Source organism: Miniopterus schreibersii (assembly GCF_964146895.1).
Source record: "Miniopterus schreibersii genome assembly, chromosome: 2".
NCBI classification, from domain to species: domain Eukaryota; kingdom Metazoa; phylum Chordata; class Mammalia; order Chiroptera; family Miniopteridae; genus Miniopterus; species Miniopterus schreibersii.
Window position 1 is genome coordinate 85,844 of NC_138102.1, and position 566,820 is coordinate 652,663.

Genomic DNA, 566,820 nt, shown 5'->3' on the forward strand with positions numbered 1-566,820 from the left:
GCAGTCAGTTGTACGGGGTGAGAGAAGGTTTACACCAAAAACTGCTACTACAAGTTTGAAGTCTCTGAGTGATAGTTAAGGCAAAAATTTTCAGTGACTTTAAAAATATTTAGAAACCAAGAGAAGGAAAAAGGAAACATGAATTTTTTGGCTTTTGAAATTTTCACAAGTTAGCAGACATTAATAAAAGTTAAAAGAATAAAAAGATTAAATAAATTAACAGAATAAAACGAAAAACTTATTTGACAAAAATCAGTATATATTTGACAAAGAAACCAAGGAATTAGAAAGTACTCATGAAAAGATAACACTGGCAATTAAAACAGCACTTATTTATTTAAAAGCAATCATTTAAAGTATAAGAAAAATGGGAAGAATTCTATTCTTATTAATTTCTATGTGTTGAATAAACTGATTCATTTCCAAGGAAATGCCATGAATAGTAACTCACAAATAAGAACAATCAGATTAGGCAGTTTTAATATGTACGTTATATATAAAAATCTCCAAAATGTATTTGTGAGAGTTCTCTAAATAAGTAAGGGAAACTGCTCTGAAGGAGAAAAAGGAGTCTGTTCTCCTTGGTCCATTAGGCTGAGCAAAATATACATACACACAGAAAAAGTCGCAGACTGTATCAACAATCTTCCCTGAGAACATTTTACAAAAAAATATTAATAAAAGTTTAGCCATTCAGCTATTGATTTTAGCCATTGGCTAGTACTGCCATGGTTAAATACTACTGCAACACTGTCAACTGGAGTTACTGCAGTAAGGAAAGGATGATTCAATACTAGGAAACCTATTACTTTCATACAATAATTTTTTAAAAAAGATCACATCAACAGACCTTTGGAAAAGTTTCTGATCTTTAAAAATAATTGAAAATCTTCACACAGTGGGGAATAATTCTTGTTAATCGAAACAACCGCAGCACACATATTTAGCAGTAAACAAAGAAGCAGTTCCACTAAAGATTAAGGCTGAAAAGGGGGCTCCGCCTGGGATGCTGCCACTCACCAAAGCAGAAAACGCTGAGTCAGGACCAGAGGAAGAGCAGGAAAGAAAGGAGATACAATATGGTGTTGAAGAGCTGGAATTGCATTTATTCTCAGATGATATGCAAACTGCACACTCAAGAAAAACAGAGTAATCTATTGTAACTATCACACTTAAAAATATTCTTATAAGTGAACAAACTATTCTGAATATACTGAAATCAATATTTCCTGTTAGTAACAATAATTTTAAAACTAAGCAAACAAACAATCAGTTTCTACTTACAACACCAAACAGTGTAACTCCCATCTGAAAAAAATTGGCAGACCTACGTAAAGAAATTTTAGGACTTTTTGAGGACATAAAAATGACATGTAAAAAGCCTGCCAAAGCAAAGTCTTACACTAGAGGAATGGTGACCAAAACCTTAGTAACTGCATAAGTTTGGTGCAACCCATATTTAAAAGTCACATGCAGAATTTCACATAAAATGTGACCATTATCCTAAAAGTCAATTTTTACTCAATTTTTATTTTAGGTGGAAAATATAGACAAAATAACCTTAAAAAGGTCAAATTACATCTGAACCTGTATTATGTGAAACTTTAATACAAGACAAAACCTTCTGCACAGCAAAACAGCCTCAGAACACAAAGGAACCCCACGGTTTGAAAGAACATATTTGCCAAGGATGTATCTGATAAGGGGCTAAATTCCAAAGTGTACAAAGAACTCATACAACTCAACAAGAGGAAGACAAACAATCCAATTAAAAAATGGGCAAAGGGCCTGCATAGACACTTCTCCAAAGAGGACATACAGATGGCCAAGACATATGAAAAAATGCTCAACGTCACTAATCATCAGAAAGATGCAAATTAAAACCACAATGAAGTACCACTTCATTCCTGTAAGAATGGCTGCCATAAACAAATCAACAAATGACATGTGCTGGTGAGGGAGTGGAGAAAGGGGAGCCCTGGTGCACTGCTGGTGGGAATGCAGACTGGTGCAGCCACTATGGAAAGCCCGGAGGTTCCTCAAAAAATTAAAAATGGAGCTGCCTTTTGACCGAGTGATCCCACTTCTAGGCATATATCCTAAGAATCCTGAAACACTAATCAGAAAGAACATATGCACCCCTGTATTCACATCAGCACAATTTACAATAGCTAGGATCTGGAAACAGCCCAAGTGCCCATCAGGAGATGAGCGGATAGAATAGCTGTGGAACATCTACACCATGGAATACTACGCAGCTGTAAAAAAGAAGGATCTTGTACCCTTTGGGACAATATGGAAGGACCTGGAGAATATTATGCTAAGCGAAATAAGTCAGGCAGAGAAAGACAAATATTGCATGATCTCACTTATCTATGGAATGTAAAGAACTTAATAAACTGGACAGAAATGATTCAATGACATGGAAGCATAGATCAGACTGACAAATCTCAGAGGGACGGAGGGGGGCGGGTGGGTGGAGGGGGACAGAGTAACCAAAGAATTTATATTCATATATGCACAACCCAAGGAACACAGAGAATGCTGTGGTGAGGGACTGGGGACGGGGGTGGGGCGGGGTGAGGTGGAGGGGTCAATGGGGAGAAAAAGGGAGACATCTGTAATACTTTGAAAAACAAATAAAAATTTAAAAAGAGCTTTGTTCCACGAAAAAAAAAAAGACAAGTTAAACATTCTTAAACGATATAGTATTAGTATTGAATGCAACATAATATAGTATGAAATAGGTGACACCTTCCGAAGGCAAACAAAAAGGCAAAGGGCATGAAGGAAGGATTTTGGTTTTATCACATGAACATTGCAAGACCAAAGCAAGCCGAGGCGTGGGAGTGTCCGCGTGCGCGCCGGTGCAGGAATAACCCGCAAACGACCGAACGCGGCTTCGATGCGCACCGAGGAGCGCCGCCCGCCACCGCTCTCCAGTTTGCCCTTCCCAAGCCCTCACGCTCCGGGTCCTAGCTCGCCTCTCTTTTCTCCCCGTGCCCCCGCCACACGTCGACACGCACGGGGTGGGCTCCAGCTGCCCTCGGCCCTCGCCAGGGGACACCGGACAGGCGAGCGCGTCCCGGCGGCGCGGCCACAGCGGGGCTGGGACCGGACGGGGCGTCGGAGCAGCGCGCCCCTCGCCTGCCGGGCAGAGGCCCACGCAGGCCGCGACCGCGAAAGGGGTTTGGGGGGCGGGCGAGGGCGGCACGGGGTCCCGAGGCTGCCCTGAGGGGCGAAGGAGGAATAAAGCGAGAAACTCCGTTCGAAGCGGGAACTGGACACTGCGCGGGGAAGGGGCGGCCTCCGAGCAACAGGAACCGGAACCGGAACTGACCCGAGGCGGAGTCGGAGCGCTCGGCGTCGGCGCCCCTCGGGGCAGCGGGGACTCCCGGCCAGCGGGACGGGTGCGTGAGGGAGCCTGTGACCCCCACTAGGACCCCGAGCCCCGGGCGTGGAAGACGGACTTAAACCTCAGAGCACAGAGCCCACTCACCGGACAGGGACTTCCGCTCGGGGAAACCCCCTCCTGCGCCCACAGGAAATTATGCAGGAGGGGCGGGGCCTCTGCCAGGAAGAGGAGGGCCGGGGACGTCGCGACGGCGAGATGGGGCGGGGCCTGCGGGGGCGGGGCCAGGCAGAGCCTCCCAGAGCGGGGCGGGGCCGGGCCGGGCCGGGCCGGGGGCGCGCCCCGAGGGGCGGGGCCTGCACCTGCCGCCCGCCCGCGCCGCCGGCTGCCCCGCTGCAGCCCGCACACAGTCTCCTGGATCCGGCAGGGGCGTCGCCGCGGAGCCGGGGCGCCAGGGCCGCTGCCTCCCGACGCAGAGGCGGGTGTTCAGCGGGTCCCAGGTAGGAGCTGAGGCTCTGGGGCCGCGTGTCTTGAGCGCTGACAGGTTGAACGGTTTCAGGCGGCCTCTGTTTTCCGCGCGGTGCCGCGCGAGCCGAGCGCCGTCCTCACCGCCTCGGGGCTGGGCCCTGACAGGTGCACGTGGGGAGACGCGGGCCCACGGCCGCCGGCAGGCGGAAACCGACCGGAGGCCCGCGTGGCCCTGAAGCTCCCGCCGCAGGACCGCGTGGGTCGTGAGCAGCCTGCTCGCCGAGCCTCTCCGGGCGCACGCCCGGGGCTCGTGCCCGAGGGCGAGGGGGCGGCCCCGCTGGAGCCCCGCGGGGCGGGAGGAGGCGGTGCAGCTGGGAGCCGGGCGGCGCGCCTGCCCCGCGAGGGGACGGGCCCTTGGGCGCCGCCACGTGCCCGGGGCGCTCCCAAGAGGCGACGCAGCGTGGAAGCAGTCCCGAGGGTGCGGGGCACCCAGGAAGACAGTCTGGGTGACAGGAGGTCCCGTGAAAGGGCTGTGCGCGGGCAGGAGGGTCGAGCGGAGCAGCGGGCCTCAGGCTGTAGGGGCGCTCGTGCGCGCTCAGGGAGCTGACCTAGCGCCACGGACGCTGACCACGAGGGAGGGGCCTGCGCCGCGTTAGGAACCGGCCTTTGTCTCGTCAGCTGTGCTCTTTCCGTTTTCCTCTTCACCATGATCCCCTATGCACTGAACAGCGCGGGGCCTGTGTCCACCCGAGATGAGCGCGAAGGACACGGGGTGGCCCCTTCCTCCTGCACCTTCTCCGGGGGATCCCTAACCTGCGAGGCGCGTCGCTGCTGTTGGTCAGGAGCCCTGGACCTGGGGCTGTTGGGCTCCTGCTGCCTGAAATGCTCCAGGGAGCATCGGCGTGGCAGTTTCTTTTATGCATCTGGAACTGAGGAGGAAGCGTAAGGACGACGGGAGCGCGGCCGGAGTGGGTGACGGGGCGTCAGACTGCTCACCCCGGGGACGCCGGGGCGGCCGGAGCACTTCCGACCTGTTCGTGGAGATGCGTGAGGCAAAGAGAAGTCTGTTACTAAAGAAGTTATGTGCCTGGGTTTCACTCTCCACCAAGACCCACTCAATTAGGACTTTATGATCAGATCACAAACAGGCTATTCTCCATAAAACCCCTTTTTTGTCCACACTGTATATCTTCCTTAGCCAGGTGTTTGAGATCTTTACCCATTTTTATTGGGGTTGTTTGTTTTATAGTCCTTTATGCATTTGGAGCAGAAATCTTGTATCAGATATGTGTTTTGCAAAGATTTCCTCGCAGGATGTGGCTTGTCTTTTTATTTTTTGAACAAGTTATTTTTCAGAGTATTTTTTTAAGTTTATAAAGTCTACGTGATTATTTTATTTCTTCTGCATGTCCACAACTATATCTGCTTCCTGGCTGTTTTCATTTAAATGAGCCACTAAAACCTAAAGTAATGCACAAGAGATGGGTCTAGTCTTGAGGCCAGAGCGGGATCCAGGTGGAGGTGAGAGGCAGAGCCCGGACAAAGGTGTGAGCTGGTCTGGACATGAGACAAACAGCAGCCTGGGACTAGAGGTGAGAAGCTGGGCAGGGACTAGGCTCTGCCCACAATCAGGTGAGGTGGCCCTAAACTGTAGAGCCTCCATGCCGGTGGTGGGGCTTGGTTGTGAGACCTGGGGCGAGACCAAATGTGAGGTGAGCAAGGGGGCCTAGAGCAAATTAGATGGGAAAGTGAGGGGGCCTTGAGGTGAGCAGTGGTAGGGAGCAGGTACAGCCAGCCTGTGAAGACCAGCAAAGAGCACCTGGACTGTTTCTGGGGTCAAGTCTCAGGTGCCAATTTAAGTGAGCAATTCCTATGGGACCCCCTTTCTGTGGGTACATCCTCTAGACCAGACACCGAATTTACCAGTGCACAACTTCTGGTCCCGGTTTACTTTTGAGCATTTGGGGTCCAACCTTACTGACTCTCAGGAGCAGAGCCAAGTCTTAAGCCAAGGTCTTTCAGCAATGAATGCTGTAAGCTATAAAAATGAGAAATTTATCAGTAACAAAACAAAGACCCTAAGAAGTTTATTCCCTGTCAAAAAGAACATTGCTTGTAAATGGCAGACCCAGGCTCAGATCAATTTTAGAGACCAAAAGCTTAGGAGTTTCCTCTATCAGAACTGCTGTAACTGCACACTAAGTACAAATTGGAAAGGGAGCGATTTTAGACTAAACAATTAGAAAGAATCCTGCTCCCCCCTCCCCTGACTGTCAAGAGACCAAACTGGGTGAGCAAAAAAAGGCTTCTGGTGTCGTCACCACAACAATCTAGGTTATTATAATTATTTAAACTATCCCATGTTTTCCTGTAGTACTTTTTTTTTTTTTTTTTTTTAATGAAAGTGGCTTTGTTTGTTGCAGCTAACTTAAACATACAGGAAAATAAAATTAATTCAAAATCCTACCCCAAGAGGTAAGAATTGCTTTCGTGTTAAGTACAGACCCTTCCAGATGACTGTCGTGCACATTTCCTTTCTATTTTCTGTGGATTTATTTACTATTCTAGGTTCCTAGGATGGGTGTAAAACTTGTAAATTTTCAGCTTTTCCGTTTTCCTAATATGTGCACTTAAGACTGCACATTTTTCTTTAAGTTTCAATATGTAATATTTTTATTATCATTCAGTTATAATTATTTTCTAACTCTAATTTATTTAGGGGGTTAATTAGAAGTGTATTTTATAACTTCTAAATATAAGGACTTTCTAGTCAATTTTATTGCTGATTTTTAGACTAAATGCAAGAGCAAGAAACATGCTTTATATAATTTTAATCCTTTCCAGTTTGTTGAAACTTGCTTCATAGCACAACAGGGTCGCCTTTACAAATGTTCCAAATGTGACTCTCTTCTGCCATCTCCTGTGCGTCTTGGGAATAACACCTTAGTGCCGGTCAGCATGAAAAGATGAATAAGTTTCTATTATGAATTTGCTGCTCATGTTAATTTTTTTATATCATGTTTAGGGTTGAGGCGGGGGCGGGGTTAGGGCTGGGTGGGGTTGGTCTCCTGAGTCTCCGCACAGGAGCCGCGCGTTACCATTTTCTCAGAGCGTGTTCGTTCCCGTGCAAAGGGGCAGGAACGGTGGGCGTGTTACCTGGAGGCCAGATTACTCCTGAATTTTCATAATCGACCTGGCACATCTCAATTTGGCTTATTTGTGGAGGGACAAGTATTTCGATTAAAAATACCATTTAATTATTTTAAAATTTATGCCAAAGTGGAAGGAACTGTGCAGGGGACAGGACACCCTGCCACTAACATGCCAGAGCCGCCACCACCTCTGCGGCACGTGTCCGGGCGAACGGCTGTTTCAAAACCACGTTGCAGACGTAACTAAGCGCTTAGCGGGCACCACAGACAGACAACCGGACAACTGGCCCCTAGCGGCTTCCAGAACGCGTTTCCAGAGGCGGGCCCTCCCCTGCCTACCTACAAAACCCGCAACCCCTACTCCAGGTTCCTCCAGCGGCACGAGCCCCGTGCCTCCCGCCTTCCGGGTGTCCGTCTGTCCTTTGAGCGGTTTCTCACTGCTCCCACGAAGCCCGCACACGGCACGCGCACTGCGCCCCGCGGCTGTGTGGGCGCCTCGCCATGCGGACTGTGCGGGAGACAGGCCCTCGCTCCGGGTGGGTGTGCGCGTGCGTGTGCGTGAGTGCGCGTCCCTGGGTGTGCGCGTGTGTGGGTCGCGTCCCTGGGTGTGCGCGTGCGCGTGCGTGGGTCGCGTCCCTGGGTGTGCGCGTGCGTGTGCGTGAGTGCGCGTCCCTGGGTGCGCGTCCCTGCGTGTGCGCGTTCCTGGGTGTGCGCGTGCGTGTGCCTGGGTCAGTCCGCCCCTCCCACGCGCCCGCCACTCTTTCTGGCCGCCGGTGAGGCCGCCGCCGCCCGCTGCTCTGCGCAGGCTCAGACGCGCACCGTCCACTCGGATCGCAGTGCCCGCGGCGCAGTTTCTCGGTCAACGTCCCCGCGCGTCGGGGGTGCTCGAGGCCCTTACAGCCTCGGCGCTGGGTCGCGGTTCTCCTGCCGGGCGGTGAAGGGTTGGATCTCATGCGCACAGGTCCCCGCAGCCGCTCTGTCCTGTCGGACTGTCCGTGTGGACGGACGGATTTCTGTCGTTAGAAATCAGTGTCAGCGTGGTTTCCTTCCAGAATTGCAGATGATATTTTTACTTAATGAGGAAGGTTGGGTAAAATTTCAGCTTTCAAAACAAGGGGTTATTATTGATTCCTCTGGAATTACTGAGTTTAATATAATTTTCTTACGAATTCAAAATTCGTGTTGTAGTTTTAGGGAAATGCATATGATTTTTAAAGTGCATTTTAGATAAATTAACTAGTTTTAAGAAAGCTGAACAAATCCGGAAGGGGGAGGCACAGGAAAAACCGTTCGCTTTTAATTTGTTTGAGAAGTCATGTTTTCCTGCAGGGACAGGGCTTCAAACGCTGTCCCCTGGAGGCTTCGGCCTGGCCCTGCGGGCGGGTCGCAGGGGAAGCCAGGAGCTGCTGCGGCGAGAAGCCTTCAAAGCTCAGCGCAGGAGGCCCTGAGGAAGCCCCTTCCCGCCCGCCGGGCGCAGAAACCAGCGCGGGGGTCCTGTCCCAGCGCCCGCTCCGAGGAGACAGGAGACTCAAGGGGGGGGCTATGCCCTGATATTTGCTGTGACTCTCAGTGTATATTTGAGAAGTGTCTTCAGAAAGGCACACAATGCCACCTGCAGATGATGTGTCATAGGCTGTACACTGGAGCCTGTACGGTTTTGTTAACCAATGTCAGCCCAGTAAACTCAATTAAAAAAGTAATGAGATAAAGATTGGAAATATTGGACTGAAATATTGAAATAGGAATAATTGCCTAAAAGTAGAATTATGGGTAGTGTTTGAAGTTTTTTGTGTATTGGCTTAAGAGAACTTTTCCCAAGGTAAACAAGTACAAAAAGGCAACAGTACCTAACTTTTTAAATGGAAACTGTCAGGTGCGCAGAAGAGAAGAGAAAGACCCGTAAATGGCCTGTTGGGGAGGGACAGCCGACCAGCCCTGTGTTCATGGCCCTCTGGTTAAGAATGGTTTTACCTTGTTACATGGTGAAAAAATTAAGAAGAATAAACTATGACACACAAAAAGTGCATGGAACGCGTGTGACCAAAGAGTTGTAACTATGAACATACACGAACCAAACAGCTGAATAAATGACGTAACACTGAGGAGGAAGCCCAGCTCCCCCTAACTGGGAGGCGGCCCACGGTCTTGACTAGGGGCCACGTTCGCCGTCCGATCAGTCGGCTTCGTACCCAGTAACAGGAGGATGGGAAACATCACTGCAACTGGTGAAGGGACAGCCCCTTTCTGATGAGGCTGAGTGGCAGGAACAGGAGGAAACGCTTGGTGTCCTGCAGGCCAGCGCCACATGCAGTGTGACAGACAAGCCTTTCCTCCCAGACAGGATGCGGCAGGGCACACACTCACCACCTCCACTCAACACAGCACCAAGGCCCAGCCAGACAGTGAGGAAAGAAAACAAAAAGCATCCAGACTGGAAAGGAAGAGGTAAAATTATCTGTTTGCAGGTGACAGTGTCTTATTTGTAGAAAACCTCAAAGAGTCTACAAAAAACACACAAAAACAGCACATCACTTGTGTCTCTATACACTAACAATAAGAAATATGAAAAGGAAATTTAGAAAATTCCATTTGTAATAGCAACAAAAAGCATAAAATACTTAAGAATAAACCTAACCAAGGAGGCTCAAGAGTTGTACACAGAAAACTACAAACGTTGTGGAAGGAAAGACACAGGTAAATGGAAAGATGTCTGTGCTCAGGGAACGGGAGACTTTATATGATCATGGTGCCACCACCCAAAGCATCAATGGCGCCAGTGGGATCCCCATCAAAACCACAGCAGCATCTTTTTTTTTTTTTTTTTAGAATAGAAAAATCCATCCTAAACTTCATGTGGCATCTCGAGGAACCCCAGATGGAGGCGGCATACCTCCTGACCTCGGAATCCACTACGAAGCCACAGGAATCAAACAGGTTATCCCTGCCTAAGGACAGACACATGGACCAATGAAACAGAGTGGAGAGCCCAGAAGTAAAACCTCACGGATGTGGTCTAATGTCAGTAAGGGTGTGAGACTGCTCAGTGGGGAAGGGACAGTCTTATCAACAGTGGTGCTGGGAAAATAACACCCACATGCAGAAAAATGAAGCTGGACCCTCGCCTTATGCCATATGCAAAACTAGCTCAGAGTGGACCAAAGACCTAAAACCATAAACTCTTAGAAGAAAACGGGCAGGAAGCTTCAGCATTGGATTTGGCAATTATTTCTCGGATATCATGTAAAAAAAACAGCCAACAAAAGAAAAAATAGAGAAACTGGGCCACATCAAAATAAAAAACCCCTGTGTGTCAGGGGACGCAGTCAGCAGAGTGAAAAGGCAACTTGTACACGGGAGAAAATATTTGCAAATCAAATATCTGACAAGGAGCTAATGTCCAGAATACATAACACCCGAAACACCATACAAGTCGATTAAAAATGGGCAGAACACTTGAATAGACATTTCCCCAAATAAGAAAGACAAAAGACCAATAAGCACTGAATGAAAAGATGCTCAACATCAGTAATCATCAGGGAAATGCAAGTCAAAACCAGTGAGATACCCCCTCACACCTGTCAGAAGGGCAATTATCAAAAAGACAGATCAGTGCTGGTGATCGTCAGGGCCTGGAAGCCTCTTCTGTCTGTGCCTTCTGTGAATCTCTGTCTGCCCCCCGCTCACCACCGGCCTGCATCACCATGCCCCATAGCAAGTAAAGTAAGTGAGGACACACACACTTCACTGGCAGGCCACACCCTCTGTGTGACCTTGGTGTTCACACCAAGCCCTGTGGTTCCTCACCAGGGGCCTACACCACACCACACACAGCTTCGGACAACAGTGAGGGGCTGTTTCAGGGCTGAGTTTAGAGCTGGGAGCACGCTTGCCTCTCCGCAGAGGTTCTGAAACCTGGTGTCACCCATAGCGTGGACCCTGAGCCCTGGGCCTGCAGGAGGGTCCTGTGGGGTGGGGGCTGCTCAGTGGGCTGGACCTGTCCCCTCCTGCCCCCCACTTTCACCACCTCCCTTGTCCTCCAGCTTTCCCCGTAGGAACTGGAAGCCTGGTGCAGCCCAGAGCTTATGTCGTTGGCAGAAACCAGGGAAGGAAGGTTTGTGGGGAGACAGGCAGATGACACCAGGATATGAACCCCCTTTTCTGTTTATCTGGGGAACATTCCTGTCAGCCCTGGTCCCTGCCTGAGAAGCTGGCATCTATTTGGTCCTGTGGGCAGCTACACCAGGGATGTAGGGCAGTCAGGCACGGAGGAAGGAAGCCAAGGATTTGGCCCCGATCTTTTTGAGGGAGCAGGCCTCCCCCGACATGGTCCCCACAGGTCACTGACACCTGTCACTCTGCGTCCCCTGGGGCCTGGGACCACATCCTGGGGGACGGGACAAAGTGTCCGTCAGGTCTGCCCTCTGTCACCAGGACCAGGTACTGATGAAGTGGAGGCTTCTGGAAGGAGCCTTAGTCTGATGGGGACACAGACCCCCTACCTGCATGGATGCCTGGTCAGTGGATGGGACCGGGCAGGAAGGGGAGCTCACTGGTCACCGGCCTCCTGTGGTGGGGGTGGGAGCACACACATTGATGACAGCATGGCCTTGGTGAGGCTCAGGATGGGCCCATAAACATTCTACGGAAGAGCCCTGCCCCCATCTGTCCAGAACCAGTGAGAGGGAGCCCAAGAAAGGACCCGCCGAGGACAAGCTGGCCCTAAGACCTCACACTCCCAAGGGCCTAGAGCATAGAGATGAAGTCACCACAGTCCTTCATCCTAACAGAATTAAAACACAGGTATGCTGTCCCTTCATTTCCCTTGTGGGTTTGAGGAGAGGGGTGGGGTACACCTTCCCCCTGTGCTGGGCTTGTCGGGTCGGCAGGTCACTGATGACACGGCAGTCACCAAATCCAGTGTTTTAATGAGCTGCATGAGCCTGCTTGTATTTTTTAAAAGCAGATTGCAAGAACACAGCTAGCCGCCCTTGTCACACCCTAAGGAACCTCCTGCTCTGAGGTGTCCCCCTGGTGTCCTGGGTCCCTCCGCTGGGATTGTGATGCAGGAGGGTGCACATTTAACCTGTGCACGCTCAGGGCATGTGGCTGGGCGCTGTCTCTGTCACTGAGCCTGCACACGCTGGCCCAGGTCCTGACCGACAGCCATGGAGCTGTGAGCACTCTCCTGTCCTTGATGCCCAGAGGCCATGTTAAAGTCAGAGCATGCAGTTCCAGGGATACCACATAAGGTCAGGCCTGTGGCTCCAGAGGGATTCCTAGCAGCCCAGGCTGCCAGGACAGCAATTTCCACAGAGCTCGACCTGCACGTGCCATGTGTGCAGGTTCTTATACATGTCCAGCCCAGACGAAGTAGTGTCAGAATCGGGCGGACTTGCACAAAATCCCTCTCATGGACACAGTTTTCCTTCCCTGGGGCTCTGGGAAAGGGGCATTAAATGTTCATAAGCCTTAGAGGCTGACACAAGTAAATAAATCATCATTAAAACCTAAACTGCTCCCAGTGACACCCAAGGAAACTGCTCCATTCAGTAAACAGTTTAGAGGAAGTTGGGGGGAACTTTCACACCAACTAACAATGGTGACCTTAGCTCAGCCTGTGGCCGTCAGCTCCCATCCATGTCTGCGGCTTCCTCTCCCTCCATGGAGCCACATGGGTGGGTGGGAGCAGGCAGAGGCCCAGGGTGACCTGAGCTCCGAACAGGAGCCCCCAGTGCTGCCCCTCCTGAGAGGAGAAAATTAGGAAAAGCAACACAAAGCAGCTGCCACTGGAACCACGTTTCCTACAGAAGACACTGGATCTGCTGTGCTCTTTCATGGGGGGGGGGCAGAACTGAACCCACAGATCAGGTCACACTCGCAGCCACCACAGGGCCCTAGCATCCCAGGAGGTGAGTGCTGTCACCTCGCTGCTGTGCACGAGGACACCAGCCCACAGATGACACTTGGTGCACACGACACCTGGAGCTGGGCGTGGACCCATCCCCACCCCCAGGGAATCGAACGCATGCTGTTGTCAGCAGGTGGGGCCCGTGGAGGTGGTCAGGGTAGGTGAGGCCACGGGGGCCTGTGACGGGGTCACTGTCCCTACAAGGGGAGGAGGCGGCCATGTCTGCCATGTGAGGGAGGGCACAGCGAGAAGACGCCATCTGTGAACCAGGAGCGAGTCTCCCACCTCCAGGACGGTGAGAAACAACTGGTTTAAGCCACAGCAGTGCAGCCGAGTGAAGGCACAGGTAGGGACACAGGTGTGCTCAGGTGCAAGGCGGGGCTCGCAGTCACCCTCTCCTGTGGTGGTTCCTGCACATGTCCCTCAGCTCCCAGCCTCACCCTGCTGGTGGCTCCTCCCAGCACAGCTCCTGCCCAGAGGGAGGGCCCTTCCTGGGCCCCAGACGTACTCAAATCTTACAGGATGACGACAGGAAAACGGTGACTATGAGCCTATGGTGAAGGCAGATTGCAGGGAAGATAATTAGGAGGGGCTAAGTTGACCCATAACAGGAAAGAGCCACAGTGTAGAGAGGTGACTGAGATCACCGATGCTCACCTGGAAAATCCAGTGCTGGGGGAGGGAGAGCACCCAGGCCGCAATCTTCAGCACTAACTTCTCTAGTGCAGGGGACTCACGTGGCTGATGCAGGGAGGGCCACGCTGTGAGCATGGCCTCTCAGAAGACCTAGCACAGCACAGCGCACAGGGTGTCGAGTCCCAGAGAGCCCGGGGAGAGCCCAGTGAACCCTAACGTGAGGCAGAGGCTGTCCAGCCCCACCCAGCTCTGCTGCTGTACATCTCTACTGAGTGTCCTCGATGTGCAGGTGTCACTCGTGTCTCCACCTGCCTTTGGGTTAGAGTTGAAATTCAAGACTAACTTAAGATGAGGAAAACACGCCTGTTCAGTGGGTTGGAAAGGCTGTGGCCAGAACGAGCAGCCTGGCAGGTGAGGGTATGGGCAGGGCCCAGGGTCCTCGGTGATGGGTCAACGGATGAGGCCTCCAGAGCCCAGCGAGGGAAAAGCAGAGGCAGAAACAGCTGCCCAGGACTTCTGCCCACTGGTCCCCGCCCGTCCAGAAGTTCCTACCTGCGGCCACGAGACATTACCCAGTTCTTACAGAAAGTTAATATTCTTCTCGGGCCACTGCTTCTGAAAAACTTTTCTCTAACAGAGACAATCTTCCTGAAAGGTGAGGGTGAGTAAATTGAACTATCACTGGTATGTCCATTGTTTTCCAGCCAGTGCTGGGAGACTCACTCAAGGCCCCAATGCATGAAATAACTGAGTCAAATAAAAACCTGGAGCCGCAGCACCGCAGCAGAGGCAGCTCAGAGCATACACCTGACAGCTCAGCTGAAACTGGTCATTCATTTATGAAACACCTACAGGTGTTGTTTGCATTTAAAAACAGGGTTTACAGTGTTGAGAAGTGTCGTGAGCCCTGAGATTGACGTCACCATAAGCAACGACCTCCTCATAAGTACCGATAATCATGCCAACAACAAAGGACAATATTCTGATACTTTTATTTTTAAAAAACCTCAGCATTAAGGATGAATTTTACCTTCCCTGAAGCCATCACTTTCGTATTAAAAAAATAATAAAACATCAGAAGGAGCAGACAGCCTGCTCTTCACACAGTTAAGTGGTTTGTACACAGAATTCAAACAAAAAACTCTAAATCAAAACAATTTCTCTCAACCTATGAACAAAAAATTGCTTGGGTGAATTATTTTTCCCCTGAAGCACACCAATATTTATATTAAAACCCACAAACACAGCTATTTTCACTTAGTCAGGTACAACAGAAGTTCATTTGCATAAATGTTTGTAGATCTGAAGTGTTATTTACAGTCCACATTCCAACCCCAATCCGGCTTTTCTTCTCACTTCAAGAACTGATGCTACGAACAGCTGTTCTGCCAGCCATGGGTCCCAGGTGTACTGCCGAGGTCAGGGACAGGCACTCAGTGTCACAGCAGCTGGTCACAGGGTCACAGGACTCCTGAAGCTCGGGCAGTGTCCCCACCTCCACGCACTGAACTCCCTCCCTGTGCTTGGGACAGGCCTTGCCGAGGACACTGGCATGAAGCAGGGCAGGTGTATGTCTACACCCGTGGTGAGTTTCTTAGGGGCCTGGGGGCTACCGTCTGTGTACTGCACTGTTCACCTGAGGAAGCGAGAGTTCTCAACCCTGCTCTTTCACTAAAAGTACGAACCTTCCCCTGCACCACAGAACAGAACCCCCAACGTGTCACAGTCGCAACACCACTTAAAACGTGTCCTTGTTCAAGGCTTAGTCAAGTAAACTTCTTGTTCTATTAAAAAAAAACGGGTGGATCAATAGACAGATGGTTGACAGGTGAGAGAGATGTAGACAGGTGATGGATAGATGGTCTATAGACAAGTGATTGGCAGACACAGATGTAGACCAATGGGTGATGGTCAGATGGATGACAGACAGACAGACACCCACAGGAGTGAAACAAACACCTGCTTATGTGGACCAGCACAGAGTGCGCCCTGAGCAATGGGAGGATAGTGTTCTTTACGAGAGGGATACAGTGTAACCGGAGGCTCTTGTTTGTAACCAAAAAAACCCATGATACCTTTTCTTTCAAACCCACCTAAGATGGATTCGTGGGCCACACACGGGTGAGAGCTGTCCTGGGACCCTGACGCGGGGTCACGCTGCCAGGGACAAAATGCTCACACACCAGCCAGAACACAACTCCTCAGGGATCCAAAGGCAATCGCAATAAGTATCTCATTTTGAAAACAAAATCCTGGGTATTACAGAAAAGAGGCACTTCCAGTATTTTATATTTAGTTTCAACCCTATAATGAGCAAGTTAATATTTTCCAAACAAAATCTGATATCAAGTTACTAAAATTGACCCACACTTTATAGCATTCTTTAATCTCTAATCAAAAAAGGACAGCACATTTTTAGAAGAAAATAAAGATCAATATTAAAAAGTCCAGCAGTAAAAATAAAACCTCTAAATAAGCAGCACCGTCTCCACCCGCCGCAGGTGAAGATGCCTTTCTGCAGATGGCAGCGTCTCCTGCTTCATCAAATGTAACCTCTGCTCTAGAACCTGATTTGCTAACATATTTTTAATTTAATGAGAGAAAACTTGATTTTCCAGATTAAACACGATGTGACACAACCTTTGCAAGACTCACTGCACACCTGGCTGGCGGATGTCTGTCGCAGCAGCTACATCCGGTATCACTGACAGCACCCACCACTCCACGCGGGAGCCACTGCGACAGGAGGCAAACCGCTGCAGCTGGGGTGGCTGGGAGTCCTGTCTGGTACCTTAGGGGACAGCATCTGAAACCCGCATCTCCAGCGTTGGGAACGCAGACACACAGGCGCGAGCGATTCTGCAGGAAGGCAGCCATGAGCGAGCACTGAGCATCGCCGGGCGACCACAGTGTTTGGGAATTCCTATCCCAGCGTGTGAGATGAAATACAGGCAGAGTAGATGCCACTCTTAAATCTGGAAAGACTAAGAACTTGACAGACTCGTAAAATCACCCTGATACACAAACTAAGAATCTGAAAGAAATGAAACAAAGCCGCAACATTAGGCAAATTTTGGTGTGAAACACTCGGGATGGTGAGCCCGACAGTCACTCAAGCTCCTCCCAGTTATCCGTGAGGTGGCCTCGGCTCTGGCGACGAATGCTGACCAGCTTCCCGGCCGACCTGAGGCTCCAGCGCGAGCTGCTCCCGGGGCCGGCCAGGCTGGTGTACTTGCTGGAGCCCTTGGTGCCCTCCTCCCAGCCCGGGCCAGACGGTCGGTCACTCAGGGGGTCGCCCGACTCGGCTGCCATGTCTTCAAGAGCAAGCTTTGGGGGCTCCCAGCCTTCAATCTCGTCTGGCTTCTTAGACTGTATGTTCTGCTTTAAAACCAAATTGTCCCAAAACCCAGGCTTCTTCTCTGTCTTCAGCTCCTCTCTCAGTCGCACGCTGGTTCTACAGGGGACAAGAGTTGAGTTTGGGTGATGCAAGGGCCTCAAATTCTGTCCGTTTTATAAAGTTTTTTCCTGAAACAACTTAAATTGTGTAGAAAGCTAACATAAATCTGTGTACAACTTTAACAGCACAGTTAACAAGGAGAAATTAGTCCCTACATGTTACTGAGGAAACCTGTAAGCCACGTTTACGACCCGACACGTGGAATTACACACAGAGCCGGTTCTCAGATGGGAGACACAACTGGGTGCTCACATGTCTGAGCAAAGGAAGGAGGGAACCAGGGTCCAGATTCAAGGATGGGGGTTATTCTATGTATCCAACCGGTTTCCACAGGGTCCCATCCAGCATGCTCATTTCCAGCAGTTAGTTAGGTAGTTTGCTGAAAATAGAAATTCAGAAGCCCATCTACCACAGGAAGGAAAGGAAGGCGACCATGGTGGGGACAGATCACTCACGACCACAGAGCCAGTGGCCACAGGCCCCACAATCTGATGGGCTCCCAATACCTCAACCAGGCCGCACCTCAGAGAGGCTCATTTAACTGGATGGAAGGGCCAGGACACAGTTATTTCTTCAAGGCCCTGGGAGACCTGACACCAAGGGGACAGATGTACAGGTCCTCACTGATGGCGAGGCCACACCCTGCCCGGTGATGCCCAGACAGCTCGTCCTCACAAGCAGTTCTTCACACCGAGGCCCCAGATTCTCCCTCTTATCACACCCAGGCCATTGTTGGTCCCACTAGGTCATCACTGAAGGTATATTTTCATCTTTAAATACACTTTTTAAAATTTCGAAATATTTAAAATAAACTAGCAGCAATATGTCAGTTTACATATATTCAATTTTCTAACATCTTTATATCCTTTGCATTTTTAACGGGTTTTTCCCCCTAGAATTTCTGAAACTACTGACCCTCTAATGCCAACTGGAGCCTGGTCTAGGGCTGCAGGTTCAGGTGCCACCAGGAGGCCGCGAGCTGGTCTGAGAAACTCTCTCCTTTCCACAGTCCCGAGTGCTCAGCTGCCTCCTGACTTTCACACTGAACCACGTTTTCTCTCCTTGCCTCCCATCCCCGCTGACTCTCAGGGGGAGGGAACTCTCGCTGTCACCTGTCTGGCCCTGCTGTCCCCACGTGACAGAGCAACTCGAGACAAGGACAGTGATGAGGGTGGGGACCGACTGTGGCCCTTCGGGGGGACCGCGCCCCTCCCCCTGCATCCTTCGGAACTTACCCTCTGGACTTGGGAGACTTGCATCTTCCCAGCAGGTGCTGTTCATCGTCGTTATTAAACAGTGAAGCCACTTCGTTCCAACCTCGGAAACCTGCTCCCTGCGCGTAATAAAAGGTTAAGAAAATCAAGTATGACGTAGTAAATAAAAAGATCACAGTTTTGTAATAAAATCCATGGAGCTGAAACCTAGAAAAGAAACCGGGCAGCTGTCTTCTCCCCTTAGGATACCTGCACATTTTGTCCCCTCAGCTGCAGGTGACCTCAGCTGTCCATGCTGTGAGGACAGCATTGCGGCAACAGGTGGCCCATGGCCACACTCCCCCCACCCAGGCTGGGAAAGTGAAGCTGTGACACAGGGTGGGGCTGTGACGCAGGGCAGGGGTCCCTGCAGGCATCAGACGGCCCCCCCAACCCCCACGGCAAGACTATGCCGAGGAAATAGAGCATCTTGTTCACCGAGACACCGGTTTTGTGCAACTCCCTCGTTTCTGTGGTCAGAGTGCATCCTGTGACGAGTGCGCAGCATCTCAGACCCAGAGAAATGCACTGGTTAGAGCAGGGACTGGATGAAAAGGAGAGAAACTCTGGAAAGTCCTGTTAGGTGCCTCCTGCAGGAGCCAATTCCACATCCTGGGGTCCAAGTCACTCTGCGAGATGGTTTTCTCTTATGGGAGAAGAGAAACCTCCCATGGGCAGACCTAGTTTTAAAGCACTTTGCAAAGTTCGTAATGCAACATGAAGTAAAGGGTACCGAGGACTGAGCGGAGGCTGCACGTTGAGGTCGCAGGAGACCATCTGCTGGAACAGAAAGCAGCTCAGCACAGTGACCTCCTGAGGTCACCCGGTGGCCCAGGACCTAGGGTGCTGCCACCCAGGGCCAGGCTTGCCGACGGGCAGTCCCAGTTGAGGACCTGGCAGATGGAAGCTGTGAACAGCTAACAGCCCTGGTTCTATTGCAAGGCCCAGATGCGTGAGGAGCAAGTTCCGCAGAGCTAGGGCAGGGGTGTGTGGAGTTCAGGGCCAGGAGCCTGCCAGGCCCACCCTGCACTCTGTCTGGGCAGCCCCACGGGTGGCCCTGCCCTCACAGACAGGCCAACCACAGCAGCAGCTGGGAGCCGTGGTTACACCCTCGAGCGCCTGTGACAAAGCTCCCACCTGTGCCCCAGGCTGCCGGGCACTCCTGCTCCAGACACTGATCAAAATACAGACTTTACCAGAGCAAGAAAGATGACATGAAACTTAGTGGTGATAAACGGAAATATTATACTTTCTCTGAGAAGCAGAAACTAATGTAAAGGACAACTGATAGTAACACCAGGCTCCAGGCAGCCCCTGTGCCCACATCCCTGTGGGCACCACCCCCTCCAGATCCCACCTAAGCCCACCTAAGTTAGCACTTTAACATAAGCTATTTAATGTGTATACTTGTTAAGGCATTTAAGTTCATAGGTCAGGAATTAAATAAAAAATATTTGTTAGGCCAGGCATCCTAATATTATTAGGAAAATTATCATTCCACGGAATGACGTTTGTGGAGCTCAGCTTCAGGGCCTGTCTCCATTGGGTGTGAGAGGTGTGGCCCCATGTGTGACAGGCTCACGTGAACTATGTGGCAGTGTCCCAAAAGTCACTGCATGTTCACACACTCCCTTGTATGGCTGAAAGACAAGTGAGCATGAGTGGAATCAGCTCCGTAAAATCCGAGGCCCACACTCTGTAACAGAAGACCCTGTGGACAAAAAAGGGGGTTCTATGGAAAGTTACCTCATGGTGAACTGATCATAAATTCCCAAGTGTGCAGGTCATGGTGGTCCCCACGCCCTAGGCATGTAGCTTCTTTAATAAAAGTCTTATATTTGCCGTAAGCCAGCTTTGTCCATTGTTTCTGTGCATCTAGGTTAACACACCTTTGAAATAAGCTGTAACCAACCAGAGAGCACAGAATCTTAACTTCCTGTAACCCATCCCTGCCAGGCTCCCTCCGCCTCCATGGAATCTTCCTCATGTCCCCTCCTAAATCCAGATGCATGAAGGAAGCTGTAAAACTGTCATCCTCTTGAACATTTCAGACCTTGCTCCTGAAATGTCTCATCACTTTGGCTCAAATAAACCCATAAAAACCCTTCATAGGTTTGGGCATTTTCTACACCAACAACTAACTGCAGGATGTCTCTACTGGAGGGGCTTTGAAGGGCTAAGTATCGTGTGTCGAAGCTGCTTCAGTGAAGAGCACCCAGCTTCACCGTCTGGGGTGACGCAGTGACGGGGGGCCTTGGGCACCTGTCCTCCTCTGCCTGGAGACTTTGGCGATGGCACAGAGGAGCAAACAGCCTCCCGTGGACGGTCCAGTGTGGCTCAAAGGAACACTGTGAGCCAGGCCAGGCTGAGGCTTCTACAAGGTCATAAAACAGCCTGCCTTTCTTTCTAACCACTGTGTCAGATCTCACAATAATCTTACACTTAAACTCTGAGTATATAAAACTGGTTCCATAGCCCAGCTCAGGCAGCTGGGTCACCCTTCGAAACCTGAGTCTAGGCTCTCTTATCAGACTGGAACGCTCAGGCTGCTGGGGCCTTTGCCAGCACCCAGGTGCAGAGTGGGAAGGACCATGACCTCCCAGCACTGAGGACACCTGGGATGCAAGGGGCGCCCTCCTCCAGAGCTCGTCTGTGCAGGCGACCCAGCCACACACCAGGCATACACAGCCACAGAGGTGACGTGAAGAGGGGAAGCCCCCGTCCCACTGCATGCGGGCCTGGCTTGACTGCATCCAACACAGGGACCAGCATCAGTTACTATCGAGAGCATAAAGCCAGGAGCACCGAGGCCTCACCACCCCCCAGACCAGGACAGAGGGAGCGCTCCCGTGGGCCCTTCTGAGCTTGGGCGGGGTTGGTGTCTGTCCAGCAGACAGGCTGCTCCATGGAACAGACAGACAGACAAAGCGAGAACGTGGCCGAGGCCGCTCATTCCAAGTACGCATCAGGGAACTGCTCTCACTGACGGTACGGCGCTTAGTAACCACTGAAAACGTGACAATGGTTCTGACTGACCACCAGCTACACTTTTGGTTATTTGGTTACTTGGTCACTTGTCCAACACCCTAACCACGTGACGTAAGCTCTAAGTCATTCCTGCTAACAGAGGGCAGAGAGGTCCCTGAGTCAGAGCCTGTGAGGAAAACCCACTTTGCAGTCCCAAAGGATGCAGCACCTAAGCCTGTCAGAGGGTGGGTCAGACACCTGTGTCCCACCCAGGTGAGGACCTGGGTGAAGGGGCTCACGGGCCACAGGGACTGGCAGGAAATGACCAGCAAGTGGTGCACGCAAATCCCAAACGCAAGGTGCCCACTTCTCTGTGTCCTGACCAGGGGAGGGGCAAGCGGGCTCCATGAGGGTGCTAATCCCATCACTGGAGGCGGAACCCTCTCGACCTCACCACCACCCACAGGCCCTGCCTCCTCACCCACCACACGGGGGTGGGATTCAATGTGTGAATCTGTGGACACAGACGTTCCGTTCGAAGCACTAGCTGTGTTTATTATCTACCAAGAATGTGTGCCCCTTGAGTTGTCACCTAGAACGTGGGCACAGTCACACCTCTCTTGACTTGCCTTCCTACCTGAGCCACAAAGACGGGAGTGATCTGAATGACTATTTTCTCCATTCTCAGGGAGACACAAGCTGGGCAATTCTAGAAGCACAGAAGGGAAGTTAATTCACTTCAAATCATGTGTAAACTTCAAAAAGCAACCGTGTATGGAAGGAACTTGCAGGTGAGGCGGCCAGGCCAGGCCAGTGGTTTTGGGGGAAGGGCAGGGGGATGCAACCAGGCAGGGACACCTGAAGGCCTAAGGACAGAAAGCCAGTGGCTGCCCCGCAACATGGTCTGTCCCCCTTGTCCCACACGGAGGAAGCAGGCAGAGGGTTCAGAGGGGCTGACCGGGGCAGAGGAGGTCAGAGTTCACTAAATGGTAGTAAGTGCATGGAGGCAACAGAGAGATGTCACTGGATGGAAAATGAAGGTGTGGTTACGAGACAGTCAACATATTAACAGTCTCATACAATTCTCACGGGAAAAGCAAGAGCATGGCTGAGAATTTTCAGGAGTCAAAGGCAGAGAGAGTGGTCGCACAGAGCCCACGGCCAGTCTGGAACGACCTTTAGCCCTCAGGACACAGGGTGACAGAGCAATGCCAATGCAGAAAAACGCGAGAAAACCAACGACAGCATCACAAAACCCAGCTTGTCGGCAAACACCTGCTCAGAAACCGACCAGAATGAAACGCAGCTTCAAAGTGCTGAGGGGAAATCACTGTGCGTCCAGAATTCTGTGCCACAGAGAAAACCAGGAGGCACACTTGTGGGTCCCTCTGATGCTACGAAAAGCCTTGTCCCAGAGGCGCTGGCTGTGAAACTCAGAGCAAAGGAAGCAGCTCCCACGGTGTCATCTGGAGAGCAACAAGGGAAAACAGGCACCAAGCCTGGGAATGCGGAGCCCACCTCCTGAGAGCCAGCTCGAACGCGAGGGGCAACTTCAGAGCAGAATCACGGTGGGGAAGGGGACTGCTTCTCTTAATCACAAACTTTATGGTTCTTTGTAAAATTTTTTAATTGATTTTTGGAGATAGAGAGGAAGGGAGAGAGATAAAAACATCAATTTGTTGTTCCACCTATTGGTGCACTCATTGGTTGATTTTTGTATGTGCCCTGATGGCAATCGAACCCACAACCTTGGTGTATCGGGAAGATGCTCCAACCAACTGAGAATCCCTGCCAGGGCCCTTGTGAATTTGAAAAACAAAAACAACACACACAAAAAACCCCAAAAAACCAAAGCAAAATACTAGGAAAAACTGCAACATATAATGATAAAAACCCAATGTCCTCAACATGAAGTTTTATGAAACAAAAAAAAAGGCCACGTAGAAAAAGGGGCAAAACGTAAGAAAACACAGGAATCTTCTGATGTGGAAAGTATCTTTGTGTTTCTAGGAGAAACCTGGCTCGTTCCTCCACATGAGACCGGCTCAGCTTCCTGCCCAGTTCAGGTTGTCTCTGCAATTTTAATGTGTCAGCAGACACAGGGAAAGGACTCGTGCCTGAGCCTGACCTGGTGCCACAGAGCAAGGGAAACTGGTGGCTTCAAAGGCAAAAAGGGGTCTTTGTTATCATTTAAACAGCTTCCAGGCAGCAAAACCACTCTGCCCGGGGCCCAATGAAGGCTCATCACTGCCTAGTTGCATAATCCCTCACCTGCCAGGTGCCCTCGGGAGCTGTGATTTCTGTAAAAGATCTCAGGGGCACAGGACTGGCCTTGAAAGCCCTCTGGGCTCCTCGGATTCCCCTCACGTGCAGCAGACACTGTGTTCGGGGATGTGCCCTTTTTCCTCTGGTTTTCCTTTTCCTGTCCAACGCTGGACGCAGCAATGAAGTGTTTATTAAGTCCTGAAGCCAGAAAAAAGTCGGAGAGAGGGAGTCCCCAGTGGGTTTATTTACCAAGTGAGCAGAGAACGGTCTCCTCCAGTTCACACGACGTCACACACTCAGACCCAGTTCACACGATGTCACCCACACTCGGTCCTGTGGTTCACACTTGTGCACTTTCAGGAGTCAGAGGTCATCATTCCAGCCACACAGGACTTGTCAGTTCCCCACCGACCATCTGAGTTAACCGATTTCTCTGTCCCGGGCCATTTATTTCAGAACAGTCACTGTAAAGCTCTAGGTGTTGTTTAGCTTCTAACGCAGCAAAAACGGGCTCCCAGAGTCAGTGACAAGACAAAAAAGGAGATGCTCCTGCTGGTGCTTGTTTCAGAACCCAAACTAATAAATCCACTCAGAACCTTTAAGCTGCATTTTTAATCATTTCCCACCTGAAAAACTTCTACCTTATGTCCTTTTAAAATATCCATTTGAAAACTAAATGGCAAACTGTATATTAATAGTGGTAATTACTTATTTAGAGCAGGACTTGGGCAGTGTGGAAAAGGAAATTTTTACCTCCCACAACAAATTTTTAACGCACTCTTTCAATGAAATAAAAATTAAACTCTTAATGCTGTAATATCTCACTTATGTAAGACTATAAATTATAACCTTCACATAACTTTGTATGCCTGATAAAAACAAACACATTAACACATGTGGGAAACTGCACTGATCTGAAATAGAAAACCGCAAACACACCACTTAGCCAACGGGGCTCCAGTGTGCAACCCAGCTGCACCTTCCTGGCTACAAATGCTCCTGTTGAACTTGATCACAAGTATGGAAAGGACTAATGTGGTAAATGCACTAGCCATCTGTACCAACCCATGCATATGCATACCTATCAGTATTAATTGGCTTTAATAACATATGCCAGCCCTCCTGGAAACCTTGGGGGTGGGAGAGTCTTCACCAGGAAGGCTGCTGAGGTGTGGCTGTGTCCCCCAAAATTCACTTGTCTAAACACTACCCCCCAAGGTGATGGCATGATGAGGCAAGGCCTTTGGGAGGTGATCAGGTCATGAGGGTGGAGCCCTCCCCAATGCAACTCGTGCCTTTGTAAAGGACCCCGATCTCCCAGCCCACGTCTGATGAGGACAGAGTCCCTGTGAGACGTCTGCAGCAGGGAACAGGGTCCTCCCACAACTGTGGGGGATGAATGTCTGTTGTTTAAACCTCCTAGTCTGCGTATTTTGTTCTAGCAACCAGAATGGACTAAGACAAAGATACTTAAAATTTCTCTTCTGTTTCTAAGAACCTGGAAGATTCAATCCCAATTAAGAAGCAAAATCCATTATTTTGCCAACCAAACTCCAAAATACAGGAATTTTTTGGCTTTAAATATTTCAGAGATAAATGTCACCTGTTGCCAGAAGCCAATGGAAAATTCCATCTACTACCCACATTCTATGGCGTTCCATTCTATGCATGCAGCACACTGTATCCATTCATCCTCTGGTGGGCAATATAGCTTCTCTTCTACCTGCTGCTCCTAAATAATTCAGGTAAAAAGGAGGCACATAAACGGTTTCACACACACACTTTCGCCTCCTAATTCACCAGGGAGCAGCTCTCCTCCCCTAGGAAGGCTTCCATCAACACACTCATTATTACAACACTTAAGCTCAGTAAAAACAAAAGCAAACTGTGCTATTTGTTATATTGGAATTTGAGCCAAAACACAATTTTGTAAATGCTTTTCTAAGGCACTGATTGTTGAAGCTGTAGTATTTTTTAATACAAACAGGAATATTAGAAAAATGGTGTTGCAAATTTATAATCTGTAATGTAAGAGAAACAGTGTAGCAAAAAGTTTAAACTCAGAGAAATGTGGATTCAAATTCTTGTTATATGACTTCACAAAGCTTTTTAACTCCTCTAAGTTTCTCAAGTGTAAAATACAGTGGAGTGTCCTTATCAGAGGCAGGCATGCTGTGAAAGTCTCCTCAATCACCGAATTAACACATCTTGACTTACTGCTCTCGTGGGAAATAAAGGTCCAGTTCCCTCGAGCCTCTGGTCACAAAATGTTCGTCGGCCTATCAACAGCTAACCTGTCTCACATGTTTACGTGCAGACACCTTGTTAACATTCACGGCTGACTCATCAGCACTGAACTCAGGGCCAACACATGTAACTCGGCCAGAACAAAGCCTCCCCAACAAGTGTTTCCTCCATCAGACACACACACCATGGCCTCCGGCCCTCAGGGCAGCTGGACGGCACGTCAGCACTAAGCTTGGGGGTCATTTGAAACAGCAAAGTCACCAAATGTGAAAATCATGGCACTAAGGCTGCAGAGAGGATGTGGCTCAGTGTGACAGCAGACAACAGGGATGAGGGCCGTGGGCAACCTTGACTGGACATGGGCCCTCATGGCCACTGTGTGTGTCCACGATGACTGTGAAGCCACCACAGCTCTGGACTGGGGTGAATCTGAAAACACAGAATCTACAAAGAACCACGACTGCAGCTACCCATCCCGGGGTTATCGTGAGGCTAACCCACAGTACACCTGCCGTAACTGCTGCCAGAACTGGTGAAAGGACTCCAGGCACCTTTCAAAGGTCAGGACCAGTTACTTACCATGAGCCACTTCATTCCAAAGATAAACTTTTGCACAGAGCACTGCACTCCAGTCTACAACATGATCACACTGAACTGCGGATTTCTTTAAGAAACACAGACCAGGAGCTCCTGGGCACCCGCCCTCATCAAATCCATGCACCTAGCTCCCTGTCTCCCACCCAGACCACTGGGTCCCCTCCTCACCTCAGTTTCTATAATAAGCCAGTCTTCCCTTAAAGCAGCCCAGCAGACGTTTAGGGCAGAAACTTCAGTTTGTCTGATGGTGCACAGAACCCAAGAGGAGCTCACTCACTGGGGGTGCAGAGCAGACAGGAAACCACAGGGCAGACGCTGCTCCTGCAGCCCCTTGTCTGGGTCTGTCTCATCCTCAAACGGCTGATAAAAGCCTTCCTGAGCTTCTGTCTTGGGTCTGAGTCCTAAAGCCAGGGCTTACTAGCCCTACATGTACACCTACCCCCCCCAACCCAGACAGGGCAGAGTAGGCCACGGTTCCCAGTAGAGGCAGAATAAATACCTCATGGCCTTGCCTCACGGGGACAAAGTGCTCCTGTGAGGAAGGTGTGAGCCGGGGAGGCCAGCTGGCCCGTCCAGCCTTAGAACAGGCAGGGGAGTGAGACACCGTGATCAGTGGGATTCACATGTCAAAACCCAGTCATCTAACTCAAATGTCCTGCGTTTTTAGTCATTTTTAGAAAGGAAGGGAAAGGAGGAGGGGGAAACACATGAGAGAGCAACATCGATCACCTGCCTCCCGCACCCCCCACTGGGATCGAGGCCACAGCCCGGGCATGCACCTCGACCGGGAATCAAGTCTGCGACCCTTTTGTGTGTGGGATGACGGTCTAACCACTGAGCCGCACTGGCCAGGGCACTAATGCAAAACGTTTAGGAGGCATTTCATTGGGGGCATCCCTGTCCCACAAGCAGGAGAAGCCTCAAGACCCCTTTCCCGATGAGTGACCAACCCGGGAGGAAGCGAGTGTGCAGACTTCCTTTTCCTGCCCTCCCCTGAAATAACTCAGTTACACTTGACAGAATGGTTTTGCTGATGAAATACCTGATTTAGCTCCTGAGTGTCCAGTAAGACAAACCATTTAAAGAAGCATTTTCTTACCCAAAACAAAACCTGTATCTAGAAACGAACCGGATGTCTGGCTGGAGGACTCCACACATCTTTCCCTGAGTTCGCTCAGCACTCTGCACTCGGCTGTGACAGCGTCTACCACCCGCTGGTGGCGGGGCCAAAGACCCTGTGTCAGGCCCTTCCTCTCCCAAGTCACGACCGGTAGGCAACAGTCACTCTCTGGGAGTCAGGGACGGAATAGTGAACAAAAATCCTTTTTCTGTGGAGCTTTCAATCTAGAATCTCTATGACCCTTAAGACGACAAAAACTGCTAAATGCTACCAAACGTGTGAAAGGCAACAGGTTCACTGGACTCCAGTTGTCCCGACATTTAGGACACGTCACCACCTCTCACGTCACCCGCTGGCTGAGTCAACATGGAGACAAGGACACTCTGGGGCCTGAGCAGAGATCTCAGGGTCAACACCAGTCAGACTGTCCAGGAAGCGGGCACACGGGAGCCTGACTGGTTCGGTCAAGGAGAGTCTTTGTCACCACCTGGCAGCTGTGTGGCCTTCCCATGTCACCCTCCTGCTCCGTGACGGCTTTCTGCATCCAGAAAACGGTGACACCACGTCAAGGGCTCCTACTGATGCCCAAGCTCAGCAGATGATAAACGTCAGCATTAGCTCATCCTTTCCCCAACCTCACAGCAAAAAAGCAAAGCTGAAGCCTGGCCAGGTACGTGCTCGCACAAGGTCACAGACTAACAAGTCAGAGGTATGACTCAATCCAGGTACACCCTCTGACCTCCACATCTACTCTCCTAGGCTGTGTGCTCATGGGGATGAGGCAGTAATTTTAACTGCAGTGTAATACGTCTAAGGGTGATCCCTGGACTGGTGGGAAGTTTTTAGAAGTCTTCATTGGGACTTGCAAACCCATGAAAAGTTATCCACTTATCATCCCTCAGACCTAAGATTCTGCAAACATTCTGCACCATCTGTGTGGGGGAGCCGGTGTGCCCGACATTCCCACGTTGCTGTGAGAGGTGCTGGTGCAGCCCCTGGGAGCCACTGAGAGACAGCTACCACGTTACACAGGGTGACACTCCTGAGCTCAGGAGACACTCCTATAAGTTTATCCTCAGGTGTGTGGTTGTAACAGACCAGAAATAACCTAATGGTCACCATAGGGGAGCAGTTTTTTCAGTCTATGCATCCACGGTACTTAAACACACATATACGAGCGTGGAGAAGCTCTTCCTGTATCAAAGTCCAAACTAACTCTTCCCCATACACCTTCCCCCGACCCGAGAATTTGAAGCCTTGGACTGTTTGTTTTCTGAACTTGGGAGCTCAGATGAGGCCCCAGCTTTCCAGTTAACCCACACCTTCCCTCCAACACACCGATGTGACCCCAACCTCCCGCTCAGAGCTCCCACAAAGATGAGTCTGTGTCACCACACAAGGGTTCACTGCCCCGATGCTTCCAATTTCCAGGGCAGGCTGAAAAACTCATGAAATGTTCACTGAGCTGTTTTGGGGGGAATGTCTACAGAATACATCTAAGCCTTTTAAAATTTTAACATGAAAATATGCCAAAAATTCCCTGAGGTTTATTTTTAAGGCATTAATGTAAGCTGGCTAGATCCTGGTGCATTCCAGCTGGAAACCCAGGAGCCCCCGTCTCAAGGGCACAAGTGGCAAACCTACCTGCACGTATCACCTTCTCCAGCTGCACAGAATGCTGAGGGCAGAGGGGGAGCAGCGGCAACCTCAGGGCCATCGGGAGAGGCCCGAGGAGATGGGCATTTAATGTTACGCAGCCTGAACGATGGCTCTCCAGCTGCAGGGCTGAACCTGGGTGTGTGACACACGGTACTGAGGGAACGAGGGTCAGAAGCGTCCACCACGGGAAAGCAAATGTGTGACATGACACTGCACTTACGTGTATACACAAATGTTTCATGGGTGCAAACAATGTAACAAGACTTCTCCTGGAGAAGAAGTTCAGACCTAACATTTAATATCCAGAGATCTTCTACCATATGCACAGAAGTTTTGTTTTTCAAAATAAACATTAAATTCATTAAAACTTACCAGTCTCTGTTATTAAATAATTGCAGTGAATGTTTCCCCTTATAAACCTCACTTTGTTACTTTAATACAAAGTAGATGTGGATTCATGACAATAAAAAAAAAAAGTTCAACAGCCTAAAGAAGCTCAGAGAAATTTATTTTCTACAGTGTTAAATCTCTTTTAGTAACAATGAAGGGTTCCTTGATGCAAATGATGATTCTGAATGCCTCACATTTCAAACTTATTAGACCCTAACATTGAGCTACTTTCTTTTTCAAAAACAACACAGGTTATAGCCGTGTGATCCGATTTTCAAGGAAGGTGAACACACCAGATCTGAACGCAAACTAAATGCCTTTCAAGAATGAGGGGAAGTGTGCTCTGGCCTGTGAGTCTGACAGAGTCGGCTGAGCTACCTGGGCCGGTGGGACTGAGAGACTGAAGGTGAGAACTGAGAACCACCTTCCAGTAAGACACAGAGCCTAACACATTCGGCTCATCCTTCTCACGCACTAATTCCTGCTTCCTTCAACTTCAAAATAAAATTTTGTAGGCAGAAGTTTCATAGTAGACATCATGAATTGTCAAATTTAATTATAACAGAAACTGGCTTTGGGATAAAGACCAATCCTCCAGAAGGAATTAACTAAATTTAGAGTATGACTAACCTGTCATGGTTTTTTTAAAAATCTGTTTTTCTATAGCAAAGTTTTTTCAAAACATTAAAATATAGATACCCTTCATAAAGTAAAAACCACCCAGTCAAATGTCACTCCCAGAAGATAACAGGAGAAAATCTAGATGACTTTCGTGGTGGCGATGACTTTTTAGATACAACACCAAAGAAATGATCCATGAAAGAAATAATTGATAGTCTGAACTTCATTAAAAGTAAAAACCTCTACTCTGAAAATGACACTGTCAAGAGGCAAAGACGACAAGCCACAGGAGAAAATATCTGGAAAAGACATGTCTGATAAAGCACTGTTATCCAAAACGTACAAAGAATCCTTAAAATTCAACAATAAAAAAACAAGTAACTAGTTTAATTAAAAATGGGCCAAAGACTGTAACAAACACTTCACCAAAGAAGAGGTAAGCGCAGGGAAAGATGTTCGTCATCATATGTTATCAGGGAAATGCAAATTTAAACCACAATGAGCCACCACTACACGCTTACTGGGAAGACCAAAATCGAGGCCCTGACCACACCCAATGCCAGGCGGACATGGAGCTGCAGGAGCCTCACTCACTGCTGGTGGGAACGCAGATGGTACAGCCACTTAAGAAGACAGCTCGGCTGTTTCTCACAAGTTAAACCTACTCTTATCGTGCAACCCAGCAAGTGCACTCCTTGGTATGTGTCCATCAGAGTTAAAAACTAACCTCCGCACAAAACCTGCACAGATGTCTCTAGCAGCTTCATTCATAGTTGCCAAAACGCATAAGCAACCAAGACGTCCTTCTGTAAGTAATGGATAAACTGTGGTCCATCCAAATAATGGTTTATTATTCAGCTAAAAACAAATGAACTCTCAAACCATGAAAAGAAATGGAGGAAACTTAAAATGCATGTGACTAAGTGACAGGAGCCAATCTAAAAAGGCTACACACTGTGTGATTCCAAACCTAGGACATTCTGGAAAAGGCAAAACCATGGAGACAATAAACTGATCAGTGGCTGCCAGGGACTAGAGAGGAAGAGATGAGTAAATGGAAGGAGGTTCTTAGGGCAGTGGAACCATGTGATACTATAATCCTGGATGCAGTTCATGTTACATTTGTCAAAATCTGTTCAATGCAGCCTGCCAAGATGGCTCTGTGACGAGGACCATCCAAATGGGACGTTGGTAGTGGGGGAGGCTGTGCAGGTGGGGACAGGGGGTATCTATGGGAACTCTGCATCTTCCACTCAATTTTGCTGGGTATCTAAAAAATAATCTATTAAAACACACACACAAAATATAGTTAGCAAAAGGACATAGACAACAATTCTGAAAACTAGAAGATCAGGGAAAAAAACACTTTAATATTTGTTACTAATGGTTGAATCCAGGTGGAGTACATGTTGCTGTTCCATCTCCTGTTCTTCCAACTTTTCCTTATGTTAGGAAATTTTCAAAGTAAAACAAGAGGAAATAGCACAGGTTTTAGGATTCATCAGAAAAAATAAAAGCAGAGCATATAGAGGGTCAATTAAAAAATTTAGAGAGTTCATCCAAACAAGATCAAGAACAGTTAGAGTATTAAATAACTCCGTAGCCACACGTAAGTTCTCATCATTCTATTTAAGACAGTTGCTGTTTAGAGTAACCAAAAAATTTTTATATCTAAGAAATGAAAACTCGGGTAAGCACTAATACCAGCAAAAAGTAATTTCTGAAAGAAGTTCAGATAGGAACCAAATTTAAAGGCTTAATCTAATTAACTGACTACCAGAAGCAATCAATGAACTATTTACAAGTCCTGAGAAAGCTGCAAATCGTCTATATCAGCTTTAATGGCAGCAGTAATTTCCAAACATTTAACAAAAAATAAACTTTCTGACCACCTTCAAGAGAGGGACAGACAGCACTGAAGGTCTGCCCTGAATTCCACAGCACAAGACGTGAACACGCGAATGCGCATCGGAAAAAAGAGGGGGGAGGGGCGGAGAGGGCAACGCACAGGATCCACTGGGGTCTTTTTAATTAACAAATTCTGAGCATTCCAAGCATGTCTCTGAACCTGTAGGGCCAGTGTCTGAATTTTCTGTAGAAAGGTCATCTGCCTTCTTCCTACAGGCAATCAAAGGTTTAAGAAAAGGAAATAGCTGTTTTCCAAACAAGTGTTTCGCCCACTTGGCACGCGGCTGTGGTCGCGGACAGCCCTCTGGTCCCCGCGGGCGGGTACCGCTCCCAGGGAGCCAGGACTTGCCCGCAATTCCGCCCCGCGTGGGGGACATGCCCAGGTCCCGGGCAGCTTCCACTCTGCAGGAGGCCACAGCCACGGGCAAGCGTCGCGGGTGCCCTGTCCCCTGCCCCGCGTTCCGGGCCCCGCGTGGGGTGGTCGACACCGACGACGGCGGCGGGCCCCGCACCAGCCCCGGACGCTGACCGACGGCGGGGCCGGGCGGCACCTGCGCACCGCCACCTGCGCGCCCCTCGCCGCGCGCCGCCCTCCCGCGCAACCTCACTCGCGCGCCGCCGTCCGCGCGGCCCCGCCTCACCTGCGCGCCCCCCTCCGCGCCCCCTCCCACCTGCGCTGCGGCGGCGTCGGCGGCGCGCGGCGGCTCCCCCCGCAGGCCGTCCTCCTCCTCGGGGGGCTCGTCCAGCAGCACCCGGCTGCGGCTCAGCTTCCACATGCTCGGTCAGGGGCCGGCGCCCGCGCGTCCGTGCGCCCTGTCCGGCCGGCCCGCAGCGCGCGGAAGCCCGGGCGGCGGCTCTTGCGGGGCCGGGACCCTGCGAGGGGGCGGGGCCGGGCGGAGACGGGCGGGCGGGGCCACACCACCCTCCCGGGCCCGGACCCGCCCTGCGCCCCCCCACCGGCTCCCGACCCGCCTCGGGTCCCCACCTGCACTCGGAACGGGGTCCCCGCCCCAACGAGGCCCCCAGCCCCCGTCCCGGACCCCGCGCCCCAGGACCCGGTCCCGGACCCGAACCCACCCCCGCCAATCCCCGGCCAGGCCGCCCCGGCCCCCACCCGGGACCCCGCCCCACGGCCAGGCCCCGCCCCGACCGGGCCACCCAGGAGGAGGCCTCGCCCCACCGCCTCCCCGCCCCCACCCCGGCCGACCCCTCACCCTGGCGTGGGGTGCGGCCCAGTCCCGGGGCTTGGCGCGGGGGGCGGGGCACTCGGGCTCCGGTCTCCAAGGCAACGGCCGCGAGCCGCGAGGCGGGCTAGTGCGCATGCCCACAGCCGGCTCGGGGCTGGGGCGCCGGGAGCTGGAGACGCGGCCGCTGGAAGGTACCCGGACGCCGCAGGCCGGTGACCCCTGTGTCCTTGGAACGAGGTCCACCCGTGCGCAGGGCCTCGGTGCATCCGTGGACGACGCTGGGGCCTCAGGTGTCCGGCGGTGCCTGCGCCCCGGACGCGCAGCCTCCCTGCAGCCCAGCCGGGCTCGGGCTCGGCGGTCACCGTGCGCCGAGGGCCCCAGACCCAAGCCAAGGGGCTTCTGGGGTTTGGGAGGCGGGACGCTGGGGTATGGGCGCCTGCAAGTGTGCCGTGCGCCCCAGAATGTCCAGCCGGCAGGTGCGTCCGATGCACGAGCATCTGCGACCTCGGCTCGGCCCAAATAGGGGGGGGTGGCCTGTGTCCACACCTACGAGAGGAGAAGGACTGGCCTTGTAAGTCTCCACGTTCAACTCTGGGGTCCGAGGAAAAGGGAGCAGGGCAGCGACACTCGGCCAGGCCGAAGCCCCGCACGCAGACACCCTGGAACAGGCAGCGCGTGGAGGACGCCGTGGTCGCCCCAGTCCTGAGGCCCACGCCGCGGGGCAGCCGTCCCGGCGGAAAAGGAAGCTTAAAGCACTTTGCGGGAGCCCTGACCGAACAGAGGCGAGACGCGCCCACGCGGCGCGGTGCAGGGGCCCGAAGTCTCCAGTTGCTGCTCCTTCCGCTGAGGCTGCGCTTGTCGCGGGGAACGGGAGGCCCGCAGCCGGCCTGCAGCAGGCGCTCTTGCCACCGAGCGTCCACCCGAGACGCACCTCGCGAACCCTAAAGCACAAGGTGACTTTTATTTCGCGTCTCAGAAAAGAGCCAAACAATAAAATACAAAAGGACATTCAACTCCATTATAATAAGAAAAGTGAAAAGTAACATGAAGTGCCCTTTTCCCACCTACCAATGTGGCAAAGATTTGTAAAGCGCATCCAGTGTTGGGACCAGAGCCGGAGGCGGCCCTGGCTGGTGTGACAGTTGGTTGGGTGTGTCCAGTGCACAGAAGGGTTGAGGGTTCCATGCCCAGGAGGCAGCTGATTGATGTTTTGCTTTCACATCCATGTTTCTCTCTTTCCCTCTCTCCTCTGTCTCCAAAGAAATCAATAAAAAAAAATCTTTTAAAAACCCAAAAAACTATTGGAGGCAAATTGGATCCATTTGCATGTATCAAATTTTAATGTGTACACCCTCCTGCCAAGCAAACTAACTTCTACAGAGAAACTTTTTACCTGATATACGTCAATATTGCTTATGTTTTCACTGTATACTCATGTTACCTGAGTAATTTAAAAATACATTTATAAAGAGATCGCAGAACTGTATGCTTCTGTAAACATTTTTCTTATGTATTGTAACTACTACTACTAAAAAAAACAATCAGATGTACCTTTGGGTTTTTCCAGAAGTGATCAGCAGCAAAACTTTTAAAATGAAGAGAGGCTCTGAGTTTGTGGGAGAGACAGACCTGCAGGAGCCCCAAGCACAGACCAGTGGTGACAGGCATGGAGCCCTCACAGGGTGAGTGGTTAGGGTCTGGAAGGGGCCAAGGGGCTGAGTGGGATAAGCCAGACTTTAAATATCAGCCAGACACATGGAAAGCAAGACGTCTCACCTTCCCAGTGAGTTACAGGGATCCTGAGATAAGCCATCCCACCCACAGGACCCCAAATAGCTCTGGACCCACCAAGCACAAGTATCACAAACTGATGAAAACCACAGAACACCTACTAAAAAATACTCCACCCAGTAATAAAATATAAGAACTCCTTTTTTATGGGGATACATAAGAATGTTAAAATCTATATAGATAGCTTCTCAAACCAGGTCCAGTAAATTTAGCCTCTGGGCTTAAAAGGCTTACAGGACTGAATACGTGGACAGGCAGTGGTTACAGGACCACTCCCAACACATGATGCATCTAATGAACTCGTACATGGGGTCCATTGTCAAATATTCTGCAGGCACAACATGGATACAGTAAAAAACTGTGAAATAAGTTACAAAACAAGCCAGGATCCAAACACACAGCCTTCGAGGACACTCACTACAAACAAAACAGGGAAAACCAATTCACACACATCAACAAATAACATGGATCTTGTTACTCAGGCAGAGAGCCTGTGCCCAGACCCCTGGCTTCCCTGCCATCTGGCACAGCAGTATTTCTGTACATTTAAAATTTTCATTGTAAATTAAATTGTAACCTCCCGCAAATATGCAGTAATGCCAGACTCGCTATCCTATGTCCAAAAGCTAAATTCTGGAATATTTTAAACAAAATTTTGCATTGTTTCTAGGGGAGGGGGGTTTCTGGCATTCTGCAATCCTGAGAAGCACCTCTCATGATTTCTAGAAATTTGAGCACTTACGAATTTTGTAAAATTATGTGACACTTGTTAAAGTTAGTAAGAAACACACTTTACACAATCCGGTGTCAAAAATACAACCCTATACATAGAATTCATTTCTGGACATGGTTAAAGAACTTCCATTTACTGAACCCTTTCTTAGAAGAAGCTACACATTTTAACCTGACTTACCCTTATTGGCTAATAGAACCCCTGAAAATTCACTGGTATAGAAAGTCTAACTTTTTAAAAACTATGTTTTTATTGATTTTAGAAAGAGAGGAAGGGAGAGGGAGAGAGAAACACCGATGTCGATAGGCTACCTCCTGCACACCCCCTACTGGGGACTGAACCCGAAACGGGGCATGTGCCCTGAAGGGAAATCAACGGGCCACCTCTCCGTGCACTGGAGGACTCTTAACCAACTGACCCACCCGGCCAGGGCTACTTCTCTTATTCTTAATGTTAAAAAACCCTGCAGTAACCCCAGTGACCGTACCCAGACCTACATAATGATGGTAAGTGTATAAAGCTCACATTCCTGAAATTAAACATGATGCACACAGTAAATATCACCAACAGTCACATGTATGACTGTGTGAAATTTATGTTCTGGCTCTTTACCTTCCTATGTTTTTCAAATTAAAAAGTTTCTTGAGCGGGGCCAGCATGGCTCAGTGGTTGAGCATCCACCTATGATATAGGAGATCGAGGTTCAGTTCCAGGTCAGGGCACATGCCTGGGTTGCGGACTCGATCCCCAGTAGGGGATGTGCAGGAGGCAGCCAATCAATGACTCTCATCATTGATGTTTCTCTCTCTCCCTCTCTCCCTCTCCCTGAAATCAATAAAGACATATTAAAAAAAAAAAAAAGTTACTTGGCAAATATAGTTGTGCCCTTCGAAGTACCAGCTGTGACTTTGGGTGGGTCCTCACCCTCTCAGATGGGAATGAGGACCCTGGATCGGTCCAGGGGGAGAGGGGAGAGGAGAGGGGAGGGGACGGCTGCCTCCCAGAGCATGCTGGGAGGCTTTGGGGCAGTGACTGAGCCTCTCTGAGCCTCTCTACCACAGAGAAGGCTCCCCCGCGCAGCCTCTTGCTGTCAGACATGCCACGTGCAAGCTGGGCTTTAGTCAGAACTCGTTTATTGGTCACAAGCAGGCCCTGTGTGAGGAACATTCTCAACCCAACTCCAGTCCAGCTACTCAGGGCCCTGACCTCTAGGCCTGACTTTATCTATGTCCTGTCCAGCCAGTGTCAGCAAGAACCCTGCTGAGTCAGACCCCTGCCTGCTATCTCATCTGAGACCTCACACCCTCCCCTGGTGAGTCTGGTCACCAGGCTGCCTCCAGCGGGAAACCTGTTGGGTCAGTTTGGCCAGAACTCCTTTGACCCATGATGTTTCCTCCCACCTGCTCCTGGCCCCCCCCCCCCCCCCCCCCCCCCCCCCCCCCCCCCCCCCCCCGTGCTCAGGGTGAGCCCACCCCGGGCAGCCCTGGCACAAGTCACTCTGAGTGAGGGCTTGGTCTTAAGCACAGGTGCTCACACAGTGTTGCTTCCCCATCAGGGCAGCATTCACCCCTCAGGCCTAAAACTGAGCAGAAAGCACAGAAAGAGTGAGCCCCCACCTGCCCCTGCCATCTCCACCCAGGACACTCACTCTTCTCGGGCTGGTGGTCCCCTCCACTGCCAGTCACTATCCCTCTCTGACACCAGACGAAACTCAGTGCCTTGTCACTAATTCCTGCTTCCTCCTGAGGACGCGATAGGAGCAAAATACAGCATAAAATACCGAGAACAGTGAACCCACTGGCCCTTCCTCAGCTGCTCAGTATCTTAACTAACAAGGGTCATATTTGTTTCCTTTTAAATTAAAATTACTTTGAAGGTTATTCCATATTTAAATAATTATATTTATATACTTTTAAAATGTGGAACCTGAAGCTTATAAACAGACGCATTTTTAAAGCCTATAACCTGTAATCACAGAGAGAACAGCGGAGTTGACCCCAGCAGGGGCGGCCAGCCTGGAATTCAGGCTCCCCAATCTCTGTGGCTCTGGGAAAATCAGACCATCCCTTGTCCCTCAGTTTCCTCACCTGTAAGGTGAAGTAATGATAGTTCTTACCTCAAGGGGTAGCTGGGAGACCTTAAAATCACACCTGCTATGAAGTAGGTGATCAGTAAACCTGAGCTCCTAGAATCAGTGTCAGAAAACCTGCAGAGTCCAACAGTCAGCAGCCAAACCAGCACAGGAGCCAGTCCTCCGAGTGCTGCGAGAGCAGAAAGAGGTGGGGAACGCTGCAGAGCAGGGAATTCTGCTGGGGGCCTGCCCTGTGGCCATGTCCCCCCCACCACCAGTCTCTGGGGACCTTCCCTTGACCTGTATGCCCTGCCTGCAAACCACCTCCTGGGACACCATCCACCAGGGGCTTCCAGAGCCAGACTCGGTTTGTCCTGCAGACATCCTGCCATCTGCACATTCCAGGAGCGTTAATCTATCAGCTCTCTAATCTGTAGCTGACTGTGTCACCCCCTTACCACCCTGAGTCTGAGCTTCTGGAAACCTACTTGTGTCTCGGAGTGAGATAATTATGCCCATAGAACTGCAGTGCGAAGGCAGCCGGAACCTAAGCACATCCACTTTGCCTTCCCCACCTTTGAGGAGATTCCTAGGTTTCCGCTGGGTGACAGGACGCAGAGCTGTTTGCCCTGTGACTGGGTGTGGTCGCTTTATAAACCTCTGGGTGGGTTTCATAGTCACGAAGGGGGGGGTGTGAACAATGGTCTGGACAGCAAGCAGACTTATTTCACACTTGTCCTCGGCGCTGTGGTTACCTTGGTGCACAGCCACTGTGTCTAGCGGCAGAGGCCTCTTGCCCTGATGCCTGACCCCCCAGTGTCCTGTCTGAGAAGACAAGGAAGTTGAGCCGCGTCAGTCAGAGCGATCAGACTTTGTCTCAGAGAACGGGGACTCTGCAAGGCTCAGCTTCACCATCTCCCGGCACCCTCTGCTCCTGCCTGGGGCTGGGGCTGTTCTGGGGTGGCTGCCCCATGGTGGCTTCAGCCAGGAGCCCCGTCCTTTCCAGCCCCTGGGAGATGGACGGGGGGAGTCCTGTGGCTTTCGCCAGTTCTGAGGGTCAGCAGGACAGCTAAATCAGCTCTGGAGTCTGACACTCAGAACTTCCTGAGTGTGGCCTGGGGCACCAGGCTGTGGAGGAGCACAGGCTTTGGGAGCTCCCTGTCATCAACGACCCTCCTGCCCCCCTTCCTCGTCCGAGGTGAGAGGGACGAAAGAAAGAATTCTCAGGGCAGAAAGTGTTCAGTTCACCGAATGCCACCACGAGCTGCTGGAGCTGTGGGGACTCATCGTGACCTGTCACCCGGGGCTGTGGAAGCATCCTTCACTGAAACCCAAGTCGGTAACTAGAAATGGGGCTTCCAAACCCCCAAAATGAGGAGCTGATCAGAAAAACAACCACGAGGAATCGGTCACGGGCATTTAGCCACCAACGCACAGGGACGTGGTGGGACGAAGAGGATCCTGAGAAACCCTGGGAGCAGCAAAGCCAGGGCCTGTCTCCCACCCGGGCCTCAGCCCTGCTGACCAGCAGTGACCAGCGCTGCAGGGTATCTGACCTCAGTGGACATCCAGCCGCGCTAAGCTCATTGTGCCTGGCCATTCCGGAGCCTTTTCCTTCCTTCCTCAGGGAGTGGGGATGTTTTGGTCTAGGGAGGGGAGAGGTGCTGTTTCCAGTTGAAGGAAGTGCAGTTATTACTAAAATCCCTGATGCTGAGTTTCCCCAGACAGTAGCTGTGAGAGGGAAGCATTCATTTTGTGTTAGACAGAAACTGGCTGGCACAGCAACATTCAGAGAGTTGTACCACACAGAGCCAGGGGAGGGGTCCTCTCGGGCCCCCACTTCCTCATCTAGACAGACGCGACTGGAGTCTGTGCCACAGCCCCACCCCTCTCCATTTCCTGAAGGATCTCCTGTCTCGGGCTCCGAAGCCCGTTCCCAGAGTCTGTGAAATGTAGCTGAACTCTAGCAATTTGAAGACAAGAACAGAGATTTCGGGAAAGAGGAGTTTAGATAAGACTCAGCATCTAAATAAAAAGGCACGCAGGCAGCACTCCAGCCTGGGGTGAGGGACTAGGTGGGAAAACAGGGTTCCTCTGTGAGGCCCAGGCCTGGAAGTCACACCCTTCGCTTCCCCGAGGGCCTCATTATTCAGGACGCTGAACCACAGCCCAAGTTAAAGTTCAAGCCCCTTAGGAAGAGGAGGGAGATGCCTGTGGGGACATTCGTCCTGTCCCAGGAGCAATGGGCAGGATGTGGTCAGTGCAGACCAGGCTGTGAGAACCCACAGTCAGATGGGCAAAAAGCAAAACGTGTAACTTAAAAACCGGCTCTGACAGAAAGGAGACAGGAAAGGACACCCGAGCGCAACACTGTTCATGGAAATTTAAAACAGCCGCACAGATCACGCTGCCCCTTCTAAGGAGAGACACCCAGCCTGGCACCGGGGTGAACAGTGGGGTCCCTGGGAGGGGGGCCTGACTGCCACTGAAGTCAGAGAGAAAAGGAAGTGGGCAGAAAGGGGTGGGCGGGCACCTGGAGCAGAGTGTTTTAATTCACCCCAAACAAGCAGCTGGGACTCCAGCGATTGCTGTGACCCCGTGACTGCCTGTCTGCACCCTGCAAAGTGAGCTGCCCCCGTCCCACGAACAGGGCAAACTGCTTTTATGTTTTACATTTTGAACACTCTGGAGAGAAGGCCCCTCGAGCGATTGAAAGTGGTCATCTTATGTTTGGATGCTGTGGAGAAAACCTGACTGACTTCTGAGATGAAAACGGACCGCGAGCGGGGAGAGGAAACAGTGGCGTTCCTGCCACGCCCTAGACTCTCCAGCAGGGAGGCTTCTGCCGACAAGCTCTGAGGGCCTTGAGGTCAGCTCCACGGGATGGGCTCTGAGGGCCGGTGGGGGGAGGGGGGCAGCTCCACGGGCATTTGGGCTGATGTCCAGGCAGATCTGCACCCGGGGCAAATGGGAAAAGCTCAGCAGGAAGATTTGCTGAGTTCATTCTGAAGCTCCCACTGAGAACAGATGTCCCATCTGTGCAGCACTCAGAATCCTGGCCAGGTGACGGCGTTCCTGAATCCACACAGACCCACGACTTCAGACATGTCAAGGGCACTTAAAAGTCTAGGCGCCAAGATTTGGGGAGAGGAGAAAGCGTGTCTGTGTCTGTTTTCCGGGAGTTTCTTCAGGGAAACTGGGCATTTAGCTGGAGTAACAGGCAGGCCCTTGACCGCTGATAAGGGCTGTGCTCACAGTGGCTTCTGAAAAATGTGAGGACTCAGGTGGCTCTATGCTGAGTGTTCCCAGCTTCCTCGGCCAGAAGTGAGGTCTCCTTTTATGCTTCAACCCTCTCAAGGCCAAGAACAGACACTCAGACAGGCACCTGCCCGTTTGTGGAATGTTCTCCAACCCACAGGGTGGTGACCCTGTGGCAGGACCACCTGGGACGGTCAGGACAGCCACTCGCTGTCCCTGGGAGCCTCTTCCTGGCACCACTGACCACCACGCGGGTCCCCTGCCTGCAGCGGGTGCCCAGCAGCTCTGGGCTGCCCAGACACGAGGGGCGTCTATCAGAGTGGAAGGCAGACGCTGGAGGCGTGCGTGGTAACAAGGGCAGCCGTCCACATGCTGAGGCTCATCCATGTCTAACTCTCCAACTCCCCACAAAGCAGGTGATAGTTTCCCTGCAAGAGACAGAAGGCAGAGGGTCAGTCATTTGACCCAGATCAAGGTCAGGAAGTAGCTGACGGCGCCCAGGTCCAATCTGAGAGGGTGGTGCCCATGGGTACGCAGAGCAGCCTCTCAGGATTTCACACACAGAAAGTCCCCAAAAGCTGCTTATTCAAATGAGTAATCTGCTCTTAGTCCTGTGAAGACAAAGCAGCGTTTACAACAGACAAAAGATAAGCAGTTAGATGACCTGTCATGTTGTCTCCGAGAACACATTGAACAGTCAACTCCTCAGTTCCTGAGCCAAGTGGAGCGACTCTGAGTGACCGAGCTGGACTGTGACCCTCTCCTCGAGGACTGTCCTCATTGGCTGATCACATTGGACACACAGCGCTGGCTCCAGGAGGCATCTCCTGGTCATTCCGCTGCTTGTTAGAAGTTTACATGGTGCTGTGTGCTGAGTGGTGACCATGTCCACACACAAACCCACCTGGTGACCCCTGGCCACCCGGGGAGCTGTCGAGTGGCCGGGGGAAGGTGAACCCGTAAGGCCACTCACAACAGAGGGACATGTCCTCACCGACCACATGGACGGCTCCTCGAGAGGCGAGCAAGGGGCAGCGGGAGGTTGAGGAAAGGGAGAGAGTTTCCAGAAGGTCTGGGCTGAGGGCCGAACACCCGGAGGTGGGTCCCTTAGAGGCGTGGCCACCCGCCCACCCTGTGGGAAGGCTCCAGTAATTCAAGGACAGCACCAACTGGGTGTCATGGGATGGGGATCACAGAGCTGAGGTGACAAGGACAGAAGACCCAGTGCCACCCACACAGTAACCTGTTGCCACTGCCCTCAGGTTTGCAAGGAGAGTGGCTCAAGCTCAGCTTGTGGTAAACAAGGAATCAAACGGGGTCCCTTCCGTGTGTGATCCTCATACGAACCCCCTCCTCCCAGCGTTTGCTGTGAACATGGCCGGCCTACAGAGAACTTGCAGTGACAGCACAGCCTTTCACCCTTGGCTCGCTTCCCGTTTCATCTCCCCATGTGTCCAGACGCCTCGTTTCTCCCCCTCCTTCGCGAGGCCTTCCAAGTGCGTTCCCCGAGCAGGACCCCACACTCGGGACCTGCCTCCCACTCAACTCTGGGAAACACCTTTGTGGTACTGGTTTGGCTCTTACTTCCTGGATCTGACACCAGAAGCCCAGGAAACAGGGAAAAACAGATAAATTACAAACGTCTGTGTGTCAAAGTACAGCACCAAGGGAATGAAAAAGCCAAGCCACAGATGGGAGAAAATGTTTCCAAATCACACATCTGACAAGGGATCAATATCCAAAATGTATAAAACTCTCATAATTCACCAGCAAAAAACAAATCGCCCAGGGTGAGGTCACAAGCATTTCTGCAAGAGGTGGCGGCCCAGCAGCAGAGAGGGTGTCCATTTCTCCCATTGGGACAGGAACCAGGCTAGCATGAGAACCACTCCCACTCCCCAGAGGACAGAAGCAGTGTCGAGAGGAGGCAGGGAATTCAACGCGCACGGGGCTGGTGGACTGTACACGGTGCCGCCGCGGTGGACATCTGGCTGCTCCTCGGAAAGTTAACAAGAGTCACCAGGTGACCCCGCAGTTTTCCCAGATAAATGAGAACAAACGACCACACAGGATTCCCCGCGTGATGTTCATGGCGGCACCGCTCACAACAGGGAAATGGGAAACCAGTGTCCACCGACCAACAGCAATGGGAAACAAGGGGCCTCTCACATATCGCAGCTAGTCAGCCGTAAAGAGAGACGTTATGCCTGGCCAGTGTGGCTCAGCGGTTGAGCATCGACCTAGGATCCAGGAGATCGTGGTTCGGTTCCCGGTCAGGGCACATGCCCGGGTTGCAGAATCGATCCCTAGTCGGAGGCGTGCAGGAGGCAGCCGATCAATGACTCTCTCATCATTGATGTTTCAACTCGCTTTCCCCCTCTCCCCTCCTCTCTCTGAAATCAATAAAGACATTTTAAAAAAAAAAGAGAGGGCGACAGAGACGTTGGCACACAGTGCGAACGTGCTTAATGCCCTAGATCGTAGATGGTTAGGGTGGTAAATTTCATGTGTGTGCCCTTTACCACAATAGAAAACACCTTCCCAGGTGAGCCAACGCCCTCCAAAGTGTTGAACGAATCTCGAGACATTGCTGCCTGGTGGCCACTCCCTGACGAGGGCCAAGGGCTGGGCCCTTGGAAACATAAATGAGAATCAAACCACTTAAACCACAGCATTTTCACACCCGCAAGGCATTCTCAAAACAGAGATGTTCAGATACAGGGCGGTTTAAAACTTTATAAAAATACACAACGTCTTCAAACTATACAGTTCACTCAACTTAACAGAGTGAGTGCTTTTAAATTTTTACAGGAATTAAAAAACAGAACCACTGGGCAGTAAATTCAAGACACATGCAATTTTTAAATGGAGACTTGCAGTCTTATCCCCATTTCTCATGCGGAGCCTCAGCCGACATCTTCCTGACACGTGGATACAGAGAAGGTGACACAGCAGGACTGTCCGCAGGGGTCCAGGGGGGTCACTGAGAAAACCGAGGGAACGTCACTGTCTTTGTGAAGAGGGGTAACTCGGCCCCCTTCCTCTCTGTCGCTTATGTTTTCCAGTCGCGTCAGCTCTTCTCAGGTACATGTTCTGACTTTACTGACTGTTTTTCTCAGGAAGGACGTGGGTGATCCAGTAATTAAAGAAAGCAGAGACCACTCTGGCATGGTCTGCAAGGCAGGAACAAAACCAGAACAAACAAAACAAACAGAAACATTATACATTAGTATCTGTGTATATGAGGCTTTGGGCCCAAAGGGATCACTGAAATAACGGAACGAAACGCAGCTTTGGTACAAAGACGGCACCAACAGTGACATCCACACTGCAGATCACAGGGCGTCACAAATACAGCAAAAGGGTGGACAAACTCTATATTTGTATTTTACTTGGGCACAAGCTCCTCAGGCTCGTGAGTCCTGGGACCAGCTGCAGAAGGTCACGACACGACACGACACACTCAATGTCTGAGCCAAAGAGAGCCACATACAAACTGAAATGCGATGTCAGCGATGAACAAACTGGCCAGAAGCCAAGTAGAAGTCTAACTCCAGGTTTGGTGCAGGGACAGCACAGCATTCAGATTTCACAGGAAGGTCCTGTGATGTCACCTGTCCCCTCACTGTCCTGGGGAGGCTCACAGCCCCAGGGAAGACTTGTCACATCCTGCAGACAGTCAGCCCAGCTGGTAAGAGGAATGGGGGTTCCTGGGAGGCTCTGTCACAGGGCCCGACTGAATCTGGCAAGACCGGACCCCAGAGGGCACTCTTGGCTCCCTGCATCTGGCTCAGACCCTGGGCTGCCCGAAGAGCTGCTCATCAGAGGCAGGGACCCGGGCCTCCGCCAACCCCAAACGACGCGCACAGTAAGAGGCAGACTGTTGCCTCCCTCTGCGCCCCGCAGCCACACTGCTGTGATCTCTCCTGTTTAAGATACAGCCTCGGGGCCACTCCCCTCCTGTCCCCTCCTTGTCATCCCTCCCCACTGCCCCTTCTCCCCTCTCTGGACCACCCTGATCAACCTGGTGATCTTTCCAATTCAAGCGCTGCCCTCTGACACCTGCTCAGTTGGCAAACCTGCAGATCCTATTGGGAACCTTCCCAGGTCTGACCGCCCTGCGACAGTGACCACACTGGGACAAGAGCCCTCCCTCAGTCTCAGCACGATGGGAAATCTTGCCAAGTGCAGTCAGACCCTGTGCCAGAGCCTCCCCAGAACCCCCCTTCCTCTCAGAATAAGAAACTCACGCGACCTTGGGGCCCACGTGACAGTCCCTGTCACTGTCTGACAGCCTCTGCACTGGCTGCAGGACACCACCGCCTGCCTTCTCCTCTCCAAGGCCACATCTCTCTGGGACGTGTGACAGGTTCTGTATTTTCTGTCCCTGCGCCAGACGTAAGCACCAAAGGCCAGGGTTCCTTGCTGGCTTCCCTGCTAATCCCGGAGGAGAATGTGCCGGCCTGGGGCCACTGCCTGGTCACTGAGTCACCCGTCCACCCTGCCATCCACTTGCCAGTCACCAGGGCCCAGAGGACTGCTTTCCTGACTCAGCTGATTTGCTGTCGGCGAACCTCAGTCCTGACTTCAGCTGTACTGAGGTTTCTGAGGAACGAGACCCTGCGTTAACGGAAAGTGGGCCACGTGTCTGCTCGGGGTCAGGCACAGCCCTGTGTGGCTGCCGTGGCTACACAAGCCCTGGTTTCTGATGTGCAGTGTCTGCGGATTTCTGTGGCCTAAATATTCCCACCGCGGCCCATTGCAAGTACCAGTGTGAGTCACCACCTCGGTGTTGGGAAGACATGCCCGGTCGACTCTGGCACACTGGGTTTGCACAGAATGGTACTTGATAAAGGTCAGGTAACTGCACAGAAAAACCTTCTCCTCCACTCTGCTTCCAACTGTCGGGCTCAGCCAGGCATCCTGGCACACCAGGGGACAGAATGCTGACCCACTCCCCATCCAGCAGGGGGGAAGGAAAAGGGAAGCAGAAATGAATCCTTTCACTTCTATAAACTATTGAAAACTTGGCCCTAAGTGCTGGTAGCTCCCAGCACTGGAAATTGGACACACAAGTGTTTCTGCACATTTCACGTAAACTGTTTTTAGAGCAAAATGCTCCTCCATGGACCCCTTCTCCAGGCCACACATGTCCCCTTGTGCTCTGACTTGTGACCCCCGTGCTGGAGCAACCCCTGGGCAGTGTCCTGGTGACAAGTACCTGGCGGCACGTACCTGGCGGCATGGTGCAGTGCTCTGTGAACACCTGCAGGGCACGCTGCAGTTTGCCAGGATCCTGTAGGAGCAGCAGTGTCTTCAGGTGGTGCAGGGCCAGCAGGTCTGAGGGGGGCAGGCTGCATGCTGCCAGGCTCTTTAGCAGCTCCTCAGTGGCTTCTAGGAAGGCTGGGTCCGAATCCTTGGAGACACCTAGACAAAGGCAGGGCCGCACAGAGATGTACTTTATTTTTCTTGTAAACTGAAGACCAGCTTTCATTCCTTAAGGAGAGAACAGTTTCTACTTGAAGGAAACATTGGGACATAAAAGCCTCTACGAGAGGTGATCAGAGTAGAGCTCTGAGCAGTAAACAAATGAACACGCTGCTCAGGGCACTGAAGCCTGGTGTCTGCCCCCAGATCCAATCAGGAAAACAGCCTCCATGCATCACATGACCAGGTGTCACGGGCAGGTACACAAGGCAAGGACACCGAGCTCTGAGATGGGCCAGGTCTCTAAGCAGCAAGGAGAGCAGGGACACGCAGCCTGGCCGCTGTTGCTGTGAGGACAGCGGGTCCTCTCCTGTGTCACCATCCCCACCACTGACACAGGTGTGGTTCTGCATCATCCTGCCTGCAGTTCACAGAGCTCTTTGAATCTCTGGCTTTATGGCCTTTATCGACTTTGAAAAACTCCCAAGTCTCATCTCCTTAAACATCCTTGCCTCGGGGCCCCAGGCACAGGTGCGAGCCTTCCTGTCACCCACCCGTCTGCACTCCCACCCTTTCTCTCCTCCTGTGTTTCCCACCCTGTCCTTCTCCCTCCTTTATTCTGGCTCTGCCTGTGGCCAGTCTTCCCAGTTACTAATTCTCTTTTGTGCTGGATCCAATCTGCTATTTAAACTCAATCTTGAGTCTTTATTTGTTGGTGTTTTTTTTTTTTCAGATCTAGGGTTTCCATTCTGTTACCTTAATAAGTTCAAGTTAACTGGTGAAATTCTCCAATTTCTCCCTCTCTTCCCCCCTATGTTTCTGAACATCTTGCTCACAGCTACTTTAATTAAAATTCCTTATCTGATAACACCCGGCACTAGTCTTTTCTTTAGAAACATAGCTGATTCCAACATATTCCAAAATCAACGTCAGGGTAATGGGGACAAGGTCACATGAGCAGCCAGGACACTGTGGCCTTCACGTGGGTTTCCTGCTCTGTCCTGAGCTCACTGCTGGTCAGGTCATGGTGAGAACATCAATATTCTTATTTTTGCCTCAAAAGTAATGGTTATTTTGAATACGGAGTATCTTAAACATTTAATATTATAGCTCTATTGGCTTATTTTCCCAAATCAGCAGAAGCTATTATTCAAAAGAAAAACAGGAAAGAACATACCGTCATAGAAATACATCTCCTGGGTTGACTTCAGAAAATCGAGGATGCCCTCTGCCTTCCCCTCGGAGCCTTCCTCACCGTGCCCCTCGGCCCCGGAGCTGCCCCCGCCGGCCCCCTCGCAGCTGGCCCCCGGCTCGAGGCTGCCCTCCCCGGGCTCGTACAGGAAGCTGACACCGGAGGCTCTCTGCAGTGAGCCAGCTGCTCGCTTCCGTTCCACTTGCTGTTTCTTTCTCAGTTTCCTTCTCTTACTTTTGCTAATTGTGGGGCCATCTCTGTGCCGTGGCTGCAGTTCTTGCGAGAGACTCTGCTGTTGCTCTAATTCTGCATGTTCTACGTGGACACTGTTGGGATGCTGACGTTTCTTCTTCGATTTATGCTTTCTGATTCTTCTTCTCTTTCGCTGAGCAGGAGGATCCTGATCTATGAAAACAAAAATTCAAATACAACAATTTTCTTTATAATGGAACCACAACAAACACATTAGCGCAAATACGTTTCCCATTAGGATCTTGTCATTTTATTACAAAATGAACTAAAAATATTTACTTAAGTGGTTCAAAACTGAATCTCAACTAATTACACTGCCAAGGATTCTGAGACTTACAATAAAATTTTCTTAGAAAAGCCTTGTCAGAGTGTGAACCTGAGGAAAAAGGACACCTACTAAGAGGGCTGGTGGCTCACCAGGCTCAAATTTATAAAGCAGAGCCCAGCCCTGGCTGGTGTGGCTCAGTCGGCTGAGCTCCAGCCTGTGCACCAAAGGTCGCGGTTGGGTTCCCGGTCAGGGCCCCTTCCCCGGGCTGCGGGCGCCACCCCTCGCCGGGCGTGCAGGGGGCAGCCCATCCATGTTCCTCTCGCACATGGATGTTTCTCTCTCTCCCTCCCTCTCTCTAAAAATCAATACAATTATCTCTTAACACCCTCCACCCCCGAAAAAAACAAAACAGCAGGCCCAGCAGCCGCGCTGCACAGGAGCCCCTGCGCCCGCACTGCAAGCGCGCCCCGCCCGTCCCGCCCGGGAGCCCGCACGCGCCCGTTTCAACCCACAGGACCCAGCTTTCCCCGCAGGGGCTGTGCGGCCCTAGCCCGCCAGTGGCCCATTCTGACCAATCAGAGGCCTCACTTGCACGAGGACCAATCAGGGAGCAGGGGCGGGGCTCCGCCTGCGTGAGCACGGCCGCGGGTCCGGAAGCGCGTCCCGCGCAGGAGGCTGTTCGGAGCTGAGCTGAGACGGCGCGTGTCTGGCGGGAGCGGAGCGGAGCCGCCCGGCGCGGGCCACAGCAGACGGGCACCGACGGGCACCGAGGGACCCAGCCAGCGGAGCAGCAGGCAGCAGAGCGAGCGGAGGGGCCGCCGGAGGGCTCGCACCGGCCGGGCTGCATCCCCGCTGGCCGCGTGGGGGCGTCTCCTCCCCACGCCCCGAGGCTCCTGCGGGGTCGCACCAAGGACGCGGTGCAGAGACGCGCGGCTACAGTCGGACGTGCGCTGCGCTTTCAAGGGTGTAGGAGTCGTGGCAGGTTTTTGGGGAGTCACGTTTGATTCCTAGTCACCCCAACCGACCAGCCAGGGCTGTAACGCAGCGCGAGACACAGCTGCGCGAGCTGCGGCCACTCCGCTGTGGCTCAAGGCCGGCTCGCCCCTCGGTGCAGCCCGGCCTGACCACGGTGCCGCTGCGGCCACCGCCCTTGAAAGCAAAGCAGAGGCCTGAACTTTCCCGAGGCCCTGCCCCACCTGATGCCAGACATTGCGGCCCCACCCAGCGCCTCCCAGGTTTCGCCAGTTGGTCGGAGGAGTCACCGAGAGAGGAAGCCCGCGGACATGACGGCGCGCAGGTGGCGCTGTCCCGACCTGGCACCGCGGTGCCCTGGGGTCCTCGGATGGAAGGAAGCGCGTGAACCAAGCACGGCTGGACGGCCCCACTGCCCAGACGTCCCAGAGGGCACGGGACGACTGAATCTTCAGTCCTCTCCCTCCTGTCCAAGGGCCCTGCCCGCACACGGGCTCTTCCCCAGTGAGGTGCCCACGCGCCACCGGGCCCTGGCCTCACGTGCGGTCTGATCCAGACCCTCGCCCGGAGCACAGGAGGTGCCGCCTCCACCCCACTGTGCAGCCCAGCGCCCCGCATCCACAACCTCCCCTCCCCGCGCCACCTGCTTCAGACTCAAGTACGAGCCAAGCTACAGAAACTCTATATTAGGGGACCAGGGGTTTGACTATTTATAATCTGAGCTCACTAATCTTGAAAAGCTGCCATCCCCAAAACATACCTTTCCTTTCACATATGCTAACTTTAAAAATAACCAGTTTGTCAAAATTCTCTGCCACTGTTTGGCACCTATGTACCGATGAAGTTCTGTAGTGGAAACAGACACCAAAATAGCCACAAACCAGAGCATCCCAACGCTCACAGCTGTGCCATGTCACATTCAAATGAACTAAGTATTTTAAAGGAAAAAGAGTTTTATTCTGGATTCAACACTAAGGCTACAAATGCACGTGATAATCACCCTCAGTATTGATGTGCTCCAGGTGCTAAGTAAAAAGTAGTAACTTACATTTAACCCTGATCTAAACCATGCACAGGAAGGTCAGCTGCTAAAATATGACTCCTGATGCTTCAGATTACTTTAATATGCTGTTTGCCTAAAATTCAGGACACTTTGTACTAACACATACTGATCACACACATTTAGCAAGGTCAGACCTGTGGCCTCACAGACGCATGTCCACAAACCCGGCTTGTAGAGAGAAGCCCGTCCAGGTCTGGGAAGGCCAGCACGGAGCAGAGCCTGGTGCAGAGCTGTGGGGCCAGGGCGTGGCCAGGAGGAGCCAAGCCAGGGAGGAGGGATGCTGTGTATGGCTTGGCCTCGAAGATGAACTTGACCAGGAGGCACAAGTATGGAGGATGGGCTGGGCAGCACTGAGGACAGAACCTTCTTACCAAGTGGCTCTGGTGACGGCAGGCTCTGAGGATGGGATGCTGGGCCAAGCCTAGAGCGCAGGAGACTTTACTTTTAAAAATGGATTCTCTCTTTTCTAGTTGGCTCCAAATACCTAGAGCAGTAATATCCAGAGAGCACAAGGAGAACTGTGACAACTGGACACAGTGACTTGTCCTGTGGCTTTGCTTCAGCTCCAGGATGTAATTTAGCTTTAAGTCCAAATAACACTGAGAGAGGGTGGGGCAAAAGTAGGTTTACAGTTGTGAGTATTGAAACAGTTTATTCTTATTATTTCTTATTGCATTTTTTTCCATGTGTACAACCGTAACCTACTTTTGCCCATCCTGTATGGCACCTCGTGTTATAAAGGAGGGCTGGTTAAAAAGCAGCATCGTTTGCCATGACTGAGCCGGATGCTTGGGAAGCAGAGAGGTCACTGGCTGCTACACTGAGCCCCCACCTGTGAGCAGGTTGTGAGTGGTGACCCACACGCTGTTCAGTAACCTCGACATCAGCCCCGGCACACTTGTCTGTCAGGTTCGACACTGATGTATCTCCAAGACATCACAGTCCAAGCAAGCGTGCCAGGCAGGGACTGTCCCTAGTCAGCAGAGGACAGCGAGCACACACCAGGGCTCTGCCTGGGCTCTGGCTGCATTTGATGAAAACCGCACCTCTTTGGTCCAATGAGCTGAACTGCCCAGTGAGGCACCACGATGGTCAGTCTCAGAGGCCTCCAACGCCACAGAGCAGGGTTTCTCCAGCCCAGACAGCCAACAAGACCTGAAATGGCTGCCTTGGAACCAAGGCCCAGATCTGTCCTGCACACACTTACTACTTCTACTTCAGTGGGTGCCTGCTATTAGAATAACCCTGACGGCTCCCCATAGATGACTTGATTTAATGACTGCTTGGCGTGACCACAAAAGCCGTGTCAGCACAGTGCAGGCACTGTGATCTTGAACCAGGAGGGTGACAGACACTTGCCTCTCAGCTTGTCTTCATAAATCATCCCTGTACTTGGCTCACCCACTACTGACTGGAGACAGAGCTCCAGCAGGCACGGGCCCTAGGAGTGAACACCCACACCGCCCAGGTGCCCAGGCCTTGCCGGAACCCAGCTTGGTGGCAGCATATATGAGTTTGCCAGTCCAGCATCATCACCTTCTCCAAGGGGCCAGGAAGCCCCATGGTCACCAGTGGGGCTGAAACCCACTCTGCTGCAGCCTGGGGAGTCAGGGCCGAGCTGGGGTGAGGAGGGAAGGACAGGGACAACAAAGACACCAGACAGAGGCAGGCCCATGTTTTCGGTGAGGCTGAGGAAGGAGCCCTGAGGATGGCAGGGGAGGACAGGTCTCAGAAACACTGAGGGTGGACATAGGTCAACACGTGACAATGGGTGGGAGGGCCTGATCAGGAGCAGGGCTCTGGGTCATCACTCAGCACAATAAAAAATGTGGACTGAGATGGGCCGGGAGCCCCAAGGCTCGGGACCCTCAGGAGGCTGATTCAGGAGGATGGTGAGTTCACAGCAGTGGCCATAGAAGGGATGTGAGTGACAGGAGAAGCTGCTGAAAGCCAAAGGCTCTTGGGACCCTCGTTACCAACGGTTGGGGACGTGCGTGCACTGGACCCCACTTTTGACCATGAAGGAGAAAGTAGCCGGACAATGGCAAGAGCCTCCGGTGAGGTCGTCGCAGTGCGACGGGAAACATGCTGTCATCACACTGGTGTTAACAGAGAGCACATAAAATGTGCTGTAGTAAGTGACAAAAGTGGGTGCTGTCATGCAACACACAGAGATGCATCCTAGGAAAGGTCACGGGGAAGGGGGGCAGTTCCATCAGGTGTCATAACTGACAGGTTTACAGCAAGGCCAGCAGAGGTGGGGGTTGGGGGCTGAGGCAGGCAGTCCCCCAGCAGGGGGCACTGTGAAGCAGACCTCTAGGAACAGTCCCCACTTTTGCAAGCTTGGCTTCTGAGGCACCCAGTAGCCTCCAGGGAAGGTGTGCAAGTAAGTGAGGGTGCTCTATGGTGGTGCCATTAGCCGGGGTGTGGTCCACCCGGCCTGCAAAGAAAGCACAAGGAAGTCCTGCAGGGAAGAATCATCCACCCCAAACGTGGTAGTGTTGCTGGTAAGAAACTGGGGTCTGGAAAGATGAGTCAGGTACTGAGTCAAGACCACCGTAGGCAGGAATTGGGTCTATTATAAAGTGTTTTAAAAAATAATCAAGGGTAAGTAACAGATAATTCAAGAAATGGCATAGGACTTAAAAGGGTAAAGCTATTTTAAAAGATGGATCTATACCTTCTAAGGAAATACATTTAGATGGGTCAGATGCTGCATATAAAATCTGAAGTAAGGAGGCCTAGGGGCACCCCTGCTCACCATTCCAGCTGCTCCCACACTTCTCTGGAGTCCAGGCTGCTCACCCCACTGGGGGAGTCTTTCCTCCCTGGTTTGTTCTATTTTAAGAAAATTAGCTCCTCTACCTCGGATGTGCAAATATCACTTCCCATTGTGTTCTTTTGTTTTTCAGCCTTGTTTATAGTGCCTTTTGCCATAAAAAAGTTTAAAGTTCTACATAGTGAAGTCTGTACGTTAAGCTCTTAGGTTTAGGAAAAATTTCCCTCATGTACAAATTTTTCTCACCTGGAATGTAAGAGGTATACTGCCCACACGATCAGCTAAAACGTAAGAGACTGTAAATGTCCAGGCTGTGGGGAAAGTGCACTTCCTTGGACTGCCCTCAGGAGGGTGAGCCGGCTGGGCGTTCCAGAGGACAGTCTGTAAACAAGCCTAAATCCAGAAGCATGCTGCTGAGGTGTGTGGTGCTCAACACTCCCACTTCCAAAATCTGCCTAACCTCCGCAGGCAAAGCACAGATCCTCACTGAAGCACCAAGGAAACTTCTGGATGCTTTGGGGGGGGGTAGTTATAAACAAGTTGCTTTCATAAAATAGATTTCTGCTTTTTTAAAAAGTGATATAAATAAATCTATATGCACTGAAAAGGAAAATCCTGCATAACACACTGAAAGAAAATGCAGTTATAATACCATATGTGAACCAGGCACAATCTCTGTAAAGTCTATGTACTATATGCACAAGGAGGCACAGACACTGCGTGTAGCATGCACTGGGCTGCGGGCCTTGGGGGAGTGTTCCTTCCTGTCATCTTCTATAAAATTGGCCTTTTCTGTACATTTCTGTTGGAAGAAGAGTTCTTTTCATTTGAAAAATAATCCCCAGGTCGGAGTGCACAGGAAAGGCCCTCTCTTCTGAAGATGACCCGCTTTTCAGTTGATGAAACAGAGGTTCTATGAGGAAGTCTCAGAACCTGTGCTGTTCAAAGAGGAAAGAACACCCCCCTGCAACCACCCTCAGGCACCATCACCTCTCCCTGATGACAGTCCCTGGAAAAGACAACACCACCCTGAAGGTTCTTAGCACTGACTGCTCCCGTGAACCCGGCAACATAGGAAGAAATAAATTAACAGGAAGTTTTTGCCTAACGAACAGTTTATAAAAATGCAACTTCTAATGATGTTGTAGTCAAAGTTATAAAAGTTACCACTAACTCTGCCAGGTTACCATGGCAATTTAAATGGAATCAATCCTAATCACTCAATTCCCATTTTCTTTACATTTTGGAGAAATTGCTCTCCTCTAACTAACACACTGTCAGAGCAGAAGCCAGCACCAGGCCCATCCTAGCCACCTTCCTGGAAGAGGCGGCACCAAGTTCACGGAACAGGAAAAGTGACAGTTGGTATGGGCTGGGAGCACAGTTTATAAGAGATACATGTGCCAGTTGGCACTGTCACTGTCCCATTTCCCATGAGGAGGTCACTAGCTCGGTCCCTGGGAAGTGGCACCTGGTCTTGGGATAGACTGACGTGCTCTCAGCAGGGGCCCTGCACAGACCTGCCTGAGGGTCCTAAGCAGAGCAGAGTGCAGATGGTGCCTGGGGGAGTGCGGCACACTTTTATTGAATATACAAAGAACATGGTGAGCATGCTCCCCAAAGCAATTTATCTTCATGAAAGCAGTTCACTATTGAATGATATAATCTATTTATCTAATAATTACATTCTAAAGATTTTCAACTGGGCTTGAAAAAATGAATACATTACTCCTAGCAACCCCATTTTCAGTTTTGTGGTTTCTGATCCTTTAATTAGGAAGTCAGAAAGATCAATGAGCTAGAAAATCGTATTTTCTTAATATTCAAATTAATTAAGGTTTGAGTATAGAGTTTCTCAGTTTACACAGGCTAAGATTTTATTTGAAAATCCACATCCCTCTGAAGGAAGTTTTGGAATAATGACTTAGAGAAAAAGCTGCCATTTCACTTCGTAAGGTACACCTTCCTGTGCAGAATTGGCCCTGCGCCCAGAGACAGGACAGTCAACAACAGAGCAGATACAGACAGTAGTTCCATTTCCACAAGAGATGCAAAATAAGCTGTTCCCATGATTACGAAATTCATATAACATCCCAGACATTTAGAAAAAATGGGAGAATCAAGAAAAAAGTTCTACTAAACCAAGACAAGCACAGCTGAGAGTATCATGCATTTAACACCAGGGGTCTCGTTAACAAATGCAGCTAAAATCACACTCTGACTTCAAGTCTCCCATTTAAAGGGCTGCAAACCACGCCCAAAGCACTGTGTGGCTGTGCAGGGACAGGCTCACCCTCTCTAATTATGAATTTAGATAAAATCGATGCACAAATCTAGAAACTGGAAAACCATGCTTTTTCACCTTCCGCATCATCACTGCTGCACGAGCTCTGGGAATCCGAGCTCTGGGAATCCGTGCGGCTGAGCAGCTCTGGCGGAGCAGGAACATAGCCCTCAGGAGGCAAAGCCACGGTGTAGAGCCGCCGGCCAGGAGGGGTCCCAGTGCCACCACCTGCAGGAGAAAACGGGAACAGGGACCGGTCAACACTGCAGGTGTCATCAGACACTGACCTCCATCCAACCACATTCTCAAGGGCCTGACATCAGTGAGCTCAATAAAACTCAGCCACTGTTGCAACACTGACTTCAATACGCCAAGCATGTCGCCAGGAGAGCAAGTCAACTATACATTCAGCTGGGAACAAGGAAGGCTCCACGATTATTTAAGTTCACATTAGGTTACTTACTATGCTAACTTCTAGGTTATTATGACATAAAAACATAACTAATTAATGAGTAGAAAGCAGAAAATACTCCACATAACACACTCCGTCATTATCATAATATGAATCTCAACAATTTGGTTGCATAATCTTCTGGACCTTTCTCTCCATGTCTGCTAACAATCCATGTACAGTGAGTGTGTGTGTGTGTACACATAGACACATAGATGCACATGACTCAGTGGGATCACGCTCCATATATACTGTAAAACATTTATACATCATAACTTGCATGTTATATGTATACTATCATTCAAGAGTGAATATTATGATAAAATAATATGTTGATATATTTAAATCTACATAGTCGTTTAATGGCTACATAATAACCCACGTAATTGGCAAATGATAACTTAATCAGTCTTAAATTTTATGCATGGAGGTCCATTCTGAATTTCCAGGGTCAGAAACAGCTGCTGCAACCACCCTTGCTGTAGGTAACTGCACACTCATCCACTCAGCTCCTTCAGATGAATCCCTGGGACGACTGCCGGGCAGAGTGAGCCTGGCCTTTCTGACACACTGTCAGGAGGGGCCGTGAGATGCTGCCTTCTCCACACACTCTTCAACACAGAGCAGCATCAATCCTTTCAATCTTCATATTTCATTAAAAATATGGCAAAGTAAACCTTGTAGGTAACAAACACAAGCAGGTGTCACTGCTGGACTTTATTTATTGCTCCTGCTGTCTTCCCACAGCTGGCGTCTTTTTCAGAATCATTGACACAAGGGCCTTCCCTCCACGCTACACCCTGACCAAGGGCACCCATGTCCTCCCACCTCCCAAAGCCATTGCGAGTCTTTTCTTTCCCTCTCCCCCACTCCCTCTCATCAATTTTTCTTCTCCAGTCAAAATTTCAGCACGTGAAAACATGCAGTACTTTCTCCAATCTTAAAACAAGCCCATGGTTCCCTCTCCCCATGCACTCCATCAGCACCTCCCGACCCTGACTCCTATTCCACTGGAACCCACCCATGAGCTTCTAGTCACAGGCTTCCAAGTTTTGCCCAACACACAAAATCAGTACTTCTCTGTCACAGTTAACAGTTAATTACATCACCAAGACTTAAAAACACACACACAATTTCTGACTTCACTGTTTCATCCAGTTTCCCGCACCTGCCCTCTAGGTACCTTTTTTGTTTCTGTTAAAACACATTCCTGACTGTTCTTTTAGCAAGGTGTGTGGGTGGTAAACTGCCTCGTGCTTTGTAGAAATGAGCGTATCCTGAGAGGATTCTACTTACTGTTTACTGAATAGGTGCTACAATGACAGCTCGAGGTGCACAGGCGTGTGGGGAAAGCTGCCCCTTTCCGAGGCAGATCGTGTTATCACGTCCTCAGGCGTTCAGCCCTGCAGGCCACTTGTGTGTGCCACCAACACGCACCCTTCTCCAGCTGTACACACTGCCTCTGCCCCTCCCCTATGATGCCCTGGCTCGACCCTTCCTGTGGACACTGCCGCCTTGTCCAGGATGAGTGTGCCATTCGTTCTCCATCCAGCCAGTCTCCTGTGGACAGACATGCAGACATTCCCCAAGCTCCTGCTATTCTGAGCAATGATGTAAAGAATAACCTTGAACACGCCTGTTCCCGCACCTGGAATGTCATGTACACATAAAATCACTGCAGATGTGACTGCCCAACACTGGTGTGCACCTGTAACCTGGGTGGGTGAATTCAGACTGCCTTTCATGGACCTAGGAAGTTATACTTCCAATGGCCAGGCCTGAGTGCTCGCCCACCATTCCCGACATTAGCAAATTTCTGATCTGTGACAATCTGACTTGTGAAAGATGTGGTCCTGACAGTCTTCATTCGTGCTTCGTGGCACCAACATATCAGACACCGTTTTAACGCTGAAAGGGTTGTGTGCATCTTCTCTGTGAATTCCTGTCACTCTCCTGAGCTCTGCTCATTTTCTCACTGGCACATGAGCTCTTTTATATGAAGGAAATGCGCCCTTTGTCAGTACCGAGAGCTGCTGGTACTGACAGTAACTTTCCTAATTTATTATTTGCCTTCTGACTTTGCTACTAGTAATTTCTTGCCATGCAGAATTTTAAGTTTTATAAGGCACACTTATAATCTTCCACCTTGTGCTCCTGGGGTGTATGGACCCCACAGGGACAAACTCCCAGCTTCTTCTAGTCTCTTATAGTTTCAATCCTTTAGATGTAAACCCAGCCTCCCTTCGAGGTGAAGTGTGGCTCCAGAGCATTCTCCCCAGAGAGCAGTGCAGATGCCCCTCCACGTGTGATACTGTCCAGCAGAGCCTGCCACCACGGAAATGTTCCAAATCTGTGCGTCCAACCCACCGGCCACTGGCCTCAAGTGGTTCTCAGGCTTCATACAGCCAGTGTGACTGAGAAGTGAGTTTTCAGTTTCAGTTAATTGTTTTAAACTTAAACAGCCTTATTATTGGTGAACAGTCACCATTAAAGCTGTTGAGTTAGAAGAGGGGAAAAAATGCAAGCAGACACTAAACACAACATTTCCAGATGATCAAGAACATGGGTTCAGTGAGATTCCCAGAACTGGCAATCGCAGGGGCGGGCTGCTCCTGGTGTGGGACAGCATGCCCCTCCACAGCACCCGCCACCTGAACAGCCACACTCGCTCCTGGGCAGAAAGGGACTGTCCCACTGCTCCAGTGCTGAGACTCCAACAATAGACATTTATTTCTCAGTCCTGGGGCTGGAAGTTCGAGATCCAGGTGTGGGCAGGGCTAATCCCCCGAGGCTTCCTCCCCGTGTCCCAAGCCCCTCATCTTAAAGGGATACCAGTCATACTAGATTAGGACCTGCCCTGATGGCCTCACTTAACCTTCATCTCCTCTTTAAACCCCATCTCTAAACACAGTCACATTCTGAGGTTCTGGGGCTGGGACTCCAACATGTGGATTTTGGAGGACAGACTTCAGCCTCTGACAGGCACATTCTTTGAAAAGTGAAACCACAGTTAACAGCAGCCATTTATCCTTCAGGATGAGCCAGGCAATCGTGTTTTTATCTGACTAGTTTGTAGACGTGGATGGCTACGATGGAACCGTCTGTGTGTCTGTGACTCCTTGTTACCTATAAGCCCCTTACCTGCCAACGGGGGGATGGGCCTGCATTTCACTCTCTCGGGAGGGGTTTCGCAGGTCGTGGGCAGAGATGCTGTCTTTTCTTGGTCATGTGGATCATGAGGAAAAAGTCTCTTCAGCACCTTTTCAACAAACACTAAAATGCAACCAATTGACAAAAACAGAAGAGAGAAAGAAAAAGGAATTACTTAAGGCAGTTTTATTATTTAAATCGCATATAAAGTTTATTTAAAACAAAGACATATTCTAATATTAACACCAGAAAACAAAGTGACTGTCTCCACAGGACCCTTGGCCACCTACAGCTGACCACCACCCCAAGGCCCCCTGGGCTGGGGTGCCCAAGTTGTGTTCAGAGGAGAAGCCAGCCTGGGACTCCTTTGGGTGTCTGTACATTATAAAGGCCAGACCTAACGCTCTTGAAGTTCCATCCCGGAAATGCCCATTTCCACTAGACCTGCACTCTCCCATGTGGATGAGCCCAGTCAAAGCCCACTGGTTCTGGGAGGAGAGAGCTCTCACGGGGCCATGGCCCATGGGTGGGGCTCGCCCTGGCGTGCGCTGTCCCTGTCTGGCAGAACCTCAGGCTCTGGGGCTCCTCATCAGGGAAAGCAGACGAGCTGGGGTTCAGAACACCATCCAGCAAACGCCACCTGCCAAGCAGGCATAGGGTGCTCTCCTCGCCTCTGGCCACTCCCCCCACTTCAGGACCACCCTTCATGAAACCAAATCCAGCTCTTCAGACACAAGGCTGGTCACTTACTGCTCCAGCTGCTCTCCTAGGAAGCAAAGGTTACCAACACAAACCAAGGCCAGCTCTCAGCTGCTCCCTCCCCCAGGGGGACAGTCCTGACAACATCCCCAGGTACCGAGTCAGATTATGCCAGTTACAGCAGAGTCTGCCATTTCCGGGCACCTTCTGGGCTTGTCTTTCCCTCCATAAAGTGGCCAGCACACCTCCTGGGCAGGGGCACTGCAGGACGGACAGAGGACATGTCACTGGTCTAGCTGCACAGACCACAGGATGGCCTCTGAGGACAGAGCGCAGGCTCACACCTGGACTCTCCGGCAGGTACACATTTTGCTCAGCATCACACTCCCTTATGCACTTGACCTCCCGCTCAAAGGCTGCCACCTCTGCCAGTGGCCTGAGTTCCAACAGCAGGCACCCCGAGGTCCCACAGTACCTGGTGTGTCAACTGAACGTGCCTCTCCTACCCCACACCTGTGCCCCTGCCCGTCTCCCTGGTCAGGGCACCACTGCTCTGGGCCAGCCCCTGCTCTTCCCCCATGTTCCAGCAATGTTCCCACACTGCTGGCCTGCCTTCAGGGTGGGCCCCAGGGTGGGGCTCTCCCCTGCCCCCCGTGAGCACAGGGCCGCATCCTGGCACCAGGAGCAGCTCCAGGCTCCCCGTGTACTTATTCTGCTGGTCAATACGCAGGTCTCCTTCAGCTGCCACAATGTGAAGCACAAAGTCTTTTAAAAGAACATGGTTTCAATTGTTGAAAGTAAGTTTTAAAGGGCAACATGTAATGAGCAGTTAAATGACCAATAATTACCTTCCACCATCTAGCATGGCTGGGAGGTTCGCCGGTGAGTCTCCCTTCAGCCAGCATTTGAGGCCACACAGTGGATGCTGCCATGGGGAACGAGACTCTGTGGGACGCTGAACCCTTGAACTTAATGTCTGAACAGCCGTCCCCTGAAACAAACCGGCACTGGTGCTGAACACCACCTCTGCATCTCTGAGGACCGCGTGGCCTTGGGCACTGGCGCAGTCTCCTATCACTGACAGTTCTCACTTTACTTAAACAGAAATAACCGGCAATTTTAGAACAAAACGTTTATCGTATAGCCCCCTAAACCTTCACTGCTCCTTCAAGCATCCAGTTATGAACGAAACAGGTGCCCTGCGACCTGCCCGGCAGTTTCCCATAAACATGGACTTCATTCTGGAGCCAAGAGGCCTCCCGCTGGGCCACTGCTCCCTGGTTCACGGTAAAAGCGGAGCAGAAATGAGACGAGTTGTCCAGGACACTGGACACGGCGAGGCATCGCTTCCAAAAGGCATGTGTCCCTTCTGGTTCTTTGCAACGCGCCCCTCCTGTGTGTCCGTGTGTGTTTCCCGTGTGTCCCCCATGTGTGTGTCTGTGTCTGTGTGTTTCCCATGTGTCCGTGTGTCTTCCCCTGTGTGTCCGTGTGTGTTTCCCCTGTGTGTCCCCCGTGTGTGTCTTCCCCTGTGTTTCCCGCGTGTCCTGTGTGTCCCGCGTGTCCGTGTGTCCCGCGGGTGCCCCACAGCAGATGTGAGCCTAGAAATAAGGTGGAGGTAAAAAGTCTCTTCTGTCCTAATCTCCACGGGCTCACACACAGAACAAAGCAGAGAAGGGCTGGGTGCGGGTCCTGCAGGCAGCTGGTGTCCCGCAGCTCAGCCCAGGCACCGCGCGGCCCCCGCAGCCCCGCCCGCGCCCCGCGCCCCCCGCCTCCGCGCCCCGCGCCCCCCGCCTCCGCGCCCCGCGCCCCCCGCCTCCGCGCCCCCCGCCTACCGCGCCTCCGCGCCGCCGCCATGCGGGTCCCACGACCCCGAGCCCCGCGGGGCCCCGTTCCCAGCGCCGCTTCCGTATCCGCCCCTTTAGGCCCGCCCACAACAGCAGGCGTGTCCAATCCAGACCCAGGGTCTCTGCGGTTGGTGCCCATCAGCCGCGCTGCGGCTCCGGATTGGCTCTTGAGGGACCTATGGGCGCGGCCTCCGGCGCCCTGGCTCCGCGCACGCTCAGAGGGAAGTGACTGAATTCCGGGTGCGCGGGCCGGGCTGCGGGGGTCTGGGGGCGAGAGGGGCCTTCGGGCGGGGTCAGCGGGACGCCCGCTGGGTCGGGGCGGGAGCCTTGGGAGGGGCCTGCTCGGCGCCCACCTGCCGGGCGTCCGCGGCTCCGCGGGCCGTGGGCCGGGGGTCCCTGCCGGAGCCGGCGTCCGCGCCCGCCCGAGGCCCCCCCGCGGCCCCCCTGGACCTGGGCTGACTGGGCGCCTCCCCGTCCGCGCCGTGGGCACCGCGTCTGTGAGCGTGTCGAGCAGCGCCCTGGATGCCGGGTGCCCCCGGGGTGGTGACAGTGTGGAGCGAGGGGCCGGCACGTCGCAGGGAGCTGGAGCCGGGAGAAATGCCGGCGGGAGGGGCCCGGGTGCAGGGACGGGGCGGTCAGAGCCGCGGAGAGGGATCGAGGCGGGACAGCAGCGTCCCCGGCCCCTCGGGGCGGTGTCCCGGGCGCAGCCGAGGCGGGTGCGGGGAGAGCGGGCTCGGGGTTGCGCCCGGCCGGCCGGGGAGGGGCCTCCGCTCTGCGTTTTCCGGAGGGAGAGGGAATCGGGGCCGGGTCTGGACGAGTGAAACCGCCGGACCCCTGACAGGAGCCCGCGCCCTGGACCCGCGCGGGTGCCGAGGCGCACGGAGCCCTCGTCCTCGGCGAGACGGACCTGGGGCGGGCGAGGGCGGCCGTGCGAGGAGGCCGTGGGTCTTGGACGGATCCGAAGACGAAGCAAAGATTCGGGACGGACCGGGCGTGGGGTCTGGAGACGGGAGCGCGAGCGGCCCCCAGGACGGGGCGCCCCGAGGCTCCTCCCGCGGGCGGGGCGCGGCGAGTCCTGAAGCCGAGTCAGCGTTTGCCTCGAGTGAGACTGCGGGTAAGGTGAGGACTGATCTCAAGTGGACTTGTCAAGTGCAGGCTGTTAGTAGCCTTGATTGCAGTAATTTTGCTGGAGTGGCGGAGGCAAAAGCTCCGTGGGAATTCAATAGGGAATCTCAGGAGACAGGCTTAAGATGCTGAATGTGGATCACTCTCTGCTGGGATTGGGAAGTGGGCCAGTAGCTGGAGGGCTTTTAAAGACAGAACACACACACCACATACACAGCCAATTTACATATGAAGTACCTGACCAAGCTGAGACTGAAAAATGAGCAGTGGAACACAAATGTTGTGATTAAAAATGGGCCAAAGACCTTAACAGACAAAGAAGACACAGATGGTAAACGAGCCCATGAAAGGATGCGCCACAGCATGTCTTCAGGCAAATGCAAGTGAAAACCGCAATGAGCCACCACTACCAACCTATTAGGCCAAAATCCAGGCACTGACCACACCCAATGCTGGGAGGACAGGAGCTGCAGGAGCCTCACTCACTGCTGGTGGGAACGCAGATGGTGCCGCCACTTAGGAAGACAGCTCGGCTGTTTCTTACAAAACTAAACGTACTCTTCCCATGCAACCAGCAAACCACGTGAGGTGAAAACTTATGTCCACAGAAAAACCTGCACATGATAATAGCGGCTTCGTTCATAGTTTCCAGAACTTGGAAGCAACTAATATGTCCTTTCAGTAGGTGATGGATAGATAAACTGTGGGACAACCAGACAATGGAATATTATTCAGCTAAAAAGAAATGAGCTGTGAAGCCAGGAAAAGTCATGGAGGAACCCAAAATGCATGTGACTGACAGAAGCCAACCTGAAAGCCTACACACTGTGTGACTCCAACTCTGTGACATCCTGGAAAAGACAAAACTGTGGAGATAGGTGACAGATCAGTGGTTGCCATGGGGTTGGGGGGAGGGACGAACAGGAGGAGCCCAGAGGGTTTAGAGCAGTGGATCTACTCTGCGTAGTACGGGCATGATGGACACAGGTCATCACACATTTGTCGAAATCCACAGGATGTACAACACAGAGCGACCCTGATGTACTCTGGGTGAGGATGACATGTCAGTGCAGGTCCATCAGTGGTGACAAATGTCCCACCTGGTGGCAATGTTGACAGTGGGGAGGCTGTGTGTTCTGGGGGTCAGGGATGTGTGGGAAATCTCTGTGCCTTTACCTCAATTTTGCTGTGACTCTAAAACTGCTCTAAAATATAGAGTATTTTAAAAAGCGAGTGGTGCATAAGAGAGGAAGTCCATGCTGGAAAATGTCCTTGGTGAGGCTGCATGTAAACTTTCTCTCCTTCAAACCCCTGCCAGCCCTCAAGCCAACTCTGGACTTTCTGACCACACAACAACATCTTCCCAGGATGTTTTCCTCCAGCCCCATTTCTTTAATCTCTTTTACACCCAAACTTCCTGAAAAGTCAGTCTGCACTATGTCATCTTCCATGGACTCTGTTGCCCAGTGTGTTTGGCATCCACCAGTGCTGTACCTGCTCCTGCTGAGGTCACGAGGGTTCCATGCCACCAGTCCCAGGGCTTGTACCAGGGTTCACGCACTGCTCAGTGGTCTCCCAGGGGCACCACCTGCCCATCTGCAGAGCCAGGCCTGGGACTCACTGTGCTCTCCTCCCTGCCTTGTCCCTCACAACCCCTCCAGAAAAGTAACACCCAGTGTATTCTACCTACAACACCTCCCACTCCCGCTGTCTAGTTCACATCTTCATGGTCACTAAACTAGTTCTCCAGGCATTTCAAATTCAATCTCCTCAATTCCACACTCCTAACCGCCTCCATCTCTTAGAGCAGCTACGATGATCTTTTAGAACTCTCATTACCATTCAAAAGTCTATGAATATAATCACACTTACAAGCTAAAGAAAAACCACATAATAGATGCAGAAAAAGCACTGGACATAATTCAACAAAATCCAAAGTTCATGATAAAAGCACCCACCCAAGTGGGAAGAGGGAGCAGCTTCAACTTGATAAAGGACATCTGCAAAACCCCACAGCTGACATCACACTGACTGATGAGAAACCAGATGCTCCCTTCAGCCATCACAGCCCCTCCCACCACTCCTTCCCCACATCAGACTGGAAGTCTTGGCTAATGCAATATGACTAAAAAGAGAAATAAAAGATATATAGATTGGGAAGGGAGAAATAAAACTCTCTTTGTCCATGAGTGACATGATTATCTGTGTAGAACATCTTATTTCCCTGCTCAAAATCCTACATCAAATTTCATTGTGTCCAGGGTAAAATCCAGAGCCCTTAAACGTCCTTTAACCCCCCTGACAGGCACTGCAGACATTCACACTACTTCCCTTGCTCACGCTGTCCTGGTTCCTCCAACTCTTGGTTGCACCAAGTTCTTCCACCCCCCACATCTTCAGCCTGCTCTTCTGCCTAGCAGCCCTCCCCTCACTCTTCCTGCCTGAGTCCCACTCCTGCTCTGGCAGAAGTGTATGTCTGACATCATTCTGGTTCCGAATAGTCCCCTTGCCCTCTGCTGGCACCCCAAACCCTGCTGGTCCGCCTCCTGACTTCCTTTAAAGCTCTGGGAGCTGCTCAGCCAGAGGAACCGGGGGTAGGGGGTGGGAGTGGGAGCACAAGCAACCATTGGGGAATGGGAGCCAGACAAAAAAGGTCCACCTTCCAACCTTCAGGGTGCATTCACCCTGGGTCCTTCCGGGAGCCCCGGCCAGTCTGAGCCCCCGTTGTCCACAAGGGTGGCCAGCTTGAAAATGCATCCATGACCGTTTCCTCTCTCCAGCTTCCTGGGTCAACCTTCCAAACAACTGCCTGCACCCAAATCCACACCTCAGAACCTGCTTTTAGAGAACCCAGAGGGAGATAATGAAGATTTAATTATGACCTCCAAGAGCTGTTTCCTGATACCACAAGCCGCCCCGGCTGCCCTTGGAACATTCTCCAATAACACCCTGTATCTTTCCTTTAGGGAAGCAGTTGTAATTTGTAATTATGTTACTGTGTTATTTTGAAAAATGACTCCCGAGATGGAGGACTCCACTGCCAGTGGCTGTTTCTCTGTTTCTTCTGCTCACACTTGGAGAGCATACACGGCACCCACCGTAGTTTGGTGACTTGTGTTGTGCTGTGGGATGGACAAGTAAACAAACGGATCTCAAGAAGCATGGGAGGAACATGGAGAGGAAAGTAAAGGGAAAGTAAATTTAAAAAACTGATCTAGAGTCTGGATTTTGGGGTGCAGTCGGCACACACAATCCCCTGGGTTTTGGCCGTGGAGAAAAAACTGTAGGACACTTGAAACAAAGTTCAGTTGTGGCAGGTTCTTTGCTTCATCCCGTATCCACGCACCTCAGCTCTCAGCACTTTTCTGGGAAAATAAACTGCAGCTGATTGATATGAGCAACGATTAGGTGTAGAAATCTCCGGGAGACAGGCTTTGGTGGAAGATCCTGGAATTTCTAGACAGGATCGCTGTGCCCCGTTCTGAGTGGTGTGATCTCCTGGCCTCTCTCCCTGCTCGAATCCCTGGCCATTTTCCCTGAGAAATTTCATCTTGGTGCTTTTCCTTCTGTCAGCTTTCGCGTCTTTCGTCTCATTTGAACTTCCCCACAGCCCAGTCAGAGACGAGAGAAGCCTCCCATTGCGGAGCTATGAGCTATTAAAACCGTGGCTGTGCCGGGCGGGGCTGGCTCCCCGGTTGGGCATCGACCTGGGATCCAGGAGATCCGATTCCCGGGCGGGGCACCCGCCTGGGCTGCGGGCTCGATCCCCAGTCGGGGGCGTGCGGGAGGCAGCCGACCCGTGACTCTCACCATTGACGTTTCTACCTCTCCCTCTTCCTGCCTTTCTCTGAAATAAAGATATATTTTTTTAAAAATAGGAGTGAAGCTATAGCAGAAAGGAGATCCTCACGGTGGTGACTTGTTAAAAAAAGTCGGGGGTGTCTCGTGGTCCACGGCCAGTGACTGCCCGCCGCTCGCGCATGAAAGGGCCCCGGCTCGCAGGCACAGCGACTTTCCTTCCCGCCCCGCACCCGATCTGGGAAGGGCATCCCCACGGATTTAATTACAGTCTATCAAATGCGGACAACGCCGCGACATTGTCCAGATCGCTGCAGGTTGTCCACACAACTTGACTGAATTAATTCTCCTTCCTAGTCCTCCGGCTGCGTGGCCTGTATGCTGCTGGCTGGCAGCGCGGGCACGCAGGCGCCGGCGCGGGTGGCGCTCGCCGCCTCTGGGGACGTGGCGGGTCCCCCTCACCCGTGAACACAGGAAGGTGCGCGCGGCGACGAGGGGGAGGCTCGGCTAGGGGCACCCGCAGCAGCAGGATGCATGGTCCTCCTGCCGCGGGAGCATTTGGACGTGGAGGAGACTTCACCTCGTCCACAAATCCGTCGCACGAATGCGCCCGCGCACCACTCTCCGCGTCCAGAGCGGGCTGCACCTGCCCAGGTGCTCAGGTGCTTGTGGCATCCGCGGTAACTTCCCAGCGCTTCCGGCATCTGCTCCGGCTCAGCCCGGGGGCCGCGGGCGGACCGCCGGGCTTGCCCCGGACACCTCGAGCCCCCGCCGTCCCCGCGTGACCGGCCGCTCCCCGCGCAACAGTTGGCGGACCAGGAGGTCCGCGCGCTCCCGGTGTCAGCCGTGCGCGCCGGCCGGGGCGGGACGAGAAGGGCGGCGGGGGTCCCGCCCGGGGCCCGCGCTACCCCCGCGCGGCCCGGCTGCTCCCCAGGTGCCGCCGCGCGCCGGCCGCCCCCCAGTGCGCGGGGCCTCCCCGGGCGCCCAGTGCGCAGGCGCCGCCGGGAGGACCGACCGTGCGCCGGGCTCGAGCGCGGTCGGAGCGCGCGGCGGCGGCGGCGGCGGCGGACCCGCTTGCGCGCAGGCTGACTGACCGACCAGCGGACAGACACGCCGACCTGCGAGCCGCCGTCCGGCCGGAGGGGCCGGGTCGCCATGAGTCTCTGCACCTGCTGACCCGGAGCGCCGAGGATGTCCGCGCTGAGGAAGGTGCGAGCCGCCGGGGCCGCGTAGCCCGCGCGGGGACCGGGTGCGGGGACGGGGCGCGGGAGCCGTCGGGAGCGCGGGGTCCCGGGCTGGGCAGGCGGCCTCCCCGCACCCGGGCCCCGCGGGCGCGGACGCGGGGCTGTGACATGCGCTCGGCCCGGCCGAGACCGGGCGAGGGGCTGCGCGCGGGTGGGCGCGGGTGGAGCGGACCCGCTGGAAGGGGCGCGGAGCGGGCGGCCCGAGCTGCGCGCGGGGGTCGGGCGGGCGCGGCCCGGGTCGCCGTGCGGGCGGGTGGCCGCGGCGCGGGGGGCGGCGGAGCGCGTCGCGAGGGGGTGGCCGCCGCCCGCTCTCCGCGTGCGAGCGCGAGCTCGGGGGCTTTTTCGGGCGGTTGCTAAGCGAGGCGCTCGCGGCGCAGGGTTTTGTCACCAAGCCTCCCCCGGCAGCGGCTGTTCTGCTCTCGCTCGCTCGCTAACGATCGCGCAGAAATAACGGGATGTGACTGTCGCAGCCGCGCGGCGCGGGCGGGGGCCGGCGGGCAGGTGGCGGTGCGGGTGGTGGCCGGGGCGCGAGGCGCGGAGCGAGAGGACGGGGCGGGGCGGCACCGCGCGGAGCGTAGGCGGAGGGGCGACCCGGCGGAGACCCCCGGGGGCAGGAGGGGGGGCAGGTGCGGGGGCGCCCGGCCCGTGGCGATTCTCGCGGAAACTCAGAAGCTCCCGCCCTTCCCGGGGCTCCTCTCACTTCTCAGCTAACGTGGCTCCAGCCTCCTGCCGTCGCGCCCCCAATGAATGGCCGGGGCCGGGCCTGGGGACGCGGGACCTAAGCCGCTGCCCCGCGCGGGTTGGAGCAGAGCGCCCGCCTCCCGCCTCCCGCCTCCCGCCTCCCGCCTCCCGCCTCCCGCCTCCCGCCTCCCGCCTCCCGCCGTCAGCTCCGCGGGCGCGGCTGGGGCGCTGTGGCAGCTGGCGTGGCGCGCGGGTCCCCTCCGCTCGCGGGGACGGGCGGCTGCGGGACGCGGGGGGACCTCAGACAGGCTGCCCCGCGGGCCTCCCTCTGGGCCGGGGTTTGCTCCCAGTATCCAGCTCCGGGAGCCCCGGGGGCACCTGACGGCAACCTGGGACTTCACGACTTGTTTGCAGTGGTGACTCAGTTGTACCAGGTGGAAAGTCACCTGCCTGTGGGCGAGGCCTGGCGGAGTCCCCGCGGGTCTCAGAGCGACGTGGCAGGACCGGCCCCTCCCCACGCCGTGGAGGGAGCACTTTAGATTGAGGTTAATGAGCATTATACCTTTTCCATTTTACTCTGTATTCTTGGCGAAAGGTAATAGGTAATTAAAGAGAGAAATGATGAAGTGAAAAAAATGATAATTTTGGCAGGTCAAGTTGTTACTCTGGTGTTTAAAAAAAAAATGCCATTTATCAGGATTTTCCAGTAGCAAATTGTCTTGTGCATGCAGCTGGGTGACTCACAGGTTTGGCTCTGGTAGTAATTGGAGTGTGAGTGCTGTTTCCTTTTAGATGGTGTGACTTTTTCATTGCCGGGAAGAGAACAGATTAGAATGTTTTGTGTTCCACATCTGGCAACCTGGCTGGTGGGCTGTGGAAAGACTGTTTGTCAGGCACATCTGGGCTGTGAGAGTTATGGACCCACCGATCCACAGACGTAAGGAAGAGCCTGGCCCAAGCACCCCTGCCTTTTCTGTCCCCACGTCAGGCACGGTCCCATCAGGAGCCCCATGAACGTGGGACTGATTCTCAGGGAAGCTGCTTCTCCTTTGCTGTCCTACAGAATGTCCTGTTTTCTGGTGGAGAGGTCAGTGAGCTCTGTTATGTCCAATCTTCACATTGCAGTTCAGGGTAAAGGGTACAGGCTTAGTGAGAAAAGTGGATCCTTGATCAATCACAGTGATGAAGTCACTGGAATTAAAGTCTCTCGGCACAAAGATTTTTCTCAGATGAGCTTTCTAAGTCAGCTTTTCATACTGTTAGTCACTGTTACCTCCCCTTCCAAAGAGCTTTGCACTTACAGCCTAATTATCTAAAGTGCTCAAGACAGAAATAAACGTGTATTTACCAATATTTTTATGGTTTTAAATATTTACAGTTGTTTTAAGTGTTTACAGTTGTATGTGAAACAATTTCTTCTTATGTTATTACTTATTAATTATTCTATTATTTTCTATACAAACAACTGTAAACCTACTTTTGCTCCACCCTGTATTTTCAATAATTTTTTTAGGCCTCAGGTTACTTGTAAGTAGATGATTTAATAACTTGGTTTTTGTTTTGTTTTTACAGAATTTAAATTATTTCTCCCCCGTGACATAAATATGTCACCCTATGGTAATTATTGGTTCTCTGATTTCTATATCATCTTCAAAATTGTAGAAATTGCAAATTAAATATAAAAAGCAAAAAAGTGCTTTGCAGAATTTGAGTCATATTGGTGGCCATACAACCGGGATCCATGCAGTCCTGACACTAAGGGTTCTAGTATTCTTAACGTTGTCAGGGGACCTGCTCTCTAACAGAGTGCCTTCTGGATGTGCCCACGTGATGAAACTGGGAGATGCTGCAATTCTTTATAACTATATTCCAGGAAGACGTCATGATTTCTCAGCCATCCAACAGGGTGAATGATGTACACTCTGATTATAAATTTTAAAGGGAAATTAATTAGATGCATTACTTACTGACCGTTAGAGTGGATGTGCCTGGTCGTTCGCTGGATACAATAAAAATAGCCGTGATTCATCGTTTTGGGCAGATGGGAGTCATATTTAGAGCGTTGCCAGCATGTCAGCTTAGAGAATCACAGGCTTCCACACAGGAAGTTAGTAGGCAAAGCAGGCTATGCACTTAAAAATCTTTCTTAATCAACCAGTTTTTCGTACGAGTTATTTTTATCACGCAACCACATTCCTAGCTGATCACCACCGTTTAAAATGTGTTCTGTGTGTGCAGAGAGGGAGCGTGGTCACTTGTGTTTATGACAAAAGCATGTGTGTTTAAGGAGCTGAGCGTCCCGGGCTTCGGCTGCGACGGGGTGGGGTCGCAGGACGTGCAGATTCCAGGGTACATCCTGCATCTGCTGTGAGAAGATCACCCACCTTTACAGTCACCTTTCCAAACACCGGGCATGGAGTCAGTGTTAACCTTCTCTGCAGAGGCGGTGGGAGTTCACCTGTAAAAGCATGGTTTCCCTTTCCGTGTCCTTGTTCCATGCACTGGCCTCAGCTGCGGTCGTCGAGCTTCTCCCAGGCAGCGACCGCGGCCCACCATTCTCCCGAACTTCAGCCCATTCCTTTGCTGTGCTGACATTTCCCACGAAGGCACCGCTGAGTTTCTCTAAAGTGAACAGCCTCTCGGGTTGCTGCCAGCAGCTTTCCAGGCTGGGAGTCAGTTAGGTTTGTTCCTGAGCCATCTGTCTTTCCCGGTGCATCTTCAAGGACCCGTTTCGGTGGCTTCTGTTGTGTTTGCCATCACCCACACCTACCCTCCCGGGACAGCTGTGCACCAAGGTCTTTGGAGAGCCACCCCTGCCCACTCATAGGGCTTGGCTGTGGTGGGTGCCCTATTTAGAGGGAGTCGCCGAACCCCATCCTTCTCTCCAGAGAACCGGTGTCAGTGACATGACATTTCAGTTAGTCAGGAGTGGCATGTGCCTCTCGAGGATGGAACGCTTTAGGAAGTGAAGCTAAGACGTGGCCTGGAGGGGTTGGTCGCCTGTGTGGGGGACAGCAGGCCTGGCTGCGGGGAGCCTGCCAAGTCCATGATGCTGATGCAGAAGCCCTGAGTCAGGTCGTGCCTGAAACCATCACTACTGCTTCACTTTTCGTTGTGTGAACTGAGAAACTCCTCCCTTGGAACTGAGTTTTCTGTCCCCGATGACCCGATAGATGTACTGTGTTTAGTTTCTCCACAGATTTCCACTTTAAGGTCTCACTGTGGGGAAAGACTTATGGATCTTCAGGTGATACTTTTGTCTGGTATACCTTTGTGTGTATCCACAGGAAAAAAAATATTGTTAAAATGGGATAAACAGTTGCAACCGGCCCATCCATAAAATTGTAGCACAGATTAAAAAGCTAACTTTGTAAATCTAATTGTGTTTAACAGATGTGCCATATCTACACAGGAGAAAACAATACTGAAACAATGATCCCCTAGGGCCCGTAAGGTATACACTTTAAGCCAGGCAATATAAAATTATCCTCTGTGCTTAATTAAAATTTCTCCTACTGTTTTCTGTGTGACACCAGCCAGCAGCTTCTTGCATCAGCAGTGCAGGCTCCAGGTGCTGCCCTGGAGTCAGGTGGCCTGGGCAGCCGTGCGTTACCTGGCAATTTGTTTGACCTCAGTGTATGCCAGTTCCATCAACACTGGAAGGAGACAGGTACAATGTTAATCCATAGGGTTGTCAACGAGGCTTAAATGAATCGATGCAGGAAAGCGTTTGCAACAGTGTCCATAGCAAATGCTCAATGAGTGTCAATTATTTTTATTATGGGGCCCAGTTTGAGCCATGCTGCATTGGAAGTAATCAAGCCATTCTCCAAATTCTCATAAAACTTAGATATTGATTATTTCTAGTCTTTTTTTATGTGTCTGTTTTGTCACCTCTTTCCAAAAAGTTTTGACCCAACATAATCACAAAAAGACAAGGCCATAAATGTTAATAAAATAGAAATAGGCAATTAGAGCAAACACATATGATAACCATGAGGGTTAGCACAGTTCTTTGGGCATTAAATTTGACTCTAAGTTTGCTGGAAGCCAAGTCAACAAAAACCAAAACCACAAGTCCTCACTTGGCCATTTCATTGGGGTGGATGCTCGTACTTTGTTTTTTGGTTTAGAAGATGCTCTCGTGGTGGACGCATATGATATGCGACAGGTGCAGACACAGACGTGTTTTTGGAGTGCAGTGTTGTAATCGACTTTGGAAGAAACCAAAAGCAAAGTGAAGCATCTGGAGGCTGCAGGGTGCAGTGGCCTTTCCCTTGTGTTTGCCCATCACTTCCTTGATCAGAGGGTGAACTGTGGGCCCAGGAGGAGGGTCTGCATGTCTTCACGCCACCCCACCCGTGGTGGTGGCGCGTTCACACGTGGCTGCGCATTGTCCTGGGGACAGCTCGATCTCTTAGGTCTCATGGCGCTTCCTGTTTCCCACAGCGCTCTCGTGTAAAGACCTCCAAACCTGTCTCGGCGGCGGCGGGTGACCTGCTGGCCCACGTGTGGCAGCACCTGGAGGCATGAGAGCTGCTGCCACCAGCCATTCCCACTTCCCCTCTGCCTGTCTCCCTCCCGCTCCGAGGGCCTCAGCCGCAGCAGCTCAGGAGCTGCCTCAGGGACGTCCCCGCCCCCTGCGCTCGGGGAGGTGACTTTCTCTGTGCACTTGCTTCAGGGTGACACCTGAGGCCAACTGTGATGCGCCCTTTGCTGTCTCCCCATTTTAGTGACAGCTTCTGGGGGAGGGGACCTGGTCTTGTGCGTGGGTGGGTTCTGGCGCAGGAGTCTCATCTGTCTGTCTGTCTGTCCTCGTGAACTTGCAAGCTCCCCAGCAGGGTGCTGGGGGTTCCCCGACTGGACCTCCCATGATAGTCATCGCCGTGGCCCGCCCGGAGTCCACGCTGTCCTCTCGCAGCCTGTCACTGCGCTTCTCCGCTGCCTGATGGCCGTGCGGACGCAGACACACTGCCACTCACTGTAGTTTTTCTTCTCTGAATTTCCCACACTTATTTTTCCACGCCTCGCTAAGCTGCGACTCCGCTGTGGCCCATTTCCCAGCTGTTCTATCCTGTGGTCCCTGTGCCTCTGGTTGGGGACGTCCTGTGGGAGATGACTGTGTGTGCTGACCACCCTCCTGGGTGCCAGGCGCTGTCCTTGGTGCCGAGGACAGACAAGGACGGGGCAGATGCGATGGTCTCAGGTTCTGTCACAGTGTTTGGGGTCATGTTACACAGTAACTACCTGAGCGGACAGGTGAATCCACACCAGCTAATGCCTGGTAAGCACAGGACGAGGTCCCTCGTTCCGTGTCCCCCCACAGCTTCTCTGGCTGTGTGCGAGGTGGCTAGACGGGAACCTCACGAGCGCATCGCTGGGGCCGTGTGCCTTTGTTAATGCTCTGTAATGTGAAACCTCTGGCTCTTTAAAAATAATTTCCCAACGTTCTTTGTAATATTTTTACAGGTTCTGGACATATTTCTGAAAATCTATTTTCTGACTCGTGTAAACTTAGTGTGGAATCTACACTATGATAAGTGAGAAATTTGCACAAGCTGTTGAATGCTGTATTTTCAAACTTTTGCTGTGGCCCCGTCACCATTCACTCCTGGGTCTACCACATAATGTTCCTGATTGTCACTGTAATTAGACTCCAAGTTTTATTTTCATTGTGAAAGTTGGGTTATGCAGCTCTTTAAACGAACCAGACAGTATTCTTTAGTGTTCAGTGTGCTTATTCCTTGATGATATTTTAATAAGAGTCCCGTCACTCAATTAACCAGTCCCAGCAATTTCACTTCTGGGAAACTGTCCTACGGAAATAATCATGAATTTACAGGAACTTGGCCAGACGGATGTCCACTCCAGCTTTGTTTCATAGTATTGGAAAGTACCAACAACAGGAGATGGGAAAAATTTATTATGATACAGTCATGTTATAAAAAGACGTGCGTCCATTAAGCAGAGGCAAGTTAAACATTTAGTGCTGCAACTGCAGAAAGGCGCTCAGACTACGCTTAGTTAAGACAGCAGGACACGAAACACCATGCCCGCGTGGTCCCGTTTCCCTGAAACACTGAGTGGGGAGCAGAGAGGTGACTGGGACGGGGACGGGACTGATGTCCCCGCCCCAGGGAGGGGCCTGTCTAACCTGGCGGCTTCTCCACCCGCCTCTCAGGCAAGGCGGCTTCCCACAGCCTCCGACCGCCTGACCCGGTAGCCCTCGGCCTTCCTCCCAGCCTCTCTCCTGCCGAGCTGCGGGGAAGAGCAGCCTGGAGTCCGGTGTAATGTGCTCCCCATACGCATGGTGCCTCCCTCCCTCTCTCCCAGCCCCCCACATGGCACTTCGTTGGGGAGCCCATCCCACCCCTCCAGTGCCCATGTCTCCCCAGTTACCACCTGATGGACCATGTGATGTACTTAGTTTTTATTGCGTCGTCCCTGCCAGTAATGACGACAGCACTCACTATGTGCCAGGAAGTGAGGCTGGTACGGGGTTTAAGGTGACGGGTAGGGTCTGATGGAGCCTGGGTTTGCAGCTGCTGCCCCAGTGCCTCTTCCTGGGACACCTGCTCTGTGGTCACTGCCCTGTGCCCAGCTCCGAAACCACTGGTGGGTCCAGGTGTTCGGTCAGTAGGTGCTGAGTGGGTGACTGTGGACCAGGTGCCATCAGTTGTTCATCTCTGAATGCTGAGATTGACAGTCATTTTTGTTTTTGTTTTTTTTCTCTTTGCATCAGAACCGTTTGCCTCAGGTTATAGCAAGTCCCCTGGTTAAGGAAACGACTTAACCAGGACTGTCTGAGGGCTCCCATAGTAAAGGATCGCGGGCAGGATGCCATCAGGGAGCCTGGCTTTCATCACCTTTGTGCTCTGTGGTCTTCACTGTGTTGAACGAACCCTTCGTGTTGCCTGTGGTCATCACCATTCAGGATTGTCACTCAGATGTGACAACAGCCAGGGAGGAAGAGGAGCTGTCCCTCTGGCTGGGCCTGCTGGCTGCCGTAACAAGGGCCCTCATTCGTGTCTGGATGTGATGGGTAGAGGCTTGTATCTAGCTTATGTGCAGTCAGAATAGGTCTCCTTGGTCAGCAGCAGCTGTCCCCAGACTGGTCTGGGCTCCACCGTCTTTGGAGGAGAATTCCAGGGTCCCCGAGCTCCTCGTCATCTGGCTGGGGGAAGTTGTGGGCTTGACCTAGAAGCACACAGCCCCTCACCCTGTGCCCCTGGCCTCTTCCACCTGCACGGGGGCACGATACAGAGCCCTGCGGGCCCTGGGAGAGGAGGAGAGGGTTTGTGATTAACTGATGTTTCTGCGGAACCGTCCACGTCATTTTCAGAGTGGAGAGACCTGCCTGAGTTCCTGCCCCATCACGTCTAAACCAGCTACTAGTAAGAACAGTGGGGCCATTGTTTGGGTTTAGACCAACCTTCACCCTCCCGTGGGCTGAGCTGTGCCTGGTTCCCCGAGGCGTAGAAATTGGGAGGGGATGGCTGCTTGGCCACCTGCCAGCAGTGCCCATCACACTGCTATAATGAATTTATACATCACCCAGGGCATATAGCAGTTTTGTAATTTAATAGTATCTTAACAGACTTGTTTATGCTTTCATCCACTGAAAGATTGTAAAGATATTGTAAAGCAAGTAGGGAAAGAAAACACACTAAACCACTAGTCTAACCTTGGTCTGTCACAGTACCTTCCTCACACCATGGCGTTCACTGGCTGGTCACAAGTCCCAGAAACACACCCCGGCTGACTCGAGCAAGACAGAGCCCATCAGAGGGACCTGGACCGGCTCACTGACCAGATAGGAAAGCCGCAGAACCATCAGGAAGACAGCAGTGCGGCCAGTAGTGGGAAGTGCTGGGGCCTCGCTTGTCATCACGCAGAGGATCAGCCTCCATGGAATCAGTGCAGCTCCCGTCATGTGCTGTTTTAGCCCCAGAAGTGCAGGGCCCCTGGGTGGAGGGTGACAGGACCATGAGGACCGTCACCTGCAAACACCAGTCTTCTCCTGTGACCCCTCACCTGGCCGTCCCCCAGCAGAGCACTGGGTCTAGGCCATGGAGAGGTGAGAGGTAATGCCCTCACCTTACAGTATCATCTTACAGTGTGTCCGAGCATTTTTAGAGAACACACTTACGCACATACAGAATACAGGCCCACAGTTTATGAACTTAGCCGCTTCGCTAGGACGCTCGGGTTACTGAGTGGCCACAGCACACAGGCCGTTCTGACATTCCTGTAACACTTTTGCACAACCTTTGGTTACTGTTTTATAGTTGAGCTCCAACTGGACTGACCTACCAAGGTTCCCTTGGCTCCCAGGTCTGCTACCTGCTGTTACAGTTATTACACTTCTTGAAACTCTTGTCCCCGGGATACATTGTATCCTTTCCCAGCACGATTGGCGATTGGAGGCTGGCAGGGCTCCTTTCATGAGCCTCTTCCTTTTTTCTTTCTGGTCATCCAATCTGCTAAATATTTAGAAACAACGGAGAAGCACAAATTAATGACCAGAAAGTCACCACTAATCCCATGACCTAGAAATAATTATACTTGTTTGTTTTCCATTTTATTCTTCTTATTTTTTAAACCAGAATTGGGTAGGATCCTGCTTTTTTCACTTTATTTTTTTTCCAAGAATTTTCCCATATTTCGACAACTTGATTTTAATTAAGGTATAATATTTCAGGGTACAGCGTTATCTAATCATTTCCTGTGTATCAGCATCTAAGCTTCTTATAAACATTTTTGGCCATTATTCTGTAATTAATATATTTTTCTATATATTTTTTTAAAATCTAGCCCAGCCGGGCGTGGCTCAGCAGTTGAGTGTCGACCTAGGATCCAGGCGATCGGGGTTCGATTCCCGGTCAGGGCACATGCCCGGGTAGTGGGCTCCATCTGCAGTTGGGGGCCTGCAGGAGGCAGCCAATCGGTGACTCTCTCATCATTGATGTTTCTGTCTTTCTCTCTGCCTCTCCTTTCCTCTCTCTGAAATCAATAAAGACATATTTAAAAAATAAATAAATAAAGCAAAATCTAGATAATTTTTCTATAGTAAATTCCTAGAAACAGAATTATTGGACTAATGGATATAGCTAGTTTGTTAGGGCTGCTGAAATAAATTATCACAAAGTGGGCTTAAAACAACAGAAATGCATCCTCTCTAAAGTCTAGGCCAGAAGTCGAAATTGGGGTGTCCCAGACCAGCACCTTCCAGAGGGTCCCAGGAGGGGCCTTCCTGCCTCGTCCTCCTTCTGGTGTCTCACCCAGCGTCCTTGGCTTGTGACACGTCACTGTCACTTCTGTCCCTGCCTCCCGTTTTCTGGTGGCTTATCCACCTCTGTCTCCTCTCCCCTTGCCTCTCAAATCTGCCATCCGAGGGTTCTTGTCCTTGGATCTAAGACCCACCCAGATAGTCCAGGATCCCCACCCTCAGGATTCTTAATTTAATCACATTTGCAAAGAGCTCTTTTCCAAACAAGGTCACATCCGTAGACTCAGGGATTTGGGGTGGCTGTGCCTGGGGGTCACCACAGTGGGTACGAAGATTCCCTTGAAACTGCTGCCCAGCAGCCTTTCGAGGTGCCCCCATCAGCACCACCCGTGGGCATGTTCTCAGCGAGTTCCAGGGACGAGGGCAGTGCCCCTGTCAGAGCAACGAAAATCCAGAACAAAACACGGCAAAGGGAAGGATCAGCCGATCTGAGGAGAATGCGTCAGAAGTTTTCTGTGCATATGAGTGAACTAAAGGCATGAAGGGTGAGCCTGGGAGTGTTTGTTCTTACCCGTCAACATGGTTATTCCCTGTTCACACGGATTTCTCATGGGCACATAGAAGGGGATACAGAAACAAACGAGTAACACCGGAGGCTGTATTGTGGTCAGGATCACTAATGCACTCTGATAAAAAGCCATTAAAATCACTTTTTTAACCTATTGAACCTATTTAATCTATTGAGTAAGTTATCTTAAAAATGATTAACAGACACAGATTTTCAGTATTTGATTTTCCGTGGCTGGAGTGCGAGTGTGTCTGTCTGCGAGTGTGTCTGTCTGCATCCCCCAGGCGTCCCCACACCCCACGGTGGCCCTAGTACAGGCCGCCCGGCGCCTCCCCCTCGTTCACAGCTGCTCAGAGGACACTGTGTTCTCACTTTATAATGAAATGCAGATGTCCTGTTTCAACAGGTTTAATGGATAGCGTTTTAAAGAAGGAATTCTGCTGGCTAAATTTAGTGTCTGAAAAATGTCCAGTCTGGAAATAGACTCCTCTGTCCCCAGCCAAGCTGTTTCCATCCGAGAAGGTGAGCCGGTCAAATGTGAAGCCTAAAGCCCTTCCTCTTGGTTCTTTCATCAGCAAACAGGTGTCGCTGGCCATGGTGACCTCACAACCACTTGTCCCCAAGGGTCTGCTGTCCCTGTGCCCCTGCCGTGGGGGCAGGTGGTGAGGTCAGCGTCTCAGGTGCCACTGCGACAGGTCTCAGCTCCGTGGTCGTCCCCCCCCCCCCCATTCTCTAGCTGGGCCACCTCACGGGTCCCCTGTCAGTTGTCACTGTTTTCCCGTTGAAGATGTCAAAAGAGATGACTCATAGGACTAAAAATGTAAGCTTTTTTCTGGTTTTCCTGTGCCTTTCCTAATTTTCACATTTCTGTTTTATCTGACATGTTTTCAAGTTTATTGTTTTCCCCTAAAGAAGGAGCATGACTGTTAGCTTAGGAGAGGCCCCCCTTTTCCTTTCTATGACACACGCTCCACTCAGCCCCGGCGCCCGCCCACCCACTTCCATCTCTCCTGCACATGGAGGGGAGGGTGTCAGGGACCTGCTCTGGGCCCCCAGCTCTGGGCCTGTCACCCTTCACTTTATTGCCTTGTCACACTCATCTGAGGTCAATGTGGACTCTGCCTTCTGGCTTGTTGCCCTGTGATGGGGCAGTGGTGACACCAGGGACTTCCCGACGCACCTGCTCCTTCCGAGGGCTGATGGGCCAGGGGCCAGTCTCCACACTCCATGGCTGGCTGCTCCTCGGGGACAGGTTTGTCCATGCCAGATCACAGCTGCTGGTCAGAACGCTGAGTGAGATGCCAGATCGCAGCTGCTGGTCAGAACGCTGAGTGAGAGGCAGCCCTTGCCCTCCTGAGGAGGTTGGAGGTCCCTGAGCTGCGGGCCCCTGAGCTTGGATCCCTGCGGCATCCTCTCCTGCTTCCTGCATGTGATGCCCTCTGGGGAAGCCAAGTGGACTTGGTCAGAAACAAGGGTTGCAACGCCGGCTTCCTCTGCCCCTGTGAAGCTCTTGGTAATTATATGTCTGGAGCCAGGTGGGATTAAATGGGCCCATGGCACTGTCACTAAGATGGACACTTTCAGCCTGCCGGGTAAATCGTCTCAGCGACCTGTTGTAACCTGGGTGACTTTGGCTGAGTTTCAGGAGACTCTCCGATCCCATGGTCCTTTGGAATATAAATTTTTTGTTTGTTTTTTGTTAATCCCCACCTGAGTATATTTTTTCCATTGCTTTCTTTTTTTTTGGAGAGAGTGGAAGGGAGTGAGGGAGTGAGGGAGGGGGAGAGAGAGAGAGACATGGATGTGAGAGAGACGCATCCATTGGTTGCCTCCCGCACGTGCCCCGACCGTGGCCGGGGATCAAACCTGCAGCCCAGGTACATGCCCTTGGCTGGGAGTCAGACCCACAGCCCCTCGGTGTGTGCAGGCCAGCACTCTAACCACTTAGCACACAGCGGAGGCCTGGAATATAAATTTTTGGTAAATGTGATGGATACAAAAGAGGGCGTAACTCTCGTGTTGATTACTGATGAAGAATTTGTTTGTTTGTTGTGCTCATTGTAGACTCCCGATGGGCTGCGCACTGTGCCGGCATCTTCACATGCTGGTAAATAAGAAAGGAGGTGCTGGAACGAGTCTGTGAGGGAGATAATGTCAAATAAGTACACAGACAATTAAGTTGGTAAAATTTTAAAAAGATCATTGTAATTCAGGGTGACGACTGCCATGGAGAAGCATTGGTTCCACGAGCGATGCGTGATGAGGGGCTGCCTACATGGGGGCAGGTGGCCTGCCGCGAGCTCTGACTGTGGGAACGAGAGCAGAGCTGGGGTGCAGGGCAGGCTTCCAGGAATGGGGTCTGAGGCGTCCAGGGTGACTGGGCCAGCAGGGGGACTTGCTCTTCTGTCCAGGGCATGGCTAGGTTGGAACTCGGTCACCTACTATTGGGCGTGTATGCTAGTCTGGTTTTAGCTAGCATGGGTGCAATTTTATATATTTAACAGGATTTAAAGACATGATAAAAAAAAAATGCATGAACTGTAATTTGCCAAACCAGGCCTGTTGTTCAGGCACGAGGTTGGGATTTGCCTTTCCCTTCTCCCTGGACCCGTGTTCACGTCCAGCCCAGAGAGCTTGCCCGTGGTCACATGTCACCTGGGACAGAAGTCAGCGAATCAAGAAGTGCTCAGGTTGGAATGCCCTCGGTTGAGCCTCATGGTTTATAGTGTGGACGGAGGGCCGGGCCCAGAATCCTCCCCCAACCCACCCGAGAGCACCCTTCACTGGCCACACCCTCCCCACTGTGCCCGAATTAGAAGAACATGCTCTTAGCTGGGTCTCCCGCCTCCAGTCTCTCTCGGCTTGAAACCTTCCTACACACAGCTGCTGGGAGAATCTTCCCGACGAGCCCTTCTCATCATGTCACTTCTCTGCAGGCTGCTTTCTGTTGCCTTTTGTCAGATCCAGACTCCTCCCTGCCGGCTCTCCCAGCTTCCCTGCAAAATGTCCGCACTCCGGGGGCCCGAGCCTTTTTGCAGCGTTGGCCCTGGGCATGTAAATCTCAGCTGCTGCTCATGACCACACGCCACTGGGCCTTTGCACGTGCCAGGTCGTCCACCTGCAACATTCTTCATCCACTTGTGTCTTGATCTATGTCCATTTCTGTTTCTTGCCTAGCTCAGGAGCCCCTGTGCTGCTGGACCTGCCTCCTGGAAATGTCCCCCCCAGCTCTGAAGACCCCTTTAGCAACTAGTTACCCAGCTGATGACACTCAGAAGGCGTCTTATGTAAGATCCAAACCCAGCCAGCAAGTCATTATGTAATGATTAGCTAGATTTGTGAAAATATACTAGGACATATCCCACAATGAGCATCCTTTAAAAAACCGTTTCCAACCCAGCCAGTGTGGCTCAGAGGTTGAGTGTCATCCCATGAACCAGGAGATCAGGGCTTGGTTCCCAGCCAGGGCACGTGCCGGGGTCTCGGGCTCAATCCCCAGGGGGGCATGCAGAAGGCAGCAGATCAATGACTCTCTCATCATTGATGGTTCTCTCTCTCCCTCCCTCTCCCTTCCTTGCTCTAAAAAAAAAAAAAATCAGTAAAAAACCAAAAACCAACCAACCAAACATACCAAAAGAACCATCCCGGTTTGCGCCAGCACTAACATGAGACTGACTGATTTCACACAGGGCTAAGGTGTGTTGTCCTGAAAGTTGAGTTCCACCCATTTCACTGGCTGATGGGACGTCCAGCAGATGCCTAAGAACAACACCATCATGATTTTGGGCCCATCTGTTGGGGATGGTGCCTACGCAAGGCAGGTGGCCCACGGCTGGGTGGAGTTTGGAGTAGAGGTCACTGTATCAAAGGCCAGATGTCTTTTAGTGACTTGAGGTCACTGAGGCCTAAAGGGACTGAAGGATGGGCAGAAGTTCCAGCCTGGTGGGGTGAGCCAGAACTCACACCAGGTCCCCCCCCGCAGGGGTCCTGTCCCCCGAAAGCTCCTTTCTTCCTCAGCTCACAGCTCTGTGAGTTTATTTGCACACATGTTGTAAACATGCTTTTTAGTATAGGGAGAACTGTATTTATAAGGTACTAGTATGTATCCCATTTTTAAGGCAAAGCAATTTTTAAATTTATTGATTTGAGAGAGAGAGGGGAAGGGGGAGAGGGAGGTGGGGGAAGAGAGAGACATTAATTTGTTGCTCCACTTATTGGTACATCATTGGTTGCTGCTCGTATGTGCCCAGGTCGGGAATCGAACCCACAACCTTGGCGTATCGGGACGACTCTCTAACCAACTGAGCACCTGGCCAGGGCAGCAAAGCCATTTTCAGTCTCTTTCTTATTGTTATTTCTTTAAATTTAGCAATCAGTATGAGACACAGGGCCTTTTACTTTTATTGATTAAAAAATTATCTGTGAGTAACTGTGTTAAATTATAAATATCCAAACAATTTGTCATCGTAGACGTCGGAAAAGCTGCTGTACAGGTTTTCCCAGGAACTTTAGAAAAATACATGCTTCCACAAGTCTCTCACGTTTTCAGTCTCGACGTGGCTCCTGAAAGCTGCCATGCACAGCCTGGCATCCTCTCCTGCAGGAAGGGTCCTGGGACAGCGGGCTCAGCTTCCGAGTCAGCGTCCATGGGTCTGGGTGCCCAGGTCGGCTGCTGTGGGACCTTGTTCGCAGGTGCGCCCTCAGCCCCGTCTCATCACAGGTCCCCCGCTCATGGGGTCCACGTGCTTCCATCCACAGAGTCACAGTGAAGTCCCTTGGGTGTCCCCTTGAGTACCAAAAGCCGCTCAGCTTTTGTGCCTGATGGTTGCACTAACTTGTATTTTCTGAGTGGAGGTTATTTTACCAGCATCCAGCCAGCAGTTACTTTGCTGATGGCTGATTTTAATGAACATACTACCCCCATTCTTTTGAAAATCTCCTCTTTCCCCTAAACAGTCAGCCCCTCTGTGGTCAGTTATTTTCAGACAGCACTGTGAAGACAATGAAGTTCTAGCTGCTGTTTTCTGAGCGGGTCCAGAGGGCACAGAGCTGTAAGTGCCACGGACAAACCCGGAGCTAGACCCACAGGAAACGGAGGGAAGACTCACCTAAAATAAATGAAAGAGGAGACATCACAGCGGGTGCCTGAGAAATACGAGGATCCTCAGGAACTGTGGTGAAGGGCTACACACCAAGAGATGGAACCGCTGGGCCAGTGCCCGGAACACACAGCCGGGCTGACTGGGGAGGCGTGGGAGGCCGCTCAGACCCGTAGGAACTGAGGAGGCTGAGTCCGCAACCGAACCTCCTGGCAGAGAGGAGCTCAGGACCTGGGTCTCCTTACTTACCGTGATGACTCCGCCCGGGAGAAGAAATGAGGCAGAAACTTAGATAAATGCTCACTATGTACTTTTGTCACTTTGGTGTTTAAAAAACAGCAATCAGTTTCTTCCAAACCCACTAACGTGTCTTCCAACAGAGTAACGACTAGGAAGTAGCTGTTGGGGTCCTCGGATGGGCCTGGCCTTGCCCCGAGTGAGTCGTTGGGTCCTTGTGTCTCATCCCTGGTGACGAGACTCACCCACCCTTACTGGCCGGTCTCTGTCCCGCACGTCAGTGACCTCGGCAGCTGAGTCCCATCGACTTGGCCACTCAGCTCGTCGGGGACTCTGAGCCCCTGCTGGGTGCTGTCCCCCCTCCTTGTACTTAACCTCTTACTGTTTCACCTGTGGAAACCGGGTGTGTAGGACTGCGCCTGACTCGCTCTTATTTCCTTGCTCTGTGCTGACCCCTGTGCGGCCAATGCCTGAAGCTGTGTGAGAGGGGACAGCCGCAGAGCACTGAGTGTCCCGAATGCCACAGACCGGAGCACCGAGTGGGGCTTAGTGGAAAACTCCGTGTTGCGAGTATTCCCCACAGTGACAGGTATGCAGGGAGACGTGAGTGGGACTCCCCGAGTAACACTATTTTTACTGACGCTGGAGGAGCTCACACAGTAAGGATCTCTCTCAGAGGTGCAGCCACACACCTGACGTGCACGGGAGCTGCAGGACCTTGATGGTCGGTTTAGGACTTTAAGAGGTGACGTGATGTACAAGTTTACATGTTGGGCACTTGGGTCTCCTTCTGGGTTTTCTTTCTTTGTCGATTTATTCCAGTGCCGGCTTCACGGTCTCTCTCAGGTCCTATCCCGTGAAGCTGGAGGGCTGGGGGGTTGCCCACGGACACAGATTTTCAGGTACAGGAAGCGGGGGCACTGTGGACGGCTGACTCGTAAACCTGGGCCCACCAGGTGGGAACAGGGCAGAGGGACAGGGTCCCTGGCATCCTGGGATCCTGGGCGGTGGAGACAGTACTGACCTGGGGATGCAAGTTGGTTATGTAACGAAAAGCTGGTTCTTGGACGTCCTCAGGGACCCAGTGGGGGAACATGGGTTTTTGAGGCTCATTAAAGCCGGCAGCTGACTCCTGAGAAGGGAATTGTCTCCTCAGAGCTGGATCTGGGGGAAAACACTCGGAATGATTTCTTATAGGAAAAGTTTCATCCAGCATCCAGGCGAAGCTCGGTGCAGCCTCGCCTCAGAGCTGAGGCATCAGAGCGGCTGGTGGCAGTCGGAGGCGTGGACGCCTGCTTTGGAGGGCCCTGGGGACATGCTCCCTGGGGAAATCAGGCACCAGACTGGTGCATATATTTGGATGTGAGCAAGTTTCAGGGAAACCCAGGAAAGTGATTCTTTCTGTAGCCGAGTCAGAGAGAGAGAGGTATTCAAACAAGGGAGCCTCTCTAGGGCACTCGGAGGTGGCCGTGTTCCCTAGAGAGGCAGCCAGCAGAGGAGCTGAGCCAGGGAGCAACAGGCACCCTGGGCCCCATAGGACAACGACAATGTGAGATCCTTCAGTCGAGAGAGAGCCCCGTGGGGTCCCCAGAGCCCTCTGGATCTCGGAGCTCTGGGGAGCTGAGCCTCAGGTCCCACTTCCCCAGGAGCAGCCTGGGATGTGCTGGCTCACCGGAGACGTGAGCTGTGAGAGGCCTGTGCTGTGATGGGGACACCTGTGGCCTCAGCTCCGGCCCTGGGCATGTAGAGCTGGAACCTACTGCTGTGTCCCATGTAGGACTTGGAGCCAGGCTGAAGGCAGACTGTTAGATCCTGGCGTCCAGAGTAGATTTCTCATTTTGAAATGGAAAGTCACATAATTTCACTGGTTTTCCATGTAGCCTTTGGCCCTGGTCGGGGAGAGCGGGGCAATCTGGATGGGCTCTGTTTACCCCTGAACCCCTCCCTTGAGTTAGGGGTTGGCTACTGTTTGGAGGTCCTTGCTTTGGTCCCTGGCCACCCGCTCAGGAGCAGCATGCGGTTTGTAAAGCAAATACTGACGAAGCCGGGGCCCTGACCAGCGTCTGGCCGCCACGTTCCTCCCTCCTGCTCGGTCACCCCTGGGGCTCCAGTGCCCAGAGAACGGCAGCCTGTCCTGTTTCCTGGGCCTCAGGCTGAGGTTGCTGTGGCGACAGCCGGCTTCCTTTGTGCGCATCTGGTGGCCAAGCCTCCGAGCACCCACGGCCGCCGCCCCGTGCTCCGCTCCCGTCCACTTCCTTCCATCTGCCACCGCCCTTCCATGTTCTATATTTGTTGTCCCCTCGCTGAGCTCTGAGTCACAGGGAGCTGCTGCCTCGTGTGATTCTCCTGCGCGAGCTCCCAGGCACAGCCCCTCGTCCTGTCCCCCAGGCTCTGACTCTGGCCAGAGGGCGCTGGGCACGTGGGGGCCTGAGTGTGGGGGTCCAGGGTGCAGGTCCAGGGTGCTGGGCCTCCCGATGGGGGCTCCTCATGGCCTTGGGCCCTAGAGTGTTGGGACAGAGGCTGTCATGGAATTCTCAGTCCATGGTGAGTAGTCAGCAGCAGGCTCTCCTGGCTACTGAGCCCAGCCACGTGGTCCCTCCTGCCTTTCGGGTCCCGCTGGCAGCCAGGGCTCGGGGTGTGTCAGTTCTGGGGTGGTCAGTCCTCACCGTGCCCCTCGCTGTAGGAAAGGCCCAGGCAGCCCTGCAGTAAATGACCCTCCAGCGTGGTTTAACCTGGTGTCCCCAAACTCATCCTCGAGCAGTCCACCACCATCTGACATTTGGGTCATAATTAGTCCCTGGAAGTAACCTCAGTGTCACGTCTGGTTTTCCACTCTGGATTTTCTTAAATTCGGTCAGGAGATGCCGAGTGAGCACATGGACCTACCCCTGCTCAGGGTGGGGCGCAGGCCTCAGAGGTGTGTCCTGCAACTTAGTGGGTATTTGGGCAGCACGGCCTGTGTGTTGGCCCCGCTGTCACTCAGAACCCATGATCAGCTGAGCTGCCTGGTCTCCCTTGCTTTCCTCTGCTCCCCTCCTTCCTTTCTCCCGATGCCCAATTAGCAGTCAGAACTCACTGCTCTGGGGCTTGTTTGAGCACCTGCCTCCCCTTCCTCCTCCCTGACTCTGAGCTCAGACAGCAGCGGGATTGTTGTGAACGGTTCACAGAAACCCCAGGTTCCGTTTCTTTACAGCAGGCTCCCCTGGCTCCTGCCCTGCTCTCCCGAGAGGTGAGTGCTGGGGGTGACTCTTCCTTGGTGAGATGTGCATCTGTTATAGACAACACTACACACATTTATTAGTGTCTCTAAATAAAACACTTCCCCCTGACTTTCGTTTAACAGTGCGACTGAATTTCGTGGGACGCACAGGCTTCAGGTGCTGGGGAGCGAGTGAGGGTCCTTTGCCTCCCCTGTCCCAAGACCCTCCTGCAGGGTTCATTTCTCTCTGCCTGCATTTCTCCTCTGTCTGGAATTACCTTCAGTTTAGGAGATGCTCGTGTCATGAAATCATAGCTTATAGACTAAGAATTAGAAATGGTGCAGGAAGTTACTCGGTTCTCTTTTAAAATAATACGCCCGAGGCTCTGAGAAGCTGCAGCCCTAGCACAGAAATGGCTGGAGATGCCTTCCTGCCTCTCAGGGCTCACACCTGTGTGGTGTGAAGTTCTGTTCAGGGGACGGGGTCCCAGGACTCACAGGTGAAGCTGGTGGATCCTGGCTCTCAGGAAGCTTCTTGCTCAGAATCACGGGAACTGCCTGCTCCGGGGTCCCTCCGTGTTTTTCAGTAGCGCAGACAGACAAATGAATATGGAACTTTGGGGAGTAGACAATGAACCAGGACCCGGGAAAAGGGGGAGGAGAGAGTGGGCCAGTAGGGGCCTGGTCAGGACATCCGGCAGCGTCTCTCAAATCACTTCAGCTCGCATGTCAGGCACAGGTGTGTCTGTGGGGCCCGGGCAACGCCCTGTGATCCGCATGTCAATGTTTCTGCAGCATGAGACTCGGGTGCAGGAGGACGGGTCACTGCAGGTCGGTTCCGGTCAGCGGTCGTCCCTCGGGGAGGTGGGGGTCAGGCTTTGCTGAGTTGCCAGCACACTGGTGATGCCCAGAACCTTTTGAATTTTCGACTTTTGGATTTAGAGATGGTGGCTTGGACTATATTTGTGAGGGCTGAGGAGGTGAGAAAGTCAGAGGGACACGTACTACGGGAGGAAACACATGCCAGGCGTCTGTCCACCCGTTCTTCCTCACTTCAGGCACACGTACACATATGCACACACCTGTACACACACATGCACATGTGCACATGCACACGGACACACGGACACAGAGACACAGGCCATGTGCATACACGCAGTGCACATGTGTGGGCTCACAGGTATGCACACATATATGCACACACAGGAACATGGACACGGGACACAGAGACAGCACACATGTGCATACACACATACACATGCACCTTTGTACATGCAGGCACATACATGGGCTCACAGGTATGCACACATGCGCACACACACGTACACACAGGCACACATCTTGGCTGTGGGATATACAACAGGTCTCCAGATTCCTTCCTAGTTAGCTAATCAGGTGGGCTGGACTCATGTGTGGGAACCCGCGTGGGTGGGAAAGTTAGGGTTGTGCTGGAGACTGTTCTCTGGGTGAGTCGTAGCATTTGTGGAAATTGGTCAAATAAATCTAATGATTCCAGAGCTGAACTCTGGGGTGACCTGACCCACGCAGCAAATACATGTTGAAAGTGGATGTGTCCCTATGGGTGAGGAGACCCACGCATGATATTTCGGAGCGTCGTTTCAGGTGACTGGTGGACACCTGCAGCTCTACGTGGATGATGCTCATTCTTAGATTAACCACACTCTGCCCTCTCAGAATCAAACTCCAAAGAACTTTGTCCCCTAAAACCTGCCAGCTGGATCTTCACGAGCTGTTTTCTCAGTGCCGCAGGAAGTTAAATGGCCTAAAATTATGAGGTGTGAGCCATGGGCAGCCGTGGCTACTGGACCTCCAGAGCCAGTGGCTCATCAAAAGATGGCTCCCTGTCTCTGAGCTCTGCCCGGGGCTGTATCAGGCACCAACAGGAGGCAAAATCTGGGTGGTGAGAGTTTGGATAATCAAGTTACTTGAGCATTAACTTCTGTAAAGGAGAAATTGCATTCAGGTAGTGTGGTCAGGTCTCCACGGGTTTTGCAGTTTTTCCTTTCCAAGCGGGCTTCCCTCCCTGTGAATGGGGAATTTACCTGCCTGGGCTCAGCACCGCCCCCTCCTGGCTGCCTCTACAAGGTCCTCGCTTCCAGCCAGGAGACACAAGGACAATCTGGCTGGAGAAGCTTTGTTCAGGGGAGGCAGGTGATGCCCGCGGATGCTGAGAGGCAGAGACAGTGCCGGCCAGTTACTCTCTTAACATGTAAGGAGTTTGCACACCAGCCCTGACGGTGACAGGAGGCACCAAGAAGCATTTTCAGGGAGATACTGAGAATACTTGACACGCAAGACTCTGATTCAGCAGAACTTTGGGGCAAATGCTGCTAAGGAGAGGTTTACACATTAGCAGCTATAATAAGGTTTTTAACTCAAATTCAGTGAACTTGGTCATTTGGAAGAAATTTATTATAGTGAAACACTTCGTTTGTGCCTCAATAGTCAAATTAAAAATCTCCTCCTAAGGATATTTCACCTGTTTTCTACGATTTAAGAACTAATCACAGGCATTAATTGGAAATCAACGCTTGTCTGATTTGTAATTAAAATGGCGCCCAGTGGCCTTGGCAGAGGTGAAGAGGGAGAACTGGAGCGAGGAGCTGATGAAACTGAGGCCCTTTCCTGGGACTTGATTGGGGCGGGTTTGGCCATGGTCCGTGGATGGGATGAGCCATGTCTGGCTGTGCACCGGGGCAGGAGCTGGATCTCTGCTGTGGGTTGCAGGCTATGTCACCGGCTCACTCACCTCTGAACCTTAATTGTGGGGGCATCACAGACATTTTCTGGAGTGATCCCCCAGGAGAGGAATGGTTATTTGGATCATTCATTACTTTTTATGTTTCTGCTTCTCTTTGTAGGTTTGTGGTGCTTGGTCACAGCTGGGTGAGCTGCGGTGATTTTGGTGTAACCTTAGGTTATTAAGCCAACAGTTCCTGTGAAACTGTAAAAAACGCTTGAAATACCCAAATGAGATTTTTAATTTTGCTACTGGGGCACAAACGAAGCTTTATACTAGACACTGAAAATCAGTCTGTTCAAACACTTTAGACTTAAATTGAGGGTGACTTACAATGTACAAGTCTTGTACTGATATTTATGGAGTTACGTCTGGGGTGGGAGGATTGGTCTGTGTGGGGACAGAGGATGGTGGCCTCAGGGCGACTCCCATCGAACCACAGATGTCCACCTGGCACATGTGATGTGCATGTTGCTGGATCCCTCTCAAGGTGACGCTCCCTCATTTGTAAACTGCGGGTGATGCTGAGGGATTGTTCTGATCAGCAGAGTGACACAGAGCCCGGATGGTGAGGGGAGGCTCCCAGTGCCTCGTACGGGATCAGTAAATATTAGTGATCAGAGACTACCTATCAGTTAGACGCCCTGGGGGAGAAAATCAGTGCCAAGGTCTTTCAGGGCAAATAAATAACGATAAAAAGGAAACCCCTGGGAGTAACTGGGAAGTAACTTTGAAAGTTGAGACTCTGGGGAAGGCAGACCTGTGGAGTCCCGGTGGGGCTGGGTCTCAGCAGGCGGGGACATTGCCTTCTGGGATTTCCCCGCAGACATCCAGCTAAATGCTGACCATTCAGGGCTGATTGGTGGTCCCATAGCAGGACTCCCACCCGGGAAAGCCTGGCTGACCCAGGAAGTGTGCAGTTAACCTCGGATGCAGGAGAAAGGTGACAGTTTTTTCAGTGACTGACACAGGTAATCTCTGAAAACCATCTGTGGAGCTCAGCTTTCTGTGTTTTTAATTCATGAGAAACCTCCATGAAGTCTGGGAAGGAACAGGGGAGTAAATCTAGGTTAATGCTCATTAAAATCGAGTTGGGGACATTCAGAGGGATGCATGTTGGAGTTTGAGTGATTTGATGAAGCTCAAACTCCAGCTCTGTGGGCGGAGTTGCCTGATCCCCAAGAACTAGCAGGTGGTTCAGATCCAGGACTTAGGAATCTTGTTCCCGTACCCTTCCAGGCTCGGGATCCTCCTGTCAGGAATGACGACTGCGAGGCCACAGAAGCCACACTCATGTGTCTGCAAGGCCCACCGTGGGCAGCGTCCTCAGTGTGTTCCAGAAAACGGGACACAGCAAAAACCCCACAGAGGGAATGTGGCCGATCTGGTGGTGTTTCTGTGCCTGCCTGTCTCTGAGTCATGAACACGGCTCTGCCCCGGGACATTTTCTGCCTATGGTCACATAGTAAACCATGGAGGGAAAGACTCTTGTAGGTATGAGCAATGATAATAATAATAATAATAGGATCTTATATTCATGGGTCATTTTTCTACCAGTACCTTGAAGACCTTCTCTGGATTATTTTAATCTGTATTATTTTAATCTTCTTGCAAAGAAGCAGCAGACATTACTCCTACTTATTCAAATTAGTTTCCACAGCACAAGGTAGTTACAAGTCTGCTTGGAGCCTGGACTTGATGCCCGCTGCCTGGCCCTGACCTTGACCACATGTTGCTCACTGAGCGTAGACAAGGCTGGCTCCGGTAGAAAGGTTCCTGGGTCCGAGTACCTTGCCTTCTCACCCAGAGCCGTTCGCACTTCTGTTTATTTCATTACAGTCTCATATTATGCCAACTTAGGACTTCTTGAATGACCAAGGACTTCCTTCCTCATAGGAAGAGCACTTTGAGACTGAGGTGCTGGCTGTCCACAGGCCACTGCTCTCTGCTTTGGCGGAGCTCATGTCCTCTCCCTCCCCGGGCATATCCGTAGTTCACCTGCCTTTTGCCCCTGAGATTTCTGAGGGCTTGGAAAATGCCCCGAGGGTGCCCCCTTTCTGTTCTGACCATGAAGACTTGAGGACATCCCCCTCTGTCCACGTTGGTGTCCTTCACTGGCTGTGACAAGTTCATTGACTTGCACTTTGAGAACACGCAGGCAGCTGGTGACATCACACAATCAGCTAAGGGCTGAATTTCTCTCTCCCCACAGAACCTAACATTTGACTCGCAAGCCTGCTTTTGCTTTAGAAATTATATTTTGTAAGAAGCGCAGTGGTTTTTATGAATGTTGCCATGAGGGCTGTCACACCCAGTGGGAATTTGCGCCAGTTTTCTGTGAGGCAAGTTGCCCTACTCTCCTCAGTCCCAGTGGGGACCGTTAACGAATATACCCTTGAGATCCTTTTATTCTGGCTTTGAATAAAGTACATAAAACTGTTCTCAGGGGAAGCATTACGGTCTGTCCCCAGCGTGAGGCTGGTACAAGTTCACTGTCTTTCTCCACATGTCTGGCCTCCGCCCTGGCCTGGTCTTCTCTCTGGTGCTCGGTCACTTCCTCTGCCCACGTCCGGGTCAGATGGAGCAGGGTGGCAAATTCCTTAGTTATGTCAGCGATGGCTTAAATTCCATAAACTCTCTGTAAACCTGAAAACTTCATCGTGTGTATGTCTCAATTACAAGGTGTTTGGTCCTAGTCTGATCTGGGTGGGTTTGATGACGATGCTGCTGCTGATGACATAACATTGGCCCCCACCCAGAGCTGACACGTATTCCACACCATTTGGCTGCCTCTTCGAATCTGCCCTCAGAAATCCCGAGGGTTTTAGGGCTCTGTGCCAGGAACTAGGGCGAGACCAAACCCAGATTTCTTATTCTATCACCATCTCACTTCCCTCTCCTAAGGGTGGCAAGGAATCTGCCCTGGGCCAGCGTGGGAATTATGGAAAATATTTTTTAAAAGTGTGCAAGATAAATGCACCTGTGTTAGCATTTTGTGTAAGGGAATGAGCACTTGGGAGAAATTTCAGTTACCTCACATGGTGCTTTGTGATTTTTAAAGCATTTCTTAGCTTTGTTTCAACCCAGGTGCAAAAATATGTGTATATGTCTTTATTAACATAACAATAAGTCATACATCTGTTAAAGATTTGCACTGGTCTGTCTTTGTATTAATACTTCATGGTTATGATTAATAAGTACTGTATTGTTTGGCACAATACACCAAATAGGTCAGACTTATAAATTCATTAAATTAATTAGATACTAAAATTTTGTGTCCAACATTTTTACTTATATTTTTCCCATTGTTTAAGTGCTGGTAACGTTTTTGTTGTTGTTATTTCTTGACTCTGATTAATAAATTTTATTTCTAAAGATACTTGTAGAAGGGTAAAGAACATCAAAGAAAATAATGGATATTACTTCACTTTTTGTATTAAAGCTTAAAAAATACAATGTATGAAGCTGTGAAAGCCTTGAGACTCCCTTCAACTGTGATTAAATGATGTAATTAAGTTTTCAGTGTTTGCAGCCCTCTTAAAATCCAAGTATTGCCAAAGTAGTACATTGATTCTGTGAACAATGGAAGGATGGTGGTGACAGGGCTCAGAAAATGATACAGAAGGGGAAGTGGTTCATCAGGATGCACTGTTTCAGTCGCGCACTTAAATGGCAGGTTAAGAAATTAAGTTATTTGGTGGAGCCGCACAAAACATACGGACGGAGCCGGTCAAAAGACCCACACAACTGTTGCTATGGAAACTACAATCTCATTTCTGGACATATGTTTGTTACAATTTTCTGCAGCAAAATGATTTAACCCAATTTTGTGCTATAATTTTGTTTAAAAGGAAAAGTTGAATGCATTTAGGGGATAATACTCTTGTCACTCAGGAGATAGCAACTCACCTGATTCTGCCGTTGCACCACAATTAACTTCTAAAAGCTGGTGGTATCTTGATAGACTTCCAGCTTGAGTTATTTTTTAAGCCACTGCAAGGCTCCAGACTGTGTCTGGAATTGATGACAAATAATAAATACTGTGTCTCTCCAGGCTGTCACTTATAAATACCTAAAGTATTGTAACATTGAGATATTTCATGGGAATATTTAAAGTTAACCATCCTCAGTTATTAGTCAGTCTCTCTGCACCACTTTATTTGAATGTTTAATATTTAAATTCCTAATAAAATAGTTGAGAAACAAATTTGGATTAAATCATTGTTATGGAAAATTCAAACCCACACATGTCAAAAAGTTGAAGTTATGGTTCATAGGCCAAGGTCCCAGAGGGCTGCCCACCTTGTCCTGAGCACTTGTTTATCAGCCATTTTTCCATCAATGGTTCTGTCTTATTTGTGAGACTTATAGGAGTTTAGTGTCTGCCAATCACATGCCTACCTTAAAACATTTTAAGGCGTATAAATATTTCTTTAAAAAAATTTTTTTTTAATTTATTTCAGAGAGAGGAAGGAAAAGGGAAAGAGAAACATCAATGAGAGAGAATCATTGATCGGCTGCCTCCTGCACACCCCCTACTGGGGATTGAGTCTGCAATCCGGGCATGTGCCCAACGGGGATTTGAACCATAACTTCCTGGTTCATGGGTTGACGCCCAACCACTGAGCCACGCCAGCCGGGCGAGGCATGCAAATATTTCTCAGACTGAGTCATCCTCAAGGACACTTCTGAGGCCTTTCCAGATGTCCTTCAGCTTCCTGTGTTGTCAGCTATCAGGTGACGCACCCCAAACACCTCAGTGTGCACTGTGTGCCCCCTGCTGTGCTTGGCTGTGCTGCCTCACCTGACCAGCAAAGCGGGGGCAGAGCGAGGTAACGGCGAGGGAGGTCATCCGTCACTGTGGGAGCAACTGGGTGAAGCTGCACTTGATCCACTGGAGTCACACTAGAGGCTGCTTTTCCCAGGAGATGATTCAACAGCGAAAGAATCCTCTGACCAGGGCAAGTTGTCACTCTGCTTGCAAACCTTCCTGCAACTTCCTACCTCAAGAAATACCCCGAATATGGATAATGCCCTTCGCCCTGCTGCTGAGGAGTCTTAAAATCAGAGCAGCTCCTAATTGCTAGAAATATTATGGACTGTGGTTTGCTTCCACCCTGTTCCCTTGGAAACTTGTGCTCCAGTGAGAACACTGTTCAGGGAATTAAAATGCATGTGAACATGTCTTTCATTTGTCCTTGTTTAGTCTTTTGTTTTCATATTTTTAAAGTAATCCTGTGATATCATATACTCGAGGAAAATATCACTTATGACTGTTCTCTGAGTTTAAAAAGCTGGGTACACAGGACAGATGCAGTTTCTTGACATGTTGACTATAAAAGGGATTTTTAAAAAAATTTATCTTGCCCGGCTGGTGTGGCTCAGCGGTTGAGCTTGGGCCTAGGGTCCAGGACCTGGAGGTTCCATTCCGGGTCGGGGCACAGGTCTGGGGTGCGGGCTCGATGCCCAGCAGGGGGCGTGCAGGAGGCAGCCGGTCAATGACTCTCATCATTGATGTTTCTCTCTCCCTCTCTCTCCCTTCCTCTCTTTGAAATCAATAAAAAATTTTTTTTAAATTTATTGCTTAAAGTATTACAGATGCCCCCACCCCCCACTGGCCCTCTCCACCCCTCCCACCCCTCGGGAATTTGTTTTATTACTTTATCTTCCCACAGCATTCTTCGAACTGTCAATAAACAGGATTTAATAGCAGATTTGAAGACGGTCTAATTGGCTTTAACAAACGGTTCAAGGCAGCGTCTGGCCCACCTGCCAGGTGCGGGGCTTCCTGCAGAAGGGAGGCGGGGCGGGAGCGAGCCCGCCCGAGGACGCCCAGGTGAGGTGGCTTCTCATTGGCTGAGCTGCAGCATTTCCATTGGCTGCGCTTGTTGCCGGGCGAGGGGAAACCCTGCCCCGCGGCGGTCGGCGGCTGCGCTCGCACAGGTGCTGGGCCCTGAGGCGCCCGCTGCGGGCTCCCGACTCCCACGTTAGGGTTTTCTCGTGGTTCCTTCATCGTGATTCTCACGGAACCGAGATGCTTCCGCTTGCGAAGCATCAAGGTTTTTATGGAGAACGAGATACGCGATAGTTTACGGAAATTAATTTCTTATCTGAAGTTTCATAGGTGTTTTTTCAAAGCACATTCACCTGGGCAGGTGTTGGCGTCGGGAGCAGCGCCCCCTCGCGCCGCTGGAGGCTGCAGGTGGCCCAGGCGGGGGCTCGGGACCGTCCCCCGCGGGCAGAGGTGGCGAGGCGAGCGAATGGGTGAAAACCACTTCTGGTTTCCAGGTTCTTGCTTTCAGCATAATTGAGCGATGATATCATGGACCCACCGTCTAATTAACCAAATAGTTACTTTCTGAAGGACTTCCAGGAACTGAGGGTCATGGCAGGAACAAAACGCGTGCGTCACCATCTCTCGCTAATGGACTCTGCTTCCTGCGTGCCCGTGGCTGTTAAAAAAGCCCTTGGTGCTGGACTGTTTTCCCCACTAAAAAGTAATAGTCACCCACAAGTGCATTAACGAACTGGGAAAAATCTCCATCGCATTAAGAGATACATTTCCAATTAAATTTTAATGCTTATATTTAGTACTCATTCATCAAAATTTGTAATACATTTATACTTTAGGGTCGGTTATGCACCTCTAAGAGTTTTGATAATTGAGCTAAGTAAAATTTTTTATCATTTAGAATCTTTCAGTCACAGAAAATTACAGACTACATACCTGGATGTGTGCATATGTGTGTGTGTTGCGGAGAAACGGGAAGCCTTTTAAACTCAGCATATTGACAGCGGGGTATAATTCTGTGGAGGAAGGTGGACCAGAAATAAGAGTTTAAGGAAAAAACGAGCAATGTAATGTTTTAGGCTATTAGAGACAAACTTGTTCATGTGTTTTAAACGGGTGATGGTGGATATCAGGCTGGTGTGGCATTTAGATTCCAGGTGAGGCGCAGAGGAGAGCGTAACGTGGAGGTTTTACGTCAAAAAGCCAGTGTAAATTACGGGAGTCTTTATGGCCTTTGCCATGATTAAACCAATGGGAAATAATGTTAGATGTGAGCTTAGACACACGCAAGGGGCGCACGTGACAGTGCTCCTGAGACAGGGCCACCTGCATCTCACACCTTCATGCCGGTCGTGGGGAAGGAGGGAAGGTACCACCGACCACGGGGTCACCCTGCTTCCACTAGCTGGGAAACCACATGAGCGAGAGGGAAGGAAGTTGAAGTATGTTCTGGGAAACGTCTTGGCATTTAAATGTGGGTCTTACCCTGTTGCTCTCTCATCGAATCACTGCGTGATTCAGTCTCAGGTGAAAACCCTCAGCCCTCTTCCCTCTGGCCGCCTGCCCATCTGCATGCTCCTCGCTGCCTCCTGGGTTCAGCAAGGACGGTGTGAGCCTGGAAGGAGTGAGCCAGAGGTGGGCCCCCTGCTGGCAGCCAGATGCCCCTCTGGAGAAAGTTCCATCAAAACTGTGCTAACCAAGCCCACCTGCCTCCTCCCCAGTTCAGACCAGGCCTGTCTGAGAGTCACCATGCGTCTCTTGCCTCAGGGAGGTGCAGTGTTGGGACCAGAAGCCACCCACTGTGGCACTGACCTCTCTCCAATTTCCACAGCCTCTCCCAGTCAGCTCATTGGCATCAGGCCCTGTGGTGTCTGGGGCGTCCTCACAGGAGCTCAGGGAGGTGGGCGGGCATCTCCCCACTTCTGCATTTGTGATTTCACATACATAGCATGAAATTGGCCCAGTATTGCAAATGGACTCAGCAAATGCCACAAATCAGGCCCATGCCCTCCGAGCTACGTCACGGGTGCAACATGGCCCTACCTACATGTGTTCTTCTGGGTAGAGTCAGTTTTCATCGATTCTTGAAAGAATGGCCAAGAAAGCAGAGTTAGCAAAGGATTTAGAAGCTGTGGCTGTTTTGTTTTTTTAAATATGTTTTTATTTTGTTTTTTAGAGAGAGAGGAAGGGAGGGGGAGAGAAAGATACAAACATTGATGAGACAGAAACATTGATGGGCTGCCTCCTGTACGCCCCCTCCTGGGGATCAAGCCTGCAACCCGGGCATTTTCCCTGACCAGGAATCGAGCCTGAGACCTACTGGTACATGGGATGACCTCAACCACTGAACCACACTGGCCGGATGCTGTGGCCATTTTGGAGCTTTTCTTGCACCCACGTCAATGTGAAGATGGTGAATGAGGCCAATCCTCCACATGTAGGCCAATCCTCCTACATTCTGTGACATGTATGAGGCCACAGAAGTGGCTGTCGCCCCCCACGTGTGTACCATTCAGGGACAGACAGAGACACAGGCCTGCTGTGCGCTCTGAGCAGGGGCCGTGTGGCCTTGAGGGTCAGAACCAGTGAGAGGCAAGGGGGAGCTGTCCTGGTTATCGCTAATTTCAAGTGAATGATTACACGACTTGAACTTTTAAAAGAATTGAATGGTTTTACAAAATCATAAAACTCCAGTTAATTTTTTAATGCCGTCTCCACGAGGCCAACAAAGAGCACTGGTGATGGGATTGGATCTCACCCACCTGCTCCCAGGCTCGTTGGGGTGAGATGCAGTCACACTGGGCGGACGGGGGAGCTGTGACATCCCCCACATCCTGAATCAAACCCTGCGTTTTCCCCACAACAGCTCTATGCTGTTAGTCTGTAGAGAAACAAGTATGTCTGAGGCCTTGAAGGTCAGTCTTTGAGTGGTCTGGCCACTGATAGCCGGACCTCTGAGGCTTCCTTGGGGGTTTCTTGCTGCTGTTGATGCTGTGAGGCAGCTCACACACTTATATTTTTATCTTATAGAGCAGACAGGAGTTGTTTACAGACCACCCACCCCTTTGATAAGATGAATGTCCTCCATTGGCTGATTTCTCTGGAGAAGAAGCCTCGTGGAGCAGAGCAGTCGGCAGAGTCTGACGGCAGAGCAAAGGGAAGGAGGGAGGAGCCTGTCACTCTCACCTTGAGCATCTGCCTTCCTTTACCTGACAAACTTCTTTTAAATACAGTAAATACTGGTAATGAATAAACACATCAGGAGTCACTTGTTTGCCCCCCGTAATGACAGGCTCTGTCCCAGCTGATCGAGAGGTTCATTTGTCCTCGAGACCTTTTCCCCAGGTGTATTGCGTTCAGTGAGGTTCAGAGGCAGCGTTTCCCTGTGAAGCGTGTCTGGGCCTCAAATGATGTGCCAATGACTCCTGCCCCCTGGAAGGGCCACGGCCAGGCTCTGAGCTGTCACATCAGCTGGGTGGACGGACCCCTCCTGCCTGCATCTACCCTCTGAGGTGAGGGGACGTCTCATGTCTGCACCCGTGTTTAAATCTCAGGTTGTCTGTTTTCTTCCTCTGAGTTTTGTGAGTTCTTTATACATTCTGGACGAATAAAACCTTGTTGGACAGTGATTGCAATGTTTCCCCACTTCTGCGGTTTGTCCTTGGTTCCCCCCTCGCTTGCGTTTACAGAATCTGACTTTCGGTGGCAGCATCGGCATCTCCAATCATGCTCACTCTCTTCTCGGCGACAGTCTGTTAGGTGTTTTAGATGTTCCCAGAGTGGGAAGTGTCACCTCGTTCACAGATGCTCAGTGAGGGTCTAGTGTGCTCAGCGTTAGGGAGGTGCTGTGCTGTGTACAGCAGTGGGTGGGACCCGGGCCGGCCTGCAGAGGTGGTCGTGGGAGGTCCTGAACGATTGGCATCCCCGTGAGTGTATAACGTGGTCGCAGACCTTGGGCTGGAGACGGCGGTCACCCTGGAGGCCAGACTCCATGCTCCTCTGTGGAGTTGCTGATTTCTCATGTGGACAGTGGGGAGGTGACAGCGGCCTCCTCGGGACTGCGGTGATGATCAGATAACTTCGCGAGTGGGGTCAGGTCTGGGCTGGCTCTGTCCTCAGCCACGAGGTGGGAGACCGGGAGGGAGGAGAGGCACCCAGGTCGTTGACAGGAAGGGGAGGGGAGGCTGGGAAGCGGCAGGTGTGTGGCCAGGGGAGGAGGTGGGAGGGTTAGGTCAGAGTGAAGGGGGGACGTGAGCAGCTTGGAGAGGCTGCCTCCATTCTTCAGCCCCTACTCCCTGTGGTGTCACTCACCAGTGCACAGGCCCCTGTGTGGACGGTCACACCTGGGGCAGGTGGGGCCACTCGGAGAGACCGATCCTGACGCTCGGTGCCGAGGTGCACAGCCAGTGCTGGCAGGAAATCTATTTCATTTCCCATTTGCTCCCCCCGCTTTGCCTTCATCTGACACCTTTTTGAACCACTTTGTTGTTGTTGACACTGGACTTATAATTGCACTTTTTACTTTAGTAATTTCTCCATTTTTAAAGTAATGTGATCACACCGTAAAAGATGTGGAGAGTATTGGAAAGTGAAAGGCAGAAGGTCGTGACCCACTGTGGTGCTGACACCTGGAGGGAGCCCCTGTGGGCTCCATCCTGGGTTATGGGTGGTCGACGCTCCTGCTCTCCAACCCTGGAATCTGGTGACACTGAGAAGCCAGGGGCCTCGAGATGGTCGTTCATCTTTCCCTCACGGTCCTCCCCTTGCCCTCCCCCCGCCATCAGCATCATCGAGTAAAAACAGGCTAAACAAAGAATAGGTCTTGGAGAGATTTGCAGGATTGCAGGTACTTCAAAGCTGGATGTAAAGTGTCTAAACCTGAACGCTCAGCCCCTAGATGCACTGTCTCCGAGACTCCCCTGTTCCTGTACGTTCATGGGAGTCAATACCCGCCGTGAGTGGACATGCGCCGGAGTCTCCCTGTTCGGATTCTAGCATCAATTAGATCACGCCCGGCACGGTGTTCTCCAGCCACCGTCTCCACTTAGCTACCAGAAAGAGCTTCCTATTTCAATGTATGTCATAAAAATCTACTTTATTATTATTTTTTGTTCATCCTCACCTGAGGGTATTTTTTCCACTGATTTTTAGAGAAAGTGGAAAGGAGGGAGGGAGAGAGAAGCATCCATGGGAGAGGGACGCGTAGTTTCCTCCCACGTGCGCCCTGTCTGGGGCGGAGACTGAACCTGAGACCCAGGTACATCCCCTTGACCGGAGCTGAACCTGTCACCCGTCGGGGCCTGGGCTGAGGCTCTCACCGCTGCGCCACACTGGCCAGGGCAACTTTTTTCTTTTTAACAAAACATTTTTATTTGGAAATAATTGCAAACTTAAGGAAATTTCAAGAAAAGAATAGTAGCAAGAGTGCCGTCCCTCTCAGCCACCCCGTGGGCCGGCCTCGTCCTGACCACGCCCTCTCCCCCACGTGGCTGTTCTTCGTGAACCGAGAGCATAAGTTGCACGTGTCATTGCCTTCACTTCCGGTTCTCCAGTGTTTTCCCTGAGAACGTGGGTACGCGCTTCATGATCACGGTCCAGGCATCGCCTGCAGATTTAACTTGATAGAATGTGTTCGCTGGCTACCCATGCTCCAGTTTCATCTTTGACCCGATAATGTCTTTATGGCATTTTCCCCCCTAGTTCAGGGTCAGACGCTGCATCGAGTCACTGCATCTCGCTAGTCCCCTCACTTCACCGCTTTCATTTCCATAATATATTTTATTTATTTTTAATTTTATTATTATTATTAATGTTTTTTTACAAAAGCTTATCATGCCCATGACACTGTCTTTCTCTTTTTTATTTTTATTTTTTTTATTGTATCTTAATTGAATGTATGGGGGTGACATTGGTTAATAAGGTTACGTAGGCTTCAGGTGCACATTTCTGCGATACATCCCCGCGTATCAGTGCAGGTGCATCGAGCTCTGTTTAACCACGCCCCTTGATGGACGCAGGTCGATTTGGCCTTTTCCAGAATACAGTGCTCTGAATGTCACCCTGGTGTACTCACTGTTTTGAATACGTGCAGCTGTTCGCTACGAGGCCTCGCTGGGTCCATGAACCTGCATGTGAGACTCTGATGGATGCCGTGCCCACTCGTTCAAAGGTTTTTCGTGGCTCTCCTCTGGTGCAGGTGTGTGAGTTGTTCCAGTTAGAACCCCAAGAGCACGGTGACGTTGAACATTTTACATCATTTTACTAGATACCAGTACTCACAGGGTGATTAGTACTATTTCATAAATCCCCTTTTCATATTCTTTCCCCAGTTTTAAAGTTCTGCTGTTCCTCCTCTTACCGAAGGATCGCTGTCAACTGACACCCTTGGGTTTTCTAGGTAGACACCTGGTCAGTAAATTCTGGCTTCCTTTTTCCCTTTCTGATATTTTTATTCTGATTGTTTGACTTTCTGCATGGTGCGGGATCACCAGCATGGTGTTAGATACTGAAATATCGCAAATGTCCTTGTTTAATTTTTGACTCTAATAAAAATGATTCTAATTACAGCATGAATGTTTGCCATAGATCTAAGGAAATAACCTTTTACAAATGAAACAAATTTCCCTTTAATCTAAAAAACGAGGAATGGTCTTGAAATTGATGGAAGTCTTATTCTGTACCAGTGTGAATAAGCTTCTCCCCCTCTTTAATGCCTTTTGAATAAAATAATAAATATTCTAATATTGAGTCATTTCTCAGTTCAGAGTTAAGTATTGTTTTAATACCCTGCTGGGTTCCATTTGCTAGTGTTCGGTTGAGAATCTTGGCTGTTTCATGACTTGGTGGAAGGCGTTTCATTCGATTCCTATCTTTCCACCAGTGTCTTCCCTTCACAACAAGAACTGGCCGTGCTGTTCTCCTGGGTTGAGAGGCTGCGGTCTTACCCCCGGGTTATTATTCGTGGTCATTCCGGGTCCCCAGTGGCCCGACTCTGCTTTGCTCATCTCCCTCCCCTGGTGTTGTCCACGCTCCTCCTTGGCTCCCCAGCTCCCCTTCTCTTCCTCTCTCTGATGTCTGCCTTCTGAAGAACGTCTTCGTTAGCATCTGTGAGTGGGAAAGCTTTCACAGTCCTCGGGTGACTAAAAATATGTTTATTCCCATGTGGAATCTAATTTTACTGAGCACTGGAGTCTGGGTTCACGGTCCTGCTCCTAGAGCCGCGCAGTGTGGACGATGGTGGGTCTCCCTCCTGTCTGACGGCCTCTCCTGTGGGGTCTGTGGCCTCATTCCCATGACCTTATCCACGTTGCTTTGGAATTTCACAGAGATGCACCTCAGACCCTTCTGCACTTACATGTTCATGGTCTAAGACGTGGCCGGGTGCCGGATCTCTCTGGGATCCGTGGACTCCTGCCATGGAGCCGTGTGCACTGTCTCCATGTCTAACCTGGCCGTTAATTCATCCTGTTTCAGTGATTCTTACAACACTCGATAATTTAATATTGTTCAAAATGCATCTTGTACTGAAATGCTGTTTATTATCTTTTTAGTCATTAATTAAAATGTTAAGCATAATAAACAGTATCTTATTTGGTTCACGCCATTGCACACTGTAGGCTAATGGTGATTACAAACTAATTCAGGTAGGATGCTGTAAATGCCTAATGCGCTGATAATTGGATTTCACACTTAGCTCGGTGCCACCTACTGGTTTTGAAGTACATTCTATAAAGGAAACTCCATCACACTGTCAGTTGTTTCTCTATAATCTTATTTATGTCATGCGCCACATTGCAATTTTCCAGAACCTTTGTTTACTAAGCATATTCATTACTATTTTCAACATGATAATCCACTCTAAAAAGGTGTAATTGAGTTTTCTTGTTCAATTTGTTTATTAATGATTTTTAGAACCGAGGACGGAAGAAGACAGGTGTCTCCCGGTGGCTGTGAGTCAGCTTCTGAGGACTGTCCTGCGGGCGGTTTGTCTTGCTGTGTGCACAGGCTGGCACTCAGTTCCCCCCGAGCCATCTCCAGTGTTCAGTGACCGGTTCTCTTCCGTAGGGACACATGTTTAGTGTAAGAGCAACACCTGCTAGATGCTCTTTGGTTAATAGTGACGTCTGGATGCAGTGCTGACCTAGCCTCCTGCTCTTACACCTGAGCAAACACAGGAGCTTCCCTTCTTTAGTGTTATGCTGAGTGAAATAAGCCAGTCAGAGAAACACAAATATCACAGGATCTCACTTATTGTGAAATCTAAGGAACAAAATAAATTGTTGAACAAGATAGGACCACAGACATGGAAGCGTGGAACAGACTGACGGGTCTCAGAGGCAAGGGGGAGGACAGGAAGAGCTTGACCAAAGAACTTATAAGCACACGTGGACAGCCCTTGGACACAGACAATAGGGGAAGGCCTGGGGAGGGGGCAAAAGGGGGGAAATAGGGGACATCTATAATACTCTCAACAATAAAATAAATTTTTAAAAAACAACAACAAAAAAACCCACAACAAAAAACAAAACCAAGAACTTCCCAGAGAGGGGACCTGACACTATGAGCTCGGACAGTGACGATGTGAGGAACTGGGTCATCGCCCAAACTCTCAGCTCTGATTTCTTGATTCCTTGACAAGGACGCTGTCTTCTGTTTGAATGTCCACCCCCCCCCCCACCTCGTCCCACGTCCCCGTGCAGCCTAGGGACTTTAGAGGGATTCAGCTCCGTCACATGCCACAGCCCTGTGTTCCTGGGGAGCCCTAACTGGACTCAAGCCTTTGACGTTGAAGGGGGTCTGTGAGAATGAGGTTCCCTCTCCGCCATGGCAGCTTCTGAAAGGTTTCTGGGCGGAGCTGCAGCCCTCCTGCCCCGTGAGGTGCAGTGAGCTCTCGGAGGGAGCTGGGGTCATGGGACACAGGTGAACAGATGGCAGTCAGCCAGGTGCCTGGCCCACAGACCCGCGGGGGTCAAGCCAGCCCGAGGTGCTGCATTCTGCACCCACATGAGCCGGTAAGTCACCTTCACCACTGAGTGAGTTTAGGGTTTTATCACCCGCCACCAAGCACACTATGAATGTTGGGGGTGCAGTTCCGAGCGAACACGGGTTGTGGTGCCTCCAGACTTCCACCAGAATTGCATCAGTCAAGGTTCTCCAAAGAAACCGCTGTCAGGATGTGAATCCACACCTGTGTCTCTATCGCATGTGAGCCAGAGAGCTTGATGGTGCGTGACTGGCCCACGTTGTGGGGCCACACATCTGAAAGCGGCAGAAAGGCTGCCCTGCTGGACGTGGCTGGGTAGGGGGAGTGGAGTTGCTGTTGTAACTTGAGTCTGAGGGTCATCAGGTGGTGAGATGACAGCCTGGACCTGACTGTGCCAGATGGCATTGTGTGTGCTTGTCCGTGTGTCATTAAATGTTGACAACTGCCCGTGAAGGGTGGTGGTGACCCCATGTTCTCTCCTCCTCCTGTCTCACTTTCGGCCTGGCCCGCTGGCCTCACCACCGCCACTCGGCTTTGGAGGAAGGTGACTGAGGGATCGTAGAACAACAGGTGCAGGAGGGAGAAGTCAGGCTGTGGTGGGGACAGTGCAGTGTGTTAGAGAAGGCAGCTCAGAGGTTGGCTTCTTTTGCTGATAATGACAGTTCGATTAAGTCTGTGATTACAGAGAAATATGCTGCAAAGGAATCAGGAATGATGGAGTACGATGCTGTAAAGAATCAGTCATTAGAGAGTAAATGTTATGAAGGAATCTGACGGAAGAGGACGGAATGAAGTCAGCTGCATGCCCCTGCGTGTGACTCGGAGATTCGGTTAAGGCCTCAATGGCGACAGGGTAGCAGGTCATCCGTCAGAAGACGTCCGTGAACACATGAACTCGATTCCCAACCCGGACTGAGACATCAGATAGAAATTGTGAAGTTCGGCCTTGGAGAATAGGAAAACTGTGTTTAAGGCACACAGTGATTATGCTGACCTGCGTGTCGTAAAATTCTACTTAAAACGTGATGATTAGACCTCACCTGCTTCTGCATCTACGTTCATGCCTCTAAAACTTTACTAGGAGGTCTCATTCTCTAACCACAGGAGCTCGCTGTCAACCGAGCACCACAATGGAGTGAATGCCGGAAGGGGGGGAAATAAGGACTTACCTGAATTGATAGTGTGTTGAACGAATTCTTTTCTAATTGTTGATTTTTCTGGGCTTACTCTCTGACTTTAACCTAAGTGTATGATATTTAGAAAAGTTAAATCTGGGTAAAGGTCAGCACACATGTGTCTGAACAGGTTCTGCTTCCTCTCCATGGCCGCAGACATGGGAACGTGGCCGTGGACAGGGGAATGTGGCCAGTTTTGTCTTGGGAGAGAGATGGAGACTGGGCTGCAGGGCTCAAGTGAGGAACAATGTTTTGCCATAACCTCTTCTGAGCTATAATAGAAGACCTTCGAATTTTATATTATTTTGAGTCAAAATTAACTTTCAAACATCTAAATAGAACTGGCATTTCTGTACTTTCTCATCCTCCTGAAAGAGCAGGGAGTGAACACATTGTGCTCTACAGTCCTGGTGCGACGTAGGTGCCACTGGGGTTTGTGTTCCTTCCCAAAGGCTAGAGGGCAGCTGAGATATTTGGGGATGTCAGTTAAAATATTCATGGATATCAGAAATGAGGTAGGAAATATTCGTTGTAATGTTTATAATGATGTATAGATGATGCAATTGGGAAGGTATATTTGTGCTCTGGAAAGAAGATTCCTATAATTTCATCTTTTTAAGTTAGGGAAATACCCTATGTGAAGTATAAATACGGACTAGGCTCTGCTTTGCATTGTTGAAGTGTGTGTGTGAGATTTCTTAAAACCTATTCATTTTTCCACAATGAGGAATAAAAATGGAAAGTTAAATTTATATTAAAATTATACAGCATAGTTTTAAAAGGTGCCAAAGAGCTTGAGGGTGCTGCTGATTGGAGCCCCTCGGCCTGCCCTATGGATGTGAACACTTTCCCCCTGGGGCGAATCGGGAGCTGGGGAAAGCAGGTCCCTCTCACATTCCAGCTCTGAACACTTGGAGCCGAGAACCCAATTCCCCCTTCCTTCTCCGCCGAGAGGCCCCTGCCTTCTCCAGCTAGTGGGGTGTGAGATGCCCTCATCCTACTCAACACTACCTGCTGGTCGGCGCTCTGGGGCCCAGAAGCAGGACTCATGGCTGCCCAGTCTGTGCAGCAAGGAGGGTGAACAGATGACATCTAAAGGCTGTCACAACCCAAAAGAGAAAGCACGCTGGATCACGGAAGGTGACCTCCTGTTAAAGTAAATTTAAAGAAGAAACAAGAGAGAGCTTAGGAAAAGACCTGTCATTGAAGGGACATTTCAAATTCCATCTACAAAGTAAGAGTGGGATGCCATGAAAAAGGAAGGATTTTAGAGAGAAATGAAACTAATGGGGTGAGAAGCAGAGTGGACGCTGCTGACCCTGGATTAGTACAATCGCATTAAGTGACCAGTTCAAGGGTGGACAGCACCTCAGACCTGGGTGCAGGCCTTTGGCTTCAGAGGCAATGTTTTAACGTTTGCTGAGCTTTTCAGATGTTTCCATCAGTGTTCTGAGGATTTTACACGGGTCGTTCACTTAATCTTTACACCTACGGTACAGGGCAAGTCCTGTAATTACCTCTATTTCTCACCTTAGGACTCAGGCAGGGAGAGGATGACTCACCTGGACTCACACCCTTGCTTCAGAGCCGTGCTTCTAACCAGTGTGATAAGTGAACACCGATAAAGCAGGAATAGGAAATTATGTCAAAGGACTGGTTAGAAACATTATAAAAAATATATCCCCTGAAATTAAAACTCATAAATATTCACTGATCAGACATAGCTGAAAAAAATGCGTAAACTAGAAGATCAAGCTGAAGAATTTTCTAGTATTAACAGCAAAAGAGCTAGAAAGAGACCCTGAAACAGCACAGCTACTGAGCTGGTGGGTAGACCCGAAAGGGAAAAATTCATCCGGTAAAAGCTAAAGAAGGTGATAATAGACAGGAAGGTGGCAATTCCCCCAAAGTGAAGAAAATTGTTCTCGGGTTGAAAAATCGTACCACGCGCTGGGCCGGAATAAAGACAAATGACTCACACCCCCGACCCTTCCTTGTAAGCACCGCGGTGAGCAGGGTGAAGGCAGAGTCTGAAGGATTTACCCAGGAGAGTAGAAATTGCTTACACACTGGCAAGAAACGTGCGACTGTGACTGTAGCTTTGAGGAAATCTACCGAGTGTCTCAAATTCTATACCTCATCTGTCACTCAGTGTTGAGGGCAAAATACAGACATTTCTAGACCTATGGGGACTTGGAAAGTTTACCCCACACAGACCATGTTGAAAGAAAAACATGATGTTTTTGAGCCTGAGGAAAAATAAACCCAGAGGATGTTAGCAAAGAGATCAAAGGCACAGGGTAAGTTCTAAGTACAGGGTCTCCACCTAAGGTTATATGGGAAGATGACAGAGATGAAATATTAAGAATCACGAGACTTATTTTAGTCTATCAGAGAAGTAGGACTATCAATTATTAGAACAAATACTAGATCAATAAATAAAAAGTATTGACTGTACTGTCTATGGTAATCGGTCCATTCTCTGAAACAGCAAACTCCACAGGATACCTCGGGCGGAAACAGGGATGCTTACGGTCTTTAGGGAAAAACTATAAAATACTAAGAAAGGACACAAAACGTTAGCAAGTTCTTGGTATGGAGACACTTGAATAGAAAAGTCAGCATTGAACTTGTCACTTCCCTTCCGGGGTGTGTGTCATGTAATTTTAGTTGGAATCCCGGTTGGAGGGGCCATGAGGTGAGAGAGGGGGGTTGATTAAGGGATACTAAAGTTAAGTAGACCAGTAAATTCACAAGATTGCTCAATGAAAATTTATATTTTATTTATTTACTTTTTAATATGTTTTTATTGATTTCAGAGAGAGGAAGGGAGAGAGAGAGAGAAACATCAATGACGAGAGAGTCATGGATCGGCTGCCTCCTGCACGTCCCCGACTGGGATCGAGCCCACAACCCGGGCATGTGCCCTGACCGGGAACTGAGCCGAGATCTCCTGGATCCTAGGACGGTGCTCAACCGCTGAGCCACACCGGCCAGGCCCAGTGAAAACTTTTAAAGGGAACCTGCCTGGTGGAGTTTGTCCTCCGGACGGAAGCGCTGATGCTGACGCCACAGGAAGTGAACAGATCCACAGGACAGTGCTGTTCAGAGGCATTTTCAAGTTGGCAGAGAAATATGGATTATTTGGCAAATTTTGGGGGATAATTGGTTAGTCATTGGAGAGGAGATAATTTCTATTTCGGAACTCAAAAGTTTCGAACACATTAAAGATATGATGATTAAGTTTTGAAGTGTTAAAAGAAAATTTGGTAGAATATACTGGATGGGGCAAAAGTAGGTTTACCAGTGTTGGTACGTGAAATAATACAGTAATTAACGAGTAACAGTACAAGAATAGACTTCTGCACACTCACAGCTGTACCCCTACTTTTGCCCCCCATATAATATTATTAAACAATATCACCCCAATATGTTTAATAAATATATATATATATTTTAAATTGTGGAATCAGGCAGATCTAATGTAATCATAGAAGCCATGAGGAAAGTATTGATTTGGACACATAAACGATATTAAACCATCTAAATGGTTAAAGGACACCATGGTGAAGTTAGCGTACAAAAGATAAAGGAAGAAACCATTCAGAACCCACAGAGCAGACAGGTGGTCCCAGGTATAGAAGGAGATATTAGTTAGTAACTAAAGATTTATCAGCCCGCCCAGGCCGTGTGGCTCAGAGGTTGAGCATCGACCCATGAACCAGGAGGTCAGGGTTTGATTCCCAATCAGGGCACCTGCCCCCGGTTGTGGGCTCGATCCCCAGCGGAGGGTGTGCAGGGGGGCAGCTGATCCATGACTCTCATCACTGATGTTTCTCTCTCTCTCCCCCTCCCTTCCTCTTCTCTGAAATCAATAAAAACATTAAAAAAAAATTGATCTCCCAAAAGAATTTAGTCAAACTGTGGAACAGGCAATTTACACATTAATACATTCAATCAATAATCATATTAAAAGACCCTTAAACTCCATGAAAACAGTGAGAAACCTTTTTTCACCAGAGGCAAAAACAAAAACTGAAAATCTGTGATGTGTAAATTGGCAAAGTGTTTTGGCAGCGTGTTGGACCAAGAATTGCATATCCTGTGACCCGGTGATTCCAGTCTTAGAAACCTGCTCAGGAGGAATTCGCTGGGAAGCCTGCAAAATGTGTGTGGAATCATTAGCACTGGGAAAAACTGGGAAAACCCGAAATGCCCAGCAGTAAGGGATTTGCAGGGCAGTGATTTCCAGGTGGGAAGAAATGAGCGGTTCTGTCTGTGCCCAGGTGGAGAGATCCTGATACGGTTCATGCTGACCCAGGCAGAGCCGTCCTTGTGGACATTCGACAGTAAAAGCCGGACATAAACATACCGGCGGTCACAGCACCGTGTGTTCACTGTATACTGAAGACCACGGCTGCTTCCAGTTTGTGGATTATTTTATAATCAATTTTATAAACTGGTTGCCTGCCTTACCTTTCTGGGGTCGTGTATTTGAAAGCAAGTAGAGGGCATTGAGTAACATGGGGTCAGACTTTTGCTCCGTCAGAGAAGATATTGAGAAAACAGAGTGTCCAGAACACGGTGTCGACTCCCGACTGTCATGAAAGTGAGCACAGCCCGGCCGTAGTTTTGGGCCACGTGACGGGTGCCCTTGATGTCTGGCCAGCTCAGTAAGAAGAAAAGAGCAGCGAGTCTTTTCACCCTGATGTTGTGAACAAGTCTCTCCCCAAACCTCGTGTTCCGGATTCATCTCGACCGTTTTTTGGGGGGACAATGATTTCATGCATTAATATGCAATGAACAAAAGGAGCAGAGAATTTTATAATTTATCACAGTATCGGGGCTACCCCCTCCCCTTTTTAAATGCCACACCGTTTTCTGTAGGTGCATCACTCTTTTCCCTGGAGATAAAAGGACCCATTGCTCATACTCCCAGCTCTGCCCGGGCCCTTTGCAGAGCTGGTCTCTGTTTGAAGATACTGTTCCTACCAAGTTATGTGAGGAAGGATAAGCCTTGATTTGAAGTACGGTTTTATTATTTCTATGGGGCTGATATTTTGAAGTTTTGAAACCTGTTTATCACCATTTCAAACTCTGCTTGAGAGTCAGAATAGTTTTCATGGCGTGTGCGGTGTTGCTGGCTGTGCGCAGGCCCCTGGCCGCAAGGCGGCTCCGGTGGAGGGGTGGCCGCCTGGCCTCGTGCTTGCTGCGCCCCCCTGCTCGTCCCGCGGGGAGTTGCTGACCCTCTGGTGCCATCTTTTCCCCATTTCTGTCTGTTCCTCCTCCTAGGCCTTCCCGCTGCCTGAGGCTCGGCCGTAGCTGCCCGGTTCCCAGCGGCTGCCGGTGACCATCCTCGGCCCACACCGTCGCTTGGCCAGCATGGGGACCGCTCAGGTAGGCTGTCATCTCCCTCTTCCTACGTTGGTCACTGGTGTCACTGTGCTGGGGCAGCTGGTAACTGTACTCAGGGGACACGGGACAGCGGGCTTCGGTGGGCGTAGGGGTCACGTGTTTGTAGTTGTAACTCAGGACGTGGTGCCGGGACCCCGAGATGCTCGGGGGGGGGGGGGGGAGTGGAAACAAGGTCTCATCACACGTGTCCGGTGTCATCCACTGCACAGGCCCCAGTGACCGAGTCAACCCAACGCCCCGAACAGAGCCCCCTAGTGGTGCTCTGACGACCTTACCTCACTTCTTACCGGGCTTCCCTTGGCTCCCTGCTGATTCTGCTCCTGTGCGCGGCTGGGGACACGGGACAGGTTCACGGGCTGAGGACCAGTGATGGACACACATCCCTAACACCCCAAAGGCTGGCGTGTGTTCTCAGGAGGTGCCCCGTCCCCCACTCTTCATTTGTGCTTTTGGGGGAAGACGGCAATAGGGAATACATCTCACTTCTCAGCGTGGGTCCTGGTCAAGCCACCATAATTCTTAATGTAGAAATCGAATTTATTTTACGGAACAAAATTCTCTTTCCTCAAGGCAACTACGAGTAGACAGATCTATGCTGCTCAGAGACAGATTCTGTAGCGAGAGAAACAAGTAGTGCCCACTCACGCTCATGTAGGGGAGGCCCCTGCTCAGGAAACAGCCATTAGCGAAGGGTTTTCATTGGGTAAAGAGCCATCGCTTTTTGACTTGGACAACGCTAAGTTTTTTCTTTATTAAACACTTGGGTCCAGTTTGGTTCTTTTGTTTACTAGGCTAAACCTCGTAGCGTTTTCTCCCATTGGCGGGAACACCAGGAGGCTGCGAGCATCGCCTGCAGAGTTGGTAGAGTCCAGTTTCTAATGTTCCCAGAGGAGATGGAGGCAGAGCGTGGAAAGGTCGCCAGTGTTTGGCGTGGTGGTTAGAAACTCTCACGTGACGGCGTCAGCTCACCTGCCTGTCTCCTTTCCCATCAGAAGGTGAGGGGCTCCCGTTCTGAGCCCAAAGTCTTCTAAGTTCTGTGGCAGGACTTCACTTACCCACAGGGACTTCTGGGCACGAGACAGCGAGTAGCTACCACTCCTAAAGTCAGTTTTAACGTTTTTAGTTCAGTAAGTAAATTATATTAAAAATAAGTTATATGAATTATTTGTGGAAGTGCCTTCTACTTAGCCAATTCGGAGATCTGCTTGTAGAAATTTTGAACACTGTAATTGTAAACTACGTCGTTTGTCTCCTTTTAAAAACCATACAAACAATATATCTTATCATGGAAAAATTGGCATAAACAAGACAAGAGACTCAGAGATGGCCATGCTAACATTTTGCTTTACTTTTCATATTTTCCTATGTCTATATATATATATATATATATATACACACACAATACATATATACATACATATAATTTACATTAATAAAATGATTGTACCAATAACAATGTTTTAACAAATTAACACAGTATTTTATGGCAATTCCTTCTCAATAAAAGTATTTAAAACTATTTTAATAGCTACAAAGTGTTTCATTTTATGGGCACAGCTCAGTCTCTGCAGGCAGTGGCTTGTTGACAGCGAGGTCCAAGTTTCTGGTGATGTAAATAGCACTTGGACAAATTTCCTCTATTCAGTTACTTATTTCCTTCGGATACATTTTTGAACTTAAGTGTTCGAAAAGACCTGAAGATTTTACAGATTTTTTCATGTATTGAATTTCAGTATGATTTCCAGAAAAATGCACCTGCTTTCCTCCCACCAAGACTGCACACTTAATACCTGCTTTGAACTGCTCTTTAAATTGCTGTTTTGACACCTGACAGGTCCTTGGCAGCCCTGCTCCCTTGGTGGGTGGTGCTGTCGAGTGGCCTCCTCTCTCCCTCCCTCTGTGAGCCAAGTGCCTGGCACAGCCTTTCACTCTCTTCTATATTGTTAGGACGCCTATTCTACCCTTTCGGAGTCATGACCACAGGTATTGACTCCTCGTGTGTTTACTCCCAGGTATGTTTTCCTGGGCCGGCTGCCATTCGAGATCCAGCCTGTAGTTTCCGCGTGTGAGAGGCACATTCGCCCCAGGCTTCTAGGGACGGTTCCTCCTGACTTCGGACTTGGTGTCATCCTTCCAAAGCTTCCCTTCGTCAAAATTTGCATAAACACTCAGCCAAATTTGACGTTAAGGTTTTCATTTCCTCCTTCACGCCCGTATTTGTTCTTCTGAATTTACTTTGGTTTCTGCGTGGAGCGCAGGCTGCTCTCATTGGCTAACCAGCCACTGTAATGCCGTTGACCGAGGAGGGTGCTTTCCCACGTCCTCGTATGGATTCTCTGTCTCTGGGGAGGGTGCCGAGGGAGCCAGACGTGTGCCTCCTAACACTTTTCCTTTCCACTGACAAACATTTGTGAAAAAGTTATTTGTCTTTTCTGTTCAGAGTGCCAGTCGAGGTAACAATTGGTGTGTGTGTGTGTGTGGTGTGTGTGTGTGTGTGTGGTGTGCGTGTGTGTGCGTGTACGTGTGTGTGCGTGTGTGTGCGTGTGTGCGTGTGTGGTGTGTGTGTGCGTGTGTGTGGTGTGCGTGTGCGTGTGTGTGTGTGTGCGTGTGTGTGTGGTGTGCGGTGCCCCCTGGGAGCTGGGGCTGGGCTCCAGGAAGGGTCCCGGGGAGAGCGCGGTGTGCTGTGCCCCGTGTGGTCGGCAGGTGTGCGGGGACGGCTTCCCTGCTGGGTCAGGTCTCGGTGATGACGGGACACGTGCAGGGCACCTGTCCACTCCCATCTGCGCGCAGCAGGTCAGTGGTCCTGGGGACAGTTCCAAACCCCACAGGCAGCTCTCCGAGGCACAGGGGCTCCTGGGGCGGGACGGGGGTGGCAGGTCTGCTCGCGGTTCCTGCGCTGTCTGTAGTGCACCCCGTGTTTCTGACGGTGTGTGTACTTCAGGCAGGTATTTGATGTCAGGTAGCAGTGACATTGTGAAGTCATGCATAGAATCTTGGGGTGGCATGTGGTAAACACTCCAGTGCCCTTATCCTGAGGGAGCGCAGGGTTTTCCTGTAACAAGTTACCATGAACGTGTTGGCTTAAACAACACGGGTGTGTCGTCTCTGGGTTCCGTAGGTCAGAAGTCTGACATGTCTCCCTGGGCTAAACTCAAGGTGTCTGCAGGCCGGTTCCTTCGTTTCCCAGCGGCCGGGCTGCACCGCCCCCGTCTTCACCCTGCTCTGTCCTTAAGCCAGCAGCACAGAGGCCGATGGTTTGTGCCTCTCAGTCCTCTGCAGCTGGGACCCGCCTCCGCTCTTGGGGGCTCTCTCCTCGGCCCGGGACGCTGCTCCGATCCCACCTGCAAAGTCCCTTTTCCATTTCATAGCATATTCCCAGGTTCCGGGATTGGGGTGTGGACGTCTTTGGGGACAGCATCCTGCTGCCACAATATTTATTTTCTATTTGAATTCATGTTTAGCTTTTATCTTTAGAGATTTTATTTTTATCACGAACAAACAGAATTTCTGCATTTCTTGGAAAATTAGTTGCAGAGTAAATATTTCATCTTTTATCAGTGTTTCAGAACATAACAGGTAAGTAAAGTTAGCTCCTTCGCCATTTTTAAAGTAGCAAAACAGTTATTTACGCCGACGGCTGCCCAGTAGGACTTGCATTTGTAATTTATTGTCAGTGCAATGGGCTTGCCCTCTCGTATGACATACATCAACCGGTTAAGGTGTTGCCTGATTAAAAGTGGAATGAGCCGAGGACAGGACTCCGACGTGAAAGGGGGACCCAGGCCGCAGGACTCGCCTCCGGTAAGTCACAGGTGTGAGTGTGGTCGGACCGGCAGGATGTGGTTAGGGTCCCTCGTTTTGGCACTCCCCCTGGGAGGGAGACGTCCTGAATCCGATGCCCCCCGGAACGGGGGCAGGACGTGTCAGGGACAGCGCCGCCCCGCGTGGGGCACAACGCTGTGAGCCCTGGGCTCTAACAGGTGAAAATACGAGGGAAAAAGACAAGCCTGGTGCTCGAGCCACCACCGGGGCGGGAAGCTGTAACGGGTTCTGAGCAAACGGGCGAAGCAGTGCTTTCGGGCCTTTTCCTGGGGCCAGAACATTATTCAGTCCATTTTTGTTGAGTGGAACAAACGGTTTTTAGTATAAAAACCTGTAGATTTCATTGCTGGCAGCACACCTGCGCTTGAGCCGTGTGGTTGGCTCTTTCTAGCTTCAGCGGACCCTGCGGGCTCCCCGCTGTCCCACCAGCCCGTCAGGACGCCGTTGTCCTCGTGGCCTATCCTGTCTCTCCCCAAACCTCTGCTTTGCTTCCCAGGAAGTCGTTTTACCTGAATTCAGGGCTTTCAAGACCGAGACGTCATCAACTCAGGCCTGGTCATCCATTCAGTGTTAGGTGTGGACGTGTGCGTGTGTGTGAGGCCGTGTGTCTGTGTGTGTGTCTATCTGGGTGTCTGGGTGTGTGTTGTGTGTGTGTGTGTGTGTGTGAGTCTGTGTGTGTGTTGTATGTATGTGAGTGTGTGGTGTGTGTGTGTGTCTGGGTGTGTGGTGTGTGTCTGGGTGTGTGTTGTGTGTGTGTGTGTGTGTGTGTGAGTCTGTGTGTGTGTGTGAGTCTGTGTGTGTTGTATGTATGTGAGTGTGTGGTGTGTGTCTGGGTGTCTGGGTGTGTGGTGTGTGTGCGTGCGCATGTGTGTGAGTCTGTGTGTGTCTGTATATGTGTTTGGGCGTATGGTGTGTGTGTCTGTATGTGTGTGTGTTTGTGTGTGTCTGGGTTGTATGTATGTGTGTGTGTGTGTCTGGGTGTCTGGGTGTGTGTGTATGTCTGGGTGTCTGGGTGTGTGGTGTGTGTGCATGTGCATGTGTGTGAGTCTGTGTGTGTCTGTATATGTGTTTGGGCGTATGGTGTGTGTCTGTATGTGTGTTTGTGTGTGTCTGGGTTGTATGTGTGTGTCTGTGTCTGTGTGTCTGTGTTGTATGTATGTGAGTGTGTGTGTGTCTGGGCGTGTGGCGTGTGGTGTGTGTAGACGGCGGGTCAGGATGAGTAGCTTCACTGATGCTCGTGTTGAAGACTCACTGAGGTTATTCACTGAGTACGCTGATTGAATAATTCATTTTTATTTGAGCATTCAGCAGTTAACCTTTCCCCACACATCTGCACACCAAATTCATGGTTAATTAATGCATTATGGGTTTAACAACAAAAAGTTTAATAAGCATTTAAATACCAATTTAAGAGTGTTCAGCCATTTATAAACATTTAATTTAATTCACAGTTATCAGAGTAGATCTGTGTAGATCTCAGACACTGTGATCCAAACTTATTGACAAACACAGACAAAACACCCCAATGATTACAATACTGGCGAAAACCCTTCTATTATAAGATATTGTAAAATGTTATACTTTTAAAAAAATCCTCACCTGAGGATATGTTGTTTATTGATTTTTACAGAGAGAGGAAGGGGGGCAGAGAGAGAGAGAGACTGATTGGCTGCCTCCTGTATGCGCCCCGACTGGGGATGGAACCCATAACCTAGACATGTGCCTGACCAGAAATCAAACCCAAAACTTCTTGGTATACAGGACGACACTCCCGCCGACTGGGCCACCCAGCCAGGGCTAAAATGTTATCCTTCTAATTAAACATTTAAATAATACAGGTGGGCAAACGTAGGTTTACAGCCGTGAGTACGCGAAGCAGAGTTTATTCTCTAGTCATCACTTAATCACTGTATCGTTTCCAGAGGAGCAACTGTAAACCCACCTGTGCCCACACACACCCGTTTTCCTGTGAGTCCTCCAGCTCTGCAACTAACTTGGGAGTTGGGGCCCTGCAGCGTTTACCGTGTCAGGTTTAGGCCCTGCAGCCCCTCGGCAGACGTCCCGGTCAGCCCAGCTGCTCCTGTGGACCCAGGCAGGTTAGACACAACCATCGCCGCTCAGCCCAGCCCCTGTCACACAGTCAGGCTGTTATTTTTATATCATTCGACCCTCGTGCCCCCATTTTCATGGTTTAGGGGTTTTGGAGGTTTGGCTTTATTTCCAGGAATATGGTACTTTTTCAAAAAGGTTTGCACGTCTGTATTTCTTATGGCTCCTCGACCTCGCCTGCTGTTGTTATAAAAATGCTCCTGTTCCCTTAAAACTCCCGGTAAACGGCTGTTTAGACGTCTGTCTCCTAGGAGACAGGGCAGCTCTTCCAGGAGATCCGGCTAATTTGTCATTTTGGAATAAACCTTCTTTTGTGACAACTGGTGCTCGTTAAATTGTTGGGCCTTGCTCTCGGCTAATTGTCTGTGGCCGTTCCTCTCCCCGCGTGTCCCCTGTGTCCCCAGAATCTGTTTGTCTCAGACTTTTATTTACTTTTCTGTTTTCAAAGATAAAATAAAGAACATGATTAGACTTTACGAACAGATTAGTGCTCGCCCGAGGCACCAAAGAGGATCCCATGCCTGTTGTTTCTTTGCATTAAAATCAATAACAAGTAGTTATCTGGTTATATTTTTCTTGGCATTTCAATTGTGTGCTTCTTAGGACACTTTCTATTAACGCTTCTCTCCTGAATATCATTGTGAACCCAGGCTTTTGTGCACTCGCCTTGTTTCCCTTACCTCTCTGTTGCTGCTGCTGTTAATAATTTTCGTGCCCTGATGGTCCCAACTGCCCCCTGAAGCCCCCGGCCCTGGGCTCTGGGACAGTTTAGCACCTGGCCCCTTAGATGCTGCTCCTGCTGTTTTGGTAACGACAGGATGCTTTGTGTGTATACAGGTTTTTTTCTTGTCTCAAGACTCGAATCTCTGTCCAAGGGACTCAGGTGGAGAAAGGAGTCTGAGTGTGTGTATGGGAGGGGTGGTCAGGATGCTAAGATGATAGTTAAAAATGACTTTTCTTCACGTTAGAGAATTCAGACAGGCTGCTGCCCAGACCTCCCCGCTGACCAGGGCTGCACTCAGTCTTGGACTAGGGCTCCCCCCAGGTGGCTGCATCTTGACCCAGTGTCCCCTGCGAAGGTAAAATCTCCAAATAAGGCCGCTTTCTGAAGTGTTAGGGTTAGAATTTCAGCGTACGGAGTGGTTCAGCCCTAACACTGTGTTCCAAGTGTTTTCTTACGACGCCTCTGTTCTCCGAGAACGTGGATTTCCAGCCCCCGGGAGCGTGTTCTGGGCAGCCCTGGATGCCCAGCACCGAATGCTGGCTGATGCTGAGCTGAACTCCAGAAATGCGGAGGGACTGAGCAGGAGGCAGAGGGAGCCAGGCGCCGGCTCGGGGAGGGCGCCCAGGGCTGGGCCCGGGAAGCACACCCAGGAGGATCATGAAAGTGTCCGTCAAGTTAGCGCGGTAGAGGCCACGGTGAGTTTCAGGGGCCTGGGAACAAAGCCAGGTTTCCTTTGCTTGGGGACGGAGAGGGGACAGTGGAAGGACACAGGTCACTCACTGCTTTATCCCAGGAACAGGAGGCTGGTCTTAGAAAATTAATTTTCAACATTTGAAAATCAGTTAATGTAATTCATGCCATCGGCAGGGCAAAGAAGAAAAAAGTCATAGGATCATTCAAATAGTTGTGGAAAAAGCATTCGGCCAAACCCAGCATCTGGTCAGGCGGGAGCTGGGAGCTGGGAGCTGCTCACGCAGCAGGAGGGAGGGGCGGGCACCCCCGGGCCTGGGAGGGTGAGGGACTCCGTGGCAGACACACACAGTATTTCTAATATTGAGGTTTTGCTTTTTATTTTTTAACTTTTTAACTGTTAATAGTGATAAAAAACAGATTCAAATTACCGTTAGCCAAGGTGATTTCCTTACCTGCTAAGTTTGGTTTTTGTTTCAGAACCTAGTTTCCCAATCAAAGAAACAAGCTGAGAAGGATATTTCCTGGGTTTTGGTCTTTTAATGGCCGGTGGAGTTTTTCATTGTTCTCGGGGAAGCACCAGCCACAGCGTCTGAAGCGTGACCTTTGTTATGTGAATGCTCGGTCAGCCGGTTGGGAGTGAGAGGGGAGTTCTGGGAGGACTTCCCGGAAAAGTCACTTTAATTTCTGGTAGCTCACGGCTGCTGCCGGCGCCGCCGACTTGTACCGTCCAGTGGTCTGTGACTCGCCTGTGTGCCGAGGCTCAGACGCAGAGGCAGCCGGACTTCGGCGCCATCTCCAGACTCTCCATCGACTACGGCCCAGGCTTTTCCGTCCCAGGGACAGGTATTGCTTGTCATGGACTAAAGAGCTTCGCGGGCTAAAGGGCCCTGGACGGGACTGAGTGTCTTGGGAAACTCTGGGGGCCCTTTGCCGAGGGCTCAGACCTCGATTTCATGGAGTCAGTGAGTATTTTGTCTCTTTTCAACCCTTAACCTATCCCCTCATTTATAACATTTTTCTCTTTTATTTCTTTTGTTGTTAATCCTTACCTGACGGTATTTTTTCCATTGATTTTTAAAGAGAGAGAGAGAAAAACATCGACGTGAGAGAGACGCATCTATTGGTTGCCTCCCGCACGCGCCCCAGCTGGGCCGGGGACGGAACCCGCAACCCAGGCACGTGCCCTTGACGGGAATCACACCTGTGACCCTTTGGTGCCCAGGCCGATGCTCTAACCACTGAGTGAAACCGGCCAGGGCTTTATATACAGTTTCCTTCACTTTATTATAACTCTCCTGGGTGCCGACTTACGAGTCAGCACGGCAGTGCTCACACGGTCCACCCGCCTGGTGGGGCGGCCCTGGCCCCGGGCAGATCCACTTCGTGTTTTCCTTCTAAGAGACAAGAGTCAGGATGCGGCCGCTCGAGGGTTCTTGCACCCTCCTCAGTGCGTCACTGTCCCCCCCCCCCCCCCCCCCGACTCGGTGGCCCCTGGCTGCCTGATTCTCGCGCACGTGTCGTCACAGGTGACCTCGGTGTGCACCGTGAATCTGATGTCGAGTGGTGTGCAGGTGAAGTTCATTGGTACGCACGTGTTTAGCCTCGAGTGCCGAGCCCCTGCACAGTGTCGCGTGGTGGACAGTGACTCCACTTACCCTCCTCAGGGCGGTGGAGGCTGAGGGTGTGTCCAGCTTTCAGTAGTAGAGCTGGGCTGGGGGGACCATGCGCGCGTCTCCTTGGTTACGGGCAGTGTTTCCTCGGCTCTAAGCAGCGGTTCCTCCGGCCGAGGGAATGCTGCGCATCTCCTTTTTAGTGAGAGAAAAGTCCGTGTGTATGGGTGCTCGGAGAGCTGGAGCGCACGGTAATTAAAGGGGATGTTTCTTAATTTCGCTCTGTGGAAAGTGAGAGCCAGTCGCTGCTAATCGCTAAAAGGAGCCCCGTCTCAGGCCCACGCTCTCTAATTAGCCAGGCCTCGCGCCTGTCCCCACCCGGTGGCTGCCTGAAGCTGGGCTCCATAAACGTAATGAGAAAATGAAAGGCCCTGTCCCCACCGTGAACATGCCACGTTGTTCTGACTGGTCAGAGGGCCTGTGATGGTTGCAAAGATCGTTCCCCAGTATGGCCCACACGCTATAACGACCGCTGCACTGTGGCCTGTGCTGTTCCCCCAAGTCCCAAAATGTGCACCTGCAGCTCGTCTGTTCTTTCCTCTAATTCTTCAGAATAAATAGAAACCACCAAATGGCCCCGTGTGTCTCCGTAAAATGTGTGGCAGCAAGAACAGCCTTCCCCCTGCTGGCACAGAGCGCAGACCTCGGGGTGAGGAGTGAGTGATTCTGCCCCATGCCGTGGGTGCCACCTTCACCACGAAATAGTCTCGCGTGTCTTCAAATCCCGGCAGAGGCCCAGCTAGCGGGACCCACTGCGTCTTCCCTCACAGGCCCCCGGGTGTCCACGCCTGAATTAACTGATTGCCTTTTGCTCAGTTTTAACCCTGTTCTTGATGGAACCTCTATCATCCGCCGAGTTTCATGCTTCCTCTGGGTCATCGCTGGATTTTCCTTTCTTCTGTTTCTTGTAGCAACAGCCGACCGCTTCAGGATCAGTCTTGTAGCAGTGGGCAGGGGAACCCCCTTCATCCCTGGACGTATTTATTTATCCGGATAAACGTTGAAATCGTGTTTCCAGTTTTCAAAGCCTGGAGTTTGGGATTTGGTCGGGGGCCGGGTTGGAGTGACGGTCGAGTTGGGAGGAGCCGTCCCTTCGAGACCCTCACAGCAGTCAGTGCGCATGTCTCCATGTAGTTGAAGACGCACTGAATCGTCTTTATTGGTGTTTTTTTCACGGGTTTTTGCCTACGTGACATTACATGAGGTGGGAGGTGGACACTTCCTACTGCTGTGTCCTTGCTGACTTTTCTTGTAGTTTCTAGTTTTTGGTCACCCACTTTAGGCCACGTGGGTTCGTGGCAGGTGTGACTTCACCGTGTGTCCACTCGGAGACCTCCTCCTGTGGCGGATGGGTTGCCCCGCACTCCCCCAGCTGTGACACATCTCGGCTCTCGTCTGTGCCTGTCTGCTTTAGGGACCTGAGAGCTGGATTTTATTGTATTTATTTTATTTTTTGTTGTTAATCTTCACCCAAGAATATTTTTCCTGTTGATTTTTAGAGAGTGGAAGGGAGGGAGGGGAGGAAGAGAGAAACATGGGTGTAAAGGAGGCGCGTTGACAGGTCGCCTCCCGCACACGCCCGACCAGGGGCTGGGATCAAACCTGCAGCCCAGGGGCGGGCCCCTGACCAGGACTGAACCCGGGACGCTCCGGTGCGCAGGCCGGTGCTCCGACCACTGAGCAACCAGCCAGGGCTCTTTTTCTTTCTTATGCTGTTGTGAATGGAATTGTCCCCTTAGTCTTATTTTCAGGTTATTCATTTCAAATATATAAAATTACAGTTGATTTTTTTTATATCGATCGTGTATCTTCAGCCTTGCTGAACTCACTCTCACGTTTCCATTGGTTTCTTGGAGTCATTTACTTACAGGATCATGTCCTTAGCAGGCGGGGGTTTCGCTTCTTCCTTTCGATCAGGGTGACTTTTCTCTCTGCCGCCCAGCCGCCCTGCCACCCAGCTGCCCCGCTGCCCAGCCGCCCCGCCACCCAGCCACCCTGCCGCCCTGCCACCCAGCCGCCCCGCTGCCCAGCTGCCCCGCCACCCAGCCACCCCGCCGCCCCGCCACCCAGCCACCCTGCCACCCAGCCACCCCACCGCCCAGCTGCCCCGCCACCCAGCCACCCTGCCACCCAGCCACCCCACCGCCCAGCCGCCCCGCCACCCAGCCACCCTGCCACCCAGCCACCCCACCGCCCAGCTGCCCTGCCACCCAGCCACCCCACCGCCCAGCTGCCCCGCCACCCCGCCGCCCTGCCGCCCTGCAGCCCCGCTGCCCAGCTGCCCTGCCGCCCAGCCACCCCACCGCCCAGCCACCCTGCCGCCCTGCCACCCAGCCACCCCACCGCCCAGCCACCCCGCCGCCCTGCCGCCCTGCAGCCCCGCTGCCCCGCTGCCCCGCCACCCAGCCACCCCACCGCCCAGCCACCCAGCCACCCCACCGCCCAGCCACCCAGCCACCCTGCCACCCTGCCGCCCTGCCGCCCTGCCACCCTGCCGCCCAGCTGCCCCGCCACCCAGCCACCCTGCCACCCAGCCACCCCACCGCCCAGCCGCCCTGCCACCCAGCCACCCCACCGCCCAGCCGCCCTGCCACCCAGCCACCCTGCCGCCCAGCCACCCAGCCACCCTGCCGCCCTGCCACCCAGCCACCCCACCGCCCTGCCGCCCTGCCACCCAGCCACCCTGCCGCCCAGCCACCCAGCCACCCTGCCACCCAGCCACCCCACCGCCCAGCCACCCCGCCGCCCAGCCACCCTGCCACCCAGCCACCCCACCGCCCAGCCGCCCTGCCACCCAGCCACCCTGCCACTCAGCCACCCCGCCGCCCTGCCGCCCTGCCACCCAGCCACCCTGCCGCCCTGCCACCCAGCCACCCCGCCGCCCTGCCACCCAGCCACCCAGCCACCCAGCCACCCAGCCACCCAGCCACCCAGCCACCCTGCCACCCTGCCGCCCTGCCGCCCCGCTGCCCAGCCACCCAGCCACCCTGCCACCCAGCCACCCAGCCACCCCGCCGCCCCGCCAGGGCCTCCAGAACGAGAGCCCACGTCCCTGCCGGCTCCTGCCTCAGTTGCTCAGCCCGGGCGTGACCTTGGCTGTGAGCCTGCGGATGTCCGTCATCAGTCTGAGGAAGTTCCCTTTTGCTCCTGGTTTGTGGAGCGTTATCAAGAATTTCTGATGATTTTATGTTTTGCCAGTATTTCACCAAGAGCGTTTTGCCTCCGTGTTCATCAGAAATATCGATCCTGAGCCTTCTTTTCTTGGGACGCCTTCGTCGGTTTGGGATCAGGGTAAACTGGCCTCATCAAATGAGTTGGGAAATGTTCCCTCCTCTGACATTTTTGGGGAACATTTGTGAGGAACTAGGACTAGTTCTTCCTTAAAGTTCTGGCGGCATTCAGGGGCGACGCCACCTGGATCTGCGCTTTCCTTGTGGATGACTTTTTATTATTAATTCGTCGTCTTCACGTGTACAGGTCATTCTCGTGCTCTGCTGCTTCGTGAGTCAGTTTTGGGGCTTGTGTCTTTCTAGGAATGTGCCCTCCTCACGCGTGTTGTCTAATGTAGGGTCGTCACTGTTCCCTTTGTCCCTTCCGCGGGGTCTGCGCCCTGCCCTGTCTCATTTCTGATCTCGTGACCCCAGCCTTCCCTTCCTTTCTTGGTCAGTCGGACTAAAGATTTCTCAATTTTGTTGATCTTTTCATAGAACCAGCTTTTGGTTTCATTTTTTCTTTTGTTTTTACATTTTCCGTTTAAAACGTTTCTGTTGAGCCTGTGTTTTCCTGCCTGCTGGTACCAGTGTCACCAGTGCCTTGTGCTCGTGTTCTCATGGAGCTCCTGTGGGCCGTCCTGTTCAGGCTCCTTCGCTCGTCTTCCCCAGTGTCTCGGGCGGGAGGTGAGCGCCCGCTGCCCTGCGCGTCCCCCTGGCACCGCCGTTGCTGCCCTCGGGGTGTGTCACGTGCGCCCTCATTTTTGTTAATTTCACCTATTTCCCGACTTCCCGTTTGCTTTGTCCTTTGTCCGTGGTTACTCAGGAGTGCCTTGGTTTTTCCGGATCCTGATCTCATGTCGCTGCACTGTGGTCGGAGAACACGCCTGTGTTACTTCTCTCCTCAAACCTGTGGGGCTTTGTTTTGCGGCTCAGGGCACGGCCTGTCCTGTTGAGTGTTTCGTGTGCACTTGGGAAGGCTGCATATTCCGTTGCGGTCGTTGGGTAGAATGTCCCATGTGGTCTGGCTGACTCATGGTGTCACCCACGTCTCCTGTCTCCGTCTGGCGGTTCCATCGTGGTCAAGGGCGAGGCGTCGAGGTCTGCGCCAGTCCGTCGAGCACCTCCCTTTGTGTTTGTCAGTCTTCGCTCAGGGTTTCTAGTTGTTATTAAGGTGCATCTATACTTACAGTTGTTGTGTTTCTGACAGGCTGACCTTTTATTCTAAATGCCCCTTTTTGTCTCCAGTAACAGTTTGTTTTAAAGCCTGTTTTGTCTGATATCAGTATCACCACTCTGGCTGCCTTGTGGCTGCTGGTTTCATGGAATTCCTGTTGGCCATGTTCTTGGCGGTCGGTGTCCATGCCCTTGCCCTTGTCTGTCAGGTGTGTCCCTCTTCCTTCCTCTGACCAAAATGCTTCCCCCCTTCACTGCTCTTCATCACCTTTCTTCCTGCCGCGTCCCCAGTGCATCTGTGGGGACTCGTCCCCCCCCCCCCAGCAGAACTGCTCATGTCCCCATCAGACCAGGGCTCCCAGTATGGTGTCCAAGGTCGCACACAGCGCTTGGTCCACAGTGACTGTCAGTCTGCATCCACCCCATAGTCCTGGTGACATGGTCAGCTGTGCCAGTGACACTCTGGGGGCAGGGCCTCTGCGGAGGATTCGGGGGGAGAGCTCCTGCTCAGTCTGCCTGAGCACGTCCTGCACCCGCGGGTGGCCTTCCCAGCACAAGGGACACGCCCTGAGCTCCCTCTAGAGCAGTGTGTGTGGGTCACACCTGCCTCTCTGGCTGGACAGCCCACTTTTATCTCCAGGACCCACTCCGTGAGTGGTTAACCCATGAGTAAGAGCCACGTCCACTTTCCAGAGCTCAAGTGACATTTGCAAGAACCTGCAAAAATGACATGGAGGGACTTACAGTAACACATATGATCGTACCTGTCTCAAAGGACTTCATTTCTTTTGAAATCAGTTCAGCAGAGTTATACAGCCTAGGACAGAGTCTGTACCCTTCAGAAGCTTCATAGACACTCTTTACCGGAGCTCTCCAAGTGTCATACACCAGCAGGGGCCTCGCCTGACCGCGAATCTCACTTACCCTCCGTTTTATGCAGGACATTTGCCCTCTGCCCTTTGGCTGGTGGTTGTTTTTCCTCCCAGAGAATCTGGTTTCTCTTCTGTCCCATATTTCTCAGATTGTTGTATTTTGAAAGCAAAACAGCAGTTGGAACAGTTTAATACATTAGGAGGAATCAATTTAAAAGAACACACAGTTCCTCCTCCCCGCCCCCACCTCATCTCACTTTTTATTGGTAACATACATTTTGTCACTTTAATTTCCAGGAAATGTAACAGAAAAAATATTAGTCCCAGCCCCCTCACCTGGCCGGGCTGATTCATTCAGAAACGCCCCAGTCCGCCCATATGTGCTTCACAGTCGACAAACATGTCACGTGTTGGAGATGGTGCTGCTCCGTCTCTGCCCATTCTGGGCACCGACTTGTGATGTTGGCAGCCAGGCCCCCAGCCCACTCATTTCTCTGTCATTGTTGAGATGGCTCCTCATCAGAGAAGTTAATGCCGGCAGGCGGAGACATTCTGAATGACACACGTGCATCACACATGTCTGTGTACATGCACACACAGGCACACACTCAGGGGTACACGCACACACACGTGTACACCCAGTTAACCCAAGTGTTGCTGTCTGTGAGACCAGGTGGGGTTTACTTATTCAGGTAGCTCGTTACCAGAGAATCTTGCACACCTCTGAGTGTCTGTTCACACCCCTCTGAGTGTGAACACCTCTCTGAGTGTCTGTGCACACCTCTCTGAGTGTTCACACCTCTCTGAGTGTCTGTGCACACCTCTCTGAGTGTTCACACCTCTCTGAGTGTCTGTGCACACCTCTCTGAGTGTTCACACCTCTCTGAGCATCTGTGCACACCTCTCTGTTCACACCTCTCTGAGCGTCTGTTCACACCTCTCTGTTCACACCTCTCTGAGCGTCTGTGCACACCTTTTTGAGCGTCTGTTCACACCTCTCTGAGTGTTCACACTTCTCTGAGCATCTCACACCTCTCTGAGCATCTGTTCACACCTCTCTGAGTGTTCACACCTCTCTGAGCATCTGTTTCACACCTCTCTGAGTGTTCACACCTCTCTGAGCATCTGTTCACACCTCTCTCAGTGTTCACACCTCTCTGAGTGTTCACACCTCTCTGAGTGTTCACACCTCTCTGAGTGTCTGTGCACACCCCTGAGTGTGCACACCTCTCTGAGTGTTCACACCTCTCTGAGTGTCTGTGCACACCCCTGAGTGTGCACACCTCTCTGAGTGTGCACACCTCTCTGAGTGTCTGTGCACACCTCTCTGAGCATCTGCACACCCCTCTGAGCGAGTGTCTTTGTGCAACCCCTGAGTGCTGCCCTGGGTCTTGCTCTGTGTCCCTCCAGGTGTCAGTTCTGGCTGCTCCCACTGGGGAGGGTTTTGGTCCATCAGAGTCTCCCCATCAGCCCCCTGCTGAGTTGAGTGTGACAGGTGGTGCTGCTCAGGGTTGCTCCATCCTGGGGACCCTGCAGGTGACTTCAGTCTTGGTGCCACGCCCACGGTGGCTGTGCTATCAGCTGGTCTTGTGTGCAGTGCGTATGGTGCTCACATGAGGGTGCGGAGCTCTTCCTCTTGTGGGCAGAGTGACTTTCCAATGTGGTCTGAGCAATGACCTCCATCTCCCCACCACTCAGGCTGACTTGTTGCACCGTCTCGAACCCACTGTTGGCTGAGTCCCACCAGAGCCATGTGGCTGATACAGAGACTCATCTTCCTGTGAGCTAAAGCTGGGCAGGGCTCGGCCCCAGGATGCTGTGCCGATCAGCTTGTCTCCACCCCTTGGCAGCACAGAAATTCAGCATGGTCCTTGGACACTTAGTTTCTGACAAAAACATTTTAGAAAATCTGTCCAAGTTTAACCAATAACAAAAACTGTGTACACACCCTGTGTCAGAGTGGAATTTTTCCTGCAGGACTTCTCAAAGCCTTTAATATGCTGACCGTTATCGGCAGTCACCAGCCCGAGTGTGTGACAGTGTTTCCTTGGTTCTTTCACCGAGACAGTCTCTTCCTGCTGTGGGAATGTGATTTGGAAAACAGCTCCAGCCCGATGGGAAATTGGAAGCAGGAGTTGTCTTAGTCTCTCCCTGTCTCCTTTCTCTACTCAGCCCGTTTGTGAGGTTTCTTCCTGAGCCTCCGGAATGTCTCTGCTCTCCCTCCCACCATCGCCACCTTGCATGTCTTTTGTCACTGTCCCCACGTACTGCTGATCTTAGGACTGATCGCATTCAAGTCTTCACTTAGTCTGTCCTCTGCAGTCTTCTCAGGGGTGCTGGTCTCAGGTGTAAATTTGTGTCATCTCCTTGCAGATTTCTCTGAGTGTTCTCCGTCACCACGGGGTAGCACACCACCTTTCAGCAGAGCTCCCGTGTCCCTGGTCTCAGGGCTGTCACTCTCTGTGACCACCCCCACCGGGCCCCCACCGGGCCCCCACCAGGCCCCCACCAGGCCCCTACACAGCCCGTCTTCACCCTGGAGCGTTTCCTGGCTGTTTCCTTTCCTCCAAGACTCCAGAGCCTGGCGTTCTTTCTGCTGGCACATCCCTCTCAGCTGTTCTTCCTGAAGAACTGTCCCTCATGCCACTCCAAGGTGACTTCTGTTCCCACCTGCCAGGCATGGCACACCCACTGGGGGCGTTTCCTTCCGATCCTCTTACTGGGCCTGTTTTGGGGGGTCTGTGGGTCTGGGTCCCTGTCCACTGCACACGGTGGGGCACAGGCGTAGGGTGTCCGCATCACCCCCCCTCCAGTGGTGCCCGCTAGTGCTCAGGGAGCATGGCATTGGGATGCTCGCAGTGAGGCTGCGGGCACAGAAGGGCCACATCGCAGTCCCCAGGGGCTGCGTCCCGTTTAGGAGCACAGTTTAGGGCGCTGCGGTAGGTAATCGAGTTTGAAAGTAAAAGGTGACCAAGACCTATGTGGCATGAACAAAGCATGGAGGGGCCTTATGTGAGACGGATTTGGAAAAACGCTCGAGCTTTCCGTCGACAGAGGAAGGAAGATCTCCGGGCTCAGGGACAGGGAAGCTGAAGGTCAGCCTGTGTGGGGGTAAAACAGGCACCTGTCCCAGGGGCAGGTGGGACAGAGACCGGAGGCTGTCCTGTGGTCTCAGCTGTTGTCCTGGGGAGATGGGCAGCAGGCGACACGGGGACGGAAGCTCAAGCACAGGATTCTTCTCTGTCACCCTGAATGCCAGCGGACGCAGGGCCACGGGGACTGAAGCCCTATCCATCGGGTCCTGGGGGGCTGCTGAGGGCGCCCCTGTCTGAGCAGAAGGGGGGCTGCAGGAGGAGCAATCTGGGGCCGTGTCCTGGGGTGTGAGGGTTGGGAAAGTCTAACAGTGAGAAGTGGGGGTAGGAGAGCCATATGTAGAGGGAATTCTGCAACGTGTTCTGGCAGGAAAAGTATTGCCTACTGGAGCCAACCTGGGGGCTGGGGAAGGACCCCGAAATATTCTGGAGGTGTTACAATGCAGTGGGGTGCAGAGTGGGAGGCGCTGTCCTGAGCTTCTTGGCACCTGTGTGGCAACGAGGACTTTGGGGCGCTCACTGTGTGACAGGCCACCTCACGCCCACTGAGATGGCTACTGTCGAAACCTGAGGATAACCAGCGCTGACGAGGGCGTGGAGGAACTGGGACGTGTGCACTGCTGGTGGGAATGTGAGTTGGTGCAGACACTGTGAGCAGTGTGGAGGCTCCTCAGAAATTAATAGCAGAGCTACCATGTGGCCCAGAAACCCCAAAGGACTGAACGCAGGGCCGAGACACACTGTCCAGGTTCCCAGCAGCCAGGACGGGCGCTTGTGAGAAGCCAGCTCTCACGATTGTGGAGAAACTCTGTAAATATGTGTGTATGAGCTGCACACACTCACACAAACACACACATTTATACACACACACACGGACAGAAACACACAAGACTCACACACAAACATACACAAACATTTGTACACACACACTCGCACAGTCACACACAGACAGAATCACATTCACACACACACTGTCTCTGGAGAACCCTAACGGTTCCCCCACTCAGCAGAAAGAAGAAAGCACGTGGAACACCCTGGAAGAATCTCTCATGCCTTTCAGCTGTGCCAAGAAGACTGATTAAATGAACATGTCTTGTGATTTATCTCAGTGCATATGTTCTGGGCACTCGGTGCTCTTACACTGCAAATACGTTTGATTAGAGTTAATTAACTAGATGGAACCAGTGTACACCCCTGTCTGTAGTGGGAAGTGGAGAGGATGTTGGCAAGGCCCCGGGTCCTGGGTGGAGACTCCTGCCTCGGGGCCCCTCAGGACTGCACCTCGGCCCGGGAGCTGCAAGGCATCCTCCTAGGAGGCCATTCCTTGCAGGGGATGCTGTAGCTTCACAGGAGAGTCCCGCCGCCCTCCTGTCTGTGCGCCTGTCTGTGACTCGAGTAACTGCTCTTCTGGAAAGCGTCTCCTGTGTCCCAGCTCTGTGAGGCTCTGTCCAGCTCCGGGACGTGGGGCGGGACAGCTGCTCCTCAGCAGTGCCCACCCTCTGCTCTCTCACTGCTCCGGGGTCATCTGGGAATACAGGCAGTTCCCGTGGCAACGAATGAGCCAAGGGAAGACTCTCGCCTGTCCGCCCTGGTTCTAGCACTTGGCATGTGTGAGGGCCACGCGTTTGAGTGGTAGAGCAGCTGGGGTGGTCAGTGCGATTCTCATCCCCCTAACACACACACACACACACAAACACACTCACATACATGGACACGCATGCACACATATACTCACATGGACATATGCGTATGCACACAAGCACACGTGTGCACACACATGGATACTCACACATGCACACACGCATGCACACACATGGACACACACCAACACACACAAACATACACACTCTCACATGCACACACACACCTACCTGCGCACACATACCTGCAGTGGGTTGCACTTCATAGCAGCAGCCACGGGACTTATGCTTGTGTTGGTGAAATGTCACGGGAAGCAACAGGTCTCTATGGGTAGACGCCTGAAGAGCCAGTCGGGGTGGCCCTGCCCCCTCTCCAGGCACCAGCATGTCCAGACTGTGGGCTCCGTCAGCCCTTGTCTGAGATGGAGGCAGACTGAGCCAGAGAGATTTCTGTGGATTTATGTAAAATAGCCCATCTAAAGTCACCGTGTGCAAATTCCTGCTATTTTAAAGCTCAGATCAATGTTCTGTAACATTAAGTTAAATGGTCTCTTTTGTAAGAATGACAGTATTTGTAACTTTTCTTGGTCATGATCCGTTTGTGATGGGGATAATAATTTTGGACAAAGTGTGTGTGTGTGTGTGTGTGTGGAACGCCCTGTACGTGGCCTTCCCCATGTAGCCAGAGGACACAAGGGTTCAGTTTTTCATTCCCAGAAATGGAACGTTTGACTCCGTGAGACGTAGAGGTCTTGAAAGTCAGGCTGTTCTCACTGATAAACTCACACCCACATGTCATCGTCACCCAGGGTCCACAGTGGACATTAGGGTCACTCCAGGTGTCCTACATTCTGTTGGTTTTGACAAATGTACAATGACAATGCCCATCATTATAGTATCGATAGAGACTATATTCTGTGTACTGTATGCTGTATCCAATATACTGTATACCATATATTATACACTGTATCCTATTACCATATACTATATACTCTATACTGTATCCTATAATATCCTATATCCTATATATTGTATACTGTATACTGTATCCTATATACTATATCCTATATACTGTATACTATATACTATCCTGTTCATCCCTCCCCCAGCCCCATGGCAACTGCTGATCTGTTATTTCCCATAGTTTTGTCTTTTCCAGGATGTCACAGTTGGAATCACACTGTGTAGCCTTTCAGATCAGCCCTGTCACTTAGTCGCATGCATTTCAGGTTCCTCCACATCTTTTCATGGCTTCATAGCCCATTTCTTTTTAGCTGAATAATATTCCATTGTCTGGCTGTCCCATAGTTCATCCGTGTTCCTGCTGAAGGACATCTTGGTTGTTTCCAAGTCTTGGCCATTATGAATGAAGCTGCTATTCACATTGTGTGCAGGTTTTGTGTAGATGTAAGTTTTCACCTCATTTAACCAAGAAGTGTGATTGCTGGATCCTATAGTAAGAGTATGTTTAGTTTTGTGAGAAACCGGCACCAAGCCGTCCTCCTAAGTGGCTGCGCCATCTGCGTTCCCACCAGCGTGCGGGAGGCTCCTGCAGCTCCGCGTCGTCCCAGCACCGGGCGTGGTCATGGGTCGCGGTGGCTCTTTGTGGTTGTAGTTTGCATTTCCCTGATGACATATGCGTGGAGCATCCTTTCATGTGCTTGCCTCTTCTTTGGTGAAGTGTCTGTTATGGTCTTTGGCCATTTTTATTTTTATTTGTTTATTACTATTTTTTAATCATTACCCAAGGATATTTTTTCCATTGATTTTTAGAGAGTGGAAGGGAGGGAGGGAAGGGAGGCAGAGAGAGAGAGGGAAACATCCTTGTGAGAGGGACACATCGGTCCCCTGCATGTGCCCCTACCTGGGCCAGGGATCGAACCTGCAACCGAGGCACGTGCCCTTGACTGGGACTCAAACCTGTTGACCCTTCAGTCAGTGGGCGGACCCTCTACCCACTGAGCCAAACTGGCCAGGGTGTCTTTGGCCAGATTTAATAAACTGGTTACTTTTTTTTTATTGTTCAGGTTTAAGAGTTCTTTGTATAATTTGGATAACAGTCCTTTACAGACATGTCTTCTGTAAACATCTTCTCCTGGCCTGTAGCTTCTCTTCTCAGTCTCTTGACTGTGCCTTTTACAGAGCTGGGAATTTTGTTTGAACGAAGTCCAGGTTATCTGTTTCCTTCATGGATTGTGTCTTTGGTTTGAACCTAAGCAGTCTTCACTGTACCCAAGGTCACCCAGGTTTTCCCTTGTTATCTTATGGGGCTTTTATAGTGTTTTGCATTTCACACTTAGGTCTGTAATCCACTTTGAGTTAATCTGTGAAAGGTGTAAGATCTGAGTGTGGGCCACCGTGTTGCGCGTGGGTGTCCAGTGCTTCCGGGAGCATTTGTCAAGGGGGCGGTTCTCCCTCCATCCCTCCGCCTCCGCTCCATTGTCAAAGACCATTCACCATGCTCACGTGGGTCAGTTTCTGGGCTTTCTCATCTGTTCCGGTGATCTCTTGACTAGTCTCTCACCAGTACCACCTGTTTTGATCACTGCAGCTTACATAGGACTGTATGAATCATCCTTAATTCTTTGCTTTGTTGCCCTTTATAAACATTTTATCACAAGTGACTGGACTGGGTCTGGACTTGCTCGGATTGTGTTCTGGCTCTTACCCCTGAGCTTGCTCCTCTCGGTTTCCTGGACACGTGTTTTGAATAAAGAGGTAAAGACCGTGAGTGTGCAAACGTGTTTGAATTATAATGAGAAAGCTATAAAAATGTCTAGTAGAGACACTTTAATTCCAAATGGGCGTCTCGGTCACTTTAAATATTCTTGGGCACATTTTAGTGCTGCTTCCTCATGGTTGTAAAACTCACTGTGCAGACCTGCCATCCGTTATTTTACGAGTTAATTTTAATTTCACTTAATCTGTGTACGTTTTATGAAAAGTGAAGTGGTTGTAAGAGGCTTTGATGAAGAGCAGTCGGCACTGCACCCCACCCCCGTCCTGCTGCTCAGGGACCCCCCCCTTACCTTCTCCCGTCTTCTACGCCCCCAGGGGGAGGCCAGCTCTCCTGCACCCCGGCCCCCTCCCCATGTGCTCAACTTGCTCACTTCCTCGTTTGGGTAAGTTAATACTTAGTTACATCACATTAAACTTGTAGGATTAGACCTCTTTTAAAATTTAATTTTTAAAATTTTTTAATTTTTATTGATTTCAGAGAGAGGAAGGGAGAGGGAGGGAGAGAAACATCCATGATGAGAGTCATTGATCGGCTGCCTCCTGCTCGCCCCCGACTGGGGATTGAGCCCGAAACCTGGGCATGTGCCCTGACCGGGAATCGAACTGCCATCTCCTGGATCCTAGGTCGACGCTCAACCACTGAGGCATGCGGGCCGGGCCGGGCTCGACCTCTTCTATGTAACAGGTTTTATTCATTGTTAATTGCTTTTAAAAAAAATAAGCCTGGATTATTCCTTTATGTCTTCATCACACTCCTCTCTCTCTTCCATGTACTCAACCTCAGTCTGTCCATTCTGGGGACACGTCCCTCCCGGCTCCCCATCCTCCAGCTGGTCCCCAGCCCCGGCGCCGTGCTGGGACCTGCAGCCCCTGGAGCACCTTCACCTCCCCTGTGAGGTTGCTCCTCCGGCCTCCGGGTTTCTTCCCAGGGCAGCGCCCGCTGGTGTGTGCGGGGTGAGCTCAGGGAGGCGCGGGCTTTGCCCGGTGCTTGTTCAACAGTGTCATCTTTCATCCATCGCTTATGTCGGAGTCGTTTCTTCTCAGAGTTTCCAAAGCACCATTCCTGGTTTTCTTAGCTTCCAGTGCCTTGTCTTTGGAGCCCTCCTCTTATTCTGAATTTTCACATTAATGCATGTTAGGCAGGACATTCGGTATTGGTTGTGCTGGGTGCTCAGTGGGCCCATTTAATCAGAAATTCATGCTGTTTGGACATGAGGACTTAGTGTTTGTTGGGCACCGTGTCCCCTCCTCTCTGTGAAGTTTTTATTCCGAACCTCCGTTGGTCAGACAGCATATTCCAGGAAAGGCCAAATAATTTTAAGCCCCCTCCCCAACTGTATTTTTTTGTCTGCTTCCTGGGATAGTTCCTGGAATTCATTTTCAACTGTTTTTTAAATTTTGTCCTGCTTTTAATTTCCAAAGCTTTCTTATCTGGCGAGTTTCCCCTTTACTAGCAGGGCACCCTCTTGAGTCGTGGGTGAAACACCTGCCCTTTCTGAAATATCGTTATTTCAAAACCTTCTCGTTTCCTACGCCTGTTTTCTTCTACTTCTGTTTTTCTGTTTCAGTGGCTCTCAGGTGTGGCTTTCTCTTAATGTGATCGTCCTTAGCTGCGAGTCTTCATTAAAAGCGAGACGTTAAAAACTTATGGGGAGTTCCTGTGGGGAACGAGCGGGGTCATTGGCAGGTGGGGTCACCGCAGAGTCTAATCGGGAGGCCTGCTCAGTCAGAGGCTCTTCTCTTGGCCGTTTCTGTTTTTCGTAGCCAGCAGCCCAATCTCCTGCCTGGGGAGGTGGGATGGGGCCGGTGGAGCCTGCTGTCTGGTTCCGGACGTCGGTCGGAGGCAGCGCTGGTTCGTGTGCAGGTTTTATATTTTACTTTGCTGACCCCCCTCTCCCAGGGCTCGTCCCTGAAACCCGGGCTGTCTGGTCTCCTCTGCTTGTTTCTCTGGTTCTTGGAGATGGTCAGGCTACCTTGGGGCACGGGACCCTGAGGTGTCACTCCCATCTTCTGGGGAAACTGTGCTTCAAGCCTGGAGCCTCTCCAGCCGATGCCAAGGGTCCTCGTTGGATACACTCCCGAGACAGGCCCAGGTTTCGGCTCTGCTAGGAAAGCCCTCTGCCTGCAACTTTTCTTTAAAAAATATGCTGAATTACCTTCCATACGTGCTGGCACCTTCCATCCTGTGCGTGTGAGGTTTCGCTGTAACTGCTCTGCCAGCTTTAGTCACGTTGGTCAGTGTGGCTGAAGGTCGATGGATGGACGTGTTGCTGTGTTTACCGGAGGCGTGATCTGTGCCCAGTTCTCTGGGTGTCTCCTGGCCAAGCAGCGTTGGCGGCACCAGGAGCGTGGTGGAAATGCAGATTCTGGTGTGTGTGTGTCTTTGGTGTTTAAAAGTGCAGCAGGCATTTATTGTAACTTTGGAACAGACATTTTTAGCAGCTTTACTGAGGTGCAATTGGGCATATTTAATGTACACATTTGATGGTTCAGAACCAGGAAACCACCACCACCCTCAAGGTGATAAACGGGCACCACCTCCGAGTGTCCTGTGTCTGTTTCTGTGGCGAGAACACTGAACGTGAGACCCACCCTCCAAAGGTCTTCAGTGCGTGACTCCATGTGGTTGACCACGGGCCCCTGTTGGATGGCGGGTCTCTGGAGCTCACTGTCTGCCTGACTGACCACCAGACTGACCAGCTGGGTGGACCTGCAGGACTCCTGTGAGGGACATTCGAGTTCCTGGGACCCAGCCCTCCTGGGAAGCACTGGGCTTTACAAGCCGCCCTGACTGTGTGGACTGGGCTGCACACCGGCTGTGTGGGGTTGTGCTATTTCCATCCTACAGGTGAGGATGCTGGTGGCCCAGGGCACATGCCCTGACCCTGGGACCCCTGCCTGTGGCTTTTCTGCTCCACAAGGTCCTGTGTGAGCCCCTGTGCCAAGGAGTCTGTCACAAGAGCCTGAGACACCAGAGCAATGACATCTGTGGCCCTCGGGTGCTTCTGTGCAGTGCACCCTCTCACGTGTCTCACGTGTGGGACTCATTACCCTCCTAGCAAGGCTGAGCTGAGTGTACACGTGAGGTGAGAGCTGGGCACATGTGGATCCCCAGTGTGCAGCCCCACCTTCCCTGCCGGCTGTCAGGGGCCACGGTGAACACACCACCCTGCTCCTCAACTCTAGCAACGCCAGATTCTCACCCTGAGTATGGCTGAGCAAGCGAGAGGTGCTCGAATGCTTAAAATGTGTAGCTGGGCTGGGAGTCAGTGGATGTGAGTTCTGGCCCCAACCTTTATCCGGCTATGGGCTCCAGCAGGTTTCCAATCTCTTAATTACCTTAAATACCCCTTATGAGAGGGCAGGGACAGGAAGCACAGTCAAACAAGCATGGAAATTGATGTCCAGGAACGAACCTGGTGATCACTCGTGGTTATTGGGCATCCTCATGCTCACCTGGGGGTGCCCGTGGTCACGTGCGTCTGCTCGTGGTTGGGTGTGCTCGTGGTCACGTGCGTCTGCTCGTGGTTGGGTGTGCTCGTGGTCATTGGGCATCCTCATGCTCACCTGGGCGTGCTCGTGGTCACGTGCGTCTGCGTGTGGTTATAGGGCCTGCTCATGTTCACCTGGACGTGCTCATCTCATGGGCGTGCTCATGGTCACGTGGGTGTGCTCTTAGTTATTAGGCATGGTCGTGTTTACTCGGAGGCACTCGTGGTTAGAAGTGCTGCGGGTGGTCATGTGGACGAACATGATGGAAGGCTCTGCTATCGCCAGACGCTGCCCTATGCTGCTTCCAGCCAGCACGCCACTGGTGCCACCCAAGGTCCCAGCACCCCCACTTCAAGTCGTCTGTGGATGTGCCACGCTCTTTTCACTGAACCCAAGCAGTAAACATAGGGTCCTGGAGACCTTGTAGACAGCTACCAGGACGCACTTCTGACTTCCACAGGACCGACTCCGTCTGTGCTCCGAATGGCTCTCCTCCTGTCTGATCTGGACAAGCTCCTCCCAGCCATGGCCACGGGAAAGACGCGGTGCTGAGTCTAGCCGTGGCCTCTGAAGTGTTGGTGGAAGGGAGGGGAAGGCAGGGCTCCTCAGGCTTGTCTCCTCTGAGGGGTTTACAGAAGACAGTGAAGGGAGAGAGATTACCCCTCCTGCCTGAAGGCACCTCCGAACGTCCAGTTCCGCTCAACCCGCCTGCCCTTGGGGAGCATTTAAGAATAGGGGGGCTCTGTGCCTGGATGCCACAGCAGGTTTGATTATTGCTTCATCTTGTCTCTGAGGTCTGCTCACTGTCGAGAGGGGTGATAGTGTCTTTTTCACGAATGACTGTCGTTGGTGAGAATATTTTCTTCACAGAGAGGGGCATGGGGTGGCCCTTCCCTAGGGGAGCTCGGGACGCTGCTCTGCTGTCAGCAGCTGCTGCCCCTCAGCTGGACGGCATGTTGAGCGAGAGTTGTGACCGGTGTGTCCCCCGAGGAGCAAGTGGCTTCCTGGGTGGGGACGGCTGGGATGCTAACCCAGCAGCCCTCCGTTTCAGACCCTCAGTACACCTAATACAGGGTGGGGCAAAGCAGGTTTACAGTTCTATGCAAAACATACAATAACAACACTACAAGAATAAACTCCTGTGTACTCACAACTGTAAACCCACTTCTGCCCCACCCTGAATCTAGAAGCCGGTTTGCCTCACGAGAGTCCCTGGAAAGCAGGTTCCCGAGGCTCCGGGACCTTCCGGGCGGCCCGGGGCTGCTGCGCAGAGTCCAGGTTCGCGCAGGCCGCCAGCGACTCGCCAGGCTGACTAACCTTTGGTGGAAAATGGGTCATCGAGCGTTTCTGGTCTGTTGAGTTTGCGAGATCGTCCTGGGCTCGAGGACTTTGCAACACTGGGGGATCTTGTTGGGAAACATGCACTGTTGAGATGCCCGTCTCCACCTGGTGGTAACCACGCCTGTTCTGTTCCGACCCAGGTGCTGCCCGGCATCCTGCAGAAGCATTGCTGCATCTCGCCCGACAGGAACACAGGTGAGTGCGTCCGTGCTCCTGGCGCGACCACAGACGCCCCACGGGAAGTGGGGAGCCCGAGCACGCGACACGGATGCCTTGGGTCTTGGTCGTTGTTTTAGTGCAGGATCCTGCATTCACCGCACAAGTAAACTGGCTTGTTCAGCTCCACAGGGAGTTAGGACCTGGGCTCAGACCTCAGTTTATTGGACTCACAGGAAGTAGTTCCATGTGATTGTTGCCTTGGATTTTTAAGGGGATTTGGTTATATTATCAGGTTGAATACATTAATTTCAGAGTTTTGTTGTTGATTATGCTTATTAAGGGGAAACACCGTTACTGGCCGGCCTGGAATGCAGTTGGCGTCTGTTTGCGGCCCAGGCTTCCCTTGCAGTCGGGGGGAGCCGGCCAGAGGTCGTAGCTCAGACCCTCAAGGTCTCCGAGTAAAATGTGACGGTGACTGTGGTGGAGACCACGTGCTCGCTGGTGTGACATCTCGCCGCAGGCCACCCTGCGGGGCTAGAGGTTGTAAGGGAGGCGGTTTGCATACTTTTAAGGAAACTTGATGGAGGAAAAAAACACCCCCCCTCCCCCCCCCCCGCCCCTCCCGGGACTTTGTTTTTTTAAAGTTAAGAAACCAACAGAGAAGCAGAACCAGCTGGTGCGTGTTACCTTGTGGGTCATCTTCACTTCCCTCCCAGGTAGGACTTTTTAGTGGAGGTGTTTTCACCCAAGAAACGGCGGGTTTGAGAAGGTGGAGGGTAGGTGTTCCTTCGGCAGAGGTCACGATGGGCGCTTTCGTTTCTGGGATCAGTGGTCTGTGTGCACCCAGGACGCTCGTTGGGTGTGATGAGATGACTGACTCTCCTTCGGTGTTTCTCGCTGTCACGAGTGAATCCTCGTGGACTCCTCTGTGACAATTAGACTCTAATCTGGTGGGATTTCCTCTATTTTTATGGTTAGCACCTTTACCAAATGACTGGGTGCCATGGTTACCGTTCTTGACAGATTGATTAGCATTGGTTTATATTATAAATTCCAGTGCAAATCACTGAGTATTTTGGGGAAAATGTCTTTATTTTTATTTTTTTATGTATGCACATGGATAGATGACATTCTGACCCTATTTTCAAAAAAGTTCATAGAACTGTTTTTCCACTGATTCGGTCAGTTCTCAGCTGTGATTTTAGCACATTCACTGCTTATAGGAAAGTTTGTTCAGAACATAGTTAATATTATTGAGTGTCTTTCTGCTTTCTGAAAGTTCATTCGTAATAAAAATAAATGAACAACTCACATGTTAATACTTCTGCAGGCTGTGTCCATCAGCACCAATGAGTGAAACACAATTTAAAGAATGAATTTTCCACTTCAGCTCTTTCGGGTGAATCACGAATCTGAGGGGCACCAACAACAATAATAAAACTAAATGTTAAGCACTGTTCTCTGGGAATGAGTGGATTTTAAATGTTGAATTGACTTCTATATTTTTAAAGTTTGTTTTATAGGAAGTCTCAAGTTAATATGAGAATAAATATTGCCAAATTGAGATGTTTTGAGTTTCATAAGAATCCAAGCCATCAGCCTCTGGGGCCATGGACCATGTTTCCGTTAAGACTTGAATATTGAGGACATTTGCTGGGCAATTTCCCTGAAGGTGTTTGACCTTGTGGAGAGTTTCCCTGTGAAGTCAGTTCCAGGAGGACCCAAGACTGTGACTTTAGGTGCAGGAAAGGGGAGGAATCAAGTGTGAGGAAAAGATCGGGGGAGATTATAACTGTTGAAAGTGTAGGTTCACTCAGAATCGGAAGACTTGGGGATTTTGGTTTTTCCCCGTATAAGTTAACCTGAAATGCCTGAAGCTGCTGGATTGTTTGGTAAATGTCTGGAGGTTTCTTCAGACTCGGGGGTCATGGCTTGTGCATGTTCATGGCCCACAGGGCCCTTGTGAACTTGAATGTAATTTGGTTTTACCTTAGTGGTTTTTTTAGAAGACTCTTCAAAAGTTCCAATTAAAAAGATCAGCTTCGGAACAGGTTGGGTACCAGTTTGGGAAGATGGAAAAGTTCTCTGCGCGGGTGGTGGGGGTGCCTCGCAACCAGGTGAACATGCTTAACACTACTGAGCTGCGCACTTAGAGACGGTCAAGGTGGTGACTTTTATGTTGTGTGTATTTTACTGCAATTAAAAAAAATCAACTTTGGGGCGAATCGTGGCTTTTGCTTGAGTTTTACTTTTTTTGAAGTGCTGTGCACTAACTTACATCTTGTAGCTGAATATCTGGAGAAGACCCCATTCCAGCTGGTTTTCATTGTCGTAGAATGAAAACACCTGGCAGACCCAGCGACCAGGGGTGATGAGAACATCGGACGGTGCATTTGAGGTTAGACAGGGCTCCTTTCCAGGATAAACACATCCCCACTGCCTCTTGGCACTTTGTGATAATTTTGGTGAATGACTTAGAGCTGCGGTGAATTCCATTGGCGATGTTGTGAACTGCCTGACTTTTTATGTTCTTGCAGGAAAGCTGAGGGTTGAGCAGGTAAAGTGTCTGTTGTGAAGGAGGAACACAGGCCAGCAATGGTCCACGCAAACACAAACATACGTGCACACACGCTCTCAGCTGTTCTAATGCTCGGCTTTGCCCCAAGCTCCCTTCCTGTTCCTGTTTGACTGGAAGCGGGACCCTGCAGGTGCCTTTGGCTGTCCCCTCCCTGGAGCTGCTGAGGAGCTGCAGGTGGGTGAGTGGGGCAGTGGGGACCAGCTCCAGGGGGGATCCACATGCAGGAGGACTTGCGAGGACTTTGGGGCGGCTGCTGAGACGATGTCCTTGGTCCTCTGCTTCTCACCTGCCCTAGGTGACCTGCTTCTGGGAGGCCATTTCCGCGGCCAACCCCCTGGTCTCGGTGGAAACTGGCTCCTCAGCCTCTGAATCTGCTGCCGGCCAGTCTGGTTGGGGCTCAAGGACCCTGTGCATTTTAAAGTCATCCCAAATGGGGCTCATTCTATGTGGTTTAGAAACCTTTCTGGGCTGTGGCTTCTTCATACGTGTTTTATTACGATTGGCTCTTTTTTGCACTAAAGTGAGCTGGCCTTTAAGTATTTTAGGCATTTTTTTAGTCTAAGCTACAGAAATCTTTTTAATCTTTTTCTGTTACATCGGTGGGGTGGGGACTCCGATTCCTGTGTGTGTTTATATATCACCAATGTTAGCATGTCGGAGACGACCTTTGGTAGAAAATGCAGGTGCTAGACATTTCCTAATGAGCCGGCGGGAGGTCGGGAGCATTCAGTCTCCCATGGCCTAGCCTGGTCCTACCAGGGGTGTGGCTTCAGAATTGCCTTTCATTTGGGAAAATCAAGCTGAGGCAAGTGAGCTAATAAATTCCCTTATTTCAGTGGCACAAGGGGCTGGTGATCCAAGTCTGTGCTCAGCCCTCAAAGCACTTACCTCCCGTCTGTTGGGCGACAGCCATCGAAGGTGCAGAATAATTGGAAGTTTCAGGAATGAATTCTTTTCTGTGAAGGCAGCAGGTCTTACCTATGCGAACTCAGATAACTAGTGAAACCGCAAACAGGTGAGGCGTGTAGTGGTTTGATTTTTTTAGATATGTCCTATTTCTACTTGGTAGTGAGAGCAAAGTTGTTATGAAATAATCTGTACATAAAAATTGGTAGAAAGATTTAAAGTATTTTCCGTATATCCTGTGGGACTGATTTTTGCATGTTTGCAAATACGTAGTGTGACAGTAACTGATTCGTGTGTATTTCTGACCTGGATGGATCCTGCGTTCTGACCAGTGATATGCTGGTCAGCTTTGGACAGCCAGCTTTCCTGAGCCTGGTGCCGGGAGTGGGAGAGCCCTGTGGGCAGTTTGCCAATCGCTATGGGGTAGGTGCTTGTGCCCTGAAGTCACTGCATGTGGCCACCAGCCACGACTCGCAGCTGTGAGAGCTGGATCCAGGACCTGGTTCTTGTGTGCACGTCAGTGGCTTTTCAGTGGCAGTGGCCTGTGGGCATGGTCCATGTGTCATCTCCATGGTGGCAGATCGTTCTGTGTACAGGATTAAAATGGAATGTTTGTAACTGGGTGCTCAGGTTTAACCCTTGGGGTCGTATGTCTGCTCTGAGCCACCAAAGCTTTTTTACTGTTCCGGTCGTGTGTCTGCTCTCAGCCACCACAGCAAGGAACCGTACGAATCTTTATTCATTCATGTATCAGTTCATAATTTCTCTGAAAGCTCTTAATTCCGACCAGTACGACACCCATGTCCAAATATAATACGACCGCAAAGGGTTAAGCAGATAACTGTTATATTTGGCTGTTGGGTATAAGGTTTGGACACATTGAGCTACTTAGCGAGCAGAGCTATTGAACATGGACATGCTGGAGCAGTTTGCACATTAAGTTTAAAACGGCTGAGGGATGCGGTGTGGAGACAGTGGGGTGGCTGCTGGGTAGTTCCAACACCCAAGTCCCCTTTGAGCTTTTAATTTCATGACGAACAAATATGGGAAAACACATGAGAAAGCTCTGCCACAGGCCTGTCTATATAGCTCCATGATTGAGAATCACTTTTAAAGCGTGGCCAAGACAGCCCATGTGGAAGTAAGACTATTTCCCTAATTTCACACCTAACTGCGTGGGATTCAGGAGGCACAGTGTCGTTACCTGGAGTTAACTTTAAATTCCGACACTGAGTTGTCGACACATGGCGTCTTCATGCTAACCTTGGCCGGTCCAGCTGTGTTCCGTGAGGTGAAGATGTGCAGATGGGGGGGGGGGACCCTAAGCGCACAGGACGTTCCACTGTCAACAGCTGTTACACATTCTGCTGAGACTCAAATGTAGGTTTCACTCTGTCAGCACACGTTGGGGTGATGACCTTCTTGAGCCCTGAGTTGTCCAGTGAGGCCTTCCTGTCAAAATCGGTGCAGACAGGACACCCCAATGGGGCAGGAGGGAGGAGCCACCAGCAGGGTCCCCGGGCTTTGGGACAAGTGTGGGCAGGATTGCTGCTACAAACGTGTGTAATTAGGTAAAAACATGCACACGTGACACTTAACTGTCATGGTGCCAGGTGAGCGGCTCTCTAACGTCTGGGTCAAAGGTGAGAGGTCACATCTTTGAAAGACCAGGTGCTCCAAGTTCAGCTTCTTTACCCACATTTTGAAATTATTTGTAATACTTTTCTCCTTTCCAAAAAGAAGGGCAGTTGTGCAAACACGAGGCCATATGTTACGATTCATAAACTAAAAGTGAAAAGGCAGCTCCGGTGGGTCTGACGCAGATGGCGAACGTGCGGCCTGAAGGTGCGTTTTCCGTCTGTCCTTTCACCCGGCACCTCGGTGACCAGGGCACCTGGGGCGAGTACAGGAGTCAACAGCCTTGGTGTCTGAGAACATCCCGTTTGGCGCTAAACTGACAGGATTTGACGTTGCTGTTGAAGTCGGCTGTGCCGTCAGGAGATTGTCCACCCACCCTGCCTGAGAGGCCTCCTGAGCGCTGGTCCTGGCGGCCGCCGCCCACGGTACCTACTCAAGGCCCGAACAAGAGAGCACGTCGGGACGTGTGCTCTTCCGTGTCGTTCAAACTCCGTCTTTTCCTACCGGGGGGGGGGGGGGCAGGGGCAGGAGGAGACTCGGGCATCGTCAGATCGTCTTTACTGTGAGAGTTTGTAAGAATGTGTATTTACTTGGCTTCTCGGAACTGGGGGAAAGGGTTTCCTCCGGAGACACGGAACCTCTAAACCTGGTTGACCACGTGCTTTCGTGCTGTTTACTGTGACATTCGTCCCCGACCACTTGGCTGAGCAGATTCTGCTGCTCCTGCTACAGTGGGGGGGGGGGGGTGACACGTGGTCCCTTCTCCATCCTCGGGCTCCAGGGCCTGGATGTCAGATGTCTCACGGGGGCTGTGGCTGCAGATTCTGGTGACAGAATCATGTCTCTGAGGCGTCATCGGGATGCACTTTGCTTTAGAAAAAGTCTGGTTTCTCTGAGGCCCCAGCACACATGGCCCCTGAGCTCTGGATGCCCAGCGCATCCACATGAGAGGTGCTCTCAGCGTAAATACAACTGGATAGTGGCAACTCAGCACGAAAAATCAGAATCGCGACTTTTTATGTGGCCTGCATGTTACGATGACGACACTTCGGGTATAATTAGATTAAATGAAATACATTAACATCAGTCTCGCCTATTTCCTTTTTAATGTGGCTAATAAAATATTGAGGTCGTATGCATGGCTCACACTGTCCAGGACAGCACAGCTCTCATGTTTCGCAGACTTTCCACCAATACGCATCTCTGCGCTCGCTGTGGTCGGCGGTGCGCTCTGGGCGGGGGGAACCCCTGAGTGTGTCTCCGGAGAATTGTTCTGTGAGCCCAGGAGCCAGTTTAATTCCCTTCTTATACCTTCCCCCAGGCACAGTGTCTTCTTGCTGGACACTGTTCTAGGTGAGGTTTTGTTTTTTTTTTTAAAAATATTTCTTGATTTCAGAGAGGAAGGGAGAGGGAGAGAGCAACATCAGTGATGAGCCATTGACCGGCTGCCTCCTGCACGCCCCCTATTGGGGATAGAGCTCAAAACCTGGGCATGTGCCCTGACTGCGAATCGAACCTTCGGCCTCCTGTATGCCTTTTCCGTGGTTATTTCAAACATACCTTTAAACTGTTTCGTTTTTGCCTGATGAAAAGTGGGGGATGCAAGAGAGTGGAGAGCATTGGTTTTGTCCTAGTAACTTGGGAACATTCAAGAACCTGTAGGCAGTTTAAGGACCAAGGCCTCTGCTGGGCTGGGAGGACCCAAGCTGCACCCTGGGGGAATGTGGATCCTGCTAGGCCGAGGCCGGTGCAGGAGCAGCTCCGTGCGCAGAGCAGAGTGAAGGGAGGGGACCTTGGTGCCCAGCACAGGGTTACAGCAGGTGACAGGGCGGCCGTGGGAGTGTGAGCCGTGACCAGGGCTTTGAATGTGCAGCGAGCAGGAGGCTGCCGCTGAGCCAGGTGACTGGCTCTACCAGGAACATAGGGAAACCCCGGGAGACCTTATTTTGAGGGGATCACACACGTTTCTAAAGGGGAAACGGTAAGACAGAAGGTCCCAGGTGGCACAGGATCCCTGTGAGGACATTTGCTCGGTTACTTCTGGGCCTGAGAATGTCCCTCACCCAGGGGACGTGAGCTCATTGTCTAAGAACTTATCAGCTAGCCCTGGCCGGAGTGGCTCCGTGGTCTCGGTGGTTAGAGTGCTGGCCCAAGCACCGAAAGGCCCAGGGTTCGATTTCTGGTCAAGAACACGTACCTGGTTTGTAGGTTCGATACTAGCTCAGGTCGAGGTGCATGTGGGAGGCAACCAATCCATGTGCGTCTCACATTGATGCCCCCCCCCCAAAAATCAATGGAAAAAGTATTCTCTGGGAGGATTAACAGAAATACAAAGAGCTTATCAGCTATGCAGGAGGAAGTGCCCACCCACATACCTGTTCACCACCTAACCCGGACCAGCAGCTGAGAGCAACTCGCGTGTCAGCCGGAGCACTAGGAACACGGCTGGTCGGAGGGCGGCTACTGTTCCAATGAGCATTTTGCTGATTTGGGGGAATGAGGGTGAAAGAGATACTTAACGTTTCTACAGGTGGTTCCACCAAAGAAAGCCTGGCTGGAGGATGTCCTCTGCGGTCGGTGCATGCGAGGTTCCCATCTTCTCGCCATCTGACTGTTTTTACAAAGCCCTTCACCGCATCTCAAGCTGCCAGCCTGCGGTCACTACTGCCCTTTCTAAATGCCTGAGCTTATTTTTAAATGTCCCTCAGGCCGCAGAGCTGGTGTCGGCTCTGTCACTGTGCAGGGAAGTCGGAGGGTGGTGACGTCCCTAAATAGCTCACTCGCCGACGTGCACAGGACGCTCGGGTCTTCCTGAGACCACCTCCTGCGTCTGCTCATCAAGCCTTTGACAGCGAGCCTGAGGCTGGTGCCGCTGGGGGCTCTTTTTCTTTTAATCCTCACAGGATATTTTTTCCACTGGTTTTCAGAGACAGTGGAAGGGAGAGAGGTAGAGACATTGATGTGAGAGAGACGTGTCTATTGGTTGCCTCCTGCACTCACCCTGAGCAGGGCCAGGGAAGAACCTGCCCTTGACCGGGAATCGAACCCGTGACCCTTCAGCACATGGTCCGACACTCGAACCACTGGGCCACACAGGCCATGGTCTTTATTTTTTCATGTTTTAATTTCAGAGAGGGAGAGGGAGAGAAACATCAATGAGAGTCATGGATCGGCTGCCTCCTGCTCGCCCCCTGCTAGGGATCGGCCCGCAACCCGGGCGTGTGCCCTGGGGGGAATCGAGCTCCATCCCCTGGTGCCCAGGTCCATGCTCAACCACCGAGCCACACAGGCCAGGCGATTGTGGGTTTAACCTGGTACTACTTAGAAAGGGCCTCTGGTCTGTTGGGGCTGCTGCTCAGACGGGGCAGGAGGTGTTCCGCATACTCCGTGGAGGTGAAGGGCTGCGTCCCCACCAGGTGACAGCGGAGACCGTCCCCACCTGGTGACAGCAGAGACCGTCCCTCCCCAAGGGCTGGGCAGCAGCGCCACCTGCTGGGCTCGGGCAGCTGAGCAGCCGGAGGCTTTGTGCCTGGGGGGGTTCAGCTCCCCAGCCCCTGCTCCCCCTGGGCCCGCCCTCCTCCAGGCTGTCACCCTCGTCTGCGGGGAGCTCTGGCACCAGCCTGCAGGACTTCTGTCTGAAATGAGTCCTTTCGAGAACATGAGGCCGTCCAAGGGCCTGTGCCACCAGCAGTCCCCCTTCTATGGTGAGGGGACCCAGTGGCCTGAGGACAGCTTCCACGGGGGTAACTGGACAGAAATAGCCGAGGGCTCAACGCCCTGGGGATTCCGTGACGTGAGAAGGGAAGGGGTGGGGGACAACACAGAGCAAGTGCCAGGAAAGGCTGGCCTAGAGGGGCCTCAGAAGGTGGCAGATGCCCATGGAACGGGGGTGCACAATGCAGACCCCAGGGGTGTGCTCTGCAACAGGTGAACTGGAGGGGTCGAGATCCGGGTGAGGTGGAGCCTCCCGTCATGTGCGGACTTTGGCTTTATGCTGAGTAATGCAGGGGACGCCGAGGGTTCTGAGCAGAGAAGTGTCTGGACCTGAATCGCACTTGGAAACTACTTGGGAGCTGGTGGGGGGTGGGGGCGCCCACAGGTGGTTAGCTCAGCCCTCTGCCTGAGATGATGGTGGGTGTTTGGGGTGGAGCCCTGAGGGGTGGGAAGGGCCAGGCTGGCAACAGGTGGTAGGTGGAGCTGGGAGGACCCACTGATCTGAAGGGGGTGTGGTCCTGGGAGAGGGCATCGGGGATGAGCCTCTGAGCAAGTGGGAGCACAGAGCTGCCACCTGTCGAGGGAGGACCGCAGCCGGGGGCAGGAACAAGAACTCGGTTTTGGGAGCTGCTGCCGTGTTTGGGTTGCCCACTGCACGTTCACGCTTGTGCGTGGACAGGCACTGGATGTGCCTCTGGAGGTCGGGATGGAGCTGTGCTGGGGGATGTCGGCTTGTTGATGGTGCTGAGAGCCAGGGGCTGGGTGAGACCCCAGGGAGTGAGTGTGGACAGAGAAGAGAGGTCGGAAAATTGAGCCTAAGGTGAAAATTCGGGAGGATGGAGAAAATCCAGCAGAGGAACCCAAGGAGCCATCACCAGGCCCAGTGCCTGCCCAGACGCGCACATGCACACCATAGGCACAGACACGCGTGCATAGCACAGGCACACACGTGTGCACCTGTGCAGGGTGCGTCTCTGGATTCTGCATCTGTCATTGGAGCTCACTCCTCTAGCTTTGTTCTTTCTGGAAGGTTTTCTCTGTTTTCCAATAGTCTCCTCCCTGACTCCCCTCCCCTGTGAAAAATCCCTCATGTCCGGAATGGTCTTCAGGTCACCTCAGGGATAGGGACAGTCTGGAGTTCGTCACGGGCACAGAGTGGAGCTGGTGGTCAGGAGAAGCTGGGAGCTTTTCTTAAGCCCCAGGCTCTGCAAGGGCACAGGGCCTGCAGGTGAGCATGTGTCTCCTGGAGTCTGGAGCCTGCAGACCACCTGGCAGTCCACACAAGTGCAGAGGAGTGAAATAGTGTTGGTTTTCTGCCAACAGGAAAATCGATCAGTGGAAGACATCCGGGCACCACAGCTTTTAATAACATTTTTTAAACAAGGCACCAAACATAAGACAGATGGACAGGTCATGCGGTGCATCCCTCTGGCCGCCCCGAGGAGCGCGGTTTGGGTGATGGATGGTGTGTCCCCCTGCACCTGCTGAGAGCACCGTGATGCAGGGAAAGTCGCCAGCAGGAGATCTGGTCCAGAACAGTGGCTCACAGCTGCCTCCTTAGGCTCCTGCCCCTGAAGTGAGGCCTGTGACCCGGAGATGCGGCTCCTCGAGACCATGTTACCAAACGGGGAGAAATACAATGTGGCCAATTTTGTTCTGCTCAACTGATGTGATGGAATCTGACAGGGACACAGTTACAACCGAGCGCTTTTCAGAGGAAAGCATCCAATGTCACTTTCACAACCTTTCAATTACACAGTGATACATGAAAGTGATAGTGTTTATTAGCACCTCGGTTGGGTTGTCTCATGGGTTTTTTCCAGCAACGTATGAGACGAGAGCGTTCCCGGTGTTGTGCAGGTGAGGACACAGGTGGCAAGAGAAACGCAACACAGCTGGAGGTCGCAGACCAAGAAGGAAGCTGGTACATCTGAGCATTACTCCCATCGTCCCTGGTAGCACAATTTGTAGAATATTTCTTATAGAAAAATTGAGACTAAGGGAAGCCAAAGGAAAATCTCACCCACCTCTGCTTCCCAGGAAGAATCAGTTATTCTTTTTTTTTTTTTTAACTTTTATTTATTTTTAATATGCTTGTATTGATTTTGGAGAGAGACTCGGTTTATTGCCTCCCGCACATGCCGGGGCCAGGGACAGGGGTTGAACCTGGAACCCAGGTGCACAGGCTGGTGCTCTAACCACTGAACATACCGACCAGGGCTGGTATGTATCCTTTTTATAAATTCAAAAGAGCTTTTGCAAACAGCTTAACTTTTTTTTGTTTTACGGAACCAGGTTTCCCCAAGCATTCTAAGATAAAAATAATGCTCACTAGTAGCAAAAAGTGCATTACACATCTTATTACAGAAATAACTGCAACCTCCCCTCTCCCCAATGAGTTAATCTTTCATTTACGAATCTGGGGTCCATGTGGGACGAAAGCTCCGCAGGCTCGGAGGGGTGTCATGGGCGAGTGATCTCAGCATCAACCAGGCTCATTAAGAATTTTAAGGGAGGCCTCTTCAAATTATAGCCGATAAGTGAAGTTAAACTACAATGAAGTGATCTTCCCAATTGTACAAGTTGTAAATCAGGGCACAGTCTTCAGTTACTTTAAAAACTGAGCCCGGCCGGGCGTGGCTCAGCGGTTGAGCGTCGACCTAGGATCCAGGTTATCGGGGTTTGATGCCCGGTCAGGGCACATGCCGGGGTTTTGGGCTCGATCCCCAGTTGAGGGCGTGCAGGAGGCAGCCGATCAATGACTCTCTCATCATTGATGTTTCTCTCTCTCCCTCTCCTTTCCTCTCTGAAATAAGTAGATATTTTTTAAAGAAAAACACCTGAGACAACATCCCTGAGAGTCGCCTCACTGCTTTTTGAAGCAAACGTTTCTAACCGATGTTCCATCCACAGCTCTAAGGGCAGGATCGGTTTGTCGGCAGATGCTATGGACGTTAACCTCCTCTCCGAGGGGCGATGAGAGGACATTTTCTCCCATCCTGTGGGTTGTCTTTTCATGGGGAGTTTGTTTTAATAGTGAGTAGAAACAGTCCTCTCATTGCTTCCTGTATGTTTAGGTAGATGACACAGGTGTTCCCACTTCAGAAAGTCACCCCAGGCTCTGTGTCTTCCCCGTGTGCCGGGGCTCCTTCTGCCCGTCAAGTGGGCACCGCGTGTGAGGTGAAAGCTTGGGATGCACGCCGTCTCGGGAACCGTGGTGGGCACCCGGCTTTACCCTGCTGAGCCTCAGCCGTCTCCCCCACAGGGTGGGCACGCTAACTTGCGGGGGGTGGGGGGAGTTTGCAAATGGACGATTTAACACACCCTTCGGAGCCTCACCGAGCTGGCGGGGGCGCGGGAGGTTCAGTGTTTTTATTGTCTCTCTACCTTCACCCGATTCTTCTGCGTCTGGGAAGTCGAAATACGCAGCTGGCAACCACGATCTGAAGGACTGCGAAGCGCCTGGTACCCAGGGGGCTTTTTCAGGAAGAGTTCATAAAGAATTTTTATGAAGTGGTAGGATTGCTGCTTTGTGGGGAAAATACGGCCCCATAAAGAAACCACCTGTGCTCTTGCCTGAGTGGCGGGAGGTGAGGAGGTTGGAGAGGGAGGAGTCTTTGCTGAAAGCGACACGCTCTCGGGAGGCGAGTGCTGCGGGGTATTTGCCAACCTGAGGGCTTCAGCGTCTCCAGGCCTGTCCCACGCGAGTGCAGAGCCCTGGCTCTTCCTGACGGGCTCAGGCGCGGCCCGCGGCCCCTAGCGGCCTCTGTCTCACCTCGGCTCACGGGCCCCTGAGGTCCGCGTGGTCTGCCTGTGGCCTGTGCTGTGCCTGAGGACTTTGGAGGAGACACTACTTTCTCACATCTCTGAACCCTCGGGGACTTCTCAAGGAGGACATCCTACAGAAGACTTGTCCACTGAATGTTTGCTTTAAATCCATATTTCTGTCTGTGTCCTTCCTTTAAGGTAGCAATTTCTGCCCTGGCTGGTGTTGGCTCAGTGGTTGAGCCTCGAGCTATGAACCAAGAGGCCGCAGGTTTGATTCCCGGTCAGGGCACATTCCCCACGCTGCTGGCTTGACCCCAGTGGGGAGCGTGCAGGAGGCAGCCGGTCAGTGAGTCTCGTCACTGATGTTTCCATTTCACGCTCTCCCTTCCTCCCTCTCTAATATAAAAAAAAAAATCTTAAAGAGCAATTTCTCTGGAAAACAAGACCGTTGTTGACTTTGTGTGGGCCGGGGCACGGTGGACCTGGAGTCCCCTCCAACCTGACCCCGTGAGACCCTGAAAGATGCTCTCAGAAGGAGAGATCTGACTGGAAAATGGAGGGACTGGGGCTGGACGTTCAGGTGTCCAGTTCCACCTTCCCGCCCAGGACTGGACACGCGTCCCCACTTCTCTGAGACACTGTTTCCTCTGTTGACTGAGCGGTGATGGTGAGGTCACGTTTGAAGCGCCAGTCCAATGCCTGGCACACAGGCACTTTTTCTTCTCGGAGGGTCCCCCAGGAGGTTGTGGGGGCGGAAGGAAGGCCGTTGTGGCAGCCGACCTTGGAGCTTTGGCAGTTGCTTCGCAGTGTCCTAAATACAGCTGTTGAGTGCCTGGCCCACATCATAGTCGGAAGTCACGGAGTCTCGTGCGTGTACTTTAAACTCTGCAGGGAGAGAGCCTGGGATTGGGGCGTAAAAGCCTGAGTTCCAGGAGCGGTTCTACAAGGGACCTCAGGCGGGTGCAGCTTTGAGGACCTTTGTTCCTCACAGGTAAGGACAGGAGGACTGACGGGGTGCCACCACCTGTCTCCGAATCTTGGTGTGCACCTGCTGTCGTTGTCACCGTCATGACCATGGGCCACACCCAGCAAGCGCTTTTGGCCCCGCTGCCAGGCAGGCCTCGGCGTCCACCCCGACCGCAGCTCCTCTGTGGTGGTGGGTTTTGTGTCCTGAGCTCAGGCACAGCTTCATCCCTACGTGGCTCTAGTCCATGGCCACAGACCAAGCCACGGGCTTGGCACCTAGCCCGGCACCTGCCCACAGACAGGTGAGGAGGGCCGTGGACGGCTCTGCACACACCTGTCACCACCCTGGGAACAGGACATGCCACACAGTTAGCATGAGGGTGGACGGGATTAGGTAAAATGTGTTCAGATATAAAGCTCCCATTATCGCATCAGGTTCCATGTTTTTAATTATTTAGTGTCTGGGATCTGAGCAAGGTATAAACGGTCGATAAAGGAAAGTAAATGAAGCGGTGCATAGAGGTGCCGGCTGTTCCCTGTCCTCACCTGGGGATGACCTGCGCTGGGCTGTGTCTGCCGTTGTCACCACCGATCACCCTGATAGGTGAGGTGACCAGGCCACGGACCGTCCCTCACAATTGCTGCCTGTGTTTCTAAGCACTGAGCTTGAACAGGGCAGATGCTGAATGTCCCAGATGACTTCCAAACAAGTCTTCAGGGGAACGTCAGCAAATGTTTGTAAAGCACTTGATAGTCTGCTTGGCGTTTTCACGTGGTTCTGCCGTGACGGTGGCCTGCGGCAGGTGGCCTGACGTCCTGTGGATCTGGATGCCTCGGTGGGCAGGCCAAGTTCTGACAGCGGGAGGGGAGTCTCCGGAGTGGCTCGGGGCAGAGGGGCCTGTGACTGTCCCCTCCCGTCCTGGTAACTGCCCGTCAGCACTCGGAGCACCACGGTCACTGTTGGCTTGGTGGCTCTGTGAGCTCCTCATCTCAGACCCAGTTATTTAACTCCCAGGACCTTGGTTTTTGTGGTTAGAACCATGGGCACGGGAGCTGTCTCCCACGTTGCGGATTGTGTGATGTCACACGTGACGAGCACACAGGTCTTATCGGGAACCTCGACTTCCCTCCCACCCACAGCTGTGCAGCGAGGTGGTTCACACGACCACGGTTGCAGAGAGGCCCCTCTGCGTTGGAGAGGAGACCAATAACACACAGGATCTTTTGTTTTGTAAAATGAAATTATAATAAAGTCCCATGTCTATCTGAGAAAACATCCTGCAAAGGCAGAAATTGGTTAATTTCCCTGAAAGTTGGCGACTTGTCAAGGGAAAATATTCTAAGAATTCTCTCTGCCCTATTGTTGTTTATGTGTTTTGTTCTCTGTGTGGTGGGTTTGTTGTTTCCTTTGTTCTGTCTGGTTTGTGACCCACGGCTTCGGCCGGTGTTCACCCCCGACAGCTCCCAGGTGTCCTGGCACCTTGACCACACTAGCCGAGGTCTTTCATCTCACACCGTGCTCTTGGTGGAATAAGACTGTGTGGAGAAGATGCTGGTTTGGGGCCGTGCAGCAGGAGGGAGGATGGCTGGGACGCTGGGTGGTGGGGCCTCCTCCCGATCGGGCGCCTCAGGGCAGGATGGGGTGCCGGCCTCCAAGACCCCCGCCTTCTGGCCAAAGGTAACGTGAACTGAACCTCACTTCAGCCGTTCAGCCTCTTTGTTCAGGGGTTTCCGGTTGTCGTCTCGTCTTAAGTGCTGTAGCAGTTGCACTTCCCACGGGAGGAGTTACAACGGCGACTCCCCCAAATGCCAGAGACGGGGGAAGCTCTGGCCCAGCCTCGGAGTCCAGGGGGTTAGGAGGGACAGGCCCCAGCAGCCACCTGGCCAAACGCCGCTAGTTCACGGTGTGGGTTAGCGTGTGCCCCAAAGGAGGCGGCTCAACATCAGAGCAGATACCTGGTGAAATCGGGTCGAACTCCAGTTTTGTTTCCCTGTCTCCACCAGCACGTTGCTTTTGTAACATTCCTCAGATTTCTCCTGTTCTTCTGAATCCTCCCTGCCACCCTCCCTGCTGGGCTGGTGGGTGGCGTGGCTCCCGTGGCAAGTGGCTCCCGTGGCGTCACAAGTGCTGGGCACAGAGAGGCATCCCTGTGTTCCTGCCGCGTTCTTGAAGGACTTGGGAGGCGTGGGCACCAGGTCTGCAACCTGTAGGAATCCGGCTGGAGGTGCGTCCCCACCACCCTCCCTGCTCGTCCCTGGAAGGTTCAGGTCTCCGTGACCAGACGGGAAGCCGCACACCGACCGTCCCACCCTCCGGACGCCCAGGCAGCCTCGCACTGGCCACTCCGCAGCACCTCTGGGTGAACTATTGGCTTTGTGGTTGCCCTGGAAACTCGGCCAGCAAGCCGCCAGGACGGAGCGCCTCTTCGTGGAGATGTTTAGCTCTGGTCTGTCGCTCACGGCTCCTGCTCCATCCCCATAAACTTACCCTCAGCTTTTCTGCGAGGACTTGGAAACTAGCCTGAGTTCATAACAAGCCTGTTTCTGCTTGAAGACGCAGTAGCTGTTTTAGTGGAGCTCGGTTTTACTTCTAAGAGACTTCTGCAGGCTGGCTGCCTGTATCCGGTGGGGAAGTGGTAGCAGGTCCTCCTGCTGCTTTAGGTGCTAAAGTCCAGGTCGGCTGGGGCTCCGCGTCTTAGCAGCACGCTCGGTGTGTGAAGGAGGCGGTGTTTCGCTGCGGCGAGAGCCCTCGGGAGGCTCTCGGTCCCGGGTGCAGCTGCTAAACTGCGGAGTTTTCACGCGTGAGCGCGTGCACAGCGGGGGCGCGAGGAAACCGCCGGGGGCTCGGCCGTGGGCTGCACCTCACCGGTGGCCCTCATGCCACCCAGGTCCATGCTCAACTGCATGGACTTCACTCAAAATGCATTTTCTGTCCCTGAATATTATCTACTTGGTGCCCCTTGATATTCAGACTCGGGCGTAGGTACCAAATCGCCCTCAGGTGCCTAATAGAATTTTATAACCACGTGTGTTTGGAAATAATAGATTTTAGCTTCAGGGTCACCGTGAAACCCAGAAACATCAATATCTACAAGTCTCCAGGCAAAGCGTAATTCCTCGCCCTTCTCCCTGAAGCTCTGGCGTGTGCTCAGCCTAAAACTTTTATTACCTGCCGAACTCGGGCTCCTTCACTATTCATTTCACATGAAGGACAAAGTGTGGCTTCTCCCTGATTTCACGTTCCTTTGGCAACACAATAGATGGTCCAGAAATTCATTGCACTGGGGCAGTGAGCACACGATACAATACAGATGCTGGGTTGTGGGCTTGTACACTGGAAACCTATATGATTTTATTAACCAGTGTCACCCCAATAAATTCAATTTAAAAAATTTCTTACAAATCTCTTTTCCATCCCTGACCTGGCTCCACCCTCTGCCGGCACAAGAGCGTCTTGGCGCTGACGCCCAGGCCGCCCGTGTCCCCTGCTCTGCCGACCCTCGGACACTGCTGTGCCCAGGGCTCTGCCCTCTCCTTTTTTAAATTTTAAATATGTGGTTTCTTTATTGATTTCAGAGAGGAAGGGAGAGGGGGAGAGAAACATCAATGATGAGAGTCATTGGTCGGCTGCCTCCCCCACGCCCCCGACTGGGGATCGAGCCACAACCCGGGCCTGTGCCCTGACCCGGAATCAAACCTGATCTCCTGGATCCTAGGTCGATGCTCAGTCGCTGAGCCACACCCGCCAGGCAGCCCCCCTTGTTCCTGATGTCACACTATGTGCTCGCCCAGGGCTTTGTGGGTTAATCTTGCGTCAGTTGCACTATTTCACTTTGTAGACAGAGTTTATTCTACATTTGAGCACGTTTGGCCTTAATGACTTAGGAAATAGAAAGTCTAAAGCAATTCAGAGACTGTAGTTGGCTTCACACGGATCCTGCCATATATTTGGCACAGGAAACAGGTGTGTGTGAACTTACCTGTCGAGGTGCTGAAATCGACTTCAGTGCTCAACGTAATCTCCAAGTCCGTCAACGTGTCTGCAAGGGATGTGACCAGCAAAGAGAATACCTGGAATTAAGGTGTTTTATTGCCTTCGATGAACTTTGTTTGGTGCAAGGGAAGCCAGCTCCAGCTGTGTGAGGCGGCTGTCTGGTGGGTTGGGACGTGGGCTGCACTCGTGTGAGGTACTTACCTCTGTGATACAAGCTTTTTGATTTTATGAGGTTAAGATCCATCTGCAATTGATATTTTCGTGTTGAGTATCACATTTTATAGTAATTTTGTAATTAAATATTTTTACCTCTTAAAATATGTATAAAGCTAATGATTTATTTGGCCTACAACAGAAAACCAAGTCTAATTATAGTTTAATTAGGTTTTTCCTTTACAGTTTTCATCGGTGGATTCTCGTATTTCTACTATGTATGTGCTTGGTTCTTCCAAATGGAATTCAGAGCATCAGTGCTACTTACGCTATTAAGATAACCGCCATCCCCCAGAGGGAAGGCTGAGGCCTGTTTCTACTTAAGTTCCGAGATGGTTGGTACAACAGGAACCAACCCTGAAAAGGCCTCAGCTCGGCCATTTACAAACAGTAACTGTTTCCGTTGGAAAACTCATCGCTTTCACAAAAGGCCTTAGTCACCCGTGAGCCGGGCTGGCCTGGAGAGGGGATGCCTAATAGAACGGTCAGGTGCCCCTTCTCTGGGCGCTGGCAGACGGGTGGAAACTCCGCGGGACGTGTGAGCAGCCGTGTCCCTGGAGTCGGTCGTCGCTGCCCACGCGGCCCCGGGACACAGGTGACGACAGGAAGGTGGGGATTTAGTTCTGCCGTTGTCCGGGGAGGCGCCACATGGGCTCTGGGCACAGCAACCTGTTCCCTGTGGTTCCGAAGCCCAGAGGCGAAGCCCAGCCCGGCCCACGTCCAGAACTAGATGCAGAGAAAGCCAGACACAGGCACCTGGGAAGTTGCCGGAACCTGAGTGCGTCGGGGCCGTGGCGTCTCCGACCTGCTCCGGCACCGGGAGCCACCTTCCTTTCCTGTGGCTTTGACACGGAAACCTTAGTGACACGTCACATGCCACGTACCCCCAGAGTGCCCAGTCGCTTGGAGGGGACACTTCGTGCTGCTTCAGAGAGGACAGAGCTCTCCCCGGGAGGCCCGACGGTCACCTGGGAAACGCACGGAAATGGGCCCGGGTTGCGGTTTCGAATCCTGCCTCCTGGGTGAGGCCCTGAGCGAGGGCAGGCGGCTGCCGTGCTAGAGGGACAGACGGCGAGGACAGATCCCCGCAGCGCGAGCTTGACTTCATCCTAATCACAGGATACCTCTCGGTATCAGTTATTCTGCACGAGTTCCTTCAGACGACCGTATATTCTTCCCAGCGGTGGTTTTCAATGGCTTATTCACGCCAGAGGCTCTTCCTAGTTTTACATCTTCGAAGTTACTTTATTTCCTGGTCGTTCCTGTCTCCGTAGGGTGACATTTGCGGGACCCTCCCTGTCGTGTGTCGTCTTTCCCCCGCTTTGGTTTCCGTGTGACCATCTCAAACCCACGTCAAGAGTTTTCTTTTAATTTGCATCTGTTTCGATGCTTGCTGGTCCTGACTTAGTTCTTGGTTTTGAGGTGGTGCCACTTTCATTCCCAGACTAGGTGTTTGCCTGTGCGGCCGGGGGAGGAAGGAACTGCCTTCACTGTTCTCCCTTTAATTACGACCAAGAGGACACGCTGGACGTAGCTTCTCTCCACTGTCTCTGTCTGAAGCTGTTCAACCAGAAGCCCGCTGAGCAACTTGTAAATGAAAACATAATTTCATGTCATTTCCATGGTTTTGTTCTAATGTTTACCATTTTTAGGCCAGTCTTTCACAACAAAATACTTAAATATTAATTTTCAAAATTTCCATCTCTAAAAATTTTTACATGATACCATTGTCGACCAAAGTGCTTTTGTTTATAGAACACTCCGGTATTTAAAATATTGAGAAAGTGGATTGAAACCTCTAACTTATAAGAGACAAAAAGGAAAAACACGGGACTGTTCTTAAGGATAAAGCAGAAGTAGTGTTTTAGAAAGAATTCCAGCATCGCTTCTGTTCTAGCTGTAGTTTCCCAGGTAACATGGGAGCTCGAGGACTTACCAGGTTCGTGAGCTGGGCAGCGAGCAGTTTGCCGCCTTCTGTGTGTCTCTGGGGCTCGTACGGGTTTCAAGCTCCGCGACTATGTGGAGAACAGAAGCGCGGAGGGGGTCTTGTGACCCCGAACATCGCTGCGCAGGCACCGGGGCTGGGAACCAGTGCAGACGGCCATGGGCTCAGCCACGAGCCTGGTGTGGAAAGTGACCCAGTAAAAACTCATCTGAGCTTAAAAAGTGACTGTAAACCTGGTGAACTCCCTGAAGGGCGTTCCTCTCCCTGCGCGGCACATTCCGAGCGATCGGGGACTGTGCGGTGTCCTCGGGTGGGTTGCTCGGCCTCCTCGCGTCCGGCGCGGCCGTCTCCCCGTTTCCAGCAGAGCCTGGGCTGCGGTGGGGCCGAGGCTGCAGAGTTGATGCAGGGAAAGGCCGGGGCTCATTCCTGGGCAGTCGGATCCCAGTGGTCTCTGAGCAAAGACAGGGCTACACTAATATGGTTTTTAGCTGGTTTTCAAAGAGCATTTTTGACACATCCCTGCTGTCCCGTGAGCTCACACTGTAATTAAGGGGGTTGAGGTCTGTTTGAAATGGTCACAGTTAACGTTTAACTGAACAAATGCCGAGAAAATTATCCGCACAAAATGAAATGGTTTGCGATTAATAAGAGTCGAGCTTTAAACAGGCAGGATTTCAGTCGGGCAGGTACTTGGGGGAAGATTGTTCCAGCTGCTTATGGACTAAACTGCACACGGCGCCGAGCAGGTGCCTGAGGTGCCGGCGAGATTGTCCACGGGCGATGCCTGCGATTTGCCTTCAGGAGGTGAGCGAGGCTGTGGTTGGCAGTGTCACCTGGGCAGGGAGCCCAGGGGTGGCTGTGATGTGGCCAGGAAGACTGAGTCCAGTAACCAGCGGGCGTCCCCTGACTTCTGAGCCAGTGGCCACTTCTTCAGGGGACCGGAAGGAAGGGAACTGAGATAAAAGCGCGAGGCCGCGAGTGATGCGGGGCTGCCTTTGATTTCAAACCACTCAGCAGGACCAAAGGCCCACCTTTGGGACCCAGCGTTGCCCACTCTTAGCTGGTTGTCAGGCTGTAGGGGCCCCTGACGCCTGCACCCCAGGGCCCAGGGGAGGCCTGTGTGCGTTGGACGAGACGCCAGCAGCTCACCGCCCCGCAGACCTGGGCACATTCTCAGGCCGTCCCGCCATCTCACACAGCACTGGAAAGAGTTTAGACCCCCACGAGTACCCGGGGCTGCAGGCTTGCTAGCCCTTGAGGAGCGGCTCTTCCTGTGGAGAGCGATTAGAAGTTCAACCAAAGAGAAACGTCAAGACCCGGGGCCCTTTACCACCTGAGGACAGTAAAGTGCCTGAGCTGCCACTGCCTTCCTGCGGGGGCGGGGGCGGGGGCCATGCCAAAGGGCACAGGCCCCGGAGGGTAGTAAACTCAGCTCCCTGGGCCCCACCTGTGCTGCCAAGTCTCAGTTCTGGTGGGTTCCCAGGTGCTCTCCCTGCTGCTGGTTCGGTGCCCGCAGGGGAACCGGGGGCTCAGCTGAGGCTCCAACGGCATCGCCAGGTGAGTGGGCTCAGGTGGGCAGCCCCGGGCACCCCTGAGCTCTGTCGCTTGCACAGTGGGGAGTTCTAAGTGCCGTGTTGTTTGTCATGCGTGTGCCTTCATGCTTGGGGGGCCGGAGCAGCAGGTGTGGGGCGCCGTGTGCCTGGGGCCTTCCTCAGATGCTTGTTGGCGGGATTATAACTGGACAATCAAGTCGGATAACTTTTTCCCTAAATTCTACTGGGCTCAGTTCTGGGGAGTCCTTGTCAAGAATGTCCAGGGTCCCTGGCCAGTGTGGCCCGGCGGTTCGAGCATTGGCCCGAGCACCAAAAGGGTCGCAGGTTCAATTCCCGATTGGGCACCTACCTGGGTTGCGGGCTCAATCCCCGGCCTTGTCGGGGTGGGTGCCGGAGGCAGCCAGTCAAGGTCTCTCTTGCATCGGTGTCGCTCCCTCCCTCCCCCTCCCCCTCCCCCTCCCCCTCCCTCTAAAGAGCAATGGGAAAGGTGTCCTGGGGGAGGGTTAACCAAAAAAAAAAGACTAAGGACCCCGGGTGCCCCAACCCTGCAGGAACATCAGATACACCAGTGGCCAGTCCCTAACCTGAGAAATGGAAACCTAGGAAAGTGCCTGCACAGTCCTTTTGACTGGGTCGGGTTCGTATCTCTCCAACTTGTGTCCAGTTCACCCTCGAGGTGAACACACCGTCTCGTCCCCAGAGCCTCTGCGAGACGCCCTTTGGAAGTTGAGTGGCCGAGGGGATCCTGCCTGAGGAACGTCCTCTGGGCAGTGAATAAATATTGAGACTTAGCTGTAATTCTCAAGAAGTGACCCTGTTTGGGGTTTGCTAATTTGGATAAATTAATGCCCTCTAGTTAGGGTTTTAATTTCACCGCTTCCTTCCCGGGGTTTTTTGTTTCTGTGAGAAGTCGGGGTGTGTGTGTGTGAAATCGGGGCCTTGGAAGAAGTAATGGAGCTGCAACAGAAGACCAACCGGGTGAGGGCGGGTCAGCAGGATGCGACGTGACATGACCCGCACCTACTCAGGAGTTTCTCAGTCAGAAAACCAGTGTGTTAGCAGAATCCCAAGGGCTCCCACGTCACTTGGTGCCACATTTTTGCAGGTTTCTTAGGCACCGTCCTTCTGAGTCGGGTTCGTATCTCTCCAACTTGTGTCCAGTTCTTATACCCTTAAGGGCTCTAACCTGGTGGGCAGATCTCAAGGTGTAAAAATCTGATTGTTCAGAAATTCTGTTTTGGCCCGTTTTTTCTTTTATAAAATGGAAACTAGACCCGCCTCAGCAGACGCCCTGAAGCGCTTGGTTTGGGTGAGGCCCATCGGAGGTAATCCATGGGGAGAGGCCAGATTGGCTTGGTCTGGGAGCCCCCTGTCTCTGGGGCAGTTACCCGGGTCCCAGTGGGAGCCGAGTCACGGTCCCTTCCTGACGACAGGGCTGTTCATCACGGACGCCAGGAGAAGCCTTTTCTCCGGATGAATCCTTGCTCTGTAGCTGCCCCTCATGGCCTGGCTGTGATTCAGGGTTGCACAAGGTCACAAGATGTTTTCATAAGTAAAACGCGTCAGACCCGCCAAACCACCTCTCCAGTTGCTCTACGTTAGTGACATGGGGAGTGGGTTCCCTTTTCACGGGGTCTGGGTGCTGCGCAGATTCACTTCCTGTCTTGTCCTGGGGGAGATCATCTGCCCTTGGCCCTCGAGAGGGTTAATTTTCAACAAAATGTACACAGAACATATAATCGTGGGCTCGCTTAAATTTGGGGAGATAAAACAGGATCAGTGTTTGCACTTTGCTCACCTGACATCTCTGAGGAGTGAGGGGCATGTCCTGCCGCCGCCTGGAGCTTGTCCTTCCAGAAGCCACCTGGTATGTTTGGGTCTGGCGGCCGGGTTCTGTCTGGCTCGTCTCCGGGTCTGCAGCTCAGGCCGGTGCCTCTGGAGGAATCTTGGTTCGGGCCTTCCTCGCGCTTCCTGTCCCTTCACCTCCGGACCCCACCGCACCCGCTTGGGCCCTTCTGGGCTGAGGGTCCTCAGATCTTTGCTGCAGGGGCAGCCGGACATCGAAAATGTGGAAGAAGCCTGTTCTGGGGGACACTCTCCTGGTGCGGCTCCTGTCCCTGCAGAGCCTCTGAGCTCCTGCTGCGGTGTCCGTGTGTCCTCTAGGTGGAGCCGTCCTCCTCCGGGAGGAGCACGTGGGCCTGGGGAGCAGGTGGTCTGTGGCCAGTGTCCTCAGCTGCAAACAACACAGAGCTGCAGACGGCCATGGTGCGCTTGCGCTGACTTGCTGTGGGGGTTCCTGTGTCCCCCACTGTGTGTCCCCCACTCAGGCCAGCTTGTCCTGCCCCGTCCTGGAGGAACCAGCTCTCCACTTGGGTGTGATCACCTGGTCAGGCCACTGCTCAGGCCAGGGACACTGGTTTCGCTGTGGTCCCCAGCAGGGCATCCTAGACAGAGGTGTCCCTTTGGACTGTGATGTGGCCTGGGGTAGGGGACCAAAAGCTGTCTCTGGCTTAGAGCAGGTCTCTGCTGGGCTCCCTACAGGTTTGGGGAAGACTCCCTAAGACACAGGGACAGCACAGGATTAACCTCTGACCGTGAGTCCCTGCGAGTCGCTCATTACCTTGAGAAAGGGAACCCTCGGAGGAAAGCAGTCATCCAGGAATCGTGTTTTGTGTGGAAAGTGGCAGAGGGGATGGCGTGGAGGCCACTCAGTCACGGATGGAGGGTTTATGGGCACTTTCCAGTGAGGATCCCAGGCCAGGCCAGTGGGGGAGTCGGGACTCTGAGTTCCTAGGGCACCTGGGGTTGTGGGAGGACAGGCCTGTCCCCCACCTGTGTCTCCTGCCCCACGTCACTCTCAGGTGCCGCTCTTTCCACTTGACACATTGTCCCGTGTCAAAGCTGGACACTGACACCTTTCTCCCCCTTTTACCCACCAAACAGTAAACACGTTTATGGTGTTCGTTGCTTCCCCACTAGAATGCCAGTTCACAGGACGGGCTTTTCTGTTTTGTTCGCTTTTCTGTCCACACCTGGGGGTGCCTGGCACGTAGTAAATGTCTGCTGACGGGAGGGATGTGAGGGCCCTGTCCCTCCGACCTGTTGTGGTCCTGGCTTCGTGGTGCTGGGTCCCCGTTAGTGGGTCACAGTGAAGGGGTGCCGGGGACACCGGAGTAGATGAGAGAATGTGAGAAATATGCTGTTCAATTTTATTGAAAGTTTTTCTACTAAAATTAATGAAAATCAACCTGGAAACACGAAAGCCATCCAGTTCCTAGTAAATTCATGGTAAATAGAAGGGAGCTAGGCACCTATTAACAGGAGTGTTGAGGCATCGTGTGATAATTATCTTTATTTCTTGACAGTCCTCCTTCATTCTGCCTCTAGTGCAGCCTTTCGGTGGGAGACGGGTCTGAGCGTTGGGAAGGCACTGGCTTCTCTGTTTTCTGTCAAGTATTTCAGACATGCTCCACCAAGGAGCTTTACCTGTAGGCTGTAGATTCCCTTCTTCTGACTTGAATTTATGACCTGAATCCCCACCCAGCTCCCGGGCCTCTCCCAGGGAGCAGTTGTCATAGATGCTGATTCTGGGACTTGCCAACTCGCAGGGACAGGGCTTGTCGGTCAGTAACTCTGTCCCCTAGGCCCCCAGTCGTCTGCAACAGCGTCCAATCCTTCTGCTGAAATGATTTCTAACCAGTAGAGCACCATTGTGAGTATTCTGTTCATTTACTTGAGCTGTTTAATTTGAGTAAGTTGGGTACAGACAATATGCCTGGGCTTGGGGCCCAGGGCTGCTGGCGCAGTGGGAGGAGGAGAGGGTGAGGGACCGAGGCCACCTGGGCACTGGGCACTCGGATCCCTGCAGTTCTGCATGGAGGCCGACAGTCCTGGGTAAACTTCCCTGTGAGGGGTCTCCTTTCTGCTTCCTCTATAAAATGAGGAGCTCTCATTAGATGTTCTCCTAGGTACTCTTCCCCCTTAAACTTTGTGCCTAATAATTTGCACAAGTGATTTTCACAACAGTATTAAAATGACAGGAACAGATTAAAAGGTAGAAAAACAGCAGTGATGTTACTGTTTGAGTCACAATTGGAACTCAGTTGTTCAGGAAATATGATATATTATGGAATCCTCAGCATGAGCTTGGTAAGAGATTGACAAGTTCTGTGCCTGTCGCTGAGAAGTTATTTCCCATTTAAGTGCAAATTCCCATAAATACATACTTCAAGAGGCTGTCATCAATAATTGGTTAAAAGGCCCTGTCTGGTGTGGCTCAGAGGTTGAGCATTGACCCATGAACCAGGAGGTCAGGGTTCGATTCCCAGGCAGGGCACATGCCCGGGTTTCGGGCTCCATCCCCAGTAGGGGGCGTGCAGGAGGCAGGGGATCCATGTTCCGCTCTCATCGATGTTTTTCTCTCTCTCCACTTCCTCTCTAAAAACCAATAAAAATATTTTAAAAAGCAATTTAAGACTACTGAATGTATCTGAGTGTTTATATCATAAAGATTTTATATTTATCTCAAATATTTGGGACAGAAATTGTGTGACATTTGCAGTGACTACTGCATTATACTCAATTATTGAAAACTAAGTGTTTGTCTGAAGGCCCTCCCACCTCTGTAATTTTAGTGTCTTCAAAGACACGGCCACTCTTCCCCACGCCGGCCCCTAGAACGCAGCCCTGGCACGTGGATTCCGTCAGCAAGAGGTGTTCGTGTCTCTTTCTAAACACTTGATTTAATACCGTAAGCGGATAGAACCTACCCTCTTCTTAAAGTGAAATTTATTGTGGTTTTCTCTCTGGTGATATAAACAATGTTGACTTGGGGAAATGTAGGGCGTATAGAAAAAGATACGTTGTTACTCCTTATGACTCTGAGCACTGAAGTTACTATTGTGGAAATTCTGCTGTATTTACCTCCACTGTACACACACGGACACACGGACACAGACACCCACAGACACAGGGACACATGGACACATACACTCCTGGAGAATAAATGAGTTTGTGGTTTGCGAGTAGTTTTCTCCAACTTCTAAACCTTAATAGTAAGTTATAAATGGGTAGATGTGTGTGCAGTGTTCTCACACTCTGTGAACTTTACAGCTACACAGTATTCTGTGGATACATTTCGTGACTTTTTCAACCCAGTCCCCTATTCTTGACACTTTCAAGTATTATACATAACATCTGAGAACACGTTTGTCACTGAAATTGTCAGAGACACGAACCCACGTACGTGCTCACCTGCCTCGGGGGGGCTCGGGCGCAGCAGCCTGTGAGGAGCAGGTGACATCGACGGGAGCCGGCCTGGCCGGGGTGGGCAGAGGAGCTGCTGCCTCCCAGGCGACTCGGGTGGAAAACCCAGGGCAGTGCACCTGGCCGTCTGCCCAGGTACTGACACGTCCCTGCTGTGGCATCCCGGAGCCCAGCCTCTTCGCGTGAGAGAGCTCTCAGGGGCACTCGGCCACAAGGAGCACTTGCCGTGGTGTCGAAGTGGCTGCTCTTCTCTGAGCACGAGGTCCTCTTGTGCTCAGACGTGAAGTGGCCCAGTGCCACGGGCACACGCAGAGGTGTTGGCACCGTTCCGGAGCATTGGCGTAGATTCTATTAATGTACCGTGCACCTTCAGTGTGAGACGGCGTAGGGAGACTGTTTAAAACGAACAGTGGAGACGTTAGACTTTCCAGTTTTATCCTGGCAGAGTGTGCTGGGACATCAGTGGCCTGAGATTTTGCATCAACAGTTGTCCAGTCGACCTCCTAGCATGGCCTTAATCCTGGCCGGCGAGCCAGCCACACTGGGCCTCGGGTCCCATGGAGGCCCTGTTCCCACCTCTGCTCGGTCACAGCACCTTGGAGCCGGTCCCAAGCCCCCCGGGCCATGACGGACTCGCCTCTGAATGGGGAACAGCCACCCTGAGAGCAGATAACTTGTTTTGTTTGAAATCTGATGTGCTGTGACTTTGCAAGGCCAGCGAGCTTGCACGTGGCACACGGATATTTGACAGTTTCACTTGCACACCAGGGGCTGCCCGCTGCTCACCCTCCGCCCACGTGGGGCCCCCAGGGAGGCAGGGGAGAAGCAGGCTCCCCAAACTCATGTTCTGCAGCCGGGGCAGCACCTGCCCGCCTGCCCGGTGGCTCAGTTCTCGGTCATGCTGGGCACCGAGCCCCGTCTCACAGGCAGGAGGAGGGAGCGCCTGTCCTTGCACCCACCAGGACTGGTCTCGTCTCCACGTGCTTGTGGGGTCGGGTGTTAGTCCAGTGGGGTCCACAGGCTCCTCACTGTTGGAGGCCCTCTCTCCCTTTTCTTCTTTCTTCCCCAAATACCAAGGAGTTATTTTCATAAGGTGCCACGTCAAGTGCTGTGGGATATTCAGTTAAGTCGCCTGTGATCCCCGACCTCAAAGACCCCAGGAGAGAGACATTGTGTTTGCAGGTAATTTTAATGCAAGAAAGCGCAGCGTGTGCTCTGTGGGCAAAGTCTGCGCTGAGACACCCAGAGGGGCATGGGGAAGGGAGCAGAACAACAGTCAGCGATCACTACATCCAGGCCTGTGAGACGTGTGTGACACACATGACACGCATGAAACATGTGACACATGCATGACAGGGGTGTTTCAGAGGTTTGTAAGGACCAACTTTCCAAACTTTCTACCAGGGATCAAATCTATGCAGACACATTTTGGTAAAGAAGGCGATTGATAGAATTTGTCACGAGACCACTTCCTCACATTTCCAGTTACGTGGCGAAGCTATTACGTGACAATCTCAGCACGTGAGGCAGCTGGTTTGGGACTGGTAGGACCTGTTTTAGGGGGAAAAAGATGAACTCACTAAGGTCTGGAGCTTCAGCTTACACCGGCGACTGATTTCTGTGTTGTAAGGACAGTGACTTAGAATCATCCACACCTCTTTGGTCCCCTCCTCTGGCTCTAAGTACTGATGTGATAAATGATCCCTGTTTTCTGTCCATGGACCTGCCAGGTACTTATCTGGTTAGCGCTCTAGTCGGATGATCCATTTTCCATTTAGACTCTGCACTTATTACTCAGATTCCATCATGTGCTATTGAATAGTCCTGTTGGCAAGCGTTTCCCCTCAGAAATCTGAAGCCAGTGTCTTTCCTTTCCGATGCCAAGTTCTTTCTGTGGCACTAGGAACAGCTCTGGGCTGCATCCCTGCCGGGGCCACCGTCCAGCTGCGCACGAATGTGGACCTCAGCTTCTGCCTGGGCGTCACCAGGGAGAGAAGGCCCTGGTCTCAGTCTTCATGGACTTGGGCATAATTTTCATCTCCATGATCTTATAACTTAAATATTAAGGGCAGCAATGCCTGCTCGAGTACAGGAAAGAGTCATTGGAAAGCAGGACCATGGTGTGGTCTCGGTGGTGGGGACATGACCATGGCGTGTCATGGGGAAGAGCAGGGCACGTAGGTACATGTGTCACTGTCATCCACGTAGAATTGTTTCATGACCAGGAAAGCAGCTCAGGGTAGTCCCCGAATGTGTCGCTTCCTAAGGCAACTCATAGCAACATTAGAGGGTTTTAAAAGTTATATTCATGTTTCAGGTAAACCTACCCACGCTGTTTCTCATTTGAGCTTTAGATTAAATGGCCTCAGTCCAGTGTCCTACATGGAGACGTTGCACAGGAGGCCCGGCCACATGGCCCCTCCACTCGTAACCCCGTGTGTCGCACACACGTGGCCCCTCTAGTCTGCACGTGTGGGTTGGTTTTACTGGGTGTTCTGTGCACTTGGAGGGGACTGGGTCCTGGTAGATTAGACACACTCCTCAGCTTTCACTCTGTTCTGGGTCTTTTCCTGGTGTTTCCTTTTGGTTTTAACTTCAGGCTTTCCCTGTGTTTGGACATGTATCCCCGAGGAGGTATTTCTTGTTCTCGTGTTTGCCGTGGAACCAGTGGAGGGGGACTGCATAGTCCCTAAGCGGGGACCCCATCCCATGATCCCAGTGTGTGAAATGTATGTGAACCCAGGTGCCAGGTCAAGGGACAGTAGCTGACTCCTGCCAAGTGTGGGTTTAGAGTCCTCATAGCATTAAGCGGGGCCAACATCACCTTTGGAGTCAGAGCTGGGCTTGAATTTGACCAGCCCAGATGGTAGCTCCAGAGGCAACTTAATTTTGATGGACCTCAGCCTGGTTAGTTGTAGACTGGAAATACCACCACGAGCTCAGAACAAATGCAGTTGTGAGATTATTACTGCAAATTTCATCTTCAAAGCCTGGGAAAGTATTCAACCTAGAATTAATTCTGACTCCAGGACACACACAGTCCCTTTAGATGTGCATGCAGGTGTGATAGACTGAAGTTAGCAGTTTGTATTAATGCAGGTTATTAGTTAACACAAGTAAATTAAGATACATCCCAGTACTCACAGGTGAACCCGGACGACCCACAGTTCATGTTAATCCAACGTCCAGATGCCGCATGTATTTCCAGTTTTACTAAGTTACCATCCATCGTGACCGTTGTATAAATAGGGCCCAAGTCAGTAACTGACCGATTATCCCTCCCTTTTATAGATACAAATGGCGTTGCCCTGAGAATTCTAGGTCTGCTTATTGCCTTTCTCACTCCCTCACTGGACTGTGTCTTCATTTCTTAAGTCTACCTCTGAACGAAGATTAGGGATCTCTAATCTAAACACCAGAAAAATCCTTCTGGGGGTTACGCACAGGACCAGGCAAACAGGAGCGCCTCGGGTGTTATTTTCTCGGAGTGAGGTTTATTTGCCAATAGCTTGCAGCCTTTCATCTTGAGGAATTGTGACTGTGTTCACTGATACCAACACTAGGGGTTAAACCGTGCTGCTACCGAGAAAACAAAAAGCAAGATAATCTTTCATTCGATGGAGTAAAACAGAATCCTTGTGGAAACTGTTATGTGTAAGGCTGGAGACGTAAAAGACGTGTTGGGGTATCAGCTCCCTGACTTACCAAATCTCAAATCCTTCGTCTGTGCTAGGACTCAGAAAGCTGCAAGAAGACATGAGAACCCGTTTTGTTTGTGGTTCTGCCTGAATCTGTGGTTATGGAAAACACCTGGTGGGAGCTGCTCCAGGTGACCCCGGTGATTTGAGAGGGTGGATGTCACATAACTTTGCCGTGTGCCCACAGGAGGCTGTGTGGGGTGTACACTTAGGGAGGCTTACCCTGGCCATTCAGTCTCATTTGCTTACATCTCATTTTTGCTACTTTGCCGAAATCCCTCCTATTGAAACTGAGATGTTGCTTACCAAGTAGGTTGTTGCTACTTTGTTCCTTGAGAACAGGCCTAGTGGTTACTTTGTGTCAGTTTGGGAGGTCATTTCTGGGGTGCCTGTGAGGGGTGTCCAGGGGAGATTAGGATTTGCGCCTGCACACTGAGTAAAGAGGTGGCCTCACCGGTCCTTGGACCATCCTGGTGGAGGGAGGCAGACCCGGTCTCTGCCTGAGCTGGATGCCCACCTTCGGCTGCCCTCAGACATGGTCTCCTGCTCTCCTGGGCCTCCCACTTGCTGATGGCTGATCAGGGACCTCCTGGTCCCCACATCACAGGAGCCAATTCCTGCAACAAATCTGTTGTCTGTGTCCCTCCTGGTCCTGTTTCTCCGGAGACCCTGGACTAATAGTGGACCCAACACATGACCACGCGCTGGAGAGGGGCAGCGTGGCTGAGCTCTGACGTCTGCGCTGACCGGCCAGACCCTTTGGTGGACTTCCAGGGTGGCTTTAGTTCCTGTGCAGCCCTTCTCAAATCTTGGGCGGCCTTGTGACAAGCCAGACAGTCACATGCGGTTCGGCAGAGACGAGCCCGTGTTGAAGAGGAAGGGGGTGAAGCTGAGAGGCAGCTGGCTGACTGGGGTCAGTTAATCCAGCTTTGTTGTCATCCCCTGGGGGCGGGAATTTGACCTGCCAGGGTGTGGTTTCTAAGACGTCTTCTGGTCACTTCTGGCAGACATTGGTGCCGGTGTAGACAGGTGGACACTCAGCCTATTTTGTTCAGGGTTTTTAAAAAATTTTGTTAATGCTTACCCATGGATAATTTTTCCACTGATTTTGAGAGAGTGGAAGGGAGGGAAGTGGGGGGGAGAGACATCAATGTGAGAGAGAGACATTGATTGGTTGCCTCCTGCATGTGGGATTGAACCTGCAACCCAGGTATGTGCCCTTGACCAGGAATCTAACACATGACCCTTTGGTCTGCAGGCCGATGCTCTAACCACTGACCCACACAGGCCAGGGCTTGGCGTGCTATTTAAGGAGCATTTTCAGCCCAGGAGCGGAAGTGAGAAGCACAGCCTGACATGCCTATCAGATAACCTAACACCTTTGAACATCAGTTTCCCTTTGACAGTGCCCACCTGTGTCTGCCTTAAAGAGCTAGTAACAGATGCTCAGCAGCTTCCGTTGTGGCCACGTCCCTGCTGTTCTGTGGCTTCGGGGTGTGTCAGTCACTCCTGTGTTTGGCTGTGAGCACATGGCTTCTCTGTGGCCTCTGTGGCCTCCCCCATCCTACAAGGATGCCATTGCAGTTAGGGCCCAGCCCAGTCCTCCATGATCACCTCTCAAGATCCTTGATTAATTGTATCTGCAAAGACCTGTTTCCAAATAAGGTGACATTCTGGGGTTCCAGGTGGACGCTAAGTCCACCCTGGTGTTACGGGTGACGTCCCCACAGAAGGAAGCACCTACGTGTCAGCAAGACGTGGCAGGCGGGCTTCTCTCCTCCGAGAAGGGCCCATGGGCTACAGGTCTGTCCCCATGAACCCCCTGAGGTCAGGCCCAAGGTGGCTCCTCGGCGCCGACTCAGATGGTGTGCACATCCTGGGGTGTGGCTCAGGGAAGGAGACTCGGTCTCATCTGCCTGGATCGTGGGCTGTGCATGGATTTCAGCTCATGGAGGCTGCTCTGTGCTGGGCACCTCTCGTCCCTCCCAGGGGACAGGAGCAAGGCCGGCTTCAGCCCTCTGGGAATGCTGGCTAGGAGCCTGAGCCGGCAGAAACATGGCCCCGGAGCATCCAGGGTTGTCTGTCCACAGATGTGTTTTCCCTGTAATGGACTCGGACAGTTCAGTGGACCCATCTCGGTGATGGTGGGTGAGTCCACGGAGCCGCCACCTCAGACTGAACTGTGTAGGCCACGGGCTCAGTGGAGGCGACATCGAGAAGATTGTGTGATGAAAATTTGCCCGAAGACCCCTTCTCATGTCCAGGTGGAGACACCACGTTACGCATCATTCAGATGATGCTGAAATGAAGAGTCTACACGCACACCTGGGGTCGTCGGCTCCCGGGCGTCCACTTAGAGAAGTCCACACTTAGTGACAGTGCAGTGTCCTGCGTGGGGAGGGTCTTGGCCTCCCTCGCATGACACCTGTCCTGGTCTGAATTCCTCCCTCTTGACCACAGTTCTGGGTGGTGATGTGTGTACCACGTGGGGGGAGGAGCGGGGTGGGGTCACAGTGCCAACAAGGCTTGACCTTCAACCTCTGCGGTCTGCAGGTAGCGCTTCCCTGACACCCTCTGTCGGGGGCTGAGAGGGGCACAGGGAGGAAGGTCCTGTGGCAGGTGCCAGTCTGCTGGTTCCCAGGCCGCCCCCTCCCCTCCCCTCCCCAGAGAGGAGCAGTTCAGGGTGGACGGAGCCCTTCCCGGGAGGGCTTTCCTCTCCGTCTGTAACTTTTCAGACGTGGGGAGCACTGGACATGGCGAGTGAGCAGCCTGGGAGACGCTCTCCCCCCAGCACCCGCCCGCCCCTCACACAGACCCTGTCGTCAGTGCTGACGCTCCCCAGGAAGTTGCCCATTTATGGGGCTGGAGCAAATGATATCATCACAATAGGCGGCTCCTGCCTAAACAGGGATCGTTTGTGAAATGAGATTACAGACCGTTAACTGAAAAATCAGGAGACGGGCACCTGCTTTCTGTAACTGATGTCCTGAGGGGAGAGCGCCGCAGGGTAACTAAGGCTCCAGCTCCATGGCTGATTCCGGCAGGAGGACAGAGCCTCCCTCCCCTGCTCCGTAGGAACAGCCCCCACGTCCACATGGAGCGAGCTCCAGGTCCATGTTTTCTGTGGTGCTGGGATATGTGGGACATGCATCGCACGCCTGTGCCGCCCTGCTGCAGTCCCCGGGCTGGCTGAGCCCGTGCTGAGGTGTCCGCGCCGGCCGACCCGGCCCCTGGACACACGGCCGCCGCTGGCCACCGCCTCCTGCAATGAGCCCTCGCTGTCCTCCGAGCGTGAGGCTCCCCGGCTGCTGAGAAGCCTGGCTCCCTCCAGGCGTCTGGATGCTGCGGGCTGTGCCCCCGGCTTACTACCTGGGTAAGTGCGATGACTCAGTCCTCACTTTGCTCGGCTGGCACTCCACCCGGACAGCGGCATCAGGTAGGCAGTGGGCGGCCGGCACCCTGGTGGCTGACCTCTGGGCAGCGCCCCCTGGACTTTGCACCATGGTTTCCACCCTCCTCCCTCTGAGCCATAGGTTGCTCAGCTCCTGAGTGAGATGCTCATCCCCCCAGCAGGCAGACATCCCAGCAGCAGCAGGAGGGCGGAATTACTGGCCTCCAGGGAGCCTCTTGGTTGCCATGGAGGATTTCGGGGGGGGGGGTCTTGCACAGCAGTCTGGAGCTACTCCACTGTAATTCTGAGAAGGCAAGTTCATAACGAGCCTGCAGACCAGAGCAGTTTGTGATGTGAGAGCTGTTGGGGCTCTGATCGCAGCAGCAGCCGAGATGCAGGGCTGGGCGCTGGGCAGCACCCCAGGGAGCGCGTGAATGGGGACCGCAGTTGGGAAGTATGCGATCGTTTCAGATGCCAGTTGCAGGCCACGGGAGGAAGGCAGGGACAGCTCCCTGGGTAGTGCCTGGTGCAGGAGGTCAGGCCTCGCTGCTGTGGGAAACGGCATGAAAGGAGAGGGAGAGACGTTTGGCTGAGGCTGGGACGTGCGGCGTGTTTTATGCTGTGAAAACCGAAAGGCTCTTCCAGAGCAGGAGATGCGAACGTTTGTAGCTGCCCGAGTGACTGTCCTCTGCGGGTCGGAGGTGACCGTGCTGAGGGGCAGTGGGGATTGCTGAGGTCAGCTGAGCTGCTGCAGGGGGCACAGGCTTTGACGAGGGTCCCCAGAGCCCCCCCCCCCCCCCAGCTGACCCTGGGGCTTTCTCAGCAGGGAACTTTGGGGCCAGTGACTGGCGTGGATTGAAGGGAGACGAGGTCTTTGCTGAGGCCGGTTTGCATGTGTGCTGTGCTGACATTTTCTGCTCCTTGAAACAGCGGCAACGAGCGAGCCCCTGTGTAATGGAAGGGAAGGTCAGTAAAGGGGTTTGTTAGGGACTCGGGCATCCAGGTAATTGCTGGTTTTAAAAGTTCCTGCGATAAACCACCAAATGCCTTCTGTGTGGATGTTCTACTCCACACAGAACTGAGCATGTCCAGTAAGGAGACGCTGTTGGTTTGTCCATGCTTAAGTGAATATTGACAGTTTCATTCATAATTCTGTCCCCGAAGCTCAGGTGCATCTCTGCAGGGAGGCTGGTGTCAGAGTGGAAATTCTGTGGCCTTTAACCAGTTTTCACTCAGCAACAAGTGCTCACCCAGGACTTCTGACCACCAGTGTCACTCCCTAAAGAGACCCCTCCCTCGGGCAGGGTCTGTAAAAGCACAACCAGGAAATGGGGGCCTTCCGTGGGATTTGGGCCATAGCAGGGAGATCCACCCAGAGTTGCCACCTGCGTGACAGGTCTGGGGTCTGGGGTCTGGGGACAAGCAGGTGCCGACCCTGGAGCAGCAATTTCCTGAGTTTAACTCTCACCCTCAGTCTCTAGCACTCATTCAAGTAATGAACCACAAATTTAAGTTACATCAGTTAATTGATGGTTGAACAAGTGAAGAAACTGAAAATGAGATGTTGGAAAACATGGTCATAGGAGGGGCATCCCTCCTATGACGTGACTGTGACAGGTACCAGACTGGACGGCGGGCTCCACTCTGACTTCAGTAAACCACCTCGGAAAACCTCCAAGCTCTCTGTCGTCTGAAGCAATACCACCTCCACTTACATGCTGTGTAACTTGATGGCTGGCTTTTCCTTAAAAGAAGGAGTCTTTGTTTAGTAGATTAGACTGACCTCCTCTAAAACTCGGTATCCGAGCGGCACAGGGACACTGAACTCGGTTGTGATGAAATTTGAAGGTTTTCCATCTTCTCAGTCTATGCACTTAGTCCATGCACACTGCGATGGCGCACGTGCTTGTTAGGAAGGAAACGTCATCACACAGGCACACACACACACCACCTCATCACACACATGTGCACACATGCACACACATGCATGGTCCCATCACACATTTGCACACTGGCACGCACACACACAGCCCCACTGCATGCATGCACGCACTTACATGCACACGCAGGCACACACACACGGCCCCATCACACATGTGCGCACATGCATCACATGTGATGGTCATGTGTATGCATGCACACACACAGCCCCGTCACACACCTCACTTACAGAGCCCGTGTTCAAGGCTCCGTGGAGGATGACCCTGGGGCAGCCCTGCACGTGTCTAGGAGGCGTGGGGAGGACGTTAGGGGCCAGGGTGCTTTCCCCATTTCCTTGGGTGGGTCTTGAAATAAGACCAGAGCCTTCCACACAGTGTTTCTCACTCGGTGTGCACCTGTGCAGGGGGTTTGAGTAAACACCTCCATGCACTAACTGTGACTCCTTTATTCATGTTCTCCATTTAGAACAGTTTTTCACCCGCAGGCATCTGTGCACACAAACCACGTGCACAGAGGTTGGGCCTGAAACTCTGACTCAGTCAGTTATTTTCAAAGACACAGCAGTCGCCAGAAACTGGATCCCTGGGCCGTTATTTTATTCACAATTATTTCCAGATAATAACTGGGAGTAAAATTAGCATCTGGAGAAAAGTCTCAGGATTTCTATTTAGAGAACAGTTATCATGAAATCGCTTTCCTGTCACATATATTTGTTAAAAACACACAGTGTTGCGTAGGGATTAAGAGTAACATTTAGGCAGGAATCTCCCGTTTCTGGTTTTTATCACAGAACAAAGGGCTTTGCTTCTACGTGGTGGCTGGGAGTTGGACTTCCGACACCCGGGTCTCGTGTGGGGATGATCCTTGTCAGTCCCGGACTGTGTGGCAGAGGCTGTGCTCCCAGGTGCGCGGGGTCCTGTGGGCGCCGTGTGCTTGTCCCTGGCACGTGACCCCACCACTCAGCCACTTCGGGGAGTCGCTACGCTCCCGGCTCTCTGCTCCTCCCTTTTAATTACGTGACTGTTCGGAGACAGAACTGTAATTATCCAAGTCCCCAAATAGTTTCATGGGACCATCATTGAAAGCTGGGCTCCAAAGAATTTCTGGTGAACCTGCTCAGTTACTTTGATGCGCAGGGGCTGGTCACCTCCATGGTCAGTGGGAGGACAGTGTGACTCCTTCCCAAGTTCATTCCTGACACCCCTGGGAGGGACGGGCCCTAGTCCCGGACCTCCGTGCACCGGGGGAGCTCGCCCCGCGTCCTGGCTCTCTGCACAGTTGTGTATGCAGCTGGTGCTCACGACACCTCTGTCGCTCAGGGACCCTGGTCTGCCTGCCACTCACCCCTGCTGTCCTCAGGCCGTGCACGTGGCACGTGGGGCCCCCTGTAGGAAGGTGGGTCCAGGGCAGCTGCTCCCTGGGCAGGAGGAGAAGGGGGAATGTCACCTCTGTGTGCAGTTCTGCCCAGTCACCTGCAATGTCCACATCCTTCCCAGAGAACCCACGAGGCCGTGGCGGCTTTGTCGTGGTGACCCACTGAGCCACGGTCACCCCTGCACCTTGTCCGTTCCCCCTGCTCAGTCTCGCATGGGCCTTAGGTTTGGTTCCTGTGGACTGTTCCTGCTCCCCTCCAGGGACCTCAGGCCACCAACGGGCCTGGGCTGCCTCCGCTGGTCGGATGTCCTGGCGTTCACGTGTCCTCTACCTGCAGATCCAGACCCAGGCCCCCCACGCGTCCTTCCCAGCCCTTTGTGATAGAGATGAGGGCCTCGGCGCCCACACCCAGCTGAGCCCGACACTGAGGGGCCCTGAGTCCCTTTCACTGTCACTCGGGGTCATCTGGTAACTGGCTCCTGGGTTGTCCCAGGAGGGAGGGTGGGGAGGGTGCCCACGCAGGGCTCCTCCGTGAACCACGGCTCGTGTGTGGAGGGGAGGCCGGGCTGAGGCTGCCTTTGGCACAGGAGAAAACTGACTCCTGGCTGAGTGGCCTTAGATGTCGTCCCTGGACATGGTTGTGTCTCCGGCTTCTGTGCCAGGCTGTGGTTTCCCAGCTTTGGGGGAGGGATGGGTTAGCAGGGAGGGTGTCAGGCTCTCCCCAGAGAGGCTGTGTTTTCTTTCCTCCTACCTGCTGTCCATCACCGGGGAAAGAGACAACCTCATGGTCAAGGCCTTTCGACAGACACCATGTGCAGCTGCTGCCCTAGAGCTGAACACCAGCCCTGGCTCTGCCCGCAGGCCCAGGGGGCCCTGTGCTGATGGGGGTGGAGTTCACCGAGCAGCTCAGGGGTGACCCACCCTCTGCCACACAACCCATCCACACGCCACGTAGAAACCCGCGCTGAGAAGGCAGGACCTCCAGGTGTGGCCCAGGTGTGCTGTGTATATGTCATGAGTGACGGTCTGGAGTTTTTATCTGTCCAATGTTTGCTCATATTCTGAACACTCGGCTTAAAAGGTGCAGCTTTGTTATTTTAAAACTTCCCTCCATTCACAGGAAAGAAAACAAGGGAAAACCTGGCCTTCACAACTCTCCCCCTCAGCTGACGTGTGGGAGGAGCGAATGGACGCGCCTCTGAAGGGCTGGCTGGCGTTTCAGTGCAGGGGATGCCCTGCAGATCTGGGGGGACTGGGACAGGTCTGAGGAGACCCCTCTGTCCTAGTTTCCTGGGCCCTGGGACCCAGAGGCTCTGATCATGGTCCTGAGAAGATTCAGCTGACATTTGGAGGGATGAGATCGGTGTCAGGATGTCACTTGGTGGCTGGGGAGTGGCCGTGTTTCTGGGTGCTCTGGCTGGCTGCACCACGCACCGTCTGTCCCAGACCCCGGCAGAGTGGAGTGGGTGACCTGTGTGCTGTTCCCCAGGGTGGTTTGTGCTGATGGCAAAGCCATCCCCCTGTGTGACCCTTTTCCTGGTGGTGAGCACAGGGACCAACCTTCACTGAAGCCCAAATCACTGACGCCGACAGCCACTCCGCTACGGGCCTTCCCGCTCAGCGAGGAGACGTCCTCGCCACACGGGCAGGATGCAGCCCCCCCCCCCCCCGGCCCATGTGTCTGTGTGTCTTCACGTCCACATGTGGAGCTCAGCTTCCCAGGATCTGCGTCAGCAAAGCATTTGCTGCTGGACATCCAAGCGGCCCAAGCTGCCCAGACGGCCTTCTGTGTTCTGTCTCCCTTCAGATCCCCAAGGGCCCCTGCCCCCTCTTCACTGGACCCGAGATCCCCGTTCCCTTCCCCACCTGGCCTGTCACCTGTTCCCGTGTGTAAGGTTCATCTTTAAGGCATTTGTGAACATTGTCCAGCTCTTTAGGACAGTCTCTGGGGGGAGGGGTGTATTTTAGATTTATTTCCCTAGTTTATTTTCATTTAACGTATTTTCCATATATATGTGGGTGAATATAACACGTTCCTTCAATGAAATGAATGTCCTTAGTCACCCGCTTAGGAAAGCCGAGAGCTTTCTGACACGGTCCCAGGGGCTGGGCGAGGCGGCCAGCGTGTGCGGAAGGCGCTCTGTCCACCTGGGGAGAAGTGTTCTGTGTGGGTTGCCGGTTTGGGATTTCCACCTTCCAAACTGATTCCTGAACAGAAACTCTAGAAGGGTATCTGTGATCATTTTCTCTCCTGCCTTCGGAGTGCATCCATCTATTTACCAGAAACACTAAGACTTTAAAAAGCCCTGATGGACGTAACAGAGCAGCCAAACCACTTGTTTGTCGAATCACAGGACTGGGAAGTTGTGTAGGAGGCTGCTCAGAGACAGTCAGTAAGGCATCTTTGCCTACAGGGATTTCTGCGTTAAATTTTTATATCAGTGTTAAAAATACAGGGTGCCCTGGCTGGGTTGCTCAGTGGGCAGAGCATCTGCCTGCGGACTGAAGTGTCCCAGGTTCGATTCCAGTCAAGGGCACATGTCTCCGTTGCAGGCTCAACCCCTGGCCCCAGTTGGGGCACGTGTAGGAGGCAACCAATCGATGTCTGTCTCTCTGCCCCCCCCCCCCCCGAAAAGCAATGGAAAAATATCCTTGAGTGAGGATTTAAAAACACAGCTAAGGAAGGATCCGCAACTCGGAGAGCAATGAAGACCAACTCTTGTGCTCAGAGTTTTAAAAGATGATTAATGGGCCCAAAATGAATAGCTTGTCACCTTCCTCTCTTCCCAGCTGCTGCTTCTGTTTGTTTCCCCAGAGAAACTGCTTCAGTGTGTGAATTCCTTGCAGGAGATGCTGCACCATGGACCAGATGCAGGGCACATGGCTGGCACATGGGAGACACATGGCTGGCACACAGGCAGCAGGAACATTTACCGGCTGGGCGACTTCCTCCAGCACCGGGCTCCCGGGCTCCCGGGCTCCCGGGCTCCCGGGCTCCCAGGCTCCCAGGCTCCCGGGCAGGAACTCAGTGACCCTGAGGCGCGCTCCTGTCACCTGGACATTTTTATTGGCCGCCACATGTGGCAGAGTCCAGCGGATTAAGTTCTGCTTTTTTTTTTGCATGTTTACCCTTCAAAGTGAAACTGACCACCTGGGTGCATACCTGGATTCATACCTGGATTCACTGGGACAAAAGGTGCACAGCGGGTCAGCTCATGGTACGTCCCCTGTTTGCCTGTGACACATCTGATGGGCCTTAGAAGGAAAAACACCCTTTCAGGTGGTACAGGCATGAGGCGGAGGGCGCTCCACCTCCCAGGCAGGGCCACCCCGGGGCCTGCTAGTCTGACATCCGTCCCTCCTGTCCAGCAGGGAGCTGGATGGGCAGCAACTCCCGAGACTTCCCGAGCGGCAGTGTGTGTCCTCCGGTGCACTCGGGAGACGGATGTTCAGTGTTAAACTTTGGGGAAAGGGCCCTTCCTACCGCCTGTCATCGTAAGTAGACGTGGAAGCAAAGGTGAGATTTGAGAGGTCGCTGGTTGGTTCTTGGGGATTGAATATACCCGACGCAGTTCTACCCAGGGGAAGTATGTATGTTTGGCAAAGGGACACGAGCCTCAGCTCCCGTGGGCCGTCGGCCGCCAGCAGGGTCCTGTGTGGACTCAGTTGGGGGAGCTGTGCTGGGTCACAGGGCCCTCGACAGGGTGCTGCCCCCTGCAGACCTCACACTGAGCTGGTGAGCGGTGGCTGCAGAGCCCAGCGCTTCCTGCTGGCTGTCAAGTGTCCGCTCGGCAAGAAGAGACCAGGGTTCCACCAGGGCCGGTTTCTGCAAAGGCCACACATCCTGGCTGGGCAAGAGCCTCGAAATATTCCAGGGATCAATGTGATGACTCACCCTCTCCCTCCCTCCCTCCCTCCCCTTCCCCTCTCCCATTCTCTCTCTCTCCCCCTCTCTCTCTCTCTGGCCAGAGGTAGTTCAATTTGGGCAAACTGGAAAGTCCCTTGTCTAGTTTGAGGGGCCATGCACAGCTTTGGGGGGAACCTGTCTAGCTGAACAGTCAGGCTGCCTCCCCGCGAATATGGGCCGTCTTGTTACGTGTTCGTGGGCCAGGCTCCAGGTGCAAGGTCACAGGAGAGGGGGGTGCACCGAGCTTCGGGGGCGGGAGGCTGCAGGCCCCTCTCTAGAGCTCTTTTCTCCCCAGCGATGCGCAGGTGGTCCCTCAGTCCAGCCCCTCTTCGCCCTGTCCTGTCCTGTCATTTTCACCTCCCCGGGAGGCGGGCAGAACTCTGGACGCCAGGGGCTTTGCACACAAGTGGAATCCGAGGCAGGGCTGGCTGTAAGAGGGCAGGATTCTCTGGATAGTCACCGACGCTGGCGTGTATCTACTTTCATGTGCACATGTAGGGTGAGCCCCATGTCGGTGGGGATGAGGCTGGGTCCTGACCCACAGCACCTGCATCTCACTTTTATGTTGAGAACAGTGCCCTTCATAAAGGAGCCAGGGTTGAGGGTCGGCAGGGTCCTTCGTTGTGATTATGGGGGGACTGTTGAAGGGAGAGTGGTCTGAGGACAGATCCGAGTGCACCTTCCAAGGAGAAAACATGCCCTACAAACAGCGAGAGGTAGAGGGAATGCTGAACACCGGGGTTCTGTGGAAAACCCACGAGTGGATGGAGAAGCCTCGGCCGGCTGGCCCTTCCGCAGACGGCGGGGGCTGGGCTGTCTGGACAGTGACCTTGGTGTCTGCGCCCACCCTGGTGGGCAGGGATGAATAGTGGGGTGCATGGCCCTGGACCTGACTGGTCCCCGTCTTTGCTTGTGGAGTATGTCAGACACGTTGCTGCCTGCTGTCCCCTTCCTGGCAGTTTGCAGATTTGGGGAGACAAAGTAGCTCCCCCTCAGATGAAGGCATTAACCCTTGTGTGCCAGCTTCCCTGGGCCTCCCTAACCGGACCACAGATGGGCGCCTGGACCACAGACGTCTACTGTCTCGGGACCCAGAGGGGAGAAGTCTCAGAGCAGGGTGGGCCCAGGGAGGGTATCCAGGCCTCTCCCGGCTTCTGGCTTCTGGCAATCCTTGGCATGTGGCTGCGTCCACCGTCTCTGCCTCAGTCCTCGCACAGCCTTCTCTCTGCTTCTGTCTCCCAAATCCCTTCTTGTGACGTCACCAGTCATACGATTAGGGCCACCCTACTCCAGTCTGACCTCACCTTAACCAGTTACGTCTGCAATGACCTGTCTTCAGATAAGGTCCTATTCTGAGGTCCTGGTGGTCAGGACTCCACCCTATGGATTTGGGGGAACACTTACTAATAACTGACCTTGGGACACAGTGTCACCCCCATGGCTTGGGGACGGGGACAGTGGTGCTGTTGGGGCTTCTGAGTTTAAAGTAAACCGCAGTCTCGGTTCTGATCGTCACTGAGAAGATCTCGACGTCAGGTTCAGTCTCTACTGCACATTCTATGGGCCTGGACAGATGTGTAGTCAGGTTTCCAACATTGCGTATCACGTAGAATAAAACCTGGGGCTCCCGTGTTCACCTCTCCTCCAACCCCCTGGCAACCGCTGATCTGTCACTGTCCCCACAGTTCTGCCTTTTCCAGGATGTCACAGTTGGAATCAGTGTGTAGCCTTGTCAGACTGGCTTCTGTCACTGAGTCACATGCATTTCAGGCTCCTCTGTCTTTTCATGGCTTCATAGCTCATTTCTTTTTAGCTGAATAATATCCCATTGTCTGGATGGACCCCAGTTTATTATTCATTCACCTGCTGAGGGACGTCTTGGTTGCTTCTAAGTGTCGGTGGTTGTGAAGAAGCTGCTGTAAACATCGTTCAGGTTTTGTGTGGACGTAAGTTTTAGCTCATTTGGGTAAATACCAGGGAGCGTGATTGCCGGGTCCTATGATAAGAATGTGTTTCGCTTTGCGAGAAGTCTCCTGAAGTAGCTGTAGATACGACGTGGGGGTCGTTTTAAATGCTTGTCACCTGTACACACCCAGCTCTTTCGTACATTTTTAAATTGGGTTGTTTCTTTCTTGATGATGATAATCCTTTGAATCTCAGGCCTCTGTCAGATATGTGTTTGCAAATATTTTTTTCTCAGATGGTGACTTGCCTTTCACCCTCTTATTTTAATATAAATGTATAAATATATGTCAGTAATGCTTTCTGCCAGGTCTTGTTGAAATGTGTTCTGAAGAAATTTAAAGTGGGCTCAGCAGTGGTATTGATGCCTGCTGAGGAGCGGGGGGTGCTGGGCACTCGCTCGGCCTTCACTTGCTGCCGTATCCTGGTGCTCAGGGTTTTACTCGAGCCGCTTGGTTTCCCATCAAGGGTCTAGGCCCTGACACTCGAACCTTTATGAACATTTATCGGCTGTGAGCCCAGGAACTCTCCTAGGCTGGAGGGGCAGACAATTGAAGTTTGGTTGGTGTATCGAAGGAGGTTATGATCCGTCTGGAAGAGGGTTGTAGACGTAAGTAGCAGGGATCCCTGGCGAGTGGGAAACTTTTCTCAGCTGCGGACGCAGGGCGGCAGGGATGCAGGGCAAAGTCAGCTTAGGTTGGGCCTGAAGGAGGCACTTTCATGGAGGGAGGAGCTTTTTGTTGGATGTGGAAGTGCAGCTGGCATTTTCATACAGACCTGGATGAATGAAGTTATTTGCCCGTGAGGACAATGGGGGACGTGTTCGGGAAACACGTGGCATCCTGAGGGCCAGGAGGTGGCTCAGTGACAGTCCAACCAGTGCCCGAGTGTGCGCCGTCTCTAACCTCCTGGGCCACTGTTCTTAGTATTGTCAACACCACCATGCTGATGTTACTCCAATTCTGCACATGGATGAACGGAGCCGTGGGAGGCAGAGATAGGCTGGGGATGTGCGTTTAGACTCGAGGGCTGGTGAATGGCCTGGGCGGGGACCTGTGGGGATGCCCACCTTAGAGCTCTCTGCAGCTTCATCTCCCACAGGGAGCCGAGTGCCTGTCAGGCACAGGTGGACACACCCGTTCTGCGTGAATCTGAGTCTCCTCCTGAGGACTCTTCCTTGTGCTTCTGTGGCCGCCTTCCACATGGACATGGGGCCCTGGTGAAAGCTGAGTTTTATGAGTGAACTTGTCCCGCGTGGGAACTGCGGTCTGCCTTAGGAGCTCTGTGTTGTCTCAAGCAGAGGGCGGGCGGTCTTTGGTGTCACAAAGAAAGGACATGAGAACCTGGTTCGCTGAGCTCTGTCCCTGGTGCTCACCACCTATGAGGGGCGGGGTCCTTCAGCTCCCCATGCCTGCGGGACCCCCAGTGTCCTCAGTGTGAATCATAGATGCTGATGTCTTCAACTTTAAAAAATACCTCGTAAGTGGTAAATTTATGCAGGGTCCAGTCCACGTATCTAGCACCAGTTTCTCATTCTGGGAACTGACTCTGCTAAACGTTGCACTGAGGGAGTCACGTCTGGAGCTGGAAATACCTGATCCAGAAGGAGAAGTGTGGAGATCTGGAGATCTCAGTCGTTTAACGATGTGACATTATATACGTATGTTACTTCGTTAGCATACACAGGTGTTGCGCTTTGCATATTAAAGTTTAAAATACAGGTTTATGGGGAGATGACAAAATCCAGTTGGGTTTGCACTGATACGGAGTCTGCTTCTCTGTAGTTGGGATACTGAGGTTCGGAGCTTCTGCATCTGTTCATGTTCACTGGACCCAGAACTGCTAATAAGGACGCGTAACTGCACTGGCCTGGCCGGTGGGGCTCAGCGGCTAGCGTGCCAGCCTGCGCACAGAGGGGGGAGGGTTTGATTTCCAGTCAAGAGCATGGACCTGGGTTGCAAGTTCAATCCCTGGCCTCAGGGTGCCTGTGGGGCAAAACCAAACAATGTGTCCCTCCCTCCCTCCCACTCTAAAAAAAGTAATGGAAAAAAATATCCTCGGGTGGGGATTAACAGAGAAAAAAAGAGTAGTGACACCTCCGCCCCTGAGGTCCTAGTACCGTCACCGGTGTGAGTCCAGGTGTCCCCTGGGCACCCTCACAGAGGACCAGCTCAGCGGCCGTCTTGGCCGTGGCTGTTGTGTGACAAGTCTCTGGTTGGTAACAGTGAGTGCGAAACACTTGAAGGAAGTTTCCAGCAGTTTCTTCTTCCACGAGCTCCGTTTCATTTGTGGTTTGCTGAGTCCGACGTGCCGGCCGCCCACCGAACCTGGAAGGTTGTAAAAGTGGAAAATCACGTTCTGAACTCAGTGCCGCCCACGGCATCAGAGAGGGTACTGGGCAAACATGCTCTGCCTTGTGCAGAGGGAGTGGGCTCAAGGCTGTTGTGGCCTGGCCCTGGCCCTTTGAGCCCTGATTGGAGGGACAGGAAAATGCCCACTGGCCTCCAGGCTGATTCGGAAGGGACACCCCAAGGAAAGGGAGACACTGGGACCCCCTCCTCCTGTGACACGGGGACTGAAGACCAGCCCCGCAGAGCCCGTCCTCTGCATGGGGGGTGTGAGCCGTTTCCACAGACGTCTCCATAGGACAGAAATAAAATGGCTGGAAGACAATTCGAGGAGGAGGTGAGAACCACCGTGGACGTGTGTCATGTCCATAATTTGAAAACAAGAAAATCATGTTTTCAGGCTTTTTCTTTCTTCTTTGACTCTTTTTAATCTTCAAACTCCTACATTTATCTTTTTTAAAATGTCCTTTTTGGGCCCGGCTGTCGTGGCTCAGCGGTTGAGCATCGACCCATGAACCTGGAGGTCACGATTGGATCCCCGGTCAGGGCACAGGCCCGGGCTGTGGGCTCGATCCCCAGTGGGGGGCGTGCAGGGGGCAGCCGGTCAGTGACTCTCATCATTGATGTTTCTCTCTCTCTCCCTCTGAAATCAATAAAGACGTATATATTTTTAAAATGTCCTTTTTGAGGGTAATAGTATATTCTGTGTGGGGTAAGGGCAGGGCAGTGAATGTGGGACACATGGAGGAAATCTTATACCTGCATCAAGTGACACCGTGGCCCTCGTGGGCGGGCTAATGACATCCTCACGGACAATTAGACTCAAAAGGAGAAGCACCTGTCTCGGGAACACGCTTGCCAGAGAATCAAAATTTGGCGAAGTCGGGCTGGGCTCGGCGTGGCTCCACGCTGCGTCCATCTGTCTCCATCCGTGTTGACTCCTAGGGAAAGTTAAAGCGGCGGCTGGAAGACTGTGGGCACCTGGGGTGCTTACCCTGCAGGGGAAGCCTATACATCTCCGTTCCTCTTTGTAAGATTTTACCTGGATAAAAAAACCGGGTAGGAACAAAATGCCACTTTGTGGAGATAATTGGTGGTGACTAATTTGATTGGGAAAAGTAGAATTCAAGACAGGCTCTTCCTGACGCCATTTACGATGAGGGTCGGGTAGGGTTGAGGTGTTATTTCCTAGTCTTATCCCCTAAAAAAAATTTTATAAAACTTATTTTTAAAAGGGCCTGTCATGGGCTTATACTGAATTATATTGAAATGTTAAAATATGTATCAAAATTCATTAGAGAAAGGACATATGGCCCTGCTGGTGTGGCTCAGTGGGTGGTGACAGCCCAGGCATCGGAAGGTCGCTGGTTCGGTTTCCGGTCAGGGCTCAGGCCCAGCCTGTGGGCTCGGTCCCCAGTAGGGGGTGCGCAGGAGGCAGCCAATCCGTGTTTCTCTCACATCCATGTTTCTCTCTCTCTCTCCCTCCCCCTCCCTTCCTCTCTCTCAAAATCAAACATATTTTAATGTTTTTTTTAATCCTTACACAAGCATATTTTTTCCATTTTTCAGAGAGAGTGGAAGTGAAGGGAGTGGGGGGGAGACATCAACTGGTCTCCTACACGCACCCTGACTGGGGCCAGGGATTGAGCCTGCAACCGAGGTACGTGCCCTTGACCAGAATCGAACCCGGGACCCTTTAGTCTGCAGGCCAACACTTGAACCACTAAGCCAAACCGGCCAGGGCAATAAAAATATTTTTTTTTAAAGAGAAAATATGTGTTAACCACAATTAGTCACTTAGATATGAGATTTAACTGCAGGCTTACTGTTGGTCAAGACAACAAAGAATTGTGGCCCACTGTATAGTGATTTCTTCCTCCAAAGAAGTCACTTTTCGAGTGGAATATGTTAAATTTTAAAAGAAATTCCCCACATAGAGTCTCACCTAAGGGACACTGGGTGGCACGAACATCAGTTCTCCAGTGAGGAGCCGTCTGCTCACAGCCATGCCTCGGGCGGAGGCCAGCGGGAGACGCGGCTCGTCCTAGGGGACAGAGCTCAGCCCCGTTGCAGGCCTGGGGACAGCTCTCCCCTCTCTCTCTGATCCTACTTTGCTTGAATTTCTGAAATACCAGCCATTATGGGGAATTTGAAGTCATTTTAGCTTCTTTATGAAGTTTTAATTTGTATTGACTCAATTACCCAAATTTATACTCTGAATATTTTGAATTGAGATCATTCATTCCATAAAGTATACATATATTAATGTTCTATGAATATATTAAGTGTGAGCCTAGAAATGGCTCTTTTCCTCATAATTAAACTAGCTGACATCAGGAACCATTGAGAATCAAATTTAGTGGTTGGCTGAGTTGGGACAATGTATGTGATCTTGGTTCGTCTCTTGCTCGGGCGCACGTCTGTCAAGTAGATTATTAAAGAGAATTTAAGGGCATTAATTTCATGGGCAGCCACCACCACACGATTCAGCAGTTACATTAAGTTCCAGAAGTTAGAAATGAGAACTATGAATGCACCTTAACAGAAAAAAAAGGCTTATTTTGCACCACAATGAATTTTTTCCTAATATAGAAAGTGACTCATGTATCTGAGTAGCTAATAAAGGAGAGAGCTCCTGGCGAGATGCAGAGTCACAGCCTTCCGAGGTCTCGCTGCTGCGTCCTGGGCACGATCTCGGCATATGGGGGACACATCCTATTTTGTCAAGGCCGCTCCCATTCATAAAAGTCTCTGGATCCATAAGAACCTAAATACCTATTAAAACTCTATGGTTTCCAGCATGTGAGACGTACCTTATGGGTCATATCATTAGTATAAAACCACATGCACACCTGGGAGACACTGCAGGTTCAGGCCACAGCAAAAAACAAACAATAAAGGGAGTCACGGGTTTTTGGTTTCTCTGTACACTTAAAGGTAGTTACCCTGTAGTGCTGTGTATTAAGGGTGCTATAGCATTATACCTAAGAAAACAATGTACATACGTTATTTAAAAATACTTTATTATTAAAAAACGCCGACCATGCTCTGAGTCTTCAGCGAGTTGTCCTCTTTTTGCTGGTGGAGGGTTTTGCTGGGTGTTGGTGGCTGCTGACTGATTGGGGGGTGGCTGCTGCAGGTTGGGGTGACTGTGGCAATTTCTTAAAATAAGACAACGCTGAAGTTTGCCGCATCGATTGACTCTCCCTCTCACAAGAGATTTCTCTGTATCATGCGATGCTGTTTGATTTCATTTTACTTGTGAAAGAACTTTCAAAGCTGGAGCCCTCTCAAACCCTGTTGCTGCCGCGGCCAAGTTCACGGAATGGTCTAAGTCTTTTGTTGTTAGTTCAGGAGCCTTCACAGCATCTCCGGGGAGAGTCCATCTGAGAAACCGCGCTCTGCTCGCCCGTGAGAAGCTGCTGCTCGTCCGTTCGGGCTTGATCGTGAGGTTGCCCCAACCCGGCCCATCTTCAGGCCCCACGTGTAGGTCCAGTTCTCTTGCTGTTTCCACACCTGCAGCTACTTCCTCGCTGAAGTCGACCCCTCAAGGTCATCCACGAGGGATAGAATCCGCTTCTACCAAACTCGGTTCATGCTGATAGTTCGACCTGCTCCCATGCATCACGACTGTTCTTACGGCATCTAGAGTGGTGGATCCTTCCCGGGAGGCTTTCAATTTACTTTGCCCAGATCCATCAGAGGAATCGCCATCTACGGCAGCTACAGCCTCTGAAATAAATCTCTTCAGTAATAAGACCTGAAAGTTGACATTACTCCTTGATCCAGGGGCTGCAGGATGGATGCTGTGTTCACAGACATGGAAACAACATCCATCTCCTTGTCCATCTCCACCAGGGCTCCGGGGGACCAGGTGCGTTGTCGGTGAGCAGGGGCATTTGAAAGACTCTTCTGAGCAGGAGGTCCCGACAGTGGGCTTGGAGGTTCAGTAAACACGCTGTAAATGCCCCCAGGTCCCCACAGCTGCTTTCTCCGAGGCCAAGTACGGGGGTGTGGCATCTGGAGCGTTTCCTGGACGGTTGAGAATCAGACACTCCCTCTGGCTTTTGCTCGGTCATCTGCATGTACAACTCCTTGTTTTTGTTCAAAATGTAGGAAATTGTCAACCTTCTCTGTTGGTCCCCTTTATCTCCCGTCTGATGTCATTTCTCACTGTCACCTCGACGGGCTTGAATCCCCTAAGGTGAGCGCTCGCATCAACTTGTGTCCGGACCATCAGAGCCTCTTCCCACGTTACTGGACCTTTCACCTGGTGGCCTGTTGTCACACACACAGTGTCCTCACGGCCGATGTCTTTATCCCGTCTTCTGGGACCCCTCCCGCCTTCCACGCTTTCTCCTTGTGACCCACACCCTCAGACTGCTCCCGCTGGGTCACCGAGCCCCAGCCATCTTTGCACCTGTCTCTCATGTGCTCCTTGGCCACCATCCTCTCTCTACCCGTGGCCTGGCGTGGACAGGTCCACAGTGTGCTGACTGGCTCCCTCCTGCTGCCCCATAGTCCAGGGCCCCAACCCTTTAGGGCCTTCCTCGAGATCTCGCCTGGGTCCACATCACCCACGGGACACACGGAGACCATGCTAAACGGGCCATGCCATCCGGCGTCCATCCTGCAGTCATTTGCTTCTCTGAGCTCTAGTGCCATTTCATCAGTATCCGAGATCCCAACAGCGATTGCTCCCTACCCGTCTGTCTGGTGGGCAAGGTTTGGGGTGGCACACAGGGCTGTGGGGCCAGGCGAGCAAACCCTTCCAAACCAGATCCTAAGGCTTCCTTCCTCCTCGACATGGGCAGTGGGTTTATTTCCACTGCCCGCGGTCGCTGCCCAGCGAGGGAGGTCCCTGCGGTCAAGGGAGGTGGAGCCATTACAGGTCTGTTCTCTGCGCCTGAGAGGCAGCTGGAGGGTGGATGTCTCTGACCTGGGGCACCCTTGGGACTACAGGGTTCAGTCCCAACCTTTCTCTGGGTTTTGGGGGTAAGTGGGCAACTTTACCTGCTTGGTCCCTCCTTCCCACAGGCTGAGCAGAAAACCCCACGCCCCCGACAGCCTCCCCTGGCCTTCTGTGGACGCAGGTCTGAGGCTCGGCATGGTGTGTCAGCCTGTGTGGCATCTTGTTGTGAAAACAGACACTCCCTTCCCCTTGCTGATGCCAGCGCGTGGCCCCACGGGTGCTCCCGCTGGACAGCTGCACTCTCCTCCAGCGTACGGGCCTGGCTGGGGCCACGTGGCCTCCCTGCCTGCTGGGGTCCCCTGCGGCTCACCGGGCCTGCCTCCCAGGATGCTCTGCAGCGACTGTGCACCCTCCCCCAGCCTTGCAACCGGGAGCACTCGGGGCCTTTGCTCACTGTTTGGGGTGGGAACAGGTATTTTGCAAATGTGCTGGAAAAGGGTAGATTTGTACTGGTTTCCAGGCCAAGGAATTCAGCTTTATTGACCCTAAATAGCTAATAAGGAAAAGGAGGGGACCCAGAAGAGAGAGAACCGTGCAGTGTTTAGGATTTTATTCACGGCAAATAAAAGGCTGACTCCAGAATAAAGGAGGGGAGGGTGTCTCCCTCTGGACTTGGACAGTGTCCCCACAGGGCCCTCCAGCTGTTCCTATGGGACTTACCAGTCACCTTTAGACCCGGCTGCCAGCCAGACCTGGGGGCTGAGGAGGGTGCGAGGAGCCCCCACCCTCAGGAGGAGCCAGTGCGAGGTGCTGCGCAGGTGCAGGGGTCTCGGTGGTAAAGGACAGGACTGGGGCGGACAGGGATGTGCTAGCCCTGTGGTGGGCCCAGCGTCTGCCCGGTCACAACCCCGGGCACACTCAGACCTCCAGCCTCAATGACAGGGATTTTGTAGAGAGTGTGAGTGTGGGCGTCTCTGTAAGGCTCAGCTCAGGTCAGCAGTCACAACATGGGGCAGCAACAGAACCAGTGGGGGGGGGGGTGCGTGCACACATGTGTGTGTATGTGTGTATGTGCACAGAGACAGACATACAGGGGAGACGCTTGTTTTAAGGAATTGTGCATCTGGCAGAGCCTAATTCTGCAGGCCTGGCTGTTAGGCAGGGGCCCAGGGAGAACCTGATGGTGCAGCTGAGTTGGAGAGGGCCTGGGCGGAGCTTCCTCTTACTCAGGGGCCTCCGTCTTTTTCGATCAGGTCCTTCAACTGATCAGATGAGGCCCACCCATGCTTGACTGGTCATCTGGTTTACCCAAAGGCCATGGATTTAAATGTTAATCCCATTTAAAAGTACCTTCACCATGACATGCAGACTGGTGTGGGACCAAGCATCTGGGAACCAGGCCAGCCAAGTGGACATAGTCATCCATCCCCAGCAGCACTGACTCTCCTAAGACATGGCCTGGGGCCCAGGTGTCTGAAGAGATGTCTGCATTAGCTACTTGAAGTGGGTTCGCCAGAGGCCCTGTGAGAATCCACGCAGGGAGGAAGTGTCCATTCCTCTGCACAAGTGCCGTGGACAGGTCAGCTGACAGCTTGTGGAGGTGGGAGAGGGGAGGTCTAAGGACAGGACTCTCCCGACCCAGGGACTCACCTGGAGGGTGGGTCCTGATCAGGCAGGTCATCAGCCAGGTGCCGGGGCGGCAGGAACCCAGAGCAAGCTGGGAGGATGAGCACTTTCCACAGGATAAAGCTCTCGGGAGCTGAAGGTGGAATGATTCCAGGCATTGAACTTAAGGCTTTAAACGTGGTTCCTTCCTGGTCCACTCCCAGACTGGCTAGGTGGGTCCTCACGAGTCCCCTGCATGGAGAATGGTGGGTTTGTGGGGAAACTATACACTTCCGGTACAGAGAAGAAATAACTTTTTCTGGGTAAAAAAAATAATCCTGCAAGCGCATTTCTGTTTTCTGCTGAGGCTTAGGTTTCTCGGTCCTCTGACAACATCGCCGCCTCTACCCGTCTCGTTTCTATGGCGACTCCAGAGCACAGCAGCTGCAGACTTTGGCTCATCACAATAGAAGGTCCTTCAGGGTTTATCCAAAGCCTCCAAAATTCGCTGCATCTGTGTGTTTACTGGGTGTTTGGCGAGCACACGGCAACCCGACGTGGCTCGCGTCTGCGGGTCACTGTCCAGGGCTGTCTCCTCCCCTGGCGTGGGAGCAGCTCTGAGCAGGGTTGCACCCGTGGGTGGGTGAAGGTGACGAATGGCAGACAGAGGGCCATCCAGCTGGTGCTGGCCTGTCGAGCCACGTGTCTCTTGGGCTTGTTTTCGTTGTTGCTTTGTGTGGGTTTTGTTTTGTGTCTGAGGGGAGAACAGAGTCGATCTCCAGACTCGAGGATGCAGCGGGTCCTGAGGACCAGTCTCCCCGCCGCTGCTGCCAGGGAGCAATCACCAGGGAGTCTGCAGACTTGACCTGGGACGGGGCGAGCACCTGCCATCACGTTGTATCTGCGCCCGGACCCGACCACTCGGCCTCTGGGTCCTGCTTCTCTCATTTCACTGGTCTCATCTGAAGACCCTCAGGGAGCCACATTCACTGCAGGACATGGCACTGCCTCTCTTTTTAAGCAACAAAGTCTGCGGAATATTTTTGTTGCAACTCCTCCCCCAAGCGTGGCCATGTGCCCCAGCTCTGCGCATCGTGGGTGTGGCTGTGGTTCGACCTCAGGAGGCATCCCGAGCGACGTGGTTTCGCAGCCCGTGGGCACGTCTGAGAGCACGTGACTGGGTAGGTGTGTGTCCTCGGGTCTGAGAGCATCTCACCAGGTGTGAGGCCTCATGGAGCCTGGACGTCGCCTGCAGACGCCTGGCAGCCCGGGCACGGGGTGGGTCTCTCTCCTCTGTGGACGCTGCAGAGCCTGCTCCCGAGCCTGTGCGCCTCCAGGTGGGCAGGCGGGCACGTCGGCAGCCTGTTCACCGGGGATGGGGCATTTCGTGGCTGCTCCTCTGGGGCTGACGCACATTTTAGAAAATAACTATTATTATGTTGTGTAAAAGAGACTCTTTGAAGGCAAAAGGGGAAAAAATAACCCAGTTTCTCAGCGTAGTAACCTCCTGGCGTCCGGCTTTCTAAAGCCCTTATCACCCTGAAGTTCTGTTGGATTTGTTCGTCCTCAGAATTTGTAGTAATGCTGCGAACTCTCCCGGGTGCTCCTGGGAGTCGCTGTTTTCTGTTGGCATCTTGAAAAGCTTCGAGATGATAGAAAACAAGGAGCAACTGGATTACGTGGGATCCCAGGGGGCAGACTTGAGGATCTGATCATTTTTGAAGCCGTTTCTCTGCCTCGAGCCTGGCGTGTGCCCAGAGCTGTGTGGGAGGCAACCAGTCAGCAAACTCCCACGGACTGACCCTCAGGAAGCTGGCTGCCCACCAGCCACACACACAGCCTCGTCGGTGCAGAGGGACCGGCCGCTGAGACGTGTCCATGTGGAACTCGGAAGCAGGGTCCCCCAGCTGGACTTCCCATTGGCCTGTTTGGGGTCAGGTTGTTCACTCGTCAGAGGTCCCGACACCCAGACACTGAGCGTCAGCGTGAGCAGCATTTAGAAAGAGCACAGGCCCTTCACACCCACCCGCCTTTGGCTGCTGACGATCATTCAGTTTAACCTAGAAAGTTCCCTAATGTGTGTGGACACGCATTTAACATCCTCGCGTCCATGAAAAAGTATTGCTATATCATGTGTAATATCACAGGGTTATAACTCATCTCTGAATCCTGAGCTGGACACGCAAGGTTGCGATTTGGTTCCTGAAAATTCAGTCCCAGAGCCCACACTCACCCTCTCCTGTTCTCAGAGGGTGGCTGGGGGTAGAGACGGGGCACGGAGCTCATGAGTGAGGACAGGATCTCAGAATGAACCACAACAGCAGGAAAACAACTGGCCACAGGTCTGTCTCCCGTGGGCCCACTGGACAGCTGAGAGGGACGTTCAGACCACACTGTGGCCGAGTGGAAGGTGTTACCTGCTCTGCAGCGTGTCCTGTGGGAGGAGCCCGTCACAGACACGAAGTTTGGCTTCGGAAGACGAGTTCTCACAGTCCCTGCAACAGTTCTCCAGCTGGTGCCTCAGGGACAGTGCCAGGGTCTTCGAGGTGACTGGGTCAGCACTTGGTCATGTCCCCGTCACACTGAGCTCACTTTGGTGGCATTTGGAGGTACCAGGAGGAGGCCCTTGTGTGGGTGATTAGACCTGTGACTCAGACCTGCAGGATGTCTCACACGTGTTCCTAAGCCTGGAGCCTCGGCTGACGGCCATTCCCAGTGGACACGCTGTCCTGTGGGAGAAAACAGGTACTGGGTGGGGGTGGTCCCAGCACCTACGCCATGGAGGCCAGGAAAGGCTGTGTAGTGGGATCTTTGGTGAGGGTGAGACTGGAGACCCCTCTAGGAGAGCTGTCCACACCCTCTTTACAGGTAAAGAAATTCTTGCTCAGATGCCAGGTGGGGTCAGGTGTCCCTGTGCTGACACACCATGCTGAGGGGTCGGGGTCCAGGGGACAGTGGTCCCCCCACCCTTCTGGCTACTGTGTGGCCCCAGGTGTGTCTGTGAGGCGTCTTGGGGACAGGGACACCAGCGCCCGCTGCTGGGTTAACTACCCTGATTAGCTCGAGTCCCTAATGGAGAGAGACGAGGGCTCCTCCACCTGCCTCTCCTGGGCGGGGGCACTTCCACCCTCGTGTGGAGGCTCCTGCAGCCAGCTCCCCTCGGACAGCGTGGGAGAGGTGACAGTGAGGACGAGACAGGTACTTGGAAATAACCCAGACAATACCTGGGACCTGGTAGGAACTGAGTAAAAAGTAGTCGAATTTGAATCTGAACACAGTTTGATGTGCAGATACCGGAACTAGAGCAAAAATTCCTCCGAAGCTAACAGCTCTCAACTTAAACACATGAGGGGAAGCCCAGGTTTTGCCAGAAGGAAGCTGAGAAATAAACCTGGCCAGTGGTTCTCGGACAACGCAGGCTGCACTGCAGGGCCCACCACGACCACTAAGCCCCGACGCATTAGAGCGTCCAGGTGTTTCGCCCTGGAGGACACAGCTCCCTCCTGGGGGAGCCTGCCCAGGTCCTGGCCCGGCCACACCCCTGCACAGGGCTGCCCGGCCCTGCTGTCCGACCGGAACGGCCCCGTCCTTCAGCTGGACAGGCGGTGATGGGCCACGGGGCCACGGGGCCACGGTGAGGGATCCTCGGCCCCTCGGTGTCCATTCTCTGAGCAGGACCTCTGGTGGTGACAGGGTTGTAAGGAGACAAGGGTAACACTGTGCGAGCTCACTGAAACCCCGAGAAGGGCAGCTTTCAGGAAAACGTGGGCGCCCAGGGGACCTGCTCCGAGGCGCCGCCCCCGCCCCCATGACTGTGAGGGAGACGCCTCGTGTTCAGTCAGTCGTGCTGAGTCTCAGCCAACAGTGAAAGATGTTCCTTTTTAAATCTTTCAATACTGAACAAACCATGCAAAGTACTTTAAAACACTTCCCATTAAAAATACCAGCTTTATTTTTATATTTATTGCCTATTTTAAAAGGAGTAGCTAAAACTCTTAATATTTAGCTACTTTAGTGTTTTATACGCTTAGGAGCATGTGTCGGAAATCTCAGAACACTAGGATTTAGTGGCTTTCTCCAGGTCCACAAATACTCCCTGTGCCCAAGTCATCCTGTGATAAGACAACGTTAAGATCTGCTTGTTTTTAGAGTCGGAAACCTAGTCTTTATTAGTTTTCGGTCAATCCGTTTTGGGAATAAACCCCGAAAGCATAATGCAAGTTATATTTGTACGAAGTTGAGTTGGGCCGGCCCGTGTGCGTGTGTGGGCCCAGCGAGACCGATGCCCCGCACGGTCCTGAGACCCTCACGGCTGAGCTCCGTGGTCTGAGCCGCTTGAAACCACCTCTGCGACCGCCTGGTCTTCGTGCTCCGTCGTGGAAATTAGTCATGTGTTTAACATAGTTTTTCAAAAGTAAAGTTGATTAAAAATCAAAGGCAATTTTATGCTTTTTTAGAACTGAGGAAAGTCCCGTCGCTAACATTTATGGCTGTAATTCTAATGAACTTCCATGAAATACCCCAGGAAGTGCTGCATTAACCTCATTGGTGCAGACTCACCTCCTAGAGCCCCACCTCGCAGCGCAGGTGTGGTCTGTGCTCCTAGGCAGGCATCACCTGTTCTGTTGATCTCATTTTTACTTCACTTTCTCAAATCAGCTCAACGGTGATGCTTGTAACTGGGTATAGCTTTGGGTTTTCGTATGTTCTGTTTCCGGTGTGTGCGTGCTCACGTGTGTGCCCATGTGCGCACACTTTACACAATAACAGTAATCCCGTCACTCGACTCAACGAGGTGTTTGGAGAAGTGGTTTTCAGATGACGGGAATTTAATGCTCTGTTTCTGTATGTATGTGGCTGTGTTTTCTTATTTTTTAAATTCTCATCCAAGGATATTTTTTCCATTGATTTTCTTAGAGAATGTGGGGCAGGGAGAAACATCGATTGCTGGCCTCCCACACTCTCCCCAGCCGGGGTTGGGGGTCGAGCTTGCATCCAGGTACGTGCCCTTGCCTGGGAATCAGACCCATGACCCTTTGGTGCTCTAGCCACGGAGCAACTCTGGCCAGGGCCCCAAATCCATTGTTTTACTTTTAAACAGGATTTTGGACGACACCGAAATAGATACTCATTTTCTGGAAAAATTAAGTCCAACTGTATCAGACACAGGTCTCTGGGACTGTGCCCATCTTCCCTAGTGTACGAAGCTGATTTTGGGTTAAGAAGGGCCTGGGTCCAGTCATTCCATCCCCAGGTCATGGGGTTGGATGTGATTAACTGATCAGTTGGATTTTATTCCAGGATCAGACTCCAGCTCCACTGGCATCCCCAGTGCCAGAAATTCATATTCACATGAACCACATTACGGCGAGCAGGGTAATTTAGAGTAAGTATCTGAAATAGGGTCTTAATCAAACGTCAGAAAAGAGCTCCGTTTGATTAAACTCTGATTATGATTTTCAGGACCAAAGCGCCTTCTGGTAAAATGACTCTATTTCTCTTCGTTTTAATTTGATGGAGACTTTCCATTTCTCCAGTGTAGACATTAAAAAAAATCCCTCCCCAGGGATTTTAGTGCCTTCGCATGTCAAGCTTTCTTGGATGTTTTAGTCTCATTCCTGCTGTTGGCCACGTAAGATGGAAGTGTAGGCACATGGTATAGACATACAACAGGCTGGTTTTTGTAAAATCATCACCTGAGAATGTTTTTGTTGATTTTTAGAGAGAGAGGAAGGGGGAGAGAGGAGAGAAACATCAACCCGTTGGTTGCCTCCCTCGCGGCCTGACCTGGAACTGCATCCACAGCCTTTCTGGTGCACAGTACGACCTCCTGGTTCGCGGGGTGATGCTCCAGCCGACTGAGCCACCCGGCCAGGGCTCGACCCCATCTTTGAAGCATGTAGTATCTCGCCTGGTCTCTGACATTGAATTTCATCAGTAACCGGAAGTCTCGTCTTTTTCTTTGTAAATTCCATGTCTTTTCATGGAAAGAGAGACAGGAATTCCCTTGACTGCCTGGCCGGTCTTCAGTCTTCTTTGATGAGACTTTAGGTTTGTAATTAGTAAGCATTCTGTAAAATTTAATACAGAAGAATTCATAAATAAGTATCTTATTTTTATTTATTAAAAAATATTTGACAACATATATCCAAGTTTTTTCCATTTCCTAGGTGTGGACATATAGAAATTTCCACTCTGTCATGATGTCACAATCTGACAAGACTCCTTCACAGGGAATCATCTCGAACATTTGACATAATAGCTTTGCTCCTTTATCTGAGGATCAGAAGATCTGTGAAGTTCTGGGAGATTACTAAAGAGATTTTCTTGTACTTTAGCTGGATAATATAACTAAGAATCGTGAGCGGTTCACCTGTCAATCAAAGGGTTACACAAGTTTTCTTTCCTTTCTGAAGAAAACGTGTGATAAGGAAGCCAGGGTCCTGAGTACAAATGCCTCGTCTTTTAACATCTAATAAAAGTGCGCCTGCAGCTTCTCAGCAGCCCCAGACTGGGCGACGAGGGTCTGAATGGACAGGTCGGGAGGGCTGCGTCTTCGGGGACTTGATAGCTGGTATTTATGAGGGATCGGGGTCAGAGTAGAAGAACATCTTTTGTAAAAGTTCCGTAAGGAGACAAAGCGTGGCCTTTCTGCCTCTGAACGGCAAAGGGCACGTATTGTAAACTCCTTTTCTCCGAGCTGCGGTGTCAGGGTTTTTGGATAAGTGCAGCCTCCCCAGTGTACCGTGTGCGACGGCTGTCCCTCTGGCAATCAGGGTTACTTTAACAGAGTGGCGGAGTTTATTTTAAACACTGTCCCATCTGTACCGATCAGTCAGGACGTTTCCAGGCATGGAGGAAGGTGAACCTGTGGGACCCAGACCTGTCCTCAGGGACAGATGCCTACGGGGAAGGTGGGCATGCGTGACGCAGGTGACACTGATGGGCAGGCGGTGGCCACACTGCAGTGCGGTCGTATCTCTTCCTCTCCAAACTGTTCCTCCCTCCTGATAGAGACGTTCTCAGAGAAAGGGAAAATGCACAGGAATAAGAGTCTGTTTTCCTGAGGTTTGATTTCAGCAAACTTGGGGCCTCATCTGCAAGGACCACGCCCAACATGCCCAGGAACCTGGAAGGTGAACTTCATCCGCCTCCTGTCACCACTCACCTGTTCTCTTTTAGTTAAACCATCACTCTATAGGCCAGAATTTTCTCATTTGTAAACTGGGAAAAATAACCTCTTCTGTTCTCTGCCACTGTGCTCTGCACAAGGTTATTACAAGAATAAAATGAGCCCTGGTCGGGTGGTTCAGCTGTTCGAAGTGTTGTCCTGAGCACTGAAAGGTTGCAGGTTCAATGCCTGGTTGGGGCTTGTATGGGAGGCAGCTGATCAATGTTTCTCTCTCCCTCTCTCAAGTCAATTAAAAACATATCCTCAAGTAAGGCTAAAAAAGGAATAAAATGAAAACAGGTGAAGGTGCCTGAAGAATCGTGAATCATGTGTTAGAACATGGCCACCTAGACAGCTGTTCTCTGCAAGACGGGCTGTAACAAGAGTGTTCTCTGAAGTCTCGGCATGAACACATTTAATTTCTGTTTTGCCACTGTGACAGCCACCTTCTGGGTCTCATCGGTGCAAGAGAGGGAGCTCTGGTCTCTTCCATAAGGACATGGATCGCACGGAGGCTCCACACTCAGAACCTGCTCACCTCCTGACACCATCGCCTCAGGGGTTAGGACTTGAACATGAACTTGCAGGGACCCACACATTCAGTCTGTAGCAACTGTGATTAATAAATTAGAAAATGAACACAGGTACAAATTCAGCAACAACCCCCAAGTTAACTGTCATCAGTGTCCTGAGTCCCAGGTTCTGTATTAGCCTGGAGTAAAGCAATTCCTTCTGTGGTATCTAAGATGCTTCAGAACATGGCCTGTTTGACCTCTGGTTCCCTTTCCCACTGTTTGCCACATGCACCCTCCCCACCAGCCACACTGACTTTCTGTGCATCTTCCTCTTGTCCCTGTCCTTCCGGCCCACCAGCCAGCAGGGAGCAGCCCTCTGTGTTCACGTGGCTTGTCCACACCCTGACGGACAGTGCTCATCCCTCTGCACCATCACCAAGGGCACCTCACAGAGCCATAGTGGGTTCAGCTCTGTGTCTCCAGTCCTGAGCTTAGTGACCAGAGCAAGGGGGATGTGAGTGCAGCAGGAAGGAAAATGTTTCTTTTCCTTCTACCCTCCAGCTGGGAGCCCACAGATTCGACTGACAAAAGACAGCTTCGAAAGAGTAACAAACAGTTTATTAACATGTGCATCACGCACACCTGTGGGAGCACAGAGATCAGTAACTCAAAGGAGTGGTTAGAGCTCAGGCTCACTCAGCATCTTACAAACAGCAACTTTGTAGCAAAGACACAAGACAAAGGAGAAGGTCTGTGAGTGTCTAGGGCGGCAAATTGTGGGGACCAGAGGTGGGTGGGGCAGTTGTAGCTGGTTTGTCAGGTTCCTCTGGTGCCGTCCCCAGCTGACCAGGGTCCAGACTTGTCTCTGGTGGTCACCTCTGTCCTTCCTGGTAGAGAGGTTACACTTCTGTAAACTGTGTCCAGTTTTAGGCAAACAGGGCAGAGAGCTTTTCCTGAACCTGCCTCTCAGTTGCCTTTAGCTCACAGTGGTCCTTGTGCTAAGTGGGGTACTTTGGCCCACGCACCAGTTTCACGTGTGAGCAGCCGGACAGATGAGCAAAGGCAAGATAACCGTGGGGAGTTCTGGGAAACCTGCTACTAGGACAGCCTCCCACATACAGCATTTCCCGGAGCTTTTGTTGCCATCCCCAGGATTCACGCTTTTTCACGGACATCCAGAGCAGGAGCAATTATATGAAGTAAATTAATGAGGAAAGTCACGCAGAACAAAGACGAGGCAGAAAGGGAGGGGGACTTCCCGGGGGCACGTTCTCCGGCCGTGCGCCGGGAAGGCATTTAGGAAGTTAATGAGCACAGACCTACCCTCTCCAGAAACGGAAAATGCAGCAGAGCATTAGAGCAGGTGATGAAAGAGAAACAAGTCGGGAGGTAGGATTACTGCTCCCGGGCCAGGGCCCCGCTGTGCGGTGGAATTGGGCTCCTGTAAGGAGTCCCGGAGGCAGTGTCAATAGCAATGACAGGGAGCCTGCGCCCGTTATTTTTGAATGTTTCTCCCCAATCTGTGTATCACTTTGACTCGATGTTGCCTCTTTCATCCATTAACATACAGGCTTCAGGCCTCTGTCTCTACCCGCATGGCCAACCCCAGATGTTACAGAACAGAGACCTTTTAATGTCCTATTTAGTGTCCCGTTTTCCCCACAGATACAGAAATTGAGTCTAAATAGCTTGTTTCCTCCTGCTCCCACTCCTCCCTGCTGTGGTACAGACGCCGTCGGAAGGGCTGTCGTCAGGGTGATGGGAATTTGGCCGCGTCTCTCCTGCACCCCGTCATGTGACTCTGGCATCGCATGGCCGCCCGGAGCTGGGCACCGCGGTTCAGGTGCCCACCGGGGATGGGGCAGCCTCCTCGGACGCTGACAGAGCACGTTTGAGGAGATGCAGCTCTTTCCGTAGTAGGCTTTTACTTGTCTCTAGTCTCGGTTAGGCTGTCCAGTAAAACAAACGTGAGGAAGAAGACACACCGTTCGGTGATGACGATGGGGCTGTTGACAGCGTGGACCCCGCCGGGCCACTGCTGCCCAGATGGAGAATTAGACCTTGTGGGGGGAGAGGTGGATGGGGCAGCTGTAGCTGCTTTGTTGTCAGGTTCATCTGGTGCCATCACCAGCTGACCAGGGTCCGGATTTGTCTCCAGCGGTCACTCTGTCCTTCCTGGTAGAGAGGGCGGGCACCTCTGTAAAGGTGTGTCCAGCTTCAGGTAAACAGGGAGGGCAGAGAGCTTTTCCTGAACCTGCTTCTCCTCAGCTGTGCTCAGCTCACAGCGACCCTGTGCCCACGTGGCGTGTTTTGGGCGGCCCATTCTGTCGCCCGACACCCAGCAGCACTCCCTGAAAGACGACACGCTCCCCGCTGCACGCGGTGTGGCCTCTGCGAGGCCCCGGTGACCAGGCAGGTGAGGGCCCTTCGGCCTGCCCAGCACCCTGCTGCCGGGCTACTGCTGAGCTCTCCGAGCGTCGCGTCGGCGCGTGTCCTGCCGCTTGTCATTTCCACGTGAAATTTAGAATCAGCGTTTCAGTTTCCATAATGAGTAACCCCTGGGATTCGATTGACAACGTATTAAAGAGACAGATGAACCATAACTTTCTCGTGGTTTATTGCTGCTCTATAGACATAAAAGTTTTACTTTGTTTCCGGTCATGTTGCTGCATTCATGTTAGTTACTTAAGTTAATTTTTTCTGTAGACATTTTAGTTTCTACATCCCTAGTAAGTTGCTATAAATGCCAGTATGTTTTTTCTGGTGGTTTTATCCATTTTTCTAGCTTTATCATGCCGGCCAGGACCTGCAGGTTGGTCCATGTGAGTGGAATTGGTGTTATGGGCACCCAGGTGGTCCTGCTAATCAGGGAGGGGTGGGGACTTGCAGTGTTTCTGTGTTAAGTAGGATGCTTATCACAGGCTCAGAAAGTTTCTATTATCTGCTTAAAATTTGTATCATAAATTGGATTTTAATTAATGTTTTTTCTATAATGATGGTTATACGATTTTTCTTTATTTTATCTGGTGTAGATTAATTTTCATAGATGAGCCACACCTGCATTCCTGAAATAAACACTATGTTTTTGTGCTTTATCCTTTTGAAACATTGCATAATATTTGCTGTTACTTTGCTTAGTGCTTTTTGCAGGTTTGTAAAGGACGGCCTAATTTGTTTTTTAATCCCTTTGGCTTGGAATTAAGGTTAATCTGACCTCACAACAAACTGAGGGGTGTTCTCTTTCCTCTACTCTGAAGAGTTTGTATAATTAGTATTATTTATCCTTTGAAACACTGGAAACATTTCTGGGGAAGCCATCTGTCTCTGGCGATGCTTTTATGAAAAGATTTACAATTTCAGATTTGATTTCTTTCCTTGATGTAGGGTTGTTGATGTTTTCCTTTCCCTTATAAGTTGTGTTTCTCAAGGAATTTTTTCATTTCCATTCATTTAAAACTTTGTGACATAAAGTCGTTGCTCCCCGAAGCCTCTTAAAACGACTGACGACCTTTCGTGCCCCTTTGAGGCGTCCTCCTGTTTCACTTCTTAAAGTTCACAGGGGCTTATGAACCCACAGTCTTGAAAGAAGGACAGGTTTTTGGCTGTTGACTTTTCTCGGCGCTATGTTTCTTCTGTGATTAATTTGTGCTGTTATCTTTACTTTCTATTTTATTCCAACTTCCTGTGATGTGGAGTTAAAGCCTCGATCTTGATCTGAGGCTGAGGCTGCAGATCTTCCTCACGTTCCGTCTTGGTAGAACTTTCATGAACTTCAATTCAAACTATGCTCAAATCTTCACTTAATTTCTCCTTTGACAAGGAATTTCTGGGAACACGCTGCTCAGTTTTGAAATGGCCGTTTGCTAGTTACCTGTTTTGTTCAAACTCAGTTCCCTGTGCTCAGGGACATACTCTGAAGTGTTCAATCGTTTGGAATTTGCTGGACTCGCTCAAGGTCGCAGCACACGGCCAACGCTGGCAAATGTCCTGTTTGTGCTCAGGACGGACGGATCGTTTTATTCTCGGATCTGGGCCCTGCGCAAATCACCAGCTCCAGTTGTTGGTCCTCGTGTTCAGAACTTTCAACTCCTTACTTTTATTTCCCGATTAACCTATCAGCTTTATCTAGATTTATTTTTCTTAGCGGTTTGTCCGTTTTTGCTGCTTGTGTTTGAGGTAATGGAGTGACATGCAAATTTAGGTTCTCAGGTCTTCCTGGAAGATGCGCCCTTCTGTCGTCTGCAACACTCCGCCTTCCAGGGACTCTTGGCTTTAAAATCTGTATTATCCGGTGCGTGTTTATCGGCTTTCTTTGGGTTGATATTGCAGAGTGTGACTTTTCCCACCGTTTACCCTTCAGCTTTCTCTGCTCCGGCGCGTACAGTGAGCTCCCCGCACCCGAGGCTGCTTGTTTCTTGCCAGCCCGGCCGTCCCGTTGGAGGGGAGTCTGATCTTGGAACCTGCAGCTCCCGGGCGTGTTCGTAGCACCTCTTCAGTGTTTTCTCTCTCCTTTCTTGCCTTCTGTGTAGTCACGACTTATTTTATTAACCCATCTGTTGCTCTAGCCCCTTTTTACACCAATCTTTGACTTCATTTCCGGTTATTACCTTAGAATACACTACTGTAAGTAAAATTATAGATCAAATATTACAAAACTTGAGGGTCATGGTGAGTAAAGGCAAATTGCTTCTCTGGTTGTTTAAACAAACGCGCGTTTCCACAAGAAGTTTATGGGTGCTTTTCTCACCCAGTCTCACTAGCGTTAAGTTACAGTGCATTTTTAATCTTTCCCAGATTAAAAGGCCACAGTTGTATCTTGTTTTATTTGCTCACTTACTTATTTACTGGATTTATTGGCTGACAAAACCGTGCAGGTTTCAGGTGTACAATCCACAGAGCATCACCTGCACTCCACATCCTCCGCCCGTCGCCCCAGCAAAGCCCCTCCTGTCCCCATTCCCCCTGGGGCCCCCCCAGCCTGTTTATCTTGTTTTAATTTCAACCCTTAGTTTCCTAGGGAGGCACGACATGTGTCCACGTATCTACTGGCTGTTGGTATTTCTTTCCTAAGTGTTATTTGCAGACGTTTCTTTACTTTGCTGAGGGAGTGTTAGTGATTTTATTGTTTCCTAAGAATTCTTTGTAGAGTATCGACACCATTTTTTGTTATTTTTTGAAATATCCTTCCAGTTGGACCTACGTCTTTTTCTTATGTCAGTACTATTTTCAACATGTATAAATTGTGATGTATCCTTAACTTTCCCCTGGAACATGCCATCCAGTCGCTGAGCATGGGGTGCCGTGGGGCGGGCGCCTCCCCCGAGGAGACGGCACTAAATGTTCACCGGGTGAGACGGAGCCTCAGGCCGCCAGGGCCTGAGCGATGCTCATGGCTTTCCATCGTCTGTGGTCTGTTATCTGGTCCTAATGAAATGGGAGACACCTGTTCATTTTTTTCCCCCCTCGAAGGGGAGGAAAAATAATTCCCCCTCTACCCTCCTGAGTTCTTGGCTGAGACCCTATAAGTAAAAAACATTGACGAGAGGAAAACACGCAGCTTATTAACATGGATAGTCGTGTGCACGTGGAGAGGCCCGGGAAAATGAGGAACACCCTGGGCGGCCCAGGGTTCAGGGCTAAACGCCGTCGAATAGGGAAAGCGGAGGGGACGGAGGTCCCATAGGAAAGGGGGGGTGTCCCTAGAGCAGGTGGGGGCGCAGGAGTGTGTGGGGCTGACTTCCAGTGTCCTCTCCTATGATGCGTCCACCCCCCTGCTGAGGACACTCGGGAGGGGAGGGTGACAGCGGTTCCCTTTGGGGGACCTGTCTGCAGGCAGATGGGGGCTCAGAGAAACCCTCCCTGCATTCCCAGGGCCCCAGCTCAGTCATCACCCTGAGCGGCAAGTTCTGGGGTGACGTGTCCTGAACTGGCCGTGCTCGGGGGTCACATCTGCTTCCCTTCAGCCTAGACACTGTTGTTTCGGTGACTCATGAGACAGCTGTGAGGAGGGTGGCGGTTGGTCAAAGTCTCTGGGGGCTCAGAGGAGAGGGGTCGGACATCGTGCAGGACGGAGCGTGGCGAGGTGGCCTGGACGGACAGGGCGACAGTCAGATCTGGAGCCCCGGGCGCAGACCTGCCCTGCCGCTTCGGAGCTCTGCGAACGGCGTCCCAGGTGTGCGCCTGAGTGGACGCGCCCACCACACACGAGGACTCGCCGGCTCTCGCTGTGCCTCCCACGGGACGGCCGCCATCCTGCCGTCCACTCGCTTTTGAAATAGCCGCTCAGCGAATTAGCGTGTTTAAAAGCATGGAGCACTGCCCACGCAGACATCTCCCTCGGGGATATATTTGGCTCTCACTGAAACCCAAGCCGCTCTGAAGAAAACGAACATGAAATTTCCCTCCTTCGCTCATTCTTAAGCTCCTGTGGAGAGAAGGGCGCGTGTGGGAAGCCCTGTCCCCGCACTGCCCCTCGGGGGGGACCCTCCGCTTTCAGGCTCCGAGGGGTGGCCGGTCCCTCTCAGCGTGCGCAGAGGGTCATCGGCCCGCACTGAATTCAGAGCCTGTCCAGATCCCGGTCGCTCCCTCGGAAGGACGAGCTCGTCTGCTCGAGAGCCAGGAGAGCAGCTGGTGGCCTGTGGGCGACGAGCGGCTGTGTCCTCACTGTCCCGTCATCGGCGCCGGGTCCGGCTGTGGCCCCGCTCAGGCGTGTGGGTCACGCCCCAGGCCCCGCTCTGCCACCTGCGGAGTCCCCGGGTGGCTCTGACAGCTGATGTTCCGCCGCTGCGCCAGGCTGACCGACCTGCGTGGGTTTTCTTTTTTCTTGAGCGATGGTCAGGCACCACCAGCGAGAGCCGGAAACCAGCAGCTTTGATTTTAACTTTCTGTGCTGTGAGCTAATGAGGCCCAGTCCATCAAAGTTAGGGCTTTCCGGTGCTGCCAGACCACCCGCCCGTCTCAGGGTCGTGGGCCCCCAGGGGTGCACGTTCGCAACCTAGTAAGAGACAGTGCAAGGGGCTCCCGGCCCGTTCCAGTGACACAATTCCAGGCCCTTCCTTGGGGGAAACACTGGTGACCTGAGAATGTCCAGCTGGTGCTGGACTGGAAATAACCATGGACCCCGTCTCCCCCTGAGCCCAGCAGGTGCACGTTAGCAGCAGCCCCTTTTACTCCAGTTTTGTTGAGGTTTCGCTGACATAGGACGTTGTTGATTCAAGGGGGGCCGGTATTGGGCTGATCCTTACGTGCCACCTGCTGCAGGTGAGGTCACACCTGCATCAGGCAACGTCATCTCCTCCCTTAGAGCAGTGGTCACAGAGCACTTTTCATCTTGTTTTATTTTTTTTAAATGCCTTTTGAAAAAACAGAAAAGAAAGAAAGCAACGGGCAAGAGGGCAGAAAAGTGGTAGGGAGAGAAAATGTGCTGAATGGAGTGTTTCGGTCGTTTTCCTCCTGACTTGTTTTCTTTGCCTTCTCTCGGAATAAGGGCAGATTTATAGGCAAATAATTAACGACAGAAGTGATCACACTCGCAGCGTTGATCAGTCAGAACAGAGGGACATGCAGAAAAAAGGAAGTCCCGGGAGCTTTGTTGTGGGGCAAGCACCCCGTCTCTTTGGCAGGTCTCGGTCCCCATTGTCTCGGGGGGGGGGGGGGGTTGACAGACTGGGTTCCCGACCAAGGACAATCTTGGGTCCTAATGTCACTGCCGCTTCCTTTGCTGTGCGCTTTACGCTTTGGTGGCTGTAGTTCCCGGCGCCCTGGGCCCCGGCCTGGAGAGCGGCCCTCCCCCCGATTCTGCGGCCCCTCGGTGGTACCCTGGAAATTTGCCAACCTACCAAAATCACCCAGATGGCTTTTTAAAGTGTTCAGGAGGAAGGAGACCGTTGAGTTTTCTCACGAGCACCACACAGGGGTCCCGTTTTAAGCTCCTCATAGCCCCTCACAGTCTTCGAGGAAATTCCTCACCGGCGTCACCCGCAGGACCCTCGAACCTCCTTGACTCTTCTGGCCTCAGGACTCCTGCCCCTTGTGACCTGGGTGCACCCATCACCCTTCTCGCCCCCTGACACTCTGCCTCAGCTTAGATCCGACTCCCTCGGGTAGCCTTCCCGAGCCTGTGGCCCCCTTGGTGCCTCGCTCAGGGCTGCCCACTTCCCATCAGTGGGCTCAGTGGCCACGTGTGCAGTTTAATGTGGTTTCCTGTGAGCGCTGGGCCAAGTGAGTGTGTCCTTGCCTGGCCAGGACCTGCTGACCCATCAGCAGGAGTTTTCTGAAAACTGCCCACGTGCGCCAGTGCGTGGAGGAAAGACCGTCCACCCCCACCCCCAGTTTCTTCCCAGTCTGCTCGTCCCCCTTGAGCTGCCCCTTTCTTTCCCTCTGGGAGGTTCGGGGCTCCTTCCATCCTGGGGAGGCTGAGCTGGGCAAGGAGTGGCCACGTGGCGCTGGCTCTCCGAGCGGGAGACGGTGAGGGGGCCACAGTTCTCACCAGCACCTGTAGTCATTCAGCATCCTCGGGACATTCATTCTAAAAATGTGCTGCAGAACTTTCCAAGAAGCTCCGTGGCAGGAGGGTATTTCAGGCGGCAGATCCGCGGTGCCGTGTAGGCAGGTTGCTAGGCAACCCCTGCTCGGGTACCGGTCTCGGCATCAGCCAGAGACACAGCAGCAAGAACAGAGCTGACCCAAGGCTGACAGGGCAGCTGGCTCCCTCCTCAGACCCCACGGGGAGCCCAGGTGGCAGACAGCGGAAAGCCCGGCCAGGAGTGAATCTCCAGGTTGGTGAAATGGCACAGGACTCGTTATTTTTAAACCCAGGAGTCTCACAGCTTCCTCTGCCTTCCCTGTCTCACAGCTGCACCGAGACTGTGACTGTGTGACAGGCCCTGGTGGCCCCACAAGGGGGTGGCCCTGGCCCGGCCCCCGGTGGGCCTTCAGTCCCGGCAGGACGGCAGCCGCAGGCGTGGGGACCAGGCACAGCCGCCGTGTCGTGTTCGCCCAGATGACTCAGCGAGCAGCCTCCAGGGCGTGGGCGAGGGCAGGTAACACCGTAGGGAGAGGTGAATGCTGGTGCATGTTTCCTTTGTCTTTAATATAACTTATTTGACTGTAAGTTTATAAAATTTTGGTTTTGGGGACAATGCTCCCACCACCTGAGCCACGCCAACCAGGGCTAACTTTCACTTTTAAGGACACACACTGGACACGGTAGAATCACAGAGACCAAACTCCGGCTTTTTGTTCACGCCTCTGAGGTGTGAAGTTCCCGTTCCCACCTGCTCCCCACCCCGGGGACCAGTCCTGGTTTTAGAGGAGGTCACGTGGAAATCCCCAAGGGCTCCCAGGTTCGCCGCCGCTTCTCAGCCGGGGGATCGCCGAGTTCTCGCGCTGTTCTGAGGGTGGTTTCTCTTCGGCTGACGTGCTCAGGTCCTCACAAGGCAGCCCGGCCAAGTCACAAAGCTCACAGCTGCGGGCGCGGGCTCGGCACTCGCCACTCGTGCTTTGAAGTTTCGTGTCTGGGTCGGAGAAGAGAGGACAAGTGCCTTGCACAGCAGAGCCCAGGCCTGCGCCCGGGGCTTCCCGAGTTCTGTGTGTTTAGTTTTCTGGGCAAGTTAAACACTACTCTGCACATTTTGTGCCTCTAGTAATACATGACCAACAGCGGGGATGGATTCCAGTTTCACAGTCGGGGACAGTGGGTGCCGGAGAAACTAAATTGCCGCGCAGGCTGGTGCAGCCTCAGAGTGGTGGCGTCCGACCCAGACGGGCTCAGCCTGTGGTTTCCGGCCCAATGGGCCTCATCCCCGGGCGCACGGCCCCTGCGTAAGGCTCGACCACAGCCGTGTTTGCCTGAAGTGGCCAGCGAAACCAGGCGGTTAGTCTGTGGCTACCATAGACGCTTTTAAATTAAAAAAAATTAGGCAGTGTAAAAAAACATGGACACTATCAGTGTGTTAGTTACACTGAGAAATAAACAGATATAGCCTCGCTGTGTGTGGATATATGCACACAGGCACCTACGGGGGTGTGTGCATCTGATGCCATCTATTTCCCTGAGATACTCCTGCCAAAACGAGTCACTCACGTTTCAAACCAGCTCTGACTTGAGCATGGGTTTGGATCAATATCCTTGGACCCTGAGTAATTTCCGTCATTAATGTTTAATGTAGAGTTATACCTTTCGGGGCTACACTTAAGTGACTCGTTAAATACGACGTTTCCACAGGTAGAAATCGCTCTCTGAAGACTGTGGGCGATGGCGGGTGAGTGGCCGGCTCTCTCTGGAACGGACGCGTCTCTGCCCTGTTGACCCGGGGACGCAGTCACCGGCCACCCCCGTGTGAGTCCTGCTGTGCACGGACCTGCCTTCCCAGTGGCTCAAACCAGGCAGGCCCTTCGAGGTTCTGCCATGATTCGTCCACGGCAACCACTGCAGAGTTTATTTTCTGGTGACTCGGTCGCTGTGGGGATCACGTTGGTGGGATCTTGACTCTTCATTTTCCAAAGGAAGTGAGGACAAGGTCGGGCCTGACCCTCGGAACTGAACCAACAAACCCAAGCTCGCTGGTCAGAGGCGCCAGGCTTTCCGTAAACTGGCTCCTCCTCTCGTATTTCTGCGGAGACCAGGCCTGAGTGTCGACGGGTCAGAGGGGTGGCAGGTCCCCTTCAGGAGGGAGGAGGTGGTCATTTCATATCTGTAAGGGATTTGTGTGGTTTTTTTAAATATGGGAAATACAGAGGTCCCTCCACTTTTAAAACTATTGTAAATTTGAGAATTTGGGGGGGTTGAAGGGTCCTTGTTCCATCTGTGAAAGCAAGTGTGTCCTATTTAAGAAACTCTTGTAGTTAAACGTTGTGGGGGAAGCTGTCAGGAATGAGTGGGGTGTGTTAGGGCTTCTTTCATTTCTAGAACTGTTTTGTTCTGTGAGATCAGAACAGGTCTTGAGTCCCTGAGACGTGTCCCTTAATGCACAGGTCTGCACCTGGTCACCACGAATTTACGCGCCAGACATTGCGTCTGGCTGGTGTGACACAGAAGTTTTAGCTCTTTGCATTTTTAATGAGAGTCTAAGAATTAACTCAAACAGGTACTTCCTGTGGATTCGGCGTCCTGTCCAGATTTGTATGAGAGAAACAACCTGCCTGTGTCTGTCTGAAGCACCTCAAGGGGGCGGGAGGCCTAATCGATCACCTTCCTCCTGCATTTACATGGGACTCATGGGCATTAATTCCAATCATAGGTTGGAAAAGTCCCGTGAAGCGTTCGAGGAACAGGGGAGACTTTCTCTGTTTCCCAAGGACCTTGGGCAGGGTGTTAACAGACCTTGGTTTGGTGTTTATCTGCGGGTCCCCTGCGCCCCTGCGCCTGCGATGCCCACTGTCACTCCAGGGACCCTCCGCGGAGAGCCTAACATGAAATGGGCACGGGCCTCACTCAGCGACCGTCAGGCTGGGCCCCCATGTGCTTGATCACGAGAGCGCCCACCTCGGCCTGCGGTGCTGGGCCCGTCCTACCTGGTGACCACACAGCAGCAATGCAGCCCGAGGCTGTTACTTAGAAGTAGGCGGCTCATCACAGAAACACTCATGATGACGCAGTGGTTTCTGAACTCGGCGGAAACCCTCAGTCTGCACCCCAGGCAGTTCCAGGACTCACGGGTCCCCTGTACTCCCTCCACTGAGCGCTCACCTCTGCAGGAGTCAGCACAGCCGCCCTCAGGGGCCTGGGTGGGTGTGGGTTTCTCTGGCCTCAGAGACTTTCTTCAGTTAAGAGAATCTTCTGTGATTTCTGACCGTAAACAGCCGGACACGGTGCATGTTTGTTTCTTGGATCTGACGCTCTTCAGCTCACTGAGGAAACAACGCCCTCCTTGTGGAGGAAGGCCCTGGAGACGCCCTGCCACCCACCTGGGGTCGCTCGTCTTGACTTGGGTTTGTGCCAAGGGAGGCTGGCTCCAGGAGCGCAGACCAGCGTGGCACAAACTCGGGAGACGAAGCCACACTGAGCCTGGGTCTTTCCGGGCCAGTCCTACCCCGCAGCACCCAGGGTCCCTGCCCAGCTCTCCGGGGACCAGCACCAGGTGTCACTTTGGTTGTGTTTGTTTTTAAATCTAATTCTACCAACCAGGGGAGTAGTGAAGACCGGTGATGTTGCAGGCTTTTCACTTAAAAATTACTCATTTTACCAGAGTTATAGCAAAAATAGACCAGCGTGAGACCCTCGGTGAGCCCATTCTGCCCTCGTGTCTCATGGACTCACTTGTACCCAGGGTGCCCACCGGTGCTTGAAGAGGCCATCGGTGTTTCATTTGGCCTGTAGCAGGACAGGAGGTCAGTTTTATGGTGGTTCTTAAAAATTATGGGCAATGATAAATAAAATGAGGTCTTGCATTTACAAGCAGCTTACATTGGGTCTATTTGTAAAGACATTGGCACCTCCCACTGGGCAGAGATCTCCTCATGGGAGGGCTCTTCTCTGATTCACAAATATGCAAATTGACCATCAGGAGCCCAGGGCCTGACTGTCCTTCACTGTTGGAGACCAGAGGATGGGTGGAAAGAGGAGTTTAACTTCAGCTGGCAGGCGGACCGGTTTTGCTGAGCTCTCAGTCTGAGGATCAAAGGTTCTCTCTGTAGCAGGGATGAAAGGCTGAACTGCCCCAGAGCCTGTGGAGATGGTCAGACGGCCCCAGCGTGAGCAGGGCCTCCGCTGGGAGGGCAAGATCCTGGCACACGGCACATCACTCCTCTCGGGACCGCAGTCAGATTCCACGCAGAGAACCCGCCGCCAGCCCCAAGCTGGACACAGTGCACTGGCGTCTCCGGTGCCCTGAGCACGTGGGGTTGAGTAAAGGGAGGGACCATCGGCTTCCTCGCCCCGCGGCTGCATCTATTTGCGTCTTTAATCTTAGCTAGCGTCTATTTCCATAACATTTCAATCTCAGAGAGACGAAACTCTAAGAAGCATTCGTTTCCAGATGTGCAGGGCTGTGGTGTGTCCAGAGTGGAAGCCGCCTCCTCACCGGGGGACACGGTGGGCTGGCCCTGAGCTACGGGACCAGTGAAAGGGGTGCCTGGGCATGTCATTAAGGTGGGGACCAAGAGCCTCCCGGGAGAGGACCATCCACCTGGGGGTGCTGCCGGGAGCTGGTGAAAGGTGACTTGTAGGATGAGGCTAGTTTGCTGAGTGTGCAGTGCCGGCACTTCGAGGAGGTGACTTACGAACGAGGTAGCACTTTGTGGCTCCGGCTGGTGGTCAAGGTTTGCAGGCCAGTCGTTGGTCTCTTCTCCTTAGGACAAAGCCTGCACTTCCGAGCGTGGCTGGTGGTGGGGGGTTTCCTGGGGTTGTAAGGGACTAACTCAGAGATAGCACCCCGATCGCTGTGCTGTGACCACAGAAACCCTTAGAAACAGTGAAACCGAGACGTCCGCTAGCGCTGATGACCACCTCCCTGGGCCTCCCGTGGGGTTTCAAGAGATGCAGATATTGAGGTAACGTTAGGCGATTTTCCCGGTAAACTTCTAGTTACTGCTTCGTTTCACCCTGATTTACAGGGTGGAACAGCGCGACATTGAAACCCACCTTGAGTAGTTTTGGCACAAAATGGGGATGTTTCAGTGACTTCAGGGTTGCGGGTTTCTTACACTTGGCCAAGGATCTCAACTGGGACTCTGCTCTGTTGACTCTGGGGGAGGCCCAAGGTCACCTGGCACCCCTGAGCATCTGACCGCTCCGTCACCTGGCACCTTCTGTGTCTGGCTGCAGGAACGACAGGGGTGCCCTGCGTCGGGCGCATCCCCTCCGAGGCTGCTTCAGTGGGGAGCCACGGCCTGCCCCTGACGCCTCCCTGACCTCGGCCCTCATGGCACCGCCTGGGCCCGGGACTGTTTCACCTGTTGGAGGCCCACACATTTCACCTGGCTTTTAAAAGAAAAAGTGATTTTTCTACCCCTTTGCATCACCCTAAAGAGCCTAGAGTATTTTATGGGCTTTGTTAATCCCTTCAGTGCCCAAGGAAGGTAGGTGGCAACCTGTTCTGCGTCCACTGTGCAGTTTGGGAGAAACAACCACTTATTATTTCAGAGAAGTAGATGCCGAGTGAGTGGGACTTGCTCTCCAAAGCACTCGCCACAGGCTCTGCCCCAGGACGGCCACCTCTGCAGGGGCCAGAGGAGGAAGCTCGTCAGAGTTCCAGGAGCAGAGAGGAGACGGTTCTGAAATCAGGAGGACAGTGCGCCCCCAGCTTTCACACCTTCAGTGGGTCCAAATGGAGACGCCACAAATCTTGCTGCTGCTAAATGGGCAGCAGGCCTGGTGGAATCAGTCCTAAATGTTTGTTTTGTTTACATTTATTTAGTATTATCAATACTAAAAATTAGCATATTACTTTTCTTTTTAATTCAGGAAGGTAAAATGAATAGTCCTTAATCGAAGTTTTAAATAACTGTTTCTCTCTGCACTGCAATCCTAATTTTTAAAACGTGTGTTCAACGATATCAGAGTGTAAGTTTCTGCATTGATGTACATGTGCACAGATCTGAAATATTTTCGCAAAGTACGTGAGTAAAGTTTTTTTATGAAACAGTAAAAGTCTTTTTGCGCTTACAACATTCCTTAAATGTGAACCCAGTGACCCGCAAGAGTAGAATAAAAATGCCCAACATGTACCAGCAGCTGCAGAGCACAGCGAGTTCCGTGAGCGCCAAACGCCAGCCCCGGAAGATTAGAGCATCCCCTGGGCGTAAACATGGGATTCCTGTTGGAGGAAATACAGTTAAAACACTTAGCGTTTGATACAAGCCCGTTAAAGGGAAACATAATCTCGTCTGTTTTCATTTGAACGAAGGTACCCTGCGAAGGGGTCCTGAGTGTTCATGTCTCCTTTCCATCAAGTCCATAACGTCAAATAAATAAATCACGTCGGATATGCCTGTCCAGTGACATAAACCTTCTTTTTTCCCAAACTAATGAGGATACAAGTCATAATTCATTTTTCTCATAAAGCCAGAGTTGTTCTTTCTTACCAATGCGTAATTTACACCCAGCGACATGCCTGGGTCCCACGTGTGCCCACGTCCCACGTCCCACGCGTGCCCACGCAGCCCACGCACCGTCAAGGCCTAGAACTCGTCCGCATTCCGAAAAATTCCCTCCTGGACCTTCCGGGGGAGCCTCAGCCACCAGAGCAAACGGTCTCCCGGCTTCTGTCACTATGGACCCATTTAACAGGAACGTGGGCTCGTTGCGTGTACAGTGAGCTTAGGAGGCATTACGCTGTCTCCCGTGGTCTATGGGGAAATGGCCATAAAACCTGGTCGTGATTTTTAGCCCCTAAGTGTGGAAGACGCGTGAGCCCTCGGTGTTGAGGAGAGAAAGCCCGTGGCCGGCGGGACGGGTGAGGTTGTGAGAGGCGACCTCGGAGGCCAGCCCCGTGGAGGCCGTGGACCACCCACGGACCCTCCCAGCACCCGCCGCAGACGACATCAGTGTCTCCCCTGCACACCCAGGACATATTTTTGCTGTTACTTGCACAGGATGGGTGGACAGACGTCCACGTTTTAGGTGAACATAAATACTGCAGAATGATCGAGGCGGGCGGCGAGGAGGGGAGTTTTATGGATGTAATTTCATCCCGTCCTGGGAGTGCAGCCTCACGCTGCCGGCGGAGAGTCGTTCCCCTAACAGATGGCTTGGGCCTGGGGATTGATCTTCAGTTCAAAAGAATTTCTGTTTAATATTCTCTGTGTGAGGTGCTAAATTATGAATTATCGCCGCTTGTTCACACAAGTGATCTCTCTGGTGGGGTCCTGAGCGGCGTAGCCACCTCTGCGCGTTCCCCGCGGGGTGGAGTGGGGCGGCCACCACGTCCCTGTTCTGGGTACAGACGAGAGAGGACACCTGACATTCGTCCCCTGAGGTCCCCTGACTCTTCGTGGCTGAATGAAACTGAGCCTCCCTCCCGCACAGGTGACGTCTGTGTTAGCCCGTTACTGGACTCGGAGCTGGTTTTATGGCCGGAACAGAACCGTGTCTCTAGGATACCAGGGTTCTACTCGGTGGTCACCATTCCCCTGCTCTGTGACCACCGCCTGGCAAGGTGGCCTTTCCTCCCACAGGAGGTTGTATCTGCTCTTCCGCTGGGGCCTCCCTGCCCAGAGTCGGGGAGTGCTTGGCACAGCCCCTCGACAGGAGCCCCCGCACCAGCCTGGCTCGTCCAGGGGGACAGGGAGTCGGGTCCTCCACCTACAGGGGGAGGCCCAGGACAGGAGGCTGGTGTTCCGATCGTCCCCGCTGTCTCCGGAACGTCCTGCCCCCGCCCAGTCGATACTGAGGGACAGCAGATGGGAAGGGCAGGTACTTGACCAACAGCAGCAGGCACTTTTTAAACCCCAGCAAGAGGAGCGTGAAGGGGACCCGTTGTCTGTGGGACAGAGTGTCCTTCTGATGTCTTTGTGCCGAAGAGGGACGGACCCCCGGAGCCGAGGTTCGGGATCGCCCCACACGCCTTACCCGCAGGTGGGGCAGCAGCCAGGCCGGGCTCCCGTTTCCTGTTCAGTGTGGAAGGGCTGCCGGTCTGAAGCAGTGAGAGTTTTATCTGAAGTAGTTACAAAAATTTAGATGTGTCCACACAGACGACGTTCTGAGTCACTGAAAGGGTGCTGGGCCACGGAGGAACTTCACGGCGACGAGGCGCGGACGTCCTCGCGCTCCCTGGGAGAGATGAAGGGCGAGGCCGGGTTGGTATCGCTCGGGAACCTGCCTCAGCGAGTCAAGAAGCGCTTCCGATGTCCGAGCAGTTCCTACGCCCCCTCGTCGTCTGGTTGGGCTGTTACGTTACTTCCTGTTTTCATGCGTAGTCGGAAAATAGATTTCAGCGCACATAACAAATGAGCAGACGTTATTTCACAATTTTGGATAAAATATAAAGTTCAAGAGCTCAGTAAAGGCATACACGCACAGCACACACGCACACACGTGTACACACTCACACGTGGACACTCACACACGGCACAGTCGAGGGAAAGTCTTCAGACCCAGTTATTTCTCAGGCCTGTAGGTGAGAAAATTCAAAGTTGGCTTCAGGAAAGGAATGAGGTCTCAGGAAAATGATGTTAATGAACTGAACTCGCCTCGGTCAGACTCATGCCAGGACGTGGGTGTCTCCCTTTGTCTGAGAAACGCTGCTTTCTGGCCGGAGTCTTTGCCACGGGCTCAGCGGCAGTCGGCCTGCTAAGTGCTGTGTGTAGGGCCCTCGAGTGCAGACTCTCCGGGTGGAGAAGGCGTGAGGAAGGTAAACTTTCACTGGACTCAGATCCGTAAAGAGAAGACTGTGAGTCTCGGGAAATCCGCGTGATCCACCCCAGCTCCAGTAGCTGGGTGGTGGCTCACCCACGCCTGTCCTTGTGACACAGGACCTGTGTGGACCGTGTGGAATGAGGGCCCTGGGCTCTTCCCATCTTGTTTGTGCGAGTTCATCCGTCGTCGCTTTACAGAAACCCTGGGGGACGGGGAGACGGTCAGAGCCAGAGTCTCGGGAGTGAACATGGCCAGCGGAGCCCATGGGGGGGGCAGAGTAGGTTTGGGCCCAAGATCGACACCGCCCAGAGCTGTCACAGCCGCGTGGAGCCGCGTAGCCTCAGCTCTGCTCTCCGGGACCCTCCTGGGTTGACTTTCCTCTGCATTTCCTCGTGTTTTTCCTTCTTAGACCTCAATTTCCAACAAGGACTGTTTTGCGTGTTTCCGGTCTTTGCCGTAGAATTGTTTGTCCTGTCTCTGAGCACAGGCCAGCCCGTGGCTTCCCCTCCGTGTCTCCCCGAGGTGCTGGTTAGCGATGTTGCTCTTCACCCTGATTCGTGGAGTTTCCACTCATACTGGGAACTTATCATAACTGTCTGTGTCTGGCTCTGCTCCCTGGGGACGGTGCTGCGGGGACAACACAGTCGTCCTCTAGTCCAGCTCCGAGTTCCTCAGCCCTGCAGGAGCCACCACCCTGCACCCCTTCCCGCGGCTGTTAGCACCCAAAGCTTTTGCCTTTGGTGACACCCGCAAGGCTGTGTTGGATGGAGTCGTCTCGGGGGCACACAGTCCTCGAGCTTCAGGTCTGGGTCTATGTGAAGACGTGAAATCGGGCAGCCTGGACGAACTCGGACTGACGCAGCTTTTACTTTCATAACCCGTTTCCTGACTGTGGACTGAGGCTTAGGGGCGACTCGGAGAGACCTGTGGCTGTGGCCTCACTTCTCGGCTCAAGCGTATTTTTGCCCTTGAAGGACGAATCAGCCGTGGGCTCCGAGCAGCACATAGATGGTTCAGCGCAAATCCCACTGTGGGGTCGGTCCCTCCTCCTCAGCTAACATCACCTGTAGTGAGAGCCAGTGGAGCCAGACGCCAGGGCGAGCGGTCACGGGAGGGGGTGTCGCGGGGACTGGCGGCCTGTCGTCTCCTCAAAGCCCACACCTGCAGCGGGAAGCCCTCCCTCTTCCTCTCCTGCCGTGACCCCGCCTGGCTCCCCATGGCCTCTGGTTTCTTCCCCCCCCTGCTCTGGGCTCCACCCGCTCACCCGGGCGCCCACCTGACTGAGCTTCTACTCAAGCTCCCTCCTGGAACAGACGTCCTGGGGGAGCTGGGCCTTCAGGGTCCACTCAGTGTGGCGTCCTGTGCGAGGTCCTCAGACTCTCCCAGGACAGTGACCATCTGTCCTGCGCCTCCACCTGCACCGACCGTGGGTCATGGCTCAGAGCCTCTGACTCTCAGTGGAGCTCAGAGGCTGGGCTGTCCTGGGGCCCGAGGGGTGCTGCACCCGGGATGGAGAGTGAGGACCGGGCACTGAGCGGTGCCAACCCAGAAACGTGGGTGCTGCTGTGCGGACATAGCCATTTCCCTCCTTAATGTGTAGTTTAATCTCCAGGCCTAACTGATGCCTTAATTTTCAGGCACATTGCCTCCCGGGGCATTCTGTAACAGCTGATCACGGCGTCCTGATCATTAGCTCTCCCACCTCCCGCAGCTAACGAGCTGCACAAATTATATCCTTGCTGATCAGGCCAGGTCTGCAGCGGAGCCTGATGTCTCTGGAGGGGACACCAAGGCCGCTGCGCTGGGCGCCTTGGGGCCGCCCTGAGGTTTCAGGGGACACTGCAGGACAGGCTGAAGGGCCCCGGACACGTGAGAACAAGGGAGAGGGCTGAACTCAGGGTGTTTGGGCCTAAATTTATCCTGACAGTCGAAATGACAGAGTCCCATCTCTTTATTCTAGTCCAATGTGGGCGCTGCGGTAACCCCACAAGGTGTTTCAGGGCTCCTCCTGGGAAAACACAGGAAAAGAGAAACAGCTGGTAACCTGCCTGCTGGGTCCCTGACAAGGACTTTCAGGGGCTCCAAGCACACGGCTGTAGTTGGTCTCGTTTTACTTCCAACCCCAAGTTGTTGGAGCTGAATGAGCGCCCTGCTTTCTCCAGGCCCTGCTCCTCGGGGACCTTAGGGAGTGAGAATGTCCTCGGGGACCTCAGTGGATCGAGGCCGCTCCTGGTTCATGCCCTTCCAGTCCATCAAGACCAGCGTGGCCTGTTGGTATGAACACTCGGTGGGGCGACAGCTTCCTGGCCAGGTCCCCAGGCCTCCGTGTTCTCACTGCTGCAGACGGTTTCTGTCCCCACCAGGCTCTTCCCACAGAGGATGGCTGCTGTGCCAAGAGCCACAGCAAAGGCCACAGGCGCATCGGGACTGCTGGGGGACCCAGGGGACCCAGTCGCCTCGGTGTTAGGCTCTGTTACCACCTGGCTGCACAAGGAAGACACTGAGGCAGGCGTGGTGCTGAGATGGGGCCGACCCCGCGCCTCCAACTCTAGCGCTCCCCTGGTTCGTGCTATAGCCGAGTCTTAGCTTTCGGGCGGGTACCTTGGTGGGGCCCTGCGCTCCGGCTGGCGCGGGCGGCGAGCGTCCTCACTGCGCCTGCGCCTGCGTATCCCCCGCACAGGAGGCGTCCATAAACCTGTGTGGGGTGGTGAACACACGCGTTGCTCTTTCTGCCATCAGGACTCCTAATTAGCCTTGAATTACAAATGCGGTTCTCTAATGAATTAGGAGCCATCTGCTGCTGTGGCTGCTGCCCACTTGTCCTCGGTCTCACAGAAATCATCAAAAATCAAAAGGGGGTAGCACCTCTACGCCTGTGGGAAACGGGAAGTGCCACCGTCGGGGAGGACTCGGCGCATCCGTGAAAATGTGTCCGGGGGGGGGGGCGGTCATCAGTTATCTCAGTTTTAGGAAGAGAAAGAAAATCGCACCATCGGATTGGGAGTTAGGCGGGAGAGTCCGGGCAGTTCAAGTCGAGCGCTGACGTCACGTGTCTGTAACGGGCCCCTCGAGACTGACCCCCACGACGGGACCGCGGAAATGGACATGATGGGCACACGGACGGGTTGATGTGTGTCACCTCGGGCACCGTGCCTTTGGTGACAGTGCCAGGAGGAGGCGTGTGTGTGTCTGTCTGTCCGTGGCCTGGCTCCATAGGCCCATTTCCTTCTCGCTCTGAGGACACTCCTTCCACCCTCCGTTTCTAACGAGCAGGGGCAGACGGGCGTGCGTGCCATCTGTGGCCACCCCGGGGGACTGATGTGTGCACCCACGTTGGGGGCCGGGGGGGTTTGCAGGTGTGACATGGAAAAGCCTGTCTCCCCACGTGACAAGCAGGAGCCACAAGCGGCCACGTCTGCGTCACACCAACGCTCTGGGCTCCAGAGAGACACAGTGAATCGGGCTTTCGTCCTAATGCTTCTGGATCCACTGGTACAGTTTTAAGTTTTGTCCCTTCATGGGCACGACATCACCCCACGGCCCCAGCGATCACGTCCCCGCACGTAACTGTGTGTCCCGCCTGCCCCACCGCCAGGCTCGCGTTTCCCGGACCCGGATGTAAAGTGAAGGGTGCGGATGAACAGTAGGGACACAAGCGGGTGCACCTGCTTCGTCTCAGTTGAGGGAAGCGGTGGAACTCGAGGGGGAGGCGTTTGCAGCACTGGCCCCGTTCATCATTCTCCCTGGGACCTCGCAGGACGGCTGCTCCGTGTTTTAACTGCTCGGTGGGAAGGAAGAGAGGACTGTGAACCTGTTAGCGGGAGGCTGACATTCCTCTTTCCTCTGCGAGACAACTCGACGTGTAAAATATTGCAGGAAAAAGCCTGAGAGCGGCTGCTTGAAAAAGTGGCCAGAATGGCTGAGTTTTGCTTCTTCCTCTTGTTTGCCAGCAGGAGAGGAGAAATCCAACTTAAAATAATGTTATAGACTGTCCTCTTGACAGGCTGATGTCCTTTTTACGATGTGATTTATTAAGCACCCTGTGTGGCTCAAACGCCAGGACGTCTGCACGGACACGGCCCCGATTTGTCTGAGCCCCGCAAGGCCACAGGAAGGACACGCATGTTCTGCAGAGCGAGCCCCGTGGCTGCTGCCGAGGGTTCACGTGGCTGCTCAGACTTGCCGAGGGAGCAGCGGCGGTTTCCTGTCGGAGCCCTAGGAAAAGCACTAACTGAACAGTAGGCACATTTTATTGAGGACAAACCAAATGCTTTTCTCTACAGCAAGCAATTCGCGGGACAGAAAAGCAGCGGGAGACACAGTCCTTGTCATTAGACACTCAGGGTCCCACCTTAACCTCAGTGGTGTCACCTGTCAGCTTTGACGTCTCCTTTCTGTGTGTCCCCTAAACATTAATTAACATGAAGGCAGATTTGAGTGAATCCGTTAAAGTGGCACTTTGGGGGCACACAGTGTGTTTGAGGCGTCCTGGGAGGCAGAGCTCATGGCCTAAGAGGAACTGCAAGAAAAATGGTAGGTAATAAAAATACCTTCCCCTTCCTTCTGCACCTTCCTGATTCACTTTCCTGTGGTCCAGGAAGATGCAACGAGGGTGAGCGAGGCACCGTTCTTCCACGTGAGAAATGCGGTGAGTCTGCACATTAGAAAGTGCCACGGTCTAGATAAGTGCCTAGAACGGGGCGGGCTGCTCGGCGGGGGGACACATCCAGTCAGCAGTCACTGAATTAATAGCCACTTACCCACAAGGTCACTCTTAAAGGCCCTTTCACATTCAGGGTTTTATTTTACTCTCACAACAACGCTGTGTATGAATAGAGCAGAAATGAATGAAATACAGAATAGAAAAACAATAGATAATCAATGAAACCAAAACCTGGTTTTTTAAAAGAAATCAACACGGTGGTTAAGCCGTCAGCTAACTGATAAAGGGAAAAAGAGAGAGGACTCAGTTTACTAAAACAGAGAATGAAAGAAGAGACTGATCTCAGCGATGTAAAGAGAATTATTATTAGCACTGAGAATATATGAAGAACTTCTAAAGTTCAACAAAAATTACAACTGATTTAAAAGTGGGCAAAGGATGTTAATAGACATTTTTCCAAAGAAGGTACACGAATGTCCAACAAGCATGTGGGAGGATGTTCACTCTCGTTAGACATCCGAGAAAAGCAAGTGAAAACCACACTATCCAGATGACTGTCGTAAAAAAAGAAACTAAAAACCCAGAAAATAACGTGCTGGCAAGGATGTGGAAAAATAAAAATCCTTCTACATTGCCGTTTGGAATGTGAAATGGTTTAGTTGTGACGGAAAACACTTGGCTGTCCACACAAAACTCAAATGACCACATGACCCAGCAGTTCAACTCGTACGTATATCCCCCTAAGAATTAAAAATAGGTGTCCAGACAAGTCCATGTACATGTGTGTTCACAGCAGCACTATTTACAGTGGCCACAGGCATAAATAACCCAGCGCCGAAGCATTATGTTAAGTGGGAGATGTCAGACACCAAAGGCCACGTAGTGTGCGATGTCCCTTCCGTGAAATTTCCGGAGTTGGTAGTCGGTGGAGGCAGAGATGCTACAGTGACCGAGGGGAGAAGCGCAGCAGCCCCAGCGGCGGGGGGGGGGGGGGGGGGGGGGGGGGGGGACGGGATACAATGTTTCGGAGCCAGATGGAGGAGGCGGCTGCCCAGCACCGTGAATGGACGAAATACCACTGGGTGGTTTACTTTAAAATGGTTAACTTGATACTGTATGAATTCCACCTCGATTGTGAAGAAAGTGTAAAGAAGAGCTATAAGGGACTACTATGGACAATTGTAAACAATACATTAGGCAACAACGGAAACGGACAAATTCCTAGATAGACAAAACCTGCCAAAACTGACTTAAGAAATAGAAAATCAGCACGGCCGGGCGTGGCTCGGCGGTTGAGCATCGACCTAGGATCCAGGAGGTCGGGGTTCGATTCCCGGTCAGGGCACAGGCCCGGGTTGCGGGCTCGATCCCCAGTCGGGGGCGTGCAGGAGGCAGCCGATCAATGACTCTCTCATCATGGATGTTTCTCTCTCTCTCTCTCCCTCTCCCTTCCTTTCTCTGAAATCAAGATATATTTTTAAAATTTGAAGAAATATCTGAGAAGGAAAGATTACATTAATGGAAAAACAAAACAGAAAAACACCTACTCACAAAGGAAAAAACAACAAAAACTTACCCACAAAGGCGAAAATAAAAGTCCTGCCCACAAAGATGGCTTCACTAGTAAATTCTACCAAACATTTAAAGAGTGAACACCAGTCCCTCACATATTATTCCAGAAGCAGAAGAGGGGGAAACTCCACCTCATTCTTTGAGGCCGGGGCTACTCTGACACCAACAGCAAGCAAAGGCATCACAGGAAAACAAACCACAGACGCGCATCTCTCAGAATGTGGACTCAGATTCTCCACACAGGACAAGTGGACCGAGCCCAGCCGCATGTGAAGGTCACACGGCGTCCAGCTCGGCTCTCCGGGAATGCAAGGTTGGTTTGACGTCTGAAGATCAGCTAACGTCACGTCCTACGGTGACAGAGTAAAAGGACCAGGAGGACAGGATCAGCTCAGTAGATGCAGAAAAAGCATTTGGCAAAATGCTATACCCTTCACAATAGAAACGCTGCACACACCGGGACTGAGGGGGACCCCTCACCCTGAGAAGGGCGTCTGTGAAAAACCCCGCGAGGAGCAAAGCCGGGGCACCTCTGTTCCACCTGGACCTGGACGTTCCAGCCAGGCTGCCGGGCAAGAAGGAAAAAGCGTCCACATCGGAAGGACAGAAACGAAACTGTCTCTCTTCAGACAACATGAAATTATCTTAAGGAATCGACTGAAAATTATTAGAGAAAATGACAGAGTTCAGCAAGGTTACAGGATATTAAATCAATACAGAAATTAACTACATTTAACTCCCCTTCCAACAAACAGTTCAAAAGTTTAAAAATAAAGTAACAAAGGAAATAAGAATTTGTATTCTGAAAACTGTAAAACACTGTTGAAGGGACCTGGATGGTGTGACCCAGTCAGGCAGGCATCGTCCCGGGCACCTAAAGGCCGCTGGGTCAATCCCTGGTCAGGACTCATGCCCAGGCTGCATGTTGACCCCTGGTAGGGGGCATGCAGGAGACATCTGATCCGTGTTTTGCTCCCACATCTGTGTTTCTCTCCCTCTCTCTCTCCCCCTCTCCCTCTCCCACTCTCCCTTACTTTCTCTCTAAATATCAATTAAAAAATTAGAAAATTTATAAAAATATTGTTGAAGGAAATTAAAGAATATTAAATTATTGGGAACACACCCGTATTTATGGACCAGATCACAGGCCTTCATGTTGTTCAGCTGGCAGCACTCCCCAGATTGATCTCCAGGTTTAACAAGTTTCTGTCAAGGTCCCAACTGTGTTCGTTTTCAGGAATTGACACGTGGATCCTAAAATTCATATGGAAATTCCAGGAACTCAGTCAAAATAGTGTTGAAAATGAAGAATCTGTATAATTTTAATTTTTCAGAATAAGAGTGTGATTTCTATTTAAACTGGCAAAAAATATGTAAATGGTGGAAAAGTAATCAATCCTGGAAGCTTTCAGAGTGGCCTCGTTTGATTTTAAAGTTTGGAGGTGCTTCTACTAAAATTTGACGATTCAGTGTTCTCAGCGTAGGAGTGGAGAGGAAATATAGCTGTCACACCATTCAGATGGCTTTTCTAGTAAATGTTTTGTGGTTTTAATAGGACAGTGTACATCCATTATGAACATTATCTCTATTTTAAATATCTCGTTATGGTGTGAGATTATCTCTGAGGGCTCTACAGGGAGAGACCTGCCTTTAAGACTTGCTTTGATGATTGACACTCCTGTATAATTTGGTATAATGGGATTTAATTTGTTTGTAGATAAGCTCACCTAAAGGGACCATCGCAAGAACAGAAATCCCCTAGCTTATACAAACAACGGAAATTAATTAACACGGCAGCACTAATTAGTTTATCCAATTTGCCGGCAGAGCTCCGGTACTGAGGGGCTGAGACAGGGCTGGGCCGTTGGTGTGAGCTGGGTGGGGGGATGGGTGTTTCCAGGGACACTGGACAGTTGGGGGTGATGGGGGCAGGAGAAAGGGGGTCATAGGGGAACCATAAAGTCACCTCTGCCCCGTGGGACCTCGAGGGGATGTGTCACAGGAGAGGAGACGCCAAGACCTGGGTCACCAGGGGGGGTCGCGACCTGTCTTTACCAGGATGGGACCTTGGTTACCTGCGCAGTTTCTGAGTCTCCCACCCTTAAAATGGGCAAATGCCTACGTGCCCAGCTTCACTTGCTGCTTATGAAATGCTCCCTCTCTCGGCAACGCCTCCCCATCCTGCCTCCTCCGCCTGTGGCTCAGGCTCACTCCTCAGAGAAACTTCCCGGCTGTAGAGGCGGCTGGGCCTCTCCTCCATAGGCCCGAGAACCTCCCCTGGGCACGGCCCGCAGGGGCGTGTGGTATTTATTCCTGTGATTCCTTGGTTAGTAGACACCGCTCTCCCCTGGTTCCCAAGAGGGAGGGGCCCACAAGGAAGGAAGAAAGGGAGGGATGGAAACCTGCCCCCCCCCCCGGCTTCAGGAATCACCTGTTCTCTGAGGAGCCAGTGGTCAGTGCTCCTGACCGCTGGCCAGCTGGGGGTTGGTCTCTGTTCTTCACTCCCCATTACCCTCAGATTTTGTTTGCTTGCATGTTTGTGGAGCGGTGGTCTCAGCACCTGGCGTGGGGCCTGCAGCATGGGAGGCCGTGGCCGCTGTGTCAGTTGAGCCTGGGGGAGCCCGTGAACTCCTGCTCTTGGTTGGTGGGGTTTCCCAAGGCTGGAACCTAGTCCCTGGTAGAGGGGGCGTGGACAATGAGTGATACACCCGCTCGTGGCATCTGTGTGTTTTACTAAAACTGTAGCGGGCGTCCCCTGCTCGCACCCACACTCCAAAACCCAGCACCGGGGCGCCGTGGGCATTTCCTTCCAGGCAACGTGGCTTCATACCCCAATTCCCAGCACACGGGTGCACACGCCAGACAGCTGCTAAATTGGTGCATAGATGATGCATTTCAGATCAGTTTCACTGAGAATTGTGCCCTGTGGACTGAGCACATGTCCTAAAGGCCACGGGGATGTAGAGACAGTGCCCTGAAGGAGAGAGGTGAGATCAAGGTGTTGCAGAAGGTGAGGTGGAAACAGGAGGGCAGCGAATTCACCCGGAGCCGCCAGAGCTGATGTCCCAGAAGGACGGGTGTAAAAGTAATGAACACATAGGATTTCGGCAAGTGGAGCCGGGGCCCCGCCTCACGCCACCTACAAACATCGGAGACCTAACGTGGGAGCGAGACTAGAACCCAGCACCGGCGTGAACCTCGGTATCTCAGATTCAGGGATGTTTTCTCCGGGGTGACCAGGAGCACAGCGGCAGAGGGAAAAGAGCAGGTGAACTTCCCTGAAATGAACGCTGTGTTCCAAACGCCATGGTCGAGACAGTGAAAGGAAAACCCTCAGAATGGGGGAGTGTTTGCAAAGTACGTATATAGTGAAAGAAGGCCTGCGCCCCAGTAACGAAAGCAACGCCAATCTACAGAATGAGCAAAGGTCTCGAACAGACATTTCTCCACCGAAGACATGCAAGTAGCCGGTCGGCACCTGAGGAGACGCTCAGGTCATCAGTCCTCAGACGCAGGTCAGGCCCACAGGGAGACCCCACACTCCGGGGGGGCTGTCACCCAGGAGACAGTGACAAGTGTTGGCATCGTGGTGAAGTCGGAACCCACACACCGCTGGTGGGAATGGAACACGGTGCAGCCACTTCGCAAAACAGCTGGTATTTCCTCAAAATGCTAAACGTAGAGTTACCGTCCGGCGCATCGGGAGGCACCATTAACGTGGTCTTAGGAGCCTGTATTTTAAATCAGGTCCAGGTTCTCGGAATTGGAGACGAGGCTTCCCGCTGAGCTCGCCTCCAGTTCAGGGGAGTGTTTTATAGTCCAAACTGTCGCAAAGACTCGCTTTGAGCAATGCATTCAGCAGAAGTTCAACACGTGTTAGACCCTATACTTTGGTGATGGGTTTGATTGCCTTCAAATTCATGCACTTCCTACATGGGAAAGAAACAGGAAAAATGGGTTGCCATGGGTCAAAAATAGAAAGTACAAATTGTGGTAAATTAGAGTGTGGCAGCCGCCCCCCCCCCCCACCCCCCGGCCGAGGAGCGCTTCTGGGCGCAGGACGAGCGATGAGCGGAGCTGACGGGAGCAGCTTCAGTCTGCGCTGCTAAGTGACATGTTGCTCACCCGCCCGTGAGTCCCACCAGTAATGTTTCCAGGTTTTGGCTACTGTAAATCATTCTGCTCTGAACACGGGGGCATAAGTTCTTTCTGATTAGTGTTTCAGATTCTTAGGATATGTGCCTAGAAGTGGGATCACCCGGTCAAAAGGCAGCTCCGTTTCTAATTTTTTTGAGGAACCTCCATGTTTTCCACAGTGGCTGCCCCCGTCTGCCCCAGTCTGCATTCCCCCCAGCAGTGCACAGGGTTCCCCTTTCTCCACACCCTCGCCAGCACAAGTCGATTGTTGATTTGTTGATGGAGCCATTCTGACAGGTGTGAGGTGACACCTCATGTGGTTTTAATTTGCATCTCTGATGATTAGTGACGTTGAGCATTTTCTCATGTGTCTCTTGGCATCTGCATGTCCTCTTTGGAGAAGTGTCTATTTGGGTCCTTTGCCCATTTTTTAATTGGATTGTTTGTCTTCCTCTTGTTGAGTTGTCTGAGTTCTTTATATATTTTGGAAATTACAGCCCAAGTGCCCATCAGCAGATGAGTGGGCTAAAAAGCTGTGGGACATCTACACCGAGGAATACTACGCAGCTGTCAAACAGGAGTATGTTACCCTCTGAGACGGCTGGAGGGTCCGGAGAGTATTATGCCGAGCGAAATGAGCCAGGCAGAGGAAGACAAGTACCCCATGATCTCACTCACATGTGGAATCGAATGAACAAAATAAACTGATGAGCAAAACAGATCCAGAGATGTAGACGCATGGAACAGACGGAGGGATCTCAGAGGGAAGGGAGGTGGCAGGAAGAGATTAACCGAAGAACTTCTATGCATCTGTGTATAACCCATGGACACAGTAGTGTGGTGAAGGCCTGGGGGTGGGCCGGAGCAGGTGGAGGGGTCAGTGGGGGAAGAAGGGGAACATCTGTAATACTTTCAACAATAAAGATAAATTTAGCCCAGCCGGGCGTGGCTCAGCGGTGGAGCGTCGACCTGGGATCCAGGAGATCAGGGTTCGATTCCCAGTCAGGGCACATGCCCGGGTTGCGGGCTGCAGCCGATCAATGACTCATCATTGATGCTTCTATCTCTCTCTCTCTCCCTTCCTCTCTCTGAAATCAATAAAGATATATTAAAAATAAATAAATTCAACTTTAAAAAAAAAGATAAATTTAAAAAATAAGTGATGGTTTGCTGACACCTTTGGAACAAACTAAGGACACATTAATGGCTGGGAAAAGGTTTGATGGAAATATTTCTGGCTCGGGGAAGTGAGAACAACCCTGGCAGCCTTGGACCCGTTCTCACCCGTGGGGCTCGGGATAGCGCCCCTGCCCCAGGTGTGCCCACAGCCTCACCACATTGCAGACTGTTTGGTACCGTTGTATTTCATACAGATCTTCTTCAACAGTAGATTAGGCTAACAGTAGATTCCCCAGGGCTAACGTTTATTTTCTGTGCAGGATGATCAGAAATAGATGTGGAATGTGACGGAACACCTATTTGTAAAAATATTAATAAGCACTTGAGACCTACGAGTGTGCCATTCTACGTAAAAGGATGCTCAGGGCGGGCACATCCGTACGTCGGAGTCTGTCCCCACCTCTGATCTGTGTTGGGCCTCTAGACAGTAGAGCCCCTATGTAATGCATATGTGTTTATGTATATATAGGGTGTCCCCAAAAATGTATACACACTTTTAGTAATTATTAACTCCAATGGGTTAAATCTGAAAAGAAAGAAATATCAATTGAGCTGTCAGCTGTTAAATGTGTTTAGTTTTTTGGGACACACTGTATATTATATATAAACATATACACATGCACTTCCACAATCAGATCCCTGTGGGGCGAAGACCAACATCACTCACTATATTGGAAAGAACCTCAGGGCCCCAAAGGGGGAGCTCATGGTCTGCCCCCACTCTCCCCCTCGCAGCTCCTGCAGTCTTGCGATGGGTTCCTCAGTGTCTGCCCTGTGGGCGCCTCTTGTATTTATAGGTCAGGGGTGGGGAACCTTGTTTCTGTCAAGGGCCATTTGGATATTTATAACATCATTCACGGGCCGTACAAAACTATCAACAAAAATTAGCTGTGAAAAATCTCCCAGATGTATTGAATTTCGAGTCCTGCCTGCGGTTGCCTCGGCAGAGCCAGACCCAAGGATTCTGCAGCCGTGAACGGCCTGCAGGCTGGGTGTCCCCACCACCGCTGTAGATGAGTAACCAATGAAAATGCTCTTTAACTCGGTGACATTGGCTGATCAATAGCATGTGTTGAATTTGGGGGGAGGCATTTACCTGATTCTCATTTCCTTTTGGAGTGACCCCAGAGGTGGACTCGATTACTCTCACCTTCGTAGTAAAATTTTTTCCTGTTTATCCTAATATCAGATAATAGTGACATTAACAGCTAATATTCAGGACTGACTTCATGCCAGAAATATTTTTCCTTTATGTGTAATCTATTTGCATTTTTAAGAACTCTCTTCAAATTAAGAATGAACCTGTGTTGACTGAGCATTTCGCTTCTGTGCTTCCCTCTGGAAGCTGAGCCCAGCAGTCCTGTGCCTGCACCAGGCTTCCTCCCTCAGCACCTCCTCTGCGCCCTGCTGCTTGGCGCCCAGGCTCTCCCCGCGGGGCTGTGAACAAAGACCGCCCATCACCGCACAGTGTTATCCCTGGGTCTGTCCCCCAGCACGTGCCTGCGCACAGTGGGCTCTCTATAAACACTCACTGAATGAGTGTCGAAGACAACAGGCAAGAATGAAATGTGCTACCGTGTCCGCCCCTCCGATCTTCTTTGGTCCAAATGTCTGAGATCTTCCCCATTAGCACAAGATTTAACACGTAAGACAACTGTGGTTCAGTGAAGCATCCCAGGTTGGTGAATTGTCAGGTGATGCTCTCAGAGTCGTATAGTCAGTGATGCTGGAGCCACTGAATCATGTTGGAGCCACTGAGTTGCAGAGCCACAAAGTCACGCTGCCACAGAAAAGTACTGACACACGGTCACGTGGCCAAAGGGTCATGGGCCACAGAGTCGGGGTGCCACAGAGTCGTGATGCTACAGAGTGGTAGCATGAGCGTCATCTTTTTAGGGTCGTGTTGTCACAGGCTCCTGTAGCCACAGGGTCATGGAGGCACAGAGTTTGGGAGCACTGGGCCCTGAAGACAGAGTTGTGGTGGCACTGAGTGGTGTAGCAACAGTCTCGTGGAGCCACAGAGTCGTGAAGGCACTGAGTCGTGGAGCCACAGAGTCGTGAAGGCACCTGGCCATGAAGGCACAGAGTCGTGGCTGCACAGAGTCTTCTTGACAGTTGTGGTGGCGGCACTGAGTTGTGTAGCCACGGAGTTGTTACCATAGGGTCGTAAATGCAGAGTCGGGCAGCACTGAGTTGTGGAGCCACAGAGTCTTGAGGTGGCACAGAGTCTTGGGACAGAGTCTTGGCAGCACTGAGGCGTGGTGGCAGAGTTGAGGTGGCACTGAGTCCTGGTGGCACTGAGGTGTGGTCGCACAGTCGTGTAGCCATAGAGTCGTGACAGCACTGAATTGTTGAGGCCCAGAGTCATTGCTAGAAAATCATAAGGGCACATAGTTTTGGTGACACAGAGTCTTCTCGACACAGAGTCGTGATGACACTCGTTGTGGAGCCACAGAGTGTGGGTGGCCCCGGGCTGTGAATGCACAAATTTGCGTTGCCAGAGAGAAGTAAAACGCAGTCTTGGCAGCACGTAGTCACAGCGGCACAGAACCGTGGCAGTGCAGTGTCGTGGCCTCGGGGTCACCTTTTTAGTGTCCTTTTGTCGCAGGGTCGTATAGCCAGAGCCGTGGACAGTCAGTCTCAGTGGCACTGGGCCGGGAGGGCAGGGTCCTGCTGCCACGTCACATGTGGTCTCATGTCATAGGCATGTTGGCACGTATCACGTATCGTCCCGTGGCTGTGTCATGTGCAGTCATCTAGTCACAGCCGTGCAGCCCATCATCACGTGCGTGGGAGCATGCCTGTCCCCACGATTCCGCGAAGGGACGCGTTTCCACGCGCTCGCTTGTCCGAGAAGTGCGGCGACACTGGCATCGGGCTCCTCGTGCCTGACCCTGCCCTCCTCTCCCCTCCGCAGGACGGCCTCCGTGCGGCCTGCAGCGTCCTCGGTGCTGAGCGCGGGAAGCTTCTGGGGCTGGGGGCGACTCGGGAGAGGACGGACTAGCCCTGCTCTCCCCTTAGTCACGGCCCGGGGGGGCAGAGGAGGGTCAGGGGGGCCCCTGCCAGCGTCCCAGCTCCAGGCCCTCGCCTGTGCCCTTGCTCTGCCCAGCCCGCAGCAAGGCCCCCCGTGCCCATCCGCAGTGGCAGCTGCCGGGAGCACAGTGAGGGGCTGTGTCTCTGCTTCTGCCGGATGTGAAGCCTCAGGAAAGCCGTGTCCTGCTCTCGGTGATCCCGAAATCGGCCTCACCAGGCGCCCGGCAGCCGCATTAGCTTGGCGGTTGCTGCCCCTCTCGGGGCCCCTGGGAGCTGCCCTCGGCCCTGGGCCCTGCCTTCAGTTGTGCCCCAACCCCGTGGTGCTCCAGCGGGGGGGGGGGCGAGGCTGTGTGAGGGTGTGTGTGTGTGAGCGAGCGAGCGAGCGAGCGTGAGCTCTTGCCTTCACGGGGCTGAAAGCCGTGGCTCTAACATATGCACAGACATTTCGTGACCCCGGGGATGGAGGGCTCTTTGGGGTCACAGCAGAGACTCAGCGTCCCTTCCTTTCTGGAAGATTAAAATCGGGTGCACGCCTTGTGCCTGGGAGCGGCTGGCCTCCCGCCCCTGCCGGCAGCGAGGGGACAGGCTGGTTTCCGGGGCTGCGTCTGGGCAGGTACAGATCACACGCAGGCGGAGTGTCAGCGGTTTCCCGTCCTGTGTCGTCGGCACAGACGGCTGAGCCTTCTCCCGTGTAAACGAGGCTGCAGTAACGACGACGGACCCGGCGTGTGGAGCCGATTCCCTTCGACTTGAGGATGTTTTTTGGGGTGTTGCTCAGGGAGGCGGTGGCATCGATCATGTCCTGCCACGTTGTAGCAGCTGCCAGCGCATGAGCCAGGCCGTGGCCTCGGCGTAGAGGAGGGAGGTGGAAGTGGGGGGACAGTCTGACTGCACACAGGACGAGTACAGACAAGAGCCATCCCTGGCTGAGCCTTGCCCTGCGCCAGGCACCCCCCCGTTAAACACACTGAAGGTCACTCATCACCAGGACAGCTGGGCTCCGTCTTTCAGAGGAGGGAGAGGGGGGGAACCAAGGCTCGGAAGCTTCGACTGGAAGCCCGTGGGAACCCTTATCTGAGTGGCCAGGGCCCCCCCCATCCCCCCCAGGGAGCGAGCTCCACACGCCTGGGGGGAAACCGTTACTTATAGTAAATCGTGAGTGAGACGCTCCGCCAGCCGCCCCGTTTCTCCCTCCAGACTCTTCCTGTCACGTAGGGAGTTGGACCTGCAAAGGGCTGCAGTGGTCTGTCCGGAGGGGTGAGCTCCAGGCACCTCTGGGCCCTGTGTGGTGGCCCGTCTTCCTCACCGTCGGCCACGGCCACGGCCACGGCCACGCCAGCTCCCTGTCCCAGCTGCTCCCTCCCTCCCGCTCCTCAGCCTGTTGGTCCGGATGCCGTGTGTCTGCGACCAGCTGTCTGTCTGCGAGCAGCTCTCTCCACGGGAGGAAATGAGTCCGACCCCCGGATTGCAGACACGCTGACGGCCACTTACCTTCTAGGAGACGTGACCCCCAGAAGGCCGCCTGTGACCCCGCAGCCCATCCTCCCAGGCTGGCCTCCGAGCATCTGTGTCCCACCCTGGGGAGCACTGACTTCACCCTTCAGATAAGCTCCCAGGGGGTCGCGGGACCCCGATAAGTCACCCCTGTGCGGCGAGTCCCAGTCCAGCTGCCGTTCGCTTCCTCGTGGGCGCCTCTGCATTTCATCACCTTGGTTCTAGCTGTTAACACCGAGCGATAACCCCTCTCCCAAGGGCCACCTCCCGCTCACACTCGGTTTCTAACCCAAGGAGGGGCGGCTTTCACGGGACCTAGGGCTGTACCCCGACATTCTGCTGGCATCAGGATGGAAGAACACATTGACTCGGGGTATTTGTGAGGGTCAGTATTATTATTTGCCGAGTTTTGTGTGCATGACTCAGTACAGGTGTGGGGATCTGGGATCTGCCTCGCCCTTGGCCGTGCGCTTCCCGCTGCTCACGTCTTCACACCTAAGGGCCGCGTTTGTGAGAAATGTCTCCAGGACACCTGGGGCTTTGCCTGCCTCTGGCCGAGCGCACAGTGTGTCTGCTGCTGGTGGAGTCCCCACTGTTGGAAGGGCTGCTGTCCAAGTTGTAGGGCCCTCGCTCCCTGGGCACCAGGTAGAGGGAACCGGGCTCCCACGGGGAGACAGGACTCGGAGTGGACTCAGTCGGGGAGTCGGAGTGAGTGGTGTCATTCTGAGGTCAGCAGGCACCATGACCTGGGTCACTGGTCGGGATTTAAACTGTTATTTTGGACGATAATTCTGATTGCAAGGCTGATGATGTCTGGAGACTCCACCCCAGCCTTTCACCCGCCTGCGGGTGGCTCCTGACAGTCAGGACATGAGCATCCACACTCGAGACTCCACCACAGCAGATTTCACTGCTCCCTGGAGTCCTTACTCCAGCTCAGGGTCGACCTCCCCGAGGTGCGTCGCCTGCGAAGAGCCGCAGACCCAGCCTCACCTCTTAGTAACTCCTGGGCTCGTGCTGGGGGGGGGTTGAGATGGACCCTCAGAAACTCACTGTCCACAGTGTGACACAGCGACGGGCGGGGCGCGTCCTGTCCTGGGCTGGGACCCACGGGTGCAGTTTCTCGCTTCTGATCGTGCTGGGGACACCTTTATAGAGGAGAGGCCCAGGTGCACTAACCGTCGGATCTGAAGCGGCGAGTGCCGGAGACTCGCGGTCGGGGAGTGAACACGCCACAGGCTGGACCCCGCCTGCTTCTGAAGGGTCTTTGATTCCAAGATTTGAGTCACCGAAGGTGTCGGTGGCTGAGCTGAGTTATTGTCTTGTTACTGACTTTGAACCTTCCGGATAATGTTGAACACACAGCCTGTGACGGAGCTTAAATCTCCTGGGACGGTTCTGACTTTGTGGGTCACTTTGGATGCGAGTATAATGCCGTGGTCCCTGAACACCTCAGGCTTTCTGCAAAGTCCTGGGCCTGCCTCCTGCGGACTCGGGCGGCATCTGCAGGCTGTAGTGTTTGCCCTGAGACGTAATTTCACACTTCTGCTTATAATCGTGTGCGCCCAAGAGACGGTACGACAAACTGGTAAACAAAGCGAGGTTTGCCTCTTAAAGCCGAGCGTCAAACAGACGGTCCTGATTCCAGCAAAGTAATTCCTGTCGAGCCATAAACACATATGAAAACGTATTTAACGTGTGTGCGTGCATGTGATAGAGGGTGTTAGTTTAAGAAAGTGTAATACATAAAGTATTTGCCAGGGGTCGTTTTGTGTGAAATCGGTGTGAGTGCAGGTGGGAACTGGCTCCTTGCTGAGCTGCGGCCTGTGGCCCAGCCCAGAGCCCACCTGCAAGCTGCTCGCGGTGTTGCTGAGTGTGACTGACGGGGACCTGAGCCCGCAAGTAACGCTTCTCTCTTTCTCTCCCCCCCCCAGAGTCGCAGTGCACGCTGTGCGGGGAGCCGGAAGGTAAGTGTGTACCGGGCCCCTCAGGTGGGCGCGGGGCCCCGATGGCTGGAGCGGGTGTCTGATGGAAGGAGAACGGGGCCTGCAGGGAGCGCGGGACCGAGGGCGTCTGAAGGATGCTGATGTCACGGCCAAATCGCAGCTCTTTCTGTTCTGCATTTCCAAGTTCGGGTCAGTTTTCTCTAGATCACAGGTGTCGTTATTAGAAACAACGTATTTGTCATCTGTAAGTCCATCAGCAGAGCCGCTGGGAGCCTCCCATGAGGTGACCACAGGCAGTCCTCTGGTCAGTGGCGGCAGCTGTGCGGGGTCGGCCTGAGACTTGGGAGCGGCCCCCACGTGGGCCATGGCGAGATCGGCGGCCAGGGCCCACTGAGTGTGTGGTTGGTTTGGAATTTCCACCGGAGGCTTGGTTTGCCCGTGATGCGCTTGAGATGTGGAGTTTTCAGGTTCCTTTCGAGGCTGTTTACAGAACATAACGTGCAAATGCAGCCACGGGAAAGTCGTCAACTTGTATGTTAAAGCCGTAGCTTCACTGAGGTGTGAACAGCGAGACTGTGGGTCCTGGTGTCTTGCGGGTCGGAGGACTGTCCTCTGGTCACCTGGTGACTGTCCCAGGACCACCCTGCGGAGGTGGTTTAGTCTGGCGCCCGCTGCCTGGCGAGGCCCAGGGAGGGTGTCGTGGGGACGGATCGAGGTCTCCGACCGTGTGGGGACCTCCAGGCACCCAGGACTTTATTTCTCATCATGATCATAACTTTCCAATGTCACTGTCATCCCCACACTGGGAGCTGCACGTCCTGCTCAGTCGCCTTTAGTTCTCTGTGGCCCGCCCGACACACACTCATACCCTGTACACACTGACGTACAATCACACACACCCTAGTGCACACCCACACCCACACTCACACCCACACCCACACACGCTGCTCGGGCTGTTCCCGTGTTGTGTGCACTGAGACAGCCTCGCACTCCCCGCATTGTGGTTTCCATCTGCCTCTTCCTGTTAACAGACGTGCTCTCTGTGTGGTGTGTGGAGTGTGGGTCTCGGCTGTTTCTCGTTATAAACAGCAGGTTTGTTCCCACAAGTCAGCCCCCCTCAGGCTGTGAGGTGACGGGTGAGGTGGGTTCCCTCGGGCATCCTCACTCAGCGGGGGGTGCTGGCTGTTTCCATGGACAGCATGGTAGCCAGACGGACTAGAGTGGCCCTGGGCTGACTCGATGGCCACGCAGCCTGCGACCCTGGGCTCGGCTCCCTCTGAGCATCCCAGGCCCGGGTCCAGCGCCTGTGGGCCCAACCCCTGCCCCTGCAGACCACAGAGCCATCTGCCCGTCCTGGGCAATCTCAGGGCCGCTCCCCAGCAGCCTGCTCTGGGGTGACCTCCACGTCCACATTACAATTGTTGTCCACTTGCACGAGAGGTTACAAGTGACACGAGAGGAAGGAAGACACGTGGTCATGGTCATCCTGGGCAGATTCACTGCCTGTGTGGATCCGTGGAAAATATTGAGAATGAGACCACGTGACTCCATCCCACCTGAGCAGAGGGGACCCTGGGGCCGGAACCTCATTGGCGTTGGCGGGGGCAGTGACGAGGTGGGACGCGAAGGTGGAGGTGGGGCCTGGACTGCCGCCCTGCCCACCTCTGCTGTGATTCTCTGGAGCCTTTGGGGGGGGGGGGTCAGATATGCAGGTGGGCTGGCCCCACGTCGGAGGGGGCGAGGGAGGCAGGAGGCTGGTGGCAGGGTCTCAGCTGTGCTCTAGGTTTTGAAAAGCACGAGGCATGAATATTCATCCAGCTTAAATCATTTAAGTCATTAGTCTAAGTGGGAGCTGGCCGCGCACAGTGAGTGGAATCTGAAATCAGCCGCTTTGTTCGCGTTTCTTCAGCAGCTTCCATCGGTTAACTCGTCAGCACTGCCGCACAGGAGGGATCAGAGCCCGCGGTGGTGGTGGAAGGTGGAGTCAGACCTGGGCACTTGTTGCCCCTACGTCGCGGAGGTTAGGGCCTTGGCTCACTTAGCTTCTCCCTCCTGGAGAAGCTGTTAGCAGTCTCTCAGTGTAACCCCGGTTGGGAAACACCTATTTGCATTTTAATGATTAGTCCTGGGAGAGAGCAGGCTAAGGATGCAGATGGAATAATTAGCACCTTCTCAGATGATAATATCTGTCAAGGAGCGAGACCGGGAAGTAAGTTTATGGGATGCTGGAGACCTCAGGCTCAGCCGGCCCAGCTATGGGGTGGCCTGTTTTCCAGAGAACTTAAATTTTTAATTGTGTATAAAACATGGATCACAATTTCAATATGCAAACTGCCTGCATTTGTATGTGGCGGAGTTCCTGCGATTTGGATGGCAGTTTTATGAGGTGCATTGTTTGGGGGACATATTGTTATTTTATCAGTGTCTTTCTTCCTATGCAGCATGTGCAGCTAATTCGGCTCTAAGTTTTGAAAGAGGGGCAGGAAAGTGGAGGAGCTGTTAGCTTGCTCAGATTCATCCCCCAAAGGCAGGGGGTGGCTGTGGTGTCTCACTGGCTAGGGCCAAAAAAGAAAAAGTTTAAAATTAGCCAAGAGCAACCTCATTTGTTAGAGTAACTTGCTGGAGTGCTGTACTAGTAAGACTGTCTCAATCTGTGTCATTTTCCTGCTGGTCTGTTACCTCTTAGAGACTGGCAGTAGCTGGATACTATGTGGCAAAAAGATCCCTTTGTCGTTTTTTTAAAATATATTTTTATTAATTTCAGAGAGGGAGAGAGAAACATCAGTGATGAGAGAGTCATTGATCGGCTGCCTCCTGCACGCCCCCCAATGGGGGCCCACAACCCGGGCATGTGCCCTGACTGGGAATTGAACTGCAGTCTCTTGGATCTTAGGTTGATGCTCAACCTCTGAGCCACGCCGGCTGGGCCCCTTTGTCATTTATCTTGACATCACAAGTACCTCCGAAGGTTTCGTACTATGTAACCCAGTGATTTCGTATAGGAAAGTAATTTGATGATATATGATCCTTTTCAAGCTGTGCTGACAGATACACAAGGCACCTGCTCTTTACCAGGACTCTAGGGAAAACTATGGGTGTTGGGCGGGACCACAGGTGTCAGCTCATGGATTTATCTGTTTGTTGACGTGTCTGTGGCTTGATTGGCCTCCTAGCAGGTTTTCTGATGCGGGAAGATGGATGATGGTACCTGGAAGGGCTGAGGAGAACTTGCTTGAAATCTGCTACAATGTAACAACAATGTATCAGATCCACATTATTCAACCCAATTGAAAGTAAGAAATAAAATAAGCTTTTATGACATAAACTTGGCACAAAGGGATATGCTACAAAGTGTTGGGATTGATTTTAGCATGAAAGGTTTTTCCATGTATGTGGCCTGGAGATCGTAGCTTCCAAAGCAGCTGACCGTCTGTGGAGACATGACTGTGCCCCGATTGCTTGGAAAATGTGATTTGTAGAAATTCCAGTTCAAAAGTAAAAACAGGTTTTTAAAAAGTTTAAGAGATTTTCTTTCTAAATCTGCTTTTTGAAAGAAAAAAAATTGATGATTGAAAAACACAGGCATGGAGACTCTCCTATTTTACTGCAAACAGGGGACCAAGGCGCCTTCCATTGCACAGCTCATGGGGAAGGACAGTGGAGGCCTTTGCCTTGTGTTTAGTAGCATTATGTTCTTGATTTTTTAACACAAATGTTGAAGATTTTCTCCACAGATGACTCTAAACAAGGGCGGTTTCCATTCTGTCTGCACTGTGGTTGAGTCTGTGCCTTCCCGAGATTTGAAGGCCTTTCTGCAGCTGGGAAAAGAAACAAGGCTGCTTTTTGAAAACGGAGCCTCGGAGGCTTAGAAATCAGCGTTTCTCCCCCTCCCAGCTCCATCCCTGTGCCGTCCTGGAGACGAGGGGGTCCCTTTCCAAATACTACTGATTTCCCCTCATTCTGAGATCGTACTTTTAAAATTGTTTGCTTTGGATAAAAATGGTCTTTTCTGATGGTTGTTTGTGGGTGGTTAGTGGAATACAACCAGCATTTATTAAGTTCTCAATGTGTGCCCGGCTCTAGAAAAAACTAGTGTTGCTCAGGACTAAAGAATTCAACTAAGTTTTTAGAGAAAACAGAAATCCACCGCAGCCAGTCTGTCCCTGGACCTTAACCTGGTTGGTGTTTTAGTGGAAATGAGACAATATTATCCACAGTAGGAGCGGGATCACTGTTCCTCACAGAGGCTTGTGGCGGACGACTCCAGAAGCGGGGAAGCTGAGGTGGTGAGGACACTGCTCGTCCACTGCACACACAGAACATTCCGTGCAATGTGTCAGAATTTGTTTTCTGCACCGTCAAGCTTCAGTGAGAGACAGAAAGGGAATCCCCTAGGTCCTGGGAATTAAGAAGGAATTTTCACGAGAGGACAGGCACGAGTCAAGGCTGCCGTAGCCCCAGAGAAATAAAGCCTAGAGGGGCGTCGGGGTTGGGAGAGCTCTAGCATTCAGGCAGGGGACAGGTGCAGCCCCCTCCTGTGATACAGGAGGGTGGGGCACAGATGCTGGAACTGAGCCCCTGGAATAAACCTGGAGTCGCAGTGAGTCCCCTCATGAGGAAAGGACTGGAAAACGCTGGCCCAGGAGAGCATCGAGGAAGTATATCCCAGTTGCAGGGTCCCGGGTGGAATACGAAGCTGCCAACAGAAGCACACATTCCAGGCACAGAGCTGAGGTCTGAATGTCACACCTGTGTTGCAGACGGACCACATGTGCAGTTAGTGTGAGACTTGTCCCGGGTCAGTCGTGACTCGGTCAGAACCCGAGGGCCGTGCTTCCTCGCAGGGCACCTGCTGAGCATGGTCGTGTCCCAGCGGAGCTGGGCACTGACTGCTTAGGGGCATCATCTTCATGCTTCCTGGGACCCTGGGGGCCCTCTGCACTGCCCAGCTGTGCATTTTGCCTCATGTGCATGAAGCTGACCACCTAGCAGCTGGTCTTATCACCACAGAGGCATCGGAGGTGAGGCCACAGCTTCTAAATAGGATAAACTGGGTGAGTGGGGTGGGCCGCACTTGTGCAGAATGATGTAAGACGCACAGTGAGCCCTAATTTGCAGTTATCTGTTGTTTTAGACACTCGAATATCTGAGGTCCAGGCTTCCAGCTGGCATTGAAACAATCCCACCTCATTAATTTGCTCACAGAATAAATACATATTTTCCGTCTCTGGTCACCAAGGAGCTTAAATACCAGGTTTCAGGTTCAGTAGGTTTAGATAAAGCCCCGACTGTTTCCTTACGCTCGGCGTGGCCCGTTTGCTGCATCTGGAAGCATATTTGGGAGACGACCACAGACTGAGCATCTGCAGTCGGATGGTGAAGAGGGCCGGTCCCAGGTCCTCTTGGTGACTCACAGAAGCTCCGTCACAACGTGGAAAAGATGGGCAGTGACGGCCGTGTGACACGGGGACCGGGCCTGGCATTCGTCCCATGTCGAGCTGCCACCCCGTGGAAGCAGGAGCTTTGGTTTTAAATTGACCGTCTTCTGTGCCATCTCGTGACACGTGCATAAATCCCCCAATTCCGTGTCCTTCAGTTGACCGGCGAGAGTCCAGAGTCCTCGAGAGGATTCCGACGACCTTGTTCAGCTCTAGGAATACAAGCAAGTCCAGTGCTGCCTCCTGGGAATGAATCGTCTGAGCAGGAGGAAAATTATCGCACCTTGTTCCTGTTTTCTGTAATGTTCTAACCTGCGTTTGACGCTATAAGCTGTGAACATGAGATGCTCCCAGAGTCTCGTTCTGAGGAGGCAGCACTGAGGTGTTTCGGAGGCAGGCACAGGGTTGGGCTCCAGCGTTGGCCTCAAGCGGCTCTGTGCCCATGGCCAGCGGCCTGCACGTCAGTCCCATCCAGTCCGGTCCTGTGCACAGGGCCCTGCTCTCCCGTCTGACGAATCCAGAGGGACACCAGGGACCTGGAGAAAAGGCCTGACTAAACGCGGGCTCCTTGCTTGGGGTGCCCTCGAGGCTGGGCACTTGGGGCACCTTCCGTCTCCTTCCTGCCTTCCCCATTTCGTTTCGTGCGGCATTTTTCGGGTGCTCAGTGCTTCCCAGAGGCTGTCCTGGGTGCGGAGAAGAGTGGGAGGGTCCCAGCCTGGAAGGAGCTGGCAGCCCAGCCTGAGTGCCCGGTGCCCAGAAAACATACTAGAAGGACCAGCAGCGTGGGCCCGGGCGGCTGTCCCAGGGCCTCACAGAGAGATACGTGAACCGCGGTCACCCCACCGGCCTTCCTGTAACCCTTGCTCAGGTGTTTTTTATAAACCTGGGCTGCGTTTAAGGTGTTACCCGTCTCGTTTAGTGATGGACAGAAATGGGAGGCGCTCCTGTTGTTGACGATACGTGTTCATAACTTCGCTTCTCCCCGATGGTCCCGTCTCACGAGCGGTGCTGTGAGTGACTGATGACTGGTTTCTGCCGCGGTTTTCTTTACAGAACGTCTTTGGGCGGAAAGTCCTCCACACGATCACTGTGCCCTCCCCTAAGCTGTGGTCGCAGGGCCAGGCTCGGGCTGTGAGCGGACGTAGCGGGAACGCTCACCGGGATTTGTGGATTCGGATACCGTGTGTCTGGAGAGGGGAATCGCCGTGGTGTCAGGGGCAGACCTGTGGTCTGGGGACCAAAAAGCAAAGGGGTGTGGGGCCACTTCCCTCCCAGAGGGAACGAACGGTTTTCTCTTCGTGGGGTGGCGAGAGCCCAGTGGGAGAACCTCTGCATGAGGTTACGGGTGGAAAGTTCTCACCCTAACGCCCGACACGTGGTAACGGTTCAGTTAAAGTACACCTGTCTCGTGGGATTTTTAAATTAGTCTGTGTCCTATAAATGGCTGTTCAGTGCTGACTTTGCAACCTCAGAAAGCGCCTCCTGCCAGGCGTTAGGTCTGGGTTTTGAGCCAAGTGCCTCTGGCCCCTGGCTCCCTGTGAAGGCAGCTTGCAGACGGGCTCCTATCGTGGTGACCTTGGCCCGGCTCCTTGTCCTTCAGACTCTCCAAACGGCTTCCAGCTCATTGTGTGTCCCCACCCGCCTGTCCCTCCCCTCCCGCCTGTCCCCCGGGTGCCTGCCCCGGGCACGCAGCCCCGAGGCCGCCCGCCTGCAGGGCCCTGAGGTGGGTGCCGGGCTGAGCCTATCGCAGATCAGAAGCCCACGCGGGGTCAGCAGGTGGACACGGCGTCGTCCTCTGGCAGCCGTTCCAGTCAGGACGGCCCAGGCCCGTGGAACCAGGAGCTGGTCAAGAGCAGTGTCCTGGACCGAGATCTGACTGGCACCGATGGGCACCCTCCCGGGAGTCGGGCGGGTGAGTCACAGCAGAGGCCCAGGGGACAGTTGGTGTCGGCCACACTTGTCTTCGATGTTCTCTGGGAGGAGTGTCGTGTGCCCGTGACTGTCGGCAGTGAGGCCCCGGGACCCAGCCTGCTTTGTCCCTGGTTCCTCCGTTTACAAAGGAAGAGGCCTGATCCTTGGGGGTAGCACATTTGTCTTATTTACTGAATACAAGGTGTTTTCAAGTAAAATAAAACCAGGTCTCCGGTGCTGACCAAAGCGGTGAACTTCCTTCCACGGCTTGAAACACGGTCGATTTGAGCCCCAAGGCCCAGCTTGGCTTTGATCTCGTTTCTAGTTTTCTGTTTGGCATTTTATTTTAACTCCAGAGAATGACAGCGATGATGCTGATGAAACATTTATTGAATATTCGACTTTCATTTAGTGAAAATTCTCTTTGCCACCTAACAAGCATCTTCAGAATGTTCCTGAACTGTGGCCTCATAATTATAATTCTGGGACTCAGTCCACGAAAATAGTAAATGTTCATAGAAAGCTTCGATGCCAGCGCGTGTGGCAGTTTTGTTTATAAAAGCAAATATTTGGAAACTGGCTGGTGGTCAGGGCTGCTCCCCGAGTGTCTTCCACGACATTTCCTCAGTTACCTGTGGATAAGATGACGTGAGAAGAGGTCATCTTTCCAAACGGAACTCTAATTCCTGTTTCTCCCCCCTTTTCACACATTCTAAATTTTCTATAACCAGTTTGTGACTTCTTGATCATGGAAAACAAATCATTTAAACACTGCCATTGCCCGGCCCTCCCCCAGCAGGAAAGCCACAGGATGTGTTCGATATCACGTGGCCTGTTCATTCCCGTGGCCTGTTCATTCCCGTGGCCGAGGGCACGGTCTCCGGGGCGCGTGGGTTCCTGGTTGCCGTGCTCATTTAAGCGTCCGTCCTCGCCTTGTGTTTTCAGTACCTACTTTCTAAATGGCCTCAAAGAAGCCCGTTGAAACGACCCCATCAGGATGATCGGGGCCCTGCGTGAGGAGACGGCGGGTCCACGGCACACGTGCCCGTCTCCGACATTAATGCAAAGAAGTGAGGATTTTCTCCAACACAAAACGACGGCGGGAATCCCCCCCTCAGCCCTGCCCGCCTGCCCCTTTCTCTGCTCCTGTCTGTCCTTTGTCCAAACACTTCTCCCCTGACCCCTTTGGTCTTAACCCCCCTCGTTCCTCTTAACCTCCTTTCCTACCCATCCCCCTGACAAATTCCCAGGCTCAACGAGCAGCAAGTTGCCTTAGTTACTTGATGGGGTGTTTTGCCAGCACCAGCCGTCACGTGTGGCACAGATTCTACCAGATACGGTGGTTCCCTCGTGAGACCCAGCGATGAAAATGTACATTTGCACCACAGGTTTGTGCCATCAGAGTTCACGATCTCCTTCCCAGTGGTTTCCACGGGTACGTAGATGAAAAAATACTTTTCATTAAAACGTCTTGGTATTGACCTTAGGAATGGCTGGTCTCAGAACCCACTGTTGGAAAGACAGTTCATACATTTCTTTTTAAAAATACCTTGTGAGTCATTTTTCTCAAGCTCAGTCATGGTTCAGAGACACTAACAAATGCGTGTGGCCTGGTGCTTTCAGACGTTGTGCTTTAGAAGATGTTTGAGAAGAAAGTTCTTATAAATAGAAACTGTCCTAGAGATGGTGCGAGACCTGCTCTGGCTTTGCTGCCTAAGTATCGGGGTCTCAGGCCTGGGGGTGATCGTAGCCGACTGTCCAGGTGCATGGACAGCGAGACGCGTCTTCCTGAGAAACCCACTCCGCTGACTCATACGATCAGCACTATAAAGCAGAGAAGAGCTTATAGGTGAGACTTTCTTAGGAAGTGAGGTATCACAAATACGCTGTAAATGTTTCCATTTTTGACTTGTTACATCTTTTATACTACATCGAAAATTACAATATGCAGAAACCACCCCTGTGTTGATACAAACGATCCCTAACTCTTGAAAAATTTCTCTTTGTTGGATTTTTGGATACCGCTAATATTTCCCTCTGAAGTTGGTATCGATCACATATTTTAAAATAGTTTATTTTCCTCAGAAACAGGTGCACGGCGGGACCTACACAGGGTTCATCTTGATGCAAAACAGGTATAGGGCTGAGGGAGGCTTGCACCCTGGACAGAAAGGCCGTGGCCTTTTCAGAGGCCGGAGTCCAGGCAGGAAGCTGCTTCGCCGAGGGGCCGGGGCTGCTGGATGGTCCCTGCTCTGCGGAGGCCAAGAGAAGGTCCCCAGGGGTCAGTCATCTCGCAGGTCAGCAGCACCCCCATCCCGCGGGGTGGGCTCACGGTCCAGGTCTGTCAGGAAAAGGGAGTCTCCTCGATCCCATCCCCCCTGCCTGAGTGGACATCATCCTATTCTGGCAGGAGATAACATTTTACATCAGATTTTCACAGACGCCACGTTGGCATCCTCTGAGGTCCTCAAGGGGCCCAAAGGTGTTACAGTGTCTCCCCCTTTGGAGCTATTTTCCCCATTTTTCTGATGAGTAATGGACCACGAGTTAAAGAAATTCTCACGTTGGAGTCTAACTTCAGGTGGCGAGAGGGCGGGTGCCGGGGGCACGGGCGGAGCAGCTGGGCCTCCGCGATTGGGCAGGTGTCCGGGGCTGGGGAGGCTGTGCTGGGCTCGGGGGCTGCACCCGACCCCCTCGCCTGTTCTGAGGCTGCGGCTGCTCCTCTGGGACTTGAACATGCTCATTTCACCGAAGGGTGATTTGGATGCAGAGACGGACACTGGGGACAGGTGGAAAGTGATTGGCAATGATGAGGATCTTGGGAACAGTTTAATTTCACCATCTTTATAAAGGATCAGGTAGAAGCAAAGAACCTAAACTCTCTAAGTCCACATGCTGAGCTCATTCATTTCCTCACCCGTCTGTCCGTCCGTCCGTCCGTCCTGCAGTGGATGGTCTCTGCTCTGTGCTGAACACGACTGGATGCTGTCAGCCGGGCCCACGGTCAGCTCACAGCAAACGTGTCTTTAAGGGATCAAAGAGCTGGGGATCGGGCGTGATGTTTTCATAAGAAAGCAAGAGTCCGACTGCCTAGCGTCGTGGCCACCAACCTGCAAGCCACAGTCTCCACGAGATGTAACCATTATTTAATTGTATCACTTGGTTGAAAACAGTGTTACAGGCCTTAGGAAGTACTGGTTAAAATTCTGGCCGTGCCCTTGACAACTTCTGGTGGTACCGAACCTCCCTGGGCCTCGGTTACCTGTCAGAAAACGGGCAACCATATGAGATCTGCGTGAACGACTCCTGTGCAGCGTCTGGCAAACAACACAACCGTCACCGCTGGCGGCAGACTCCTGTCGTCACAGGCGGCTTTCTGTGTGTCTCTAATGACATTTGTATCCTTTGCAGGGGTGGGGAACCTTTTTCCTGCCAAGGCCCATTTGGAATTTATAACATCATTCTTGGGCCGTACAGAATTATCAGCTATGAAAAAAGCTCTTAGATTTATGGAATTCGGGTCCCGCCTGCAGTTGCCTTGGCAGGGCCAGACCCCGTGATTGCGAGGCCGTGTGCAGCCTGCGGCCGGGTGTTCCCGCCCCTGCTTTAAAGAAAGTGTTTTTCCTCTTCTGTGTCTTCCACAGGTTCTAACAAAGAATATCTGATTGACTCGTTTCAAAACTGTTCCTATAGTTTTTAATTCTAAAGTCAGTTTTCTGGTTTATAGTGAGCAAGTCAGCAAGTTTCCCCTGAATGTAGTCGTCTTTCCTGGCTCAGAGGTGGTTCTGTGGGGGTTTTGTTTGCTTGTTTCTGGGGCCAAGCGGCTGTTTCTCGGGGGACAATCGTGAGATCCGATGTTTGGCCCTAACAGAGGAGTCGTCTCGCGGGGCCTGCTGCTCACCCCCCAGGGCCCTGTAGGTTCAAAGCACTTGTCTAATTGGCTTAGAGCAGCGATTTTCAACCTGTTTCATCTCCTGGCACATAAACTAATTACTAAAATTCTGCGGCACACCAATAAAATGCAATTTTTGCTGATCTGACCAAAACATAGGTATGATTTTGATTCATCCACACCAGACGGTTACTGTTGTGTTGGCGGTTGTCATCTTTTATTTGACAACCTGAGGGGAAAGAAAGAGGCCCGTGCCCGTGATTAAACAGTCATGTGTTGTGTGTTTTAAAAATTCTTGTGGCTCATGGTGGAAAATCGCCGGCTTAGAGCCTTTACCAAGAGGGGCAGGGCGTGAGCCCTGGCAGGAGCCTCACAGCCAGAGGAAAGCAGTCGGCCCTGATTCAAAGACGAAGTTCACAAAACATAGCAGCCGGGAGCTGAGCGTGGGCCCCCTGCTGCCTCAGAGGACAGGGCCCTTTTTCATTGAGAGAAACAGCCTCAGAAATGCGGACTCTCTCCTTACCTGTTTCAGCGAGTGAGGTCTTAATATTTTTCACTGATTTCAGAGGAAGGGAGGGAGAGAGAGAGAAACATCAAAGATGAGAGTCATTGATCAGCTGCCTCCTGTACCCACCCTGCTGGGGATGGCGCCCAAACCTGGTCATGTGCCCCGACCGGGAATCGAACCTCAATCTCCTGGATCCCAGGGCGATGCTCAGCCGCTGAGCCACACTGGCCAGACTCATCTTTGAATAGTCACTACATTTAGCTGGTTTGCTGGCTGGTGCATATTTCACTGTACAAATGTGTAATGATTCCTAAACACATGAAAAGATGCTCAGCCTTTTTAATGATGATAGAAATATTTTTATGGACTGTTTTATGTTTTCTCATCCAGTTGGCCAAGATCAAAACATCTCTCAGTGATCACAGTGGTGATGCCCTTGGATGCTCCCATCCATGGCAGGTGCAGCCTCTGTGAAGGGAAATTTGAGATGCACCATGAAAAAGGGTGGAGTAAGTAGCTCCAAGGGCCGTCTACCCACAGAAACACAAAAACAAACAGAAACAGCCAGAAACAATCTCAGACTCTGGCCTCCAGAGCTCAGAGAAGACAGTCGATTGCTCTTGGTTAAGCCTCCAGTTCGGTGGTATTTTGTTACGGCAGCTTCTAGCAAACGCAAACAAGTACGTTAGCAAATCATTCCTTACAATTACTTTAAGCATCTTAATTTTGTAATCAATTTCATTATTTTAATAGATAGACTTTTTTTTTTTCTGGTCTGTGCACAACAGCAAGATTTTCCTAATCGTTTTATTCAATTAAACGAAAGCCAGGGCAAATTAGCTTCCCTTTTGCGAGTTGACCAATGAGGAAAGGAATTGCACGGAGAGCAGCCGACCCTCCGGCAAGCGGGGCAGCTGCCTTCAGCTGCAGGCCCTGGCTGAACCCTGCGCTGTGGAAACAGTGATTTCCTCCAAAATCCACAGTTCATGACTAAGTGATACGTACGATGTACACACGCAAAAAACATCTGAGTCTCCAGGTTCAGTGATCTATACAGAATATCATTGTCTCAGTTGGGGCTGCCAAAAATGTATTCACTTTGATGAAACACTAACCATGTAGACCCAACACCCCTTCTTGCAACATCCAAAGTAGTTAATAAAAAATAACAAAATATCATGGTGAAGCTCTGTGTAGTGAGTTTCACATTAGGTTCAGCTGAGCAAGATCCTGATACAAACTCTAGTTTGTTTCAAAGCTCTGTCCACCCTGCCTGAGAACATAGTAACCGGAGCAGGGTGTGTAGCCTGGAGATGTTTTCGTCTGGGGAATGCTGGTCCCTGGGCTGGGCAGGAGCTTCCCATTGCTTTACACAGCTGACTACGGAAAAAATAACACTTATGTATTGGATTATGGCTTTCTTTCCTTGTGCAATAGCTCATTATTAGGTTAAGAAAATATAAGCAGCATTCGTTTTGCATTTAAGAATAACTGTGTATGTGAAGACTCGATTTTCACTGTAACAACCAGTCTCTGCTGCCCGAGCCCCTGGCGTCTCCAGCGTGTGTTCTCACAGCCGCTGCAGCAGTCTTTCTAAAATGCAAAATTAATTGTCCTTTTACCACTTGTAAGTGTTCAGCGGGTCCCCATAGATTTTAGGATGAAGTCAAAACTGAGCATTGACTTTTCTTCCCTGTAAGAGGGGAATCAATACAGCATCTCCCTTGTGGTCTCTCGGATTTGGATGGTGTGTCAGTGAGGGTTCGGGTCAAACAACAAGCTCCCCGTTGGCTCGTTTAAGCAGAGAGGGGGCGTGAACGCGGACGTGGACATGTGCCAGGCCGTGGCTGGCTCTGAGGGGCCGGCTAAGGCCAGCTCCCGGGCACTCTCCGTGGCCACGGCCTCTTCTGCCCCTGCTGTGCGCTGGGAGGCGGGAGCTCGCCTGCCAGGAGCTGGGGCCACCATCCCTGCCATGTGTCTGTGCGTGTGGAACGGGCTCCCCGAAAGTGGAAACTGACCTCCCCTGACTCAGGTGCAAATCGGACGCTCAGGCAAGAGCAGCTAGCGGGGGGCAAAAGCGCGTGTGGGTGGGTCTGGGAACCTGGGAAAGCGTGACGAGGGCTGGTTCCCCGAGGCCCCTCCCTGTGTCCTCACCTCAGGTTCCAGATAAAATTATCTCCCTTCCTTGAAACGGTTTCTGATGTAACTTCCATTTTTACACAAACTCTCCCATTTTGTACATTTTAATGTGATAAGCCGTCTCCATTCTTGTAAGAAAATATTCGGGTCATAAACCGCAGAGTGATTGGGTTAAAAATGCACGGTTTCAATGGACTTGGAGATAAATTATCAATGGAATTGGAGATAAAGCACCGCACTCGCATTTACTTCACTCTGGTCTCCTGGTCTCGTGCCCTAAACTCAATCTGTGCACCACACACGGGGCCCTGGGGTTCAGAGGGAAAGGGAGGCTTCTGTCTCGCAAAGAGCCCACAGTCTGGGATCGGCCGTCTTCGAATCAGACACTTCAAATGCGGGGGGCTTGGGGGGGTCAGTGTAAGATGCTGTGACAGGGCCTGGGGTGGTTGTGAATTAAGCCCGTTCGTGTGGGCTCCGGGTCGCTGTAGCTCACCTGGGAAAAAAGCACCATGAGGGGAGGCCTGTGGCTCCAGAAGCAAGAAGGAAGGTGGGTGGTCTGGACCCATGCGGGCAGGTGGGCGTCTGCCTCTGGGAACAGCACCAGCCGGGCATTCCTGGTGTCCACAGTGTGCGAAGGCCGGGCCTGAGTGGTCGGCCCTGTGGTCAGTGACCAGGGAGTGGAACGTGCCCTCTGGCTGGAGCACTCAGCTGGACTCGGTGTCCTGTCACCAGCCGACACCTCCGTGCCACAGGCTGGCTTCCCCCCGCGGTCCCACGTGCGTGGTGGGTCCTCGGGTCACCCGGGGGTCTGTCGTGCATCATAGCTGGAAATGAGGCCCCCTGCTCAGCTCAGCGACGTCACTCGGTGCGAAACGTCAGCGGGTCCAGCCCTCTGGAATCTGTGGTGACATAGTGGCTGGACGGGAGGGGATGGCCTGGCACCTTGTCCTGTGGGGTCAGCTCCGGATGCAGGGCCCCAGGGAGCCTGTGTTTAAGGGCCGCAGGCTCGGGTGGTGAGCGGGGCCCTGCCGCTCGCTCGTGTGGACGCAGCACTGTGAACGCAGCGGTGTCCTGACCGCGGTTAAATATTAAACCCTAATATTAAATGGTTGAGATGTGGGAAGTAGATGCTAGAGAGCGGCTGCAGTGAGACCCGCGTCCCCCGCCACATCCAGGCCCCCAGAGGGAGGCGACGCTCACCCGCGCCGACCCCATGCAGGGAAGCGGGGCGCGGGGCGCACCTGCGCCGTCCCAGAGTTCCCTGTGGCTCTGCCATGATTCCGCAGCCCAGTTAAATGGACTGTTCTCTACACATTTGTTTAATAGTCAAGAAAAACACATTTGCTTATATCTCCGGGCAAATTCTTGCGAATGTGCCATATTTATAGACATTGTATTTTTCCCCAGCAAACAAAACAAATATAACCTTAAATCTAATATAAGGGGAAGAAAAATATGGCTTTTGGATGAAACAGGTTCCTTTATAGGGGCCATAATTTCTTTATGTGTGAAGCCAGCTGGTTATTACAGCTCAGGAAGAGATAGACGACCTTGGAGTAGCCTCCTGCTCTTGGGGCTCAGGAAAGCCGTGAGGACCCCGGCTGCCCTGGGGCACTGGGCCGCACCCCAGGGGGCCCCTCCGCTCCGGTCCCCAAGCCCAGCCATCCGGCAGCCTCTTCCTGCCCATGCTCTCGCCTGGCGCTCGCAGGCACCTCCCTGGTCTGCAGAGGGACCGCCCTTGTCCCCTCGCCATCCTCGCTCCCTCTGACCCCCCGTCGGGCCCAGGACCAGTTTGCCGGACACGCCCCTCCCGTCAGAGCTGCTGGTCTGACACCCGGGAGTGTGCGCCGGAGGCAACCGATGGCCGTGCCTCGCTCACGTCAATGTCAGTGCTTCTCCCCCACCCCCTTCTTCCATTTGCTCTAAAAATCAATGGAAAAGACACCCTCAGGCAAAGATTAACAAAAAAAATATAAAATAAAATAAAGGTGGGTGCTAACAATAAAAAGGTCACCCGACTAAACTCCCCCGCGGCCGGGAAGAGAGCCCTTCTCTGGTCCCGTCCCCTAAGCCCGTGTCGCCCTGCTCAGGGCAGAGCCAGGTGGACGCTGCGCGTGGGACAGGAGTTGGCGGGACTGGCAGGTGCGGTCCCCGGGCCTCGTGAGCAAGATTCACGGCCGTGTTCCTGCCGCCGCCAAACCCCCTCTACAGACGCGCAGCCGCCGACGCCCGGAGCGACCGTCCTGGAGCATGACGTCCGGAGGACGCTGTGGCCCTGTTCCCGCAGCCGCCCGTCTCGCATCAGCCCCCGGCGAGGGCCGTGGCCGGGGCTCAGCCTCGATGCAGTTTCCCCTGCAGACGTGCTGGAAGGACGCGGGCTTGTTTCCTAAGAACTTACGAAGGGGAAACAAAAGGAAATCGTGTTGCTTTTAAAAATTAACTTTATCTCAGCCTACCTGGTTTGGCTCAGCAGTTAGAGGATTGGCCCGTGGACTGAAGGGTCCCGGGTTCGAGTCCAGCCAAGGGCACGTACCTCGGTTGCAGGCTCGATCCCTGGCCCCGGTCGGGTGCGTGCAGGAGGCAACCCATCGATGTGTGTCTCTCACATCGATGTTTCTCTCTCCCTTCCACTCTCTCTGAAAAGCAACGGAAAAAATATCCTCAGGTGAGGATTTAAAAAAGTTTAATTTTACCTCTAATGAGTTTTCTCTTGTGTTGCTGCTTCAGGACTAGTTCAGCCCACAGCTCTAGGCTCTGCGTCTGCCTCGATGTCTCCCCAGGGCTGTGGTGGTGGTTTGGTTTTGTTTTGGGTAAATGATATTAAATGAATTGGCTAATTCCAATTGATATGTTGACTCTGCACAGTTTAAACAACCAGGAACCAGTGTGGAGACCACCTGTCTCCGATACTCGATTTCTCCGTTCAGTCGGCATCTAAGCGTCCACTCGGGCAGGGCCTCCGGCGGGGCGGGCTGGCTGGCGACTACTTTGTCCACAGCACCTGCCGCACGACCGGGTCTTCTCCGGGACCCGCTTCCTTCCGCAGACGTACGAGGTGGAAAGAGCGCTCGTGGTGCGAGGGGCCCTTTCTCTGCTGACTCGCTGCCGGGTCAGGTGACGGCGCTGTCCCCTTGCGGAGGCTTCACTCTCCTGGTCTACCCGGCGCCCAGCGGTCATCCTGCCTTGTGAGGACCTGGGAAGGAGCCTGTCCGCTCTGTGCTCGAGTCAACTCGCTTCCCAGCCTTAGAGTTTGGGGAGAATTAGGGGAAACGAGGAGGAAAAGCTGGAGGAAGGGGCACGGGACGTGGGCGGTGAAAACCCACCTGCACCTCATGTGCCTGTGGACCATCCTCAGGGAGCTGCAGAGAGCCCCGTGGGACATGCCAGTGTCCCCGTGCTGAGACCTGCGGGAGCAAGGGCTGTGCTGGACATAGCTGGATGGGCCGGGGACTCGAGGCAGCCATGGGGGTGGGAATCGGACCCAGCGCTGCTGGGACGGAGGGAGGGGGGCCGTTGGCCACCTGTGCCTGCTGACTGGCCTCACCCGAAGGGAAAGAGCTTACGCTTCTCAGGTGTCTTCTGACATTTGCTTCCCGCAGGAACCGAAGGTGGGGCTCCGTCTTCCCCAATGACGTGTCAGAGGGACAGTCCCCAGCTCTGAGAAAAACAGCCCTGGGGGGCAGAACCCTCACGCGGCTTTGAGAAAGTTACACACCTCTCAGGGGCAGAGAAAGGCCAGACGGAGCCAGGAAGAGGCCTGGCCATCAAGCTGGGGGAGCGTGAAGGCCACTTGGTCGGTTCCATCTGGTCCCCAACCAAGTATGGGAGATGAGCCCCTTTCCTGTCCCCGTGCATGGAGCCGGTGGTCAGAGCTGGCCCTGCTCCTCTGGGTCAGGTGCTGAGCGGGGCTGCCCTGCAGGGGACACAGAGGTGAGCGAGCCACATGCCCGTGCGGGGTCCGGGGACGCAGGGACACACATAGCTCACCAAGAACCCCAAGCACCGGAGTCCCCGCATCTCTGCAAGGCGAGTCCAGCCCCACTCCCCGAGTTGTGACGGAGAAAGTGCCCGTCACTGAACAGACCTCCGTGGAGCCGGGGCTGGCCGCCTGCTCACCTGGAAAAATAACTCTCACTGAACTCAAAGCTGTTACCTGAAACGACCTCCAGCGATGAATGGCATTGACGTCTGGAAACCAAGTGAGCAGCACGCGGAGACGGCAACGTCAATCTCGGGCCCCGCAGGCACAGCCGCTGGAGCCTGTGTGACTCGATTTCCCCGGCCCTGGTCACGGGGACGGAGGGGTCGTGCCCAGTGCCCCGGAGGCTGTGAGCGGGGCCGGGAGGGCAGGCGAGAAAGGAGGGCCCAGAGTGAGTGTGTGCTGGGAGGCCCGCGTAGCGAGGAGTGCTGGTCGCTGGTGCGCTAGAGAAACTGCTGGCAGTGTCTGTCCTTGTGAGAGCCGTGCCCTTGCCGCCTGCAGAGCTGGCGCTGCCTCCGAGCTGCCAGCCCCATAAATCTACGCTGCCCGGGCCGGGCCACTTACATAACTGCGCCCAGCCGGCCAGCGTGGGCCTTCATGAGGCGCTCGGTGCTGAACAGGTTCCTGTTCTCTCTCCCTTCCCCCTCTTTTTAAAATGAATTCTAATGAGTCATCATCTTAATTGTCAACATTCTTGTGCTTATTTCTTCCTAAAATAAATAATGATCACCTAACAGGTGCCTGACTCAGCGCCAAGGGCTGATGATGTAGATAAATAAGACGTGTGTCTGTCCTCGAGGACCGTGGGGTCGTGGGGCCACCTGCCCAGAGACTGGCCGTTACACTTGCAAATACGTGTGGTCGTAGCTGCGTCCTCTGTGTTCTGGAGGGAGAGGAGACAGGCGTTGGACCCGGGGGAGGGGAGGCAATCAGAAAGGGCTTCCTGGAGGAGGTGGTGCCTGGCTGAGGCTTCAGGATGAAGGGTGGGCCAGTGAAAAGGTCGGAGGTGTGGGGGACAGAGAGACTCCAGGTGGAGGCCCGTGCAGGGGCCGTGACCCTGAGCAGCAGGCCTGAGGGCGAGAACCTTGAGTGCAGCCAAAACTGAGGTCAGGGACATGGACCCAGCACCTAAGGGGCTGAACACAGTCACCCCAGGGTCCACGTTCCAACACGTTCCTGCATTTCTGAGAATATAAAGAATGAGCCTATTTTAGAGAGTTATTGAGAGAGACATTCTTCAGTAAATAACTGTGTTGAAATTTACATCATTTAATCCCCCCCACCACCTGCCCGCCACACACTGGACCATGGGACCCACTTGCCGGTGGGGCATTAACTGCGAATCATGTTTTGAGAAACGGTTTCTTGAAGCAGCGAGGGCTGGTCGTGGACCCAAAATGTGAGCCTTTCCCTGCTGCTCGGTTATGGTCTGAGGCTCACAAGGCCTGGACCCGGCCCTCTTTAAGAACTGGGTGCAAACGTGTGCCTGTCTCTGGAAGAAATCCCAGATCCACAGGCACACGGACACGAGCACCCACGTCTGGGTCATGACTCCGGAGCCCCCTGAGAAACTGGGGTCCTGACCGGTGGGCTCCTCGGAGCTGGGGGCCGTCACCTGGGCCTCCCGCCCAGGGCTGTGCCCGCTCGTCTGGGAAGTCGGGGAGGCGGAGCCCACACAGCTGAGAGGAGCCCCTGGGCCCTGGCCAAGTGCTCGGCTGGTTGGAGCATCGTCCGTACACCAGAAAGGTGGTGGGTCCGATTCCCAGTCGGGGCACTTACGTAGGGTGTGGGTTCAATCCCCAGGTGGGGCCCAGAGGAGAGGCAACCAGTCGGTTTTTCTCTCTCTCATCAGTGTTTCTCTCACCTCCTCTCTCTCACCAATAAACGTATCCTTGGGTGAGACAAAAAGGAACAACCCGCCTCGGGAGGCAGCGTTGGTTGCTGTGCTGGGCAACTCCCCTCGGAGTCCGGCAACTACGGGGATGTGCTGCATCCCCCATTGGACAGGCCTCTAAAAACTTTTTTTCAATTCTTGTTTACATTCAATATTATTCCGTATTAGTTTCAGGCGTAGAGCATAGTGGTTAGATAATCACATACTTTACAAAGTGTCCCCCAGTATTTCCAGTGCCCACCTGGCACCACCCACAGTTTCTACAGTATTAGCGACTGTGCTCCCTGCGCTGTGCTTACGTCCCGCGGCTGTTCTGTAACCGCCCGTCTCTGCCTCTCCATCCCTTCACCGTTTTCACCCAGTGCCCCGCCCCTCCTCTCCGGCGACCATCAGTCTCTCCTCTGTGTCTAAACTTTCTGTTTGGCACTAAACCTTAACGTAGCCCATGTTTGTGGCCACACTCGTCAGCCTGACCTTCAGCACTGGTGGGGCCCAGCTGTCCGGTTTGTGCCTTAGTGTGGTCGGTCGTCAGCTTTGTAGACGTCAGTGCGGTTCCTGGACTCGTGACAAGAACCGTGGACGTAGCAGGGAAGGCGGTTCAGGCCCATGCGCTGCCCAGAGTGCCCACGGCTGGGCCACGCAGAGTCACGCTCAGCCGTGGCCTGGGGCTTCTGTAATCAGAAGCTCCTCCCGCTGAACCCTTCTCTCACTTGCCGTGGCTTGTTTTAGATGAGAGAGGTTTTGTGTTTTCTTAAATTTGATGGTAATGAAACTGGGTGTTGGAATTTGAGAATAAATCATTGCTAACAGGGTGTCTCAGGGCTGTGGGTGGGAAGAATTGAATTGTGGTTGGGGTGTTGTGTTTAGGAAGGAGAAATGAAGGTGCGTCATTTTTGTATTCTCAGTGCTTTGTTTTGGATCATGGAATTATCACATGAACCTGTGGAGATGGGCCCTAAGTGGCCCCACGGTTCCGGAGGGGACACCGAGCCCAGAGCGTCACAGGGCTGGGGGGAGAGCAAGACGCTCTTCTCAACAGGACACTTCCCTCTGAAAACAGGCGCAGGGAAGAGAGAATTTCTAACAAACGGCAGCATTTTAATATACCTCAGGAAGCTTCACGCAGCAGCCTCTGGGCTCTGCGGATGGGGCGCTGAGACCCCGCTGGGGAGGGGACCTCCAGGTGATGTGGCCAGCAGGTGCTGGGCGCCGAGGACCTGACCCTCACCTGCAGCCCCACCTGGCCCTCTGGCCACTGTCCCGCAGGCTGTGCTCCGCAGCCCCCCTTTCTGCAGCTCAGTAATATTGTCGTAACCGTCATAAGTCTCACTGAATGCTTCAGGTGAGCGGCATTTTTAATAACATTTGTTCAGAACAGATCATGAATGAATAAAAGCCACCAAATACGAAAGGCCACTCAATTAAATTTGACATTTAGCATAATCTTCTGTCCCTCCACCATCCTTCCTGCCTTCCCTCCTTCCTGCCCAGACACCAGGGGCCATGGAGAGGGCCACGTGTATGTCTGTATGTCTGTGTCTGCCTGTCTCTACCAGGTATGTGTGTGGTATCTATCTATCATCTATCTATCATCTATCTATCATCTATCTATCTATCTATCTATCTATCTATCAATCTATCTATATCATCTATCATCCATCTTGAGGTAGGAATTCCACTCCTACAAATCTATGTTAAGAACATGCCAAATGTAAATTTTTTGTTTACCTATAAACTCCAGCACCTAGAATATAAAATACACAGAAAGCTTTAAGGATTTATTTATGGAGCCTCGAAAAAACCAAATACACAGAGATGTATGTGCACAAATATGTACTATTTGTTTTTACAGTAGTGAGAATGGGAAGCTGTAAGGATTGTTCCACCAGAGATCACTGGGCGAGTGAGATTTAGTTTCCCAGACGAGCAGAGCGTGTGGGCCATTAACATACGGAGGGCAGATGTCTGTGGTGCATGCGTGTGAGTGTGTTAGTGTGAGTGTCTGGAGTGTGTGTAGGTAAAGAGAGAGGAGAGACTCAAATCCATAAGAAATTATACCCATGATATTAAGCTAATTAAGCTGACAGATTACCCAGGGTCGTCTTACTTTTGTAAACACGACTCCTGGCATCAACGGGCACCGAGAATGCTGAGGACGTTAACCGGATGTAAACAGTCATGTTTATACTGTGAGGTCGTGTGCTCATCTCCTTTACGTGTGTTAGCAAGTTTAGAGTTACTTTTATCATGTGTATTCATTGATTTTGTAACAAGAAAAATGGGCTGTTTTTATTTTGAAAAAAATAATGAAGCCCTTCCTGTGTAGTTTCGGGAACAAAGTAAATTTCTCCAGTATGGAAAACTACCTCCAGGTCGTGGACATGGGTGAGCAGCCCCGAGATAAACGGGTAAAAGCAACCCCAGCGTGTGCGGTGAGGGCCCGGCCGAGCGTGTCCCCCTCACGATGGGGCCAGATGCGAGGCTGACTGGCCGACTGGAGGAGCGAACACGTTAATGACGGACACCTGGATGCCCGCCCGAGAAGACGCCGCTTTCCTGCTTTTGTCTATATTGAGGGAGCACAACAGATCAGTGAGGGGCTGAGTCTGGTTCTGCTTCACCCGCCCTTCTCCCCTGCGAGTCCGGGCGGACGCTGGGCTGCCTCCCTCAGACCCGGTCCTTCGCCTTTCTCCCTCCTCAAGGGCAGTGGAAGCCGCTCGCCTCTGGAGCCCCCTCGGAGCCCATGGGCCTGGGAGCGACTGGAGGCATGAACTAAATGAATTAAACTCCTGGTCAGATGACCACGGGCAGCTCCCGGCCAGCATCTTCCAGCTGAGTCAACTAATCTACTTATTCTTCACGGGTGATGGAGCCCATTAGCTGCAGATGCCTCTGGATGGAGGCTGGCAGATGGAGGGACACCTGCCTTCACTCTTGTCCCTCCGGACATAGCGCGTCCACAGAGGGAGCCTCGCAGCCTGGGACCCGGTGTCCGCAGCTCAGACGACAGGTGGCAACCACCTGCAGGGAGGGGTCTTGTTCAGTGGCCTTTTCACGGCAGAATACGCTTGATTTGAGTGTCAGTTACTAAAAGCACCAGGTCAGAATTCATTAACTGAGCCTGATTCCACGTCTGTGTGAAAACAGGCACATCGCGGTGGTTGCTATGGTCTCGGATAAACTCGGGTGTGAGCTCCGAGGCCGCCAAGGCTCAGGAAAGGAACCCCCTTGGTGGCAGCGTGTCTGTGGCCCCTATTGAAGGAGCACAACAGTTCTTCGGAAGAAACAGATTTTCTCGATTCTTAGGTGTAAAGAAATTTCTCGCATAGAATTCACATCAAAGACCCAGCCTTGCACTGTGGGCACTGTGTGTCCCTGTTTCTGTTTGTGGGAGCTGCTCAGCGCCGCCCCCCACCCCGGACGCCCCGCGCGGCTCCAGGGAAGCATTTTCACAGGAGGCCACGTCCATGAAAAGATGCGCTTTCAGCCCTGGCTGGGTTTGCTAAGTGGTTAGAGCCTCGGCCAGCAGACTGAAGGGTCGCGGGTTTGATTCTCGGTCAAGGGCACTACCTCGGCTGCAGGCCTGATCCCTGGCCCCTGGCCCTGGTTGGGGCGAGAGTGGGAGGCAACCGACCGATGTGTCTCATCGATGTCTCTCTCTCTCCCTTCCACTCTCTCTGAAAGCAATGGAGAAAACATCCTCCGGTGAAGATTTTTTAAAAAGTATTTTCGAGGGTCTATGACGTCAGAGTTAGAGACCTTCAAGAGACAGAAAACAAATTTTCAGGGTTGTTGAGAGACGATAGAGAGATGGACTGAGTAGGAAGCTGGGCTCAGAGAGAGAAGCGGGAAATGGTGAGACCAGGATGGAAATGGTGGTGTCGGTGCTCTGGTCAGTGTCCTGAGCCGCTGGGGGCGAGTCTGTTCTCAGTAGCCAGCACCATGGGTGGTCAGGGGGCCAGCGTGGCTGAAGGGCGCAGCCGAGAAGAGGCACCCAGAACCCCTCAGGGCCAGCTAGCAATTGGGGTTGAAGGTCAAGACCCAGGAACTTCCACCTTTGGGAGACGCACATGGAACAGCAGGTGCACACCAGGTGAGGAGCTGGAGGGTGGTCAGAGCTAAAGTAGAAATCCAGTGGACGGGTGTGGGTGTGGCCACGGGTGTGGGCGAAGGAGGGCCTGGCCGTGGCCGTGGGTGCGGGAGGGGCTGCCTCAACTGCGGCAGGGTTAGCCGCCGCCTCAGATGTTCACTGTTGGTTTAAGGCCAGCTGGCTTTTGCCTTCAGCATGTCTCCATTCAAAGGCAGAGACCAGCTTGTGGAGTAAAAGCAAAGGGCCTTGGTCACCGTATTCCATGTGTCCTGCCTTTGCCTGTGGACTTGTGCACATGCACACGGGCACGCACACGCACACACACGGCACGCACACAGCGACTCTACTCGGCTTCTCTGACCTCGTCTCTGTCTGGCCTTCATTCTATAAACGGACCTTTAGCTGGGCAGCCACCCCGTGGCTCTGTAAGGCTGACATTGCATTTCTGATCCACACCCCCACACCCCCCGTTCCGCTTTCTGTTTTTCCCTTTTAACTTAATCGGGTGCTTTAGTGACTAAAAGTATTGTTTTTAAAATAAAGGCTGGGAAGACTGATGGGGGGGACTGACTACCCCCAACAGCAATGAAGGTTCAAGATAAAAATGGCTTCAAGAGCGGGGTGTCTTTAGACAGTAGGGACACAGCGGCCATGGCATAGTATGAGCTGGCGGGAGAATCAGTACTGTTCAAGGTGTTTTAAATGCTCACTTTGAAAGGCAAGCAGACTGAGCCCAAATTAGTCTTTGACGTTAGATACTCAACATGTGTTAACTTGACCCAGGGTGACCTTTCCTGGGTTCCTACCGAGACCTTCATAGAAATTGACATCCAATGGTTAGTGGAATATTTGAAGTTTTAACTTTATGGCTTTTTGTGTTCGTGGGTCTCAGAAATCGCCAGTTCACGCTTGTGTGGCCCGTTTCACTTTCCCATAGCGTGCCTGGTCCTCACATGAGGGACAGAATCAGACTCTGTTCCTGCGTCTGTGGCTGAGGAGAGGGGGTTGCAATAGCCCTGAAGTCACCACCCCCCCAGGGTCACAGCTGGTGGCAGAAACTGGCACGGCCTCCGTCAGGCAGCTTATACGGAAGAAAGGAGCCAAGCCCGGTGGCCCCGCGCTGGGCAGCTGTGGAAGGAAGGCGTTTCTGCTGTCGAATTTGTTCCAGGAACCTCCGGCACCCGCCGTCTTTCCGCTCGTCCATCTCTCCTCAGGCATTTGCTCCAAAGTGTGGACATAAATCCGCTCTCCGCGGAAGGCCTGTTAGTATAAATGCTCATTGTCGTATAAAGGATGGGCTTTGTTCCAGCGATGGGCTCGCGTGGCTGGAAAGTCAGAGATGTAGGAGGCCTCCCGGAGCTGCAGGGTTCACGCAGCTGGGGGGGGGGGAGGTGATCAGCCATTTATGCAGCAGAAAGGACCCCCCTTAGCATGTTCAGCAGAGAACAAGCAGGAGGAGCGGGAAAGAGGGGCCTGCACCCAGCACCCACTGAACAAAAAGGCACAGGACGCCTCTCCCTGTCCCTGCCTGTGTGCTAATAAAGACAACTGAGGCCCAGGCAGTGCAGCAAACCTGTTTCTCTCGGACCCCACGTCTTTCTGTCCTTCTGCGCTGAGGGCTCAGTGTCTCAGGCGCGTGAGCCAGGCGGGTGTGCAGGGTCCAGGACAGCTCTGAACAGGCCACCCGCGGAGCGGCCTGGCAGGAGGTCAGAGAAACCGATCGGTGTCCACACAGAGGCGGCCACTGTGCTTGAAGAATTCAATCCCTGTTCGTCCTCACTGGCAGGAACCCAGAGTTTGCAGCATGCAAGCCACCCTCCAGGAGCCGTTTGCTCACCCGAAACACGACACTTTCAAAGGAACTACGTGACTCAGACGGCTGGGACGGAGCCGGGTCTTCGCTCAGGCTGTGGCCGTGGGACGTGCGGGCTCAGGTGCCCGCCAAGCAGGGAGGCTTTGTCAGCAGGAAAATCTCACTCCTGCTCCCCCAGTCAACAAATCCCTGTCACCTGGCACTGCCACGGGCACATGCCTTCCTGAAGTTCCTTGTCAGAGACCCGTGTCTCGGCTCTGCAGAGAAGTCGCCGCATGTGGGACGGTCCCCAGCCCTGAACACAGAAGAGGTCGACATTCACATCTTACAACCGAGTCATCCATAAATTACGTGCCTCAGAATTTATGGGGCCTCACTTTAAACACTCTGGAACCTGAAAACTATTAAGTTTGACAATATATCCTCAGGTCATTTCTAAAAATCTAGCAAATGGGTTTATTCTGGCATATTTTGGGAAAATGTTTTTCCAGCCCCATATCCCGAGTCACAGTCATGTTCACATCTGCGTCTCTAAGCCCCGAATCCAGTGAGTTAAGTCTGCTTTCAGTGTCTCGGGTACATGAACTTGAAAAAAAATCAACATTTTAAGCCCTTTCTCCCTGCCAGCACCGTTGGGATCCCGTCATCTGCTGTGTTGAGTTTTTGTATAAAATCTCCTGCAGCACAGCTTCACGCCCATCACTTTCCTCTCAAATGTTTGACCTGCCCAGGGTGGATCCCAAAGACATAAAAGGGCTGCATTCTGGGTTTAGCCTGTAAATCGGGGCCCCACACGATCGGGGCCCAGTTTTATGTATTCACCCATCGATTGCATAGGCGAGAGGCGGGCCCACCCCTGGGCGTCAGCACTCTGCTGACCTCACCCCGTGTGCTCACCAGGCGGACCTGGCTCGGAGCAGCTCAGCCTCGGGGACGGGGAACAGGGAGGAGAGACAGAGGCCGGGACTTCTTGCTGTTTGGAACCCTTGCCCCCTTCCCAGGGCCTCACCGCCGACTACGGCGGAGCTGGCTCGGTCCCCACAGCCGAGTTCAGAGCGGTTCAGGGGCCCCCTGGTCACGCCACACGGGCAGATGCAGATGCGGCTGAGAACTCAGGGTGCGGACTCCGACCTGGTGGCCTGAGTTTTGACCCCGGCTGACTCTCCTGGGGTCGGAGACACTGGGCAGCTCACTGGACCGACCTTCCTTTGGTGGTTTCATCTGCGAAATGGAGATGCTGACGGTCGTCCTTCAGGGGCTGTTCTGATGCATCACGATGCCCGGGACAGAAGGACAGAAGCTCAGAAGCTGGCACCGAGCGAGCGCCATGCCGGCCGGTCACCTGAGGGTCGTCATGGGGCCAGGACGTGCTGTTTCCACCACCCGCCCGTTGCGGGAGCAGGTGTTGCCCGCCCGGCCTCTTTCCGCCGGCGTAGACGGTTTGTAAAGCCAGCTGCCGGGATCAAGAGGACGGCATTTAGAAATTCTTCCCTGATTTGCGTTGCTCTCTCCACAAAAGCAGCTGCCAAATTTAATCTGAGAAAATGCTTCCACATCAAGAAGGGCCACGTGCCTTGGGGAAGGAGAAGGAACGGTAGGACAGCCACTTAATCGGAAGGAGCGAGAGTCCAGAATGAGTCAGGTCAGGGAACCACGGCGTCTCCAAACGTTTTTAATTGTCCCGTAAAGAGTCATGAGTCATTTCCCTTGAAGTTGCCACTGAAACTGTGGACTGTGGGGAGGGCGCATAAGGCGCATTGGGAGTGAAGGTGCTGGGCATTGAACTCACGAAAATTTGTCTCTATTTTTGTTTCCGGGAGGCCAGGGCCATTTTTTATCAGCAGCGAAAACATTCGAAAGGTTCGCAGTGAGTCCCTTTATGCTTCTGCTGTATCGGGCAGGCGTGGGTTTTGGGGAATAAAACACCAGGCCACGGTGGCTCGTCCACGCCTGTCAGCCTGGAGAGCACGTGGCTTCCCCTCAAGGTGTGTCTGGTTCCGCTGGGCTGCGCGGTCTGGTCTGGCTCAGTGTTGGGCCCCTGGGCACCGGGTCCCGAGGCATCAGTTCTGCATGCGGGGGACGACCACGTCAGAGGAGAGAGATTTCAGGCATGGAACGTGAATGTACGTGCAGAGATTCGTGGCAGATTCCCGGGGGCCTGGGTCCTTGTCCCAGCCTCTCGTGTTAGCCGTGAGCCATTGCAGAGGCTCGTCGCTGGGCCGTGGGGTCACTCTGGCAGCACAGGGGGTGGGGTGGGGTTGTCTGGCGGGTGGATGAGTTGCACCCCGTTTCGTGAGCTGGCCCAGGAACGTCGTCCAGCCCGAGGGCGTGTGTGAATCTCAGGAGGAACCAATGTGGCAACAAACTAACTGGTAGGGAACATCTCTGTGTCCACAACTTTTATTCAGCAAACCACCGAGCTCCCGTGGGTGCCCGGAACTGTGCTGGGCGCTGAGAGTAAGAGGCAGAGGGACAAACCCGCTTCCCGCTGGGGCGTCCGCCTGGGACAGGGGTGAGAGCAGCGCTGGTGCTGGCGGGAGTCGGACCGGATCAGAGTCTGCAGCGTGTGCGCGTCACCGGCTCCGCTCGCGGGTGTCGCCTGGTACAAGCGTCCTCTCCGGCCTGGGGAGTGTTAGGCTCTCAGAAGCAGAGAGGATAATATCTCCCTGAAACCCACGGGCCAGGATTCCTCTTGTAAATATTATCAGAGAGAGAGAAGGAAACGGGGTGTTACCGAGCCCCCCCTCCCCCCAGATAAACATTTCACAGCAAGTGAAGAGCCAGCCCCGGGTGGGAGCCTGTTCCGCAGGGTGGGCTGATCCGAGGGACGGGTCGGGGTCCATCCCGTCAGCGGGTCCGTTACAGTCTCTCCGGAAGGTTGTCTCTAGGGAAACACTGGACCCTCTTAGAGCCGCCCTGAGGACATCGAGTTTAGCTTCCTTAGAAACGATCCGTCTGCAGCGACAAGGTGGTTGAGTTGCCAGGACGGATAATAGGACAAACCCGATTAGATGCCACAGAGCCGTGTTAGAAGCGATGTCCCTCCCCCGGGTCCGCCGCTCCCTCATCTCTCCGCGTCCATCTCGGGGCCGTGGAAGTTACTCCTGGCGAGCTAAAGTGAAAGCGTTTTGAGAAACAGAAAATTCTATACGAACATGAGTCATGTTGGTTGTGGTCCAGGGGACGCTCAGCCTCAAAACTGCCGCTCGCATCTCACTTTTTTGGGAAATGGGACATTGGGTTTTATTTCTCTTAAAGAAAAAAAAAGTTGGTTGAAGGAGGGGGGAAAGACCCCGCTACAGCCTCCCCCAGACGTAGAAAATGTGGGCTCAGGCCCACACCGTGGTATAAATTGGGTACCCATTTGCGTTCGGTTTCTGCGTCAGCATCCTTCTGAACGCTGTGCTTTAAGACATGTTGACTCTAACTTGAAAATGGGATCACCATGAAAGTAGTTTAAACCCTGAGCGCTGGATTAAAACTAACTTTTCAAAGCTACGTGTGAAAACCAGCCAGGTGGTACCTGGCCCACCTGCCTACCGCTGATGCCCACCTGGCCCAGAGGCAGAGGCCTCGGCGACTCATCGGCGAGAGGAACGGAAGAGGCGGAAAGAAACTCATTTTCTGTGCAAACATAACACGAGGTGCGTTTGCCGGGAGGGTGATCTAAGCCCAACAGGGAGAAAACGGCGGAAATGGAGAGACGGGGCCATTCTGAGTAGAAACAGGGCCGACAGGTGGCGGCCGATGGCACCGCCGTCCTGTCCTGAGGTGAGGCCGCTGTTCTCACAGCTCCGGGGGCGCCCGGGTCCCTCACAGCTGGTCACGCGGCGCGAGCGGAGGGGGCAGTGTTGGCCGGCCAGCCCGTGTCCGTAGGCGGGTGTCGGGCGCCTCAGGAGTGGAGGGACCAACGGCTCGTGTTACGTGTTGTAAGCTGAGGAGTGTTTTTGTTGAGTGCTTGGTACTGTTTTAAAGCGGATTTTTATAAACATTCAAGTGCACATTTTAAATGGCCCGGTTGGAGGAGTACCTTCTAAAACGTCTTTTATAAAATGAGCTTTACGTCAAGGCACACGATACCCGTTGATTTTCTAGCCAAATGGTTGGGGCTCACGTAGAAAATTGAAGCATTCAGGGGTTACAGTTAAAGTACGTGGGAGCCACTGGAAGGGAAATTCTGTGCTAGAAATGAATTCTGAGGGTGAAACTCAGCTCTGAGAGCCGCCGTCGGAGGAGGCGGCGTCTGCGCGGAGGGATGTGTTGGTTTAATTGATATGTGGTATTTATTTAGTGCTAATCTCTTCGTTGAAATGGGTTCCGAGTGTTCATAAACTCCAGAGATTTAATTACGGATATGCTCTCTGCATTGTGTGATAAAATTGGGTAAAATCGCTTCCCTCGGTCATCTTTAAAAAGCACCAAGTCCTCAACCTCGAGTTCTGTCAAGTGTCTGCTTTTCTGGAGATTTAGTGACTTCAGGCTCCACATGGAGTAAACTCGGGGTTGGAGTCACTGTTGCCCCTGAAGTTTCTTTCCCAGTTTGTAACGTAGAGGAAGGAAGACGGTCACTGATGGAGTGGTTTCCATGGGGAGTGTCCACGTGGCACAGGGAGGCTAAAGCTGGGAAGCTGAGGGGACCTGTGGCCTCTCCTCGGCCAATTGGGACGAATCGACACAGGGATCCTGCTGCTTGTCCACCGGCCCCGCCCTGGGGTGGCCGCAGTGACCAGGGCCATCCTGCCCTCGGGCGTTGCCATCACATAGCTACACCTGAGGCTCCTCCGTGAGTAAGAGTTTTTAAGAGAAGCACATACATTGGTGGAAGTGGCTCTTCTCATGTGATTTCAATGAACTTCATTCAATATTTAGGACATTTCCCTTTGCCAGGCAACCATTATTTATATTGTTATTTCAATCCTATAAGTAATAGTGGGTTGATGCTGGGTGGTTCTAACGTATGCTTAAAAATAACTGCAGCCCGGCCGGCGTGGCTCAGCGTTGAGCGTCGACCTAGGATCCAGGCGGTCGGGGTTCGATTCCCGGTCAGGGCACGTGCCCGGGTTGCAGATTCGGTCCCCAGTCGGGGGCGTGCAGGAGGCAGCCGATCAGTGACTCTCTCGTCATTGACGTTTCTCTCTCTCCCTCTCCTTTCCTCTCTCTGAAATCAATAAAGATGTATGTTTTAAAAAATAAAAATAAATAAAACTACAATATTTTTCCTGTTGCAAAAACAATTCATAAGCAATACAGAAAATTTAGAAAGTCTAGGCGGCCCTGGACAGACTCTGAAACATGAGCCCGCACCCAGACGATCCCGGCTGGCGTGGGGATGTGTGTTTGCCAGGGCTCCCCTCCGCCCACAGGTGGTGACAGAATCAAACATCTTCATTTCTGCTGATAGCAGGGATGTGCTGTGAGCATCTATTCACATCAGTTCGCTGTCTTCTGACACAGGTGGGATGGCGCAACTTCAGGGTCAGGTTCCTAGGCAGTGGGCCCAGTAAAAAATACAAACCTATCTTGAGTTTTTAAAATTCCATGGGTTTTGTTTGTTTTGTTTTGGTTAACCCTCACCCAAGGGTATTTTTTCCACTGATTTTTTTTTCTTCTTTTTAGAGAGAGTGGAAGGGATGGAACGGAGGGAGAGAGAAACATCGATGTGAGACACATCGATACGTTGCCTCTGGCACGCACCCCAGCCTGCAACCCAGCCGCGTGCCCTTGACCAGAATTCGAACCCAAGACCCTTTAGGTGCACAGGCCAGTGTGCTGACCACTGGGCACAGCGGCCCGGGTGTGTATCCTGAAGGAGAGACCCAGGAACTGAGCAGATTGTGCTGCAACAGTCATTTGTGAGCTGAGTTTGGAATGTGGTGGCATCTTACAAAACAGCTCTTGGGGTCTCTGAAAGAAGGAAGAGTAATTTCATCTGTGCCGCGGGGCCCACGTCGACCTAGGTTAGCACCACGTCCGGGCCTGAGAAAGCGTCTCGGGGCTGGACGGTGCTGGGGGCCTCCCTGTGTGATGGGAGCGCTTGTGGGGCCACGGAGGGCACAGCCCGGAAAAGGAGCCGCCGGCCGCACTCCTCGCGTGAGCAAGACGTGTGCAGAAGGCAGGCCGCTTGCGGGCATCTTCACACAGCCCAGGACGGCTCGGCATCGGGCTGCAGTTATTAAAAAAACAACAACTCTCATTAAACAGTTCACGCTGATGTCGGTCTCCATGGAAACGGGATATTCAGATGCGTTAGGATATTTTTGTCTTTGGAGTTTTTGCACGTCTTGGGATTTGGACATGTGCACAGACAAAAAGCCAGGCGCAGGGCAGTCCACGGGGGTGGGCGGGGAAGCCATCCGGAGGTCAGCACGGAGTGGCCGCTGCGGACGGCAGCCTCAAAACTCAGAACTGAGGCAGGAGAGAACCTTGGAAACTTCATAAAAACAGACAACTCCAACATGCCAACGTTTCCGGGCCTGGAGGGGGTGAGTGTGTGTGAACAAAGGTTCCAGCAGCAGCTTCCCCGCCCGGAGCACGGACGCCTGTCTGCGGCCAGCGGTTCACCTCCGACAGCATCGTCTGCGCAGGTGGGCTGAGGGCGCTCTGCTCCCTGTGTGACCGGGGTTTAGGCTCCGAGGACCCCTCCTTCCTAAGTGTGTGTGAGGCTGGTCCTCCTGCCTGCGGAGAAGGACTCCCTCAGCCTGGAGGCCGGGGCGGCCGCGGCTCGCTCGCCGGCGTCCTCCTCACGCGGTGCTGGTGGGAAGTGACCCCAGGTGCCGCCGTGGGCGTGAGAAGCAGTGGGCCGTGGCCGCTGTGTGGTGGCCGGGCAGAGACTGGCTGAAGTTCTTGTTTCAAGGGAAACATTTTTCTCAAATAAAATGCCTGCGCATTTTTGAGCGCCAGTGCAGGGGTGAAAAGGAACGGTCTCCGTGGGGGCGATGCCCTCTTTTCATGTCCTTTTCCTCTGAGCGTGTCCAGGTGGAGTTGATGAGGGGTCTCTCTTGTCCTGGAGGCGTCAGGGCAGGAAGGCAGTGAAAACCCCACTGAGCTTGGGTCCCAGCACCCACACTCCTGTGCCGTGTCCCCCAGATGCCCCTCTGCACGTGGGCACAGGCCTCAGGGCCCCTCCCCTCCCTGGGCACCCCCACGCCAGGGAGCCCCCAGTCCCGAGTCCACAGAGGTGCAGCCCGGACACCGGCTGGCTGTGTCCGGCCGCGAGTGCTCCTGTCGCGTGTCTCCCGCCCTGCCTGGCTCCCGGCCTGCTCGGAAGCAGATGGTCGTTTTGCATCCTGCTGGGATCCTCTTCAGTGGCCTGGCTGCTGCTGGGTGAGGAGCCCACAGAGCTGCCTGGCACCAGGCCCACAGAGCACAGGGCCGGTTCCCACAGCCTGTGCCACGTCCAACCCGCAGGTGATGGGGATGCTGCCGAGGAAGGGCCAGCGACGTCCCCACGGGGCCCACGCCTGTCCTCCTCTGCTGAGATCAGATCTGGGGGGAGAGCTGAAAACGAGCGAGCACTGGACAGAGTGAACCGAGACGTCCGGGTCCTATTCACACCTGGTTAAGGAGGCAAAGGAGTTAGATGCTGGGACTCCACCCCTCAGGCCCAAGACAGAGACGCCTGCACCTCTCCCCTCCTCCTGGGGGCACTACTGAGGCACAGGGGGCTCCGTATACCCAAGGCCTGGTCCCAGGGCCTCCTGTGGGCCGGGGATCCCCCACGGGTGCAGAAGCTATTCCTCTGGGGTTAAATGTCACTTCCTCAGGGAAGCTCTTCTTGACCCTTAGCCTGCCAGGGGTGGGCAACCTTGTTTCTGCCCAGGGCCACTCGGATATTTATAACATCGTTCTTGGGCCATACAAGGTTATCGACTTAAAATTTAGCTATGAAAACAACTCCTAGATTTATGGAACTTTGAGTCCTGCCTGCAGTTGCCTGGCAGGGCCAGACGTTCCCCACCCCAGGCCTAAGCTAACTACCTGGCGAAGCAAATATACCTTGTTTCTCTGTTAGTGAAGCCCCCTGCTGGTCCGAGGCTGGTGCACCCAGGAGGCCACGCACCACGGGGGCAGGTAGGAGGGCCTCTCACTCGCCTTGCAGCCCCCGCGTGGCCGAGATCGGTGCCAAGGTTGAGAGGTTCCGTTAGGGACATCGTGTCACGTCTCCGGCCACCGCCAACCCACTGCGGGCACTCGCTGTGCCAGCTGTCACCCCATTAACTGAGGATTTCACCCAGAGAAGCTGCTCTTGGCTGGTGTGGATTTCCAGCAGTTCCCGGTGGGTAATTCCCCCCCGAGAGGCTTCGTCATGGTCAAGGAAGAGCCTCTCCTGAGAAAGCCGTCGGTTCCCCAGGCTCTGCACCCGGGAAGCTCCGTCTCCTGGTGGAAACGCTGCGAGCAGGGCGCCCACTCAGCCCGGAGGGTGGGTCTCCACCTTGACCATGGAGCAGCGTCTCCGAGCTCCACGGCCGCTGACGCTCGTTTTCTCTCTGAATGGATTGAAATGCTGTCAGCTCCCTAAGTGAGTAACCGCGTGGGCGTGAGCCGTGTTCCCACGGCCGTCTCATCACCGCTCAGAGGCGCCTTTGCTGTTTTGCTGCCTGCAAATAAGGGACTCTTGGGATTGTTACAGTGCAGGCTCGGAAATGGCCAATTTAATGGTAAAAGCAGGTTTTTAAAAGTCACCACCAGAAGCGTCGCCTTTTTGCAGCAGGATAAGCTCTTTAATTAAAAAAAAAAAAAAAGTGCCGTCAAAGAGAACAAACCTCACTCATTAGAGAATAAAATGAGACAGATGGTTGGCGAATTGTCTAGAATGCTTGTTTAATAATTGCCAAATATTGAGCATCTCCGTGACTGAGCTTTGCGGTCTGCGCGTCAGAGAATCATCTTCGGAAGGGTCTCTGTGGAGAGCGGAGGAGCCCAGTGTCCTGCCGTGGGACCCGAGGAGCCACACAGCAGGTGACCGGCTCATGGCAGAGCCCAGGCCTCCAGCCGCTGTGGCCCCGCGTGTGGTGGTCCCCCGCCCCCCGCCGCTGTGAACCCCTCGCTGGCTCCACTCCAAGGCCCCAGGTCAGGCTTCGTGTCACCTGGGGTCTCCCCTCTCCGAGCCTCAGCTGCAACATTAAGCGTGTTTAGCAGGTTAAACATGTTAGGTTGGGGCACTTTTGTGTGGTGGTTTCCATCCCACCTTACTCTCTTGCTCATCTACATTTTTTAAAGTAGCTCTGCATGCGGGGTGTCGCCCGTCACGTGTGCCTTGTTCCTGTTTGAGTCACGATGTTCATTACCCATAATTAACATCGCGACGGAGGATCCTAGAGCGAGGTCCCGCTCGAGCACGCTTGTTTATCACTGTCGGGGAAACTTTAGAGGAGCTCAGACTCATTTCTTCCTCCAATTAGCTGCAGTACCGGGCATGGGTTATTTGTAAAATTGATTAATCGCAGGGACACATGAAATGCGAGCGTCTGTCGCTTCCACTTAGCAGCTCTCGTGGCGTTTGGGTTCTGTTGTTTTCCCCGTGGTTGCGGAGTGCTGAGACCTGCGTGCGTTGGATGGAGTGACACTAATAAGCACTTTCGTTTCCTGGCGTCAGTGGGATGACTGATGGTAACTAGACAACGACAAACGCGCGGTTTTAACACATTGCCTAGAATATTCCTAAATTCAGGTGTCTGTCCCCTGTTGTCTTTCCTTTGAAACATGGAGTCACACGGGCTTACGAATTGAGTGCCAGTTTTAAATTATTTTACATTTAAGACGACTTCACCAAATACGCTCACTTTTACCCCGGTGTCCAAGTGGCTTGCCTTTGGACTATGTCTTATATCTCTTTTTGTTAAGCTGTAAAGAAACCAGACCCTTAGCTCTGATCTTTTAAACAAATATTAATGGATTGTTTTAAATGTTTTCATTAAAACCAATTATTTAAACAAATATTTATCCAGACATTTGCTGGGACTTTTTCATCTTATCTCACATGTCAACGGATGGCCTTTGGCGCCAATTCAGTGCCAACAGGAATCTCCCATTTGGGGTGAAGAGGAAACTTTATGCAGAGCAAGCGGCCCAGTGGTGATGCAGCCGGCTGTGGGCGGCCCGGGCAGGCCCTCCTGGGCCCCTCCGCCTGCCCTGCCCCTTGCCAGCCTACCCTGCCCCTTGCCAGCCTGCCCTGGCCCTTGCCAGCCTGCTCCGGCCTGCGCCCGCTCCTGCTGACCAGGCTTTGTGGTGACTCAGCTCAGCCAGGGAAACAGCCTTCGGTCAGTGGGGAGGGAAGGTGCCCCCAGGGCCAGAGGGGAGCTGGTTTCTGTGGACAGAAGTCCCCCCCACCCCGCCCCTGATTGGCCCATCCTCATGCAAATGAGGGCTCCAAATCCTTGCAGTTCGATTGGTCCAGAGGCACTGTTCTGATTGGTCAGAATAGAGCTGCTTTGACTGGCCAGGGCCGCACAGCCCCTGCGGGGAAAGCTGGGTGCTGTGGGTTGAAACGGGCGTGTGTGGGCTCCCGGGCGGGCGCAGGGGCCCCTGTGCGGCGCGGCTGCTGGGCCTGGTGTTTTGGTTTGATTGAGGCCAGTTAGCCACCAGGAGCCCTTCTTAGGTGTCTTCTTTCTCAGGGTCCACACACAACAACCCCTTGAGGATTAAGACGACCCATTTTTACTGACGACGTGACCTCCAGGCCCACACACCGGGTCTCAGGACTGTGGCCTGAGTGCACCCTCCCCCGGTCGCGGCTGCCTGCGGACACTCTGGTCACCTCAGAGCCGCGGGACCGGAGAGCCATCCCCATCCCAGTTTCCACCACCTGCTGTGGCGAATTTGGTTCCTTTCCACAGAAGACGGATAATTTGGGTAATTCCTTGTGCGCTGTTTTGTACATTGGATTAGGGAACTATTTTCTCAAGTGCCAAAGGATGAACTTCAATTCATCTTGTAGAGCGATTTCTTCGGAGACTTGAGGACCCAAGATTGAAGAATCACTTCTAAATCGGAGCATATGCCTCACGGGGGCCCTGCAGTGTCCCACTGGAAAGTGGGCTGTTCGTCTGCGCATCCCGTGTGGGTTTTCCTAACACAGTTTCTACTCGCGGGGTCTCTGGGCCACACTGCAGCCCGGGGAGGGGCCGTCCAGAGCCAGGACAGAAGGCAGGGAGATGTTTGTAAATAGCGTTGCTTTTCACCAACTATTCAATGGTATTTCCAGAATTAGGTTTATAGGTCTTTTCTTCTCACTAAACAAATGGAAAGATCCACTTTCCAGGTTCCCTTTCTTTTCTTCATTAGAAAGAAAACATTTTCTGTAGCTACTCTTGCAGAGTTTGAACGTGCAATAGGCAGAGCTGGCCGATACCCTGTAGAGTGAGGACTCCTAGGGCCCAAGGCGTCCTCCACGCGGGGCTGCCCTGGGCTGTCGGCGTCGTGAGGGGGAAACAGCCCCGCAGCTAGGCCGTCCACTGTGCGGAACCAAGACGGCGGACGAGTCTTACCACCGCCCTGACTGGAGATGCCGTCGTGAAGGCTGAGCCTGCCTTTGTGCAGTTTTCAGCATAAAATGCTTTTGTGGGGTTTTAGTGTGTGGAGAGCCGTTCAAGTGCTCCCTTAAGCCGTTCCAAAGCCTTCGCTCCGTGCACGTCTGCGTGAGGAAACAGCAGAAAACAGCGTAGGCCCAAGAACGTCCCCTGCACGTATTGAATAGTAACCCTGCTCCCCTGACACATCCCCTGCTCCCTTGGTGCTCAGGGACTCGCCTGATCTCCGTGTCCCCTCTAACTGCTCGTGTGCAGCTGCGTCAGGCTCGTTTCCGCCGAGACCGGCCTGGGCGTCCTGGTCGCACACTTCCTCGCGGTCCCTCCCCAGTGTGTATTTCGGTGTTGTCACCACCAGGGTGACATTCCTGAGACACCAGCCCCCCAGGGTGACCTGCCCTGGAGTCAGGCCCCACTTGGGTGGCCTGTGTTCCTGCCCACTTACAGCCAGCGTGTGCTGGGGGCAGGTGCTTCGCGGGACACTCGGGGCTCTCGCGGGCAGACAGGCCGGTTCTTAGGTGCTCCGCGCAGAACAGACTGTCTGCGGTGCACAGAGTTTCAGTTCACGCCTGCAGCCGCCGGACACGGCCGTTTGCTTCAAGGGGATTTGGCTCCTTCCGTCGGGTACATGGCGCTGTGAGGCGGGTGGGGTGTCGGGTGCCCTGTGGGACACACTGAAGACAAGTGTTCCCGGGTCGTCCTGCCCAGGGGACGTGAGGAGCCAGGGTCTGAGGCCGCCTGTCTGCCCAGCTCCGGTCTTTGGATGAGGGCTGGGAGGTGAGAACATCGAGCAGGAGACAGGCGGCAGCAACGTCGTTCCAGGAACGGTCGGTGCCCGCGGCAGACGCCGGGGGTGGCAGCTGCCCTGGAGGAAACCAGCTGCCGCCCGCGGCCCGGCCCTGCGTCCGCTTGCACCTCTCTCCCCTCCCCGTCTCGGGGACTCTGCACTTTCCCGTCCTGCGCGGCCCAACCCCAGTGAGCTCTCTCCATTCAGGCCCAAGTGAGGGGAACTGTGCTCTTTCCTCGCAGTTCTGCCTTGAGCCCCGTGGGCCGCGTCCGTCATCTGCAGCGTCTGTCGGATCCATGCCTGATCTCTCGGGCCCCTGCGCGCGGCCGGGATAAACAGTCCTCCCCGTCGCTCGGAGGGGGAGCCGCACAGTGGCTCAGTCACTCCCCGACACAGTCTCTCCTGTTTAAAAGTACCGATTATGGGTTCACAGGCTCAGAGCCAGCGAGAGACAGATCGTGGAGCCCAGAATAATTCGGAAGGTGGGAAAGAAACATGGTACCTGAGGGAACGATGCCCCAAACCAGCACAGGTCTGGCTCGGGGGCGACGGCCCGAGTGGCTGCGTCCGCATGCGGGCAGAGCCGTGGCCAAGGCCCCAGGGTGGGACTTCGCTCTGTGGCCCCCGTCCGCCACGGGAGTCGAATGAGGTCCCCTGCGTTTTCTTGAAGACTTCGAGGAGGACAGGGGGGGAAGGGACGCTTCAGGCAAAGCCCTCTTTTCTCCTGCTGGGCATCGCTTGTCACTAAGCAGCGACTGTGCGAATGGGGGTGGCAGCCACGTACACACACGTTTTGTTTTAAAGCAACTTAAGAAAGATGGCGATTTAGCCGACCGCAGGGCAGCTCATCTTTGGCTGGCCCGTCCCATTATGAACAATTTGCCAAATCGGGGGGGGTCCCTGTTAACCAAGCAGAATGGAAGAACGAATCACAGGAACCTGAGCAGTGAGTTTAGGGGCTCGTGGGCGTCCGACCCGGTCAGCGCAGAGGATGGGTCCGTGACGGGGCCACAGTCCCCAGCCAGGCCGAGGTGACAGGAAAAACATCTTCCCAACAGCAGAAACTCGCCCCAGAAAAACCTCAGGGAGAAAAGCCAACGTTGGGTGATGCTTTATTGGAGTTTCTTTTCTAAGGCACTAAACTCTTGGAAGCGAATTAAAAAATCCCAACTCCTCGATTGCCCCAGAAAATTAAACTTCTCGGGGACCCCCAAGCATTGTGCGCACTCTGGGGTCAGGTCCTTACCCTCCCCGAGGATCGGCCACGGCCACCGGCCACCGGCCGCATCGCCGCCGAGTTGAGGACCAGGGCGCAGGTTCCAGGACGTCCCTGAGCCCCTTCCCTCCTGGGCACCTCCCTGGGACCCGTCCAACTTCCTGAGGGGACAGCTGGTGACGTGTTCATGGAGGGCACGGAGTCACCGTGCTCACAGGGCCGGGAGACGCCCCAGCGTCTGTGACACGCCACCGGGCATCCCGCGTCCACGACAGTGGGGACCACGCTGCTCACGTCACACTTGTACGCTTGAGGGTCACTGTGTGGGTCCTAAAGATAGTTTTAAACTCAGAGCCATCGCCCCGGCCGGGCGGCCCGGTTGGTGGGAGTGTCGTCTGTAAACCAGAAGGTGGCGGGTTCGATCTCAGCAACCCCTCGATGTTCCTCTCCCCCCCTCTCTAAAGTCATTAAAACATATTCTGGGGTGAGGATTTAAAAACATTATTAAAAAAATGAACCCAGAGCAGTTGCTGTTCCAAGCTGTGGGAAAAGAAGCGGGAGAAGCCCCTGGGTTGGCCTCTTGGTCCCGGACGGGCCCGGAAGTGGGACGGTGTCACCGGTTTTAGCCCCGTGGTGTTGGCCGCGCTCTGCCCCGTTTTCATGCTTCATCATGTCAGTTTTTATGTTTGAAATACAGTTTAGCATTTGTTGAAATTCATTGCACTACTCTTTGAAGCATTTATAGAAATACTGGTCGTTAGGGTTTAATTGAACGTCCGCCGTGTTGAGCAGTTTATAACCCTCCTTCCCGATGGTTCACACCCCAGCCCTGGAAACGCCTCGTAACCGTTAGGAGGCGGCTCTGGGAGGTTAATTACTCTCCGGTTTTCTCGCAGGGCCGGGCCGTGTGGTGGCTGCTTGCCCTGCGGAGTCGGCCTCCCGCTCACTGACTCTCCACCCCTGCCAGGCGCGGCCCGCGGCCCCCAGGGGCACCCTCTGGCCTCATGGAGGGAACCGGGCTCGACGCCTGACCCCGCAGGCCCCCGGCCCCCGGCCCTCAGCCCCCAGCCGGGCCTTCGGTCTCTGTCAGGAATACTGACCGGAGGGAGCCAGCCCAGAGTAGCTGCTGAGCAGTGGTCCTGAGGGTCTGGAAACTGCCATTCGTTACAGATGTTCATTGGTCGGTGCCTGTCAGGTGAAAGATAACCCTAATAGTGGTCAGAGAGGTAAAATCCTTCTTTTAAAGGAAGATGGGAGTCCTGTGTGCTGCCCGCAGGGGAGGGACGAAGGGAAGGGCTGGGCTCCTGGGAGCAGCTGACGGACGTCGGGACGCAGGACAGACAGCCGCGGGAGGGCCCTGACAGGCGCGTGAACTGCTAACCGGTGTCTCCCAGCGTCAGCTGTTAGGGTTTTCGGGAGCTCTCTCCGGCGGTCAGACCTGCGGTGTCGCCTGGTCCGGCAGAATAAACCGTCATGAGCTCCGGAGCTGAGCATTTCCGGTTTAAAAAAGAGACGTCAATGGCGATTATTTTAAGGCACCACCGTGAGTTCTGCGGGTCCCCATTGCACAGAGATACTGAAAAATAAAAATAAGATTGCAGCCCAGCCACGTCCACTTGCACGTGGAAGGCTCTGCCCGAGGAGCGGCAGTGACCCCGAGAGCGTGCCGGGGTGGTGGGTTCTTACCGTGAGCCACGGGCGGCTTGGCGCCGTCCAGCACCGACCCCGACGCTCACCGACCACGGCGCTGGAGGAGCGGGGACGGGGTGGGTCCGCGTGGTTGTGGAGACCTTTGGTTCACACTCCAGCTGAGGCTCCAGACTCTAAACGTTTCCTGGGGGCCCAGCCAGTGTGGCTCAGGGGTTGAGCCTCGACCCCCGAACCAGGAGATCACGGTTCGATTCCCGCTCAGGGCACCTGCCCGGGATGTGGCCTCGACCCGCAGTCGGGGGCGAGCAGGAGGCAGCCGATCGGTGACTCTCATCGTGGATGTTTCTCTCCCCCCTCCCTTCCTCTCTCTGAAATCAGTGAAATCATTGAAAAATACATGTATTTCCTGGCAACAGAAAACCAGCTCGTCCCGTTAGGAATTCACGTCCGTGTCCCGCCGTTCTCTGTGCTCACCTGGGCCCGGCTGGGACTTCATTTTCCCGCCACGGCCGCAGGTCAGTGAGATGTCGCCTCACGTGGGAGGAGGGGGGTGACGACTGCGGGTCAACGCCGGGCGCCCCTGGGCTCCGCGACGACGCGGAGAATTCTGCGCCCACTTACGAAGACGCCCTGATAGGAAGGGTCAGAAGTGAGCTTGGAAACCGGGGCGGTTTGACTGCAGCCGTCCTGCTATTTTTCCATCAGAAAAGGCATTTCTGTCTGTCTGCTCTCCTCGTGCCAGAAAGTTACCACCGGCTCCCTAGCACGACTTAGACGTCAGGTGGAAGCCAGAGCAGCTGAGGCCTCACACGCAGCCGGTGAATCGCAGGGTTTTCACTGTTCATAGTGTTTCCACCTCCGAGCACCGGAGGACTTGTCTTTTATTCAGATACAGAAGGTGCTTTTACAGGCAGCCACGCGTGTTCAAGACTCACGGAAAACCCGTGTGGAGACGGCAGGAGGGGAGGGTGTGTCAGCGCCTCGCGCTGCTGGGGCCTCCTGCGGCCTGTCTCGCTTCATCCTCTAAACAACCTCTGACACTTGTGTCACTGTCCCCATTTCACAGATGGGGGCCTGAGGCTCAAACTGCACAAGCCCGGCTCCGAGCGGGTCGCCCGCAGAGGGTGGCCGTGGGAAGAAACGGCAGCTGTGCCGGGGCAGGTGGCCTGGGGCACGCAGAGGCGGCGGGGTCCCAGCTCCCGGAGGTGCGGGCGCCCTGCAGTCGGGTCCCTGTGCCGCGGAGGGCACTGCCCTCACGGTGACGCGAACGGAGGCCATAGTCCCAAATAGCTCTCAGAGGGGTTTGCTTAGCGACAAGCCCCTCCCTGGACGGCCATCTGTTCAGCACCGTCCCGGACAAGGTGGGGGCTGCGGGGTCTCCTGGGGCACGGTGGCTTCCCAACCACGTGGGGCCACGGCAGTAGTCACGTGAGTCTAGGCACCTCTTGTTCTTCCTGAGTGATGTCTGAGCCTCGGGCCAGACAGGATGAAGTGGCGGGATCTTCCGCGAGGGGAAAGGAGAATCGCTGAACTCGGGGGGCTGCCCGCGGGCCGGGCCTGCGAGGACCCTGTGCGTGTCGCAGACGCGGCGTTCAGCCTGCATGTGTGCGGCCGCTGGCCCCCGGCACGTCCCAGCTCAGCGCCGGTCTCCGCTCCCTGACGCCACGGGGTGACCCAGACCACCATTCAGGTGGATCGAAACGAGACTGTGGCTACCAGCGGGCCCGGTGTGGCCCGGTCCTGTCTCGGTTAGGTGTCAGGTCCGGGCTGCATAGCCTGTTAGGGTAAATCGATCCGGAATCCGGGGCTTGGGAGCGGATTGTGCTCCGGGTGCTGCTGCAAAACCTGGCACTTTCTTTGTTTCCTGCGCGTCGACTCGACGCATGATGTATTTACACAGAGAAAACTGACTCCTTGGGCGGGATTTGTCGATGAGTAATAGGCAACCACTTCATCTGTCATGTTGAACAAACGCTGTTCGCTTTTATTAACATCCAAAGTGGGAAACATGAAAAACGGTGAGGCCTGGGGATCTAGATCAAAATTCAGTTTTATGGCTAAATAGGACTGAAAGTGGATGTTTACAGAGATCCGGGGTCTGAAACAACCCATCGAGTGTAGGAAATGAAACAACATGTCGAACAAGGAGCTGACTGTTTAGAGTTACCAGTGAGCGCGCACGTGTTTGGTGTTGAGGTGCCTGAGGGCTCCTGCGGGGGGCAGCAGAGGACCCTTCCCTGCGCACACGAGGTCGGGACCCTGCCCCGGGCAGCTTGAGGACGCTGGGGCCCTGGGCCGGTGGGTGGCCAGGTCTGTTTTCAGTTGGGGGGAGAGAAGGGACCGAGGGCTCGAGTAAGTGACTTTTGTTCTTTCCACTGAGGGGGGTTCTCAACCCTGGGGACAGCAGGTTCCCCTCAGAGCCCCCAGCCCCACCCCAACCCACTGAGCCAGGATCCTGTGCGTGGAGCCATTCCTGTAACTGAGTCTCCGATCAACAGTGACATTGCACGGACATACCAAAGATTGTCCTTTGTTTACCTGAAATTCAGGTCTCACGAGGGTCCCGTGTGTTACCTGGCAGCCTTCCTGGACTTCACGTGCGGGTGGCGTGAGCACCGCCGACCACGGTCACAGACGAGAGCACGTTTGGTTTCCGCAGAGTCCACTCTGACCCCCGAGACTTTTATGTAACGGGGGGGTGGGCAGCAGCAACGTTGGGCATGAAGGACAGGTTTTCTGAGCTTTGCAAAAACCCATCCTTTCCTCCGCCTTTGAAACAGTGTTTCCAGTTGAAACATGACGGACGTATCTTTAAAGAAATCTGTATAAAACCTTGTTAAATGCAGATGGTGCTGGCATGGATGGAACACGAGCTCATTTGGAATTCAGATTTGAGACATCTTATGTAAAATGTAATTAATGTCACTTTTGAAGCGACTACCATTCAATTTTAACGGCAGACACAGTTTCATCTTGAAGCTTTTAGATACTTAAATAAGGCACAGTCTGCTTTTTACTTCAGCATTTTGTCTTTTTCGGAGTCCAGAGAAACTCAGAATTAAGTGTGTGTTGCTGTTAGTCATAACTGAGTTCCTTTGGAAGATGATTTTGTAATTTATTTGAATTCTGGGTGATGGCTGACGTGACAAGGTCCTCAAAGCTTGGAAACAGGAGACGTGGGGTGAGCCACGGCGTCTCGTGGGACCTGAATGCCAATGCCCACGTCTGAGTCAAAGCTGCCACCTGTTCTGAGAGCTGATTTCTCTCCCAGCCGAGAGGAGTCGCCTCATCAGTGACTTTGAGCCTCTCTCTTTGACTGATTTAAGTGACATTTAAGTATTAGTGAAAATTCTGCAGATTGAGGGGCAGCTTCTGCTGAGACTCGGTCCTGGGTCCAAAATAAAATTAGGAGCATTTCTATGGCTCTCAGAGAAAAGCCATTAGCGATCATTACCGCCGGGGCTGGCTGCGGGCGGGCGGGTGGCACAGCTGTGCACGGAGCGGAAGAGGAAGCCAGCGTTGAAACCAATCAGAGTCTTTGTCCTCACGGAGCAGAAATGAATCCTAATTGAGGCAGCTTCAGATGCTGTCATTAGGGAGACGCTGGAGAGGAGGCTCGCGCGTGCTTTCCTTAGAAGTAAACTTTGAAAGAATGGAAAGGATCGAGAAGTTGGGCAGACTGTGCGTGCGTCTTTCAGAAGCCGGATTCACTGAGTGTGTCTGTGCGTGTCCCTGGAGCAGCTGCCGTCTGTCGCCTGCAGCCGGGACGTGCTCCGGGGCCACCGCTCCACCCGCACCAGCAACGGCCGTGGCTCCGGGAGCTCAGTGACCGGCGCCCTTTCTGCCCATGCAGAGCAGTTTCCTGCCAAAGTCACCCAGTGGGGATGTGTTTCTACCCCCCACCGCCATCTCCATCCCCCAAGTAGGTAATACACAGGAACAGAAAGTTACCACCGGGACAGGAAACCTCGCCGGGCTGAAGGGCTGCGGCTCTGCAGAGCCTCGGCCGCGAGGGACGGCGGAGGCGGATCCGAGGTGTGGTGAGCGGCAGGGGTGCAGGTGGACCAGCGGGGTGGGGTGAGGCGGAGACGCCCAGGTGGCTTGAGAGCCTCTCTGTGAGCAGGTGGACCCGGGGCTTGAATGGGAAGAGATGGAACGGCTGTGGTACCGAGCCCCTGGGCGGCCCAGGCACAGCCGAGCAGTGCAGGGGGGAGGACCTGACCCCCGTGTTAGCCACAGTCTGAAACCTTCACTCAGCCAAGCTTCACATTCGGCCCCGTGAGATGAAAGCATACAGTCCCAGCCACCGAAGGGAGGGCGTCCTGCTGAGAAACCCAAGGGCAGGAGCTTCAGGTCCCTGCCGACTGTCCCCACGGTCAGTGCTCCTTGAGCTCCGGGTCTGCAAAGAAGCTCCAGGGGCCTGGGGGTGGGGTGGACAGAGGGGACCTCACCTCACAGCCCCCCCAATGTTTGCAGAGTGGGGCTCATAGCCTGCTTTTTAATGCTTGGAGTTCTGTGTAGACGTCATTTGGGAAAAAAGAATTGTGCCACTGAAAATAGCACGGAAGCTAGGATTTGGGTGGGGGCCGTGGGCAGTCACTTAGCCGCCATGGGCCCCTGCCGCTGTCAAGGGGGACGATGGTGCCATCCCTCCCGTTGCCCACAAGGAAACTGGGGAAACCCCGATTAGCCAAGTCAATAACATTACCGACAGGTGGTTGTGGTTTCACCCGGAACCACACAGGATGTGGGTTGGGAGGTGGCCTTGGTCCAGCCCTGACGCTCGGGGTTGGAGAGGAAGCGGCTTCCACACTAGCGGGCCCTGCGAGTGGCACCCGGGAGGAAGGAGGGCAGGGGCCTTGGCACGCTGGGTGCCAGCATCAGCTATGAACACATCACCGCCTCCTGTCGGGGAGGAACGGGGGGGGGTCATCTCTCGCGTGTGTGGCTGGAGTGTCAGGCCCAGCTCTTTCTCTTTCCACTGCGCTGCCTCCGGGTCCTGGGTGTTCAAACTCCATCACCTGAGTTCAGGAAGCAGCCGGTGGTTGAAATGACCAGTGACACCGATGACCGTTGCCGAGGGGCCCTCCTCAGTGAAGCCTCGGACCACTCCCAGGAGGAGGCAGTAAATCAGCTGCACAAGTCCAGGTCCTGCAGCCCGATTTTTGTGTTGTGTTTTTGTTTTTGTTTTTGGTCCTTTATCGAATGTAATTGTAGACACGTGTGTATAAACAGCTGAAAAAAGGGTGGGAGCCTCAGGCTAGGGGCCTCTGCCACTCTTACGACATCAGATTTTCTTCAAAATTATCGGTGAACCATTGTAGTGATGAAAATAGTGATGGTCAGGAGGGGGCCCAAGGCCAGGGCCCTGATGTTGAGGCACCTGGGGGCGGACGCACGGCTCTGGGCCCCACCACGTCGCCCACCATCTCCAGGTCCCTAGACTTCAGGGGGCAGGTGACGCCGTGAAGCCCAGGCGGCGGGGGTTGAGGAGAGCATGTTGAACAGGTGTGGTCAGGCACGGCCATCTCTGTCTGGATGTTGATGACAGTGGTTCTCGGGGCACCGAGTTCTGGGGAACCCCAGCATGCCACCTCGGGTTCCTCCTTGAGCACCTCACAGAATGGGGGGCTCCAGTGTGGGGTCCAGGGAAGGAGGGCGGGGGGGGGGTTCATGGTGTCAAAACAGCAGATATCGTCTGGATCCCAGGAGAACCAGGCCTCAGCGGGGGCTTCCTGTCCCTGGTAGTTTCGATTTCTCTCAGCCCAATCTTGTTCAGGCGCGGACGTCACGTGTGTACCTCAGCTTTGGGATGAATCTTTATGAAGGACCCTGAGCCCGTGGGTCCTAATTTCCAGCAGGCAGAGTGGGGCCCTTCGGCTGCGCAGTGAAACCAAGGGCCCTGACCCCCACCCAGCTCCTGTCTTCCAACCACATTCAGCGGCCCCTGGCCTGACCTTTACCTGGTGAGATGTGCAGGTAACAGGTGCTCGTTCCTGCCCTGAGACAGGGCTGACCCCACACAGATGCACATGCTGTCCAGGGAGTGCCTTCGGGACGGGGGAGGCCGTCCCGTGAAGGGCGCAGCTCTGCACGCCCGCTGTCTGCGGTCCTGGCCCGCTGCGTTTCCGTGAGCTGCGCCCTCACTCTCAAGATTCAGCGCCACGCTCACCCTTCATCACACCCACTCCGTGAGCCTGTGCTCTGTCCTGTGTCCCTGTGTGTTGACAGCAAGGAGAACAGGTGACACCCGAGAGAAAGGACTCGTATGGTTTATTCTACTAATTCCATTCCAACCAACCGCCGTGGACAGTTGTCAAGGTGAGATGCTGACCACGTGACTGCAGTCTCCATGGCAACCGCATTAATTAGAACGGCCTGTCCCACTTCGTTGTTTCCAACAAACAACGGCACAGCCGTCCCGGGTTTCACCTCCTGCTCAGGGTGCCCATCGGCTGACCCGAGTCCCAGGACCCACGCGAGCCGCGTGTGGACGGTCGGCTGTCCAGGCACAGCGGGCGAGTCCTGCTCCATCGTCTGAACAGACCTTTTTGTAAAATACTTAACCCAGCTCAGACACTTACTATACATATTATAAATGTGTGACGTGAATATATTAAAATATATAGAATACGTACATATTTTTTTGCCCTGGCCAGTGCTGCTCAGTGGTTAGAGCGTCAGCCCTCAGACTGAAGGGTCTCAGGTTCGATTCCCTGGGTTGCAGGGTCCATCCCTGGCCCTGGCCAGGGCACATGCAGGAGGCAGCCAAACATGTGTCTCTCTCACATGGATGTTTCTCTCTCCCTCCCCCTCTCCACTTCCCCTCCCTCCCACTTTCTCTAAAAATCAATGGAAAAAATATCCTTCGGTGAGAATTAAAAGATATATATATATAATATATATGCACGTATTTTTTAAAGCAGCGACTGAGGGAACCTGTGAGGGGGATTTGACCACAAGTTTGCATGAGGGGTGACCCGCTTCCTCTGCGCCCCCCCGGTCAGCCCCGGCTCCCTTTCTGTAAACTTAGGGAAATGGCAGGCGGTGGCCATGCGCGTGGGCTTGGTCACGGTGCTGGGATGGACGGACCCGTCTGAGGCTGCACCGCGGCTCGCTGTATTTAATGCAACTAGCAAATGTCCGTGGGAGCACAGTCCTCACCGGGGGTGCGATGCTCCCCAGGACCCGACCAGCCGCAGGCAGCAGGCAGACAGTAGCCTGGGGAGTCTGTGGAGCTCTGTTCTGATGCCGACAAGCCTCAGAAACCTGACGCTAACCGGAGGTGGAGGTGGAAGCACCTGGCCGCCCTGCCTGATGGGCACCTGCGTGGGCACCTGCCTGTGTGGGTAACAGGGCTGTCCTCACGGGAAGGGCACAGAACGCAGCTCTGGGCAGCGACATTTGATCAAATACGCCCGCGTCTCCCGGGTCTGTGCATCGTGGTGACTCGGTCCCACAGGACACACACTAAACTGTGACTTTGTTTCTCTCTTTGCAGAGGAGGAGGCCGGGGACCTGGTCCAGCCGGGCATCAGCTTCCCGGGGCCGGCAGAGGACGATCTGGGTAAGGAGCAGGCCAGCCCTGGTCACGCACAGGCGGTGACCACAGACCCGGGCTGCGGGCCGTCCGCACGCCTGTCCCTGTGACCGTTTCCACTGACAGGTTTATGCATATGTCTGACTTCAGTGTCCTGACGAGACCTCAGTAAAAGGTGAAATTTAAAAAAACACACAGTAGTTTATAAACATGGAAAGTTCTGGTGGGAACGTGTTTCCCTGGGTCATCATGGGTTAATTATTACCTCAGATTATTATTGTTATTATTATTATTATTATTAGTTATTGAGGCAGGTTATTAACGTTAGGGTTGGCCAATGACACGAGCTGTGACAGAATTCCCAGCGGAGAGAAGAGATGCAGAGAGGAAGCGGTTACTTTCCAAGGGAGGCCTGGGCGGGCGCGTTGCTGGTCAGCTCGGCTGGACGGCTGCACTTGGACCGAGCAGTTGCTGTTGCTAAGCAACGAGGAAGGGAGGGGCCTGGGTTGTCTCGAAGTTGAGCAGATACCAGGTTCTGTCCTGAAAAGTTAGTTTGCTTGCTTTCCTGGAGGCATCCGGCAGACGTCCTAGGGACGCGTCTTATCAGTATTTTTCCCAAACCTGTCAGACAAGCTTAGGACAAGTTACGGAGTTCAAAAGAGGCTCGTTGGGGGGGGGGGGGGCATAAGGAACAACTTATCCTGAAGCTGTGAGAACAGCAGTGGAGCAGGACGCGGGAATGCAGCCTCTGGGTGCGGGAATGGAGCCTCGGGATGTGATAATGCAGCCTCTGGGTGCGGGAATGGAGCCTCGGGATGTGAGAATGGAGCTCGAGAGTAGCTCACCTTGTCCCCCAGTTTGAACAGATGAACCCACAATCTCAGGGTTTAATTACCAGGCGCTTCTCATAAATTGGGGACAACCACAGCAAAGAAAAGGCAAGGCCTGCTTTCTGTCCTTACAGTTAGCGTCTCTGGTGCGTGTCTGCAGATGCAAATGACACCTCTCCTATCTCCTTCGTGTCTCAACCTCACTGAGTGAATCTCAGGAAGTGAAAGTTCTTTCATTGGCATTTTTTCACGTGGCTCTTTGACTTGACATCAAACAGCTGATTCCTCTCCCAAGCCCAGTGGACGCCGTGGGGTGGAGGCTGAGCACAGCCAGGTCCTTTCTCCCAGGGGACCCCCGAATTCCTGTGGTGTCGTATTTTCCCAGGGCTGCGAGAGCCGCGTGGAGATCTTGTTTTTATGCTGCGCTGACCCAGGAAAGCTGGGCTGTATTTGGCGCTCGTCACCTGACATGGACTCGTGTTTACATAAAAAGGGGTGGATCTGCCAATCCTTTGACACATTGGATAAGCGCAGCGTCGGACCGAAAGTAGGAAAAGACACCGTATCATCGGTGACTCACTCGCCTGAGAGAGTCCCAGCTCCCTGTCCTGGGCCACCGACGCCACTTAGGGCTGCACTGTTAGATCCTAAGTTGATGTATATTATAAATTTGAATTTTCTTAATTTATTTCAGATTTTAGCCAGCGAATCTGTTGCCCATTGGACTGGCTAAAAGGTTAATATTGAAAATTGGAGGAGTCCGTTTGTATAAAGCCGTGATAACTTTTAGAGAAAATCAGAAACCAAAAAAGTGTGCTTTTCAATTTGAAATTATGAAAACAGGGACAGTTCTGAAAAAATGACAGTGTGTCATCCACTCTGATTGGGTTAGAAGTTTACGTCTAAGTTGCCATTCGAAACAAGCCTCTCCTCCCTTGGAAACAGGCGAGTCGGTTATTTCTCTCCTGTTAGGAGACGCAGCTGCCCCGTTGGAACAAGTTCGCACTGACTGGTTCCCTCCGTGAAGCTGCGTCCCTGCCCTGGCTGGGTTTGCTCAGTGGTTAGAGCATCGGCCTGAGGACTGAAGGGTCCTGGGTTCCCGTCAAGGGCACATACCTGGTTGCAGGCTCATCCCCAGCCCTGGTCGGGAGTGTGCCGGAGGCAACCAGTCCATGTGTCCTTCTCACATCGATGCTTCCCCCCCACACACTCTCTCAAAAGCAATGGAAAAAATATCCTTGGTGAGGATTTAAAAAAAAAAAAAAGCAGCTGTGTCCTGGAGTCGTCACCAGGAAGCAGTCTGAAGAGGCTTCCTTTTTGGGAATCAGAGTATCGCAGCCGTGCCCATCCTGTGCCCACTACATTTAAGGGTATTTGCTTTCTCCGCAGCTCCGATGATAAAACGCCTGAATGTAATTGTATGCTGAGGAAATGGCCATGGAGTAGGGAGATAAAGAAGGTTTCTGTTAAATTAACCTGACGTCGGGGATAAAAGCGGATTAATGCAGCACATTCAAAAGACCTCAGTGGAAGAGGAAAACCTAGTTTTTGATGAAGAAATGTTCTGACGAAAGACCTTCAGACACCCTAAAATTAAATCCCTCTACCAGTGATCTTTTGGTGACATTGGCTCATTTTAGATGCTATTTCTAAGAAAGGCTCCTCTTTGTTCTCTTGAAAGTTACATTTAAATCTGAGGTAATGAGCTGGCCATTTCCAAGCATTTATGAGACTGTTACGTGGACCCGAGTTTGCAGTGGTAAATCAATTGCAAATTGAAATGAGAAAAAGGCAAATTAAATGATCGATCAAAGACTATTAGGCACATATTATATGACACACAGCAGTGAGAAAATGAATGCAGTGTAATTTTTAAAATGCCTTCTTATTACAATAATACCCAGGGATACTCAGAGCCTTCTTCGGGGCAGGCAGGTGTGTGGTGGAAATGATTTTAAATGTTCACTCGGCATCATTTCGGGTCTGCCCACCGCTTTACTGCTTGCAGGCCTCATAATAGTTATGGCACTAACTTATTTTAAAAGAACTCCCTTTTAGAAATTTATTTTTTGTGTCCTCTTATAACCACCCCTGGCCATCTTGTAGGCATGTAACGGGGTTTTTTTTGTTTGTTGCGTGTGTGGTTTTTGTTATTAATCCTCACCTGAAGATATTTTTATATTGATTTTTAGAGAGAGAGGAAGGGAGAGAGAGAGAAACATGGATGTGAGAGAGACAGATCAATTGGTTGCCTCCTGCATAAGCCCCAACCGGGACCAAGGATCGAACCCAAGACCCTTTGGTGCACAGGCCCACACTCCAACCACTGAGCAACACTGGCCAGGTCTAGACATGACTTTGTAACTTGATGGCCAACCACACTTATTTCCTTGAGGTAAATTTCTAGAAGTTGCTGGAAATTGTGGGCCAAGTGCTGTGCTGTGTCTGTCTGGGCAGTAACATTGTATTCATTCACTGTGCTGTGTGTGTCTGGGCAGTAACATTGTATTCATTCACTGTGCTGTGTGTGCCTGGGCAGTAACATTGTATTCATTCACTGTGCTGTGTCTGTCTGGCAGTAACATTGTATTCATTCACTGTGCTGTGTGTGCCTGGGCAGTAACATTGTATTCATTCACTACATCCTAGCAGGAGCCATCCCTGCGCCCCGCACCCTCCCTTCCTCCAGCACCCTCTTTGCTTCTCCTTCACCTCCTGGTCCTACAGGACATTCACATGTTTCCCGACCAGCAGGTGGAGGACTCCTGCCCAGCAGGTGACACCCAACTAAGTCATCACCCTGCTGCAGAGAAGGGGAAGGGCTGGCCTCCAGGGAAGGTTCAGTGCCAGTTAGTCAAGAGAACGTTCCAAAAGATGTGTTTTATTTTGACAGTGTCAAGTTAAAACTTTATTTCTACACAAACAAAATTAGTTTTCAAGTTACTCAATTAGGATCTTGGGATTTTTTATTTAAATTTGTTGACCACATTCCCTCCCTTTTCTTGTAAATACCGGTTTTTAGCGTGCACAGTTGCTGAGCTGGATGGCCGCCCGATAAGTTACAGCCCCTTTCCCTGGGCGGGTGCCCTCCCCAAACAGTGAAATTTTATTAATTCCTTTATGCCCCCGTGCACCACGTGGTTGTCCTCAACTGCTTGACTGCGATGACAGAATGCCCCAGGCTGGGGGGCGTGTAAATAATAGCGATTTATTCCTGACATTCCGGAGGGTGGAACCTCCAAGGTCACAGTGCCGCAGGTGGGTCCTGCCAAGGCCCCTTCCTGGTTCCTGAGGCGGCTTCTCGCCGAGTCCTCACCAGGTGGAGGGCAAGGGCACCAGGGCCTCTGGATACAGAAGCACGATATTTCCAGGTATGTTTGTACATACACACACTCATACACATACACACTCACATAAACATTCATACACACACACATAAACATACACACACATACAATCTCACACATAAATATACACACTCATACACTTACATATACAATCTGACACATACACACATACACATACCATCTCACACACGTATACAATCTCACACACATACAATCTCACACACATACAATCTCACACTCATACACTCACACACACGTACAATCTCACACACATACGCACACACAAATATACACACACATAAATATACACACAGCCATACACATACAATCTCACACATATACACACACATACTCATACATACAGTCACACACACAGACACACAGACACTCAGACATACAATCTCACACATACACACATAAACATACACACTCGCACTCAGACACATACACACACATACAATCACACACACACACACTCACACACGCAGACTTGAACAACACACGAGCTCTTTCTTCCTCCTTCCAGAGCAGCCCTCTCGAGATGACACTTCTCCAGCAGCCGCGAGGGAGGCTGGCGGCTTCTGAAATGGGTAAATGATGGTTTTTACACTAAGTGGTCTCGGGCGGAAGCAGGCTGCAGAGGGAAGGAAAGCCAGTGATAGGCGTGTTTAATAACAGAAGACGCAGTCCGTTTAACCCACCTTCTCATCCAGTAAGTGATTCTGTTCGTTTCGCTGTCTAATCGTTTGTTTACATGACACTGATGTTTAAACTGCGGTTGCAACTCAGTGGGCTGGGAATTCGAATTCCTGAGTCACTGCCAGCAATTGTCGAATGAAAAAAGGAAAGGACGGGAATGTATAGAATGTACATAATAAAAATGTCAAAGTGCAGCGCACAGGAGAGGGGTTATGCGTGTGTGTGTGTTAGGTTCCTGTGTAAATGCATCTTGTGTTGTGCAACGACCCACTTCAGACGCCACGGCCAGGCTCTGAGGGCGGACCCCCGCCTGCATGGGAGCCGGGCAATTTGCCTAATTTCCATGAGCCCCTTTTTCCTCGCTTATTAAGCCCTGTCCGGGTGGGTCAGTTGGTTGGATGTGATCCCATCACCAAGAAGTTGTGGGTTCGATTCCTGGTTCAGGGCACATACCTAGGTTGCGGGTTCAGTGCCCCATCGGGGCCCTTCCCGGGGGGGGGGGGGGTGCACAACCGATCAATGTTTCTCTTGCTCCCTTCCTCTCTCTCAAATACTTTTTTAAAAAAAAACTGGGTGGGTAATAAGACTGCCTCCTACCTCTTGGGATTATTAAGGTGACTAGACCTGATAGCACCAGGCCTTAGAGGGTTTATCACAACAAGTGACAAGTGTTAGCTTTTATGGTGCTTGTCTTCATGTGATCATCACCGGAGGATGCTGGTGAATCCAGGTGCAGAAGAAGGGGTCTCGGAGGCTGCGGGAGCGAGACCGCAGAGACCAGGTCTCTAGTAGGGGCAAGTCACAGCCCCGAACACCCTCGGGTCCCCAGGTGCCTCACCGCACACTCCTGAGTAAAGCCAGCAAATCACAGCGACCTGACAAGACCATGAAACACCCACAACGGAGATTAATAATTAAAAACAGTTGCGCAGCCACTGGTCAAGCCGAGCAGATTCTGGAAACTCCAGCTGCTTGCGATGCAGGTGCACACGAGCTCGCTGCTGTGTCCATGGAGTGCAGACCGCAGCAAGCTGCACTGTCTTATGCTTGTTAACCTGAGATTAACCAGACAAATGAAGAAGAGCCTGAACCCAGGTTTCTACTCTGGCTTCCCCTTGCGATGGCTCTCTCTACGTGCTCGTATTGGCATCTCAGGCAGTCGGGACAGGAGGGTGCGCGTGGCCCCGGCCCAGCCGTCGGGAGCTCCACAGAGGAGCAGGTGTCTGCCTTTTCCATCCCAACAGCAGGACTGGGTGGGGAGGGGTAAGGACATGTGTTGTCACCTGGGCCTTTTGCCGTCACCAGCACCAGCCGTCTGTGTACACACCGGTCTCACAGCCTCCCAGCCCCAGCCTCCCGGAGACAGAAAGGACTGGATCCTGACAAGAGGGAACTTTTGAACCCAGAGGTGGAGGCGAGACTTCACCAAGGCCCTCTGGCTGTGCCAACCCCCCTGGGAGCTACCGCCTTCCTCAGTGAAAGCTCCCTAATTACACTCCATTTCTCAGGCCCAGAGGGAGCACCTTTTAATAAGTAATTATAGATTCACAGGAAGTTTCAGAAATAGAACCACGGTCCTGCGCACCTTCATCCAGCTTCCCTGTCATTACATCCTGATAAATACAGCACAGCCTCTAACGTTGCAGGTGGTAGCTATGGAGCTCGGAGACCCATCCACTCGCTCGCTCACCCATCCATCTGGTCAGTTATGTATTCGCCTGTCCATTCAATCACTCACTTACCCGTCCATTCTCTCGTTCCAGCATTTACTGCTCTGTGCAAAACACTACGTAGATATTGAACTGTAAGATGCAAATAATTCTACATCTTCTCTCAAAATCCTTGGTTCTTTTAGGCCATGCCGGTCACTTAGATTTGTGTTAACGGTAACGCGTCGGGGCACCGCCCTGCGGGACGGCTGTGCAGGCACCCGAGGCAGACCCTGTGGGTGCCCGGCCAGGAGCAGCGAGGAGGGTCCCCGGTTAGACGCGAGGAAGGGGCGGTGGATCTGCAGGTGACAAGGGTCTGCAATGAGTCAGAAATGAGATTCTCTCCAGAGAAAATGTCCTTGCCCTGCCTGGGCTGAAGTTCATTTCTTTTTCTTATGCCGATCTTCCCAGACACAGCCCGTGTCCTACTAAGTGAGGCTAAGTCTAACCGCCGGGTATTTTTAAATATCATGTACGTGTCTCCCACTCTCTTACTCGCAGCACAGGATCTGCAAGGGCCCTTTAAGCTCCATTTTTACAACTCAGTGACATTTTATAAAAGTTTGGTCGCACCGTATCGAGGGAGCGGTGTGAAAATAACTTATGCTGAGTAGGAGAACATAACGGGACGCACCATTAATAGCATCCACACTGAGATGTGGGTCGGGGGGGCACGAGTCGTCTGCCGCGGGACTGGCAGGTCTGAGTTTGGACCGTTTGACGCTCTGTGCTTGTCCTGGCGGGTTGCTCTCATCCCATCTTGGTTGGTTTGTTGTTTTTGTTTTATTCAATGTATTGAAGTGACATCAGTTAATAAAATTAGAGGTTTCGAGTGTACAACTCTGACACATCGGCTGTGTATTGCATTGTGTGCTCACCACCCAGAGTCAAATCCCCTTTTCTCATCCCATTTTGAAGGTGGGAAGGTGAGGCACAAACCCTACGGCCTTGGTCAGTGGTCAGCGGTCAGTGACCACAGCAACGGGAATCTGTATTTAGCGGGTCGGCCTCCAGGTCAGAGCCCCTCGGGCACATACGCTCCTGGGGCCTGCAAGGCAGTGCAGACGCTGACGCAGACGGCCAGACGGAGCCCCGAGCACTGGGGACGTAGCTGAGGACCCTCTGATGTGGAAGAACCGGGTGACGGACAGGGAAGGTGAGGGCCCACCGCCTCCGGAGGACACGGGCTCAAAACCCTGCAGGGACAGTGACACGGAGAAAATTCTAACAAGGTCTGAATGAGGTGAGGGACCCGGCAAAGCGAGGAGAGGGCCAGACGCAGACGACGCTGGAAAGGACAGGGGTCGTCACTGCGTGGCCCTTCCAGGTTGGCTCCTGTCACTTAGGCACATGCACTTCAGGTTCCTCCGCGTCTTTTCATGGCCTGAGAGCTCCTTTCCTGTTGGCTCTGAATAATATTCCGTTGTCTGGATGGACCACCGTGTACTTACCTGTCACCTATAGGGCATCTTGGCCGCCTCCAAGTTTGGGGAATTATGGTAAGTTTTTAATTTTAGTTAAGCCTGCCTGTCTGTTTTTACTTTCGTGGATCATGCTTTTGGAATTATACCCAAAAACTCACTTAAATACAAGGACCCTGGATCATCTCCCCTGCTACCTCCTGAGGACTTTGTAGTTTCTCACTTTACATTTACGTGTGTGGTTCCATTTTAGGTAATTTTTTATGAAAGGTGCAAGGTCTGTATCCAGATGCAGTTTTATTTTTTTACATGCAGACGTCTAGCTATTCCAGCATTATTTAACCAAAACAAAACAAAACCAGAAGCACTGTCCTTGCTCCACTGAATCGCTGGTTCTTCTTTGTCAGCTGACCATCTTGACGTAGATCTGCTTCTGGGCTCGACTCTCTTTCATTGCCTAGCTGTCCGTCTTTTCGCCAATAACACTGCCTCGGCGTCTGTGGCTTCACAGCAAGACTGGAGGTCAGGGAATCCCCCCCATTGGTCCCCTTCAATACTGTTGGCTCTCGGGCACTTTCTTCACCATAAGCTGTGGAATCTGTCACTGCCCGCGAGCAGCTGCGCTGGGTCTGTAGGTCGGGCTGGGAAGTTGGCCGTATTGAGTCTTCCTGTCTGTGAACATGGAGCATCTTTTTATGTTTTACACCTTTGGTTTCTTTCATGAGAGATTTATAATAGGTCGGCCTTGTATGTATTTTATTAGGTTACACCTAGCTGTTTCCCTTTATGGCGTCGGTGTGAATGGTTTTGTGTGTTTAATTTCAAAATCCGGTTGCTCCTTGCCGGGCTCTAAGAAAGCAGTTCCCTTTTGCGCACTGCCCTTGAATCCCGCACCCTCATTTCCAGGAATTGATCGATTCTTTGGGGTTCTCTATGTAGAATATTATGTCCCCTGTGAACAGCAAGCATTTTCTCTCTTTCCCGATCTGCACGGCTTTTGTTTCCCTCTCTTGTCTTATATCAGCCAGAGCTTCCAGCAAGATCTCGGGGGGGGGGGGGGCATCCTCGCCTCGTTTCCGCTCGGAGCATCTGGCGCCTCACTATTAAGTACCTGTAGGTTTTCAGTCAATGCCTTTGCCTCAAGTTGTGGAACTTCCCTCTATTCCTTTTTGCTTAGAGGTTTTACCATAAATGGGTTTGGTTTTTGCCAGATCCTTCTCTGCGTCTGTTGACCGGCTCCTGCGATTCTGCCCGGCCCGTTGCCGTGGTGATGGCATTAATTGGGCTCACTGTCCAGTCAGTCCCGCCCTCCTGAGGTCAGCGCCACGCGGTTTGGTTCCATTGGCTGATATTTTGTCGATGTGTGTTCATGAAGGAAATGCCTGGTCTCTGGTTCCCTTTCCTCGGCCTGGCTTTGGTATTAGGATGATGCCCTTTAATTTTCATAAAAGTTCATTCAGGTTTATAAAGTGAGGAAGTGTTAAAAAAGGACTGTGAATTCCGATTTCAAAATTATATTTGCTTATGAAATAACTCTCAAAAATCAAATATTTTAAAGCCAACTTTCTTCTGCTGGACTCTGGTATCTCCATTTAGGAATCAGCAACACATTTCTGACAGGTTATAAACTTTTTTCAAAGCAAAAATATAAGGTAATCAGCAAAAATTCTGGAAAAGGTGCCCTGGCCCGTGTGGCTCAGTTGGTTGGGCTTCGTCCCAGACACCGACCGTTCCCTTCCCGGTCAGGGCCCAGGCCCGGGCCGCAGGCTCGATCCCCAGCCGGGGGCGTGCGGGAGGCAGCCGATCAATGTTTCTCTCTCACATCGATGTTTCTCTCCCTCCCTCTCCCTTCCTCTCTCTCTAAAAATCAATAAAAAAGCCTTTTAAAAAATAATGTAAAAGGTAAAAAAAAGATATATTGATTTACATTAAGGAGCCTCTTGACTTGTATCAAAGGAGATCCAGGAGAAAGAGACTTTGGAGAGAGCCTGCCGCAGCCGCGGTCGGGGGAGTGTTTGGAATGACTCTAACTGGATCAGGTTTACACCCCGGCAGGCTCCTTTACACTTTGCAAGCCATTTTTTTAAAACGATAGACTGAAGATCTGCTTTAAAGCTATTTATTTAGCCCATAAATAAGAAATCATTGGATAATTAAGTGCAATTAAGTTGCAAATGTGCTCACCCTCCATGCTCAATCGGAAATATAATGAAATTCTGAAATGGAGCTGACGAGTTGAGCACCTGAATTCAGAAACCCGGCTTCCTTCTGCTCACATTATTCTAAACAGCTCTGCCGTTTGTCTTTTAAATTGGAACTTGGATATAGGCGGAGCCAATGGGAGTAAGAAAGAAACCTACTAGCAGGTCCTGGGAGAGAGGAGGGGCCAGTGCCGGGAGGAGACAGGCCGGCAGCCGCCGTTGGGACCCCTGCCAGGGGCTGTCACCTCCTGTGAGCCCATGACCCTGAAAGAGAGAAACAAGCACCTGTCACTGTCACCTGACCCGGACAGAGTCCCTCCGGGTGCGTCCTGAGGTTGGAAGAGCAGCCTCATGGCTTTGATGGCCTCTTGGGCCGCCAATGGGGTGGCCACCTCAGTGTCCACACGGCGGGATGAGAGTCCCGAGGGGGCAGGACAGCCAGCCCCGCCCAGGCCGTCCCCTCGGGAGTCAGAGCTGTCTGAGCCTGTGTGGAACCAGCGGTGCCTCTGAAACGGGGGTGAAACCACTCGGACTTGAAGGGTTTCACCCTCTGGGGCCATCATTTGGTAACAGAATTTAAGAGAACGTTTAGAGAAAAAAGCAGAGGAAGTGACTGAAAGCACAGCAGGTCCTGTGAACTGAAGTGGACCCGGAGCTCCCTGTGTGGAAGCTGTGGGGGGCCCCCTACAGATCCTCACTTCAGAGGGCTCAGGAGCTAGCTCTTCATTACTCTGAGCGGCTCCGGCCTGAGAACTGGGGAGAGGCTATGAAGACAGCTCCTAGCCCTGTGGGGTCTTCCAGCTGAGCCTGGCCGGCCCGGTGCTCACGTCCAACCCGTGTGTGTGCATTCCCCACCAGACATGAGGCCTGTGCTCTAGCTCAGGGTGTCTGCTGAGTGCCAGGTGATTGCAGAGCTTAGGGAGCTGGTGGGAGGCACCGGGATGGACATGAAGGGTCAGCACGCGGAACACGGCCCGTGGGCAGCCACCGGCATGGACAGAGGGGCGGCCAGTCTCGCTGCGTCTGGGGGACGCAGGGCCTGTCCTAGAAATACTCCCGGGTGACTCTGTGTATAACCCGGCAAGTAAAGCCAACGCCTTGGCTAGATGAGGGAGAGGATGCTGGTGAGGTCCCGGCCAGGCTGGGTTACGTCCGTGAGAAATGCTGACAAGGTGCGTGGGGTCCCCTGGTGCCCGGAGCACACCGTCGCCTGCTGCACTCCTCAGGGCCCTCCCGGCCGGAGGTTAAACAGCTGTCAGCCCTTCACTGCAGGGCTTGAATAATATCATTGGCTGGGCTGGTGAAAGTTAATTCATTTACTAACTTATACTTTGTCTCGTTGTGTAACAATGTAACAGTGAGTAACAAATAATGTGAAACATACTGATGATGTGTCCATCTGAGTCATGGTCCCAGAAATGTAAACAGGAGCAAAGGGCAAAGACAAGGGACACGGACACCCGAGATGTTGTGAGGACCCTAAAGCCGAGCCCAGATCTGCCTCAGCCGGAGCGAAGCCGAGACGCTTCAGCCGCACGTGTGGTGGGTAGAGACAGGAGCCGTGGACGCAGACACCCCGCTTCTAAACCACACTGCACAGGCCCTCCGCTGACCCCAAAGCACGCGGGGACGTGCCCTGGCCCGTGTTGTCTTCCATGAACATGGGCCGCGTTTCCATTCAGCTAGAGCATCACTAATTTCTTTCAACAACGTTTTGTAGTTGTCAGCATACAAACCATTAACTCTTTTGTGTTAAAGTTTTGAGAAAATTGTTTTTACTCTGGCTTCACATAGATGCTCCTGACATACGGGCGTGTCTCTCGTAGCTTCAAGGTAAGACGGGCAGGTTCACATGAGCTTCCTCCTCGTTTCCCCTGCCCTGTGCTGCGAGGGCCTGACTGGTGAGGTGGGCGCTGGGCAGTGGTGAGGGGGCAGCTGCAGGTGCTGCCCTGGTGGGCGGGGCAGGGGCGGGGCAGGACCTGGAAGGCCCGGCAGACGGATGGACAGACGGACAGAGGGAGCCGCAGAGAAAGGGTGGAGCCAGGGTGATGCAAAAGACCAGCCAGGACCATTGGACAATTTTGCAAGTTCCTACTGAATTTCTGAACAAATGTTAGTAAATTTAACTAGTTTGGGAAAAATACATGATAGCTCACAGTCCACTTTGTGAAGTTCTTCCTTGGTTTTGTCTTGTTTGGGTTTCTTTTTTACTTTTAGTTCACCAGGCTTCCACCAAGGATTTTCTTTTTAAGGTGGATCATGAGCACATGACACAGGTGGAGGGGCTGCCCCCCCACCCCCCCCCGGGGCAGATAAAATCTGATGAAAGGCAGGCAGGTGGGTAACATGGGTTACGTGGGCTTCAGGCAGAGGGAGACAAGACTGCTCTCCTGGGCAGGGAGGGACGCCCAGGTGCCCGCAGTGGGTAGGTCGGCCAGTGCCATCCCTGCCACGTCTCCTCTCCAAGGGTGGGTGGGGGTGTGGCTCCACGGTGCCCTCAGGGTTCACCCAGCCTGGTGGGCTCAGACTAGTGCTGGTTTGCAGCCACCATCTGGTGTAACTGGAAAGAGCACCTGGGGCCCCACACGCCACCGTCCCCCATTTATCAGCAGCCTGGAGCTGGATGTGGGGTCCAGGGCAGCCCTGACACCGAGTGTGTGCATGTGTGTGTGCCTGGGCACGTGTGTGTCTGCATGTCTGTGTGTCTGCATGTCGGTGTGTCTGCATGTCGGTGTGTCTGCATGTCTGTGCGTCTCCTTGCGTGCAAGGACCTCCGCACCCACACCCCACGCGCCCTCCAGCCCGTTTCCTGAGCCAGCAGAGGGGACCACGCTGCCTCCTGCAGGGCCGTGGGGAAGGCGAAGCCTGTGACAGGCGCCCCCCCGCAGCCGGCACACCACACACATCAGCTGGACTGTACGGTTTTATTTCCACACTCGGCACAGTCCTCTCAGGATGGGGAGGCCAGCGTCCCACGAAACCCGCAGTAAAACGCGCCCTCCCTTCCGGCTTGAATTCAAGGTGACGTTAGTGAGTAATGACTCGCTGGGAATTGGAAAGCAAGACGCTGTCCATGTTTACGTGTGTTCTCGAGGCTTCACAAGGAGAAAGTGCTTCCCCCTGAGTGTTTATTATTTGTTACACACACAGAAATCCTGCAGCCCAGGCCTTGTTACGCGTGTCTGTGCCACCAGCGTTCACAGCGCGTCATCGTCGCCGCCAGGGCTGCTGCAGTTACCTTAAGAGTTAACACATAAGTTCCTGCGCGTCCGTCAGGAAACCACCCTGGGTGGCGGAAATGAGACTGTGTATCCACAAGTCACATAATCGGGTTTAATTTGTTTCCTTTAAAGCTGTGTCTTTGACTGTGTGCTTCTATGTAACGGCATTCGTCACAGGCTTCGAGGCCAAGCCTTAGGCAGGACAGGAGACGAGAGCGACCGGCCGAGGGCCCCCTTTCTAATGTGCAGGAAGATTGACATTCACGGGAGGGTAAAGCAGGAGGTAACGGGAGGACATGGCCATGTGCACGCGGTGCTGCTGTTCGCCAGCTGAATGTAGAATTTCCTTTGAAAACTTGCTTTTAATTATGTTAAAACATAACGTAACCTAAAATGCCCCCTCCTGATAGATTAAAGGGCTCCGGTTATAATTGGGCTGTTGAAAAAGGAAGGCCCGGAGCAGCTATTACGGGAGAGTCGCTCCCAGAGACCGTGACACACCTTGAGCCATAAAACAGTGGCGCTCTCCTCGGAGTTAACGGCGTCATTGATCCCTCACCTGCTCATTGTGAGCGTGGGCAGGAGGGTGCCCTGCTGCCCGCAGGGTGAGGCAGCCCCCGACCCCCGACCCCCGACCCCCGACCCCCGAGCCCGCTCCCAGCCCACTGGGATCCCCAGAACATGTTGACATTCTCTGCTCCCAGCTGCGGGAGGTCCTGCCCCTGACTCCTCCGGGATCGGAGTGGATGTCCCGTCCCTGTAGGATATTCCCGTGTCTGACCTGGGACATGTGCACCCAGACCTCAGACCTGGCAGATGTTCTTGGCGAGTGGTGTCTCCTGTGTCAGCGACTGAGGGCTGGGCTGCGAATTACCGGGTGGAAGCTGCGTGTCTCTGAGCTTCTTTCCCGTTTCCCACGTCTCCTCGGGTGTTTGTCTGCAGGTCGCTGTGGGGTCCGGGTGGGTGGCTCTGAGTTCTGGGGGACGGGCCGTGGTCAACGGAGCCAACTGGTCTCCACTTCCCCAAGGAGACAGCTCTGTGCCGTTCCCAAAGGGGATGGGGCTGGGCCACGGCCTCCCCCCCAGGCGCAGTCCTGAGGCCCCTCCTGGGCTCCCGGGCTCTGCCCACCCCTTTTCCTGCCGAATCAGGTTCTTGTGCCTGTGTTTCCTGCAGGGGTCCTGTTGTGTGCATGTTATATAATATCTATGCACATGATAGATACAGAGCGACATCATCTGCGCACTGTAGATGGGTATTATGATGACTATTTACATGATATAGACAGTCCGCCTAGGCACAGCACACACTGTGACAGAGCCTGTTATTTTCCATGTAGAATATTAGATGCATATTGCCTACTGTACATGCATGTAATACTCAGATAATCAAATGTTACTCATTTTTCCCCTCAAACTGTTCATTTGCTTAATACCACAAAATCTTGCTTTCACAGGACCTGATGCATCTGGGAGACACTGAATAGTTGTTGTAAAACAGTATTTGGTCCCTGGCCAGTGTTCTCAGTGTTAGAGCCTCGGCCTGGCCCTGAAGGGTGGTGGGTTTGATTTCCAGTCAAGGGCACCTACCTGGGTTTCAGGTTCGATCCTCGGCCCCAGTTGGGGTGCGTGTGGGAGGCAACCGACCTGCCTCTCCATCGATGCCTCTCTCCCCCTCCCCCCACTCTCTCTAAAACAATCAAGAGAGACTATAGCCTCGTGCGTGGATTATCAAACGATAAACAAAGCCGTATTTGGGAATACCAGTTTATTTTTCCTGAGATTCTTGTATTTTGGAGCAGCTGATGTATAAGAACGTGCCGCCCACGTGCGTGCCCAGACCGAAAGGGGCCGCTGACCGCTGCATATAGCTCGCGCCTGGGGTGTCAAGCCGCTCGTTTTCTGTCGCCGTTTCCACCGAGTCTCACGCGACGCTTCTGTTTCCTCCACAGACCAGCAGTACTCGTGGTCCCCCGCTCAGCACTTCAATGAGGAGAGATACTCCCCCGCCCCCAGGAACATGAAAGGGTTCTCGGGGAGCCGGAGCCAAGCCCCGCTGTGCTCCGCCCACGCCTGCGGCCTGGCCCCGCCCGACGACTGCGAGCACCTGCGCCGTGGGCCGGACCCGCGGCCGCCCTACCTGCTGAGCCCCGCGGACGGCTGCCCGGCGGACCACCACCGCTGCTCGCCCCGCAGCTCCGTGCACTCCGAGTGCGTGATGGTGCCCGTGGTGCTGGGCGGGCACGTGTCCAGCAGCACCTTCCCCAGGATGCACTACAGCTCCCACTACGACACCCGGGACGACTGCGCCGTGCCCCACGCGGGCGCGAGGGCCAACCGCATCCCCGCCAACCTCCTGGACCAGTTCGAGAAGCAGCTGCCCCTGCACCGGGACGGGTTCCACACGCTGCAGTACCAGCGGACGTCGGCGGCCGAGCAGCGGGGCGAGAGCCCGGGCCGGATACGGCACCTCGTGCACTCCGTGCAGAAGCTCTTCACCAAGTCCCACTCCTTGGAGGGCTCCTCCAAGGGCAACGTCAACGGGACCAGGGGCGACGGCCGGGCGGAGGACCACCACCACGGCCACCACGCCAAGCACAGCAGGCGGAGCAAGAGCAGGGAGCGGAAGCCCGAGAGCAGGCACAGGCCGGGCCTGAGCAGCTGGTGGAGCTCCGACGACAACCTGGACAGCGACAGCACCTGCCGCGCCCCCAGCGTGGTCGCCCGGCACCTGGCCGACCGCGCCGCCCACTGCTACCCGGAGCCGCTGCCCGGCGCCTTCGGGGACCTCTCCCTGAAGACGTCCAAGAGCAACAACGACGTCAAGTGCTCGGCCTGTGAGGGCCTGTCCCTGACGCCCGACGCCAAGTACATGAAGCGGAGCTCCTGGTCCACGCTGACCGTGAGCCAGGCCAAGGAGGCGTACCGCAAGAGCTCCCTGAACCTGGACAAGCCGCTGGCGCACCAGGAGATCAAGCCGGCCCTGAGGCCGTGCCACTACCTCCAGGTAAGGTCCCGGGGCCAGGCCGCCGCGGGCACCGAGGTCTCTGCAGCAGCCTCTCCCGGGGGCACCCGCTGCCCCGCCCCGGGAGGGCCGCTGGGCAGCCCGACCCTCCCCTCGAACGCGGGCGATGGGTCCTCCCTCTGATGCCTCTCGGCTGCGGAATTTAGCATCACGGTGTTTTAGCCCAGGTAACGTCTTCTCATTCAGAAGTGGCTGGCGGGCCCGGCAGGCGAGGCTCAGGGGCCGAGTGTCAACCCAGGAACCAAAAGGTCAGCGGTTCGATTCCCGCTCAGGGCACGTGCCCGGCTCGTGGGCTCGATCCCCAGTAGGGGGCGTGCAGGCAGGAGGCGGCCGATCGATGGTGTCCTCTCCGTGTGTCCCTCTCTCTGCCTCTCTCTCTCAAACGCAATTTGAAAAAACAAACATAAAGTAGCGTCCGGTGGGGCCCCGTGGAAGTGGGCCTGCGGCTTGCGTGGGTTCACTGGCCCCACCCGACCATGGCATCGTTAGGCGCGATTTTGGGAAACGCCCCTGTGCCTCTGGGGTGCAGGTGAATGAATTCACCAAGGGCGAGAACAGATGGACGACGATCGTGGGTGGGGAGAGGCAGAGCATCGCGAATCTCTGGTTTACGTGTTTCCCTCTCACTCTGCCTCCAGATCGCGTCAACCGCTGGGTGTGTGGGGGAGCGTCGGCCCGGGAGGCGCCCATGGGTGCCTCTGAGTACTTGCATCTGTTAACTGTCATTAGCAGAGCCGGAGGGTCTGTGTTTTTCTCCAGCGTTTGTGTAGCTTGTTCTCCATCCACAGTCACACCCCCTTCCTGACCGTGCTGGGCGCAGGCCGGGGGAGGGACCCTCACAGGACGAGCCGCCGGCCGGGTGCCGCCTGAGTCACCGGCGTCAGTTATCGGAGCAGATCACTAACCGAGCGGCCTCAGGAGTCAGGGGCCATCGTCCAGAACCCGGTGGTGCTGCTTGTCGAGGAAACGCTAACCCAGCTGCTTTCACGGGCAGGTTTATTCAGAGACAAGTGGGTATTTTTATAGCAACGTGAGGGGCGTAGATTTTGCGGGTATTTGGCGAGTCCTAGTAATGTGCAGACATAAAATGCTCACCAGCACGTTGCCAGCAGCAGCGGGCCCTTCACGGTCACCGACAGAGCAGAATTCCCGCCCCCCTGCCTGTCCCTGGGGCCTCCGAGAGGACACTCAGCACGGCGTCCCCGCCGGCCACGGCTGCCGGCCTCACACCCGCAAAGGGCCCCACCGAGGCCGCCTCTGTCCGCCCTCCTGTGTAACACCCTCTTCCCTGCCCTCCAGCGGCCCTTTCTGATGTTTTAATTATGGAAAATCTAATCCTATAAAAAGGTGCGCTCAGCCCAGGAACCAAGGGGCCACCAGTCCGGTTCCTGGTCAGGGCACTTGCCGGGCTGTGGGCTCCGTCCCCGGAAGGGGGCAGGCGGGCGGCAGCCAGTGGATCTCTCCCTCTCCCTCCCCCTTCCTCTCTGAAATCAACAAAAACATATTTTTTTAAAAAAGGAAAATAACAGGGTGTAATGCAACGGACCCCATGCACTCCCCACGCAGCTTCAGAACCAGTCAACACCTGGCTGCGCTGTCCGTCGGCACCTCACACCTGCCCATTCAGGCTGCGCCCCCGCAAGTCCCCCGAAGACCAGTAAATACTCTGCACTTGTCCTCAAGGACCCGCCCGGGGGGTGAGGGCCCCCCTGAAACGTCTCCGCAGTGCCGTTACCAACGTGAAAACTGACATCAACTCTAGTGGTTTCGGGTCCAGCGAGTATTCAAATGCCCTGATTGTCACAGTTTCTTTTTACCGCTTTGTTTGAATCCAGACACAGACGGGGAGCCCATGGGGCTGGGTTGATGTTGAAAATCTGCAGGTCCCTCCTCCTGTGACTTTGGGGTGGAGCTTAGGACCTTGTCCACTTGTTGACTGTCCTGCTGTCTGGGCATCACTGCCCTGGCCTCCCACTGGCATCACTGCCACCTGCCCTGACCTCCCCGTGGCATCACTGCCACCTGCCCTGGCCTCCTGGTGGCATCACTGCCCACCGGCCCTCTGGCTCCCATGCCCGTGGTTTCTCCGTGTGCACTGTGTGGTCACTAAACGTGTCACGTTCACTGACGTCCTCCTCGGCTAGCCCGTGAGGCCGGGTCACACCTTCCCCTCCTCTTCTGGTCCCTGCCCCTCGGACACGATGGGGCATCAGCGATGTGGGCGAGAGGGCTTGGCTGAGCTGTGACCAGCTGTGAGTCCCCAGACTTCAGAACACTCGGCCTTTACATGGCAGCATCTAAACAATGACAGGTTGTGACCCGATCCCGTGACAGCTGTGACTCAGTGGACCCACCTTAAAGCCCAAGCTCCTGGAGTGAAACCACGGGGCTCCGAGGCCCAGGTGAGCAGGGAGGACGGTCACCTTGTCCCCGGCAAACCCACCTGTCACCTCCGTTCCTCTGAGGCCCTGCAGGTTCCCAGACGTAGGCCTGGCCCCAGACAGGCCACCTCAGGGACAGCTGTCCTGGACACACACAGTCTCTGAACGAGCAGAGCCCGGGCTGCCCCCCGGTGGGAGGCACTGCTGGTGTGGCGGGTGCTGTGGTGTCCCCGGGGTGGTGCTGGCTCCCTGAGCCCTGGGACCCGCGAGGACACGCGCTCCTCAGGGGGCTCGTCTCTTCCAGCAGCCGGTTCCTGTCCCTCCCACCTCGGTGTCTCCGTGAAGCCACCGCATCCCCGACGCAGCTCGGCGGTTCCATCCTTCCCTGTCCTCGTGGTCACCGCGGGTCCCGCGTGAGAAGACTCGTGACCCTGAGCAGCCGACCCGCTCACGTCTCCCCGGCAGTCTGAGCCGGTGTCGGGCTCGCGGGAGCTGAGGTCCAGCACGTCCGAGAGGCTCAGGCACAGATGTCCCCGCACGTGGACTGCGTGAAACTCCTCGAGGGACCGGGGGCCTCGCGTGCAGACCCGGCTTTACCGACAGGGGCTGTGCACCGAGGGCTTTGTCCTGTGACCTACGGGGAGGGTTTCACCCAAGGGGGGGAAGCAGATGCTCGCGTTCTGCGCTTCCTTTCACCCCAAACGAGAGCGAGTTGGAGCTGAACACGGGGCTGTTTTTCAGTCTCACCTTGTACTGAACACGGAGTTACCGTCAGAGGAAGACTCTGTGTTGTTGAGGTCGGAGCAGACACCGGGCGAGCGAAGGGAAATGTGACCCATTTGTTCTCTGAGAAAGCTCTTGTTTTCGAATTTTCTCCGTCAGTGGACAGAGCTCCGAAGGTCAGCCTTCAGTGAATGCCACGCTGAGCGGGTGGGCACGTCGCAGCCGAGCTCGGGGACACAGAGCCCCGCAGGTCGCCCGGGCAGTGGCTTCTGGGGACAGGAAGGTGGGCGGTGGCCGCCCAGCCCGGGGGAGGACAGTCGGGCACTGGCACTGCCATGTGGGCACGGGGGGGGGCTCTGCCCCTGTGGAGATGCGCGCGGTGGGCCTAACCTGGGACGGCGCCGACGGAGTGTTTTTCCCTGAGTGTTCGCTCTGTCCGGTGGGGTCCCCGCATGACCCAGCCTCGGCCGTGCGATGTGTGCTCGGTCCCCCTGGCTTCTGCTCCATCCACTGCTGGGGATTTTTGCTTTTTTTTTAAATATGTTTTTATTGGCATCAGAGAGAGAGGAAAGGAGAGGGAGAGAGAGAAACGTCAATGATCCCCTGCTGGGGATCGAGCCGCACCCCGGGCTTGTGCCCTGACCAGGAATCGAACCCCGACCTCCAGGTTCATAGGTCGATGCTCAACCACTGAGCCACGCTGGCTGGGCTGCAGCTGGGGTTTAAAGGGGTGAGACGGGAGGGGTGTGACCCTAAGAAAATGAACTGGGCACCTGAACAGTGGCTCAGAGGAAAAATAAAACACGGAAATAAATGAACACAGGAGCTTCCCTGGCCAGGCTGACTGGACTCGGGGTCCGGAGGCGACCGGAGCGGCATCAACGGGATCTCATCTGCTCAGACGATGCAGACCCTGTCTGGCTGCCACGGAAACCACGTCCCTCCACGCAGTTCCCCGTGGGGGGGGCAAGGGCCAAGACGTCAACCTGCATGACCGGGCCTGAGGCTCAGCCTGCACCCAGACTGGACACGGGGCACAAAAGCCCGAGCAGGCATTTCAAGTGGGGCCCTGCAGGGAATATACAAGGTGCCCAGGGGCTCCGTTCCCCCTGGGCCTGCAGCCTGGCGTGGGCACTGCCCTCCTCTCCCGCTTCCTCTTGCTCCGCACCGGCAGCCCTTTTAGTCTCAGTTCTCTCAAATTTTCGCTCCTTCAGTCCTGGGAGGAAATTAATCTAAACGTTATCTGTGGTTTTTCCAGGTGCAGAGGTCACGGGGTTTCCTCATTTCACTTTCCTGACACCCTCACTTTTTCCATCACGTTCTCTGTCGCTCCTATAGGAGAAGAAAGAATCACTCCATGGTTACGTCCCATCAGGGCTGCCCTGCGAGGCACCGTCTGTGCGTCTGACCGTCAGGGGCCCTGCCCTCGGGCCCTGGGGAGCTTGTTCCTGAGAGAGCCGGGCTTGGGCTCGGACGGACGACTGACGCAGGTGTGCCCGTCTCTCCCCTGCAGGTGCCGCCGGACGAGTGGGCAGGGTACCCGCCCGGGGGCAAGGAGGACGAGATCCCCTGCAGGAGGATGCGGAGCGGCAGCTACATCAAGGCCATGGGCGACGACGAGAGCGGGGAGTCCGACTCCAGCCCGAAGACGTCGCCCACGGTGGCCCTGCGGCCGGAGCCCTTGCTCAAATCCCTGGGACAGAGGCCGCTGGGAGGGCTGCAAACGTAAGACCCCGACGCGCCTTCTCCCCCGAGCGCCTCACCTCGGGCCTCCCCCTCCCAACGCGCCCGACCGCGGCCGGCGGCCTTGACTAAGCAGTTTCTGAGTTAAAACCTTAGACTATGGCCATCGGTTTGCAAGGCCTCTTAGAACAAGTCGGGTCTTTGGTTATTTACTTATTACGGAGTAATTAAGGAGAGAGGCTTGGGCGGTTTCTACCTCAGCTTTCATTTTAAAGCAGCTGTCCTAACCAGTGGTCCATCCGTCATTCCTGGTATTTTCATCAGGAGCATGCTTGTGAGTGTGTGTGAGCGTGTGTGTGAGCGTGTGTGTGAGCGTGTGTGAGTGTGTGTGAGCGTGTGTGAGTGTGTGTGAGCATGTGTGTGTGTGTGAGCGTGTGTGAGTGTGTGCGTGTGAGTGTGTGTGCGTATGAGTGTGTGTGCGTGTGTGTATGAGTGTGTGTGTGAGTGTGCGTGCGTGTGTGTGCGTGTGTGTGTGTGAGTGTGTGTGTGTGTGTGAGTGAGTGTGTGTGTGAATCATAATAGGACATTTTTTTTTTACTGTAACTTCATAAGTGCATTTTTAGGGAATAATTTTTAGGTTGAGGACAGGAAATGGGCTGATTTACAAATATAATAGCATATGTTTTGTATGTTTGCCCAAAGATACGTTATTGATAAATTTAATTTCCAAATGCAGACAGAGACGACTGTCTGGTAAGTCGGTGATTCCCAGGACTCTCCTCAGCGTCAGGCTGGTCGGCCTGGTCCGCGTGGTCCCCGCCGCTGGGTGCGGGTGCTCGTGGGAGAACTGCCCCGTCTCCCAGGCGAACGGTCAGCTGTTGGGTGTGAAGGTCGACAGCAGGGTGAACTGTCCGGTCTGTGCCTTGCTGACATCACACAGGAGCTGGTGGTTGTAACGCTCGCGGGTCAGTGACGCTCGGGCCAGGCCTTGTTTCTGTGACGCCCCTCCCGTGCCTGTGCACACGGTGCTGAGCACAGCGTCTCCCGGAGGGCGGGGCCCCTGCAGCTCCCCAGCCGGTGCTCCCCTCTGCCGGGCGCCCGCTTGCTTCCCTGTGCCCTGCTCACACGGGGGGGGGGCATGGGCCACATTTGTCACCATCCCTGTGTCTCCTCGGTGCCGGGCCCTCTGCCGCGTACACAATGAACGATGAAGAAAACTGACCTCCGTGAGCCACTCGTCAGGGACAATTGCTAATCAACGTAATAAATGAAGGAGCATTAAGAGCACCCGTGAAATAACCGTTCTTAAGGATTCTAAAATTAGAGGTCATCCATCTAAAGGACGTGTGTAAAGCGATTCAGCCTCCACTTCCTTAGATTCTTTTATCTCCATCAAGAAGGCCATATGCTCCCCAATAAATTCAGTGGGAAAGGACCAGATGCTGGCCCTTGGAAACGTCTCGCAGCTGAAGTGCACACGGTTCGGCTGCGGCCCCCTGTGCTCCGCGGGGGGGGTGTCTCCCGCCGCAGCTCCCGCCGCCACCCCACCGTTCACTGAGGCTGGCGGGCCGGGGGCAGTTTTCTCTGCGGGTTTTGGTGACCCTGTTGCCAGCTGCCAGACGGTGCATTTGCAACTCCGGTGATGAGCCCGACCTCCTGGGCTCCAGGGGGTGGAAAGTGCCTCTTGTCAGAGGTGCACCGTCTGGATGGGAGGCAGGGACCAGGGGTGCGGGTGGCCCCTGGCGCTGGGCCCCAGGTCTCTCCCAACCCAACCGGGCGCTGTCCCACTGAGCGCTGTGAGGATTCTGCTGGGACGGGCCCGTGGCTCATCTCCCCGGACGTGTGACAGGACACGACCTGAGAAAGACCATCCTCTGAAGACAGCTGGTGACTCCTGTCGTGCAGCCAGCAGGCTCACCCCCAACACGGGCCCTTCCCAGGAGTCGTGGCCCATCCATTTGTCTCCAGAGCCCGCCCATGCTCAGGAAATGCAGGCCTCAGAGGGTCCCTGTGGGCTGCGCGTCGGGGGAACCACGCAGGCTGCGCAGGCCGTGGAGCTGGGGCTGTCTGCAGAGGGGGACGGGTGAAGCCCGAGAGGTGTGAGGCCGGATTGGGGAACCGGCTCCTGCCGCCGAACGTTCTTGCAGTTTCCGTTGTTTCCTGTTGGCTCCTTCGTCGCCTCTCTGGACAGTTTTTCCCTTTATGTCCTTAGACCTGTTTTGTCCTTCGATCTTCAGCTGAATGCTCTTTCGGGAGGGAAAGTGTTTCAGACGATGAAGGGTCCCAAGTGTAGCTCCAGCTTCTGTTCCCATGACTTTCTTTTCTGCACTTTTGTGGGGGTTTTTAAAATACCACTTTTTATTCCTTTTAGAAACATACATGGTCTTAATTTATCTAAAACGATCACTTTTCAAAGCAGTATTTAAGTACCCTTTTATGGTTAGTGCTTTCATTTTTAATTACAGTTTATATTCAGAATTATTTTGTATTATTTTCAGGTGCAGAGCATGGTGGTTAGAGAATCACATACTTTACAAAGTGCTCCCGTCGATACTTCCAGTCCCCACCTGGCACCATCCACAGTTATTACGATATTACCGACTGCGCTCCCTGTGCTGTGCTTTACGCCCCACGACTGTTCTGTAACCGCCAGTTCATACCCCTTAATCCCTCTTCACCCCGTTTCCCACCCGCTCCCCTCTGGCCAGTGTGGCTCAGTGGGTTGGGCTTCGTCCCAGGCACCAAAAAGGTCGCTGGTTCCATCCCCACTCAGGGCAGGTGCCCGGGCTGTGGGCTCCACCTCCAGTGGGGGCCGGGCAGGAGGCAGCCGGTCGAAGCTTCTCCCTCTCCCGCTCCCTTCCTCCCTCTAAAAATCAATTTTTAAAAATAGTTAAAAAAGAAAGATGCCCCGTGTTTGGAATTACACATTCAGTCTTATGTTTCTCCTTCATCTGACCCACGAAAATCTCCCACCCGCCTGAGGCGACGGGCAAGGGGACGGCGGGTGCCTGGGTTCTCGGGTTATTTACTTGTGTCAGCAGCTGTGGGCAGAGGCTGGGGCGGCACAGGTGTTACGTAAACTTGTTTTCCATGAGCTGAGTCACGGGAGAGGTTTGTGAGCCCACAGCGCAGCCGGCGAGCCTCCCGCGTGCAGACGGGCGGGGAACGCAGCCTCCGGGGAGCAGCTTCTCTGCTCCACAGCCACTCTCTCCTGCAGCCTCCAGGGGACGCGAGGGCCTCGCGGTGCACAGGGCGCCCCGAGGCCCGCGTCATTTGAAAGGGGAAAAATGGGGGGGGGGGGATGTTTTTGTCTTTTTCTAGAAATCTTTTTACGGTTTCCTTTTCAATTTTTCTGAGCTCCCACCACGTCTACATGTGAAAATACATTTCAACCCCTGACAGCCGGGCTGCTCAAGTAGGAATTATCATTTTGGGGGAATAACCGAGGGGCTTAAAGGAAATTTCAAATGATAGGGGACTCCTATGGGCGAAGTTCTGGGGAACAGCGAGGGACGGTCCTGGAGGGAGGCCAGGGGCCCGTCAGGTGCCACGCACCAGGGAGGGCAGCCCTGACCACAGCGGACAAAGAGCCATCGCCCTCCCGACCTGCCAGAGCAGGACCAGCGTAAAGCTTAACGCTGCTTTCTCCCCGACTTCCTTTTGTCTTTTCGAGTGGAGGGAAGGCAGGTAGCGGCTGGAATGCGGGATACACCTGGTTTTAAAACTAAATTATATTCTATTAATATATAAAAATATTAATATTTTGCAGAATAAGTGACTTTGAATCTCTAATAAACGGGCTTTGCCCTGGCCAGAGTGACTCAGTGGTCAGAGCATCGGCCCTCACACCAAAGGGTCGTGGGTTTGACTCCACGTCACGGGCACGTAGCTGGGTTGCAGGTTCGATCCCCAGCCCAGGTTGGGGTGCACTCAGGAGGCAATCGATCAATGTGTCTCTTCACATCAATATTTCTTCCTCTGTCTCCCTCCCTCCCTCCGGTCCTTCCACTCTCTCTAAAAATCAATGGAAAAAATATCCTCAGGTGAGGGATTAACAATAAATAAATAAATATAAATGGGCTGTGCTTGGTCAGAACTTAAAATCCAGCCCAGTTTTTCCTCCACTGTCCCATTTTTAAGGAAAGATGTAAGTCACAGAAAAAAACAAATTACATCAAGAATTTACTTTGAATAGCAAGGAACATACATTAAAGTATCTTTATTGTTGACAGTATTACAGATGTTCCCCCTTCCCCCCCCATTGCCCCCACCACCCAGTACCCGCCCCGCCCCAGGCCTTCACCTCACTATTGTCTGGCCTTGGGCTTTGCAAAGATGCATTAAGTTCTTCGGTTTATCTCCCGCCTCTGCCTTTCCTCTGAGATCCCTCAGTCTGTCCCATGCTTGTCTTTCTGTGCCTGGCTCATTTCACTCAGCGTAATGCTCTCCAGGTCCCTCCGTGTGTCCCAAATAATAGCTTCTAACTGGAGTCAGAATCGGTGACCTGATATTTATACACAGGCCTGCGCAGTGACCTCATTCGGTGTTTCCACTGTGGAAAGATTGTCAGCAAAACTTGGCAGGAGGTCCACGTGCCGGAAATTTAAGCTACTCTGACGTTCCAGCTGCCAGACACCCTCACGTCTCCCCACACTTTTAACATTTTACCAAATAGCAGGGAGACCGGAGAGAATCGGTTTTCCGGGGAGTTTGGGAGAGAAGGTCATAATGATGATAAAGCAGAATTAATTTCTCGGTCGGCTCTTCCTCTCTGCCCAAGGTGCACCGTCCAGACACTTTGCACACGTTAAGGCCGAAGGCAAGCCTTTTATTTTTCTGAGCAGATAACGTTGCCTAAAGCAAACATTGTTTTTATGAGATTTTCATAGGTTTCTGGCTTCAGCTCAGGAGCCGAGTTCATTTTCAGCACTTTCTTAAAAAAATGTGGAGTGATCCTAATTTCCTACCTGGCCATAAAATGTCAGGATTCAAAGCAATTTTGCAAATAGCCTCCCTATTACTTTGGATGAAATTCACATTTGTGTGAGCCTTGGGAATGTTTGCATGAGGCGAAGGTATCCGTCAACAGACAGTCGGGGGCTGGGGACTTTACAGCGGCCTCTCCGCGTCGGTTCCTAACCTGCCCGCTGTCCCTTCAGTGATATCCGTGCAACGCCTTTCCTCTTATTTCTTTCCTGTAGCCAGAGCTACCTGCAAGCGGCCAGCGACGGGCCTGCAGGTCACGGCCTGGACCCCTCTGCCAACTACAACTCCCCCAAGTTTCGCTCCCGGAACCAGAGCTACATGAGAGCTCTCAGCATGCTGAGCCAGGCCAGCTGCGTGAGCCAGGTGGGACCCACTGTCCGCCCCTCCGTCCCTGGGGCCAGTCTCTAAAACCAGGTTGGGTGGGGCCTGGCCAGAGACCCTGGTGGGTCTCGCCACCGACCGCGCTCTTGCCTGTTCCAGATGAGCGAGGCCGAGGTCAATGGGCAGTTCGAGTCCGTGTGTGAGTCCGTCTTCAGCGAGGTGGAGTCTCAGGCCATGGATGCCCTGGACCTCCCCGGGTGCTTCCGGACGCGGAGTCACAGCTACCTTCGCGCCATTCAAGCTGGTTACTCCCAAGATGATGAATGTATCCCCGCACTGACACCCTCCAACGTCACCTCCACTGTCAGGTCCACAGCAGGTAAGGAGGCCCTTTCTGACCGTCCTGGTGGAAAACACACAGGTGTGCGAAGGTCCTTCGCCCCGGAAGGAGCAGGGCGCACCCTGAGCGCAGGTGTGGTTTAGTCTCCAGTGTTTGGTAACTATTCCAAATTACATTTGTAACATTGTCACATTTGCGGTGGTATTTGGAAACATTTCTTTCACAGGTAACCTTTCTTTTTTTAATTTTTTAATTTTTTTAAATATTTCTTTACTGATTTCAAAGAGAGGAAGGGGGAGAGAGAGAGAGAGAGAGAAACATCAGTGATGAGAGTCATTGATCGGCTGCCTCCTGCACGCCCCCAGCTGGGGATCGAGCCCACAACCGGGCATGTGTCCGGAGCGGGAATCGAACCACAATCTCTTGGATCCTAGGTCGATGCCCAACCGCTGAGCTATGCTGGCCGGCCAACCTTTGTTTTTTTAGAATGAAATCCATAATTATCAAAGTTTTTAAAAATAAGTAAGTATTCCTGGCTGGTGTGGCTCAGCTGGCTGGGCACCGTCTCGTGTACCCGGAGGTCACAGTTTGATTCCTAGTCAGGGCACGTGCCCCGGTTGTGGGCTCGATCCCCAGGAGGCAGCTGATCGATGTTGATGTTTCTATCTCTCTCTCCCTCTCCCTTCCTCTCTCTCTAAAATCAATAAAAACATTTTAAAAAGATAACCAAATATAAAAGTTTTGTATAGGAAAAAATGTGAGCCCTGATATTTAGCAGGTGATTGCTTTTTAAATGTCGGAGCTGAATGGATTGAGCGAAGCCCTTGGATGCACAGCGACGCCTGGGCTTCTCCGTGGCCACGTCCAGCCCAAATCTTGGTCTCTGGGTAAGCGAATCCATAACTGTGATTCACGGCTGCCAGCGAACCGATCGTTAATGCAAATTCTCTGTCGTCTTTGGGCTCTGCCGGTTCAATGTCACCGCTTCCTTCCGTTCTTACGGCAGCCACATCCACCCCTGAAAATTTACCACCCGAGCTAAACAGCACGGCCTAATATTTCTCCGCACTGTCGTATTTCTCTGACGCGATGAATATCCATGGTCTGGAGGAGCCATAAAGCAGAGCCGGCCATAAAATTCCCCCAGCTGCACGTGACAGCCGAGCTGGCCGCTCAGCAGCCAGCCGAGCGCAGGAGCGAGGTGACCCGGGTGCCGTGGGACCTGGGTCCCGCGACCTGTCAGAGGAGCTAAGGGCAGCTCTGGGAGGAACTGGGGCGAATGTGGGTTTGATTTCTAGCACCAGGAACCGGAGTGGGGGAAGGGACAGGCAGGGTCCGGGAAGGGGTGTCCTGTACCAGAAATGGAGCTTTTTTTAAAAAATGTTTTTATTGATTTTTTTTAGAGAGAGGGGAAGGGGGAGGGAGAGAGAAACATCAATGACGAGAGAGTCATTGACCGGCTGCCTCCTGCACGGCCCCCGCTGGGGATCGAGCCCACAACCCGGGCATCTGCCCTGACTGGGAATCGAACCCTGACCTCCTGGTTCCTAGGTTGATGCTCAACCACTGAGCCACACTGGCCGGGCCAGAAACAGAGCTTTCTCCTTGCATGCTAACGGCTTTCGGGAGACCTAGGGGAGGTTACGTGGAATTACAAATTGCAGACTGCATGCCGCTGGTAAACCAGCACTGACCAGCCTCTTAGAGGAAGCACCCTGACCGATGTGCAGTCCAGAGATGGCCGAAGGAGTAGCCAGGACCCAGACCCTGTCCAGCATGTTGTCCCTCCAAGGTCTTAGCAAGTTGGCTTTTCTGGAGTATCCGAGGGAATGAGGAGCTGTGGCCGATTCATCCAGTAGCCTAACCTCTGGTTTTCAAAGAGGCCCTGGGTCCTCGGTGATCTTTTTTTCTTTAATTTATCTTTATTGTTGAAAGTATTGCAGGTGTCCCTTTCCCCCCTTTTGTCCCCCCCACTCTTGCCCCTCCCCCAGGCCTTCCCCGAACTATCGTCTGTGCCCATGGCCTGTGCATGGATGCATGTAAGTCCTCTGCTTAATCTCTTCCCCTCTTCCCCCGACCCCCGCCTTCCCCCGAGATCCCTCCGTCTGGGCCAAGCGTCTGTGTCTCTCGATCTGGTTTCTTCATCAGTTTATTTTGTTCATTGGATTCCACATGTGAGTGGGACCGTGGGGTCCTTGCCTTCCTCTCACTGGCTTATTTCACTTACCAGGTCCCTCCGTGCTGACTCACAGTGAGAGATTGTCTTCCTTTTTCCAGCCGCGTCGTTTTCCATGGCGTGAATGTCCCACCGTGTTTTTATCCCCTAGTCTACTGCTGGGCACTGGGGCTGTTCCCAGGTTTTTGGTGGTTGTTGTTAATCCTCTGAGGATATTTTTCCCATTGATTTTGAGGGAGAGAGAAGAGAAACATCGATGTGGGAGAGACACATCGATCGGTTCCCTCTGCACAGACCCTGACTGGGGCTGGGGATCAAGCCTGCAGCCCAGGCACGTGTCTTTGCCAGGGAATCGAACCCAAGACCCTTTGATGCGCAGGCCGGCGTTCTAACCACGAAGCCACACCGACCAGGGCTGTTTCCAGGCCTTAGCTGTTGTAAACAGTGCCGCTGTGAACACAGGGGCGCATAAATTCTTTCCGGTTCGTGTTTTGGGCGTCTTAGGATGTGTTCCCAGAGGTGGTGTTTTTGTGCACTTCTTGGCCCCTGACGGGAGGCTCTGTGATGCTGACGGCCGAGCCTTGCAGCCTCGACCGCGGGTGCTCTGCTCTGAAGCCCAGCTCCGTGGGGGCAGGGAGGGCAGTGCCAGGACCTGTCCCGAGGGGTCTGCAGGGCTGTGGATATTATCACAGCACGATCAGGGGGTCGTGGGTGACAGGGCTGGGCCTTTGTGTCCTCTGGGCTGTCCTGTTCCTTTTGTTTTTTCCCCTCGGGGAAGGCATGGACCACCCCTGCCCTTCCAGGAAAAGAAATGTGAAAAAAGAGCCCTGGCTGGTGTGCTCAGTGGATAGAGCATCGGCCTGCACACCCAAGGGTCTCGGGTTCAATTCCCGTCCAAGGGCACCCGCCTGGGTTGCAGGTTCAGTCCCCTGCCCAGGCTGGAGCATGTGCAGGAGGCAACCAACCGATGTTTCTCTCACTTGCTCTCCCCCCTCCCTCCCTCCCACTCTCTCTAAAAATCAGTGGAAAAAATATCCTCAGGTGAAGATTAACAAAAAAATTAAAAGAATAAAAAGAGATGTGAAAAGCGCAGATTAGAAACTCGGGGAAGTGATGAGCTTCACCGTCATTGAAGCACTTCAATGGTCATCACTGGTACTTTTACCAGCATCTGTGGCGTGTATCTTATGGGTGAGGGACAGTCAAACGATCTCACGTCTTCAGAAATGCTCTGAGGGTGACCGCCCCGTGGAACACGATCGATCACCTTCAAGCTGTCATTACGGGCAGAATAAAAATAAACAGATCATACAGGTGACACAAGAACCAGGGGGGCCCGGCCGGTGTGGCTCAGCGGTTGAGCATCAACCTCTAGGATTCAGAAGGTCAGGGTTCAATTCCCGGTCAGGGCACACGCCCGGGTTGCCGGCTCGATCCCCAGTTGAGGGCCTGCAGGAGGCAGCTGATCAGTGACTCTCGTCATTGATGTTTCTCTCTCCCTCTCCCTTCCTCTCTCTGAAATCAATAAAGATATATTTAAAAAAAAACAAAAAAAACCAGTGGGGAGCTGAGACTAAAGCTCTAATTTATGTGCACATGATTTACCCAGTGCACTTTTATATCCCCAAAGTGTACGTACCAAATAAATCACACAAGATGCTTCTCTTCAAAGTTTCTATTGGACCCTGGGCTAGTTATCGAGTCGAGGGGGCCGCCGGAGGTGAGGACGGTCCGGGAGTCAAATGAGAGAGGTGGAAACTCTAGGGGCGTCGGCTGTGGTGGGACACGTGCCACCGGGAGGACACGTCCAAGCAGGTGGCTCATGAACCTTCCCTGTCCTTGTTTTACTCTGAGCGTCGTCTGTTAGGTATTTACAATACTTCCTTCCTAAATAGAACTGAGAAGGCATGCGGCCATAGTCTATAAGAGTGTGGCAAATACCAAAGAAATGACAAGTTGCTGTCTGAAAAAGCAGAAAGACACACGTACGGAGAGACCGTCGAACCCCCCAGGACGCAGATGCCCGCTGGTCAGCACGGCTGAGCGTCCGACCTGATTCGGGGCTTCCTGCCGCGGAGGCAGACGGGACATCAGTAATTTTGTGTGGAGAGAGAAAGATTATTCTGACAAACTGATTTTCTTTTTGTTTCTAAAACTCTCTTGAAAATAATTCCAAAAAAGTTGTTTTTGAAAACATTCACAGTGATTATCTTGAAAAATAGGATTTATTTAAATGCTCCTTTTTGCATGCCTGAAAAACAAGTTGATGTTACTAGGTCACCTCCCCTTGTATAAAATGCAAATATGTAATCTTAATATTCATCTAGCAATAGTTAAATATTAAAATATGTGCGTGGGAGGTCTGTGAAGAATTCAGGAATATGTGTTGAGCAGCTATAGGGTGTCCCAAGAAAGTGCCTAAACACACTTTGAATAATCATAAAGGCAGTGTTGATTAAAATGCATTTCAGTTTCAAAATTGACCTGCCAGCTGTCACAGTGTGTGTATATTTTGGGGGACACCCTGTATTTCAAACCCCCGCGGGCGGCTGCTGCTGGTGGATTCGCTTGCCTGGGGTCTCGAGCTCCCTGCCCTTGGCCACGCAGCCCCTGGAGCCCGAGGTGACTCAGCGGAAACCGTGTCCCTTAATCTCATCTGCAGGCGTCCACTGCTCAGCGATGAACCCCCCCCCCCCCGCACCCCACCGTCCCGTCCCTTATGGAAAACACTAGCATTGATTAGTGTCCTCTCTTTAAACGAAGTGGTTTTGAGAACATCTAGCTTTCATTTCACACATGGCTTCCTCCCCCGGGATATGACTTATCAGGTGCGTTGCCTACTTGTCTAAACAGGCGTTTCACCCAATTTTTCAAGGGAGGGAGTGCTATTGATATCGTGGAGGAAAATGCTAGAAAATTAGATTATAATGATTTTGCTCCAGGTCAGGAATGTTCTCAGCATGTGTCACAGCTGATTCAAGAAGTCGTTAAAACAGAGGGAAAATCCAACAGGGCAAACAGCCGTAACTCATTTCCGTTTTGTTTGTACGTCTGGAGCAACTTGTCTCTCAAGGGGACATGATAGTTTCCAGTTTCCAGGATAACCTGAGGCCTCGGGAGTTCACCCTCCTCAGCTCCAGGTACAGGACTCTCGCCTGGTCCCACCCTCACCTGCCCTCTGACTCCTACCTGCCTCCCTTCCTTGTACAGGGCCCTGGGGATGACATGGGGCCCACTCACGTGACTTGGGGGGAGGGCATTATTGTTCCTTGAATTTTAATGAATTTTCTTGAATTTTAATCACATCGGCAAAGAGCCTTTGCCCTGTAAGGTGACATAGTCACAGGTACCAGAGATTAGGACGTGGACTTGGGGGAGGGCATTATTGTTCCTACCATAATAGGATTTCAATAAATGCTGTTTGAGTGCGCGAATGAGGCCTCCTCTGGGACTCCCCGAGAGGAGAATTGATGTAGGATCGGACAGACAGAAGCCTGGGACCACTGCTCTTCTAGGCACGTAAAGCTCATCCTTGTAATAAATTCAAGTTCACTCCAGTGACGCAAAACCAAATTCAGGTGCAGCTGCCATCACTTCCTCCAGGAAGCCTTCACGGATTCACTCGTTCCCTACATAGTCTCGTCCAACATGAATTCCTCCCTCCCACTCCCTGAGGGACAAGTTCCAAAGAACATACTACCCCCAAAAATTAATTTTCATATCCTTTTTTTAAAAATACATATCTTTATTGATTTCAGAGGGAGGAAGGGAGGGGGGAGAAACATCAATGATGATCGGCTGCCTCCTGCAGGCCCCTGCTGGGGATCGAGCCCCGACCCGGGCATGTGCCCCGACCGGGAATCGAACCCTGACCTCCTGGATCCTAGGTCGATGCTCAACCTCTGAGCCACGCTGTCTGGGCTTCATTTCCCTTTAAAATATACGTCTCTTTTAAAGATATGTGGATATTAGATGCCAAAACCTTTAGGCTGTGGCAGAGAATTAAACTCCTATTTGTATTTACTCACATGGTCCCATAAACATGCCTTCAAAGCCAGGGCTCTGTGGCTTGTACTCCTTACAACACGGTAGCTTAGAAAGCATGAAAGTAAGACAAATTATTTCAATTCATGCAATTATGAAATATCCTGAGAACATTGAAAAAAACACTTCTGCTCCCTCGAGAAAGGGAAGGCTGTAGCCGTGCCCTTCAATCGAACCTCGAGGTGCTGGTACCTGGGGGTGGCCGGCAGCTGGCACTTTGGTCCACATGCCGTCCTCCCTGTGTTCTCAGCAAGGCCCTGCTGTGGGACGAGTCACCCCGAGGTCCCCAGCCTTGCCTCTGGCATGTCTTTTGCCCTTTGCCTCGGGACCGAGTCCCCGGAGCTACAGAGGGTTGCGGGGAGCCCGTGGCCGAGGTGCTGGGCGGCCCCATCTCAACGGGGATTTGAGGCAGACACAGTTCAGTGACGAGCGCCAAGCAGGGTTAACAGTAACTCTGCATTCACACAGCGTGTGTGCCTTGTGCTGGGCCTGAGCTTCGTTGGGGAGCAGCGGTCGGCCCCTTTTGCAGACGGTGGCAGGTGCTTGCAGGCCCAGGGCTCCTCACGGTGGAGCCAGAATAGTCTCGAGTCCGGCAGAGCCCCCGCCCACCGCACTTCCCGTGTGGCCACCGGCTTCCTGGCCACACGAGGGGGTGTCTGCTTGGTCAGCACAGACCTGTGGGCGTGTTGATCCCAGCGGGCTCTGAGCGAGCGCGGAGGGGCCTGGCCGGAGCTCTGACGTCTCGTCACAGCCGACGTCAGCCCGGGCAGCTGTCGGCTATCTCAGTGCTTGGTCCTTGTTGTGGGGGGGTCAGTGACTGTATTTCCCTTCCTGTTACCTGAGATTATTCCTATGTCGTCCGTATTATGGGTTTGTGGACTTCCAACTTTTTTTTTTTTTACTATTTTTTATTGATTTTAGAGAGAGGAAGGGAGAGAGAGAGAGAGAGAGAGAGAGACAGAAACATCAATGATGAGACTCATCGATCGGCCGCCTCCTGCACGCCCCCGACGGGATCCAGCCCACAACCCGGGCATGTGCCCTGACCGGGAATCGAACCCTGACCTCCGGGTTCACAGGTCAGCGCTCAGCCATGAGCCATAGCACCCGGCTCCAATTTTTTTATGGGACTTTATGGGTGAAATGGACAAGATTTAGGCTGAGTTCGTGGAGCATCTGTGAGAGGAAATCGATCGGAAGTTATGTACTGTTTTTACCCTTCGAGGAGCCCTGGCTTTATTATTTTACTCACTGTGTCCATGGAAGGTCCTTTTCCCTTGAGAAAAGAGACGGTGGTAATTCTGCCTGTACTAACCCAGATCGTCGACAGCCACACACCACCATCCGCCGTGGGCAGACATGAGAATCAACAATTTCGTCACCACACCAAGCACCGCCCAACAATTACCTCCCCCCAGATTTTTATAGTAAAAGTATAATTCCGATGCAACTTTCTATAGACTTCATGCACCATTAAGTGTCCTGAATGAAACTACACGCACATGTTCACAGCATGTGCCGAGTGCCGCCTGCCACACAGGGTGCAGCTTCTCCAAGGACGTTCGTCGGTACCCAGGTGCCACCCAGTGGTGTCACTGCTGTTGGTCGGTCACCATTTCCACTGGAAAAAATTACTCTTTTCAAAAACGTTTTCATCTACGTTTAAAGCGTCGCATTCTCGGAGACGGGAGAGAGTCGTGTCCTATAGAACAGGGAGCGGGGCGGGAGCTACACCTCGAATTCCCGTTTCACCCCCGCATCTCACCCTCATAACCTCCGGGGGCGTCGCTGCTAATGGGTCTCTGCAGTCACCTGATTAGCGCCTGGCCCTTCGAATATTCTGCTCTTAGACACTTTCCTGACTCTTCGTGTCATTAAAAGTCGGTCCATTCTCAGTTTTTCTGCAGAAAGCCCACGTTCTCATTGCGTGATGCAAGTTTTTTAATATTTAAAATGAAGACAGGCCCTGGCCAGTCTGTTCAGTGGTTAGAGGCTCGGCCCACAGGCTGAAGGGTCCAGGGTGTGATTCGGGACAAGGGCACGTACCTCTGTGCAGACTCGGTCAGGGCACTCGCAGGAGGCAGCTGGTGGGTGTGTCCCTCTCACATCAACGTTTCTCTCTCTCTACCCCCCTTCCGCGCTCTCTGAAAAGCAATGGAAAAAACATCCTCGGGAGAGGATTTTAAAAATTAAAATGAAGACAGGGAGTGTCTATGAGATGTTAAATGCTGGCTAGACTCTCATTTCTTGCTAATTAACGCGTTTGAAATAGACGTCCCCGCTGCTGACCCACCGGTGCCGGCCCAGAACTCGGGCCGCCCGCGTCATTTTTTGTAACTTTGGGGAAATGGTAGCGTGCACGCCTGTGGGGTGGGACTTCTGTGTCCCGTTCCGTTTACACTTCTGTTTTGAGACTGACGTTAATTAAAGTGTCAAAATGGCTTTCATCTTTCCTGCTGAATCTGCTGCCTTCAAAGCCGGGTGTCTCCAGGATCCAGGCCCTCGTTTGGACGCCCGCGGCTTGATTACTGTCCCTCCTTTTATGCTGGTGTCTTTGAAGCCCTGATTAAGGGAGTGCGACGGGGCTTCCGCGTGCCCGCCGCGTTCAGCAGAACCCGACGCTTGCCGTTCAGAATATGTTTTATCTTGATTGCGTATTTGTGCTTCAGATGGTAGAAGGCTAATTTTTGAATTTCCTTTCTGGCGTGCCAACGACTCCCGAGGACTGAATTCAGCGGCGTCCAGGTGTGGGTGGTAATGAGGGCGTATTGGAGGTAACGACGTATTCGCGCCGAGACGGCTCCCAGTCCCGCAGAAGTAAGGACGGGACAGCTGTTCATTCTGTCCCAGTCAAGTCAGCTCATCCCAATTAAGTAAAACGTGTTTCTCCAAGGCCACCCTCAGCAGAGGTGCTAACCCGTCCCCGCGAAGACCCTCAGGCGCGTCCTTACGGTCAAGGCCGTTCGCTTCCTGCCGTCAGTGGGCAGATAGGCGGACACACCCTGGCGCAGACTCCACGCCGCGGGAACGCTCTGGGGTGTCGGGAATGTGGCGCAGCTGCGGCCCCCAGGGTCGCATCGCCGGTGCCGCCCGTCAGCCGAGAAACGGGGTTTTGTTTGTTTTCTTTGTTGTTAATCCTCACTGGGGATATTTTTTCCGTTGATTTTTTTAAAGAGAGTAGAAGAACCGACACTTTAATTAATGGCAGCCTCAAAACGTAGGTATAAGCGGAACAGGACACAGAAATCCCACCCCACAGGCCTGCGCACTGCCATTTCCCTGAAGTCACAAAAAATTTTTAGAGGGAGGGAGGGAGGGAGAGAGAAACATGGACGAGAGAGACACGTGCCCAGGTCGCCTCCCGCACGCACCCAACCGGAGCTGGGGATCGAGCCTGCAGCCCAGGTACGCGCCCTTGACTGGGAATCGAACCTGCGACCCTGGCGGGGGTGGGGGGGCAATGCTCTAACCACTGAGCCGCACCGACCAGGGCGAGACACTGTTTTAATTATAGTTTAGGTGTTTGGCTATTTAGAAGTTTGGGTCACTGAGATTTGGCTGTCGCTCTGCCGTTGGAAGTGGGGTGTAGAATGTCTCCTTGTGCATGTGATGGAGATGAATTCATGTTTGGGGACAGTGTCCCCCCACAGTGTCCCCCCCAGTGTCCCCCCCTATTTTCCCCCCACAGTGTCCTCCCCATAGTGTCCTCCCCACAGTGTCTTCCCCACAGTGTTCCCCCACAGTGTCCCCCCCAGTGTCCCCCCCCTAGTTTCCCCCCACAGTGTCCTCCCCACAGTGTTCCCCCACAGTGTCCCCCCAATTTCCCCCCACAGTGTCCTCCCCATAGTGTTTTCCCACAGTGTCCCCCCCATAATTTCCCCCATAGTGTCCTCCCCATAGTGTTCTCCCACAGTGTCCCCCCATAGTGTCCCCTCCCACAGTGTCCCCCCCCATAGTGTCCCCGCAGCGCCCCCCCATAGTGTTCCCCCCACGGTGTTGCAGCTGCGGCTTCCTCGGGAGGGGTCCTGGTGACGTGAGCTCAGTGCCACAGTCACGGGAGGGGACGCCTTGCGCCTCGCCCAGGCCTGTTCTGCTGCAACAGCAGGACTCACCCACGGAAACCTTGCTGACAGGTGGTCCGTGCGCGGCTCCTTCCGCCAGTCGGGCAGGGACCTCTCCTGCTGGGACGGCGGCCGATTCCCTCAGGCCCCCGGCGAGCTGCTCCCCTCTCACTCCCTTATCTCGGGGCGACTCTCGCCAGCTCACCTGGTCTCTGAGACGCACGCAGAATCCAAACTAACTCAGTAATTCGATTGGAAAACACGCAGGTGTGTTTTAATCTCTCTCCCTTTAAGTAGGAAGCCACTGGGAAAACCACCGGGGATCTTCGCAGCGCTGTACACACGGTGAGGAAATCGATGGAGGCACTACAGCCAAGAGGATGTTTATGTCTGGGCTCACATAATAAAAATAAAAATAGATTAGTCAGGGCTTCAGCTACCTTAGATATTAAGTAACCATTTAATTTTTTATTTCAAAATCACTCATAGTTAAATAAACCTAATGCGATGTTTAGAAACCTGTCTTCATTGATTCGTCTGCTCTTTGGAGATGTACAAACTTCAGTAGAATTCTGTTGCTAAATTAAATCTAAATTTTTCAACTGCATTTAGTGTGTGCCTGACGTACATGTAGAAAATGATGGATGGCACAGCCTCTAACTCATACTTTTAGCTGTGTCTTCACATCCGCAGAATGAAGACAATTACTTTCTCCCAAACTGCTCAACTGAATAATTGAATGTTTCTCTTGAATGTGTAAAATGATTTTTTAAATTGCTTATTTTAGTCCATGGCAGCAAATTAACACGATCAAATGATCATTTTTTATTCTTTCTGTACTGTGTTTCCAGCCTCTGTCCTCACTGCAGCGAGTCATTGGGAATACACAGCCCTGTCCCCGAGGGCCGGAGGCGCCAACACACGTGTGTCAGGAGAGGGGCCAAGTGATAATGATGAATGAATGAAGGATGGATGATGAATGGATGATGGGTGGGTGATGGATGGATGATGGATGGATGATGAATGAGTGATGGATGGATGATGAATGAATGATGGGTGGGTGATGGATGGATGAGGGATGGATGGATGATGAATGAGTGATGGGTGGGTGATGGATGGATGAGGGATGGATGATGAATGAGTGATGGGTGGATGATAAATGAGTGATGGGTGGATGATGGATGGATGATGAATGAGGGATGGATGGATGATGAATGAATGAATGGATGCACTGATTCACTTTAGTTTCTTAAAAGATCCTGTCTCCGAGTTGTGTTCTTTTTCTGGAACATGTGATCTACTGCAGTTTTTGTTTTGTTTTTAATATATCTTTATTGATTTCATAGAAAGGAAGAGACAGGGAGGGAGAGAGAGAGAGAAACATCAGTGATGAGAGAGTCATTGGTCGGCTGCCTCCTGTATGCCCCCAACTGGGGATCGAACCCGCAACCCGGGCATGTGCCCTGATCTCCTGGATCCTAGGTCGATGCTCAACCGCTGAGCCACGCCGGCCAGGCCACTGCAGTTATTTACTCAGGACTGATGCTTGACTTCATGTTTAAATTGTAAAAGTCGAAAACATTCTGTTAACCAGGAACATAAAAGTGATTGGTGGTTGTGCTATGAACAGGCCCGTGTCATATGCACACGGGCCCTGCGAGTGACCTGGGGACATGCAGAGTGCGTGTTAAATGCCCGCCTGACACCTTCAGATACAAATCCCATCTCGGCTTCCACATCCCATGTGAGAATGAGTCTGGGGTCGGTGCCTGGAAGTTGTGTGTGTTTCTAAATCTGTTTCTTTCTTGAACTTGTATAAAACTTATTATTCTCACTCTGGCCGGTGTTGCTCAGTGGTTGGAGCATCTGCCTGTGCAGCGAAGGGTCCTGGGTTCGATTCTTGGTCAAGGGCACGTACCTAGGTTGCAGGTTCAATCCCCAGCCCCGGTCAGGGCGTATACGGGCGGCGACCGATCGACGTGCATCTCTCACATCCATGTCCCTCCCTCCCTCCCTCCCTCCCTCCCTCCCTCCCTCCCTCCCTCCCTCCCTCCCTCCCTCCCACCTTCTCTCTTCCACTCTCTAAAAATCAATGGAAAAAATATCCTCATGTGAGGATTAACAACAACAAAAATTTAAGAAAAATACCTGTTCATTATTAGCGTTTGCAAGCGACACAGAACTGAGAGGAAACAGCCCTGTGCGGTGAGGACCGCGGCTGACCGGCTTCAGTTCCGCTCTTTTCCATCTTAGTCTCGATGGAACCTGCTATGTCCTGCTTTTTAATGGGTCGTAAAGTGAGCATTTCCCTGCGACACCATGGCCTGCGTGGAAGTCACCGTGAGGTTGCCCTTGTTCCTACTGCCTCAGGAGTCACGGGACGCCGTGGCCATCGCGGATTTCTCGCGGATTTCACGTATTTGTAACTTCTTGCTGTTGAAAATACTCGTGTAGACTGACATCGCGCAGCTTTTTCTGTGTTGATCTCATTTTCTCAGGCTGGACATTGGGGGTGGACATGCCTGATGGGGCACTGGGAGTGAGCACGTGGACAGGGACTGTCGGCCGATTCCCGTGCAGGGGGAGGCGGGAAATGCGCTTTTGTTGACGTGGGACTTTCGTGTCTCTTACAGCCGTCTCCTATACAAACTACAAAAAAACACCGCCGCCGGTGCCCCCGCGGACCACCTCCAAGCCTCTGATCTCAGTAACAGCCCAGAGCAGCACCGAGTCCACGCAGGATGCCTACCAGGACAGCCGCGCCCAGAGGATGTCCCCGTGGCCCCAGGACGGCCGTGGCCTCTACAACTCCACGGACAGTCTGGACAGCAACAAGGCCCTGAACCTGGCCCTGGAGACAGCCGCCGCCCAGCGCCACGCCGCAGAGGGCCAGGGCGGCCTGGGCGGCCTGGGGCGGACCAGCGATAAGGCCATCCTGGCGTCCAAAGCCGAGGAGTTCCTCAGGGGCCGGCGCTCCTCCATCGGGATCCAGGTAGCCGCTCACTGCCTCAGGAATGCGCATAGGTAGACAAGACTTGGCCAGGCCAGTGCCCTGGTCCCTAGCAGAGCCGTGGCCTCTGAGGCCGGGGATGCCAGACGGGTCTTCGTCCCTATTGGCAGCCTGCAAGTGCATAGACACGGCCATCCCAGGGTGACTCCGTCCCTGACCCAGGCCCACCCTGCTGACCGAAGGTCCCCTCCCCTTCCCACCTCCCCAGGGCATTGTCTGGGGGCCATTGGCTGCTTAGAGAGCGAGGAATTCGGTCATTTTGATGCTTAAGAAGGAATTTTTTTTGTTGAAATTGTTTTTTCAAAGCTTTTTAGCCTTGTGGCCAAACAGCCAAGTGGGGGAGGCATTGGGAACACAAGGCAAAGAGACAGGCCTTTGGCTCTGACCCAGGTGCTCACGTCACTCACGTGTGGGTCGCCCAGGGCACTGCTGCAGCAGACGTGGGACACACTGGGGCTTTAGCGTCGCCACCAGTGCCACATCCTGTGGTTTCAGACCACCAGGGCCCCAATGCCAGCCCAAGACGCAGACCTGGCTGCGCCCTCCTGGGCCTCTGAGCAGGTGGCCCTGCCGTCTCCCTCCCTTCTGCCGCCTGCTCCTAATTGTGTCCAGGGCGTCCATTCGAGTGCTTGGAGGGGGCGGGTGCAGTGCAGACGTGGCAGCCACCTTCTCCTCGTGTCCCAGCCCAGGGGCTCCTCGGCCGCAGCTCACACTGAGGAAACGTCCCCCCATCTGCCCCGGTGACAGTCCCCTCCCTCGCCCTGTGACGCGACCAGGCAGCATTCTCACCTCACCCCCTGCAGACGGGGCTCTGCTCTGACTTCCCCTCGCTCCCTGCTCAGCAACGAGCCCGGCAGACGGTTTAGAAATCGGGTGCTTCACGGCCCAGGGAGGAGGGCACAGAGCCGTGGCCCACGAGCAAGGGCGCTCTGGGCGTCCGGGACGGGAGCAGGCTGGGGAGCCCCGCGGCCGCCCTGCAGGCTGGGTCCCCACACTGTGGTTCGTTGTTTTGTTTAGGACTCTGAGTTCCCCGAGCGCCAGCCATACCCAAGGTCAGATGTAAGTACCACGCGCTCACAGCCAGTTCGCATGAACTCTGTTTACCTCCCTTTCTGGATTCCATACAACTGCTCTGTCACCTCTCTGTCCTGACGCTAGGTGCCAGGCACTGTGCTGGGAGCCCCACGCGTGCAGGGCCCGGCGCCCCGTGTGTAGATGGGCCCCGTTTATCAGGACAAAGGGGCTCACACCACCCGGTGACTGCTGCCACCGTGTAGCCCACGGGCACCCAGGGGCCCTGAGCCGTGTCTCGAGAGAAGACTCTGAAGGTCCCCAAATTGACCAGGGGGCTTCCCGTTCCTGGGCGACCCTGCAACCTTGCCCTTCCCATCAGCCACCCTCCCACTCTCTCCCCACCTGCCCACCGCCCACGAGAAGGGTGGCATCACCTTCCGCACACGCGCAGCTCTGACGTCACCTGACAGTCCTGGGAACACATTTCAGAAACTAACACAGGTTGTCCGGGTACCACTCCCACCCCCATGTCACCCCAGGAGCCCCCCCGACACCCTCCCTCGCCCATGCCCCACCCACCCCCGCTCCACCCACTCACTCAGCTCACAGGGCCACCCTCCCTAGACGCCTTTCTGGGCGCCATCCCCCGAGACTGCGTCTCCGCGGCAGCCGCGGTACCTCCGCCTCGGCCCCACCCAGCGCCCAGCACAGTGCCTGGCACACAGCGCGTGCGCGGTCAGTGTTGGATGAGTGAGTGGACGGAGACTGGACTGGGACGTGGGGGGCGGGCTGGGGGTGGGGGGCGTTAAACACGAGGGTGCACGTGTAGGTCGGATCAGACTTCCTCCGGCAGTAAGAAAAGCGCACAGTCCGTGTGAGCTCGTAACGTGGCGATGGTCGGACTAAGGGCATTAAAAAGCCAAGAGGAAACATTGTCACAGAAAGTCGAGTGTTAAGGTAAAGAAACGAGCCCAAGATGAAAACAGATGAGTGTAGACGCCAAGCAGAGAGCAGAGAACAAAGTGGCGGAAAAGGGGCGACTGGTCGGGTGAAAGGCCGCTGTGGGGCGGGCGGGGCTGGGACAATGGCTGGGACGTCACTGCCGTCGCCCAGGTCAAAGTAACCACGGCGACGACACGTCACGGAGCCCCAGGCCCACCACATGCCCCCCCCACCATGGCCCCATGTGCCAGGTGGTGTCACGGGGAAACTGAGGCTCGGGGGTGAGTGACTTGCCCAAGGGCACATGGCCAGGAGGGTGGAATCCTGCCCCCTACTGTCCCCTCTGCTTCCCAAGGAGAGGAGCGGGAGGAGGGTAATGTGCCCTGTGTCTCCAGGGCTGGTGCTCTGAGCGGGCGTCGCTCTGTCCAGCGGCCAGTAGAGACAGGCTGGGGCTTTCGACACACTCGACCTATGCCGGGCGGGTGACACCCCCAACCGAAGACCCCCCTCCCCAGAGCAGGGCTGACCGGGAAACTGGGGGAGTGTCATCTGCACTCCTGGTGGAGAATCTTCACGTCCAGTCAGTGTCCCTCTGGCTGGATAGAGTTCACACAGCCGCTCACACCTCCCATGGGCCCAGGCCCTGGGGAGCTACCGCGGGCAGGGTCCTGGTGGCCTCGGTGCCTGTTTGTCCGGGGACCTTCCCCCGCCGGGTCTGCAGGGCTGGGCCGTGGCTGCCGGACCCTTTCTAAGGTGCAGCAGGGCCGGGGCCTGTCCTCCCGAGACCCTGCCCACCCTCCTCTCCTCCCCTCTCTCGTCACAGTTACATTAACGGTTTTCTTTGTGTTGGTTTTGTTTTCGTGTGTTTTTCTGTTATTGCAGTTTTTCCTTTTCCTTTGTGTGTGTGTCTGTGTGTGTTTATGAGACTTGAAAGTGTTGACTGTGCCCGGGTCCTGCGTTGGAGCGAATATCCAGGAACCTTCAGGGCACCTGCCGCCGTTCCCCCCTTTGAGCAGGGGGCAGGCCCTGTGATTCCACAGGGGGTGGGCACACGGGGGCACCTGGGGAAGCTGTGTCACTGTTTGGCTCAGTGTCCTCCCTGAAGACTTGGTTTACCCAGGAACCCAAGTTGGATGGTCAGCTGGAGCCGAGCCCCACACCGCTGGCCATAGCGCTGTGCAGAGCTGTGAGCGTCTCGTGGCCTCAGGGCTGGGACTTAGAATAGGCGCCTGAGGGACACACAGTGACCCTATAGAGCCATACCTGCCCGACTGCGTTCGAGCTGGAGGAGGCAGAGTGTGAATGAGGTCAGCTTTGCAAGCACAGTGCTGCAGCCGGGGCTCGGACCAGGCTGGCTGCTGCCGGTCCTGCCAGGATCCCTCCCAGGTCCCTCAGAAACCCGGGCTCAGATGTCGGGCAGCTCATGGGTCCTGACTTCCTGCAGACAGGGCCACACAGGAGACAGGGCCAGGGCACTCTGGGCCTGCCCCCAGCATGCACATGTGCACATACACATGCACATACACATGCACACATGCACACACATGCACACACATGTACACACACACACCAGCCACCAAACTCCTATTTCTTAAATGTGTCATGCTCAGTTCTGTCCTCCCCCCCCATTTGTCACCAGGCATGTGCTCAGGAGCCCTTCTGACAACAGCCGGGGGAGGGAGGGAAGGGTGCTGGGTCCCGAGGGGCCTGGACATCCTCTGGGTGTCTGTGGGTGTGTCTGTCTGTGTGGTTTCAGTGTTCTGTCCACACCATGTCATAAATGCCCCTCATGTTATGGCCACGGTCTCCTCTCGGGCACGTCACTCTGCCCGCCCTCTGCTGTCCCCGGTTGTCCCCGTGTCCCACCTTATGAATAATTCTACAACAAATGCCCCGCACATCTGTCAGAACCTACGGTGACTCCTCTAGACTGGAATCCTGATGGAATCAGGGACGCACATCTGAGCACTTACGATAAACGTTAGTGTTCTTTCCTTACAAACCTCTCTCGGAAAGTGCCCGTGTGGACCGATCCCCCCATATCGTGTATCTGTCCAGTTGGACACTATCTACCCAAACTGCACCATGCTGGGGCCTTTGCCCGGCCGCCACCAGCCGGGAATGGACGCGCGGGAGCTGTGGGCGCACACGCAGCCCTGGCCTCACAGCAGCAGCAGCGTCACCAGGAGGAACCCACCGTCCCTCCACGGAAGACGAGTGAACAGATCGGGTTCTTTCCATGAAATGCAGCCACACACTGTGACAGGGCCGGGCAGCTCCGTCCACACTGCCCCAGACAGCATCCTAAATATACCCAGCATGAGTAAGAAACAGATTCATCTAAGCCGGGACCCCCCAAAACCAGGAGAAACGATACTAAGAGCAGCGAGAGGATTCTCACCCAGGACGGTCCTCTCCTGCCTCCTCTCTCATCTGTCAGAACACCTGCCAACGAGGCGTGACTCCCATGCATGTTTTCAGAATTAGACCAAGAAAAACGGGGTGCGCCCGACCATTCTCCATGGCACAGGTTGATTCTGGCCACAGAGGGTCAGTGCAGAGCGAGTCTCTGCCATCGGACAGATCCAGGCGTGAGTCCTGGCTCTGCCCCCACGAGCTGTGCACCCCTGGGCAAGTCACTCACCTTCTCTGATTCCTCCACTGGTCAGTGCTATGCTGCTCGACACAACAGCGGGTACTATGTGGGCTACGTGTGTGTGATGCTCTTAGCACAGTGCCGGGCGCACAGTGAGTGTAAAACACCAGCTATTGGTGTCATCGCCTCTGTGCGCCCCCCGATCGAGTCTCCCCCAGGGGCCGGGGCTCAGCCTCCAGCAATCTTGCAAGTCGCGACCACGCTTGTTAAGTAGCTGCCCCTTCTCTCTCATAACTCACAGGAGAGAGTTGTAATTCTGTGCTCAATGGTTTGTATCTTCCCTTATAGTAATCACTAATATTTTTAAGAAAAGATGTGTTTTACAACTTATGACATTTTGGGTTGGTCAAAGTCCCATGGATGCAATAAGTAGTATTTCTTATGAGAAAGAAAAGGGACGGTTGAGGAGCTGGGATGCTACTTGTGGGTAAACAAACTGACCTCTGTTTCGCAGGCTTTTCACGCTGAGAGTATCGGGGTTTTACTGTTTTATTTTTATAAAATGTGCTGGGCTGGGATCCCCCCTCCCCCCCCCCCCGTGTCCATGTCACACTGCTGGTGACCGTTAGGATGCTCTGTGGGTCTCGGGAGGCTTTTTGGTGAAGGCAGCAGCGTGAGGGTCCCGCGTGAATGCTCGGTTTCTGTCCTGTGCTGACGTCGCCTGCCGGGCGCGGTCCTCTCAGCCACTGTGACGCAGCCGCGTGTGGGAGAGGCCGGCACCTGCCCCGTGCGCCTGTGCCTGCCTGGCTTCTCCGTGTGTGTTGGACGCAGACGCCATACAGTTTATTAAATCGCTTCTCTGTCATCAGCTCTACCTGGTCTACGCTGTGCTTTCACTGTAGGGTGTGATAAGAGCCTTTACGTCCTGCGGTAACGTAGCCCTGCAAAGCCTATTTTTTGCCTGAGTAGAACCAAGCGGTGTTCCTTGCCTACATAGAAAAGACCCGAGTTCAAGCGGTTACATAGGATGTGCTGAAACATTGTAGCAGCAGCATAGGCACCAACCTGGGACCGGAGTTCAAGCGGTTACATAGGATGTGCTGAAACATTGTAGCAGCAGCATAGGCACCAACCTGGGACCGGAGTTCAAGCGGTTACATAGGATGTGCTGAAACATTGTAGCAGCAGCATAGGCACCAACCTGGGAGCCGAGTTCAAGCGGTTACATAGGATGTGCTGAAACATTGTAGCAGCAGCATAGGCACCAACCTGGGTGCCCCCCCCCATGGTTTTACTCGTTACTTAAACAGACTGTAATGAATCACAGCCAGTGAGCACACGCAGGAAGACCGTCCCTGGCAGGGTCCCGCGTCTCCGTTCTAAAACGAGATGTTCTGTGTTGAATTAGGTGGAAACCGCCACCGACTCGGACACGGAGAGCCGCGGCCTGCGGGAGTACCACTCGGTCGGCGTGCAGGTGGAGGATGCCAAGCGGTAACTCGCCCCTCGGGACACCTGGCGCTTCCGAGCAGCAGCGGCTGGTTGGGAGCACGGTCGCCGGCGTCTGGTCAGGCCGACCGTCAGCGATTCATGCCGTTGGTGGGAACAGGGTCATATATTTTCGCCTGTCTGTTCCCACCATCTGAGTATGAATTAGGGTCCGCCCGAGCCTTGTTTCTGCGAAAGGCAGGGGAGTGACTGTCCCTGGAGCAGTTTAGCATCTGTGGGAGCAGACGGGCTGACAGCGGGGACTCGGCGCATTACCCAGAGGGTAAACAGGCCCAGGTGAAGCAGGCGCGTGTTGCCTCACCTGACGATGTCAGGGTGAAAAGAAAGACCCAGGGAGACAGGACGAAGACGGAGGGACCTCAGCTGTATGGTGACTGCGTCACTTAGAAAGAGCTGCCTCCAACTCCGGAGGACAGGGTGTCCATCACCCGGGCGTCATCTTTAAACCAGAACAGGGTCGTTATTTTTTAGATGTTTTTACTGATTCAGAGAGAGGAAGGGGGGAGAGAGAGAGAGAGAGAGAGAGAGAGAGAGAGAGAGAGAGAGAGAGAGAGAGAGGAGAGAAGCATCGATGATGAGACTCATTGATCGGCTGCCTCCTGCACGCCGCCTGCTGGGGGTCGAGCCCACAACCCGGGCACGTGTCCTGACCAGGAATTGAACTGTGACCTCTTGGTTCCTAGGTTGGTGCTCAACCACTGAGCTATGCTGGCTGTTTTATATTTAGAATAGTATATCTTGTAAATTTTATAAAAACCCAGTTTTTGAAAAGCTTTCTCTTTTTATTGATTTTAGAGAGAGGAAGGGAGAGAGAAAGAGAAACACTGATGTGAGCAACATCTATTGGTTGCCTCCAGAACGTGCCCTGACCGGGCATCGAACTCACAAGCTGGTTCTGTGCCCTGACGGGGAATTGAACCTGCAGCCTTCCCGTGTACAGGACCATGCTCCAACCAACTGAGCCGCCTGGCCAGGGCTATGAAACCCATTCTAATCACCACGGCATCTTGAACTTCAGTCCATACCTAGTTGGTATAAGATTTTCACTGCAAAGAAATTCAGACCACAAAGTAAAGGCCTCCCAGGTTCCCAGGAGACCCCTCAGCACATGGACTCTTCTGCTCCTGGGACCCAGCCCCCTGCCTTCCATCCCCAGCAGCGGCTGGGTCTCAACCCCTTTGCCTCGAGCATAGTAAGTGACAGATCCACTCCCCAGCTGCAGTCACAGCTGTGCTGTCCGTGGCACCCGTGGGTGGGGAGCCAGATGTACAGCTGGGGTGCAGTTTGCATGTGCAGATGACCACAGCTCTCAGCCATCAGCACCTGAGCTCCGATGCTGAGCCCGTTCCTGCCGGTCACCTTGCTAGCAGGTGTGTGGAGATGGTGACGCCCTGCTGAGGTCATAATTCGTGTTCATGCGGGGAATGAAGGACTCAGTGGGCAAGATGCTTGGCTGTTCAGACGGGAGAAGACACCTGTGCCCTGACATGTGACGTGGGGCGTGGCCACAGCTCAGCAGGCGACAGGCGTCCCCACATAAGAGAAGCCACTGGGGGGTTGCGTCTCTTGGAGTCCAGGGACCCTCATGTGTCCCAGGAAACCTAAATCTTCGGGTGTCGCCTAGACACTGAGACTTAGGTAGGTGTCAGAGGTTCACATTTGCAAAGTCGAGTGTTCTCCCACCGAGGGAACAGAGGTCAGTGATGCAGGTGAGCGGGGATCTTCCCGAGTCGAGTCGTTAGCGCTGTGGTCAGGGTTTGTTCTCAGCTGTGCTTGGGCCTGGTGGCTCCACCTCATCTCAGAAACCCCCACCTTCCTCCCCCCTCTGCAGACACGGGCGTTTCAAGCGCTCCAACAGCGTGACGGCGGCCGTGCAGGCCGACCTGGAGCTGGAGGGCTTCCCGGGACACGTGGCCACGGAGGACAAGGGCCTGCAGTTCGGCTCCTCCTTCCAGCGGCACTCGGAGCCCAGCACGCCCACGCAGTACGGGGCGGTGAGGACGGTGCGCACCCAGGGGCTCTTCAGCTACCGAGAGGACTACCGGGCGCCCGCGGACACGGCGAACCTGCCGCCGCCCGAGCCCTGGCTGGAGCCGGAGGCCACGGAGAGCGGGAGGATGTCGCCCTGCCGCCGGGACGGCTCCTGGTTCCTGAAGCTGCTGCACACAGAGACGCAGAGAATGGAAGGCTGGTGCAAGGAGATGGAGAGGGAGGCGGAGGACAACGACCTCGCCGAGGAAAGTAAGCGCTCGGCCTGGGCTGGCCCGTTGCTGGCCTCTCGTAGGCCCAGGCCAGGGACCGTGTGGACGGGGGGTGGGGAGTTCCCTGACACGGTGTGAGTGAGGGTGGTGAGCCCCCACCCTCACCCCCTCCAAGTCCCAGGAAAGGAAACCACAGGTAAGTGGACAGAAATGACGCTGAGGCACCCAAGGGCCCCGTTCTGTCTGTCAGGTAGCCTGGCCGGTGGTCCTGGCAGAGTTCTTGGCACATCCTCTGTCTCGGAGCCTCGGTCCAGCCCCTGAGATCCCCCAGCAACATGGCCTGGAGCTTTCCCGCCGTTTTCCAGATTGTTGCCTTCCCGAGTGTGTAAGAAAGGGCTTTGCCCGGCCGGTGTGGCTCAGTGCTTGACCGTGAACCTGCGAACCTGGAGATCCTGGTTCGATTCCCGGTCAGGCTCATACCCGGGTTGCGGGCTCGACCCCCAGTAGGGGGCGTGCAGGAGGCAGCCGATCGAGGTTTCTCTCTCATCATTGATGTTTCTCTCTCTCTCCCCCTCTCTCTGAAATCAATAAAAACGTCTAAGAAAATAAAAATAAAATGAATAGCTTTAGCTTTATGCCAAACAAAAGTTGTTGCTGAGGAAAGTCCGTCGGTCAGGGAGGTGACAGGTGCTCCTGGCTGTCCGACCCCAGGGTGACCAGGCCTCCGTGTGACTCCTGCCCAGCTGTGGGCAGCACAGATCTGCTCCAACCCTGGTGGCTCAGTTTCCAGCCCTTGGGGACACGCATTTCTCAAAGGACAGGGCGGCCCCGAGTTTCCCCGAAGCTCTGCCCTCGGCTGTCATGTGAGATCCGCAGCTCCCTGAACAAGGTCATCGCATCTGATGGATTTATTATCCGCCAGCAGTGCCCGGACAGTGTCTGGCACAAAGCCCCTGCCGCCGAGAGGTCAGGGCGGGAAGACCTGGGCGGTCCCGTAACCAAGGACATTCACCTGGTCGCAGCCTCCGAAACCCGGGGCGTCCTTCTGCCCGCAGGGGGGCTGGGCCATGGCCTGTGCACTCCTCCTGTACAGACACCTGCTAAGTTCGATTTTCCGTGGGTCCCTTCCCACTGCTCTTTAATCACTAAATGCGACTGTGTTGCCCTTAGCCCTGGACACAAAGACAAAGAAGCGACCCACGTGATACCTTTGGGGATTTTCTTAATTTCTCAAGTTGGCCGCTATCTGGATCTTCTTGTGAACAAAATGACAACACGCCCTGGCTGGTGCGGCTCCGCGGTTAGAGCATCGGCCCATGAACCAAGGGGTCTCGGGTTTAATTCCCGGTCATGGGCATGTACCAGTTGCAGGCTCAGTCCCCAGCCCCACTCGGGGTGCGTGCGGGAAGCAACCCATCGATGTTCCTCTCCCTCCCCCTTCCACTCTCTGGAAAGCAGTGGGAAATGTCCTCAGGTGAAAATTAACGACAACACACACGTATTGTGTAGCTCTTCTGCGTGCTTAGTAATCAAGTTTAGATATTTCTCTAGTGATTTTTAAAAGGTAAGATAGCTCTTGAGTCTAGGCCTAATTTTAAGAACAGATACAGGGTTATTGGTTATGAGACCTTCAGAAAGTAAAGATGAAATTAAATGGCTTGTGAAACCAAAATTATGAGGTCCGACTGTTGAAATTTGCATTAAATGGAATAATTTTCCCCAAAAAACTATAATTTTATAATCACAGTTCCCTGAACTGATTGAGTGAATTTAGAGTCACTCAGTCCTCTGTGGTTAATAAAACAACCGTGAGCCCAAATAAATGCCGGCGTGAGTGAGGTCACAGTTCTGCAGGCTTCCTACTGTTAACACAGACGTAGATCACTGTGGAGGGTTAGGGATTTTTTAGTATTAATTATGTTAAACCAAGTGGGTAACTGACATAAAGTGAAACCCCCACCCAAAGTAAGATGTCTTCTGAAATAAAAAAATCATTCCAAAGCCACAGCGATCTTATTTGCAGGGACGCACACGACGAACTCCATGGTGAGGTCTCTCCAGAGGTCTTGGGAAGTTCTCTTGCCTCAAAACAACTCTGCCCTGAACAGTTAATAATCTAAATAACCACGGACTTAGAGAGCTGGGAGGCTTCAGTGATACCCTCGTCCAGGAGAGCCAGGGAGGGGCCCAGGCTCACTGGGCACATTCACACAGCCAGGGGCTCCCCGCTCTGTGTGGAGCGGCCACGACCTCCGGGTGGGGGCAGAGCCGGCGCACAGACTGTCGCGGCCACAGGGAGAGTGGAGAGCACACAGCCCCGGTGACCGGTGAATGCACAGGCCACGTCCTAAGTGGGGGGCGAGCAGGACACGGGCCTGTGTCTGCAGTTCGCCCAGGATGTCCGGGATCAACAGAGAAGGTGACAGTGAGGGTGGTTCTGGGCAGGTCAGCACTGTGTCCACCGCGGCGGCCGTAGCCTGAGGGACAGCGCTGCCTCCTGAATTCCAGCAGCGACACATCTCTTCCCCAGAACACGTGGACCTCCTTCAGCTCGAGACCTTGAAGGGAGATTTGAGGAGACAGCGACCCCCAAATCACTGCAGGAATCCCAGAGCAGAGGGGTCATAAATATTCAAAAGATCGCATCAAACTACCTGCAAATTCCACAAAAACCCAGTTCAAAATCCGAGAGACGAGCGGTGTAAATGTTGTCCTGAGGCCTCACGGTGCGTTTAGACGGAAGCGGGGAAGGTGGGAGCCGCCTGGGAAGTAAATGGGAGGAGCCCGGAGCCAGTCGGTTTCTCCCACACCCGAGGCAGGTCGCCCGGGTCCTTTCGCAGTCGCATTCTGATGGGCGCTGGTCCTTATCTGCAGCGCTCGCTCGAAAGAACCTGTCTCAGCTCTGACAAAACCGGGGAAGAAAATCAATTGAATTTTCACTGCAAATTCTTGGCAACCACAGGAAGCCAGGAAGTTGAGACAATCGTCCCCTCGGCTGAGCCGCAGAGCCTCCCACTGTGCACCGTCCAGTCCTCGGCACCGTCCTCGACAGTCACTGTCCCTCCCCAGCAGTGATCAGTTACCCCCGATGGTCACTTCACTATGTTAAACGAGCACCAAGAAGCTGCCGTCTGCCCACGTGGTGCCAAAGACCATACACTGAGGCCCTTTAGACTAAAACCCCTGTTGAGTGGCATTTTCAGGAGATGGGGCTATGAGGGTTTAAATCTCCCAATCGTGTAAAACTGCCTGACTTTCTAATTCCATCCGAGGACGCCTGGGCTCCATGAGCAGTGAGCGTGTTTGTCACTTCTGTATATTCCTGCAGCAAGAACTCGATTAAAGCGGGTTCTCTAAATGTCTTCGTCAGCCTGCAGGCGATAGGGGTTTACAGGTGGAAATTCAGTATTTTAAAACTACATGTTTTAAAACCAAAGGTAATCCCTGCCCTCGGCCGCAGCAAGACCAGAGCCCCAGAGGATTAAAATGCGAACCAAGTAGGAAGTGGCCCCTCCCAGATCGCTGCGGCCCCACCTTCCCCCTGGGGCGCCTGAACCCTGCCGCAGCACCTCCCTCACCTCCACCCCATCCCCTTCCGGGCTCCCCGCTGCCTCCCTGACCCCTCCCTCCTGCTGCCCACAGATCCGCCAGGGAGGTGGCAGGATGGAGGCCGGGGCGGCAGCCCCTGGGGCTGGACCGAGGGCCCAGGTAGCAACGTGCAGGACGACCTACTGTTCGGCTTCTTTTTAAGGCTGAAAGGCTGCCAAAGTGTTACACATTCCACTCTTTTGTTGTTAATTCGCACCCAAGGATATTTTTTCCATTGATTTTTTTTTAGAGAGAGTGGAAGGGAGGGAGGGAGGGAAGGGGGGAGAGAGAAAGAGACATCGATGGGTTGCCTCCCGCATGTTCCCTGGGGGGGGCGGGGATCGAACCTGCAACCCAGGTACATGCCAAGACCCTGAGGTCCACAGGCCGACGCTCTAACCACTGAGCCACACCGGCCAGGGCTACACGTGGTCATCTTTGCGTTTCCCTCGTGAATCAGGAGCTGAAAAGCATTTACTCCGGGGACAAGTCCGAGCAGCAAATGCCGAGCCTGAGTCTGAGGTAACGGGACGGCTGACTCTGTAGGACGGACTCCCCGGGGCTTCCTGATTGATGGGCTTTCTTCCTGCTTGTCTGTCGTGAACAGTCCTCGGCAAGATCAGGAGCGCCGTGGGGAGTGCCCAGCTGCTCATGTCCCAGAAGTTCCAGCAGTTTTACTGGCTCTGCCAACAGAACATGGTGAGTGGACCCGGCCCACCTGGCGCCGGGGGCTCGGTGCCCGTCCTTCACAGGCTCTCCGCCGCCTCGTTTGTGAAGACGCCTGTGAGTTTGCAGACTGTTGAGTGAAGAGAGGGCACTGCCCGGCTTTGGACGGTTTAGCGGGGCAGCCAAGGCCCCGAGGGTGCCCCACAGGGTGTTGGTGGGAGAGGGTCGGGGCCTGCGGGAGCCGGGGGCCCCTGTGGCCTTCGCACTTGGGCTGCCTGCCCTGAGCCTGAGGAAAGGAAAAAGTGAGCGGCTGTTAAGGCAAATGCCACAGGCGAAGGCCATGAGATGAGGCAGCCTGACCACAACACACCAACAGCCACACTGACAGGGACTAGAGAGATTTAGAAATAACTTGGGCTTTATATTTTAGTCAGGAGTGAAATGAACCTACCGTTGATCTAGACTAGTTAATACTAAACTTCGTTCTGATGCTCCTGAAAATCGGAGGGAAAGAAAAACCATATATTTATATATATGCATATTAATATATGTTTATATATACTTATTTATATGGGAATATTTATATGTATGTATGCTTATATACATACAAATATATAAGCATTTCTATTTATAAACAAACATACATATATACACTTATTTATATATTAATATTTATGTGTATGCTTATTTATATATAAATATAAGTATTTCAACTTGCAAACATAATTATACATATAAATACATGTGTGCTTATTTACACATCGATGTATAAGTACATGTGTGTGTGTCTGTGTGCATGTGTTCACATTTCCTTATCTGACTAAAAATACTCAATACTATTTGGAGGAACAGCTGACTAGTATTTGCGTCACTTCATAGGCCGTTCTGTACTCCATGTGTTGATTTCTTCCAGACAAACACTTCCACTGAAGTGCAGACAGTCGCTGCTCAGCTCCCGAGCAGCCTGCTAGGTGGCTTGGCTGCTTTGGTTCTTTAATTTGCAAGGAGACTGAATCTAACACATGCTCTTAAGCATCAAAGGGAGCATAGCACCCAGAGTTGGCAATTCATCCCTTTTAATTAGGACCATTTAAAAGTATGTTTCCTCTGATATTTTCCAATTAACCCTGTTAAAGTTCACCATGAAATTACCACCCTCTTGTTGAGACATGAAGTTACCGTCAGCGTTTAACAGGGGGAGCAGGGAGCTCGGAGTTCCCTGAAAGACACGTGTCGCTGCAGCGACGGTGTTGTCGTGTTTACCGGGCGCACTCTCGCCTCTGTCAGATCTGCTTAATCATCTGTAGAGGGTGACTGGGCATTAAAGAGCTTGGTGCCACCACCCTGCGTTGGGTGAGCTCCCGTCACTGTCTTGGGGATACACTGTCCAAGGCCCCTCCCTGTCCCAGAGGCCCACTGTTCTAGCTTATAAAACGGTCATGTTTTCTCTTCCGGAGCATCTAATATTAGACTTAAAAAGCATCCATCCTGATATTTTCAATGCCTCTTATACATGTCTGATTACATTTTATGTTAACCTTAAAAAATCCTTTTGCGTTTTGGAATATCTGGTGTGGCTGCTTCCCTTCCTGTTGGTGTCTCTCGGGATTAGACAAAACAAAACAAATTAAAAAAACCCTGAAGCAATTGCTGGGGAGTTGAGGGGAGTCTGAGGCCGCCTGGCTGGGGAGAGGTGCTCAGCTGCAGGCAGCTGCCTGGGTCTTCAAGCCGGACGGGCCACAGCCTCGGTACCAACATTGCTACTTGCTGGGAGCTTTAGGGTCAGTAACTAGTTTTAAGTCAAATAAATGACCCTAGAAAAAAGCCCGAACCTGCCCAATGTTTAGGATGCGCTGAAGGGAGCAAACGTTCTTCAAGGGAACCGGTGTGCAGGTCACTCATCACATGATGACTGTGCCGATGATCCTGGGAGGGGTCTGGGTCCAGACAACGAGAAGAGTCTGCCCTTGGAGTTGTGGGCGACACGTGCGCTCCTCGGACCCGCAGCTCGGTCCCGGCCGGCTCAGTAGAAACCTGGAGTGGCCTCAGACCCACTGGGTCTCACTCGACGTTTGGAGCGGGCCACAGTCCTGTGTGTGCCCGCGGGGCGCCCAGCCCCTCTCAGCACCGCTGGCTCGAAGAGAGATGGGGGAGCTGGGGGCATCAAGTCCACGTCAGGGCCCCTGCTGTCAGAGCCGGGAGCTGTGAGACCCCATGTGGCTGCAGTTTCACAAGGACACTCAGCCGAGTTTGGTTTTGCTGGGGAAGGGGCAGGGCCTGGCACCCGTGACATTTATAGGAACGTATAAACGCACCGGGGGATCCGAATGAGCGGTGGGCACAGATGCACCCCTCCCCCAGGCCCTGGCAGTGCCCCTTACGACACAGCCCAGCCTCTGCTCCCAGGGAGCTCAGAGGACGGTGCTTCCTCAGCCCGGGGCAGGTGCCCGCCCTCGGGGGGACTGCGCCTGGACCGCAGGCACGACTGGGGCCCAGCCATCGATGCCTGGGACCTGCCAGGAGCAGCGGCCGGCACTGTGCCAACCCTACAGCCAGAGGACCTTCCTGGCGCCCTGACGTCAGGAGGGCACGGCAGGCTCCCCAGAGACTCTGATGAGGACAGCGCGTCCTTGGCAGGGAGCCTTCCCGGGCCCGCGGGGGTCGGATCCACAGGCTGCCATCGTGGAGACGGGCAAGGCTGCCATGGGCCCCTTCCCAGCAGAGGCCCAGCTGACTCGGGAGTGAGGGGACCCGGTGCCCAGGGCCTCCTGCAACCTGCCGGCAGCTCCTGGGCTTTGACGGGCCGAGGGTGCCCCCTGGTGGGTCAGCCCTGGAACAGCCTCCCGCCCAGGAAACGGACAGTCACGGGGCAGGTTCCTACCCTCAGACTCACTGTTCCCACAGCTGCCGCCAGGCTGCTTTCTGCAGAAAGGGACTGGGGTCGAAACTGAACATTCTGACACGGATGTCAAACCAGGTTGCTGTCGACCAAATGTCTGCGTCCCCAAATTCACAGGCTGCAGTCCTCACCCCCAGGGTGACTGAGTCAGGAGGAGGGGCTTTGGGGGGTCACCGGGTCATGAGGGTGGAGCCCAGTGATGAGGTCTGTATCCCCATGAAAGGGACCCAGCTTCCTCCCCCGCCTGCCCTGTGAGGACCCAGGTGAAAAGGGGGAAACGCCTCTTGCAGCCCAGGAAGAGAGGCCCCCCGAGACTTGGACCCTGCCCACCTTCAGCCCGGGCTTCGGCCACCAGGTGGAGGGGAGTCCAGGCCTGTTGTTTCTGAGTCTGGTCTTGCTATTTCTGTTCCAGCCACCCACACAGACTGAGACCAGGTTAAAGGAAGTTTAAACCAAACCAAATTGAAGTTCCCGTTGTGCTTAATGTGAGTGACTTAGAGAAAGCTGAAAATTGCACGTATCAAGCCAGTTCAGATAAATATTTACCCACCCGAAATTCCTCTGACTGTGTAATGAGACAGGCCCTCCCCGATCAGGGAACTGCTCGCCAGCCGTCCTAAACCCTTCACCCAGGGCTTGCAAACTCACACACCCACAGGCAGGCCAGGTGCCCAGCGAGCAGCAGCCTGGGGATGTGGGGCTGCGGGGCCAGAGAGGTGGCCATGGCCGTGGTTCTTGGCCAGGGCTGTGAGGGTGGGAATGGCCCAACAGCGAGCCCTGTGATGGAGGGAAGTCGCCTAATTTTAAATGAAGACAACCCACTAAATCTCTGTCCATCAGGCACTGTGTGGAGAAATAAACGGACCTGGGCCCACACTCGTCCCACAGCTGCCTTCGGTGGCTCTGGGGGCACCACCCACCCCTCCTAAGTGCAGAGAACCAGCCGAGAGATCATCTCGTTCCCTCATGTGATTTAGTTGCCGGTCCTCTCAGCGTGGGCGCTAACGTACATTTGTTGGCTGTCGTTGCCGTCAGAGTCAGAGCTGAGGGACAGCTGCCCTGGTCATGGCCTCCGAGGTCTGGGCAGACCCTGTAGCCCCTGAGCAGGCACCAGTCTTCCCACCAAAACCACGGCCCCGTGGCTTCTGTGAAGTGTCGAGCACGTGAACAGTTTACTATTTGCCACCATTCCCAGGTTCTAAGGAAGCATGTTCAGCATGAAACAATGAGCCGATACAATGAACAATATATGTTTTTAATAGACTTTATTTTTTGGAGCAGTTTTAGATTCATAGTTAAATTGAGATAAAGGCACAGATTTCCCACATCTCTACCCCCCGCCCCATGCACAGCCTCCCCACCATCACCAGGTGGGACATTTGTCACCTCTGATGGACCTGCACTGACATGTCATCCTCACCAGAGCCCACAGTGTACATCAGGGTCGCTCTGTGTTGTGCATCCTGTGGGTTTGGACAAATGTGTGATGACCTGTGTCCATCATTCTAGCACCACACAGGGTAGAGTCACTGCCCTAAACCCTCTGGGCTCCGCCTGTTCGCCCCTCTACCCACCCCCATGGCAACCACTGATCTGTCACTGTCCCCATATTTCTGTCTTTTCCAGGATGCCACAGAGTTGGAGTCACACAGTGTGTAGCCTTTTCAGATTTTAAACTGTCAGCAAATACTTGTGTAAACTGGGCCCTCGTGAATATTTGTGTCTAATTGGAATTCGGCTTCTCCCTAGTCTGCTCCCCCAAACCCCCCCCCAACCCCTGCCAGCTCTGGCTCTAAATCTGCTGTGAATTCTCAGGACCCCAGCGCCATGCCCAGACCCACCTCCCAGGACCTGGCAGGCTACTGGGACATGCTCCAGCTCTCGGTCGAGGACGTCAGCATGAAGTTCGATGAGCTGCAGCAGCTGAAACTCAACGACTGGAAGATGACAGAGTCTCTGGAGAGAAAGGTGAGTGTGCCCTGAAGGCCGTCCCCCCACAAGCCGCCCTGCAGGCTCTGCCTGCACTGGTCTGCTCCAAACACAGTGTGTCTCTAGGTCTCTGGTTAGCAGTGCAGGGTCAAGTGTGTGTGTGTGCATGTTTGTGTGTACACGTGTGTGTGCATGCATGTGTGTGCATATTTGTACGCATGTGTGCACGTGTGTGTGCATGCACCTGTGTGTGCATGCACCTGTGTGTGCAGGTGAGTGTATACACGTTTGCATGTGTGCATGTGTGTGTGCACATACAACCTGGGGTGCAATTCAAGTCAATGGCCTTTGGTAGTAACATTCTCTCCTATTGCATCTCTTGGTCACGGACAATTCAGAGAAGACACCAAAAATGACGGACGGATCTAGTCCCGTTTCTCATAGGGATCTATCCTCTGAATTATTTTCATCCAACTTCTCTGGGTCGTACTAAGAGGATTTCCCACAGGGTCTCAATGTCTGTCTCCTACACAGAGAAACTTCCTAATTGTACATCTGCAGTTGAAAACAAGACACTTTGAACTTTATCGATACTTTGGTTATGTAAACTTCCTTCAGCCTTAAAATAGGCTGAAATGTCCCCATGAAATTTGAACCCTGCAGTTTTATTTCTCCCGTAGGATAGTGTCTCTGGTAGGGCTCACAGACAGGTGTGAATTAGCAACAAGCACACTGGCTTCCTAACCCCTTCAGAGACGTTCTGAGCAAATCACATCTAGATTTTTCTAGACCGACATTCCTAAAATAAAATGGTAAAGGAAATAAATTCGGCAGACTTTGGGGCAGTGGCGACGGGCACGTAGCTGAGGGGGTGTCTAGGTAATTAGAGGGAAAGCCAGTTTGTGTGACCGTGACTCACACGCTCCCAAGTTCATGGCCGGGTGACCCCCTGACGCCCACAACTGTGTGATACTTTTCAGGAAGAACGGAAGGTCCCCCCTCCAATACCAAAGAAGCCCCCCAAAGGGAAGTTTCCCATCACAAGAGAGAAGTCCCTGGACCTGCCCGACAGACAGCGGCAAGAAGCCCGGAGACGCCTGCTGGCTGCCAAGCGGGCCGCGTCCTTCCGCCAGAACTCGGCCAGCGAGCGGGCCGACAGCATCGAGATCTACATCCCCGAGGCCCAGACGCGGCTCTAGGGACCCCACGCGGCGACACCACCCGCCCTCGCCCTGTCCTCTCAGCAGACACCTGCACAGGTGGTCCCCTCCCTGTCACCTTGTTGCGTGTCTCCACCCTCGCCGTGCGTTCTGGGCGCCGGTGGTTCCCAGAGCCTGCCAAGCTCGCTGCCAGGACGCCTTCTTTTTTATCGACCGGATGGTCTGGCTCGCAGTCAGCGGCGATGGGCGGGCGTGGGGACCCCGGACTGGTCCACTCTGCTCTTGGGAGAGCAAGACACACCTCTGGAGATGGGACCCAGCTCACATTTTGTTATTTCTATTTTTATAAATTGTGAGATAGAGGCAAGAACAACACACAGGTACAAACGGGTTCATCTCCCCCTCTCCCTGGAGGCACTAGACCCCCTCGGCAGGCACACAGCCTGAAGTGCAGGGGAGACCCCCCCCCCGGCCTGGGGCTGCTCCCCCAGTACCCGCTGACCCACCTCTCAGTTCCTTGTGCCAAGTTTATGCTAACGAGACGTCATCTCTCCTGCCACCAAACTCCCTGCCACTTGCTTCTCCATAACCCAGAGGTTCAGGTCCGACCCTGGGGAGGGTCCAGCACCATCAGAATGTGAGTGAAATGTCCCTTCACCCAGGGGGTGCCGAGGGAGCAGGCGGCCCCCTCCCAGAGCCTCTCCTTCCCTCGTAACTCACCACACGCGGGTCTGTCTTTCAGTTTCACCCTTCATGCTACCTGTGGTTTTTTTTAATAGATGTGTATATATATTCTCACACAGCTGTCAGGTGACTCTTCAGGGTATCCTTAAAAAAAACACAAAGTTTGCTTGTTTAAAACAACAGTTGTGATGTTGTAAAAGGTTTAAGGAATTCGAATGTGAATGTGAGCGGCACGTCTCAGATTCGCGGTTTACGCTTGTGCGCCTCCGGCCTGCCCCGTGCTGCGCGGCACCGCTGAGGTCCGGGGTCATTCCCGCCCGGTTTAGACGCCACGGGAAAGGTCGCACGGGGCGACCTCCAGCCGGGGACTCTGGTGACCGGTTTTCACGGGCCTGATTGGCCTCCGAGAGCAACAGGACGGACTGAAGAAAAGGCTTTGTTGGCGTAAATTCTGACACCGTGACCGGAGGAAGCGCCCATCAGATTGCTCCATTTGATCCCACGCTCAGTCCTCCCTGTCCCTCACGGCAAACGCGGGATTTCAGCCACGACAGATGTTTGCACCGACGCCACATCTTCCGTCTTCCGTGGGCTGCTTCGGGCAGGGCTCGGCCACGGCGGAGCCGCTTCCCGGCCCCCTGCTGTAGCACTGTGTCCCGCCCGTAACGTGCACTTTAAGCCGCGCCCGGCCCTCTCGCACCGGGTGCCCTGCCCGAGCGCAGTGAGGAAGCGGCCGGCCCCCGGCAAGCCTGCAGGCCCCCGTCTCCATCCCACCAAGCATGGGCTTCCTCGGAGCACAGTGGTAGATACTAAAGCATGTCTGGCTTCAAAGTTTTACTTTTTTTAAGCTCAGTAGTTAAGAAATTCCCTGTAAGAACACCACCCTGTAAATTGAACCTCATATCTGGTATATATTTTACCAAACAGCCTTAAAATATATTTGGAAGCAAAAATCAGTACGAATGTATATCCTTGAAAAATGCAAAAAACAAAAAAACAAAAAAAAACATTTCCCTGAAATATTCTTCTATAATGAACCCTATTTCCCTGGAGTGTCAAAGCATTTTTCTACCTAAATAAATATCTAAATCCAGAGTAGTGCACAATAACAACGCTTCTTCTATACTCACTAACCTATGTTACAGACACATGTATTTGCAAGTATTGGCACTTTAGACTTTAAAAATGTGCTATTTAGGATGAACCGCTCTCTAGAAAGAGCCACGGAGAGCAGAGCGATGTAGAGCCCTGGTGGAGGCGTGAGAATTACGTGCACGCCAGCCGGCGCACACGTGTGCCCCCTGGCAGCTGGTGGGTCTCCTCTCACGTCCTTGAACTTGTACAGAACCCTCAACGACAAATTATAGAATGAGACAATAGTTATTTATTTTGGATCCCAGACTCTCTAATCCTGACTTGGATGAACGTATTCACTGGATTTGGATTAATTTTTTATGTTTTGTATGCTCATTTTTATCTTAAAATCCCCCAAAGTCTTGGCCTAAACCACCCCTAGGTGAGCAAATTAACCTACCACGGGATGTGGCAGAGGCCACTGATTTGAAGTGGGGGACGTGGAGGGACCGGTTCGGTCCACCGAGTCCCAAAGAAGGCTGTGGAACGGCCGCGCGGACGCTGGACCCCACGGAATGTTACCTGCTCACGGGACGTGACCAAGTGCAATATGTTCAGTTCTCACACGCTGACATCCCCTCATGAATGCAGAGATAAGCCATGTTTACGTATTTATATGTAAAGAAAAATAAAACTGTTTAGCATACTTGTGTTAGTCAGTCAAGCTGATTTATTTCCAGCAGGCACCTGAGGCAGAGCTCTACGGTGGTCATTTTACCACATTAAAAATATAACTTTAATGTGAGATGATACATAAATGTGAGGATATGGTTGAGAAGGATAATGCACCATGTTCCATGAACATGATTGTAAAGGAGGGTGGCGTCCTCTGGGCTCACAGGCCTGCAGTCCCTAAGGACACGGCCGGCAAATGTTCAAACTCAAGTGCTACTTAGAAACCCTCCCCACAGCCGGGAGCTGCCAACAAGCCGAAGGCTTCCCTCAACTCCCAGCATCAAAAGTAGAACCAACAGGGTCCTGAAGTTTAGCAAAACCCGGGAACAGAGTGTCGCTTGTTGACGGTGGTTCGTCCCCACTCCGTCTGTGACCCTGTGTCGAATGTAAGGTGGTTGGTCTCAGAGACAATTGGCACCATCTCCCCTCGGCAGGTTAGAGCCCAGCCTAGAAGAGTGTGTAAGAAATCAAACTGCTACATGGTACCAAAAACTTACATTTTTGTTTAGAAGGGAGTGTGGTCAATGTTTTCACCTCAAGATCGATACTAAAAACCTGCAGGTTAAACAGAACCACCTATTATTGGGGGGGGGGGCACGGCTGATTACATTGAACTTCCCTCTTTAAAAAAATAGCCACAAACTCGGGGACCCAAAAAGTAGAGGGAATCCCCGTGCCAGCCCGTTTGGACGTGGCCAGGTTCATGCTGAGCAGACTGCGAGATTCCAGCCTTGCGATGCTTGGGCGACAGTTCCTCTTGGGGTCTGGGGCCCCTTCTGCCCCGATTCTTGCCTTTCTCAGCCCACACTGAGCTGCCACTCTTTCTGTTACTTTAGTTACTTAGGTGTTCGCTCCTGTCTCCTACATTTGTCAGGCCCTGTGGGCACCCCTGCTCCCCCAGGATGGACTTCTACTGGGACATTTGGTCAGAGTGACCCCTGAATGTGCATCTCGGACAGGCTCTGGTTTGGCCAACACTTTGGTGGCCAAATAGGGAGGGGAGAGAGGGAGAATGGTCTTCATCAGAAAGTCTCTTTCTATGGGCAGTGACTGGATCAATCAGACCAGCCCCGTGGCCGGGGATGTGGCTGGGGGTGTGGCCGAGCACCTGGAGGACACTGGCCCACTTTCAGGGAGACACAGCCGTGTCTGACCTGCACTTTGCTGGCAGCACCAGCAGCCCTCTTCAGAGTTCTGAGCGGTTCCCAGAACCTCCGGATGCCCAGAAGGTCCCATGTGCCACATCTGCGTCAGCTTAGGCCTCTGTGGGTGCTTAGACGTCCGTGTGCCGTGGAGTGGGGGCAGCAGGACCCCCACAGGCAGGATCTGATCTGTCCCCATGAATGTGAGCGTGTTGCCTGGGTCCTGCCTCTGGCCCCCTTCTGAGAAGTGGAATGTCCTGGCCACGAACATAGAATCAGGGCCCCAGAAACTGCCTAAGTGGCTCAGTTCTCCATTTCCCATGGGTGCTCCTGTCCCCACAGCCTCTGTTCCCCTTTTTTCCTTTTCACTGAAATTTAACACACCCCTCTGGTAGCATTCGCACCGTACCCCTCGGAACCCGCTGAGGGCTTTGCTTGTTTTTATCTGCACATTTGTTAGCGCTGTTTGGAAGTTTTGGTGGGACCCAGGGCTCCAACCCGTGAAAGTAAGAGAGAAGACCACAGGCGTAAGGTCCTGGGGGAGCAGAGGCCTCGGCTGGCGCCTGAGGTGGCATCAGACCTGCACCTTCTCGGCCAGAGGCTCGTCCCCTGACTTTCACTGCGCTGACGGTTGCCATGAATGGTGGGCAGTGAACAGAAGGCTGGGGCCGTGGGGCCTTTTCCGCTTCATGCTGAACGCCTGTCAGCACAGTGGCTGCAGAAGGAGTTGAAAACCCATGAGATGCCCAGAAATCTCTAGACGGCGGTGAAACCACCACTTCTGGTTGTACATCAGCAGCAGGCTCCACGTCTCTGCCTCGCGTCTCCAGTTTCCACCCCGTAGCATGAAGATCAGTGAGATCTGGCTCTCAGGACCTTTGAGCACCTGGGGAGCAGGAGGTGGTTACAGGTGAGGGGTCCCCATCCCAGACTCGGCCTCCGCGGGGCGGACGCAAGGTCAAGTCAGGCCATAAACCTCTGGGACTCGGGGCGGCGGACACGGGCGATCCTCGGAGTGGGTCCCAGCCACAGCCAACCGCAGACGAAGGTCGCAGAGGTGTGGAGGTGAAGAAACCACCTCGGAGCCTTTCTCCATTTTTTTCTGGCTGAGATTTCAAGTGTTTCTGACGCTTCCACCAGCAGGAAGCAGGTGCCAGCCCGAATCAGGCAACGTTTTCCCCGCGGCTGGGGCTCAGCTGCACCAGAGACGAAACGGAGAGTGAGCCGAGCGCAGGCTAAAGGGACGCAGAGGGTCCCGGGGACCCCGAAAGGTCGCCTCCCGCCCTCCCACGGACACACGTGGGCCCTGTCTGCACTGCTGCCCTGACCCGGCGTTTCTATCCAGCATTAACCTGCATTATTCCAAGTCTCCATCTAAACGCTAGACAGGTGGCTTCTCTGCAGAGGAGATGGTACTTACCGACAACACTGCTTCTTACGTGATTTTGTACAAACAGACGGAGGTGACCCGGGTTTACCTCCCTCCTCTTAGGTCCTACGTGACTCCTCTTCATGGGTGCTTCTTCCAAACCCCAAGGTCTCGGGGGCCCCAGCGTCCGCGCCCCCACGCGAGGGAAGGACAGACGGTGCCGGGCTTCGTGCAAACGTCGGTACAAATGTCCCTCTTCCGAGGAGACCGCGGTGGCCACGAGGGGACAGCTGGCCCAGGGGAGCACCGAGGCCGTCCAGTGCCTGACGACGCCCCGCCCCCCCATCCCCCCCCCCGCGACCCCGCGACCCCGCCCCGCCCGTCCCAGCACCGCGACCGTGTCCCTCGCAAAGGGCTCCGCGCGCCCCGCCCTGCGCCTCGCGGCCGGTGGGCTGGACCCCGACGGGCGGCCCCGAGGGGCGGGTCCCGGGCCGTGTCCACCCGCGGTCCGCAGGCTGAGCCGCGCCCTCGGGCCCCGGCCCTCGCGGGTCAGGTGCCAACGCCCGGGGGCGGCCTGAGGACCGAGCGAGACGCCTCCGGCGGGATTCAAGGAAGGTCGGAACCCGGAAGCCGGCTGTTTCCAGTTCAAAAGGAAACAAAGTATCTAAGTAACTGTCTATACTATGTAACCGATGAAAGCCCATCGGCGGAGGGCGAGCGGCGTGCGGGGCTCTCGGGGCGCGCACCGACCTGCCCGGGGGCGCAACCACGGCCCGACCCTCCCGCCCTTCGGGTCGGCTCTGCCCGCGGCTCACGGGGCGCCGGTCCGAGCGGGCGGCGGGCACCCCGCGCCCCAGGCTCCCGCTTCCTGCTTTTCCTTCTCGCCGGGACCTGGGTCGTTACTTTAAGGAATTTAAGGGTCGAGTTATTTGCGTTTCTTTCCTCCCTTACTGTCCCTCTCCCGCGGACACTTCGGGGAAAACTCGCTCACGCTCCGTCCGCGGCCACGCCCCCGAGGCCACGCCCGAGGCCACGCCCCGAGGCCACGCCCCTCGCGGCCTCTACTGCGCTTGTCCACCTCCTGTAAATAGTTCGATTAAATTTTATGAGAAAGTAATGTTTACTTTTTATTGGAGTGAATTCTCGTGTTATTTTAAACTAAGAAAAACTGTACAGACCAAAGAGTTTTATCGGGGAAGCAATGGCACCTTTCCTCCATTATCTATTTCATTGTTGAAATAGCCTCAGTTTCTCTCTACTAAGAAGAAATGGACCTTTATTAAGGCTACGATTTCCTTTGTATGCAAAATGGCATAGATTAAATGAGTTTAATAAATACTGCGGTATTTAGCTAATGGTTGTTCCAGACTCTCTTGAGTAGCAATGAGAAGAGACACTGTCGGGGAATCAGTCCGATGTGTCCACACACCCAGGTCCGGGCAAGGCAGGCTCGGTGCCTGCCAGCAGGAGCCCAGGCCAGGGACCTGGCGACTGGCCCAGCAGCTTTCTGAGCCGTGTCCTGGGTGTGCCCCGGGGCTGCTCACCGCCCTGGTTGGGCAGTTGACCCCTTCGCTTGTGCCTGTGCATTTTTCTCCTCAGTTGGAAATTTCTGCTTTCCCATGGCCTCCACTGCCTTCCCTCCACCTGTCCCTGAGCTGTCACGACTGTCACTGTAGGCGGTTCCCTTTCCTGTCTCTCCCTCCAGCCCCCCGGGAAGCATGAGCGGAGGTCTTCAGGAAGGACACCGCAAAGTCATGGCCCTGCATGGTCATCAGGACCCATGGCCATCACTGCCTGTGGCCGTCAGGGTGACCTCCCTGTGCTTCCCCCCACCTGCTCCCTGAGGGGAGCAGACAAGATGCAAGGTGAAGAAAAGTCTCCAGTGAGTGTCTGTGTCCTAATTTCTCCCGAGTGAGTTACACAGTCAGCTGGGGATTCCTGCTGAGGTTCACGGACACCGTGTAAGGACTGCTCCAGAGACCGACCCTGTTTACGAATCCTTCCCATTTAACTCACTAACAACGATGAATTGTAAGGTGCTCAGTTAGGATAAACCACTTCTAAGTAACTGAGACATGTAGCTAACATGTCAGTCTCCCGCTGACCCCATTTCCTTCTATAACACAACCAGCAAAAGGAAAATTGTGTATATTTTCTTTTTAATCCCATAATCCTTCAGTGAGAGCTTTAAATTACTTGGACTTGCCTCGAAAACTTGGTGCTTTGATCCAGGGGTCAGTAAAAGTCCAGAGACAGTGAGTTGGTGTTTGTTTTCAATGTGGTGACAAAGGGGCCACCGCAGTCCGGGGTGGGGCGAGAGAGACGTGAGAACTCTGTCTTCACTTCCCCATTTTCCTGTAAATCAAAATTCACCCCAGATCGGCTGTGAATTAAAAACAACATTCAAAGAGAAGCAACGTTAGAAAAAGTCGGGAGCAGTAGGTTGGGTGTTTGCAGCTTGCTTTCCATATTTGACATTTTAGATGAGTCCCCTTTTAGAACTAGGACACTGGAGGAGGTCTGCTCCTGGTTTCATTTTGAGTTTAAGTTAGTATCACTTAATACATACAGAGAGTTGCTACCTGCCTCTTCGGGAAGGAGAGCAAGGCACAGGTGTTGTCTCGGAAAGAGGCAAAGTCGAGAAGACCGACTGTGAGCCCCGGCATCCATCGGGCGACAGCACCCTGACTCATGGGAGTGCTTTGCGCACAGTTGCTGTGGTTTAAATTGACTAGGTGTGTGTCCCCTGAGCGGTCAGAGGGACACCCACCTAGTCAATGGAAACCCACTTCCAAACGACCTCATTACATCACTCTGGTCTTCCACACTTCAGAGTATGAAAGATCTAACTTCATACCAACAACACTTTGCAAAGCAGAGAGTCAGACCACGCAGACTACATTCCAAACCCACACACCTCTGCGTGTGTCCTGGGCCCAGCATCCTCCGTGACAGGCAGCCCTGTGCGGAGAAGCCCTGGGGGACGTGGCTGCTTGGAGCCTTCTCTCTGAGGTCCCCTCAGTCTTTCCTGTCCTTTCTCCAGGGTCCCTGCCACCCTGTCCCCATCTGTCTCTCACAGCAGAACCACCTGAGGTCAGAGGACATCTCTCCCAGCAGCGGTAAGTTTTTGTCCTGAAACTATAGAGATACTGCTGTAGGCGGCAGGAACGGCACCAGGTGTTAGACGGTGGGGTCAGACTGGACCTGGGCTCAGCTAGGAAAGAATTCAGAGCCAAGACTCAAACTGTAAGAGAACATTTATTTATAAAATCACAGAGGTAGAAGAAGTGATTCCTAGGAGAAAAGGGTTGAGGGAACAAGTTATAGAGGCAAAGGAAGGGCCCGTGGAGCTTGGGAGTGAGGGAGGTGATGGTAACCTGCCTGGGGGAAAGGAGGGGGTTGGAGGGGAAAGGCAGGGGCATGCTCCAGGGAAGGGAGAGCATGCTGGGTCGTCGTCCAAAGGATTTTCAGGGTGGAGTTTTTAGGAGAGGTCCCAGGGGAAGATCTCAATAGAATATTCAGCTGCTTTCCAGGTGTGTCCTTTCAGGGTTGTGGTCTCCACTGATGGATTGGTCAGTGCCAGGGTGGGAGGCATTATCCAATGCAGCTGGTCCTGAGGTCAGCGGTGGCTGGTTTTGTTGCTTTTCTGGGCCTGGAGCTGAACTACAACTGAGGCCTATGTGTTATCTCTAGAGAGGAAAGGTCAGGGGGTCCAAACCGCATGACCAGCGATATGCTAGGGGAGGGAAGGCCAACCTGGGGGCAAGGTCCCACCCTACAACTGTCCTTTGCTAGGCACTCAGGACTTTCCACTCTGGGGACCATCTGTACCTGGCCCATCGTTGCTCTGCTCATGTCTGTCTAACTACCTACCACATGTACTAGGTGCCCTGCTGAGTGGGAACCATCCCAAAATTTTTCTTAGACTCTGTCTCAATGTTGCTTTTCTGTTTCAAACCCACTGCCCCCCGACTCCTGAGCCAGCATTCCCCCAGTAGTTATGGTTGTGTCCAGTGTGGTGGGGGTCACTGTGACTGAGCCTCGTGAAGGGAGGCCAGGCCCTCAAAGGCCCTCGGGTCAGCTGACCAAGGGCTGGCAGCCCCCAAAAGACAAGAGGGGCTCCCTGCACAGAGCTGCTGCCATTGGCAGGCGACTGTCTTATTAACACGAGGACCTAATGCTAATTAATTTTGACCTTCTCTAGAGCCCCCCTGCATTCTCCATGTCCAACCTTTGGGGACTGTGCTCACTAAGGATGTTTGACCTGCAGTTTTGTAAAAACTTATGAAATATTTCCAATGTCTCACTCTAATAAGAGAAGTTGGTTTTCTAAGATAATCCAAACAAGCCAAGACTCCAGAGGCTGACACACCCCTGACCTCAATTGTGTGACTGCCCCGTGAGATACCCCCAGGTGTCTCTGATGAGATGGGACTGGGAGCCTGGGGGGACTAGCAGTCCCCTGCATACACAGTCACTCAGAACAGCCGCCTCTTATCACCATGAAGTTGGACAGGAAGCCTTCATTTGAATTAAGCAATTGGCACCCAGCAAGTCTTTTGGAATTTATGCATTAACAAGGGGCTGCAAGTGGCTGAGGGACTTCAGAAGCAGCTTGTTTCTACAGGAAATCATTTCTTATAGTTGCCTAGGGATATTTTTGGCTTCACCCAAGTAGAGGCCCAGAGAAGAGCGTTGGAGCACAAAGACCTTCCCCCAGGGGGCAGCACCCACAACCACGAATAGTCCTCACACACTGATCACTGATCGTAAACCAGCTGACAGGGGAAGTCAACCGATTCTCACAAACCAATTTCTGTTCAAGGATGTTGATTAAACAGGGACTAGAAAACCGACACTATGTTTCAAAATATGAGCAGTTTGATACAAGCTGCCACAAAATTACGGTTGTCCTGCTAACCATGGAAACATCATTATGTTCTGTAACAAGAAATTCCTTTCTGAACTAACAGGCTCTGACTCAGAAACAGTCTATGCAGCATCAATAACAAAGAAATAGGACACACAGAACAGGAAGTGACTAATCTTTTCTCTTTGAGCCTTAGTCCAAAGCAACCAATATGTGTTGCCTCTAACCAACTGTTTCTTGTGTGCCAAATATTTACCAGCCATCACTGGGCAGGGGACACAGGAGTCTCCATTCCCGTGAATGTCCGATCACTTCTGTTGCGCCAACAGCAAGAGGTGACCAGCGTGGCCGAGGATGAGGCCGTGTCCCGGGCTGTGTGGACCTCACAGGTAAGTCAGACCCAGATGTGTGCCCATTCTGGGGAATTTTCCACAACACCGTATGGGTCATGTGATTTACAGACTTAATCCCCATTTCCCTTCCCTCCCAGAGTACTTGGGACCATCGGGGAGGGGACTCTAAGAGACTCAGTCCCACCTGAGCTAAGCTGACCATGCAGTCACCACAGGGGGAGGACAACTGAGTAGTTTTCATAAATAATGACCAGTGCTGAGGTTAGGGCACAGACAGTGACATAAAAGGCACTGAGGACCCCAAGGGAGCGGGGCCTGGCCAGACAAGGACAGAGAGGGCTCCTCTCAGATGACACAACACAAAGCAGCCTGGTGACTGGGTCCCGATGACCCACAGGGACCCCAGGAGGGACAGGGGCATGAGCAAAGGTCAAACACAAGTGTGAAGATCAACAGTAAGGCAGGGAGCAGAGGCCCACCTGGCATGTCCAGAGGGAGACCTCATGGAGCAGATGCGGGAGATAGAGCAGGGACCCCCAGGGGCCCCTCGCCAGGATCCTGTAGGCATTGGGAGGCATGGAAGCACCTTCAGCATTAAGTTGCATGCCACATGGCAGTTTGCCATCATCTCGGCATCTACCATGGGACCCAGAACACGTGGGCAAAGTGCAGGAGTGACCTCAAGAAAAGCCAGATAGCCTCCCATGGCTCTGAGCCTGGCACACGGAAGCACCAGGTAAACCTCAGAGGAAAGACGCAGTGACTTAGACAAGGAAACCATCTGCTCATCTTTTTCAGGACAAAAAGTATTTCCTGTATAGACATGAGCAGGAGGTGCTGGGAACAAGTTCAACCATGACTGTAACCCTTAAATCAAGTTCAAGTTCAATCATGATTCTAAACCCTGAGGCAGAGTCAGCCCCAAAATACAACACTGATAAGAAATTAACATGGATAAAATGCTCCTCCTGAATTAATTTTTTTAATTGAGGTATAGCTGATATGCAACATTGTATTCATTCCAGGTGTACAACACAGTGATCTGATACTTGTGTATATTGTGAAATGACCACCAAACACAGTTACAGATTTTTTTCTTGTGATGAGACTTATAAGATCTGCTCTCTTAGTAACCTTCAAGAATTCGAACAGTATTGTTAGCTACAGTGCATCCCCTGCATTGTTCAGACTGGAGTCTTCCCACTTCTGAACTCTGAGCAGATGGCCAGAGTTTGTGATGTAACATTACAGAGAACTGTCCCCAACCAGATGCTCTCTGCAAACAAAGACAAAGTCAGCAGCCTGACCTCTGTGGTTCCAAACATTTTTCATGGGTGATGGCATCCTGGGTGTGGACTCAGCTGCCACCATCAGAATTCTGGAGTCTCCCAGCTGGGCCACGACTCCCTCCCTCCTGCCCAGTGCACGGATCCAGAGCAGGGATCCCAGGGACTTTCCAGTTTGTCTGTCCCTTACACTTTTCACACCCAGAGGTCCCATAACTAGATGAACTCTGCCTGCACAGGACCCAGATCCTCCGCACTGGACTGTAAGCCTTACCCACCCCGGCCCCTGCCCCAGGCGGCCTTGTGCCTTGAGTCTGAGCACCACCCAAAACTCTGTCTGGAGGCAAGTTCCTGAAAATACTCCTCTCATCGAAGTTCTATCCAAGGACTTTCTGCTCTAGCTTTCTCCCGACTGAACCTTTCTCCTCAAATGAAGAGAAATTTCAGGAAAATTGGAGATGGAGGCAAATCTGCAGGAAAGGACAGTATAGTTCCGGACCGTGTCTAAAGTTACAGGACACTGTAGGGAGACCTGTTTTCTGTGACTCACCCCAAGTGCTTTCTGCCTGAACGTGTGGGAACCCCTCCCCCCAACAATAAAGTGTGCAGGGCATTCCTGAGGCCCCTGCCAGCCCCATTCTCCCCCCCCCCCCCAGGCTCCTGACCCAAGTCATATCTCTGCTGCCTCCATCGGGCCCACAGAGAACAGTACACCTCCCGGCTGTTAAAGAACAAAATTCAACAGAGTAAATGTGAAGATCTCATTGGCTTTATGAAGCAATTCACGAACCAGGCAGCACCCCTTCTGGCAACTACAAGACTGCTCCGAGGGAGGGTACAGATGACTTTTGGGAGCTCCTCCACCTCCTGGGGGCAGGATGAAGGTCTTGTGGTGGCAGGTACACGGCCACCAGGTCCCAGCACCAGGCAGGGGACTGTAGGCTGGGGAGGCTGTTCCCTTAGGAGATGGCTGTCTGGCTGTTTCTTAGTAAACCTTGGGGGACGGGTCTGATAATTTCATTCTCTGTTTCAGAAAATGAGGCCTGAGCCCAGCTGGTGTGGCCCAGTGGTTGAGAGTCATCCCAGGCACCAAGAGGTCACCAGTTGGACTCCCGGTCAGGGCACATGCCTGGGCTGTGAGCTGGATCCCCAGTAGGGGGCGTGCAGGAGGCAGCAATGGATGTTCCTCTCTCCTCTCCCTTCCTCTCTCTCTAAAATCAATAAAAACATATTTTTACAAAGAAAAGAAAAGGAAAGGAGCCCTGGAAATATCAGGCCATCAGCTTTGGGCACCATTTTGATAAAGTGGCAAATGTCTTTCTCAGCAACTTCTTCTGTTTATGAAACACAACATGTAAACAAAAGCTTTACATCCGAGGGTATAACATTTTCTCCAAATTGTAGTAACCACCTTAAGATTCATCTCGGTCTCTCTTCTTGGTAGTTGTAAACACAAGCACAGAATCTTTCATTTTCTTTAAGTAACTTGTGTACTAACAAGAATTCTGCACCCAGTTGCTGGAGGTCAGAAGCAAATTGATTTCCGTGGTTTGTAGTTATTGGTGAAATGAACATGAAACCTCATTGCCCATGTGCAGAAATAAAGCAAACGTTTGCACTTTTGTTCTGGAAATGGGGCTCGTAATCTACAGAGCGGCGTGACCTGGTGTCACACTGGTCAGGACAGCTTGCTCACCTGGATCTCCACAGTCCTGTCTCGCCTGGTGGTCTCTCCACCTCTCGAGCTCTAACGACTTGTGCAGTCACAGGTCTACCCCTGGGTGGTAACAGGGTGCATCTCACCTGCCTCACATCCGGTGTGACGGCGGACATCAGAGCCCGTGGGCCTCCTGCGGAACAGGGTGCCTCACCCTGCTCGTGTGGCGTGAGTCAGACCTGGCTTGCAATGCCCTGGATGCCTACCCAGTGATTATTACACCTGAGTAAGCTCCAGCCACCGGTGGGGAGGAGAGGGAAGTCTGGGTGCTGGGTCCCTCCCACCTCGGGGAGCTACTGGGCATCGGAGTCCAGCTCCTCGGTGACTGTCTTCACTGAGTTTCGTTAAAGGGCCAGAATGAGGACTGGAAATGTTTCCTGGCTGCTGCCTGTGGTTCCTGGGGAGCTGATCTGAAGTTTCACGTCCTGTCTTGAAATCTGAACTCCTTGCGGTTGCTCGGGAGGAAAACTGGAAAGGGAGCTCTCAGGTAAGTTTTTCTTTGGCAGTTTCGCAAATCTGCCGACCCAGTGTGTTCCTGTAGGACCTACCACCTTGCACCTTCCACATGACGTTGTACCTCACAACATTTCATTGTTCTTCACGCGCGGCTGTGTGTGATTCAGGGTTCTCACTATGTGCTGTGCTCGGCAGAAGGGTCTGTTTTGAGCCTGTATTTCTCCCAAAATAGTGACAGGGCCGAGGAATGAACCAAGGGTGAGGGTGCCGTTTCTGTGGAATGAGTCAGGCATTTCTCCAAGTTGTGCTTCAGGTCACTTGGATGCCACTTGGTCCATTGTGGAGACGGAACCGGACCGGCCTGTTTGGGGGGGAAGCCTGCTCAGAGCGTGGCCTCTCCCTGGAACTTTAGGTTGTGATTGGGAGGGAGTCTTTTTGCTCCACAAGGGTTTCTCTGCCTCCTCACAGCAGACCTTTCTTTGTTGTGGGCACAGCCTGGCTTCTGACACACTGGCAGCATCTCCAGCTCCACCCCCACCAGCTGTGAAAACCGGACGGTCAGACAGCCCCCAGGAGGAGCTGGGCCAGGTGACCTTGGGTTTTGTGGCCCTTGAGCCAACATAATTTTATCAAGGCTGGTTGTTATGCTAATAAGGCCCACAGAGATTCAAAGATTCTTCCTGTTCCCACATAATTACGGCCACTAGTGGAAACTTTGGCCAAGGTGGTCACTTTGAGCCCAGAGTACCCGGAGATCAGAGAGCTTTGATGCTGGAAGAGACTCTAGAGACCAATCTCATCATTTTATGTTTGTGGCTCAGAGAGGTTCATCAACCCTTGGTGAGGTCACCAAGCCAGTAGCAGTAAAACCCTAGCAGGAAAGAGAATGTCAAGAGCCCAGCTCAGAGCCCTTCCCCACATCCTAAGAATCTTAGAGGCCCCATGCTTTGTGGTTCAGAATAGGCTTTAAAAAAAAAAAAAAAAAAATGGACACAATGAACTCACTTAAGCAAGAATGATTCTGAGAAGATACATTTTTCTGACAACTATGTTTCTTTCTAAACAGCTGTAATCTTGACACAGTTGTTAAAGAAAATATGATTCATGACATGGCTCAGTGGCTGAGCGTTGGCCTAGGATCTAGGAGATCACATGCCTGGGTTGTGGGCTCGATCCCCAGTCGGGTGTGTGCAGGAGGCAGCCGATCAATGACTCCCTCATCATTGATGTTTCTATCTCTCTCTCCCTCTCCCTTCCTCTTTCTGAAATCAATAAAGATATATTAAAAAAAAAAAAAAAAAAGAACTATAAGGTAGACTTTATTCAGGGGGCCACACAGAGGTGAACAGTCGGGAGAGAATACAGTGAGCGCCAGCAGGGATCCACAGCCCAGCAGCTGGTGTGCTTGGAGGGCCGAGTGACTGGCTAATTGCTAGGAACAAACATTGAGGCCAGGGGCATGCTTGCCAGACCAACCCGGCAGCATTCTTAAGAAGCGTAATAGCATGGGGGTGGGGGATTCGGGGTTTGATCAGGTAGATATCCAGGGTGGGGGACTAGCCCCAAAAGTTCAGGGCCAGGGTTGGGCCTGGAGGCTGAGGGGCCAGCTGGAGTGGGGTCAGGGTCGGGGCGGGGAGTTCTCAGGCAGGGCTGGTGGGGGCCTGACAGCAGGGAATGCAGCGTTTCTGATCCCTTGTCCCCTGAGTGTGAACTTGGTCCTCTGCTTCAGTCTGTTTTCTGGAAGAACAGTGAGAGGAATGCCCATCCCAGGAAGGATGCTCTCTGCCCAGTGACACCCTTTCCTCCCTCTCTGGGACTCAGTAATCTGCTTAGTTCTTAGAAAGAAATGGGGCAGAGGAGAAGAAATCTTGCCACACTTCTGCTAATGACTTTTAAAAATGTGTCTTTTTCTTGATTCAGCAAACAATGAGCATGCATGACTGATATGGTCAGGAAAAAATAGAATGTTAAAACTCCCTCGCCACCTCCGCTAAAAAGTCCACTTCAGTCATCTTTGTCCGAGGCCCTCGTGGGGTTGTGTTTGGAAGCTCAGCTTCTTCTGCAGGGGTGGGGAGCTGGACAGTTGCTTACCAGCCCTTACCTTGGTGACTTGTCTATGAAAGAGGGGTAAGAGTGCCTGAAAGAGTGCCAGAGCCACCTGTGAGGTGCGCACTTACCGAAAGGGCTGGAGGAGGAGGCGGTGAGAGCCGTGGTGGAGGGATGGAGGAGACGGTGGCCAGGTCAGACACCTGGTGCCTCCCTGGAGACAAGCAGGAGTCAGGCTTCTCATTTCCACCTGGGTTCTCACCAACCAGCGACACCTGTGTTTTTTTTACGATGATTGTTTTCATTGCTGTGCTTTAAAGATGGCAGAGAGCAGAGACAACCCTTGAGTATTTTCATCCAGGCTGAGAGGGCACCACGTGTCCGACGGAACCAGTTACTGGTTCTTCTCAGCTCAGCTCCTTGTTTGTGGGCAGACCTGTGGCAGCCCTGCACGGAGAGTGAGAATGGACGGGAACTGTGACCACTGCTGGCACAGTGTCATTCTGAGCGTTTGTCACCGGGAAGGGGATAGGCCCAGAGCGGGTCTGCCTCCATGGCCTATAGTACGTGGGCTCTTGACCTTGTGCAGGAAATATGTCACAAAACGAGCCCAGGTGATTTTGAGGGTATGTTCGTTAAAGCTGGGACAGTGAAACAAGGAAGGACCTAGGACAGAGCCAGGAGAGAGCCTAGGCAGGGCTGTTTGGCTTTCTAGAAAACTCATGGGAAAGAAGTGAGCCAGGGTGGGGCTGCTGTCAGCTCTCTGCAGAGTCAGAGAAAAGGAACCTTGGGGACAGGTTCAGGGGGGTAGCCCCGGATGAGCTGCTGCTGCCCATTGCTCCCCGGTTGCAAGTGTTCTGGGGTCCCTTATTGTTTAGGAGATGCGGGGGTGGGGGAGGCATGGGCCTGCTCCCTGGAGCAAGAACTCAGGCTGGGACCTTTACGGGGAGATCTTAGGGGAGGCTTCATCGTTTTTCCAGGTGTCCAGTCAGGGTCATAGTCTCCACTGACTGGTCAGTGCCAGAGTGGTTGCAGCTGGTCCTGGCCTCCTCCACCTGATTTTGCTGCTCTTTTGGGCCTGGTGCTGAATTACAACCGAGGCCCAGGTGTGATGGTCTCCAGGGAGGAAAGGTCAGGGGGATGGGAAACCAGTGATGTGCTAAGAGAGGAAAGGCCAGCCTGGGGGTGAGGTCGGTGCCACTTTTGCCCGTTGCTAGGCACCCAGAGCTTTCTGCCCCGGAGACCTTCTTTATCTTGGGAGGCCAGTTTGTTCAGCTGCCTGCCTCAGTTTCCCCATTCCACTTGCCAAGGAATTTTCCCGGCTTCTTACGTTCCCACCTCAGGTTCCTACAATCCTTAGGGTCAAGGTGCAAGCTCAGCCTCAGGGAGTCACGGGAGAAACAGCTCATCTCCGGGTGAAGGTGAGCCTCTTCCCCAGGTGCTGGGGAGATACAGTCATTTTCTGACACTTCACTTTCGAAGGGCAAAGGGCGTTCACAAGTTAAACCTCTTATCCCGTCTCTGCAGCTTCCCCAGAGGCAGGCAAGACCTGGCTATCTTCACCACATCTCAGGGAGGGGAGCACAAAACACGGCCTCAGGGGCTGGCACATTTTAAAGTCAGTTCAGTGAACTGTTTGCCGCCCCAGGAGGCCCCGGGGGGTGGGTGCAGGAGGGGCAGAGGAGGGTCATGTGTATTGGTCCCCAGGGGTACGTGGGGCTGTCTCCTTAGCACAGGGACTCAGGGGGCGGACGACTGAACAAAACCAAGTGGGACTCTCACACACCTTACATTTTAAAATCAGAAGACAAAAAAATAAGTGACTAAAACGAAGACAGAAAACTATAAAATGCCCAGGGGTGGTGATTGCCTTAAAGAGAAGAGAGACTTCAGGGCGGCATTCCCTGGGCCAGGGCTCTGCTCAGTGACGCAGCCCCCCCCCCCCCAGGCCAGTGGGGCGTCTGCGCCTCAACTGGGAAGGGCCCAGAAAGCCTGAGCGCTGACCCAGGTCCAGCTGCCCGGGGTCATCGCCCAGGTCCTGCCTCAGGGCCTGAGCCCCATCTGACTCCAAAACCACGTTTTCTCTGCAAAGGGGTGAGGCTCCCCGCTCTCCCCGGCCTGGCCTTCCACACTGCCCATCACAGCCCAGCCCGTGCCAGGCTGCCAGGCTGCCAGGCCTCCAGGGCCTCACCCCCACCCTCTGTTGGCAGGGAGGGGGGGGGGACAAGCCAGTAAACCTCCGCCCCTGCCTCCCACTCCAGACCTCTCCTCATGGGGAACGGGGACAACTGTCCTTGTCAACCTGGCTCACAGTTTATAAAGCTGTTTCACGACCTTAACTCACAATTAAGTCCTTTTAAAAAAGCCACGCGCGCTGACGGGGCTGCCGCCCCGCGTGGGCCGTGCTCCGAGTGGGCGCCTGGCGCGCTCCACGGGTGCGTGCGGATTCCGAGAGGCCCGGTGGGGACTCGGGGACGGCGGTGCGGACCCGTGCGTGGGGGTGAGGGGACGCGCCTGGGAGCCTGGGACCACAGGCCGGCGGAGGCGGGGCCCCGCGCCCGGGTCCTGCCCGAGAGGGACCGGGGTCCGCGGGACACGCTCGGGACCGCCGCCCGCCGGGCTCTGCGATTCTCCCGGGGGCCCCGCACGCGCGGCCGCGGGGCGGGCAGGCTGCGCCCTCGCCCGGCAGCGCAGAAGCGGGGCCTGGGAGACGGGATCGTGTGCCGGAGGTCACAGGGTCCTGGGGAAGTGAAACTCGCGCTTTGAAGGTCAGATGCTTCCAGGACTTGGCGGCCGGGGTTGCCCCTGCGTTTACCCGGGGCTGCGGGTTCCACCAGCTGGGACCCAGGTCCCCACGAGGCCAGCGCAGCCCGGGTGCAGCGCCGCCGCGGGCTCCAGGGGGCCTGGGGAACTCCCGGGGAGCTCAGGGGTGTCACTGGGGTGTCAGCAGGTCTGCCCCAGCCCTGGGTGGGGGCGGTGAGCGGAGGCCTCCCGGGGCCGCGCTCCTGGGGGGCCCCGGAGGAGCCTGTGCACGCGAGCCCCGCGTTCCCGCTGGTCCGCCCGGGCCGGGCTGTGCGCTCTGGAGAGAGGCTGGGACCCGAGGCCGGCGCACCCCCAGCCCCGCCCCCGCCGCCCCGCCACCCCTCCGGCGGCCCCGCCGCCCGCACCCCCCGCGCCCCCTCGGTGGTTCGGCCCGCACCCCCGCCCGCTCGGTGGTAGCGCCCGGCCCCGCCCCCGGTGCTGCGCCTGCGCGTCCGCCTCCGCGCCGGGTCGGGATGGCGGCCGTCGGCGAGGGCGGGGCGGGGGCCGGGGCTGTTGACAGGTGCGGGGCGCGGGCCGCAGTCGTGCAGACGGCGTCGGTCTGCGGAGGCGCGCGCGTGAGGGGGCGCCGGGCAGGTGAGGCCGGGCGCGCGGGGTCCGGGGTCGGGGCGCGCGGGGCGGCGGGGGTGAGAGTGGTTCGCGCCGGGGCCCCGTCGGGCGCTCCTCCTGCCCCGCGAGCCCCGCGATCTGGGGGCGCAACGCAGGCGGACCCCGTCCTGCGCGAGCCGCGGCCTCTCCTGGGGCGCACGGCCGCTGGTCTGCAGAGGGGCGGGGGTCCGGGGGGCCGGGGTCGAAAGGTCCGGATCATGGGGCTCCGGGCCGCGGGGTCTGGGTCCGGGGTGCCCGGGGCTGGGCCCCCCGGAGCGGCCGCGTGCTGGGCGGAGGGACAGTCTCGGCCCCTCGCCCCCGGTGGGGCAGCCCCAGCTCCCCTTAGGGAAACTGCGGCTCGGGGAGTTCTCGCTGCGCATCTCGTGTCCCGAACCTTTGGAGCTAAAATGCAGACCGACAGGGCGTCCGGTCTCGGAGACGTTAGACGGTGGCTGCGGAACGTGTGTGGCGGTGAGAAAGCGACGACCGACCCGGGCACCGGTGAGAAACGACGGCCCGGCCTCCGCCGGGCCCGGCCCAGGGGAGCCCTGCACCCCAGGAGCGCGGGCGCGGGACGGGTCCTGGACGGGGTCCAGGCGGCGCACACGCTCGACCCTTTTTATGAAAAAAGTTAAAGTTCGTGTTTAGTAAAACAATGGACCCGGCAGGCACCAAAAAACAGTAATACTGCTTTGAGCTGGGTAGGAGGGTTACAGGATCTTATGTTTGTTTTTAGCCTTGTTTTTGTTTTCTGAATTCTGTTCGCCGAGCATGTATCTTTTGATTTGGGAAGAAATTTTGTTACAAGCTGCTAAAGTTTGATTCTGGGGATGTTGGAAACATAATGTCTAGGCCAACAGTGAGCTGCTGTCAGATTACATTTGGCTCCTGGATGAAGGATGGCAGAGCAGGTCCTTCCAAAGAGAAGGAGCCCTGGCCCTTGGCTCAGCGGTTAGTGTCCGCTGGCGCACCAGAGGGTGGCAGGTTCCATTCCAGGTCAAGGGCACCTACCTGGTTTGCGGGTCAGGGTGTGTGCAGGTGGCAACCAATCAATGTGTCTCTCGCATTGAAGTTTCTCTCTCTCTCCCCCTCCCCCTCCCAGTAAAAAAAAAAAAAAAATCAATGGAAAAAATATCCTCTTGTGAGAATTAACAAAACAGAGAGAGAGAGAGTGAATGAGAGAAATGCTGAGATGAGGGCTGGGTTAGATGCAACGCGGGCCCAGGGGAGCAGCCTGCGGGGGTTCCCTCTTCTCCTGGGTGGGAAGGAAATTGTGGCACCTTGTCAGTGTTGCACACATAGGTCAATCTCTGACTCCACAGCATAGTAAAGGCCAGGAAAATTCCAGGACCAGCAGAATAGGGAAACTAAGACAGTTAAACAGCTGTTTGCAACCATCTAGTAAATCCTATCTTCCCTAAACCAAGAACACAGTAAATGGTTTTCACTTTTCTGCCCCAGCAAGAGGGTAAATAGCTTAAATCCCCCGGGGGGGGGGGGGGGGGGGGGACGACAGATAACAGAAATCCAATTAGTGCCGTTTGCTAACCACACCCAAGGAGAAATGCAGTTAAGAGAATAAACCTCATTTTGGTGCATCAGCAAATAGCGGACGTACCAAATATTCTATCGACCGGCCCCTAAGACCTCACCCAGCCTTTAAAACCCCTGGAAATGAAGGTCCCAGTGCCCTCTCCTCCAGGGAGCACTCGAGTACCATTCACTCCCCCCCCCAGCCACGTGTCCCCTAACCTCTAAGAGACCCCATGAGACTTGCAAGCAGGGGAGCAATAGGCAGCTTGTCCTGGGCCAACCCCCTGAACCTGCCTCCCAAGCCCCCCTTTCCCCCCTTTTCTCTGACTTCCCAGAGCAGCCCAGCCCAGGCCCTCCTGTTGCTTCTTATGTCCTTCCTAGTTTCACTGACCTAAGTATATTTCAGCTGCAGTCGATAAATTCTTGCTTTCTTTTCTAAACTTTGTCTCTTGATTGAAATCTTTCCCTCAAGAAGACAAGAGCCGGGGTCTCCTCATCGCCCCCTCGGTAACTCACAGACTGTCTGGGCCCCCCTCCCCGGGAGATGGCGTCAGCCGTCCCCCAGCAAGTCAGATGATCCGTGGGGGTTGTTACACAATAGCCTAGTGGGACATAAAGCACACGACCTTCTTTCCTGTTTTTGGCTTCATTTCCAAGTTTGGAATCAGTTGTATTAACCGTACTTAAAATGCTGGTATCCATAGCGATAGTGCCCCCGGTGAACTCCTAGGCGTGTGTCAGACCAAGCGGAAGGGTCCCGGTGGCCGCGTCCCGTCCTGGAGACCCAGCTGCCTGTCACACTGCGGCACTAGAACTAACACTAACGTAAAAATGCCTGGCCCAGTGCAGTAGAACCACTTAAGCCGCCAAACCTCACGACAGAAAGAATGGAATGAGGTTTGTAGATAGAAACCTCCCACAGAAAACGAAGGCCTGCGGGGAGTCCGGGACGGGATTTTCTCCCCCCGCCATTTTCACTTCCCTCTCCGCTGTGGCTCCTCAGCTGCTGAGGGAAGGGGCTCCGTGCGTGGGCTTTGCAGTCTTGGCACGGGAAGAACAAGGTGAGGCCCTGCTGCTGGGTCCCCAGTGTTCCTGGGAAGGGAGCGGTGACTTCCACTCTGCATGACCCTCAGGCTTCAGGCACCACGCGGAAGCCCGTAAGTCTGGGTCTTCAGGTGAGGTGGGCATGGAGGTGACCCGTGTCCCCTGTGTCATTTAAGATGAGAGGGATGTGGTTGGGGCAAGTAGCCGGTAAGAGGAAGACGTGGAGCTTGGTCTTTTCAGAATGACCCAGCTGCACTTCCGTGGGTGCGATCCTGGGACGCGGGTCCCAGCAGCACTGGGCGGTGCAGAGGGGCAGCCGTGTCCCTGGAGGGCCGGGGGGCTGCAGATCCGTGCCTCCTGGCCTTGTTCCCTGGTGGCTCGGGTGCTTCACCTGGCGCGTGCACCCCCGGCAGGGGTGCTAACCAGGCCCAGAGAGACCCGCAGCACAGCACCAGTTTGCCCGGAGACGCAGGGTGTGCAGCTGTGTGTGCAGCTGTGCAGGAACAGATGCAGGAGGTTTTGAGGAAGGATCAGAGCTCGGGAGCAGTTTCAGAATTTGAAGAGGTAACAAGTATTTATAGCAAGTTGTTCCCAGTTGTCTAATTGGCAGCACCCTGCCCAGCCCAGAGGGTGTGTCCTCAGCTCTGCTCCCTGTGTCTCTTTCACCCTAAGCTGCCTGCAGTTCTTTATTTTTTAAAAATTTTTAAATATGTCTTTATTGATTTCATAGAGAGGAAGGGAGAGGGAGAGAGAGAGAAACATCAATGATGAGAGGGTCATGGATCGGCTGCCTCCTGCCTGCCCCCGACTGGGGAATCGAGCCGCAACCTGGGCATGTGCCCTGACCGGGAATCGAACCCCGATCGCCTGGATCCTGGGTCGGTGCTCAACCGCTGAGCCACGCCCGGCCGGGCTGTCTGCAGTTCTTTAGATGTGACACCATCTTCAGAAAGGTACCTACAAGGCTTGAGGACCTGGAAGCCAATCTCGGGGTTTCCAGTGGTATAAATTTGGAAGGACGGTGGTTTTTCCTGGGTTTCTGAGTCCTTGGAGCCAGTTCTGCCACTCGCCTGGAGGGCTGGCACCGGGTCCCGCTGCCCTCCCTGGCGCTCCTTATTTGGGCCTTGTCACTGCACCCTGTCCCTGTCCCTCCTGGCCTTGTCTCAGGTGTCGCACCATCAGACCGTCGAGCTCATGGTTCGGTCACTGGGGTCCCTGTTCCCGGGAGCCTTGGTCAGTGGTTCCTTGCTTTGCAGCCTCTGCTCTTCCAGTTCCCTCACCCAGCAGGCGGTATGCTCAGACCCCCAGACCCCCCAGACCCTCTGCTCTCACCCTCAGGGCCCTACTGTCTTATTCTGCAGGATGGGGAGCTGGGGGGGTCAGGAGGGGAGATGGGAAAGAGGGGCTGGTGGAGGCCCGTTTCCCCGGTTCTCTGCAGGATGGTCAGGGTTTGGGTTTGCTTTGGCGCCCAGCTCACATCGAGAGCAACCTGAAGCACAGAGAAAGACCCTTACGCACCATCTTTCAGTTATGCTGGCCTGGAGGAAGGGAGAGACGGAATCATCCCCATTCGGGTCATAGGATTCAACATCTAGGGCACGACTGGAGGTTCTGCCAGTTCAGGGATTTTGCACCAGCCTAGGGGCACCTGGGCACCCAAAAAACACCCAAACCTGGTCCCCAGTCCAGGGCATGAAGGCAGAATGCCTGGAGGTGGCCCATGGGCACATTCCACAGGCCTGGAGAACACAGGGAAGACAGCACCTCTCCCGGGGTTCAGTGGGCACCAGGAGAGGGCTCCGCGGTCCCCATCGTACCACAGTCCACACCCCCACGGAAAGAGCTTTTTGATTTGGCGCAAATAAGAGCCTGAGCTCTGTGTGTAAATGGAAACATGGTATTGCGTGTTTATAGAGATAAAATGACCTAGTTGAATGCACCTGGCACATAGCAGGTGCTTCATATGGGTGACCAGTACCCCGCTGGCGGCCTGTGTTTATACTTTCATTCCCTCGGGCAGACACTTGGGCCCAGTGTGGTGAGAAACTTGTTATCTTAGCTCCTAAATAGCACAACCAAGATCCAAGCCCACGGAGACGGACTATTCTTGATCCTTTGGTCCCGGTTCCTGGAGCCCGCCCACCCGGACCGAGCCTTCCTGTACTGAGCCCTTCCGTGGGCAGACTTAGTTCTTTGTTTGGTCAGCTCTCCGGCCACAGGGCCTCCCCTACTCGAAGGCAGAGGCTCCACAGAAGCCGGTGGCTTGGCCAAGAGCGTATTAATGTAATCGTGGCGAAATGGGAACTAGCCCAACCTCATGACCAGCTTGGGGAAGAGAACAAGAAACTTTAGGAGGAGCCCGTATTGAGCTTAGTCTACAGTCTTGAGCAGGGCAGCCCTCTAAGGGGTCCTGGGGGGCCCTCTCTCAGTGGTGAGGCTTCCTCTCTACCCCATGCGTGCGGAGAGCCCGTCTCCCTCCCACATTCACTTCCCTGGAGGTCGCCTCCCCTATGCACACCCAGTGCTCACCCGGGGGGTTGGGATGTGGTGCCACCCGGGGGTTGGGAGGTGGCACGTTGCACAAGCAGGCTGCTCTGCGTTCCTCTGTGGGATGGTCAGTGGGGCACAGCCACAGGGAGACAGTTCATTGCACCCTCAGGTCCCAGGCAGGACGGCAGCAGACCACAGGGGGAGCTCGGGCTCGAGAGGCAGGAGTGAGGCCACGCCCTTTACTGGGCTTTCCCTGGAAACGCAGACAGGGCAGGGGACCCTTGAGGTTGGCAGACTGAACAGCCCTGGGGGCTTTGGGCTGCAGGTATGGTCCCTGGTTTCCTGGCTCTGGTGACCCCGGTGAGGAGTGTTGCCTGCTGGGTGCAGGGCAGGGCCGGGAGAACTGGCTCCGCGTGGCTGGTGGGCAGGTCCCAGGAGTGCCAGGGGTGCTCCCGGCTGGGCTGGGGGGCAGTCTCTTCAGCCGGGGGGGGGGGGGGGGTTGAAAATGTCAGACATCATAACGTGCAGGAAAACATCACACACACCCACGCCCAGAGCCAAGAGCTCTTGCCAGCCTCTTAATCTGGTGTCAGACCTGGTCTGTGTACAGAGTAACTCCCTTTTTAAAAAACTTTAAACAAGTTTTTATTACACAAAGGTCACATAACTGGGAATTTCTCTGCTCTGTACATATTTATTCTTACTCTCCACAGAAGGACTGCTGCCTGGCTTCCCCCTGGGTGGCGGCCGGCACTAAAGTCCTGACTTTACCAGAACAGCAGTGAAAACGCCTCTGTGGTTTCAGTTGACTGCGGGGCTCTTGCCTTTAGTTATCAGGATGTACAAATGTCTTTTTTTTGTTTTTCCAACCCTCACCTGGGAATTTTTTTTCCATTGCTTTTCAGAGAAGTGGAAGGGAGAGAGAGAGAAACATCGATGTGAGAGAGACATCGATTGGCTGCCTCCTGCTTGCACCCTGACCAGGGCCAGGGATCGAGCCTGCAACCCAGGTGCATGTCCTTGACTGGAATCGAACCCGGGTCCCTTCAGTCCACGGGCCGACGCTCTAATCACTGAGCAAAACTGGGCGATGTTGCCAATTTTTAAAAAAATAATGTTTTTATTGGTATTTTTTAAAGAGAGAGGGGGGAAGGGAGAGGGAGAGAGAAACATCAATGAGAAACTTCCATCGGCTGCCTCCTGCATTCCCCCTGCTGGGGATGAAGCCGTGTCTGACCCTTTGTCTGAGGATGGGCGCAGTGCACGGTGGCCTCGCCCTTCTCGGCCTGGTCAGCGCACTCTCTGCAGACGGGACACTGAGAGTGGAACCCATACCGTTTGCAGGTGAGCAGACGGGACCGAGGACTTAACCTCTTCCTGCCATCCGTGGGGACATCTGGGTGGCCGCGCTGATGCACGCGAATGCCTTCTGTGAGCCAGGCCTCGTTCAGTCCCGGACACGGTGCCTCCTTGGTGCTCACACACAGCTTTCCACTGAGGAAGCCGGAGCCTGGCCGTGGGGCCGCGGGGACCTGAACCCGGGCGTGGCTGGCCACTGTCTGCCCGTAGCCTGTGCCGGAAACGTGGCCCCACAGACGGGGCGCCTGCGATGTTCTTGTCCCGGTTCTGGCAGTGACGGGCTTGCATTCTGGTGTGTGCATCCCTGGAACGTGAACGTGTGACCGATGCCTCCATGAGGTGGGAGGCGCCCTGGACCGACTGGCCTCAGAGCGGCTCCTGCCTCCTGTTCTCGGCCGCACCTCTCACGGCTCACTTGACTTTCTTTCTCAAATCCAACAGAGAATGTCTTCTTGCTGTGGTCACCTATCTGCACATAGGCCTAAGGATCCAGTAGATAACTGTAAAATGCTCTTTATTATAATGTGTTGGCCTGGAGTTGTGTCCTGGCTGCAGCTTAGTCAACATAAAGTGAATTATCTTTTTCTTCCTCAGATTGAAGACGGATACATGAAGGTCCGAGAGACGGCTGCCCCCACTCTTTCTTGGACAGGACGCAGTGTGGGGCCCCAGAGCCCTGTGTTGGCCACGGTGCGCCTGTGACCTAGAACAGGACCATGAGCCTCGCGAGTGACAGAGGGACATCGGAGAGCATCTTTGACCTGGACTATGCCTCGTGGAAGATCCGCTCGACGCTGGTGGTTGCTGGCTTTGTCTTCTACCTGGGCGTCTTCGTGGTGTGCCACCAGCTCTCCTCCTCCCTGAACGCCACGTACCGTTCCCTGGTGGCCAAGGAGAAGGTCTTCTGGAACCTGGCGGCCACGCGGGCTGTGTTTGGGGTCCAGAGCACAGCCGCGGGCCTGTGGACACTACTGGTGGACCCCATCCTGCAGGCCGACAAAGCACACGCCCAGCAGAGCTGGTCCTGGTTTCACATCACCACGGCCACGGGCTTCTTCTTCTTCGAGAACACAGCCCTGCACCTGTCCAACGTGCTCTTCCGGACCTTCGACCCGTTTCTGGTTCTCCACCACCTCTTTGCCTTCCTGGGGTTTCTAGGGTTAGTGTTCAACCTCCAAGCTGGCCACTACCTAGGCATGACCACCCTGCTCCTGGAGATGAGCACGCCCTTCACCTGCGTGTCCTGGATGCTCCTGAAGGTGAGTGTGCCTGTCGGACGTGCAGTTTCTGCCCCTCCGCGGAAGCTGAGCCGCTGGGGAGAGCGTCTCATGGGTGCGTGTCCATGTTGCGGGCCTGTGTCGTGGGCTCGAGTCGTGGGCTCTCTGTGGGCCGTGAAGCCGTCAGCAGGCTGACTGACTGCAGACGGTGTCAGCCACAAGGTCATCTTGGTTTGAATTCCATTTTATTGCTTTTAAACACATCGTTAAGGCTTCCAGCCTCAGAGCAGAGAAGATTCAGCAGATCTTGACTCTGGGTGGCATTTGTGAGCCCCAGAAAGTATAGTTTTTCCTTCCTTTCAAATGCTTTCTAAAAAAGTCAAAGTGATATATATGTCTGCTTAGATATCTTAAACTTTACGTTACGTTGCTTTCTGTGTAGCACGGGCCTGCCTCTTGACTAGTTTCGACGCTCACAGTTGATGCAGGTGTGAGGCTGTGTGCCGCTCTCCAGACCGACGCCCCTTGTGTGAGGGAACTTGGGGCCTCCTGACTGCCTTCCCCGCGCCCCTCCCTCCATTCCTGGGAACCGCCGGTCCTCACTGGGGTTCTAAAAGTCTCATCTAAAATCTCTTAACCAAGTCAAAATTACTCCATTTTTTAGGAAAAGCCCTTTAGCCCCGATGGACTCCTGGACGGAGGTCCCCTCAACGGTGTGGAATGTGTTGTGTCCATAGGTGGAGAACTTCACCTGCCACAGATCAGTGTTGACCAGGTTCATCCGAGGAGGCGGGAGCTGGCGGGGCACAGTGGCCTGGCCTTCACCTGGCACCTGATCTGGGTCCCCAGGGTGCTCCAGGGTGGGCTTCACTGGATCCTACCAGCTGCCCAAGTAAATGTGGACGTAGAAATGTCCATTTTACGATGGACACGGGCCAATGACCCTGCGACAGTCTCAGCTGCAGCGGTCTGGCGGGGCCGTTTCCCAGGGGCTCATGCGCCAGGAGAGCCCAGGAGGTGGCGGCAGAGTGAGGCCCGAGCAGCTGCCACTGAGCCCGCTTCCCCCGGGAGCCACGAGTGGAACTGCGGGATCAGATCCCAGCTCTGTTTTTAGAAAATGAACCCCACAGTCTCCCACTGTGGCCACACCGTTTCTCATTCCCACCAACAGTCGGGGCCCGGCTTCTCCCCATCCCACCAGCGCGTCTGTCTTTCCCACGAAGCACCTACGGTGTGAGGGGTGGTCCCTGTGGTCGGAGGTGACTTCCCTGGTCACTGGTGGCACCGAGCACTTTTTCAGACACTATTGGCCGTTCTTTGGAAAACTGTCTATTCAAGTCCTTAGCCCACCTTTTTATCAGGTTCTTTGCTTTCTTACTGTTGAGTTTTGAGTTTGTTATGTATGCTGATTACTTTCTTATCAGATAAGTGATTTGCAAATATTTTCTCCCGCTTTGCGGGTGTCCTGCTCAGCCTACTGTTCCCTTTGCCGAGAGGACGCTTTCCTTTCCTGTCGTCCCAACCTTGACGTCTGTTTCTGTTGCCTGTGGTCTTGGTGTCATGGACTCGAAATCCTAGCCAAGACCAATTTCATGAAACGTTTTTTTCTGTTTTCTTCTGGGAGTTTTACAGTTTGGGTCTTACATCTAAGCCTTCGATCCACGACTGCTGTGTGTGGTGTGAGGTTCGGGCTCAGCTTTGTTCTTTGACATGTGGCTGTCCGGTTTTCCCAGCACCGGTAACTGAAGGGACTGTCCTTCCCCACGACCGTCTTGTCTCCTTTATACTCAGTTATCGACCAGCCGTGTGTGTGGATTCATTCCTGGGCTCTCGGCTCAGCCTCACTGCACGTCTGCCTGTCTGTCGGGACGTGCAGTTTTGTTTGGTGTAGTTTTGTAGCACAGTTGAGTCAGGAAGTGTGTCTCCAGCTCCCTTCTTTCCCTTGTCCATGTGGCCGTTTGTGGTTTCATGTGAGGGAGGAAGAGCCGCTCAGCCCACGTGCTGACAGCTGTGGGGACCGGACCTCAACCAAAACCCACAGGACACACATGCTGGGAGATTAAGTCCTGGGTTTTGAGAAAATAGATTATTACTTATCTTGAAATTTTTTTGTAGAAGTTGTTTTTTAAAAAGAAAGAAGTGATCGTCCTCCGTCTCTCCAGGCCTCGGTGATCCTGTGTAATGTCAGGTGTGTTTTCCTGACCGCGGCGCTTCTGGAGCCGGAGGAGGGGACAGCGCCCCCTGCTGGCCGCCCGCTCCGCAGGACGGAGGGGCTGCTGGGAGGCTCGGGGTGACCAGAGAGCCGGCTTCGGGCTGGACATTTTCTGCTTTCTCCGAAGTGTGTGAGGATGCTGTCCGTGTGGGACGGACGGAGGGTCCTCCACGTGTCTGCTCCTTACACCCCTCGATGTAGTGACCACAAGTCAGCAGACACCGGGACTGCCAAACGACACCTACGGCCGTGCCGCCTAGGTAGGGCCACGGCACAGGAATGGCTCGTTCCCGGGGTTTCCCCCTCACGTGCAATTTGACGTGGCTTATAAACAGATTACACGCAGTGTTCTTCTTATTGCCGAGTGAGCTTTGTTCCGTGTTGACGTCTTTTACAAGTTGCTTTGCTTGTTTTTTCTTTCACAGGTTCCCCTTTTTGGTGTGGGATTTATTTTTGGTAATTTGTAAAATCTTTAAAGGAGCCTTTGTCATCTGTCAAATATCTCCCTGTGCATCCTTCTAACTTTCTTTTATTGTTCAGAAACTTTGTTGTGTGTGAAGCCTGTCAGTTCTCCCTGGTGTGGGCCTGGCAGGCCCCTCCCCACACAGGGGTTCTGCAACTGTCTCCCCATGGCTTTCCCCCGTATTTTTGTGGTTTTCTTTTAAACATTGATATGTAACTATTTGAGAATTATTTTTCAGTAAGGTGGGGAGACCCACGGTCCGCCCTCCTCTGCCTGCCCGGCCGCCAGGTGGGCTCCCCATGTTTACTTGTCTGCACGTTGGGCTGTTCACCTGCTGTTTGCACTGGCGCCACCTCGTTTATTTCTGCCTGTTGTTTTGCTGTTGAGTAAGGCGCATGCAGTTCTCAGCTCTTTCCAGACCCACTGGTCTGTTCCTGTGTATCTACTATACCAGTTGAGCATCAGTTAATTGGTTCAGTTGATAAAAGTACGAATGTATTCTCTTAAGTGGACTAAAGCTCCAGGTGAACTCGGGGGCAGCTGCAGAGTCTTTTTGACGTTTTCCCATCAAAGAGCATAATGTGTCCCTTTTACTCAAGACCCTTCGGTTCCTCTGCATTAGAGGTCACTTCACATGCACACGGGAGACATAAAAGCTATGCTCACCACCCCTGGTCATCAGGGAAGTCAAACCAGAACACAGTGGGACATCACCCCACCTGTCAGCACAGCCGTTACCAAAAACACAAGAGAGCACGTGTGGGGAGGAAGGGGCCTGTGCCCTGCTGGGGGTGCAGACGGTGCAGTGGACAGTGTGGGGAGGTTCCTCAGAAAATTAAAACCATAACTACCATGGGATCCAGCAATTCCACAGCTGGGTATTTATCTAAAAAAATCAAAAACACTAACTCAGAACACCATGTTCACTGCAGCATTATGTAGAGTAGCCAAGATATGGAAGCAGCCTGAGTGTCCACTGATACGCGTGTGTGCGTGTATGTGTGCATGTGTGTGTGTAATGGAATATTACTCGGCCATAAAAGGAAGGAAATCCTGCCATTTGCAACAACGTGGATGGACCTGGAGAATATTACGCTACATGAAAGTCAGACACAGAAAAACAAGGACCACACGATCTCACTTATATGTGGAATCTACAAAAGGAAACTTTAGACACGAGAACAGATTGGGGTTTGCCAGAGGGAGGGGTGGGGAGCGGGCAGTGTGGGTGAAGGTGGGCACAGGTACAAACTTCCAGTTGTGAAGTAAGTTAGTTAACATGTAACTTAGGTCATGTGACTTACAAGTTCTCATCACAACACACGGTAACTGCGCATGGTGGCAGCTGATCCCTAGACTCACTGTGGTCACTGTTCTACAAAGCGGCTGGTCTGCGGCTTAGGCTTCAGGGGGTGCGGGGCACCTCGCTGTCAGGTGCTTGGATGTCGTGTTCAGAGCATGTTCAAGGTGGGCCAGGCTAAGCTATGATATCGGTAGGTTAGGTGTGTTAAATGCATTTTCAATTTCGGGGGAGTTTCCGGGGTGTGACCCCACTGTAGGTTGAGGAACATCTGTGTACAAATACCAAATGATTCGTACGCCTAGAACTAACAATGTGTTGAGTAGTCACGTGTCCCTATAGATGCCACGGACATGGACATGCAGAGATTTTCATGAAGTGCCTGCTCCATTTGAAGTAGAGAAGAAGAGCCCAGTCACTGCCTGGCACCTGTCCTGCTCTTACATCACCAGGGCCAGCAGTGCCCGGGACTGTGCCCACGGCCACTTGGGAGCCCACGTGCAGTTTTGGCTGCTTGTGAAACACGGCTGTAACCCAGAGTCACCTGCCCAGTGGAGCAAAGGCCCAGGGCAGTGGCACACAGGTGCTGTGTCACCTGAATCTGGGCCTCACTGGCCACTGCCAGCCTGTGTGCCAGAGCTCAATGCCCTCCTCGCTGGCCGCCCTTGGACCTGGTGATGGAGCTGCTTGGCAGAGTGACCTATTTCTCACCCAAACTGGGCACTTGGGAGAGCGAGGCAGGTGGCAGGCTGGTCAGCAAGCCGGGTGGACACGACCCCTGCTGAGAGCTGAGTGCAGTGTGAGCACAACCTAGACAGCCCAGCGGGCCTCTGTCTGCAGGTGAGGGGACAGGTGGAGGCCGCAGGTGCTCGTGTGGGCTGTGTTCCCCCCTCATGTCACCGTCTGAGGGACAAGGGCCCTCCTGGTCCGAGTTCCTCCATCTTCCAGGTCTGTCCCCTCCAACCCGGATGCTGTGCTGTATGGGCTGTGTCACCCTTCAGTGCAGGGTCCACAGGAAGCCTGTGGTTCCGATCCGCCAGGAGCTGGGACTCAGCGCAGGCCTCTCGTGTTTTATCATGACCTCAGTCAGGGAGACTCAGCGCCCTGTGTTTCTGGGAGGCCGCCTGGGGGTCGTGGCATGAGCACCAAGGCGGCCAGTGAGCCGTGGCCGTCAGAGCTGAGGGGGTGAGCTATGGGCCGTCTTCATGTTCCCTTTGCAATTTTAGCTACAACTGTTGGAAACTAGTTTAAATGTGAATTTAGAATAATTTTAAGGCAAGTTCATTTTGTCCAAGGGCTCCCGGGGTAAAAGTACCAAAAAGCACGTAGACCAGGAGCTGTGTCTCCTCCTGAATGTCTCTCTCCTGAGACTTTCTCCCAGGTGAGGTCTGGAGGCTCCGTCAACAGGACCAGCAGCAGCTTCCGGTGCTACTGAGCGAGCTCTGGTCCTACTCAGTGTGCAGAAAGGCTGAGTGTGCTCGGCACAGGGGGCCCCTGCGTTGGTGCTGCGCTGAGGGCCTTCCCCCCGAGCCTCACCCGGGCAGGATGGGGAGGGAGCCCTGCCTGGCCGTGGCTCTGTGCACTCCTGGGGACTTGCCGCGCTGACTGCCTGTGTTGTGTCCCTGTAGGTGGGCTGGTCCGACTCTCTGTTCTGGAAGGTGAACCAGTGGCTCATGATCCACATGTTCCACTGCCGCATGGTCCTCACCTACCACATGTGGTGGGTCTGCATCCAGCACTGGGACGGCCTGCTCCACAGCCTGTACCCGCCACACCTGGCGCTCTTCCTCTTGGGCATGAGCCTCCTCACGCTGGTGCTGAACCCGTACTGGACCCATAAGAAGACACAGCAGCTGCTCAACCCCGTGGACTGGAACTTTGGGCAGCTGCCACCCCGGAGCAGCGCTCCCCACAGGGCCAACGGCCAGGTGCCCTCAAGGAAGGGGCAGTAGCCTCTGGGGAGCACACAGCTGGCCTCCTGGCGCCCCTAGTGCTGACGTCACGGCGAGGGGGCCGTGGGTCCTGCGCGCGGAGCGCTGTTCCTAAGAGACTGACTTGGTGGTTGTTAGTATTAATTCCCAAGTCACCACCGAGTGTCTCTAAGACGTGATTTGCCTTCAGGAACAAAGCTTTTCCATACTGGTTTCCTTGTCTGTTATGGTCCCGGGAGCTCGCCCGGGTGGGCTGCTCGTCCTGAGAGAGGAATAGGGTGGAGGCAGGGCTGTGCCTGAAAACAGGCAGCCCGGGTTTCCTCACCTTCGGCTTTGCTGTGCTGCACAGATGTGGCGTTTTCTACAAACGAGGGCGGTGTCTCCCCAGCAGAAGGGTTACGACTCCTGTGTTTCCATGCCCACCTGTTGCTGTCATCAGGAACCCCACCTGCCAGGTCTGCGAGGGCTGCCTGGACTGAAGTGACTTCCTATTAGAAATGCCACCTGCTAGTGTGGCCCAGTGGGCAGGGATTTTTCCAGGCTACACCTTCAACAGGTGGCTGTCCTCTCAGCTGAGAAGAATTGCCCGAAGGCAGAAAAGAAGGCGACCTGGTACATCGTTCAAGTCTCCCAGGGCGTGAGATTTCCGATCGGCGCGAAGCGGTGCCACCTAGTGGCGCGGCGGTGTAAAGACGCCGTGTGGGAACCACCACCTTGGAGGTCGCCCGGCAGAGCGAATGTGGGGTGGGTGACCCAAAGGCTTGCAGGTTTTTATCAAGGAAGCTATAAAACAAGAATTATGTATTCACATTGTGTGGCCCAGTTGACAAAATAAGGAAGATAGTTAGTAATCAGAATTGTCTAGATTTCAGAGCCTTTTCAAATTGACCGAGTTGCCAACAGGTGCCCAAATTAGACCCCAATTCCTTGGTTGGTTTTCTCTAGATTTCAAGACAGGCAGTGACCGCTCTCCCTGCAGCTGTGAGGCAGGCCCTGCCCTCAGCTGCTGGGCCGCCGCCCTGAAGCTCCTGCAGCCGTGGGCTCCACCCTGCTTCCCTCAGCTGTCCGGTGTCAAGCCCCAGGGGCCATCGGCATCATCGCTGTGCCTGGGTGGACTTTGCACACCCCCCACAGATGCGCAACATTTTATTCTTGTCACAAGTGTGCAGTTAAAATCAAAACTTTATTTTTATCGAAAACACCTTTGAAGGACATGTGTCTGTCGGTGGTGAAATCGTTTGGGACCTGGGGCTGTTACGTACGCGGGACCCTCAGGATCGTGTGTTGTGATTGCCAGTGCTCTGACTTTATTGATCATGTAACCCTACTTATCGCATCTTAAGATGTGAGTTAAACCCTAACAGTACCCAGAGGATCCGGCCCCTGCTGCGGCGACTAAGCCGCGGTGCGCCCCTCCCCGCCCGCGGCCTGCCCGTCCTGTTCCTGTGGAAGCAGAGAGAGGTGGCAGACATCTAACAAAGTGAAATAAAGTAACCGGTGTTTACAGACCCCAGGAGGTGTCAGCTCTTGCCTCAGTGCCGTTCCCGTCTCCACGAACACTCTGTCCCTGACACAAGTGATGGTGAACCTCCGTGTGCTCACGAGTCCGTGTAGGGTGTGAAACATTCGGCTCGGTTTTTACCTGACCTTCACCGGGACCGACTGTGCCCCCCAGTACCTCAGTGCAGGGGTGTGGACGAGGGCTGCAGGGGACAGGAGAGGAGCCGGCACGTGTGGGTGACGCTCTGGAGCCGCAGCCCAACAGCAGAATTGGGGCACCAGCCGTCCCCCAGGCGCCCGGAGTGCGCTGCGGCCGCCTGGCCTGTGACTCACGTCTGCTGAGGGCAGAGGCTGGCCTGGGAGGTTCCCGCCACAGACGCGCTGGGGTCTCCACAAGACGGGAAGATCCGGGGACACCTGCCCCTGTGCTGTGGAGTCGTAAAGACTCCCAGTTCCTGACTCTGCTCACTTGTCTGTGTGTTGACTGAGGTCAGATGCCTTCCCCGCTATCCTCACACGAGGTTCGGGGTTCGAGGTTTGGGCAGCTTTCAGCCTCCTGCTCGAGGATGGTAGTGGGGGTTAGAAATGCCCCCCCCACACTGCTTCAGGAACAAGGCTGGGGGCGCTCACAGGAGGTGCAGAGGTGGGGCCTGCCCACACCTTGGGGTTAGGAGTCAAGATTTGAATTGGGGAGGGGATGGGGCAGAGCATAGCAGGGTTCCTGCTGAGCCAGCCTAAAGGATGCCAGCTGGGGGCAGATGGGGGAACAGACCTCACCTGGGAGGAGCAACCTGATCTGATTGAAGGGGGCCAGGTGGGGCGGGTGGGGGATTCTGGCTGAAGTGGCTTAGCAGGAACCTGGCTAAGGCTGAACAGTGAAGGACACCACTCACCCCGAGTCAGGGCCTCATTGGTCGAGCATTTGGGGAGCCTGGTTAGAGTCAAGTCCAGGAGAGACTGTCCCTTCTTGACCGAAGGATGGCCGTGTCCCCAACTCCCAGTCCTGCTCCCTGGATTCCAACTGCTGACTCCCACGGTCGGGCTTGCTCATGGAAACCTGCTTCCTAACGGGCACCAGCCCCTTTGAAAGATGTGAGTTTGCTCAACTGACCTAATGTGTGTCACGTAACATACAACCCACCTGTCCCCTGAACAAGATCACCCTGCCAGTGGGGCAGAGCTGGGGCCTCACCTGGGAGAGCCAGCTGCAGGGGCGGCCACTGCCCTCTGCCCACCAGGCCGCCCTGCAGGCACAGGCCCCCGGGAGCTCTGCATGCCCGCCAGGACACTGGGGTCCCTGCCCTTCTCTGACATCTGCATGCGGCCCGGCTGGTGCAGTCCAGATGCCCATCACTGCAAGGATCCTGACCTCTGAACCCAGAGCGCCTTTCCCAGGTCCCTGGGGGAGGTTCCAGGGGCCTGGTGCTGACTGGCTGCTGTTCTGCAGTGGGGCCTGGGCAGGGTGAGCCCTGAGATTAGGCCCTGGGGAGAGTGCCCGTTTGAGGAATGTTGTTACGCTTGATTAGCTGGGGTGGTGAGGGAAGGGAGAGGGTCTCACTGTTAGATAAGGAGCCACATGTCTGAGTGTCTTTGAATCCTTTCCAGAGCTCAGGCCTCACAGGTTACTCACAATATTAGAATTACCCCGTTTTGTCAGAGCTCAGAAAGCAAACCAACCGTGGGCATGTGTGTCTCCATATGAAATTAGCAGCTTTCGCTGAAACTACTGGCAGGGAAAGGAGATCATGTCTCTAGTAATACGGTCAGTCCCATGGACCTTGAACACAGGAAACCTGGGGACAAAAAGGACACTCAGCTCCCTAAGTTACAAATACCACCGACTGGCGTGTGGGCCCAGGCAGCCCCTGGACCTCAGACCTCCCGTCACTGGCTATGTTCGGTGCTGGTGGACTCACTCCGAACTCCGTGGCCTTCTGCCCTCAGCCAGGCACAGACAGACAAATGGCAGGAATGACAGATATGAGACAAAGCTATGTCATCAGTAAAGGGCCTCCTGAGGATGTAACAAGTCACTTACAGGTCCGACCTCAGGTGAGCCCCCCACAGGTTAGCGCATTCCTGGGACCAGCTCCTTCCACCTGCAGGTCCGTCTGCTGTGGGGTCACCCCCGGCAATTAGTTAGGAGATCTGGTGACAAGTCCCATCTCTGCCAGCAGCCAGTTGTTTCACTTCTGTGTAGCCGCCTCCTTGCTGCAGGTGCTGTTTCTCCCTGTGACACGGGAGGCCTGGCAGTTCGTTGGACCCCGGTGCCCGCCCTGCCTTGGACGCCAGCATTCCCAGGAGACAGTGGTGGGGGCCAGGTTCCGGGCAGGCGACCAGGTGGGTGCCGGGCCTCCCGCCCCCTCCACTCAGGAAGTGCTGCAGACAGGAAGGAAGGAAGGAGTTTGGAAAACTAACAACTGGAAAACATGCACTATTTTTGGTAAGGAGCTGCCTGATCCTACCTCAGACTGGCTGGATGCCCAGCGAGTCCAGACCCCGAGACCGAGTTTTCCATCAGTGGTTTTCTAGTGGTGGACATTGGGGTGCCGGTCACAGAGGGAGACGTCATATCAAACAGGATGGGAAGAGCATGCTGACCCTGTCACCCGGGAGATTTAAAGCGAGGCCGACCTTGCCTGGCCTGTGTGGCTCAGTGGCTGAGTGTCGACCTGTGAGCCAGGAGGGCACATGCCCGGGTTGTGGGCTCCATCCCCCGTCGGGGGCATGCAGGAGGCAGCCGATCAATGACTCTCTCTCATCATTGATGTTTCTCTCTCTCCCTCTCTCCCCCTCCCTTCCTCTCTCAAGTCAATTAAAGAAAACCAACCGATTCAAAAAAAATGAGACTGACCGGGACACTGGAGCCAGCAAGGGCGGCTCGACTGCTCTCCACGCACGTCCCCCGATGGAAACCCGGTCTTACTACCAAAGAGCCAGCCTGTGAGGAGAGCGCGTCTCACGCCCACTTCCTTGCCCACAAGCCCAGCCCGGCGCCCACCCCCCAGAACTGAAGGGCTCCATGTGAGAAATCGAAGCTTCCACTTGACTTCGGACTTTACGGGGACAGCAGCGCTCACTCCAGAGGGTCAGCGTCTCAGGGACGGAGGGACCTAAAGTCACGCAACGCAGGTTCACACTGAGGTCCCGGGCTGGAGGGAAGACGCTGCCTTGGCGAGGCTCAGAGGCTGAGGGGGAAAAGCCTTACAGGAGACAGGCCTCACCCACTCAGCCTGGCTTCCCGACTGCCCCGAGTTTACTTTTTCAAATTGAGGCTGTCCGTTTGCCATAATGAGATGATTACACGTCTTCTAAAAGTGACCCTGTGGAGCGTGGACGGAGGAAATGCATTTCATTATTACATAGACTGTATTATGATATAATATTATAAATATACTGGGTGATGGATCGTTGGTAAAGCCACCAGTCCAGGGTCTGCGAGGGGATCCTGAATCCCTCAGGGAACTCTCCTGAGATCCCTTGAACTCACCTTTGCTGTTACTGGTTTGTGTGCTGGGCAGACTCTGTTGCTTTCTGTTTACTTAGTTTTGTATTTCTTTCCAAGGTAACGTATCCTCAGCGGCCTTTACAAATCAAGTCACTCTGTGGGCTCAGCGAGAAAATGGGGACCCTGCTGCCCCCTGGGCCGCTCCCTGAAACAGTCACCTTCAGCTCACCTTGTGTCTCCGGACAGGCGACCCTCCTGAACGGCCTGTCACTGTCTGGCCCCTGAGTCCCCAGGAGGGCAGAGAACGCTCCTCCCCAAGGTCAGTCTCCATCCCCAAGGTCAGTCCCTCACCTGCTCTGACGGTCCCCAGCTTCCCTGGGGTGGGCGTGGCCCGCTCTCCGGGGTGTGCAGGGGTCTGGGCGACCTGAGGATTGGTTCACTGTCAACAACCCGCCTGTCTCGGGCTCACCGCCAGCCCGCTTCCTGAGGGCCGGTGGGCATCCTGGCACCTGAGCTCCCCAGGCCCTGCCGGCTCCTCCTGCCTTCCTGTCACTCCCCCTCACCTGCCCCTCACCTGCCTCTGGCTGCTTCACGGCCCCTGCCGCAGGCCCCCCAGCTGCCCCGCTTGCTGCTGCGCCTGCTTTTCTCCCGTCTCTGTGTCTCTGGTTGAAGGGTTTACCCTCTCTGCCCGGTTAAAGTTTAAACAAACCGTTTAGCCAGGCTCCAGGAGGGAGCGGGAGTGAACTGGAGCTTGGTCGGCCACGTTTACCCCAGCTCCTCGGTGCCCCTGTTATTTTATCCTGTTGACACAGCCGACGTCTCAACTCTGACATTGGATACTGCACGTAACCCAGTCCCTCGATGAAATACCGTTTCCCAGGCGCTGGACCGACGGGCTTGTGAGGAAACTTCCGGTGTGAAGTCCAGACGGGAACTGGAAACAGGCATCGGCTCAGAAATGGAAACTATTCTGCATTCGGGCCGAAGGAATTTCCTATAAAAATAGCGGGTCGGTCTCATCTCGCTCTGGGGCATCCTCGGAACATGAGGTGAGCTGAGCCTGTGGGTTCGCTCGCAAGTAAAACAAGACTCATTCCCCGTGGGGAGAGGGTGGGGGCCCGACGGCCCGGCTGGGCCTCTGCGTGCGGCGAGGTTCTCACGGTCGCGCTGGTTGCTGGTTTATGAGTGACTTCTCTGTACAGTACGTGCATTTCACTTCGCACTAGGAGGTCAAAGCGAAGGTACGATCATTGTAATTTCCTTGGGAAATTTATGTTGGCCAATGGAAAATTATGTTTTATTTTGCTGGTTCCGAATATCATAAAACGCCACGTGCTGGGTCATTCAGTAAGTGAAAGTGCTGGAGAAAGGCCACCGTCTGTGTCCCCTCGATGAGGCCTGTTTTCCCTCCGGGAGCGACCTGGCAGGCCCCCCGCCCGGGTCCCCTAAGGGAATGACTGTCCACGCGTCTAACAGGCTCGTTTAAAACCACAGACATCGCAGGTTGAAATGCCGGCTCCAGGTCTGAAGGGCACGTCCGTCCTCAGCCTCTTCGTCTGCATGTGGCCCCGGGGCCCTTGTTGCAGGGTTTGTGGGAGGCCTGGGGACAGGGCAGGATGGGGCAGGACAGGGCAGATGGAGCAGGACGGGGCAGGACAGGGCAGGACGAGGCAGGACGGGGCAGATGGAGCAGGACGGGGCAGGACAGGGCAGGACGGGGCAGATGGAGCAGGACAGGGCAGGACGGAGCAGGATGGGGCAGATGGAGCAGGACGGGCAGATGGAGCAGGACGGAGGACGGGACAGGACAGGCTCTGCTCTCCAGCCCCCAGCCCCGCCGCTGCCCGGAGCAGATTTTCATCTAGAGAGTAGGTCGTGGTCTAGCCAACGGGACGTGCTCAGAAGTTACCGCAGCATCGGACACTGAGGACGATGCCCTGGGTGTGAGGAGAAGGCGGGAAACAGTGCTGGGTGGGACCAGCACCCACCCCCAGTCCAGCCTCCCCTGTGCAGCAGAGTTCCCCCCAAAATGCAGAGTCCCCCTGGGAATGCAGAGTCCCCCAAGAACGCAGCCCCCTGAGAACGCAGAGTCCCCCTAGGAATGCAGAGTCCCCCAAGAACGCAGCCCCCTGAGAATGCAGAGTCCCCCTGAGAATGCAGAGTCCCCCGAAAAAGCAGCCCCCCGAGAATGCAGAGTCCCCCGAGAAGGCAGCCCCCCGAGAATGCAGAGTCCCCCCGAGAACGCAGCCCCCCCGAGGATGCAGAGTCCCCCGAGAACGCAGCCCCCCCCGAGAAGGCAGAGTCCCCCCGAGAATGCAGAGTCCCCCGAGAAGGCAGCCCCCCGAGAATGCAGGCGGGCCTACGTCCGAGCGGGCGCGGGGGGGAGGAGGGGCGCGGGGCTGAGCAGGCTGCGGGGCGGGCGCGGGCCGCGGGTGCGGGTCAGACGGGTCAGCGGGGGCACAGGTCTCCCGCGGGCACGCGGGCCGTTGGGCACGAGGGGCCCTGGGGCTGAACTCCGAGCCCGCCCCGGGGCCGGTGCGCTTGGGGGGGCGGGGATGAGCCCAGCTCAGGCGCAGCACGTGGCATCCCGCGCAGGACGGGGGGGGGGGGGGTCAAGCGGGAGTCGCTGGGGTTCACCCCTAACTCTGTGACCCTGACCCCAACCGGCCCCGGAGCGCGGAGCGCGTCTGAGCTGTACTGTCCCTGGGTCAGCGACGGGGCAGCTGTGGCTGAGGTCACATCCCGGATGCGCCGGGCGCTTCCCAGACCAGGCCAGGAGTCCAGGTGCCACGGGAAGAACTCGGGCGGACCCGCAGGTGGTGCGTGTCCGAGCTGCGCGCGGATGCCGGGGCGCGGCCAGGGGGGGCTCCGGCTGTGCGGGGAGGGCCGACGGGACGGAAAAGGCCGAGGATCGTCGGGAAGAGCCGAGTGATGGGTACGGAAAGAGCCGAGGGCTGACGGAAAGAGCCGAGGGCTGACGGAAAGAGTCACGAGCCCGAGGGAGCAGAGGCGGGGCCGGCGGGGAGGGCGGGGCCTGGGTCCCCGCCCCGTAGCAACCCCAAGGGCGTCCTTAGGGATCCTGGACGGCGGGGGGACCTAGGTCAGGCCCGGCCCCGCCCAGTCGGAGCTCAGTCCCGCCGCGGCCCCGCACCGAGGACGGTGCGTCCCGGAAGGTGTCCCCGCCGCGGGACAGGCTCGGCTGCGGATCCGACTCTGTGCGGGGCGTGCACACCCGCGGCAGGCGGGGCCCGGGTGGGGGAGGGCAGAGTCTGCCCGGACCCCACGCGCGTCCGCTCCCTGCCCTGCGCCGGGGAGTCGTCCCGGCCGCCGGCTCCGGAGGAAGGGTCTCGGGGCAGCCGCAGGGAGGACGGCGCGACCGGGCCTCGGGGCCTGGACGGAGCGGAGCCCAGGCCCCCTCGGGCGGACTGCGGGGCCCGCGGGGCGGGTCTGCTCGGGCGGACTGCGGGGGCCGCGGGGCGGGTCTGCTCGGGCGGACTGCGGGGCCCGCGGGGCGGGTCTGCTCGGGCGGACTGCGGGGCCCGCGGGGCGGGTCTGCTCGGGCGGACTGCGGGGCCCGCGGGGGGGGTCTGCTCGGGCGGACTGCGGGGCCCGCGGGGGGGTCTGCGGGGAGGGGCGGCCCGCGCGGCGGGACTCCCGCGCCTCTGTCCGCCTGGTCCCGCCGCCGGCGTCCGAGCGAGGACCGAGCCCGTCCCGCGGCCGGCGAAGCGGCGCCTCTGGGAAGGTGGAAGCGGGTGACGTTTTGTTTAAATGAAATTAAACTATCTCTTACCACGAGGAGCACTTCACTCACTTTATTTATACATTAACGGTTCTGAAGTATTTACTTATTGCTTTGACAAAAAATGAAAATTATAGAGGCACGGACTGACCCCCTTTAGGAAAGGGGCGCTGTGTACAGCCAGGGGGGGCGCCCCTCAGGCCCGCTGGCCCCCGAGCCGCTCGCCCTCCCGCAGGGCCCGGCCCGCCCCTCCCCGTCGGCGGGTCCGGGCCGCACCTGGTCTCCCGGCTTAGAGGCCGCGCGGCGGGCGCAGGTGGGCGCAGGTGGGCGCGGGCGGGCGCGGGCGATCCGCCGGAGCAGGAGACGAGCAGGGCGAGGCCGCGAGGGTCGGCGCAGCTTCTGTCCGCGTGGAGCTGGGTGCGAGGCCTCCCCGCGTGGAGGCTGCTGCAGCCCTAGGCCCACGCTGCGGGGTTTCACGGAGCCCCCTCCCCGCCGCGGTTGCTCGTCCCCACCCCGACCCGGAGCCCCCGGAGCCGCCTCACGGGGACAGGCGCACCCCGGCCACCCGGGTCCCGCGGGCCTCAGGAGCCGAGTGCGGGGGGTGAGCGGGCTGTCGCGGGTGGGCGCAGGGCCCGGGGGCGGGGCTGCAGAGGCCTGTCCCCGGGTTCCCGCGAAGGCCCCGGGGGCGCGGGGGGGGCTGTGACCCCGCCTGCAGCGACGCGCGGGCTCCGGCCGGCAGCAGCCGCCCCTGGGTTAGGGAACCGGGTGGACGGCAAAGGCGGGGAGGCGAAGTCCAGCAGAGCCGCGCACACGCCTGCCCGGGCCAGGGCGGAGCGGACCCGTCCGTGTCCCTGAGACGGGAGCTCGGGACTGCAGGCTGTCCTGGCGGTGGACAGGGTGGGGGGCACCCTGGGCATCAGTTTTTATAGATAAAGCGGGAAGGAGACGGGACAGGGACGTTGAGGGTCAGACTGGTGGGATGGGCCAAGGTTGGAGCAACTACTGAGGGGACAAAATGTACCAAAGAAAACGTGCTCCCCATTGGGGGTCAGGCTGCCGCAGCCACCTTGGTCTCAGCCCCTGTCCCTCGGGCTCACACCCTCCCTCAGGGCCACCCTTCCCTCCCTTCCCTGCCTCCTGGCGCCCTTCCTGAGGATCCTTAGAGGATGGCGTGGCCAAGGCCCACTGCCCAGCCTCTGTGTGGCTCCAGCCGTCCTCGCTCATGGGGAGCCCCAGCTGCCCCCGCACACAGGCTGGGGGGGGCCTCCCTTTGCTGTCCCTGGATCACAGCACCCTCCCGACTGTCATAGGTGCTGAGGACCCCCTTGCTCCAAGGCCCTGAAATTAGAGCTTGTGGCAGAAGCAGGAAAGAACCTTCTAGATCACTCTTCAGGGTCCTGGCCCTCTGTCCCTTTGACATTCCCTCCCAGGCTCCGTTCTTGGTCCCCCGGAGGAGAGGTGGTGTGGGCAGGACAGAGGGAGGGAGGGAGGGAGGGAGGGGGGAGGGAGGGAGGGAAGGAGGAGTGGGGGGGCGGTTGTGTGGTCCATTCGGTGTGAAGACAGAAACAGCCCTTCTGGTCGCCCTGCACCCTGCGTGCTCAGCCTGCTGGGCCCAGAGGAGCCCACACGCCCACCATTCAACTTCAGGCGGCTCATTCATCCCGCCCCTCCCTGCACCGTGCTGGTCTCCTCAGACCCCGAGCTGCCTTCCCTTCTGAGACCTCCCCCTCCTCTGCCCACCCCACCGAGAAGGAGCAGAGCGAGAAAACAGGTCCATTGTTGTTGCAAGTGCTCTGAACAAAAGGGTCCCTGTGTGGGGCTGGGACAATGCCTCCTCCCCACTGGACTGCAGCCTGTCTGAGCTGCAACAGTGTGGCTGCCCTGCTGGCAGCCCCCCCCCCCCATTGCCTTTGCTTTTCCTTCCCTTTCCCTGCACATGTCCCTTTGGCCGGCTCGCCACCGTCCATCCAAGGGGCGTGGACGGGTGAGGGGAGCAGGAATGTTTGGGGCAAGCAGAGAAAGGCGGCCAGGAGAGCAGCCTCCGTGCTCCGGACTTGGAGTGAGCTCTTGTCCCTGTCCACTGCTTCCCGGTGACCCCCCCCCCCCCCCAGCTCCTCTAGTTCAGTCCAGGAACCTGGGCTGGGTTGATGCCTCCCTCCATAGACACAATGCACTGGTCATTCATGCAGGGACAGACTGGTGGGTCTGGGCTGAGGTGCAGACCCCGTGGTCACCAGCACTGTCCCAGTGACTCCCGGAGTAATGTCTGCCATCCCCAGGTTCACTTGGGACCTTGGCCAGGTGGCACTGGGGTGAGGTCCCCTGTTGACTAGTCATTTGACCACTGGCATAACTGTTAGCAGACACTTAAACCGCTGCCTTGGGTGAAGTGCCAGGCAGGTGCTTGTCCTCAGCACATGCTCACCTCACCCCCACACCCCAACACCTGTGCTGGGACAGTCATAGATCCTGTTTACACATGAGAACTCAAGGCCTAGTGAAGATGTGACCTGTCCAAGGTCAAAACCTGTCCAAGGTCGCTCTGCTGATCGCTCAGCAGGGACCTGAACCGGAGGTCAGGCCCCAAAGTCTGCTGTGCTCAATGTGGACAATATGGTCCAGTGAGTCTGCACATCTGTGAGCCGGGCTCTCTCCACGGGTGTTACCTCAATTCTAGTGACAGGGTCTGTGGGTGTGGCTACCAGCCAGGGCCTCAGAGAAACGCAACCACTAGGAGACACAGATTTATTGCAATGAATTGGTTAATGGGGTGTGGGGGCTAACTAGGAGGTCTGAAATTCGGGAGGCAGACCATGAGGGGGGCTGTTAGGAGGGGAGGCCATGAGCAGGAGGAGGGGAGGCCGAGAGGAGGGGGGCAGGTGAGGAGCGGAGGCAGAGTTCTTAGGCTCCAGGTGATCTGCCTTCCACAGGCAGGGCTTTTTCAGGGAAGACTTTTGAGGGACTGGATCAGGCTCACCAGATTGTCTAGAATCAAGCCATAGTCACAATAAAAAGAAAACCAGAAAGCCCCTAAATGCTTGAAAATTGAACCTAAGTTTTCTCAGGGTCTCATGGGTCAGGGAGGGAATCAGAATGGAAATTCCCAACCTTCCCACATCCGGGCTCACAGAGAATGGAGACGTAGCTGTGACGAGCACAGGATGCACTGGAGGGATCTGAGTCTTGACTCAGAGTCCTTGTGCGCCAGCCCACCTGGGGGCATTGCCCTGTAGTTCCACCCACTGTCCTTCCCGGCAGCCCCGAACTTAGGGGTCCTGTGGCCATGTGGGAATGTGGGAGTCACACTCTGTACTTCTAGCTGTGATGGTGCCACATGATGGTCCCCACAGGACGAAAAACAACACAATTTCTTGGTAAAAGAATGACACAATAGCAGCTTCTAGAGCTTAAGTTTTCGAAAACAAACTTGTGGACCATCTATGAGAAACACTGATTCAATATGATTTCTTTCTTCTGAAAAGGAGAGAAGAAAGATGGACCCAAATTATAATTTGGCTCCCTGAGCAGGCGCCTGTGCCAGACACGGTGACACGGGGTAGTCGTGTAGGTCTCTTGTGTAAACTCACCTGTGATCCAGATATTACTAGTCACCTTTTCTAGATGGTTAGATGGAAGCTCAGGGATTCGTATGAGTTGCATAGGACTTTGGAAGTCTCAGAAGCCAAAACAGGATCCCCAAACTGAGTCCAAATCCCTTGCTTAATTCATACCTGGTACTGCATGTATTTCCTCCTTATTTCTGCCGACTTGACCAGAAAACTTAGCAAGTATCAGGGCGGTCCTGTGTGGCCCACGAGAATGAATGCCGTCTGCCTCGTGGTCACCTCTGTTGGCCGTGCCCATTAGGATAACTGAGTAGAAGACCTTAAAATAAAATACTCAAAGAACCATTGGAATAGACTAAAACATTTTTTCTGATGTTAAAGATCTTGTTTTTTTTTAAATCCTCACATGAGGATATTTTTTCCATTGATTTTTAGAGAGTGGAAGGGAGGGAGGGAGGAGGGGGAGAGAGAGAAACACTGATGTTAGAGAGGCACATCCATTGGTTGCCTTCCTCATGTACCAGGAGTTTGGGAATGAAACCTGCAACCCTTGGCCTGAGGGCCGAGCTCTAACCACTGAGCAAAACCAGCCAGGGGGGGAGGACATATTTTTCTAACTGATTCATGCTCTAGTAGCTTTGCAGTGGGTTGTAAGATAGGTCTAAAGCAGCATTTAAAAGTAGCTCAGTCCATTTCCATGAAAGGAGCATACGCTAATAATAAACGTGGCTAAACCGTTGCCTTACTGTGATTTATTTGCTAACCTCTGTAGCCCTTATGTGTTAGCTGTGATTTACATGAATCAAAATTTGCAGGAAAGGACTTCTACTGAGCATGGCGCTTTCTGGGTGCTGAATGTTGGAGTCGGCTTTGCGACATTTAGCTATTTTGTATTTATTGTATGAGACAAGTGCGGATCAGGCAGTCCCGCCTTCACGTTACTTGAAGATGCGGAGAGGTGGGGGCAGGGCTGCTGCATCGCTGACACATCCCCCGTGTTGACCAGGGAACAGGCAAACGTCCTTTTTTGGTTTCTCTGTATTGTTGTTAAAGATGCTTTGTCTGACGGTTCTCCTTTTAGTAGTAATTAGACAATATTTTGTTTCCTTTTTAATTATAAACTAAATAAAGGCTCCAGGGCACAAAAGGGCGGCCTCCGTGAGCATCCTGGCCCTGGACCGCTGCTTCCGTGCAGATCTCCGCACCTGCTCACAGTCACCCACCTGGGGGCGGGCAAAGAGGCTTTCAGGCCTGGGGTCCGCCCGTGCACCAGACGGGGGGCGGCGGGGCTGGACGGTGAGGCTCTGCCTCCCGCTGCGTCGCCTCCTGGCTCTTCCAGGCCCCGGAATGCTGCAACTGACGTTCACTGGGAAGGTTCCCCGGGAAATGAGCTTCTGGCTCCAGCGAGCCTTAAAAATTGCCTCGGGAATGTGTGAAATCAGTGCATTTCCAAAGGCCCAGGGCTTGGCGGGCCTGAGGGCAGCTGACCTTCCCAGGAGCCAGGACCGCCCCGGGGGCAGGGCAGGGCCGGCCCGGGAGGGCAGGGCGGATGCGGGGGGGTCGGTCCCGCGCCCCCAGCCCACGCCTGCGCGGCCCGGCCGGGCGTTGGGCGGGGGTGGGGGGTGGTGAGCCGGCGGCCACGTGGCCTCTCAGGAATGCGCTGGCGCGAGGGCGGGGCGCGGCCGCGGAACGGCAGGCGCTGCAGCCAATGGGCTCCTGGCCCCGCCCGGGCCGGCTAATCACGACGTGGGGGCGGAGCCGCCCCCCGGGCCGGGCGGAGCGCCTCCCGGCGGCGGCCGCGGGGCGGGGAGAGGGGCGCTCGGAGGGCCGGCGGCGGGGGTCCCCGGCGGGGTAAGTGCGGGCGCCGGGAGGCGGGGAAGCGCGCGTCTCTTGCCTGGTGACCGCGTGCCCGGGGCATCCCCCCAACTTTAGCGTGGTGACCCCTGTCCCCACCACAGACTGCGGTTAACGGGGCCGCGAGCAGCCCCCCGGCTTCATCTGGTGGCCCCTGTCTCGTGGGCGCAGTGCGGGTGATGGGTGAGGCCCTGGGCGCCCACCCCGGTTTTCAGCGGGTGCCCTCGGCCCCGGGGACCGCGGGGATGGGGCCGAGGCTCCGAGGACTGTCGGGGACGGGCGGTCGGGACCCCTGGGCGGGGCTGGCGGCTGGAGAAACCCAGCCGGCTGAAGCTGCGTGGGGGGAGCTGGGTGTTTTCGTGGGGAGCGGTCGTTTGTCTTTCCTGTGAGGGCGAAGGTCCGCTGTAGGGGGAGGTAATTCCCACCCGAGAAACCCGTGCGGGTCTCCCTCCGGGGAACCGCCTCCGCCGCAGAGGCCGAAGCAGGTGGGCGGCCACTCGCTGGTCAGCAGGCGCTGACCTCCCCCCGCCCGGACCCTCTCCGTCTGTGGGACCCCAGGTGCTGGAGCAGGAGTCTGAGCGCATGGCCTGGCTTTTCCTGGGACGCCAGTGTCCGGAGGCGGCGGCTGCTGGAGGGAAAGGCCTCACCTGGCGGCGGCCGGCAGAGCCGCGTTTCCTGCGGGGCCGCTCAGTGTCCCTCCAGGTAGAACGTGGGAAGAGAACATTTTCACGGCTCCTTTACTGCCTAAAATATATTTTGAACACCTCTTTTATAGGAAATAACTCGTATTAGAAAAGAAAGGTGAGATGAACTTGGTGTATTTTAAAATATAATTTGCCTCCTGCGCGCTCGCCGCGTTTGCTCGCTCGGCCCTAGGGTGTTATTTAGCGGCCATTACCTGCAGGCAGGTGCACAGCGACCGTATGGTCAGGCGTAGACCCTGGCGACCCCTCGGTCGGTCATTGGTTGCAGCTGCTGTTGCCCGGCTGATTGGTGCTCCATCGGAGGGGCCGAGACAGTTATGGAAGAAGTAAAATCCAAAGTTACTCGGAATAGCTTTTCGTCGTATAAAACTGGCTGACTTTCTAGTTTTACCAATTTCATCACGTTGATATTTCGAGATGCACATTTTCTCCGGAGTGTTTTGTTTCTGTGGTGAAATTAGGGGAGAGGCTTTGGGAATTCTGGACAGAGGCCCCCTGCTGGGGCTCAGCGCTGCGGGGCCGCGGAGCCCCGATTGAGTTCGGGCTGTGCCCCTCACACCCGTTATCTCACAGAACTTCGGTTTCCTGGAAAAATTGCTGGAAGGCAATTGTATGAAAAGGCTCCTAACCTAAAAATGTTCTGCGTAAGTTAGAGCAACATGAAAACGCAGTTATTTTGGCCAGACTGCTCTGCGAATCGTTTTGGAAAACGTTATTGTAAAAATCTAGAAACCCTGTTGCCTAATACATTATTCTTTTATCGCACGAGTCTTCGTGAAAATGCCGCAGTGAAAAACCCCGATCTCGAGATAGTGAGCACGTGAGTGTTCAGTTCACACATTGCAGTTTGCACAGGTAGAAAGGTAAGGGGAGCGGAATGGGACAGGCGGGAACGCAGGTGTGACGCATGCCTGAGGGGGATTCCAGCCCTCCGGTACGCCTCCTGGAAGTGTAATTTTGGAAGGATGAGAGGGGATGCTCTGGGAGTTTTGCAGGAGAGAGGGAAGTTCCAGGTCTAGGGAAACTTGGCAGGGTCCCAGAGATGAGGCCATGATTTCGGTCTGCAGGGGGTGGAGCTGGGCCAGATCCAGAGGGTGGCTGTGCTTCCTGTCACGGGGTGGCCGCGAGTGGCCCTGCCTGGGGACAGGTGAGCGGGTGCGTAGCTGGCCAAGGACCCTCTCTCCTGCCGCCAGCCCCTCCCATCACACCCCTCACAGTCTCCTCTCCCAAATCCCAGGTCAGCCTTTCCACAGTGGCCAGGCCTAGAGCTTTGTGTCCCGTCTTTATTTGCGTCTGTAGGTGAATTTTCAAAATGACCCCTCATTTCATAAGAACGGCCAGGCCCAGGCACGAGTGCCATTCTGCTCCCTGCTCTTCTCTCTGTCACCGCAGGAGCGCACACCTGCTGATAGAAGGGGCCGCCTGTGGGTTGTGCATGTTTTATATTTTTAGTTAAGAATGTGTAAAAGACTTTTTAAAATATTAAAAAATTTTTTTTTTAGGTTTAAAGCTTTTCTCTTCCACGAACCACTTTCTGGTACTAGAAATGACCTTCTAAAGTAAAATGCCTTTTCCTGCTGCCACAGGCCTGCCGTGGCCGTGGAAAAGGGGGCGTGGGCACGGCCACGCCTCCAGTCCTGTCAGGCCTGAGTGACGGGCTGTGCTCCTGGAGATGAGCCGGCCGCTGGCCCCCCACTGGGCTGCCCCCTTGGCGGCACAGTCTAAGCCCAGGATCTCAACTCAGTGAGTCACTCGGGATTCTGGGGAATTTATGAAGAAAACAAAGGAATGAATTCTCTGTACACTGATAACTGTGCAGGAGGTCTCAGCGCCTCCAGGGCACAGGCTGCTATTTTAAAGAAAGCAATGTGGACGTTCAGACCCCAGTGTCAATTACATGCATGATTTTCGAACTCCTGTGCTCCTGGTGTGGACAACGAAAGCTGACTAGACAAGAGAGGCCGAGGAATTTTGTGTTGATGGAAGTGCTGTGCACAGTTACTGTTTTGGTCTATTATTTGCCTTATTTCCCTGACAGGAAGAGCAGGGACTCCAGCCAGGTTTCTGATGGCCAGGACCCTGAGAGAGTGAATTGGAATAGGAGTATTTGCGCTAATGCGAAGGAAGCTACAGGCTGGGGTTGGAAGGATGTAGTCAGGTTCCAGCGCCAGGAGGCACAGGAGGCGCATCGGCCAGGCTCTGCCTTACTTCGGCCTGAGAGTGCTGGGCGCATGCTGAGCTGACAGGATGGAGTTCCTGTGGGGTCTGTGTGGACTCGGCCCAGGGATTCGAGAATTCACAATGAGCATGTTTCAGAGGCCAGAGGACCTTTGCTCTAGGTCTAGGTGCTGAGCTGTGGTGGAAAGAATCCGGTGTGCCGCCTTACTCACCCTGCAAGCAGGTCTGAGCCTGGCCCTCCCAGTCAGGTCAGGCAGCTGCTGGGTGATGGGCCAGGTGAGTGCTGAGCGGCAGGCAGAGTGGAATGGGATGGCTCTGTCCCTCGGTGGCTGATCCCAGAGGGCCTCCCAGCTCCCCGGACTTGAAGCAGCGCGTGCTGTGCCCTCTGTAAGTGCCAAACTAGCGGGCCTCCAGTTAACTAGGTGACCGCAACCCGAGGGGTGGCTGGCATCCAGGTGTGTGGCTCAGGACTCCAGAGCCTGCCCCTCTTGTGCAAGGAGGGAACTGTAGACGGGGCTCTGGCCGAGGCAGGCCTGTGGCGGGTGGAGTGAGGGCTGAGATGTCTGTGCTTTCCCCACTGTGTGACCCACCCGGGATCTCTGGAGATCTGGGAAGGTGTTTGCCCTGCACGGTGTGGCTTCCAGAGCAGACTGTGCTGTTCACCCCATTGCTCTGCTGGGAGCCGAGGCAGGTGTAGCTCTGGAAACAGGGAACCGCTGGTCTCCGTGACAACAGCGAGGGACCCACCTTGTCATGATATAGCTGGTGTCACACACGTGCTCTGACTCGGTTGCCCTGCGAGCACGTGGGGAAACGAGAAATGCAGAAAAGAGAGAAAACAGAGCAGACGTGCAGAGATCAGTTTAAGAGAGCGGCCAGCCTTGGTCTTAATCCTGGACAATCAGTTCTTCACTCAGACCCTGAAGTGTTGGCTGGAGGAAGAGGAAGACACACGCGTACCCCCCTGTTCCTGTCCCCTTAGCCTGTGGTCTGGAGGGAGAGAGGAGACCTGGGTGCTGGGCGGGGAGGGTCCGGCATGGACACGGTGGCAGAAGTCGAGCCCTGGCTGCGCTCAGTGAAGGCAGACACGGGACTCTGTCGGGTTTTGCTCCAGGTTATTTACGGGAGGTTTTCCCTCCTTGTGACTAGTAGGCGCTGAGCTCTTCCGTTGCATCTGTGTGACTGGGAACCAGCGTCTCCCCCAGGCACTGTCCCTGGGGCTCCCCATGGGCTGAGGGCAGCTCCCCCACCTGCCCCTGAGAGCCTCTCTCCTCCCGCAGGGCTGCCCAGGGCCGAGGCTTCCGGAGCCGCATCATGGACCCACTGGAGCCGCCTGTCCCTCCTGCCCCCAGTGCAGAAGGTAAGGACCATGCCTTGCTGGAGGTGTCCGAGTGGGTGACGGTGACGGTGACTTGGGCGGTAATGGTGACAGTGATAGTGACGGTGATTGTGACTGTGGTGCTGATGGTGACTGACGGTGATTGTGACAGTGATGGTGACAGTGATGGTGATGGTGACAGTGGCAGTGATTGTGAGGGTGATGGGCTTTTTTCACAGGGACTTCATGCTCTTGGAATCATTGAGCTGCTGGCACCTGGGCTGTGACTGGGGTGGGCCCCTCGTCCAGAAGGGCAGGGTCCGACCGAAGACCCTGTGGATATGGAGCTCTGGTGCCCCTCACTTTGAGGGTGTCCTGACTGAGCCCTCTCTGTCCCCCCAAAAGCCCGAGTGGAGGGGTTGGTGAGGAAGGGCGGCCGTCCTAGGGTAGAGACTTGACCTAGGCGTCCCCAACTGGCCGAGCTCCTGCCTGCGGCCTCTCCAGGCCCCTGCAGGTCAGGAGGTTTCCATTTTTGCTTCCTTCCTCGGGACTCCCACCTTCTCTGTTCAGCTGCTTCATACGAGGACTGAGGGAGGGGCTTGGCTGCACACACCTATGGGGAAAGTGGGCTCCCCAGCTCTCCCCAGGGCCTGCTCCTGGGTTTCCTGTCACCCGAGTGTCGGCGGGGCCACGTGTGCAGACAGCTGCCTGTCTTCTGCAGACCCGAGCCTCTGGGATGGGAGGCTCAGTGCATGCGCTTCACCGATGTGTATTTTTACAAACTGGAGGCCAGACCCTCCCCCAGCAGAAAAATAACCACTCACTCTGTCATGACCCTCGTCACTGTGGGGTCTGGAAGCAACTCTGGGGCATCTGCAGGTTTGGCCTGTGTTTGGGACAGAGGGAAGCTCCAGCGGTAAGAGGGGAGAGATGCTGTCCCCTCCTGGGACTCTGAGGCAGGAGGAGTGACAGACCAGAGAGTGAGGACCGTGGTGAGGGCCCCTAGAAACAGCAGTGACGTGATTACATGTTGACAGTCTCTGCGACACATCCCCAACCGGGGCCGGTGTGGGTGTGAGACGATCAGGGTCCGTGTAGATGTGGAGTGACCAGGGTCCGTGTGGGTGTGAGGTGAGACCCAAGCCAGTGGGACCCAAGGGAGCGATGCCTCCTGCAGGGAGCCCAGCTGTCCCAAGGGAGGGAGGCCAGGCTCTGCGCTTTCTGCTTCCAGGGCATGGTGGTCAGCTCACCTGTGTGGGCCATGGCCTGTGGGGCCTGGACACCTGTGGGGCCTGGGCAGCCTGTGGGGCCTGGACACCTGTGGGGCCTGGATGTACTGTGGGGCCTCGTGAGGGTTCGCGCTGTGTGTGTCCTTGCCTCAGGTTTCATCCCTGCGCATGTTGCTGCTGTGAGGGTTTCTGGGCCAGATCTGACTTTGATTGTTATAATTGAAAGTGAGACAGACCACCACTGCTTCCACCGTCCACCCCATCAAACGCGGTGATGCCCAAACAACTCTTGGACCTTGTGTCCTCCTGCAATCTTGCCAGTGACTTCCCCAAGCACAGCCCTGGGGCCTGGACCCTCCCACTGCTGCGTGAGCTCTGAGACCCGTGGGAGTCCGTGGCGGGGCTGGAGGCCGCGGAAGCGGCGGGTGAATGGCATTCACATCTGCCCCAGCTCTTCCTTGCTCAGTGTGCTGTGGGGGCTGCTTGCCCTCTGGGGGCACCTTTGAAGTGTCACATCTGAGAGGTTTATTTCCGGCTCTCAGTTCTGTCCCGTCGATGTGTGTGTCACTCCATGTAATGTTGGTACCCGGGCAAGCAGTCACCACACACCTGTAACTCAGCAGGGAGCGCAGACCCAGGTGAGGACGGCAGCGGGAGGGGAGCCGAGCCCCAGGGAGTGGCCTTCGCGGGTGGCACTGTTCTGGGAGACGGCTCCGTTCAGCACAGGCACCTGCCACCCAGTGACACCCAGAGCCAGGAGGAGACCGGGAAAGGCTGTGAGCAGCCCCTTGTTGGAGGAGCCGTGGGCAGCTGCCGCCTCTTACAGTCCTACTTCTTTGTTTTGTTTTAAACAATAAAAGAATGAAGAACAGCCTTAATCAGAAGTAAGAGAAACATCGTGTCTTGGATAAAACTTTCATATTATAATTAACTATTGCCTTTTAGGCCTCAGGAACAAAATGTGTAACTTTTATCTCTGAACTTAAACATAAGATTCTCTTATTCCGTTCTCACTATGTGAACCTGCTGCGCGTCTCTAAAGGCTGTTAGTGGGTTTGAGCAGTTCTGGCGGGTTGTCTGCACACAGGGAGGGTGGCCTGTCCCTCGCCCCTGAGCCCCGCTGCCAGCTCTCCATCCTGGGGCCCAGGGCCAGCCGGTCCCTCAGATAGCACTTCGGTGAGAGCAAGTGGGCTGAGCGACTGGACCCCACCCGTTAGGGTGGCTGCACAGTGTCAGGGCCCTGTCACCCTGGGAGTTACGCCCGGCTCCCTCGCAGCTGGTGGGAATGCAGAATGGTGCCACGTCTTTGGGGGGCAGTTTAGTTTCTTTGAAAACTAAACATCACATCCTCTTACCAATGATCCAGCAATCACACATCGTGGTGTTTACCCAAATGAGCTGAAAACTGATGTCACACAATAGCCTGCATATGGACGTTCATAGCAGCTTTATTCATAACTGCCCAAACTTGGAAGCTACCAAGATGTCCTTCAGTAAGTGATGGATAAACAAACTGTGTGGTCCATCTGGGCAATGGAATATTATTCAGCACTAAAAAGAAATGAGCTATGAAGCCATTAAAAGATGTGGAGGAACCTGAAATGCATGTGACTAAGTGGCAGAAGCCAATCTGAAAGGCTACACACTGTGTGACTCCAACTCTGTGACATCCTGGAAAGGACAAAACTGCGGAGACAGGTGACAGATCAGTGGTTGCCATGGGGTTGGGGGGAGGGATGAACAGGAGGAGCCCAGAGGGTTTAGGGCAGTGGATCTACTCTGTGTGGTACTATCATGATGGACACATGTCATCGTACAATTGTCCAAGCCCACAGGATGTCCAACACGGAGCGACCCTGATGTACACTATGGATTCTGGGTGAGGATGACATGTCAGTGCAGGTCCATCAGTGGTGACAAATGTCCCACCTGGTGGGGTGTTGCCAATGGGGAAGGCTGTGCATGTCGGGGGCAAAGGGATGTGGGAAATCTCTGTGCCTTTATCTCAGTTTTGCTGGGAACCTAGAATTGCTCTAAAAAATGAAGTTCTGTTAAAAACAACGACTAAATACATTGTGTAGATAATATGAGTGGAGTCATTTTGACGTGGAGCTGGAGCTGCTGTCCCAGGGGAACTGCCCTGCAGGTCTGATGCCTCAAACCTTGGGAGGTTAGAACTCGGGAAAGTAACCTTTGGGTTGGACCCACGGCAACATTGTGTCCCATAGAACTGCTGGCCAAGGTAACAAGAAAGCAGAGATGACGAGTATTGGACAGATGGTTACTGGACCGAGAATGAGAAACAATGTTTAGAGTCAGCGTCACTGTGTCCTGCTATCTGCGCCCATAGCAACGCCTTCCTGCTCTGGATGGCACTGCCCCCTTCCCCGCCTCATAAATACCCACCGCCTTTGTCTCCTCATCAGAACGCTGTTGGGCTCCTGCCTGAATCGGTGCTTCCCGTATAGCTGTTCTTATTGATGTGAAATAAACGCCGTTGCCTCTCACTTTGGAAGGCCTCTTATTTTTAGGTGAGCGTGAGTCTCAGTCTAGACCCCGTCTCCCAGGCACAGGAGAGGGAGCCAGGCGGGGTGTGTTCACGGGGGCTGTGTTCTCTGAGATTCAGGCCCGCGTGGCTCAGTGTGGAAGACGGCACAGCGTCTCTGTAGACTTGAGTTCCTTTGTCACACCGGCCTCCCGGGGCTCAGAGCCCCACAGGGCATATGCCATGGCGGGAGCCTGGGAAGTCAGCATGGGCGGGCACAGTCTAGCTCTTGGGGTGTCGCCGCCAGGACATGGGTGCAGAGAGGCAGCTTATTTTCTGGGACTGAATTCTAGGAGGCAGCTGTGATGCGCATCACGCTCGGGGTGTATGAAACACGCTGGCAGGGCGGAGAGGCGCTGCCCACAGCTTCTGAAGTCACTGTGAGCATCACCCAGGCTGTCCAGGTACCTGAGCACCTCAGGCACTGTGCCTGGCTGCTCAGTTTAAGACTTAACCCTTTGGAGGAATTTCTTCATTGCTTTTATTTCATTCTGCTGATTGGAATTCTTCTTCAGTTCTATTGGGGGAAAAATGAGTGTGCTTGGTGGGAAAATGTTTGAAGCCACTCATCTGCTGATCCCTCACTCGCTCATTCTGCACACTATCCCGTGGGGAATGGCTGGCAGGCCAGTCTCGCCCCGAGGGCTGCGTGACCAGTGGCAAGTGGACACCTGTCCTCAGTAGCTTGTGCCCTCCCAGGTGTGACCCCCAGAGTTCCTTGGCAGGGTTGCTGTCCCCATTTTGGGGGGAAGGGGAGGAGGGCACCTGCCCGTCCCTGTACAGACCCGAGGACACTGGACACAGTCACTGTTCCCTTCATGAGGGAGCCTGTGTTTTAGGTCCTGAAGTTCAGGCTTCGTTGTGTCCCCTCATAAGTACTTAGGAGCCTGTTTTGTGCCACGTTTTATTTATTTATTTATTTATTTATTTATAAAAAATATGTCTATTGATTTCAGAGAGAGGAAAGGAGAGCGAGAGAGAGAGACAGAAACACCAATGATGAGAGAGTCATTGATCGGCTGCCTCCTGCACGCCCCCGACTGGGGATCGAGCCCGCAACCTGGGCTTGTGCCCTGACCGGGAATCGAACCCTGATCGCCTGGATCCTAGGTCGACGCTCAACCGCTGAGCCACGCCTGCTGAGCTGCACCACATGTTTTAAAGCTTTATTTTTTTAAGCAACAAGTTTCATAGAAATCACCTCGAGGTGTGTGACCTCATTGCTGGAGACGTAACTTCCGAAGGCCAGTCTGACCGGGGAGCGCCCGTGGCTGAGTCAGGCTCCGGTTTGAACCCGTGCCCGTATCCCAGTCAGAACAGGCACTTTCTACCGTTGGTCAGGTGATTAACTGGCATTGTTTCCCTGTCACATTTATCTGGCAGCGTGAACTCAAGGAGATGATGACGGTGGTACTTGGAAAATGTTCTGGAAGCTCCTATTCTTCCGTTGATGGGATGAGCTGCTCTAACGCGCTCACCAGTTTATTTAGTGAGTAAAATGACTGCTTAACGGTAGAGCCCCAAGTGTCTTCCCAGACGTGCGGCTTCCCTGCCGTTCGGGACGCAGCGGGGCTGGTTGGAAAGTCCCCGAGTCGGCCGCGGGGAGAGGGGACGTGGCTCCCTCGCCCAGGTTTGCTTCTTACTTGGTGAGGCTGAAATCCAGGATTATGGAACAGACCTCCTCTTCCAGCTTCTAGGGAGTGGGCGGTTTCGTGTGTTAGTGAAATATGAGCGTCCGAGGATGAGCCTGCTCCACTGAGGTGAGGCTGCCACGGAGGACGTGCTCTTACACCCGGAGCAGCGCAGCAGACGAGAAGTGCGCTCGTTGCAGGAAATGTGCAAAATGTAGAAGAGCACGTGGTAATTTTTATGTGAGCATTCAGGGGCATTAAGCACGTTCACATTGCTGTGTCGCCGTCACCACCACCACCTCCAGAGCTTTCCCCCTCCCCAAACTGAAACTCCATCCCCATGAAGCAGCCCCCCAGCCAACTCCCCCCACCCCCAGCCCCGGCACCGCCCTCGGCTCTGTCCCTGTGAACCCAGGGACTCCAGGGACTCACGTGAGGGGAGTCACAGCGTCTGTCCTGCGCTGCCACGTGGCTGGGCGGTGTCCTCGGAGCCCGTCTGAGCGCCAGCAGGGTCCGAGCTTCCTTCCTTGCGGGGCTGAGTGATGTTCCGCGGTGTGGAGGGACACGTTTATCCCCCCGTCGACCGCACTCGGGGTGCTGCCCCTCGGGTCCTGGGAGCAGGGCTGTGCGGGTCCCCCTCTCAGGAGTGGGACGTGGGTCGAATGGTGATTCTGTGTCGTCACCACACTGGTGTCCATGGCGGTGGCCACGTTTTCCACCCCTACCAATGGGGCGCCACGGTCCACGTCTCCCCGTCTCCCCCAGTATCTGTTATCTCCTATTAAATGTGTGAAAAGACAAGTTTAAAAACATGTTAACTTAATTTGTCAGGAACTTCTTTGCCTGTTGTTGAATAATCTTCAACAAAGTAATTTTAAGTGCCCTCCCCCCTGCGGTTCGACGCTCGCCTGGGGCCTGAGCTTCCCCGGCTCTCGGGGCCCACGTGTTTGTGCCTCGGGTGTGGGAAGCGCTCTCCCTCCTTTTCACACTGAGCTGTGGGTCCTGCGAGAGGACATCGAGGCCCCCGACCCCCCGGCCCGGCCCGGCCCCGGGGAAAGGGCTCCCACGGTGCAGCGGGCGGCCTGCTCGCGCCGAGCGGCCTTTGGCACAGCTCGCTGCCCTTCCCGCGCCCGCTTTGCCGCTTTGTTCAGGGGTGTGGAAAGGTCTTGCTGCTAGTAGGTGTTAACGCTGTAGTGTCTGTTGTCTTAACCTGCAGGAAATGAAGTGAAATATGATACGAACAATAACGAAGAGGAGGAGGGAGAACAGTTTGATTTTGACAGTGGAGACGAGGCCCCGGAGGCAGACAGAGGAGCCCCGGGCACCCCCGAGGCCGGGCACGCGGGCACCGACGCCGCCTCCACCGGCTCAGGTGAGTCCCAGGGAGCCCCCCACAGACCCACCCTCAGCGTCCTGCCGGGGGGCACCCGCCGGGAAGGGGTCGTCCGGAGCGAGGGTTGTGCCGTTCCTGCGATTCGGTGGGAGCTGAAGCGACTTCACATAAACGTGGCCGAGTTTCTTTTTTTTTTTTTTTTTTTTTAATATATCTATTGATTTCAGAGAGAGGAAAGGAGGGAGAGAGAGACAGAAACATCAATGGTGAGAGAGTCATTGATTGAGCCCGCAACCCGGGCATGTGCCCTGACCGGGAATCGAACCCCGATCGCCTGGATCCTAGGTCGACGCTCAACCGCTGAGCCACGCCCGGCCGGGCCCGAGTTTCTTTTGACTTGTGCCGTTTCTGTGGTTTTCAGTCCCGTGCACTTACCGCCTTTTATGATTTGGAGGGAACAGGTGTTCCTGGTTTCTAATAAAACGGTCTCAGCAGTGTTTCACTGCAGACCATGAAATAGTTTTAAACTAGTGTGTTAGGATGAACTACCCGCGGGAGCGTATATTTCGGCGTTGGGAGGGGAACTGGCTGCGTCACCCACCTCGTGGACTGGCCGACCGCCCTTGCGTTGCCTCGTCGGTAACAGTGACCTCGGGTAGCTAACGGTCCCAACCTCCGGCGGCTCTGCTCACTCGCCCTTGGCTGAGCCGTCCTGGGAGCTGCCAGGCCGTGGGTGCCCACCCGCCCCAAGCTCCCCCTCCCCGGAGTCGGGAGTTCCCCGCACACCCCACCCAGGCCCTGAGGTCGGGACCCCCCGGGAGCCCAGGGCTGACGGGGTGGGGTCGGGCCCCTGCTGGCCCGTAGGCCTGATGCTGCGTTTGCCTCCAGGAGGGGAAGACGGGGCCGACATGGGTGTGCCGGCGGAACCGACCAAACTCGGGGTCCCGGCTAGAGTGAACCCCTACTCCGTCATCGACATCACGCCCTTCCAGGAGGACCCGCCCGCGCCCCCGGACCCCGAGGCTGAGGAGGAGGGCGTGAGCCTGCACGTCCCCAGCGGGTACTCGGTGCCTGTGCCCTGCGGCTACGCTGTGCCCTCCAGCCTGCCTGCATTGCTGCCGGCCTACTCCAGCCCCGTCATCGTGCGCGCCGCGTCCCCGGAGGAGGCAGGTAGGCCCTGCCGCGCACCCGCCCCCCGCCCCGCAGGTGGGAGATGAGCCCAGGCGTTCCTCCCGGGGCGGGTCACAGCCGAGAGCACTCAGGGCTTGTTGTTCGGGGCATTTTCAAGCGGAGCCTGACCTGGCCTTGCCCTGTCCCCGCCGTGCCCGCCAGGCGCTCCCAGGTCTTGTTCCTTTGGGGACGTCGATCATGCCTTTTCCTAAACAGTCACCTGTGACGCGCCGGCGTCATCCACTGACCCCTGAGCAGCAGGCTCTTTGGGTCGGTCTTCCTGGCTCATGTCTTCATTCGTGGGAACTGAGGAGCCCGGAGGCTGTGTCTCGCCAGCACCTTTCCCCTGAGCCTGGTGTGTGATCTTGGGAAGTTGCCTAGTTCAGGGGCCTTGAGAACTGTCCGGGTAACACCCTGAGGTCCCTTGTGCACCACCCGGCATGTCCCGCTACTGCGAACGGGTGTCTTACTGCTTAGTGGGCCCTGGACGTTTCTGTGGTGAAGTCTCCAAGCTTCCTGTACCTGCCTCAGCTGTCCAGCAGCCTGAAGGGGTCACGATGGTTTCTTAGCATAAGATAAACTCCTTTTAAAAGGCTTTTTAGTCAGCGTTGCCGGTATAGCAAGTAATAGTCAGCGGGCACCGAGGCCTTTGTCCTGCGCTCTCTCACCGGACGTGTGACACGGACTTCATGTGTGCACAAGTGTGTGTGTGTGTGTGTGTGTGTGCATGCACATGTGTGTGGTTCTGTATGTATGTGTGCGTGAGCGTGTATAGGCATGTGTGCATGCGCGCATGTGTGGCTGTGTGCGTGTGGCTGTGCGCACACGTGAGCAGGGTAAAGTTTGATTGTCCAATATCACAAACTTAAGTATTTCTCCCTTGAAAATCTTCTGAGGTTGCCATGTAGACGCACTTTCAAATATATCACAGTTGTAATTTCCTGTGAAAATGTAAGAAAGTGGGGAGAGTATGAAGGTTCTTGTTAAGTCCAAGACCTATCTGGGGGTCGTTTTATCTCTGGCTGTTCCACAGACCTTTGGATTTTACTCTTTACTGTCATCCCGTTTGGAATAAAGGACCTTGAGTCCATCACTTCATCATCTTTATGCTAAGATGAGCCTCTCATCTATAAGAAACAAAGTAGGAAATCATTTTAAGGAGAAAATCAACTTCCTAAACCTTTTTATCAGGCATCGAGTAATATAAATTCTTTTCTTTCTTAGCGGAAATACCAGAAGTAGCAGAAGACGGCCAGTTTAATTCCTTAAGTTCTGAGGACCCAGCAAACAGGTACCTGTGTGGATTTTATAGGGTTTTCTGAGTCCGTGACTGTTCTCTGGAGCACTGAGTGCAGTGGTGCCCAGGTGCGCCGAGGCGCTGACCGGCCAGGTGCGCCGAGGCGCTGACCCCCGGCCCGCTCCCTGGCCCCTCACCTTCTCGCTCCCATGCTCTCTGCCTTCTCGCCCAGGGCCCCTGAGTGGCCCGGGCCCAGGTCCTCCTGACACCAGGACTCTGCAGGATGCTAGTGTTATCCTGTGTGAAAAACAAGGGATGAGTCTACACCACACAGAACTGAGGACGCCCCGTGGGCCTCAGCACTGTGAAGGCCCTTTGACGCGGGGAGAGCCCGCAGTCCTGTCCGGGAAAGTACAGAATTGGCATCTGTGTAGTTTGGGGACATTCGGCAGCTGAGTGACTGGAGGGGTTGTCAGGGGGGTGACTCACCGTTTGCTCTCCTGCAGTGAGGATCGGGTCCATGCCGAAGACAGTGCCCTGGCCCGCTGGGTGGCAGATCCCGCCAACACCGCCTGGATGGAGAGTAAGCTGCCAGCTCTGCTGATTGGCCTCACGCCCGTGTCAGGGCCGAACGCTCTAACCCACGTCACTCACCTGGTGTCAGGCGCAGCTCGGCAGCCCCAGCTCCTGCCCGGCAGTCCCCGTGCTCTCTCCACCCCAGCGCATCGCCTCCCGGCTGCTTTTCCGAGCACCACTCTGGCGTCCATTAAGCAGCTGGGGGCTCAGGGACTGAGACTTTGGTCTCGCCCACAGCCAGCAGTGGCCATGGAGACGCTGACACAGCCCCTTCCCCAGACCTGGTGCCTTTCCCCGGGGTGGGGGTGCAGCCACCCGTGGCCCGAGGGCACCCCAGACCTGTGCCATGGGTGGGTTAGAGTGTGCAGCGGATTTTGGCTAGAGTTACGTGTGTTTTAATTTTCAAAGGAAAAGCGAAGGTGCTTTTCTAATCACCCTTTGTTGCCCACGAGCTCACTAATCTCTGTGTAACTTTTATTTAATTGACTTGCAGCCAGCTTAGCTGTCTCCCAGCTGCTAAGTTACCCCTGGGGTGTTTCATCCTGGTTTTAATCTCGACGTTGTCCAACAAGGGGCTCAGCGAGAGTAGCTGATTCTCTGGGGGCAGGGTGTTAAGTCAGGATTGTTGCAGGAGTAAATTATTGGGTCGTTCTATAGCAATTTCGTTTCCAAAGTAAATTTAGCTGAATTTCCTGCCCTGCTTGTTTTTGTTACTCAGATGACAGTGAACTGGAATAACTGTATTTGTAAGTAAACTCTGCAGGCTCCAGCCCTCACATTACCTAACAGGACAGAGCTACTTTTGGGGGGTATAGTCAGCGATATTCGGGTGCTCCTGAATTTGCGCACACACCTCCCCCGCCCGTTGTGTGCGATGGTAACTGTGGCTCGAGGTCAGAGGGACAGTTCCCTGCATTTACATCATTTTCTTTCTCGGAACCCGTGGCCCTCGTGGGTTTCACGTGGGAAGATGGCGTAGTTGGCTGATTTCCACGTAAGCATGGAGCCCTCGCCAACGTTCAGATGAGTCTCAGATTCCGTCGCCGCTCTCCGCCGTGGCCCGGTGCAGCGTACTCGAGGGTTTTGCCCACGGAGGACCCTCCCACTTTCATTTAAGGAAACGAATGTTCCACATAACACCGTTTGAGAAATTGTCCTGAAAGTCCGCCATCGCTGGGCCTGCACGCGGCTGCCTTTCGCGTCCAGGGGCAGGGACATTGCGTCATCGGCGTATTCGTAGTGTCTCGTCACAGAGCAGCACCCGAGCCACCCCGTTATTTCTGACACTCTGCAAGCCACCTGGTGTTTTCCTCTGTCAGGGCACATTAACTTCATAAACTTAATGTTTGTAAAAGAGCCACATGGAGACATGCAACTGAGCATAAAATAGTGGAATGAACTGACCAGGAACCATCAGGCTCCTGTTGGGGCTATTTCACAGCAGGTCCACATAGAGTGGAGAGAGGGCCCTGCCCTGAGAGTGAGGCTCGGGCTTGGGAGGGGCCGTCACTGGCCTCGCAGGCGAGCGCCGCAGGAGACCACGGCCCCGTCACGTGGGAGTCGCACTCACTGGTCTTGGTCATTTTTAAAAATTTCCCCTCCTTTCTTTCCAGATCCAGAAGAAGCCATTTATGATGACGTCCCGAGAGAGAATTCAGACTCTGAACCAGGTTCGATTTTGTCTGAATTGAGCGTTGGGAGACTCAGCTTGGCAGTCTCTCCCGCGGGTGTGAAAATGCTCCCCGTGTACGCACTCCCCGTGGCCCTGTGTGTGACACCCATGCTCTGTGGGTGTTACAGCGTCTCTGTGAAGCCCTAGGTCTCACCTCCAAGTCCCCAGGTCCCACCTAACATCCTTCCAGGGGGCAGGCCTGAGGCTGCCCTGCCCCCCGCTTTTCTGCGAGGCTCCCCCCGCCATGTGGTGAAATGACAGACAAGCAGGAAAGGATGGGCACTGAGAGGTCACGCTCCTGACCTCTCTCTGGCCTTTGTGCATCAGATGAGATGATTTACGATGACGTTGAGAACGGAGATGAAGGTGGAAACAGCTCCATGGAGTACGGATGGAGTTCCAGTGAGTTTGAAAGTTACGAAGAGCAGAGCGACCCCGAGAGCAGGAATGGGGTCCCCCGGTCCTTCCTGCGCAGCAGCCACAGGAAGCAGGTGAGTGACCGGCCGCCGCAGACGCAGAGCCAGGGCCATCAGGTGTGATGTCGGCGCAGGTCACGTTTCATAAGCGTTTTGAAGATGCTGGTACGTAGCCTGAGGCAAGTAGCAGAGCCGGCGCCCCGTGTTTCACGTCGCGGCGCCAGGGCGGGGGCGGGGATTAAATTGTTACCAAGTCGCCCCGAGGTCCCAGGAAAGCTTCTCTCCTGAGTATTGTGAGGAAGTAAGTGGCCGTTCTCTGAGTCACGTGTGTTGTGTGCATGTAACCCGCTCTGCACACTGGCGCTGGCGTCAGGTCTGCCCAGACGTGAGCGGCCGGCTGTCCTTTGGGGTGGTGAGAACTTCAGGTTCCCACCATGAGCGGGAAGCTATGGAACAGGACACGCAACAGGTGACGTGAAGGACAGAAGCCCCGACCTGCCCCGCGGCGACGCCTGAAGGGAGGGTGTGGGTGACTGACCCCCAGGTCCCATGGGGACCAGAAGTTGGAGCGTGGATTCTGGAACTGGGCTGTGCGTGGCTGAGGCCGATCAGCCGAGAGGGGTCCCAGGTTTCGTGGTGACTGGCTGTGCCACGTATGCTCTTGTGGGGGTTTTGGCTGTTTTCAGAAGGGGCGGTTTGTACTGATGTCTGCAGTAAGGTCAGTGCACTCGTGCACCTTCCGGGGAGGTTGAGATGCAGCTCGTGACCTGACGGCGGGGCAGATGCAGCCTGTGACCTCTCTGTGGTGACAGATGCAGCCTGTGACCTCTCTGTGGTGACAGATGCAGCCTGTGACCTCTCTGTGGTGACAGATGCAGCCTGTGACCTCTCTGTGGTGACAGACGCAGCCTGTGACCTGATGCCTCCTCATCAGGACAGAATTGGTAACTAAACGTCACCTGCCCACCCAGGAACCAGACCCACATACTCTTGGCGGTAGCCTCCGGGTGCCTGTGGCTTATAGGTTCTTACGGTTGCTTAGCATCTCCTGTTCTGCAAACTTGGTTCATGAGCCTCAAGCACAGTCCGCCACCTGTGGGGACATCCCGACTGCTCAGTGTCACTCAGGCCTCTCCCAGGAACTTAGATCGATCTCTTCCGCCACCAGGATCGTCACAGCTGAGCCTCAGCCAGGGAGTGAGGCTACAGTCGTACTTGACTCAGTACAGCCAAGCCCAGCACCCTGGGTTTAAACTGAGATTTGAAAGTAATGCTTTGGCGTCCAGTTTCAGCAGGATGGAGTATTCAGTGTTAGAAGAGTGGACAAAACACCCTTAAATTTTGTCTCCAGCCTGGTTGATTATAGCACAAACCAGGCTGGGTCGGGGTTGGGCCCCTGAGGAGTCTGTGGGCCGTCCAAATGGACCCTGTCCCCGGACAACCCACCGGCAATGACCAGTGAGCATGTCGGCTGGTGCAGCAGCTTCCCCGCTAGAAACCAGAGTGAGTCCAGCACAAGCTGACCAGGAGCTCGTTGCCACGGCAACATCCTGGGATGGGGTGGGAAACGGTGTTCAGGATGGAGAGGCCACAGGAGCACCGGTTTCCTAGTTGAAGAGTTCAGCTTGTAAAAACTACAAACTAACACCAAGTTCTTGGAGAGTCAACTCAGGAACCGCCTCACGTTTTCATCAAGCACCACTTCCTGTGTCCCTGTCGCGGTGGACGTGGGGAACATTCACCCGAGGAGCGGGGCCTGGTCTCCATGCCTTGGACGCACATTGTGGTCACACGATGAGATTTCACTTCTGCCCCCCAGCCGGGGAGGAGGTTGTGTACGTGCGGAGGCTTACAGGCCCCTTTGGCTGCCCCCAATTGTGACACTCTCAGTGCAGCCCCGAGTTCAAGTTCCTTTTGCTCTGGTGATGACACACGGGAGTAATTTCATGCACATTTTACATATTTGATCATTTAAATTTTATCAGAATGGAAGGAATGATTGGACACAGGTTTTTTGTGCATTTGCATTTGTTTGGCATAGAAAAGTCTCCTGTCTGGCTCACCTAAAGTTGCGGCTATCTTTTTTTTTTTTTTTTTTAAATATATCTTTATTGACTTCAGGGAGAGGACAGGAGAGGGAGAGAGAGAGAAACATCAATGATGAGAGAGTCATTGATCGAGCCCACAACCCGGGCATGTGCCCTGACCGGGAATCGAACCTTGATTGCCTGGATCCTAGGTCGACGCTCAACCGCTGAGCCACGCCCGGCCGGGCAAGTTGCGTCTGTCTTGATGCTGTTTTACTCACTGGTGTTTATTTCCGAGAGTTGGGATAGAAAGGGGGCTCGTGTGCACGGTTGTGCGGCTCCCGGGAGCCCGCAGCCACTTGCCAGAGGCTCCCCAAGCCCTTTCAGTGTGAGATTGTCTGAAGTACCAAAAGTGCATTTTGTGAAAAGATTGTGTCTCTCTGTGCTCAGCTGTCCCGTGACCTGGCCCAGTTAAAGGCGCACTATGAGGCAAAGATGAGGGCGTTGGTGGCCAGCACAGTGGGCGCGGTAGAGATTCAGCAGCTAAAGCAGAAGCAGGAGCTGCAGGTAGCGTGGGTCCCTCCCCCGCTGTGTCGACCAAGCGTGTCCAAGGCCCAGACACGGGCTCCGCTCGGCCACACTCACTAGAACCTGGTTCTCGGAGTCGGCCTAGGGCCTTCGGGGCCCCACCCAGCTGCTCGCGGCAGGTTCCTGTCACTCCCGCTGTCGTTTGCCTTTCCTCCTGTCCTCTCTCACGGGCAGAGGCCTTTCCGGAGGCTCCTCCTCTGTGACATCACAGCCGGTCGGAGGCAGATCCAGCCGTCGTAGCCCAGACGCGGGGAGGGTGCTTAACATGCACAGAAGGCCACCTGTTTTTTTTTTGCTTTGGAAAATACAATAATTTTTCCTAAATGTGTTAGCTAGGATAACATAATAGGTTTATTATTACTTTTCAATGAATATTAATTAAAAATATTCAAAATTTTTCTCCATTTTAACTCACCATGCAGTAAATACAGATAAATAAAACCCAGGTAACGGTGACTCGCTGGGGTCCCCATCATTTTCATGAGCAGAAAGGGGTCCCGAGACCGGAAATGTGAGAACTGCTGGGTTTGGATGTGGTGATGGCCAGTTCCTTGCAATGTGTTTTTTTGTTTTTGTTTTTAATTTTATTATTGTTTAAAATGTTACAGATGTCCCTTTTTCTCCCCAATGACCCGTTCCACACTGTTCCTTAGGCCACTGTCACTGAAGCTTCCTTCACTTGGGTCTTCCCTTCTCATGTCCCACGACCTGCGCCTGTGTGTCGAGTGGCGCCTACCTGGCAGTAGACATTTGTGTAGAAACACCTGCTGCTGCTCTGTGCCAGAGTGTCTGTGCTCCGGGCGCTGGGGCAGGAGCAGAGCCCCCGAGTCAGTGTGTTTTGCTCAGTTCAGGGTCAATATCTGGGCAGAGGGTCCATCCCTAGGCTAATCCGGGGTCCCCTGGGTTTTCCAGGCAGCCCAGAGTGCAGCCATCGGGAGCATGTGGAGGAGACCAGCTCCTGTGAGCAGCCTGGGGCAGGTGGATGGTCGGAAGTGGCAGGGCCAAGGGATGTGGGTGCGTGGGCAGCCTGAGCGATGTGGGCAAGTGCTTGAGGGCCAGCTGGCAACGCCCTCCTCTGGCCAGACACGGAGCGGCTTCTTGTCCTCTTGGCTGCTCTGTGCCCTCCTTCAGTCCCTGGGCCCAGCGTCTTGGCCCCTTCACCTGGGGTGAGCCTCAGACTGTGGGCCTAGGACGAGAGGAGGCGTAGCTGCCAGGTCTGGGGGAAGAGAGAACATGGGTCTGGGGTTGGGGAGGCAATGGCAGGGCCGTGGAGAAGGGAGGCCGCAGGATGGCATGGTTTGGGTTGGAGGGATGCGGGATCCACGGAGCCTGGGTGGCTGCAGTGTTGATGAGGTTGCACAGGGTGGTCCTGTGCTGACGGAACTGGGTGGGTCTCACTGGGAGCTGACGTGGTTTGGTTTCAGTGAGTTGAGCATGGTCTTGGTGGACATTTTTGGGAAGTTCCTTAGGTACAGGGAAATAAAGGGCTGGAGCTACAGTGTGTGACATCACCTGGACGCTGCTCCCCGGGGGGCAGCGGGAGCAAACTGCTCACACCCACACCCGAACCCGAACCCGAACCCGCAGGCACAGCTGCAGCCCTGGCGGATGCGAAATGCCAGCTGCTCCGCACTCAGGCTGCTGGACCAGCAGCAGGGCCATTGGTGGGCAACACCCTGCACAGTGCACAGCGGGGGCCCTCGGTCCCATCCTGGGTGCCGGCAGGAGGTCAGGCGGAGCCGGGAGGAAAGAGCCAGCAGGGGAGCCAGCGGAGGTACCAGAACCTCTCTGCTCAGATGGGGGTGGCCAAGGTTGGAGAGGTCTCCCTGAAGGGACTGGATTGTCTCCTACGAGGCCATCTCTGGAAGAAACACTGGTTCCCAATGGCCAGCACCTCAGACATTGAACCTTTAAAGAATCAAATGCTTTTGATGGCCAGCCTGGGACTCTGGCTTGAGGAAACCGGTCATTGAAGTGCAGGTCAGGGGCGTGGTCTGTGTGACTGTGTCTGCAGAGGAGTGGAGATGGCTCTGGTCCTGCCCTCGGTTGTCCCTGCCTGTCCCTCTGTCTCCAGTCACTTAGTTCCTTCTTGCCATTCGAATGGGTGCAGGTGCTCCGTGCGGTGGGGGCCCTGTGAGCCCCGACTTGGCTCCATGCTCCTCAGGTGGACACTGGGGCGTCCAGGGCTGCTGGGCAGGGCAGGTGTCTGGTCAGGTCTGCCCTTTCCCAGGATGTGCCATTTACCACCTGTGGGCTTCTGCATCTCCACCTGCCAGGTCTGCAAAGCCGTCTGTGTTTGTCAGTAATTCTAATAAAAGTAAGACTGAATTTTAAATGTTGCAGGAAGTTTTGTAACCATGTCAAAGAAGGGGTCTGTAGGTAAAGTTTGTTTTTCCCTTTTTTTTAAAAAAAAAAATCCCCCCAGAACAGCCCCAAACCACACACATGACTCACACCAGCCAGGAAAGTGCTCCCCAGTCCAACAGCCAGTTCCAGGCGCCTTTTCAAGACCAGACTCCTCGACAGTATCCTTTTAAAACAAATGAAACGCGGCCGATGGATTTGTACCGAATGCCCCCTCCTCACGCTCTCGCCTTTCCCAGATGCAGAAGCTCATGAAGGCTGCCAAGGAGGGCACCCGGGACGGGCTGGAGAAGACCAAGGCCGCCGTGAAGCGAGGACGCTGCTTCATCAGGACCAAGTCCTTCATTTCTCAAGGTGTGCGGCTCGCAGTCCCGCGCAGGTGGCCCCGCTGTGCCGCCACGAAGCTGGCGGGCAGTTCCCGAACCCTGAGCAGGCCCCCACTCTGCCTGTGCCAGCCTCCGGCGGGGGCTTTGTGAGCTGAGGGCCGGGCTCTGAGCAGTGGGGACCTGCTCACGGGCACGCTCCCAGCGGCAGAAAGTGGCGTGAACTCTCAGGGAGCGGACTTACCTCTCATTGTTGTCCGCTCGGAGCCCTGGGCGGCAGTGCTCCCATCCTCCCACCCCAAGGGGCCTTCACCCGCTGTTCTCCCTCCCGTCGCCCCCCCCCCCCCACAGTCTCCAGGGACCTGGTGCCCAGGGAGGGGCGCCCTGTGGGCAGGGCCCAGGGTGCAGGGCTGGGACACGGGCCCACGTCCATTATTTTCTGGTTCCAGCTGTTTTGTGGAATCGTTAGTTTATTTAGCTCTAAGTTTGTAAAGAAGAACCTAGTTTTGGCCTAAACTTTCTGATTTGGGGACTTGTGCTTTTTTCAGGCCTGTGGAGGGGCAGGCAGATGGTCAGGAAGCCCGGGAAGTCCCCCAAGTGTCCCTGGCTCTCAGTTCCTTTCCGCCACCACTCCTTGTTTCTGGTTGTGAGATTTGATTTGATTTTTACTTACTATTTTTAATCCTCACCCAAGGATACGTTTTTTTTTATTTTAGAGAGAGGAAGGAAGAGGGAGAGAGAGGAACTTCGATGTGAGAAACACTGATCAGTTGCCTCCCTCACGCACCTGGTCCAGGAATCGAACCCGCGACCCTTTAGTGTAAGGACCACACTCGACCAACTGAGCCACCTGGCCAGGGTTGGTTGTGATATTTTATAGATTAAAATGGAAATAATTTCTAGTTTACCGTCCAGGCATTCAAATGACACCTCTGCCCTTTGAAGTCAAATTTCAAGGACTGAAAAATTTAAAAACCACAAGCACTGCTCTCGTGGGAGGGGTGTCTCGGGGTGCGGACGTTTCTCCTCGGTCGTCGCTGGTGGGAGTGAACGCGGAGACCTGGGAGAGGTGCCCGAGCCCCGACTGCCAGCTGATTTCACCGCTGCGATGTCGGGAGACACTGCCCCGTCACACCCATGCGTCTCAACTCTTTGCAGATCACAGGCCTGGTCTCGAAGAGGAGCAGAACTTGTTCATCGACGTGGACTGCAGGCACCCGGAGGCTGTCTTCACCCCGATGCCCGAAGGCCTCTCTCAGCACCAGGTAGGATGCTGGGCAGGTCCTTGGGTGCCAGTTACCGGTGCAGTTTAGCTGCCATTTGGTGTCTGAATGTTTCCACACCTGCCATCCCTGCTCCCGGCCACCGGCTCCTCCCCTGGCCTCCTGGTCCGGCAGGTAAAGGGTTAGCACCGCAGAGGCCCACGGGACCCTGGTAAGAGGCAGGACTCTGGGTTCAGACGTTCTGGTCCTTAAATATTTTGATTTTTTTTTTTAAAAAAATATATCTTTATTGATTTCAGAGAGAGGACAGGAGAGGGAGAGAGAGAGACAGAAACATCAATGATAACAGAGTCATTGATCGAGCCCGCAACCCGGGCATGTGCCCTGACTGGGAATTGAACCCCGATCGCCTGGATCCTAGGTCGATGCTCAACCGCTGAGCCACGCCCGGCTGGGCTGGTCCTTAAATATTTTGAGTGTCACTCCCAGTGTAACTCTGAGAAATGTGGGGACTTACATTCTGTGGGAGTTACTTACCCTGGTTCGTAATGATGGGATGGTTTTACAGAGACCGTGTGCGGGTGTGTAACGTGTGTGGGAGACTTCATTGGTTTTATTTCTGCATTTTTATTAAATTGTCTTATACCAATTCCAGTTCCTTGGATCCAATACATTAGGATTATCTCAGGACTTTAGAAAAATAAATATAATTCCTAGATTAGACCCCAAATAGTCTCCCTTCAAGACTTGAGGTAATGTCTGGGATCTGAATGGTGGCCTAGATTTGACCCTCTGCCAGGTTGGGAGGTGGCTCAGCCCTGGGGTCTAACTCCCATTCCAAGGGATGGTCTGTGCCGGGACTGGGTTGTGACCCAGCCAGGGTGACGCGGGGCGCGGGTGCTGGGCTGGGCTGATGGGCTCACGTGCTCGGGCTCTAATCCCAGACACAGCCCTCCTTTCTTAAGCATATCACTTTCCTCAAGTATTCAGAGGGTTGATTTTGGTCTTAATTTTGTGAATTGATTAGTCCTCTGTGTAAAGGAAAATCCGCTCCCTTGTCAATAACGGTCTGTAGCCCTGTCGCTCTGGCTGTTAACTGGAGGCACTTCCTGCGGGAGGTGCTGTTCCTGCCACTAGGTGGCGCCGTGGCCTCTGCGAGGGGTGTGCCCTTGCCTGGGGTGCGGGCTGGGCGTGTGAGTGTGTGTGGGCACATGTGTGTGCCTGTGGGTTAGAACCAGCCTGATTGTGACTTTATGCTCTGTTTCCCACTTACTGGCAAAAATAACTGCCAAACTGTTTAGGCTCGATGGCAGAGCCCAGTATCCTCACTGACTTTAGCAGGCATCTTAGGGCCAGAAGCTCGTGCTCGTATGAACTTCAGTGGTGAAACCTGGACCAAAAACCGGTGTCGGTGTTTAAAACGCGGTGTCTCAGGTTGCAGTGAGCTCTGTGCCTGGAAATGACATTGGCAATTTGCTCACCATGTTCTCCACCCCGAGGGTGCATCTCTGCCTGGTCAGAGATCGTCGCAAAAAAATTGTGGTCCTCACCTTCCAGGACCACAATTTTTCTGTAAATTTGGAACAGTGATTTTATTAGACAGGTGCTGCCAATAGCTTCTTTGAGTCAGGATGAGCTATTTACACACAAAACATGTAATTCAGTGTTGGGCACGTAAATAACAGGTAGTTACTTCTCTCATTATTGTTGCCTCAGTGGATGAATCGATTTGTTATCAGTACTGTGGTTCCACGGGTCCTGCTGTTGCTACAGTTTATAACTTGAGGTTTAAAGATTGATACAACTGTAGCAGCAGGAGAAGCATGCTTTGTGCCCGTAATGCTAGTTGGTTAACACACCATTTAAAATGTTTTAGAGGCCCTTGGAGGCTTCATTTACCTACTATCTTGAAAACAAAAAAATTCTTTACCAATGAGCCTCAAATAGAAGTGACATTTATCTGTATGAAGTTCTTATCGTTGTATTTTCAAATTCCAACAGGTGGTCAGAAGATATATTCTGGGTTCGATTGTGGACAGTGAGAAGAACTACGTGGACGCCCTCACGCGGATCCTGGAGGTACCGAGCACCCTGCCCTGGAATGTACACACGCTTCACTGACCTTCCCACACACATGTTGTTGTTATACATATATGAGTCATAAAATACTCAGTTTTGCAGAATTTTCAAAAGAATTTAAATATTGTGCCTGTATATGGAGGCCCAAAGTCCAGTGATGTCAATAAAAAATTTACAGAAAAGCCCTGGCCAGTGTGGCTCAGTGGTAAGAGCACCAGCCTGTGTACCGAAGGGTCTTGGGTTTGATTCTGGTCGAGGGAATGTACCTGGGTTACAGGCTCAGTCTCTGGCCCTGGTCGGGGTGCGTGCAGGAGGCAACCGGTCGCTGTTTCTCTCACATTGATGCCTCTCTCCCTCCCTCTCCCCCCACCTGCCCCTTCCCCTCCACTCTAAGAAAAATCAGTGGAAAAAATACCCTTTGGTGGGGATTCCCCCCCCCTCACACACACACACACACTCTTTACAGAAGAAAGTCAGGCACAAGCGAATCAGCGTGGTGAGTAGTGAGCATTCTTGTCACGTCTCCCAGGACACAGGCTGCTCCCCTCGGGCACAGGGCGCTGACCTGCCACTGAGGCGCCTGGTGCCCGGTGCTCGTCTGGACAAATGTATGTGCAGAGAATGTCCGCAGGCCAGTCCTGACCCTCACCGTTCAGACTGGTGAGACCTACTTGTCATTTACAGCCAACCTGGTTACCAAGGGCTCTTTCATCTCTACCTTTAAATCTGATGTAATCACTGAAAAATAAAACACTTCAGGCTGCTGAGACGGTTCCCATCTATAGGAGCATGTTAATAAATGTCTTTTAATCTAGGAAATAAGACCAGTGGTGTGTGTTGGGGTGAGTGTGACTCACGCAGTCAGTTTCTCCACGTTTCCCGCTGTCTTCTCCCTCCCCAGCAGTACGAGCGGCCGCTGGCGGAGATGGAGCCGCGGGTGCTGAGCGACCGGAAGCTGAAGGTGGTCTTCCACCGGCTCCGGGAGGTCCTGCAGTGCCACCGCCTGTTCCAGATGGCGCTGGCCAGCCGCGTGGCCGAGTGGGACTCCGTGGAGATGATCGGCGACGTCTTCGTGGCCTCTGTGAGTGAGCGGCGGCCCCGTCGTGAAGTTCATCTCGTGAAACATCCCAGTGACTGAGGCTGTTTGCGATTATTTGAGCTGGGACGGGACCCCTGTGGACCCCGCGTCGCTCACACCTTTCATGTCTCTGGTTCCAGTTTTCCAAGTCCATGGTGCTGGACGCCTACAGCGAGTATGTGAACAACTTCAGCACGGCCGTGGCCGTCCTCAAGAAAACTTGCTCCACGAAGCCCGCGTTTCTGGAATTTCTAAAGGTAAGAAGCTTTTTCTCCCGCCCCCCTCTTTTGGGTTTTAACATCTCTGAAAACAGATCCCATGTCGCAATACTTGATGATAAAACTTCACACAACCTCGCCGCTGAGTGTGCAGTGTGATGCTTTGTAAAGATTGTGGCACCAACAGCACCCTGGGTATTGGATCAGTGCAAACAGTGAAGGTGAATTTTTAGGGGTAACATAGCTTTTATTTTTATTTTTTTATTATTTTTTTAATATGTCTTTATTGATTTCAGAGAGAGGAAGGGAGAGGGAGAAGAGGGACATAGAAACATCAATGGGGAGAGTCCCTGACCGGCTGCCTCCTGCAGGCCCCCGACTGGGGATCGAGCCCACAGCCCGGGCACGTGCCCTGACCGGGACTTGAACCTCGATCTCCTGGATCGTAGGCCGATGCTCAACTACTGAGCCACGCTGCTGGGCAGTAACATAGCTTTTAAAAATAACCTTTACGTGCCCACCCTTGACAGTGTGTGGTTGGCGGCATGAACAGGTGGAAAGTTAAGGTTGGCCCCGGAGGCGGGATGTTGGACCCCAGAGGTAGCGCTGGGAGGGATGGAGCTGCCTGTGGCCCTGGGTCAGAACCTGAGCAGCCCACGAGGAGGCGCCCGGGCCGGCTGCTGTCAGGCGGGAGGCCCCTGCTCGGGGACGTCCGGCAGGGAAGGCATGCCCAGGACCCCAGATGGCTGTGGACGTGTGAGATCTGAGCAGCAGCAGGCCCCCTGCCCCAGACTGGGACGTAGACGTGACAGGAGAGCTCACTGTACGTTGAACCAAGTTAAATTCCCCTTCAAACACTGTGGCCGTCCACTGGACCGGGTCTCATTTCCGTGAGGCTCACTTTGCCTCGTAAAACCGTAGACCGAAGTTTGTTCCTGCTACTGAATTGGACTCTTGGAAACTCCTGCCTCCTGCGGTGAGCGATGCGGGGAGACATTCTTGCCGACCACAAGGCTTTAGTTGAGCCGAAATATCTCCCTCGCCCTCCTTTCTCATCTCACGTGGGCTCCCACGCTGCAGGAACAGGGTGGGTGGCCAGGCTGGGTTTCTGGGAGATTAAACCTACCCCAGCTTTGCAGAGCTGAGGTCCTCTGATGTCTTTCTCTCGGGAAAGAAAACACGGTGATTCTCCCGGAGCCTCTCCCGGGGCCGCTTGGCCGGAACACGACATCGGGGACAGTCCCGTGACTCCCCGCCCAGAGCTCAGCTGAGAGCCGGGTTCTGCCCCACGTGGGCAGGATGAGCGGTGTCGCCACAGAGACTCCGCGGTGCTGGCTCGGCGGCCTCCCGGCCCTTCAGCTCCAGCTCGGGAACCTGTGGACTGTTCTCCATCCCTGTGCCTCCCCCGTGGCTGCAGAACCTCAGGAAGGAGCTTGGTCCTTAGGTTACTGAGACAGACTCACAAACGGACGAGGCTGCCGAGCAGTCAGAGAGCTCTTAGCACACGGAGTCGGCCGGCCGGAGGTTCCGGCTCAGAAACCGGCCAGATGCTCTGTGGACCAGGGGACGTGAGGGCACCTCAGGCACAGGAGGGGGATCTGAGGGGATACTAGGGGGATTTTAGGGGACGGGAGGGGGACCTGAGGGGATACGAGGGGGATTTCAGGGGACAGGAGGTGGATCTGAGGGGATACAAGGGGGATTTTATGGGACGGGAGGGAGATCTGAGGGGATACGAGGGGGATTTTAGGGGACAGGAGGGGGATCTGAGGGGATACAAGGGGGATTTTATGGGACGGGAGGGAGATCTGAGGGGATACGAGGGGGATTTTAGGGGACAGGACGTGGATCTGAGGGGATAAGAGGGGGATTTTAGGGGACAGGAGGGGGATCTGAGGGGATAAGAGGGGGATTTTAGGGGACAGGAGGGGGATCTGGGGATACGAGGGGAATTTTAGTGGACAGGACGTGGATCTGAGGGGATAAGAGGGGGATTTTAGGGGATGGGAGGGGGATCTGAGGGGATAAGGGGGATTTTAGGGGACAGGAGGGGGATCTGAGGGGATAAGGGGGATTTTAGGGGACGGGAGGGGGATCTGAGGGGATACGAGGGGGATTTTAGGGGACGGGAGGTGACCTGAGGGACGGGAGGTGTGATGTTCCTGAAGCCCGTGGGTGAAATGCCTGCAGACTCGGGTGCAGGTCCTCCAGGGGCGTTAGCTGGGTCCGAAGGCCGTCTGTGGGCTGGGCAGCGCTGGGGCGAGGTCACGCTGCCGGGAGGTGAGTGGGACCCGCCTCTCTCCGCAGCAAAGCCAGGAGTCCAGCTCCGACCGGGTCACGCTCTATAGCCTGATGACCAGGCCCATCCAGAGGTTCCCACAGTTCATCCTGCTGCTCCAGGTACCCCGAGCCCTGGGTATTAGTAACAAAAGCTGTATTCTTCCTAAAGTCAAAATACCCAGAAAGTGTGTTTTATTTGCTCCGATGCCAAGTCCTTCCCGAGCGGTTGGTTTGTGCCGGCGCCGTTGGCGTCCGCGGGGCGAGAAGTGGCAGGAAGGAGGTGGTCACAGGCCGTGGCGAGGGGAGGACGGATGCCAGCTAAGAGTTAGACAGTTAGTTCTTTGACTACCTCGGGGCACGTTCCCCAGGCCAGGCCCGGGTGCGGGGGGATCTCGCCACAGGAAGAAAGGCTGTGGCTGTGCCCCGTGACCCCAGCGCGGCTGTTCCGAGGGGTCCATTCTTCCGCAGTGGCAGCGATGCCAGTGTCACCCTGCGTGGGCAGCGTGGGAGATGTGGCTGCTGGGCTGGCAGCCTGGGGGTGCTGACGACCCTCGTCCCCCACACGGGCAGTCACCCCCGTTCTGCCTCGCTCCCCTGAAGGACATGCTGAAGAACACGCCCCGAGGACACCCCGACCGGCTGCCCCTGCAGATGGCGCTGACGGAGCTCGAGACGTTGGCAGAGAAGTTAAACGAGAGAAAGAGAGACGCCGATCAACGCTGTGAAATCAAGCAAATGGCAAAAGCCGTGAACGAGCGATACCTGAACAAGGTGGACGGAGCTTTTACTCACGTCTGCGCCGAGATGGCTTCTGCTTTTACTAACCAGCCGTCACTGTTTCGGCCGCTCGCTACTAACCTTCGGGACTAAGGAAAGCTCCCCGGCCGGGTTCTTACCTGGGCGCCGATGGAGAGCCGCGGGCACGGCCCCGACCCCGGGCGCTGCTTCAGCCGCAGCGTCTGTGTGTCCTCAGAAACGGGGTCACGGGCTCATCGGGTCCTCAAGGGGACCTGGGACCCCCAAAAAGGTGAAGAGCAACTCTTTCCGCTCACGTGTGCTTTCGAACGCGTTTCATTTTACTCACAGGTGAAGCACGATGCACATAGTTTAAGTTTTTTATTTATTTGTATCGGCCTTGCATGGGCTCCGCTGTGTCCCGGGTGCAGAGCGGAGCGGAGGGGGCCCCTCCCAGGACTGTCCAGCGTCACGTCACAGAATTGTTTCCTGTGATGACATCGGATCTGTAGCTTTACCCTGGCCCACGGGAGGTTAATTTATTGAGCCGTGTTAAATAATTACATATAATACTCACTATTGCCAAACCACTTTGTTTTCGTCAGTAGGAGTAATTCCCCACCATATGGGACCTTCAGTGATCTGACTCTTAGGAACTTTATTGCCGTATGTTTTAAGCACAGGCCAGTTTTGAGTCTCTAGATGACGTGTAGGAATTTTTCTAAGCAGACAGTCGCTGTTGTTTAAAATCGTGCTTCCCTGTGGCCCTTGAGTGTTGAAAGCCGCGTGGCGCGGCGAGCTCAGGGCCCGTGAACGGTGGGCTGGCGCCTTCCTGCGAGCCGGTTGGGGGGCCCGGCGGCCGGTGTGGTAACAGGAGGGGAGACCGTCCATGCCGAGGGCCCCCACTTCCCAGGGCTGACTCGTTTCCGTGAGTCTGACGTGTCTGTGAGGCACCCGATGAACACAGGCACCTTCCCCGGGGACCCCAGTGCTCCGTGGGCCCCGTGACATAAAACGAGGCCCCGAAAGGGGCTGAGGTGCTGACTTAGCTGTGCTGCCCGTGGGAGAGCGAAACGACAGGCTAACCACTTTCACTGCAGCCTGCCCGCGGACATGGGGGTGGACGTGGGGGGTGGCGGGGCGGCCGCAGGGTGAGTCCAGGGGGAAAGGAGCAGTTATTCAAGGTCATGTGAGGAGAGGGAATAGACGGGCGACAGGTGACAGCAGGTGACGGCAGGCGATGACAGGTGACAGCAGGTGACGGCAGGCGATGGCAGGTGACAGGTGACGGCAGGTGACGGCAGGTGATGGCAGGTGACGGCAGGTGACGGTAGGTGACAGGTGACGGCAGGTGACGGCAGGCGATGGCAGGTGACAGGTGACGGTAGGTGACGGCAGGCGATGGCAGGTGACAGATAACGGCAGGTGACGGCAGGTGATGGCAGGTGACAGGTGACGGTAGGTGACAGGTGACAGCAGGTGACGGCAGGTGATGACAGGTGACGGCAGGTGACGGCAGGTGACAGGTGACAGCAGGCGACGGCAGGTGGTGGCAGGTGACAGGTGACAGCAGGCGACGGTAGGTGACAGGTGACAGCAGGTGACGGCAGGTGACAGCAGGTGATGGCAGGCGACAGGTGACAGCAGGTGACGGCAGGTGATGGCAGGTGACAGGTGATGGCAGGTGACGGCAGGCAACGGTAGGTGACAGGTGATAGCAGGTGACAGCAGGTGATGGCAGGTGACAGGTGACGGCAGGTGACAGGTGACGGCAGGTGACAGGTGACGGCAGGTGAAGCCCTCGTTTGCAGAGTCGTGTTTCTGAGCCTCAGACGTGTGTTCCTGCCGCTGTTTAGTGACTGAAACCCCGTCTGTGAAACTTTAGTTTAAACGAGCTGCCTCCTGAGCTCCCCGGCGCTTGTGCGACCGGAGCGTGTGGGTCTCCTAAGGAGATGCCGTGAAATTTCGGTGCCGCCTGCGTGTCGTGGGCTCTTCTCGTCTCTTACTCTGATCGACGCGGCCGTGGCAGCTGGGTCAGCGTGACTTTGGTTGTTCAGCTTCTCAGCAGCGGAAGCCGACGCCTCGTCCGGTCAGACGATATGATAGAGACCGTGTACAACGACCGGGGAGAAGTCGTCAAAACCAAAGAGCGGCGGCTGTTCATGCTGAACGACGTGCTGCTGTGCGTCACGGTCGGCGCCCGGTAAGGACGCGTCGGCCCCACCAGCTCCCTTCTCAGCGGCGAGCGGCCTCGCCGACTCTCGCTCAGTCCCAGCCGCCCGTGCGCAAAGCTCAGTAACCCCCCGCGGGGGGGAAACACGTGCGAACCCAACAGGCTGCGCTGCTCCCGGGAGTGGAGAAGGAGTTTCAGGGTTGACCCACCTGAAGCCTCAGAGAACCACTGTCCCCACAGGGGGTTCCCTGTCAGCAGGCGCAGGGCGCTCGGCGTCCGCTCAGCCACCAGGCCGCGGTCGGCGTGGTCCCCGAAAGCTCTCTGGGAGGTTTGTCCTTTCACGTCCTCCCGGGCTCTCTCGAGCACACAGAGGACAGAGCTGCTCCCACGTATCTCATCAGAGGCCTCCTGCAGCGGGTGGTCCCCGTTCCCGAGGCAGCCAGAGGCGTGAGGGGTCCACAGCTCCGGGGTTCCCTGGAGAATCTGGGGGTGCCTCGTGGCTTCACGTCGTCGCTCACGTTGTCGTTGCAGCGCCTCCCAGGACGGCCACGCGCTGCTCTCGGCCGGCCAGAGGCACCTGCTGAAGTGGAGCGTGCCGCTGGGCCACGTGGCGGTCATAGAGTACGGCAACACCGAGGGCGCGGCCGAGCACCCCCCCGAGAGCCTGGCCGTGGTGGCCAACGCGAAGCCACGTGAGTGACGTGTTACTGGTGTGCTTGCTGTCGTGGGCGGCGTGGCCTCGGACAGAACGGCCTCTGAGTATAAGCAGAGCCCGTCGGGTAGATGTGTGGGTGACACCGGTGTCAGCGCAGGCGGGTGGACAGGCTGACCTGCTGGATCAGGTGCTGACCTTTAGACATGCCCTGGAGTGGGCAGTGGGCACCCCTGGGTTCACGGGGAAGCACCCGGCATCTGGGCCACTCCCGTCCCCCCGTCCTGGCTCAGTGCTGCGTTTCCCGCGGCAGATAGGACACGGGCTCTCGCCCCCGCGTGGTGCTGACTTGATGCCCAGCACGTCTGGTCTTGGGCCAGCTCTGCTGAGGCCAGCGCACGGTCCCTCTCCAGCCCGGGGGTGGCCCTGGCTGTGAACGTCACGAGGTAAAGTGAGAGGAAGGGAGGAGGGGCCACATGCTCGGAAACGCTTCAACAGTCGCGTCACATTCACGGGCAGGATTCCTAAAGGGCCTTCAGACGGCAGATTTTGAACTTAGCATAGTGACCGTGACTTTCCCCCCTTTTTTTTATCCAAGTGAAACCAGGCTGAGTTTTATCCACTGTCTGCCTGTGAGCAGGAGGCCCCAGGAGGGAGACATGAGAGCAGTTTCCCCGGAACAGACTTGGGCAGGTCTCCCGGCAAGTGGGGGAGGGCAGAGAGCGGGGGCACTTTCCATAAGAGCTTAGATCCCCCCAAAATAAACACAAGTAACAACGAAAACAGCACAGGGAATTAAAAAGAGCAGGTGTGACGTGGGAGAGAGGAGACTGGTTCTTAAAGAGAAGTGAGCTCGGCACGGGGAGGCTGAGCCGTGACGGCAGAACCCAGCCCCGGGCCTCCCCGAGGGGAGGCAGAGAGGCGGTCGCTGTGGTTTTAAAATACGAAGCTGCTTCAGAGGCCTGTGCCTGGTGACAGCCCCGCGTCTGGGGTCTGGGTGTAGAGCCGTCTCACTTTTCGGGAACGTCGCCAGCAGTAACACTTTAGTGATCCGAAATGTGCGGCCCTTTTCCGGGCAGACTTACAATGCAAGGGCCTCGGGATGGAAGGAGGCGCTGTCCCCTGGTCGCCCTGGATGGAGGGGCTGTGTGCTGTTCACCTGGAAGTCTGGTTGGAGCAGCACCCAGGGGTGCGGGCATCACGCTGGTTTCCCGGGTGACTCCAGGTGTCTCCTGGGAGTCCCAGGGGCTCGCGGAACCTCTGATATTCTTGGCTGCATATCGAGAGCCGCGTGCACGTGGCCGGCCCGAGATTCCTGCTTGGAGGTTCATGTTCTGTGGAGGGTCTCGGACAGTCCCCTTCTCAGTTCTCCCTCCATTAGAAATAAATTTTCTCCTTTTAACACGTCAAACTTTCCTAAATTAAAACACAGACCTCGGGAAGGGAGCGCTCGCTCGAGGCCTGGGGCCTGCCGGATGGAGGGGCAGGCCTGCCTTGTCTCCCCCCCCCACCCGCGGGCTCCACATTCAGCCCAGCGCTGGCCCCTCCCCACCCGGGACGCGCTCAGCCTCCTCAATACTGTCTGTGGGAGCCTGGCTGGGGCCCTGAGATTTCCCAGGACCCGGTCACCCCGCGGCCGGGCGCCCGAGCAGGAGTCCCTGGGCGCACAGTCGTCCCTTGTCTGCCACCAGGATTCCATCCGGCTGACAACCCCGCGTGTTTCCTCAGCAGCAGGGGTTTCCAAGGAGATGGGAACTTGTGACAATGAACCTGGAGGCGCCTGTGGAAGTGGGGTGACCGTGTTAGCACAGGGACGGGGGCGTCACTCAGCATGCTGGACGCTGGACTCGGGCTGGACATCTCTCAACAGAAGCTTTCATTCACAGATTTGCTCCTTAGGTACATTTGGCCAGAAGAGGAAATTCTTTCCTAAACCCTGAGTAACATTTGGGAAAACGCTCACCTCTGGGCGTGTCGTGTAACCTGAGTTGGGGACACCCATGTGTCTCGTGGACGTGGTCTTTGTTCCTCTGGACAACGCACGTGGCCGTTTCCTACTTGCTTGTGTCCCCAACACACTCTTGATGAAGCTCGTCTGAGGGTGGAGCCCAACCGGGAAAACACCCCACGGACCCAGCGCCTCTGACTCAGCTGCCCCACGTGGCTGTTCCTTCAAGACGCTGGCTTAACCGCGGTGTTTTCTCCATCACGTGTGGCTCACTCCCAGGGAAGTTTAGCAGCAAGAGGAAATATTTCCAAACTCAAGCACCAAAAGTAACTGGGTTGCTTTTACCCTGTGATAATTTTAAAAATAAAGAACAGAGGTGGGCAAATCACTAAAAGTTAATATCGCACGTGTAATGTCATCACGAGGCCGTGTTCACTGAGTAGTTTGCCATTGAAAGTTTATAAAAGCACATATTTGTGTTATTAGCTAAAAATGTTTTAAACTATAAACATTTACTTGTAAACAGTTAAGTTATATACTGTTAAGGAAAGAAAAAGTTGACACACAATCACGGAGACAGTCTTCTCCTTCTTTTGTGAAAACACCTGAGACGTAAGAATCGTAGGATTGTCTCCTTCAGTGACGAAAACCAGGCGGCTGAGCGTCTGCGTCCACCGGATCCCGTCTCTAACCCGTGGTTCTGGCAGAATAAAACGTTTCCTTGCTCTGCAGCGAAGCCTCCAGTGTCTGCGGACACACAGGTCTGGGATACTGACACTGGACACGCCCGTGTCCTCCTGTTAGCACACGTGCTCCGTACACTGAGGATGGGACCGGCCCCATGGTCAAGCATGGTCCCGTCCACCATCCACAGTTGTCAGGATTTTAGGCCATTGACGGCAGTGCCTTCGACAGCCGTCCCAGGGCTTCTGTGACCAAATTCAGCTTTGACTTTTACTTCGCAGCATGTTCATAATTTAAAATATTTTTAGCGCCTGGCCGGCGTGGCTCAGTGGTTGGGCGTCGACCCAGGAGCCAGGAGGTCGCGGTTCAATTCCGGGTCAGGGCACATGCCCAGTTTGCAGGCTCCTCGATGCCCAGCAGGGGGCGGGCAGGAGGCACCCGAGCGATGACTCATCAAGGATGTTTCTGTCCCTCCCCCTCCCTTTCTCTGTACAATCAGTAAAAACATATTTCAAAAAAATTACATTACTTTTGCTGACAAACTCAGCGGACGCAGCGTGTGTGTGATGAACGGTGCTCTGCTAGCTGTGTTCGCGCACATGGCGAAGGCCGTGAGCCAGACCCGAGGAGACACAACCGTCAGGAAACGGGTGCTGTGCTCACCCTGATGGGTCCCCTCTCCTGCCTGGACCTGGAGTCCGTGGCCTCAGGCAGCGCATTTCCCCAGAAAGTGGACGAGAGGACGGGCCGACTCTGTGCACGGGTGTCGCTCTGAGCTCAGGTGCCACCGTGTCCGCGTGTGGCCCAGGCCGTGTCCTCACCCCGCGCCCATCGCTGGCGGGGGGACGATGTGAGCCTGGCAGGGCGGCTCCCCGGAGCCGTTGCTGGGCTGCCCTCGCCCACCCACCGCGGGCCCCGCTCCATCCTTCTGCCTTTATTTGTTCGACTTCAGAGAAGGATCCCTGGGGACACCTCCTGATGTTGGATGACCCGGTTGCTAGAAGTTCGGCTCAGGTTAAACGTTGTTTCTAGATACTTCTTAGTAGCAGCAACGGCAGCTACAACGTCTAAAACACACTAGAGATGACAAACCCAGGCCGTGAGATGTTCTCAAAAACTCACCAGCGTCCTTCAAACACAGCAAGGTCACGAAAGACAGAGACGGGCCGAGGAACTGACCTAGACGGGGCTTCAGGCGGAGAAGCCACAGCTCAGGAGCCGAGGAGCCTGAGTGGACGGCAGTGGGGACGTGCTGATGGGCTCACGGCGCCCGTGAACGCGGTTTCCATGGTGGCCGGAGGGGCTGAGGTCTGGGGGACTCGAACGTCGGGGAGGGCAAATTCTCCTCTGTAAATCTAAAATTATTTCAAAATAAAGAGAAAAGTTAAAATTTCTAAATGCTTGAAAATATTTACTTTTTAAAAACTCAAACCTAACTGGAGTTTATGTTTCGTGCCCTGTTCCCGGGCACTGGCGTGAGTGTGGCCTCAGACCGCCGCCTCCGTGTGCGTGCTTTGCAGACAGAGTCCACGTGGGGCCCGGGCAGCTGTACCAGGACCTGCAGAACCTGCTTCACGACCTCAATGTGGTCGGTCAGATCGCGCAGCTCGTTGGGGACCTGCGGGGACACTACCAGGTAACCGCCGGAGCCGCTCGGCTGCAGGTTCTGGTTGTTTCTAACTGGCGGCAGCACGTGGTACCGTACGTGGTACAAGACCACGTCACGGCCACGGTCAGACACGAGCAGGTTGTGCCTCGCCGGGTTTGGACGGGTGGACGATGTCAGTGTGACTTTCTGTCCCTTCCCAGACCCGAGTGTTGGGTCCGTTGTGGAAACGGCTCAGCACCGTCCTGTGGCCTGACCCCTGGGTCCCTTTCTCCGCATCAGACACGAGTTTCCCATGAGACAGCCTCGCTCCCTGCAGCCCCCCCGGTCCCCCCTCACTCAGCGGTTAGAGTGTCAGAGCACTGACGGGTCGAGGTTTTGATTCCTGGTCAAGGGCAGAACCTGGGTTGCAGGTTTGATTCCCTGGCCCTGGCCAGGGTGCGTGTGGGAGGCAGTCAGTCAGTGTGTCTCTCACATCGATGTCTGTCTCTCCCTCTCCCCCTCCTCCCTCCCTTCCACTCTCTCTAAAAGTCAATGGAAAAAATACCCTCAGGCGACGATTAACCAAAAAAGTAAAACAAAATAAAACAAAATGTGCTGCGTGTTCCTTCTAGAACTTGAACCAGGCCGTTGCGCACGACTGGACGTCGGGGCTGCAGAGGCTCATCCTGAGGAAGGGGGAGGAGATCCGCGCGGCCGACGGCTGCCGGGTTCAGCTGCAGCTCCCGGGCAAGCAGGACAAGTGAGTGCCCACCGCAGAGCTGCCTCGGCCCCGGCCCGGACGCGGTCCTGGTCGCATCACACGTCTCGGCTGCTGACCGTCGGACAGGCACGTGGGATTTGTGGGCTTGGGTCTCACTTGTGACGTGAGCTCTCCGTTCTCCTGCAGGTCTGGGCGGCCCACCTTCTTTACGGCCGTGTTCAGCACCTTCACGCCGGCCATCAAGGAGTCCTGGCTCAGCAGCCTGCAGATGGCCAAGCTCGCGCTCGGTAAGGGCTGCACGTTCCCGGATGAGACGCGTCCAAGCAGGGCCTGTGCGTTTCCCAGGCCTCTGAGTTCCCTGCCTCATGACGAAATAGATGCCCAAGAGGTAGAGTCAGGCTGGGGAGGTGGACTTGACCGTGGTCTCCATTCCCCTGAGACGCTTTTACCCAGGGAAATTAATCCTGCACAAGGAATCGATCGGGGGTTTATAACCTAGGGGGTGCAGGGGAAAAAGCCCTCACTGTTACTGTAACAAAACATTCACATCAGCTGAGATTGCTCAGCACAGGTAACGGCCCCAAGCCAGGAGCCCAGCCCTGGGTCCCGTCCGGTCTGAGTCCCCACGGCAGGAACATCGGGGTCCATCTCAGCCTCCACTCTGTCACCCTCACCTGTGAGTGGAAATGCAGGTGGGACTGACCTGTCCAGCAGGGACAGGTGCAGCTTTATCATGATTTTCTTGCTCCTGTGTCCATTAGCCTGGCCTTTTTTGATATATACAGGGCAGAGCAAAAGTAGGTTTACAGTTGTGAGTACAGGAAACAGAATATATTCCTGTTGTTATTACTGTGTTATTTTCCATACAAACAACTGTAAACCTCCTTCTGCCGCACCCTGTATATGAGACTGACTGTTGAAATGTATTGGTGTGCACACTTACACGATTCACACACACGGATCTGTTACTCAGAACACGGGCTGGGGGGCGTGTGCACGTGTAGAATTCTTTCAGATGCAGTTACGTTCACCGATACTAAAAGATTAACTGAAAATAAAGTGCAAAAGAGCAGTGGCTGTGGGAGCCGTGCTCGGCTGCCGTGGCTGTGGACGGGCCTGTGTTGGGCTGTGCCCGTGGGAGCAGACGGCGACCCAGCTCCTTCCTCTCTCCCTGAACAGTTGAGGGTTGGCCAGCCAGGCTCAGGGTGACCCAGCAAACAGCGGATAGTCGCTCTGCAGAGCGGGCTGAGCCTGAAAGTTCACCGCTTTTCTCCATGGATTCCTAGGTCCCCATTGAGAGCCAACGGCTCACTTGGTGGTGGAACCTCAGTCTGTGTTAAAGGACTTTTCTCACTGTATCTCTGAACTTAAACATCTCAGTTGCTTAAAAAAAAATGAACAAGAATAACAAAGCCCTGGGTGTTCCCGTGGTGAGGCCACGGGGGCCACGGGGGGCCGTGGTGCTGCCTCAGGCAGGGCAGCTTCCGGGCAGCCCGTCTGGAGGGAAGGGGGTCCCTGCTGCAGGAACAGGGCAAGCTGTTCCCCCGACCCTGTCTCACTGCCGCCCTGGCCCCTTTCCCGACGCAACAGGGGAGGACAACCACCTGGGCTGGTTCTGCGTGGAGGACGATGGAAACCAGATTAAAAAGGAGAGACACCCCCTCCTCGTGGGACACATGCCGGTGACGGTGGCCAAGCAGCAGGAGTTCAAGGTGACGGGCGGGTTATCCTCGTCTGGCGCGGGGAGTGAATGACTAGCAAGGGGCGGCGTCCAGCGCCGGGTCCCCGGTCAGCGCCCCCGCTCCTGCTCTAGGGTCCGTGTTTGGAGCTCACCCAGGATCCCTGTGGTGTGAGGCCACCCCCTCTGCCTCATGGGGCCAGGTGCTGGGCATTTGCGGGAAGAGGGTGCACATCACACCTGTCAGCGTCGCCCCCGTATGTGGCAGCATTCGTGGGAGGCCTTGCGTTTGCGTGGAGTGCGGGCCCCTCCAGCGTGGGCTCAGGCGTGCGGTGTGTCTGTGAGGAACCAGAGAAATGTTATTTCTTACTTGGTCCCTGGCGACACCCACACCCAGAGGCTGGGGGGGACCCTTCCTGAGGGAGAGGCAGTGGGTGGGAATGGGATGGGGCCTGGCCACCTCCGTCCAGGAGCCAAGCCCGCCTGGGACACAGGCCCTGACCCCTTCCCAGTGGGCACCAGGGTCTGGAGATAAAATACTAAAGACTAAAGCAGCTCACAGGAGTTTGCTTCTAAAAAGTTAATTTCTGAGACTCAGACCTTAGTCTTCCCCAGTTTCATTGCTGGATAACTAGCAACCTGGGGCTTCTCTGATCAGATGTCGGACAGAGCCTGTCATTCATTTAAGACATGACATTGGTGCCTCCTTGTCACAGTTTAACGATTAGCTCTCTTCCCCTTAGATCGAATGTGCCGCTTACAACCCTGAGCCCCACCCAGGGCCGGTGGGCCTGCCGGACCCGACAGCCGCAGCCCAGGGCTCCCTGTGGGTAAGACGCCTCCACCTATTTCCATGCAGCCTGTGGTTAGAGGGACAGGAAATCGCAGACCCGGACGTGCAACAATGTTGCAGCTGCCAGTGTGTCCCTGGTTATGACCTGGATGTGCAACAGTGTTGCAGCTGCCAGTGTGTCCCTGGTTATGACCTGGATGTGCAACAGTGTTGCAGCTGCCAGTGTGTCCCCGGTTACGTGTTTATAAACATGGAAGCCGTGGGCCATGACAGGGTGCTTCCTCACGTATGCAAAAGATGCAGATTCTCAAGAATTAAAATGTTTTTCTCTTTCTTTCTCCTCTAAAACTTTGCCAGATTAAATTCAGTCCAAAGACAACCAACAACCAACTTAACTAATATGAGCATAACTTATCTATTTCTTCAATTTGGGTGGTTCAGTTGCATGGGTCCATGCCCCACCTTTCCAAGACCTGGCTGGCTTTTTACACGGAAACTTAGCAGTTAAAGTGAACTTGTTCCAAATAAAATACACGTCTGAGTTATGCCGCAATGGCAGCGGACACTTCTGGTTGGTGCAAACCAGAGGAATTCCTCACATGGCGTGTGTTGAGGTGTCCTGTCTGTCTCCCTGAAGGCCCCCAGGAAGCGCCCCTCCCTGAGGACCCGTCCCTGGAACCCCCAGTGTCCTGCCTCTCGGCAGGGCTCCTGCTGGGCCCAGAGGACCAGCCCGATTACCTGATAACTCCCCTGCCAGCTGGAATGAAGTGACAGGCGTATTGCCCTCAGGGTTTGAGAATTTTAAGGGAGGAATTTTTTTGTTAATTGGCCTGTAAGTGGTGCCTGCTTCCTCTCCTGGTCACGGCCACCCCCAGCCCTGTCCCCAGAGCGGGGCTGTGGTTTGTCTTCCTTCCCCTGACAGGCTGTTGAAGCAGGAAGCTCCTTTGTCACAGGGAAAACACAGAATATCGAAGGTGTCACAAGGTTTCCACAACCAGCCGAAAGGAAGGACCATCTGTGAAGATGGACACACCCTAACCCGGCGGCTCCCTTTCCTGTTAACTCTATTAGCAAGACCTGACTCTTTCCCACTTAAAAAGCAATTAAGTTTAAATTGGGAAGTGGACTTTGCTGAGTGTCTCAAGGGCTCCAGCAAACGGGAGGTTGGGATCATGGGGCCCGGCAGCAGGTCAGTGTAGGGTTTCCCATTAGACCCTTCGGCCCACCTGGGGCATTCTTACCGCCTCCTCTCTTGAAGCAGTTTTCTTAGGTCTAATGCCTGGTAAACTCTAGTGTGACATTACCTGAAACTGATATTCATCTGCTTTGTAAGACTTTACGTGGTGTGTGAATACCATTGTATAGGACAAGGCATATGACTTTTAATGCACATAAAATGTGACTTTAAAAAAAAAATCAAAACTCTGTCCTTGCTATCAAAATTAAGAGAAAACACACACCTAGTTAGCGTGGAAAAGGGGACTCTGTTAGCAGATTGTGTAAACACTGCTCCATCTGTCAACGGGAACTTGGCTCTGGTCCTCGCGGACAGTGCCCGTTTCCGCCTGTGTGGACGCATCACGCTCTCCTTTCCCCCTCCTGACCCCCTGGCTCAGATCGGAAGCTGCACCAGCCAGATGGGCCAGATTGCCATCGTCTCTTTCCACAACTCCAACCCCAAAGTCATTGAGTGCTTCAACGTGGAATCCCGCATCCTCTGCATGGTGCACATCCCCGCAGAGCGGAGCCCGGAGCCTGGCCCTGCCACGGAGCCCGGGACCACGGCTGGGAGCACGCTGGGCGTCCCCACCGTCTGCCTGGGGACCGAGGAGGGAAGGTAGGTCCTGGCCCAGGACATAGGAAGGGCTGGCTTCTTTACAGCCCCAGCTTTCCCCTTAAAATGCAAGTAAAAGGTCAAAGTGGTCAAGTCTTTGAGCTCGAGTTTCTAGAAGGAGCGGGGTGGGCATCCGTGGAGAGGCTGCGGTTACAGCAGCGGCGCCGGGTCCCCGCGCACACGGGCAGGTGTGTCCACAGCTCACCGTTCTCTTCCAGCATCTCCATCTACAAAAGCAGCCCTGATGCCAAGAAAGTGCGGCTACAGCAGTTCTTCACCCCCGACAAGGCCACGGTCATGAGCTTGGCCTGCACACCACGCAGCCTGTATGCTGGCCTGGTCGATGGGGCCGTGGCCGTCTACGCCAAGGCACAAGGTGAAGGGGCCATGTGGGTGGGTCAGTGCCACAGCCCACGCCACAGACTCTCCCTAACCCACAGACACGCCCTCTCAGGGTTCTGGGGCTGGGAGCCTGAGGCCAGGGTGCCCCAGGTACAGGGTCTGGTGAGGCTGCTTCCTACCTGCAGTTAGCGCCTTCTCCCCGTGACCTCATGTGGTGGCCGGGGCTCTGTTCTCCTCCTGTTCAGATAAGGGCACCAGTCCCATCGTGGCCCCACCGTCATGACCTCACCTAACCCTGTCACCTCCCACAGGCCCCTCCCCACACCACTCTGCTGGGGTTAGGGCTGCAGCAGGCAAGTGGGGCCCATTCACAGAACAGCCCTGGCCTACCCTCCTGCCCCCTCCCACATCCAGCTGTCTGTGGGGTGTTCACAGCACCTACTGCTCCCAGCGGTCCTCTCTCACCCCAGCCAGTGACCTCCATGCCCACGGGATGCTCTTGATTCCTGTCTCTGTGTCCTGCTCTGACTCTTCTCCGTCACAGGTCCTGTCCCCTCCCACCTCCATCGTGAGCACCCAGTCCCACTCCTGTCCCCTCCCACCTCCATCGTGAGCACCCAGTCCCATTCCACGTGCCCAGAGTGAGATCCCATCCCTGCCCCCCAGGAGCTGCAGTGACACCTCCCCACCCTCCAGAGCCACCTGCCTCTTCTCCTGGTCCCTCTGCCCCAGGCATGTGGCTTCTGTCTGTCGTTCAAACACACAAGCCCGTTCCCACACAAGGAGTTATCTCCTGCCAGCTGGTCCCTGTGCCTGGAAGGCTGTTGTGCCCTTGACCTTTGACCTTCAACCTCAGCTCCTCGGGGAGACCGTCCCTGATCATGGGTTGGGTCCAGACCACAGTAAATTGAGAGGTGACCTTGTTGCAGGCGGAGGGTCTTACCTGCGCTGTGCAGGAAAAGCAACACCTGGGGAGCGGGTCTGGAAAAGCATTTCATTAATGTCGGGTCCCAGCCTAAAAGCCTCATAAACGGCCCAGCTCGTCTGTCTTCAGATCCCTCGTCTCAGTCTCGCCACTATCCTCAGATGGGTTTGGGCGAAAGGCCCAGAACTAGGAAGAGAGGGAACCGGGGCCGCCTGCCCTCACGGGGAGCGGAGGCGACGCAGATTAGCCTTCAGTTACGTTCCAGGCCTGATGGCTTAGGTGATGGTGAGTCTGCAATTGAGGAGTTGATGTTAATGACCCACAGAAGCCCTCAGCCCCTTTGAAAGGTGCGTCGGGTCTTGCGTTAGATGGTGCTTTACGCTCCCGCCGCCTGTGGGCTCAGCACACGCAGCGTGGAGCCCGTCAGTGCGTCTCTGACGATATTTCCACCCAGAATGCTCGCTGTTTCCTGCGTTTCAGGAACGGAGCAAGTTCCTCATTTTCAGTGGAGACGTTTTCTCCCCATAATATGGTGCATATACCAAGGGGTATTTTTAAATAAAAGCTGAAATGAGGATATTTAAAAGCTTGCTGAGTTGGTTTGGGTACAATTCCTTCCATGATGACGGAATCATTTTATATATTTATCATTGTAAATAATGGTATTTATTTACCAAAAGCTCAGGTGCTGCGCTGAGCTTCTTAAACGCACCGTCGCCTGGTAAATTCTCACCACAGCCTCGAGGCAACGTTGTCCCCATTCTGCTGAGGAGGAAACTGAGGCTTCGGGCGAACGCTGTGTCTGGGATGCGCCAGGCTGGGCGGGGGACGGGACGGCCTGCTGACCAGGGGCTCGGTGCCTTGTCACCAGGTTGCCGGTGGAAACAGTGGGCTCGGGGAACTCGAGTCACCAGAGTCACGCTGAGTGTCACAGCTGCAGACGTCGCCGTGGTTGTTGTTTAGGATGGTCTGGGACCCCTTTCCCGGCCCCTGTGTGCAGACCACTGACTGTGAATGAAGTAAAATATTTCCTCTTCAGATGGGTCCTGGGACTGCGAGCCTCAGAAGGTGATCAAGCTGGGCGTGCTGCCGGTCCGGAGCCTGCTGGTGGCGGAGGACACCCTGTGGGCGGCGTCCGGAGGTCAGGTTTTCGTCATCGGCATGGAGGCGCATGCCGTGGAGGTGAGCGGCTGGCAGTGACCTTGCCGAGTGCGGAGGTGCCCCCGGACGGGTCCCGGTCCCCTCCCAGGGCTGGAGGTCAGGGCCGTCCGCCTCCCGCCCCAGCACACTTGCAGCCCTGCCCGAGGCTGAGAGAAAGGTCCCCCGATTTGCTTAGGAAGAGGGTTACCTCGGAAATTCCACTAACCCCTGACTAGCCACTGACCCCGGGAGTAATGTTCACTGTTTATTGTAAAGACTGTGCTCAGTGTGAACATACAGGCCCCAAGGTCACGTGGGAGGTTAGCGTCCAACGCATGTGGCCGTTCAGACCCTGGGGTAAATGGGTTATTCAGGGAAGGGCGGGGAGACGATTGCCCTGTGGGAAAAGGGAGCGGATGCCAGGCGCCAGCCCCTCTTCTTTTAAACCAGGGGTGGGGAACGTCTGGCCCACGGGCCATGCATGGCCTGAGAAATCATTTGGTCTGGGAAATACAGGCTGCACACCTCACCTGTGACTAAGAGGGAATGTTCTCAGTAGAAAGAGAATTCTTACTACTCGTTAAACAGAAACCAAGTTAACAGATCTGATGACTGAGGCCCAGCCGAGGTCAAGCCCTCGCTCAGCTGACTCGGGGAGGGCAGGGCAGTGCTCAGCTCGGGCTGGAAGAGGGACGGCGGGACATGGGTCGCCTCCTTCGGCAGCAGCGACTTGGGGTTCTCGGGTGTCCCTCTGCTCGCTCCCACTTTCCTCTTGCTCCCGCCTCTTGCCAGCAACCCCCAGGGCCAAGGGCGTTTGAAGTGCAGCTTTCTCAGCCGTGGTAACTGGAAAGTATGTGAAGTTCCAGAGGCTCTGTGATCTGCTGGGGTGGGAGGGGCGGTAAAATAAGAAACGTTTGACGCTAATGTGTTTCCCACCTGCTTGGGGTCTGTGGTTTTGGAGTGAGGGTCCCTGGCTGAGATCCCTGAGAAAGCCCCGTCCGTGCCTCCGGCTCCAGCAGGACACGTCTCAGGCAGGACACCTGCATGGCCCAGCGCTCCACGCGGGTCAGAGGGCGGGTGTCAGCAGACTGCACGGCAGCCTGGCTCCGAGTGCCCCGCGTGCCCGCCCATCGCTCCTCCTTGCCCCCCCAGAGCCAGCTGGAGGCCCACCAGGAGGAGGGCATGGTGGTCTCTCACATGGCCGTTGCTGGCGTGGGCATTTGGATTGCCTTCACCTCTGGGTCCACGCTGCGCCTGTTCCACACGGAGACGCTCAAACATCTCCAGGACATCAACATAGCCACGCCTGTCCACCACATGCTGCCAGGTGACCGGGCACGGGCCGGAGGGCCCTGCGGGCGGAGGGCGTGGAGACGAGGGGAGGGTGAGGGGGTGTGCGGAAATGGGAGGGTGCAGAGAGGGGGCCCGATGTGGAGATGGGGGCCCGATGTGGAGATGGGGGGTGCAGAGGTGAGGGGAGGGTGAGAGGGGTGTGAGTGGAGATGGGGGGTGCAGAGGTGAGGGGAGGGTGAGAGGGGTGTGTGTGGAGATGGGGGGGTGCAGAGGTGAGGGGAGGGTGAGAGGGGTGTGAGTGGAGATGGGGGGGTGCAGAGGTGAGGGGAGGGTGAGGGGTGTGAGTGGAGATGGGGTGGGGGCAGTGTGGAGGGGAGGCGCAGAGACGGGGTAGGGGGTTGCAGAGATGGGACTTCACCCGGTCTCACGGTGTCACACGCTCAGTTCCATCAAGGCAGGGACATTGTATTTGTCAGGTGACTCTGGATTGGTGTAGAATCAAATTAAAGTGAGATTTTATAGCCACAGATGCAGAGGATTTCTCATCCTTAGCCTGACAGGCCAGGCCCTGGGCGAGGCCCTGCAGCTGGGGACCAGGCGACTGGGCGGGGCTCCCAGGGTCCCAGAGGCTGCCCCTCGGTCGGGAGGTGTCTGGAGGTTGCCCACATGGGTTGTTACCTGTGTGGCAACAATACCTGAAACTGTCCTGTGAGCTCTCACTGGACGGTAAAGCTCCAGGGGCCGTAGCGATGGAGACTTCCCCAGCCAGAGAACACAGCCGGACCTTTCTGGGAGGTGACCTGGGGGCCTCTGTGCCTCCTCAGCTGACACCCGCCTCCCGTGGGGCATGTGACCCGAGCTGGCCTTTCCCTCGCCGTGGGAGTCGGTGCTCAGAGGACTGTGCTCTCTGACGTGAACTGCATCACACTAAGCCCCTGGCAGTTGTGGACGCCGCCCTGTGGTCAGCAGTCTGGCCTCAGTCACAAAGGGTCAGAACAGAACTGCCCGGGAGGAGCTCCATCGGGCCCCAGACAGTCCCAGAAAGTTACCTCAGGGTCCAGCTGCTTCCTGCCTCGTCCAGTGTTTAGAGAAGGGCATGTTTAAGGGGAAAGTGCGGAGACCTTGTGTTAAATCGGCCCTCAGTGTCCCCCTGAGCTAATGTCTTCAGGGGTGATGTAACCAAGTCAAAAGGTCAACATTTCTATTGTGTAATTTCCCTCAATACCAGCAATAATATCTTAGGGGAATTCAGCAAATTAAACCAGATGCAAGGTTGTTTATGACTTAGGGAACACAACCCGAGGTGGGCTCATGTCCCCTGGGCTCCTGCTGCCGTCCTGGGTTAACCAGCAGCTGGTTAACCAGCAGTTAACCCTGTGTTAACCAGCAGCCTGACCTGCCTGCTTCCTTTGATTTATGTCCTGGGTGGGGGCAGTGAGTTCCAGGCGTAGCAGAGTTTCCCAGATTCTCATAACATGTAGCACAGACGTCAAAGCTGGGAATGGTGAGAAGTCAAATCCTGTTTACACGCAAACAGGTGACACATTTATGAGGAATAGAAGATCACTTTCAAAAGAACTTCCGAACGAAAATAGTCAAGTTTTATACATACTGTTTGTCATCTGCAAAGGTGTGTCCTGCGGGCACAGAACCAGCTTGTGTACATGTGTGTGTGCCCGTGTACATGTGCTCATGTGTGAGTGCCCAAGCACGTGTGTGCCTGGGTGCATGTGCCCAAGTGTGTGCGTGTATGTGCGCGTGCTCGTTTGTGCCTGATGTATGTGCACGTGCATGTGTGTGCGCATACGCCTCGGGGCTCTGGCGCTGCACCACCCAGAAGTAAATGTTTGCAGAGACAATCGAGGGCATTTGATTCACCTCTGAAGGTGCCAGCCCGCGTGAGGCAGAGCTGATGGGGCCCCACCAGGCATCTGCCCAGGGGCTGCCCCAGGGCACCTTCCCGTTGTCTGGTCCTGTCTTTCTCATCCAGGTGACGGACGTGCAGGCCGTGGTTAGCGCTCCAGTGACGCAGGTCCCTGGGAGTCTTGCTGTCTGGGGCCAGGTCTGTCGTAGTTTCAGGCAGCACATGGGGCACCTGGCCCACGGGCCTCAGACTGTCTGTCTGTCCCTGCAGGGCAACAGCGGCTGTCTGTGACCAGCCTGCTCGTCTGCCATGGCCTGCTGATGGTTGGCACCAGCCTGGGACTCGTGGTGGCCCTGCCCGTCCCTCGCCTGCAGGGCATCCCCAAAGTGACAGGTGAGCAGACTCCTCCCTGGCTTTCGGCCCTCTCGTGGCCTCGCCGAGCACCTCGCCTGTGTCCCGCTTTCTCATCCTGGCAGTTAAACAATTTAAATTATTGGGGGTTTTTAGTGTAAAGACTGTGTCTATTAATTTGAACGATCTTTTGTTTCTCTCTCCTTTATTATAGAACATGTATTATAGTTTGTAGTATTACAGACTATGTAGGATCGTTACACATAATAGTATTTATATATTACACATAACCGTGTTTCAGTGTATGTTATAGTATGTAACGTTTTGTATTCTAAATATTTCTCCACGTTGGAGCCCCCATTTCTGTGTTCGTGCCCAGGGAGAACCATTCACCTTTATTGCCACCTGTTGGTTTCTATGACCAGATACAGTTTTCCTCAGTAAGAACAACGCCTTTTGGACTTTATGTTGTAAAGAGGGAAGCCCGGGCCATGCAAGCGCCCTCAGCTTTTACGTGCTGGCGGGAGTCACGTGGGCTCCGTCTTTTTCGACAGTAACTCGGCTTTTCGACCCCGAGCCTGACAGTGCTCCTGAGTCCAGAGCCGGGTTTCTACTCAGGAACCTGTCAGGGGAAACAGCCCCAGCTGTGCACGAGGCGTAATGCAGAGAGGTGTTTGCACAGCGCTTCCTTGTTAACAGCACAAAGCAGGAAGCCGCCTAAATGGTCTAAATTAGGGGAGATGTTTGAGAAAATGGTCGTGTTGCTGTTTCAGAATCTTAATGCAGCCCAGTAACAATAATGGGTGTGGAGAGGCGTGAATCACGGAAAAATGTTAATTATATACGTTAAGTGAGACCAAGATCTTAAATTTTATGTAATATTGGCCATTCAGGAAAAAAAAAAAATCTCAGGGAAAACATATTTGTAGAAAACTCACCAAAATGTGCAGAAAGGGCCTATTTCTAGAGTCTCTTGCTAATGTCGACCTTGAATGCTTAGCTGTCACCCAGGCACCCCTTTCTGTCCCTGCCCAGCTTGAACGGGCCTGTTGTAAAGAGGTCTGTGATTTAGGTGAGTTCTCAGCAGGCACGACCACATGTCGGCATGAAGGACCTCAGACTCGTTCACTCATTTCTTACGATCTACACATTATACGTACACGACTTGTGCCCATGTGCACAGCGCACTCGGTGCTGAGACAGCCGCCTGCACCCCGCGTTGGGGCAGGGGGACCCCGCTGACCTCAGCCCTGCCCGGTGCTCCGTCCCTGCAGCCACACAGCTGCTCTCGATTTCGCGCCTGTCCACCAATTTGCTCTATTTGTGCCTTGAAACAAGCTTTTTTTTTTTCTTAAAAAAAATATGTTTTTATTGATTTTTAGAGAGTGGGAGGGAGAGGGAGAGAGAGAAACATTGATGAGAGAGAAACGTCCATCGGCTGCCTCCTGCACGCCCCCTGCTGGGGATCGAGCCCGCAACCTGGCGTGTGCCCTGACCGGGCATCGAACTGGCTGCCTCTGGGATGCTCAGCCACGCCAGCCGGGCTGAGGCAGGTTTTAATGTTGCCTGTATTTGCATTTTCTGTCACTGCCTCATACAAGGTGCAGCCTGATTTCTGAGCTGCGTCCTTGTGCACGTGGCTGGTCCACGGTCTGTGCTGGGCAGCATCCTGTGCTCCACCCGCTGAGTCGTCCCCAGGTGCTGTGGTAGGTGTGGGGTCTCTCCTCGGGTGGGCACAGTTCCCCAGGGGTGTCTGTTGGGCGTGGTGTCGCTGGTGAGGAGGGAACACCTGTGCTCAGTCACCAGGTGAGGCTCAGGTGCCTTCCCCGGCTGTCAGGTCTGTCCCACAGCCATCACCCGACCACGTCCCCCATGCCCCGCTGTATGGGAGTTCTGAATTTCCAGCTGTCCCGTGAGGAATGACATCTCTCCACGGCCAAGGACCCTGTAGTTAGTCGTCGGCTTTGGCCAACGTGGGACGTAGGTGAGGCCCGTGAGCCTATGTCAGCCAAGGGTGCGTGCTGGGCAGGGATGTGCTTCCTGGGCTGAGCCACCTCACCTGTGACGCCCCCAGGACTGTGGGGACCTGCACCCACCCGCCTTAGGAAGTCAGTGTTCAGGGCCCGTGTTTCACAGAAAGACTGAGAACATGAATCTCATCACATAGAATTAAAACCTTAGCCCGGCTGGGCGTGGCTCAGTGGTTGAGCGTCGACCTAGGATCCAGGCGATCAGGGTTCGATTCCCGGTCAGGGCACATGCCCGGGTTGTGGGCTCGATCAATGACTCTCTCATCATTGATGTTTCTCTCTCTCTCCCTCTCCTTTCCTGTCTCTGAAATCAATAACGACATATTTAAAAAAATAAATAAAACCTTAGAATTAGTGTGTCCTAAGCCCAAAAACCTTTCATTATGAAAAATGGCAGGAAGTTTAGGCACCTTGTTGCTAAAACTGACACATTTCAGATGCATAATTTTTAATCAAGACTTAGGGAAAGTGCGTTTCCTTCGAGCAGAGCCCGGGAAGGAACCGTGACCGTGTTAGAGCTGAGGCTGTATTCGAGACCATCGCTTTGAAAGCTTTCTTTGCATTAACTAAAAGCCCACGAGAATATAATTCAGAAGCTGTTTTTGTTTTGACTGTCATTCAGGTTTTAGGGTTTTCTGCGGGATTTTGTCACTGGGACGTGGGAGACGGTCGGGTGGACCCCGTGTGGCTTCCGTGTCCCTGCCCCACACAGGCGACAGCTGAGCCCTCTCTCCCTGCAGGGAGGGGCATGGTCTCCTACCACGCCCACAGCGGGCCCGTCAAGTTCCTGGTCGTGGCCACCGGGGTCCCCAAGGCAGACAAGGACAAGCCCCAGGACAGCCCGCCCCCCGGCTCGGACCCCCAGGCTGAGGACACGAAGGATGCGGCCCCCGGCGAGGGGGCCGGGCCCTGCCTGAGCCCCAGCAGTCCCGACGCCGTCTGGCTGGGGGGTTCGCTGGGTTCTATGACGCACAAGAGCGACTTGTCTTCGTCGTCGGGGTCCCTGGAGCACAGGTCCGAGGACAGCATCATCTACGACCTCCTGCGGCACCCGGGCACCGCGCCCGGGCCAGGGCGGCGAGCCAGGAGGGCCAGGGTCAGCTCGGTGCTGGTGGCCTGCGGAGGCCAGGGTCACCGGCGCGTGGGCAGGCGGCCGCGGCAGCAGCGGCCCGAGGAGCTGGCCTCCTCCATCATGGTCTGGCAGATCCCCCTGCCGCACGTGTGACGACCGGCCCCGTCCGCACTGGTCGGGGACAACTTACAACAGCCTTCGGGGAAGAAATGTGCAATATCGTGACGGTGGCGTTCCCTGCCCGGCGTCCTCCTTCACGCCGAGAGCCGGGCCGACGCTTGTGGGGAAGGCGGGAGAGGAGCAGCTGCGCGAGGGGTGGTCCTGGGGGTCCGCCCGCCGCGGCCCAGCGCCAGAGCTGAGCCCTCCAGGCCTCCTCCCACCCGCAGCCCGGGCCAGCGCTCGACCCTCCAGGCCTCCCACCCACAGCCCCGGGCCAGCGCTCGACCCTCCAGGCCTCCTGCCGGGCCTGCCACTTAGGGCCTTGGCGAGCTAAGAGCTCTCGGGAAAATACAGCGTCTTCAGTGGCGTAGGGATTTATTAACAATTCTTAAAATAACTTCCTGGATTCGGATTCACTACTTTTATTTATATTGTATGTCTTTTAAATTCCAGAGTAGAATTTGTGACATGAAGAAAGGTAACAGGGACCAGTCCAAGGGTGTTTCTCGCTTTCTGACGTGAGCTGGGTTTTCCAAAGTGAGACGATGTGCGTATTGTATATTTTAACAAAGTAGTATTTTTATATTGCATTTTTTCTATTAAAAATTAACAGCTAATGCTTTAGTGAATATATTAACTGTAACATTTCATAAATAATGTTTGCTTTGAACCAAAATGCTCAGTGCCTGTCAACATTCAGACTCTGGCGTCGACGCCAGATTTTCTCCCCGTCAGTAGCATGGACGGGACACGTCTCCGTCTCGCAGGAAATGCGTAGCGAGTGTGCGTTGACTCCTTGATGCTGTTTCTGGCACCTGTTGATGTGAACGCTGTTTCTAGGGTGCGTGCTGAGTGACTCCTGGTCCCGGGGCCTGTGGCTGTGCCATTCCTGGGAGTGGGACAGGCACAGAGAGGCCCCCCCACCCAAGGGCCTGCCATTGCACAAGTTTGCTTCTGCCGCCTGCAGCCAGCGGGGGTGTTGCAGTCGCAAGGGGCCAGTGCATCCCTGCACTCGCCGTGAACTCAGCTCTGCTTCCTGGGTGGTGACAGAACTCACCCAGCACTCACCAGAAATAGCTTTCTTAGCACTTTACAGGTGACTAAAAATGCTAATTTTGTGACTCAGCCAAATATTCTCCAAGGTGCTTGTCTTGCCCTCACGTGACAGGAACTCCCCCCCGGCTGTCCTAAACTGTTGGCTGCTATCTTATCTCATAAATAAAGTCTTTTTATTTAAAACTGCAATGTTATGAGTTCCCCCCCGAAAAAACACAAAGGGGCAGTTGAATTCTGGAGAGGAAGGGGTGGCCTGGAGTCCTTTCAAACCCGGAGTCGCTGCTGACTGGTTTGGGAGTTTTTGGTAAATCCAGAGACAGTCCCACAGTGTGGGGGACACGTGCTCGGAATCTGAAGTGGAGCCGAGACGCTTTGGAGACTTGTGTCCTCAGCAGCATTTGTTCTGGGTGGCGCCACGAGACGAGTGGGTTGAATATAAAATAGAGAAGGGGGCCTTGGCGTGGAGCGAGCCCCTGATGAGAACAGCGGCACTGCCGGTGGTTCGCTGGTGGCATCCAGCAGCTCGGAAGTTCTTTACCTAGCCCGAGGCACTCGGCGGGTCTCCTGGTCTGCATCACGATCGCAAGTAAATGAGCGAGAGCCAGGAACCTGCCCGCTGAGTGCGGAGACCTGCGTTCAGGGAGCAGCGGCTCGCCAACTGCACGCGTGTCTGGAGTCCTGCCAGGCCCGTGCTACCAATAGGGTCCCTCTGGGGCTGCAGTGTCCCTTCATTCACCTGGAGCCTGTGCAGAGCCCGGGCCCTTCCTGGTAGCAGGAGGCACAGTGAGCTGGGCCTCATTGAAGCCTCTGCCCAGTGGCTCAGAGACATGCTCATCCACGGAGGACTGTGTTGCTGTGGCCCGTGCCACCGTGGCCTGGGTCACTGGCTCCCCTCCTGCCCTGGGCGATGCCAGGCCAAGCTCTGCCCCTCACACCCAGCGGGGCCCAGGTCTGAGGGGTCCACATTGGCTCTGAGAAGCTGATAGAAATGGATTTTTGCAAATGGAGCCATCTTATTTGATTTTCTGTATCACGTCCTAAAGTATCTTTTTCTGTAAATCATTATTGTTGTAAATTGGGTTAGATGAGAATTCCTTAGTCCTGGGGAAGGAGGGATAATTCGTGGCCCCCGTTTTTTCATCTGTAAAATGGCCACAGTTGAAGCCCTGCTGACCTTGCGGGGTTGTGGCCTCCAGGCCTTACGTGGGTGGAAGTGCTTCCTGCAGATGGATTTCTGATGGTGAAGGGCTGAGCAGTGGAGACACTGCCGTGACGTGGACCGTCCGTCAGGCATCGGGCGCGGTGTGGAGGGAAGCACCGTGTGTGGAGGCTGCAGCCACTTCCTTAGTCTCGCTCTTAAAAACGGAGTGACTGTCCTAAGAAAACGAGCGAGCGATTATGTACCATTCTTCTGGACGGTTTCCAGGCACTTCGCTATTTGAAAGTAAATGCCCGTCCACACCCAGCAGAACGGTTCTAATTTAGGCGCAGGCACTGCTGGTCCCGGTGAGAGTCACTTCTCCTTCCACACTCTCCCCACCCCTGCACACTCGTATGCACACAAACACACTGGCACACAGATGATCACACATGCTCACACCCCCGCACACATGTACACTCACATGCGTGCACACAGCACATGAACATGCACGCACATGCACACGTCACACACAGTCCTCCAGGCTCCTTGCCCCTCCCTGCAGGGCCTGTTCGGACCATGTTTATTCGGGCGGAAAAGACAGGAGGCAGCTGGCAGGGCCCTTGGTCTGGCTTCGGTTGCTCCCTGGGACTCTGTCCAATGAGTGTGGGAAGAATTAACCCTTGAGAAGCAGTTCGGAGTGTTCTGGGTACCTGGCAGCTTTTGTTGGGATGAAGGCCCAGGGGTTTCTCTGTAGCCTCTCTATTGCGTGAAAGTGCCACCCGGGTGCTTGGAGGTGGGGTCACACGCCTCCCTGCCATCGGGGCCTGAACTGGGTGCCACTTCCATTTGCTCCTAACAAGGACGTGCAGAGTGGGCAGGAAATGGATTCCCATCATCTCTGTCACCTGTAAATCAAGGGTGACTGTGAGCATTGGAGGGACCGGGACTCCTGCCGCTCCGGCATCCCCTCCCCACAGCCGCCTCCACACCTGCCTGGGAAGGGCAAGGAAGACGCATCAGCTGGCTTTTCCAGGACAACCCTGTGGGGTGGGTGTCTTGTCTCCCCATTTCACAGATGAGGACACCGGGTCTCTGAGTTCCGGTGTCTTGCCCAAGGCGACTCTGCCAGGGAGTGGCAGCTGCTGGGCACTGGGGTGTGCATCCCCGGGTGGTTCCCAGGCAGGTGGCTGGTGGGGACCACTGTGGTCAGGAGCGCTGACCGTCCATTCCCGAGACAGCAAGAGGAACTGGAGTCAGCCCACGTCCATCAGCGGAACCTGCCAGAATTGGGATGACGGAATGAAGGGTAAGCCATGGGCCCTTTGCTGGCGACTGGGGGCTCGGCCAGGTTGCATAACCATGATCTCTGGAGCCCAGACAGGGGCCGAAGCAAACATAGAAAGTGCTCACAGAAATCAGGGATCTTGTGCAACCCCGAGCTCCTGCAGCTTGATTTAAATCGCAGGGACAACTGCGCACTCAGCGCACGGGGGAGTGGTTTGCTGGCTGGAAATTTTGCACCAGACTGTCTGCTTCTGAGATCTGGGGGTGTCTAATTCTGCTCCAAAGAGCCCCCTGCAGGGAGAGTGAGCACCAGGCCTGGCATAGCTGCCTTTGTGAGGGGAACAGAGATGCCATCTTCTGCCCCAGGATGCTGCTCGATGGCTGAAGGCAGGAGCCCAGAGCGTGGGGGTTTGTGTGCAGGCCGAGGGTGGGGAGGGCAGCTGAGATGAAGGTGGGCGTGTGCCTCTGCTCTGTCCCCGCCTGGGCTTTCCCTGGCTCCTAGGATACCGTGGGTGGGCGCAGAGCCTGGGGACCCGGGAAGTGAGGGGACAGTAACCGGAGAAGCAACCCAGAAAGCCTGGCACCTGCAGGAGCGCTGATCGTGCACCCGGATGAGAAGTGAGGCCCGGACAGACTGTGTGCAGGGCCCTGGTTAGGTAAGTGATGAAGACTCATCTAAAAATAACTGCTTGTCCTTTGGTTTGGTTTTGTTTCGTTTGGGGTTTTTTTTTGGTGCTAACATATGGGATCCTGCTCTGTCTTTAGCTTGGTGGTTGTCAACCCCGGGAATTTTCACTCCCCCAAGGGGACATTTACAGTGCCCGGGGACATTTCTGGTTGTCACTACTAATGAGTTCCTTGAGCATCCAGTGTGGGGGCCAGGATGCTGGCGGGCACCCCGTACGCACAGGACGGCCGCGAATGTCAGTATGGAGGCAGGAGCACCCGCTGGTCATCAGGAAGGGAGGCCTCCTCTCATTCCCTCCACCAAAAGCCAGCTGCTTGGGTCCTGCTGGGTGTGAGCATGGGGTCCTGCTCTTTGCAGATGTCCTGGTGCTATGAAAGCTGCTGAGGTCCCAGAAAACCTCAGCATATTGTTCTTGGATTTCAAAGAAAGAACTGGCCGTGAGGACGGGTTTATCATGACTTAAGTGCGCACCGGAGGCAGCGGACCGGTGATGTTTCCCGCTGCACTGGCTGCCACCCATGAAGCTGAGCTGCTGAGTCCCACGGGGTCTGCAGAGGGGCCATACTGGGGGGCGGCTGGCCAGTTTCGCCACTACCCAGACTTTCCCAGCACAAGATTTTATAGGGTACAGAGAACAAGGCACACGGGGTGGGGGATGTCCCCCGAGCACAAGCTGTGTGAGATCAAAAGGCTGTTTTCTTGACTGAGGAGCTGGCCAGGCTCCCAGGGTCTCACCGTCTCTTGCCGATGGCCTTCATCTGTCCCCGCAGGGTGCAAGGGGAGCTGGAGCACGGGAAGGGGCCCATGTTCCCATTTACCACACACCTGGGCTTCCTTCTGGGCCGGCGTGGTTATTGCTCCACATGGTAATTTGATTATAAACTGTCCTGTCTCCCTCATGAATTGGGGATAGCAGGGGTGAGCAGGGCCAGGCGTGTGTCCAGTAGAGATGCAAATTCACCCTGGGCCAGGGGGAGAGACGCTGCGGCAGGTGACAGTTCCTGGGCCTGCTCTCAGGTGGGATCAGCAAAGCACACCCAGGTGGCACCGGGGTAAAGGAGGGTGGGTCCTCCACACGTCCCAGTCACAGAGACCCCCCACCAACCCCTCCAGGGACAGGCTTCCTCAGACAAGGGTGCTCCCCCCTGGTCCCAGGGACCCACGGGCCTGCGGTTGCACCTCCATTTTCTCCTTTGTGAGCAAGTTAGTTGGGTGGACCTCGCCGGGTGACAGGAGTAGACTAGAATAACGTGTGGGAGGTCCCTGTGTGCCAGGCAGGTCGCTGTGCTCAGAAAGGAGGCAGCCGGGCGTGTCGACACTTTCCCGCTGACCTGTGTCCATCACACAGGACCCTGCGGGCTGTGCTTCCTGTGGGTACCCACAGTCCTCTCGCTGCTTCGTATTTCTCTGCTTCAGAGCCCACCTGTGGCCGCCTGCAGCAACGGGCCCTGCCCTGGCGGTGGGGCCGGGGAGACCAGAGGGAGTCAGGCAGGTCTCTCCCTGACCTGTCTGGGGTGCTGCTCGGCTGCTTACCAGATGCACCCCCACTCTGTGGTGGGCTGGATGCCACCCCCAAAGGGGTCCTCACCCTAGTTCCCAGATACCAAATATGGGACTTCACAAATGTGACTAGACTGAGGATCTTGAGATGAGAGGACGTCCTGGGTTATCTGGGTGGGCCCAGGGTCCTCATAGGCCCAGCCCAGGAGAACTGCGGTGCAGAACCAGGAGCAGCCCCACATCCGGGGCTGGGTCTCCCAGATGGGGCGTCCACCCAGGTTTGATGTCAGCGTCTGGAGCCCAGGGAGCAGCAGGAGGGGACCATGTAGATGGGGACAGGGAGGTGGCCGGCAGGCTGGGAGGCTTCCCTGTGTACTCACTGGATGTAGCTCAGAGCCCATTTACAAACATTTCACCCCCTCAAAACCCTAATTTTTCATAAGTGCACCCCTAACTGCACAGTGACACACTGTTTGGAAAGACCGTGTATGGGGTATTTCAGTCGCATCATGTGCTGTGGTCCCTTCATGGCCCTGACACGGGGGTTTCTCAGGGACAAGCAGCTGCTGCTGTGTGTCCTTCGTGGGACAGGCATCCTTGGAGCTGGGCTCCCCGAGGTGCTGCAGCCTCGGCCAGCCCTGACCTGAGGTCACGGGATGATTTTACATCTGTCTAACTTAATACTAAGAGAACTGCTTTGTCCTTGGTGTGTTTTAAACATTTTTTCTTTGCCTAATAATTCACTTTCATGGATTGAAAATAAGGAAACAGCTAACTGATCATCACAGCAGGTAGTCTGGGAAGCTTGGCTTAGACGGGAAAGACGCACAGGCTCTGCAGCGGTTTGCTGGGGCTGCTGTGACGGAGGCCACGGGGGGGGCTGCCATGTTGGATGCCATGGGGGGGCTGTCGTGACCGAGGCCACAGGGGCTGCCGTGACGGAGGCCACGGGAGGGCTGCTGTAACCAAGGGCACAGGGCGGGGCCAAGGGGCTTCAGACAGCGGGAACATCTCTCTCTCAGTCTGGAGGCCTCGGGTCTGAGGTCAGGGTGTCGTGGGCAGAGCTCCTCTGAAGGCCCCGGGGAGACCGTTGGTCTCTCTGGCCTCTGCTCTTTGCTGGCGTCCTTGCCGGTGTCCTTGCCGTCCTTGGCTTGTGGCCACCTCGTGGCAGTCTGTCTCCGCCATCACATGGCTCTTCCTTGTGCATGTCTGTCCCTGACTTTCCTCTTCTTACAAGGACACCGGTCGCACTGAATTAGGGCCACCCTAACGACTTCACCTCTCCAGATAAGGGCACATCCTGAGGTCCTGCAGTTGGGACTCCAGCAGGTCTCTTTGAAGAAGACACAATTCAGCTCACAAGGACCTTTAACTTGGGGTTAACTAGAGTGCGCCGTGTGATTGCAGGGTCCTTAGTTAGTTCATACTTTTGAGGATTTGTTATTTAGACCCGACTATGAAAACAGTTTAAATACCTTGGAAATAGTTTAAAAACTATTACATTTTTATTTTTATTTCTTTTTGAAGAAGGTTTGTTAAGATCAACACTAATAAATGGACTGGCCACGTGGTGGTCGTATATTGGCTCCCTTGACAAGAGTGTGTTGCCTCCTGGTAGCTTCAGGCCACTGAAGGCACGTGCACAGCAGCCACACGTCCACGGAGGACGTGAGGAAGGACCAGAGGAGGTGGGCATGCCGTCCACGTGGCATCCTCCGTCCACAGAGCCACAGCCACTGAGCGTGCGTGGGCTGCTTCACAACATGGGCCGGGCTTCTGGCTATAGGCAGGTCTCTAAATATTCAAATCAGGCCCACAGGAGCCTTATCTGCACCCAGAGGCAGCCTGGGGTGTTTGCAGTGACCCACGAGCACAGGGTCATACAGGTGCTAGTGGCAGCCGGTCATCAGTGATGTTTCAGAGCTCGAAGGAGCAGAGCGCTCTCCCAGCGCAAAGCTCTCAGCACTGGCTTATGAGACATTGGGGGCAGCTCAGACAGAGGGAAGAGCTTCAGGGTATTCGGAAAGCAGCTCACAATAGAGGCAAGTGCACCCCAAGTTCATCAGCGCCGGAGGGGGGAGCCTGAAGGGGTGAGCTGTGGGGAAGGCGGCTTTCCTTCCACACAAAACACAGAGGTTTAAAGTGCAGCAGTGAGTGTTGCTCCAACGCCAGCTCCCAGAAATTCTAATTAATTTTTCATGCCAAGAGTCTGAGAGTACTTTGTAGCAATTGGATCCATTTCTGACAGCTACTGGAATTTAACTGCTGCTTTTTGGAAGGCAGGGGGAGCAGAAACTCGTGTGGGCTATTAAAAGCTTCAGGGCAATTATTACCCAGTATTTGGCGTTAGGACACATAGGAGCACAGTGTTTAGTGTCTGTTCCCACAGGGTTCAGAACCAGGGACCATGACTGGCCAGCCACCTCCCTCCTGTGCATCTAAGTACTGGGTGGACACCTGGGATCCATGTGCTGAGGTAAAACACCGGCTGCACATCCCCGGGGAGCGGTGACGGGACCCGACGTGACGCGGGCGTTGTCTTGCCTTGGGGCTGAGGTCCCCCGCTCTAAGTGATGTGCACACACCACCTCGGTCCCCATGGGGAGGGTGCGACCACACCCCCACTTACAGTTCACTATGTTTGCAGGCACAGGTTTGACTTGGAATATTCCTTTTTTTTGTTTGTTAATCGCCAGGATATTTTTTCCATTTATTTTTTTAGAGAATGGAAGGGAGGGGGAGAGAGACAGAGAGAAAGAGAAACAGTGATGTGAGAGAGACACTTCGATTGGTTGCCTCCTGCATATGCGCCAACCAGGGCCATGGATCCAGCCTGCAACCTGAGATACGTGCCCTTGACCAGAATTGAACCCGCAGCCCTTCAGTCTTCAGGCTGACGCTCTAACCACAGAGCCCAACCGGCCAGGGCCTGCACTGTGATATTCTTTTATGTCTTCAAGTCAGTGGAGAATTGAAATAGTAAAATGTTATTACTCTTGAAACACTCTTGAAACAGATGTTATTTGACACTTAGGATGGTTTCCCCCGCCAGACATGGTTACCCCCAGGCTCTGTTCCAGGGACTCCAGAGGTCCCTGTAGGGGCCACAGGGCACTTTAAGGACGAAACACCTACAGTCTAAACACAGACAGGGCCCCAACTCCTGACTTACTACACGGTTGGTGTAGGGTCTAAGTGAACTCATTTATTTATTTTTGTTAATCTTCGCCTGAGGATATTTTTTCCATTGAGTTTTAAAGAGAGTGGAAGGGAGGGAGGGAGGGAGGAAGGGAGAGAGAGAGAAAAGTCGATGTGAGAGAGACACATCAATTGGTTGCCTCCCACATGCACTCCGACCAGGGCTGGAGATCGAACCTACAACCCAGGTATGTGCCCTTGACCAGGAATTGACCCTTCGACCCTTCAGTGGGCTGGCCAGTGCTCCAACCACTGAGCCACGCTGGCCAGGGCAACGCACGTATTTTTTTCATTCCATCAATAAATCTTTATTGAGAACCTAGTCAATGCCAAGCATTGTAAACCCAGCAGGAAGAAAAGTTAACTGTGACCTCTCTCCCCATCGCCGGAAGCTGGCAGAATGGTACAGAAGATAGGCCAGGCCAGGCCAGCCCCTGTGGCTGGGACAGCCGAGTGCCCGGGAGGCTCACCTGCAGAGGTGGGCGCAGAAGCAGATGCAGCGAGGCTGTGGGTCCACCCAAAGTGGCTCTTGAAGAAAATGTGGAGTGTGGGCTGAGGCATGGCTGGGAAGTGACTTTAAACTTCACCCAGATCCTTTTAAGTCGCTGGTACAGGGCGGGCTGGTCCCAGTGAGGAAGGTAAGCAGGTGTGCTGACAGGTCCCAGGAGATTTTAAGCATTTGGGGGATACATTGAACAAACTAAAAATGGAGCAAGACAGGAATTATTTTAGCTTCCAAAAGATGTGTTTTTGCTGGAGTTAACTGATAATTAAATATAATCTATATCCCAATAGTTGCTCCGTTGCCGCCTCCTTGAACCCAAGTCTGACGTGGAATATTCCACCCGGCAGCGGAACAAAAACATCCGTCAGGATGTTCTCAGGGGTCCAGCTCTGGTACAGACATCCTGGCAAAGACTGTGAAAAGCAAACTTTAAGAAAAGAAAAAGTCAAGGCTCTGGCTCCCCGTACCTGTGGAAATCTAATATTATTTTGTACAAAACCTTTAAAAACTGTGTTTACTGCCAGGGGTCCAACCTAACAACAGAAGCCGGGGGAAGCAGCCGAGTGGGTTTCGGAGGTGACTTGTCATCCAGACGTGTCCTGGGCCACCGCTCTTCACGCCACCCAGGTTCCGAGGGGCCGTGGTCCCCGGCAGGGCCCTGGAGGTGTGGAGGCCACATTTCTAGAATCAAGAACCAGTTCCTAGTGTTGTCCACGTCAGTGTTCCGAATGTCTTTCTCTCATTCTGAAATCTATACGGATGTAAGCAACAGGCTTGTTTTTAAAAAATTTTGATAGATTTTTAGAGAGAGGAGGGAGGAGAGAGAAACATCAGTGATGTGAGAGGGAAACACTGATCGCTGCCTCCGGCAGCCCCCTGCTGGGGATGGAGCCCCAGCCTGGCCTGTGCACCCCTGGGATCCAACCACAACCTTTAGGTGCGGGGAGGGCACCCAGCGGCTGAGCCACGCAGGCCAGGGCCGCAGGCAGTAGGTTTTTATCCACTGAATTTGTCAACAATGCCTCATCCCAAGTTTTACAAAACTGTATAAACACTGAATTTGATTATTTCCCGGTTTCCCAGAGGAGTTCTGTGGACGCAGAAGAGGGAGGCCTTGGGCAGGGCCTTCTGTTTCTCCGCGGTGGGTGGGGGTTCACACGCAGGAGTCACGAGGGGAGCAGGTCCGGGCACCGGGTGCACAGGTGATGCGCCTCCCACGCGGGCCCTCCCGCCTCCAGGCCCTCCTGCGGGACCTGGGAGCCCAGGGAGGGGTCGGGGAGCGGACCACCCACCCCCTCCCCTCCCCTCCCCCCTCCCCCTCTCCTCTCCCCGTCTCCCGTCCCCCTCCTCTCCTCCCCCGTCCCCCCTCCCCTCCCCTCCTCCTCCCCTGCCCCTCCCCTCCCCTCCCCCTCCCCTCCCCTCCCCCTCCCCTCCCCCTCCCGCCTCGCCCGCGCCGGCGCTCTCCACAGGAGCCGCCCCCCGCGCCCCCGCCCCCCGCGCCGCCTCGCGCTCCTCCCAGCGGCTGGGCCTCCACCGGCGCGGGTGAGTCCTGGGCCTGCTGCGGTCGCTTCCCAGGTGCGGGGGGCGCTGGGCGCGGGGGGCGCGGGGGGCGCGGGGGGGCCGTGCCCAGGCCCCGCGGGCGCTCACACAGGTGCGCGGACGGCGGGCGCTCGCACAGGTGTCCGGGGGGGGGGGGCCGCGCGCACGCGCAGCAGGGACCCCGCGAGGGGCCGCGTCCCGGGCCCGCGTGAGCGCCGGGCGGAGGGGAGGCGCCCAGCGGCCAGGTAGGGGCGGCTCCGGGGCCAGGCCGCGGCGAGACGCCCCGAACTCGGAGGACCGGGGAGCGGGAGCGGGGGGAGGGCGCGGACGGGCGCTGGTGGCCGCCCCGCGGGGGGATGCGGGGCTCGCGCGCGGGGGTGGGGGTGGACCTCCGTCCTGGGCGACCGCGTGAGGATGGGGTGCACCCGCTTGGAGCCCCCTCCCCGCAGTGCGCCCCCGCGGGGAGCGGGACAGCCGGCCAGCAGGCGTGCGAGGCGCCGGCGAGCCCCCCAGTGACCGCCTCCGAGGACACACGGCGGCCGCCAGCCGGTCCCGCCCCCGATGGCGGGTCCCCGCGCCGGGCCCTCTGAGCGCAGCCGGGCGGGCGCGCCCCGCGCTCCGCCGAGCGTCCCGGGGAGGCCGCCGGGCGCCGTGGCTGCGTTGGGCTCGTCCCCAGCTGCCTGGGCCCTGACTGTGGGGCCACAGGAGGCGGGATGACAGGCACCTCCCGGGCTTGGGGCAGGGGGGCGGTGGGAACGTGCTGGAGTTTGTGCGGAGCCGGCTCCGTGCCCGCGGGCACCCAGGGGGCTCTCCATCCCGCCCCCGGAACCCCAGGTCCTCCCGCTGTCCCCGCATGGTTCTGGGCTCCCGCAAACTCAACGCTTTGTTTCCTCGGAGCCTTTGCTCCACCGACCACGCGGACGGCCCTTGGCGATGCGGTGGCGCGTGTGCACGTGCGTGACACCGGGATGGGGCCGGGTGGGGAGGAAGGGGCGGCCTTGGAACTGAGCCCGCGTGTGACCAGCGCGCCCAGCACCGGCGCCCGGAGAGCCTGGCGTGGAGTTTAACTGCGTTTCTCCAGCCCCCCTCCGCCCCCACGTGCTGGGGGCCAGCCTCTTGCGGCGGGTCTGGGCAGGGTTTCCTCCGGGTCCCTCACTCAGGCTTGACAGGCACCAGGAACACAAGGAAGGTTTTAAAAATTGGCCCTGGCGGGTTGCTCAGTTGGTTAGAGCTTCATCTTTATAGGCTGAGGTTGCAGGTTTGATCCCAGGTCAGGGCGGGTACAGGAATCAACCAATGAATGCATGAGTGAGTGAAACTACAAGTCAGTCCCTCCCTCCCTTCCTCCCCCTTTCTCCCTCCCTGCCTCCCTCCAATTAACCACCTCTTAGGTCCCTACACAGCCATCTTCTCCCATATCTAGTCCAAGGGGAAAGAACAAACCAATGTGATGAGCTTTACTTCTGCTTAACCCACTACAGGCAGGTGACCCTCAGATTGTCAATTCCTGCCTATCCCCCACCCCCGCCCCACCCCCAGCAGCAGGTCTCTCTACCTCTGACTAGGAAACCTGCATCGGTGCCCGGGTGCCCTGGGCCTTGCCTCCTAAGCTATCGGTGTCCTGGTTAGAGTATCCCTGTCCCCAAGCTGAACCCCAGGAGCCATCAGATGTGCTCAAGGACCAGTCTGGGGGCTGCACATCCGTGGTACTAGGCATTCTGCTTATATCGAAACAAAAACTTAATGAGGCAAAAGTCTTTTGAGCTTTTACTGTTCATCGCAAGACAATTGTTAGAAGGCATAGCGTGAAAACTAGTGAAAAGATGTCGTTTGCAGTGTTGAAGGCAGTCTTGTCCGTGGGAGAAGGGAAAGGGAGGTGAATGTTGTCCATCTAGAGTGGAGCTAGAGACCCCCTCCGCCTTGGGGGGTGACTGGTCGTCAGGCCTTCCTAGTCCACGTAGTGGGAGCCCTGCCTCCACCCACTCAGCACTCTGCCTGTACCTGAGGGGATGGAAGGACCTGGGTGTGTGGCAGTGAGGCCGTGGCTTCGTGTCTGAACACCTGTGAGGACAGTTCCCGTGGCTTCTGATCTGGTTCCCGGTTCAGTACAAGAAGCAGTGTTGAACCAGGAGGTCACAGTTTGATTCCTGGTCAGGGCACATGCCTGGGTTGCAGGTTCGATCCCCAATAGGGGGTGTGCAAGAGGCAGCTGATCAATGACTCTCTCTCATCGATGTTTCTCTCTCTCCCCCTCCCTTCCTCTCTCTGAAATCAATAATAAAAAAAAAAGCAGCAGCATTGTGAACGGGAACACGGGGGCTGTTTTCAGCTTCAAGTGTACGTTCAGTGTCTTTGTCCTACACCGACACAGAGAGGCTCTCCACGCTGCAAACGCCTCCGCCTGGGATTGTGCTTAGTTGTTTGCTAAATGCCAGCAGCACAAATTGCTCAGTAATAATAACTGTGCAGGAGGCCGGAGCTACTTAGGCAGCTCTGCTGCTGCTGGGCCCACAGGGGAAGTCTGGCCGTGGGCTGGAGTGAGTTTTGGATCAGGAACCGGCCCTGTCATTTTGAAAGCAGGTCTTTCGCTGGCGACTTACAGTGACAGCTGCCCTTCACTGGATCTCAGGGGATTATCGTCTCTGTCATGGCCTCAATTTAGGTTTTTCTAGTGAAATTACGATAATTATGCTAAAAATCATAGTCTTGGTACCTGGAATGTGTTTGCAAAATCATTAAGAATGCGCAGTAACTTTTGGAATAAAACAGAAACTTCTAGGAGCTTACCATTTGCAACAACCCCCTCCTGCTAGAGGGGATGTCGCAGTGAAACAAACAGAGCCTTGAGACCGAAGCTCCTGTCTGCCTCTGCAATGTGACGGGTTAAACGTTCATCTCCTTCTGGCATGTGGGGTCAGGCAGAGGTCCTGGGGAAGGGGATACAGTGGCTAGTAAAACAGACCCAGTCCCCACCCCTTGAAGCTTAGATTCTCACAAGGCGAAGGACATTAACATAGAATCAAGTTAATTCACATGTAATAAACTGAGACAAGGGCTCTGAAAGAAGGAAAAACTGTGAAACCCTCTGGCAGAGGGGTTTTGAGCTGAGGTCTGAGGATGAGGGGGTGGGGAGGGCCGTGTGGGGCAGTTCCAAGGAAGAGCACATGCAAAGGCCCTGTGGTGAGGACCGGGGCACACTGGAGAGCTGCAGGGAGGCCAGGCAGCGCCCCTGGAGCAGTGTCATAATGTGTAACTTGCTGTAATTTTTATTCCTGATTAATTGTGGTGTTTCTTTTATGTAGATCGGTGGAGCTTTATACTTTAGGGCTTGAAGGATTATGTGGGACATGGATTAATTTTTCAGTACTGAGACCTCCTGAGTCTTAAAGGGGAACCATCACAGAGGATGATGTGGATACAATGTTTCATAAGCGGATGACTCCTGTGCCACTGTTCCATGCTGTTGTTACTGTTTCTTTTTTTTGTTAATCCTCACCAAGGGTGTTTTTTCCATTGATTTCTAGAGAGTGGAAGGGAGGGAGGGAGGGAGGGGGCGAGAGAGAGGAGAGAGAAATGTTTGTGTGAGAGACACATTGATTGGTTGCCTCCTGCGCGCTCACTGACCAGGGCCGGAGATTGAACCTGCAACCTGTGCATGCCCTGGATGGGGCCGAACCGGAGACCCTTTGGTGCATGGGCCTGCGCTCTGACCACTGAACACACCGGCCAGGGCTGCTGTTACTATTTCTTCATGAAGTCTTAGCTTCGTAGGGGACCTCTCAGTGTGCAGCTCCCGAGTCTGCTACCTTTGTCCGCACCACTGTCGTCACTTCTTTTACTGCTGCAGAAGTCTCCTGTGTGGGCTTGACAAAGGGACCAAAATCAACACGTCACCGATTCCCCATCATGTGCTTTTGACCTCGGGACTGGCAGGTGCAGTTTGAGAAAGTGTCGCATTCCCACGCTGTGCGCGGTGTCCAGAGTGCATCCCCGTGTCCATGGAAGCGTCTCTAAAATCTAAAGCCCTTTGTAGGAGCTCCTGGGCTGTGCCGCGCAGGCTGCTGCCCAGGAGCCCCAAAGGGAGGGTCAGCTGCCAGAGCACATTCCAGCAGGGCCGCCTTCAGGTGGACTGTGCCCCCGTAGGGACGAGCCCACGTGTATATGGTAGGCACACGCTGTGGGCAGCCGTCACAAAGCGAGGCTGGGCTGTGATTCCGGCTGGAGAGACGGACCAGGACTGGCGCAGACCCATCACCACCTGGCCCTGGGGCTGCAGGGCTGTCTCAGAGTCCTCGCCTCTTCCTGGAACCTCAGACCGGACACGGCAGGGGATGTGCTGTCCCTGTCCCGTGTCACCTCACGCTGATGTCACAGCCTCCCTAGAGTTTTAACTCGGGTGACATGCTGTGGTACTTGCCAAAGCGGGAGTGTTGTTTTCAGAATAACCCCCTTTGTGAGACCGACGTGAGTTCTCTTGTCCTGAACTTGCCACAGACATTAACTTCAAACCCACGTTTAAGGGGAAAATGTGATAAAACCCCTCTGTTGGTGACCGTCACCTGCAAACCACATTTACTCAGATGATGGAAGAATCTGCAAAGACAGGAAATAACCTTCCCTTGCATCCCATCTCATGATAAAATCACGAACCTTTAGTTTTGCACCCAGCCACACCTGGCTGTGTCACCGTCCTGACGTAACACAGGCTGTCCAGTGTGCGGGCTATGTGGACGCAGACGTGCCAGGTCTGTGTGACTGGGACTGAAGAGGGTGAGTAAATTAGTGCATCCCCCCGGCACTGAGAATAAAGTAGGGTGTCCCTGCCTGGTGATCAACTCTAGCTATTTACACTCAAGGTTGTGTGGTGTCCAGTTTTCAGCAGTAGGCCGGGTTAGCTGTTTAATGATAAATTCTGGTAGCTGTTTAAACATAGGCAGTAACACTTTAGGTTGTACATTGTAAAATATTTCAGACACCATGAATGTAATAAAAGGAGACACTCCCGTATCCCTGTAAGATTTGATACATGTTATCACTGTATCATTTACGTTTTAAATCTCTTAAGAAACCAGATGGGGCAGAGCCAAGGAAGCCCCTCTCTCCTCCCTAACTACCCAGAATCCACGCCTCTTCCACACTGCCATAAATAATATGTAGTTTATTTCCTGTTTAAAATGTACTGTATTGTGTCTTTCTGCAAACCTTCAAAAATTCAAAACTGTGCTTATGAAATTTATTCACATTGTTACACGTAGAACTACTTAGTGTATTTACTGTAATGTGTGGTCATTTTGGTGGTGGGTGATACAAAGTCCGTCCGAACGTAGTTTAACCAATTCGTTTTGTACAAAAGGACACAGGCAGTGTTTCTAGAATGAGACTGACCAGACGTGCTGAGCCCCTTGGCCCCTCGGTTTTGGGAGCTGGTCCAGCTTGTGTCCACTGAGGCCTCCCCTCCACTGTCCTCTGTGTGTCCTCCTGTGGCCCCCGTTCCTCTCAGGTGTCAGCATGTGCTCCTGTCTCAGGGTCTTACTGACCTGTCACCATCTCCCTGGATCCCGAGGTCGTGTTTCCAGTAGAGCTACCAGGGTTCCTGGTCTGCCCTCCAGCTGGTCCGGGCAGGTCCTCGCTGCAGGCTGGCCCACAGCTCACTTGCTGGTCCAGGCAGGAGCTCAGTGTGTCTCCCCTCAGTGAATGAGAGAGTGAACATTATTAATTACTTATCAGCACTGGGGCATCCACGGGAACTTAGCAAATGGAACAACTATGAAGAATTGTGGGATTTCTTTACCCCCGTGGTGCCTCATTTTTGACTCCAGCTTCCCGTTGTTGGGAGGACATTCAGCTCGATTTCAGTGGATGCACAAAACAGATTTACTTTAAAAGAGTCAGGTTAACCCAAGTGTCATCACAAGGACTGTCACCTGTCACAGCCTGCTTGCCACCCACCTGCTGGGAGCTCCAGAGTCACCCCAAGGCGTGGATGCAGCGGGTATCCCCTCCCTGGGGTCAGGTCTGGTAAGGACCGATCATTACTGGGGCAGGAGGTGGCGGGTGTGTTGCGGCCTGGGTGCTGGGGCCTGGGTGCTGGGGCCCAGGCTGTGGCTGCATTTCTGGCTCTGCCACGGACAAGTCCAGGATGATGGATGGTGTGACGAGCGACTTCCTGTCACACTGATGGGCTGATAAACACAGCACCTCACAGAGCCAGAGCCTGGGTGTTGGTGTGATGTAACCTGAGGACAGCTTGAGAAGCCAGAGCTGGCTGTCGCCTTCTCAGTGTGGCCGGGTTAGACCACAGGGACATCCTTCATAAAAATGGATTGAGAATTACAGACTGTGACCTGCTGGAATAGGCCCATCAGCATCACGTGATCTGTACGAGGACATCGCTCATTCATTTAATTACTGACAAACTGCCACTCCTCGGGGCCCTGCCCTCTGAACTCCGGGGCCTGCACTGCGCCTGTTGGCTAAATGCTTCCGCTCGCTCAGCATCTCCTGCTGTAGGGCCACTGGGACGCCCTGCAGACACCCCTGCACACCTCGGGCCCCACACAGCACCTGCTGCGGCGCCTGGACCGCAGGGGGGACGGGACGCACTTTGAAGACTATTCTGTGACGCGCTTCCTGGTGGCGAGTGTGGCCTGTGGGATTCACACACGTTTTATTGGTGCTCCGGAGACTCCACCATTACCATGAAGAGAACCGACGTGTGAATCAGGTCGGAGGGGACATTGCTGGCTTCCTGGGATGTGCTCGGTCAGCTGCAGCCGGGCACCTCCCGCCCACCCACCGACCCGGCCCACCCCCGCCACCCGCAGTCCCCTGCGCCCAGGAGCTGCCACCTCGTTTTAAATGGGCCCAAAGAAGAGATGAATCTTCAGAAACATTTGCGTGGACAGCCGCAGAGGATCCACTCTCTAGTCAAACAGAAATTCTGAGGTTCTCTGCAAGTTTCTAAGACTGGATAACTTTTATATGTAAGGTTTTATTAACCTCACAATTCACAGGCTGCTTCCTGAGTGACCGGCATTTTTCTGGTGCCGGGGGAGGCAGGCACTGGGCGTGGCACAGGTGGGATCCAACAGGTGGGGCCCGGGGAAGAACATGAAAAAACAGGGCCCGGCAAGTGTGGTTCAGTGGTCGGGTGCTGTCCCCTGCACCAAAAGGGTGCTGGTTTGGTTCCTGGGCCTTACATGCCCCGGTTGGGGGCTTGATCCCCAGTAGGGGGCGTGAAGGAGGCGGCAGGTCAATGACTCTCATCATTGATGTTTCTTTCTCTCAAAACAATAAAAACATTAAAAAAATAACCATGAGGGCGTGACTCAGGCCACACAGGAGGAATTCCTTAGGAGCCACACCTGCTGGGGAGGTTTGGATAAGTTTTCTAAGTCTATTAACAAATATTTTTAAAAAGTAAGCTAAGTATTCAAAAGGAAGATTCTTTTAGCAACATGTGTTAGTATAAGGAAGCATTTTTAATTTTAAATAAACTAATATCTGCATTAACTACATAAATAATGTCCATGTTAGGAACTCATATACAATCTTATTTTTTGTTTCATAGTAACAGTGAAATAATGGAAAAACAAAACTGTTTAGGTATTTATAATGTTGAGAAGAAACTGATATTCTTCAGGGAGAGATGAGCCATACATTATATTGAATTAAAACATGTTCCTATTAAAATATGTCCCAAGAACAGTCAAGAGGGAACCTGCTGGGACCGCCCAGCCGCACCCGACACAGCCCTTCCACGATGGGCTCACTCTGCTCCTGCTGTTGTGAGGGACTCGCGGGGTTGCTCCGGGAAGCACCTCATCCGTCAGGATGGAGTCCTCTGGCCGATGGGGTTACTTCACAGGCACCAGGATGGCTCCCTGCACAGAGCCCCTGATGGCCTCCCAGCAACATCGGGCCCCAGAGCAGGCACACGATGGGCAATAAGTCCCTTTGGAAACCCCCAGCTCCAGTCCCAAGAAAGGTGACACTGTCCAGGCCGAGGGGCACATGTCTCAGAGGATGGTAGACACTTCAGGTCCATTCATCAGAGTCAAAGCTCCTGCTTCATTGTAGCTCCAACCAACACAGGGTGGGCAAAAGTAGGCTTACAGTTGTGAGTACACGGAACAGTTTATTTTTGTGTTATTATTTATTATTGTATTATTTCCATATGCGCAACTGTGAACCTGCTTTTTCCCCACCCTGAATACACTTAGCCTGATTATTTTAGGCCTTAAACTGATGCTGTGGGGCTCTTAACACAGAGTTCCAAACAAGCTTTTATTTATTTATTTGTTAATCTTCACCAGAGGATATTTTCTTCCATTGATTTTTTTAGAGAGAGTGGAAGAGAGGGAGGGAGAGAGAGATGGACGTGAGAAAGACACATGGATCTGTTGCCTCCTGCAGGCACCCTGACCAGGGCCAGGGGTCAAACCTGTAACCCAGGTACATGCCCTTGACCAGGAATCAAACCCACAACCCTTCGGTGCGCAAACCGATGCACTAACCACTGAGCCAAAACAGCTAGGGCCAAACAAGCTATTGAAACGCGTTCCACTCTCCGCCTTGACGTTTGGTCTGTGACAGTGGGAAGGTAACTCGGGACTTGGGCTCTTGCGCTTTCTAAGGAGTCAGGCCAAAGAAAGAACTGAAGTCCTGGGACCCTTTTCCAGGCCCAGACAAAACAATCCCCCCCCCCCCCCCCCCCAGTTTCCTGAGGCCTAAATTCTTCTGCTTTGTACAGAAGCATTAAAAGGATGAGCCAGGTAAGAGCCAGTTCTCTGGTTTTATTTCAGACACTAAGGTTCCTATGTATTTGGGGTAAGATAGGTTAATGCCTTAATTTTTACTGCCTCTTGAATGACTCAGCTGAGTCCTTGGGGCAGTGCCAGTGAACTCTGCCTGTACGACCTTTGCAGGTTTCCAGTTTGTCATCACTTTCCGTTCCTGGGGGCCGGTGTTCTGTTCCCTTTCCGTGGAGGTGGAGAGGCCACTGGGAAGCGGGAGGGAGCGGAGACAGCATTGCAGTGGCCCCACAGCTGAGTAAACAGCAGCCAGTTCTGTGAGCTCAGCCAGCCTCCCACCACCCGGGGCCCTGGGGCCGGGCTCAGGTTACTCTCAGCATTTCTCAGCATTTCTCACCGCTCAGGGTGCTCCCCCGTGTCCTCAGATGGTGCCTCCCACATCGCAAATATGCCACAAAGTTACTGTTGAAGATGTCTGGTAGAGACAGAGAGTGCATTGAATGTCCAATTTCCAGCTCTGAGACTCATTTCTAAGAATAATCAGAGAGCTTTTTAGTAACATAGTAGCAGGGAGAGCAGACAGGCCGATAAACACACGCTCAGCCCTGAGCATCTGCAGGGATCAGGCCCCAGTCCTGAGCAGGAAGAATAGAGAATCAGCAGATTTGAGGGAAGGTAATTAAGTGTCACCTCATCTCATTTAAGAGGCACGGGCATCTTGTGTGATACCATGAGCCTGAGCCGTGGGGTGTGTTTCTTGCTTTTTTCCTCTTTGGAAAGCTGGAGTAAGCTGGGCCCTCTCCAAGACTGCCGTGCCTCTTTCCGGCTATGGAGCCTCCAGGAAGGTTTTGCCAATTTAGGAAAGATGTTTTATAATTCATTGGCAGGTTCTCACATCTGCCTCCCAGGTACTTCTGGGTTTCAGGGTTTACTTCTATTTTTTATTGGCTTGTTTCCTTTGACTTTTGCTGCACATGGATGGGCTTTTTGGAGGTTTGCTTCTCTGAGGTCCTCCAGACACCTAATTCCAAGAATGAGCCGTTCAAACAGGTCTTAGAGGGGGAACCTTGGAGGCCAACTGTAGGGAGGTGTCCTCAGGGCATGTCTCCAAATATCTGCTGTAACTGAGTTTGAGATAAGGGATCGATAGAGACTGCAGGAACAGTGCCACATGGTAATAAAATTAACATTACACAGGCCACCGTGCTGTCCACTGAAGTGCTTAATTTTATGCAGAGTCTCCTGAAAACAGGAGACTTGGCAGCTGACTGCTTTGTCCCCCAAATTCTGTCATGTCATAAGGTTGAGCCCCGTGTGTTCAAGGCCCCCTCCCTGGACTGAGTTCACCTTCACAGGCCCCCAGATCAGAGGAAGGGGAGTGAGGGGCACTTTTAAAATCCTGGTTATTCTGTAGATCTGGTCACCACACTGTCCAGCAGGAAGTGTCATAGTCCCCCTCCCTTCCCCACCGAGGTGACTGCTATGACCTGAGAGTCCTGGAGGGAAGTGTGGCAGATGCCACTGACAAGCCACCCTGAGGCCTGCAGACTCAAACATCCTCTCTCCTCCCAACAGGGACAAGAGGACAGTGAGGGGTGATGTGGGACCGCCTGACACTCCGCAGAGGAAGCCGCAGAGCAAGGCCTGACTGATGAGTGACCTGTGCCTGATTCTGTTTTTCCAACCCGCACCTGGCGAGTGAGTTACAGACTGGCCCCCACATGCACAGCGGGGAGACCGCCACATCCGGAGCCCTGCTGATGCCAGGACAGAAGACACACTCTCCACTGACTTTTCATGACCCGAATGACAAATGGGAGTCACAGAAAGGGAAAGCTCCCTGGGGTGGCTCCTCATAAAAGCTGGAGTTAAAATCAAGGTTCTGAAGTTTGACACACCTGTCTCAGATCCGCTGGCCCTGGGGGCAGGAGGGGATGGAATGTAAAGGAAGGAAGGCTGACGCCGCAGGAGCGCGCGCCCGGGTTTGTCCGTGTACCTGACAGCCCAGTTCTGCAGCGAGGGCGCCCCAGGGGAGCAGGGCCTGCTCCAGAACCGCCCTGTGCACGGACTGAGGCGTCGCCACCCGGGCCTGGAGACTAAGCCACAGACACCCGGGCACAGGGCTGGCCGGTAACGTTAGCAGGTTCACTAGGTCCTCAGGGTGCACCTGCGCTGACACGCCCCCCTCCCAGGAGAGGAGGGTGCGAGCGGTGGGAGGGAGCTTCCTGTGAGCAAAACCCCGAGTGTGGACACAGGAGTAAAATCAGACTGCGCGCCAGGAGAGGCGCGTGAGGCCAGAAGCCCCAGCCTAACCAGGTCATGGTGGACTCCTGACGTGGAGGCAGCGCTGCCATGGAGAACCCGGTGGCCCCCTGTGTGCTGTACCCCGGGGATGACCTCGGCCACGGACCAGATCCCAGGGTGGCCTTGGCGCAGGGAGCTTGCGGCCAGGATGGGGGCGGTGTCGGCGCGCCCGAGGCTCCGGGAGAGGGCAGCCTGCAGCCGCCGGACACGGCCGCGGGGGAGGGCGCCGCGTCCCAGGCGCAGTCACCCTGCAGCCTCAGCGCGTCTCTGTGCTTCAGCTCCGGGGACGACTCCCCGCCGCAGTCCCGCGCGTCCGCCGCGGAGGGCGCAGCGGCCTCCCCGCCCTCGCGTCGCAGCGGCCCGCGGGTGGTGGAGACGCAGTGGGAGGTCGGCGGCGCGAGCCCCGCGTCGCCCGAGGAGCCCTCCTCCCTGGAGGAGCCCGCGTCCCCGGAGGAGCCCGCGTCCCGGGAGGAGCCCCCGTCCCCGGAGGAGCCCGGGGATCCCCCGCCGGTGCCCCCAGGCGTCGGGCCGGCGCACGGGGAGCCCGACCTGGTCATCGAGGTGTCCGGCCGCCGGCTGCGGGCGCACAAGGCGGTGCTGGCGGCGCGCAGCGACTACTTCCGCGCGCGCGCGTCGCGCGACGTGCTGCGGGTGACGGGCGTGGGCTGGGCGGCGCTGCGGCTGCTGCTGGCCTACGCGTACAGCGGGCGCATGGCGGGCGTGCGGCCGGACAACGCGGCCGAGGTGGTGGCGGGCGCGCGCCGCCTGCATCTGCCCTGCGCCGCGCAGCGCGCCACCGAGGCCGTGGCGCCGCAGCTGAGCCTCGCCAACTGCCTGGAGGTGCTGAGCGCGGCCAAGCGGCAGCGGCTGACCGAGCTGCGCGACGCCGCCTACGGCTTCATGAGCGACCACTACCTGGAGGTGCTGCGCGAGCCCGCGGTGTTCGGGCGCCTCTCGGGCGCCGAGCGCGACCTGCTGCTGCGCCGCCGCCTGCGCGCCGGCCGGGCCCACCTGCTGGCCGCCGCGCTCGGGCCGGCCGGGGAGCGCGCGGGCAGCCGGCCGCAGAGCCCGTCGGGGGACGCGGAGGGCCGCGGGGACGCCGCCGTCTACTGCTGGCACGAGGCGACGCGCGAGTGGAGGGAGCTCACGCGGCTGCCCGAGGGCGCGCCGGCGCGGGGCTGCGGCCTCTGCGTGCTCTACAACTACCTCTTCGTGGCCGGCGGCGTGGCGCCCGCGGGCCCCGACGGCCGCGCGCGCCCCTCGGACCAGGTCTTCTGCTACAACCCGGCCACCGACCGCTGGAGCGCCGTGCGGCCGCTGCGCCAGGCGCGCTCGCAGCTGCAGCTGCTGGCCCTGGACGGCCACCTGTACGCCGTGGGCGGCGAGTGCCTGCTCAGCGTGGAGCGCTACGACCCGCGCGCCGACCGCTGGGCCGCGGTGGCCCCGCTGCCCCGGGGCGCCTTCGCCGTGGCGCACGAGGCCACCACCTGCAACGGAGAGATCTACGTGTCCGGGGGCTCGCTCTTCTACCGCCTGCTCAAGTACGACCCGCGGCGGGACGAGTGGCAGGAGTGTCCGTGCAGCAGCAGCCGCGAGCGCTCGGCCGCCATGGTGGCGCTGGACGGCTTCATCTACCGCTTCGACCTGAGCGGGGGCCGCAGCGACGCGCAGGCGGCCGGGCCGGCCGGCGGGGTCAGCGTGCTCCGGTATCACTGCCTGGCCAAGCGGTGGAGCCGCTGCGCCGCGCGCCTGCGGCCCCCGGGCGCGCCGTCGGGCCCGCAGCCCTTCCGCTGCGCGGCGCTGGGCCGCAGCATCTACTGCGTGAGCCGCGCGGGCACCTGGCGCCTTGTGCCCCCGCGGGACGGCGAGGTCGGCGCCGATGCGGGCGCGGGCGACGGCTTCGAGGCCGAGGCGCTGGGCGGCCCCCTGGACGTGCGGGGCGCGCTCTTTCCCTTCGTGCTCAACCTGCCGGAGAAGCCGGACAGAGGCGAGGAGGGCGCCGCGTAGGGCCGGCGGGGTCACGGGGCGTCTCCCCGGGCAGCCCCGGGGCAGGGGAGGCCTCTGGGGCCGCGGCTCCCACGGGGAGCGGCGGAGGGGAGGGAGAGAGGCGCGGGGTGGGCTGCCGGCCGCCGGCTTTTCGAGGCTTGGCAGTTAGAAGCTTCGGGGGGCCTCCAGGACTTTTTGCAACGCCGTCTTCGGGGCCGCTTCCCTGCCACGCATTCCTTCTCGCTTCACTTTGCTTCACGGGGTCCATGGCTAAAATGTAGGATGTGTGCGGATAGGTAACCTTGCGGAAAGACACGGGGGCCGGGAGGGGCGATGATCTAAAGACGCCTCGGGGTGGGCGGATGGGCCCCCGATGTATTCAGGCTGCTCCCAAGGGGCACCCACGAGGTCCTGGGTGCGCCGGCGCCCTGCGCGGAGCGCCGCGGCATCTTCGCTCACCCCGAGGCGCGCAGCCGGCCCGAGTTGGGAAGGTCTGGGGGCCAAGGTGAGCTCGGTCAGAGCAGCCGGGGAAGACACACCTGACGGGGCTTGAGGGTTAAAGTGATAATTGATAACTGAAGCTCCAAACCCTTTCTCACAAACTAAGTAAAAGAGGGACCGGACCTGCCACCCTGTGCTTAAGTTTTGGTTAGCTCAGCTCCAAAGGTAAATAAATACCTTTGGTGACCCTGTTGTCCGATGAGCAGTGGCCGCGTTTTCTCTGCTCTCTCCCGGGCCCCACGGATGGGTCGGATGCACACAGGCCTCAGGAAGCCTCCAGCTCCCTGTTCAGCTTGGGTGGCTTTAACATGTCCAAGTCAGAGCATGTTAATAGGTTCAGTGCTAGAGTAATGATTTACTGTCATGTGAATGTTAGGTCTTTGGTGACTGAATGTTTACTGGAGAGCCTGTCTTGAGGAAAAGCCGGCTGCCGGGGTGCTGGCCTGTTTTAACCTTGGATAGCCACACACGTGCTCAGTCACTTCTCGGTTTTATCATGGACTCAGAGAAAGGGTTGTTCTGCCCCAAAGGTTAAACTCACGGGTACTGACAGTGCCGAAGGGGAGCGTGCAGGCGCCGAGGAACCCACTGCCTGTGATGTTTTAAGTGTGGATTACGTAATTCTGATGAGGGAAATGGATTTTTAAAAAATAGGTTTTTATTGATTTCAGAGAGAGGGAGAGGGAGAGAGAAACGTCAGTGATGAGAGTCATCCATCGCTGCCTCCTGCAGGCCCCCTGCTGGGGATGGAGCCCCCAGCCCCGGGTGTGCCCCGACCTGGAACCCAGCGGTGACCTCCTGGTTCATGGGTCGTTGCTCAGCCACCGAGCCACGCCAGCGGGCAGGAAATGGGTTTTTTAAAACATCATTCCAAGAACACGTGGCAGGGTGACAAGCCTCTGGGCAGGAGAGGACGTGACATATTTATAATGCAGCTCAGCAGGTGGAAGCTACGTTTTCCTATTTGTGAATTTCAAAATACTCTAACAGTCAACACATCGCTCGCCTCTTGGGCAGAGCACAAGGATTAAAAACAAATCAGCGGACTCTTCCTCGTTTGTTATAACCTTTTACGTTTCAGACACCAGCAGACAGGGCTTACTGTCTATTTAGAGTTTAAGGGTGAAATAGATGCTCATAGCCAGGGCAAAGGGACCAGGGCTCTGAATCTAGTCTGTTTTTGCTGACGGTAGGAAGGGGCCACGTTGAAAGTTACGGGGACACGACCAGATGACGTCATGCTAGCTTCTCAGTATTTACCTGCTGCCCGGTGGTGGGAGTCACCCCTCTGTGGCAGCCGGGGGGCAGTGGGGGAATGGGCTGTGCTGTGTGAAGGGTCTGTGGTTGTGAGAGTTACCAGTTACCTGTGTTTGGAATGACCCATGTGAATGTTATGCATGTGCCTGAGGATCAGAATAATTCTCAGTTAGAGTTGAGGAGACCTGATGGTTGCTCATGAACTAAGAAGACAACTTGGCAAATGGTTCAGTCATCTTAGGAAAGAAACAGGCTTCCTGTTGCCTGAGTGCATTGGCCTTTTATCAGAGGAGACCGGAGACTCTAGTGGGAGAACATAGAGCAGAAGGAAGCAAGTCATGTTCTGTTAACTAAACGTACCTTTTGTATGTCGTGCCTATTTCTGTGGAATTTTATTATTCATGCTGACATTTTTATAGGACATGGGACCAGGTTAATGTTTTCATCCCTTCAACAGCAAACGTAAAATGTTATCACTGTGACTGTACCTGGGAAACCAGTCCTAGGATGTTGACCATTTTAAAGCAGGTGCTGAAAGTGGGCGTCTAGAGTGAGATGGTCCCCGCGGAAGTGCTGGTGCCGGGTGTGAATGCTGCACAGTCACACTCCCAGTTTCGTCAGTCATTTCGTTTAGGGAAGGAAATGCCTGCACTGGGTGTGGCACCATTTTCTGCACTCTCAGGGTCCCAGGAATCTGTTAAATGAAGCACAGGACACACAGGGGGTCAGCAAAAAGATACAGGATATTATGGACCATATTTCTAAATAGACTATCACAGCAAATGAATACTAGAGCACCCGACAGGCCATAGGGACCAGCTTATTTTGCTTTTTGGGGCAGTTCCTGGGGTGAAGCCACAGGGTTTGCACCAATTACACAGATAGGAACAAGCCCTGTCCAGGAAAGGTGGGTCACGGTCAGTGGGATGTTCTTAGTCCAGCTCCAACCCTGTTTTGGAAAGCGGTGCAAAACTACTTCTGATCTTGGATCAGTTGTCAAATGAGACGAATGCATTTATGACATCCACCCACCCTCCTGCAAGGGGAGATGGTGGGGACAGGAGGGCAGGAGCTTTCCGGCTGTTGACAGGCAGTGACTTATGAATTGTCGATCAGTTCGTTTGGAACCCAAGGGGACGGGCTGAAGACATCTTCATTCCCTTTCTGTTTTCGTTCCTGGTCTTGGGAGCGGCCCCAGCGCTGTGCCTGGAGCTTGGCGATTTCATTCCCAGTTCCTTTTAGGATGGGTGGGCAACGTCCGGCTACGGTCATCGAAATCATGTGGTCTGGCCCTGCCGAGGCCTCACCAAAGAGAAGCAGTTCCAGCCATCACCTTAGGGTGAGTTAATGAAATGTTTGACCAAAAAGAGCCGGCTAATTTTTAAGTTGGTAATTTTGTATGGCCCCAGAATGATGTTATAAATATGCAGATGGCCCTCAGCAGATAAAAGGTTCCCCACCCCGGCCTTAGGAGAGGGTGCTGTGGGAATCCTTTTGCTACTTAGTTACAACTTTCACGTGTATCCACTTTGATACAGATACTTAAAAAACGAGTCATCTGGCTGCCACTTTAGTAATTCTCGTGGCAGCGGCTTAGCCTCTGGGCCTCTTGGGTGACTTCCTCTGAGGGATTTTGAAGTGGACTGTCCTGGGGTTTTTTGGCTCTTCCTCGAGTGGCGCGTTTCAGGACCTAACCTGTTGTAACACCTCAGTGGCGCGAACGTGAACTGCTACTTTGTGTCCTATTTTAGATGCCTTCCAGGCTTACACAGTGTTTTATTTTGGTGTTAAAAAGGGAATGTTCTTGCCCTTCCCTTTTCTCTGCATTACCGTTATTCACGAGGAGGTGGTAAGAGCTCGGAGGGATCGTGCATGTGTGTCGGCTGCATCTGAGTTTGTGGCAGTGGCAGAGTCCTCTCCACACCCCACACCCCACACCCCGGACGGTGCCCCGACCGCGCAGCCAGGCGCTTTCCATGAGCTTCGAGAGTGGCTTTGGAGTGACCGGACACTGCCGGCTCAATGCCCTCACGTGCGCTGAAGTCCTCAGAGGCTCCAGACGTCCTGCAGTGTTGCCGCTTATTAGACAAACCCACCTGTTTAGGGCGCCGGCCGGCTGGCTGATTATATTTATTAACGCTCCATTTTTACATCCAGGCACAATGCTGTAAAACCTGTCATATGTCTGTTTCTGCCGAGATGAAATAAATTGTTGGAAAATGCCAGTGCTCCTGAAGTTCTGTGTGGGGTGACTTGTCTCTTTCCGGCTCCGCGGCACAGCCCCAGGCGAGGTGTCCTCTCCTGGGCAACGTGCTCACCTGGGCAGCACTGTCTGCAAGGGCTGGAGCCCCCCCATCTGTGAGTGAGGACTTTGATGACTCCTGGGGGTCCTTCCAGCGACAACTTTTAAGTCTGGGGGGGGATCTCTGAATACCTATGAGATGTATATCCACGCCTCTGCCCACTCCCTCCCTGTCCGCCCCCCCCCGCCCCATCCCCTTGGCCTGCGGGTGGTGCCCATCCTAGGCTGTTACCCTTTGCCCTCCTCACCATGACGATTCCATCTCGCTCCCTGCTCTGAGGCCATCGGAGGCCCTTCCCTCCCCAGCACGCCCCTTCCTGGGGCCAGCCTGTGCACCCTGGAGATGCCGCCCAACCCCTCAAGGGGCATCTAACTGCCCGTCCTGGGCCTTGCAGCTCCTGAGCAGCCCCGACACTAGGCCTGGCAGCCCCTGATGTTCACACTCAGTGTCCTGCTAGGAGTTGCCGTCTGGCCTGCCAGTGAGATTCAAATCTTAAAGCCACTTCTTTCTGTGCAAATTTGACGGGATACTCTCTAGGGCATTTGGAGAGCGCTTTTTGCAGCCTCTGTAGACCGTTTGGAAATTCTAACCTTTGGGCAGTAATTGGGCTCATATGTACCATCCAGAAAGAAATGCTTAGCATATCCCAACACCCGCTGCATCCTCAGCACAACTTCAGTATCGCGTCAGTGTGTGCTGTGAGCCAGAGCCGGCGGCCGTGGCTCCCGTGGGTGCTACAGCAGGACCCTGGGAGTGGTGCACGAGTCTGCTGAGTTAGAAACGCTGTTTTCCTTCAGACGGGCTTCCTGGGAATTGTGAGGTCAAGAGTCAGGCTCCTCTTCCAGCTAAACCGCTTCCCAACAGCTGTTGCTGTTTACAAGTGTTTACACGTAAGAATGTGATTCTGTGATTCACATGGTAACGTGGTGTGAGTCACGGACAATGAGGTCGCCTCCAAGGCTCTGAGCTCAGTTCCCTCAGGTGTGGGGGACGCACCCTGAAGTGGCACCTGTGTGTGGCGTCCCCTGCCCGGCCGGAAGGGACTGCAGGGGAGCCAGGGGCAGTGTGGCCGGGCGAATCGGCAGGTGTGCATTCTTTCCACAAGGGCAGCCCTGCCTGGAAGCTGCTCCCACGAGGGACCACGGACACTGGAGTGAACAACCCGCTCTGAGGCCGTGGCTCAGCGCTGGCCCCGCTCACGGCCGTCCCGCTGGGAGGGAGCTGGCCTGGCCCTTCCTCCTGCTGTTTGTCCCCCTTTCCTGCTTTCCTGTCCCCCGCTTCCTGTCCTGGGAAGGACCTGGGTACGTGATCTCACGACCGCCCCGGCCGAGTCTGTACAGATGTTTTCCCCCTTCCAGTGCTGTGTCCAGATGTTTTCCCTCCATGTTGCTGGTCGCAGGTCCCTCTCTGCAGACACGGAGGGACAGAGGGACAGTGTCTGTTGTCGTCCTGTGTGTGTGACGGTGACTGTGGGAACCCGGCTCGGGCAGACAAAGGCCCTTTCTCTCTGCTGACCTCGCCTGGGTCTGAATTTCCTCCAGTTTCCTTGGCTCCCGCTGGCGGGTGTCCAGGGAACAAGCGGGAAAACTCACGGCGACACCTGCTGCCTGAAGGGGGCATTGCAGCGGGGAACGCGGGCTTGCGAATTCGTGTGGATTCTGTGGACGGTTTCCTTCGATGCCGCTCACTGAATTCTTCTCAAGAGAAGGCCTAGTGTGAGTCACTTCTAAGCGGGGTCACGGAAGTCGCTCTTTGATGCTTGGCCCTGAAGAATGGATGCTCCCACCCCGTGTCTCCTTACTGGTCATGTATTTATTCCAGGGCTTCTGTGTTTGGGGTTAAATGCACCAGAGATTTCGATGGATAATATAAACATGTTAGTAGTCGTTATCCCGGTGAGTGTCGAGTTCTGACTGTTTAGGGGTGGGGGTAAGATGCAGAGCCACAGCCCCCGGGGGCCCAGACGCGAGGCGACCATACAGTCTCGCATGGAGCTGCGTCTGGGCCCGAGGATCAGGGGAGGCTTCCTGGGGAATGTGGTGCCCAGCCAGGTGGGGGATGGGCCCCAGGACAGCTCACCCCAGGGACGAGCCTGGCAGGTGTGGGGACAGGCACATCCCCAGGGTGGCCAGCCCGGCTATGGGCTGGGCGTGTTTCTGGGGAGAGTGTGGGAGGTGGACCAGCCTGGGAGGATCGTTTGCTTGGCCAGCAGGGGGGCTGGAGGAGGAGGGGCCGGGGCTGGGAGGCTACACTCAGGGCCATTGGGGACCCCTGAGAGGTGGCTACCAGGAGAGCCTCCCCGTGCAGGCTGGACTCACCACTCCTTGCTTCTCGCCTCTGGACACCTGGACCGTGAAAAGCTTGCCTGGAGGTTGTGTGGACACAGCTGGAGGCAGCCAGCAGGTGCCTGGGGGGCCTATGGAGGCTGGTGAGTGTCAGGCTCAGAAGAGGAAGGGCCAGTCGGTGTTCCTAGAAGACAAGGAACATGGTGACCTCTGTCTTCTGGAAATAAGCAGACTTTCAGGGATGAAGATGCTGTGGGAGACCAGGGAGGGACCAGGGCCAAGCCGCCTGGCTGCCCCGACATCCTCTTTCTAGAAGCCGCTTTGAGGAATGTGCCCTGAGTCCTGTTGCAGCCCATGCATTTTGGGTCTGGATTCGGACTGTGGCCCAGGGGGGTGGGCACCGGGAAGATCCCGCCTGCCCTAAGTGGTCTGATTTCTCCCCCAGGCCCACCAAGACCCGGAAGACCACACCACCTCCCGCCCCGCCCCTTCGGGTCGGGTGCCATGCGCCCCAGTGCCGCCATCTGCTGGGGACACGAAACACTACACTGCGTGGCCCAGTGGGAAGAAAGCCCTCAGGACCTCGAATGAGGTAAGTACCCAAACATTTTACAAGACGTTACAGCTACTATGAACTAAATCAGGCACCTGAGTTATTTTCTAATCCCTCCTATGTACATTTAACATCACTTGCTGAGCATACATGCAGAAAAAGCTTGTTATTTAAAGAATTGAAATGCTATTTTTATTTTCAGATGTAATGCTGGCCGTGACATGGGTTAAATCCCACGGTGACACATGTTTGAATTAGCAATCTCACACAGGACAGGCCTCTTCCATGCCAGCCCCCTGGGATGTATTCAGAGTCACTATAACAAGGGAACACACGTGGTCTCCCAAGCCACGGGTTCCCTGCACGGTGGTCTCTGGGCCCGGCAGTCAATTTTTCAGAAATGTGGATAATATTTTACCAGAAACTGCAAATTCCTAGCAGAGAGCCTGGCCCCATCCACACCTGACTGTGTTCATCTGTATTAAGGCAACACCTTTCTCTTTAAAATGTCAAATCATGTAAGGAGGCAAATCTTCGGTGTATTTCTGTGGCATCCTTACCTCCTGGGGGAAGTGTTCAGGATGTCCCTAAGTTTGTTACAAAGTTGCCACACCTATATATTACCTATGCATAGAGTAACTTTGTAAGCCAGTGTTACATGTTAGTTAGCAAATGTATAATATCTCTTGTTACACTTTCAAATGTTTTAGAAGCATTTTCCTCTAAAAAACGTCACTTTCACTTTTCAAGTGTTAATTCACACTCACTAATTCTGTTCTGCCATCAGGACGTCGTTGGTTTTCAGATTTATCCCGAGGAGCAGCTCAGTGTTGAAGGTTGGCAGCACTGCACGGCTGTCCATGCCAACCTCACGAGGGCGGGAGAGAGCAGAGCCCTGCCTGGGCCGCACGGCCGTCCACACCACTCCCCTCGGGGGAAGGAGAGAGCCTCGCCTCGCCTCCGTCTATGGCACGCTTCTGTGTCTTGGTGCAGGGGTGACCCAGGATTTGAGAGCTGTGATGTGCTGTCCAGCAGGAGCGGGGCCCTCGGCCAGCAGGGAAGCCTGGCAATGGGGCTGGGGTGGGGACTGGGGCCCAAGGGAAGGTGAGCACCCGCAGGCCACCCTTGCCAGTGACCTGGGTTGTTACGTGTATGTCATCTCCTGCCCCAGACTCCTCCACATCTTCTTTGCCTGAGGAAAATGGACTGCTCTTGGAATTAAAAAGTTTTTGCACCTGCAACAGAAACAAAACAAAATGAAGGGAAACCAACACCATCCTGTGCTTCAGATCATCTAGAGCAGTGGTCAGCAGACTTTTTGTGTAAAGGGCCAGACAGCAAACAGTTTGGGTTTGGGCACCTGCTGGTCTTTATTACTGGCTCTTTTTCATTTTCTTTTGTTTTCACAGCTCTTTAAAAATGTAAAAGCCAAATGTAAAAGCCATTTGACTCCAGGACTGTGTATAAAAACAGGCCCTGGGTGGACTGGGCCCCAAGTAAGACCTGTTCCTTCTGTGTGTCCCCAGAACAGATCTCCCTTGTTTCCCTAAAGTAAGTCTGTCCCACACAAGAGGTGAATCCCAGGGGAGTGGGTGATGACAAATACCTCAGTGGGACGTGAATGTCTTAACCATTCACCCGATTATACTTTATTCTCATGAATTTCATGAACACACATTCGCATAGGGCAGGTCTCCTGCATCACGTCTCGGTTCTTTGTGTTGCAGCAGCTTCCTTGTCTGAGATGCTGGTGTGAACTCTCCCAGTTCCTACTTTGGAAAAGTCATGCACATCGCCTCCGTTCTTGGACATATTCTCCGGAATTTCAGGTGGGCAGGTGCTTTCCTCCAGCTCATGTGGGTGTTGCTCCAGAAGTTTCTGTTCTCCATGGCTGTTGGGGGGCAGCTGTGGTTCTCAGACTCATTCCTCCGCCTCTGTCGGGATTTCACTCGTATTTGGTTTCTGCAGTTTCTTTAGGATCAGTTCAGGTGTGGACTCTTTATTTGTCCTGCTTGGAATTTGTTCTTATTCTGGAATCTGCCTTGTGGTGTTTTTTTGTGTGTGCGTTTTTTTTAATCAGTTCTGGAAAATTTTGTCGTCTCTTCATGGTTTGCATCTGGTCGCTCTTATAAAGTGTATGTTAAACTGTCTTACATCACTTTTTATAGCACTTACACTTTTTCTCTACATTCTTAGTGTTTTTGTCTCTGGATCATTTATTCTGACGTATTTCCCAGTCCCTAAACTGTGCCAAACCTGCAGTTAAACTTATCCATGTTCTTTTGATTTTGGTTATTTAATTTTTATCTCCAAAAGCTCTATTGAGTTATTTAAAAATTCTTAGATGTTTCTTTTTGTGTCTTTCTGTTACCGTAGATATGTTCAGAATTATCTTTTGCTTGTTTCAACATTTAACGGTTTCTCTCTATAATAGCTTTATTGAGTTATAATTCACATACTGTACAATTAACCAGTTTAAAGTCCTCAATTCAGTAGTTTTTAGTATATTTACAGGGTTGTGCAACCTCCTCACACAATTTTAGCAATCTTCATACCCCATAAAGAAACCCTGAACCCATGGGCAGTCACTCCCCATCTAAACATACCTTCACCGAAGGACCTAACTGGTTTTTGACCAAATGACTGGGTGTCACGGCCCAGCCAAGTTGACATGTGCAGTTAACCATCCTAGTGTGTGTCCACACAACTCACACACACACGCAGATACACACACACACACACACATGCACACACACCTTGAGATTGTTGAACACTTATTTTTGATGTAAGAGTTGTTACAAATAACTGAACTGCCATCACTCAGCTTGGAGTGAGACACTGTTTTTGGGTAGATAAAATGACTTACTGTGATGAGCTGGAGCCAAGTTCAGATTAATATAATTTTTTGTCAAAATTGAAACAAGTATCGGTAGCACAATTATTTTAATTTGTTTATAAGCTTTCACTCTCTCCTATGAAAAGCTTTTGAATTTCTTTCTTGGAGCAATGGACAGATTTCCCCTCAAGACGGAGATGGGTCAGCTGGTTCGGTGCGCCATCTAGTGGACAGAAGCTGAATACTCACTTTGGGAGGCAGAGTTCCAGAGCCGGAAGGTTCCCAGCTGAGGCCGGGACACACGCACATGCACACACTCACTCGCTCAAACACACTCTCATACACACTCACTCATACACTCACACACACTCACACACACTCACTCATACACACACACACACACGCTCACACACACACACTCAGACACACGCACACACTCGCTCAAACACACTCACATACACGCTCACACACACATACTCATACACTCACACACGCTCACACACTGACACACTGATACACACTCACTCACACACACACACACACACTCACACACAAACACTCACACACGACTTCTCAGCGTGTGGTCCAGAGTCCCCCCATCTCTAACTTCTGCAGGAGAGCGTAGGAGTCAAAACTGTCTCCACCACACTGATGACGTCGGTGGCTATATTAACACCGAGGTTTGTGCTGTCGTGTGAAGGGATTTAGAAGGTCTGTGTAATTCAATGACTGTTGTATTTCAAATGCGCAGGGCATGATGTTACAAGATCCCACATGGGTAAGAGGCCCACCCGGGGTGCAGGAAAGATCAGAGGATTTCAACGTGACAGGTGTGGGATGTTCTTTGGCATAGAAACTGATCTGTGCCTCATCCAAGGTCCTTGAGCTAGTGAGTGACAAAGATGCAGCCTCGACTATTAGTCCTTGCCAAGTATATGCCCATTTTGTCCCATTGCTGTCTGACAACCCCAGTCAGGTTGCCTGTGGATTGGCAGGTGCCCTTGGAATCGGCCAGTGGGCCGGAGGTCCTGCTTGGAGCCCCTGCAAGTTGCTATAGAACCGTGGGGAGGAAACTCAGTCCCTCTGGACTAGCCAGGGGTGAAGGAGCCCAGGCACCTGAGAGGGGGCTGGCGAGTGGGCTGGCAGAGCTGGGTGATCCCCCTAAACCAGGGGCCTTCAGAGCTCAGCTGTCTGCCAGGAGGGGCCTGACCTCATTCGTCTGCACTGTTGTGTTAGCTGGCTGAGGCGCCACGGTTCTTGTTGTATCTGGGGAACTGGGACCGCAGCTGGTGGCACGATGTCAGGTTTTCCAGGAAGCCCAGGAACATCAGACCCAGGCTCCTCCTGACCTCAGGCATACTCGGGACCTGCGTCCTGGGGAGATGTCAGTGTTCCCCTGCCTCGCCTGTTCAAACACCCTGGTACAGGCAGGGCGAGCTCTGGGCCCAGGTCTGGCCACGGAGCCCCCACTCCCCACTGTGTCGTGCACTTGGAAACAAGGAGACAGCACATCTGTGCCCAGAACTGTAGATGAAGCCACACTGATCCTGGTGACCCTGTCTGACCTCCGTGTACTTGGTAAGAACGTGACCTCAGAACCACGTGCCGTGTGTCCTGTCGGGAGCAACCTCTCCACAGACCTGGCTGTGACTACACTGCCCGTGACTCACCCTGGCTGCGCCCCCTAGTGGCGTTTGGCCTGAGTCACATACTGAACTGGGCCCTGGCCTTCACCTTGACCTTGACCTTGACCTGGCCCCATACCCCCCTGGGGGATCCAGCCCTTCTCCGGAGGGTCAACCACGAGGCCTAGAAGGAAAGACTTTGAATTTTAGTTCAAACCCACTGCATAGCAAACCCATGTGACCTTGGCCATTTTTCCCCCTCTTTGGGCCTCAGTTTGCTCATGTGTAGGGTGAACAGAGGGGCCTGGGCAGGGTGGCAGCTGGTGCTCTGTCCAGTCTGAGAGGCCTCCTCCGGTTGGCTCTCGTCCTATCTTGTGTTCCCTGCACGGCCTCCTTGCGTGTGCCCACGGCTGTCACAGGACAGGGCACCCTGCCACTGACTGCCCCGTGCCTTCCACCCATTTTTATTTCATTACAGCCACTACCTATTCTTGTCAGCACAGGGCTTGTGGCATCAACTCTAATCTTGAAGCCATTAGGCACTTTTAGAATGGAATCCTCTTGGCATGGCGGCCAGTCTCTGATTCCTGAGTCCCAGTCCTGTCCTGAGCCCGCAGCTCTGATCTCTGCATTAATGCCCCTTCCCTGGGGACTGTCACCCAGGATTGAAACCATAGCGTATTGGGGCTTACAGGAGAATCCTTTAATCTCGCTCTCACTTTCCAAATGGGGAAGCCAAGGCCCAGGGCGGTAGGAGAGGGTCTGCCGGGTCACGCAGCTTCCGCCTCAGATTAGCAAACATGCACCCAGGCCTGAGGCCAGTGCCCTTGACGGGAGCTCGGGCCAACCAGACCTCAGCTCCTCTGGCCTCACGGTGAGTGCTTAACTACACCGTGGAGATAAATGGCCCACTAATTTAGGGCATATCTGTAAACAGAAACCTGTAAATAGAAGCCCAAGGGCAAAAGCCATCCATCCACATTGATAAAAAGTGCACTTATTGAACTTTTACAATGTGCAAGGCACTGTGTGAGGGAGGGACCGGGCTGAACCCCAAACCACCCCTGAGCGAATCTCCAGTCGCCGGGGCAGATAGTGTGGGAGAAAGTCAGGCCACTGAGCAGGTCTCACTCGGTCACCTGGCCCATTCTTAGGGTTTGAAACAACCATGGCTGTGCATCGAGGGGCACATCACATTTTGAATTTTTATCTAGATGAAGAAATCGTTCCTTAGCCGGTTTGGCTCAGTGGTTAGAGCATCAGCCTTTGGACTGAAGGGTCCTGGGTTTGATTCTAGTCAAGGGCACATATCTGGTTGCAGGCTCAACCCCTGCCCCCTGTTGGGGTGTGTTCCTCAGGCAACCAATTGCTGTGTCTCCCTCACATCGATGTTTCTCTCTGTCTCTCTCCCTTCCACTCTCTCTGAAAAAATGTCCTCAGGTGAGAATTAAAAAAAAAGAAACCGTGGCTGGGTTTCCAAACCATAAACAACCTCCACCCAGCCTCTCCTCCTCACACGTGGGAGGCAGAGCCTCTGGGTTTCCTCTTTGCTAGGAGCCTCGTTGTTCTCTATCTGGTCCTGATGAACCTGCGGGTCAGTGAGACACTGCTGACCTCTGTGTGAGCTCCATGTCCCCGTGGCCCCGGCACGTGGCTCCCAGCACCCTGCCTCGTGGATGCGTCCATGGAGGTCATGCCAAACAGACGCCCTTGTGACCCCTGCCAGGCACAGAGCTGTGGTCTGCTGCCAGGTCTCCCGGGATACGCTTGGACTCACAGAACATGGAAAAACTCTGGGCTCCTTTCCAGAGACATTGAGTAACCTGGTTACCTGGGCGTCTGGGATGAATGTCAGTGTCATCACCACCAGGTTTCTGCTAACATTTAGGAAGGCGCATTAGTTCCTCATTTGCTTTATTTGTTCAGTGGGCAGATGCCTACTGGGAGTGTTTTGTGTGCCAGGTTTTTTTTTTTACCTTCACCCGAGGATATTTTTTCCATTGATTTTCAGAGAGAGTGGAAGGGAGGGGGAGGAGAGGGAGAGAGAGAGAAACGTCGATGTGGAAGAAGCGTATTGACGGGTCCCTCCCGCATTTGCCCCGATGGGGCTGGGATGGAACCTGCAACCCAGGTACGTGCCCTTGACCTGGAATTGAACCCGAGACCCTGTGGTGCATGGCTGACACTCCAACCACTGAGCCGCACCAGCCAGGGCTGTCTTTATAACATTTAATCGGCTTATCCATCGACCTGTTTTGCTGGTCTCTGGCTGTTACTGAGATACGGGCACATGGGGTTTTTTGAGGCTCCCAGGGACTTAGATGATTAGATTATTTCCTCTAATTTTTGCAGCAGACTTACAAGATTGTTGTTCTTCGCAGGTTTTACAGATGGGAAAATGAGCCCCAGAGAGGCAGCTGGCCTCCGGGTGGCAGGCTGCGGTGGGGACGGTTCTCTGGAGTCTGAGATCAGCCCTCCCTGGGCCCCTCCTCTGGGCCACACACGCCCGGTGCCAGCCCACGGCCGTCCCAGGCCTGTGTTATTTATATTTGGACATGTGCTGGGCAGAAGGACGGACACCCTGCCACTATGAGAGGGTTCAGGCGCAGCGTCCATCTGGGGCAATGACTATAAATAAGACGTAATTCGCCGACTGGACTTGCAGCCTCTTGTTAATTCACCCCAGGGTGAAACCCAGCGAAAGCTCGAGTGGTTGTTGAAATTAAAAGCAAACAGACAAAAATCCAACCACAGAGGCCCCCCCCCCCCCCCCGGAGAGCCCGGTGCCCTGGCCCCTGGTCACCATGGTAACCACGGTGAACCCCCCGTTTCCGAGTCAGGTGGTTACAGAGGCTCATCTGGGCGTGTCCCTGTATGTGCCCGGAGCCTGTCGCTCAGAGGGTTGAAAGCGAGCCCGAGAATTTGTGTTGAAAGTGAGTGAAGGGGTCGCGTCCGCCCTCTCTCTCTGGGACACCAGCGGGATCCTCGCAGTTTCCTGGGCACTTGGAGATGCTTCCTCTTCGATGTGATTTTTTTTCCAGCCAGAACAGGACCCGTTTCCTCCGAGACCAGGCTGTGATTTACGTGCGGTGTCAGCCTGGGCGAGTAGCCACGTGCCTATATATGGCAGCTCCTTGGCCATAAAGGGGGCGGGACGGGCTCTGCCCAGGGACGGCTCTGCCTTCCTGGGGAGCCGGAGCCGGGCACTGCCGCCTCCCGCCCTGAGCCACTGTCCTTCCGCGCGGTGAGTTGCTTCCTTCCTTCTTTCCTCTCCTGATCGGTCCTCCCGGAGCTGAGGCCGGGGGGCTCATGCCGGTGCACCGCTGGCTGCCCCTGGCTGCCCGGGTGGGCGGGCCTCAGGGGGGCACCAGGTCTGAGGGTTGGTTTCTTGGACAGATTCCGACGCCGTCTGTATTTCCCGTTGTCATGGTCTCCGCTGTGGCAGTGTCCCAGGTCCCTCCCAGCACCACGTGGGGGGACCCCGACTCTGGAGCACCCCCCCCTCAGGTCCCCCATCAGTGCACTGATGTCAAAATTTTCGTGAGTCTCAGAAGGAAAGGGTCGGTCACGAGAGTTCAGAGGTGAAAAGTGGGAAGTGAAATCAGATATTTTCTTAAGAAAACAGGGAGCTGGGGCCGTGTGTCCTGGGCCTAGATGCAGCGTCGAGGGGGCGGGGAAGGGGACAGTTCTCGTCGGTGTTTCCGTGTCCCCCCAGGACGGAGGTTCTCGTGGCTGTTTTCTGTGCTCTGATGTATGATTGGCCCGCAGGGGTCAGCTCGGTGCTGCCGCGGGTCAAACATCCTGGTCACGCTCTCAGAACCCTGCCCGACAGGTGGGGTCCCTGCGCCCCATGGTCGGGAGGGGCGGCAGGGAAGGGGCGCGGGGTGCGGGGTGGGGCGAGGCATCCCGTCCCCTCCCTCCTTGCCTCGCTGTTCCCGCTGAGCAGAGGAGAAAGGTGACGTGAAGGAGACCCTTAGTGACCGGGTCTGGGCTCCACTCAGTGATTTACCTGAAGCTGAGGTTGAGCGAGGGGCTGTCACCTCCACGGCTCCTCCTCAGGGAAACACGGGAAATCTGTGCGGAAAACTCACGGAAGGAAATATTTTTATAACTGTTGATCTGGTTGAATTCTGTGATTTGGAAGGGGCCTGGGTTGAAGCTGCCTGAGGCCTCCTTTTGTGGTCTGAGTCCACCGGTTAAGCCTCAGGAAGCCGGGCCCTTGGGGGCGGCACAGGGAGCTGGGGTTGCAGGACCTCCTGGGTCGTTCGCGCCTGGTTCTGAAGGTGATTTGGAGGAGGGCTGGGGATAAGCCGCCAGAATTCAGACATCAAGCCTCCTGGGTGATGATTTAAGAATTTTTCTGGCCTGACCGGTGGCTCTGTTGGTTGAGAATCATCCTGGGCACCTAAAGGTTGTGGGTTCGATTCCCTGTCAGGCCACATACCTAGGTTGTGGTTTGAACCCTGGTCAGGGAGCAAACAAGAGGCACCCGTCTTCCTCCCTCCCTCCCTCCCTCTCTCTAAAAATCAATGAAAGTACATCTTCGGGTGAAGATTTTAAAAGAATTATTTTGTGCTCCATGATCTTTACTTTTGGAGTTAAGTAGTTTGGAGACACCTTTGGGGCAGGTAGTTCCCGTGAGTGAGCTCTGAGGAACCCTGTCCTGGGGACCGAGGGCCAGGTCCCCTGGGGGACAGGCCACCTGCCGGTGCCAGCTTGACCCTCCTGTTCCTCGAGAACAGCTTGACCTGGTGTGTTGCTGATTTGGTGACCTCCCGTGGCACAGACGGGAGTTTCTTTCTTTAGATGGAAGTGAATGTGTTGCAGTTGAAATGTTTTCAGACATTAAAACCCTCCTCGGGCCCTGGCGAGTTTGGCTCAGTGGTTAGCGCATCAGCCCTTGGACTGAAAGGTCTTGGGTTCGAATCAGGTGAAGGGCAAGTACCTGGGTTGCAGGCTCGATTCCTGGCCTCTGTCGGGGCCCGAGCGGGAGGCAACCGATCGAGGTGTCTCTCTCACATCGATGTTTCTCTCTCTCTCTCCCTCCTTCCCTCCCTCCCTCCCTTCTACTCTCTAAAAATCTATGGAAAAAAATATCCTCAGGTGAGAATTAAAAAAATACACACAAAAAACCCCTTCTCAGTGACATGAGAAACGGCTCTCAGATATTCACAGGAAGGGTTAGGCCTGAGGGAGGCACAGACACACTGTCCGGACGTGAGGACGGACAGACTCATGTTTCGCTTCCCTGCCACAAACCCCAGTGGGAGTGGCGGGCAGGCAGGGTCAGGGTCCCAGGCAAACCAGCGCCCGGCTGGTGGTTCCCACCACCAGAGTCCTCCCAGGTGAGGGCAAGATTCAAACCCGGACAGACTGAGACTGGTCACTGTCGAGTCGTGTAAACTTGGCTGCCGTTTGCTGAGAACCCCACACCTGTGTGCTTAGGATGCCTCTGCCCTGTTGCTGGTATTTGAGGGTGATCGGTGCTCGCCATGGAGTGTTGCCTCCAATATGTTATCCAGGTCATAGATCCATACATAGCTGCCGCTGAAGGAACAGGAGCCCCCATTTCTCAGCAAAGCAAATTGAGGCCTGAGGGCCAGATGGGCCCCCCTGGTTGCTGCTGGGAGCAAGGCCTCCCAAGGCCCTGTCACCCCGGGGCACTCACACCAGAGACTATGGGTGAGGGAAGGCGGCTTCCATGGTTTCGAGGTGTGTATGTGGGTGTCAGAGGGTGACCCTCCTGGGAGACGTGGAGGGGATTCTGGCTGCTGCTTGGCCTGTTGCTTCCTTTTCTTTGGAGTAACTGGTCCATAGCACAGCGAGTGTGGGTCCAATTCTCCCTGGGGTCCCTCCTAACGGCCTTGTGGCTTCAGGGCTGTTGCTCTGCACCTGCTGAGCCCCATGGAGCACACTTTCCTGAGGGCTAGTCACCCCAACTGGGGGTTGTCAGGACAACTGGGCAGTCTGGACACACGAGGGCCTGTGAGGTGTGGAGAGAAGGGGGCTGAGCACAGATACGTGGCCTGGGGGTGGGCTCAAGCTGCTGGTCCTGCTGTGTGTCTGACTTGGGCATGAGATTGATCAGAGTGAGTGCAGGCCAGTGGCACTGAGGATGCATCGGCACTGGGACAGAGGCGCAGAGCTCTGAGCCCACTGTCCTGGGGCAAGGACACTCTGAGATGCCCCCTCCTCAGGGCACTGGGGTTCTGTGGTCCACACTGGGCTGGCACACAGAACATGCTCTGAATATTTGTGGAATGACCAATGGGTGGAGCTGAGTCCTTGACCCCCCGGAGCTGCGATCACCCCTGATCTGGGTGATCCTCACCATAATGTTTCCTCAGTGAGCAGAGGATGGCAGGTGAGTGCAGGAGAGTGTCCTGGGGAGACGGCTACGAAGTCTGTGACCACGGACCCTGATTCCAGCTCTAGGTCCCTATCGCCACTGAGAGCCCCTCCTCATGGGCTGAGTTGGGACGTCTGGGCCCATAGCCACGAGCTGAGCTTCATCCGTCACGTGTGGAGCGGACACTGTGACTGCAGTGAGGGGAGTGAGCCATTGCTCTGAGCTGTGCTGACCTCGCGCAGGGCAGCCCGGGTCCCAGCGTGTGCGACCACCCTCTTCCGGGTGCTGGCGGCCACGGGTCAGATTTGTCAAGATGTCTTATCTTCTCCTGTAACTTGGGCCGCACTTGAGGCCTTCCTCTTGCCAAGAAATGTGGGCAGATTGGAGGTTAAGTCAACAGAGACCCGAGTGACCGTGGTGATGGGACCCGACCTCCATTAGCGCAGGTGCGATCGAGACATCTCGGAGAGGAAACTGTCCCAAAGTGGCAGGAGTGTCCGGAAAGCATCTTGGAGGCCGATTCCTTTCTCGAGCCCCCTCTCGAGCCGGGGTGACTCCTAGCTCCCGAGGCAGACACGCAAGTCTGTGTGTGGTCAGTCTTTCCAGAGGGATCCTTCCTCACGCCTCCTCAAATCTCCTGAGCTCCTGCCCCTGGTTTGCTCATGGGTCGCCTTCTTCCCACCCACCTCCGCCTGTTCGCCTGCTCACCCGCCGGGGCTCTTCTCAGCTGCCACCGGCTGCAGCAGCCCTCTGCTGACTCCCCTCCCCACTGACGTGTGCCCCTTCTCACTTCCCAGAGCTCTTTGTACCCCTCTGCTCTTGTATTCTAAGTGCGTGTTCACTCCTCTAATCTGTGTTTTAATTATTTTTGTCTTTGTTGCTCTCATTGCCCGAACAAACCAGGCATTCTATAAATATTTGTTGAGTTGACAATGAAATGAAATGCATAGTCCAATCTTCTAGTTTTATGGAAGCAAAAACAAAGGAATCGGGTCCTGGGGAACTCGATAGGCACCTGAAGTCCTAGTCTGAGAATATTCACACTTATACAATCTGTCGTTCACCGGGGCCCCTTGTGCTTTGCTAATTGGAGCTGATTTTCCCCTTTGCAACAGTGCGCAGTGTTAGGTGGACACTGCAGGACTGCATTAGAAAACGCCCTCAGTGCTGTGTGTTACTCTTTATTTGTAGGCGAACCCCAAGATGTCGCTCGTCACCATGCCCTTCTATCAAAAGAGACACAAACACTTTGACCAGTCGTATCGTAATATTCAAACAAGGTACCTCCTGGATGAATATACGGCAAAAAAGTAAGTTGGAGTTCACCAATTAGACTCAGACCTTCGATTATGGGTGCCCAGCATTTAGAGGCAGGAAGCCTTAACCAGTCCCCTGAAACCTGGGGTGATGTGTTTGGGGGGGTCAGGGATGGCAGTGCTCCCTGATGCCCATCTTCAATGCCAGAGGGGAGTGTGGCTGAGCAGCTGGGCAGCAGACTATGTGTGGAGTGCTGCGCCACATCCTGGTAGACTCTGCTAGATCCTGGTGGATCCTGGTAGATCCTGCTAGACTCTGGTATACTCTGGTAGATCCCGATAGATCCTGGTAGACCCTGATAGATTCCGGTAGATCCTGGTAGATCCTGGTAGACCCTGGTAGACCCTGAGAGATCCTGGTAGACCCTGATAGATTCCGGTAGATCCTGGTAGACCCCAGTAGATTCTGGTAGACCCTGAGAGATCCTGGTAGACCCTGGTAGACTGGCGCTGACCCCAGGTTAGATCGGGGAGGGGGGGACACGTTAGCAAGTGCTCTTTGACTAACCCTTATTCACGCATTTTCCAGAACTGGAATCTAAAAAGTCACCAAAAAGTGAGGGTGATGGGAAAGATGTCAGCGGCAGAGAAATTATGGGATGGCAAAGTAAGATTGGTGGGAGCCGATTCAATAATATTTTTGCTGCGCTAACAGTAAATGTAGCTAGAAGTGAATTGATTCTCTGAGTCACAGGCTCAGGTCAAGTCACAACTCCCATGAGTTTCTAAGTCCAGTGTCCTCAGGGGCGCAGCTCACACCCCAGTGGGCAGCACACCTGCCGCTTTCATGGGCTGACTAGGAGGTTGGGCCAGAGAATGAAGATGCTGCTGGCCGAGCGGGCTCCAGCCTTAGGTGTTTTGCACAGGTCACCAGCGCCCTATATTTAGGAACGCCTGAGGTCCCTGTGTTTACTTGCCATTCCCATAACAAAGCCAAACACTCCCAACAGCCCCGCCCAGCAGCCCCTGGGAGCTTCAGATCCCTTCGGATATATATAATCCTGGCGTTGGGCCAGAGCTGTGGACACACAGGCTGACCCTGAGGGGAAGGGCAGGTGGGGGAGGAGCTCAGTGTGTGACTGTCCCTCTGAGCGTGGGCTCCTGCAGTCAGGGGCGCTGGGCGCAGAGGGATGTAGGTTTGAGTGTGTGCATGTGTGTACATGATATGTGTGTGTACATGTATGTGTGTGTACATGCATATGTATGTGCATGCACAGTGTGCAGGCCTCTGCACGCAAGTTTACACACACTGTGCGCAGGGGTGCGTGCCTGTGCACGCATGTATGTACACTTGCATAGGTACAGGCATAGACCCATGTGAGTATGCACATGTGTGCACACATTTGTGTAACTTCATGCACATAGGTAAGCGTGCACATACACATGAGCCTGCATACGTGTGCACTGTACACGGATGTGCATGTTTCCAGGGTGGTTTGTGGTGTATAGAAGGAACATTGTGTCGTCTGTCATGATGTGTACCCCTAGTTTTCTAACACCCCTCATTTTCTCAACGTTTACCAAGGCGGGCCTCATCCCAGGCCTCTTCCCAGCAGTCGCTTACTGAGAAGTCGTCTTCCCAGGCAGCTTCCAGCCAGACATCGCTGTCACGGGCAGGGACAGTCTGCAGGCTCTGCGCCAAGAGGGTGAGCTCCGAGCAGGAGGAGAGGGAGCATGAGAACAAGAGAAGGTAAGCGCCTGTGCGCCCTCAGGCTGCCTGGGGTCACGGCCTCACAGCACCACCTGCCGGGGGCAGGGGTCATGGGGTCATAGCACATCCTGCCCAGGACAGGGTCGCAGTGCACCCAGGGGTGACGGGAGGTCAGTCACAGTGCATCCTGCCCAAGGACCGGGGGTTACAGCCCATCCCTCTGGGGACAGGTCAGGAGGGTAGGGCCTTGGGTATCAGGGACCTGGGATGACAGTCAGGCAACACGTGAAGTCAAAGCCATAAGGTCCAGTTTTCTAGTCCGTTGCTTTTCTCTACCATCGTCTCCATTAATTCGGACAAGAAAACTATTGGAGTGAAGTTTCCCTTCCATTTTACAGAGAACCTGTGGCCCGGGGTCCCACGCCTCATGCACGTTGCCTCTGGTGTTGGTCTCAGGTCTGCGGCCAGGCCGGGGGTGGCTCCGTGGGCTCCATGGCTGAAGAGATGGGCCTTGAAGGGCAGGAGGGAAGGGCAGGGACATTTTCCTGGTGAGCGGCCCAGCGGGTGTCCTAGTTGTGTGGGGACCTGGGGATGAGTGGTGAGGGGGACAGGAAGCTCAGATGGGGCAGCTGGGACAGGATGAGTGGGGGGTAATTTTGGGGGCTCACAAAGATGGCAATCAGGCCAGAAGGACTGTGGGCCTCATTTCTCTGCCCCTACAGATGGATGAATCTGAGGGGTTTACTTTAGCCTTTTTATTTTTCTAGAATACAGACTTACGTCCTGTCTGTCAATGTTAATCCTAAAGGCTTTAATTCAGCCTGGGAGTCACTAGAAATGGTGGCCTCCCAGAACACACGTGGCTTTTCCAGGTTGCCATGTAGAACATAGCTCAGGGGCTCGGCCTATCAACTGTCCCGTTACTGACGGTAAACGAGCCCGGGCCCAGGGTCCCAGCCCTCACTGCTGCGTCCGGCGAGGCCCGTGACTTGCCATCAGCGGGAGACCATGTCCTGCGAGCGCCCGTGACTTGCTCTTGGCCACGTGGTCTGCTCGGAGCACCTGCTGCTGTGCGAGGCCAGGTGAACACGAGGAGCAACGAGTCCTGTCTTTATGGAGTTCGTCCTCTGACCTGTCCAGGGCCTGTGCTTGTCACTGGGACCCTCCCCCTGTAGGGGATTCTTGCCCATCACACACCAGGAACGGTGCAGCTGTCACATGGGGCTACTCGCAGCCACTGTCCAAAGCGAATGAGCTCTTGGGCCTCCAGGCGACTGTAACTGTCTAGGGGAAGCTGGAGTTTTATTTTTAAGTCTTTGTTTTACTTATAAACCTCCTCCCTGCCCTTCACGCGCAGTATTAATACCTTCCAGTGGCACCATGGAAGAAAGACAAAGGGACAGAGCTTTTCTCCTGCTTTCCTGGCTCCCAGCAAGACAGTCCTGGGGACAGCTCGCCCGGCCTCCAGCCTCGGTGACCATGCCCTGTCCCGAGTGTGTCCACAGTCACGTCCCTCCTTCGTTTCCGCAGGTACCAGTCCCTGGTGGCCGCATATGGAGAGGCCAAGCGTGAGCGTTTCCTCAGCGAGCTGGCGGAGCTGGAGGACAGTGTGCACATGGCCCGAGCACAGGCCCGGGAGAAGCTGGACAAATACACCCTCCAGCAGATGGTAGGCGGGTGTCCTGGAGAGGTGACCAGGGCCGGGCTGGGGTTCGTCCCCACAACGCTCTGGTGGCTTCGTGGCAGAGAGCCTCGCTTGCCCACAGTGTGTCCCTCCTGCCATGCTCTGACCGTCCTTGCTTTCTGGGCACAGATGGAGGACCAGATGTCCTGGGAGAGGCACACGGTCGAGGAGCGGATGAGGCGAGCCCCCGAGATCCTGGTGCGGCTGAGGTCCCACACGGTCTGGGAGAAGATGTCCGTGAAGCTGTGTTTCACCGTGCAGGGCTTCCCCACGCCCGTGGTGCAGTGGTGAGTGGGGCTTCCAGGCCACTCTTAGTCCTGGGGACACGGGTCTGCTGTCCTGGGTGGGACAAGCAGGCCGGTTTCCCCCGGTCAGGACCTGGGTGGTTGGACCCACAGAGCTCTCCCTGCACATCCCTGCTGTGCCGAGGCCCGGGGAGGCTGGTCGGGGACCTGGCCTACATTGGTTCCATTTATTTCCTTATGGGACGGATAGATCCTGAATTCCCAGCAGAGTCCTTGGAGACCTTTGCTGCACCCTCTCCGAGGTCAAGCAGCAGCGCCCAATAGTCAGAATCCAGCAAGAGCTCCTCTGTCCTCACACAGGCAGACAGGTGTGGCTCTGGGTGTCCCCCCAGCCACCTCCCTTGCCCACTGCCTGTGACACTGAGTGATGCCTGAGGAGGCAGGGCGATGACATCCTGGAGGGCGATAGGTAAGGAAGGCTGGGGCACAACCCAAGCTGCCCTTCACTAACACGAGTGTCTCCTCACTCAGGTACAAAGACGGCAGCCTGATCAGCCAGGCGGCCGATCCCGGCAAGTACAGGATTGAGAGCAAGTATGGCGTCCACATGCTGGAGATCCACAGGTGAGGGCCACGTGCTCATGCCGCAGAGCCACAGGTGAGGGCCACGTGCTCAAGCTTCAGAGCCACAGCTGAGGGCCACGTGCTCATGCCGCAGAGCCACAGCTGAGGGCCACGTGCTCATGCTGCAGAGCCACAGGTGAGGGCCACGTGCTCATGCCGCAGAGCCACAGGTGAGGGCCACGTGCTCAAGCTTCAGAGCCACAGGTGAGGGCCACGTGCTCATGCCGCAGAGCCACAGCTGAGGGCCACGTGCTCATGCCGCAGAGCCACAGCTGAGGGCCACGTGCTCATGCTGCAGAGCCACAGGTGAGGGCTGGTGGCAGCACCTGCCTCAGCCAGTTGATGTCCCAAACCTGAGATCCAATTCAAACACAAGGTCGGGCCCCACCCTGTTGGCGTGCATCCCAGGCAATGTTACTGGTCTGTCTGAATTAGTTTAAGTGGCACCAGCTTCCCGTCTCCATCTTTGTGGTCAGGCCAGAGGGATGCAAATTCACTAGCTCATCTCAGCTCCGCCTGGGAACAGAGAATCCGTATCTCAGGGAAGACAGTGTCCCGGGTGCATGGGCTGCTGTGAAGTGGAGAAGGTCATGCTCACAGCTGGTTAGCAGCCGGGTTGCGTCATGTACCAGGTTGAGCAACAGTCCCTAAGCTCAGACTCGTCAAAGAAGTAGAACCTTAATTTTTTTTCTCATAACAAATGGAAAAAATGTAGGAAGTAAGTAAAAGAAAACAAAAATTACCCCCATTTCTCACACCCAGTGTCAGTCTCCGGTGTATATACAGTTTGCTTTTTCCTGACAGTACAGATGTATAAACGCACAAAACTTCAACTTTTATTTTACAGAAGTGAGGTTCTCCTGTCCCTCTTTTTTCTTAATATGTTTTTATTGATTTCAGAGAGAGGAAAAGAGAGGGAGAGAGAGAAACATCAATGATGAGTCATCGATCGGCTGCCTCCTGCACTCTGCCTACTGGGGATCGAGCCCACAACCCGGGCATGTGCCCTGACCGGGAATTGAACTGGCTACGTCTTGGTTCAAGGGCCGATGCTCAACCAACTGTGCCACTCTTGCTGGGCCAAGCTGTGTTTTAGTAATTGTTTTAAGAGGAAAAGCTGTTTCCCTTTCTCAAGTATGGAAGGAGTGGCGTTCACGCCAGTGTGGCCTCTGGAATAGTGATGAGCCGGTGGCCCGGTAGGTGCAGGGTCGGACCCAGGTCTCCCTACCTGCAGTGGGGTTTTGCACAGTCTGCAAACATTCCCGAAATTGGGGCAAAGGAGATTCCTGAGACTAACTTCTCTCAACAGCACTCTTATCTGCATCGGCATGGTTTAGGCTCTATTGGGATGTTTGAGATGAAACGTGAAAATCCTTCAGAAAAGGAGCCGGGCACCCACACCCAGGCTGCCCTCAGCTGTCGGTTCTGATGTGCTGAGTCCCTGTCATTGGATCTGAGCGGCTCCGGGTGGGGGCGGGTGTGCAGCTCAGGAATGAGCCTCTCCCCCGTTACAGGAGTGACATGTGTCCCTATGAATGTTCTTTGGCCACTGTCACCAAATTCTTGAAGTGCTGAGAGCCTTGTGGGACCCGCCCCCGGGGCCCCTCAGATTCTCGCTGAAATAGGCGCCGTTCCCTGCAACTCAGAGACTTACTCTCGGGACTCCCAGTCTGAGCTCTGTTTCTCCAAAGAATTTTAATACTGTTCTCACATCTTGATGAAGTTGCTGAGGACAGTGTCTCCTGTGTTTTATATGTAACACCCTCCACCCCAGCCCCACCCTTGTAGAGGGACTGTCGGGCTCACCCTCTTCCTGAACTTTATTTTTAGACAGTGATATTCAAATTCCAACTTGAGTTAAAATTTAAATCCAGTGCCAATGTCCAACGTGAGGACATGGGGCCTGACTGCCCAGGAGAAAGTCTGGGGCCACATAAATGTGTCTGCCCACCTTTCCAATTGTCGAAATGTCAGTCCTTTGTCCTGTGGAGTTGGTTTGGGGCATTGCACGCGGAGGCTTTGGGGTGCGAGGTGCCCCCTGGAAGTTTGTAAGAACTGTCGCTGCCTGTTCTGGGAACATGTCCAGACAGGAAACATGACCCTTTGCCTGTCACCACTTGCTTGCAGTTTCTCGAAGCTGAAACTAAAGGCTCATGTGGCCTCGGGAGGGAGAGAGAGCACGGGTCTCACAGGGACGCAGAGAGGTGTGTGGCCAGAGCCCCCGTCCCCACATCGTCCCCTGGGAAGGTTCTTAGTTGAGCAAAGTGTCCTCAAAGTCCACCCAGCCCTTCCCCCATCCCCACCCACTCTCCCACCCCAGGGGCCACCCCAGTGTGTAGGGCCCCCCCAGGGTATGTGCAGGCACATTTATTCATAATCTGCACATCCACCTCCATCCCGAAATATTTTACATCATGCACAACAGTTACAAAGGAGAAATGCAGACAGCGAGCCGAAAGTGAGCGTCACCAGAGGGTCTGGCTGTTTCATCACAGTGTACCTGCCTCGGGGATGCCTGCAGTCAGTTAGTGGGTCTGAAGGTTTTGGGGGTTCTGGCCTTGTCTACAGACCCAACGAGAGCTGAGGACCCGCTCTCGTGGGCAGGGGCGTGAAAACACTGGCGGCCACCGGAGGCTCCCGCTGCAGGTGCAGGATGGGCCTTCTCCCCAGCTGGTCCTCCTGCTAAGCACCAGGTGCTAATTGGTGAGCTCACCAGTGCTGAAGTGTTAGGTCGTCTCCCTGATCTTAATGCGGAATCTTAATTAGTGAGTCAAGTGAAAAGCAAGGTTGAAATCCTCTGGGAGGAGCGTTCCCGGGGCATTGGCAGGGCAGACAGTTCTGCTCCTCCTGGGCTCCCTGTGAGCCGCTCACGGCACCTTCCACTGTCCCCCTCTCGGGTCCCCTCTGGCAGTCCCCAGCTCGGGAGCCACGGAAGCAATTAATTCCAGTTCTCAGAACTCCGAGAAACCTGTGCTGTGCTGTTGGGAAGTGGAGGCCATGGAGGAGGAACTTTTAGTCCAGGAATTTGGTGGACATGTTTAAATGAATAATATGAGGTTACATACAGCACTTAAAGTTACAAAGCATTCTCTTTTTTTTCTTTCCTTTTTAAAAAATATGCTTTTATTGATGTCAGAGAGAGGAAGGGAGTGGGAGAGAGAGAAACATCAGTGATGAGAGAGTCATTGACCGGCTGCCTCCTGCACACCCCCTGCTGGGGATCGAGCCCGAAACCCAGGCCTGTGCCCTGACCGGGAATCAAACTGCGATCTCCTGGGTCCTAGGTCAACGCTCAGCCGCTGAGCCACACCGGCCGGGCTAAAGTTACAAAGCGTTTTCAAATGCATTGTTTTATTTACTCACCAAAGTCACCTGAGTGAGGTGCAGGTACTCGATAGATGTATTTGAAATACATACTTTTTATTATAAAGTCATAGTCAAGGCCAGGCTTCACCCAGGTCTGTAAATACCTGGTCCCGGGACAGAGCCAGCCTTGTCCTGAGACTCATCTTTATGAACAGAGGCTCAAGGTCACGTGGGAAGCTTTCGAGGACTTTGTGTTGAAATCAGGCCACTGGCTTCACAGAACAGCCAACAGTGGGTTTAGGGCCTGGTCTTGTTTTTTCTCTCCAAGGGCAAACTTTGACGACACCGCCACGTACTCCGCGGTGGCCACGAACGTGCACGGACAGGTGTCCACCAACGCGGCGGTGGTGGTGAGAAGTGAGTTAGCGCCCACGGGGGGGGGACGCCCCGGCGCCCTCTGACCCTCTCGGCCACGCTCACCCTGCTGTCTTACAGGGTTCCGGGGCGAGGAGGAGCCACTCCACTCCGTGGGACTCCCGATTGGGTGTAAGTCGAGTTTTTTTCCTTTTGGGGCAGAAAATTATATGGTGACATAGCATGTAATTACAAAATTGTTTTCTAAAGGTCAGATCTTTTTTTAAGTCCGAGAGGCTCTCCAGGTTTCTGGGCCCGTGTCTTCCGCTGGCCAGTGTGCGCTGATGTAATTCTGTGTGATGCCGCATTTTTAGGTGCTGATGAAACCTGACATTTTGAATTAGAAAAAACGTGGCTCCAAATCCTCGATGGGAATGCAGACTGTGGCCGAGTTCTGTGTTTGAGGATAGTTTTCCTATTTCCCCAAAGTCTTGTGCCCATTTGTAAGGAGCAGCTGCACAGACACGAAGCAGATGCCCGGCTGGCCTGGGCGTCACAGGCCGTGTCCCGACACACGGACCTGCCTGCACCCCCGCCTTCTGGCTGGTCACTCACGGCCGCATGGCTCCCTTTCCCTCCACCAGCCCCTCCACAGGCGGAAGTGCCCCGTGTTGCCGTGTGCACCCCAGTTTCCCAGGTGACCACGGTCGCCCTGTGGGAGGCAAGTGCAGCGTCTCTCAGTCCTGGGGCTGGTTTTTGACCCAAGGCCCAGGAGCTGGCCTGATGGAAGTGAAAGGCTCGGAGCCCTTGCTGTCGCTCAGGCTTATTTAGGGTTGGGGGTGACAGTTAGGGTTGGCTGACCTCCCAGTAGCAACCTGGATTCTAGCGCACTTTGAGGTCTCAGTGTTACAAACCAAGCGTTGGAGCGCGAGGCACCGGCCGCAGCGGTGTGGGGACAGCTTTCCAGCAGCCACAGGACACCGGGTGTAGTTTACTCTGGTCCTTTCTGTGTGGATTTCATTGGAGGGGCTTCTCTCCAGCACTTGGGGGCGCTCAGGACCACCAGCAGGCCGGTGGGACTAGTTCAAGGCAACACGGGAGGCAGGGAGACCGAGGGTGTGTCCCGAGGATGATGAGCGTCCGTGCGGAGGATGGTCCCCATGGTGAAGCAGGAACGGGTCTCAGCAGTCACCTGGGGCTTGTTAAAATTTTATCTTTCCAAATAAACATTTCAAAGGATCTACAACATACTGAAATGTATACATCACAAATAACAGATGCCCATGTATTCACCACCCATACCTAACAAGTGCAACTATGTTGCCATTTTGCCTGTTACCATTTTATTATTTATTTATTTATTTATTTATTTATTTATTTATTTATTTATTTTTAAAGGAAGAGTTTTTGGTTGTTGTTTTAAAAATACATTTTTATTGATTTTTAGAGAGAGGAAAGGAGAGGGAGAGAGAGAGAGAAACATTGATGAGAGAGAATCATTGATCGGCTGCCTCCTGCACGCCCCCTACTGGGGATCGAGCCACAGCCCGGGCCTGTGCCCCGACCAGGAATCGAACCTGGACCTCCTGGTGCACGGGGATGACACTGAACCACTGAACCACCCCAGCTGGGCCTTAGTTACCTTTTAAGTTGAAGTGAAATTGGTATGTCACAAAATTAACCATTGCTGAGTGTACAGTTCAGGGGGCTCAGTCGATCCTGAAGAATTGAACTGACTGTGGAGGGAAAGATGCCCTGAGCTCCCTCCTACCCCCCCCCCACCCCAGGCCGTCCTCCTGAGAGGAAACCATCCTCTTGAAGTTTGCAGCAGTTTCTGAAATCTTACCGCGTGCACATATTTGTAAACCACAGATTTCTTTGTTTTAAAATATTACTGCAGATTTCCTTCTGAAACCTACCTTCCCCCAACAGTATACTTTTGAGATTCAATGGGGTTGATGCCTCTGGACCCAGCTGGTTCATTTTCTCGGCAATGATAAGTGACATTTATTGGTGACCTCGCCACAGCCGGTTCTCCAGTGTCCCCGGGAGGAAGGGCCTGCGTGCAGTGATGCCCGAGGTGGGCCCCTGAGCCTGAAACCCTGTGCCCTTCCTTGTGACTGTCCCATTCGCTCTGCAGTGCCCTTGTCGTCTGTGGTTCCCTACACCCACTTTGATGTCCAGTTTCTGGAGAAATTCGGGGTCACCTTCAGAAGAGAAGGCGAGACTGTCACTCTCAAGTGCACGCTGCTGGTGACGCCAGACCTGAAGCGCGTGCAGCCGCGGGTGGAGTGGTACCGGGACGGTGAGTGCCGGGCAGCCCGGGGCCTGGGGTGCCCTGCCCCCCTCGCTGTGCGCTTGGCCGCATGTGGGCAAGCTGAGCTGTAAACTTCAGTGTTAATCTGGTTTTCCTCTTTCCACTGAGGCAGCTGCCGGTGGCAGAGCCAGGGGAGAGACAGAGAGAATGTGGAGCTGCCTTTGACCTTGAACTTTACCCGGGAACACGGGGAGGTTAACAGGGAGGGCCCAGAATTGATGTCATCAGAGATTTCTGTGGTCTGTGAAGAGGGACCCTGTGTGATAAAAAGGGTCACAGGGCGGCACTCAGCCATCTGAGCGCTGGGCACTGTTTTCAGACATAACCCAGTTTGCTCTGGGAAACGAAACTCGACGTGCCTCGCGTTCCTTGTCTGCACGGACCTTTGCCCACGCTGAGGCCCCTGCTTTCCCGTCGATGCCTCGCTTGCTCTCACCTGTGGGCTCTTTGTGTAAACGGGTCCCAGGCTCCCTGGAGCCGGGGGACCGTCCGCGCCAGCGTGGGCGTGCACACGGGTCCACGTGCACGCTCTCGGGCGGTGCCTGGAACCCGTTTTCATTTCCTTCCAGATGTGCTGCTGAAAGAGTCCAAGTGGACACAGATGTTCTTCGGGGAGGGTCAGGCCTCCCTGTCCTTCAGCCACCTGAACAAAGACGATGAAGGTCTCTACACCCTGAGGATCGTGTCCAGAGGGGGCGTCAGCGACCACAGCGCCTACTTGTTTGTCAGAGGTGGGTGGGCCCTGTGCTGTGTGCGGTTATGGGGGACCTGGGCCCAAGGGGGAGGCCTCAGGGAAATGAAGGCGGTGGGGGGGGGGGGAGGCGTTTACTTGTTCTCATTACTTTCCGAGGGTTGTGAGTGCGAGTGAACATATTTGGCTCCATGTCCAGAAATCCTCAGCTTCTAATGTGCTGAGGAGACTGGGGCAAGAAGCTGTGTCGAAGCCGAGGTTCTGAGCAGACACGATTTTAGACAAGGACATGGAAAGCTCGGTGTGCCGCCCTGTGGGTCTCACTGCCTCTGTAGTTTAAACTTTGGAACAACCTGGGCAGTGTGGCTCAGTGGTTGAGCATCAACCGGGAACCAGGAGGTTTCGAGTTCGATTCCCGGTCAGGGCACAGGCCTGGATTGTGGGCTCGGTCCCCAGTAGGGCGCGTGCGGGAGGCCGCTGGTCAGTGCTCCTCTCTCATTGCTGTTTCTGTCTCACTCTATTCCTCTCCCTTCCTCTCTTTCTAAAAATCAATAAAAACATATTTTAAAAAAACCTAAAAAAACTTCAAAGCAAACCCTCACTGCGGGAAACGATTGAGCGGAGGGAGGGTGGCCCCAAACAGCTGCTCACTGGAAAAAAAAAATTGAAATCTTCACATTTTCTAAGGACTTTGAAATAGAAAAGCATCGAAGGCCCTGTTTCCCAGGTGCTAAAAGGGGCACATTATTATTTTTGTTTCTTCCGTGAATTTTTGAGAGTGTGACGTCATGTGATGTGACAGTGTGGCATCGGGAGATAGTGAACTTCAGTTTCGGATCCAATTATGAAAATTCATAGAGTTGAGCATGTTATAGAGGAGAGAGGTTTTGAGTTAAAAAACTCACAGAGATGTTTACACTGCTTGTCACTGACCCATACACCCGAGAATCGTCAAGTCATTGGCGTGAGGATTAGACTAGAGTCCAGTTGGGCAGCTGGGAGCCTGATTTGAAGCAGTTGTCAATAGGCTATAACTGTCCCCGCCCCAGCGACTCTCATCATGGGTCATCTCTCACCCCCTCACCCCCAGATGCTGACCCGCTGGTCACAGGGGCTCCCGGGGCGCCCATGGATGTGCAGTGCCACGATGCAAACCGAGATTACGTCATTGTCACCTGGAAGCCACCCAACACGACCACCGAAGGCGCCGTCATTGGCTATTTCATTGATCGGTGAGTGTCCATTGTGTTCTCCCAGGACGGAAACGTTCCTGAGATGGATATTGTTACGGGCGACGTATTTGGATATTTTCCCAGACTCAAGTTCGTGACGCCGTTGTTGATGGGCTCTGGATACTTGCCGTGTGGTTATTTAATGTTCCTGACAATTGGTAAAAGCTTCCTGTGCAGACACTGGGTGTCTGTGTTGTCGTTGAAGCCCTGTGACCTGTTCAGCACTGGGTGTCACATCCGTCTGCTTCTCCAAACGCCCTCTGAGCCGGGTCCGTGGTCCTGCTGAGGGTTCAGCCCGGGCTGGGAATGGCCTGGCTGGGTGGAGTCACGTCAGCCCTGTCCCTCCCCTGGGGGACGAGACACGGGGCAGGAGACGTGCGGCCAGAACACAGGCTCGCTCACACCCAGGGCCCTGCCTGTGCTAGTTCTCTAGGTTTTTCTTCTTGTTTCCCAGTAAAAAATATCGACATAATATGGGAGTTTTTCTGTGCGACATTTACTTAAACGTAGATCATTAAACCAAATGGAGGTTTGTGTCTGCCTGTTCCACCCTCGACGAGGTTCTCAGGCCTGGGAAGGGCGCAGGCAGAGACGGTGCCTCAGACAGACTTGCCAACCGTGGACAGAAATTACAGCCAAAGAGAATGAAGTTAGGAGTGAGGCCAGAGGGTCCAAGCTCTTGGGTTATAAGTGGATGGCTCCAGGTAGGAATTTAAGGTTTTATATGCATAAAACACAGTGAAATAAGATGGTTATTTGAGAAACAATATCAGTCAGATTTTTTGGGGGGCATCCTGTTAAGTTCTTTTCACCCCAATAAAGCTACTTGTGTAGCTAAAATGTTCACGTCAGGGTAATATTTTGACACGCTGGAGCCGGACCTGCAGAACATTCAGGGTTTTTATCTTAAATTAAAAAAGCAAAAAACAAGAGCTGTTTTCTGTTTCCCCCAACATTTGGTCATTTTCTTAGCCGTCTGGCGGAACTGACTTCACGCACCTTCTCACGTGATAACCCCTCTAAGGAGATAGAAACACAGAGCTCGGCTGCAGTTGGTGGGCACGTGTGGGTCAGAAACTTTCATCAAAAATTCTGCATAATTAGGAGAAAAGAGAGCGGATTCTTTTAAAAATGACAATGCAACCGGGACGCTGAATTTCTTGGAAAAGTTGATTTTCTCAACTTGCTATTTTCTCCTGGGATTTTGACGTGAAGTGTTGGTATTGAATATCTCAGCCTTTGAAAAAGGAAGGTTCTTCATTTCCAGATTTCTGGTCAGGACTTAATATTTTCATTTTTATTTTTTTGTTAATTCCCACCTGAGGATATATTTCCATTGATATTTAGAGAGGGGGGAAAAGAAGAGAGAGAGAAACATCAGAGTGAGAGACACTCATCGATTGGTTGCCCCCTGCACGCACCCCAGTTGGGACATGGGATTGAACCTGCAACCCAGGTACATGCCCTTGACCAGGAATTGAACCTGCAACCCTCTGGTGTGCGGGCCGATGCTCTAACCACTGAAACACACTGGCCAAGGCAGGACTTAATATTTTCAGAAGACTTCCAAATTCCACAAGAGAGGCCTGCTGGAAAGGGTCTGACCATTACCGGAGTGGGTGGGGAGCCAGCTCCAGGAGGACTCTGCTCTGGCCCAGTGGTCAGGTCCACCTTCGGGCCACAGAGCCCAGGGCTGGTCCCTCCCTCCGCCCTGGCAACAGACTGGCTGGGTAGCAGGAGGGCACCTGAGATTTTGTGACGTGAGTTATTAAAGAATTACTGAGGATGGATCTGAAATGACTTTTACAGGAGATTTTCCCTAAATGTATTTGAGTCAGGAATTGATCTTAGCCTATGAATTAGAGGCTCAGGAATATATATTATATTTTCTAAGTAGCTGTCTTTTAAAGTTTATTTATGCTGCTTGTGTAAACCAGTATTTTGATGGCATCGATCTCAACAATGTGAGACCCTTCCCTATTATAATCGACATGTATTATATGTGTGTAAGCATGTGGACACCCACGTATATTCATCAGATGGATGCAGTCACCGTTCTCTGCTCTCTTCTGTTGGAAGGTGTGAGGTGGGAACCAACAACTGGGTTCAGTGCAATGACTCCCCCGTGAAAATCTGCAAATACCCTGTGACCGGGCTGTTTGAGGGACGGTCCTACGTGTTCCGCGTGAGAGCGATCAACAATGCCGGCGTCAGCCGGCCGTCCCGCATCTCGGACGCCGTGGCTGCCCTTGACCCTGTGGACCTCAAAAGGTTACAAGGTGGGTGGCTGGGCTCTTCTGGCCCAGCTACGGCCGGGGAGCTTGGGGCCGTACGTATTGTGAGATGTCCTTTCTCCATTCCCTCCAGCGGTATCCGAGCCTGAGGACAGGCTTAGGTGCCGGCAAGGGCCACAGTGTTTCGTGGTCTCCCAGGAATGCCCCTCGGGGAGCAGGGGAGCCAGGCTGAGATTCGAGATTTATCCCTCAGTGCGTGCACCTTCCTGACGCTCTCCACTGGAACCCCGCGAACTGGGTGCAGAATTAGACGTTTCCTAGTCCATTGAAGATATAATTTCAACACACAAGGAGACTTAGAAGGCGTTGAAACCAAGCCGTTCTGTTTTGGAATTTTCATTTCACACAGAGCCGATTCCTTAATGGGTGTGGGCCCGTAATTAGGTCTCAGGCGAGCCCTGTATTTCCCTTCCCTGCACGGTCTCTCGAGTCCAATTCGAAGAGCCGAGAAGCACTAAGTGTCATTCGGACCATTTCCAGGCTATCAGCTCTGATCACTTCGAGGGAGTGAATATGTTGTAGTCATCATTGTGAAGGTGATTCGTGCCTCATGCGCAATGAGGGAAACGGTGTATTTTTAAGGAAATCTTTGGATGTCAAATTTAGCATCAACCTTTCTCTCTACAGCGGTCCACCTGGAGGGAGATAAAGAAATTGTGATCTATCAGGATGACCTCGAAGGTAAGTCGCTCTTACGTCCCAGGGTCTGGGGTTGTGATCAGGGGCAGGAAGGGGGCGGGGAGAGGAAAACACCCACACGACAGGGACACTTGTACAGGTCAAAATAAAAACTGTAGTTCAACTCTACAAGTTTAGAGTCTAGAGAAGTTAAAAAAAAAAGCAAGAAAGACTGAGGGAGTGACACTAAGAAACAAGATGTGGTCAGGTTGTGGACACTGTTGTTTTTAGTTGGGGTCCACTGATGCGTCCTTTTGGGGACAGGTAGAGAAGCGGCCAAACGGAGCCCGAGGCTGGATGACTGGCTGATGCCGGGTTCTGTCCTCACACTGTCCATTCCTGGGACAGTACTTAGTATTTATGTAAGCAGAAGTTTTATTCCTAATATTTAACTAAAAGGATCGAGTCGTACCTGTCAAATAACGTCTCTATCAGATTTTAGAGTACCAAATGTTCCTTCCACAGGTACGCAGAGAGATCGATTTACTAGGAGGAGAATCGAGCATAATTAGTCAGAAGGCCAAGGATTTTAATTGGACTTGTAATTAGAGGATGAGTGAAACAGGAATGCCGGGGTGGTCTACTTTACCTAATTTCCCCACGTGGACGTGAGGCCATCTGCCTGGCGGACGGGCTCTGAGGATGGCTGAGCCGAGGGGGGCCCGGCCTCACCCAGCTCTCACCAAGTCTATTCCTCCCCCAGGTGACGTGCAGATCCCGGGACCGCCCACCAACGTCCACGCCTCAGAGATCAGCAGGACCTACGTGGTCCTCAGCTGGGACCCCCCTTCTCCCCGTGGCAAGGAGCCCCTGACGTACTTCATCGAGAAGGTACCGTGTTCTCAGTCCCCGAGATGACAGATTTGTGGTGGTCACTTTGTGCCACTCCCTGGGCCTTAGAGATGAGCAGCTACCAGGTCCCCAGCACAGGGTCCTCATCACTTTATTTATAGGAAGGAAGCTACAGACGCCAGCTGACCCAGTTCACATCAGCCTCTGGGAACTGTCCTGGCCCTGGCTCTGCCGCCACCCATGTGAGCGAGCCGGTCCCATCCCGTCACCAGGCTGAGACCCCACCGTGCAGGGAGGCCAGAACTAAATCTTCCCACTAAAAACACTCTGGGCTCTGAGTCCTGAGGACTCTGAGAAGCAGGGAGACCATTTGCCACTGGTCTCTGGTTGTTCATAAGCCATGTGGCCAGTGGGTGGTGACCTCGTAGAGGGATCCACACTTCAGGCTGCCAAGGGTTGGACAGTCTTAGTTCTGGACAGATAAAGACATACCTGATGTGTTGCAGCCCTGGACATGCAGGAACACACACACACAAACATGCACGTACATGCATGTGCACACATACACACAGACATGCACATGCACAAAAATACACAGACATGCACACATGCACACACACACATGCACACACATATATACATAACCAACAAAACTTACATCCCTACCACAAGCCACATATTCTGTCTCACTGTGATCTGTCCCTTTGCACTAGAAGCTCAGGTCGTCCCTGCTCAGGTGATCGGTGACCACGGTTGGGCTCTGGGCTGCAGTTGGCAAAGCCTCTATAGTCATGTGAGTCTGTAACTGTGGTTCTATGGTACCAGAGTTATATTATGTGTAATATATGATGCATATGTACAGAACACATGTGGGAAATAACATGGGCCACGAGTGCGTATGGAGTGCGGTGACATGTGACACATGTAGATGAAGCATGGCCAGCATGTACAAAGGGAGGAACACTTTCTGACTGTGGACAGGTGGGGACCCTCTGACATTCCCCAATTACCTGCGAGGCGAGGCTCCTTGGAGGCTGTAACCACATGTCCCACAGGAGAGCGGTAGCTTGTGAATTTTGGGTGATAAAGTGCAGTTTTGTGTTGCGAAAATCCAAGAGACTGTAGCCGATGCCCTGTGCTCTGGGCAGACTCTGGATCAGCACAGGGCCTGTCCTCCCCATGTGGACACCATGAGCTCAGTGTCCGGGCCGATGCTTCCACTGAGCATTCTGCAGGTGCCTTGTATGTGGCCCAGAGGTGTGCCCTGGGCAGACCCCTGCATGTACTGACCTGCACACTTTCCCTCAGCCCCTGCTTGAGTGATGAGCACTAGGGACATGGTCAGGTTCTCAGTTCTCCTTGGGCATCTGGGAGCTGGGCAGTAAGTTAAGTCCCTTGGGGTTTATTCCTACTCATGCCCTGTCCTCCCTCCTCTAACAGAGGGTCCTGTCCTCTAGTCACCCAGCCGGGTGTCCACCTCCTGCCTCCAGCCCCTGCTGTCCCTCCCCAGAAAACACACTTGGGCAGGTGGGGACCTCCTACCAAGGACACCTGTGTCAGCTCCAAGAAAGTGACTTTACTTCTGCTAAAATGAGAGAAAACCTCTTCTTCCAACATGAATCTAGCGGCCTTTAGCAGGCTGACTTGCACCCAGCTTTGACTGCCTCAGAATTCCTTTTGAAAAGGGGATTTTCTCTATAGGAAAAGAATGAAACATATAATTGGAACTTTAAAAGTAATTATCAATGGTAAAAATCAAACATGCAGTATAGAACATTTGGAAAATACAGAGACATTATATAGAATAAAATTAAAACCACCCACAATCTCATCATATAAAATAGTTACTGTTAACAAATGGTATATATTTATGTCTTCTCCTCCATAGGTTTTTACATATTTGATATATCATGGATACAATTTGCATCCTTTATTACATTGAACAAAATGATACAATTCTTCTCATCCTATTAAAGATCTTTATATGATAACTTAAAAAGCTACATTTTAAATGTATGACTGTATTACAATGTATCCACCCTATCACTAGTTATGGAGATTGCTGTCACATTATTACCACTATAAGTAGCTGCAAAATAGCAACAGTTTTAAACCAAATGTGAACTGCTGAGTTATATTCAACAGCTCAGTATACTCCTAAATTGTCCTTAACCGTTTACAGTTCCTTCCATTGTACTAAAACTGCAACCTATGTATTGATTCTGTTGCATTTTCTATGGTTTCATTATTCCCTTTCAAGTGAAAATTTTATTGGTAAGCATTTTCAACCTTAAATAATTTCTTACCTTCTTCTCAAATTCCCTTTTCATAAAATTTGGAAAAGATTTATTGATGGCCCCGTGTGCGGAGTACAGGATGGACATCCCCAAATATAACTGGGTGAGCTAAAATGGACCATTTCCTCCAGCTTGCTGAGGGTGTCGGCTCCATTACTGCCCTGTTCTCTCTGCAGTCCATGGTCGGGAGCGGCAGCTGGCAGCGGGTCAATGCCCAGACGGCTGTGAGGTCCCCTCGGTACGCCGTCTTTGATCTTGCTGAGGGGAAACCGTACGTGTTCCGAGTTCTGTCTGCAAACAAACACGGCCTGAGCGACCCGTCGGAAATCACTCCCCCCATTCAGGCCCAGGACTCCATTGGTGAGTTGTTCCGGCGAGTGGCTGGAATTTAGGATGGGCCCCTGAAGACGATGAAACTGGATAACCATTATTTCGTTGATAAAAACGTTGATGTGGCATAGGAGTTAAAAGTCAAGGAGCCTTAAAAGTTCATTTGGCAGGAGAGGAAGATCCCTCTGCCATGCTCTGGTCAGTTCTCAACATTTCTCTAGTTTTATCTTCTTATGAAACTGATAAATGGGTTAGAAATACTTTTAGGCAACGGTCACTTTAAATAGAAATCCCAACCCTAGATACACTAGAGTTTTTTGCCTGTATGGCTGAGGTTCCCTCTCTGAAATGTCAAATGCTAGATGAGAAAATCCATGGTCAAGCCCTGATTCGAATCTGAGTTCCTCACGGAGTCTGATGAAGGTGACGGGGATGCGACTCGTTTCCTCACAATCGGCAATTCTCCGTTCCAAAATAGTTACCACCCACTTAGCCAAAGCATGTGTCACCGAAGATCTTTTAGTGGTCCTGGTGGAGGGATGGGTGAGATTTTGTGGTCGCATCTCCTTCTGTTTGCAGGCAGGCAGGGCCTTGGGCAGACAGAGAGGGCAGGGAGCACCCCTGGGCCCTCTGGTGGTTCACCCACCCTCGCTTCCCTGTTCCCTCCTGTTCGTCCAAGTTTGATCTAAAGGCCCAAACCTGGGTTGCCATTCCCTGTGGACAGAGGGGCTTGCAGGTCTCCGTGTATCTTCCAAAACTCTGACATCACTGACCATGGACCACGTTGTCTCCCTGTAAAGTCACCCCTTCTGCTCCCGGCCGGGTCCTTGTATCTCGGGACACGAAGACGTCAGTTGTGGTGGAGTGGGACAGGCCGAAGCACGCAGAGGACCTGCTGGGCTACTATGTGGACTGCTGCGTGGCCGGATCCAACGTCTGGGAGCCCTGCAACCACAAGCCCATCGGCTACAACAGGTGCGCCCCCCTCCCCGCCTTCCTGAGCCCCAGGTCACTGCCTGGGAGCAAAGTACAGAAGCAAAACTGAAATAAATAGGAACCACAGAGCGCAGAGGCAGCCTATTCCGTGGTGGACACAAATCCGGGAGTTTGCACACGATGAGGCTGTTTTCTTGTCCCCAAGCACGGATGTGGGAGTTTGAGGTCGATGAGATAGTTCCTGTGCACTTGCCCGAAACACTTTAGGGACTATTCAAAATGATCTCTCCCTGAGGACGGAGGGAAAGGCCACACCCGGTAGCAGCGCCCCCCCCCCCCCCGTTTCCCCAGGTTCGTGGTGCACGGCCTGACGACCGGAGAGCAGTACATCTTCCGCGTGAAAGCGGTCAATGCCGTGGGGACCAGCGAGAACTCGCAGGAGTCGGACCCCATCAAGGTGCAGGCTGCCCTCAGTGAGTGACGCCGGCTGCCGGCTCTGTGTCCTATGCGCAGGGCGCGTGACCTGCGTGGATACACGCTCGTGCGGCCACGTGCGACGCTGCGGAGGAGGAGAGCAGAGCACACAGTCCCACAGGGAACGTGCGATTCTGTGGGAAACTCTGCACTGGCTCCTTGTCAGGGATGTGCCGGTGGGACAGGGAGCTATATGCTAATTAGCCATATGCTAATAACATGCAAATTAAAAACGGGAAATATTAGCACATGTGCTTCCTGGCTCATGTACGCACATTAAAATATATGCTACATATATTTTATATAGGGCATGGATCTCTCTTTTCAAAACAGAGGCTGAAATAGAGCAGCATCGGTGGCCTTTTGAGCTGTTTTTAGTTTAAGGAACTTCGATAAACGGTCCCAGAGAATTTCAGATGTTTCTGTAACTCTGTGGCTCTCCCCCAGCCGTCCCGTCCCACCCGTACGGGATCACGCTCCTGAACTGCGATGGCCATTCCATGACCCTCGGCTGGAAGGTGCCCCGGTTCAGTGGGGGCACGGCCATCCTCGGCTACTTCGTGGACAAGCGCGAGGCTCAGCACAAGAACTGGCACGAGGTCAACGCCGCGCCCGTCAAGGAGAGGATCCTGACGGTGGGTTTTTGGGATTCGCTGAGCTTTGCCTGGGTGACATCCCGTTGTGGGCACAACCCTTGTTCAGTGACCCTGAGCTCGGCGGCATCAGATAGTTCAATCCAGAGACAAAAACGGACTTAAAAATTCTCAGCCTTGTAGTCATTCTACAAATCAGCAGGCTGTCAGGCGGCTTCTGTTCCATGTATTAATTCATGTCGCCATCTAACAGGTGGAGGACTTGACTGAAGGTTCATTATACGAATTCAAAATCGCTGCCACCAACCTGGTGGGCATCGGGCAGCCCTCGGACCCTAGCGAGCTCTTCAAGTGCGAGGCCTGGACGGCGCCGGAGCCGGGTAAGAGGCTGCTTCTCCTGGACACAGGCCTAGTGCACTCACCCCTTGCGCCGTGGGGACACCCTGGGAAGTGGCTTCCCTGGCGCCAGCCCCGTGTCTGCGCAGCCCCACCAGTCTCGGCAGTGAGCAGGGTTCTGCCACGTTCCTGTGTGGGGCCCCGTCTGCTGAGCCCGGCTCAGGGCATGGCTGAGGTTAGGCTGGTCCATGCTGTGGTCGGGCAGGGTACAGACAGGTTAGCAGGTGACAGGCCTATAGCAGGTGACAGGCCTATAGCAGGTGACAAGCCTACAGTGATTTGCTCTGAAGTGTGAGGCCAGAGAGCTCGTTGAAGGGACCCCTGCCTCACCGGGAGGCTGGCTTCCCAAAGTTGGGGCCGTCCCGGAGGTTCCCGGTCCAGGCTGCTTCTCCCGGAGGGACAGAGAGACAGGCGGCCAGATGCCAGAGGGGACGTGTGGGGGGGCCCCCGGCTAAGACAGAGCGTGACGTCAGGGCTCCCGCTGTGCCCTCCTCTCAGGCCACATGGGCGCCTTGGGCCCCTTGTTCTAAAACAGGTAATTGTTGCTAATCTGCATTTACTCGGGACGCCAGGTTTTAGAGCCCTTTTCACAGATTCCCGAGTGCGGGCCTTGGTTCTTTGGCATTTAGCCCAGCAGGGACCTAGTGGGTGATAGGCCCATATTTTGAAAGAAACAAAACATGAACAAAAACCTAAGTGGAGGCTGAAAAAGCTAAAAAATTCACTTTTTTCCAATTTCGTGGACAGACTATCCTGCTTTTTTATCTACTCCTTTTTGGAGAACCTTCACTGGAGGGCATGTTCACTGGTTTTTAGAGAGGGGAAGGGAAGCAGGGAGGGAGAGGTTGACGTGGGAGGGGAACGTCCATCGTCTGCCTCCTGCACGCGCCCTGACCTGGTCGGGGGACCTCACCTGCGGCCTGGGCATGTGCCTTGACCAGGACTCGAGCCCACGACCTGTCAGCGTACGGACGATGCTCCCAAGGAACGAGCGCGCCAGCCGGGGCTGTCTCTTCCGTTTTTTGATACTTGTTTTAATGAAATTAGATTTTGCCCCTTAGAAAAGCCAGTGGAAGAAAAAGCTGCTAAAGCTCCTGGGGCCTATTTGAGGGCCTAATGCGCAGTAGCCGAGCCACAGGCAGAGACGCAGGGCGAGGTAGGCTCAGGTGGGGCGCCCCGCCCTCTGGACCCGGGGCCAGCCTGTGCCCTGGGGTGGCATCGGGTGTTGTCAGAAAGCAGAGCTGAGGGTAACGTGGCAGCACCAGGCGTAGCAGGCAGGCGGCAGGTGACAGGCGTCCTGCCCAGCGGGGGGGGGGACGGTAGTGCCCTGTCCTTGCTGTGCACCTTTCTCTCGACGATACGTACCCGCTGGCCCAGAGTGGGCGACCTGGACTCGCGAGTTACCCTGAGGACACCCATGGACCTTGAAGCCTGGTCCGTGGGACCCCAGGACCATTAAGCCAGACTCTGCCCCCAGCTCCCGGCACTGAGCTCAGCGGCCCCTCTGGAAAAAGGGTGGACTGCCCACGTGACCGGGAGCCGCAGCGCTGTCCATGGCCAGAGACGTCCGCTCGGACACAGCAACCTCGCCACAGCTCGCTGCGTGGCCCCTGCACGCACGCGCACTGACCGAACCCCGTTTCAGGTCCCACCTACGACCTGACCTTCTGTGAGGTCAGGGACACGTCGCTGGTCCTGCTGTGGAAAGCCCCCGTGTATTCTGGCAGCAGCCCCGTGTCTGGGTACTTCGTGGACTGTAAGGAAGAGGGCTCCGAAGAATGGACCACCGTCAACGAGGCGACAACGGCCAGTCGTTACTTAAAGGTGAGGGGTCCCTTCGCTGTCCCCTGCCATAGGCCAGCTGGGGAACTTCAACGCCCGGCTGTGGGCACCGTGGCGACCACCTTGGTTTCCTTCCAGAGCGAAGTCTCGCCACGAGGACGGCGCTGGGTGAGCGGGACTCAGACCGGCCTCCACCCGGGGCGGGGGCGTCGATGTTATTTATGCTCCCACCGCAGGCCCCACACTGAATGAGCTGAGTTGAGTTCCTGGGATCCCATGAAGTCTGCCTGACAACACGCACATACGTGTGCATGCTCGCACACACATACACACACACACGCACACATAAGTACACGGTTTTACCACATTTGGCAGAATTGTTTTGGGAAAATTGCTCTTTCCTCTCTCAAAATGTTTCTATTTTAGCCCCTGAACTGACCAGTCGCCGGGGTCCTGTGACAGCCGCTCCGAGGCCGTCTCCCCGGCTCAGGGCCCAGCTGGGACTTTTCCTTTGGGGGGGGCTCTGAGTGGGACTCAGACAGAGAGGTGACATGCGCCCACTGAGCGCAAGCCTGACCCGCGTGGGGCTCGGGGCTGCACCTCCACCGGGTGTGACCGGCGGCCACCGTCCGGGAAACAGGCGATGATAGGAAACAACGTCAGCTTCTTTGGAATGAATAAATCGGCTTCCAAGATTCTAGCTAAACCAATTCCTTAGGAATTTAGCAAACGTGTGTTTTATTTGTGGTTATCAACGCGGATTACAATGCAGATTATCGACACGGATATAAGGAGATCCGTCAAATTCTGATGTGTCCAAATGGGGGGACATTTTGCACAGGTGAAATTCACTTTAAAATGATATCTAGCCCCATGCATAGAATTACGTTAAGTAATTCTAACGCCAAATTAGAAACTAGATGATCTGTTTTTAATTCTGCTTTAAAATAGGCGAAGAACAGAGAGAGAGAAATTATCCAAACTGTCACCAGTGGCCCTGCCAGGTGGCTTAGTTGGGCGGCGCGTGGTCCTGGGCACCGAATGGTTGTGGGCTCGGCTCCCAGTGGGGCACGTAAGGGAGGCAACCGATCGGTGTCCCCCGCCCTCTGTCTGTCTTTGTCTCTGTCTCTCTTTCCCTCCCTCTCTCTCTAAAATCAATAAAATCATATCCTCAGGCGAGGCTTAAAAACAATTGTCAGAAACCGCGTGCTCCTGCGGTCAGGCTGGGCCGGAACCGTCCTGCTTTCTAGCCGACCGCCCCCAGCGGTTCCGGCTGGGGGACTGTTCCCTTTTAGAAAAAGGCGGCGTGTTCCCGACAGAACGCGGACGTAACAAACTCGTCCTCTGTCCATCCGCGTGACGTTTCCCCGTCATTTCCAGGTGCGTGACCTGCACCAGGGTAAGAGCTACGTCTTCCGCGTGCGGGCCGTGAACGCCAGCGGCGTGGGGCTGCCGTCGGACGCGTCGGAGCCGGTGCTGCTGGAGGCCAGGCCGGGTGAGCCGGGGCCGGACGGCGTCCCTGCGGGGGGGGGGGACCCCGAGTGTTGGCCGCGAGTGTGGACGGGCACGTGGTGGGTGGATGGGCGGTGTCCTGTCGTGTTTTTGAAGCAGTGGGATGGGCAGTGAGGTGGAGCCAGTTCTCATGGCCCAGGGCTCTCCCCGGGACAGGCGAGGGCAGGGCAGGTCCCCGTGACCTTTAATTGGGGCTAAAACAGCGTATACAAGGGCTGGCGGTCTTTTATCTCACCCCAGGGGAGTGAGGGGTGACCGCAGAGAGACCCCAGGGGAGTGAGGGGTGACCACAGAGAGACCCCAGGGGAGTGAGGGGTGACCGCAGAGAGACCCCAGGGGAGTGAGGGGTGACCGCAGAGAGACCCCAGGGGAGTGAGGGGTGACCGCAGAGAGACCCCAGGAGAGGGGTGACCACAGAGAGACCCCAGGGGAGTGAGGGGTGACCGCAGAGAGACCCCAGGGGAGTGAGGGGTGACCGCAGAGAGACCCCAGGAGAGGGGTGACCACAGAGAGACCCCAGGGGAGTGAGGGGTGACCGCAGAGAGACCCCAGGGGAGTGAGGGGTGACCGCAGAGAGACCCCAGGAGAGGGGTGACCACAGAGAGACCCCAGGGGAGTGAGGGGTGACCGCAGAGAGACCCCAGGGGAGTGAGGGGTGACCACAGAGAGACCCCAGGGGAGTGAGGGGTGACCGCAGAGAGACCCCAGGAGAGTGAGGGGTGACCGCAGAGAGACCCCAGGAGAGTGAGGGGTGACCGCAGAGAGACAAAGGTCTTTATGGCTGGACTGGCAGCCCCCAGGGGTTCCCTCCACGAGTCCTGGACGCCGAGAAGAAAATGAATGAAAATGCAGAAATGCGATGACTTAGAACAAAACCCAAAGCCCCCCCATCCGTGTGCCCCCTGGAGCGGTCAGCTCTTCCCCCCACAATGTCCCAGGCGGATGGTGAACAAAGCTGATGATTCGACGCGTGGTCGGCTCGCCCAGGGCCACCCTCTCCGAGAGAAGCGCCCACGGGACAGCGTGTCCCTAAGTCCCGCGCGCTCACCTCGGTCCTCGCCCCGCAGGCACGAAGGAGGTCAGCGCCGGCGTCGACGAGCAGGGCAACATCTACCTGAGTTTCGACTGCCCGGAGATGACCGACGCCTCCCAGTTCACGTGGTGCAAATCCTACGAGGAGATTTCGGACCCGGAGAAGTTTCAGGTCGAGACAGTCGGGGACCAGTAAGTGGCGCTTGGCAGGTGGCAGTGTGACCCCCTTAGAAACGCGGACGGGCCCTAACCATTCGCGCCCCTTCCCCCCCCCCCCCCAGCTCCAAGCTGTACTTTAAGAACCCGGAGAAAGGGGACGTGGGGACCTACTCGGTGTCCGTGAGCGACACGGATGGAGTGTCCTCCAGCTTCGTCCTGGATGAAGCAGGTAATGCGTGTAGCACGCAGGCGGCCTTGCCGGGTTTAGGGCACTTTCGGGGCCGGGCACTCGTGTTGGAACTTGTTTGCTTAGGAAAAGGGCGTTTGCTGGGGGCTGGGGGTGGGACTGTTTATAGAAGCCAAAAATTACGGTAGAAATTAAACCACCTCTGGGGTCTGGAGTCTGGTCACATCCTGCTGGTAAAGTCCCCAAGTTGTAGCTGCATTTCAGTAGCCTGGCGACTGGGAAGGAGAATATTAGCAAATGTCTAAAATTGATGCAACGTACACACGAACCAAGGACCCGACTTTCTTCCTTGTAGAGCTGGAACGTTTGATGGCGCTCAGCAACGAGATAAAAAATCCCAGTAAGTGAGCCCGGCCCGGCCCCGAGGCTGCGCAGGGTGGGGGGGCCCTCAGGGGCACTGGGGAGAGGCGGCCCCATGTCCTGCTCCAGCCCACAGGCTTGTCACCCGTTCACTTAAAACCAATACCAACTGTGACTGAAACTTGTAGAAATTTTCATTGGGTAGAGGGTGCTTTGAATTTGGGGTTCAGTGTGGCTGCTGGCCCGAGGGGAGCCTCTGTTGCTGAATCGCCCTGAACACGGAGAGAAGGCGCCCCCTGCGTCACAGGCCCACCGAGACGGCTGGAGGCCACCTGCCAGCACCCGGGGCGCCCTCAGCGTGGGCTCCAGGCACCACAGGCCGCCCAGGGCTGCCTTTCTTGCTTTGGGGCTTCGTAATGACATCACTACTCCTGGGCCTCACGTCCTTGGGGAGTTTAATAAGCAGCAGGGATGTTCCCCGCAAGGAGCAGCCTCCTTTCTCGCGGGTTCGCATGTTACCGACCGCGGTCTCCTTTCTCCCTGCAGCCATCCCGCTGAAGTCGGAACTGGCCTATGAGATTTTCGATCGGGGCCAAGTCCGCTTCTGGCTGCAGGCAGAGCAGTTGTCACCTGATGCCAGCTTCCGATTTGTTATCAATGACCGAGAAGTCTCCGACAGCGAGGTGAGTGCGTCTGTGTGTGTGGGGGTGTGTATGTGTGTGCGAATGTGTGGGTGAGTGTGTGCATGTGTGCACATGCGTGCATGTTTGTGTGTGCATTTTTGCACGTGTGTGAGTGTGTGTATGTGAGTGTTTGTGTGTGGCATGTGCGTGTATATGTGTAAGTGTGTGTATATATGCATGTGTGTGTGTGTATGTATATGAGTGTGTGTGGCATGTGTGAGTGTGTGTATATATGCATGTGTGTGAGTGTGTGTATATGAGTGTTTGTGTGTGGCATGTGTGTGTATATGTATGTGTATATATGCATGTGTGTGTGTATGTATATGAGTGTTTGTGAGCGTGTGGCATGTGTGAGTGTGTGTATATGCGTGTGTGTGGTGAGTGCGTGTGTGTATCTGTGCGGTGCCCTGGCTCGGCAGAGGGCCGGCTTTGCTTTGCTGGTCACTCACAGTCACCACTGAGTGTGTTTCTGCCCCCATTTGACGTGTAGAAATCAGGGGGCGGAAGGTTGAGAAGATGAAGGAGAGGTGGGTGACCCTGGCCTCCTGCCGTGGTCAGAGATCGGGTCTGGGTTAGATAAGAGATCAGGAATCTTAAATCCAAGCCTGTTGGGATTAAAACGTGACCTGTTGGGTTTCGTGTGTCCCAATCCGTTAAGACGTAGAACTGGAGGAACGGGCCCACGACAGAGAGAAACCTGGAGGAAGGAGGTTCACTGTGGAATCTGTTTCCTTTATGGTTCCAGACGCACAAAATTAAGTGTGACAAGTCCACCGGCATCATCGAGATGGTGATGGATCAGTTCACTGTCGAGAACGAGGGGACCTACACGGTGCAGATTCACGACGGGAAAGCCAAAAACCAGTCCTCCCTGGTGCTCATCGGAGACGGTAGGCGAGACGGGGTTACGCCCGTAGGAGGAACTTCTCTCGGGTGCTGCCGCAGAGAGGAGCACACGTGTCTCACGTCTCTCTCCCCCTTGCATGTTGGACTTAGCGTTCAAGGCCGTCCTGGACGAGGCCGAGTTCCAGAGAAAAGAATTCCTCAGGAAACAGGGTAGGTGTCCGCATGCTCGCCCGCACGCGCACAACACGGAGGTTTAGGGCTTGGATGTTTAGTTAGAGCGAACGCTGGGCCATGCCCGGTAACTGAATCTGCTTCATGAGCCGGAACCCAGACCACTTCTTATCTCTAGGTATCCAGGAGCTTTCCTGTTCTTTGTCATTTTCCTTAATTTCATCTGGATTTTTTTTTTTCTTCTACCTTTAAAACCCCAGAGCCTACGGTTCAGCGCCCACATTTGCTGCCTGTCTGGGCCCAGGGAGCGACCAGCTTGGCCGGGCTCCGTGCCGCCTGCCAGCTGACTAACTTGCCTCCTCTGTGGGCGGCTGGGAGGCAGTTCTCCTGCCCACTCACTTCTGTTGGCAGGTGGTCCTCCCGTAAAACTCTCGGGTGACCACCCGCCTGGGAGATGGCTGAGGCTCTCCTCCTGTGGAACCGGATTCGTTCCCTCCATGCCCAGGGCAGCGCTTTGGATGAGCTGACCCATTTATTTAATTTCTTCCTTTCGCCGGCACGGTCATCTCTTTGTGGTCTGGCCCTCCCAGGGCCCCCACTCTGAGTTCAGAATGGGGGTTCATGCCTGAAGACGCCCCGAGACGCCCCCCGGGCTCCTCTGGCGCATCCGACCCTGAGCTCCTGTATCTTTTGTAGCATCCATAGCACTTGTCCCAGGTGGAGCTCAGTGCTTAGCTGATGGACTTTATTATTTATTTTTTATTTATTGTATAAGAAATTTTTTTTTTTTGTTAATCTTCACCCGAGGATATTATTTCCATTGCTTTTCAGAGAGAGTGGGGGTGGGGGAGAGAAACACTGATGTGAGAGACACGCCGACGGCTGCCTCCCGCACGGGGCGGGAACAGGGAACCAACTTTACAGCGGGGGGGGGGGGGCGTCCGTCCCAAATGTCCAGCTGGGGCCCAGCATTTTGACGAAAAAGGAAAAGGGACAGAGGTGGGTGGGTTGGGGTCATTGTTAGGCTCTGAGGTGTGGGCAGCAGAAGCGATTCCAATGGCCAGGAACGTGCTGTTTCGCTTAAAATCATGGGAATGTTTTAGCTTTTAAATGTTTTAACTGTTTAACTGCAAACAGTGCATTTTAAATATATGGTGTTAAAAAATGCACGCTCACTAGATACGAAGTAAAATGGATACATTTTAGAACCTGAAAAATAATCCAAGGGCTTATTTTTTTAATGGGATTTTTTATACGGAATCTCTATGCCTTTTGAAAATATTAGAATATGAATTATAAAATATAACACCAAGACGTTTTTATTTTTGTTGTTTTTATTTTTATTTTTAATAGTAAAAAATATTTATTGCGCTCATTTCTACAGTATGAACTTTTAACTTTGTAGAATATATTTATATGAAAGATATCGATAAATACTTTCCAAATCTGCTTGTAGTTAAACATATGCTTTGGGGAAAGAAATACGATTTCCTCCTTTCTAAAGAGCAGTGGAGACGAGATGTTGGCGGGAGAGTGGCCAGACGGTGCGTTTCCACTCGGAAATCAGGCTCCAGCGGAGAGTCAGCCCCCAACACGTCGGCTTCAGAGCCTGGAAACTAGTTGTCTCGGTTCATAGCGAACAGCTCTTTCCTTCTGCCCAAAATGCACACAAATATACATAATAGACACACACACACACACATATACACATACACACATATACATACATACACATATACATATACATGTGCTTATATATATAATATATATTATTCTGTTTTACTTTTCAAAACTTCTCCCCCCCCCCCCCAGGCCCTCATTTCGCCGAGTACCTGCACTGGGATGTTACAGAGGAGTGTGAAGTCCGCCTTGTCTGTAAGGTGAGATCAGGTCTAACAAGAAGGTGGGACTTGTTCTCTGGGGGCTGGGAGCCTCCAGGGAGGCCCGGAGGGTGAGGTGCACGGTGCTGGGTCAGGTGCAGGCGGACGGAGCGACTCTTGGGTCCCGGGAATGTTCTGGTTCTTAGACTTTCAGTGTTGTCTCGGTGCCAGCGCGAGGGCTGAATTATTTTAGAAGCTGGAACTTAGAAACGTGTTTGCCATTGTTAGGACTGACGGCTCTTCCATGAGCCTCTTTCTGAGTGTCTATAATAGAAGGGGGTTCTTTTTAAGATATGTGATTTAAAAACCGGAGGGGACTTTTTTCTTACGAGCTGGAATGATTCGCATACTGAACCTAAGGCTTCTGTCTCCCAGGTTGCAAACACCAAGAAAGAAACAGTCTTCAAATGGCTGAAGGATGATGCTCTGTACGAGACGGAGACTTTGCCCGACCTGGAGAGGGGCGTGTGCGAGCTGCTCATACCGAAGGTGCGTCGCGGTGCTTCAGAGAAGCCACGCAGGAGCCACGGAACGGGGCTTTCCCACGGCTCGTAGGTGCCGCGCTAGCTCCCCCTTTGCATCCCAGGTTTCCACGGTTTGCAAAGGGACTGTGTTAGCGGCTACTACATTTTCTTTTTGAAAACATTTTAAAATACGTTTTTATTGATTTCAGAGAGTTCAGGAAAGGGGCGAGAGAGAGAAACATCAACGATGAGAGAGCCGTTGATCGGCTGCCTCCTGCGGGCCCCCTGCTGGGCACCGAGCCCGGGACTGGGCCTGTGCCCCGACCGGGAACCGAACTGCCGTCTCCTGGCTCATAGGTCGATGCTCAGCCGCTGAGCCACGCTGGCCGGGCAGCGGGTATTACATTTTATATTGTGACATTGATTTTAGCTGCCTGCGGAATGTGCTCTATTTGTAGTTGTCGAAGAAGGACCACGGGGAGTACAAGGCCACCCTGAAGGACGACAGAGGTCAGGACGTGTCTGTCCTCGAGGTGTCGGGAAAACGTAAGTGAGGCCTCCTTTGTCCTGCTGAGGAGAATCTGTTTTGCCAACGGGACGAGACTTTCTTTTGGCCCCTTCATTTGTGTCCTTGGCTATCGGACCCATTGTTTTTTTTAGCAGCAACAGTAAAAGAAAATAGATTTGTACTTTCGCTGCATTCAAAGCTGTTTCGGTGTTTTAGGAAAACCTAGGCTATTATTTTTGGGTTCCTGTGAATGTCATGGTGGTCCACGATCATCAGCCGCGTCTCCCCCCATTTCCGGTGCCATTGAAATGGTTGAAACCGCGACGAAGCGATTCGGTCGCACTGTTGGGTGTCTGTTGAGCGAAATGTTCTTGTTCCTTGTTTAAGAAGGGAGTTGGCCGGGAGGATTTATGACACACGCCAGCCTTTTATGGATAAATGTGGCCCTTTCAATGTGTCCTTTCCCAAACGAACGTCTCGGTTTCCTGTGTCAAGTTAATTAGAGGCGAAGAGGGGGCTCTCTGATAAGATTGCGGCGGTAACAGTGCCTCTGCTTTCTCCGTTCAGTGTACGAGGACATGGTTTTGGCGATGAGCAGAGTCTGCGGTGAGTAAATGACTTTCCATTTTCCAGTCATTTTGGGGGCAAACATCCCTGCTTCCCAGGATGGGCATCAGCCCTGCAGGGAGTTAAGGGGACCGAGGGGCCCGTCCTGCAGGGGCCCAGAGGGAGCGGCACAGCCGTTGGTTATCCGACGGCCCCTCGAGGGTGTTTGCCGGGCTCTTCAGCGTCGTGTTTAGAATCTGTCTTATGAACCTTGCTCGTTCATCACGCGTCCCGTGAGTGTGACTGGGCCCCTTGCGTTTCTGCACTTTCCATGCTGAGCTGAAAGGGACACAGCGGATGGAGGAGCCGTCGAGTGCGAGGTGTCCCCCTTAACTGGAGCCGACAGGACGTTCGGGGGGGCACTGGTTTTGCAGAATCTTAGACGAGACTACGGGGTGTTCCCACGACAAGCGAGTCACGAGAATTGTGCGGTGTCGTCTCAGCCGCTCAGTTCACTCCCCGCAGGGTCGAGGGGCAGCTGAGCTCCTGGGTCCCTCTGAGCCCCACGTCCCCTCTGACGCCTCGGGAGTCTCTCCTCTTCACGTGACCTGCATTTCTAAGACGTCATCACGCACGTAATTCTGCCTGGTGAAATGCTGTTTAGCAAAAGTCGAAATGCTCCTTGAGCCCTTGCAGTGAGTCCCCATGACGGGCAGTCGATGTAAAATCAGGCGGTGGGAACGGGCCTGCTGGTTACTGTCGGCCTGGTCGGCGTCGCTCTTGGGGCTCAGGCTTGTGACCTGGTTACTTGGAACGTGAGTCCGTGGGCCTGTCCTCTCTGTGGTCCACAAGGCCAATTCTCCACTGGCTGTCAGGCTGAAAGGAGCTGCCTGCCTCCGAGGGGACATTTTAACCCGTTCGCAGGGCTCGCTCTTCTGTATTGAGGGAAACTGCCAGGCGCGATTCGTGCATTTGCGCCGGGAAATTTTCTAGAATTTTGTTCCCTCTGATCCTCTGTGTTTCTTCGGGGACGCTGTTCCCTCCTCGCTGCTGGACTGGGAAACCTCCGGGCTCCTGATCGCCCACCAGCTCCACGTGTTCTCTGAACTTCCCACCATCGGCCTTTGGCTGGACGACCGCGTTTCTGTAGTTCTGTGTTTAAGGTGTGTCGTCGGCTGCTCTCGGTGCCAGGTTGGGAGCTCAGGTCTCAGTCCATTCTCCTCCCCTCCGAGTTTTTGTTTTTTTAAAAAATATACCTTTGTTGATTTCAGAGAGAGGAAAGGAGAGGGAGAGAGAGAGAAACATCAATGATGAGAGAGTCATTGATCGAGCCCACAACCCGGGCATGTGCCCTGACCGGGAATCGAACCCCGATCGCCTGGATCCTAGGTCGACGCTCAACCGCTGAGCCACGCCCGGCCGGGCTCCCCTCCGATTTTAACGCACGTGACGAAACTCTACAGGGAGCAGGGTGGAGACAGGGTAGTAAAAGGCATTTCTGCTGCTCTCCTTGGGCTTCAGCTATGTTCCTGGCTCCTAGCAAATCTCGGGCATGCCAAGCACCCTGGGTCCCAGCCACGTCTTCCTCTGGTTCTATCTTTAACTCTCCTTCTCTGTCTTCCTTGAGCCCATGAAAAGCAGGACAGAGAAGAGGAGGGGAGGCCGGGTGTCCCCGTGGCTGTTGGTTTCATTCGTTTCCCTGCCCCTAACCTGCGCCTGGGACCCCTGGACCACGGAGTAAAATTCCTCCCTGTGAGACACGCACAACATTTCATTGTCATAAAAAACAACACAGCGCACATCTTTGGGCAAAGAAAGGCTTTTTTCAATATTTGGGATTATTTCCTTTGACTGAGCTCCCACAAGTACTATGATGTAGAAATCCCATGAGTATTTTCGAGTCACGATATAAATTTCCAGTTGCTTTCCGATGCTGAGGAGTAGAGGGCTAACAGGCCTCTTCTCCACAACACCCCATCCGTGGCTTGTCATCATATTGTTTTCTTTCATCTTTGCCAATTATAGAAATATTATTTTCTGCACGAGGGAATACCATGAGTTTATACAAATTCTGTAGTTTTCGACACAGTATGGTCCCTGGTTCAAGTTCAGAGCTTTAGCCGTAATCATGGGCTGCTTGTTTATGATCTGCCTCCTGACCCCCCTCAAACCACCCGCCCCCACAGACCAGGTCAGTCTAGTCCGTAGTCCAGACTCAGTGGGGATGTTCTCACTGAGGTTTTTCTTTTTGCTTGTGGGTTTTTCTGCCTCCTCCCCCCTTACCCAGTTTTTACTGACTTGTCCTGTGTCTCCTTGGCCCCTTCCTGGGTCCTTTCTGCTCCCTTGTCCCGTTTGCTGATTTTCTGCAATCCTGGGTTCTGGATCAATGAACACAGCCCGTCCTGGGTCACAGAGCCATCCCCCCCCTCGCAGGCTGAGCTAAGGGGCAGGCGCTGATTCTTTTTGAAAAATGGTGTGTTCCTTACAGTGTTCAGCAGAGTTTGTCCAATAATTCTCCTGTGGCAGATGCTTGTTTAGTGAATGACTGTGGTGTGGGACAAGCGTGAAGGATCTGGGGCTGACAGACTGCAATGCGCGGATGTGGGATCACGTCTGTGGCTGGTGGGCAAGGACCTGCCTATAGCACCCTTTCTGCAGAATTGGCTCCCACCGGCGTGGCTCCCACCAACGTGGCCCCCCACTGACGTGGCTACCACCGTGGCTCCCACTGATGTGGCTCCCACCAACGTGGCAAGTCTGCGGTTCATAGATCCAAGCATGTCTCCCTCTCCGCAGGCATGTCCGCTTCTCCTCTGAAGATACTCTGCACCCCAGACGGAATCAGACTGCAGTGTTTCATGAAATATTTCACCGAGGAGATGAAGGTGAACTGGTATCACAAGTAAGTCCTGCAGCCGTGGACTGGCTGTGCCGTGGATGAGGGCAGTGCCTGTGCTCTCGGACCCCATAGTTCCAATAAATGATGACCAGCTTCAGCTCGGGGCCGGGGACCAGCATGGCTAAAGGAGAAAAGGGAAGAGGCAGGTACAGAATGCCTGACGGGGTCAGAGGCCAATTTTTTCTTGTTAATTCTAACCCAAGGTTATACACACACACACACACACACACACACACACATATATTATTTAATAGTATATATAATAAAATAATATGTATACATATATATATATTTTCATTGCTCTTTAGAGAGTGGATGGGAGGGAGGTAGAGAGAGAGGGAGAAGGGGGAGAGAGATAGAGAGACACATCAGTGAGAGAGGCACATCAATTGGTTGCCTCCTGCACTTGCCCCCTGGGTTGAACATTGAACCTGAAACCCAGGGACGTGCCCCTGACCTGGAATTCAGTCCTCGACCCTTCAGTGCAGGGCTGATGCTCCCTCCGCTGAGCCACTGGTCAGGGTGAGAGACCAATTTCTGAGGAAGCAGCTGCTGCCGGCGTTACTGCGGAGCCAGCATGCTTTGTGTTACGGGTGACATGGACTCAGCAGAGGGTGATGAGAATCTTCCGAGGTGCGGACGTAAGCGAGGACGCTGTGTCTGGGTGAAGATGCTGAGTAATGTACCCAGGCATGCGGAACGTGCCACTTCACAGGAGGGCTGGAACCTGTTCAGAGTGAGTTGGAAGCAGACAAACAGGAGCTCAGCAAAACTGCTCTTCCGAGAGAGGGTTTCGTCCTCAGAGGTGAAGTTAATATGTCATCTACGAAGGGCCAGACCTCCAGTGTCCAAGTACTGACCCTGGAGACCAGCAGGGTCCACTGCTGAGAAACTTCATGGTGTCTTCATAAGAGAGAAAGACAAGAGCTGGCTTTCATCTCAGTGTTTATTTTTAATTGATTTTAGAGAGAAAGAGGAAGGGAGAGACAGAGAGAGAAACATCGATCAGCTGCCTCCTGCACGCCCCCTGCTGGGGATCGAGCCCACAACCCAGCCATGTGCCCTGACGGGGAATCGAACCCTGACCTCCAGGTTGTTAGGTTGATGCTCCACCACTGAGCCACACCAGCCAGGCTGGGCTCCTCCCTTCTTAAGGCTGAATGACATTCCACTGAGTGGATGGACCATGTTTTGCTTGTCCGTCCATCACCGACCGACATTTGTGTCATTTCCGCCTGCTGACTGCTGTGAATGGTGCCGCTGTGCCCATGGTGCACACGTGTCTGTTTGAGGCCCTGCTTTCAGTTCCTCTGGGTTTATACCCAGAAGTGCAATCGCTAGATCATATGCAATAAAAAAAATTTTTTTAAAGGAAAAAATGCCATACCGTTTAGAGTGTTTTAAAGCCTATAATATTGTGACCAAGAAGCATAGATTAAATAACAATGTGTCTTTAAAATCTAAGTATCATGTTTAATTTTAGAAGCTTTTCAGAGCTGAGCTACTGATGTAGTTAATAAATTACTAGCACCCAGCCCTAGTGGGTGTGACTCAGCCGGTAGAGTGCCGTCCTGTGCACCACAGGGTCGCAGGGTCGATTCCCAGTCAGGGGCACGTACCTGGGTGGCAGCTTTGATCTGTGGCCCTGGCCAGGGCGCGTGCAGGAGACGACCAATCGATGTGCCCCTCTCACATCAATGTTTCTCTCTCTCTCCTTCCCCCTCCATCCCTCCCTTCCATTCTCTCTAAAAAGCAATGGGAAAAATATCCTCAGGTGAGGATTGAAAAAGAAAATTACTAATATCCAGGAAAATTGTTGCGGCAGAAGCGCTGGCCAGTCCACCCCTGAGTTTCTTGCCCCACAAGTGTCATGCAGATCACTGAGATTTTGAATTTAAGGATGTTCCCGTTGCTTTTTATTTCTAAAGAGATGCTAAGATCTCGTCCAGCGAGCACATGAGGATCGGAGGCAGCGAGGAGATGGCCTGGCTGCAGATCTGTGAGCCCACAGAGAAAGACAAAGGGAAATACACCTTTGAGATTTTTGACGGAAAAGACAACCATCAGCGCTCGCTCGACCTGTCCGGTCAAGGTGAGATGGTTGTTCCTTAGCATCTAGGCATCTGGCCTGTAGAGATCCCCTTAGAATGCTGGGGGGAAGCAGCCTCGCTCTGTGATTTTCTTTCTTTCTTTTTACTATGTCTTTATTGATATCAGAGAGAGAAAGGGAGAGGGAGGGAGAGAAACATCAGTGATGAGAGTCATTGATCGGGTGCCTCCTGCATGCCCCCTGCTGGGGATCAAGGAGCCTGCAACCCGGGTGTGTGCCCTGACCGGGAATCGAACCGGTAACCTCCTGGATCCTAGGTCAATGCTTAACCGCTGAGCCACACCGGCTGGTGATTTTTCACTTGGAGAAATCACTTCTGAAGAATCAGTGTGTTCACTTGGCTGCCTGTCAGCTTCCGTGAGGCAGATTCACCCACGGAGCCTCTGAGCTGGTGGATAAAAGCCGAGCACATTGAAACCATTGGTAACGTTGACATGTTTCCTTCCAGCTTTCGACGAAGCCCTTGCCGAATTCCAGCAGCTCAAGTAAGCTTTGCTCGTGGGTTACTGCTCTAGCGCCGGGGCTTCAGGGGCCTCGTGGTTATTTTTGCTGAGTGTGGGGACATTGCTGGGCGCCTGGGTGACCCGAGGCCTGTCGTTTCCTGGGAACTGGGGTAAAATGGCACTTTAAGCAGGTCTGTGTGGATCAGGGCAGGCCTTCTTCTGAACTGTAAGTGAATCTGTCGATTAACTTCCTAGGGTCGTGATAACCCTGGGTTGGTCTAAATGATTAAAATGACGAATTTCTGAAATAGTGATAATTATGGCAACACATCACAAAGAGCAATTTTTCAAAAAGTTATATGTTTAGGTTCTATTTAAGACTTTATTTTTAAAGAGCATTTTTAGTTTCACAGCAAAACTGAGATAAAGGCAAATCCCCCCCTCCCCGGGAACAGCCTCCCCACCATCAACACTCCTCAAGATGGGACATTCATCACCACTGATGAACCTGCACCGACATGTCATCATCACCAGAGTCCACAGTGTACACCAGGGCCGCTCTCTGTTGTGCATCCTGTGGGTTTGGACAAATGTGTGATGACCTGTGTCCATCATTCTAGTACCACACAGGGTAGATTCACTGCCCTAAACCCTCTGGGATCCAACTGTTCACCCCTCACCCCAACCCTGACCACCACTGATGTTTTTACTGTCCCCATAGTTCTGTCCTTTCCAGGATGTCAGAGTTGGAGTCACACAGTGTGTAGCCTTTTCAGATCCGCTTCTGTCACTTAGTCACGTGCATTTCAGGTTCCTCCATGTCTTTTCCTGGCCTCACAGCTCATTTCTTCTCAGTGCTGAATAATATTCCATTTCTGGAGCAGCTATTGAAAAAATAACTTCTGGTTTTAAGTGTGTGTCTGAATTTCAGAGCATCCCAAACAGAAGTCATTGGCCTGAATTAGGTTATTCAATAAATATCAGTTGCAGGGATGAACACATGACTAAGATAAATTAGAAAGCAACATTTTGAAAAATTCTAAAGCTCTCCAGTGCAATCTGCTGCATTTAGTGGAAAAAGAAATCTCTCCAGCCTCTGAGTCTGAATGCTAAGCTCCTCTGTGGGTTTTAACCGCTGAAGGACAGGGCGTCCCCCTCTGAGAATGGGTGGTGGGGGCATCGGGAAAATGCAGAGATGTGGTCCCTGGAGCTGGGTGTGTCCTGAGAGAAAGCAGTCCTCTCCACTTCCCCCAGCTGACCCCTCACCTGCGGGATGCCTGGTGTCCATGGCCTTTTTCTCATGATTCTCTTTCTGTTCTCTCCCCTCCCCCTGGGTTTCCAGGGCAGCTGCTTTTGCAGAGAAGAGTAAGTACAGGGAACATCTTGTTCATTGTTGTGGGAGGGCAGAGGGCCCTGCTTTAGGGTATTAAACTTGGGTATTGAATGATAAACGGCAGAGCCTATGCTCACTTGCCCTGCTGATGCCGCCAATATACCCCTTCACCTGCCGCGCCTTGCCCCTCCCCCCGCCTCATCCCTCCTGCCATCCCCCACCTGTCCTGTGTTGTTTTACGAGATGGTCAGTCAGGGGTGGCCACAGGAGGGGAGACAGGAGGCTCAGGAAACACAGTTCAGTCATTACAGTTGCAGGTTCTAGAAACACGCCAGGCTGTGTGGGAAGCACTTGGGCTGGGGGTGGGGTCGGGAGGCAGAAGACGGGCTGGGGAGCAGGTAGGCCACGGCCTTTACTGGGCTTTCCCCAAGAACAGCAGGCGGGGCAGGGGACACTCAGGGCTGGACTGAACGATTCTGGGGCTTTGGGCTGTGGGTGTGGTCCCTGGTTGCCTGGCACCTGGTGACCCAGGTGGAGGAGTGTTACCTGCTGGGTGTGGGGCAGGGCGAGGAGGGCTGGCTCAGGATGGCTGATGGGCAGGTCCTAGGTGCCCAGCTGTGCTCCCGGCTGGGCTGGGAGGGGCATCTCTCTCCAGCCAGGGAGGTTTTGAAGATGTCAAACATCATAATATACAGGAAATGAAAATAGTATCTACATAACACACCACCCTTGCACAATCCTGCTCTCCAGACACACAGAGAGGCCCCTTCCCTGCCTGATTGGTTTTCCCAGCTCAGCCCTGGGTGCACCTTCTCTGCCCTCAAAGCCCCGCTCAACCCCATGCTCCTCGAGTGCCTCTCACAGCCTTCCCTGCGCATGCTCTGTCCTCCACTGGATACACTGTATCCACTCACACCCCATGCTTGTCTGGAGCCTCTCACAGCCTTCCCTGCGCATGCTCCATCCTCCACTGGATACATTGTATCCGCTCACACTCCTCTCACAGCGCATGCTCAGCCCTCCACTGCACTCGCTGTGTACACACTGTTCCTCCAGGAGCCGGGAGGGGGAATACCCTTGTTGATGGTTTTCTCAGCTGAGTCCCTTCCTGTTACAGATCGTGGCAAGGTGATTGGTGGCTTACCTGACGTGGTGACCATAATGGAAGGCAAGGTAAGGACAGCCAGCCGGACACCGGGACACCTAGGCTCAGCAGTGGACACAGCCCTGATGAGGGACCGCACAGGGAGCTGGGGAGTGGGCCCTTGTCACTCAGCCTCTGGGCGACTGGGGCTCCTTACTCAAGTCCTACTTGTCCCCACTGCCTCTGGTAACCCTTGTGTTTAATATTCTGAATCCACAAACACCACCTGCATGACCCCAGGCACACGTTGGTGCTGTGGGGCTGTTGGTCTTGTGCCTGGGTGTCCACTGGGTCCTGAGGCCCTCGGTCCTGGCTGGTCAGGGGAATAACGAACGAACCAAGGATGGGGGGCCACACCCATAGCCATGGGACACACCTGCCTGTGTGAAGGTGGGAGCCACCCTCTGCAAATGTGAAATGGAAAAGAAATCTCTCTCCGAGCTCCAAGGCCACTTTGGAATATGTACTGGAAGCTGCTCACTGGAGTTTTAACTGGGCACCTGCCAGTGGAGTTGCTGACATCTAACCCACACCCCTCTGGATGCTGCAGGAGCTCTAGCTCAGTGTCACGGGGCAGAGAGAGTGGAAAGAGCTTTATTAAGCCAAAATACAAGAGTGTGTAGGCCTTTTCTGTAGCAGCTAAGGGAAGCCCAGAGCTGAGGCTGAACAGTCCTGGGGCTCAGGATAGAGGCGTCATTGAGAAATCAGAAGGGGTTGACTTTACTCAGGCTCAAGCGCGTTTCACTGAGTCCACAATGGCTGCTGCGTCCGACTTGCTATAAGACAGTGTGTTCTCTGGCTTTGCCTGAGGGTCCACAAGTCTGACTATAAAGGAAACTGAGAAATGTGCTAAAAACATCGACTGTAAGACGTAGATACATTTGATTACCTTCAAATTCTTTAGTTGGCCTAGGCCCCGGGTTTAAGCTGAGGATGAATAGAAGATATTACCATTGGTTTTTTCTCAGAAGCTGGTGCATGAAACTCCACTTGTTTGCATCCTGCTGTTTGGGGACCCCCCGTGTGTGGCGGGCGCCTACATATATAAAGAGCATGTTGACTCAGTGATGTGAGGGTCAGTGCCATTCAGAGGGGCCTGACCTCTGTCTTTCTCACGCTCCCCTCTCCGCCCCCCCTTCCCTCCCGCAGACCTTGAACCTGACCTGCACGGTGTTCGGCAACCCCGACCCCGAGGTGGTGTGGTTCAAGAACGACCAGGACCTCGAGCTCAACGAGCACTTCTCCGTGAAGGTGGAGCAGGCCAAGTTCGTCAGCATGAGCATCAAGGGCGTGACCTCCGAGGACTCGGGCAAGTACAGCATCAACGTCAAGAACAAGTACGGGGGCGAGAAGATCGACGTCACGGTCAGCGTGTACAAGCACGGGGAGACGATCCCGGACGTGCAGCCGCCCCAGCAGGCCACGCCGAAGCTCATCCCCGCCGCCTCCTCCGGCCCGGCGCAGTGAAGGCCGCGCCCGGGGTCCAGGCGTGCGGTGTGCCGCGCCCAGTGCGTGCCCGGCCTGAGGGACGCCACACGTGGCCGCAGAGGGCGCCTGCGTTATGCTTTTAACTTTGGTGTTTGCTCAGCGTTAGTTTAGGTCCATCGGGGTGGAAAGCCCCGGGTTCTGAGCAGCGTCCTGCCCACGCCTGGGCTTGGACTCCCTGCTGACAGGATCCTGCAGCTCCAGCATCCTGGCCGGAGACTCTGACACCTGTGTTACCTGGTCACTCTGCTTTCTCTTGCTTCCAACTAATAAAACGTTAAGCGGCAACTTGTGGTTCTGCTAGGTACCAGCCCTACCTGACTGTGTCCACCACCCCGCCCGATTAGTTACGATTATGGTGCAGGGTCGCGGCCCGGAGCCCTGCAGCCTGAGAGCCTGGGGGAGGCCCCCGCAAAGCTTGACTCCTCAGGGCTTGGTGACCCGGCGATGGGACCTGGTGGGGAGGCACCCACAGAATGACAGTCCCCAGGAAGGTGGGCACCTGTGCAGACTGAGGGGACACCGAGCGGTTCTCACATCCTGGATCCAAAGTGCCAGGGAGGGGGAAATGAAATGCATAGGTGGCCATGTTCTTTCTTTTTTTAAAAACCATTTTTTAATTTTTCAATTAGTTGACATACAATATTATATTAGTCTCAGGCGTACACCCCAGATTAGACACCACGTAACTTACTAAGTGACCATCCTGATGAATCTCGTGTCTGACACCAGTTATCACAGTGGCATTGCCTGTGCTGTCCCTGAATCCGTGACTGGTCTGTAACAGCCAACCTGGGCCGCTCAGTCCCTCCACCCGTCACCATCCCCCAAACGCCCTCCCACCCGGGAACCTTCAAAATATTCTCTGTATCAATGAGTCTGCTTCTGTCCCGATTGTTCGTTTATTTTGTTTCTTAGATTCAATTGTTGATAGGTATGAATTCATTGCCATTTTATTCGTATTTTTTATCTTTTTTCCCTTCTTCCTAAAGAAGACCCTGTACCGTTTCATTAACGCTGGCTTGGCGGTGGTGACAGTGGCCTCTGCCGCTCTCTCTGCCCGGGAGAAAGCTGCCCTCCAGCTCGCACCCCGATACCAGACAATTCAGTTCCTCCCCGTGGGCCCCTGGTTCCTTTCGAGCTTCTGCCCCAGGGCTGAGCTCAGAGGGAGAGTCTGCGGTCAGCACCCAGGCCCTTTAAGGGGAACCGCCCGGGCACCAGCAGCCTCCGTGTCGCTCGGCCTCTCTCCCGCTGGTTTTTACATCCGAAGTTGTGGGGACGTCTCTTCCTGGCTCTGGAACCTGGGCTGGCCTAGGGCTGGTCCCCCTCGCCCCTCGGGGGGGTCTCCGCAGCTGAGATGTCCCTCCTGGTTTTTACCCCTGCAGGTGGGTGTGGAGCCAGCCTGGTCCCTGTCTCCACCCTCCTGCCCGTCGGCGTGGCTGCCTCTGTGTGTCCTCAGTCACGGGATTTCGGTTCAGCCAGACCTCAGGCAGTTCTGAGTGATGGCTGTTCCGCAGTTGAGTCGTATTTTGATGGGGTTGCGGGGGAATTTGAGCCCCAGGTTCACGTATGCGGACATCTGGACCGGACGTAAGGCTGTTTCTTTTTAAGTGTGTTAAGGAATTAGTAGGGATTTAAAAGGGAAAGGAAACACACATGAGGAGTGATCACTGCAGTGGCCACCGAGGAGAATTTAAACTCAGCTGACTCTAGAAGGTCTCTGTGAAATTTTAAATTACGTATAGAATCAGCACATCCTTTCTTTCAGAGTTTTCTTCCTCTTTTGGAAAGAGGCTGAAATTCCTCTGGCACAAGGATCCTATCTCAATATTTTAGTTTTATCTTGAACACATTGCTATATGGCAGAAAGGGCTTTGATGGTTCAGAGCAGTGATTTTCAACCTGTTTCATCTCATGGTGCATAAACTAATTACTAAAATTCTGCGGCACACCAAAAAAGGTATTTTTTGCTGATCCGACAGAAAGATAGGTATGATTTTGATTCAATCACATGGGACGGATATTGTTGTGTTGGCTGTTGTCATTTTTTTTATTTGACAATCTGAGGGGAAAGAGGTCAGTGGCCCTGACTACATAGTCAGGTGTTGCGTGTTTTAAAAATTCTTGCGGCACATGGTTGAAAATTGCTGGTTTAGAATATTTTCTCCCTGTGTCATTGAGGCCAATTCGAACTCTGTGATATTGTGTTGTATTTTCCTAAGGTAATAAAAGAAACCCTGAAATTTAAAATGTCCCTAAAAGCACAGCCAGCTGGGCAGGTTTTCAGGGCAGGTGAGGACTGTCAGCAGGAATATTTGAAACGACCTGCACCTGCTCTGAAGGTCAGCTGAGTTTGCTGTCTTGGCAGAGAGGAGCAGGTTTCCAGTCACAGCCTGGGCCGGGAAGGCCGGGGTTTTCTCTTTCTGACCTTTATTGAGTTAAACAGAACTCACGTATTTTTCAGTTTAAAGAGCCATTTTGTTTAAGAATTGTGGTTCATGGTAAAGAATGAAATAGCTTTGCATTTCTTCAAGTCATATAATTTTTTTTAGTAGATTTTAGTTTTTCGAGCAGTTTCAGGGTCACAGCAAAATTCAGAGGAAGGTAGAGATTTCCCACATCCCCCTGCCCCCCCATGGCACAGACTCCCCACCTCAACCTCCCCACAAGATGGGACGTTTTTTACCAAGGATGAACCTGCTGACATCATCGCCGCCCGGAGTCCACGGCTCACGGCAGGGTCACTCCTGGTGGCGGCCAGTTCTGTGGGTGCTCAGGCCCGTGCAGCCTCTAGGTGGCGCTCAGAGAACAGGGACTGCGCCTGGCCCGAGGCCACACCAGATCCATCTTCCAGATGCAAACCCCTCAAGGATTATTAAAAGCATCGCACTGACCGGGGTGACAAGGACAGGTCGGGCCAGCGACTGTTTCCAGGAAACGGCAGTTCACTTTGAAGGCAGTAATGTGGCCCCTTAATCTTTGCGTGATACGCATTAGAAGGAATAAAACATACCTTGCGAGGTATTACAAGGCTCTTATTACGTCGGTGAAGTCATAAAACTATGTGATCTATGCCTACGCTGATTCTGGGTAGGTTTAAATATGCCATGTTTCAAAGGGGCATGTCGGGCGCAGGGGGCTCACCCATTTTTCAAGCAGTAAGTCACGGCCTTGACCATTTCCAGCCCAGAGGGAGGCATGAGCGGGAAGGGCCTGGGTCTCAGGGGAACCCTGGGTGTCCTGGATGTTTAAAAAGCCTTCTTCACAGTGGACGTTTGGCGGAGGGGTCATTGGCAGCCTCCCACCCTTTGTTGCAACAAATGGGGAAAACTTTCCTGGTCTCTGGTTTTTGTTTTAATTGCCCCGTTGTGGTGGTGAAATAATGAACGGGACGAGAGAGTACACATAATGGACTCAGTTTCCACTGGCTTAAAACGGGGTTAAAATCCGCTCAAGTTAGTGCAACTGTCAGTAGTGCCTGTAAGTCCCCCCAAATTAATGCCCTGAATGAAGAAACAGGAGGAAATGATTAAAATGTCATTAAAATGATTTATAAATCTTTTATTTTAGGAAAGGGCAGCCCACAGTCTAATCTAAGTGGAGATGATGAATCTCACTCCGATCAACATTCGAGTTAGCGCATTTTGGTAGATACAGTCTGACATCTTGGTGGTTTTTTTTTTTTTAAAAAAACTATAAAAGATGAGGAGAGACTTCAGTGAAGAAGTCTGTCTGTAAGGACACCCACTAGGCGCAGGGCTCCCATCCAGCCTGTCACACTAAGCGTGAGACTGTCCACCTCCCCCTCCAGGACATGGGAGAGGGCAACCCTGCCCCGAGATGCAGTTATTGTCAATGGACTGGCTCTTGTTTGCACATTGGATTGCTAAGTTATAAAGTTATAGGAAAGCAATGCACTAAATACCTAAGTAAGTAAATATAAGAGGATTGTTCTTGAAACAAAAGTTAGATTCTTTCATGAACTAAGGATTATAACCAATCAAATCTTGTGCTCCTAAGATTAAAAATAATTTCCAAAGTATCATTACTGCTTTGAGTTTTGAGATACTGTCTTAGACAATATTAGACATGAAAGCTTGGAAAGAAATGTGGAAGTATGACAAATTCCATAAACAGAGTCAAAAAAGGGGATAGATATGGAAAGATATTTGCAACACAGCAGATATACAAATGGTTAACAAATGTCACATACGAGGAATCCTTACAAATTCAAACAAAAACTCAAAGTAGGAATATAGGCAAATTAGCTACAGAAGAGCAAATGACCATCCAACACATGAACTAATGTTCAAAATCTCAAGTAGACAGCAAAATTCCAGTTAAAGTAACTATCATTTAATACCCATCAAACTGGTAATGATTTTAAGCAGCAATTAGACTCACTACTAACAGGAAGATGGGGAAAGGGGAATATATGTACATTGTTGCCAGAAATATAAATTGTTAGACTACTTTTTGGAATGAGTTTCCACATTCTATCCAAATTACACACACTTATGCCCTGTAACCTAGCAACCTACTTCTGAGATTGTATCCCTCAGAAACAGGGTCCTATGAAAGGTTACGGGAGCAAGGGTGTTCAGAATAACCTTGTGACCCAAAGAGCCCTTTAGAAACGACTGACCAGGAAGGGCAAACACAGCCTCAAAATGTGCCTTCAAGCCTGGCTGGCATAGCTCAGTGGTCGAGCGTCGACCAGGAACCAGGAGGTCCGGGTTCGATTCCCAGCCAGGGCACATACCTGGGTTTCGGGCTCGATCCCCAGTAGGGGGCGTGCAGGAGGCTGCAGATTGATGATTCTCTCTCATCACTGATGTTTCTATCTCACTCCCTTCTTCTCTCTGAAATTAAAAAAGATTTTTTTAAACGTTTGCCTTCAAACTCTGCCAGTCAATTTAGTGGGAGAGCCACAGAATACTGTTGAATGACTAAAGTGAAGGTAATTATGGACAGAAGGATCCCGTTTTTAATAAGAAAATATTGATCAAAAAGGCTTTATACAAACGTTACACAAAAGTGTACCCGTGCGCAGGTGGGAATGTGATTGGGCGTAATCCTGGTGGGAGGAGAACACTGCAGCCGAGCACAGGCCAGGTTGTCACTCCCACGTGTCCATGATGGGTGGGAGTGACAGCAAATGTCAGTGGATTAAGGGTCGGAGGGGAAGAGACGAGACAAGTGAAAAAACGCAGGAAAAAATGCAGCCCACGCAAATGGACCCATGGATGTAAAGTTGAGGGCAGGCACACAAATTTGGTGATGAAAAGACAGGGTTGTCTGAGATACACTGTGGCAATGAAAAGAAACTTGATACACAATGTACATATAACATGACTGGATTTTGTTACAAATAAACAAAGGAAGGAAACGCAGAACATGCAGGTATCTGGAAAAGTGCTGTGCGTGTAGTCCTGAGCACTCGTGATGATTCATCATCCTAATCCGTCCTTCAGGAGCGACTGAGCGTAACGGTTTTCAGAAAAGGAGCCGACAGAGGAGAGAACAGGCAGAGGGTCAGTGAAGAACAACACGCGACTTTGGGAAGCAGCTCTGCGCAGTTAGCGCTGGCCCCACGGTGCAGCCCCTCGATGACCGCACGCGGCTTCTATCCCTGTCCCCCCTTTATCACTCTTTATTCCATGAATATGCATCTGCGGTGCCTCGGTCACCCGCAGCGAGCTGAGCCGCGCTGCTCCTGTGAGATTTACGCTCCTTTCTGAGTGTGGGCCTGAGGAGCCTGCAGGAAAACGCAGGCGACGTGACTCATCGGAGGCCCGGATTACAGCCCCACAAATCACGCCGATCGGGGAGCCGTAATTCCAGCCAAGTATGAACAGCGTCCCATCTGTTATTTACAGAAACATCCATGAATTACCCCTCAAGAATTTTTAACATTCTCAAAGGTACTTCTCCTCGTATTTACAGGCTGTTTTTGCGATGAGATATTGAAGTATTATGCAGGGAAGCCAGGTTGATGGAGAAAAATGATAGTTGTTTTCTGAATCCAATTCAGCAGAAATGGACAGAGTCCCTACTGTGTGCAGATCCAGGCTGATAGCTGCAGGAAATACCATTGAAAATGCACAATGTTCTCCCCCCAATTCACCGGGAGGTTTTTACGAAAGAACCAGGGCCAGTGTGAGTTCTCTGTGGCTCAGATCAGGTAAAGCTCCGGAAGGTGCTGCACAGACCAAGGGAGGGAAAGGCTGTGAACGGACGTATCACCATGGAGACGGAAGGAGGTGATTTCAAACTGGATCGTTTTAGCTCCTCAGAAAGCCCAAGGTGAGCTCCCTGTGCGCAGAGCTGGGGGACCCCACGCTCCTCCCATGGCCTCTGGCGGGCCCCAGTGTCCTGGCAGCTGAGCCCACACCCCTGCAGCTGTGGGTCGATGTGAGGAGCTGGGTCCTCTGCGTTCCCTTTCACTCAGCCCGTTATCTGCTCACCTTGGTTTAGCATCAGCACCGAGTAAGGTTATTTTTTGTTTTGTTTTGTTTACTTTAGATCTTGGCTACATTAAGCCTGGCCTTCCACGGGCAGTTACTGGAGAGCACTGCCGAACTGCTGGTCTCTAAGACCCAGGCCCCGTTCCCGCGCCTCTCCTGCCGTGATTGGTTAGGGCCTCACGGGCTCCACGTGTCTTCAATGTCCGGGTATCGCTTGTTTGGAGCCGAGCAGACCAGGCCTGCGCCTGCCCCGGGCCTGAGGAGCCGGGCCGGGGTCTGCCTCCCACGTCAGTGCCAGCCCGAGGCCCGTGCGACGGTCCTTCACGTGTGGCAGGGAGTGAACAGCCACCCCAGGAGTGGCCACAGGTGGGTCTCCACACACCTTTGCAGTCCACGCTGCCTGGGTTTGCTGGGCCTCCTGGTTTCCGCCTTCGTTTAACTTTTACTTTTTAATTATAGTTTCATTCAATAGTATTTTGTATTAATTTCAGGTGTTCAACAGACTGGTTAGATAATCATATACTTTACAAAATGGTCCCCCTGATATTTCCAGGACCCACCTGGCCCCGGGCATGGTTATCACAGCAGGACTGACCCTACTCCCTGTGCTGTGCTTTACCTTCCGCGACTATTTTATAGCTACCCATCTGCACCGCTCAGCCCCTTCACCTGCGTCACCCGGCTGCCCAGCGCCCGCCCCTCCGGCAACCATCTGCCTGTTCTCTGTGTCTGTGAGTCTGCTTCTGTTTTGTTTGTTCATTTATAATGGTCTTTAGATTCCACATATAAGTGAGATCACTGGGTACTTGTCTTTTTCTGAGTGACTTATTTTACTTAGTGTAACACCCTCCAGGTCCATCCGTGCTGTCACAAAGGTAAGATTTCCTTATTTATTTATGGCGGAGTCGAATCCCATTGTGTACATGTGCCATGACTTTTTAATCCGCTGGGCTACTGATGGGCACGTGGGCCGTTTCCGTGTCTTGGCTGTTGTGACTAACACAGCTATGAACATAGGGGTGCATGTATTGTTTCTGATCGGTGCTTTTGAATTCTTAGGATATATTCACAAAATACAGTCGCTAGGTCATAAGGCAGCTCCATTTTTAATTTTTTGAGGAACCTCCGTACTGTTTTCCACAGTGGCTGCACCAGTCTGCGTTCCCCCCAGCAGGGCCCAGGGTCCCCTTTCTCTACACCCTCGGCAGCACTTGTTTGTGGACTTAATTGACGACGGTCATTCTGACAGGTGTGAGGTGGTATCTCATTGTGGTTTTTAATTGGCCTCTCTGATGACTGGTGACCTTGAGCGTCTTTTCCTATGCCTCCTGGCCATCTGGGTGTCCTCTTTGGAGAAGTGTCTATTCAGTGTCTATTTCTGCCCATTTTTTAAATTGGGTTGTTTGTTTTCAGGTGTCTGGTTGTATGAGTTTTTCATAAAACTTGGATATTAACTTCTTATCGGATGTATCATTGGCAGATACCTTCTCCCATTCAGTGGGCTGTCATTTTGTTTTGTGGACGATCTCCTTCGCTGTGCAAAAAGCTTTTAGTTTGATGTCGTCCCATTTGTGTATTTTTTTCTTTTGTTTCTGTTGCCTGTGGAGATATATCAGAAAAAATATCGCTGAGAGAGATGTTAGATTTTACTGCCCTTATTCTCTTCTAGTATCATGATTTTGAATTTTACACTTAAGTCTCTGATCCTCTTTGAGTTTATTCTTGTCAGAAGGTGCCTAGTTTCAGTTTTCCAAGCACGATTTCTCAAAGAGACTGTCTTTACTCCATTGCATGCTCTTGCCTCCTTTGTCAAATATTAACTGACCGTAAAGGCCTGCGTTTACTTCTGGGCTCTCTGTTGTGTTCCATTGATCTATATGCCTGTTTTTTATGCCAGTTCCAGGCTGTTTTAATTACTATGGCCTTGTAGTACAATTTGATATCAGGTAGTGTGATCCCTCCAACTTTGTTCTTTGTTTGGCTGTGGCTCTTCGGGGTCTTTTTTTGTTCCATATACATTTTTGGAATATTTGTTCTTGTTCTGTGAAATATGCCGCCTGTATCTTCATGGGGATTGCGTTGGATCTATAGATGGTTTTGGGTGGTGTGGGCATTATAATGATGTTAATGCTTCCAATCCATGAACATGGTATATGCTTCCAGTTAAATGTCTTGGTTCAGTTTCTTATAATATCCCAAGCACAGGTCTTTCACGTCCTGCGTTAAATTTTGTTCCTAGGTATTTTATTTCATTTTGATGCAATTGTAAATGGTATTGTTTATTAGTTTCCCTGATAGTTTATTATTGGTGTCTAAAAATGTAACTGATTTCTGAATATTTATTTTGTATCCTGCTACCTTGCCGAACTCATTTATTAAATCTAGTGTTTTTTGGTGGAGTGTTTAGGGTTTTCTATGTACAATATCATGTCATCTGCAAATAATGACAGTTGTACTTCCTCCTTTCCAGTTTGGATACCTTTTATGTTTTCTTCCTGTCTAATGGTTGTGGCCAGGACTTCCAGTACTATGTTGGATAAGAGTGGTGAAAGTGGACATCTCTGTCTTGTTCCCTGTCTTAAAGGAAATGGTTTTAGTTTTTGCCCATTGAGTATGATGTTGGCTGTAGGTTTGTCATATATGACCTTTATTATGTTGAGATATGATCCCTCTATTCCCAGTTTGCTAAGAGTTTTTATCTTATTAACCAATGTCACCCCAATAAATTCAATACAATATGGGTGCTGAATTTTGTCAAATGCTTTTTCTGCATCTACTGATATGATCATATGATTTTTAGCCTTTGTTTTGTTTATGTGATGTGTTGCATTAATTTATTTGTGGATGTTGTACTAAACTTGCATCTCAAAAATAAATCCTACTTGATTTTTCTTTTTTAAATTTTCTTTTTTAAGGGCCAAGAGGAAGAGAAAAACAGGGCCAGGGGGACAGGTGGGGTGAAGGGAGGTGACCTGAGATGAGGTGGTCTGGGAGGCTTCTCTGAGGAGGTGATATTTGAGTGGAGACCACTGTTCACTTCCTTCCACCTCCCAACTTCCAACAGGTGGCCCATGTCTACCTACTCAGCCCAGTACAGTAATGAATCTAGGACGGAGGGATGGTTTAAATAATGTACATGGGCCAATCCAGGCCTCAGGTTTGAACAGCTGCCAGGCATATCCCAGAAGGTATTTTCAATATGTTATGGGTGACGGATAATATGCAGGTTTTGAAATTACCTACCTGTAATTTATCTTTGCATTAGCAGTGCCTTCACATAAGGTCTAGACTTATTTTTATGGTTGGTTCTTATTGTTTGAAAATTTCTCTTCCACATTGGCCTAGTGGGTAAAATTATCTGTAAATGGAAATCAATGCTCCTGGCATTTTTGTGACCATGTGTGGACATGCTAAGAGGGGCAAAAAATTTGAGTCGCCCGACGTGCCCGTTCCCAGCTGGGATTGAGCAAGATGGCACCCTGCCATCTTGTCTTCCCGATCATTCTGTGAACAAATGGCCTTCCGTGGTCTATTTAGTGCCAGTTTTTGTGAATTTCTGTGGTTTTTGTTGGTGTTTTGCTTTGCTGTTGAAAGCGCCCCCAAGCGCAGCACCACGTGCTGACTTGTGTTCATTGGCTAAGAAGACCTTGTAGAGAAGGTGGGGGTGGTGGGTAAGCTTCCTTCCTCCGGCATCAGTCATAGTGTTGTTAGTGGTGAGTTGCATGTGAATGAATCAACAGTATATGTGAAATTAGGTGTCTTTTAACAAAAACACATGTAAAATCAGGTTGTGCATTGAGTGCTTGATGGAAACACGACTGGATGCTCATAGGACCTAACCCTACACGTACTGGAAGCAGTGACTCCAGTTCACTCATTCAGTGTTAGGGAGGATGTCCCAGGACAGACCACCATGAGTAACGGGGACCGCTGTCCTCTCCTTGGACAGTCTGTGTTCTCCAGGCACACCCGGCTGTCTGTCTGACTCTCTACACAGAATGTGTGTTCATCTTGTGGTTGATCATGGAGAGATCAGAGAAGGTGGACCGTGGTCAAGAACCAAGCCTGTGCTTTCTAATGTGTGTCACTATCTAATTAACTGAGTACAAGAAACACCTGTGTTCAGGACCCATGGCAGCATCATGATTCTGGTGATTTCCTGGGGAAAAGAGAATACCCTCCTGGCGTTGGGGGGAGGTAATTGGCTGGAGGTAGAGTGGGCAGCTTTCCCTACCAACAGCAGTTGGCTTCTAATCATTCAAGTTTCCAAATTATTTAGGCTGTTTCATCAATATGCCTCACATCCCCTTTTTACTTTAAGTACAACAGTTTGGAAGCTAAGCAGCTCAGAGAACACATAAATTAAAATAGATTCATATCAGGACTTGTTGACAGTTTGGAGTTTGATAGTCTATAAAAACTTGAAAATTTCTCTCTTTTCATTTGGCCCTGAGGCATACATTATCGACTGAGCTGGCAAACTTGAGCTGATGGACTACAGGAGCATTTCATCCCTAATGTCTCTTTTGCTTACCTGATCTTAAGTAGGGGGGAAAAAAATCACCAGGTTAGACTATCCACTCCCAACCTGCGATGGATTGGAAAGGTTATGAATCCAGCTACAATTCACCTACAGACTAATTGGGACGTCTCTCCTAAGATGGGACGAGTCTTCCAGGCCAGGCCCACAATTGATCTCCCTCTAATTCCACCCAGTTATGTGTCACGGGTGCTCAAGGAAGTCCCAACCAAGTGAGGACCTGCCCCCAAGGGCATCTCTGAGCCCGGAAGGGAGGGGCATCTGGAAGAGAAGAGCTAAGGTGTGACTTCTCTCCATTGCAGTCCCCTTGGAGGACCCGCCAGCAGGGGGCGCCTCTAAACCTAGGAGGGCTGGGCTTAGGGAAGAGAGGGGCCAAGGTGGGAGGTCTCTCCATTGCAGTCCCCACTAAGGACCGGCCTCTGGCTGCTGCCTTGATAACGCTGTTGCATAATTTGTAAAAACGATGCCGATTCCATGCTGCCTTATGTCCCGAGTCTGCGAGGATCTCCATTCCCAGCTCAGTCATCGGTACTCCAGATTGTAGGGAAGCAGCAAGTTGTTTCAACATTTTTAATAAAATGTTGAATGTTTAAATACTAAATGTTTAAATACTAAACTTGCCCAATTTATTTTACCAGTATCATATAAAGTGGAAATAGCTGATCCTTTTAACCTGTGTTATCATGTCATTTCGAGAGTCAAGTGAGGTGATGCTGACACCTGTCCCCACAATCACCAGGTTCCACAGGTGTGAATTCTATCTGCTTCTCCCAACAATATGGAGAGTTTGAGTAAAATGTCTGTGCATGTGGAATTCTCTCACCTGTAAGATAAAAACTAGTGCGATCACACAGAAGAACATGCCCTTCAGTGGCATCAAAGTCACTCAGAGTAATTATCAGGTCCATGCAGAATCTCATCCACAGACCCAGCCCCTCCTAACTCTCCGAGTGCTCTGACCCGTGGGCCGGGAGACATGAGGAGAGTCGGAGCCCTGACACATTGGGTGTTACTGAATAGCACATTAGATGTAAATGAATCTCCCACTTAATTTCTGCTTTCAGCATTTCCTTAGTTAGATTGCATCCCGCTTCTCCGGGGCTCTTCCCCGAGACCAGGACAATTGCCTGCTTTCAGTTCTCTGATAACCGAGACTCCCCTCATCATGAACTATCAGATGTCTTCATCAGCGTTTCTCATTTCCACTCTGGTTTGCTCAGAATTAAGCAGCGTAATGCTTCCGAGGATGCTCTTGCTCAGCGTCTAAATGGAGATGTAGAGGAATCAGCTTCTCATTTCCCTGCAGGCTTTCTGCTTACCCGGGAATCAATGCAGCCGGCTCTCAATTACCCATGCTAATGGGCCGGGATGGCTGCCGAAAACGAAATCCATCCAGCTCGGAAGCCTTTTCCCCGTTTATTTCAACTTTCCACCCAGCAAGCATTTGACAAGCTCCACTAACAAGCAGCCAGATTGACTGGCTCAGATTCCCTCTCCTCTGCAGCCTTTCGGAGCTAATGAGCAGCCACGGGGAGTGGAGCTGGGATGGAGGGAAAGCCAGAGGCTGCTCCCTCCTTCCAGAAAACCCCCCGTGATGTGGGAAACTTGTGACAAGGGGCCACCTCTCAGCGCCACTTGTCCTGATGCGCATGGTTTAATCCCCGCTTTGCCTGGTGGTGGGGTTTTTACTGACTCTCCCTTTTAAAGGATACATCTGATGCTGGCGACTCCGCAGTGTTTCAGTGTAAAAACCCTTTTCTTTTTAAAATATGAGCCTGAAATATACTCCTCCCCACCATGTTTTCACGCTTGGTGTTTTGCTGTGAGTCAACATGAGCCCTGTGCCAACACATCCATTGACCTTGTTTCGAGGTAACGTGGGTGTGTCTCTACTTCCAGGCCGCACACTCCGAGGGTGCTGCTGGTTCTAGAGTGAGATTCAGGTCCCCTTACTCCGTGGTCAGTGAGGAAAGTGCTGTAGGAGAGGCGGGGACCGGCCATCGGACCCTCCCAGCCGGAGGGGAAGAGATGCCTCAGGCAGGACCTAGGAGTGCGGACCCCGGAGACCCTTTGTGCTGTCACCGCTTTAAATGTTTGCCTGTCACTTACAGCACCTGCTCAGGACTCTGCTAAGTTATTCCCATGTATTATCTCATTTCATTTCCACAGTGATCCGGTGGTCATACCGCTTGAGCCCCCATTTTATCGATAAGGAAAGGGAAGCTTTGAGAAGTTAAAATAACTCCCCCAGCCTCAGGGGTGGTCATCGTCCTGGTCTGACTCTTCCTTCACACCCGATATCACGGTGACAGGTGACAAGTGTGGCCAGGTGTGTGGGAGGGGAGGTCAGCAGGGAGCAGGCGGGAGGGGCCAGGGGTGTTCTTCTGTCCTCTGAGGACGCTGGCCTGGGTCCCACGGTGGGGCTCTGCCCCGTGTCATCGGGCTGCAAAGCTCCTACTGGCTGTGCTGACGGCAGGAGGGAAGATGCCATGGGGACCAAGATTTAGGGACACTTGGGGGAAACGACAATTCATTTCACGCCAGGTTATGGAGGCAGGAGAGAAATCGAATGAGTGACAGTCTGAGCTGACAGCGTGGTCGCTGAGCCTGTGGTCAAGGTTGGTCCTTTGTTCAGCTTTGTGGCCAGGAGGACCCTGCTCTGCTGGGCCAGGCCCCGCCCACTCCAGCCAGGCCCCGCCCACTTCGACCAGGCCCCGCCCACTTTGGCCAGGCCCGCCCACGCCCCAGACCAGCCCACACCGCCCAGCCAGGCCCCGCCCACTCTGGCCAGGCCCCGCCCCTGCCGCCCCGCCCCGCCCCCTCCCGCCAGCCCCGCCCCCTCTGGCCAGGCCCCGCCCATGTTGCCCAGCCCCGCCCACGCCGCCCCCCACTCCGACCAGGCCCCGCCCATGCAGCCCCGCCCCCGCCCACTCTGGCCAGGCCCCGCCCATGCCGCCCCGCCCACTCCGGCCAGGCCACGCCCCCGCCCCTGGCCTGGGCGCTCAGCCCCGCCTGGGCAGCTTGCACTGGGCGATGCCACGGGAACCGCGTTGTGAGTCGCGGTTCCATGTTCTGCAGCTTGAACTTCCTCAGGCCTGTGAGCTGTAGTAACACTTCTCAGTGTGGGAAGTACGGAAAAGTGCTTTTTCACAACAAAGACATTAGAATAACACCGGTGATGGGGAGGATACGGGAGAGAATTACTCTGCCTTTCAGCTTTCTCGAAGGCATTAACCACGTAAACATTTTAATAAAGAAAACGAGATTAAATTCCAGCAGGATGAGACCATTAATTTTAATGAGATTCCTTGCAATGAAGAAGCTTAGCTTAATTGGTTAAAAAGAAAGATTAATTCTCTGCATAGGAACAAAAATAATGAAAATAAAACACCTGCAGTTGCTCATCCAGAGCAGAACCCCAAAGAGGGAGCTCGTCACGCCGGGTCCTGTCTTCAGGGGACGCTCCCCTCATCCCTTGACTAACCTGGGAGACGGTTTAGCTGTGGCTGCAGGAATGTCACCTTGTCCTTCTGTCCCAAGGCAGCTCCCCCTTGGAGCCCTGTGGTTGGGTTGGATCACCCGGCTTGGCTCCAGCATCTCCTGACTCAAGTCGGGACTTCAGCAGGTGTCGCTAAAGGCTTCCATTCCTTTTTGAGATTTTAATCAGAAATGAATCTGCATCGGAGACCTCAGTGTATGACACCCACATATTTATTCTGAGTTACAGGATGGAAACACATTGGTGTTTTGGTATCAATGGTGGTCGCTGTAGCAAACACTGCACCCTATTTTTAATTTTTGTTGTTAATCCTCAGCAGAGGATATTTGCTTTTTCCCATTGCGTTTAGAGAGAGTGGAAGGGAGAGAGACACATCGATTGGTTGCCTCCCGCATGTGCCCTGACCAAGGCCAGGGATCCAACCTGCAACCCAGGTATGTGCCCTTGACCAGGAATTGAACCCAGGACCCTTCGATTCTTGGGCCGACACTCTAACCACAGAGCCACACCAGCCAGGGCAAACACTGCACCCCATAAACATAGACCTTACAGTGTGCGGTTGACTGGCCAGGAGACGTACCACTGTCTGGCTGGTGTGGGGACTGGACGTATCACTCAACATCATTTCTAAAGCCGCAGCCCAAACATAAAGGCCTGAACCAAACCGGACAAGATTTGTGGATCCTGATAATCCCTGTGGGATGGAGAGGATTTCATGGATTCAGAAATCCAGCATCGAGCTTAGAGAGATGAGCGTTTCATTAAAGGTTGTGGCGGAGGAAAGCTCAGAGGTAAATAAAGACATGGCCGGATGCAGGGCTGGCTCTGGACGAGCAGGGACCATAGACTCAGAGGCTCACGTCGAAGGTCCGTCCCCGCTCAGCCCCGACTGGTTTCTCACCGCGCTGCTCAGCCCACTGGGATGATGCATGTGCTCAGTAACTAAACGTGTCACACGTGGGAGAGGAAGGAAGGACTGTCTGTGAACAGACGTTTGCAGGACGAGGCCCAGTGATGGAGAGCAGACCGTACACACGATGCTGGCTGGGTCTTCAGTTTCTCTTCTGGCTCAGCCTCAAGGCCGGAGGCAGCTGAGTGCAGCCCCTGTCCTGTTGCTCCGTAGTCTATCTATCATCTGTCTGTCTGTCTGTCTGTCTATCCATCTGTCTATCCGTCTATCCATCTATCCATCTATCTATCATCTATCTATATCTATCTATATCTATCTATATCTATCTATCATCTATCTATATCTATCTATCTATCTATCTATCTATCTATCTATCTATCTATCTATCAATCATCTATCATCTATCTATATCTATCTATCTATCTCTCTATCTATCATCTATGTATCTATCTCTTACCTGGCCTGACACCCAAGCCTTCCTTGCTTGGCTCGGATGGTCTTTAGCTGCAGTGGCTGGTGGGCAGGCAGGTGTGGCCCCCGCTCGGAGCTGGCCTGCCTCCCTCCCTGTGCATGGTGGATGGACCAGGCAGTTGTCTCTGTCCACCTGGGCAGCACAGCTGCCACTGGGACAAATGCAGGGAAACAGGGCTGGGACACGCCCAGGTGTCCGTGGTGTGAGCCTCTGCTCATGTGTGTCAGGGTGTTTGTCTGCATGTGTGCACGCACATGTATGTGTATGCATAAACCACACACAACTGTATGCATGCAGTGCACACACATGTATACACGTATGTGCATGTGTGTGCGCATGTGCGCTCATGCATGCAAATATATGTTTTGAGAGGTGAGCCGGTTAAGAAGTGGGTGTATTTTTTAGGAGTGATCTAAGCTTTATAGATGGAATGAAATGGCACAGAGGATCCTAGCTCTCATTTGGAATAATAGGAGCCACGTTATAAATTCATCTTTTCACTTTCAAATTAGATTGTTTAGCAGCTTGAAGAGCTTCACCGGAGACTAAATATCTAGAGATTCAGGCAGATCAGGAATGGATTCCGTCTCCTTAACTGACTGTTAATAAGAATACAAAGCAGTCGTTGAAAAAGCCCTTCACCTCTCTCTCTTCAAATTACGGAAACACTGAGGTTCAGAATGACAGGGCTGGTGCTCATTCGAAGGCAGCTTCAACAGAGAAAGTGACCAATTAATGTCAGGCTCGGTTTCTTTAACATTATGAAATTGTCATTTGTGGTTCTTGTTTCCACTATTATTGCATCTAAGGTTGCATGGGCAGGCATTTACAATGTTAGCCTTTTATTAAATGGATGTGCATGTGTTTGTGCGTACGTGTGTGTACACATGTGTGTTTGTGTGTGTTTGTGCATGTGTGTGTTCTGTGTGTGTACACGTGCGTTTGTGTGTATGTGTGCGTGTTTGTGTGTTCTCTCTGTGTGTAGACATGCGTTTGTGTGTATGTGTGCGTGTTTGTGTGTTCTGTGTGTGTACACGTGCGTTTGTGTGTATGTGTGCGTGTTTGTGTGTTCTGTGTGTGTACACGTGCGTTTGTGTGTATGTGTGCGTGTTTGTGTGTTCTGTGTGTGTGTAGACATGCGTTTGTGTGTATGTGTGCGTGTTTGTGTGTTCTGTGTGTGTGTAGACATGCGTTTGTGTGTATGTTTGTGTGTTTGTGTGTAGACGTGCGTTTGTGTGTATGTGTGCGTGTTTGTGTGTTCTGTGTGTGTGTACACGCGCGTTTGTGTGTATGTGTGCGTGTGCACACACACTTGTGTAGGACACCATCTGCAGTCTCTCTTACTGTGTGTCACAATTTCTTTCCCAACACTGTTGCCTGGACCGGAATTCACTCCTTGTCCTGGGGATCACTTCCCTTGTTTCTGTAGATTTTTAACAAAGTGCCACTGTACGCAGCTGTATGATGTGTTTGTAGTAAACATGACCGCAGTCCCATTTTGTGTTTATTACACTCTGCAAACCTATTGAAAATGTTAAAGGCACATGCTGGTGGCAGGGAGGCGGCAGGATCTCAGAGGAATGAGCTGCTCCCTCCCTGCAGCCTCCGGACTCGCCTGATGAGGCAGCCTGTTCCCTGGACAGGCCCGAGCGAGAAGGCTGCCTTGGGGCCTCTGCGGTCAGCTCCAGCCTTACCCCAGAGGTCAGCAAGGACCAGGCGACTGTGCCCAGAGCCGTAGTGACTCCTTGCAGGCTGACGCCACCTCTGTGAGGTGAGGACAGGCCATAATGCCGACCACAGAGCGGGGAGTGTGATCGCTGACCATCCCTGTGTCCCCAGCGAGTCTGCAACGGCTCAGGGCGCAGTCTCTCCACTCCCTTCAGCCAGGGATGTGAAGGTGCTTGGAGGGCCAGCAGATGTTTTGAAGAAAGAATTCAGGTTCCTGATAATCACCTGAATGTTCACCCCTCTGGGGTCTGTGAACTCTGTCACTTGTTCTACCTCTGAGGACAGTGCCCTTTATTTAGTGGGTGCTCTGTGAGGCTTCTTGGAATTGCTGAATTTCTTTAAAATAAGCTCATTTGGATTCCTGAGCAGCATTCCTTACCCTGACTGTCCGGGCACAGGCCTGCATACCGATGGTCTGACTCAGAAGAGCTAGTTTCAAACGACAGCGCAGCGGGCCCGGGGTGAGAATGGCATCTGCCTCCAGATGCCAAAGGATGTGTGTATGACCCATGGGCACAGGCAATGGTGCGTGCGGGACTGGGGTGGGGCCGGAGCAAGGAGGAGGGGGGTCAATGGGGAGAAACGGGGGACATCCGTAATACTTTCAACAATAAAGAAAATTTAAAAAGGGGGTCAGAATGGCTGCGCATCGCCTGCTGGCCGGGACAATGTGTGTATCTCGGCACATTAGCAACACGGGCACGGCTGCCCTTTCGCTGTGTGTGGTTCTAACTATTCCTCAGCCGAGCGTCTAAGCTCCAGCTTTGGTCTTGGCCACGTGCGCCTCCTTGATAGCCTCACACCTGCCCCGATGTTTCCCTCGGTCCCCTGCTGTCCACTCCACAGTCCGTGCTTTACAGCAACAGCGTTTGTTTCCTGCTCCGGGGGGGATCCCCTGGGACTGGGACCCACCTCCAAGGTGCTGAATCCTTCTCAAGGGGTTCGGTCCGGTGGGGGGCCCCGTGCTCACATTGCCGAATGGAACCAAGCATGTAACCAGGACAATCGGGTGGGAAGGGGAGGCACAGAAAGCCAGGTCCCCCGAGAGAGTTGCTGCTAGGGACCCAGTTGTGTCCCCACCCTCCCCAAGTCCCTGTGCTGAAACCCCAGCCCTCAAAGCGGCTGCTTTTGGAGACAGAGCCTTTATAGACATAATTAAGGTTAAATGAGGTCTTCAGGGTGGGCCCTCACCCAGTAGGATGGTGTCCTTATAAGAGGCACAACCGTGAGGACACAGGAGCAGGCAGCCATCTAAGGGCCGAGGAGAGAGGCCTCGGGAGAAACCAGCCCGGCCGACACCGTGATCTTGGACTTCCGCCTCCAGGACTGAGAGAAATAAGAATCTCTGGTGAGTCCCCCGTTACTGCAGCCCGGAGCGGGGCTCGAGCGACCATCGAGCCCTCACTTTGTTATTGGTAATCATCGCCCAAGGATAATTTTTTTCTATTGATGTTTTTTAGAGAGAGTTGGGGGGGGGGAGAGACACATCCATTGGTTGCCTCCCACACACACCTCGACCGGGGCCAGGGATTGAACCTGCAACGCAGGTACCTGCCTTTGACCAGGAATCGACCCCGAGACCCTTTGGTGTGTGTATGCTCTAACCACTGAGACACTGGCCAGGGCTCAGTCCCCGTTTTTAAGTCACTGAGACTAAGCCTGGGGCCCAGCAAACCTCTGAAGCCAGATTAATGTTTCAGTTGGATTTCGCACGTCTGGTTAGGCCACCATTTCACCAGCTCGGCTGAGCGTCGGCTCCGGAAGGAACCATATTCAGTTTTAAAACTATTTTCTACAATAAATATCTATTATTTTTATAATCAGAAAAAACAAAACAAAACAAAAACAAACAAACTATTTTTGTGTCATTTCCCCCGGTTTCCTTTCAATTATCGATGCAAACAGGGTAGTTGATTCGTGGCTGTGGACTCGGAACTTTTTGTGGGTCTGTGACAGGGGATGTGAGGGTAAGGAAACGACGGGGCCCTGCGTTCAAGGTTTGGCCTGTGAGCAGCTGGGAACAGATGGGCCTGTGTGAATGGAATCGTTACGTTTCTGACGAAAGTGGATGTCGCCCCAGGCAAACATCGCAGCAGCCGGATTAACTGTGCAGAGCACGTGGGCCGGAAAAAAGGGGAGTTTAACTATGATCAGCTGTCTTAACGGATTTTTAGATGCACATTTATTCATTAAAAGGGGTGAAGCATTTGCCCCAGCATAGTTGTCATCACAGAAAAAAGCACATGAGATGTAGCGTTTTTCAAAAGCTGGAAGTTTAAGTTATTTTTTTTCAAGCATTCTGACTTTTTGATGAGTGTTGTCGTGACATAACTTACTGATGAAAACAGTCCTGCAGCTGCGTTTTATTCCATTTCTGACGGACGTTTCAGAGATCGGAAAATGGGAAATGCAGATTTGACCCCCGGGTTGGTTGGCAGCCCTACTCTGTTCCAGGTTGTGAACAGGGCAGACTTCTTAGGACATTTACTAGTGGGACCGTGTGTGTGTGTCTACTGTCAATAGCATATTTTTACACAAAAGTTTTCCTTTACAAATGTTATTAAGTATCTATGACAGACTCGCAGAGAGTTAGACATTCTTATATTTCTGTAAGAGTCTTAGTAATATTTTTACAATTTTCTAGGTTAAGTAGTAACTCCCAGCCTAAGCAATGCTATGATTATAGATATTAAATAACTCTCCTTCAAAACATAGCTGTAAGAGAAAATTTTGAATGTGGAAATAGCTTCTGTCTCTGTATCACCCAGCCTCACCCCTCAGCTCTGCCCTCCACCCCACAGCCCACCTCCGAGTCCCCTCTGCGCCCTGGGTTGGACCACTTGTCATCCTGATTAAATTTGGACGCGGTTCTTTCCTCTTTGCGTATTCAGGATTTCAGTGCCAAGTTACAGTTGGAGTTTACCAAACAATAGCGGAGACAAACTTACATAAATAAGACATATTATCTTGGTTAAGTAATTGATTAGGGTTTCCTGTTATAGTCAAAATAGTCCTATATCGTTCCGCCTTCTCCTGATCTCCCCTGCAGGCACACAACACATGCATATACACACATGCACACACATGCGCACACATGCATGCACACTCCACACACTCACACATACATGTATACGCTCACTTGCTCTCACACACACACACACGCTCACACACATATGAATACTTTCTTGAAAAACTGTGTCTTTTCTGACATTTAACCCCCCACCCCCAATTCACAAAATAACCTCAGACTGGCATTTTTCTACTTTGTTTTTAAGATAAGACAAAACACCCTTTCACATTATCAGGCTGTGCGCTTAAGTATTTCTGTAACATTTTATAATTAGACCTGCTGGCTGTGGGGCTTCTTATCTGTGATACAGTGTTTGGGCTCTAATATAAATATGCAGAAGTAACCGCAGGAGGATACATCGATGCAGCGTCTTCTAGAGTATCAAGCCCTCTAGGAGGCTTTCATCCCACTTACAGATGAAGGGGAGTTATTACAATGCAAACTTCTTACCGCTTTAGAGAAAGGGCATTCAAGTAATAAGCTGTAGCATTAAATGCGAACATAATTCAGAAGTTGTAACGGCAGAGCGGGCGGCCGGAGGCCACCCTGCAGCCCCAGGTGCACCCCTGGTTGGTCCAGGGGCTGTTAGGCTGGGACCTGCCCTCGCAGCCCTGCCCAGAGCTCAGCACCGCCTCACGGCAACCGCCGACTCCGCCACTAGGTGCCGCTGTGGCTCCACTGGTCCCGGCCACGCAGCTCGGCCTTGGGGTGGGGGCCTCCAGAGGGACTTAGGCTCCCTCCCTCCCTCCCTCCCTCCCTCCCTCCCTCCCTCCCTCCCTCCCTCCCTCCCTCCCTCCCTCCCTCTTTCTCTCTCTCTTTTTTTTTCCACTGAGCCTCTTGCTAGACTTATTTACATTCTCTTAACTCATGCAGCTCTGTCCCGGGGGTTAAGGGTGAGGAACTTACCTTGTCTGGGCAGGAGCCCGAGGAACCTCAGTAACAGACCCCAGGTGCTCAGACGTGTCTGTGAGAGGTACTTGGGTGTCTGGGAAGGAGACCCACGTAGTAAAATTTTGCTTCCTGCATGTACAGGAATAAACATGTTCTCCCCCTTATTTATTAAAATAGGCCTCTGAGAAAGAGCTCGTTCTTTGACGACAATCTAAGCAAAATCAAGGGTGTTAATTGTGGGTAAGTGATGCTTCCGGGAGGTTTCCGAGCTCACCTCCAGGGAGCCCAGCACCTCCCGGACAGCGTCGTGTGGAATCGACTGCTGGGACCCGGGGTCAATTACGTGGTTTGTTCTGTGGCTGTTAACTCCTCAGCCAAAGCGGGCTGTGCCCTCGCCGCCTGTTCGTCCCTCCCTTCCGTGAGACGAGGTGAAGGCCAAGGCTGTCGCCTCCGTGTTCCCGAAGGGGGACGTCTGCAGAATCACCTGCAGGTAAAACGGAACGGTGCCGCTGTGTGCGACTCGAATATCACAGTTATCTGTCCGTCACTGCTTCTAGAAGCGTCTTCTGAGTCCCTCTGGGCCAGCGCGAAGGAGGCACTTGTGGAATCGCCTGGTCAGGATGGGCCCTGCAGACCAGGGTGTGGTCGCGTCCTGGGGCCTCTGCCCACAGCGCCCCTGGGTCCGCACCAGGACACAGCTCCCTTTTCTCTGGGCAGCGGGCGTGGTGTGCTCCGTCCGGATGGACAGGGTTGTCATAATAACGTGTAGTCCAAGTCACCCGTCCCACGGGAAGGTTCCCCCCCTCCTGCTCCCCTCTGCTGGGACCCTGAGGTCGGGGCTCCTCACCTGGCACCTGGCTGCGGCTACAGGGCTATGCCACCTGCCAACGGGGCGTGGACTCTTCTCTGGGACACACGTGTTTCGGCTCACATCTCATCGACCACGTCCACCCTCAGACTGTGGGGACCCTCAACTCCGCCAGGCGCCCGGGTGCAGCAAACTCCATGGATGGCGAGTCACATCCATGCTGAAAACGCAGGTGCTAGAGACAGTGCCTCCTTCCTTTGATAACCTGAGCAGCAGGGCCCTCCCGGCTTCCCTCCCCTGGACACAGAGACTGGGCGAGAGTGGCTGCCGAGGGGACAGGGACCCCCGTGGCAGTGCCCAAGGCTGGTGGCTCCGAGGAACAAAGTCGGGGGTCCCTGAGGCCCTGAGGGTTCTCCCCCCTTGCAGCCCAGCCTGGTGCAGTGGGTGGAGTGGGTGGTGGCCTCCCACCTGCAAGGTGAGCCCTGTTTCACAGAGTCCTGTTCTGGGTGCCCCGGCGCCTCAGGAAATGCACCTCCTGCTGCGGAGTGAGGCCAGCGGGAAGCCTCGGCCTGGTGGTGCTCACGCCTTTTGTGGAGCGAAACATCTAATCCCTTCCCTGCTGAGCCGGGGAAGCCTTCATACCGGCACCCGGTTCTGCCAACCACGGGGTCTTAGAGGAACCGCTCCAAGCCCGGGGTTGGCCAGGGAAGGACACTCCAGGGGTCACTCTCCACGTGCCTCACTGGCAGCTGCCCATGGGTCATGTGCTTCTCCCAGGAATTGCCTAAAATAATGATAATAATAATTAATATTAATAATAATGATAATAGATCCCCATTTATTTACCATGTGCTGTGTATCAGGCATTACTCTAAGTGCCCGGCTGTATATTAAATGCTAAGAAACACTGTTGCCTTAAGTCTCCACAATGTTAAGATGCAGAATTGGCAGCATAATTTGAGGGGTACATTGAAAAATGGGAATGGGGTGCCCTTGTTCAAAAATGAAGAATCTCAAGATGGGGACGGCCGGGCGTTAAACCAGGTGTGGGTCCTTCTCGGTGACTATGGACCGAGGGGACGGCCCAGGTCTCACGCCTGAAGCCGGCCCTGCTGGCGGGAATTAACCACGGTTTACAGACGACAGGAGCTGATGGAGGTTAACCAGCTTGTCTGAGGCCTCACGTCTGGGTCTGTGGGCCCGAGATCCAAACGTCACTGCCCCACCCACCAGCTGGGGAGCAGGATGGTGACGGGGTGAGACCCGGGGTCCCATACGGCCTCCCCCAAGCCCCCCGTCCGGGGGCCACCTCGACATTCTGTGAGACACTCCCCAGGATAACCTCAGGCATTACTGCTCCCCCAAGGCCGCTGTGACGAATGAAACGTGACGATGACCCTCAGCACCCGGACCTGGAGAGAGCTGTGACACGCTGTCCCTCAGGGCCCGGGGACAGCCGTCGGCGACGATGCTGCACGGGACCCAGGGGTGGACACCCGCTCGCGGGCCATTGTTCTTGGGGGGCTGTGAGTGCCGTCGTTAGGCGTTGCTCCGCGTTCGCTGCATTTCCAGCTGACACAGAATCAAAGGGCAGGTCTTGCGAAGGTCAGTGATGAGGCTGGTGGTGTAGAGTTCGGGGATTTCCGAACCGTTTCAGAGGAGACGGGGTCACGCCATCTGAAGAGCAGTTTGCGTTTTTCCTAATCAGGCTTTTTGTAGTCACTGGGAGGAGCCGCGCGGTCACTCGTCACCTTCCGACGTCACCGGGGGAGGGGGCGGCCCCTCTCCTCTGCGTCTTTGTGACGACAGGCCCAGGGATCCTGCTGCTGTTTCACACGGGGATGGTCCTCGCCAGCGAGGACGGTCGTCACCGTGAGGACGTTTCCCGCTCTCAGCACTGAGGGCCAGGGCCGTGGGGTGCACAGCCCGGGGGCTCTGTCCCTCTCCAGCCCCCGCTCACCTTCTGCACTTGGTAACTACTTCTGACGTGAGGACATCTGTCACCGGGCGCTGTGTCCCCGGCTGCGGTGTCCAGAGGGGGTGAGGTTACAGCTGAAACCCGGTGCTGAGTGGGCGCCCGGGTCCAAGGCCGGCTCCCAGCTGCCGGAGGAGGACCGTAAAGAGCGACAATTAGCAACAATTAGGGGAGACTTGGCCGGACTCCCGGCCGGAGTTTTTGGTTTCATTGACCCGGGCGGGGTTTTCCCTGGGAAGATCGCAGGCCTGCACCCCCTTTGTTATTTAAAACCTGGGCCCAGGGAACAGAGAACCTACGCGGCTGGCAGGGGACCGGCTTTATCTGCTTATGCACAAAACACAAAAGAGCCCAGAGAGGAATCTGTCGGAAACGGGTCCTGCCTGTGCTCCTGGGAACAGGGACAGACTTTCAACAATGGCTGCGTGAGTGAGGCAAATGGGCTCCGGGCGCCAGCCACGCGTCCCTGCTTCATTCCAACAATACAGGACGCGGGACAGACACGCCAGAGCTGGGGAGGCCACAGCCCCTAACACGTCAGCCACTCTTTCCACGGGGACACAGGCACGGGGGGAATTTATGGGGTGCCCACGGGGCCTGGCCCTGGGCTGGGTACCGGGGGGGGGGGCAGAACAGACCCAGCCCTGTGAGGGACCCCAGCACGTGCCCATGGCCCCCCGAAACCGTGTAGCTGTGCGGGAGGGAAGCTCGGTGCGGGAGGAGGCCGGGCGCCGACAGGCCCGCAGGGAGGGAGAGAAGCAGGCTGTCTAGGGCCGGGCCAGGTGGCCCTCAAAGCCTGACGCACGTTAAGCCCCAGTAAGTCTTGGCCCCACCCGTGGTCGTGACGCTCTGATTGAGGGTCTCCCTGCGCTGAGCTCTGCATCCCCGACGCTTCTGTACCCGGCGTCGGCGCCCCTCAGCCCCTCCACGGTGTCACCCAGCCCTCCCTCCGCGGCTGCCGTCTGCCCCTGGGCCTACGAGCTCGCTTCCGGCTGCCCTGCGTCTGCTCCGGGTTCTGGGTTCCAGGTGAGAGTGAGATCGCAGGGGCTTGTCTTTCTCTGTCCGTCAGCACAGGGCCCTCCAGGTCCGTCCGTTCGTCCCCAGTGGTCAGATTTCACCCTTTTTACGGCCGAGTAACATTCCCTCGCGTCTGTCCACCGACTCTTCCTCGCCGCCGCCTCTCGGTGGAGCGCTGGGTCCATTCGCATTCACATTTTCCTCATTGGCACTTTTGTTTACACCTGGACATACGTATTGAAATTCGACGTGAGGCATCATTAAATTTCCGCACCCAAGAATTATGCCACGTGCAAGACGACCGGAAGAGGAAACAAAATGTCTAACTCATAGTCTTAAAACATAGCTCAAATATTGAAAGAAACAGGAGGGAGAGTTCTGGCAAGCTTCTTAATCATAAATCACAAAATATTCGGTTTTGTTTCCCCTTTTCCCGAAGCATAGTATGTTGGCTACACACGATTTTCATTTGTGCCCCTCTGGCCACCTGCATCAACAAGAAAGGCACCTGAGTGACTGTTTCAGTAAGTGGGTATCGATGTTTTTATTTACTTATCAGTGGACTCATTTAATTGCTGGGTATGACAGTTCTTATATATTTTTTAGCTGATTTCTGCTTATCACTAATTCTAAGTCAATACTTCTAAATAACCAAGAGCATTTGAAACTTATGCGCACAGTTATCCTGATACAACTAGGACCTAATCAGAGTGAAGTAGGGACGCGTGATCCGTATTTATCCTGGGAGATGCTGATTTTCACGGCCTTAGCATAAAGCCCCGGCTGCAAGAACAGGCTTCGAAGGAGCTGCACTCCATGGTCTCTAAGGTTAGGTTGATTGATGGCAGTGTCAGGAAAAGCAAGTGCAGAGCTAATGAAATCTGCTCCAGCACAAAAAACTGCTGTGTGGTGGCCTCCCGCCTGGCGATGCCACCTGGCTGTCACACCTGGCGAGGCCACCTGGCTGTCACACCTGGCGATGCCACCTGGCTGTCACACCTGGCGAGGCCACCTGGCTGTCACACCTGGCGATGCCACCTGGCTGTCACACCTGGCGAGGCCACCTGGCTGTCACACCTGGCGATGCCACCTGGCTGTCACACCTGGCGAGGCCACCTGGCTGTCACACCTGGCGATGCCACCTGGCTGTCACACCTGGCGAGGCCACCTGGCTGTCACACCTGACAGCCAGCACACAAGCCTCTGTGTTTGGTGGTTCCATGAAGCTGAGACAGAGTCAACAGGTCACAGAAGCCCAGGGATGGGTGAGGCCGATGTGCCGTGGGAGCCACGTGGCAGAGCAGTGGACCCACGGTGCTGTTTGTCCCAGGCAGAGGGGCTCCTGTCACAGCAGCTTGGAGGGGCGACGCCACGGAGACTGCGGGATTAGACCAAGGTCCTCTGTAGCCGATGGGACCAGGAGAGCCTGGGGTTTCAGTGCTGACCTGGGTCCTCTCTTCTCCCTCCCACTCCCACGGACCTTCCTCTCGCCCCATTCTGCCCTGAGTTGTCACCTCCCCATTTCATCCCTGTGTTCTAAGGGGTGGCCTGACTTCCTTTCGGCTCACTCCTTGAAGCACACCCTAGAGTCCATCCCTCCCCCCCAAAATCTCACTTGGTCTCTTGAATTAAAGTTGCATCCTGAGGAATCACACCAGGTACCTGTGGAAACACATTCAGAAAAGGACAGCGAGTGGAGCGACTCTGGTATTTGTCACACTACTTGAGACTGGGCTTGTCCCCAGAGAGACAGGGGACCCAGTGCCGGGAGAGCCCAGAGCAGGGGGACGCGGCTCTCAGGAGGGCCCAGAGGCCCTGGAGGAGGCGGTGGGACTTGATCTCATGTTCCAGAGAGGGCTAAGGTTTGGCCTGTTATGACGGGAGGAGAGAGAGCGGGTGGGCACAGGGCACTCTTGGCCCTGGCGTGTGCAGTGTGTGCGGAGCTGGGAGGGAGAGGGGAGGTCTTGGTGTGGACAGATCCTGTGGTCACAGGAGCAGGAGGCTCGGTCCTGGGATGTTCTGAGCAGGTTCCTTCAAACAAAAACAAAAAAACAAAAAGAGCCAGAGCATCTGAAGGTGTTTAAACAAATGAGTGAATGCAAAATTTCCCCATATTACTACAATTTCATTTATTCTGATGCTTTAAATTTCTCAGCAAAGTATTGACTGTCTTCCATTTTAATTTTAACTTCACGTAGAGATCTTGAGTCCATCGGTCGGTGCACCTGCCATACGTAGCGATTAAGATTCGCGGGGCTGAGGTCGCCTGCGGCGGAGCATGTGGCCGGCGGGGCCAAGGCTCAGGGCCGGGCTGTAGCTACACCAAGATCACGTTTCTGTTTTCCAGCTGAGACTGCTGGCGATCATTAGCCTGAATGAAAGGGGACTTGCTATGGAGTTTAGTTTGAAAGCCAGGCAGACATCATCCACGGGGACATGTGTTCGTGACAAGTAATGGCCATTTTCCTGACTTTTGTACAAAAAAATGAGGATTTGAGGATTGAGCTACAAGCTACATTAACCAAAAAAAGTGTAACCGTAGAGGCTGGCTTTGAATTATAATCAAACCAAAAAGCATTTCAAGGCAATAAGTGCTTTTTCTTCCTTTCTCTAACTTAGAACTGGGCTGTGTGTTTTCCCATTTGGCATAAAGGATGTTCAGAGCCCTCCACCCAGGGCCTCGCTGGAGCCGAGAGCTCATTTTTAGAGCTGATTCATGGGCCCCAGAAGGCTACCTGGGAAAGGTCTCTGTGGTTTGCAATGTCCTATTTTTTTTCTTTCTGAATTACTTTGTATCTGATTTAGGCGGTTACAGTTTCAGCATGGGAGTTTGCATGCAGATTGGGCCCTTCTTTGAAAACTACTCCACCATGCATATTTCATGATTGGTGTCCTCAGACCTCAAACCTTTTGGAAAACCCCGCGTGCCTTTGCGGTTGGCTTATTAAACCAGAGGTGGACAGATTAAAGGAGCTATCCTTTCCTCTAATGAGAAAGACGTTTAAAAACAAAAACTTGAAATAATCGAAAATGGCATAGAACAAAAGAAAAACCTACTAAAGGGAAAAATACTTAATTTTTAATAATGAACTTTTTAATGAGAACATTTTAGAAAGAATGACTTTAAATACTGTGATTAAAAAAATAATCGTCTTGTTGTGGAGGCCGACACATTGTTTCCTTGATGTTGTAGATTGAGAAACACACAAGATGAGTTCCGATACGTTAGGACAATGCCTTTACTTCAGCTTCTGGTGGTGGGACCCAGCCTCGGCGGCAGAGTGTGGCTGCGAGGACCAGCCCGTGGCGGGAATGGGGGGTTCACGGTGTTGAGGCAGGAAGGCTCCCCTCTTAACCGCCGCTGCCCATTTGGTCGGCCGGCTAGTTGGTCATTGCCCAGTAAACCTGAGGGTTTTCGATCCCAGCAAACCCTCGCCCCATCCACCTTTTGCCCGTGTGAGTGCGTCAGGCCGGGCCTGTGGGAACGCCCACCGCCCGGGGCCCCCACAGCTCTCCTGTTACCGCCTTTGGTGCACCCCAGGGACGGTCTCCCCTTCCCTCCTCCCCGTGGAATCCCAGCAGGAGCCACAATTGCTAAAATGTGGAAGCAGCCCAGCGCCCGTCCACAGGTGAGTGGGTGGATCGGCAGAGTGCAGTTGCATCAAGTGGAATATTAGTCAGTCCTGTAAAGGAAAAAATTCTGACTCATCATTACACGATAGAATATGAAATGACACTGTAGAATTGGGATAATTTTATCAAAAATATTTCTAATAAACCTAAACATTTATAAGCCTATCACACGAATAACTTTAGTGCTTGGTGCCGATGGGCATCTTGCGGCACAGCTTGGACGGTCTTAGAGCCCACCTTCTGCGGGTATTTCCTGCAGGTGGAGGTGCCAGGCACCACCTTCTCTCCTGAAGCATCACCTGGAAAGTCAGGCCTATTGTATGAAAATTTCAGACAGCCCCTTCAAGCGGGCTTGTCCGCAGCAGACACTCACTTAGGAAGTTAGTTTAGAGATGGCCTCTCCACTCTTTGAATAATAATTGCGTCAGGGCAGCGAGGTTTAACCTGAGCGAGTGTCCTCGTAGGTTCTGAAGCCTGGGGTCTTAGAAGGTCAGTGGAAAATGTCCCTCCCACCCCACCTTCCCCTCAAATTAACATCTCTTTTGAGGCTTTTATTTTGAATTTTGTGATGTACAATTTTATTTCTATGAAGCAAAACTTAGAACCTCTTTGTTGTCAGTTTGTTCTATAGAGTGCGGCCCACGCGTTTAAGATGCTTAACTGAAAGTGTATTTTAAACCCATGTTACATTAATAAAAACATCTGGAACTACCTTGTGCATTTTTCCTGGACGCGACACCATTTCCTGTGCTTAATGCTCATATTTCTATTTGGTTCCCCAAGTTCCTCAGTTTCTGCAAGATTCTTGTGACAATTTTTACTTCCTAGGAGAGCAGGCTCAGCTGAGACTCAAGGTCAGAATTTCAGAATGTGAACAGTGTGTTTTATAGAAACATGTGTTTCGGAGGGAGAAGCCCCTACCGGAAAGTGAGTGAAAGCAGACCTTTATGTGTGCAATCACATTCCAGACAGATTTCCCAAAATAGCATCAGTAAGAGGGACTGTTACTGTAAGTTTGAAATGTCAGATGCTAATAACAATTTATTCTGATAGAATGAACTCGAAGCATCCACACTTAGCGTCGCCTTCAAACGTCACGCGGACGGGCCCTTCCCTCTCAGGGCTGACGGCGCTAATCCTTTCCCAGCACGAAACAGCAAACCCATAAAGTATAACTGGAAAATCCATCTGACAAATGTGCAAATAAAGATACATAAATTTAAAAAATCAAATATATAATTTCAAAGGAACCAAATCCTATTTGCTTTTAAACACGGCCCAGTGAGGAGTTTTGTGTGTGTCGCTGATACGCAGCGCGGAGCCAGTCAGAACCCAATCCCTCCACTCGGGACACAGAAGCATAAAATAAGCTGCTTCCCGGCAAGGACGCGATTCTCTCCACGCGCACGACGCAATCACCCTTCTTTCTGGACGCAAATCTCCGAAAGCGCCCGCCGCTCCCCGGTTCCCCTCCCCATCTCGCTCCAGGACCTTTGAAGCCGTCAGAGGATTTCTCTTTGTATTCTCAGGAGTTGGGAAAGAAAAGAAAAAAACTGTTTTCTGTGCTTAGAAACTTGAGAGATGAGCACGTCACGTGATCCGACCATGCAGAACGCAAGCGTCGAAACCTGTGCTGGGAGCCGGGTCGTCTGCAGGGCCTGAAAACTAGAAACAGTCCCTCAGTGCCAGACCCCGCCTCGGTCCCTGTTATCTAGGGGTGTGATTTATGCTCCTCCTAGAGCCTTTCTTCCTGTCTCCTGGGGAATGATACATTAATACTAAGTATATCGACTCTAGTGCAGGCCCGTGAGTCGAATTAAAATAGGAGCTCTGCCTCACCCCAGAGTGGTTCGGAGCATGCTGCACTTAACAGGTGGGGAATTCGAAGGCGCCACCCACTCCGCCTGACTTATGGGTCCATGTGGTCGTGATAAATAATGTTCCGAATCTTCCAAAGGAAAGGACAACCCCAGGAGAATCGCCTCAGATGGGAGCAGACGCAAGTGTGCTGACCAATTTCATGGGTCTGTTTTGCTGGCTACAGCGCCCCATGGCTTGTTCAAACACTGGTCTCGATGTTGCTGTAAAGACTTTATTGCTTAGAAGGTAACTAACATTTTTCAGATGCCTTTGAGTAAAGCAGATTCCTCTTCGCCCTGTGGGTGGGCCTCACCCAATCAGGTGAAGGCCTTAGGAGCAAAGACTGAGGTTCCCAGAGGGAGGGGTTCTGCCTCCAGACCACAGGTTGGAAACCGCGCTTGTTTCCTGTCTGCTGCCCCGAAGATTCAGACTCCAGACTAAAACGCCAAGCCCTGCCTGAGCAGGAGGAAACACAAGAATGGACAGAAGTGAGTGTGTTTCCAAGGATTCAGAGCGGATGGAGGACGGCCGGCTGATCCAGCTGGATCCAGAGTCCTCACGGTGCCGTCAGAGGGGACACCTGTGGCCCGAGCCTCTGCAGGGCGGGTCCGAGGTGGCTGCAGGGAAGGGAGACCCCGGGCACTGTCCCCGTTTCACGCTGCTGGGCGGCTGCTTCCCAGGACCCGCTTCATCTGCAGGACGCACGAGGCGGCCGGTTCAGCTTCTGAAGGAACCAAAGCTGACAGTCGGGAGGCCAGGCTGATAACAGGAGGACATGGTGGGAACAGCCCTGCGGCCCTCCTACCAGAGTGTCTAGGGTGACAAAGGCACATCCGGGAAAGATGCTGAAAGTCTTTTGTGCAGAAAGTGGATGGAAAACACCCAACCCTGAATGTGGGGGGCGATTCTGCGGATGGCGATTTGGTTCTTCCCAAAGCCTCCCAGCTCCGCAGCCAGAAGCTCGGGGTCATTTGGTAGAAACCGCGGTTGTGAGCGACCTGGGGAAGGGCACCTGTGAGGGCATTTAGAAGGTGACCCTCCGTGGCTACTCTTTCTGACGTCCAATTTTAAAATGCAGAGATTCCTCGAAAGTCGTCTTCCCAGGTCATCCCCTCGTCATCTCCTCGATGAAGCTGCGACACCCCATCAAGGATCCTGCAAAATATAAACAATAACAAGATGCTTCGGAGCAACCGCTTTCCGGCTCTGTTAATGAGCTTTTGATACAATAAAAGCAATGGGTCTGACGGGCCCAGCGTTTCTACGGTCAGCGTGAGGCCAGGGCTATGTAATAAGCGCTAAATTGGCCTGTGATGTTTGAAACCGTCGGAAAATAATGAGCCCACAAAGGGAGCACGAGCCGAGGGTTACCTGCGAGCGGTCTCGGCGACCAGTCCCATCAACCTTCGCCTCAGCCACTCGCGGTGTTACCCAAAGCCCAAGGAGGATTAAGTCACTTACGCGACTGCAGAATCTAATGACTAGAACAAGTGGGAATTAAGTACAAGCGACAGAGGAACTGGATCAAGGTCACGTACTGATAAATATGGTGACGATAGGACACAGTACCCGGGGAATCACTTGCAAAAAACATGCGTTATCTTTAAAATCATTGCTCACAGCATGTCAGTTAGGGGGAGAGACTGCGCCCGTTTTTTCAGGTGGTAAATCATGTTCAACGACACCGCGGCCCGGCTCTGACCTCGCGCCTCCAAGTCCATCCACAGTTCACTGCGTGGCCTCTCTGTGCGTGAGACTCGCACGCGCTCGGGTGTGCACACGGCTTGGTGTTCACTGGACGCGTCTGTGACTCTGTGTGTGTGTGTGTGTGTGTGTGTGCACAGGAAACACCAACACCATGTCTTATTTTGGGGAATTATTAATAGTACTCAACATGCCTCTGTTTCAATTTTATGCTAACCCTCACCCGAAGCGGATGATTCTTTTTCCCCCAATTATTTTTTAGAGAGGGAGGGAGGGAGGGAGGGAGGGAAACGTCAGTTGGTTGCCTCCTGCAGGAGCACTGACCGGGGTCCAGGATCATCGAACCTGCACCCCAGGTACGTGCCCTTCACCAGGAATAAAACCTGTGACCCTTTGTGGGGGGGCCGATGCTCTAACCACGGAGAACACCGGTCAGGGTCTATATTTCAATTTTAAATTCAAATTTAAATTTTTCAATATTGATTTGATGAGAAAATGAAGGTCGAAGGCAATTACGTCTGAGAAAACCCCGCTACGGTTACGAGGAAACTCTGGGCGATGCCCAAGTCCCCGTGGGCATGGGCTCTCCTGTCTCTGCATCAATGCGAGGTTCCTCTCCCATTTTTCCTTCTTTTGCAAACCTGTGTGAGCTACTCCAGTTCCTTTGTCTTTCCATAAATACTGTTGGGAGATCTCAGCTAAACTCCTGGCCAGCCTGCCAACCATTAAAAAGTCTGAGTGAAGATATTTAGCCAAACAGATGGAACTGCACGTGGAAAGAGATCACGGCTACAAAAGAGTCTTGGTCCAGTTTCCAAATATGGGGCCATGTCAAGAAGGGGCTGTTTATCCCGGTCACCCAGGGGACGCCACAGGCCGACCGGCCAAGGGGATGCCAGTGTAAGGGATTCGTGCCAGTTTCACGCCTGGCTCATAAGACGCTTCCTGCTGGGCCGTCCACGCTCTTCCCCCCGTCGATTGGCTCGAATAAATAAATCCTGTTACTACAAAGTGAGGAACCACATGTCGAAAATGGAAAAGCTGCCCAATGGACAAAGTCCGGCCCCTGGACGGCTGTTTGGAGAGTTCCTGGAGACAGGGTGTTGTGTTAGCCAGGACTTTTAAAAATGTTACGTTTAGCAGATAAATATTTCATAGTCACACTTAAGCGCAGACATTAATCTTTTCCTAATCTGCAAACAGGCCACGTCTAAGTATATCAAGGGTAAAATCCCATATGAGTTCATAAATAAGTAATAGGGTTTGTAATCGATTAAAGATCATGAGGTGGAGGGCCCATCAATGTAACGAAGAAATATTGGACCAATCTAATCCGGAGTCTGGAGGGTTAGAGCATTTATTGATCTCATTATAGAGCCATGGTTTTGCTGGATTAATTAGCACTTCTCTCAGAGGACAGTTTTTATGTCCAAGACAATCTATTTCCCTTTCCTTTGAGAAACCAATATGCAAGAAAAAGCAGCTGAGACCTGCTGAGGTTACAGTCGTCCACTGCAGATCCACAGGCCCACGGGCCCATGGGCCCACCTCCACGTTCAGTGGAACAAAATGCTGCTTGGGGCTCCTCAGACAGAGCCTGGTGTTTGCAGGTGCTTTGTTTGCTTGTTTGCAATTTCTGCAGCATTGGTGTATTGGGGCTTTAACGGTACAAAAGCTTTTAGGGTCAAAACTGATTAGTTTGAGAAAAAAATATTAAGCCCTTTGTTTTTGAGAGGAAAAAAAATAACTCTATATACCTGGCTCCAAAAAAAAGCTATGAATTTAGCCCTTTCAGGGAGCGTTTGGTAAATTATAAAAAGTTGGGGTGTACTATTTCCACGTCAGGTGTGATGAAGTTCTTGATCGAAAACAGAAACTTACTGAGAAAGCAAAATGATTTTCCCGGTTTTTTGAAAGAAATGGAAAACATGCCCCTATAACCTGTAACCAGGCAGGAACTGGTGGAAAGGAGTCAGCATTCGAGTCTGTTAGAGTAGAAATTTCAGGCGGTGAGGCCACCAGCCTTACAAACACTTCGCTTTGCTCGGCCACAAACTCCTTGCGCCTTTGCCCGCGTGGACCGTCATTGAAGAGATGCAGTAACCGAGCGCGTGGCAGTCGGCACCGAGGGACCGGGACAGGGTTGTTCCGTCCAGTCTGCAGTCCTATCAGCTCAGGTTTTGAGGACTGTTCAGTTCATTTGGAAACCGCCCCCCCATGCGCCCTGGCCGGTGTGGCTCAGTGGTTAGAGCGTCAGCTTTGCACCAAAGGGTCTCCGGTTCGATACCCAGCCAGGGGCACGCACCTGGGTTGCGGGTTCACTTCCTGCCCCGGGTGGGGAGGCCACCGGTCGACGTGTCTCTCACACCCATGTTCCTCTCTCCCTCCCTCCCTTCCACTCTGTCTGAAAAGCAGCGGGAAAAATATCCCTGCACGAGGATTAAACTAAACAAAACAAACACAGACCCGCTGTACCCGGGAGGGAGGCCGCAGCTCACCCGCGGGCAGTCCTGGCCGGGAGAGAAGCGGGGTGGGGTGGGGGGTCGTTCTCTCTCTCTGCTTATTGGGGAGGGAAACAATTGCTAAGCCAGGGGCCTTGTAGGATGCGCCACCTGATGCTCCAGAAACAAGTGATTTATGTGATTCATCTCGATGCTGGGGTCCAGGACTCAGACCCGGCCTGTGGTCCCTTCCTGTTTTCCTTTATTTTATGAAGTAAAACTTGACGCCGTGAAACGCCTACACAGGCCTATTCGCATAAAGGAACACAGATTTCCACACAAAGCAGAGAAATCCAATGCAATTCAAGTTTTCTTTGACGACTGCATTTTCTAAGTCAGTGTTTGCCAGGAAACCTGCCCAGTTTTTTGTTGGTTGGTGTGTGTTCCTGCAGCTTGTTTATCTGAAGGACAGATGTTTTCGGGATGGCCGTCACTCTTCCACCATAAGCACTGAATTTTAAAAAAATGTTTTTATGGATTTTAGAGAGAGAGGGCGGGAGAGATGGAAACATCGATGAGAGGAAACATCCATCAGCGGCCTCCCACATGCCCCTACTGGGGTTGAGCCGGAGGCCCAGGCCTGTGCCCTGACCCGGAGCCGACCTGTGACCCCCTGGTCTGTGGGTCGACCCTCAGCCGCTGAGCCACGCCGGCCGGGCAGCTCTGCGTTTCCGCGGACGCTGGGCAGTGACCTGTTATTGGTGCTTCGTTTACTGTCAAGCTTGGCTCTGGCTCCGACGCTTCCTAAGAGCGAAGGTGTCAGGAAGAAGCCAGAGAGACAGGCTTGAGGACCCTTCAGTCAGGGCACAGTGTTAATTTCCTGTCGACAGCCGAGGGCTCGCCATGCGCGGCTTCCCCGGCAGAAACGAAATTCTAGTTTATGAGTTGGCAGAACTCAGTCCGTGTGGCTGCCTTCACCCATCGCCCCCTGAACAATGAGGGTGACGTTCTCAGGGAGGCCACCCCTCCCCATAGACTTCTGATGACTGGGAGGAAGGGGTCAGGGGGGTCAGGGAGGGTCAGCAGAGGTCAGCAGAGGGCCCTGCCAAGGTCATGGGTGCTCAGCTCCAGGGCTGGACTGGCGGAGGGTGAGGGTGTCCTGGGGTGCTCTGGGGTGCCCTGGGTCTGACACACGCCGACCGCAGCAGCCCCGAGCCTGTTGACCACAGCCTTGTCCTTCGGGTCATGTCACAGAGCGGCTTGGACCGGGTGGTGTAACAGCAGATGTCTCTGTCTCACAGTCTGGAGCTGAGGCCCAGGCCCTAGGGATTCGGTGTTTGGTGGGAGCCTCCCCCTGTTCACATCGGGGTCATCACCCTGTGTCGTGACATGGCCCAAGGGGGAGCTCTGGGGTCTCTGGTAAAAGGGCGCTAATCCCATCATGAGGGCTCCACCCTCAAGGCCTCACCCCTCCCACAGGCCCTGCCTCCAAGTGTGAGCACCACCTGGGTTAGGATTTAACGTGGGTTTTGAGGAACACAAACGTTTCATCTGTAACCACCACCTTCAGTGAGTAAAGTTTCCACCCTTTGAGAACCAAACTATGACATCACAGTACATTCTGATAGAAATCTAATGCATACATGGAAAACAAATGCACCGGTTTCCTAAAACTCCTTAAACTAAAGTATAATTTCCATATCAGCGGGCTTCCAAACATCGATTTGGATTGCGGCTTGGAGCTGCGATAGAGTGTCTGCATTTCCTTCCATAAACACGAGTTTGTATGTGTAAGTAATCCAGACGTAAGGAATAAAGACAATTGATGGAACTTGTTAATGAATTTTTACAAGCCTGTAATTAGCTCATAAATCACAGGGAAGTGTTGCGACTAATTGCTTCTTGAGTCTGTTGCTGCTTCTGAGCTACGTTGTTACTGCTCCTGAATTCAGGAGGGTTTCCACGCCTGCCCCCCTTCACAGACGCCACCCGCCGAGGTCCTCTCCAAACCTGCCGGACGGGACACTGGCAGGCACAGGTGTGTCACCTGACAGCAGGTGTAACCCCAACCTGAGATGTGCTGTGAACCTGTCCCCCATCACGCTTAAGGGTTTTTTGGTTTTTTTTCGGGTGACAGAAAAAGCCTGTCTGTCCCCAAGGAGCTAAGACTTTCCTTGAAGAGCCCAGACGAACATGTGAGAAATAAGAGGACACACATGTTGAAGGTTCAACAGCAGATGTGACACGTCAGAGCCCACAGGTGCAGAGGAGAGAAAGGGACCCCTGGACCCAAAGGCCCAGGACCGACTTCTGGAGGGACTGACCTTTCGTAGGGATGAGGGAGGGATGGGCTTCCGTTGGGTTTCCCAGGGTGGGCAGGGAACAGGAGAGGGGGGACGGCAGCTCCGTCATCTCCATACAAAGATTTTATGTTGAGTTTCTTACTTAGGTCTCAACATTGTAGACACTATATATTATATATACTATTATCTGTGAAATTGAGGGCAGAAAGCTGCAGTGGGAAAGGAGTTAGAGTTGGAATTAGCAGAACGGTGTTCGGAGTTCAGCTCTGACGGTTCTGTAATAGTTTGAATTGGACCGTTTGATACATGAAGAAAAACATGCCTAGAAAAGCTAACGCTCCCTTCGCTCCCCGTGGAAAGTGTGACTAGTTATTCTCGCCTCCCTTCCAACGGCCCATCTTGCCGGTGCTGAAACCACTGTCCCACAGGTGCGCGGACGGAGTGTGGCCGCCCCGCGGCCTCCCCGGGCGGCGGGCGTGAGCGACCCTCCTCGCAGCCCAGGCGCAGAGAGTCCCTGAGCATCCGACAGGGGGCAGCGGCCTGACCCTGACGTGGAAGATCCCCTCCCTGACCCTTCCCAGGCCCCCGGGTCCCAGCTCATGAAAGCAGCGCAGAGCCTCCGGCAGGTCAGCCGAGGACCTTCCTTCCTCTGAGCAGCGCCCTGTGCTCCTGCACAAGCTCGATGAAACCTGCCGGGAATTTCTCTGGTGGTTCCTCCTGATTTCCATCTTGGGGACCCTGAAAACCGCACGCCAGTGACGTTTAGATGACAGAGCTCTGTATCGAGATCACCCAGGTCGGCCTGGTGGGTTTGGTTCCTCCCCTCCCCTCCCCTCCCCCCCCTCCCCTCCCCTCCCCCCCCTCCCCTCCCCTCCCCTCCCCCCCCTCCCCTCCCCTCCCCTCCCCCCCTCCCCTCCCCTCCCCTCCCCTCCCCTCCCCTCCCCTCCCCTCCCCTCCCCTCCCCTCCCCTCCCCTCCCCTTCCCTTCCTGCTTTCTTCTTCCCTCCTTCCCTCTTTCTTTCTTTCTTCCTCTTTTTCTCTCATCTAAACATCTACCTAGATCTAGACTTATCTATAGTTAGATAGCTATTGATATCTAGACCTATAGTATCTATCATCTATCATCTATCTCTATCTATCTATCTATCTATCTATCATCTATCTATCTATCTATCTATCTAATCTATCAATCATCTATCACCTATACTTACGTACCTGTCACCGTCATCATCTAGATCCCTACATAGATCTACCCTGATAGCTCTTGATATCTGGACCTATCTAGGCCTACAGTGTGTATGTATCTATTTATCCATCTGTCCATCTCTCTTTCTATACCTACCTATCACCATCATCACCATCACCATCACCATCACCATCACCATCATCACCATCATCATCATCACCATCATCACCATCATCATCACTGTCACCATCATCATCACCATCATCACCATCACCATCATCACCATCACCATCATCACCATCACCATCACCATCATCACCATCATCACCATCACCATCATCACCATCACCATCACCATCATCACCATCATCATCATCATCATTATCACCATCATCATCACCATCACCATCATCACCATCACCATCATCACCATCACCATCATCACCATCATCACCATCATCATCATCATCACCATCACCACCATCACCATCATCATCACCATCACCATCATCAGCTGTAGACCCACCTAGATTCACGCGTCTATGCAGAGTTAGCTCCGCCCAGGTCCATCTGTCTGGATATCTCAGACCTCAGTGGACTCTCAGTCCCAGGTCTGTTGATATCTCCCCCCGTCTCCTTCATATTAAAAAGTTAAAGCTTTTTTGGGTCTTCCTTTCTCTTTTCCAGTTTAAAGTTGCCCCGTTGAGCAAAATAACCTTTTTAAAAAGTAATGATTCCTGATTTTTACTTTATTTTTGTGAATTTTGATGAGATTTATGGACGCACCCTGTCGCACACAATTAGGCAGGTTTTGCTCTTCCCTTCGCCCTGCGATTCAGAGGTAAGTCAGTCAAGGGCGGCGGGGACTTAGGCAGTAAAAGCACGCGCACGCTTCCTCAGCATTTTAATCACACGGAACGGCTGCTATGCCGGAGCGTTTTGCTTCTGGAGACACGACCCCGAGGCTCCCCTCCACGCTGCGATGCATAATTAAAAAACAATTTGCCTGCAGGGGTGAAGATGTTGCTTTTTGTTATTTTTGTGTAGGTGTAAAATGCACCCTGAATTTATAAGACTTAGTGCAACACCTACTGTAAAATAGTTCATTAATGTTTTCAGGTTAAATGCACAATGAAACGATTATTTCTAGACACAGTGGCTTAAATAAAAATATTATTAGAGTTATTTCCCCTGTTCCGGTCTTCTGATTTAATGTGTGTAGTGGGTAATTTTAAATGACATGTATGACGCACGCCCTGTTCTACCGGGCGCACCCCTCTTGGGTTTCGTCCGCCCGCTGAAAAAATGCCTCATGCTCTGTAATTCTGCAAATGATGGGCAGCATTGCAGGGTCTCCACAGAGGGTGGTGTTGGAGGTCGGGCCAAGGCCAGCACAGAGGCAGTGGGGAGGACTAATCTTACCTTGAGTGGAAGAGCCGGTGGCGTGGGCGAGGGAGGGCTGAGAGGTCCTGGGAACCCATCAGGCTCGAGAGACAGCGGGAGGTATTTGTTGAAGGATTTGGCATTTCTGTAGAGCTTCCCATTTCACCAAATCCTTCCCACACGTTTTATTCTTTAATCCGGGGGGCATCCGTTGTACCCCTTTAATCTCTTTTTCACAATTTTTCTGAGCTGTTGGGAATTCTCTCTTTAAGTGTCATCCAAAAATTCTATGCACCGAGGCCCGCTCTCCTGCCCCAGGGCCTTTGCACCGTGTCCGCCTCTGCCTGGAGCGTTCTCTCCCGCCCACTCGGTTCCACCAGCTGATGTCTGTGAGTCACCAATCGGTCCACTCGGGTAACTTCCTTCCACAGGACGTGCCCAGTCCCCGCTTCCCTGAAGTGTTGATAGCTTTCGAAACAGGATCATCTGTAACTACTTCTGTTCACTCTTTGTGTTCATGGGGATTGAGCATCACCTGTTTCCTTTGCCGGGTAATAAGCCCCATGAGGACAGGGACCACCAGCTGGATCACCTTTGGGTCCCCCTCCCCAGTCACGGGGCTGGTCACAGAGGCAGAGGTCAGTGGGTAGTTGCTGCCCAGACGGAGAGATTAACGAGTGAGGCCGTGACTTCTCCTCGACACTGTGTTTCGACACCGAGGCTGCCTGACTGGCCATCATTTTCTGTGGTGGACACGAAGCAAAGGAAATAGTGAAGTCTACTGCTTCTCGTGGGGAGTTTCAAACGGTGGCTTAATTAATAAACACGGCGAGATGGATGGATTTGCTAAATAAGTGAAGGAAATATATTTCTGTATCTGTTCTCATGGCGGCTCCAACCAAAATTAACCAAGTCCTTACTCAGGAATTCAAAACAATGGGATTCTTTTTGGGGGGAGGTTGTAAATTTCCGAATCGCCTGAGGATGTGTTAAAGGTAACGGGAAGCCCGCGCTGGTTTGTGTTGCAGAAGTTTGTTCTTCAATATTTGAGATTTCTTTCTTCCAAACTTTGCATCTGTTAAAGGGCAATCCTAAATTGTATAATTATATGTAGCACCATACCTACTATATATGCTATGCAGTCGATAAGGTATGAGGTGCGTTAGACGTGGTATATATGTTTCATACACACACCTCTGTGTATGTTTTGTAAGTAAATTCTAGCTCTCCCCCTGCGGCTCCATTTCCAACCCTGAGCCGGCCTCAGCTCTTGGCAGCCGTGGGCCCCCCGCCCCCCACCGTCTGGAACTCAGGCTTTTAGCGAAGGCTCGTATCGGAAACGCTTTCCCGCATCCCACTCTGATGAGCCCAGTGGTTCTTCTTATAGGTCGATCGCTATCAGTGCTCGAGCCGGTGAGAGTGAGACAGTCGGCCTTGGGCCACCTGGAAGGGCAGCCTTCCAGGGAGAGCCCAGCTTTGCCCTGTCCCGTCAGAGGTCCGAGCGGCAGCCACGGAAGACTGGCCGCTGAGCAGAGCGCGTGGTGAGTCCCGAGGACCTGCCTGCGTCGCACTGACTTGGTGGCCAGTTTACCTTGAGGCTGGGCCTGGTCCCCTCGAGCCCTGTCCCCACCATCCACACTCCTGGTGACCAGGCCCTTGTGTCTGGCCACACCTCAGGGACTCCCCCCCATGCCCCCAGTGTCCAGTCTGAGCTCTTTGGTTCCCAGATCGGCCCGTCCTTCTGAGCCCAGCGCGATGTCCACCTGAAAAGGAGCCACCAGGCCAGGGCAAAATAAAGCGATATTAAGATGGGGAATTTATTCTCTTGCTACTCTGGAACCGAATTAAAGTTTGCTTATCAGAGGAGCAGTGTAATCAATACAAATTCATTTTAAATATTCCTGCCAGCCAGAGCAATGTTGAATATCAAATTATACGGAAATCAAATTGTAAATTAAAGAGACAAGCGGCCTCCGAGAGGCAGGTACAAAAGGCCCAGGTAATTACGTGTGTCTAGGAAAACAGACCGTGAGCAGCGTGAGTGCTTAAATTAGTTTGCTCATTAAGAATGCATCTGAATGGGAGCCGGCATTATCCCCTTAATTAGGAGGAAACTGATTTTTTGAAGATATTGAAGCCAGATCACCGTGAAATGTTGGGTGGAAGTGCTGAATTTCTGTGGGGAAAAAGAAGAGATTTGGATAATTGATATTGTGTTGACCTCACTCAAACCGTTTAGGAAACATTTCCTCGACACAATTAGAAAGTATCGAGAACATATTTGTATGTATTTGACTGACAGGGAGCAGAGCTTCTGTGCGTCGCCCGCCTCAGGACGCCCCTGACGGGGAGGCAGGAGAGGCCGCCTCCAGGGACGCTCGCAGGTGGGGACTCCTGGTCAACCCGAGGGCGGGGGGGCGGGGGGGGGGGCGCCCCAAGCGAAGGAGACAGGCCTCACGGGGAGCGTGAGGGACCGGAGCCTGGAAGGTGCACCCGTTTCCCTGCATCCTGGGCAGGTGCTCCCAGGGCTGAGCTCCCTCAGCTGCGACTGGCCCAGGAGCCCAACTCCAGGCCCCACCCAACTGTGCAAAAAACCCAAACTCAGAAAAAAAAAACTTGGTAAAGGGGTCAAATATGTGGTGATGGAAGAAGACTTGACTTTGGGTGGTGGGCACACAGCACAGTACACAGATCACGTGCCCTAGAAACGTGCACCTGAAACCCACACGATCCTGTTGACCGACGTCGCCCCAAAACATTTAACAACGAAACAGAAAACCACGGTCACTAGTCCAGACTGACTTCCGTAGTGACGTGGCGGCTGCTCCCCGAGTGCTTCAGATGACGCCTGAGATGGACGGGACTTGCTGCTCTGAGGAAGCGCCTACAGTCCCCACCCCGAGCACGTCACCGTCTCACGTCACCTATGGCCAGGGACACACGTAAATAATGCGCTTGGTTTCATCAACCGTGTTTTTTGCAAACGCGAATACTAACTAGGAAAAAAATGTTTTCCTGTGCCAGTAACAGGGATGGGAATTTAAAAGGGAATGTGGGGTTTATTATATATTTAAACCTTCACCTTCAGAAAGCTGATACGGTGCATTGTTGTAAATAAACGTCTCACTTCCCCTGTGAAAGCTGCCAGACCCCAGGGCCGTGGGGCACCCTCGCCCAGAGGTGCTAACTGGGCCTCCTGCGGTCAGTCCTGTGTAGTCCTGATGCACACGCAGGCCGAGGAGGGGTCACTGACCATTCTTTTGGGTCAGAAGCCGCCTCGATGGACAATAACTGAACAAAAAGCGAGCGAGGTAGCTCCTAGCACAGGATCCCCAGGAAACGAAGACTGCTCTCAGCTCTGCAGGTCTCAATACTCTCCTCCCATGAATATTTAACGTAAGTAAGGAAATGGGGCAGCTGTCCCCTGAAGGCACGGCAGCTGGGACAGGCCGTCCCCTCCCTCCAGGAGGAGAAGACAAAATGCAGCCACCCCCCTGGGCGCCCGGCTCCAGCAGACTCCGCGCCCCAGGCGGTCCCTTTATTGTCTTGGAAACGTCCCTCATCCCCAGGCAGCCCCAAGCTGTCCCTTCTCTGCCACCACCGGGCATCGCACAGGCGGGAAGCGAGAGGGATTCACCTGAACCTTTTAATATGATAAATCGCAGGAGATGGAACCGATCAGAGTTTGACGGGTGTGAGTTTAAAATCCCCACAGATCCTGCGCGTCTCTATTTGAAATCTGGCTTTATCAGACTCAGCTCGTTTTATCAGACTCAGCTCATTTTTTGGTATCAGGACCCAGGACAGTAAGAAGGGGGGGGCCCTGCCTGCCCCTGGCCTGCTGATGATCTCGCCGCAGCTGATGACAACCTGCCCTGCGCATAGTTGTGTCACTAAAACCGGCACGTGGAGAGTCCTGAGCCCGTGTAGGACAGGGCAACGGTGGAGCTTCTGCCAACGAGTGTGATCTGCAGACGTGGCCCTGGGCGTGGGCCCTGCACACACCGAGCAGGGAGAGTTAGAGCCACGGGGAGGCGGGGAGGCTGCCCGGAAGGACGGACAGGCAGCCTGCCTGCGGACAGACCGCCCTTTCTTTTCAGGCCAACTGCTTTGCTGCCTCAGAGGTCCCCTCTCAGGGCCAGAGACGCTAGCAGGGCCTGTGCAGGGAGCCACGGGCCCGTCGCAGCCGCCGAGCTCAGAGGGGACGCCTGACACACACTGGTCTCTGCTGCCAGGAGCAGGGCATCTCCAAGGGCAGGGACAGGTGGTAAAGGCGGCCATGCGGCAACCATTAGCCAGGCAGGACAGGGGTCCGCGTCCACAGGCCCCTCACAGCGCCACGTCCCTCCTGCCAGGAACACGGCCCATGTGGTCAGGGCTGGAGTCGGAGGGCGGGAGCTGTTCCCGGTCCCCTTCCCTCCACGCAGCGCTGGCCTCTGATCCTCGGAGCTCAGCTCCATCGCCGCTGAGCTCTCCCGGAGGATTCGTAACCAGCTTACGCTGGCGCCTGCCAAGGCCGCCCTGAGATCTGTCTGATAAGAAACAGCTCTTGGTAGGAAAGCGAAACTTGTCGACGGCCTGACACTGTCTCCCAGCCGCGTGCCCGGCAGACGCGAACGCTGATATTCACCGAAAGACACCACCGCTTAATGGGCACCGCGGCTTTCTCGTATCAGCCCAAAGCTAGAGGCCCCGCGAGCCCGTCCACGGGCGCGGGCAGGTGACCGCCACGTGTGCCTGTGATGAGACACTGCACTGCACGGGGGGGCAGCTGCCGCTCCGGCCACGGCGCGGATGGGCCTCAGGACCGTGAGGGTGACCGGACGATGCCGAGCGCAAAAGCTCGGTGTTTGGCTCCATTTCTTAGAATTCAGAAACTGGCGGAGCTCGTGGAGGGGGGCGTGGGGCCCCTTTACTGCAGACGGAAGTGTTCACTGATGGGCCAGCGGGAGCCTCCCGGGGGTGGGCGGAGGCGGCTCCACCGGAGCGAACGCACGTAAACGTTTGTCAAGCTTTACGCTCAAGGTGTGCGGACTCGAACGATGCCAGGCACCTACGTTCAGAATGAAAGAAAACAATCTCCGCATGTCCTCTCCGTTACCAGTCATCAGCTCAGCCCCGACAGGGAGTCTCGGTCAGTGCAAGGTGGACGCGAGCGTTCATTCTGGGGACGCCGGCCGCGTGAGGGTGTCCAGTGCGCTTCAGGTCCCCTTGGTATGTGTTCGAAAGTGTCCTTCTGTGGAAAAGGGGCCGGCCGGCTGCTGTTCAGAGTTTAAGTCCAGAGCCATGTCTCTGAATAACGACCAGAACGCTCCTTTCCAGAGAAGATCACCTGCCCAAGGTGACTCGCTCTCCGAATGGGCTTGGGCTTAAAGCGAGGGGTGTGAAGGAAACCGCACAGACGCACTGGGGCATAAACACGTGACCCGTCCCCCCCCCCCCCCCCCCCCCCGGGAATTACGACCTAATTACGTGTTTTCGTTGCTGTGGTTATAATTCGACTCTTGAAAAAGGCTGGGATCTGGGGAAGGTCAGAGAGGCTGGTACAGGTATTTGTTCCCACTCGGACCTTTCGAGGAAGCTGATGAGCTCGGCTCTCGCCTTAACGTGGGAGTAAATTATCACACTCCCGCTTTGAATGCCGTCGGGAAAAGTATCTCACCCCTTGGAATGTTTTCTGATGTTGTGTAACAGAGAAGTTTAACATTTCTTCTATCTCAAGATGGTTTTTAAAAGCTTGCATTTGGGACCAAATAAAGAGTTTCTAACGAGGCCCAAAGACGAGACTGTTGTGCATTTTCTGAGGGAGAGTTTTCGGAGAGAAGCCTGGGAACTGGAACAAAGCTTTGCCCGGCTTCTCTCTGTCTTTTTAGAGAGAATGATACAGGGAATTGCTTCTGTTTTCAGGGGGGACGTTTGGAAGCTGGCCATGCGGTTAACTCCCTGTTTTCAGACAGCAGCGGGCTTGTTTCCTGCCGGTGTCGTTTCTGTGATGGGCGCCCGGCTCCTCAGCTCTAGTCTGAGGCTGGGTTTCCGACCCCCGAGGCTCAGGGAGACCCAGGAGCACTGGCTGCCCAAGGAAAACAGCGTCTGAATTTTTAAAAATAAATCTTTATTGATTTCAGAGAGAGGAAAGGAGAGAGAGAGAAATATCAATGATGAGTCATTGATCGAGCCCACAACCCGGGCCTGAGCCCTGACCAGGAATCGAACCCGGATCTCCTGGATCCTAGGTCGACGCTCAACCGCTGAGCCACGCCCGGCCGGACAGCGTCTGAATTTTAAGAAACATTATTTACAGAATAAATTGAATAATAACAGAGATCCCAATGCTCTTTCATCTTAGGTGGGATTTCTAACGTCTCAGCGCAGTTTTGTTAAAGATGGCTGACTGTAGCTCTTCTAAAATCAAAAGAAAATAGTCACTATTAAATTCTAGAAGGGTTGCTACTGAGCGCAGGGGAGCAAGGTTGGGGGAAGGATGGGCTTGCCAAATATTAATTCTAGGTAGTTATCAGATATCCAAGCGAAATATCAAGCAGGCCGTTGGACGTAGGCTTCTGGAGTGAAAATACGAGGGACGAGAAATTTGAAATATTAAACGCCTAGGAAAGCGGCAGGCGGGGGGGCCAGAGATGTGACTCTGGGGCCCAGGGTTTCTCGGTTGGATTCAAACCGTAGGCCCAGGTGAGAGTCTCGGCACAGCCGGCTGCAGAGAAGCACCGTGAGGGGCGTGCTCTCTGTGGTCACGCTCAGCCCTGCCTGCGGCCAAACAAAATCAGAACGAAAGGAAAAGCCCCAGACTGGGTAAAATATTCGCAAAGTTTGTAGGGACACGTACATTTTCCCTCGTAAACGATAACCCTTTCCACTCGTATTACATAGCAGGCGGTGCGTCTTTCTGCGCTTTGGGTTCCCAGGGAGGCCTGTCGCAGCAGCTCCTGCTCTCCAGGTGACCCCAGGGGTTAAAGGTCACAGAGGCACAAGGGGGGGGCTGTGCTCCTCTGGGCGGCCGCCCGGGCGCCTGCTGCTGACCCGGAGGCTGGGGCTGCGCGGCCTGCGTCTCAGACGCTCTGCGCACCCGCCCTGGGGCCCCCACACAGGCCGCGACCTCGGGGGGACCCGACTAACCCTTGGCTTCGCTGGACAGGCCTTTCCGTGGATGGGCAGGGCCACAGGGGAATTCCTGGTATTTGTTTTACTTTTGCCCAAAGTAAGGAAAATGGGTCAGTGAGGGGCCTTGTTTACTTTCCGTTTGGCGAGTTCATTCTTCAAGTTCATGAGCCTGGGGCTCAGCTTCGATCACCGCAGTCGCCGTATTTGCACTTTCCCCTGAGAATAA

General features: G+C 53.7%; 8 protein-coding genes and 1 long non-coding RNA gene across 26 annotated transcripts in view; 5 read left to right on the forward strand and 4 right to left on the reverse strand.

Annotated features, from left to right (window-relative positions):
- ZNF596 (zinc finger protein 596) overlaps positions 1 to 3,571 on the reverse strand; it is a 21,370-nt gene extending 17,799 nt beyond the window's left edge. For 3 of the 6 annotated variants that reach the window (XM_081130854.1, XM_081130849.1, XM_081130855.1), the window contains exon 1: positions 3,500 to 3,571. The gene's annotated coding sequence lies outside the window, so the exon portion shown is untranslated. The other 3 variants (XM_081130851.1, XM_081130853.1, XM_081130850.1) reach the window with 3 other exon arrangements.
- Positions 3,572 to 14,489: 10,918 nt separating this feature from the next.
- Positions 14,490 to 32,883, reverse strand: TDRP (testis development related protein). 2 transcript variants are annotated; one of them, XM_081127661.1, is made up of 3 exons: positions 32,672 to 32,883; positions 18,209 to 18,306; positions 14,490 to 16,970 (listed from the first exon to the last, which is right to left on the reverse strand). In XM_081127661.1, exons 1-3 carry the CDS (start codon positions 32,774 to 32,776, stop codon positions 16,625 to 16,627), a joined length of 549 nt encoding a protein of 182 aa, XP_080983787.1. In that variant the 5' UTR covers positions 32,777 to 32,883; the 3' UTR covers positions 14,490 to 16,624. The 2 variants fall into 2 exon arrangements, with proteins under 2 accessions (XP_080983787.1, XP_080983786.1); XM_081127660.1 differs by lacking the exon at positions 32,672 to 32,883 and having other exon boundaries at positions 18,209 to 18,948.
- A 9,850-nt stretch (positions 32,884 to 42,733) lies between these two features.
- On the reverse strand, positions 42,734 to 61,509 carry ERICH1 (glutamate rich 1). Of its 3 annotated transcripts, none has more exons than XM_081128443.1 (7): positions 61,410 to 61,453; positions 60,426 to 60,502; positions 58,870 to 59,001; positions 55,356 to 55,505; positions 47,645 to 48,064; positions 46,276 to 46,467; positions 42,734 to 44,213 (listed from the first exon to the last, which is right to left on the reverse strand). In XM_081128443.1, exons 2-7 carry the CDS (start codon positions 60,433 to 60,435, stop codon positions 44,140 to 44,142), a joined length of 978 nt encoding a protein of 325 aa, XP_080984569.1. In that variant the 5' UTR covers positions 60,436 to 60,502; positions 61,410 to 61,453; the 3' UTR covers positions 42,734 to 44,139. The 3 variants fall into 3 exon arrangements, with proteins under 3 accessions (XP_080984569.1, XP_080984568.1, XP_080984567.1); XM_081128442.1 differs by having other exon boundaries at positions 60,426 to 60,568; positions 61,410 to 61,425; XM_081128441.1 differs by lacking the exon at positions 60,426 to 60,502 and having other exon boundaries at positions 61,410 to 61,509.
- A 5,858-nt stretch (positions 61,510 to 67,367) lies between these two features.
- On the forward strand, positions 67,368 to 341,671 carry DLGAP2 (DLG associated protein 2). 2 transcript variants are annotated; one of them, XM_081129834.1, is made up of 16 exons: positions 67,368 to 67,553; positions 110,604 to 110,708; positions 137,446 to 137,500; positions 232,137 to 232,169; positions 280,492 to 280,557; positions 295,907 to 296,961; positions 301,597 to 301,808; positions 306,968 to 307,115; positions 307,233 to 307,452; positions 320,328 to 320,686; positions 321,722 to 321,763; positions 326,665 to 326,750; positions 328,597 to 329,006; positions 333,162 to 333,253; positions 337,935 to 338,087; positions 339,029 to 341,671. In XM_081129834.1, exons 2-16 carry the CDS (start codon positions 110,694 to 110,696, stop codon positions 339,245 to 339,247), a joined length of 3,165 nt encoding a protein of 1,054 aa, XP_080985960.1. In that variant the 5' UTR covers positions 67,368 to 67,553; positions 110,604 to 110,693; the 3' UTR covers positions 339,248 to 341,671. The 2 variants fall into 2 exon arrangements, with proteins under 2 accessions (XP_080985960.1, XP_080985961.1); XM_081129835.1 differs by lacking the exons at positions 67,368 to 67,553; positions 110,604 to 110,708; positions 137,446 to 137,500 and adding an exon at positions 170,609 to 171,075.
- Positions 247,384 to 250,482, reverse strand: LOC308553709. Its single transcript, XR_013998271.1, has 3 exons — positions 250,190 to 250,482; positions 248,570 to 249,949; positions 247,384 to 248,429 (listed from the first exon to the last, which is right to left on the reverse strand). It is a non-coding gene; the product is annotated as an uncharacterized lncRNA (long non-coding RNA).
- Positions 341,672 to 352,811: 11,140 nt separating the features above from the next.
- Positions 352,812 to 373,406, forward strand: CLN8 (CLN8 transmembrane ER and ERGIC protein). 4 transcript variants are annotated; one of them, XM_081129173.1, is made up of 3 exons: positions 352,812 to 352,925; positions 365,369 to 366,033; positions 371,595 to 373,406. In XM_081129173.1, the coding sequence occupies exons 2-3, from the start codon at positions 365,491 to 365,493 to the stop codon at positions 371,916 to 371,918; spliced, it is 867 nt and encodes a 288-aa protein (XP_080985299.1). In that variant the 5' UTR covers positions 352,812 to 352,925; positions 365,369 to 365,490; the 3' UTR covers positions 371,919 to 373,406. The 4 variants fall into 4 exon arrangements, with proteins under 4 accessions (XP_080985299.1, XP_080985298.1, XP_080985296.1 ...); XM_081129172.1 differs by lacking the exon at positions 352,812 to 352,925 and adding an exon at positions 357,443 to 357,708; XM_081129170.1 differs by lacking the exon at positions 352,812 to 352,925 and adding an exon at positions 358,193 to 358,336.
- Positions 373,407 to 385,959: 12,553 nt separating this feature from the next.
- On the forward strand, positions 385,960 to 437,418 carry ARHGEF10 (Rho guanine nucleotide exchange factor 10). The gene is made up of 28 exons (XM_081128411.1): positions 385,960 to 386,001; positions 390,167 to 390,246; positions 396,826 to 396,981; positions 397,831 to 398,112; positions 399,337 to 399,403; positions 399,856 to 399,932; positions 401,539 to 401,595; positions 401,925 to 402,088; positions 407,232 to 407,346; positions 408,474 to 408,580; positions 410,540 to 410,617; positions 411,519 to 411,698; positions 411,836 to 411,952; positions 414,221 to 414,313; positions 414,794 to 414,964; positions 416,986 to 417,131; positions 417,633 to 417,793; positions 421,906 to 422,021; positions 422,606 to 422,733; positions 422,881 to 422,981; positions 424,285 to 424,406; positions 425,116 to 425,202; positions 426,782 to 427,002; positions 427,218 to 427,375; positions 429,306 to 429,448; positions 430,559 to 430,733; positions 432,834 to 432,956; positions 435,685 to 437,418. The coding sequence occupies exons 2-28, from the start codon at positions 390,201 to 390,203 to the stop codon at positions 436,167 to 436,169; spliced, it is 3,876 nt and encodes a 1,291-aa protein (XP_080984537.1). The 5' UTR covers positions 385,960 to 386,001; positions 390,167 to 390,200; the 3' UTR covers positions 436,170 to 437,418.
- Positions 437,419 to 458,191: 20,773 nt separating this feature from the next.
- KBTBD11 (kelch repeat and BTB domain containing 11) lies at positions 458,192 to 464,115 on the forward strand (the record flags this gene model as incomplete). Its single annotated transcript, XM_081128056.1, has 1 exon — positions 458,192 to 464,115. One exon carries the CDS (start codon positions 458,192 to 458,194, stop codon positions 460,148 to 460,150), a length of 1,959 nt encoding a protein of 652 aa, XP_080984182.1. The 3' UTR covers positions 460,151 to 464,115.
- A 10,256-nt stretch (positions 464,116 to 474,371) lies between these two features.
- On the forward strand, positions 474,372 to 522,615 carry MYOM2 (myomesin 2). Of its 6 annotated transcripts, none has more exons than XM_081129756.1 (38): positions 474,372 to 474,422; positions 474,531 to 474,733; positions 479,030 to 479,148; positions 480,680 to 480,844; positions 482,336 to 482,474; positions 482,619 to 482,776; positions 483,266 to 483,358; positions 486,993 to 487,081; positions 487,160 to 487,210; positions 489,159 to 489,323; positions 489,905 to 490,066; positions 491,117 to 491,258; positions 493,338 to 493,537; positions 494,180 to 494,233; positions 494,934 to 495,061; positions 497,496 to 497,679; positions 498,450 to 498,624; positions 498,937 to 499,058; positions 499,507 to 499,694; positions 499,906 to 500,032; positions 501,694 to 501,872; positions 503,211 to 503,325; positions 504,410 to 504,566; positions 504,656 to 504,762; positions 505,076 to 505,120; positions 505,627 to 505,763; positions 506,509 to 506,653; positions 506,760 to 506,819; positions 508,593 to 508,660; positions 509,036 to 509,149; positions 509,583 to 509,670; positions 510,200 to 510,238; positions 512,975 to 513,080; positions 515,006 to 515,169; positions 515,636 to 515,672; positions 516,973 to 516,995; positions 518,081 to 518,136; positions 519,257 to 522,615. In XM_081129756.1, the coding sequence occupies exons 3-38, from the start codon at positions 479,042 to 479,044 to the stop codon at positions 519,572 to 519,574; spliced, it is 4,407 nt and encodes a 1,468-aa protein (XP_080985882.1). In that variant the 5' UTR covers positions 474,372 to 474,422; positions 474,531 to 474,733; positions 479,030 to 479,041; the 3' UTR covers positions 519,575 to 522,615. The 6 variants fall into 6 exon arrangements, with proteins under 6 accessions (XP_080985882.1, XP_080985881.1, XP_080985883.1 ...); XM_081129757.1 differs by lacking the exon at positions 474,372 to 474,422 and adding an exon at positions 477,919 to 478,430 and having other exon boundaries at positions 474,636 to 474,733; positions 519,257 to 522,614; XM_081129755.1 differs by having other exon boundaries at positions 474,394 to 474,733.
- Positions 522,616 to 566,820: the final 44,205 nt, after the last annotated feature.

Excerpts from the sequence above, each read along its gene's own strand:
- ARHGEF10 (XM_081128411.1), top strand. The coding sequence starts at position 390,201 with ATGGACCCACTGGAGCCGCCTGTCCCTCCTGCCCCCAGTGCAGAAG. Across the intron at positions 396,982-397,830 it reads CGCCGCCTCCACCGGCTCAG|GAGGGGAAGACGGGGCCGAC; the intron begins GTGAGTCCCAGG and ends GTTTGCCTCCAG. Across the intron at positions 422,022-422,605 it reads ACCTGCGGGGACACTACCAG|AACTTGAACCAGGCCGTTGC; the intron begins GTAACCGCCGGA and ends TGTTCCTTCTAG.
- DLGAP2 (XM_081129834.1), top strand. Across the intron at positions 321,764-326,664 it reads AGCCATACCCAAGGTCAGAT|GTGGAAACCGCCACCGACTC; the intron begins GTAAGTACCACG and ends GTGTTGAATTAG. Across the intron at positions 326,751-328,596 it reads CAGGTGGAGGATGCCAAGCG|ACACGGGCGTTTCAAGCGCT; the intron begins GTAACTCGCCCC and ends CCCCCTCTGCAG.
- MYOM2 (XM_081129754.1), top strand. The coding sequence starts at position 474,916 with ATGGTCTCCGCTGTGGCAGTGTCCCAGGTCCCTCCCAGCACCACGTGG. Across the intron at positions 504,567-504,655 it reads GTCGAGACAGTCGGGGACCA|CTCCAAGCTGTACTTTAAGA; the intron begins GTAAGTGGCGCT and ends CCCCCCCCCCAG. Across the intron at positions 515,673-516,972 it reads GCCGAATTCCAGCAGCTCAA|GGCAGCTGCTTTTGCAGAGA; the intron begins GTAAGCTTTGCT and ends CTGGGTTTCCAG.
- CLN8 (XM_081129173.1), top strand. The coding sequence starts at position 365,491 with ATGAGCCTCGCGAGTGACAGAGGGACATCGGAGAGCATCTTTGACCTG. Across the intron at positions 366,034-371,594 it reads TGTCCTGGATGCTCCTGAAG|GTGGGCTGGTCCGACTCTCT; the intron begins GTGAGTGTGCCT and ends GTGTCCCTGTAG.
- ERICH1 (XM_081128441.1), bottom strand. The coding sequence starts at position 61,431 with ATGGCGGCGGCGCGGAGGCGCG. Across the intron at positions 55,506-58,869 it reads GCCCATCCCCCCGTTGGCAG|GTGGTGGCACTGGGACCCCT; the intron begins GTAAGGGGCTTA and ends TTTCTCCTGCAG. Across the intron at positions 48,065-55,355 it reads CAGCAGTGATGATGCGGAAG|ATCAGGATCCTCCTGCTCAG; the intron begins GTGAAAAAGCAT and ends TTGTTTTCATAG.
- TDRP (XM_081127660.1), bottom strand. The coding sequence starts at position 18,444 with ATGTGCAGGTATCCTAAGGGGAGAAGACAGCTGCCCGGTTTCTTTTCT. Across the intron at positions 16,971-18,208 it reads AAGTCTCCCAAGTCCAGAGG|AACCAGCGTGCGACTGAGAG; the intron begins GTAAGTTCCGAA and ends TGTCCCCTGTAG.